General features: G+C 43.2%; 1 protein-coding gene and 1 long non-coding RNA gene across 10 annotated transcripts; both read left to right on the top strand.

Moving 5' to 3' along the window:
• Positions 1-56,771: 56,771 nt before the first annotated feature.
• On the top strand, positions 56,772-102,398 carry LOC118976710 (uncharacterized). The gene is made up of 3 exons (XR_005064336.1): positions 56,772-57,039; positions 101,789-101,987; positions 102,136-102,398. It is a non-coding gene; the product is annotated as an uncharacterized LOC118976710 (long non-coding RNA).
• Positions 102,399-138,505: 36,107 nt separating this feature from the next.
• SIPA1L1 (signal induced proliferation associated 1 like 1) lies at positions 138,506-467,376 on the top strand. 9 transcript variants are annotated; one of them, XM_037031572.1, is made up of 27 exons: positions 138,506-138,573; positions 139,205-139,264; positions 173,275-173,369; positions 209,165-209,231; positions 224,689-224,798; positions 294,404-294,466; positions 334,611-336,410; positions 356,110-356,240; positions 362,053-362,241; positions 374,218-374,392; positions 385,052-385,155; positions 388,507-388,664; positions 397,430-398,003; positions 398,611-398,885; positions 404,918-405,187; positions 421,146-421,295; positions 426,237-426,361; positions 428,750-428,812; positions 429,252-429,370; positions 432,611-433,053; positions 446,457-446,696; positions 447,964-448,129; positions 452,980-453,226; positions 462,264-462,407; positions 463,784-463,892; positions 466,437-466,521; positions 467,094-467,376. In XM_037031572.1, the coding sequence occupies exons 7-27, from the start codon at positions 334,913-334,915 to the stop codon at positions 467,235-467,237; spliced, it is 5,409 nt and encodes a 1,802-aa protein (XP_036887467.1). In that variant the 5' UTR covers positions 138,506-138,573; positions 139,205-139,264; positions 173,275-173,369; positions 209,165-209,231; positions 224,689-224,798; positions 294,404-294,466; positions 334,611-334,912; the 3' UTR covers positions 467,238-467,376. The 9 variants fall into 9 exon arrangements, with proteins under 9 accessions (XP_036887467.1, XP_036887466.1, XP_036887472.1 ...); XM_037031571.1 differs by having other exon boundaries at positions 138,533-138,621; XM_037031577.1 differs by having other exon boundaries at positions 138,533-139,264; positions 466,440-466,521.
• Positions 467,377-488,425: the final 21,049 nt, after the last annotated feature.

Here is a 488,425-nt window from a genome sequence, read left to right as displayed (position 1 = left end):
TTTACACAGAGGTGCCCTTTCTAAATTGACCAATCAAAGTGTGTTTTCCTGATAGTACCATTATATTCTGCATTTTCCTCTTTCTGGCAAATCTGTAGTATGCCATTAAGATGCAGGCATTTTCTTTTGTCTTCTGAAACTGGTTATATGATTATCTGTATAGACATATATTTATTTAAAGTCTTCTCAAAGGACTTGTGCTCCCTGCTGCTGGCTCCCTCAGAAGCCAATGTGATCCTTTGTGGTCATTGCCTCGGCGAGAGGGCAAGTGGAGGCTTTTCAGTCTTAAGTGGAAATTAATTTATTTTCCTGTATAGGGAAAAATATCTGAATTTCAGGTGATTCAGTCGGAAGGGCTAGAGTTATTTTTATTCCTAGTCCTCCACCTCCTATAGCCAATTGTTAAACATCACACACTCCAAAAGTCAGATTTCAAATGCCAAGTTATATTTTATATGGAGCATCTATGTATCGGGGTAGCAACTGGTGGACATTTTTCTAAAAACAAGTTGAATTTTATTACCAGATAGCCCTGTAGTGAGCTTTCATGAAATAAGAATCCTAAGAAGAACCCTGTTTTTATTTTCTAAGCCTAAAACTGACAGTCTTTTAAAAGTTATAATACTTTTCTAATAATTGAATCAAGGGATAATTAAAGAAAAATTTGTGTCTTAACAATAATTTGACCGAAATTATTACAGAGAAATGCACGTACTTAAATTGATCGTGCATGTCTCAACTCTGCTGACCCCCGGAAGAGTGAGCCACCTGCTCCGACTCCCGCCTCACTTCCTGTTCGTGCGAGAGACCCCAGCGCACACGTGTGCGTTAACCTCTTCCGTTCACCATTGCCCACGCTCTCAGAGTTGCAGGAATTCAAAGTGAGAGTAGGTAGTTAAAACACTAACATTCTGTTTATTTCTTTTAAATTAGTTTCATTAATATTTGTTACTTGATTTTATTTTCTTCCCATTGAGGGAGAGTCCTAAAAGGTGTATAAGTTGTTAGCTTCTCTTCTTGTTTCTTCTCATTCAGTGGCAAAAATAATTTTATAACTCAAAATTAAGCTTTTGGTTAATCTTCCTGCTTACTTGATAAAACTTTAAATGGTCACTTTTTTAAAAGAACTCTTAGTTTTGTTAAGGGCCCAGGTTAATTTGTTGATATTTAAGGGTCTTGGGAGAATAGGTGGTACGGTTTCTTTTGTGGTAAGAGATTAGTTACCTTTCAGGAAATTAGTGAACAGATTTCATCAGTGTTCTGCCTTCTTTGGATTTCCATTGCTGGAAGATTAACTTCTATTTGGTTTGAAGTATTTTAAAAAATAGTTCAAATATACCTGAAAAAGTTCTACTAATCTTTGAAACAGAAGGAGACAGTGAGTGAGACACTCTGAGGAAAATTACTCTGTACTAAATATCAGGCCATGAAAATACTGTACAGTCCTGGCTGGTGTGTCTCAGTGGACTGAGCACCAGCCTGCGAACCGAAGGGTCACTGATTTGATTCCCTGTCAGGGCACATGCCCGGGTTGCGGGCCAGGTCCCTGGTGTTGGGGACATGTGAAAGGCAGCCAGTCAATGAGTCTCTCACGCATTGATGTTTCTCTCCCTCCCTTTCCATCTCTCTAACAATAAATAAAATCTGTACAAAAACAAGAAAACACTGTACAAGTTTTTATATAGGAAACTACATCTCATTAAGATGTTATTTTTCTTCCTGGGTTGGTTTATTTTTACATTGCATTTTGAAATATAAAAAACAGCCTCAAATCCAAGCAAGGGTAGCTTACCCTTGATAAATTCTACTTTGCTTCCGAGAAGCAGCCTTCTGCCTCTCCCCGAAACTTCCCATTAGTGGATTGCTGCACTGAGTCGTTCGTTCAGAACTGGGCCTTTCAAATTGAGGATCTTCTGAGTCTCAAATCATCTTGCGCTTTTAGTTAACTTTCAAAATCTTTCCTCCTAAATATGTGACTTGAGAAAAAGATAACCTAGAGATTTTGAGGGAGAATTATTTGAATTTGTATTTACTAAACTATAAACTGCAGCCCAGGTTGGTAATTGCTTTTGTGTTTGTTTTCATTACGTTTTTGTGAGTGTGTGTAAAGTCCTCCCCTTTTTTTAAGTCTTCACTATTCATTCATAGTTGTTTTTTAAAAGTGTAATTTGATAACATAAAATTACTTTGCCTGGACACAGACCCAATCAAAGATTTGGGGGGGGGGGGTAGGATGCATTGTTCAAATGAGGTAAAAACATCCATTTTTTTACTTAGAGGCTTTTCCTGTAATTCCAAGATAAGTGGAGAAAAGAATGTCAGTCAAGGCCAAGATCATGCTTGGAACCTGTTAATGAACTTTGAGCTTTCTGTTTCAGTCACATGTGGAAATTGAGTTTTATTGATCTGGAGGAGGAAAATTAGGTATTACCATGTGTTGGTACAGCATAAATTTTAATATTACGTTGCATACGTGCAGTGGGTTTCTTTCTAAGTATTAGAAAACCAGCCCTTCTTTCTTTCTCTTTTTAAAAAACGAATCTAGCTGATACACATCTAGACCTTCTCATTTTTACCTTATGCAATGTTTAGGTAAGAACTGTGATTGAAAAGGGATTTATTATACAGATAGATCTGGTAGGTATGTGACTAGAGTGCTGATTTTGCTTAAAACAGGAGTTTTTCTTCTGCTTTGAATCACCTCATCAGAATTATCTGTAAAGAATCGTATGTGATGAGAATTTCTTTTAATTGCTTATCTGCTATTTTGTGAAAGCAGCATGACCCCCTGGGGGAACCAGAGCTGACGGTCGTCACAGGGCCGCATGACAACTCTGTTCTAAGACTTACACCTGTTTTGTAGGGTTATGCTCTTTGTCTCGTGCCTCAGCTCCATACCTGACAATGTACGATTCCATGAAGCCACACTAGGTAAGGAGCACAGGGCTTCGAGACGCAGATGAGGACGCCTGTCCCTGTGTTGCCAGCGCTGACGGGGTGATGACCTGGAATTCACAGCAGAGAGGAGGTAGAGAATGAGGCGGCTGCCCCTGGGGACTCCTGGGTTCAGTGTAATTGTGTTAAATGAGACTCTCTATATTACAAAGGTTGATGCTGCGCCCAAATAATAGAAATGGGGCAAACTCATGTCTGCTGCTGCTTCTTAAAAGCTTGTAGTTTAAATAAAAGTAAATTGTAAGAACCGATTACCTTAACCCTATTCAAGCCTGGCAATGAGCTCTACATGAGGACATGGAAGGGGGAGCACTGGTAAGGGGTCTAGGAAGGGGGCGGCTTTCTCTTCTCTGACCATGGGCTCTGACAGGCTCACTGCCTCTACCAGCATTCAGTATAAACCAGAGAGAAGGGTGTGTGTACTTGCGTGTGTCTGCGAGTGTGTGTGTGTCTGAGTGTTTGTTGTTTTCAAGTTTGTAAATATGGTAGTTGTTTAAAATGGAAAATGAAAGCTGAGATTGTTTCCTTTTTTTGCAAATACATTGCATCAAAAATACAGCATTGACGGATAAAACACTGAGGAAATAAAATTTTTTTCATTTTGCCTTCTGTCCACTTTTGTCAAATTAAGAAAAACTAGAGTATGCCATATTAAGCTCCGCATAGCGTATTTTAAAAATATGTGCTTGGTTCTGAAATAATCATTTGAAACAAGCTTTGGCCTGTAAATATGGGATTCATCTTACAATAGAAATGTATATATTTCATATTAAAAGGATATCTTTTTACGGTTGGTAGAAAGGTGATCATTTACATCTATGAAATTTATCGAATGTGTCGTATTAATGATAAAATATTAGATGGAGCACGTAGGATGATAAAAATGTATACATGAGGGCTGTCCAGAAGGTATCCACCCGTGCAATATGAAAAATAGAGATATTTATTGAGGATACAAGAAATATTGTACATAGGACAATGACACCTCAGTCCCCTTCAAAGTAGACACCTTGGGACCTCACACAGTTCTCCCAATCGCCACCAGCTGCCTTGCCATATTTTCTTGAATCTCACTGGTGGTTTGAAGTCATTGCCTTTCAAAGGGTGATTATAGTTTTGGGAAAAGCAGAAGTCACAAAACTGAGCTCTAGGGGGACTGAGTCACAGTGATTTGAGGTTACACAAAAAAACTGCACTGTTGCGATGAAGCTGCCAATCACCCGTTGCCTGTAGCTGTGGCCTTCTGAATCAACTTTATAGTTTTCTTATTAAAGGAAACTATATGTAATTAAACTTTATATTTGGGGAAATATAATTTGGTACAAGAGGGTCCCTAGATTGCTTTGTAATTTCTCAGGATATACATTAACAAATGGCTAGAGATGAATCCATCTTGTCTGGAAGCCTTTTAAGAAACCATTCAGCGTTAGTTACCCAGTAAATTGTCCCCGAAAGAAAAAGCCATTCTTTAGTCTGGGCTTCCTTTCTGCTCCTGAGAACACTGAATGGATACAGAGTAACTGGCCCATACCAGAATACGCTGGGTCTCCAGACCCAGCCCGGTGGAGCACGTGCTCTCCATCTGCCTCTATCAGATAGAGTTGACTTCCCAGGACAGCACTTGGTTTCAGTAGGTACGGAGCAGTGCCTCTGTGTGTGTAATACAGTTGCTCTTACCTGAGCAAGCAGGTGAGAACTGCACAGATTTTTCAATAAAGACACAGCCCTCTGTATCCCTGGTTTTACATCTGCAGGTTCAACCAACAGTGGGTTGAAAATAGTACTTTTGGTTCCTGGTTGGGGATCAGTGGATGCAGAGGGCTGACTGCGCATTGTTCTCCATTCTTTTATACAAGGAACTTCAGCATCCACAGGTCCCGGAACCAATTCCCTGCAGATACCAAGGGACAACTGAAGTTTGGGGGAGTCAGAAGTGACACGAGGATTTTTCAATTGCGTGGGAGTTGGTGCCCCTAACCACCGCATTATTCAATGGTCAACTGTACCGTTGTTGGTGGGTTTGCTCTCACCAGCCACCGCTTCGCAGGCGGTGATGCAGTATGCCAGTGTCCCTGTGGGACTCCACAGTGTAACACGAATGTCAGCAGTCGGGGACATCTTTCCTTAGGCAAAATGGGGGTTTGTCTAGCTTAGAAATTTGGGAGTGGCTCTTTGTAAAAAGAAAAAACACAATAGAAACAGTATTTTAAAAAATAGTTCTGAATATTAATTTACTTGGGATGCTTATAGTTACAAGAAAGAAAACCCAATTCAACAGAAATTGACTCAGGTAGGTGTTTCAGGATTGGTTTGTGTGTGTTGTTCCAGCACTGCGAGTCTGTAGTTTTTTCAACTCTACCCTCCCATGTCCGCTGCCTTTCTTGTCAGACTGCACCTGGGTGTCCACTTCTAGACCTTATTACATACACATCACCATTCAGGAAAACAATGCTTCCTGCTGCCTCTCTCAACTGTTAAAATTTTCCAGAAGTCTCAGCATGTTATTCCTTGCATTTCATTAATACAAGATTTGACATAGGCAAGATCCTTGACTTGCCCCAAAGTCCTGATTGTTCTAAACTAGTCACTGACAGGAGAAACAAAATCACCATGATTGGCTTAGAAATCAGAGCCTAGCTAGGAACCTGGAGTCCATTCCCCAAACAGTGGTTACCTGCAGGGAGTTGACCACAGGTCGGCAACAGATCTCTGTAGATCTCCAAAACATGGGTATTGTTTTCAAGAAACAGGCTTGGGCCACCTAAGAAAAAAGGCATTTCATTTAGAATTCGCGTCGGAGGCCCACCAGTAAAGTCACCTGGATCTAGAATGATCTTTAGGAGGCTTTTAAATGTGGATTTAGTTTCAAAGGACTGTTCAGATATTCTACTCCTTTTTTAGTTGGTTTTGGTAAGCCGAGTTTCTCTAGGATTGCAATTCTCAAACATACTGGTTCTTGAATACTTTTACATCTGAGAAAATTGTTGAGGCCCCTCAATAATTTATGTGGCTTGCCATTTTTTGTATTTATTGCATTAGAAATTAAAACCACGTGTTAAAGATGTTATTTCTAAGTGAACTAATAATAAACTCATGTTAAAATTTTATTTAAAATAATGCTTCCAAGTGAAAAATCATGACATCTGAATTTTCTGTGTCTACATACAGTATGTGGCATTATGTTATTTTGGTTGAAACACATGAAGAAAACCTAGTCTCACACATGTATACAGCTGCAAAAGAGGGAAGTGTTTTAATAGCCTTTCAGATAATTATTGATATTCTTGCTTTGCTACATTGTGCTTTCATAAACTTTGACAAATGGTAGTTTCTTGAAGGTTAGTTGCATTGGAGAATCCCATTTGTACAGAGTTACATTAAACTCCGTTGGTTTATCTTACTTAAAATGGACCTTTCACCTGTATGTGATTTTACAAGATCATTTATTGATTACTTAGAAAGGAATCATTCCCTGAGTTATGCAGATCTTCCAAAGGTTGACAAGTTTTATTGTACAATATAAAAATCACATTTATTCATATCAGCTTTGGTTTAATCAGCTATACTTTTATCTGCAAGCTATAAAGCTCACAGTAGCAGATTCTAATTTTTGGTTGAAAGCTCTAATTTTCTCATCAGTAACAAATATTGTTTGTTGTTTTCCTCGAAGCAACAGGCTCACTTCATTTTTGAGAAAATATCAAACGCTAAAGTCCGGAAAACTACAGTTTGTCGCTTGGTCATTCTCAAGGAAAAATGGCATTCCATGAAAACGGGTGACCAGCTCCGCTCAAAACTCCGTCACAAAAGGGCTGTTCTTTGAGAAAGACTCTGCTTCGATGTGCTGAAGGAGTGCTTCGTGCATACGTCCCATTTTGCCACGCAGAATGTTAAAAATATGTCTCAGAGGAACGAGACGTAATGAAAGTGTATTTTACTGTTTCCTCAAGGACATCGATGTTTCCCTATGGCGGTAAAGGATACAATGGCTACTAGAACAGTTTTGTGCTGTGGCCTGGATTCCTCTCCACTTTTGCAAATCATTGGAAAGGTTAATGCAGCGAAAAAGGCAGGCGATGAGTTAGTGTTAAGAAAATAGTTTTGATCTCATGGATTCCCCGAGAGGGTTTGGGGCACTCCTGAGGGTCTGCAGACTACACTGTGGGAGTCATTATTACAAGAACATGTCCAGCATATTCTCATTTTCCGATTTATGGGCGTAAGGTGACTGCTAACACCTTTTCACCTCTGTAGTGTTGGTAACAATTTTCTGGTTTAGTTTGCTGTTTCTAACTTCTTGAGATGAGCACTCAGCTCCTTGGCTTGTAGCCCTTGTAGTTTTCATATTCATATTAAGGCTACACATTTCTCTTCCACCACTGCGTCAAACAAGAATTGCTACGTCATATTTCCATTGCCAATCGCTGTCAATTTTCATTGTGATTTCTAGTTATCTAATTTTCGTTATGACTTCTTTTTTGACCCATGGTTTAATTAGGCCCCTATTGATTGATTTTTAAATACTTGGTGATTTTCTAGATATAATTTTCTGGTTATTGCTTAGTAACTGTGGCCAGAGAACCTCTGTATGATAGAATCCTTTGAAATTGGTTTGACCTTGCTTTCTGGCTCAGTATTTTGTCAATCTGATAAATGTTCCAGTGGGCATTTGGGAAAATAATGTTTATTCTGCAGTATGAAAGTATTCTATACCAAATATATCAACTAAGTTTTGTTATGTTATTCAGATGCTGTATATTCTTACTGATTTTTTGATCTATACAGATTGATTTCCTCTTTTCTATCAAATTTTGAATGATATATTTTGAGTCTACATTGTTAGGTGCATATAAACTTGAAAGATTTCTTTTGTCAATTGACACCTTTAAGCATTGTGGAATGCCCTCTTCATTTCTGGTAATACTCGCCCTAAACTTTGTTTTATCTGATGTTGGTATATAGCTTAACAGGTTTTTGTAGTATAACTTTATGCATTCTTACTTTCAAGCTTTCTTAAAAGTTATATACACCCTGTTATATTTAGGATGTACTCTTATAAACCACCCTGGACTTTTTATTTTGACATTGTTTTTGATTTTCTGTATTTTATTGATTATGCTATTACAGTTGTTTCATTTTCTCTCCCCTTTATTCCCCCACCCTACACCCCCTCACCAACAGCCCCCCCCACTTAGTTTGTGTCCATGGGTCATATATATAAGTTCTTTGGCTTCTCTATTTCCTATACTATTCTTACCCTCCCCCTGTCTATTTTCTACCTACCATTTATGCTGCTTATTTCCTGTAACTTTTCCTGCATTCTCCCCCCTCCGCCTCCCCACTGATAACCCTCCATGTGATCTCCATTTCTGTGATTCCATTCCTGTTCTAGTTGTTTGCTTAGGTTTTTTTTTTAGGTTCAGTTGTTGATAGTTATGAGTTTGTTGTCATTTATTGTTCATATTTGTGATCATCTTCTTTTTCCTAGGTAAGTCTCTTTAACATTTCATATGATAAGGGCTTGATGATGATGAACTTTTTTAACTTGACCTTATCTAGGAAGCACTTTATCTGCCCTTCCATTCTAAATGATAGCTTTGCTGGATAGAGTAATCTTGGATGTAGGTCCTTGCTTTTTGAGAACTTGAATACTTCTTTCCAGCCCTTTTTTGCCTGCAGGGTTTCTTTTGATAAATTTGCTGCTAGTCTTATGGGCACTCTTTTGTAGATAACTATCTCCTTTTCTCTTGCCACTTTTAAGATTCTCTCCTCTTTAATCTTGGGTAATGTAATTATTATGTGCCTTGGCATGTGCATCGTTGGGTTCAACTTCTTTGGGACTGTCTGAGCTTCCTGGACTTCCTGGAAATCTATTTCCTTTGCTGGATTTGGGAAGTTCTCTTTCATTATGTCTTCAAATAAATTTTCAATTCTTTGCTCTTCATCTTTACTTCTGGAACCCCTATGATTCGGATGTTGGAACATTGAAAGTTGTCCCCGGAGGTTCCTCAGTCTCTCCTCATTTTTTTGAATTCTTGTTTCTTCATTCTGTTCTGGTTGAATGTTTATTTCTTCCTTTTGCTCCAAATTGTTTATTTGAGTCCCAGTTTCCTTGCCTTCATTGTTGGTTCCCTGTACATTTTCCTATATTTCACTTTGCATATCCTTCATTTTTTTTTCTATTTTGTGACCAAATTCGACCATTTCTGTGAGCATCCTGACTACCAGTGTTTTGAACTGCATCTGGTAGATTGGCTATTTCCTCACTGCTTAGTTCTTTTTCTGGAGTTTTTTGATCTGTTCTTTCATTTGGGCCTTTTTTTTTTGTCTCGGGGCATCTATTACATGTAAGGGGCAGAGCCTTAGGTATTCACCAGAGTGGGACAACCCACATCACTGGGTGGTGGTGCTGTATGTGGGATGGGGTTGGAGAGGAAGCAAGGCAGCTCGCTCCTTTCTCTGACTGCTTTCAGTCACTTCCCCACGACCCACAATCAAACTGGGCCCTTCTGGTGCTGATTCCCAGGTGAGTGGCTTTGTGTATGTTCTAGGACTCTGTGTGTCTCTCCAACAGTCTCTCCTATGAGTCTGGGAGTTTCTCCTGCTGCTGCAGCCCCCACAGATTTTTACAGCCAGAGGTTTGGAAGCTTTATTTTCCAGTGCTAGAACCCTGGGTTGCAGGGTCTGTCTCACTCCCCAGGTTTTCCTCCTGGTTTATTTGCATGCAAATGTGGGACCACCTGGTCTGCCAGCCACTGCCCTGCTGTGAGTCCTTTCCACCCCAGCTGCCCACCCTCTCCCCTCCTACCCATCTGAATGAATGTTTCTTCTTTAACTTTTTGGTTGTCAGATTTCCACACAGTTCAATTTTCTGGCAGTTGTAGTTACTTTTTGTTTTTAGATTTGTGCTCCTTTCATCTGTGGGAGGAGGCAAAGTGTATCTACCTATTCCTCGATCTTTATTTTTGACATTGTTTTTTAAATGGAGGATTTAGTTCATTTACATTTAGGATAATAATTGGTATTTTTGGCTTAAATTTACCATTTTACTGCTTGTTTCCTTTTTGTCCCATCTTTTCTATGTATTGTTTCTTTCTTGCCACATTTTTAATAACTCATTTGCATTATTATACCCTTCCCTTTGTTTACTACATATATTTTCAAAAAATTGCATTTATTGGGGAGACATTGGTTAATAACGTTATATTAGTTTCGGGTGTACCACTTCATAACAACATCTATATATTCCATTGTGTGCTCACCACTCAGGGTCTAGTCTCCTTCTGTTGCCATATATTTGACCCCTTTACCCGCTTCATTGTCCCCCCACCCTCCTTCCAACTGCCATTCAGTTTCTGAATCTGTGTGTTGTGTGTTTGTTTGTTGTTTTTAGTTTTATATCCCACACCGAGTGAAAACATATGGTCTTTGTCCTTTCCATCTGACTTATCTCACTTAGCATGTTGCTCTTAAGATCCATCCATGTTGTTGTAAATGGTATATATTTTTAATTATAATCTTTTAGTGGTTCTTGAAATTACAGTGTGTCTACCCCGTACCTTACTACCTCCTGGACTAGCTCCTGTACAACATATTTTTGTACTATTTTGTCATGCATTTTCAACTCTGTATATTTAAACTTCAGAGACATTAGTATCATTTAGTACGGCATGCATTAATTTACATTTAGCTATATGTTTACTCTTCCCATTGTTCTAGATTCCTTTCTATATAGTTTTATGTTTTTATTTAGGGTCATATTTCTTCTGTCTAAAAAGTTCCCTTTACTGTTTCTTGGTCTGTAGGTAACAAATTCCTTGAGTTTCTATTTTTCTTAATGTGAAATGTCTCCTTTTTTCTTTTTAGCTTTTTTGGGGGTGCAATATAGAGTTCTGAATTGGCAACTACTTTTTTTTTTGTACTTCAAAAGTATTATTTTATTGTCTTCTGGCTTCCAGGGTTTTCTTTTAGTCCTACTGCTCATTTATAAGGCAGTGGCCTTTGCCCTGGCTGGGTGGCTCAGTTGGCAGAGCATCATCCAGTACCCAAAAGGCTGCAGGTTCGATTCCTGGGCAGGGCACATACGGGCAGCAGCCCATCAATGCTCCTCCCTCACATCAGTGTCATCAATGTCTCTCTCTGTCTCCGTCTCTCTCCCCCCTTTCCTCTCCCTAAAATCAATAAGAAAGAGAAAATCAATAATCACACATGTCCCCACTTGATGATGAAAAAAAGGCAATGGCTTTTTATTCATCTGGTTATTTTTGAGACTTCATTTTTGTCTTTGATTTTTAGTGTTTTTCTGTACTTAGCTTATGTATATTTCTTGGTATTTGTCTTGCCAAATTTACTACCTCTTGAATGCGGACCACTGTCTCTTCAGGTCCTCCTTCTGCCGCATGGCCTTTCTCTCCCTCCACACTGCAGTCCCGATGCCTTAAACCTTTCTCCAGGTCCTTCATCTCTGAGGTCCTTCTATGAAGTTCTGTCTTCAGTCTCTCCATGTTTCCATGTGGATATTTTCTTCTGCAGGCCTCCCAGTTTTTTTGTTCCTTTATCTGTGTCTAATCTTTTGTAAACCTGATCTGTTGCATTCTTAATTTTAGCTTTTGTATTTTCCAGCTTCAGAATTCCCATTCTTTCATGTAGCCTTCGGTTAACTATTGATAGTTTCTCTTATTATTTAATTATACTTGTTAACGATCATGATTTTAGAGTTCATGTCTAATAACTTCAATACCTGGATCTCCTGAACATCTGTGGGGAGGCGGGTTGTCTTTTTTCTCTTGTTTCTCAGTCAGTTTTTGTCTTTTGTTTGCATATTTATTTTTGATATGAAAAAAATACTATGTGAAAATGTATAGCCCTGGCTGAGGTAAGCAGTGGATTGAGCACGGGCCTGCAAACCAAAGGGTGGCTGGTTCGATTCCCAGTCAGGGCACAGGCCTGGGTTGTGGGCCAGGTCCCCAGTAGGGGGCGCCGGAGAGGCAACCACACATTGATGTTTCTCTCCCTCTCTATCTCCTCTTCCCCTCTCTCTAAAAATAAATAAATATATTAAAAGAAAATGTACAGATAATTGAGGCTTGAGTGTTATCGTGCTGCCCCAGTAGATTTACTTCTACTTTTGGCAGACAGGGTGGAAAATTAGAGACTGAGCTGTTGGAAGGTTGACTCTGGTCCCCTGAGGACCAGTCTGCTTCCAGGTCACCTTTATTCCTATGGCATTGGCTGCAGGTGCCAAACTTGAAGCCTGGATCTCACCCTGGGTGCCCTAGGTTGCAACTAAGGACGCCCCCGCCTTGTGAGAATCCAGGAGCTCTGCTCAGCCACGGCCTTCACCTCGGCAGTGTGGCACCGAACAGCAATCCTACCTCTCTGGGCTTCCCTTACCTCTGGGGTCTGGGCCCCTGAGGTCATAGTTACTGTAGCAGCCCTGCAGGGATTTCAAGTGCATTTTCATATATTGCACAGAAACTTCATGGGAGGTGGCTTTTAGTGGCAACGTGTGTGAGGGAGCACAAGACGCTGGACTGAACAGAGAGGAAATCGAACTGCGATGCTATTATAACAAAGACTCGAGTTGAAATCCGTGGGTAGATCTGGGGCTGGTGGGCTCTTCTAAGATGTCCTGACTGAAAACGCGATGCTGAGAACACTCACTGGGGAGGGAGACGCCCCTGGCATCTCAGGGGATGCTCTCCTCCACCCTGAAGTGCAGTCGGACGGCGCCACCACGTCCACCGTCTCCTTCCTCTACTCCCTTTGTGGGACCTTTTCCCGTGACCGGCACCTCTGCCAGTCAAGGCACTTACCTGCTCGTACCTCTAGGCCTTCTTGATAGGATGCCCAGACTGATCTTCGAAAGCCCTGAGTCCACCACACCTCTCATGAGCAGTGACTGCTGTTCTTAACAGACTGTTTTCTATGTAAGGTGGGTAGGGAGTGACCAAGTGACACCACAGTGCATCCCTTGGCTGCCAGGTGTGTTCTCTCCTCCCATCCTGTGACAGCAGCCCTGCCTCCTGATGATCTGGGTCAAGTGTCCCCACCCCAACACGATAATGACCTCTATCTGTGGCCACTGGTCTCTGAGCACGAAGAACCCAAAGTAACTGGATGACAGCCATCACGTAAGGTTGAATGGGACTCTTGCTGTATCCGCAGGTAGAAGTTGTCCCTCTTTGGAAACAGGTTCTTTGGACCCACAGAGATTAAAACTGTCGATGTGGGGAGCACAGATTCCCCAAGTGGGTCATTGGTAAAGATGTCAAGTGGGACTATTCCCATTTCTACCTGCTGGTTCCCAGTTTCATGCATTCTGCCTATTGGGGCCACAGAACCACTAAAACGGTCGTTGATTTAGGAGGTAGCCTGCACCCTGAATGATGGTCCCCCATCCTCACAGGATATCAGTTCCAAGTTCGTGCCTGGGCTAACCTTTAAAGGGTTACTTGGTTGTACTCTGAGGACAGCAGCTTCTACAGTACGTGATAGGACCAGTGGATCCCTTGGGCCCGCTGCTCCTTCCTCTGTGGTCAAGTCCCGTGCTCCAACTCAGTGCTATGTGAGGTCCTGGGTCGGTGGATCTGACACTGTAAACCCACATACTAGCACAGCACTGAAGCCCTGCAACCAGGAAAGGCCAGACTCATGCCCAGAGCAGGTGTCAGTTTTGGTTGAGGTAAATACCCACCCCATCTAGACAGAAGGGTCCAATCTGGACAACCTGCCGTCGCATGGACGGCTGTCCTTGAGATAGGGGTGTTGTGCCGACAGCTCATGTTAAACGTTCGGCAGTATCAGTAGCCAGATGGCCTTACAGGATGGAATCCCATCTCGTGGCGTCCGTCGCTGCCACCACGGCTGCTCTCCTCACACCCACTGTGCCCGCGCAGCAGTGGCTAACGGAGAGGACGGCTGATCCCAGTGGGCCACATCGTCCGGACTGCCTGGTTGTCCAGTGCCTCTTACCCAGTGGATGCTCACTGGAGTGCGTTCACCTGCGTTCAGAGATCTGTCCACTCTCTGCCCCTCCCATGGACCCGTCCATGTGCCTCTGCCCTTGTCCCTGACCTCGTCTTTCTCCTTTGAGGCCCCGACCAACCAGCCGAGCCATTTGCTACTCCTGGGAGTTCATGTTATTTCCGGCTTTGGGCCCATTCTATTCCCACAGAGTGGGTGACCAGGTCACCTGGTGTTTGCCTTGTCACTGTTTCCCGTCACCACGGTCGTGAAAAGCCACCTGAGAGAAGCTGCACAGCAGCGGCAGCAGTCCATTCCCACCTGCACCCCCACACCAGGCCGAGCCCTCCAGGACCCAAACTTGGCTTCCTTCCTCTTCAGTAGGTTGGTTGTCAGGGACATACCCCACTCCCTTGGCCATGGGTGTGCGCTGAGGAGGAGGCACCTGAGCGACAGCAGCAGATGACGTGGAGGGCGTCGAGGCCACCTGTTGCTGCAGCCTACTTACACCCTTTGTCCCTGCCCGTGTCTAATGCCCTGGGTCCCACTTCCGTCTTAGGAGGGACTGCCGCTGAGCCTACTCAGGCCTATGGCTGGTGTCCGGCAGGTCAGGGGTCCCACCCTCCCCCACGGCCCAGCGGCAAACCAGGAACTGTTCTCCAGCGGCAGTTCTTGGCGCAAAGGCCATGGGCTCACTCCAGACCCCGATGGCTCTGCATAGAGATTCTGCAGCTGGGTGTACATAAAGCTCCGCAGCATCTTTTCCCGTCGTGGGTGCTCTGAATAGCACGAGGTTTCCCAGGTTGTGTGGACCGAGTCGCAAGGCTGCTTGCACCAGAGAGGGATTTGGCTGCACAGCTAGACTATCCCTTACCCAACTGCACTGGGGAAGGGAGAGTCTAGTCTCAGTCCACCACCCAGCAGATGCAGCTCCACATATATTCTCCTCGCTTCTGCCCCTACACCTTGAGGGGCTCACAACCCCTTCGACGTGTGGCCCTTTTCCTCCGTGAGTGGAGCCAGCACTTCTCTGGCCGGGTGGTGCTGAGGCTTGACCAGTTAGTTATTGGCCAGGCGGCCGGAAGGGGAGGTAGGAGCAGGGTATGAAGGGGGGAACAGCCCTGGAGTCATCTTTAAGCAGGAGGAAGTGGGTCCCATCTGCAGGCCCGTGTTGGGGTGCAGGGTCTGGGATTTCAAGGTTCTCAAGAGCATCGAGTTACAACAGAGGCCCCAGCCAGTGTCCGGGGAACTCTAGAGCTGCCACGATTCCCATCTCAAGTTCCAGTGCCCCAGCCAGAGCCCCCCGTTGGCATGCTTACACTGAGAATCCGGTCTTGCCTGGAGCTCTGTTCCTCTCTGTCCTGCTCTGGCCCAGCTTCCGGCTGCCTCTGCCTTCCGGCTGAAGGAGGTGAGAATCCCTGTATCTGCTACCGAGGAGGCAAGCAACTGCCTTCAGCCTCCTGCCGTCTCTCTTTCTTCAGTGCATGGAGAGCCCTCGGCCTGTGAGGGGTGAAGGACCCGTGCCGGGGCCGCGGGAGAGGGTGGACTGCGCTGCGATGCAGCCGCAGCAAAGGTCTCATCCCGTCCTTCCTCCGGGGCAGGGGTCCTTGAGGGCTATCTCAGCTTGAGCAGCAGAGTCTGGTGCCGTCCCTGCCAGCACCCATCAGTTAGTAGAGGTGGGCTGGCCCCTGGAGGAGACATACCTGGGGGAAGTAGCTCTGTTTCGAAGGAGGGCAGCTCCTGGGGAGGGACTTAGCTCTGAACCATCAAGGGGAATGACGTCTCGCCGTGAAGGGAAGTCTGGGTGGCACACAGCACCCATGATGCTGACCCTGGGCATGAAGAGGAGGGCTGTCAATAAGAGGACGACTTCTGGAAGAAGGATCGACAGGCTCTGAGGACCCAATCACATAGAATTCTTCAGTTCAAGAACACGGAATGCCTTCTCTGTGCTCAGTGCGGTGCTCGATGCAGGTTGTGGACAGGAAAGGCCCTTGGCCTCAGGGAGCTCCCAGCTGGAAACCGTGCGCCCAGCGAGGAGTCAAGACAGTGCCCCGATGTCAGTCTGCAGCACCAGTGCGGGGCGCGGCCAAGAAGACGACACAGTCCTGTGATGAGATGGAGCTTTTAAAATCAGCTTGGGAGCTCAGATATTTGCTTCCACAAGAGACACGCAAACCCCCCAACTCAAACACAAGGTGACAACTTCTTCCTGGCAGACTCTGCGGGGCAGAGCCAGCGTTAGCGCCCGTCCTGGGGCTCCTACCTGCCCCAACAGCAGTGACACGCGCGCCCCCTTCCCCAGCTCACCGCACTGCCCTGCACAGGAGGGTGGGAGGTCTCGGGCGGTTGGAGAGTCCCAGGCAGGGCCTGCGAGGCCCTCTCTCGTGGCAGCGGTGTGTCGAGGAGTGACATTTCCTTCAGTTCACGACAGAAATGGTGAGAGCAGAGGCAGGAGAGCTCCCACGTCTCCGTAAATGCACGGAACAGAGGCTGTTCCGTGTCCCTCACACCAACCGCCACAAGAGGGCAGCAGGAGCTCAGCCACACTGGGGAGAGGGTGCTGGGGGGCAGCGCGTGGAGGGGCAGTCGGTGGGTGCCCCTGACACAGGCCTTGGTCCAGAAGAGGCGTGAGAAACAAGAAAGCAGCTGAATGACAAGGCTCTGGAGCCTTTCGTTCCCTCTTTATTTTATTTTTTAAAAAACCGATACATAGAGATGTCTCGTAAAGAACGCTTAGTAATCAAAGTAATTTTACAATTATGTAGGCATCACTGGTTCGTGAGAAAATGTCAAACCTGGTAACGCTCTGATCAAAAAATGAGATAAACTCAGAAGTATGTGAAACTATTATATTTAAGTTACAGCTGACTTTCGGGATTAGTTCACAGTAGTCACAGGTGTATAGCATAGTGCTTAGACAATCATAATTTACAAGGTGATCCCCCTAATGTCTCTTTCTTCCTTTCTTTCTCTTTTTTCTTTTCATTTTAGAGGGAATGGAAGGGAGGGAGAGAAAGAGGGAAAGAAACACTGATGTGAGAGAGAAACTTTGACGCATCACCTTCCATGCGCGCCCACTGAAGCGACCAAACCCACAACCCAGGCATAGGCCCTGACTGGGAATTGAACCGGAGACATTTTGCTCTGTGAGATGATGCCCAGCTAACTGAGCCACACCGGCCAGGGCTCCCTGACATTTCAAGTGGAACCTATTCAGATCAGCGGCCTCTACACCATCTCCTGGACTCTCCCAGATCCACACCTTCGTGGCTTTCCTGTACCTATTTACATTTGGCCCATTTGAGTTTTCCCCTCAGGCTAGGTATGGGCCCTGTGGCCATTGACCTAAACATCAAGATTGCCCCTTAAACATCGGTCTTGTGGAAACTGCGCTGTGCACGGTACTTCCTCACCCTCGTTCCTCTGCCCCTCCAGAGAAACTTCACCTGGGGAGTGAAGCTGGTCCCCTCACTGCGCAGAGGAACTCCTGTCAGTCTGCAGTCGCTCTCAGCCCCTCCCTCAGGAGAAGGCAAGCAGGCGGCCACCTGTGGAGGACAAGCAGCAACCTGCCTGCGTCCACCTTGACAAGTGGGGACAAGTGACAGTGACATGTTGAATGTGCTGTCGTGGAGGAAGCTGAGTGTCTGGTGTTCTTCTAACTCGGAATGATTCTTCTCATCCTGGACAGTTCTCCGATGCCACTGCAGGAGCCAGCATCTCCGTGCAGGAGCCCGGGTGCGACAGACCTTCGGCATGGGGGATGGGGGGTGGGGGTGGAGGTGGGGGACGGGGGGGATGGGGGGTGGTCACAGGCATGCCCCACCCATCACACCAAGTAGGACAGCAGGCAGAAGCCATGCTGGATGGTTTAACAGAATTTAATAGGAAGCGTTGGTTAAACAGGTGAGGGGAGACAGTGGACAGGGACCCCTGAAGGAGCAGGGCTGGTTATTACAGGAAACAGCTCCTACTGGGTTGGGGGCAGAGCGGGGGGGGGGGGTGGCAAAAAGAAGAGGTGGGGTTCTCAGCACCCAACTGGTTAGAGAAGGGGCCCCACTGAGCTACAGCTGGGACCTCTGAGGAGGGGGCTCTGCGTGGAGCCTTGGGAACCTCTGAGGTCGCCTGTCCTTCCTGGGAGGGGAGGGAAAACAGCTAAGATTGACAGGAGACCCAAGGGCTTTCGGTGGAAAGATGCTGAAAGTAAGGAGCTGTCCCTGCTCTCTCCCACCTTCCAGTCCGCCCCTGGCTCTTTTATCAGGCCCCGAAGAGGCCTGGGGAAAGGTTCCGAAGTGGGATTTGGGGCTGAGAGATGCCAGGCCAGCCCGCAGCCCCGCAGCCCCATTGAGGTGGCTGGTGCTGGGGGGCAGAGTGGCTGCCCTGCTCCTGACAGAATCAGGCTAGAAGGAAACTGAGGCACAAGGGGTGAAATGATTCGTCTCAAGTCCCACAGCTGGTGAGCAATAGAGCTGGGACCCAGCGGGCAGTCATCTTCGGGGTCGGGGCTGTTGGCCATCGCAAGTCCTTCTCTGTGCGCCAGGAAAGGCACCCCTTTCTGTTACCATCTGGTGAACTCGGACCCACAGTGCTCCGCGGGGAGCTGGGGCTGCTGGGAAATTTGGAGAGATGAGGCAGGAGGGTTGGGAATTGGAAAATGGCCACATTTGGGGTTTCCCAGCAAACCTGAGTTGTATTTCATCCCTGGAGAGCCCGGGTCCAATCAGGAGGTGGGGAGATTTCCCCGCGGCTGGGCTCTCCACAGGGCACGGCACCATCTCTGCTGCCCCACCAGCAGCCACACCATCCTACCCAGGTGCCTGGTTGGGGGCGAGGTCTGGTGCTCACATACAAAAGGAAGAGCCACCCCGCACTCCTATAAGGGCTCCCGTTTAAGAATCCTTCAACATTAGAAATAAAAAAAAAAAATAGAATCCTTCAGCAGACACAATAAGGAATTCTTTCTTGCCAGCTGACCACACTGCACAGACATATTGTAAAAGATGCATGTAGTCACTATGGGGAGGAGAGAAAGAAACCAGTCATTCCATTGTTTCACACAGTGCTTAACCACAACGTCTCATGAAGTCTACTCATTTTAGAGGTAAAACATTTGTGGTTTGAGGCTTTACGTGAAGGTGCACCGCCCTCGTGGATGAGTCAACTCCCCGTCTGGGTAGTACTTGTGTATCAGACGTTTATGAGAATCCCCTGGCGCTTCACGTCTGCAGGTTTCCAAATGTCAGATCTCTAACACACACACTGGCCCATGGCCTCACCACTTCCCTTGGTGTGAGTGCATTTCAGTCTGAGTCAAGGCTGGAAAAGGCCCCTGTGAAATCCCGCCACCACTGACAAGGGGAAACATACCAACCTGTGTTCACAGTCCTCTTGTCTTTGCCCACAACCAGGGAGGCCACCTGGCAGGCTCGGTTCACGGCCTCTTCTCTGGGTTGGGGGAGAGGTTGCCATCCACGCGAGGAGAGAAGGCAGACCCACCCGCCCCATCTCCCTCCCTCAGTATCAGTCTGGCAAACTCAGTTGTTCTTTCCAGTGGCAGCTGTTCAGGTGCATGTGGAGAACAATAGAAACAGAAGCTTGCTCTGCACTCTCTCCAACTCGGACAAAGAGCCTGGCATCTGGGAGATCCGGTGGTCCCTGTCCCACCAGCATCCTGTGCATTGGAGCCTCGCCGAACCACAAGGGAGATCGTGAACACAGAGGACACCTGGCAGTGTCACGCTCGTGTGTCCCAACTACAGAAATCTCCTTCTCCTTTAACCCGAGACAATCAGGACTTAGCATCAACCTGTTATGGTATAATACAAAAGAAATATATGGTCTTTGTCCCCAGTTCCTGACACAGAGTCCCTCAGAACCCTTGAAATATACGGTCTCATATGCTAATGAAATGATTCGTTGTGCGTGTGTGTGCGCGTGCGTGTGGTGGCGGGGAGTAGATAGCTTCAGGATAGAGGCCAGTCACCAGCAAAATCAACCACTCATCCCAGGGTTAGAACTTTTGGTCCCCGCTCCTCACTCCCAACCCCACAGAGAGGAAAGGAGCTGGAGACTGAGTTCAATGAGCAATAGATGATGATGCAATCAATCGTGCCTATGTAACCAACGACTCCTCATTAAAAGCCCTGGATGATGGGTCTGGGAGAGCCCCCAGGTGGGTGCCGACCCGGCAGGCTGGGAGGGCAGTGCACTCTGCAGGGGAGCTCACCGCACACCCTGCCCCAGCGCCCCGCCCTTGCCCTGTCCCTCTTCCCCCTCCATGGGGCTGCTCCTGAGTTGCATCCTTTCTAATAAATGTGAGTGCTTTTCTAATGTAAGTAGAGTGCTTTCCTGAGCTCTGTGAATTGTTCCAGAGAATTTCTGATCCTGAGGAGGGGGTCACGGGAGCCTTCACACCTGCAGTCGTTCTGTCAGAAGGACAGTTGGCCACAGGGGCTCGTGCCTGGATCAGACGTGGGGGCGGTCTGGTGGGGCTGAGCCCTGACCTGCAGTGCCTGCTGGCTCCTGGGAGAGTCAGGGTTGAGTTCAAGTGTGGGGCACCCTGTTCGCATTGGATTACTGGTTGCTGGGTGGAGAAAAGTTCCACGGATTTGGTGTCAATAAAAGGCACGACCTACCCGTTCTTACTGCACAGTGGGATTGTTAAACTGCACTCTGTTTCTACTAAAATGTTTCCCTTTCACAGTTCCACGTTTCCTGGAGGTGAGGTGATTCCTGGAAGCCAGGCTGTTACCTACACCCACTGACAACTGACCAAATTGACACTGTGGCAGGTGGGCTTCTTACGTTCTGGGCCACATTTGGCGGTGGCGTCCCTGACCTCTGCTGGATGCCAACAGCACTGGCCTAACTGTCCCTGGGTCCCCAAAGGGTGATGGTTCCCCTGTGACAAAAGCTAGACGTTTTTACAGTGTAGTGGAGCCACAAGTGGAGAGGCCTGGGTTGGTCCTGACTCTGCCCCAAACTCCCTTTGGGCCGGCTCCTTAGCTTCCTGGTGTCCTGGGCTGTAACATAAGAGGGTCAGACCCGAGAAACCTCAGTTCCCGGCAGCAGCCAAAGACCCTGCCACTCTGCTTATCTTACCTCCCCAGATGGAAAGGAAGCCCGCTTGTTAAAGGCTTTGACCTGCTTTTCTGTCAAGGCCTGAATTCACGTCAGTCTGAGTGGTTTGACCCCGAATCTTCCATCCCACAGAGTGAGGCCAGCAGACACCTGACAGGGCGTCTGTGTTGAGGACAGGTGCTGCGGACAACCTGGGAAAGACTCTGTAGCTCATGCGGGAAGGAGTCTTGCGGGCTGAGCGAGAGCACCTTCCCTGGGCGTGGAGGGGGGGGTGCACACACATGCAGGCGCAGGGGGACAACGTGGGAGTCCAGAGGGACCACCCGTGGGGATCTGAAGCCTGCAGCTCTGGGTTGTGGTTGTGGTGATTGAGTGAGTCGGCACAAGGAGAGGACAGAGCAGTGCCGGGCCCGTGTAAACATCACGCATGTGTTACCAATATTGTGACTGCTAGCCTTGCATCAGGCCCAAAGATGTGCAGACCGAGCCACAAGTATTTCTGCATGAAGGAGTGAGTGAGGCTGGAAAACAGGACCCGGATGTGTGCACCTTTCGGGCTCGTGTTGTGTGTGCCCGTGTGCGTGCAGCGGAGAGGGGCTCTGACAAGGAGAACGAAGGTCCGGTTTATGCAGTTGCTCCTATATGCAAAGCACCTTGCATGTATTGCCTCCCCTCTCCTCTCTCTCCCTCTCACGTCAAAGATAGGAGGCTATAATTAGTCTCCATATAAAGGTGAGGAGACTGAAGCTTAAAGGCTGCCTCTTCTTTCGGTCAGGATGCTGTCCGCCTTGCCTCGAACCTAGGGTATTGATGATGAGGTTACGACTTTTACTCCGAAAGACGATTTTCTCCACTGGTGTCGGACACAATAAAGCGAAAGGAAAAAAGGACTTCTGAAGGTGCTCATGAGGTGACCTTCCCGCTGAATGAGAAAAGCAGAGAGGGGCCGCACAGCCAGTGCGGAGTCTCAGGCCTCTGAAGTCAGGGCTGGTGGCACTAATGCGCATGTGCCAAGGGGCCCAGCCGCACCTGGCACGCAGGCTGTCTGCCTACAGGGACCCCCAGGCACTCATTTGGTAACCCCGTAGGGGAGGGGTGCGGGGAAAAGAGCACTGGCTTCTGGTCTGGGCTGAGTCCAACCTGAACGCAAAGCGGCCTCCACTGCCACTCACCAGCTCTGCCATTTCGGACGAGTCACCGGACGCTTTAGAGGTGAACTCAGTGGGGACAGCGACAAGCCGCTGGACTGTGATGAAGACTGAAGACGATGCATGAAAGGCTAATGAACATAGGCAGGGAGTCTGGCTTTCCATTATCATTAGACAAATGCAAATTTTTAAATTATGAGTTATCATTGTCTTCACGTGCAAACATTTTAAACTTGAGAGTGCATGATGTTGGCAAGGCCGTGTTGAAGCAAGTGTGTTCGTATACTGTACATAGGAGTGTAAACTGGTACAATAGCTATGGAAGGCAATTTGGCAATAAAGTCAGTATTTTAATGCATATACTTTAAAAATGTCACCTGAGGACACTTTTTCATTGCTTTTTGAGAGGGAAGAGGGAGGGAGAGGGAGAGAGAAAGAGAGAAACATCGACTGGTTGCCTCTCGTAGGCTCCCCGACCAGGGATCAAACCCAAAACCCAGGCATGTGCCCTGACCGAGAATTGAACCCAAAACCTTCTGGTGCTCAGGATGATGCTCCAACCAGCTGAGCCACCCTGGCTGGGAACCGAAAATGCTTTTGGATGTAGTAATTCCTCTGCTCTGGATTTATCCTGCGAATATAGTCTTTTTAATCAGGATAGTGGACTGATTGTTATAATACTCCAAATATCAATGGCTTAAACAATATAGAAATACTATATACTTCTTTTTTGGTACAAAAAGCCCAGCTTAATCAATGTAGGCCTTGGGTTGTGTGTGTTGGAGAAGGAGGTGACTTCATGGCAGTGGGGGCCACTCTGCTGCCCTGGCGTGCTGCCCTCGCCCACCCATTGGAAGATGGCTCCCACCATGTCCACAATGCAGCCAGGGCCAGCTGGGGAAGGGACGGGGCAGACCCCTTCCCTCTTACACTTTGAGGCTCCCTAGGGTCACCGCTGGACCCAGCCTGCCCAGCACCTCTGGCCAGTCCTCCAGCTCTCCTCCAGGCTACTTTTCCACATCCCCTCCCACTCCCCCCCTCCCCCGACCCCACTGCTCTTACGGCCCTTGCCCATCCCTGGGACTGGGTGAGCATGGACCAACCAGCTTTTGACCAGCTCTTGCTGAATAAAGACTTGTGTGTGTGTTTACAATGGGCATGATACTGATCACATGTACTTCCGACCGTTGTGTAAGGATCGGGGGGAGTGTGTGTGTGACTGCTCTGCATCTCCAGTGTGGAACGCGCAGAGGAAGGGCATGTCTGTTGCAGAGCCCCACGCTGCTCTGCATTTCCCTCGTGGCCCTTTTTGGCCCTTCTGTACGTTTCAGAGTATGTGCATGTGCTACTGTTTTAAGAACATTTGCTTTTTGTCACTTCCCATGGCCCCTACACCACCCTCAAAGTGTCTGGCACTTAGAAAAAGCTAAATGGGCACGATATACCCCACATCTCCGAGTCTCATCAGAGGCACCAGATAGTTCTGCCAACGTACTCCGAGCTCCCGGGCCCCAGCCTGTGGTCTTCTTCCCTGCTCATCGCCCCGACCACGGCCCTCCCCAGTTTTTCAGACTCAGGTCCAAGGCCACAGCCTCTGAGGGAGCTTCTTTTCCCTACTCCCCCAGGGTCTCCTTTTCCAAGCAGGTTTTCTCCATATGTGGGGCACCTTCTCACCCCGTGGTGTATCGCAGGTCATGCGCATTTCACTCTGTCCCGAGGGAGGGGCCCCGGTGACCAGGGCCGGTGTGCACCCTCTCTGCTCCTGGGCAGTGCTTCGTGCCCAGTGATGATGCTAAACAAATGTTGTCTGATTCCGAGAACAGCCACGTGGGCTCGGGGGCGGGTGTTTTTGCCTTGGCAGCAAGTTCTTTCTTATTTGTTGTTGGCAGTGCTCCAGGGCCCATCCATCACCTGCAGCAGGCGGCCTCAAAGGTGCTGAGCCGGGGACACAAGGCACCTGCCTGCTCCCACACTGAGGGAGTTGTGATGAAGGGCTGATCTCAGCTGGGGTGCATCCCTCGTGCTTAATCAGCAGTTTATCACTGGCTGTTGGGGGTGGGGTGGAGTGGGTGAGGCAGCTGCAGGCTTTGCTACTGTCTCAGCCTGCAGCCACCCAGGTCACAGAGGCTGGGCCTGATGCACAGTCTAGCGTCCCTCCGTGTACTCCCAGAGAGCCCAGAAATGCCCATCCACTTCTCCTCAGAAAAGCCTGCCCCTTCCCTGGAGGTGGAGGCTCCAGGAGAGACAGCAGAGGCCTGGCAGCTCAGGCAGAGAAGCTCGAGGTGCAGGCTACTCAGCCTGTGGTCCATGGACCAACGGCTCCGGCATCACTGAAGAGGGAGAATTGGGGGTGCCACCTGAGCTCCCGAGTCAGGACCTGTATTTAGGGAGATTCCCCCAAGTCACACAGATGCACATGGAATGTGAAATCCAGCTCACTCAAGCCCCAGCTCACCAGTGAGCAATCAGACCCCTGCCCCGTGCAGGCCCAGGGTTTGCCCGCAACACCTGCTGCGATGGAACTCCCTGATAGTTCAACCCAAACGCTCCAAGGCCGGGGTCCCCAGCCTCTGGGTGCAGACCAGCACCGGACTGGACCTGTTAGGAACCGGGCCACACAGCAGGAGGTGAGCTTGATGGTTATGCGTTTGGACCATCTGGAAACCACGCTCCCTACCCCAGTCCCTGGAAAAATCAGCTTCCACAAAAACAGTCCCTGATGCCAAAAAGGTTGGGGACTGCTGCTCTCAGGCATTATCACAGGGGCTTGGGTGGTGTTTTGATGGGTTTACGGCAGGAGACCAGAATGCTCAAATGTCTTATTTTTAGTTTTTATTTTTTAAAGATTTTATTTATTTATTTTTAGAGACAGGGGAAGGGAAGGAGAAAGAGAGGGAGGGAAACATCAATGTGTGGCTGTCTCTGGAATGTTCCCTACTGGGGACCTGGCCCACAACCCAGGCATGTGCCCTGACTGGGAATCGAACCGGTGACCCTTTGCTTCACAGCCCGAGCTCGATCCACTGAGCTATACCAGCCAGGGCAAATGTCTTATTTTTTAGACCCAGAAGAATGATAAGTGCAGAAAAGGAATCTGTACCCCACTTTATTAATCTCAGAGCTGTAACCCCCTGGCCTCGTCGCAGAACTGGATGAGAGCTGGTAGCAGCCCACAGCTGTAGGCCCTACTCCCTGTCAGGAATCCGGGGCTCAGGATGCACAGGACAGTGGCACTGAGGACAGGGATGAAAGCCAGGGCGCCCGAGGCTGACCCTCAGGCCACCAGCCGCAGGAGTAGTGGAGAGGGAGAAGCAGGACTGTGTGAGACTCGAAACAGATGATGATTCAGAGTCTGGAGCCAGAGGGGAGAGGGAGGGTGAGGCAGGAGCAACCGGCTTCCCGGGCCTTCTACCGCAGCAGAACCCTTCCTGCCCGCAGAGTGCTGGGTCCTCGGTGCCGGTCCTGTCCCAGTCTGCTCCGGGAGGCACTGGAGTCCTCTTCTTACCCTTCCAGCTACCCTGTTAACAACTTTACCCACACTTAGGAATTCTTCACAGGCATTTCTTTGTGTTCAGGTAATGGCTGTGGTTTCAATGTGTGGCCGGAATGGGAGCAACCACCACTGAGTAGCAAACACCCTAATTCCTGACCCAGCTGGAGGTATGCAGTTCCGCCCAGGTGAGCCAATCAGAGTCCTTCCCTGTGAGTTTTTAAACTGAAGCTTAGGTTGGGGAGAGAGGTAGTGGCTTCTTCCTGCTCTCTGTTGGTGAAGTGGGGTGAGAGTGAGTATGGACACTGTCTGTGCCCCGGGAAAGCAGGCCTGAGAGGACACAGCCAGCCAGGAGGTGAGGGTGGGGGCAGACACTAGAAACCCACAGAAGGTGCCTCTTCCTCACCCCAGAGTGCTGGCTCCACTGCGGGTCCGAGGAGCAGCCCCAGTTGTGTCTCAAGGCCTGATTGGGGGAGTTAATCTCTGCGTCTTCCTAACCAATGTTCCCTCCTTCCCTCGCCCCCTAACCTGGCTGAGTTGGGGCTCACTGGCAACCCCAAGTGTGCAAATAGCACAGAGTACTGGGTTTCTTGCCTCTGGGTTTGTTTCTCCATGGGTTTCTTCGGAGCGGGTCCACAGCCCCCAGGGCCTTCACTGATGTTTCTGGTCCAGCTCTGGATGGCAGGGCCCCTTTGGCGTGAGGACTGAGTCAGAGCGGCAGGGGCCTTAGCCCTGCAGTGACACAGGCGACCTGGTACTTGCAGATGGCTTCTCCTCGTGGCAGGTGGCTGTCACGAAGGACCTCGTCGTTGGCCGTGTTAAAGAACAACATTCAACCGAGTAAATATGCAGTAAACTGGAGATCTAATTGGCTTTATTAAGTGACTCATGAATTGGGCAGGGTCCCATCTAGCAACTACAAGGGCACTCGGAGGGGGTCTTCCCAATGGAAGGTTTTTATAGAAAGTCAGGTGGAGTAAGGAAGCTATTCACAAAAAAAAAAAAAAGATTATTTTTAGATCAGAATATCTTTTGTGGGGAAGAGAATGGCAAGGGTTTTTTTAAAAAATCGTTCAGCTTGCCCCTTCTTTCTATGGAGGATGAAGAGGGACCAGAAAACTCCAAACCCAGTGATAAGATCACGTGTTTGGGAAAGGTGGAAAGAGCAATCAGGCCAGCTATTAAATCTAAGTTTGGTGTCACGCGCTTTAGCCCAGATGACGCCATTTGGGGCCTGGGATCTTTAACAGGTGCTGTAAGGAATCAGTTGGGCAGGGGATCCGAATCAGAGGCAGCCTCAGCCTGCAGGGGGAGCCGGTGCCGCCCGTCGGGAAAGCTCTGACGGGCACCTCCTCTTCCCGGGCTGTGGCTGTTCACACCTTCACTCTGATTGGCTCTGTGCGAATGGGCAAGCCCTAAGATGTTGATCCTGCCCATGAATAGGAAGGTCATCAGCAGGCCCTGCAACCTCCATCCACCCACTGAGCTATCTTGTTTGTTTTTTTACAGCAATGCCACTTAGGCGACCCTAACATGCTAAGCTAAGATACGATGGCTCTTTCCGGGAGGCCCGCTGCTCTCCCAAGGGGTGGACAAGGTGCTGTGTGCAAAACTGGGAATCTGAGTCATAATTCCTATGTTCATACACTCTCTGGTGCATTCCACCCTTTCTGGTTCTATCCTGCCTGGCGCCTAACAGGAACCCAGTTGCCGTCTGGGGACTCACCAGCTGCCCAGCACTGTGCTAAGCGCTTTTTGCGCATTGTCGTAGTTAATCTTCACAACCCTATGAGGCAGATAATACTTCCTAAATAAGCTGGTTTTAGTTTAGAGCAGCTTTAGGTTTACAGAAGCCGTGCGATGGACAGTTCAGAGAGTCCCTGTGTGCACCACACCCAGTTCCCCTATTGTTAACATCTTACACCACTGTGGCACTTTCATCACGGCAACTCGTTCAATATTGATACACTATCAATAATGAGAGTCGTTACTTCATTCACATTCCCTCAGCGTGCACAGGCCATCCCTCTTCGGAGATCCCACCAAGAGAGCAGGGACACCACATCGCCGCTAGACCGCTCTCGGCCGTGGCAGCCTCTCAGACTGTCCTGTTTGCAATGCCCTCGGCAGTTTTGAGGAGTGCTGGCCTGGAATTTGGTGGAGGATCTCTCCGTTGTAATTTGGCCCTTGTTTTGCTTGTGAATAGAACAGACTTAAGTGTAGGAGGAGGGAGAACACAGAGGTGATGAGCCCTGTTCGTCGCATCAGCAGGGCAGGCTGCTACGGTGGCGCATTGCCGTTGTCCGTCCCAGTCACCTAGCTGACGTAGGGTTTGTCAGGTTTCTCCACCGCGAGGTCATTCTCCCTGCTCCCACACTGTGCTCCGTGGGGCAGACACTGTGCTAACCCACGCCTGCAGGAGGGTGCAGCAGCCATGTAAATTATTCGAAATTTTTCTGCATGGAAGATTTGTCTCTTCTCGCCCATCTTTATTTTTCTCATTACTTCTTTACATCAGTATAAACTCAAGATATTTATTTTGTACTTTGGGTTATGATCTAACACTATTTATCAATTTTGTAGCTCTGATTGTTCCAGTTTTTGCTGTTGGGTGTTCTTTCTGTTCCCTCCTGTGTTCCTTTGACAGTGTGCCCCCCCAGCCTGGTCATTGTGAGTTGAGTGGGGTGTTTTTTTTTCTCAGTACTTCCTTACTTTCTGGCACAACCAGGTGCTCTAGGCTCATGGGTATCTCCTGCACCAGGCCTGAGATCAGCCATTTCTCCCAGGAGCCCTGGCTCCTTTTATACTACAGAATAGTTCTAGAAACCAAGATCTGGGAGCCAGGTGCGCAGGTAGACAACATTCTATCCCTACCTCACAGAGAAGGAAACTGCAGCTTGGACAGGTTGAATCATTTGCCCAAAGTCACATGGCCATTTTACATCTGACTCTGTACTCATTTCAGTGGAGTCCGTCTGCCTCCCTCCATCCAATCAGAGACCTCAAACTCAGCCCAGTGTGTCCGGGCTGCAGGAGGAGAGGGGAGGCCGTGTCTGCAGCATCCCCACTCCCTGCAAACTGCCAAGTGTCGCAGGCGGGAGAGTTGAGGTTATTTTTAGCACTGGCTCCTATTCCCCTGCAGCAGCAGGCCTGCGTGCCTGCTTGTGTGTGCCCGCCCGCACAGGTGTTCCCAGGCACGTGGCATGTGCAGTGAGCAGCCGACTCAAATGGGAATTTTTCTAGCCTGCCTGTGTTCATCCGCAGCTCGGCCCGAGGCACACACAAGGGCTGCCTCAGGAGGTTCTCCGAGAGCTTCAGCCAGACCCCCAGCAGCCCTGAAGTAAGAGCGGGTCAGCCCTGCCACGTGCCATCTGGCCTCGCTCTTCCGCCTGGGCCGCCATCCGCAACCACCTGCGGGGCGCAGGAGGTGGGGCTGACACCTGCAGATGGCCAGAAGAATTCTGAGACCCCAAAACAAGTGAGAAACGGATGACAGAGATGTCCAGAGAATGTGGAGAATTGCAGACCCCCAGGTAGGATGTGGCTCTCTGCTCCCTGTACCATCTCTGAGGGCCACTCAAGGGAGCAGCCAAGGTAGAGCAGCTTGGACAAAACCCAGTGCAGCTTCCTGCATCCCCGAGCAATCCACTCTTCGGGGGGCCCCTCATCACTGCACCCCCCTACCAAGCATTCCACCCTCCCAGTTCAGTCCAGGCATAGTCCGGCTCCGGTAATCAGCTCTCTCCCATCCAGTGCCTTGACTTCTGATGTTTTCAGTGGGGGCGTTCCCAGCTCCATGCTAGATCAGCCCTTGGGGAGGGGGAGGATTCAGTAAAATCTTACTGAGTGAATAAAAGAATGAATGAATGAATCAATGAATGAAAACCATTCAATCAATGAAACATCATCAGAGTAAAATACTGACGTAGGAAAAACAGTGCCTAGGCAAATACTCTGCTCTTTGCCTGCAGGGCTGCCCAGACATTAAAAATTTAGTCTGACAGCCAGCTCCACTGCACGGCTTGCCCACCCAGTGGTCTGGGCTGGACCTTTAAGATTTGGGAGCTTTGGAGGGAGCCTCAGTGCCTAAGGAGTCCGCAGATCAGAGCGCCCTGGAGCCGGAAGCAAGTGTCCTCCTGAGTCCCAGCCTGCCTTGCCAGCAGCCCTCTCCCTCCGCTAATTGCATGAGGCAGCTTGAATGAGAGCAGGGAGGGCCTGAGCCGGCTTCGGCTCCCCAGGCCTGCCAGACCCAGGCTGGGGAATAGTCATCCGCAGTATCCTGGGCGAGTCTCAGCTCTCTCCTTTCTCAAATGGGTCAAAGACGCCATGTGTTACAGGGTTATGGTGAGGATTGGATTCTCTGTCTGAAATACCCTGGGGTTAACGAGAACCAAGCTACCCGTAGTCCTCTCCCAGTTTTCCTTGGAATCTCTCAATTGCCACCTGATTGGACAGGAAGTTTCATCCCATGGAATAAAAGTACTGTTTCAGCACAGGGCTGCCATTGCCCAACCTTTGTCCCCACTCTGCGACTGGAACTCACTTGCACATGACCTTGAGTTGGGTCAGCCCTCCCTCCTCTGTCTCCTGCTAAACTAGGGAGGAGGAGCCATGATCCCTCCCCAGGAAACGGTGGTAATAAGCTCATGGCAGAGGGTTGTAAAAGCCACAGTTTCTCCAGGTGGAAGTTGCTCTGCGAGTTACAGCACAGAGGGAATCTGCTGCTGAGGTTGGCAAGGGCTGGGCTTGTGTTGGAGGCTCGAGGTGCTGCTTCTGCTGTGTAAAGAACTTGGCCAGCTGGGGGCCCGAGTTACCTGGGCAACAGGAGAGCTCAGATGTGTTTTCATGGTATTCCATTAGCCCGTGATGCAAAAACATTTCAATGTTGCTGGACATTTAGGCCTTTTCTAAATTTTCCTTTTTGTAAATAATGCTGTTACCAATGTTCTTGTATAAAAAATTTGACTATATCTCTGACTATATTTCTAGAAGGATCTTTGTAGTTCAAAGGATATGGGCATTGTGATAAATATTATTATGTTTCTTTCCACACTTTAGTGGTCTATCACTGAGAGAATACCCGTCACATGGCATACCTCTCAAAGTCATAAACCACTGATTTCTGATTATCGACAGTTCAATGGGTCCCAAGTCCTCTCTTCCAAAATGCCATTTTAGTCAAAGTTTTCAGAATTGACTATGTTTTGTCATTCCCAGTGATGCCCTATCAGAAGGCTCATTTCCCTAATACCCTTCCCACTCTCCCTGGAGACACACTCACTGAAGTTGGGGGTGATCTGCCCCCTGAAAACTTGTGTTCAGAGATCAGCCCAATGTTTGCAGAGAGCTGGTGTTTTCTGAGAGCAGCAGTTGTAGCCAGCCAGTGTTTACTGAGTGTCCTCAGCCAGAGCAAGGCACCATTATCCAGTGTGGAGTTGGGACATGTCCAGAGGAGGCTGGTAAGGTAAGATCCACACCGACTGGAGGCAGGTAGGTACCCATGAGGCAGCTACGCAGATAAGACAAGTGAGGTCTGGAAGATGCTTGGCTGAACTAATGACAGAGGTCAAGCCATTTGCAGGTCAAAGACAGGCATACATATAGGCACGATGAAACCGGGAAACCATTTCCTAGAACAATTAGGCCATTGCAGAGGCTGGTAATCGCGATGCAAGAGCGAGGGTTTATCGAGTACTTACTACTTGCCAGAAGTTTTTAGGTGCATTATTTTATTTCTCATGGCAACTCCAGGGCATGTATACTACTGATACCCCCATTCTATAGAAAATGAGGCCCAGAGAGGTGAAATAACTTTCCTGATGTCACCCAGTGAGTCAGAGGCAGAGGTGGCGCCTGAGCCTGAGTCACACTGTACCTCTCCTGAGATCAGGGCACTGGCAGACGGCTGAACGAAGCTGCAGCCAGTGGCAAGCACAGAGGCCACCATTAGGGTTGCTTTGCGACAAGTGTATTGGGCAGAGGCGGTCCACAGAACTCCCCAGGATAAGCCCTCCAGAGTTGACAAGGACCAAGTCCTGCTAATTCATGTCTAATTCAAGTCCTGCTAACCCTGTCCACACGTGGTGACCCATCTGGGCTGGGTGCTGGGCACAGGGCTTCGCCCTCCAAAAAGTTTGCTGTCTAACACAGGGGAGAAGAGGGGGTATACAGACCCCTCAGGTTCAAGGCTCATGGTGATTTGCTAAGAAAGTACTGAGAGGGGCTTCACGGGGAGTCAAGGAGGGCCTGGGAGATGGCGGCGCTTCAGAACATGGAGAAGACTGGGAGGTTTTGACAGGCGGAAATGTGGCAAGAGCAGGCCTGTCTGCTTATCAGTGGCCTGGAAAGAGTGTGAGGAAAGCCGGCAGCTCTTAACTGCTCTGGGGAGAGCGCTGAGGGGCCTGTGACTAGACGCCCCAGTTCCCATCGGCAGCCTGGACCTGAGTGATCAGTCATTCAGCTGCTGGCGCGTGACTTGGATTGCCAAGGCATTCCCGGTGGAGCCCCCGTGAGCCCAGGGGGACAGGCTTTGTACAAAATCTCACCCACCTGGAGGTCACCGGGCTGACTCTGCTCCACGCACAGGGTTCCTGGGAAAGTTGTCCTCGCCGAAGCAGCAGATAGCCCTTTTATCAAGGTTAATACTTCATCTTCCAGGCTGGGTTTTTTTTCAAGGTTTATTTTTATTAAAGGCTATTTTATTATCAGTCTGGGGCGGTGCTGCCCACTCCAACTTTCTGTGGTGACGGGAATGTTCTATAACCAGCTCTGTTCAATGTGACAGCCACTAGTCACAGGTAGCTATTAAGCCCCTGAAATGTGTCCAGTGTGACTGAGGAACTGAACTGTTAAGTTGACTTGATTTCAATTCATTTAAATTTAAATGGCCATGAGTGGCTAGTGGCTGCAGTATTAGGCTCTGCACGGCTGGGGGATGGTGCATCGAAATGAAGAACTGCACGAACCTGTGAGCACAAAGACAGTTCCTCAAGTCTCGTTGGACATTTACAGGACCCTGGTCATGCACAGCGGGACAATCTCATGCAGTACTTTGAAAGGGGACAAGCAAATGGTATTCCCCTCTCCAACTGGTAGGTGTGCGTTTCATAACCGGTGAGTTATCAGGCGCAGGGATGACCTGTCAGCTTGAACGTGGAGAGTATAGGACAGGAAAACATTGACAAGTCATCACCACCCAAAAGACAGTGTTTTTTTCCCTCTGCGATCACAGACCATTGAGCTCCGTCTTCTACACCTTTGTGTTTTAGGAGTGAGAGTTCCTCCAGGGCCTTCCATGTATCACACACCTTCCACGTGTTGTCTTTGACCCTCACATTGACCCCCCAGGTTGGGGATTGCTGGGGCCATTCGCATTTGGGGAACCTGAACCGCAGAGAAGTCAAGTGACCTTATGGATGGTGAGGTTCCAAAGTACGTGTTCTTTGTGTTCGGAGCCTATCTCTAAGAACACAAGAAAGTGATACCCCAGACACCTGAGGTTACTGAACATAGCTTGTCCTGGACTCCACATGGTAATCACAGGGTGATAAGTTATCAAAGCTGGAAGGGGACTCAGAGATCCTCTTGTCCAAATACCTGTTGTACAGGTATTGGCCTGTGTGAGCGTCTGAGGCCTTTGCCAGACACTGACTAGCACTACTGACTATCATGTTGGAGCCAGGGGGTGGGATGGGGTGGTGTGGTTATTTGTAATAATCTATGTTGAATCTACCATTTGGTTGAGTGCCAGAGTGGAGTCACAGTCAGCTGTGCAGCCCAGAGTAATTCTAAAACACTCAGGATCCGTCCTTCCTTCTGTCTTTCTAACCCAATGATGAGAACTGCAGTCCCGCTGCCGTGGTCTCTCTTAAAGCCCCCAGGGACACGCCCCCCTCCTCCAGACGCCCCCTAACTTTACTCCTGCTCTCTTCCCGCTCAGGCTGCCCGACTTCCCTGACGGACACTGACACACTTTCTCAGTGAAGTCTCCCCGCCTCTCTCAGCTCTCCAAATCACTCCTCTTTGCCCACGACACCCAGGAAAACCTTTTTGTCTGGACAGATTCTCTCTTTGGAGGACTGGGGGCAGTAGAAGGGGAGCGAATGAAATTCTGGCTGGCAGAGCTGGAGTGAAGCTGGGACGCGCAGGGTTGGGCACAACCTGGAAACATTCGCATCCCATCTCATCACAAAATGCAAACGCGGCACGTGACCGGGGAAATCTGCCAGGTCGGCTGCACCTTGCGGTGGCAGGCAATTAGCAGCCAGCTCAGATCCACCCCTCCACCCTTTTCCTTGATGATAGCACCCTGGTTTCACTTGTGGTAACAAAGGTTCCAGATTCAGACGATGAACCTTGAGTAAACTAAGCCAGTCATAACTCTCCTCCCCTTCGCAGGCTCCTCGATTTGCCGGTCTCCCCCGCTAGGGGTGGTGGCCCTGGGGTCTGGCTTGGGCCACCCCACTGTGGTAGGCAGAATAGTAACCTCCAGGAGTTGTCCACATCCTAATCCTCAGAAACTGAGAAATGTTAGGTTACATGGCAAAAGGGAATTAAGGCTGTTAGATGGAATTAAGTTTGCTCATCATCTGCCTTTGAAATAGGAAGATTATCCTGGATTATCCAGCTGGGCCCAGTGTCGTCACAAGGCTCTTTCCACATGGACGGAGGAGGCAGAAGGGTCGTGTTAGTCGGTGAGAAGGACTTGGAAGGCGAAGCTGGATTTGGAGATGGTGGGGGCCACACGCCAAGGAAGGCGGGCGGCCTCTAGAAGCAGGAAAAGGCGAGGAAATGGACCCTCCCCCAGAGCCTCTGGATTGAATGCTGTCCTTCTGACAACTTGATTTTAGCCCGGGGAAACCCGTTTTACTCTCGTGACCTCTAGGCTGGGCAGGGAGCTGAGGGTCAGGACAGGGTTCGGGTGACACAGGGCTGCAGCTCTGTGACTCTTCCTCAGTCACTATACCTTCACTTGGGCGGATGTCAAAGGGAGCTCACCTGTGACCCCTGAGAGAACAGGCAGCTGCCAGGGGTTCTGAGTTACCCACAAGGATACAGGAAGTTCTGTTGACCAAGGGGGCTGGTCTCTGCTGTCACAGTGGGAGAAAAAGCAACAGTGGGTATCCCCAGCACCCTTCTCTTATCAGGGAGGTGGTCAGTCCACCAACATGCACCCCAGTGCGAGCCCTGCTGACAGAGCCCTCCTGGTCAGTAACCCAGCTGGGTTTATGAGGATTGCATAGGTGAGTCTTGTCTTCACAAGGCCTGGGGGTCCAAGAGAAGGAGCTATCCCTGGGCAGCCAAGGACCAAATGGACACAAAGTCCAAAGACCATGGGAGGGCACAGGGGACACATAGCCCCAGTCCTTAGGGAGGGGGGCAGACGGTCCACAGAACTACACAGTTCCACTTTACAAGGCAGGGTTTGTGCCAGCCTTAGGTGTGGGTGCAGACTGGGGGACCCTGCAGAGGGCCCTCTTCCCTCAAAGACCCCCAGGAATTCCAGTTAGAAATTCCCCCTTGTCCCGAAGCTTCCCAAACACCAGAAGTTGCATTCAATGGGCGTAGAGTTTCAGCGGGAAAATGAAACTGACCTGGAGGTGGCTGGTGGTGATGGTTGCCCACCAATGTGACTGCCCTTAATGCCACTGGACTGTACACTTAAAAAAGGCTAAAGTGGTCAATTTTATGTTATGTGTATCTTACCACAATTAAAGAATGACACACAACAGGCAGGTATAGAAGGCCTTAGGTACCATCTAGTCTTAAGTAGACTGGATGGTGTGTGACTCACCTGCGGTCTCAGGCCTGGAGCCCAGGTGCTCTGACTCCAAGCCCAGTGCCCTTCCTCTGAGTTCACTAAGCCACAGGGGCTGCCCCCGTCAGGTTGCTGCAGTCTCTGGAACACACTGAACCTCATAGGCATGCGCGCTTCGGTGTGATGACTCTTTTCAGGGGAGCAGATGTGGCAGGGAGGAGTTAACTCTGAGAGGATGGGGCAGGGAAGGGGAAGCTTCCAGAACAGAGGGGATACTTAGCATGATAGGCTAGAGCTAGAGGGTGCTTAGAGGTTTTCTGGAAAAGCCCCTCTATCCTGCTCACAAAGACACAAATTGGCTCTCACTGGCCCCGACAAGACTTGCCGGGGGCCCCTCATCCTTCCACAGTGGTTCACAGTCATGTCTGTGCACCGGAGTCATCTGGGGGCTCCAAATGGATGGCTGGGCAGTCCCACATCAGACCAAGTCCGACTCTCTGGGGCCGGGGCTGGGTGAGGGTGTTTGAGGAAGCACCCCAGGTGGGCGGAGCATGGCCAGGGTGGAGAAACTTTGCAGGGAGGTGGGGGTGCTCAGCAATTCCTCCCCGCCAGCCACCTCCTTTCCCCTCCACCCACCCCCTTGCTAAGCACGGGCATGTGATCAGCATCTAGACCCTCCCAGCTCCTCTCATCCTTCCTCAGCCGTGTTCCCCTATCCCAGAGCGAGGAGTTCCATACCCAGCATGGGTCCTCCAGGAGCCGGGGGTGGTGGTCCCAGCAAATGTCAGCCACCATGCCTACAGCTCAGGCAATTGAGCCTCCCCTTCCTGCCTCTGTAGGGGTCAAATCAAAGGTCTTGGGGGCTCCCTCTGGTTTTAAAGACTGTTAGGAAACTACCGGAAGGGGCCAACATCAGACCCCTTTATATTAAAGGCGTTCTGAGGCCCAGTCAATGAGGCTGGTAAGCAGCAGGGTCAAGGCCCGAGTCCACGTCTGACTTCCCATTTGAATGACACCTGTTCTCAGCAGCCTCAAAGCTGCCTGCAGGGGCTGCGTTCCACTGGCTGGGGGTCAGTTGGGAGGGCCTCGCTGTGGGCCTGGGCTAGTTAAGCGCACACAATTACATTACCGCAAAGAAGCCAGACACAAAAGAGCGATGCTGTGTGATTCCATTGATGTGAAGTTCAAAAACAGGCAGAGCTAATCACACTGTTAGAAGTCCAGGCAGCGGTGACTCTGGGGCTGGGGCTAGACGGGAGTGAGGAGGATGGTGGTACTTCTCTGGGATGATGGTAATCTGTCTCATGGGTTTTTCTGTTACACAGGTGTGTTCATTTTGTGAAAAATCCACAGAGAATCGGTCCACAGACAAGATGGTTTTCTTGGGTGTCACGGGGGAAGGGGAGGGAATTGGAGAGCTGAGAGAGGCAGGGAGACTTCACTGAGAAAGTGTGTCAGTGTCTGTTAGGGAAGTCCGGCAGCCTGAGCGGGAAGAGAGCAGGAGTAAAGTTAGGGGGGTCTGGAGGAGGGGGGCGTGTCCCTGGGGAATTTAAGAGAGACCACGGCAGCAGGACTGCAGTTCTCATCATTGGGTTAGAAAAACAGAAGGAAGGACAGATCCTGAGTGTTTTGGAATTATTTTAGGAAAGAGACAAGAAACACAAAAAATAAGTTAAAAAGAAAGTAAACTGCATAGTTTGTTAGAAGGCATTAGTTGTTATGGAAAAAGCGGAGCAGGGCACGCGGGACTGAAGAAGCAAGGTGAACCGGAGCTTGCGGCCTAAACAGGGTAGTCAGGGCTGACCCGCTGAGAGGCGGCTTTTTTTTGGTGACAGCTTCATTGAGATATAATGCTCATGCCATAGTCCATTTAAAATATGCAACTGACTGGCTTTGGGTGTATTCACAGGTTGGTACAACCACAGTTTCAATCAATTTTAGAACAATTTCATCATCCCAAACAGAAACATTGTACCCACCCGCTCTCACTTTCCATCCTTCCCTCCCGAGGCAATAGCCTCCTTTCTGTCTCTAGAGGTTTCTCTGTTCTAAACATTTCACATAAATGGAGTCATACAATCTGTAGCCTTTTGTGGCTGGCTTCTTTCATGTAACAAAGTTTTGACGGTTCATCTAATTTGTAACATGTATCAGTACTTCATTCCTTTTTTATGGCCAAATAATATTTCGTTGTATGGATAGACCACATTTTGTTTATCCGTTCATCTGTTGATGGACACTGGGTTGCTTCCATCTTTTGGTGATTGTGAATGATACGGCTGTGAACATTTGAGTACAAGTGTTTGTATAAAGAAAGTGACTTTTAAAGAAAGATGTGGAGATGAGGCGATTAATATGCACAAAAGTGGAAGGGCCCCAAGTTGGGGGCCTGAGGGGTGTGTTTGAGGAAGGGTGAGGCGGTGCTGGGAGTGAGGTGGGGGATGGGGACGAGGGCTGAGAGAAATGGGCAGCCCAGTCACGTGAGGTGTTGGAAGCTATGGTGGAGATTTGGGCTATTACTGGTAACATAAGAGTCATGGGAGAGTTTTGAGCAAGAAAATAACATGACTTATGTCTAATCTTCTATTCTACTGCAAAGGATTCTCTGAGTGATGGGGAAGATGAGAAGACATTGGGTAGGATGGAAAAAGAGGGGAGAAAAGTGTGGAGAGCCCTTAATGGGTCAGGAACACCCGATGGGCAGAGGAGAGGGGCTGTAATGCCTGAGACCAGTGAGGTGTTGCTTGGCTGTTGCTTGGCTGATGCTGGGAGGAGCTGGAGACAAGGTTGGGCGGCTGGACAGGCTTCCACACTCCCGTCCCCCTCCGCCAAACACTGATTTGTACTTTCCCGGAGTGCTCCTCTGAGAAGCACACATTTCTGACATCCTGAGGTGGGCAGGTGACAGGAGGTGGGCAGGTATTGTCACATGCCAAGGCGTTCCACGCCCTCTGTCATCTGCTCTCCCTCCCTCCGACTCCCACCCTGTGCCTCAGCTCACAGGAACTTGGCTTTCACCCCAGTAAGTCTACTGAAACAGCTGTTTGATCACCAGAGATGTAAACTGCCTAAATGCCTCCTTTTCGGCCGGCCAAGCCTCCCTGTTGAGGCCCTACAGAGCTTGGCTTCTCGGGGATGCAAGTCTCTGGGACCAGCAGCACAGACCTCCCAACTAGGAGTGGGTCTGAAATGCAGAATTCCAGGCCCATGCCCAGCCCCACAGAGTCAACCTGCGCCTTAGCAAGATGGCTGGGGAACAGCCCCTTCCTCCACTTTGAAGGAGTGCTGTCCTTTCTCATCACAACTTCACCTCCCAGGCTGAGCAATGGACACAGTGAGAGCCTCGGACCCCGTGTTTTCTCACTGGTCTTGGGGCTGCGCATGTCAGATTCCAATGAACAGGGACGTCCGGATGGAAGGAGTGTGTCCCTAGGCTGGTCTGTCGGTCAGGATTCCTCAGTTGCAAACAGCCTTGTTCTTCTTGCCCAAAGATAATTTATTTAAAGGATACCAGATTTTTACAGAATTAATAGAAGTCTGAAGAGCCAGGCTTGGGATGGGTGGGAATCTGGGCCACCTCAAGGCCAAACAAGCATGATAGACCAAAAAAAAAAGAAAGAAAGAAAGAAAAAAGACGGTCTTATGGGGGAACAGTTTGCTCAGACAGAATGCTGGAGCCACGAGAATCCCACCCTTCTGTCTCTTCTGTTTTATTCTGTTCCAGATTCAAGTTCTAGGGAGTGTTTGGGGACTGGCCCAGCTGGAGGCACAGGCCTGCTCCTCGTTAGGGCCGGGCCCTGCCAGACGGCGTCTATCAGGGAGGAGTAGCTTGGAAAGAAAACCCGTGCACTGTTAGGAAGGGAGCAGAAGTAGAGGCCACAGGACCACAAAGGTCACTTCAGCCAGTGTCACTATGTCCCGCTGCTTGGTTATTGAGCCAACAGATCTCCTTCATGTCTGTGTCAGAGCTGGTTTTCACGCCCTTGCCATCGGAATCCTGACTGGTCCAGTTCACCGTCTTTCTGAAGCTCCTCCCCCCGCAGGCAGCCAGAACGCAGCAGTCTCCAGCCGCAGCTTTCACGGACCCACCGCAGCTCTGCCTCCCGCTCCCCCTTCCTTCTGCCTCCTTCCCTCCCTTTGAACTTCTACTTCTGCATTTCCCAAGGTTTATTTCGAGCCCTTTTCGTCTTACGCTCTCCTTTTACATATCAGCTCTGTCCATGATCTTGGGAGACCGGTGAAACTCTCCCCCGTAGACCTCTCTCCTTTGCCAGGGAGATGTGTTTCTAGACCCTAACGAATGGTGGCCCAGAGATGATCCAATCCACACCTCAATTCCAATGTGCTTCAACCTGAATTCAGCGTACTTCTCCTCAACATCCGATACTTTTGTTACCAGAGGTTTGTCTGCACACATCAAAGCCCAATCAAACACAAATAGGAAAGGGTTTGGAAAGGAAAGGAGTTTCATTAACTAAGGTTAATTAAACCTGGAGTCCTGGGTGAGCTAACGCTCACAACCTGGTGCCCCAGTGGCTTCCAGGGAATGGGCCATGTCGGGAAAATTAATCATGGTGGCTAAAGGACCGCGAGTCGTGGACTCCTGTGATCGACTTGGGGCCAGGGTAGGAGTAGGGTAGGAAGTAGTTGGCCAGTATCTCAGGTCCTGATGTCAGCAAGGCCTGGCTCCGTGTGGTTTCATGAGGGTATTGTCCTTCCTGGCACTCTGCTTTCACGGCCTGGGGCCAACACACAGCTGAAGTCAGGATGTTATCTTTAGCTTGACCCAAAGTCGGTTTCTGTGGCAACACACCTGAGGCTTTGTTCTTAAGACAGTTTGATGCTGACCAGAATCTAATGTCCTGTGGGCTTAATGATTAAGGAAGGCAGTGGACAGGCAGAAAGGAAAAAGTATTGTTAAAGAAATGCAGTTTCTTCGCAGTCGCACTTTCCATTTTCCTGACCTTGAGTACTGCATTTACTTTGTTTACATCACCATCTTTCTCTTCACAAGCGTAAGATCTCCTTGGCTTTCTCCCTCTTGCCTGGCTTCCATCACCAAGTATTATTGATTCTACCTCCATGATCTCTCAGATTTGTCTTTTATTCTCTACCACTTCTGTTCTGTAAAGGTCTCTGTTAAGTGGCGAGCAGTAATGCTGCTTTTTTTGCCTTGCGTTTCCCCACAGTGTTGCTGGTAATCAGCCTTATTCTCAAAACCAGCAAAAGTACCCGCTTGCCCCCAACCCGCCCATTTGCCTGCACAGAAAAGTCCAAACTTCTGGGTGTGCATTCATCCCTGGCCTTACCCGGCTTTCCATTCTAGCTTTTCATTTTGACCCCACTTTTTCCAAACACACCCGCATCAGCCTTGCCAGCTGTGCCTGGTGCTGCCCGGGGACTCCACCTCCTCGCCACTGGGTCTGTCATCCCGCTGCGCCCGTTGCAGGCATCGCACTCCCACCCTCCCGCCCATCATCTGTCATCTTTACCTCCTGAAATCCTCCTTACTGCCTGCACTGACCCTGATCCTGTAAATCGGTGGGATGATCCCATGTGCCCTGCACTTCATAGTCTGTAAAACCAAGTGAAAAATACGGGCCGGGGATCCGCGGGTCACCCAGAAGCCTTAGTTCTAAGTTCCTGAGCTGTTTGAGGGTGGATTCCCCTCTCACCTGCTCTGGGCTCTGGGTGCCGGGGCACTGACCTCAGTCTCTGACCCTGGCTCCTCCAGGGTAGGAATCTGCTTGTACCCCTCCAGCACTGGGGTCCTGTGGGCCTCTGTTTGTCACCCCTTTGACTCCTAGCCTCCTCGTGTTCCTGACTCCCCTGGTAATCTCAGGAACTCACTGCCCTGGCCTTGGCCCAGATGAACCTGTCCTCATGAAAGGCACTGTCTGGGCCTCTTGCCTCCTCTTCCCTGAAGCTTTCCCTGGTTTCTTCAGTGGTAACTAATCTTCAGCTCTGCACTCAGCGATCGGCATAAGCCCCTGTTACGGTTCCTACTGCATGCTGCCTTTTGGGAGTCTCTGTCTCATCCATGGCACCCCAGGCACTTCTTAGGCAGGCCAAAACCCTGACACCAAGCATCCCATCAGGGTAGGTGTTTGCATAATGCTTCTCTGAAGCTTCAGAGAATAGGGCCTGGGTCTCTCTGTGCCTACAGGGTTCGGTGGAATACATGCTGCCATCCAGGGGAGATAAAGTGAAGCCTGGAGTGCCTAGTGCTAATGCTGCTCATGGCCAGATACTCAGCCAGATACTGGAATTCGAGCACTGTGCCTTTAATGAAGATGGAGACACATCTCCGGGGGTGGAGCGTGCCCACAGAGCCAGGTACTTGCAATTTGCCAGGGCCTGCCTTTGTTGAGACCAGGTCTTTGCCGTCCAGTTTGCAGTTCTGGCACCACTCCAGCCCTGCACCCTTTCTTCTCTCTGCCACACGACTCAGCTTTGGCACCTGGTGAGCATCCCGCCCGCGCACCCACCCACCCACGAGCTCTCTGTGCGGGCTTTCTGAGCCTGGTGTTGACAGCTACCATTTGCAAACTCTTCTGGCCTTTCTTCTTTCTTTCAAGTGCAGTCTCTTCTCTTCTCTGGTTAAGAGAAGCTTGTCTACATTTTCCCCTTTCCTGCTTATTGGCCTGTGCCGTGGGGAGCAGCTGAAAGTAAGGAAGAAGCCTGGGTTTCTGGGATGGAGGTGAGGCCACCCAGTTTGCTGGCTGAGCAAGTGCTGTGAAGTGTATGTGGGCATGTGGGGGTTGTGCTTTTGGAGCTGGAATCGATGACACTTTTGAGTGAGGATCGAGGTTTCCTGTGCCTCCGCCTACCTGCTCCTCCAGGTGCACACAGTAGGTACTCAACAACAGTTGGCAAGGATCGTTTCTTCTGTTAAGAAACACAGAGTAATGGAAGGAGGGCTGGCCTGGGAAGCAAAGACACTTGGGTTCTATTTCCAACTCCACCTGGAACTTTTTCACAAGCTGTTTATCCTCCCCAGGTGTCCACTTCCTATAACAGAGGCAAACAGTTCCACACTCACCTCTTACAGTAGCTGAAAGACCAATTAGATGATGATGAGGCATTTTCTTCCAAGGACCGGGGAAACAGAACCACATGGGTGGAAGTTCCAAGGAGGCAGATTTCAGATAAAAACCAGGAAGATGTTTCCATTAGCCAAAGTCTCTTCAGAGACTCCCTCATCAAGAGGAGAGCCTCTGTTCTGGGAACTACTCAAGCCAGACAGGCCAATCCTCTGCCAGCAGTCCCCAGTGAGAGGGATGGACCCTGGGCCGGAAGGTCCCTTTAAAATGTGAGTCTCCATTTGGTGGCCGTAGAAGGGCTTGGGGAAGAATCTGTGTGAGGCTGGAAGTGTGTTGGCCTTTCTGCGCACTTTCCAGCAACTGACCAGCTCCGGAGACAGAGCAAAGTGACAGCCTGAGCTCTGCTCTCACACACATGGCCTTGCGGCTCAGCAGCCAATCTGAGAAGGGGAGTGGCAGGGGGGGCAAGGGCTGGAGCTGGAGAGGCTGTTTAGGAAACCAAGAGCACTAGTGTATCTGCTTGGGGTGGGGAGGGGGCCTGCTCAACCCCTTACTTGGAACCGAACCCCCTCTGGTGCCCTGGGGACTAGAACTGTTGGGAACGTCGGAGACATCCTCAGGTGCCACTCTGTCCCTGGTAGACAGGAATGGGGGGCGGAGGGTGGAGGAGGAGGAGCTGAGATGCTGGTACCACAGAGGTGCAGACCCCTTGGGGGGCACGAATGGGGAGAAGAGTGCAGGCTGCTCTGAGGGGCAGCTTTTCGGTTGGGGCAGGAGAGTGGCCAGAGGAGAGCCCGTGTTTGGCTTGGTCATTCTTTCACGTGGGACAGAGGTCAGTGCTGATAGACTGAGGAAGAAGAGCAGAAGCTGAACAATTAGGAGAAAGGAGGTCATTAATGGATCAAAGACATAGGTGGGTGGGCAAAGGGGTTTTCTTTAAACAGGAGCGGGGAGGGAAACTGGAGGTTGAGGCCCAGCTAATGGCCTTTATCCCATCCTTGAAATGGAAGGGGAAAGTCCCTCCTCGCTGCCCTGCCGGTGAGGAAGGGGAAGGAAGGTCCGAGAGGCTGTGGTAGGGGTGGGGACTGCGAGGGGCTGAGGGTCCTCGAGGTATGAAGATGCACCCACGTCACCACAGCCAGCTGTGAGCCTCAGCTGGGAACAGATAGAGGGGACAACTGGGGATGCAAACTGAGAACCCCCAGATGAGATTGGGGAGATGAGACTTTTACCTACCCTGGAAAGGGATGGTGTGAAAACCCAACAGGACCAGTTCTGGCTGTTCCCCAACTCAGTGATACCTGGAAACTCTTGGGATTTCCACTGTCTGCTTGGTGGAGCCAGTGGAACTCATTCACCTGGGTTGGAGGGTGGTGAGGAAGGTCGGGAAAGCTGGCTGGAGATACCCTGTTGCCTTTGGGAGAAGCAGAGTGTCTTATTAACAGCAGTACCCACAGCCTCAGAGAGCAGATACTCAAGGCCAAGCAAACTCCCAAGGGCTGTTTCCTTGGGACAGGTGTCCATCCAGTGGAAAACGATGAAGGATTGCCCTGGCTCAGTTGGTTGGAGTATTGCCCCATAAACTAAATGGTGGTGGGTTCAATCCCTGGTCAGGGCACGTACCCAGGTTGTGGGTTCGATCCCTGGTCAGGGCACGTGCGAGGGACAACCAATTGATGTTTCTCTCTCACATCCATGTTTTTTCTCTCTGTCTCTTGGTCTCTGTCTGTTGTTCTCTTTTTCTTTCTCACTCTTCCTTCCTCTCTCTTTAAAAGCAATAAAAAATGTCCTTGGGTGAGAATAAAAAAATATTACAACAATGAGGGATGGTGCACAGGATACAGGAGCCCCGTCTGACTCTGACTCTGGAAGTGGTGGGACTTTGCTTAGGCCATCACCTCAGTTCCCCTTCTTCCCCAGGTACATTTCTAGCCAGTTGGGATGGAGGGCAGGTCCACACTGTCTAGCGAGGGAGCAATTTCCTAGGAGCTAGGTCTTTCCAAACAGGAGATCAGGGAGAGGGCCAGGAGCGACACTTTCATCTCCTCTTCCCACCCCACCAATGAAGCACAAATGTTCCACAGTCAGTCTAGTGCTCCCGTGCCACCACCACAGCCTCCCATCTGCCACTTGTCACAGGCTCCAGTCCCTGTCCCAGCTCTGTTGCTGCCTTTCTCAGGCACCAAATCAGTGAGCACGGCCTGCACCCAGAGCAGTCCCAGCTCACTGGCTTCAGGCAGCTTGTTCTCTGCCCCCTGCAGGGATCTGAGATGGATGTAGCCTGTTTCCGTGGCAGCTGGCTGCAGTGGCAGCATCTGCTTGCTCATGAGGCTGAGTGAGTCACGGCTGCCCACGCTACCCCTCAGCACAGCACAACCCTGCTGGGACCACGGGGAGTAAGTCAGCAGGAATATGCGGAAGTGCCTGGTGGCTTCTTATCCTGGGTCTCAGGCCTGGTACAGATGGTACACGGGACGCAGGGCCCTGGGCTGGGCCTGCCCATCCAGCATCTACCCATGAGTGCTGTTAGATCTGCCTCAATGACTTCAGAGTGGCTAGTCTTGGCTGTTGCCAGCAGCTGCAAGGCCTTATGGGAGGGGACTGCAGGTTTCTGGACTCAAAGTCCAGTGTTCTTTTCACTCTCCAATGATCAGCTTTCACACTTGTCTCCCCTGATCACCTCTGCCCTCGTACTGGCCCAGCGTCCTCCTGGCTCTCATCCTAGGACCTTCCTTGGTGACACCCATCAGCCCTCCTTCTGGGCAATAACCCTCAAACTGATTGTTTCCCAGACCCTCCCCTGCCTGCAGCTGATCCTTCCTGCATCCTTTCCCCACTTCTGATCTGAGCAATCGGAATGAAAATGAGCCTGTCCTTCCTGGCTGACAGTGGTAGTGCTCATCTTCGTGGTATGGCACTAAGCTTGCTGCTGAGAGGCAGAGCACTGTCTAAAGCGATTGTTTCGCACAATATAGTCCCGGAACCAGGAGCGGCAGGGCCCAGGAGCTTGTTAGAGATGCAAATTCTAAGACCTCACCCCAGACACACTGCGGAGTCACAAACTGGGGGCGAGGGCTGGCCATCAGGTTTTGAATAAGCCCTCCAGGTGATCTGAGAAGGCCTGGATCTGTAGCGGTGTATTTCCAACCCTGTGGGGAATGGAGAGCGTTGGTCCACACCTCTGTCTACACTCACAGCACAGCTGCGAATGTCTGTTTTGTACAAGCCACACTAAGGGGCTTGGGTAGGCAGTGACCCCAGTTGCTTCAAATCTGGGGGCCTAGAGATTCATGTCCTAAATCATGTCCTCTCTCTGGGTTGTTTGCCTCACATGGAAAGAAGCTGGTGTGATTTTTGTCCCGTGTGGAAAGGGCAGCATTACCTCACCACAGAGATTGGCCTTGTGTGTAACAGGAAACCCGCCCCTTGGAAACGAACAATCCAGCCTTTGGGGAACGGTCCCAGGGCCCCCAGGAGTAGTTCCCTAAGAGCTGAGGAATGTCCACAGAGGAAAAATGCACTGACACCACTAACGAATTACGATTACTAGTTGCTCTCTCATCTCTCAGTTCTTTTGTACTGAACACCTCTGTGCTGGGCTGGGTAAATGGCCCCGGGGCCAACGCCAGAGAGTTCACAGGAGGGTGAGAGCGTTAGTCAGGCTGCGGCAAGCAGCAAGCAAACCCCAAAGCCTCAGCTGCTTAACGTAACAAAGGCTTATCTCAATACTTCATAGCCTGTGAGGGTCTGCTCTGCTCCACAGAATCGCACAGGGGCTCTGGGCAATAGAGAATCCTTGGTCTGCAGCAGGAGAAAAAACAGCTGGAGGTCAGACACCCAGCAGGTGGGGTGAATCCCATCACACTGATATTTCACTGGGCGGAATTAGTCACATGGCCCTACCTGACTGTAAGGGGCCAGGAAGTGTATACAGAAAGGGGGGGAGGGACATTAAAACACATTACCACACTGAGAAAGACCACATACTATGTCATTCACTCATTCCTTAATACTGTTTCTAAAATGCTTACCATATATCAAGCATTGGGCCAGACCCTGGGGCTATGGTATCACCAGGGCAGCTGCTTCTGCACAATCCAGGGAGCAGCACCATTAACGTTGGATCCTGTAGGAATAGCGCCCCCTGGAGATGGCAATGCAGTGCAGGAGTCCTGCTTTTATTTTTCTGGTATATGTTATGTTTTGCCATTATTATTTATCTTCCACACTAGAAAGCAAACTCTCAGAGAGCAATGATTTTATGGGTTGCTCCCTGCTGTATTCTCAGAGTTTACTTCAGTGCCAAGTGGGCTCAGTCAGTGCTTGTTAAGTGAGTGATGGAAAATAATTACTGACTGTTTCCCACTAGTCCCTGCCTGCACGGAGCTTATAGTCTGCTGTGTCAGGATTGTGTAAACGACTAACTGATGTATACAAAAAATCTCATGTCAGATGGAGTGAAATACACGCCAAGCAAAAAGCTGGGCTACGTGTCTTCGGAGCCCAGGGAGAGCAGGGGCCGTCTGGACCACGAGTGGGGCTGGGGAAGCTGTCTTTGTTCTGTAAGTGGAAAGACGGAGGTCCAAAGAGGGCTCGGGGCCTGTCGGACAGGATGGGTTGCAACGTGAGTGGAAGGACCCTGCCATGTCTCTTCATCTGGTGTTTTTTCTTCTCCCCACACCAATGATCATTAAGCCTTTATATTCGTGTAGCAGCTTGCAGTTTTCCAACAGGGTTCATGCATAACTGTAACACAGCTTCTCTTGAAGGCTTAAAAGCCCCCCCCCCGCCGCCCCAGGCACCCAGGCTCAGAATTTAGTTAGCTTTCAGTGTTTTGTTCACCTCTGCCAGGACACGCGGGACGTGTTTTGTTGTGAGGTCAGAACGTCTGCCTCTCCCTGCCCCGCGTTCTGCCTCACAGCGAGCACCTCCCCACGCCAGCTGGGTTAGCCATGCCCCTTCCAGAGGGCACCTGCAGAGCCAGGGGGGGCTCCCGCTTCGCCAAGTGGGGCTGAACAGGCGGCAGGACGCCTGAACCTTCCCCTGCCTGCAGTACCAGGCTCGTTATTTTCAGTTGAGCTTGCAAGGGAAAACAATGACATAAGCTTCCCATCTGGCTTCCAAAGCACTCTTGAAACCATTCCATCACAAGTCCATTAATTTTACAGGGGCCCTAATGACAGGGCGAAGTTAGAGTTCATCATCTGGAATCTCCCTTGTTCGGGCTTTGTCTTCTGTGTCCTTCCTGCTCCCCCCCCCACCCCAGCTGCCTCTCTCCTGCCTCTCTGTCCTTTCCTCTCTCACCTGCCTGCCTTCCCTTCTGGGAGCCTCTCCCCACCTGGGGCCCAGCTATGGCTCCACTCCATCGAACAACCACGCCTTGAGCGCCCATGTTATACACAGCCCGAGCTTGGTGCGGAGATTCCAGGATGAGCAGGACACAGCCAGAACCTCAAGGCGCTTGCTGTCAAGTGGGTATGGCCCAGCCAGGACTCCTTCCCACGATGCCTGCCTTCCTCGTGTTCCACCTTCTGCCCCGTCCCCTCGCAAGCACTTGTCCTCCTCCGAGTCTGCTGTGTGCCAAGCAATGAGATAAGGGTTTGTGTGCATTCTTTCACTTACTTTTTCACATCAGGGAGATTCTAGGCCCATTTTCTAGATAAGTAAATTAAGGCTTAAGAGGTTATACAAATTTTCCAAAGCCACCCAGCTAAGAGGGCCCCCGGAGTTCCCCCCTAGGTTGCCTGCCTCCAAGGCCCATCTTCTTTCTACTGTGCCAGGCTGCCTCCCTCCCCCAAAGCTCGGCAGCTGGCTGTCTACACTCGGAAGAAAAAAAGAACATGGAAATGTTTAGAGCTGTAGCAATTAGAAACTCTAGTGATTCTTTCTAAAGACCAGGGACTTGAAGATCATTGTCTCCTCCTATTACTGGGGTTTTACAAACTGGATGTTTTTATCATTTCTTTACCCCCAGCTGGTAGGAGAAATCTTATCTGATGCCATCATGTTAGAATTCTGGTTTGACACCTGGGCAGTAACCTCTGTTGCAGGGGTCACCCCAGGAGTTCTGGAAGCTGCACGGATGCTGGGCTGTCTTTCCACGCCCTCGTATTGGGGTTTCACTGATCTGCGAAGCGGTTTGTGCAGTCAAGCTACTGGCCAGCTTCACGCATTGCCCTCCTTTCACCCTTCAGTCCCCCAGGAAGGGCAGGAGATGGCAGAGACTCCGTGGAGGTCTCTGAAGGGCCACCTCCAGGGAAATGGGCAGCACTGGATGGCTCTCTGTTGGTTGCCCTGCGATTTGCATGTTGCCTATGGTTTCCAAGCATTCTTATAAACTAGTCAAATGTACTTACAACGGAATGTGTGGTAAAGTTCTGTATTCTCTCAAGTCTTGACTTTTTTTTTCTGTATTTCACCTCATGTACTCACTCAAGCCAGCTCGAATTCCCTGTGCCAGGAGCATGGAGAGAAGAGGCAGTCCGGAAAAACGCAACAACTCCCCAGATGGTCTTTTGGGGTCACCCAGCTCTCCCAGACAATTTTGGAGCTGACCACCTGCAGCAACATTAAATCTCAGTCTCTGACTGTTCCACTTGTCCATCCAGGCTCCACCAAGTCTTGGCACTGAGCTTTGTCTTGAAGGCAGCCTTTCTGGGGTGGTAATTATGGCTCGCTTCATTGCCCCAGGAAGGAGGTCAGACGGGGGACTTAAAGCATGGCGGCTGGAAATCCAGGAAAAGACGGGAAGTCATGTGTTCCTGTTACAGAGGTCTACAGCTGATAGTGCAGCCTGGGGCCCAGGCCGGCCTCAGGGTCGTAGTCCCCCAGGGGTCCAGTTCTAGTGTGGTGCAGGGTGATTAACCATGTCCAGTCTCAACAGTCCAGGTGGGGAATGGCTGTTTCTTCCACAGCTCATTTTTTAGGACCGAGGAGGCTTAATATCTGTATCATGGAAGTAACAGCAGTAAGTCAATGCTGAGTGGCAGGGAATCAAAGTTGAGCTACTAAAATCTCTCTGGCTGAAGTCAGGCATCCTGGACATGTACTTTGGTCTGTCCAGCTCCTCCCACCCCTATTACTATACTCTCCCCACAGTTCCCTTCTCCGCACACCCATGGCTGCTATGGGATCATCAGCTATTTTCTATGACATGAACTTTTCCCCAGTTGACCCGGTCTCAGGGTGGCATCTGACCCAAGATAGGCTGACCAGGGCCCTTCTCAGAGATGTTTAAACTTGGGAGGTTGAGGCAGGTTGTCCATGGGGATGCTAGCTGAGCCTGTCAATCAGTGCTTGCTACCTATTCTGACTTAGCATGATGGATCGCCTCTAATGGAGTCTCACACAACGTACTGACCGGCAGCTTCTCCAAATGGTTAATGTGTCATTGAGGATCTGAAGTTCCTGCCTTGCTCTTGTTAAAAGCCAGATGATCAAGAAAGATTCGGTCACTTCCTTCACCGGGTTGTACACGGCTTCCTTCAGAGCGGTCGAAAGAGCCCGATTCACTGGGGAGCAGGAGGATTCCTCTCGACACTGCAGCCCCTCCCCAGGCTCCATGATCTGCCCCAGCGTTCAGACCGTCTCAGTGGCCCCTTTGTATGCCGGCCGCCCGAGCCAAACCTCAGGAGTTAGGTGGACTTAGGGTGAGCTGACTTTTTTTTCCTTAACAGCTTTATCAGGGGTTGATTGAGTTGCAAAAACTGCATAGATGTGATGTATACAATTTGATGAGTTTGGACATGTACAAACACCCACTGTACCTCAACATAATCAAGGTAACAGACATACCAAACACCTCCCCAAGTTCCCCTGCTGCCCTTCGTCTGTCTGTTTGTTTGTTGACTTCGTGGGAAGAACACTTCACATGAGATCTGTTCTCAAGAAATTTTGAACTGCACAATGCCGTCTTGTTGACCACCACCAGTAAGCTGACTTTTTAAAGAAACCGACTGGTTCTGATGTAGAACCACATTTAGCTGCTTTGTACTATGTGCTTATTTCATCTGGTTGACTGTAAACTTTGGGAGCCGTGTTAAATAGCTGTATCCCTTGGCTCACGACCTTACACTTAGTAAATATTCAATAAATGCAGGTTTAATATATAAATGAGCCATTCAACCAAATTAACATTTCTCGTGCTAAGTATAAAATTAATTTAAGTACCAATAATCAAATTGATAATGCCACTCGGATCCATTTTTAGGTATACTGCTACACATTACAGTGGTTTCATAGTAGGCCCCAATATTAATAAAATTGGGCAAAACAAACTGGCATATTTCTTCAGCATGTGGCATACCCAACTGCTAAGGGCTCAGTTTCCAAATACGTGTCCTATATAATGAAAATCTGCCTGGCTGTCAAAAAGTTGTTGAACCCTCTGACGGAATAGGGAAGTCTTACTAGCAAAGCAGAAATGGAGTCAGTTTGTTTCAGGGAGTGGTGAGTGAGACCAGAGCTTAGAAACAACTTCTGAGAGCCCTCTCTTCACCCCAACCCAGAAAGTAGGGGTCCCAGTACTCCTCCTGACAGGTGCATGAGGGAGAACCCACAGGAAGTGGGTACAGGAGGGTCCAGCCAGGTGCAGGCCTGACAGCATGTGAGTGGGGACAGACAGACCCTGTGAGCCCATGGAGAGAAGCAGAAGCTCCGGGGCAGTCGGGCCTCCCACAGGCCCAGGACTCAGGGTTTCTCCAGCCTCCCACACTGGGCAAGCCAGGCCACCAGGGCAAAGGCCTCCTGTGGCCCCAGGTTTTTTGTGTGTTGAGGGAAAGCAGTGCATTGTCAGAGGAATGCGGGCAGAGGGGCACCTTGGAGCCGAGAGTGGAACTTTGAGGGCCTAGGGCAGAGGAAAAGTGTGCTATGAACTTACCCCTTGTCTCTGCTTCTAGGCCGTGACTTGGGTGACAGGCATACACACAGACAGACGCACACTGGGATTCGGGCGGCTCTGTGGAAACACAGGAGTGGGAGAACCCCTCTGCTGCTGACTGCCTCTCCGGGTCTTCCAAGTTCCAACTCCATTCCTCGTTAGCATAGGTCAGACTGCTGGAGAGCATGAGCTGCTCTGGCCTGCCCAGTGTCCACTCCAGCCACTCTGTCAACAGCACCCTGTTCTCCTCTGGGGACTCACCATTCCCCCACCCTCTGTCCATGTGACCTCATATTCCTGCTCTAGGAGTGGCCATGTACCTCTGTCCTGGCCAAATGGTGATTTCCATCTCTCTGGTCACGGTGCTGATTTAAGAAGAGGGTGCGTGATCCAAGCCTGACCTGCTAGCACAGGGCAGATGGCTGGAATAGAGGAAAGAGGCACCCTTTCCCAATGGGGCAAGTCTGGAGATTTGGGGTGGGAGTGGCGGAGGTGAGGGGAACTGTGTGGGGAGTTGGTGGGGCTGGAACCAACACAGGGTGGGTCAAAGGGAACCAGTTACCCAAGCCAAGAAACAGTATTCTTAAACCAGATTGAGTGGATCCTTAATGCAACTGACAGTCCTCTGGGTGAATGCAACTGCTAATGGTCCCACTCATCAGAAAAGGGAACAGAGGGAGGGCCAGCTCTGCCACTGAGCCCCATACCGTGGTGCCAGCCTCGGGGGGCTCCACTTCTGTGCTTTTTTTCATCTCTCCCCTGAGAGCAGGTCACACGCAGGCACTTCTCCTCGAGAGGCTGCCTGCAAACCCAACAACCCAGACCACTGGCTTCCGTCCCAACTTGCTCTGCCTCAAACCCCAGTGTCAGCCAGGGCAAGGGTGGGTTCCTGTGAGTGCCCGGAAATACCTGCGGAGCCATTCTGAGACTTTCCATCCTATAGGCCAGAAAACAACTGGAGTTAGGAAATATTTGGAGAGGCACTTCATCAAGCCAGGAGAGATTTCTGCTGTGGCCCCGCTGAGAAGCCTGGCGGCAGTTTGTTTGGGCTATGTCTAACTGCTCTGTTGTGAATGCAGTGCTAAGCTTGGGAAGCCCTGAAGGCCAGCTGGGAAGGAGGAAAACAGTAGCCTCACCAGCGTATGTGCCCTGGAGATGATTTGTGGAGGCTGGGGGACAAGATGATGTGGCCTTGTGTTAAATAGTGTTCAAACCACAATGCGGGCAGAGTAGCTTTGCAGTGCTATGCATACTCCCCAAGGAAACGACGAACAAAGAAAGAAGAAAGGAGTCCATGTATTCATACAAAAGGAAAGTGTACTCGACAGCCAAATAGAAGGTGTTTTAAACAAAAGGACCCAGGTGGCGTGGTCTGATCTGTTGTGGAAAGGAGATGTTATTAGTTTTCTGTGCAGTGTAAAAAGTGGGTAAAGACAACACAAATCATTTCCATAAGTGTGTTCAGGGTCTCACAAGGCTGAAGTCAAGGAGTTGGCCGGGCTGGGGCCCCATCTGAAATGTGGGGTCCTCTTCCCAGCTCACGTGGCTTTGGACAGGATTTAGCTGCTTGTGATTGATGGTGGGACTGAGGTCTCCACTTTCTTGTTGAGTATGGCCTGGGACTGCTCTCAGCCCTTCCCACCCCAGACCTGTTGGCTCCTTCAAGGCCCCAGAAGATCCCTCTCCTGCCTCCAACCAACCTCTCCAACATTTTCCATCTCTGACCTCTTGACTCCTTTTTTAAAGGGCTCACCCGGTTGCGTGGGGCTTTCCCACTTCAAGGGAGGGGATCACACAGGGTGTGTACCCCAGGAACCTTGGAGCCATCCCGGATTTTTTGTCTACTTCAGTCATCAGACTTCTTACAAAAGCTGAGACCTAACACACGTAACTGTAATACACTTCTGCTGTGGGCTGGGTGTTTCTGTCTCACTAAAATTCCTATGTGGAAGCCCTGCCCCAGTGTGATGGTATTTGGGGGTGGGGCCTTTGAGAGGTGATTAGGTTCAGATGAGGTCATGAGGGTGGGGCGCCCACGCTGGGACTGGTGTCTGTGTAAGGCGAGGAAGAGCCCAGGGCTCTCTCTCCGTAGTGCGAGACGGTCTTCAAGCCAGTAGGAGGGTTCTCACCAGAAACTACACCAGCCAGCACCTTGATCTTTGATTTTTCCAGCCTCCAGAACTGTTAAAAAAGGGGAAAAAAAGGTCTGTTGTTTAAGCCACCAGTGTGTGGTATTTTGTTATAGCAGCCCCAGCTAACACAATTCCACCATAAAAGGTCCCATTCATCTATGTCAGCACGAACCTTCTGGCAAGCAGGCTGTCCAACAGCTGCGAAACATCCAGTGTCCAGAGTTTTCCAATGAGCGCGTCCTTCCCTGTACACCTCATTTGTTTATCCGCTCGGCAACTGGCTCCTCATCTCCTCTTGGCACTGTGCTTCACCTCCGGGGCCAGAACTAGGGTGTGCCCAGTGAGGCACCCAGGGGACAAAACTGAGGGAGGTGCCCCTTTGCACGACCCTGTGGGTGAGGGCCACCGGATGTTTTGCGCACCACACTTCATTCTGCTTCAAGTCTTTCTAGGCACAGAGGAAGCAAAGATTTTTTTTTCAAGGTACTTTTTTTTTTTCACCCTGACAGGGTGGCTCAGTTGGTTGGAGCATTGTCCTGTGTACCAGGACGTTGGTGGTTCCATCCCCTGTCAGGGCACATACCTAGACTGTGGGTTTGATCTCTGGTTAGAGCAGGTACAGGAGGCAACCATTGATGTTTCTCTCCCTCTCCCTCCCTCTCTCTCCGAAGTTGATAAAACATATCCTTGGGTAAGGATTAAAAAAAATAGAAGATACTTTCTTTCTCAAGGCACACACACAGTTCATGGAGACAGCCAGTCCAGAACCCTACACCACCGTGTTTGGGAGTCCCAACTGCCAACTTCACAAGGGCACAAAATTTCTCCTAAAGGGCGCAGGTGAGTATAGCAGATAATGTCAAGTGACACCTTCTGAGCTTTGATGATTCCATCAATAAAGGTCTACAGTGCTTTATAACACTGGAAATAAAAGTGGACCCTAATAGGAGTTCCGTTCCTTTTTATTGAAGCGTCACTCTGATGAAACCTTGGCCGCTGTGGTTCCATCACCATGTTAGTGCATTTTTCTCATATCCTGAGGAGAAGGGTCTCCTCACACCCTGTTCATCTCTCTCTCCATTTGTCACTGTAGCACCAGCCGGAGGGCTGTTGGGGGAATTTCATGACCCTCCTTTCCCCCTACTTCCATCCACAATGTAGCAGCAAGCCACTCATTGCATTCTGGTTCGCCATCCTGTACATTGTCCCGAATCGCTCATCTGGTTAGAAATCCCTGGCTCTGTCGTGTGAGTGCCTGCCGGTGTGTGACAGTCTTTAGGCACCAAGGCCGGCTGTGCCTTGGGACCCCAGCCCAGAAGCGCCGGAGCAGAGCCTGAGAAAGGAGACCACCTCCAGTGTCTCTCGCTTGGGACCCTCCAGGCTCTTTTGGTGAACCTCCTCTGTTCACTGTTCTTGGCTCACCTGCAGAGTGGGCAAAGGGGCTGGGGCTGGGAGCCCTGCTACACCTCGTTCAGGATAAACTTGCTTAAGTAACCAAGGACAGATCTGAATTGGGATTCCTAGGGCAGTGGTCCCCAATATTTTTGATGCCAGGGACCAGTTTCATGGAAGACATTTTTTTCCACGGATGGGGGCAGGGGTGGGGGGTAGGTAGGATGGGGTGGGGGCATGGTTTCGGGATGTTTCAAGTGCATTACATTCAAGCTCATCTCCTGCTGTGCATGGGGAGGGGTTCCTAACAGGCCTGGAGGGGTACCAGTCCTTGGCCCAGAAGTTGGGGACCCCTGTCCTAGGGCATTTCCCTGTGCTGAGGGCTTAAACCAGGATAAATGTTAGAGCACTGAGTTCATAGTAAATACATGACCTATTCCCCAGCCACTGCAGTCACTGGAGGGGCTTGGCACCTTCTGAATCGCCACAACCTAGGCCTGCTTCTTTGAGAATGCTTTTGCCTAACAGCAGACCTATTGTGAGGACTTTTCCTTGCCCCACCCTCCTGCCTCCAGCAAGTCAGATGTTTACTTTCGACACTAGCAGAAGGAGGGCGTGGGGGCAAACCTGGGAGGAATGCTAGCCAGAGCTAACCCAAGTCAGGTCATCAGGCTCGCCCCTAAGTGGCTTCTGTGGCACAACATAAAGCAAAAGCTGGATCTGTGCACCCTGCTCTGGAGGTTAAAGTATGATTCAAGGCTTATTCACTCCCCGCTCAGGGCTATTATTCATTCATCCCTTTGCAGAGGAGGTGACTGAGTATACACAGCGAAAAGAACTGGAGGCTGACTCAGCCTCAGTGTCCTTGTACCAAAAAGGTAGGGGTGATCACAGTGGGCTCGTAGGGCCTTTTTAGAGAATTAGAAACTACAGACCTGGTACAATTCTGGGAAACTATTACCCCTCCCCTACCACAAAGAAAGGGCTTCTACTGCTATAGCTTTCGCCCTGCCTCTAGGAATGTGTTATTGATCTAGGCTTGGAGTCTGAGTTTTGCATCTGTATTGCTGACAGCAATTCCAGTGCCTGATACAGAGAAGGTGCTCAGTCAGTGAGTCACTGTTCAGAGTCTGGAATTGGAGTCAGGGGCAGCAGCCACCAGGAAATAGGAGTCCACCTGCTCTATTTCCTGGGGCCAGTCGTCCTCAATTTTTTGTGTTCAGGACACATCCGAAGGAATCAACATATTCAGACAACTGTGCATCAGCGCGAAGTTCGATGCAACCCTTACTCCTGAAGAACAGTGTCTCCCCAAATCTCTAAAAGCAGCCCCTTTGGTCCAGTGTTGGTTAGAATGCCCCTCACTCTGGGGTGCAGTGGGTAGCAGGTTTGCTGTCCTCACCTCCTCCACTAAGGTGCACAAGAAGATTTCCAACATGTCTGATTAACCACCGTATTTCTTGGTCCCTGGTTTGACGACACACCTTTGACCTTTTTCAGCACTATAGGTGGCAGCCATGGTGTAGTGGCCTGCAGATCTCAGGCAGGCACGTCAACGTTGCCCTTGGAGTCCCAGAATTTAGCCTTGCAGTTTCTGTTTGTCAACAGCTTCAAAGGCCCTTAACATGTAGTCATTTATAATTTTAAGATGGCAATTTTTAAAGTAAGTTTATTACATAAGTAATACATTGGTATATGGTATTGGCAGATGCTCATGCAATAGAGAAACACATGGAAGTAAACCTGGAGACACCTTGCTTTATTTGTACCAGTCAGGATAGGCCACGTTATACCAGAGTAACAAACACCCCCCCCCACACACACACCTTGGCAGCTTATAGCAACAAATGTTTATTCCTTGTTCACCCTACACATTTTTCACAAGTTGGCTATAGCCCTGCTTCTTGCCTTTTTTACTCCAGAACCAAAGCTGATGGGAAAACCCAACCTCTATCTGTCTCATGGGAGAGAGAAAGAGACAAGGCAAGTGATGTCCTGACTTCTAAACCTTTGCACAAAAGCAGCCCACATCACTCTTTTTGGCGAAAGCAAGTCATGCGACCATTCCTGAGCTCTAGAGCATGGGACTGTATCTTCACACAGAGAGAAGCAATGCAAGAAAGATACTGAACGTTTGGAACGTTTGGTGATCGAGAACTCGTCTTGGCTACTTCCTCCTCTGATGCCTCCTCTCCCAAGGTTATGCTCTCAACAGTTCAGTCTCCTTTCTTATGTACTTCCCTAGATACATATGTATTCAATATTTATATGCATATAAATACAAATACATAATACATGCGAGGTCTGTCCAGAAGGTATCTAGCCATGTGATATGAAAAATAGAAATATGTATTGAAGAAAATATAAGAAGCATTGTACATAAGACAATGATGCCTCAGTCCCCTTCAAAGGGGCACCTTGGGGCTTTACACAGTTCCAATTGCCACCAGCTGCCCTGTCCCGGTTTCCTGAATCTCACTGATAGTCTGAAATCTCTTCTCTTTCAAAGGTGATTTTAGTTTTGGGAAAAGCCAGAAGTTTCAGGGTGCCAAATCTGTGTTGTAGAGGGGCTGAATCAGCTGCGTGATTTGATGTTTTGCCAAAAAACTCTGAATGAGACATGACCCGCAAACATTGTTGTGATGAAGCTGCCAATCACCATTTACCCATAGCTGCAACCTCTTGTTATATTAACAATGGCTGGGCTTTTTTGGAATAGACCTTATTTGCATATATATGTACATACACACAAATGTGGAACATTGTATCTATTGTTTCTGCAACTTTCTCTGTCCACTTAAAATGCCTTGAAGACCTTTCCATATCAGTATAGTTAAGTCTATTCCAGTCCTTCTACCAAGTATATGGCATCTCATGCCATAATATATTTCAACTCTTGGTACACTTTTGGATCTTCTCAAAATTTTTTTGAGATTACAAACAATGCCATGCTATTCATCCTTGGATGCACGTATTTTTGAGTGCCTATATATTTCTGAATAATAGGTTTCTAAAAGTAAGTTAAAGTAGACCATATGTACATTATGATTTTAATAGATACTGCCAATTTCCTTGAAAAATGCACACAGCCATCATTTCCTAAATTGCTTGATTTTCTAAATCCTCAACAACTCTTAATATGATCAACCTTTTTTTCATCTATCTGGTGAATTTTTAAAACAGTAGTTCATTGTTTTGTATGTACTTAGTGCATCTTCTTTTTATTAGTGAGTGTGGGTATTGTTTGTATTTATTGGCAATTTCACATTTAGCTATGTGTGGATTGCCTGTTTCCATTCCTCCCCTATTCCCCAGTGGTTGTTTTTTCTTCACATTTGAATGAACCTTTCCATATTTTTTTCCTCAACATTAATCTTTTGTCTGTACTCCTGGTTGTGAATACAAACATCTCTCTTTTACCATCAGGAACCTTCCCCCAAACCAGACACTGAGTTAAAATGTAAACCAGCAGCCCCTTTCCTGTCAATCCATCACTACCAATCAACTTCCTAAAACACAGACAAACATTTATATATGTAACAAATCCCTCAGTGTGTCAGATGCACAACACGTTGCTTCCCGATGACCAAATAGTGCACGGGAGCATCATCAACATTCCACACATGTCGCTTTCTTGACGCTCTGTGCTTTTCAGAGCATCTGCCCATAATTCTGACATCCCTGCATTATAGTTGGAAAGTAACTGGAGAACTCCTGCCCCCTCATACACACGCTACTTAAAAAAATGATTCATTGAGGTTCGGGCACACCCAAATACATTGTTCCATATAATCACGGCCCCAGACATGCTCTGTCGGAGAGACAGGTCCGCTCCGTGAAGTCCGAGTGGTAGGGACCGAGGAGTTCCACTGAGCACACTGTGCCCGGGGGGCCGTGGGGAACATCTAGCTCTCTTTGCTTCCGTGCAGCCCTTTTGTGTTTCGGCTTTCCCCCCATCTTTATGGAGATGGGATTGACATACAACATTGTGCAAGTGTAAGATTTGCAATGTGATAATTTGATATATGTATATATTGCAAAATGATTGTTACAATAAGGTTAGTTAACGTATCTACCACCTCACATAATCACCGTGTGTGTGTGTGTGTGTGTGTGTGTGCAATGAGGACGTCTAAGATCTACTCTCCTAGCCACTTCCAAGCCTACAATGCAGTATTGTTGACCATAGTCACTGTGCTGTGCATTAGATCCCCAGAACTTATTCATCTTAGAACTGGAAGTGTGTACCCTTTGGCCACCGTCTCCCCCTTTCCCCAATCCCCAGCCTCTGGCCACCACCACTCTATTGTCTGTTTCTCAATTTGACTTTTTGAGATTTCACGTAAAAAGTGTAACATGCAGTATTTGTCTTTCTCTCTCTGACTTATTTCACTTAGCACAATGCATGCCCTCAGAATTCACTTGTATTTTCGTAACTGGCAATATGTCCTCCTTTTTATGGCTGAGTAATATTCCATTGTACACATGTACCACATTTACTTTGTCTTTTCACATGGACACTTAGGTTGTTACCAAGGTTACCTTGAACAATGCTTCGAGGAGCATGGGAGTGCAGCCATCTCTCAGAGACAGTCATTTCATCTCATTAAGATATATACACAGAAGTGGATATGCTAGTTCTATTTTTAATTTTTTGAGGCACCTCCATGTTGTTCTCTCTAATGGCCATACTATTGTTCTTAATTTTGTTCGTGCATCTTTTTTTGTTGCGAGATTTGCCACGTTCATGGAATCGAATCAGTTATTTTGTTTAAGGTTTCTGGATTTTTGAGTCTTGCTTCAAGAGAGTTTCTCCACCTCAGGATTATTTCTAAAAGATTCTCCTGTATATGTAGGTGTCCATTTTGCTTTGTGTTTCGTTCTTTAATCATGAGGAATTAGCTGTTGGGTAGGGCGTGTGGTGAGGTGGAGGTAGTTTACCTCACCTGGGATCCAGACAGGCAGCAATTCAGCCAATACCATTTATGGAATATTTCCTACTTCCTCTAATTGGTTTGAAATGCACCGTATATTAAATTCTCAGCACTTTCAAAAATGTGTTCTGTGTTGTAAGGCATCACACTTTAGGGTGGAGCTGGTACACGGGAGTGGGGAGCTCAGGGACGGCGATGTTCATAACCAGCGTCCGTGCATCTGCACAGGTGTTCTCTGCTCACTGTAATCATTGTCACAAAGGTAAAAACCCTCTGAGCTGTGAGAAAGTATTCCGGCAGCAAGACCGCAGCTAGCAAAGCGTGTGGAAGGATCTAAGAGCCTGGAAGTTCGTTATACATAACTGGAGTCCTGTAGTAAGACATCATTAAGGTTTTCAAGGGGTTATTTTAATTTTTCAGTTATCTCTTAGTATGTGTCACTTAGGGCCTTTATAGGTTTGGTAATGTTCAGGATTCAAGGGCTCGATAGTTGCGAGGTGAGCCCCTGCAGACATTCAGGTTCCTCTGTGTGGAGTTTCCCAGGTCCCAGAGATTCAGAGATTCTCCTGCAACCAGTACCACCCTGGGGAGCAAGGGGGTGAGGTCTTTCCAGGTGTTTCCATTCCTCCTGCTCAGCGAAACTGAAGTCCGCCCTCTCTACCTCCATTTCTTTTTCTCACAGCAGCAGTTCCTCACCTCATGGCAATCTGAGTACCCTCCTCTGTGCCTCAGAGATGCCTTGCACAATCTAGTCAGACGTTTGAAGGTGCTGGACTGGGTCGGGGTAGAGAGGGGCTGCTGATGGCATATGGCTGCAGCCTTTGAGCCCTCTGTGTCCCAGGGATGGACTTGAACCAGTAACTGACACATGAGTTGACAATGGCCCAAAGAGGGAGATGAAGCAAGTGCATCAGCAAAGGGGAGTGAGGCAGATGCCTGCCCCCCCAACCTCTCCTTTGAGTGTGCCCCCTAGCTCCTCAGAGTCCCAAGACAGCTTCATAACACCTTGAGGGAAGACAGGACAACAACTTAAAACAAGAGGGGCAGCCTGGGCTAAGGACACAACAGTGACATTGGTGGGGGCTGACAATCTGGGCCAGGGGTCATCAAACCACGGGTTGTCCTCCTGCTGGCCAGTAGGCATTCTTCTCATTTCTTCAGAGGGCTTCACCACTAGGGCCCAAGCCCTCAGTGCCCTGGCCAGGGCTTCTCAACCTTTTCCTCCTCAGCTGCCCCCAACAGCTGGAAGCCTCGTCCTTGGCCCGTGCAGAGGCATAGCCAGTCCCACCTCAGGCAAATGTGGTGGTTCTCTGCTGTCTCCAGCTTTATCATCATCATCATCATCATTATTATTATTTGCAGGCAGTTTTTATACTTATTAGGCCAAGAAACCATAAATTTGTGAGGAATTGACAAAACAAAGAGACTTAGGCTTGGGTGCTTAATTAGTGAAGAATCTAAGCAGTTCGTTTGCACAGCCCTCTGGGCCCCGAGTCCCCTACCCCTGCTGATAAGGAGACCTACTATCTGCTTCCAGGGACAGAGGATGGTCAGTGTCCTTTCTGCACCAGCTATTTCTTAAGTACCTTTAATTCAAAATGTGCAAAGTGGCACTGTGGACAGAAAAGGGGTTCTACGGAAAGTAACCCCCCGGGCTGACCTGATCATAAATTCCTAACCAGGCAGGTCATGGTGGGTAGTCACGCCCCAGGCATGTCACTTCCTTCCAGCTCTATCTTTAAAACGGAAGCAAACTTTGTGTTCTACATCCTGTATCTGTGCTTGTTTCGATACAAAAGCTTTGTTTTCAACCTCATGCCTAACCCTCCCTCCCTCCTCCCCAGTATGACGTCCAGTGCTGCTCTGCACTTCGTGGGGCTCGTTACAACTGTCATTCATTCACATTCGCCCAATTACTCACGTGTTGTCTTTCCCAATCGACTATGAGATCCAGGAAGGCAGCAGCCATGTCTGTCCTGCTCAGGGCATTCTCAGTGGCTGGCCAGTGCCTGTCTGAAGCTGTGGCTTGTATTTAGTCCTGTTAGCCTTCTTATAATGAGGCTGATGGGAATTCCAGTCCTCGTGGAGGTCAAGTGTCTGTGCTTCCTTTCACAAGCAGAAAGGCTGGGGCACTGGCCTCACAAAGGGGTTATTGTTCATGAGGGGTCCAGGTGAGAGGTGCAATCCATCACTGCCTGGGGCCCAGCCCTATCACAACTCCTGGCAGCCTCCCCGTGACAGCGAGACAATGACATCACCTCCAGATATATACAAAGGACAGCCTATTCTGTGAAGCTCTTGGAGGAGAATTACTTTAAGTTCATTCTTGCTGTATTAGGTATATGATACCATAACTCAGAGTTTCCTAGATTCAGCTCACGTGGATTGATAACTTGAAGGCATTTCATTTATCAAAGTTTTCTCAAGTCAGAGGAGACATTGAAGTATGTTTTGCTGAGGTTAGGAAAACAAGCCTGTTTGGAAGAGGAGCTGATTTCTCAAATAAATGATTGTACATTGTATCAATCTCCCTCACCTTTGGGTCTAATTCTTCCATCTCCTACACAGATTTTCAGTGACAGCCTTAGCCTTCTTTTTCTTTTTAAAAAGATTTTGTTTATTAATTTTCAGAGAGAGAGGAACGAGGGAGAAAGAGGGAGAGAAAGATCGATCCGTTGCCTCTTGCATGCTCCCAAAAGGGGACCTGGCCTGCAACCCAGACATGTGCCCTGACTGGGAATTGAACTGGCGACCTTTCAGTTCACAGGCCAGCACTGAGTCCACTTAACCATACCAGTCAGGGCTCCTTATTATTCTAGATATCCACAGAGAACTACTCAGAATATTTATTTATTGGCTAAAAAGTACAAATTCCATAAAGTGGCATAGTGCTGTTTTCAAATTTCATGCAAAAATGTGGTCAGACAAATTTGTCAGCATTTGAAGACAATGCTAAAGAAAAAATAATAGGAAACCTGAATTGTGGCATAATTGTTACCATAACTACTTACAATTATTGACTATTTGTTGTGTGTCAGATACTAAGCTGAGGTTTTTGCCTGAATGAGTTTGTTTAATCCTCCTGACAGCGATTTGAGGAAGGGAGAATCATTACTGCCGTCCCAGAGATGAGGAAACTAACCTTTGGACAACTTACACAACTTTCCCAAGACAGTCCCACGTGGGAAGGAGAGCCCAAGCTCCAGTGCTGACTTACGTTACTTTGTGGTCCAGTCTCCTACCACTGGTCATGAGCAAGCAAGGGGCATTTGTGTTTTAGAAAGAAGTGAACTTCCATGCATGCCCAGTACAAGTGCTGGTTGGCTTGTGTTGTTCAATTCAGGGCCTAACGGACATGTTTCAATGAACACATCCATAAAGATCTGTTCTAAGTGGCTCGTTTGTTGACTCTTTTTTTTCTTTTAGGTGATTGAAAATGGTTGTTCTCTTAAGAATGTTAAGCACTGACTCTTCCATCCAACCCCATTAGGATCTAACCAATGAAATGTTCACAAGTGAGTTTGGCTCATTTCTGAGTTCCAACAAGACCCACATTTCTGATCGACCAGCCATTAGACAGAGCATTCTGACGAGCAGCGCTCTTTCGGACAATGCATGGATGCTCACAGTCCCTACTTACGTTCTTGCTGTGATGACAGCAGCCCCGCAGTTTCTCTCAGTCGCTTGAGTTCGTTGGAGTCTGCTGGTTGTTTTGCGCTCTGTTTATGGAGGACTCACCACAGGCCACTCGAGCACAGTGTGACCCTAGCCCTGCAGTCACAGGCTGTCCTGTTCCAACCTGGTCCCCAACACCCTCCGCTGAAAAAACATTTCCAGTCCCGTTCAGTTCAGTGCAACAGGGATGGGTTGATCAAATATTACGTGTCCAATGTTGTGCTACTCCAAGTAGTGGGGAGGAGACAATATATTACATATTAATAATAGCTAATACTTATTAATGCCTGCCTCTCATCAGACATCATCTCATTGCCGGCATCATCTCCCTGCCACCCTCTTGGTCCCGGTGTTTCAGAGGAGGCAGGCTCAGAGTGGAAGAGCCCCGGGTCCAACAGCTATCAGATGGAGGATCTGCACCGGCAGGTCTGACGTCACAGTCCGACCTTTGAACCCCTATTCTTTAGCACCGTTTCAGTGAGTGCCAGGAAGTCCAGAGTGAGGAGTTGGAGCAGTCCTGGAAGATTCCGTGGAGGAAGTGGCGCCTGGACTGGACTTTGAGGATTCACTGGGAAGATGAGCCCTGCTCTGGGAGGGGGAGGGCAGAAGGGCGAACAGAGCAGGTTTTCTTGCTTCTGTTTTCTGCAGAGCTGTGGGGAAGGAAAATTGGACCATTTTGTAGTTGGCATTACAATTAATTTTAAATTCCACACCTGCCTTGCCATTTGAGCTTAATCTTATTATAGCAGATCTCTGCACATTTCTTTTGTTTGTGTAGATTTTACATGCAGGGGTTTTAGGTCAATCAAAGAGCATCTGTGCCGAATGGAATTATTTTTGTGTGCGTTAAAATAATTGGCCCAAGTCTTCTCTGAACTAACAAGTAAAACCTATGTAATTCCTGTTTAAGAGGTACAACAATGCAGTATAGGAAGAAAGCATCAGCTAACTACCTCATTTTTACTTCTAGTCTATGGTATGATGTCCAGGAAAATTAACTTATACTCTTTGGAGGAAGAACTGAGATCAGCATATCTAGTCTGACCTAAGCATTGAGACAGTGTCCTTGGCAGTAATGTTTAATATGCATGATGAGCGAACAAGGTTTTCCAATAACAGAAAGGGGGCCATCCAAGAAGCAAATTTGAGCTTAAATATCCTACATGTGGCATCTAGATACACCACTGTTCTCTTTCACTCCGCCTTTTACCTCCCCACCATGAAACTACCTCATATAAAATATTCTTTCTGAAGCATCCAGACTTTGTTTGCAAGTCATTTCACTTTCCCCAGGTCATGAGCTGTATGTCCTTGTCTTTAAATCATCCTTTTCCACAATTTCAGTCTTCTCTTTTTTGCAGAAAATAATTTCCCCAAAGCTATATTTTAATGCACATTAGGAGAAAATTATTTGCCTGTTATTTAGCATTTCTAAAAAAAAACTTGCTCTGTTTCAGAGAAAGCTAGAAGCAGGTGACTTTCTTCCCTGTATCTGGGCAACCCAGTCTCTCCATCCCTATACAGAAATAAGCATCATTGGTGGCAGCCATGTAGTGTGGGTGGGACCAAGCCTACTTTCTGCTCCAGCAGATAGCCCTGATTGGTCTAGCCCACTGGCAATCTAATTTTTAGGGTCATGGGATTTGGTTCAGGTGTGAGCCAATCTGCACAAAGTTTTGTGTTGCCATCCACTGATCATGGGTGAAACCTTTCCTGTTTTGTGGGAATGAGACGGCTTGTAGGCCTGATTGCTGCCGATCCTCCCACGATCATCAGAAAGTTAGCCCTGGGAGAAGTGTGGCAAAAAGAAATCGAGCCTCCACATCATTTTGGCAATCAATGCAATCCACTGTAGATCTGGACTTTCAATTAGCCGGTAAGTCCCTTCTCGATTATAAATTTCAATGAGGTTTTTTTGTTACTTGCAGCCTAAATACACCCAGCTACTGGGCAGTTGAACTAAAATGCAGTACTACACCTCCAAATGCAGTTTATCCATTCTGTCTAACTGTAGCATATTTGGTCATTAAATTGCATCCATTGGTGGTGTGTTAGCTAGGACAGATTAGGCTGCTGTACATAGAAATGTACTTTTCACTTGCAGAACCGTCTGAAGCACATGTTCCCGGTCAGCACTTGGCTCTCTTGTACAGCATTCAATTGGTTTTTCAACCTCTTTCCCCTTTTGGCCTGCGCACCCCCTAGGTCCTTGTCATCCTCCTCATGAAGTTGGCAGAAGGGGAAGGAGGATGAAGGGGTCGTCCCTGCTTCTTAAAAGCCTTGGCCCAGAAACGGTGCACACCATTTCCACTTTCCCTTGGCTGAAACTCAGTCACATGGCCTCATCTAATTGCAAAGGAGCCCAGGAGGAAGAGATGGATTTTTGGTAACTAGATGGAACACTTAAGGAGATTACTAAATTACATGAGAAAATGCTAACAGTGCAGTGTGAGTAGTTATCAGCCCAGGTTTCCTAAAGGCCCATCTCCAGAAGTACGGAAGCCACGTCTCTTTCGGCTTCAGCCCTCTGGCAAGCCTTTGCTCTTGCTCTTCTCTAGCCAAGTTCTGCTTCTGGCACCGTCATGACAGTCCTGTATTTGCAAACAATTTTACTGAAGATCTTGTGCGGAGACAGAAATGTAATCAAATTCCTCCATGAACTCCTGCTCTTTCCTCCAAAAATCTCTTCCCACGTCACCAGTCTCTCCTCACTTGTTACTCTTCTCTGGCTACACATTTTCCTTCTGCTTTCACCAGTCCTAAAAGTCTCCCTCTTGTCTGAGCAACTTGGCTCTTGCCCTTTGTAATATGTCCACTCAGCCAAACAAACACCTGGTAGTAAACCAGACACCATGAAAATATTTTTTTCTTCCCACATACTCCTCAGGGAACTTAGCAAGTAATTCACTAAATAAAAAAGGTCTCTTCTTGGGCCAGAGCTGGGTGGGGAGTTGCTAAATAAGAAAAATAAGACAAAGAGGAAGAGAAACATCAGTGAGACATACATCGGTTGGCTGCCATAAACATTCCTTTCCAGCCCTGGCCGGTATGGCTCAGTTGTGTGGGCTTCATCTCATCAACTGAAACATCTCGAGTTCGATTCCCTGGTCAGAACACATGCCTGGGCTGAGGGTTTGGTCCCAGGTTGGGTGGCATACGAAAGGCAGCCAACCGATGTAAGTCTCACTGATGTTTCTCTTCCTCTCTGTCTCCCTCCCTGCCCCTCTCAGGGAAAAAAAGAGAATACTGATGCTGGGTCCCACCCTCGAGAGATTCTGATCTCACTTTACAGCGGTGCGGCCTGCGCATAAATGAATTCACTTACGTAGTAAAAAAGGCTGGAAGACTACTCCAAAAATGTCAAACAGTGTTTATGTTTAGCTAAGCAAATTACAAGTAAGGTTTTTTTCTCTTGTATGTTTCTGGACTTTAATTTTTGTTTCTGTACTTTTCAATTTTTATAGTACATGATGTACTTTTTAATCTGAAAAGACATAGTAAAGAAATTTATTTTTTGCTCAACTTGACTGAACGTTAGGGAAATGTAAATCAAACTACAATGAGATACCACTTCACATTCATTACGATGGCTATTATGAAAGAGAAACAGCAGAAACTAACAAGTGTTGGCAAGGATATAGAGAAATTAGAACTCTTATACGTGTTGGGGGAACGTAAAATGATTCTGCCACTGTGGAAAACAGCATGATGGCTCCCCAAAAGATTAAACATAGTATTGCCACCTGATCCAGCAATTACCCTCTGGGTTTATAACCAAAAGAATTGGAAGCAGGGTCTCAAAGAGCTCTTTGTACACAGCCATGCTCATTGCAGCATTATTCACGAGAACCAAGAGGTGGGAGCTGCCCAAATGTCAATCAACAGACAAACGAATAAACAAGGCGTGGCGTTATCTATGATGGAATATTATTCAGCCTTGAAAGGAAAGAAATTCTGACACATGCCCGTGGGTGAACCTTGAGGACATTACGCTTAGTGAAAGGCGCCAGTCACAAAAAGACGAAGATTGTATGATTCTGCTCCGCTGAGGTGTTTAGAAGAGTCCAATTCTCTGGATGGAAATGGAACGGCAGCTGACAGGAGCTGAGGAAGAGGGACATGGAGAGGTAACGTTTCACGGGAACAGAGTTCGAGCTGGGAAAGATGGAAACATTCTGGAGATGGATGCCACGTGACGATGAAAGTAGACCGATGTACTGTACTTACTACCACTGAGTTGTGCACTTGAAAATAGTTAGAATGGTGGATTTTGTTATGTATATTTTACTATCATTTTCTTAAAGGAAATTTACCTATCCACAGGCAATGTTATGAGAACTTTTGACTTGGATAGCTGTGATCTCTTTTAAATCGCCGGTATTTCACTAGGTTGGGCTTCCCATCTACACAGTATTCCTTGTAAAATAAATTTGTAAATGCCATGAGGAAAAATACTTGTTTTTTTAAAATAAGTACTTATTTTTTAAATACCCATTTATACAAGGCTCAGGGGTTAATAAGCTATGGCTTTTCTTCTCCAAGGATTTGCTGTCTAGTAAATGGGAAAGACAGGTAAGCAATTAACTACAGTCCACAGGGAAATGAAATAGTGAGCCAAGTGTAGAGATTCAAACGGCAAATTGTGCCTGGGCACTTAGGGAGTCTTTCCAGAAGAGCAGTGTTTAAACTGGACCTTGAAGAACAGGTAAGAGTTTTTACTAATGGAGAAGATGGGGCTGAAGTGGGGGACACACTAGAAAGTGGGATAAAGAGAGATGGAGGGGCCCTGGCTGGTGTAGCTCAGTGGATTGAGCGCGGGCCTGTGAACCACACGATCGCAGTTTGATTCCCAGTCAGGGCACATGCCTGGGATGCAGGCCAGTTCCCAGCAGGGGACTCATGAGAGGCAACCATACATTGATATTTCTCTCCTTTCCTTCCCCTCTAAAGAAAAATAAATAAAATCTTAAAAATATATATTTTAAAAAAAGATTTTTTAAAAAAGAGAGAGATGGAGGGACAGCGCTGGGATGTAAGGAAACCAGCTAACCCACCAGTGCTGTCTCCTGAGGCCTGTGCCCAGTCATAGGTCCTCGTGGGACTCTGAACACTGGCTGAAGGCCAGCAGGAAGGCAAGCTCAGGCCTACATGTGGCAGTGTTGTCTTTATTGGAGAGATGACCCAGGAAGTGGGCTGACCTCAGAAAGCAAGGTTCAAAGCCAGCCATGTGTCAGGGCCAGGGTTAAGACCATGGCCGGCTGCGTGGCACAGTTCTAGGGAAACACGGAGCATGCCAGGGCTTCCTATGCAAACAGGGAGATGTCTCCCTGCATGTTGGTGTCTGACTGTGTGCAACTGTTGGTTTTGTAGTCCAACACCAAAAGGAACAGAAGCTTTTTCCATTAAATCCAAAAGCTTTGTGATGTTTTATGTTGGCATCTGGGACTTAGCCAATCTTCAGCACGCGTCTTCCTGCAATACCCACGTGCGAGGACTTAACACGAGATGAGGGTATGGAAATGGCACACAGTTTACAACCAGCGCCTTGGCCTGGGTTGAGGGGAGAACAGAGTGTGCTCGTGAGCTGCAAATCTGTGGGTGCTGTGTCAGTCATTCTGAGTCGTGGGATGCAGGGAGACCAACTTGCGAAGAGAGACAGAGGGCCTGTAGAACTCTAAGTCTTGGATCTGGAAGATCATCAAAGTCAACTCATTCACATAGCTAGCTGGTGTGTGTCGCTCTTGTCATCATGGCTATTTCTGCTCTTTGAAGCCTCTGTCATGTGCTAATCCCCTGCCTCCTATTGGGTCCCTCTGTCCCAGGCAACCACCAAGATGGTCCTCACAACTTTTCTACACATCTCCAGGCCCCCCTGAGAGGACCTTCGACCCTGCTCCCAAGGCCACAACAGTATCTAGCATCCATAAGCATCTCTTCTCTGGCTGGGGCACAAAGCCTAGTGGACAGGCTATGTGGAGAATCGCACAAACCCACACCTTCTTGTTTGCCAAGTTCCCAGAATTCAACCACCTCTCAGGTATCAGGCCCTGACACTTTCTTACTCACAAAACTCTCTTCCTCTCCCCTCTTTCCTTCTTGGAAGGCTCCTGAATTCCCACAGGTGGGCCTGACTCACAAAGAGCTGGAAATTCCCTGCCTAAGGTCAGGGCACCCAGGTCTGGGAACACAAAGTCCTGGCTGCTTTTCTTGGAAGGGAAAGGGGAAAATTATCTTTCCATTAGCAAAAAAGATAAGCTACAATTAGTTTCTCAATATCTTACCTCATTGCACATTGATGGTCTCCCTCACCTGAACACCTGGGCTCACTCATCTGCTACCATCAGGGAGCCCGTAGCCCTACCACCTGCTAGTCTGGGCATGGCTCCTTCTCGGCTCCCCAGGATGTAATTTTGGACACCTTTGGGTGGGTCACTAATTGCTCCTTAATTACCTTTAATTTACATTCAATACTGCTCCTAGGTAGCACTTCCCACCTCATCCTACTCCGTCTCCTGCCTGTCCCTAGTTGTTCTCCGGCACCTCCAGGCCCAAAGCCCCAAAGAATCTGATCTATTTTAGTGCAAAGTCACACTGAGGCAGAAGCACCCAACCTTAGCAAAGCAATGATTTCGGGTAGGAATCTGAGGCATGAACTCTTCCTACTTTCATGTGAGTCTTCATTTTTTTTTCCAGTTTTGTTGAGATATCATTGACATGCAGCACTGTGTAAGTTTAAGGTCTATGGCATAATGACGTCATATGATTTTAAAACTACTTTTGAACTCAAAGTCCTGACATGCCCAGTCCAGAGGAGCAAGCCAATTGTCCCCAGGCCCCGGTCAAGAAACCATGGAATCAAGTGGCCTGAATTCAGCTCAGTGCACAAGGCCCTTCTTTTGGGGGCCTTGGAATGATTAAGTGGCTCAGTGAAAGCATTTCTCTTTGTCCATCAAGGGACAGACTTAGTTGGTTGGCTTTTTCCAGAGTGTTCTTTAAGGAATCTGCCAACCTGGCTAATTCTGTGTGTTTGATTTTCCACCTTGACCGGGTTCCTAGTGAAGCTGAAGCCAACCTTGCCTCTGATGTATGCCCGCACTCAGGGACTTTCCAAGTTCTTTACATTGGAAGATTTGCTCTCATCGAGGCCCCTCCTAGGTTCCCTTTTCCAGCTTGTCCCCACAATCTCTGAAGCTGACCTCCACTTCGGCTTCATGTCTGGGATGTGGGTTCTGTGTCAACAGTCTGAAGGCCTCTTTGGTGTGTCAGCTCCCCACCCCCTCACCCACCATTCCCGGGTCTAGAAGCTGTGTCCTTTAACCTCCTCCTTGGTGTGGCCCTCAGAGAGTCGGAGGGCATGTCGGCATGCCTGCTGCGGCCTATGTGCACAAACAGACACAGCGCCGGGCGATCTGATTATGTTTCCCAGATTTATCACATCACTTGCATACCCAGGCCGGGCTGATATTTCAGGAGCATGAATCAGGGTGTCTGGCGTGGCTTCCTCTGCAGCAGAGCTCCGGCTACAGGCCTAATGGAGCCGGGAGGTGGGAGAGCTCACTTCCCAGGGAGCAACTGTGTATCAGTGACAAGTCTGCCTGGCAACAGCACCAGGAAAGAAATACTAGACCCCAACATCAGAGCCAGGATCTTCACACTGGTGGCTGCAGTGCACTGCACTGCACATTTTCCTCTCTAGTCAGCAGACCATACTCTTAAAAAAAAAAAAAAAAAGGAAAAGAAGTGTTTGGTGTCTGAATTCTCTAAATAATACCCCCAACCTGCCACCAAGCAGGGAGACTGATACCAAAATGTCACCCGGCTGTGGCTGTCCGTGGCTATGTTATGAATGAATAATAAGAAATGAGCTTCTGCAGTGGACCGAGAGGCGCAGAGATGAAGCCACAAGGGGCAGAGCCCATCGATCCTCTGACTAAACGCAGGACTCCGCTTGGGGAGTAGGGCCCCAGACGCTGGAGCCGGGGAAATAGCCCTTTTTTCCCCAGTCTCTTAGTCATGTGCTGCTAAACAGAGTTTCCTGTTTCTCAAGGAATCTATTCAGAATGAGGAAGAAAGTGAGACAGGTCTGATTCAGACATCCAGACACTTGGGCTACCTCGAAGGTAGTGGTCGTTTCTACTTTACTCTGGATCACAATGCCCGGAGCAGTGACAGGTGCAAAGCGGAAGCTCAATACAGCTCTGTTGAGCTGGACCTGGCCTGGCTCTGTTTGCTCACTGAGTATCTTCCAGTGTGTCTCTTTACCCCTCCAGGCCTCCTTTTTACCACCTGGGCAATGAACCAGTGGTCTCTTAGAGGTCACCCCAGGATTCCAAGGTCAAAACAAGTTTTACAGTCCTAAGAAAGCAGAGAGTTAAAAAACATTCCCATACATGTTTATATCTCAAATGCCTGATCTCCAGGCTCTGCTTTATCATCACTGTGTGCAGGCAAGACTTCAGGCTTAAATGTTCCTGTGAATGCATCATTTAGTGGTATCTGGGATACATTTACATTTTTAGCATTGGTGTAATTCTATTTGGTTTTATGCCACAGGAAGTTCAAGCCTGATTCAATTAAGGGATTTCATAAAATGAGTTTTTAAAAGGGAAAGACAATGCATTGCACATGTTACACTGTTGTTCTCTGAATTATCATCCAATCCAGCATGTCAGGGGTGGCTCATGCTTCAGTCCACGAATCTGCTAGCAATCCAAAAGTTGAATTTTTACTATCTTATTTGGAAGCATGGAATTTACAGTCTGGAATTTACAGTCTGAGAGGTAGGCAGGAACTCTTACTCAGACAAGGGCAGAGGGTCTTTTTGTGCATCTTGGCACACCTCTCAGCTCCTCACGTACGACAGACTTCCTACTGTGGCCCTGAACAACTGAACAGAAAAAGCCTTGGTTGCTAAACCTGGGAATGAGGGGAGGGTTGGGGGCACAACATAGAATTGTGTTCAGTCTGAAAGTGCTTCCCTTTCCACCCAGACCAGCCATAGCAAGATTTCCATTCCTGTCTGTCGGAGATGGGGCAGAGGCAATGGCGCGGAGGCGGAGCTCTGCCCAGGTCACAGCTGCAGCTGGCCTTTTCCACGTGGTGCGCACTGAAGAGAAGCAACCATCCACGGAATCAGAGCCGAAGACTACTCAGGGCTTGATGGGAGAACTCTGAGCCAGTTCAGACAGAGACTGAGGAGTCATAGCCAGTGCGTAAATGCTTCTGGTCTGAGTGAGTAGGCAGGGCAGCAGTGGAACCTGGAGAGAACCTCAAACCAAAGAAAACAAGAAGCAGAACTCCTGAAATGACCCAAGTGAGGCATGAGGTGGAAACAGAAATCGCAGGGACATTTCCCTGGGGCCGAATCCTTACAGGGAGACACAGAGTCTTAACTAGTGGGAAGTTAGAACTGTAGTGGACAAGGCAGTACTCAAGGTCAAGCCCGAGGAAGAGGGAGAGTCGAATACTGGCTGGTGGAAACAGAAGTCAAAAGCTGGGAGGATCAGGGCCCGGAGAGGGTAAAGGCAGCAGATTCAGAAGGAAGATAGTGAGTCTTAAGTTTCTGGAGTTCTTTTCCAGGATGCTAGACCTCATATAATGAGGGAGACTATATAAAGGCACCACATGGATACTCTGGTTTCTCTTCAGATCATATGGATCTTTCCCTTTTAAAGGCACTACATAGAAGTTTGGACAAAGGCAATGAATGGAATAAGAGGATCCACATGGGATCGGGACAGAATTATTTCCTTTAGGAAACATCCTTGGATGTTAGAAGTTAACACCAGGACCACAATCTGTATGTATCTGCCTCTGTTGCACTTTTGGCCATAAGAAACAAGACTCAGCAGAAAGCAGTCTGAACTATACGGACTATTTATGATCTCATAACACAAGAAGTTGGGTGAGTTAGGGCAGTGCCAGGGTTCTTCCATTCCGGGGGCCCATACCTACTGCAAGGACCCAGTTCTTTCCATTCTTCCCCTTCTCATCCTCAGACTGTCCCCGTGGGGTGGCTCTCCTCACGGCTTCTGCAGTAGTAACAACAGTCAAGACTGTTCAAAAAGGAAGCCCCTTCCTGCGTAACTTCTCAAGAGCAAGGGCTCTCTTACCGCCTCTCATCTTTTCAGCCACAGCTGTGCTGCGCGGCCATGCGACTGCCCAGAGGGCAGCACCGGACACACACAGGGGCTGAGACCGGTGATGACTCCTTCTGTGGGGTCTTTTCCTGACACACCTGGCCATTTGGGCCGGGAGAGCAAACATGGGATTCAGTTTGTAAGGAGAAGGATTGAGAATTCAGACTGCACCCCGCATTGATCGCTCTGGGTAATGGCGATGGGATTGCAGAGCGGGTCCCTGAGCCCCCCAAGCCTCTGTGCCGGCCCCTCAGAGNAGAAGTTGGGCGAGTTAGGGCAGTGCCAGGGTTCTTCCATTCCGGGGGCCCATACCTACTGCAAGGACCCAGTTCTTTCCATTCTTCCCCTTCTCATCCTCAGACTGTCCCCGTGGGGTGGCTCTCCTCACGGCTTCTGCAGTAGTAACAACAGTCAAGACTGTTCAAAAAGGAAGCCCCTTCCTGCGTAACTTCTCAAGAGCAAGGGCTCTCTTACCGCCTCTCATCTTTTCAGCCACAGCTGTGCTGCGCGGCCATGCGACTGCCCAGAGGGCAGCACCAGACACACACAGGGGCTGAGACCGGTGATGACTCCTTCTGTGGGGTCTTTTCCTGACACACCTGGACATTTGGGCCGGGAGAGCAAACATGGGATTCAGTTTGTAAGGAGAAGGAATGAGAATTCAGACTGTACCCCGCATTGATCGCTCTGGGTAATGGCGATGGGATTGCAGAGTGGGTCCCTGAGCCAGGCCCCCCAAGCCTCTGTGCCGACCCCTCAGAGAGTCAAGGCTCGGCTGTAAGAGAAGAAGTGACACACCAGGGCCTCTCAGACAGGAAGAGAGAGCTCCCATGCCGCGCCCCCTGACAGCCCCCCACTCAGCCCTCTTCCCCACACCACTGCCCTTTTCTAGTAACCTTCTAAACCATCTGAGTTAAGGCTCAAGGCAAGGCAGGTTGTTTTTTTTTTACTTTATTGAGATACAATTGACATTGAACATTGTGTAACATTGAGGTGTTCAAGGCAATGATTTGGTACATACATATATTGCAAAATGATTACCACAATAGGTGCGTTAACATATCCATCACCTCACATAATTATCTTCATGTGCCTTAAGAACATTTAAGATCTCCTCNATTCAGTGTCCGCTACAGTCTCTGGAGTCCTGCTTTCTTATATGCTGAGTCCCAGTTTAGCATCTGCTGTGTTCTTCCGCAGATCAGCCAGGTCCTTCTCCGGCGCGTGGAGAGAAGCGAAATCCTTTGTCCTACTCCGCCGCCATCTTCTCCTCCCTCCTCAATACAGTATTGTTAACTGTCGCCACCGTGCCGTGCATTGGACCCAGAACTTACTCGTCTTACAATGGAAGTGTGTACCTGTAGACCAACATCCTCCCATCCCCCCACCCTCACTCCTTGGCAAACACCATTCTACTCTCTGTTTCTATGAGTCTGGCTTTTTTCAGATTCTACACGTAAGTGACTTCATACAGTACTTGTCTTTGTGTGGTTTATTTTGCTTAGCAGAATGCCCTCAAGGTTCATCCATGTTATTACAAAGAACAGGATTTCCTTTTTTTAAGCTGTGTGTGTGTGTGATATTTTATCTATCCATTCATCCACTGATGGACACTTAGGTTGTTTCCATACCTTGGCTATTATAAATAATGCTGTAATGAGCGTGGAAGTACAGATACGTTTTTGAAACAGTAATTTCCTTGACCTCAGATATATCCATGGCAATGGGCTTGCTGGATCATATGGTAGTTCTGTTTTTAATCTTTGAGAATCCACTGTACTGTTTTCCATAATGTCTGTACCAACTTACATTCCTACCAAGAGTTCACAAGGGTTCCCTCCTCTCCACATCCTTGCCCAAACTTGTCTCTGGTCTTTTCGATAACAGCCATTCTAACAGGTGTGAGACGATCTCTCGTGGTTTGGGTTTGCATTTCCCAGATGGTTAGTGATGTTAAACATCTTTTCACGCACCTATTGGCCATTTATGTCTTTCTGGGGAAAATGTCTCTTCAGCTCCTCTGCCAGTTTTTTAATTGATTTATTTGTGGTTTTGCTATTAAGTTGTACGAGCTCCTTATATATTTTGGGTATTTACCACTTATGGGCTATATAGTTTGGGAGTATTTTTCTCCCATTCCATAAGTTGTTTCTTCATTTTGTTGATTGTTTCTTTTGCTGTGCAGAAGCTTTTTATTTTGATGTAGTCCCACTTATTTATATTTGCTTTTGTTGCCGGTGCTTTGGTATCATANAAATGTCTCTTCAGCTCCTCTGCCAGTTTTTTAATTGATTTATTTGTGGTTTTGCTATTAAGTTGTACGAGCTCCTTATATATTTTGGGTATTTACCACTTATGGGCTATATAGTTTGGGAGTATTTTTCTCCCATTCCATAAGTTGTTTCTTCATTTTGTTGATTGTTTCTTTTGCTGTGCAGAAGCTTTTTGTTTTGATGTAGTCCCACTTATTTATATTTGCTTTTGTTGCTGGTGCTTTGGTGTCATATCCAAAAAATCATTGCCAAGACCAATGTTTAGGAGTTTTCCCTTATGTTTTCTTTTAGGAGTTTTAGGTCTTACATTTAAGTCTTTAATATATTTCCAGTTACTTTTTATGAGTGGTATAAGATAGGGGGTCCCATCTTACTCTTTTGCATGTAAATATCCAGTTTATCCAGCCCCATTTATTGAAAAGATTATCTTTTCTTCCATTGAGTGTTCTTGGCTCCTTTGTCACATGTTAGTTGGCTGGTTAGGCATGGATTAATTTCTGGGCTCTTGATTCTATTTCACTGTTCTATGTGTTTGTTTTTATGCCAGTACCACAGTTTTAATTACTGTAGCTCTGTACTATAGTCTAAAATTAGGAAGTATGATGCTTTCAACTTTATTTTTCTTAAGATTGCTTTGGCTATTCAGGGTATTTTTATGGTTTTATGAAAATTTTATGGTGTTTTTTTCCCAGTTCTGTGAGACAAAATGCCATTGGAATTTTGATGGATATTGCATTGATTCCATAGATGACTTTGGGTAATATGGATATTTTAACAATATTAATTCTTCCAACAATACAGCTGTCTTTTCATTTATTTGTGTCTTCTTCAATTTCTCTTATCAATGTCTTATAGTTTTCAGTGTATAGATCTTTCATTTTTTTTGGTACATTTATTCCTAAGTATTTTATTGTTTTTGATGCTATTGTAAATAAGATTTTCAAATTTCTGTTTCAGATATTTTATTGATAATGTATAGAAATGCAACTAATTTTTGTGTGATGATTTTATATCCTGCAACCCTACTCAATTCATTTATCTGTTCTAACAGTGGTGTAGTCTTTAAGGTTTTCTATGTATATAATCGTGATATCTGAAAACAGAGAAAATTTTACTTCTTTCTTTCCAATTTGGATGTCTCTTATTTTATTTTTCTTGTTTGATTGCTCTGGCTAAGACTTCTAGTACTATGTTGAATAGGAATGGTGAGAGTTGGCAACCTTGTCTTGCTTCTTATTTTAAAGGAAAAGCTTTCAGTTTTCACAGTTGAGTTTGATGTTAGCTATGGATTTTTCATAAGTGGCCCTTTTTCTGTTGAGGGATGTTACTTTTATATGTAATTTGTTGAGAGCTTTTATTGAGGGAGAGAGCATTTTATTGCCAAATGCTTTTTCTGCATCTACTGAGAGAATCATATAATTTTATACTTTATTCTATTAATGTGGTGTGTAACACTTATTGATTTATATATGATAGACCATCATTGTATTGTTAGCATAAATCCCACTTGATCATAGTGTATGATTCTTTTAATGTGCTGCTGAATTCAATTTGATATAATTTTGTTGAGAATGTTTACATCTGTATTCATCAAGAATATTGGCCTATATTTTCTTTTCATCTTTTTTTTTCAGTATTTCTTATATTGGCCTTTTCTTTTCTTATAGTGTACTTATCTGGCTTTGGTATCAGGATAATGCTGGCATCATAAAATGAGTTTGGGAGTGTTCCCTAACATTTGGGAGAGTTTGAGATGGGCTGGCATTCATTCTTCTTTGGTAGAATTCACCAATGAAACCATCCGGTTCTGGGCTTTTCTTTGTTGGGAGGTTTCGTTTACTACTTCAGTTCCTTAGTCATTATTGGTCTGTTTATATTTTTTACCTCTTCATGAGTCAGTTTTGGTAGGCTATATGCTTCTAGGGATATGTCCATTTTTTCTAGGTTATCAGTTTGTTTGTGTGTAATTGTTCCTAGGAATATCAGTTGTAACATCTCCTCTTTTATTTATAATATTTTTAGTTCTTTTTTTCTCAGTTAGTTTAGCTAAAGCTTTTTTCAACTTTGTTTAGCTTTTCAAAGAACCAACTTAGTCTCATTGACTTTTTCTATTTTCTACTCTGTTTTATTTATCTGCTCTAATCTTTAGTATTTCATTTCTTCTGCTAAATTTGAGCTTAGTTCTTCTTTTTCTAATTCCTTGAAATGTAAATTTATGTTGTTTATTTAAGATCTTTCTTTTTTTAATGTAGGCAATTATTGCTACACCTGTCCCTCTTAGAACTGCTTTAGCTGCATGCCATGTTTTGGTGTATTGTGTTTTCATTTTCATTTGTCTCAAGATTCTTTCTGATTTCCCTTTAGATTTCTTTATTGACACAATGGTCATTCAGGAATTTGTTTGATTTCCATGTGTATTTAATTTTTGTTCTGTTTTCCTCCTGTTATTGCTTTCTAGTTTCATACCATAGTGATTGGAAAAGACACTGGCATAATTTCAGTCTTCTTAACTTTGTGAAGGCTTGCTTGGTGACCCAACACATGACCTTTCTTGGAGAATGTTCCATGTGCACTTCAGAAGGATGTGTATTCTGGTGTTGATTGGAATGTTCTAATATGTCTGTTAGTTTCATTTGCTCTATAGTGTTACTCAGGTCACAGAAAACTTATTTTGCCACGAAATTGAAACATATTCAATGCGGTGATAACGAAATGTCATTTGGCAAAAAGAACAAAAGGTTCAGAATTGTACAGACCTGGTTTTATTCTTGAATTCATTTTCTGGTTGAGAGGCAGTGGGCAGTTACTTCATGTCTCTAGACCCATAATCATCACCAAAGTCCTTTGGCATGTGAGTTCTTTGGTGGGAGGCAGAGTTGTGAGTGAACCACGGCAATAATGGAAGAATTCTGTAAGTCTACCCAAAACAAAACAAAACAGTGCTGGCCTGAAGGCTGTGCACACCGAGGCAGAAGAAACCAAAATCCCCATTTTTCTCTCCTCCCATGGGCTGGTCTCCATTACTATTCCCCTACCTTGGCCAAACCCAGCAAGAAGCCAAGGACATAAAGAGGGATGGAGAATAGATGGGATGGAGGGTAGTATTATGAAGGAGAATAGCCAGTTCAGTTGTATGTGCCTGGTATACACTGCCAGATGTATGGATATAAATGGATATTATTTCGATTTTCAGAATTCTGATGTTAAGTTTTAGAAAAGAGAAAAGCTGCATTTTCTGTACGTAAGAAACAAACATGGCACACTTGACCATGTTGTAGGGAGGCACGGCTTCTGGCCTTCCCACTCCTCTCTCCTTTCATCCGGAGAACAAGGCAAGCTCAAGGAAAAATTACTGTCTACTGGAATTCATGTTTGAGGAAAGCTGCAAAATGTGTTTTGATTGGTTCTGTGATCTTCCTGCCTGTGGAAATGCATTATGCCTGCCCCCTCAACCTGTCTTGGTGCCAAAAAGGTTCTTCCCCTCTGACTAAACTGGCCCGTTAGTGTTGCCAGACACTCAATGAACAAGTCCGACGGAAGCTGCAGTAATGACCCCGTGGAAGGCCCCTTGTCTTCTGCTATGATGACAGCGTCCATGGTGATTGCCTCTTGAGCAGTTCTTCCTGAAGGGACGGTGGCGCCAGATGAGCAGCCAGCACAGTCACACTCGGTTCCCTGTACTCATCAATGACCAGCGAGTGATGACAGGTCACTATCCTGCTCTGAACTCAAGAGCCAGATATCTGCAGTCCATGCGAGTCTCTCCTAGCTCAGAGATGAGTCACTGTGCAATGAGAATAAATGAATTATAGATGGGATCGGATGAGTGCAGACGTTTAAACGTGCACTTTTCTCACAGCTCCCGTTCACACTCCTACTGCTGTGTGCTGCTCCTCACCTTTTCCCACCCCCCTGCCCCACTGCCTCGGCTTTTTTTTTGTTATTGTTTTTTTTTTTTAGATTTTATTTATTTATTTATCTTTAGAGGGGAAGGAGAGAAGGAGAGAAACATCAATGTATGGTTGCCTTTCGTGCGTCCCCTGCTGGGAGTTAGCCTGCAAGGAACCAGCCTGCAACCCAGGCATGTGCCCTGACTGGGAATCGAACCGCAATCGTCTGGTTCGCAGGCCCACACTCAATCCACTGAGCTACGCCAGCCAGGGCTGTTATTGTTGTTCATTGTAGTGATTTTCATTATTTACCTGGGTTGTCTCTTCTTTTTTTTTTACATTTTTTAAATTGTTGTTCAAGTAGTTTTCTGCCCTTTCCCCCCACCTCTCCCCACCACCCCCAGCCCTCCCCACCTCCCTCCCCTGTTTCCACCCCACCTTGTTATTGTCCATGTGTCCTTTATAATAGTTCCTGCAAACCCTTCACCCTTTTCCCCTATAACCCTTTCCCCTCGCCCCAGCTTTTTGCCCCCTCCCCCTCTCCTTCCTGCAGAGCTGCTGACTCCAAGGCCCCTGTCTGTGGAATCAGGTACAGTGAATCAGCACATCCAACCAGACAGCCCAGCCTTTACCGGGTGGAGCACATTCCCCAATCCGAAGACAAAACCAGTATAGTTCTCAAGCAGATCAGTTTTCTTCACTCGATTTTACCTCGAGACAGTAATTGATATAGCCTCCAGTTTTGATTAGGACCTTGGGTGTTGGTTCCTCGTTGTTAATTCCACAAGTTACACTTTGCAGGCAGCTTGACTCATTACAGGTATGCCAGACACTGACTAACTCTGTTCCGAGGGAACTAATGTTTAAATCCCTTCCCTGCTAACCCCTTACTCAACTGCTGGATAAGTCGAAGAGAAAGTATTTTTAGTAGGATTCCTGTTTTGGTAAGATGTCACATGTTGCCTTTAAAATAAACACTAAAGGACTTCCCCTCCTCCAGCTCTCAACATGTAGCAAAAGGAAAACACGTTTGGGGGGAGCGGGGAGGACATAGATAGGGAAAGGAGGTGTTCTCTCAAAAATAAGAAATGCCTCAGTAAGTCCAAATTAATTTAGAGATGTATAGATAATTCCAAAGGGAGGAAGATTTAGTACAAATTGTGTTTCTTCTAAAAGCAGCAGTTGCCTTTATGTAATGAATATGTGGAAGAGCTTTTTGTCATCGGTTCCTGGAGTTGCTTCAATTATCTTACTGGGTTTCAATTCTGCCTCCTCCTCTTCCCCTGAAAGAGAGAACATTGTTTACTTAAAAGGAGATCCAGTTCCCTTCTAAACTATCAGGTGCCTGTAATGTCACCAAAAAAAAGAAAAAGTATCTATGAACAGCCTGCTCTGCAGAAGTGGCATAGGATCCTTGCTCAGACAAGATTATCAGGTCTTAGCATCACATTCAAAGAGGGACAAACCTGAGTGTCGCACCCTGAGAACTTCTCAACCCAGCTTGCACATTAGAATCAGTGGGGGCTGTGTGTGTGTACACACCCATACACACTGATTTCCTGGGCCTCACCCCGGAGAATCTGATTCAACTGGTCTGAGGCAGCGGCTGGCTGGCATCGGTAGGTTTTAAAAGCTCCCTATTGATTCTCATGTATGTGCAGGTTGAGAATCACTAACTTAGAGCTTCAAGAAATCTGCCCATGCAGGATTTGTTGCCCTGGGAACTAGGTAAATTTCTTCTGAAATTCAAAGGATAGTCTTTAGTCCTGGCCAACGTGGCTCAGTTGGTTGGAGGGTCGTCCCATAAACCAAAGGGTCATGGGTTTGATTCTCAGTCAGGGTACACGCCTAGGTTGTGGGTTCAGTCCCTGGTCAGGGGCACGAACAAGAAGCAACTAATCAATATTCCTTTTTCACATTGATGATTCCTCTCCCTCTCCCCCTCCATTCTCCTCTCTTTGCAACCAATAAGCATATTCTCAAGCAAGAATTTCCTTAAAAGGATATTCTTTAGCTGGTTGCCTATCTGCCATCGATGGCATCCAACAACAAAAGATAAGGGAAATGCAACACCCGAAGCCTACAAAAGCCAGAATCTTGGAAAGTCAAGTGTTTGAATCTGAACAGTGGGTGAACTATGATGATCCTTCCTTCCCTCCTTGCCCTCCCCGACCACGATATGCCCACATGCTTGCCTGCAAACACATGCACGCACACACACACAGTGACATGCTATAGCTCTATCCACAAATTCCAGCTTTGCACCAAACACTGGAGCAGCTGGGGTCTGTCAAATAGTCTTCCTGCCCTTACAGGGCTGCAGGTGGCCTCAACTCAGAGACAAGTTGTATTCCATCTTACATTATTTGTTTGGCGTTCCAACGCCTGTGCCCGTAGAAATGATGTGACCGCAGGGATAACACTCCCAAGTCAGCCTAGTACAGCCTTTTAACCCACAATATAGCTGAACCAAAGCACACAAGAAGTGTCTAGGGCAGCCACTGGGGATGTACAGCACTGACAACACGGGTCCTCCCTGCTGGATTCCTGTACACGGAGGTGTTCCCCAAAAGAGTAATGGTAGAGGCAGAAAGAATAACAAAACACGTCAGTGATACAGGGAAAGGCGAGAGGAGTGGACCAGGCTCAAGGGCAAGCCCTGGCTTTGGAGATCAAAGAGAGAGGGAGAGCATAAGAGCTGAATATTAAGACCTAAGGGATAGGAGCAGGTAGCTGTGAGCGAGGTGGTGTGAGAGCAGGCTGCCTGTTCAGTAGACCACTGACACTCAGAAGGAGGTATTTCGAGATCTTAAAATTCCCAATACGTAAACAGGGAGCTGTTTACGGAGGCTCTAGCTTTCTTCAACCATCACATGTCCATGGAGATTTTTCCAAAGATCTTAGTATCCCTTGACCACATTTTCAAATTAAACAGAAATGTTAACCATCTCTTGATTGCCATTTCCCACCAACAGCTTCATTAAGAGATGAAAAAGTTTTTATGTCCTGGGTGGTGTGACTCAGTGGTTTGAGTGCCAACCTGAGACCCGAAGGGTCACCAGTTTGATTTCTGGTCGGGGCACTTCCTGGTCGCAGCAAGTGCATGGGTCGTGGGCTAGGGCCCTACCTGAGAGGCCCTCTCTTTCTTCCTCCCTTTCCCTCTCTCTAAAAAATAAATAAAATCTTTCTTTAAAAAAAGTTTTTGCTATGTTGCTATGAGGTGACAGTATTGGTGGGTCCAATGTGGGATTGTTCCAGTTATTTGCTGTAGGGGGATAATTCATGTAAACCTAGCAATGAAGCAGTGCACCGGCCTCAGGTACAGCCCTCAGCAAAGGCAGGCAACCCCTTAGTAAGTATATTATCTCCATTTTATTCATTCTCTAAGCATTTATTGAGCGTTTACTCGGTACCGATTACTATGTAGATTTAAGGGATAGGATTATAAGAGAAAATGTTTCTATGTAGCTTGTACCCTAGAAACAGAAAAAAGAAAGCATCACAATAGTGTTGGGAATTACCATCTACAGAAAGAAATGAAGAGCCTCAGAAATAGTAAAGACATGGTCTATATGAAAGACTACATCAGTTTGAGGTCCCCATGAAACAGCTGCCACAACAGAATTTGACATGCAGGAGACTTACTGAGGGAAATGCCATGAAAGATACAGAGCTTCTGATACCTGTGAAAGGAGAGGGGGAAGAAGGACTGGGTAGGAGAAGCCTCTCCTGAAGTGCAGCTCTTAGAAAATCTTGGCCAGGCCAAGTCAAATCTCCAGAGCAGAGATTGGGTCCTATGTCATCAAGAGTGGCCTGCCTCCAGGACGTCCATGATGCCTGGGAGCAGCCTGGGATGCTGTCGGTGGTCCCTGCCCTAATGCTGCAGCAGACCAGCAAGTGCCTCGGCCGGCAGCTGTCCGTCAGCCACTCTCCTCATGGCAGCTTTCCTGAAGGAGGGTGAAGCCGGACGATATTAACCCTAAGTAGGTTATGGTAAGTTAAAGATACATATTGATAGTAGAGCAACCACTAAAATAATTAATAATGCAAAGAAGTACAGCTGCAAAGCCAACAGAAGACTAACTCAAATAGTTTAAAAAATTGATTAGCTCATAAAAACAAGAAAGGAAGGACAGATGAACAAATATACAGATGAACAAATGAAAAACAAATAGCAATTGATACACCTAATTCTACTCATTTCGGTGTATATATCAAAAGTTAATAGACTAACATTCCAACTAAAACATAGAGATGATCAGACTGGATAAAAAAAAAAGATCAAAGCCTACCTACATTCCGTCTACAAGAGATACCCCTTAAATATAAAAACTCAGGTTGAAAGTAACAAGATGAAAAAGACATATTTTGCAGATGGTAAACATAAGGAAGTTGGAGTAGCTAAATTAAAATCAGACAAATAGACTTTAAAACAAAGGGTATTACCAGCAATAAAAAGGGACATGTCATAATAATAAGAGTTGTAACTCATAAAGAAGATATAACAATTAGCAATAATTCTTAGTGAGTTAAGTCTACGGCCATACCATACTGAACACTCCGATCTTGTCTGATCTCGGAAGGTAAGCAGGTCTGGGGCTGGTTAGTACTTGGACGGGAGAGTTAAATACACACTTATCTTTGGGCCATTAATTCTATTCCTAAGTAATTACTGTATTTTGCCATGTATAATGTGCCCCCACATTTTTGGCCCAAACTTTCGGGGAAAAAATCTTTCATTTTAATTTTCTCATTCAATTATTGATTTATTTATATTTAGAAACAAAACTGATTATTATTGTATTCCAGATTATTGTATTATTATTTTGCATATGGATATCATTATTGCTTTCTAGAGTTACACTTTTAATGCATAAGCATCAATCAAAAAGTTAAAAATATTTATATAGATACAGAATTAGACTACTCATGTAGAATGGACATCCTTATTTTTCACTGAAAATTTTGGGCAAAAAGGCGAGCATTATACACAGCAAGATACAGTAATCAAGAGAATGGAAACATGTCCACCAGAAGACTTATACAAAAATGTGCATGGCAATTTTATTGATAATAGCCTAAATTTGGAAACAAATGTTCATCACCAGGAGAACAGACAGACTAATTGCGTATGTCAACACAATGGAGTACAGCTTGGCAGAAAAACAAAAATCTCCTGATATGCACAACAACATGGGTGAATTTTGCAGACATTATGCTGAGGAAAGAGACGAGGGAGTACATACTGCCTGAGTTTTTTCATGTAAAGTTTTATGACAGCAAAACTCATCTAGCTTGAAAAAATTTTTCACACAAGTGTACTTCCCAGGGGGTGCAAATATTCATTATCTTGGTAGAGATATAGATTACCTATGCGCATGCATTTGTTAAAACCCATCAAATTGTACAGCAGGGGGAAAAATTTGTAAACAAATATGAAGATGTATAACCATGATGTCCGTCCTCAAAACAAAACAAAGGAAGAATATTTTTGAGAAAGTAATAGACAAAAGAACGTGTGGTGACTTCATGAGAAATGGAATCTATCAAGCACTGAGGAACCTCTGTGTTTTCTCTTGCTTGCAGTTGGCAACGAGTGATTTAGAGATATTGGAATAGTAGCACCTGAATAAACATGCATGACATAGTTTGTTGGAGCCAATTAAAAAAGTAACAGGAATCCTGAAAGGAAGAGAAATGCAATCTATTCCAATCCAGCAGGAGGGGGGAAAAGTATCCTCAACTTTGTCACATCCCACAGACAATGGAAAAGGAGAAAGAAAGAAGCAAAGAAAAACATAGAAAACAGACAATACAAAATAAAGTGACAGAAATTATTACACATGTTAGTAATAGCAATAAATGTAAGTTAATTCCATAATTAAAATACAGACATTAACAAAGTGCATTATAAACATATTGTGGTAAGAACAGTTCACCTGAGATATACCCTCTTAAACTTTTAAGTATACAATACAGTATTATTGCTAACTGTAGGCACAGTGTTAGATCTCTGGAACTTATCTTGCAAAACTGACAGTTTATGCTTGCTCATTGATTAGTGATATTCTATTTCCTCCCTCCCCTCCACCTCCAGCCCCTGGTAACCAGTAGTTTAGATATCACACAGAAGTGGAATCATGCAGTCTTTGTCCTTCCGTGACTGGCTTATTTCACTTAGCTTAATGCCCTCAGTGGTCATCCATGTTGCTGACTATCACAGAATTTAAAGCTGAATGGTGTTCCATGGGATGTTCATGCCATACTTTCTTTGTCCTTCCATCCATCAATGTACATTTAAGTTGTTTCCACACCTTGGCTATTGTGACTAGAGCTGCAATGAACATGAGAGTGCTTATATTTTTCCGAGGTCCAAATTTCAATTTTTTGGTTAAATATCCAGATGTGAGATAGCTAGATCGATCATATGGTAGTTTTCCTTTTAATTTTTTAAGGTATCTTCATAGAGTTTTCCATGGTGGCTGCACCATTTTCTATCCCTACAAACACTGTACAAGCTTCCACATTCTCCATATGCTCCAGAACACTTACTGTCTTTTTGTGGTTTTAATTTGCATTTCCCTGATGAAATGACACTGAGCATCTTTTCATGTATCTGTTGGCCATTTGGGTGACTTCTTTGAAGAAGTGTCTACTCAAGTTTTAGTCCACTTTTAAATTGGGGTATGAGGGGTATTTAAGTTGTAAGAATTCCTTATAAGGCTTGTGAATATTTTCTCCAACTTCATAGATTGTATTTTCACTATGTTGTTTCCTTCACTGTGCAGAAGTTTTGATGTAGTCCTATTTGTATATTTTTGCTTTTTTTTATTGTGATTTTGGTGTCATATCTATGAAATCATTGTCAAGACCAGCCCTGGCTGGTGTAGCTCAGTGGATTGAGTGCGGGCCTGTGAACCACACAATCGCAGTTCGATTCCCAGTCAGGGCACATGCCTGGGTTTCAGGCCATTTCCCAGAAGGGGACTCACGAGAGGCAACCATACATTGATATTTCTCTCCTTCTCTCCTTCCCTTCCCATCTAAAGATAAATAAATAAAATAAAAAAAAAAGACCAACGTCATTAAACTTTTCCCCTATGATTTCCCCCCCAGGAGTTTTACTATTTCAGGTCTTACTTTTAGTCTTTAATTTATTTTGAGTTGATTTTTGTGTGTATGTAGTATAAAATAATGGTTCAATTTAATTATTTTGCATTTTGATATCCAGTTTTCCCAATACTATTTATTACAAAGACTATTTCTTCCATAATATGTATTATTGTCACCATCAAAGATTGATCAGCCATATATGTGTGGATTTATTTTGGGGCTTTCTATTCTGCCCCATTGGTTTATTTATTTATTTATTTAAAAAAATTTCATTATTTATTTTTAGAGAGAGGGGAAGGGAGGAAGAAAGAGAGGGAGATTGAAAGATCTCACACATTGAAAGATCAATGTGTCATTGCGTCTCATATGCCCCCTCCTGGGGACCTGGCCCACAACCTAGGCATGTTGCCTGACTGGGAATTGAACAAGCAACCTTTTGCTTCACAGTCTGGCATTCAATCCACTGAGCCACACCAGCCAGGGCTCTGTCCCATTGGTTTATAGGTCTGCCTTTATGCTGTACCATACTGTTTTAAGCACCGTAGCTTTGTAATATAGTTTGAAATCAAGGACCATCATGCCTCCAGCTTTGTTCTTTTTAAAAAATATATATATTTTATTGATTATTCTGTTACAGTTGTCCAAATTTTTGCCATTTTGCCCCTCTATTTGGGACCTTCCATCCCCTGTGGCAACCCTCCCTTAGTTCATGCCTATGGGTCATGCATGTAAGTTCTTTGGCTGCTCCATTTCCTATACTTGTTCTTAACATCCCCCCTGCCTATTTTGTACCTACCAATTTATACTTCTTGATTTTCGCACCTTATCCGTGACTCTTCTCCTTTCCTCTCTCAACTGGTAACCATCCAAATGATCTCCATATCTATGATTCTGTTTCTCTTCTGCTTGTTTGCTTAGTTTGCTTTTTAGATTCAATTATTGACAGTTGTGAATTTATTGCCATTTTAACGTTCATAGTTTTGATCTTTTCTTAAACAAGTCCCTTTAACATTTCACATAATATTGGCTTGGCGATGATAAATTCCTTTAGCTTTACCTTGTCTGGGAAGCACGTTATCTGCTCTTCTATTCTAAATGACAGCTTTCCTGGATAGAGTAATCTAGATGTAGGTCCTTGTTTTTCTTCAGCTTTTCTTTAGCTTTTCTTTGAATACTTTTTCCAGTCCCTTACAGCCTGCAAAGCTTCTTTTGAGAAACCAACTGACAGTCTTATGGGAACTCCTTTGTAGGTTAACCATCTGCTTTTCTCTTGCTGCTTTTAAGATTCTCTATCTCCAACCTTTGGCATTCTAATGATGATGTATCTTGGTGTGGCTCTCTTTGTGTCCATCTTCTTTGGACTCTTTGTGCTTCCTGGACTTGTATTTTGTTTCTTTCATGAAATTAGGGCAGATTTTCATCATTTTTTAAATAAGTTTTTAATTTCTTGATCTTCTCCTTCTGGCACCTCTGATTTGAATGTTGGTGTGTTTGAAGTTGCCCTAGAGACTCCTTACCCTTTCCTTGTTTCTTTGGATTCTTTTTCTACTTGCTATTCTGATTGATTTTTTTCTTCCTTATGTTCCAAATCATTGATTTGATTCTTGGCTTCATCCCTCCACTGTTGATTCCCTGTACATTTTTCTTTGTTACACTTAGTGTCTACAACTTTCATTTCTGCCTGGTTTTTTTTTTTAATGCTGTTGAAGTACCCAGTGAGTTCCTCAAGCATCCTAATAAGCATTGTTTTGAACTCTGCACCTGAGAGATCACTTATCTCCATTTCGTTTAGTTCTTTTTCTGGAGTCTTGTTCTGTTCTTTCATTTGGGCCCTATTTCTTTGCCTCTTCCTATTTCTTTGTCTCCCTGCGTTTGTTTCTATGTATTAGGTAGAGCTGCTTTGACTCCCTGCCTTAGTACTGTGGCCACTGTAGAAAAGCACACCTGTAAGTTGGACGGGGCAGAGCCTTAGGTAATCACCAGGGTGGGGCAACCCGTGTGAACCAGGTTGATGGATCTCAGATATGGTGTCTCCACTCTGTGGCTCTGTGTGGGGGAGGGCTCAAAAAAGGGACAATGGCCACTGCCTGGGCTCTGGAGTTTTGTCCATGAGGAAGCTGTACCCCAGCACTTGCCCTGATGCCAGACACTTCAGTTTCTCCCCGTAGTCCACTGGTGCCCTACAAGCTGCTGCCCCCAAGTCCTGGAGCCCAGAGGAGTGAGTCTGCCCAAGTCCTAAGTATGTCGAGGGCCCTATAAGAGGAGATGCCTGAGAATCCCACAGTTTCATCCACTACCCCAACTCCCACAGGTTTTTACACCCAGAAGTTATGGGGACTTACCTTCTTGGCACTGGAACCCTGGGCTGGGTGGTCTGGTGTGGGTCTGAGAGCCCTGGCTCTCGAGGTATCCTCTCAATTTTAATCCACCTCACGTGGGTGTGGGACTGCCTATTCTGCATCTCCATGTCTTTGCCCCTCATACCCGTCCAAACGAATGTGACCTTTTTAATTCCTTGATTGTTGCACTTCCATACAGCTCAATTTTCTGATGATTTTGGTTGACAGCTTTTTTGTAGGTTAGTTGTAATTTTTGCTGTGGTTGTGTGATGAGATGCTCTGTGTTTACCTACACCTCTATCTTGACCACAAATCTCAGCTTTGTTATTTCTCAAAATTGACTTTGGCTATTCAGGATCCTTTGTGATTCCATATGAATTTTAGAATTTTTTCTATTTTTGTAAAAAGTGCATTGGGATTTTGATATGTATTTCACTGAATGTGTAGATTGCTTTGGGTAGTATTATATCAACATTATTATTAACAACATTGTATCTTCTAATTTATAAAAACAGAATGCTTTTTACTTGCTCAGGTCTTCTTTCATTTCTTTCAACATATTTTATCATTTTCCATGTACCAGTCTTTTACCTCCTTAGTTAAGTTTATTTCTAAGTATTTTATTCTTTCTGATGCTATTGTAAATGGGATTGTTTATCAAATTTTCTTTTCATTTCATTGTTAGTGCAAAACTCAGGTGAATATAACTTAAGAACATGACTAAACAAGTAAACAAAGATTACCATTCGAATGCTTATCAAAAGAAAGCCTATTGGCAAAATTAATAGCAGACCAAATAGGATTTAGATAAAAAGAGTATAATAGGTTTTAAGAGTGATACTTTACAACAATAAAAAGGAAAGCTGCCCTGGATGGTGTGGTTCAGTGCATTGAGTGCTGGCCTGCGATCCAGACGGTTGCTGGTTCAATTCCCAGTCAGGGCACATGCTTGGGTTGCAGGCCAGATCCCCAGTAGGGAGCACACGAGAGGCAACCACATATTGATGTTGCTCTCCCTCTCTTTCTACCTACCTCCCTTCCCCTCTGTCTATAAACAAAGTCTTTACAAAATAAAATATTTTAAAAAGTAAGAAAGAAAAGCCTACTTACCAGCTCTGGCCAGGTAGCTTAATTGGTTAGAGTCTCAACCTGATACGTCAAGGTTGCAGGTTCGATCCCTGATCAGGGCATGCACAGTAAGCAACCACTCAACGCATAAATAAGTGAAACAACAAATTGACATCTCTCTCTCCCTTCCTCCCTTTCTCTCTCTTTCCAAAATCAATAAATAAAAATGCTACCAAAAATAGTAATTGTTAATATTTAGTTAAGTGTGAAGTGCCGTGATGTCTATAACTTACATTTAAATGCCTCACCAATAAAAGAGTTAATGGAGAAAAAAGTATAGCAAAATGTGAATGTATACATCTAAGTAAGTGCTATACAGGTATTCATTTTACTATTCTTTTGATTTATTGTATAACCATTTCAGTTTTCCTATAGTTTTAAAATTTTTCAAGACAAAGTTAAAATTTTACAAAGTAAAATGTTGGGGAAATTTAACTTTAATAACTCATGAGATAAGAAGAAAATTTGATGAAATTATAAAATATTTAAAATGAAAACCAAGAACATTATGTTTTAAAACTTGAGGAAACAACTCAAGTATTTAAGGGAAATTCATGGCCTTAAACAGGAAAGATTTTAAATATATTGATTTTAAATGAATGAAATTTATTCATTTTAATAAATGAATAAATCTTTGTGCTCAAATAGCTCTAAAAAATTAATAGAGTAAGTCCATAGAAAGTAAAATGAAGTAAATAATTAAGATATGAGCAAATGTAGATAAAATAACAAACAATAAAGAGATTCACTAAAACCAGGGCTTTTACTTTGAAAATGAATTGACTAAGGAACACAATATCTAGAAAGACAGAAAGAAAAAATTTAAAAGTTGAAATAAACTAAAGTTTAAATTTATTTAAAAGTAAATTTAAAGTTTCAATATTAACTAAAAAGAGGACGTAACAGACAGTAGATCTATTAAAAATCATGATTATAATAATACAAATGAATGTTGCCATTAGGTTTTAAAAACTTAGATAAAATGTGTTCTGAGAAACAATGACCAAAATTAATTTAAGAAGTAGAATATTTGCATAAAGCAATACCCATTGGAGAAAGTGAATCAGTAATTTCATCTATAAGCATCAAATGTGTTTCATGTAAGTTTTAGGAGACTTTAAAGGAACAGATACTTCTTTATTTTTCCTTTTTCATCTTCAATTTGCCATTTTGCTGGTGAACAAATTTATGGACAAAGTCCCAGCAAGAAAGTTGCTGGGTCAAGGGAACATGTGCTTGTATTTTGATCACTGTTAGCGGTATGGTATGAAGTTTGGTATGAAACTTCATTGGTATGAAGTTTCGTACCAATTTGCACTTTCATCCACAGTGTATAAGTGGAATGCTTGTTTCCACATATTCTTACCAACAGTGTTTTCAAAAATTTTTAATCTTTGCTAATATGAGCAATGAAAACTTGTATTCCATTGCAGTTTTAATTGCACTTCTCTTACGAATAATAAAGTTTACCTTTTCAATTTTTAGAAGCCATATGTAACTGTTTTATGCATACTACTTATCTTCTTTGCCCATTTTTATGTTTTCTTATTGATTTGTAGAGTCTCTAAGTGAACTATGTTTCAAGCTTTTGCCCTATATTATTTGGATTTAGATTTTGTTAATGTTTTTGACATGGAGAATTTAATTTTTTTAGTCTTTCTTTTTTAAAAAAGGATTTTATTTATTTATTTTTAGAGAAAGGGGAACGGAGGGAGAAAGAGAGGGAGAGAAACATCAGTGTGTGGCTGCCTCTCACATGGCCCCCACTGGGGACCTGGTCCACAACCCAGGCATGTGCCCTGATTGGGAATCGAACCAGCAACCCTTTGGTTCACAGCCTGCACTCAGTCCACTGAGCGACACCAGCCAGGCCTAATTTTTTTAGTCTTTCTAAAGTGGCTTTTATGTTTTATGTCATAGACTTTTCCCACTCCAAGATTATTTTTAGTCCTCCTATCTTTTTACCCACTGGGAAATGACTGTGGTGTATGAATTGAGGTAGGGATCTAATTTTATCTTTCTCCCCACAGAGCTGAAAGTATGGCAAAGGTGCCTTTTCTGTGATGGTCATGGTCATGGACACAGATGATGAGGGTGCTGTGATGAAGCCTGGCTAAACTGTAAGGGAACACAGGCATATTTTCTTATAAAAGACCACACCTGAGTCAAGTCTTGAGGACAATGTATAAATTAGCAACACAAAGGAGAACTGGAGAAATAAAACAACTAATTCCAACCAAAGACTAGCGCATGAGAGAAGGAATGACAGTAACAAGTGCCAAAGGATGAGCAGGGTAGCCTGGGATGCCAGGCTGAGAGATTTGAAAGTGAATGGGTATCATTGAGTATTTATTTATTTATTTTTAGAGCGAGGGGAAGGGAGGGATAAAGAGAGGAAGAGAAACATTAATGTTTGAGAGATACATCGATCAGTTGCCTCTCACATGCCCCCAATTGGGGACCTGGCCTACAACCCAGGCATTTGTCCTGACTGGGCATTGAACCAGCGACCCTCTGGTTCACAGGCTGGCACTCAGTCCGCTGAGCCACACCAGCCAAAGATGAATATTTTTTAAGTGGGAAATAGTACTATGCTCAGATTTACATCTAAGAAAGATTATTCTGGCAGCACTGTAGAAATGGATTGGAATGGGATGGACCTGAAGGCCCATTTAAGAGAAAAGTAGCTTTTTCTGAAGGTTACCTGCCTCTCATCCCTTGGTCAATAAGTGGCTGGGTTGGGGCTGAGACCTAAGTACCTTGCTTTTAATTATTTCTTCATAGTTTAGGCCAAACCAGGAGCCGACTTGCCAGGAAAAGGATGAAATCTGCGAATAGTGGTTTTAAGTGTGACTATTTTAAAGCCCAGTCTAGTGCACTTGAACTCCAGTACGTTCATCTGAAACCTGAGTGCACAGCAATTTCTAAGTCAGTTCACCTCTAGGATTTCATGGTTGGAGGGGAGCCCAGAGGTCCCTCTCCCACCGAGGACTGGAATCTCTTCCAAAACACACCCAACAGGTGGCCCCAGGGCCCCTGTGTGAACACTTCATCTTCAAAGGGAGCTCCCAGGCCTCCTGTTCCTCTCTTGGTCAGATCTAAATATAGAAAGTTCTTTTTCATGTTGAGCCAGATTCTTCCTTCCTGTTACTCTCACCCAACAGCGGGCATGTCTTCTCCCTGGGTTGGTCTTCTTTCCTCAAAGAAAAACCATTAGCTTAGAGAAAGTAGGCATTAGCCAGTGCTATCATGTGGCCATTGTAACAGTTACAATGTTTAAAAGGTACCAACGGTTGCGCAACGCGGTGAATGTGCTTAATGCCACTGAACTGCACTGAAGAACAGTCACGATGAAAATTTTTATATTATGTGTTTTGTCTAATTGTTTAAATGTTTAGGTTTTTTTAAAATGCCAGCAATACACTGGCCGATTAAAATAACATGGCATGATGTTTTGAACTTTAAATGTTGGTGACTCCTCAAAATGACACTGAATTTTGGTTTTGTCTCCTTCTAACTCACTCCTGCTTCCATTTCATAATATTTTTATAGTTTATTCCCATTGCTTGAGCCAGGGGCTCAATTTACCTCTGAGAATCAGGTTTTTCTCTCTTTGGCTGCCTCTGAAACTTGGTGGTTCAGTGAATCATGTGAACTTCCTTTTAAAAAAATCTAAATTGGGGTCTTTGGATCAGTTATTGCAGGACAAAAATTATGATACTTTGAACCCAATAGTCTCATGTTGCTCTAACACAGTTCTAGAGAAGGAGAGATTTTTTAAGTAGTTTCATTCCAAAATGTGAAGGTGTTTTAACTTGTGCAAGAGGAGCTTCATTTTTTATAAGAATCAGTGATAATAGTGGAGTTTTTTCTTGTTTGTTGTTTATTTTAAATAGTTTTTTATTGCAATTAATATATACATAACACAATTTGCCATCTTAACCTTTCTGAGTATGTAATTCAGTGGCACTGATTTCCTTAACAATGTCTTGCAAATAGTGGAGTTTTTAACTGGTTTACTTTGCTAATCCATAAACCAGTCACCTGGTTGAAAGGCCAGCTTCAATTATGTGATGTTAAATTTTTTATTTGCACCAGATATTTACTGTAAAATTTTCTCGCCAGAGAGTGATCCGAGTTTTTCTGTGGGGGCAAAATCTGTCATGACCTTTGCTCATCAAACAGGCCAGCTGTTGACATGCTGCTGTTCTCTCTGCCTGCCCCGCCCCACCCCCGGCCCCAGCAGCGAGGACCTTGGGTCTTTGGGATCACACTGTACCCCACCACCCTCCGCCTCGTTGGCTGTGTGGCACCTGTTTCAGTCCCATCCTCGGGCATGCTCGTTGTTTGTCATTTATGGTATGAAGGAGGCGGGGTCAAACTAGAAGCCATCTAACATAGCAACTGATCCCAATTTGTTTAAAACTTGAGCCTTTGAATTAAATGCAGCAGTGCGTGAATATCTTCAATGTTAAACAAAGTCTTCTGTGAAAAATACCAGTTTTAAAATTGACATGGTAGTTTGGCTATTTATTCCCTTTTCAGTTTTCCTTCCCTTTTGAAAACTAACATAAGCACCTCAGAGAGATGAATGTGATTTTCCTTATAAATTTATACTTTCCTAATTTTGATAATATTCCTAGTAAATCTTGCATCTTTCTAAAAGCACATTCTTAGGAGATGTCCTACCTAGATCCCTTCCCCATCAGATCTTTGCAATGGTTGTGTTTTTTAAAAAATGTCTAAAAACAAATTTTGATTTCTTTTTTTAAAGGATTTTATTTATTTTTACCGAGGGGAAGGGAGGGAGAAAGAGGGAAAAATACATCAATGTGCGGTTGCCTTTCACACTCCCCCTACTGGGGACCTGGCCTGCAACCCAGGCATGTGCCCTGAGTGAAAATTGAAACAGCAACCCTTTGGTTCACAAGCTGGTGCTCAGTCCACTAGCCACACCAGCCAGGGCCAGATTTTGACTTCTGATGATAGCAGAGCAGCTTAGTTGGAATCAAATAGAAATCTTAGAGCTAAAAAGTATAATACTTGAAATAAAAAATTTATTGGGTGTTTTAAACATCATTTTTGAGGCAGTTGAAACAGAGAACTTGAAGATAGATCAGTAGAGATCATTTAATCTGTAAAATATAGACAAGTCTCAAACATTTGAAAATCAATGTTTATAAAAATCTATGATTTATTTCACAAACAAAATTTGAAAATATTTGAATGGGATTCTAATGTGTGATGCATCAAAGGAGGGCTCAGAAGGAATTTCAGATCTTTAAATGCTGATACTGGGAAGGAAGAAAACTTAAAACCAATCATCTCTTCATCCGCTGATGACTGGATACATAAAATGTAGTATATCCATACTGGAATATTATTTGACAATAAAACGATTGAAGGATGACATATGCTACAACATGGATGAGCCTTGAGAACATTATGTTCCGTGAAAGAAGCCAGTCACTAAAGACCACACAGTGTGTGATTCCATTCACAGGAGGTGTCCAGACCAGGCAAATCACAGAAACAGAAGTTACGCTAGTGGTTGTTCAGAGCTGGCGGAAGGGCTAGCAAGGGGTGGCAAGGGGTGTAGAATTTCTTTTGTCGGGTGATGAAAATGTTCTAATAGTTATTTGATGTTGGTTGCACAGTTCTGTGAATATACTTTAAACCATTGAACTGTATACTTAAGTGGGAGAATTGAATAGTATGTGAATTACCTCAATAAAGCTGTTCCCCCACAGTTTTACCTAGACTTTCAACATAGGAAACTAGGAAGTAAGCACATTAAACCCAAAGTAAGTAAAAACTAGGAAATGGTAAAGAGCACAAGTCAATGAAGGGAGAATACAGATGAACAATAGAAAAAATTAGGCCAAAGGCGGGTCCTTTGACGTGGTTATTAAAACTGGTGAAAGTGACAAGACTGACAAAGAAAAAAGAGAAAAGTCATTAAACTCTATGCTTAAAAATGGGTGAATTTGATTGTAAGCAATTATACCCCAATTAAGCTTTAAAAGAAGCAAATCGATGTAATCCACCTGATGAACAGACTTTTTTAAAAGTATGATCGTATCAGCCAACGCCATTTCTCTGGGCTTTGAAATAGAGGGCTTTTAACTTGTTTTTATTCGAACTGATCCGAGCATCTTTCTTGCTGGTTGATAAGAGTGACATCCCCCCAGCCCACCTCTCCACTCTGCGAGTGGCCCGCTCTCAAAGGCCGTGTCATTGCCTCTCATTAAGGTGCCCCACGGCTTGTAACAACCAGGCACTCCTGCCACTACCCCTTCTTATTATGCACTAAAAAAGTCCCAGGTGAAACTGAAGGTTTACTTGTGCTGCCATTTCCGTCTTGGCAGGATTCTAAGAACTAGTCGGGGACTAATAGCTACAGTGGAGTGTTGACCGTGATGCAGGAAAATCCACAGTCGGAGCAGGGTCAGTCCGTTCAGCGGTTTCCTTTTCCTCCTGCGGCGGTTCTGTGTTACAACAAAGCAGAGCTCAGGACCTGGCTGTGTGGCTGAGAGCACATCAGAGAGGATCAAGTCGGGCGTAGACCCGGGCCCGTGGGAACCTCACCTTGGGTCTAGGACAAAGAACGCCAAAGGCTCGCGATGTTCTTTGAAAACGCCACCAGAATGCAGTTAGTGTCTACTGAATAAAGGAAAGAGCAGGTGAAAATAAACTTCCTTTATGCCTATGTTATTCACACTGCTGCAAAACATCAAAGGGAGGCCTTTTATCCTTCTGGAAGGTTTTGTCAGTGAATATTGCCATCTGTGGCTTTGTGGTGGCTCAGACTTACTCTAAGCAACACTGCTCTCTACCAAATTCTAGCCTTGGCAATGTTAGGGCATCTGGGCAGAATCTTGAGGCGAGAGAGAGAGAGAGATCTTTCTATGTGTCTCCATGCAGACTACAGACCCAGTAGGAAAAAATTATGAGGTAGTATATAGTTCAGGGTGTAAGAGAATGGATTAAGACAAACTGTGGTCCAGTCTTAATTTTGCCAGTGATTAAGTGTATGGCTTTGGGCAAGCTATTCAGCTTTTCTGAGCCTGCATTTCTTGGTCTATAAGATGGGCATAATAGTGCCATCTACCCCATAGGGTAGCCAGAAGAGTCATGTAAAATAATGATTGTAAAGGGCACAGCACAGTGCCTGACAAAGAATAAAAGCATTCCTAATACTACCTATTTCTTCATGTTTACATATATTTTCTGCTGGGGAAATTGATGCTCTGGCCCATTGCCAGTAGGAATATAAATCGGCCCAGCTTTTTTGGAGGGTAATTCAATCTTTTCTGTTAAATTGTTTACATCCCATGGGCTTCAGCCCTGCACTTGCACTTCTTGGCGTCTATATTAGAGAATTATTCATAGGTGTACATTTANAAATAATGATTGTAAAGGGCACAGCACAGTGCCTGACAAAGAATAAAAGCATTCCTAATACTACCTATTTCTTCATGTTTACATATATTTTCTGCTGGGGAAATTGATGCTCTGGCCCATTGCCAGTAGGAATATAAATCGGCACAGCTTTTTTGGAGGGTAATTCAATCTTTTCTGTTAAATTGTTTACATCCCATGGGCTTCAGCCCTGCACTTGCACTTCTTGGTGTCTATATTAGAGAATTATTCATAGGTGTACATTTACGTAACTCTGAAACATTTGAATTTGGTATGCTAATTAGCCTTAGCAAACATATTGTACCTGTGGAGAGTATTTTTCCTACGTCTGCACAGGGTCATTCTGAAGAGGCTCGCTTTACTAAAGAAGGTTTTTCATACTTCCAAGAAAGTCAGTTCTAGAAATGGTGTTATATAAGTCCTTAGAATTGTGGATGGTTTATTTTTTGCTTTAAATCTTAGAAATAATATGCCTAAACTGTCTTCTCTTATAGATGAGAAAATCTTAGCCCCTCTATGGTGAGACAACTACCCGCATCACCCAACTAGCTGATGGTGGGACCCCAGTTTGTGTTCTCAAAGTCCAGCTGTGTCCTGAGAATTCATTCTAATCTCAGTGCAACAGGCAGAGCTAGTCATTGAGCCAATAACCATTCTCCCTTTTTTCCTTCCCGGGAGCTAAAAACACTGACTACCCAGACTTCCTTGCAGCCAAACCTAGCTCTGGCTGTTAATGAGATGTTAATGGAAATCTCCTGGATGGGGTCCTTCAGGAAAGCTATTGTTTTTCTGATTTAAAAAAAAGAAGGATATAGCTGGCATGTAATTTCTTTCTTTCTTTTTTTCAAATCCTCACCAGAAGACACAACCACTGATTGTAGAGAGAGGCAGGGGGCGGGGGACTTGGGGGAAGAGAATAAGAATGTGAGAGATCAATGTGGAGAGAAATGCACCCCAACTGGGGATCAGACTTTTTTGGTGTATGGGACCACGCTCCAACCAAAGGAGCCACCCGGCCAGGTCTGGCACGCAATTTACCTTTCTCTGTGTTCCCTCCTGTAATGCAGGCGGAGTGTCTGGAGGGTCAGCAGCCATACTATCTATATAATGACAGAAGCCACACACTAAGGCCAGCAGGTAGGAATGTAGAAGGAGTCTGGGCACTGGGCACAACGTTGAGAAGCCTCTGCGTCAGCCATGGACTGGCCACCTCTTGTTGCTTCGTGTTGTGCCGGAAACGGAAACTGTTTCTGGGTTGAGCCACTTCAGTTCTGTTTTCACTCCCCCTTCATTTCCCGAGGAGAACGGAGGCGGCGGCACAGCCTCCACCCTGTCAGAGTTCACCTCCATCATTCCTGTCTCGAGGATTCGGGAGGGACCATCCTTCTTTCCAATTGTAACCATTTCCATTTCTTTCTGTCTCCTCCCATCTCCTTCTTAAGTTCGTCTGCCTCTTCTAATCCCTAGCCCTTACTCTCAGAACATCTATTTTGCTCTGCTTCTGTTTTGACTCCCTTACAAAATACCATTTTTTTGCTTCTGTTCGTGTCCTAAAAATCTTGGGATCAGAGACTCCAAAAGCCTGACTTGCCTCCTGATGAACATTGGCGCTAGGGTTCTTTATGGATCTCTTTCCCCATTGATGCTAATAACCCCAGAAGACTTCTTCAATTTTATATTTCCAGCGCTCGGGAGCATATGCCACAGACTTGACGCTCAGCAATGATTTGTTGGATGGGCGGGTGGATGGATCTCCTGGCATCCTGCCTATTGTGCTTTCCAGTATCTGCCTCCTTCTCAAATATCCGGCTAATTCTGGAATCTTGGCGTCAGATAAAAGGTCAAGGGGAGGCAAGGTGTCCAGGGAGTAAGTCCAGAAAGCCATAAATCAGAAAAGCAGCCGAGACTGGTTTCCTGGGAGTGCCTCCAGGTTCCCCAGAGTTCTTCCCCAGGCCCCACAGCTGCTTCCATTCTCACCTCTGGCAAGAGCCTGGAGAAGATCCTCTATCCATATGTAAGGCGGTACCTGTGCATTAAATCCAAGTAGGAAAGTCGACATCCCTTAACAAAATTGGAGGTCAATATTCTGTAACAAAATTGGCCACTGAAGTACCAACAACTAATCCCCGGAGAGCCTGAAACCGGAGCCAGATTTCCTTGCGGACAGTGGAGTACTCACTGGAAGAACACTGTGATTTGTCACGTTGGCCCCACTGTGTGAATTCTCCCCACATAACCGGTTTCAGCTCCCGGCTGAATGACTGGCTGGCGCCGCGAGCCGACTTTGGCTGGTTCTCTGTGCAGGGCAGCACCGGCTTTGCTCGAGAGGAGAAACCAGCATTGGCCAAGGCCCTAGAATTCCGAAACACAGGGCTGCTTCTGGTTCCCTGTCTCAGGAATGGCATCTGTATCTGTCCAGGTGCCCAAGGGCCAAAGGCATTGCTCATCTGAAAAATACCAGTCTGATCATGTAACTTTTCTAAAGAAAATCCTTCACTGGCTCCCTGTAACTTGAAGGTCACGGCCAGTCCTCATCGTTCTGGACTAAGCCGTGCAGGAACAGGCCCTCCCTTCTTTAGTGTGAACCCACCGGCCTGGCCCCCTGCTTACTGTGCTTCAGCCTCTTTGGTCCTGTTTCTGTTCCCCCCAAAACCTGTGCTCTCTCGTGCCGGGGTCTTTCCATGTGCATTCCCCATCCCAGGAAAGTTCTTCCCCTCTTTGCTTTCCCTCCTCTACTTCTGCTCACCCCTTAAATCCCAGCTGAAAATCACTTCCTCCAGGAAGCCTTCCCTTGGATCCTCAGACTAGACCAGATGATAGAGATTCCTTAATCATTCTGCTCTTCTCTTTCCATTTATTCTTGACTGGTCTTCCCCTCTAGGCCATCAGTTTTCTCACTGCTCATGGCGGAAAAGGCTCGGCTCTGGAATCCGCACCCCCCACGCAGCTGCCAGGGAGCCTTCTAGAGCAGGTCCTTCTCAAAGGGAAGTCAGTTCTGCTCACTCCTCTGTTCAAAACCTTAAATGGCTTCCGTACTTTCTCAATAAACTTTAAAATCTGCTTGGCCTCTAAAGCCCTACAAGGCATGACAATTTCTGTCTCTTTCCTCCCTCTTCCTCTGCTCTAGCCATACCGGCTTCCTTCTTCTCCCTCGGCTATGGCAGGCATGGTCCTGCCTCAGGACATTTGCACGTGCTGTTTCTTCTGCAGGAAAACCACCGTACTCCCTCATTTTCTCCGGATCTCTGCTTAAATGTCACCTTGTCCGGGAAGCGTTCATGGCCCACCTATCAAACTCCAACACCCTCAAGCAACTCCCTTATCCTCAATAGACACTAACTGGGTGTCCTACCTGGGTGTCCTACAAATTTGATGAAATTCTTACACTGCCTACCTAGAGAGAGCATCAGATCCCACAGGTGAAGGGGCTCTGTCCCACAAGACTGCCCCCATCTGAGACACAAATCCTAAGAATTCCAAGTTGTTCCCTGAGCTTCTGACCTACTGGCTATAAATGGTAGGTTTCAACAACTCCCCCCTCGGTTTGATTAATTTGCTAGAACTCAGAGAAACATTTACCTCCATTTACCAGTTTATTGTAAAGGACATTATAAGGACACAGGTGAACAGTCAGATGAGGAGATACGTAGGGCGAGGTCTGGAAGGATCCCAGACACAGAAGCTTCTGTCCCCACGGAACTGAAGGACACAGCCCTCCAGCACAAGGATGCACTCACCAACCCCCAAGCCCATAAATCTTCTTGTTCAGGAGTTTTTATAGAGCTTAATCTGCAGCCCCCCACTTCCCCTTCCCAGAGGTCAGAGGGTGGGGCTGAAAGCTCGAACAGTCTAATCAATCGTCCTCCCAGCGACCGGCCCCATCCCAAGGCTATCTTAGTGGGGCTCCTCCCGAGTCACAAAAGATACTCCTACCACTCAAAAAATTCCAAAGGTTTCAGCAGTTTTGTGACAGGAACTGGGGGACAAAGACTGAATATGTGTCTGTTGCTTACCCTGTTTTCTTTATCTTCACAGTGCTACGGCCACATGACAAACTATGCACTTCTTGGGTCATTTGCTGATGGCCCGTCTCCTCCCCTCTAGCTGCTGATCTCCACAAGAGCAGGAGCATCTCGTCTATTTTGGGCGCCATTGTGCCCCTGACATCGTAGCAGCACCTGGTTTAATAGCACTTCCTTCTTGGTGATGCATTCAACTGCCGACTCCTCGAAAGGTCTGGGGAAGCAGCTCACAGTGGCTTCTGCATGTTGCTTCTTATTTAGTAACAGTGCCCCCCGGGTGTTACATTTACTTGTATTTTCTGGTAATGTTCTTGTAGCGCTGGTTGCTCTACTTTTTCACTAATTCGTCTCTTTGTGCAGAAAATAGACCCCTGGGCCACAGTGCCAGCACTTAAAATGGACAATTAGAAGCAGCTTTTGAGAAGAGGAAATGCGAGGGTCTGAGAGGGCTGTGCCACACTCTGAGGACATGCAGAGACACTTGAATACGAAAGGTCAGCGGCTCAGTGCCTTTTATCCTCTTTCTTTCCGAAGAAATTACTTTCAGTTTGAAGAACATGCCCAGGTACTTTCTATTAGTAAACGAAGAGACTTTGGAAGTAAATGGATTAACATACCTGTGTTTGCTCCGTGCAAACCTTTGTTTCTCTTTGTCTTAAGTAAAGTTTAGCAGCAGAGGGTCAGGGACCCTCTGGGACTCCTGACACTTGGAAATGACAAGTGATAGGTCTACCTTGTCCTGGGGAGGAGAGAGGCTTCACATTTATTTCGACAGGAGGGGAGAGAGACAGATAAGTACAAAGGCATCTGATTCCTGCCATTCCCCAGAAAACCGTTAGGATAGGACTGAGCCCATTTCCTGCCGACAGAGGACGACTGGGTCTGTTTCTACTCCATTCTGTCCATGGTTCTGCCCTAACTTCCAGCTGTGGGTGGAGAAATTCTTTAACTTCCTTGGGGCTTTGCTTCCCTATTTGTGAAGCGAAGCGGAAGCGCGGACCTTGCAGAAGGCGATGGCCCAGCGCACAGACTCTAGAGCTGACTGCTTGCCTTCTTTCTAACCCTGGCTCGGTCATGCGCCAGATTGCAGATCTGGGGCAAGTCATTAGTCTCTCTCGGCCTCAGCTCTCTCACTTGTGAAGTGAGGGAATGATCGTGCCCACACGCTTCTCATCCAGAATCTTTACTTTTCCTGTTTGCAGAATGATAGGCAACAGTGGCCAACACGCCTGCTCCCAGGATTGTCGGTGTGGGGTGAATGTGTGAGGGTGGCAAAGGGCCTCCTCTGGCAGTTCGGGGGCTGACAAGAAGCTTGGCGGGGGTGTGAGCGCTAACCCTTTGCCCTGCATTGATCACTTGTTTCGTCCTAGCTCGGGGACCATGGCCGTGTTGCCACACAATGATGTCAGGGGCTAGGAACATGTGTTCAAGATGAGTGATTCACAGACTGCAGTGGGGGGACGTGCACTCTGCAGAAATAAGAGAAGGAAAAAATAGCAAACTCCCACATGTTATGTCATCTGATGCTCATACCTGTTCTCTAACCCTCAGCGGCATTTGCCTGCCTCTGGGATGGCAACGGATGGCAACGGAAGTCATGGCCTCACTCGTTGGACAAGGTCTGGAAAATGTTTGTGAATGAAAGGAACGTGGGGAGGGGACTAAAACTCATGGTATCTATAGGCTAACACTGTGAGTCTCATGAATTAAGCAGCAGTTGTGGCTGTTATTCAACGGTAGGGGCTGGTCACAGAGCAGAGAGCAGAGCTCCAAGGTCGTCAGGGCACTGGTGGTGGCCTCAGAGGGCATCAGGAACCGGAGCCACAGGGGCTGACTGACACTGGGTTCACTTCAGGAGGCCCACGGCTCTACAGAAGGAGGGAAACGAGCGTGCCGGCCTCCGTCATTCCTCCCTGCCGCTGGTGGGCCAAAACCCCCACTGACCTCATTGTGGACAGAGCCTCGGAAGACAACTGCTGAAGCCATCTTGCCTTGCACTTGGAATGGAGATCTAAATGTTAAACATTCGGAAGGCTTAAAAGACAAATAAATAAGTGAGAGAAAAAGGACGAAGAATGGTGGTCCAGTGAAGGAGGAGAGGAGGGAAGGGAGGGAGACTGAGTCTGCAGGAGGTGGCAATCCACACCTTCGGACACCGTGCACCAGTCACCCACATGAGATCAAGTCAGCCCTCCAGGAACCAGTAACTCAGGAAAGCCAGGTACATAAATAGGAAATATTGCCGAAACAGCTATATATAGCACACAACAACTATGACATAATGAGAAGCCCAAAAGAGGGTTTGCATGAAATTAAAGAGTATTCTGGGGCAGTTATTGAGGTCTGTTCGAAGAAGCGAGTTCTGAGCCAGACTAAGTTCCTGGGAGGTGAGAGATGGAGACTGAGTAAAGGGGAGACCCAGAAGGTCAAAGGCACCATTTCAGAAGGGGCTAAATTTTGTAACATGTTGCAAAAATACTGGAAAGACAAACTTGGATATGAATCGTAACATTTTCATTTATAGCTGTGGGACCTTAGGGTTTTCTAAACTTGCATTTTTTCACTTGCAAAATGAAGGTTATAATATCTCCTTCTTGGGTAATTGTGGAGAATAAATAAGATATGCATCAAATGTTGAAGGCCTAGCTTAGCCCTGAGCATGCAATTGGCACTTAATATATTCTACTTCTCTTTCTCTTTCCAGTCTTTTTTAAATTTAATCTTTATTGTGTTGTTTTTCCATTACCGTTTAGTCCCCTTGTACCCTCCTCCCCCCAGCAGTCACCACACTGTTGTCCGTGTCCATGAGTCCTTTTTCCTTTTTGCTCAGCCACATTGCTCAGTAACTGCCTATTCATTTGTCCGTATCACTCAGCTTCTTGAGAGTGGGACTCTGTGTTGTATCCCCAGGGCTCAGCCAGTGTCAGGCATGCACACAGTTCAACCTTGATGAATAATTTCTAAATGAATGAAGGAGATTGGTGAGGAAAAATGGGAGGATAGCTAAAAATTAGGTATGATGACACAGGGGCCACCATGAGAAACTTAGAATAAGAACAAGAAACAAAAGCACACACACAAGGAAGAAAAGAAAGTCTTAAAAACCCAAAGAAGATTGGAAAGACCAGCACATATACTTGGTTTAATGACACAAGAAGAGCAAGAATGGAAATGAGAGAAAGAGCGGGTGGGGAGAGAGAGAAACAACTCTCTCCTCAACTCAACTTGTAAAAGTGGAGGGACTCTAAACCCCCAAACAGCTGGGTTCTGTGTAACAAGCTAAGACATGGAAAAGAGTTTTTTCATTTAGAGGAGGAAAAAGAACAGGGAAGATACAGTCTCTGCTCAGGGGCAAGACGTGTCATGATAACAGATGATGGAGGAAACGGAGCTCTTGGGTCCTGGCCTTCTGCCTCCCCGCAGAGAGGAAGCTGTCCACCCTTTAGGGATGCTGCGGGAGGCGGTGAGCGGAGCCTGGAGGAACGGTAGGGTCAAGAGCTCTGTGCATCTCAGGTGGACAGGAGTCTCTCAGGCTGAGTGAGTTATGTCCCAGAGGTCAAAAAGAGCTTGGAGATAAAGTTGCTGCCTGTTCTTAGTGATTGATCTTTGACAGACCATAAAGAACGGGAACATTGTTTTTAAACTCAAGAGGAGCAAAGATGAAAAAGGTGAGATCTCAAAATAGCTCAGATCAGTTGTTTTCAAGTGTTGGCTCTCAGATCCCTCCTGATGCCCTTTTTTAAATAGACACAATTTAAATCTCTGGAACAAAGACACAGAAAACTGTCAAAGCAGAGATGTTCTGGGTGTCATAGGAACAGGAAGTCTGGGGACACCCCCAGTTCACCGCTCCCTTTTTTCCCTGGGAAGGGGATGTACCCAAGGCACTCTGTTGAGCCCTAGGGTGAATTTGAAAACTACCTCCCTAGATCAGTAAAGTGAGTGAGTCATTCATTAGCTGCACAGGTCATTCATTAGCTCCCTATGAAGGGAAACAGTGAACCCTGGAGGCCAGGGAGCAAGGGTTCCCCAGTAGAGAGCAAGGCCAGACCCACCTCAGCTCCTTTTCCATCAGCCGTGGGTGGAATGCCCCAGTATTGGTCATGTAGATGTGAGCAATGTATTAGACAGCATCTCTCATTATAAACTTACACACAAAATCGAGTTTCTATGGTGGTGTCATTAGGTGGGTGTGACAGTATGAAGACCATTCTCAAAGGCCATTGGTTGAAGACACAACGCAAACCTTAGCAGTGTTTCTAATGGCCTGCCAAGGAGCTCTTCTCTCGTCAGCTCCTTCTCAGCACTTCAATCAATGATTCTAACAATATTACCTTTTCTTAGATGCTAAGCACTTCATTTAAAAATTATACCACTATTTCATAGATGAGAAAACTGAGGCTCAAAGGGAGAATTAGTTTGTTCAACATCATATAACTAGCGAGTAGGGAAGCAAAGACTTAAATCCATGCCTAATGGATTCCAAAAACCTTACTATAGCCAGATTAGGACACTGGTGACACTCTGAAGACAAGTACTTTCAGCATAGCTAATGCATCAGATCATAAAATTATTATCCAAAAGACCAACAGTTCAAAATGATAGACCTGATTTAAAATAATGAAGGTAAACAGAATGAGTAACTGAAGGTCTAGAACAAAAACAAGAGCAAAAAAGCAGCCCCACAAACAGAAAAGGGGAGAGACAGGGGTTAACAGCAGCACATGTACAAAGTCTCAGAGGTTTTAATTAAAGACAAATTCATCATGAGTTAAGAAAAGGTTAACATGACCTTGAGCCATATTCGTAGACTTAGAGGGTCCAAAGCAAAGGCAGGCACAGGCCTGCTGGGACCCCCAGCATTCATCGTCATATCTGTAGTGTTGTTTCTGGGAATCACAATTTATGATGGCTGCTGATAAAGAGAAGTCCAGTCAAGACTGCAGAGGGTGTGGAAACGACCTGGGAATACTCCTCTTGGAAGGGAGAAGACAGAAGAGCAGCGCTCTCTTCGAACGTATGGAGGTCCGCATCTCCGATGCCTGCTTGCAGCTGGAGTACGTCAGCTCGGGAAGACAGACCACGCGGCAGGGACACTCTGGCTTTGTGTGTCTTCAACCTTTGAGACCAGTGGGGGCCCTGAGACCTGCTTATCAAAGGGAGCTACTTACACTAATGCCTAAAGTTTCAGGTAAATCTGGCAGAAAGAACTGGTTCCGAGATTAATATGCAATGCTATGCAAATAATAAAATCTGCTTCTTCAAGACAAAAAATAACCAACTATCACATAAACATACAAACAAACTTCACTAGCAGTGACAAAACAAGGAGAAAAGTAGAATTTTTTGCCAGAATTTTTTTAAAGCCTTTAAGAATAAAGTCAAGTTAGCCAGGGAATAAATGGGTAAACTGTAGTTTAAAAAAAAATTGGCACAGTACTCAATGCTAGGCAACAGTAAAACAATGTTTGCCCTGTTCTGAGGGAAACGACTTGTGATCTAAGAATTTAACTGAGATAAGAATAAAGGCTCTAGGCATGTAAGAATTCAGTATTTATTACCATGAATTCTTCTTGAAAAAAAAATAACCTGTTGATAAAGTTGAAATGCAGGCAGATAAGAGATAAATCAAAATAAAGAAGTAAAAAATGGACAGGCCAAGATAAAAGAATCAGTCATTAGCCTTGAATCCTATGGAATTTATGTTATGAAAGTGAATGTAAATGACTCTGGCTGGTGCAGCTCAGTGGGTTGAATGCTGGCCTGCAGACCGAAGGGTCACTAGTTTGATTCCCAGTCAGGGCACATGCCTGGGTTTCAGGCCAGGCCCCCAGTCGGGGGTATAAGAAAAGGAACCACACATTGATGTTTTTCTTCTTCTCTTTCTCCAAAAATAAATGAATAAATAAAATCTTTTAAAAGTGAATGTAAATGTTAAAACCTTGACAAGTAAAATTAGCATAATCAAAATTTGGCAGTATTAGGAGGGGAGTTGGGAACAAGCTATAAATATATACTAGAAAGTCAAAATATCTTGTCTAAAAACAAAACAGTTGTTTAGAAACACTCTAACCCATTACATTTTGTTTTGTCTTTAATACTTTTTCTTCTTAATTATAGGTGGTTCTTGTAGAAGCACTATCTTGAGTGATGAAAATATATTAATCTAAAGTTTTGTACTTTCTTCTTTTCATTTCAATTTCTTTTTTTTTTGAGCCACATTAAATTTAATAGCTTACTAAAAATATCATGGGTAGTGTGGTATATACAATGGATTTCTTAACATCTCTTCCAGTTTCAGTCTACTGGGACTTCCTGTTCTTCAGGGACTGTAACAGGAATGGGAATGTTCTCCAAAGGCTCCTGGGGAAAATCAATTCCTTGCCTCTACCATAGTCTGGAGGCTGCCACACTCCTTGGCTTGTGGATACATCGCTCCAGTCTCTGCCTCCGTCTTCAAGCACCTTCTCCATTCCTGTGTGGTTAAATCTCCCTCACCTCCCTTTTATTGGACACTTGTGAATGCCTTTAGGGCCTGCCCTGATAGTCCAGGACAATCCTATCTCAAGATCCTCGACTTAATCACACCTGCAAAGACCCAGTGTCTACATAAAATAACATCCTCTAGTGCCAGGGATTAGGATGTAGATGTCTCTGTGGGGCAGGGGAGGCAGAAAGTCTACTACCAGTGGCATAATCCCAGAAGTTGAGTTTGGGACAGCAGCTTCCTGAGTGCACCACAAGTAAACACTGCCTGATATATCAGTTACAGAAGGTTCTGGAAGTCATTTCTAGAGGCCCAAGCCTGAAGCCTGCTCCCCCCTGCACTTCCATAATTGTATTTGCACCCAATTCCTTGTCTGCTCAAACTGCAAGTGTCCCTCCTACGTACGACTGAATCCTGATGAACATGTACAACATGGTCACATGCTGGTATGATTGTTTATATCTATCTCTCAATACTTCTTTCTGTGTATCTGTACAACAGAGCTATAAATGTACCGCACTGATCTGTACAAAGAAAAGTCACCATCTTTTTAAAAATTAAATGCTCTGATGCTGCTTATAATCTCCTTCAGCTGCATGGAAATAGTTGTGCTGGATGAAATACAAGGAAGAAGGGGTCTGAATTGTACTCCAATCCGGTGAGCTTAAACCACAGGTGGCAAACACAAGGCCCTCGGGCTGAACCCGGCCCTGTACCTTGCTTCTACCTGGTGGTGGCACTGGGCTCTCACTTAACTGTTAAGGAGTAGTTACATGTATACAATCCCACAATTACATTTGGGACTTTGAAGGCAACCGCAAGGCTGATGTGGCCCCTGGTGAAAATGAGTTTGACACCCCTGGTTTGATAGAATGGAGCAATTTAAGGAGTTCATTTTGGTAAATTCTCAGTTTCTCAGATTTCCTCTTTCTCACCTTGCTTTTCTCCAAGGCGAGATTTGTCTTTATAGGGTAACATGGATAATATGAACTCATGCTGGCCACAGTGGGGGCATTGGGGATGGTGGGAAAGTTCTCAAATCCATGCTCAACCCTCTGATCGCCTAGATCTCTGCTTTGAACCAACTGTTGTAGACTTTTTCTGGGCCAGTTGCTTCTAAGGCATCCACCCTAGGCATCTATGATCCTGGTCACACAGTCAGGCTTCTGCCTGTCCACAGACCCTATTGACCCCTCTGCATTCCTGCCCTCAGACACGTAGAAACTCTTGGGCCCCTCACAGGCCCCACATAAGCCTCGGGAAATGGGGAGTGATGCCTCAGGTTGAACTACCTACCTGGACCCCACCAATGCCCCGCCATATTGCTGCGTGCTCTTTTGGAGGTGGGGGCATTCAGGGCTGCTCTAGGGACCAATGACCTCCTTGCAGGATGGGTGGAGAAGCCCTCAAGTTCCTGGATTTCTCCCAGCTATCTTGACATTGTAAACCTTCTCCTTTGCATGCAAGTTTTGTTCTGTGTCATGTTAAAAACCAGAACCTCACATCTGACCTCAATCTCTTTCTGATCCTTCTTTTTCTACAGTTTCTGGAGTCAAAATCAGGTGGATTTGAGGGCTTCTATTTCCTCTGTAGCACATCTTCCTTCTAACATACTCTTCCTAGAGTAGCCAGCCTCATGGCATGACCATCACAGGAAGGAGAGATTCCCCCCCGTGCCAAGGAAGAAGCTCTGTAATCTAGCACAACTGATATTGAAGGGGCCGATGGCATGGCTTAAAAATCCTTTTCTCTCCTGATTATGTCAGGCGTTCATGAATATTTTCATGAAACTAAGAGGTCAAGGAAATCAGTTGTTCTCCCTGCTCTAGGTGGTATCTGTAACTTCGCAGGAACGATAAGCCTTCTAACTCAATGACTCAACACTGACAGTAGAAGGCTGCCAGGGAGCCAGTTTAGAAGAGAATTAGAATGGGTCAGTTTAACATTTAAAAATATTGTTCATGAACCTATGGGTTAAGAGATGCCTGGAATGACGGCAACCAAATTTTAATCACGGTTACTTTTGGACTCAGGCAATTTTGGTGTGGTGATTACTTTGTTCTTTGCACTTTTGGTTTTAGCTTAAATTTTAAAATAATAAGCACTATTCTAATAAAAGCATCCTTCACAATTAGTTTTTTTTTTTAAATACATGTTTAACTTCATCATTTACAGCTTAATTTTAACAATTTGGTTTGAATCCTTGCTCCCTGTACCTACCTACCCGCCTTTTTACCCCACATCAAGAACTATCATCATATAGATTCTCCATAATTCAGCATTCATTCATTCATTAATTGATTGGACATCTATAGAACTCCAGGCCACATGTCAGTTAGTAAGAATACAGAAATGAATCAATGTCATATTTGCCTTTTAGGAAACCACAACTTAGTAGGCAATACTACGCACACAACTGTATACATTCTGGTGAGTTGGTCACATGATTTTATGACTTTACTTGACTCAGTTTTACAACATCTCTTTACTAAGCATCCACATAAGAGCCAGGCCCTAGGCTAGGTGCTGGGGACAAAAACACATCATTTCCTCTGGAGAGTTTTTCACCAGGAGGTTCTCAGGATCAGCAAGACAGCTGCACCTCCACAGACCCCCACCCCTGAAAGTCAGCAGGGCAGAGTCCATAGGCCCAAACTCCCTTCATGTTCAACCACCAGGCAGGTGGTCCACCTGCAGGAAACAGGAGCCATTCTAAGAAATTCTAAGTGACACGTTCTGTGTCATAGATCAAAGAGAACAGAGGTGGCAGGATGATGTGGCTGCGTAAAGCTTGGTGGGATCTCTCCAGGCACCAGGGAGGAAGTGACTCAGGCAAGGAGTCAGAGTTCTGTGCTGTTCTACCCAGGAGGCCTCTTCAAACCCTCCCTCCACCCCGAGCTGACTCACTGGCTTCCTTCTCCTCCAGCGTCAGAGGGGCTGCTCCCTGAACTTCAGTGCTGAGTTGATGGGCAGATTGCTTGTTTCAAGGTTGATTGCTGAAAACTTGTTTCCTTCCTCATTTCCATTTCTAGGTATGCCATTGACTGCTGAGTCATATTTGACAAGCTCAGGAGCTCTCTTTTCCCCCAGCATTCCATCTGGAAATATGGTTTATAAAGAGCTCTAAGGCATTTTCAGAAAAAAAGTGTACACAAATGAAAATAATAGTGTTGTTTACTGAAAGGCTTTTACCTGTACATAGTTCAATTAAAACATTATCTTATGGCAATAAAAATATTTCGCCTACTTTGTTCTTCACTGGGATGAAAAGTCTTTGAAAATGGGGACCATTTGTTTACTTATTTCTAGTCCCAGCACTCAGCCAAGTACAGCATAACGAAGACAGCTATGATCTACCCGGTCTGTGAACCCAGTGGGAAGTCCATGCTGACAAACGGTCTGGAAGTGTCATGGAGTTTTGTGGTACATTTGCACATCTTTTGGGGTGCAAGTCTATAGCTCTCATCTGATTTCCAACAGTGTGAGCAAAACAAACAGCTAAAACCCATAAAGGAGGCCTTTAGCATCTACTTACTGAATGGTTAATCGTGTAGCTCCTGCTCCTGTCTCTCGACCTTAAACAATTAGTTCCGGTCATTCCTCAGAGGTACCAGAGTTCTGGAGGAACCTGCACTCTCTCACAGAACTCACATTGTCCATTTAATACCAAATTCGAAGGGAGAAAATAGAAAAGGAGAAGTTGAACACCATGACAACATCTTGTTGAACAATATCTTGTTCACATTGAAGTAACAAGAGACAGGACGATGATTACTTCATATCAATATTATGCTCTTGCCCCAGCTAAATGGCAATGTGCCCAGGCTATTTTAATTTAACACTAATCAAGCTATTGTAACACCCTCAGTATGGTATCCTACAAAGAGAAGATAATAAATACTCAATGATGATAAGAAGGAATCAAGATGACCTAAAAATAAGACGCTACAAAGACATCACCATAAAAGTTTTACTGGAACTTAATTTTGTCATAAATATTTTAAGAATAGTTTTGGACTTGGGATACGAATATGACTTCCAAATTTATACTGTTGTAAATTTTTAAAGAAAATAAAATCTATTGAAGAGAGCAATGGAAAGTATAGTTAATGTTTCTAATTTTATATGGCTTTATTTGAAGCTTTAAAAAGAATATGCTTCTCCCCAGTGGACCAAAAATGCCTTGAAGATTCATGTTTTCTTTGGAAGGCAGCTGTGCCCACCACTATACCACCAACCCACACTGTGTTTTATTTCGTTTCTAACTCTAAACATTTTATACTGAGTATAGTGCTTTACTTTTATTGGTGCTTCAGAAATATCACTGGTAAATATAAATGAAATGTGTCTAGTTATAAATAAGTTGTTAATGTCTCTCATCTGTGAGATTGTTCCATTTCTCAGTGATGCATCTAATTTCTATAGAAGGGAACATGATAGCCTACAGTGAATCTAGAATTAAAATACAGACTGTGTATGTGGTACATGAGACAGGTGTGCCATACCTAGATTCTAGTTTTGGAGCCTGAGGAAATCACCCAATCAGACTGTAAACACGAGAAGTCTGTATATCTGTTTAATTTGCAGAATTTTCATTTTCAACCTCATTATTATAAAATAAAACTCAGATACAAAAAAAACACTTTAAAAATGTATAGCTAAATGAATTATAATAAGGCTAACATTCTCATAACCAACACCAAAGAGATAGAACCAGGCCTGCCCCCTGTCCTCATTTCTCTGTCACCTTCCTGTCCCAAGTCACCACTCTCCTGATGCACAGCAGTGTGGTCTGTGGCCCAGAGGTTGTACCACTATGTGGGGACTTGACTGTGAGGCACATTCTTGGTCCCAATCACAGACCTGCTAAATCAGAAACTCTAGGGGTGGGGCCTCGTGATCAGTTTGTTGCAAAATCCTCGGTGATTCTGGTGTGTTTCAAGTTTGAGAACTGTTGTTTTATAGTAATCACTTCCTTGTGTTTTATAGTTTTATCACTAAAACGTGCATCTCTAAACACTGCCAGGGGTGTCCAACCTTCTGGAGTCTCTGGGCCACACCGGAAAAGAGTTGACTTGGGCCACACATTCACTACACCGTGACACGTAATCACCAAAAAGATCTCATAATGTTTTAAGTAAATTAACGATTTTGTGTGGGGCTGCATACACAGCCACCCTGGGCTGCATGTGACCTGCTGGCTGCAGGTTGGACACCCCTGCTGGTCTATTGTCTATTTTTAAGATTAAGTGTGTCTTTTAACTGTCTTAATTCAAAGGTTTCCCATCTAGCCCTTTCCTTTCCTTACAATTTATCTGTTAAAGAACCCAGGCTGTGTGACCTATAAAGTTTCCCACAGTTTGACTTTGCTGACTAACACACAATTTAAATTTGAATATGCAAATCCGCTGATTGAATGCATCAGTGCAGTTCAACATATCCTTCTGTCCTCTGTATTTCTTGCAAATTGACAGTGGGATCTGGAAGCTTAATTAGACTTCACTGTGATCTCGCTGGCAAAACTATAGGTGGCGTTCTGTTCTTTATTCAGGAGGCACAGAATGTATGGTTGTCTCTCCTTTTGTGATGTTAGAAGCTGTTAATAACATCTAGATTCATTAATTCATTAGCAGTTGCAAAACAATGATGTCCTCATTTTTTCATTTCTTTTCATTTGTTAGCTACAGTACTTTCACAAAGAGATGTTTCACTCTTCTATTAATACAGTGGTACAATTTATATAGAAAGGTAATAAATTTTTTATTATTTCCCATTTTCTTAAACCAGTTTTGAAGATAATAAATTCATTCCCTATTATCCTCCAAAGGTAAGCAAATATTTTTAACATCATAAAGATTTATGGATTATTATTATTGAAGCTCAAATCATCCCACCTTGGGCCAGTGGGAGTTACCTGAATTGACTCCTAAGTTCTTCCGAGGGGGCCCTACCAGTCTTTGGTAACTTCCTTGCTGGCTGGAATGATAGCATGCTTAGGTTCACTTTGTTTCTTTCCTACCTGGAGCCTGAAATCACTGCTCCACGAAGCTCTGGCTCCTGGTAGAGCAAAATGGTATTTCAAGGCCACTCTGAGCACTAGGGGTGCCTCCGAGGGGAAACATTGTTTTTATGCCTTGTCAGTAAATAGACAAGCTTATAAAGTGTGTGTGTGTGTGACTTATCTAATACTATGTAACAAATTACCCCAACACATAGCTGCTTAAAACAATAAACATTTATTATTTCAAACAATTTCTGTGGGTCAGCAATTCCAAAGCAGCTCACCTGGGTGGTGGTGACTTAGGGTCCCTCATAAGGCTGCAGTCAAGATGTTGGCCAGAACGGCAGCCATCTGAAGGCTGGTCTGTATGCTCCACTTTTAACCAAGTACATGTTGGCAGGCGACCTCAGTTCCTGGCAGGCGACCTCAGTTCCTCACCCAAGGAGCTCTCCAAAGGCTGCTTAAATATCCTCCTAATGTGGCAGCTGGCTTCCCCCAGAGCAAGTGATCCAAGAGAACAAGGCAGAAACCACAATGTCCTTTTTGATCTTGCCTTGGAAGCCACACTCTCATTCCCAAGTTATTCTACTGGCTATGCAGCTCAGGCAAGGGGTGGGGACTGCATGAACCCAGGATCATCCCAAGGACAGAATCGATGGGGACCGTCCTGGAGGTCCACCCGTATTTAAAGATCAAATACCTCACACATTTATACTGATACTTCCATTTCACATGAAGGATCAAGAGTTTTTTATTTAATTTTGTCTTCATTCTATCTCCTTGTTTTTGTACTAAGAATCTTAGCAATTAGAATATCTCATAATCGCTCCCTTTGTTTGCAGGTCAGTTCAGGTCTTTCAGAGGCCAACACCAAGATGGACTCAGACATGTAAGAGATTTTGAAGGGGAATGATCTTCTAAAAGGAAAGGGAAGTAGGCAAGGGTAGCAGGGACAGCCTGCAGAACACGATGTCAAGCCTAGTGCCTGTGAAAAGGATCGGGGAAGGAAAGAGGACTGGTAGGAGGAGCCCCAGACTGCTGCTCAGTTCTAAGAGAGTTTCGGCCAGGTAGAAGGGAAGCTCTCCAGACAAAAAGGCCGTGATTGGAGTTCTGCAACCAGCAGGAAAAAGCTTGCGCAAGTGTACACCCACCTGCTCATTTATTGGCTGGGAGCAGCTCTGGGGGCGTGGCCTCAGAGCAGACACAGTCGGGGATCCAGAAGACAGATGCTGGGACTGGCAGTCATCTATGGGAAGGTCTGAAAGAGGGGCTTATTTTCGTGAGTACTACAGCTTCATCTCCCGCTATACACAACAGACTCGGGATAACACACCCGTGCTCTCACCACCAATAGGATCACTGAAAAGGGTTAAAATGCTTATATACGTCCTCTCTCCAGAATCCTCCTTGCGAAAATACTTTTATATTTATGATTCAGAATGTAGCCGCACACAACTAACAAGAGGGGTATATTCTGAGAAATGTGTCATTAGGTGCCTTTGTCATTGTGAACGTCATGGAGTGTTATTTACACAAACCTAGGTAGGTATATCCCTGTGGTGTGTGCCATCCGTCATTGACAATCATTGTCACGCCGCACGTGAATGCCTAGTCCATTGCATACTGCCTTCTCTCCCTTTCAACCGAGTTAAGACGTTCCTATTTTACAAATCCAGGCTAAAGTTACACACCTCCCCTCCCTTTGCTGCCTCCTCAGTCCCCACCGTAATCAATGTAACCCGACTTTAGTGTCTCCTTCCATCTTTTTTAATATGTATTTTATTGATTATACCATTACAGTTGTTCTAGTCCCCCCTTCATTCCCTCCACCCACACACTCCCTCCCCCACCATTCTCCCCCCCTTAGTTTATAACCACATGTCTCAAGTTCTTTAGATTCTATATTTCCCCCACTATTCTTGCCCTCCCCCTATCTATTTTCTACCTACTGTCTATGCTATTTTCTGTACCTTCTCCCCCCTTCTCCTCCTCCCACTCCCCTGTTGCTAACCCTCCATGTGTTCTTCATTTCTATGGTTCCACTCCTGATCTAGCTGTCCTCTTGGTTTGCTTTTGTTTTAGGTGTGGTTGTTAATAACTGTGAGTTTGCTGTCCTTTCACTGTTCATATTTTTCATCTTCTTTTTCTTAGATAAGTCCCTTTAGCATTTCATATAATAAGGGCTTGGTGATGATGAACTCCTTGAACTTGACCTTATCTGAGAAGCACTTTATCTGTCCTTCCATTCTAAATGAAAGTTTTGCTGGATAAAGCAATCTTGGCTGTAGGTCTTTGGATTTCATGACTTGGAATACTTCTGTCTAGCCCCTTCTTGCCTATAAGGTCTCTTTCGAGAAATCCGCTGACAGTCTGATGGGTACTCCTTTGTAGGTGACTGTCCCCTTACCTCTTGCTGCTTCCAGGATTCTCTCCTTCATTTTAGTCTTGGCTAATGTAATTATGATGTGCCTTGGTGTGGTCCTTCTTGGGTCCAACTTCTTTGGGACTCTCTGAGCTTCCTGGATTTCCTGGAAGTCTATTTCCTTTGCCAGATTGGGGAAGTTCTCCTTTATTATTTGTTCAAATAAGTTTTCCACTCGTGGCTGTTTCTTTCCCCCTTCTGGTACCCCTATAATCCGGATGTTGGAATGTTTAAAGATGTCCTGGAGATTCCTAAGCCTCTCCTTATTTTTTTGAATTCTCATTTCTTCATTCCTTTCCGGTCGGATGTTTCGTTCTTCCTTCTGGTTCATTCCATTGATTTGAGTCCCAGTTTCCTTTCCATCACTATTGGTTTCCTGTGCATCTCCCTTCATTTCAATTAGTTTAGCCTTCATATATTCCTCTAATTTGTGACTATAATCAACCAGTTCTGTTAGCATCCTGATAAACAGTGTCTTGAACTGTGCATCTGAGAGGCTGGCAATCTCTCGGTTGCCTTAGAGTTATGGGCTCTGGGGCTTTGAGTTCTTCTTGAGCCATCTTTTGGACTGTTCGTGCCTGTTATGTATCAGGATCGGAGCCCTAGGTGTTCACCAGAGCAGGGTAACTAAGTCGCTGGGTTGTGACGCTGTATGTGGGGGCGGGGCCAAAGAGGAGCAATGGCGTCCCATCTGCCGCCTCTTGCTGCCGCCACAGGTGCCGCAGCTGCCACCATCACCGGGGCCCGCGCATTTCGTCCCACTGCATGTGAGTGTGCCACCGCCCTCAGCCCTCCACCACTGGGTTCGCCCCCTGGGGCCTGCGTGGTCCGTCTCACTGTGCGCGAATGTGCCACCGCGGTCAGTCTGCCCGGCACCCTGACTGGGGGGATGTTTCCTGCCCGACCCTGCTCCGCTGCTGGCTCCGCCCCTCTTACCATCCCTGTAGAACGGTTCGTTGTTGTCGGACTTCGTATAATTCAATTTTCTGTTCTTTGGCTGTGTCTTTGTTCTCCAAACCTTTGTTGTATTCAAACTTGGTTGTGGGAGAAGGCACAGTGTTTCCACCTATGCCTCCATCTTGGCGGAAGTCCTCTCTCCTTCCGTCTTTTAGAAAGGAACTGGAATTTGGACTGCAGCAGGCACGGTCTGGTTACTTACGCATCTCTAAGTGATGTGTATGGGTCTATGGCATTTGGTCATGCAAAACTAGGTGACCCAGGCCTGACCTGATGGCTCAGTCAGCAGGTGGACGCATGACCTGCGCCCATCTTCCCATGCTGAGGTAACCCACACCCCCAGGGCCAAAGCAGGGGTGCAACATTCATATGAGGTTTTTTTTTTTTTTAGCTAAAAGAGGTCTTGAGAAAGACATGGTTTTGAGCAGTCTCCTGCAATGACTTTCAGACATTGAAAGAGTGGAGGGGGGGTGGCCAGGAGCAGAGTGTGCGGCTCAACCCTGCTGCTGGTGGAGGTCCTTCAGAGACATGCTGAGCTATAGAGAGCTTAGGGAGCATTTTTTGGCTCTTAAGCACAATTTATAGGGAGGTGCTCAATCCACCAGGCCACAGCAGCCAGGGCTTAAGCACAATTTAAATAACAATAAATGAAGATTCATAAAGCAGCTGGTGCAGCAGAGCACTTAATTATTCTGGGAGCACAGGTTTTCGTCTGGGTTTTCTGTCTTCCCTCCCTTTCCTGTTCATGGCCCCAGAGTTTTCACAGTTCAAAATGGCACTGTAAATCAGTTAGGTACACAGAGACAAATCCAGGCCAACTCGTGTGCGTGAGAAGAATCCCATTAAGATTCCCGAGATGAGGGCTCTCTGTGAGAAAGTGCTGTTGACATTTCTGATATTTCGGCCTTGGGTGAATATGTGGAAAAGTTACAAAGGATCTTTGGCCTTCCGTATGACAACTGGTGAATTTTTTTCTCTCATTTCCTTGATCTTTGCCCCAACTTGAATGGTGCTGGCCTTCCAGATGCTGGTGATCTGCCTCAGTGTGCTCACCAGGATGCCGTGGAGTCCACGGTGGGGAGTCTTGTTGGGCAAAGCAACTGTTGCCTGGCATGGGGACAGTAACTACCCAGGCAGAGCAATTCATTTCCAGTCCAACCATGCCCACTCCTGGTGTCCAGTCACCCTACCTCCTAGATTTAAGAATAAGGATCAAAAGGCAAATGCGTATCTGGCTTTGGCTCCTGATTTCTCTTCAGGGCTCAGTTCTCCCCACTGAAACCAAACACCTCCCACCAACCAAAAAAAAGCAATCTGGTGTGAAAAAAATCAGACTTATAAAATAGAAGATGGGCTGGTTATTTTCATTACAAGAGTTTTCATTTCCAAGGAGAGCATTTGCCAATCGATTCCTTTAAATAACCAATTCCCTGGCATGTCTAAAAGGAGATGTGATTGGCAATGGCATGAGTTATGTAGAACTTTTTTGGTAACACATCCCATACATGTCATGGGGGGGACTTGCCAGATATGGACAGTGGAAATCCAGGTGAACCAAGGTTGCCTTAAAATAGCATTTCTAGAATCACAGTGGAGAGAATTCATCTATGAACACCTGATGTCTGACTCAAATGTTACAAAGCCAGGTTGTGTCCTGGCTCTTGCCACTTCAACCAACACTTATTTAATTTGATTTGGTTTGCAGTTGGAGGCCACGGTAAGGCTTAAGGGCACAAGCCCTACAGGTTGACTGCCTGGAGTTTGGTTTCAGATGTGCCCCTTACTACTTCTATAACCTTGGGAGAGTTACTGAACCTTTCGGAGCCTCTGTTTTCTGATCTGGAAAATGGTTGACATGAGGATCAAATGCAATAATATATTAAATGGGGCGATATATGCAAAACCCAGTCTGCCTAGTATGTACTCAGTTATTAATAACTATTAGATGAGCAGGGTGCCATTTCTCAGGCCCAGCGAACAGGAGGACAGATGTCCTGTTCTATTCTGATTACACAATCCATGAGCCAAGAGTAGGCTCAATCTGCAGCTTCTCCTAATATCTAATTAGCACTGAGAGAACAATTCTAATTAGTCAGACTACACTGCAAACTGCCGTCTTCAGCTAATATCTCCGTAGAGTTCAAAGGGTCAGTATTAAACAACTGCTTCAGGACGTCAGTTTCTGCAGAGCACAAAGGGCCAACCGTCCTCTCACTTTCCCTCCATCCCTGACAGATACCATCAGGGAAGCCGAGCATCTTTCCCATTGAGTCTGGATGGAATGTCAGAACCCTTTCCAACATAGTGCCCACAGCAACTACACTTCAATCAGAGTTGGCCTGCCGGGTCAGATGGTACTCGGAGGTCTCAGGTAAGCATTCATTCAATTACTTGAATTTCCCTGAAGGAACACTGTAGCTTTATCTTAAGCAGTCAAGAGACCCTCAGAACAATAAAAAAAATAAGTTGAATTTCTGAACTTTTATACTCAAACATCATCCCGACATGTGCACACCCAGTAACCACAACACACGAAATTTCCCCTAGTTAGCAACATAGGCACCACGTCTGTGGTACAACCTCTTGCCAGAAAGCTCAGTCTTGATATTACTGCTATTCAAATAATGCTAAACCATGTTCAATGCTCAACCGACACAGTATTAAAGTCACGTGTCACCTACCTCTTTACTTCTAGTTATTCTAAAAGCTACATTTTGTAAAAAGCTAAATCACAAAAAAATTGTCTAACAGGAATTGATTAACTTCAATCCCTTTGGGCTATCCCCCTTCAAAAAAATGAGACAAAAATTATCTTTGTATAAAGACTGTTAAATGGCTTTCTGTAGTCTATATATACAAAAAAAAAAACGATAAAAACCCAGAAAGTAAAAAACTTAGCAGAATTATGTGGGTGGCATTGATACCAGGTTGTGCAGTATTCTCAGCTCTGAGCTATAGAGAAAATGATAGGTTAAATAATTCTCATCTAAAAGCTACATTTTGTAAAAAGCTAAATCACAAAAAAATTGTCTAACAGGAATTGATTAACTTCAATCCCTTTGGGCTATCCCCCTTCAAAAAAATGAGACAAAAATTATCTTTGTATAAAGACTGTTAAATGGCTTTCTGTAGTCTATATATACAAAAAAAAAAAAACGATAAAAACCCAGAAAGTAAAAAACTTAGCAGAATTATGTGGGTGGCATTGATACCAGGTTGTGCAGTATTCTCAGCTCTGAGCTATAGAGAAAATGATAGGTTAAATAATTCTCATTATCTGCATAAAAGAAAGTATTTCCACTCTTCATATGAGACACTTTCCTGGAATATAAATATCAGGATTCATACATGTTGTTATCATATTTGCTACTCTGTTACTCTATACGTTTTCTGACTTCCTGCTTTTACCCGAAAGCTTAGTCATCAAATCTTCAATGCAGATTGACCGTATAGCACAAGGTCAACCCATATTCAGACTCGTCCTGTTTTATCACTGTCTGATTGTTGTTGGGGTTCATTATTCAAGTATGAAACTTTCAAAAATTTCTTTCTTAAGAAATGAAACTTCATTTATCTTTGACCATGCTGTCTAACAAATTGAACTTAACTTGCTACAGATCTTCATTGAATGAGGTCACTTCCTTAATAGCGTTTCTGACAGATGGCTGTTGCTGTTCCTAACAATAGTTGACATCCTGGAAATTTAAATATTCAAAGCAATTCAACAAGAAAGTATTTAGTAACCTATTTGCCTGTCATAAACAATGTGGCTTGAGCTTCAAGGCATGCTAGGGGTTCCCAGTTAGGAAGAGGATTTGAGCTAAAGCCAGCCAGAGCGAGGCCCAATCCAGGCCCGAGTCCAGAATTAAGAAGTCTGAATTGGAAAGGTAAAATGGGACATGAAGCAGATATTCATGAACAACAAAGAGCTCTACTTCTTAAGGGTCAAGTCTGAGTCCAAGATCAGGGACATCTGGTGAGACTGCTGAAAGTTATAACTGGTTGCAGGGTCCCGAGAAGGAGATTGTTGGAATTAGCTGAATGTGTGGCTTCTATTTATAGCTGAATTTCAGGTCTAGCAGGAAACTGAAATGGATACCAGTAGGGGAAGGAGGGAGGCTGTACCAGGATGCATTGCTGCCCAAAGACTAATTTCATCCTCAAGCAACTTGGACATCGGCTGCAGGGCTGCAGGTGATGCTCTACCACAGCAGACACTGTTACCTATCTCTCTGCTTTCCAGGACCTTTTCCTTCCTTCCTTCTTCCTTGTTTTAGGCAGCAGTGTGCTCAGCCCCAGGCAATGGATTATGCAGGGTCTAAGCTAGTCATAGCATTCTCGTTCTCCAGCCTCCTAGACTCCCTTGCAGCAATGAGTGTCATGTGACCCAAGTGTAGCCAATGAGACAGGGGAAGTTTGCTGAAGATGCCTTTGGGAAAGTTTTTATTTTTCTTTAGAAGGAACAGAACAGGCACAGTCCTCCACTCCTTTTTTTTTTTTCTTTTTTCTGACTTGCCTATATTTGTAACTGGGAAGAAAAGGCCAAAGGAACTGAACCCAGCTCTGCCATCACTGGGTCACTGAAATAATGCCAGCAACCCCTTTTGTCTTGTCTGCTGTTACCCGAGTTACAAACCCTTTTGTTTAAGTCATTGATAGATATTCCATTATTTGCAATAGAAAGCATTCCTTACTGATACCTTACTCATGATTGAGATGGAAACCCTAACCATTATCACACTCAGAAATGGGCACCAACTGTACACATGGCAGAAGGTGGGAACTGGTGTGTGCTTGGGGCTGAGGGCCACAGAAAGGAGAATGGCAATGATCCTGGCTTGAGAACCTTATAATTTTGTTTGGGAGACCAGACTTATGACTCGGTCTAATCAGATCCCATCTGAGATATTCGCTCTAATTAGGAAAAACAGGTTTTGAGATGAACATTATCTAAGATTAGCCTAATATAGTCAAGATGTTGGAAAGCCTGTCATGGAAGAAACAGTTGAAGTAAGAGGACTGCAGCAACAAGGGTGTTGGTGTACGGAAGGTGTTCCCATAGAGGTGAAGTGTCATTCACTCTTCACCTGTGCTCCACTGGGCAGCAGAGAAGTGGTTCCAGTCTGGGGTCCACCCCCTGGTAGCTGCATGATCTTGACAGAGCTATTACAACTCACTATGTCTCTACTGCAAAACATGATGACTACAGTTGATAATACAGTATTAAATAATTGAAATTTGCTAATAGAACAGCACTTAAATGCACTCACAAAAACAAGAAACCCTGTGGTTTCCCCGCTGTGGGGGGAAAAGGCAGAAAACTGTACTTGAACAACAATTAAAATAAAAAAAAAACAACAACAAGAAACAGAAACCTCACTCTGTTTTCTCATTCTTAAAAATTGGGCATTAATAGTACCTACCCTATAGATATATGTGAAAAATAAATAATCCATGCAATGCATTTAAGTAAATGCTTGGAACACAGGAAATATTCAATAAATGTTATCAGTATTATTTTGAGTAGTAGTTGAGTACATGAACTCTGGAGTTGGACTACCTGGATTCAAATCCCAAATTCATCATTTCTGGTCATATGACCTTGACTGAGTCTCAGTTTCCTCATCTGTGAACTGGGGGTAATAGCACCGAAGGATGACTGTGAGAATTAAATCTAATAGTGCAGTTGAAGCTCTTGGCACAGTTAAGTGCCCAATAAATGTTGGCTTTTGTTATTATTGTTAGCTAGACCTTGAACAATGTGAAATGTATAGGACTGACTTCTTAATCTCAAAATGCTTATTATTTTAGTTTCTAAAAATTATATATGTGCAAGAGGAGTTCAGAGAAGGAAATAATCAGTTGAGAATGAAAATGTTAGGGAAAATACCCTGGAGGAAGTTTTACTTAAGTGATGGGTAAGGTGGGGATACTGGGCGAATGGAGAGAGGACAGGGATTACCATTATCTTCCATTTTCAGGATTCTTTTATACCCATTGTTACTCTTCCCTCTCTTATCCTTATCTTCCTGGAGTAAATGGAATATTTTAATGATGCGATTTAGAAAACCACAACATGTGAAATAGTTTACTGCTTATTTCATAATTGCTCATCTTAGGAACCCAATGATATTTTAAAATCACTGTACCATACACAGTTCAGATCATGGCTGGATGAAGAAATGTATAAGAACAAGCAGTCAGTGGGTTCAGGGACTGGTACCAAGACCCAGTAGGTGTTTGATCTCATATAGAAATTGAGTTTAACAGCGATGACAACGGAGATATATGTAGCATGCAAACACTATTCTTTCTTTCTGTGAAATATGGCTATGACTTTGGAAAGGGATCTATCAAGAGTTCTTTGAAGCAAACAAAGAAATTTCTACTTCTAGAGTGAGAAAGACTGGCTTCAGAAACTTCAGTAGAGGACTCAAGTCTTCCCAACGCGGTCATGCCTACGTGGCTCACCCTCTCTCCTAACGTTCTTCAATCACCCATAGACACTGGTACTGGGATAATCTCCTCAAGGTCTCCTGAGTGTGTCCGGGTCCCACACCTTGCTCATTAGCAGCCAATGTCTGCCATGAAGTATATGCACAAAAACCACTGGCTGGAAGCACATGTGCTATTTCACCAGCCTGGAATCTTCTTCAACATTTGTGATTACCTCACACTTATATACCCTATAAAAGGCCTTTTCCCACCCAGTGGGTCCTCACAGATCTCTCTCTTGTCTAAATAGTAGCTGTTGTCATCTGCATCACTATTGGGAAAACATGTGCCTTCCAAATACTGGGCTTCTTGGGGCCACTGTTTTAGTCCCAAACAAATTCTCATGTTTTCCTTTCCCTTTTCCAGCATGACCCAGGTGTTCCAGGTGAGACAGCAGCATGAGTGGAGGCCAGTGACCCCAAATAACATGGCATTCAGGGAACGGTTTATAGGTCAGTGATTCGATGGCCATGTCCCTCAGGAAGTACCTCCCAATAGCAGAATCTAAACCATAGCCAAAATCTTTGCTACATTTTTGCTTTCTGAATACAATATCCTATTACAGTCAGACTGCATTATACCAAACTCTTGCTAGAAGTCTCAAACCGTAACTAACGGTGACATGTTCACCTGTTAAGCTAAGAGGCTCCATGCCTAACAGCTCTGCTTTGGGCGAGGCAGCGCCCTGGCTGTAAGGCTGCTGCATTAGCAACGTTGTCTTCCCTCTTCTCCCAAGATGATGGGTGATTGCTCTGTCTTTCCTTTATGATCCTAACAATCTGTTACAAAAGTAAGCCTTCTCTGTGATTGACAGGCTTGCCAAGGGTGATAATTGGCTTATCCACTTACCTTGCAGATGAGGACTAAAGTCATTTAGAATTCATTCATCTATCACTGAGCTTGGAAGGCAATTTACTCTTAGTATGCACAAGATCTATTCCTCAAATAAGTTGTCTCTGCCATTTACTTTTCCCTTTAACACTTCAAGCTTCAGCTCCGCATCACAATTTATTTGTATGCCCAGTATTATTCGATAAAGACATTTGAATTATGAGCAACTGGAGATTATTAGATAGTGGATTTTTTCTCTTTTCTCTTTAAAATTATGGCCTTCTAAAATTCATTCCTAATTTCACTGATTTATTATCTTGGAGAGTTTCTGAAAGATTGTGAGCAGGAACTATATCACACATCAGCTTCTCCTCTAAACTGTACACTTATTAGTAGCAGAGAATAAGTTCACTTTCTTCTGTGTTCCCAGAGTCTTACACTGAGCCTGAGCCTACATACTCTACAAATGTTTGATGAATAATCTCTGTGATGTGGTTAAAGAGGGCCACATATTCTTTATAATTCCTCTCTCTTACTGCACAGGCAGGAATGTAATTCCTTGACAAATAGAATATGACAGAAGTGACGTGTCATTTCCAGGCTCAGGCCTCAGTGGACTGGCAGTTTCTACTTCCTGTGCCTCAGAACACCCTGGAAGTTCTGCCGCTAAGACTGACTACCCTGAGACTACTTTGCTGAAGAAGCCAGTTGGCATTCCTTGCAAAGTTCAGCCTTTCCCCCATCCCTACCAAGCTGTGGACTTGGGAGTAAAGACTCTAGACTACTGGCTAGATGCCACTTGGAACAGAAGAATTGTCTGGCTGGGAACTATCGGAATTCCATGAGCCACAAAATTGTGGGATATAATAAAATGGCTATTGTTGGGAACCATCCTACCTGGTTTCAGAAGCTGTAACCCCGCCATGGCTAAGGCTGAGTAAAAAGACCTTGGGACCATAAGCCACTAAAGAGACAAAGCTTATCCTCCTGGCAGGGGTGTAGCCTCTGCTCCCTTTACTTCACCCTGATTGGCCTCAGGGGGATGGCTGGTTAGTCAATGACAGGTAAGATTTCTCAAGGGAGGGACAACCTAAGACAGGTATGGTCACAAAGGGGCCACTAGGGAAGGACTTAGGGGACTATAGAAAAGGGATGATAGATTCTCACCCCTCAGCTTTCTCAGAGCCTGAGTCCTCATTCTATCTGTAAGAAGTCTCCTAATCTCTTGGCTGCCTTACTTCCTCTGACTTAAGCCTAAACCAATGCCAAGGGCAGGTTTGGCCCTGTGCTGGAAAAGGAAGTTCCCTGGGGCCAGCAAGCCTAAGAAAGAATGTATAAAATCCTGTGAGACCTGCTTTGCTAAGAATACCCTCAATTTAAATGATAAGGGTCCAAGCATGAAATGAGTTTGTTCACCAAAGTTTTATGGCCCTTTGGCTATCTGACCCTGACTCAAAATAAGCCCTCATAGTTCTTCAAATGTTATCTATTGTTTGATCCTTACTGCCTAACAATGATTGATGAGCTTTACCTATATTCCTATGCAAATTAAACCCAATAAAAGCCCATTGAGGAATGGACTCAAGGTCTTTCTCTTCTTGGCCCCTTTCCTCCCCACAGATTCTGTCTTGATAGACTTAGTCTCATCCACAGCGGGCCAAGCCCTACCACAGGCTGTATTTTAAAGCTTCTTAGTTTTAGGGTGATTTGTTATACAATGATAAATAATCAGCACACAGTCCTGGAGGAGGTTTCATGTGTATTACTCAGAACCCCAGAGATCAACGCCAGAGATACTGAGAGCTGTTATTCGTCTGACTACATCAGGATGGCACATGTGTGAGAAAAGTTGAGCTAATTCGCTACAGATGGCGACAGCCCAATAAGTGTTTGTTTCTCCTCTTGTGTGTTCCTGGGGGATGAGACCAGAGAACCAGACCAACAACAGGGCACAGAGATTTCAAATAGGATTACATCTGGCCCTTGGAACACAAGAGAACCGAGTCATCATAGTTGTTGCTTCTGATTATTGGAAGAGTTAGCCATTGAATAGACATAATATTTCTAATAGAATGGGATTTGATAAAAATTAAATAGAAGACCCCCAGTTTATTCATGGTAGAGTGATCACCACTGGACTAGATGAATATAATAACAGAAGACAGACGCCTTTCCTTTCTTGTCCTAATGATGGGTCCAGAAAAATATGGTTGCAAAAATCAAACTGGGGAATAAGACAAGGGATAAGGTTAATCTGAACAGAGAAGGAGGAAGATCTAATCATTCCGGGTGTACTTGGAATTTCTGGTTAAAGTGACTGAAAAACATCTTATTAGCATTTAAAATTTTTCTGAAAACAACTGAAGGGAACAATTCAAGAATAAAATAATGACAAGATAATGGCTTAATAAGAAAACCTTTGGGTGGAATGTTAAGAAACCTCAGTTACAGTCCCAACACCTTGAAAATGATTTGACTTATTCTTAACTCTGTTTCTTATTGTAAAATAATACCTTAATAGAAATTATGTGAGTTGAACTACAGAGGAGATAAACAGTGGCTTAGAAAGAAAAAAAATGTCGTATGTGATTAATAAATAGTACCAACTCTTGAGATGTTTAGAATAGAAACTCTTCCTTTTCAAACAAGCAACCTCTTTAAAGGAATTGAGGTAAACAAATCACCCTTTTACTATTATATGAATACTGATTATTAATTTATGCAAACATTAACTGTGGTTAGATCATGAAAGACAAGTGAATGAATTAGCGAGACAAAGAAACAGCAATATTGACCAAGAAGAATTCAACATCTAGACAGCGACTGTCGCATCACAGGCTGTGTGATGAAGGTCAGATCAGCTGCAAATCAAGTGGCCCCTCTAGAAATTGAGGACATGACGGAGTCTAGGAGGTGGCCACGGTGGTGCTGGCTTAGAACGGCTCTCCTGGGCCATCAGAAGGGTCCTTGCAGTCTGGTAGCTGCTGTCTCCCAGGGAAGACACTCAGAAGGAGAAGCCATTTCTTTTGCCTAGTAGGCAGCAACAGCGTCGACACGAGTGGTTCTCAAGCTGTGCTCTGCAGACTCCCTGAGGCACACCCCCTAATGCACTCACTAACACACCCAATCCCGGAACCCTTTCCAGACTAACTGAATGAGAATCTCTGCACCAGGAGCCCAGGAATCTGGGTGCTTTCACTGTGCACCCTACAGTTTGAGGGCCACTGCTCTGTGCTCCCTGGTGCACTCACTCCAACCTCATTTCCTTTGTTCACTGTATCACCCCCAGGACTTCTCTAGTCACCTCCACTGCTTGGGCCAAGGTGCGCTGGCTTCATAGAACCAAACTTCTCAATCTCTTTTTCATAGCTTCTAATTATGCTACTTAATCCTGTCTTATTTTCTAACCTCTTTCTTGTGTAGAGTCAATTCCCCTTCAGATCATAATTTCATTAATTCCTGCACAGGGCAGATAGATCCCACTTTAAATGTTTCTGCCTTTTGACTAGGCCTGTTTCTGAGCCATCTTTTGTTTTGAAGAAGTGCTTTCATTTCTTCTCTCCCAAGGCAGAAGGAAGGGCAATGCCTACACACCACACCCACCGTTACATTGGGCTTCATTGATCGGACCTACGGAAGCACGAGATTTCTGCTATCACTATTGATTGTTTTGGGGTTTGTTTGTTTTTAAACATTATCCTCCTCAGCATCAAAATCAATTTTAAGTGAAGACTTAATGTTTCTTTCTGTTTTTCAACTACATGATAATCTCTTTAAGGGCTAAAACCTAGTTTTCGCCTCTTATGTAACTCCCCCACTCTACCCATTTATTGCTGTCTGCTGTTTCTTGTGGGAACTGCCATCCCCACAGATTTGTCATGGTCCCTGTGTGCCATTTTATGCAACATGGCCTGGACTCTTGGTCACAGCTGATCGGTTTCGCGGCAGACACCCCATCCAAAGCTGGATGAGCTGGGTCCATTTCCTTCCAGGTATTTTGTAAACTTGGAAGATGTTTGAGTTCAGAATGAACCTAGGAGGTGTTTTCTCTCCGTGGACCAAAAAGTCAAAGAAGCGTCCTACAGAAAGAAGAGTGTGCCAGGGAGGCAGCTGCAGAGGGAAGGGCACGCGCATGAGCAATGGAGAGAGTTGGGCGTCGCTGTATTTCTAGCCCTGGGAATTTTCAGAATCAAGTCCCTGTTTTGTAGCCAGTCCTGGGGGCTTCAAGGAAGTCTGGAATGAGGACAAGAGAAAAGGGGGCGTGGATGGCTTTTAGGGAGCCAATCCAGAGAGCTAACCAAACATGTATTATCTCACTTAATCTATAAAAAAAACCCTGTGTTTTAAAGTATCATCATCATCATCATTATTGTTATTGCTTTAAGGTAAGAAAACCAAGGCTTAGAGAGGTTAAATAACTTTCCCACCAAACCACTTGGCTGCTAAGCATGGAGGTGAAAACGGGACTTGTGGCCAGGCTGACTCCACCATGCAGAACTGCCTTCAGGTGAAGACCAGTGGGTGTGCCGCTGTCATTCTTGCTCCCAGAGTCCCAGCCCAGGCTAGGGGGATTTGAATGCATTCCACAAGTCTACATCTTTGAGTTGTTCCCAACTGCTCATCAGGGACCGTGATTTGTGCTGCCCTCTAGAGGCAGTATGGAGCCGGTGACATGTAACAGCCCAGTAGCCGAAGGACCTAGCAGCTGGGAGCCAAACCAGCAGAGGTGGGAGCAGCTGGGGGCAGCAGTCCTGAGAGTTCCACTGCCAACCAGAGGCGCTAGTATGGGCTGGCCATGCCATAGCCATGATGGAGATCCATTGTAGCAGCGCCAAGCACAGCCACCAGGAGAGCACTACAGGAAGGAGGCGACTGAGAATTGTTCAGGGGTCCCCACCCCTCTCCACCCTCCCAGCAGGACTGATGGTTGCCCTTGATACCTGAGATGGGGTTGTGGAATGTGGGTAGGGGGCCGAAGAGGTGAGGTGAGGGCAGAAGGACAGCACCAATAGGAATGGAGGGAGGATCAGGAAACTTTTTATTTTTCAAACCTCAGATTCTTGACTGAGAGCATGTATAGACAGACCCCTGAGAGATGGCAACATGCCAACATACAAATGGTTTGTCTAGAAGGACAGGTCCTTAGGCCTCTCCTTTTGCACTTAAAAAAAGAGAAGTCCGGGAAAATTAAATAACTTTATTAGAGTTGAGCTGGTTGAGTTAGAGTCCAGAAACCCAAGCCAGAGCCTAAGGTCTAGTAGAGTTTCTTCCACTCCACTGGGTGGTATTTTCTTCATGTATCTGTAGGATACATAAAAACTTACATGTAATGGCCTTGGCCATTTCTCATACCTGAGTCAATATACTTACCACTATGGCCCAAAATGAAAAGAACAGATAACACGGAAAGACACTTTTAAAAGCTTTAATTTCTAAAAACTGATTTTTAAAATGCAGGGTGAATGCTGAGGTGTTTCAGGGTCTCAAAATATAGTTGAAGTATCAGCACATTTTTTCCTCTCTTCCCTTAAATAAAGGTTCCGGTGGCTTCAACATTCCAGCCATGCCCCTTGGTGCGCCCATAAAAACACCCTCGTCACATCTGCTTCCTGAACTCAGGAACATGCCAGGTCTGGTTTCTCCTGCAGACTCTCACTGCGCTCTTCTTGGATGCCGTTAGGCAGTTGCAACTCAAGTGCCCTGCAGCTCCTGGGTTCTTGTGAACGTTGCCTTGACTCAGGCTGGCAATGAAACGAGCCAGATGGTTCTAGGAGGCCTCAGCCCACCACTTTCAAGTCATGAGCAAGCCTCTTCTCATTTCCAGGGATTTAAACAAGGCAAGGGAGTGCAGAGAGATCTTTTTCCCCCATCTTCCTTCCCTGACCTTCTCGACTATGAAATCTGATGAAAGGAGTAGAGACAAGGGTTATTTGAAAGAAAAATTCCAGCTCCTAAGGAAATATTCAAGTTATTTTAAACAGTGCAAAAAACTCCTTGAAAGGAAATACTATTGGAGAGATGAATAAATTTTTCTGAAACGGTTCTGAGAAGAATTCTTTAAAATATTAAAGCTGGAATAGCATGTGCTGTTGCCCCCATAGAGAAGGTGAAAAGGATTGGTGAGCCGTGGGATTTTTACTGAGCCCATGTTAACAAGAAAATCATCAGAAAACCAGGAATAGTGTGAACCATAGCTCAATGGAATATGTTTCAAAAGAAGATCTCTATGAGAAGAAAAGATTATTTCTGAGGGTGCTTTTAGTTAAAATGCTATTTAAATGCAAAAATATGTCAGCAACTATAAGCTCCTGCCTCTTGCATTTATGACTCTAGTTCTGACCTTTTCTCCAACCCATGAGTTTCTAAATCTCATGCTTTAAATAGGCTATTCCTACTAAATGCAAATTTGATTATGTCTCTGCCTTGTTGAAATCCTTCAGTTGCTCCCAGTTGCCTACAGAATAAAGCCCAAGCTCCTTAAGATATCGTACAAAGCCCCTCGTGACTTCTCTCATTTCTGTTGCTGACATGATGCCTGACCCCTGGGTTTTCTCTCGGCCCGGGACCCCTGTATCTTCATGGCTTGAAAAGCTTAAAGAGTGCCCCTGGCTGGCGTAGCTCAGTGGATTGAGCACGGGCTTGCAAGCCACACGATCGCGGTTTGATTCCCAGTCAGGGCACATGCCTGGGTTGCAGGCCAGTTCCCAGCAGGGGACTCATGAGAGGCAACCATACATTGATACTTCTCTCCTTCCCTTCCCCTCTAAAAGATAAATAAATAAAATCTTAAAAAAAAAAAAGCTTAAAGAGGCTTCCTAACAGCAAGGTGTGTTCTTCCGTTTCTGCCTTTCTGAGGTCAGGNAGAATTCTTTAAAATATTAAAGCTGGAATAGCATGTGCTGTTGCCCCCATAGAGAAGGTGAAAAGGATTGGTGCGCCGTGGGATTTTTACTGAGCCCATGTTAACAAGAAAATCATCAGAAAACCAGGAATAGTGTGAACCATAGCTCAATGGAATATGTTTCAAAAGAAGATCTCTATGAGAAGAAAAGATTATTTCTGAGGGTGCTTTTAGTTAAAATGTTATTTAAATGCAAAAATATGTCAGCAACTATAAGCTCCTGCCTCTTGCATTTATGACTCTAGTTCTGACCTTTTCTCCAACCCATGAGTTTCTAAATCTCATGCTTTAAATAGGCTATTCCTACTAAATGCAAATTTGATTATGTCTCTGCCTTGTTGAAATCCTTCAGTTGCTCCCAGTTGCCTACGGAATAAAGCCCAAGCTCCTTAAGATATCATACAAAACCCCTCGTGACTTCTCTCATTTCTGTTGCTGACATGATGCCTGACCCCTGGGTTTTCTCTCAGCCCGGGACCCCTGTATCTTCATGGCTTGAAAAGCTTAAAGAGTGCCCCTGGCTGGCGTAGCTCAGTGGATTGAGCACGGGCTTGCAAGCCACACAATCGCGGTTTGATTCCCAGTCAGGGCACATGCCTGGGTTGCAGGCCAGTTCCCAGCAGGGGACTCATGAGAGGCAACCATACATTGATACTTCTCTCCTTCCCTTCCCCTCTAAAAGATAAATAAATAAAATCTTTAAAAAAAAAAGCTTAAAGAGGCTTCCTAACAGCAAGGTGTGTTCTTCCGTTTCTGCTTTTCTGAGGTCAGGTAAAGCTAGTTAAGTGATTTTACCACGCTATCAGGATGGGACCTCTGATTTTGTTTTGCTACTTAATGTATTTCTTTTTTATTCCACAAACATTCATGGAGTGCCTTGCTTGTGAGAGGAACTATGATAGACATTAGGGATTTAAGAGTGAACAAGACCTATATCCTGCCTACAAAGAGTTCACACACGAGAAAACTCTGTGTATTAGTTTCCTATTATTGCTGTACTAAATTGCCATACATTTAGTGGCTGAAAACAACACCAATTTATTATCTTACAGTTCTAGGGGTCAGATGTCCAAAATGCGTTTCACTGGGCTACAATCAAGATGCCAGTAAGGCTGTACTCTTCAGAAGGCTCTAGAGGAGAATTCGTTTTGTCTGTCTTTTCTGGCCTCCAGAGGCTGCCTACAGCCCTTGGCTCACGGCCCCTTCCTACTGTATCAAAGCCAGCAGGGTAGCATCTGCAAATCTCTCTCTGTCCCTGGCCATATATTCTTCTCTGACTCTAACTTGCACTCTCCTACCATTCTCACATGAGACCCTTGTGATTATATTGGGTCCACTTAGATAATCCTGGAGAGACTCCCCATCTCAAGATCTTTAATTTAATCACATCTGCAAAGCCCCCTTTGCCACATAAGGTGACATCCACAGGCTCCAAACATTAGGGCATGGCCATCTATGTGGGGGTCGGTCTGCCCACCATACTCTGCTAGCCCTTTCACTTTGTCCTAAAAACAGCCCCATTTGCTCATTCAGCAAACATGCATCGGATGCGTCCTATGTGCCAGGCACTCTTCTAGGTGCTGGGGATACAGCAGCAATAGACAGCAGTAACACACAGACATAAAGCTCCTGCTTTCATGGATCTTACACCCTAGATGAGAGATAGATGATAAAACAACAGTCACACAGTATGTCAGGGTATGAGGACTCCAGAGAAAAATAAAGTCGGGGGAAGGTCTGGGAAGTATGGGATTGGGGTGATTGCTCTTTCACAAAGGGTGGCTGTAACAATCCAAGTCCAGTTAGGAGAACAGAAACCAATCTCGGTCATTTAAAAAGAGGGACTGCAACCCAGGGGAACGATTACACAGGTGGTGGAAGGGTTGGGAAGCTAGCCGGGATTATAAGGCAACCCAGAGGTTCTTAACACTAGGTAGCAGCTGTTATCACCCATAGGCTAAAGATGTGACCAGAGCCTGGGAATGGTGCAACCCGGGGCCAGCGAGGAGGTGCCTCTGCTGCCAAAACACTGCCCAAGCCACAGAGAGAGGAGAAGAAAGGCTCGCCTCTTTCAGCTGTCCAAATTCCTCTCACACTTCTCAAAGACTAAACCCAGCAGTAAGCCCCTGACAGAGGACCCTGGGAAAGAGTCCAGGGTGTGGTTGTTGAGGGCAGGTCGGCTGTGGGGGGCGGGGGTGGGGTGGAGGAGGTGGTTGAGGGGGTGTTTCAGACATAGAAGGGGAAGAGAGAGCTCCAGGGAGCAAGCAGGCAGATGACTTAACACAGTGACTTTGAACAGACACCTAAAGGAACTCAGAGAATGAGCCATAAAGTTATCTGGGGAGAGAGCATTCCAGGCAGAAGAAACAGCAAATGCAAGGTCTGCTGTGCCTGGTGTGTTCAGGGAATTGAGAGAAGCCAGTGTGGCTGGGGTGAAGAGGGGGAGAGGGAGAGGGAGAGGGAGAAGATGAATCAGAACTCTAGACAGGAGTCAGAGACTAGCACCCAGGTCTTTAGAGCAGAATGGGAACTTCGGTTTGTTCTCTGGGTGAGATGAGAAGCCCTGGTCACGACTCTGCTCCAAGGCCTTCCAGGTCCTCTCACCATCTCTTAACACAGAAACCACATGTAGTAATCATTTCAAGAATGACAGAGATCAGCTTCTTCCCTGCTACTGAGCTCCACAGTGAGGTGAGGCTGGGAACTGACCACTGGATTTAGAAAGGAGGCAGTCACTAAGAGCCCTGAGTTTAGTTACCTTCTCCCTGGAGTGGTGGGTGTGAAAGGCTGCTCAGAGTGGATCGATTGCTCAAGAGACTGGGAGGTGAGGAACTGAAGACACGAAGGCGAGTGTGGGAAAACATTTTGAAGATTCCAGTGGTAAAGCGAAGTAGAAGGAGATATGAAACCTAGAAAATGTTTTACTTTTACTATGAAAAACATTACAGCATACTTGTAAGCTGTGAACATGATTCAACAGAGCAGAAAGATGTTCTGATGCAAGAGGGAGGGGCAATTTCTCCATCAGTGTCCTTGAGTTGGAGGGGGATGGGACTCGAACACAGGTGGAGAAGTTAATCTTTGCTGGGAGCACTGAGCGTGCATTCTAAGCTCTAGGAGGGAAAGATCTATGCGGACAGATGCAAGTAGGTTGGTAGAGAGGGAGTGTGTGCTGAGTTCTCTTCCGATTGCTTCTGTTACACCAACGAAAGACAAGCACAACCGTTAGCTGTGAGTTAGCAATGAAACAGTCCTTGAGAAGAGTGGGGGAGTGGACAAGAAAGTGCAGTATCTTTGCTGAGGAATATTAGTTGATTGTAAAATAGTTGATATTTTAAACATGTAATACATACTGTGATGAAGTAGAGACCGAGGTGTTTTAAGATACCTAGTAGTGTGCAGGTAGTTATACCACATAGGGCTAACACAATAAAACCCTTGGAACAGCACTGGATATCATTGAATCTGATGATTTGGAGGCACTTTGCTTCTTTTTAATAGTTAAGTCATTTTTCTGAATATTAGTTAATGATGCCCTGTAGATATTATATATAGCCAGTAACAGGAAGTTCTGAACCAGATTTTAACTGCAAAACATGGAGATGTGAATCAATGTTTATGTTATTTTAAAAATATATCAATTTTCCTTGCTTGGTAGGCTTCCGTGTCAAAATTCGTTCTGCATTCAATATGTTAGAGCGTGTTGTTGAGTAAGAGTGAATAACCAGAGGGTAATGAATTCAGCTACTTTCACAAACTAAGAAATGAGCAGAGAGGGAATGAGACTGTAAAAGACTGGATGCTCATCTTATCGCTAAGGAAGGTTACACAGCCCTTAGGTGTGTGGGGGAGGGGTTGTGCGGAGATAAGAGGAGCCCAGAAAAGGAGCAGACAGGAAGTGGGCTGAGATCTAATCTGTGCTCAGCAAACTCTCTCTTCTTCATTTCCTTGTTCTGCCGCCTCCTGTCTGCTATTTTGAAACCTCTGGAAGGTCATGGAGGATATAGAAGGAGTCTCTGACCCGGAGAATGTGCAGAAGCTGGAACCTTAACTTCGGTGGATCTTGCCTTTCATTTCCTTCAGAAACATTGGTGAAAGTTCTGCCCCTATTGAGGGATAAACAGCAGCCCTTGAAAGAACAGTTTTTTCTCCGGAACAGTTTCTACTAGTTTACGGCGCCTGAGGGTTAGGGAAGTTATCTTTGTAATTTGAGACCAATACCCATTTCTTGATCCTCATAAGAAACACTGAATAAAGTGAATAGATTTAGCTAGCACTTGGGTCATTATTTCAAACGTATCAAATGGCTACCTGGAAGTCATAAAACAGATGGCCCTTAAAATTGTACTGTCTGGTGAGTACAGATTGACAGCCATCCTTTTAAGGGCAAAACTGTGTTAAAAGTTGAGCCAGAGCAAATGAGCAACTGATTGTGTGCTGTACTATGAAAGATGGTTCCTTAAATAGATCAACAGCTTGATGGTGATGCTCCAAAAATTGTATAGTAAAAATACCAGCCTGTGGCCCTGGCCAGCTAGCTCAGTTGGTTAGAGTGTCATCCAGATACGCCAAGGTTGCAGTTCCATCTCCCGTTAGGGCATGAACAAGAGTCACCCATGAATGCATGGATAAGTGGAACGATAAATCAGTTCTCTCTCCACCCTCTGAAATCAATGAATTAAAAAAAAAAACAGTTTGTAAATTTAAGGCCTTCTTTAATTTCTTCCTTTCCTCCCTCCTTTTTTTCCTTTCTTCTCTGGTCCCATTCTTCTTCCCTTCCTTCCCTCCCTCCTTCCTTCTTCAAGTTATTTTGGTGGGGGTGTGGATGTATTTAGTTTGGGTTTTTGGTTTGAGTTAGCATACTTATTAAATAATAAGAAATGTGTTTTGAGTTAGTGTAAAAGCAAACTAGCAACAATGGATTTCCTTTGAAATTACTGTAACATGGTCAATATTTGTGTTGTTTTTATACCGGAGACAAAAGAACTCTAAAATCAACTTGTCAACGTGTAGCTAAGCTTTGTGAAACTGACCTCTATAAAACAAAACACTCATGTTGTTTTTATTCTGTTTGATGTAAAAAGAAAATATCTGTTATTTATTGGAACGTTTCCTATGTCTAAGAGCCACAGAATTGTAAAGCTGTGATGCCCTAACATCTGGGCTACCCTCATTTTACAGATGAAGAATCAGAAAGAGTAAATAACTTCTCATAGAGACTCAATTATTAGTGACAGAAAAAAACTCAAACTCTAGTTTCCTGTCTTTGTCTAGTGCTTTTTATCACTGTATTACAGGTTTCTAATATAAAAACTTTCATTCACATAGCATTTAAGCTTGTATGTTAGTAACCTAAAAGAGTCTTCACGTACTTTTTTAGGTTTATAATTCTATGGGATTGAGTTAAATAATGGTTTCCCCATATTGATGTAAACAGGGATGGGATCTATTTCTAAAATTGATATATAATTCATATACCATGGAATCAATTTTCACTCACCCATTTTGAAACCTAGAGTTTAAGCTTAACTTCTACTTACAGTATCTATTTTACTTAGGTAGTGGGTATAGAAACCCCCCAAAGAAAAGTTTATAAAATTAAAAGAAAAAAAATAGGGATGAAAAGATTTCATGTTCATCCTTAACAGCATTTTGAAATAGGTATGAAAGCATATAAAGAAGCTTAATGATTAAAATAAAATGCACCCCCCCCCCCGGCTGATGAAGATTTTTATGAAACAAAGATGGAGAAAGGAGGGATTGCAACTATTAAAAACAGACACATTCTGTGTGAATGGAATTGAGAGGTTAGCTTAGTCCAGCCAAAACCATGACTGTGGAGCAAAAACTTATATTCTAAGCCTAAGTATTTTTCCAGGGTAGGGTGAAAGTGCCGGGACTTATACAGATTACTGCGTTCATCCCCCACGCTCCTCGCCACACATACATTCAGTAAATATCTACTATGTACCAAGTTTGGGGAAACGCTGAGAATACCAAGATGAATCAGTCAAATCCGCAAGGAGCCCAGTCTGGTGGTGGTTGCTGCGGCGAGACTTTGAGCGCGGGGTGATGGCGGGGAGGGCATGGAGTGGGTGGGGTTTGAAGGGCGATATTGAGGGGTGGTTGAAACATTGAATATATATATGGTAGAAATTTAAGGTACAGATACGCACAGACTTCTTTGGCAGATATCTGCCCCCAGAAACTCTTAAAAGCAATTAGCCTCGTTTGCCAGATTTGGCCAGCTCTCATGGGGCTGGTCTTCTACAGTCTCCTCTGAGCAAGTCTGAAAATCCTCCTCCCGCTTCTAGCCCTCGCTTTCCCCACCATTAGGACGTCGGGTAAGGGAGGGGGCAGGTCGAGAACTGCAACCACGTTTGCTGCCTCTGCTCCCTGCAGGAGACAGGAATCCAGGGCTTTGTCGTCGTCATAGCAACTAGGAGTTTCCGCGGTCCTCCACCTTCTTCCAACTCCTACTTCCCCCGTCGTCGCGGCAGAGCTGCCACTTTTCTCGCGAGACTTGCTCGCGGTGCTCGAGCTGCCCAGCGGTGATCTCACCCGAGACCTGGGGAGGGGGCTGTGAAGGAGGGGAAGGAGTGGGGCGGGGCGGGGAGGGGCGGGGCGGGAAGGGCGAGTGCGGCGCCGCCACCGCCGGCAACTTTGTGAACGAGTTCAGTGCGTGCGTGAGCGAGTGAGCGAAAGTCAGTGCGGCGCGAGTACCTGGGAGAAAGGTCCCCGGGGAGGGCCAGGTCTGGGCTTCGGAGGCCGCCCCCGCCCCCCACCCTGGCCACTCTATCCTCTCCTGCCTTTGTGGCTCCCTCCCCGTTTCCTCTCCCCACCGATCTTCCCCGGCCCTCCTGCCCCCGTCAGCAGTTACCTGTCCCCCTCCCCCACTAGACACGCATCTCTCCTTTCCTAGGCGCCCACCTTGGAGCTCTGGACCCTTGACCTCAAACACCCCGCACTCGCTTCCCGCGCCGGTCGCCCCTTTAGCTCTTTCTCCTGAGGGTGGGGGCGGGATGGGGGGCGCTGAGTATCCAAGGCGGCGCGAGCGGGGACCCGAATGCCCAGACAATAGTTGATTCCCTGGGGATGGGGTACCTCCGCCCCCAACTCCGCCAGGAACGTGGCCCCCGCTGGCTGCTTTCCAGTCTGTGTTTGGGGTCCCCTTCAGAGCCCGGCTCGGGAGTTTGACTGATTCGCCCCCGCCTCCCCCGGGCTCCTCTCAGCTCGGCGCCCGCCCCAGCCCGGCCTCGCCGCCTGCGGTTCTCTGCAGAGGAGGCGGCGAGTGAGCGCGCGCCGACGGTGTACACGGTTTCTCTTTCTCCCCAGGGAGAGCGCGCGGCGGACCCGCCCGGGACGCGCGGCGGCACGGGGAGGCCGGGCCCGGCGGTAAGTGGCTCCCGCGCCCCGGGTCCGGGCAGGGGAGCCGGGGTGCAGGACTCTTGACAGCCCCCACCCCATTTCTAGCCGGGATTCGGGTTCAGGACCCGGAGCAGGACACCGGGAGGCCGGTCAAAGTTTTATTTCCGATTTGGTGGCGTGCTGATAGCTCGGCCGGGCGGGGGTGAAACCCGGCTGTGCGCGCGCGCACCTTGGAACCCGAATCTGCACAACTATCCGACTGGTGCCTGCGGGAGAGGCTGGGAGACCGGCGTCTCCGTTGGGGTAACTGCTCTCTCCGCGGCTCTCGTCTCCTCTGGGCGAGCCTTCCCTTTCATTCACCTGGGTGAGCGCTTTGCAGGCTGAGCTAGAGGGGCAGGCCGAGTGGTTCAATCGTTAGATAGGGAGAAGAGGAGCTCGGTGCTGTGGGTGGTTAATTTCTCCCCTGGGGGTCTTGGTGGGGGGTGAAATTTCGGGATGCTCTAACCGGCTGCGAGTACACCGCAAGAGGGCTGGGGAGGCGTGAGGGTGCTGCAAAAAGAACTTTCCTCCCTCGCCCCATCTGTTTCCAACTTCCCTCCTGGCCGTAAAGAAATTTGCGTGGCTTTTTATCGTTCCACGGCATTTCTAGGAGGACAAGTAACCGAGTTGGTCAGGTTGAAATTTCATTTTGCGTTCACCATTTGGAAAACATATAGACGAGGGAAATGGCTCACTTTAAGGGAAGATGTTTAACTGAGTCGTTGGTATTCGTTTTGAAGGGAAGCATTTGGGGACTGATAGCTCGTAGACGACACTTACCTGGTATTTATTTTTCATGACGGGACACATCAGTCACTGAAATTGTTACTATTTGACAAACGATTCTATTTCTAAACTGGAAGCCAGGGATGCGATGCAAATTTCAGAGTAAAGGTGTGGACTTGCATCAGGTTCCAGGTCTATCTGGATGAACTGGGGTTGCAGTTTCCTCTATAAAGCAAACCTTTCATGTTGAAACTCTGACTCAGACTCTTAAAGCAATTGTTTTTATACTGGTACTCTGTGGGAATTAAGTGTCAACTTTCTCTTGTTTTCTCATAATGGGCTCTCCGACCTGGGCAAAGGTTCTCTGACTTAATCTTTTGAAAGAGTACAAGATTAAGTCCTATAGAATCAACTCTCTGTAGCAGTATTTTTTATTTTATATAATCTTGATTGAATGACTTTCACTTTTCGAAAGCTGCAATTAAGCCAGTTTTACGAAGATGGAACAAAAGGCAGATGGGAATATAGAACAGTGGTAACAGCAGTAGTTTCAAATAAAAGGTTTACGCAACGCAGTTTATGGTCACTGATGCTCTACTAGATGACATCAGTTATTAACAAGAATATCAATGTTAAAGCATTTTCCCCATAGAATAAGCTATTGATACTAAAGCATTAGCAATTAGCAATGTACTTAAAGTGACTTGGGTGATGGTTCACACACAAATGGTTAAGGAGCAAAATGAGAGATTTTGGAGGATGAAAGGTTTCTTGTGGCTGATCATTTATTTTATCTCTTTATGCTTAAGTAAAGGACTCTGGAAGTTGACTGTATCATTAGATTTCTCTTAGTTGACTTGAGAGAACAAGTTTGGCAAGTGGCTCAAGACAGTCAGTAGGTGTTGCTGTTAGCTTCCGTGCAGATGCTGGAGCTGCCCCTTGAGTGGAAAATTGTAGCTCTCTTGCAAGGAGCTTAGATCTGAAGCATCGGGCGGTGTTAGTGGCGACTTGACTGTAGAATTCCATGGCACAGTTGACTTCAACTCTTGATAATTCCAAAGCAACTCACTGAAATCGTACATTGAGATTCTTTTAAGTTCAAATTTTCACTGTTTTCTGGCGTTTGTACTTGCTTTTGCTTTGAGGTAGGTGTTTAATTTTGGTGTGCCTCTCCCCCTGCATTTTAAAACTTTTAAAAAACTACCTCCTAGTAATTTCATCAAAGTTATAGATTGAAGATTACTTGAGATTGGTAATTCAGTAGATTTGGGGGGAATCTTGGTTGACCGTGAGTCGAGGTACGTATATATTTGGGTGTGCAGTTTGAGTTGTTCAGTACATGGCTCTTTTCTATCTGAGCTGTGACGCAGGCGCATGAGAAGAGATGGGACAGCATAAGACTACAGATGCCCTGAATCTTTTCCATTTAGGGGAGAGTGTATGCTGATTAATGACAACGTAGTTATGTTTTCTATCAGTCCTCTCTGTCATGTTATCATTTCTGTTGGTCCACAACGGTGCACAAAAAAAGTTTGAATAGTCTGAAGATTTTCTGGTGACATTTCAGATTTGAGGCTTTGGTTCACTGACTAAACTGGACTTTCTCCAGTGAGGGTGTCAGGAAGACAACTGGACTCATCCTCATTAATTAATGGAGAGTTAGAGCTCTGATGTAGCATGCTTCTTTCTTCCTTTTGACTCAAATCACACAAGTCCATATCTCAAATTCAGATGCCGCTCTGCCCTCCAATACTTTCACTATATTCCTAACCTTTTGAGTTTCATGGTGAGTCACACCGTATTTAGTGAGTGTCGCTGTCTGGAAAGCACGCTCTTGGTTGTGCTCCTGGCCTCACGGAACTTACTTGCAGTGGGGCCGTTTGTAGGAACCTTTTCTGGTTTGGTGTTTTATACCCTGATGCTCCATGAAGGTTGTGGGTAGTAGCCAATTATTTTTGAATTTTAACTTAAATTAATTTTTGAAATATTTAAAAAATAATTTTTTGTTAACTAGTTCTGAAATACTAAAGTATTTGTTCTCAAAGGTCTGGGCTTGAATTTTCCAGCTGTGAGAATCTTAAAAAATAATTGAACCTGTTTCTGAACTTTCTGAAACGCTTTTGTTGCAGAGATGGATGGGCACAATGCTTGCCTCACAGCTTTGCTGCAAAAATTGTGTGACAGTATTTTGTAAACCATGAAGTCTTACTTGGAACTTCATTTGCTTACTTTCTGATGAATGGATTCATAGATTGTTGGGAGCTAGAAGGGATTTTGGGTGAAAATCATTTGGCCCATCTCCCCCATTTTACAGATGGGTAAACTGACAACCAGAGAGTTGAAGGGATTTGTTGAAGGTTATAGAACGAGTCAGTGATCAGGCAGTTCATGGAAGGCAGGTTTTCTGAGTTAACTGTACCCCTGTTTCCTGTTTTTCTCCCTCTGCCTTAGAGCCTATTATGTTCAAATTTGTTTACTACTTTTTTCCCTTCACACTTAAGTGTTCATTGTCCATTAAATGTCTGAAATGAGAACAGCAAAACTTAAGGAAACAAAATCTGCATAAAGATTGAAAAGCTATGAAAACAGCATTGGTACAGTGTTTGGTAACTAAGCTTTAGTTAGAGTTACTCGAATTACAAAGTTATGGAAAAAGAAATTATGAGTTATTTGAAGTGTTTACATGGTAAAGCCTGTAGGCTTTTTTTAAAAAAGGAATCTTTGTTGACTCCAAGTACAATGTACTTGTATGTTCTTTAGAGAAGCCAAACTTAATTTATTCCAGGTTTCCATTTTCTTCCCTTTTTAAACTGGTTTTTCATTTGTAAAAGAAGTGGTTGTATCTTCCTCATTCCTGGAACAGTGGCAACTTCTAGATCTTTGGTCTCAGCTATGTGTGTCTAAGGGTAACCAGGGGGCAGAGGGAGGGGGTGGGGAGGATTGGTCAGGTGGAAGGATAACTGCACAGAAAACAGGAAAGTGTAGGAACTTCCTGTTGAGAATGTGACTGATTTATATAGCACTGCCTTACCTTCCACTGGGGTAATCTGAGCCAGGAGACAAGAAACATTCCCGCCAGTTGGGTGACTCCCCTTTAAATGTGGGCTCTCCTTCTTCCAGAGGCGGTTATGCCTTATGTTACTCCCTCAGTGCTCACTCGGAACTTTGTGTCTTGTTCCCATACAATGCTATTTAAAATATGAGTGCTTCGCTATCACCTGAACTTGACAATCCAATCTTCTATCCACTGCACTTTTACCTTTTTTGGTATAAAGTAAATTGGCCTCATTGCAATTGGAGTTTTTGTCTTTTTCCTAAAAAAATCCCCCCAAACAACCTCCCCCAACCAAAGACATAATAAAACAAAGCCCATGCACTCATACTTCTATGGCACTTTATTTTTCAAAGGTTATGCAGTTTATTCTTGAACAACACAGGTTTGAACTGTGCAGGTCCACTTACACATGGATTAAAAAAAATACTGGGAATGTTTTGCCTCTTATAATTTTCTTAAAAAGGTTTCATGTTTTTCTAGCTTTCTTTATTTTAAGAATACAGTATATAATACATATGGAAAGCACATATGAATTGACTCTGTTATCAGTAAAATTTCTGGTCAACAGTGGGCTATTACTAGTTCGGTTTCGGGGGAGTCAAAAGCTATAATCAGAGTTCTGACAGCACTGGTCGGGGGTGGTTGGAGCCCTTCACCCCTGCATTGTCCAAGGGTTAACTGTATATAAGTTAATTATTCTTAGAGGAAGTTAATTTATTCTTTTGATAGGCTCTTGATGAGCCTTGGAGTGAGTCAGAGAATCTGGGTAAAACTCTTTTGTTTGGCTCTCTTAAACATAAATGATTTGAGTGAGGGTGGACTCACACGAGTGTGAGAGTGTTTGTGATCATAAAAGGTAAGACGGTCTGTCCTGTGTATCTTTTGAGGGTAGAGGCCAGTCCACGTCCATTTTCTCCTTTTATTCGAGCTTGGGGAGAGTAAGGTGGATTTAGCTGCAAATAGGACATGAAATAGGACTGTTTAGCTGCAAATAGGACATGTTTCCTGCAACAAGGAAACATCCTTGATGATATAGAGAGATGACACCAAAATTACGCAGGGGGACTGTCGGGCGGGGGGGCGGTTCCTTAGTTGGACGTTCAGAAATAGCCGTGCTTGGTGGGTGTGCCACTGAGTACGGGAAGCTATTTCCCTTTGCCTCTGGAGGTCTCTGATGAGCCTTTAGATTTCTAATTTGTTACTTGTCCTGTTGCACTAAGTTCTCCCTTTAATTAGGATTCTGACATGCCTAACTTTAAACTGTGGGACATGGGCAATTGCATAATGTTAGATTTCCCTTTTTCTTCAATTCAGGAGAGGCAGGGGGAGAATGCATGCTTGTTGAAGAATGCCAGCTAGGAGAGAGATTGAGAGTTACGTTTGTACAAACTCAGGGTCGCCAGAGGCAACTTGAGCAGATAGGACAGTCACTGGATTCCTTTCTCCTCTCCTCCCTGAGAGCAGGCCCAGGTTGAATGAATTTTGCAGACCCAGTAGTGAATGCTGGTTATTCCTCTTTCCTCTGTCCACTTTTTCCACAAAGCCTTTTACCAAAGCTACAGGTATAGTCATTGATTGTTTTTTGTGGTTTAGCATCTCGTTTCCTTTTAGAATGATTTCTGAACTTCTCAGAATAAAGTTATTGAGAAATAAAAAGCAGAAGGCTATGTGTTGAATGATCGTGTTCCTGTAATCAGGACTTGACTATAATCAGTATCTTTTACTTTGTTTGGCTCCTCTATTCTTTTTCCACAATTCATTTTTTTTTCATATTCTCCATTATTTGCCTAGGTAGGAATCTAGTTTGATCTATTGTGAGATCCTTGCATTTCCTCCAACAGTATTAATTCCCAGAACTGATCGACTGTTTGTATTTACAAGTTTATTTTCAGTTCTTTTTTTAAAAAAATACTTCATTTATTTATCTTTAGAGGGGAAGGGAAGGAGAGAAGGAGAGAAATATCAATGTATGGTTGATTCTCTTGAGTCCCCTGCTGGGAACTGGCCTGCAACCCAGGCATGTACCCTGACTGGGAATCAAACCGAGATCGTGTGGTTTGCAGGCCCGCGCTCAATCCACTGAGCTACACCAGCCAGGGCCAAGGAGAGAAGGAGAGAAGGAGAGAAGGAGAGATATATCAATGTGTGGTTGCCTCTCGTGAGTCCGCTGCTGGGAACTGGCCTGCAACCCAGGCATGTACCCTGACTGGGAATCAAACCGCGATTGTGTGGTTTGCAGGCCCCCGCTCAATCCACTGAGCTATACCAGCCAGGGCTTATTTTCAGTTCTTGATGCTTGCAGAGAAGCAACTAATAATTAAATAATGGCATTTATTGCACTCCTTTAAGGAGAGAGAATACTTATAAGGAGATGCCTCTAAGATATGTAATTACAAATTAATAAAATGTTCTAAAATTTTCACTCCATTTGGCTGACTTTTATTGCTTGTTTCACTGTTGTGTACTTAGGAAAAAATGGAAAGCAATGTTTTTCCATGTTTTTTTTTTTTTTTTTTTTTGCAGGAAGTATAACTTGTCAGACCATGCTACTTGTCTTTTGAAGACTTCAGAAACACCTGTCCTTGGTCTTGAAATGAGGGTTAGAGTATGAGTTGGTTTGACTCCTCCCTTTTCCCTAACCATCCATCCTTCTGGCTGTTCCAGTGAAGACCTCAGAAGTTTCTGCCAGTGTACTTTGCCATCTAACTTCTGAGTAGCTGGCATTTCATGTGTAAAGAGAGTTTACTTTGTGTGTATGTATGTTTGGGGTGATGTTTGACTTCTGCCTCAAGGTGTGCCCTTGGAAAACCGGTCAGGAAGGCTTTTCCTGACTGAGCCTGAATGTAGCCCCTAACCCTGTCTCTTTGAAGAATCACAGGCATTTCTCAAACTGGAAAAGAGTCTCAGCATTACTTTATTTTTAAAATTAAGATTGTAGTGCTGATGCTTTGTAGTAGGAAATGAAGGATAATAATTGCAAAGCTAAACTGTTTCAGTAGATAAACGAGAGGTTTCGGAGAGCTGTGTGATTCACAGAAAAGATTTATTATAAGTCCAGGAACCTCAGCCCTAACAGTCACTTTTAGATTTGCACGATTGTTCTGCAGGCCATTTTCAAGATATGTTTTTAAAAAATAATGGTTTTCAGTGGCTTGGGTAGGATGTGTTTGGGGGAGCAGTGAGTGCTGGGTGGAGAGGGGGAGAGAACTGCAGTGAACGCTGAGGTTTTTCTCTGGGGGAGTATGCTAGGTGAATAGGTGGTTTGAAGAAACTCAGTAGGTGGTTCTGTTCCGCTTCTCTCTCACCCAGTTGAGAACACAACGGCTTTTATACCATTTTTGGATATGTGCTTGACAATAGGTAAATAAGAGCAGGTTTAAACCAGAAAGTAACTGCCTGGAGATTGTGGGAACTTCATGTTGGATGGGAGAGGAAGAGGGCCTCCTACCCTCTCTATACAGTGCCATTGATTAAAGAGACAAAAGAAAACTTGGAGGAAATTTGGAAGTGATTGTTAGCAGCTGAAAGGGCCAGGCCCCTCAACCCTTGCGGTCGAGGTAGAACATGTCCATCCAGTTGGAATTGCATGTTGGCTCTTCCTTTTTTTTTTGTATTGGGGTGAAAACACACACAACGTAAAATTTACCTTGTTAACCATTTGCAAGTGTACAGTTCAGTAGTGTTAAGTATATTCATGCTGTGAAACAGGTTTCCAGAGTGTTTTTATCTTATAAACCTGGAACTCTACCCACTAAGCAGCTTTCCATTTCTCCTTTCCTCATCCCTGGCAACCACCTCATTTTACTTTCTGTTTCTATGAATTTGAGTATTTTGGATACCTCATATAAGTGGGATCATGCAGTATTTGACTTTTTGTGGCTTATTTCACTTAGCGAATGTCTTCAAGGTTCGTACATGTTGGCATGTGACAGGATTTCCTTTCCTTTTAAGGATGATTAATACTCCACTGTATATACAACACATTTGTCTATCTGTTCATCTGTAGATGGATATTTGGGTTGCTTCCACCTCTTGGCTCGTGAGATAGTGCTGCTGTGAAGATGTGTGTACAAATATTGACATCTCTTTGAGACCTGAATTTCAGGTCTTTTGGTTATATACCCCAAAGTGGGATTGCTGGATTGTGTGGTAGTTCTATTTTTGACTTTTTAAAACACCTCCATACTGTTCTTTATAGTGATGGCAGCATTTTACATTCCCACCGGCAGTGTACAAGAGTTACTTCTCATCCTTGCCAGCACTCACTTCTCTCTCTGATCGTAGCCATCTTAATGACCGAGGTGATATTTCATTGTGGTTTTGAATTGCATTTCCCTGATGGTAAGTAGTATTGAGCATCTTTCATTTGCCTGTTGGTCATTTTTAATCATCTCTGGAGAAATGTTTATCTAAGTCTGCCCATTTTTTAGTTGAGTTATTTGATTTTTTGTCGTTGAGTTTTAGTTCTTTATAAATTCTGGATATTAACCCCTTAATGGATAAATGATTTGCAAACATTTCTCCCATTCTGTAGTTTGCTTTTTCACTCTTTTGATTATATCCTTGGATGTGTGAACATTTTTAAGTTTGGTGGAGTCTTATGTGTCTATTTTTGGTTTTGTTGCCTGTGCTCTTGGTGTTGTATCTCAGACATCATTGCCATGTACAGTGTCTCGAAGCTTTCCTCCTATATCTTCTTCTAGGAGATTTATAGTTTTGGTTCTTATTTCAGATCTTTAATACCTTTTGAGTGAATTTTTATATATGGTGTAAGATAAGGGTTTACCTTTGTTCTTTTGCATGGATATCCAGTTTTCCCAGCCCCATTTGTGAAAGAGACTGTCCTTCCCCCTCTGAGTGGTTTTGGCATCCTTGTTGAAGACCAGTTGAACATTTGAGTGATTGTTTATTTCTGGGCTCTCCATTCTGTTCTACTGGTCTATTTGTCTTTTGGCCAGTGTAACTCAGTTTTTTTACATTAGCTTTGTAATATATTTCAAAATCAGGAAGTATGAATGTCACTTTTAATTTATGCTGTTGTAGGGGGTTGAGTAATAAAGAAGTAATAAGGAAGTCAACAGTAGAAAAACAGTTCAAATAATTCTTCATTTTTTGGGGGGGAACTAGACACACTTAAAAATGAGGTAATGTGATTTAAATGGCAGAATGTATGTGAGGTTATCACTTGGCAACCAGTATAGTAAGACCTGTCGGCCAGCAGTTCCTAGTTAACAAATGCTTTCACAGACATTTAGTCCAATGGCTTGGGAAAGCTTCAGAAAGGTGATGGACCTTGAATTGCTCTTGAAGATTGGATGTGTACTTAACTGTGTGTGAATACCCAAAACCATCTGTGTCAACTGCATCACAGTGCTGTAGGGAAGTCTTTAATGAAAGCCTCTAGTGGTCATGTCAAGATTTTCAATGGGCTTAGTTATTATAACAACTGTCACTTGTGATATTTTTCCTTGACACTATTTCGACTTTCCTATTCCAGTCTAGTAGTTTCTGATTTTTCACATCTGTTAATTGAATAGCAGTATACTGCTATTATACATATACAAAGATAGAATACTTAGCCACAGCACTGTTTTACAATGTGCAAAAAACAGAAAATCTGTTTGGGTTGGGTAGGATGGATTGAAGGAGAGAGATTTACCACAGCAGCAAATTGAGTGGCTGCTTTGATAAACAATTTAGGGTACTTAAGATCTACTGTCTCACCTTCTTAATAAAACAGTGGGGATACTTTTGACTGGGTGTATTACTTGCAGGGACATTTGTAGAATTTCAGTGGGGGAGAGTTATAGTATGTGTGTATATAGTGGGCCTGTAGTAGAGAGTTATTTAACAGTGACCAAGTGAAACTGTTCACATGGGTAGGTCTCTAGGCAGTGACTTAATTTATTTATCCCATAAATATTTATTGACTTCTGACTTGGTCAAGATGGAGGGATAGGTAAAAAGCAGCTTGCCTCCTCCAATAACCACAGCAGAAAATTACAACTCAACTACAAAACAACTATCATAAAGAATCATCAGAAAATTAAGCTATATGGAAGTCCATACAGCTCAATTAACCAAGGATTTAAAGAAGTCCCATTCATCCAGATGGTAGGAAGGGTGGAGACATTGAGATCTGGAGACATGTAACTTGTGGTCCCACACCCACATGAGGTAGATTAAAATTGGGAGGATACCTTGGGTGCAAGGGCTCCCAGCCCCCCACCAGCCCCCCCAGCCCAGGGTTCCAGTGCCAGGAAGATAAGTTCCCATAACTTCTGGCTGTAAAAACCTGTGGGAGTTGGGGTAGTGGATGAAATTGTGGGAGTCTTAGGCATTTCCTCTTTATTTATTTATTTTTTAATTTATTTAATTATTTTTCAAGTACAGTTTTCTGTCTATTACTCCCATCCCATCCCACGCCCCCACCCTTTGCTCTCCCCTCCCTCCCATTTCCACCTTTCTCAGTTGTCCATGTATCCTTTATATATGTTCCTCTAAATCCCTCCCCAGTTTCCCCTGAAATTCCCTCAGGCATCTCCTCTTAAAGAACTCGCCACAGACTTAGGCCTCAGCGCAGACTCTCTCTGGGCTCCAGGACTTGGGGGCAGCAGCTTGTAGGGCACCAGTGGACCACGGGGAGAAACTGAAGTGTCTGGCGTCAGGGCAAGTGCTGAGGTACAGCTTCCTCATGGACAAAACTCCAGAGCCCAGGCAGTGGCCATTGTCCCTTTTTGAGCCCTCCCCCACACAGAGCCACAGAGTGGAGACACCATATCTGAGATCCATCAACCTGGTTCACACGGGTTGCCCCACCCTGGTGATTACCTAAGGCTCTGCCCCGTCCAACTTACAGGTGTGCTTTTCTACAGTGGCCACAGTACTAAGGCAGGGAGTCAGAGCAGCTCTACCTAATACATAGAAACAAACGCAGGGAGACAAAGAAATAGGAAGAGGCAAAGAAATAGGGCCCAAATGAAAGAACAGAACAAGACTCCAGAAAAAGAACTAAACGAAATGGAGATAAGTGATCTCTCAGGTGCAGAGTTCAAAATAATGCCTATTAGGATACTCGAGGAACTCACTGGGTACTTCAACAGCATTAAAAAAAAAACCAGGCAGAAATGAAAGTTGTAGACACTAAGTGAAATAAAGAAAAATTTACAGGGAACCAACATTGGAGGGAATGCAGCTGAGAATCAATCAATGCTTTGGAACATAAGGAAGAAAAAAAATTCAGTCAGAACATCAAGAAGCAGAAAGAATCCAAAAAAGATGAGGAAAGGGTACGAAGCCTCTGGGACAAATTCAGACATAACAGCATTTGAATCATAGGGGTGTTGGCAGAAGAGAAGATCAAGAAATTGAAAACTTACTTGAAAAAATAATGAAAGAAAGCTTCTCTAATCTGATGAAGGAAATAAATATATAAGTCCAGGAAGCTCAGACTCATGGTAATAAAATACCAAAGGTTAAAGATAGAGAATCTTAAAAGCAGAAAGGAAAAGCAGATGGTTACCTACAAAGGAGTTTCTATAAGAATGTTAGCTAATTTCTCAAAAGAAGCTTTGCAGGCTAGAAGGGACTGGCAAAAAAGTATTCAAAGTGAAGAAAAACGAGGACCTACAACCTAGATTATTACTCTGTCCAGCAAAGCTTTCATTTAAATGAAGGGCAGATAAAGTGCTTCCCAGACAAGGTAAAGCTAAAGGAGTTCATCATCACCAGGCCCTTATTACCTGAAATGTTAAAGGGACTTATTTAAGAAAAGGAAGATCAAAACTATGAACATTAAAATGGCAATAAACTCACAACTATAAGCAATTGAATTTAAAAAACTAAGCACACAAGCAGAAGAGGAATAGAATCATAGATACGGAGATCATTTGGAGGGTTATCAGCTTGGAGGGGGAAGGAGGAGAATGGGGGAAAGGGTGTAGGGATTAGGAAGTACAAATTGGTAGGTACAGATGAGGCAGGGGGATTAAGAGCAAGTGTAGGAAATGGAGTAGCCAAAGAATTTATATGCATGGCCCATGGTCATGAACTAAGTGGGAGATTGCCGGAAGGAATGAGAGGTCCCAGGTGGAGGAGGAAAGAATTGGGACATCTGTAATAGCATAATCAATAAAATATATTTAAAGAAAGGGTAGCTACACAGTTCCTGTTTTCATGGGGCTGTTTCTGTTCTAGAGACTGCTGTGGTTCTTTTCAGTGTTCTGTCCTCTCAGTTGCTAGAATTTTCTTTTAGTCAAAGGCTGCTTATGTTACTTCTGATCTAAAACAATGGTAATTGTTTATTATGAAAATAGGCCTATATTAAATATTATTTGTGTAGAGGAAGAAACACTAGATAATTCTGCTTTTGGTTTCCAAGGAGATGTGTCTTGGCTAAATTTATTTTATCAAGTGCTTTTCTAAGTAACAACTAAAGGAAACTGGCTTTAACGAGTAGTGGTTAAGGTTTTCCTGAGGAACCAAATAAGGTTTTTAAATCTTGGTTTCTTCTTTCACGTCTGATCGAAGAGAATCTATAAAACCTAGTTTTGGCTAATTCTGGATTTTTCCACTGTCAGATCTTCAAAGAGCCATATCCCCTTTTTTGGTCTTCTTTCATTTGCTCATTTGTTTGTTCATGTAACAGATTTTCAATTGCACTTTTTATATGCCAGGTAATATTTCCATTTGCAAAAGGAAGAAGGTTGAGGGTTGAAGAAGTAAGTTTCCCCAAAGGCCAGGTGTTAAAAATTCTGTGAATATTAGTGTGGTTTAGTGATATTTGGGGCTTTTTGCAGATAGTAGAAATGTTTTTGAAAGAACTAAAGATGTACAAATTTAGAGTCTTTGTTTGGAACTCTTAGACATTTTAGTGAGAAAATTCTACAGTGCTGGGTAACGTTAGCATTAGTTTCACTCTGATCTGACAACAATCAACATTTTAACTCAGCTCTGAGAGTCTTTCCTTGTATTTTTGGTAGAAGACAGTTCTGAGTCTAATCTTTCTGCTGTTCCACGTAACACCCTAGAAACTTAATTCTATTTTTGAGTGATTGGTGTAGTGTCTGTGTAGGAGATTTAGAAATGCTTATCACCTCTCGCTGCTCAGTTCTGAATCTTTCAGAGCTCACGTCATTGATGTGTGCGGTGGCCTTGAGATACAGTGACATCACGTAACTGGATGCAGAAGTTACACAGAAGATACAACAGCACTGCAATAATGACTTGCTGGCAGTTGCCCATGGTGCCAAGTATGTGATACTCAGGTAACCCAGCCTGAGTGCTTGTGGCTTCATAAAATGTTATTTTCATTTTAATTTGTTGTTAGAAATTCAATAGAGTATAGCATATGTGTTATTAGATACAGCTATGCAAAGGAAAACAAAAATTTTCTCTGGTGTGTAGTGGCTATTGGAAATCTGGTCTCATTGTCACTAATGAACGTTGGGAGATTTCTTGTAGATCTGGCTCTGAGTTGGCCATTTTTCCTTCATTACCAATCAGCACCGTTCATTGAGCACCTTCTGCATGGCAGATCCTGTTCTCATCCTGGATGTACGTACAGCGGTGAACAGAGTGAGATAGGGAGCCACTAGATGGCTCAAAGGGTTTTGATCTGACCTATTTTTAAAGGACAAAACTCTGCTGTGCAGAGACTAGAATGAAGGGGGGCAGGGGAGGCAAAGGTGAAGGTGGAAATGAAGACACTCGGGGGTTCTGGCAGTGGTGTGGGTGAGGTGTGGTGTAGCAGTGGTGGAGGTGCTGGGAAGCGGCTGGATTCTGAACTGTGAACCCAAGTGGGGCCGAAGTAATTCACTGACGGGTGAGATGAATGGAGTGAAAGAGAGTGGAGTCAAGGATAACCCCAAAGTTTTTGGCCTGAGCAGCTGGAATAATGGAGGTGCCATTTATTGAAATGGGGAAGACTGGAGGAGCAGGTTTGGGTGGGGAAGTAAGAGCTGATTTGTACATGTTGGGCATGAGATACCAGTGGATGTGCAGGTGGCGACGACAGGTTGGCAGCTGGGTAGGTCTGTTAATCTTCAGCTTTCTCCTTTGTGACGTGGGGAAAGTATTTGCACTTCTCAGGATTCTTGAGATCAAATGAGGAATAAAAAGGTAAAGCTTGTAAAGGTATAGCCTATAGTGATGATAGTATTTCTGGAATGTAGACTGTTACCATCTTAGGTGCTTTGCGGTCTCTTTTGAGCTACTTGACTCCTAGGCCAGAATGAACTGTGGACAGTTGGCATGTGCCCTGCAAAGGCTGGCTTTCTCTCTGAGTGGATGGAAAGGATTTCTCGCGTCCGCTCTGTGATTCCTGGGCAGCTTTGGGAGGACTTGGTATTTTGATCCCTTACAGGGTGTCACAAGCTTCATTTTGTGTGTGGCTGTCGGGGCTCTGCAGGTCTGATGGCACCAGACTCGCCCCTTCGTAAACACAGTTTTGGGTGAATGTTATTTTAGTTAGGTGGGAGGATATGGTAGTAGGAAAACAAGAAGGCCCTTTCCTTTCTCAAAGTCTTTATTATTTTAGGCTTTCCTTAACTTAGCTCAGTTAACAAGTAAGGTCTCATAGGTCAGAATTACTGGGGAGACCACTGTCCATATTTCTTGGTTCAGAATACCTACTTATACGAGTATATTCCTAGATTTTTTTTATTGCTTAAAACTTTGATATAAGCAGGCAAAATATGTAAAATATATGTATTTAAACCCACTGAGTTAAAATTTAAGATACAAGTAAAAATGTTGAAAGAATCAGTCTTGTAGTTCAATAAATGGTACTTTGAATTTATTAAATATTTTTTCTTAGAGGTCATACTGTGAGTAGTTGTGTCCTTACAGTGTAGTGTTTGTTGGTAATTGATTTCTTCCCACCACTGAGAGGTTGATTTAGGAACATCTTCAGTTAAGAGATGCAGTGCGGGTTCTGCGTTCTGCTGCTTTTCCTCACTGCCCTGCTGGTTTCCTCATCTGTCTGCCGCGGCGATTTCCACCCCGTGTGCTGCAGGACGCAAACACGCAGTGCCTGACTAGTCGGGGGCACTGGCCTCTTTTCCCTCAGATTGTCGAATAAAAAAGGACAATAGTCAACACAACAATAGCCACCGGTGTGAATGAATCAGAATGATACCTGTTTTTTTCTCAGATGGGCAAAAAACACATGTTTTGGTGTGTTGCAGAATTTAGTCATTAGCTTGTGTGTGCCATGAGATGGAAAAGGCTGAAAATCATGGGATGGCCAGATTCAGTTGGGCATTGGCTCTCTGTGCCCAGGGCAGGTTATATGACAGAGAAAGTGAAGTGCCTTGGAGTGCCTGACACATGCTGATGAGTGACAATTGCTGAGAACTCTAAGTAAGCACCCTACGTGCTCAGTGGGACGAGGGCAGCAGTGGCTTTAATGAGGGGACGTGTCAAGTAACAGGAACTGTATTTGCCGGGAGGTATGGTGGAGGCAGACATTATTTGGGTTATTCTCTGGTATCTTTCAAATGAGGACATCTGTGTCATGGTTTTTGTCATACCTCAAATTCATAAAATGGATTTACTCATCTGCTTGGTAATTGTTACATAATCTGCTTTTCACCGAATTGGCTGACATTGTTTTATTTCAGCTTCTAAAAACCGAACCATAGGTATGTAGTGTAATGCCAGTTGATGTAATTCTTGGCAAACAAACCCATGCCACTTTCTTTTCTTTTGTAGTACATATTAGAATATGCAGATCAATTGTGAAAAATAACTTTAAAGGAATATATATGCTTATCAATTGAAAACTTTTTTAGAGTTTTATTTATTTATTTTTAAAGATTTTATTTATTTTTACTGAGGGAAAGGGAGGGAGAGAAACATCAATGTGTGGTTGCCTCTCTCATTCCCCCTACTGGGGACCTGGCCTGCAACCCAGGCATGTGCCCTGACTGGGAATTGAACTGGTGACCCTTTGGTTTGCAGGCTGGCGCTCAATCCATCGAGTCACACCAGCCAGGGCAGGAATATATATGTTTAAATCTATCTTTTCTAAGCTCGATTCTCTCTAAAAGGAATACAACTTACTTATTAGACTTTCTAAAAGATCTTTTAATATTTTCCAAATCATCAATGGTTTTTATTTGAAGTCTGATAGTCATTTTATTGGGGAAATACTCTAAGTTTCTGAAGTCACAGTACTTACTTATGCACTCCTAAGTTTTTTTAGCATCTTTATTGAGTTATAGTTTACTTACTCTTCAGTTCTCCCATATGAAGTGTACAAGTCAGTACTTTTGAGTACATTTGTGGAATTGTGTAACCATGTTCATAAACAATGTCAGAACATCTTCATTACCCAAAAAGAAACTCCAGCCCCATTTGCGGTCACCCCCGTTTCTCCCCAGCCCCTCTCCACCTCCTCACCCCACCCCCCAGAGCACCATGGATCGTCTTTCCATTGTTGCAAGTGGGCCTGGTCTGGTTGTTTCACATGAAAGGAATCCTGTAGGATGGGGTCTTTTGTGACTGGCTTCTTTCACCTAGCTCTGTCAAAGCACATTTGAATTTTTTGGTAAGAATTTTAACTTTGTTGGTAAAGTTACAGATTTCCGATTCAAAACCAGATATTCCCTGTGTGCTGACACAGAACCTACAGCCTGTGCTGGTACCAGAGAAAGTAGCAAAACCGCGTTTTACCAGGTGTGTTTGTAGCGTGGGGAGTGAACTTGGAAGCTTTCCTAAACAAAAAGCCACCCAGGCGCTAATCCACAAGTGCCCTCAGTACACCCCATGGCATAGTTGTCCCGCCTCTCCTTGTGTGGGCATTGTCTGCTTCTTCCTGAAATTTCCAGATACTTCTTAGAAATCACTTCTGATTCTTTTCTTTCTTTTACCTTCGGTCAGGTCTGGGACCAAGCTCTGCCACTTTTTTTCCTTTTGCACTGATTCTCGTTTTCACTTGCTTCCCTTAGTTTTATCAGCACCATCTTAGAACAGACTTGACTTTTATGTCTAGGTGGCTGTAGCAGTCTCATTTCTGACCGCCTCACAACGCCCGCTGCCTTGTCTCCAGCACTTCTTGTCTGATTATTTCTAATGTACTAATTAGGTACAGGTGCCGCCCGGGAGGAACTGCAGTGGTTCCAGCACCTGACCACATTAAACTCACACTTTCCTGCTTGCTTTTGTGACCTTTCTCTTGGGTCTGTCCTTCCCTGTGTGTCTGGTTTCTTTGGCCTTTTCAGGACTGTGTCTCTGCCTTCACGTGCTGGGCCGCTGCTCTTGCCTTTGCAACTGTTGTGACTTCCGTTGAGCCTTTGTTCATTACCAGTTTTAGTTTTATCCATTAAAATAGTTTGTGAAATCTACTAAGTTCCTCACTCATAGCTTTATCTCTCTTATCCAGTGCCCTGCGTGTGATGCCCCTTACCTTTGTCTGGTCACCCTGTCCTCTCTGATGCAGTAGCAGCTCCTGAACTCTAGTTGTATCTGTGTCTTTCTCATTCTTCAAGTTCCACCTCCTTCACTGATATCTTTCTGGTTTCTATAACGCACTTTATTTTCTCCCTTTTCTGAAATGCTGTTGCACTGTGTTGTGTACTTAAAAAGCTTAACATGTAATAATTAATGCATGACCTGGCTGGTGTGGCTCAGTGGATTGAGTGCTGGCCTGCAAACCAGAAGATCTCTGTTTGGAATCCCAGTCGGGGCACACGCCTGGGTTGTGGGCCAGGTCCCCAGTTTGGGGTGTGTGAGAGGCCACTGATTGATGTATCTCTCTCACATAGACGTTTCTCTCCCTCTCCTCCCTCCCTCTATAAATAAGTAAATATATATAAAAATAATTGATACTTGGTTCATCAAGAAAGTTTACCCTGGAAGAAACTCAGAAGGGAAATCATCCACGGTCAGAAGACTTGGACATCTGTCCGACGGAAGGAGGCGAGATTGCCTTTGCCTTCTCAGATCCACAGGGTGGGACAGTGAGTCAAGACCGATATTTGCATGGGCACCAGAAAGAGATTTTCTGGGAGAGCCGTGTGCAGGTATGGCAGGCACGCGCAGGCTTGGCCGTGCTGGACTCGGGCATTGTAAGGGGCGTGTGGATCGTCTGTGGGGGCTCAACGATGTTAGTGCTTCTCAGACTCCACAGAGTGTCACGGCCACCTGGGGAGCGTTTCGGGTACACAGATCCTCAGTTTTGGGGATGTTTAGATTAAGCAGTCGGTGAAGCCCTGCCTGGAGACTTTTGACATCTTGCGGGTGTCTCATTTGTTTACCAGATTTATTGAGTGCCTGCATGTGCGACAATGGGAAGTGGTGGGTTTTGCCTTCAAAGGAGTCAAGGGGGCAATTAAGAAGACAGGTAAAATCATGTGATTTCTGGTCAGGTCGATGTGGATTCTTGGAGGATAGGGACCATTTCTCATTTCGTGGGCTTATTCCCCAGAGGAAGAGCACATTGGCATTTATTCTTGGGTGTTACCACCTGCTCCTTACTGGTTTAGTCATTGTCGTAAGGCTTGTCACTTGTGTTCTTTGTTGTTTTTATACACCTTAATTTTTTGATTGAAAAGGAGACACTCTGTCTACAGTTGCTTCATGTCAGGTTCAGCCTTTTGATTTTTGTTGCTTCCTAGTAATAAGATTAACATGGACTATTACTTATTGAGTATCCAGTGTGCCAGGCACTTCATGTCACTTTACTACAAATCTTTATAACAAGCTGCAAGATAGACATTAGGACTCTGAGTGGGAGCCAGGATGTTGAGTTCCTGCTGTAGAATTTCTTCTTATATTAACATATATTGCAGCAGCTACTGAGTTGAGTGATGGTCTAGTGCAGTCATCTGTTGGGACTAGGGTAGTGGCATTCCTGTTTTGGCTGTGTGCATAGAATCTATTTTATTGTTTGGAATGCCAGAAAGCCTGTCTACATGTAATAGGGTAGCAGTGACCGTCACCCTGTCAGTTAACTGGTAATTTGCTTTAAACACTGTGCCACACTGGTGTTAGAAGCTCCCCACCCATTTCTCTGATGAAGGCCTGGTAGATTTTTAAAGCTGGGTATGCAGTTTATCATTCATCCATGTGGAGCCACAGGAGAGACAGGGACTATTTTTCTTCTGTTTCCAGTGATGATCAGGATTTCCCGGAACTGGCACATGACCCATTTGGCATGTTTTCCCTGTACCAGGTGCAGGACTTTGGCCTGTCAAGGTGACCTTCAGAGTGCTCACTTAATAAGGCTTGTAAGTGTCTTTCACTGAACTTTACCAATAAATTCCATGTTAGTTTCTTTATTTATATCATCTTGTTTTGTCCTTATGAAATTCCTGGGAAATAGATACCAACATTTAACTGACAGTGAAACCGGAGCTAAGGAAGGTTAGTCATTTGCCTAGTGTTCAGGCTCCCATCTGTTCACGTTTTTCCAGGGTTTGCACAGGAGTGACACCATTTCTTTTAGTTTCTCTCACCTCTTATTGTTGGCTTTACTAAGAAAAATTAAGTGGCAGGTGAGTAAACTCAGGAGGTGAAGGAGAGGAAGACTCCTAGAGCAAATTCTTGGATACCGTATTTGATTTTCTTACCTCCAGTGGAGTCAAGGTCATGGTTGTCACTGAATGTTCCCTCTGACCCACTGAACTTAACTGAGATCTGGGAAACAGCCTCGTGATGGGCTCACATGTGTTAGAGAAATTCAAGGCCTGCAGTTGCCGGTGTTTCTCCATATTGCTGGGTGAAATGTAAATATTTATAGTTGTGATGAAATAAACATGAATCTTCACAGAGGTCGTAGTAACCACAGAATTTTTTTTCCTAGTAAGAACACTTTCACTTTACTTCCCAACTGAAGGCCAGACAGGAAATGTGAGAAATTTATGTTTTGGGAGACACTTTCTTTCTCATCCTGCAGCCTGGGTTCTGCTGTGATGCCGTCCTGTCACTGAGTTCTGCCTGTGGCCCTGACATGATTGTGCTGTCATCAGGTCAGCGTCGTCTTCGTTTTGAAATTAGCGTCTTCAGAGTCTGGAAGCCTATTAGAAATATATGGATTTTTAAGGAGAGATTAATGAACTGAAGTTGAGTGAAAATACAAAACAGGGGTAAGATCAATCTTGGCAATCAAGTGTGCTTGTAGCAAATGCATTCAATTCATCCAACAGAATGGAAAGCCCTAGTAAAAGTTCACTTAGAGCCCAGGTGGCAAACACAAGGCCGGTGGGCCGAACCCGGCCCTCCACCCTGTTTTATTCGGCCTAGCACCTTGTTTCTTCCCTGAGGCAGCGCTGGCCGAGCTCTTGCTGGACTGTTAAGGAGTAGTTACACTTATACAGTCTTAAAATTACATTCGGGCCTTGGAAGGCAACCGAAAGGCTGATGGAGCCCCCGGTGAAAATGAGTTTGACACCCCTGACTTAGATCATGGTGAAAAAGGAGAACATTTTTACTACTTTAACTTTTCTACTGAATTGTGAGCTTTGTATGTTTAATAACTCCATTATACTCTTCTTTAAGCTCTATGCACAGGTCATTTCTCCAAACCCAATATTTGAGATTTCTCTTTCCTTAAATAAATCCTCAAGATTTTCTGCTTTGGCTTATTTAGATAAGGATTTTTGGTGGCGTGATAGGTTGTTGGGGTGGTTTTATCTTAATCCCCTGCTTGCTGTAGTATTCAGGCTTATTATTTAATCTTAAGAACAGAGATTAATTTTAAAGAGTATTGTTAAACTTTCGTGGCTGACCAAGGGCCAAAATGTGCCTTCTAACTGGGGCGGAGAGCTTGGAGGCTGTGTAAGTAATTCAATTCTGGGCGCCCTCGGTAGATCAAGAAACACACAGTCCTTGGGTTTCTTCACTGTCCTGTTCTTGGTTGACCACTGCAGCAACACGAGTCCCCTTGAGCAGCTCACCTGGTCTTCAGGTTAACTGCTTTGATTGTTTGAAAGCTCTCTTTTTAATAGTGATGTACAATTGAAATAATCTAAGTCCATTAGGGGCATGCCCCGTTCTCTCCTTGGTCTGCCTGCCATCAGTTGGCAAAGTTCATTTTTAAGTATTACCTGAATATTCATCATTCACCCAACGAAGACTTACTGAGCTGTTTTGTGCCCGGCCCCTGCTGTGCATGAGGGGCTGTGCTGAGTTTTGTGCAAAAAATTTAGCAGTGCTATTCTCAAGATGTTTCTAGCTCATCGGGGAACTTGGGAAGAATAGAGGAAAACGTCCAGCAGGAGATGAAGGAAATACTTTAAATATATTGTCTACTTTCTTTTTATTATTATAGACACTTTGCTAAGACCTTGTGGAAAATTTGGGAAATATAGAACGTTTGGAGAAGAAGAAAAAAGTCTTTCATCCTCCTACCACCCAAGGAATACCATCACCATTAACATTTTCATGTTTCCCGTCTTTTAAAAATGGCTTCTTGCCCTGGCTGGTGTGGCTCGGTGGATTGAGCACGGGCTTGTGAAGCAGGGGATTGAGGTTCAATTCCCAGTCAGGGCACATGCCTGGGTTGCAGGCCAGTTCCCAGCAGAGGACATATGTGAGGCAACCACACATTGATATTTCTCTCTCTCTCTCTCTCCTTCCCTTCCCCTCTCTCTGAAAATAAATAAATAAAATATTTAAAAAATGGCTTCTTAAAAATAAGCAAAACACAGAGGTCTGCCCCATGAAAGTGGGCTTTCAGATGAAATTTGATGGGGAGGAGAAACGAGGCTCCTGGCAGACAGTGCGTGCTCCAGGGGGGCTGCGACATGGGACGCAGCAGCCCGAGGGGAGGGAGTCTGGGATTCCCGGGAAGGAGATGTTGGGAGCAAAACCAGCAGCAGCACCGATCTTAGATGCTCCGTGCGTAGTTTTCGATTTCCCAGTGCGTTGTGTTCTCAAACCTCGTGAAATGGTAGTTGGCATTCCAATTGCTTTTCTCAAACAGTAGTTTCATTTTAGTCTATTCTAGATGAGTAAGACAGAGCCTGCCCTTTAGGACAGGATATGAGAGATGATTTACAGATTACGGTGTGGCCACTGCATGTCCGTGGTTTAAGGCTGGGAGAGTTGATGACAGAATGAAGAAAAGAAACAGTTTTAGTTTTGAGGGTCTGTTATGTACCAGTACTTTTTTTTTTTGGTATGTTATCTCATTCATTTCCATAGTGAGCACTTGAGGAAGGGCTTTTCCTCATTTTTCTAGTTTAGATTTAAAAAATGGATTCAGAGGCTAAGTTGCTTGTCTGAGTGACATAGTAAGTGGCAGGCTTTGGGATCAGAGAGCTGGATTCCAGCCTGCTAGTGTGACCTCAAGCCATTCCTTCATCCCTGTCTTCTTTTTAAAGACAGGGACAGTGATGATGCTTATCTCACAAGGTTACTGTCACCATGAAATGAGACAATGTATGGAACGCCCTTGCCACAGTTTGCATTCAGTTCCAGTAGGTGGGAGCCCTTCTGGTGCCAGCTGCTTGGCAGCACCCACAGCGCCCAGCGTGTAACAGAGGCACAGTAGGTGTCAGCTGCCCGCCCTTCCTTCTGACAAGCCTTGCAGCTTTTCAGTTTTCCTTGAGGTGAGTGATAAACGTCGCTTGGGTTGTTGTGGTGGGTTCTTGGGATTTGTAGGGTAAAGCTCCTCTGTGCATACAGGAAAATCCTGTCTCATCAGAAGCCCTCTTTGAAAGGTCATCCTGAGCATTTTCCCTGGGTGTCAGAGGGCGGAAAGCTAGGGGTAGGAGAGCTAAGAACCAAGATGGGGAAGAAGGAAAGGAGCAGAGGGAGGGATCTGCTTGGGTGATTTCCAATCTTAGTTTGCTACCTGTCAGCCTCAGCAAGGAATGTACTGTGGCCAGGTGTGGCTGGGGTGTGTAACAGTGAGCAGAGGTAAAGAGGGCAGGGTAGCTGCCTAGTGGGAGGAACTAGGTTCTCCTTGCATACCCTTGCGTTCACAAACAGTTCAATTGACAGTTTGTTGAAGCTCTCTCCTCTGTTCAGGGCATTGTTAGTCTTGGGACCCAAAGGGAGCATCCATCTTCATGAGAGGAAGCCACGTTGACAGACAAATAACAGAAGATTACAACTTACTTTTTAAGTGCCAGGGTAGAGGGAAGCTGGGGGAGCTTTGTCAAAACATACTAAAATTATTTTTCTGCATTTGCTTCTCCCATTAGACCTTGACGACCAGGACTGTGTCTTTTGCAACTTTGTATTCCCTGAGCCTATCCTTCAGTGCGTCCCTGAATAAATATGTATAAGTTCAAAGCTGGCACAGGAATAAGGCAGTCTATAAATAGTGTGTTTTAACTACCTGTATATTTGTGGAAATTGCAACCCAGTAAATGGAGACATCTGGCTTATTGGAAATTCTAGTTTGGGAAGAAAGGTGGGAATTGTGACTAACTGATTCATGCCGAGAACTCTGGGTGAACGTGCCTGTTTCATCTTGGGGTTTCTTTACCATGGAAGAGAGTCTTACGGCCGGGGTTTATAGAAAGAGATTTCACGGGGCTCAGGGAAGATGGTATGCCTTCAAGGCCAGCAACAGTGTAAAAAGGAGTATGGTTCATCTAGTGGGAAGCTGCAGGAAACAAAAATTATGACTGTAGTAATAAGCCAATGCGGGCCCACCTGTGAAGAAGGCAGCACAGCTTTTAGGGCCATTGCAGAAGAAGCCAGATTCATGGACGTGGACCACAGGGTGGTGATTGCTGCGAGGAGGGGAGTATAAAGGGACTAAATGGTAATGGGAAAAAATAATAAAGATTATATGTTAAAATAGCTTTATTAATACATGTAATTCACATACCATATAATTAGTCCATCTAAAATGTATACTTCAGTATTTTTCGCGTATTCACAGCTGTGTGCAGCCATCACTGCAGTCAGTTTTAGGGTACGCTCGTTGCCTCAGAGAGAAACACATACCCTTTGGCCCTCACGTCCCCTTCGCCTCCCCTCAGAGTTAAGTAACCGCTAATGTCATACCTTCTGTCCCTGTACATTTGCCTATTCTGGGTGTTTCATATAATTGGAATCATATAATATGTGTTCTTTTGCGACTGGCTTCTTTCACTCAGTGTGATGTCTTCAAAGTTCATATGTGTACCAGTCCTTAATTTTTATTGCTGAGTAATACTCTATTGTATGGATATGTAAAATGTTTATCTACAAGTTGATGGACATTTGGGTTGTTTTCACTCTTTGGGTGTTAAGAATAATAATGCCTTCTGTTCATGTATAAGACTTTGTGTGCACACATTTTCATTTTTCCTGGGTATATCCAAGTACATACAAGCAGGATTGCTGGCTTATGCAATAACTCTGTGTTTAACCTTTTGAGGAGCTGCCATATTGTTTTCTAGAGTAGCCGTCTTCTTTTGCATCCCCACTAGCAGTGTGTGAAGTTTCAGTTTGTCTGTGTCCTCGCCGGCACTTCTTGTGCTGGCCTTGTTTTAGCTCTCCTAATGGGTGTGAAGCCGTGTCTCATTTGATTTGCATTTCCTTTTTTTAAAACATAAATTTTAAAATAATTTTGAAATAAACTGTCCTTTTTAAATTATTTTTTACAATTACAGTTGACATGCTAGTTTCAGATGTACAGCATAATGATTACACACTTATATAACTTACGAAGGGATCACCCCCGTAAGTGTAGTTTCCGTCTAACACCACACACAGTTCTTACAGTATGGTTGACTGTATTTCCTAGGCTGTACTTTACATCCCCTTGACTGTTTTCATAACTGGCAATTGGCACATCTTAATCCCTTCCTTGTTTTTTTATCCATCCTCTAAACTCCTCCCATCTGGCTGATTTGCGTGTCCTTAATGGCTAATAATGTTGAGCCTCTTTTCATGTGTTTATTGGTTATTTGTATGTCTTTGGAGAAATGTCTACTCAGATTCTCTTTGCTTTCAAAAATTAGTGTTTTATTATTGAATATAAGAGTTGTATATATACCCTAGATATAAATCTTTTATCAGAGATGTGACTGGAAACATTTTCTCCTGTTCTGTGGGTTGTCTTTTCACTTTCTCAGGAAGCCGGGTTTTCAGTGGCGCATAAAGTAAAGAAGGGCACACAGTGGCCTGGGGACCGAAAAATAGGCCAAGCAGCCACGGACATTCAAGAGGTGACACCTAGGGTGACCTATAGCATGTAGGAAAGAATCTGAAATTACAGTGATTAAAAAAACTTTTTTAAAAAGATTTTATTTATTTATCTTTAGAGGGGAAGAGAAGGAGAGAAGTATCAATGTACGGTTGCCTCTCCTGAGTCCCCTGCTGGGAACTGACCTGCAACCCAGGCATGTGCCCTGACTGGGAATCGAACCGCGATCATGTGGTTCGCAGGCCCGCACTCAATCCACTGAGCTACGCCAGCCAGGGCCTAAAAAAACTTTTAGACGTATTATACATGTCAAGTGCATGAATGATAAATATACAGCTCAGCAAATTACCAGAAAATGAATACCATGGAACACACGTGCCATCAACCACGCACAGTCAAGGGGAGAAGGTCACCAGCCCCCCAGAGCCCTGTGTAAGTGGTCCTGTGGTCACTAGCCCTGCTTCTGCCTTTACAGTGACCATCCTTTTGACTTCTAACAGCATAGACCAGGGTTTCCAAACGCACAGAGAAGTGCAGAGAGCACACTGTGCAGTGGGATACATTTTTACAAGGTGAATGTATTTGTGTAATCAGGCTCAGATTACGACACAGGTGCTGCCAGCCCCTCAGAAGACCCGGTCAAAACTTCACCCCTCCACCATTAACACTACAGCTTAGTGTTTTGGGTGTAAGTGTTATACTGACACGATTATGCATAATATATTAGTTTGTTTCTGGCTTCTTTCCCTCAATGTTGTGTTTGTGGATCCATTCACATTCTCACAAGTATCTGTGGGTTACTTATTTTTGTTGCTGTGGAGCATTCTGTGCTGTGATGAGGCCACGGTCATGTCCTGTTTCTGACTGGTGAGTGGCACTGCCATGGACGTCCCAGTGTGTGCCCTTTGGGGGCTGACATCTGAGGGGACATAATCAGGAGTGAACTTGCTGGGTGCGGTGGTGTGTGCGTATGCACTTTAGTAGACACTGAGAAACAGTTCTCCAAGGCGCTTTTATCAGTTTATATATACATCAGTGATCTGTGAGAACTCCATATTCTTGGCAACCCTCGGTATTGCCTGCCACTTGACTTAGCTGTTTCCGTGGGTGTGTAGGAATATTCCACTGTGGCTTTAATTTGCATTTCCCTGAAGATTAATGCAGTTGAGCACTTTCTCATGAGTACTGGCCACTTGATTCCACTTTGTGAATGGAAGTGTTCTGTTTCTTCATTGTGCTGGTGAGAAGTGGTTGACTATGGACACGTTTGGAGAGCGAGGCTGACAGGACATGCTCAGGGCCTGGAAGAGGGAGGGGTTGGTGGCCTCAAAGCAGACCTGGGTTCAGCAAGCTCCATACTTGAGTTCTGGCTAAGAAAGAATTCAGAGTCAAGACTCAAATATAAGGAAAATTTTATTTAGAAAGTCACAGAAGTAGAAGAACTGAGCTGTAGAAGAAATGGGCTCAGGAAACAAGTTACAGAGGCAAAAGGAGGGCCCTTGGAGCTTAAGAGACAGAGGGAGGCAGGGAAACCGTGCCTGGGGGACCGGGGCGGGGAAGGGCAGGGGCGTGCTCCACAGAGAGAGGCAGAGTTGGGTCCTCCTTCTTAAGGGCATTTATCTGGAGGCCTCAGAGTAGATCCCAATGGGCTAGTCATCAGCTTTCCAGGTGTGTCCTTTCATGGTCATGGTCTCCACTGATTGGTTGGGGCCAGAGCAGGGGGTCATTCGTTAGTCAGTATTGCAGGTCCTGATGTCAGCCCTGGCATTGCTTCTCTGGTTTTGCTGCTTTTCTGCGCCTGGAGCTGAAACATGGTTGAGACCTAGATGTTACCCCCAGGTTTAATGCTTAAGAGAGTGGTCGTGCTGGGGCCCATGTGGCTCCTTGTTCCTCTTCTGAGGTTGTCTACCACACGACTACTGACGTGCCAGGGAAGGAAAGGTCAGGGCAGAGACTGAGCCCCGTGACCAGCAATGTGCCAGGGGAGGAAAGGTTATCCTGGGGGCAAGGGCGTTATTTTCCCAGTTTGCCCTTTGCTAGGCTCCTGGGGCTTTCCACCCCGTGACCTTCTCTACCCAGCCCATTGTCCTTCCTCTGCTGGTGTCTAACTGCCAACCACAGGGTGTGAGAGGGAGAAGTCAAGGGTGGCGTGAGGTTTTATTTTATTTGTTTTTACATTTTGCCTGAGTGATGGGAAGGAGGGGAGTTAGGATGTGGGAGATGGGTAAGGCAAAGAAGATCTGGAGGTAATTATACCCAAACCTTTACATTTTATGCATGTAATTTAAAAAATGTCAGCATTTTATAAAAGACCATTTGACTACCATAGAAATTTTAAAAAATGGAAAGGACATAATCTCAGAATAAAAGGCAGCTCTTTAAATTGGGTAAATTTAGCTTTATGAAATACTCATGAACAAGTTCTTTTTTTCTCATTCTCCGAGGACCTACAAATGCCGGTATTGTTTTGTAGAACAGCTTTGGGAATCATTGATGTGTGTGTAGCATTATGTATCCTTTTTTCGTTACTGTTAATAAATGAGCATCATATCCGTCCTGAAACTTTCAGTGAGATTGAGTGAGGTTAGAGTCTACACATGGGAAACCATAGAAAGCTTCAGAGTAGGTCATGTGTCATTTCTAGCCCAGGATACTTCATTTCTTACAGAGAGAGAGAGCCAGACGCCTCCACGGAACACATATGGCACACGCACAGTCATAGTAAAGCTGACACGCATCTTAGTAACTTCTTTGCTCATAGGCTCTATTAAATTATTGCTTCTAAAAGTTTGTTTTGAAGTAGCCCAGCTCAAAGTTTTCTTTAGCAAATTGATTTGCCTTGTCTTTAGGGACAAATATAGTTATGCAAATATTCCTCCTCCCCAACCCCCCAGTGTTAAAGCTAAGTGCACTACATACCCTGGCGGGTGCTCAGTTACTTAGAGTGTTGTCCAATTACACCAATGTTGCAGGTTCAATCCCTGGTCAGGGCACATACAAGAATCAACCAGTGAATGAATAAATAAGTGGAACAACAAATTGATGTCTTGATGTCTTGCTCTCTTTCTCCCTTCCCCCACTTTCTAAAATCAGTAAAATGAAAAATATTAAAGAAAAGCTAAGTGTACCAAAAAGTGTTTGGTAAAAGCCATTTGGGGCAGCTGGAAGGGAAAAGTGGTACTGCAGTAACAAAGGCGGAGGCGAGTGCCTGTGACCCAGAACTTGGTTGGCACTCACAGGCAGACTTGTCTCGAAATCTCCTCTGAGGCATACTTGCGCTTTCCTTTGAATTGAATACCCATCTTCTATTTGGCAGGGCGTTGGGACGCCTTCTCAATGAGTATCAATGTCATTAATTGGCTTCAGAAGTGTGTAAGTGATCTCCTATGTAAAAGTGTTGCCTTTGAGTATTACTTGCGAAATATTTTGTGCAGTTTGTTAGTACAGAGTAATTTGATTATTTGGAGATATCCAATGTCCTTTGTAAAAATCTGTGACTATGTTAAAGAACAGTATTATTAACAACTTTCCCATCCTGGCCAACTGTTTCTATGGGACTTAAAGCCTTTCTTTCAAGAGGAGAACTTTTAACATGCATAATCACTTCTTAGCATTTCCAGTCTGCTTTGGGGGTTAAGTAACTTTGTTATATTGTAGTTACCTGATGTGTCTCTGGTTTTAACTTGACCGTCTCACCCTGAGGGATGGGAGAAAATGAGTGAAAAGTTCATGGCTGCTTTGTGACTGAAGCGGTGCCTTGGCGCAGGGCGCCGACCATTTTGGCGTTCGAACACAGCATGAGATCACCTTGTCTGCAGCTTGGGGATGTTCTGTGACACCTAACACTGCAGTGTTCTCCGTAAACTCAAACTGGTAAAAAAGTGATGTTTATTGTATTCTGTTCTCAAATATCTTGCCAAGTTACTGTCATCAGACTCTTTACTGATAGAAAATTCGTTAGGCAAAAATCGTTTTCTTCTCCTTGCATGGCAGAGGTGATGAAATTTATGAGAAAGTACCTAGAAGGAAAGGCTGGACGTGTTGATGGTGGATTTGAGCCTGGGCTTGAAACAAAGAACTCTTGACTTACAGTGGAATGTTCTGTGTATCACTGGTTTCTTTTAGTCCCAGCGCTTGTATGTGAAATAATGAAAGGAGTATGTGTTACGTGGATTGGCCAGGGTTTTTAGTTACAGATACTCAGATCTATTATATTCTAGATCGTGTAAGCACAAAGGGGTTTTTTAAGGGTGGTAGACAGCTTAGCAGATCACCAGGAGGGCCGAAGACAGGGGCTGCAGGCTGGGTTTCTGGGAATGGCTGCCAATGCTACACTGTGGGGCTGGCCCTCTGAGGAGCTGCTGCCCCTGCCTAGGCCAGAATGCTGCGCGTTGGGAAGCCAGAGCCAGGGTCTCTCTGCTTTTGTCTGCCGGCAGACTGGATGCCACATACTCTGCCATCTTGCTTCTTTCCCCAGGTAGCTCCATTCTTAGGGAGTCCCCTGTGGTATGTCTGGTTAGCAGAACAGAATTCGTGAGTTTTCCTGTACTAAAGGGTGGGGAAGCAGGACACATAATCCTCCCATCTCTGATTTGTTCATTTGTTTCTTTTTTAAACTACAAGGGGAAGGTGGGCTTTACACAGTAGGGAACTATTACACTGTGGTGAGAATAGATCAACAGTTTTGAGTCCCTTGAATAACGTGCTCATTACAGCATGCATTTGAAATCATAAAACATTTATGTGTCAAGTGAATACTTGGAAATTTGTTCTTGAGCTATAAAGAAAATGAATCACAGAAGTAAGAATTTTGTTCAAAACCACACTTGGGAAAAACACACAACGGACATTTCTGGTTGAAGATGAATTTTCACCTGGTAGACCAAACCACACTGATGAAGGGGGTTTGTACGCAGCCCTCTTCTATTTCCTCTTCTGGGCTGTTCATAAATTTGCCCATGCACAGCTCTTTGTGTAAGGCATTCGTCATTATGTACACAGTCAGAACAAGGTCAAAAGTACTGGGAAACTTCAGTCTGGCTCATTTGCCACCTCCTCCAGCTCTCCGCTCAGAGCTGTCTTTGCAGTGTGTCATACGCACCTTGACCTGTTCTGTTGGAGATTGTAGCCCACCTCCCCTCTATTCATTCTTGAGCCCCCTTATTTTGCTGTCTGGCCTTTTCCTTTTTAATAGCACGTATCCCCTCTAACATTATGTGTGTGTGTCCCATATAATTCATATACTGATGTTTTTTGTGTGTGGTGTGTCCCTTCCAGGCGACAGGCTCCATAAAGGCAGACTTTTCTCAGTTTGTGTAGCCTTAGTGTGAGGAACAGCGTGCCTGCCCTGCAGTTAATAGGCAGTAAGTCAGTGTTAAATGAGTGAACTTGGCAAAGGCAGGTGCTCTTTAGGATTCCTACTGGTAGAGAGATAGATTCTCGACCCTAGTGACTGTTTATTCATGAACTTGTTGGGGATGGCAGAGTCATCAGTTGGAATATAAAGAAAATATAAGTGTTGAGTTGTGCTATATACAGTATTCTGGAACCCCCTTGCTTTTTGGGCAGTCAACAGGGAGCTTGGATTCAGATTTTTAAAAAATCATAACGTTTTCAGATATTATCAGTGGAACACATTCTTTAGCTATTAAAATATAGATTACTAACGAACACATTCTTTAGATATTAAAGTCTAGATTACTAAATGATAAAAACACAAGAGTTTTTGAAACACAGACTTGAACACTAGCTTCTTTTAAACAAACGATTTAGGTTTTCATTTTCTTTTTTTAAATTTATTCTTATTCTCAACATTGTGGCAAAAACAAACGGGTTTAAGAGTGTCAGGGAGGGAAGACAGAGGAGCCAGGGTCTCTGAAGAATGGAACGTGCTTCGGCAGAGTCATCAGATGGGGGGGTACATTCCGAACCTTTTTGGAGAAGCTGAGACATGAGACAAGGAGGCATATTTCATGCAATTATAGTCTGTAGTGTTCTAAAATGTTCATTTAGTGAAGCTAGGGATAGTTTTTTTAGTAAGTTCTAGGGTATAATATCGTTTATAAAGGCTAATTTTATTATTTAAAGATATATTTGACTTTTAGAATTCAAGGGAAATAAAGGTGATGCTCAGTGTTTTAGGGAGATGTTAAGCCCAAAGCTTAAATGACATACCTATAGTTGATGGCAGAATTGCTGCTGATTTTTGTCACATGTTTTTACTGAAGTATTCTTAATAGGAGAGGCATGTATAAACCTGCCTTTCAGGATGATCCAGGGAAAAATTACAAATTTATGTAGAGATTTATGTTTTATCTGAAAAAATTTAAATATTCATTTAGATATTTCATTCTATAGAAGTTATTTATGGCCTCTTTTTATGCTTATAAGCATGTGGGGTTTTTTTTGTTTGTTTGCAAAAGGTGTTTGTTTGAGGAACTGTCATTTGGAATTGGAGGAAATGAACCGACTGAAAGACCAGGATCCCCGAGACACGTCAGGAGTGCACGTTCTTGCACCCGACTCCTTTCGGATCAGAAAGGCTGGGGTGGGAGCCTGGGCGATGCCGCTGTGTGCTAGCGTTTGGACGCTGCTTCCCTAGCCCAGGTTTCTGCTGGCTACCAGCTCTGGGCCCCCAGAGCTCTGTCAACTCCTCCTCTGAAAGCGCAGGTCGCTCCCTGGCTGTGGGTGGCTACACACACAGTGGCAGGGAGATTGTGTTCAAAGGAGGGACTTTGCCGTGTGGAGACTGGGAAACAGCGCATTACCCGACTTGAATGTGTTGTATCCTATTTGATCACATCCCTTCTATAAAACCTAATAAAGAAAAAAAACAAAACCAAAAAAGAAAAATCACCTTAGGTTGTTGTCCTAGCAATGTTTAAAAAGGAATCAGAGTTTTATTAAAGAAAATAACAGCAGGGAAACAAATCTACGTGAACTGTTTTGATGTGAAATATATTACATTAGAAGGAATTAGTTATAGTGAAGTGAAAATATCTTATGCAGAAAATATTTTAAACCTCAATTTGAGAAGAAAGGATTACTGTCTTTGTCATTTCAAGATATTGTGTCTTTGTATCTTTTTGCTAGAGGTAGTAATTTGGAAGTGATTGTTTAAAAAAAAAGATGGTATGTCTATACAATTTGTGCATACATTTTTTGACCATGAAATTAGACCATACTTGTATGGAGAAAGACAGCCAATCCCCACCCTGCCCCTTCCTCTGCAGAGGATATTCTAATCATTTATCTAAATTGTTCTTTTGTAGTACGCGGTTAAATGAGATTTATTATGTAGCTGAGTATGACTTCATTTTAATATGCTTCAAAATATTTACTGAAGAGCAGGTTGTCGTAGGAAGAACACTAAGCTGGTAATCAGGAGATTTTGACTTAATACTGCTTGTAATACGAAGGTTTCACAATGGAAAATGAGATACTGAGGTCTCTTCCAGCTCTAAAAGCTATGGTCTGTATTTGCTCAACATCCGCTTAGTGCCTCCATAAACATAATTTCTAAAGCTTAGACACACACACTGTTGTGTGTGTTTCAGATTTCATTGTCTCCACACAAAGCACTTCCTTTGAGATGAATATTCAGGTCACTAGTGCCCCTTGCTGTAGTCTGGTCAGTGGGTTCTCCTGTGCGACTACCAGAGGAATCATTCAAAAACTTGCCGAGCAGTCACTGGTGGCTTATGAATGGTCCTTCTCTGCCAAGCAGGGTGACTCTCTGAGCCTCTTAGCATTTTTGAGGCAACCTCCTAAGATGTGGGGAATTTTCATATTGGGCCTGGGATCTTTAGGTAATGGACAGTTGCTACCCCTGAGCAGTTTGCCACTTGGAGTCCTGGTACTCATGTTGGACGTGGCGTCTGATTTTTTTACTGCCTCGTGTTTGCAGGTTTTTTGTTGCTCGTAGATGTAAATGTAAGGCCTCAGCAGACGTGTATATAGCAGGACCTCTTGTAATGTCCTGTTATAACTCAACTTTTGTTTGTAACAGTTAGCCTATGGCAAAACTGATTTCCTTATATGCCATTTAACCTAAAGTTGCAGAACCTATCAATGACGTTCGATGAGGGCTTACTGCACATGAGTGTTTTACCATGCTCGTGTCGTATACCCATGGTCTTTTCTCCTGCAAGGCATTCCGTTGTGTGTGTTTTCAGTTAAGTCCGTATCTCACCAGCTGGTATACTAGCTCTAGGTGGAGATGCAGAGACACCCTACGGAATTATTGGAGTCTTTCCCCAATCTGGCGGAGTCATGTGTAGCAGTTAGGATATGGAGTGGGTTGACGGGCACGTCTTGGCAAATGGTGAGTGACTTGTGGGTGGGGAGAAGTGCAGCTGTGGTTAAGACGACTGGGCTGGAAGCCCCTGCTCCACAGTCGCGTTGTCATTGTAGCTTAGTACCCAAATGAGATTCACTTGTCATTTTTTAGAAATCATAGCTCCAAAGTCAGAGGATTATTTTGTGATTTTGCTCTCATTATTTTTTTACATCTTCTGGATTGGAAGTTTCAAAGAACTTGGTAGTTTGCTCAGATATGGTCTAGATAGAATAAGCTATTAAAGACTTATTGTGAGCATGACTTGTGTGGCTCAGTGGGTTGGGCATCATCCTGGAAAACCAAAAGGTTGCAAGTTCGATTCATGGTCGGGGCATGTGCCTGGGTTGCGGATCAGGGTCCCAGCTGGGCGTGCGAGAAGCAACGGATCGATGTTTCTCTTGTGTATTGATGTTTCTCTCCCTCCCTTTCTCCCTTCCCTCCCCTGTCCAAAAACAAATAAATAAAATTTAAAAAAGACTTATTGTAAGGCTGAAGAAAGCCTTCATTCCCCTTATTTTGTTAAGGTATGACAACGTTAGAGCAGATGGAAGGCTAGAGTTTGAGCTTCATGTGTGTGAAAACTTCATCAGCCAATTGGCTGACTCTTAATAGTAAGACAGGAAGAACCACCCACGTTTCCATTTTGGATTCGAGTCACAGAAAACAGGTTTCCTGCAGAAACCATTTGGCTTTAACAAGTGTACGGAAACTTCTTTGATCAGATCGATGTTTTTGTCTTCATTGTGCATGTATTTCAAATTAATTATTCCTCTCTTTTCAATCCATAGGTTCAGTTTCAAATTTGAATCTCCTGTAGTACTGGCTGTAACCTAATTTCCAAGATATTTTTATAAGAAGTAGATCAAAAGGACTGAACTTTCAGGTAAGGATCTAATTTTACTTTATCTAAATAATACACAGCTATTTTGGCAGAAGTCTAGAGTTACCCTTACCTTCTTTCACATGAATCAAAGTCTAGGTGAAATTTTTTAAAAGATGGCAAATTGAATTCTGCAGATAGGTTTTCACACATCAGGGATTACCTAAGAGGTGTTAATGGGATTGGTTACTTAAGACATTTAAGAGAAGCAATATGTGATGGCAGTTAACACACACACACACACACACACACACACACACACACACACACTCACTCTTAAAGTGGCTTGTAAAACTGTGTTTAAGTGTTTTTTTTTTTTAGGGGAAGGAAATCATCTTTTCTTTTAATATCTGCCATTTCCCTCCCAGGTTGATGAGTTGATCTGTCATTTGCCTGTCTGTCTGTCCATCCACCCACCCACCCACTGATCCACCCACTCATCCATCCATGTTTTAACGTGGATGGTTTTAAGGTTGATATCTCTACTTTTGTGACATCCCAGAATACTTGTAATAGTTCTGGGCATTAGAGAAAATGTCTGTACTTGAAATAGTTTACAGTTCACAGGGTTAATGAAGTTTCCCCAGGAGCAGAGGGAACTATGCAGACTGGAACCAAGCACTCCCTCCCCCACAGTCAAACTCCAAAAAAACCTACACCCCCACCCCCTCAAAAACCAAAGCCCCCAAGGCAGACCCCCCAAATCCCATGTTGATTGCACAGAAAAAAATTGTGCTGAGTTGGGATTGTCATAGTATTTCCAGATACAAATGAAAGCACATTTCAGAGAAGTAATGTATTGGCTTTTAAAGCAATTACCTAATTTTCCTAATTGATTTTGAGGTATTGAGTCTAAATTAGTTTTTATACCTCTTTAGGATGGTGATTTTACAATTTTAAAATATGTGAAATTCAGTTTTAAATTATTGGCATTGTATGAAGAGGGGCCGTGGCAATTAGCTCAATTGGTTAAAGCGTCATCCATGTATGCCAAGGTTAGGGGTTCGATTCCCAGTCAGGGCACATGTAAGAAACTACCAATGAATGCATAAATAAGTAGAGTAACAAACTGATGTCTCTCTCTCTCTCCCCCCCTGCTTCCTTTCTCTAAAAATCAATTAAACTTTTCAAAAATAACTTAGTAGTAGTGCATTGTAAGATGCCTTTTGTAGCAGATTTAGTTTCCTAACTATATTATCAGTTAACAGGATTTAGTCTGCAAAACATCAGCACATTAACAAAGAGACAGCTGGCTTGGGAGAACTTGGCTTGGGATTTATAACACAGTACAAATGATGTGTGGACATAGTTTCTTTCCAGTGCACGCTGGGATCAGCCTCAATCAGAACTTCGCAGCAACTGCTTAACAACTTCCCTCCACCATTCTTTGTAAAGCTGGGTCTTGTCACTCTCTGCTTAGGATACTTCAGGGCTTCTGCATTATCTATAGCAGTGATTCTCAAACTTTTTGGTCTCAGAAACCCTTTATATTGTTAAATCCTGGAAGCTACAAGAGAGCTTTTGTTTAGGTTGATTATATTCTTCACTATTTACTATATTAGAAATTACAATGGAGAAAAATTTAAAACATGAAGAATATACAAGCTTACATTTCCTTTGTGCAGAGTGGTGACATCATCACAGTCATGCAACTTCTGGAGAACATGAAAAGTGAAACTCACCCTTTTTAGTGTACAGGTCTTCTCGGGGTTTTGACAAACATGTGGTTGTGTAACCACAATGAAGTTATAGAGTATTTCCATTACTCCAAAATGTTCTCCTACCCTTAGCCTCAGTACCCTCTGACCTATTTTCTAGCCTTCTAGTTTTGCTTTTGCCTGAATGTCGTAAATGGAATAATACAGTCTGTAGACTTTTGAGTCTGGCTTCTTTCATTTAATGTGATGCATTTGAGATATATCCATGCTGTTGTGTGTACCACTAACTTGTTTCTTTTTGTTGCTGAGTCTTATTCCAGTGTATGGATACACTACAGTTTATAGTATATATACAGCTGGAGGGAGTTTGGGTTGTTTCTAGTTTTTTAGTGGCAGTGTATCTTAATAGTGTTATTAAAATAGTTTTAACCTCACAGACCCCCTGAGAAGGTCTCAAGTACCTCCAGGACCCTGACACCTCTCTCTGAGAATCTCTGGCTATCCTGAATACTTGCCTGGGTGTGATGTGAGTACTGAGATCTAGCCTAAGGTCTCCTCTGTGCAGGGCTTTCTAAGCCCTCTTCTCACCATCACCCCTGTGCACCTTTGGGCCCCAAGGCTGGGCTGGCCACCATGTCTTGGTGCTGCTGCTCTGGTTTCCCTGCTGCTCAGTAGTAATTTGAGGCTGTGGTAAGGCCTCAAATTACTTCTTGAGGGCAGTGCCCTTCCTCTCCATCCCAAGCATATGCCTGGCCATAGAAGATGCGGTACATGTTTGAATGAGTAAGTAATAGTTCTCTTATGTTTGTAAGGCGTTTACTGATTATAAGAGGCTTTGCCATGTAACATTCATTCCTCATTTCAACTCTGCGAAGTATTATACCTAGCACAAGTGATTTTTATATCTCATTTTTTATCAGATAAGGATAGTAAGTCTTAAAGTTGTGGTCTTAGCCAAGCTGCACCTTAGAATAACCTGGGGAACTTCTAATAAATGTGTTAGTACCTCACCAACTGAGTCTGCACTGTGAACTTTCATGTGAAGAGAGAGATTTGTAGAGCCGTGGTGTAGATGCCAGCATTTCCAGTCTGTGGGGGCACTGCATCCTGAAGACCAGAGCACTGAATCTGGAGCCGGGAGACCATGTTTCCATTTGGGCCCTGCATGTATTAATTGTGAATTGATAAATACTTGAGTCTGTTCTCGTTTTTAAGTGAGGATATGACCTTGAATTCTAGAAGCTTATTGTAGGGATCAAATTAGGTAATGTGTGCAAGGATTTATTTAAAAGATTACAAAATCCTTTATAAACTATATAATGCTTTCTAAAACTTATTTTTACTTGGTTTTAGCCTAAAGTATTTATTGGCTAACTTTCCTTGGGGTTCATAAATTGCACAAATACAGTGGTACCTTGGTACCCATTGTTAATTCGTTTTGGGAAACTGACGCATGGGGAGCGAGTGATGAGTGATGAAGCATTTTCTCTTGTGGAGAGGCGCTGTGACTGCTACAAATTCTAGCCAGTGTGATGAGACCCGAACAAGCGCCGGGCACCGCACCATTTTTTTGTTGTCAAAATGTGATGGGTATTGAGTTGGACGCCGTCTAAAGCCAGCGAGCACTGAGGTAGGACTGTGTTGCATGAATACAGTCCTGGTGAAATGCAATAATGGAATTATGGAGCGTAAAACCAAGAGGTCATCAGTTGCATACTTTCAATTTTTTGTGTATAAATTTAAGTGCATAAATATGTATGCATGTAACATAAGTTATTTTTGGTTGTCTAAACATAGTCATGCTTTATGTTTGGTATTTTTTTAACTTGACATCATGTCTTAGATCCTCCATTATTAGCATACACAAATCCCTCTCATTCTTTTGTAGCTGCTTAATTTTTTCACGTATTTTTCATATTGCTAGACATTAGCCTGCTTCCAATTTTTTACTTTTGCAAAAAAATGCTAGTGAACATTCATTATTAGCTCTTTTTGAAATTAAAATATTAGTTAATTCTTATTAAAAGATTTATTCTATTTTCAGGATATTGAGAGATGAAGTGGCAAATGTCTTGTGTATGAAATTTTAGACTTTGTATGCTCAAGTCAGAACAGAATTTAGACTTGTTAAAAATTGTGCTAAAATACGCTAGACTTTGAAGAATAAGTTTGTATGGTTTTTGTAAATTTTGCGTGTTTTATTTTTGCGGTATTCTCATTTTACTCTCTGGATAGACTTTGAAAGGCTGGTGTGTGTATTGCTCAAGTTTAATTCCTGCAGGTGGGGTCGCTGCCTGGTTTTCCCTTCAGTCTTCATGGCAGCACAGCCGTGGTGGCCCGCGCTCTTCATTGCTGGGCACCGTTGTATATGCAGTCGCATTTTTTCCTCACGGTAACCCGCAGTTGGTGGTCTTCTGCAGGCTAAGCACGTGGGAAGGAAGAGGAGTCAAGTCACCTGTGAAGGTTAGATTTAGGACTCAGAGGTTCTGCGTCCAACTGTAGAGTCAGGGTTTTGCAGAATATGAGTTGGTGCTTTGCATCTGTGACATCATGGTTATTTTCTAACTTAATTATATTTGTGTTTTTGCTTTGTAATATCAGTAGTAATTTAACATATGCAGCAATAGTCTGTACTCTGGAGTTCCATTTTATAGAAAGTATTTACAATAAAAGCAATATACTAACGTAATATAATACAAGCAAATCTTACTGAATTTAATAGTAAGAATGGTGTTTTAGAGTGAAAAGGACCACTAAATGGGGAGTGATTTTGAATTCTATTAACCGATAGGATAACCTTGATAAAGTGATGCTGTTTCCTCACTGGCAAGTAAAGTGGACTACATAGTTCACGGTTGTGCTCAATCTGCCATCAGTCCTGAGTCATAGTAGCATGAATAAGAGACACTTGCTAGAACGTTTGGTGGTGGTAATCTGGATGAATTGCGAAATAGAATTCTAGTAATACTTCCCCTTACCGGGAGTATTAAGGAAAACATTCTGGAAGAGTTTTTGTTTGTTCATGAGAGATGAAGGGTTAAAACGATCTGTCCCTATTGATAGAAATACCAGAAGACAAGGTCAGATTTTGGTCTGACCTTTCAGTTAAAAACACACTGAAATGCGTATTTTCATAATTTTATCATTGGCATAATTGAGTGTTTTAAGGAGCCGTGGGTGGTTATTTCTCAATAACGATGATTATAAATGGAATTTTAGCAAATACAAGATGGTTTCACACATATTCTTTGTGTACTCCTTTGCTACATTTCACTTGAATGATAAAATAAAATGGAGGTTTATTTTATTATTTTTTAAAAAAATATTTTATTTATTTATATTATCTTATTTTTAAAAAAGATTTATTTATGTATTTATTTTTAGACAGAGGGGAAGGGAAGGAGAAAGAGATGGAGAGAAACATCAATGTGTGGTTGCCCCTAGCGCACCTCCACCGGGTACCTGGCCTGCAACCCAGGCACGTGCCCTGACTGGGAATCGAACCAGTGACCCTTTGGTGTAATGACATGGTCTGTGTGAGTCCATGTGATGGTGCTTTGTAATCCTGACTCAGTCTCTTTAATGCATGAGACTCCTTTTTAGATTTCAGATGTGGTGGCTGCATGGCTGCGTGGCTGCAGCAGACCTTTGGGTGGGCTCTCAACCTCCCGGACTGATCTCTGTGTTTTGTTAAGAAGTGAGAAAATGCTTGATAGACCACAGTGACGACATTATCATACTGTCTCATTGCTGGTTTTTAGTCTATGAGTATTCTTTAAAGAAATATTGTTGGCCAACGCGTATTTGCTGACTGACTGACAGAAGAGAGGGAGTGCATTGGCTCACCTTCCTGTGCTGGCTTGTTCACTAAAAATTAGTCTGGCACCACAGAGCGGGCTTGCATGGCAGGAAGGGTTGCTTCCTGTGGTGGTCCTGACTTTGAATCCGTGTTGACACGCAGTGGAGTCACATCAGTAACCTAGTGCAGTCTGCTCTGAACGATACATTTAAGAAATGGTGGCAGACTCGTCTTCTCCTGTTTCTAGACCTGCTAATCTGCTTGGCTAGATCCAGAAACAGCACTGTGCTTTACTGCCACCTGCTTGGGGCTCCTTTCTGAGATGACACATTCCACCCTTCAGAGGAATTTGTTCCTCTTCCCAAAATTTAGTTTTTGTTATTTTAATTCATGTTCTGTACTTACCTCTCCAGCTTTTAGAATTTAAATACTCGTGTACATTCTGTCCTAGTGACTAAAGGGCATTATGTAAGGATTTTCTTCCCCTCTTTTAATATGTGGACATTACATTCCTTGGCCTACTATTTGTTTTTGCATCTGTATTTCGGTGTAATCCTAACAAGTTCATTCAAGCAGTAGTTGAACGAGGTTAAGTGGTATTTTGGTTGTTTGGCAGGGTATGGCCATAAACACGTCTCTTTAAAAACAGAGTGGACTGGGGTGTCTGTAATGTTCAGTTGCATAATCACAGATTACGCTTAACAAACACTGGAATGAGTGCACGGGCCAGACACATCTTCAGTGAGGAATTGCTGCAGGATGGGGTCTACTTTAGAAACCATCTGTAGAGTTCTTTGGAGTGTTTCCTTAGACAAGTATAGTTACTATTACGCATTTAATTAGCATGTTTTGGATTGGGTGGCTCTGTGAATAGTTTGTCAGTGTTTCCAGAGTCTCCTACCTAACACATAAAGGAGTAGGATAAAATGTTACCAGTGTTTTCAATATGTGTTGTACAGATTGAAATTTTTTTATCATATTTTCTTCTCTTTCTTTCCTCTCTTCTGGTATTTTTGTGATTTGAAAACTGCTTTGCAATAGATAACCCTCAGAAGTAGTTCACTCTCTGGAGACTGGATGGAGTGGGTTTAGCATCGTCGAATTTGAAATGCCTGTGGATGTGAGGAGCTGCTCTTAGGAGGTATTGGACAATGCCCCACGTTACGGGGCAGCCCAAGAAATGAGATGAAATGCCTGTTCTGTGGGTAGAAAGGCCTTCTGGCTGTGTTATTATTTATTGAGCCAGATGTGAAAATTTCTGGAAAAAGTTTTACTTCCTTAATTTTTCCTTAATATTTGCAATATTTATTAGAAAACTGGATATATTCGAGATGGGGCTCAGTGTTTCCGTAGTCTTGACTTTTACTAAGTGTTTTTTAACCACTTGCTCTTTAATTTACAAGTAGGAGTTTTAGTTTTTTTTTGTAACTGTTATGTTTCTCGTGTATTTTATTCATACTGCTTTTGTCTGTAATCTTGTTTTTAGAGCAGCCAAATTGAGTTGGAAATATTTCCTTGACAGAGGCCCCAAAGTTGGATGCTATGGGTTTTAGAAGTATTTGTTTACTATTTTAAATTTAATTACTATTTTTAGCAAAGTAATAATATGTCTGGTTTAAATAGTAAAGTAGTAATACATCTTGAAAAGAAAAAATCCTGTACTCTATTCTTCTTACCTCTCTTCAGAGGCAACCATTTTTAATTTTAATTTTATTTTTTAAAGCTGTTCCTTCTGGCATTTACTGTCATATATCTAAATAGTTTATTTTTACTTCTGTAGCTTGGGTTTTTCAATTCTAAGCATTATCTTCTGACTTCTTCCTACCTATGATGAAGAGGATGTAGCTCCCTGACTTTTCTTTTCCAGTCTGGCCTCCACGGAGTGGCCATCTGGGGACGTCTCTTTGCCAGCATTCTGGGGATTCTCTTGGGGTTACTCTCCTCTGTGGGTCTTCTGTTTTCTGGATTCTGTGTTATCATCTTTCTTTGTTTGTTCCCTCACTTTGGTGGGAGACATATGGATGTATACATATATATGTGTGTGTGTATATACATATATATGTGTATACACACAGGCACCCCAATATCTATACATCCATGTATGGGATTCAAAATTAAAGTTTATTTTTTAATTGTTGGCTGCTAGTATGTAAGAACATACTTAATTTTTTTATATCAACATTATATTGTGCAGTCTTGATAAAACATTTATTAATTCTAGTAGTAGTTTTGTGGATTCCTTGGCATTTTCTACATAAATGATCTTATGATCTACAAATAAGTTTTAATTCTTTCTTTCTGATTGCTATGCTTCCTTTCTTTTTCTTGCCTAACTGCAATGGCTGGAACCTTCAACGTTGCATTGAGTAGAAAGTGGTCAATGTGAACCTGCTTGCCTCATTTTTTCATCTCAGGGAAACAATTCCGTCGTTCAGCTTCAATCGTGATATTCGTTTTGCAAGGATTGACCTTTCTAAGGAAGCTGTAGGCCTGGGACGTGACTACCCACCATGACCTGCCCAGTTTTGAAATCATGATGAAACCATCCTGTGTGGTTACTTCCAGTCACTGAGCTTCCCCATCCTGCCCTGTTGCCCTTTGAACTTGGAAGGTTTGCGATGTAGCCCCTTTTTTTGTTCGCACTGTTTCCGTATGCTAGGCATTTAAAGTTTAAGTTTCCTGTTGAGAACTGTTTTAGCTGCATCTGCAAATTGTGATGTTTTATTTTTGTTACCATTTGGTTCAAAATACTTCTATTTTTTAAAAATTTTATCTTTGATCCATGAACTTTTCAGAGGTATGTTGTTCAATTTCCATATATTTGGATTTTTTTCCAAATTGTTGTTACTGTTTTTATTGTTATTGTTACTGATTTCTAATTTAATTACTTTGTGGTCAGAGAATATACTTTGTGTGATTATGATCCTTTTAAATTTATTGAGACTTTAGAGCATACCACATGGTCTATCTTAGTAATGTCCCACGTACACTTGAATGTGTATTCTGCAGTTGTTAGATTTCCTATGAAATCTAAGTTCAAGCAGGTTTAAGGTGGTTGATAGTGTTGTTCAGATCTCCTTTGTCTTTGCTGATTTCATTTTTGTCTAATTATTCTATTAGTTACTACGATGAAACATACAACTCTCCTACTATAGTTGTGTCGTTGGCCTTTTCTTTCTTTAATCCTGTTTTGCTTTGTGTATCTTAAAGTGTATGTACATTCATAATTACTAAGTCTTCTTGATAAATTGTCCCTTTTATAATTATAATGTTCTTTTTTCCCCTCTGATAATACTCTTTGCCTTAAAATTAAAAGGTGATTGGATACTCTTCATGCATGGTGGGCATGGTGGGCTGGTGTCCTACTCTGAGTCATTAGCTTGGGCCCCGCCATTTCATTGGGTCTCCTGATGCCCATTTTTATTGATCTTCTCTCTCAGGTTGGTCAATGTCTCTGGAAAAAAGTCTTCTGTTCTGTAAATCTGAAGGGGCCCCATGTTTTCAGTGCAGAGACTCAGACCTGCTCCCAGTCAGGCCTGGCCAGATCTCCTCCTTAGTGGCCTGCAGAATAAACCCCAGTCTCATGCTCCTCAGTTGCTCATTTGTTGGGTTAGGAAATTAACTGGTCCTTGATGCAGACCCAGAGCCAATTCCCTTCGGTTTTAGCTTTACCATTTACATAGTAGCGCAGTTTTACAGCCTTTCTGGAATGTTGCATCAGGAGTCAGCTTTTTCTTTTAGCTCAGTTATCTTCCTGGTGACCTCCTCACCTCCATCCCAGCACTTAGGTTTTGCTAAATCAGTTCCTAGTAATGCATTGTTTTTCCATCTTTCAGGATTTTGTAGACATCTCTCATATGCTATTGTTTTTTCTCCCATTTTTTTTATTTGGCATTTTTGGAGGGAATGAAGGTAAGCGTATGTTCAGTCATCTATTTTATCCTATAGGGACTTTTTAGTTTATTTACATGAAGCCTTTTAATTAACATACATTATTGTTAACCCAGTCTTTAGGAAATGAAACACTAATTCAGTGTTATTTTTTGTTACATGTGGAAGAAAGAAAATATGTGTGTGTGTGGGGGGAGGTCCATTGTATTTTAGTGGTTTGAAAACTAATGTATTTCTTGCTATGGAATTCATTTATACTAGAAAGTGATAGTGGTGTTTACTTTATGCTTGGTTTGCTAAACATTGAGCAGTAATGTACACATTTTCCAGTTTCCAGTTTTCATAGTACTGTCATTTTTTGTTGATGTTGCTGGGGGCTAATGATTGTATACAATGCTGTAAATGATTAGTTATATTTGTATTTCAAGAATGTATTAATTGTTACTGTATTCTTTCAAATGCCTTCTTTTTGAAAGTAAGCACAATAGGTTTGTTATGTAAAATGGAGATTTCCTTGGCCTGAGTTACAGTTTTAATCTGGGTAAGTCAGCTAAATACATTGCCAGTTTTTTTAACCTGTAAATTGGAAATGCGAAGTTTATAGGATGTTAAGGGTGGGTATTGTACTTGTAATAGACAGGAAAGTGTTTTAAGAATTATAAAGTAGGACTTCTGTGTAAGGTAGTGTGTTGAGTAATTAATTTGTTCTCGGGCATTCAGGAATTAAGCTCCTTGTGTTTATGCTCTTTGGTAATTGAATGCCTCTTGCAAATAACTTCTAGTTCAGTATTCTTCATGGTGTACTTGTTCTGTGCTTTGTAAAATGTTGCTTATTTCGTGATGTCTGTGTAGCCCAGGTTCAGCCCTGTGTGAAGGTTGACTAGGCAACTGCCTAAATGCTGTTTATGTAAAGGATGTTCAAGAACTCATAGGTCTCTAAATTGCTCCATGTTCACCTTGGGAATTTGGGGATGCTGTCTAAAGACTCCTGTTAAGTTGCCAGTATTATCACTAGAGAAGTTATACTTTGAGGTGACATCTGCTTATGGGCTGCCCCATTAGTTTATCTGGAGAGCAGCATCTTAACAAATAGGATATAGGTCTGTTTTTTGGAAGGGAGGGTAGAACATAGCTAAAATCTAGAGCAGAGCCAGGGTGGTAGGCCTTGATAGAGGGCCATAGACAGCTGCTCGCTGTGGGAAGCAAGGAAATAATCTCTAGTAGAAGGGATAATATGGCTATTTTGTAGTACTTTTAGATCCAGCCCTATCTCATCTCTTAGCTGTGATACTTCTATGGTTATGGTTATATTTAAGCATAAAACCTGTGGCACTTGAATCTCGGAGGTCTAATAAATACCAGCAACTTAGCAACACTTTTTAATAAAGTTTTATTTATTTATTTTTAGAGAGAGAGGAAGGGAGGGAGAAAGAGAAGGAGAGAAACATCAATGTGTGGCTGCCTCTCACGTGGCCCCCACTGGGGACCTGGCCCACAACCCAAGCGTGCGCCCTGACTGGAAATTGAACCGAGGAGACGACCCTTTGGTTTGTGCTCAATCCACTGAGCTACAACAGCTGGGCTCAGCAACACTTAATATGTGTCTCATGTAAGCCTTGTAAAGCATTTTTTAGATATGAGGGAAAATGGAAGTTTTCCTATTTTCAATTGGGAGAACAGGGCAAAAAAGGATATTAATAAATGGCTATTTCTGCCATTGCATAATTAGCATTTAGACAAGGTATAAGGTATTAATTGGTGTGTCACTTATTTAATGTTTGCAATTTTCCCTTCCCCTGCCTCTTTTGCTCTTGTTTAGTTTATTTACAAGTACCTAGATTGTAGAGAAAATGATAAATTTATAGTGATTTTGTCAATTTTGAGATAATAGTGATCAATAATACATTAGAAATACTAAAAAAATAGACTCATCTAGCTATGACCTTTTGGGTTGACATAAGGTGTAACTACCTTCAGTGCTTGAAAAATCATGGGCATATTGGTTTGAGGAGCCATTCGAGTACATTGCATGTGCTTTTGGTTATTTGGTCCTAGAAATACTCAAAATCTTTACTAAAAGGTAGCATTATTATTGAATTGCACAGACTGACTTTGTGGGCAACTGCAGTGTGATGATACTTTCATAGATTTCTGATACACTTTGGTGGGTGCTGGTCGGGTTGCTCATTCTTGCTTGGTACCCTAGTCTCTGTGAATGTATTTCAGGGATGGTAACCTCACCTCTTTTCTTTGTCCAATTCCTTCTTTTTGAATCCATGATACTCCTTGTGCTTCTACGGAAAATAATTGCATGCATACATATTTTTACTTCTTCACTCATCCCCCCACCCCCTCTCTGGCAAGCACCAGGCTGTTCTCTGTATCTGTGAGCTTGTTAGCATATATGTGTATTTTAAGGATAGGGCAGTACCATTTGAATTGTTTATTTCATTTTCTCTTTCTTGTTGTTTTGTTAATCTTAATTTTTAAGGCTTTTTCTTTTTTTTTTAGAAAAGTCACCAATACTGCATAGTAAATGAAGACTGTTTTTGAATTGCTTGCATGTGTTTGAATGTCAAAATGTTTTTATTGTAAGAGGAAGCCAATCCTAGTTAACACTTTTCTCTGCTAGTTAAAGTTTGGGCTTTTAATCGAGTTGTACTTAGCAGTAAATACATTACTAAGTTAGGTCAGTGATGATGCTGGCCTTGTAGTGTATTTTCACTAGGGGCAGGGCTACCAAAGGTCAGAGTTCTGTGTGGTTTGGTATTGACACTAATGTTGTGTAAGCCAAGTGTTCCGGGTGGTGTCAGGCTAGCCTTCCTTCACAGGGGCAAAATCCAGACTCAGTAGGTTTGAGAATCTGGATAAGCATGAGAATGGCATTGCTATGGAAACTTTGTCCCACCTTTTGCAAATATGTAACAGAAAAGTAACAATAGCCTAAACAAATTTCTATTAGAACAATGTTCAGAGAATTAAGGAAGAAGATTTATTTACCCAGCAGCAGTCCAAAGGTGTGACTCAGGTTTGTCAGTTACTTAAGAACACCATGTTATTATTGACTTTTCTTTAGAATTTAGTAACAAAAGAATTATAGAAAACTGCTCTGAGCTTCTCTCTGGGTAAGAGTTTTTATTAGGAAGAATAACTTGGTAGATGTTACAGCAATGTAAATGCTTCAGTCTGTTTGTTCATTAAGATGCAGTCCTTGCTCTTACAGCTTGTGTTGTAGGGAAATCAGACCTGGATATAATGACAAGAGAGTGGTGAGTGCCCCCTGAGGGACCAGGAGTTCAGAGGAGGGAGAAAGACTGTCAGTTCTGTAGTGAGTGAGGGGAGCAGGCTCAGTGAGGCTTCCTGGAGGAAGTGGTGTTTGAGAAGTAAGTGTCTTGTGCTTCGGGTCTGAGTGTGTGAAGAGCTCTTCAGGTTGAGGCGTGGGCAAGTGCTGGGAATGGGGACTTCGGACTGCTCCAGTGCCCACCCTGGGAAGTAAGTGGTGATGATGGCAGCATCTATTGAACAACTGACTTGTTCTGATTACTGTTTTTTTAATTCATTTCCTCATAACAACAACACAGTGACCCTCTGGGGTAGATCACCCCCATTTTACAGACGGCAGACATTGATGTACAAGTAGGTTAAGAAACTTAAAAAGGTTAGGAGACACCTTCCAAGTAGAAGTCAGTAGAATTTGACCCCATACTGGTTCGGAGAGCCCCCCTGATTTGCTGTGTTGTCCCGTGGGAAGTGTAGCAAAAGTGGGTTGGAGTTTCTGTATGTAGAGCCTCAAATGCCTACATGAATAATTTACTATATTGGAAAATATATATTTTTAATGGTTCTATGTGACGGTTTTTAACACATTCTCTCATTTCTTTCAATGTGCCGTGTTTTGCTGCCTTCGGGATGCCTTTCCCATGTTACCTGGTTAAGCTCTGCACAGTCTTCAGTTCTTTGCCCGTGTGTTACCTTTTCTGTGAGGCTTTTCCCAATTTGCCACAGAAGAAGGGATTCGGTCTGTGGGTCCTTTTCGTATCCTTGGTGGTAAGCTCATCGCTGTGGTTGCAGGAAGCTTAGATAAATCTCAACTGATTGAAAGGGAGGGTGATGAATTTTAGATATCTTACTGACTTTTTTTGTTGCTTTCTGTCTGAGTTATATGTGCTTGAAATATCTAGAGAGGAGGCAAAGTAATATCTGAAACAACACCTTGATAGATTGGGTTTCCGTGAGCACGGTGGACAGAGTATTTTGGATTTCGGGTTCTTGGGGATGGTTTGAGTTCGGCTGGGCTTTGGGCTGGGCGTGAAGGGAGGTGAGGCATTGATGTTGGCCGAGGGGACAGGGCATGTCCAGCTGAGAGAGCAGCATGAGCAGAAGGCAGAGATGGGGTCCTGGTGAAATAACACCGTCTGCTTTGGAACGGAGCCTCTTGGCTTCCTGCTACACCCAGTGGAGCATTTTGCAGCGTAGGGAGTCTCTTGAAGGCCCTCATTTTCTTTTAGCGTCTGCCAGAGCGATGTCTGGGCCAGCAAAATATTTGCCTTATTGTGGTTTGAATTTTAGGTAAGTTCCTAACACTTAGAATATAAAATTCAAATGCTTAAGATGCCTTTTTGGTAGAAAAAGTGCTATTGAAGAAAGCAGGCCCATTGGTCTACATTAAACTTAACCATCCAGAAATTCCTTAAAATTGTACAACAAGTTATTCCCCATTTAACTGGCATGTAGTCCTCCTGACTTGAGTTGCCCCTGACTCTCTTCTTCAGACCGGGAGAGACTTGGATTGTGGTGATGGGCTTGTGGGCATGAGTCAGCCTCTTGCTCTTCATGTGGAAGCCTCTGCCTGTGATGTCAGGGACTAAAGATAGTGAGGAGAGGCAGGGTTCCCTGGACTGGCATGGAGGAGGAACGTCATTCCAATAAAGGAGGGTGTTGGAATCCAGAGTGAGTGTGTCTGTGTTAGGAAACATCTCCCAACAATTGGAAACCTTTTGAAGTGCTTTTGAGTCATAACACAAAGTACTAAAAATGATGCCTTGAAACTACCTGTGCCCCAAACTGAAAAGCCGTACAAAGTTTGGGTTAAAAGTGGTCATGTTATTAGAAGCACCCAGCAGGGAAGGAGCAGCAGCCTTCCCCAAGGTGGCCAAGGTTCTAGCTCAGCACTTGGCGACTGGTTGTTCGGGGGATCAGGGTTCCACCTCTGGTAGAATGAAGGACTGCCGGGAAGGTGTGTCCAGCTCCCGTGGGTCCGGCCTCATCCCACAGTCCTCTCTAGACACGGTTGCTGTTTTTCAGTTTTCCTTTTCTATGGAAGGTTTTAGGGCCATAGATGTTTACATGTAAGGTCCATTAGGGTGTGGACTTGGTCCTGTTCCCTAATATATCCCAAGGTCTAGAGTAGCATTATCAAACAAATACAATGTCAGCCTCCATATATTTGAAACTTCTAGTTGCCATGTTAAAAGAAAGTAAAAAGAGACAGATAACTTCAATAGTAGATCTAACCCACATATCCAAAATACTATCATCTAGGCATGTACTAAATATTTAAAAAGTTGAGACATTTTACCTTCTTTTGTTCATAGTGACTCTTCAAAATCCAGTGTATATTTTATACTTATGGCACATCTCAGTTTGAACTAGCATTTTGGGGGGGGGGGAGTATTTTTACAGAAGGATGGGGAGAGTAGAATTGTAGAAATATTGGGAGATAGGAAGTCTCTGCCAAGTGTTGTTGCATATTACTAAACCACTTTGTATTCTATACAGAGATGACTTTTAAAAAGATTTTATTTATTTACTTTTAGAGAGGGGGGAGGGAGGGAGAGAGGAAGAGAAACATTAATGTATGAGAGATACATTGATCACTTGTCTTCTGCACGCCCCCAGCTGGAGATGTTTACCTGCAACCCAGGCATGTGTCCTGACTGGGAATCGAACCAGCTACCTTTAGGCTTGCAGGCCAGCGTTCAGTCCACTGAGCCACACCAGCTAAGGCTGGACTATCAGCATTTTGAATGCTTAGTAGCCACATGTGACTTCTGCCTACTGTATTTGACAGTGTAGGTCTGGAACTATATCTGATATATAGAAGAAGGACAATAAATATCTATTAAATTAAGGAAGAAGAAAGATAGGGAGAGAGGTAGGGAGGAAGGGGAGAAGGAAAAGGCAAAAGCTCAAAGATAAGAAAACAGAGAAACAACATATTACTTGTTTTTAGTTGGAAACTGTCCTCTCTGTTTCTAACCAGAACAGCAGTTGAATGGTGCTTATTAAAATTTTAGTTTCAAATTGTTTGCAAATATGTTATCTTACTGATACATACCTTTTAGCAACACTGTTTAGATAGGTCAAGTTTTACTGTCTTTAATTTACAGGCTTAGCCTGGTTAGATGAATTGTGTGGTTTAACCAGAATTAAAACTCTTCTGAGTCCCAGCTCAGTGTTTTCCCTTCCTACTACGTACCTTCTCATTGGTTTGTGTTAGGTGTGCCCTGTGAACACTAGTCGGTACTTCGATATGGATGGGTATTAAAAGGTAGGCTGAATTAATACCGCTAATGCAGAGCTCTTTAAAACTAGTTATTAAAGGCCACATCTTACCCCTAGCCGAGTGGCTCAGTTGGTTGGAGCATTGTCGTCCTGTACACCAAAAGGTTGCAGATTTGATCCCCAGTTGGGGAAAGTATGGGAGGCAACCATTCGATGTTTCCCTCTCACATCGATGTTTCTATCTCTAAAATCAGTAAAAACATAGCCTTGGTGAGATTAAAAAAATAAATGCCACATCTTAGTAATCAGAGACATATCTAAGTAGATAGCCAAGAACATTGTGTGTGGCTTACTCTAGGTGTTAGGATCCTCTGAATTATAAAAGGCACCCAAAAGGTGGTGAGTAAAAAGAGTATTTAGAACAAGATATGTGCATATGTGTTTGAAACTGTTGCTCCATGTGACCATTTCACCTCTACAGACATTGTTCTCCAGTGGGAATGTGTCATAATTTTCCGTTCTAGCACATGGAAGAGATGTCTTGTCTCTTACACAGTGAGAAAGTGACTTCACCAGCGTAATGCCCCTCTAGAGCTTAAGTTATTAGATTTCGTGGCTTCTTTCTTGAGCCATTAAAATGGTTGGTTTTGTTGTGTTTAACATTTAAACAAAATTGTAAAGCAGATACTTCTGGTATGATTCAATTTGCTGTGTGTAAAATTTTGGAGAGGAATTCGTTTCTAGAGCATCAGTATGATTTTATGGAAGTAGTACATTTCAACATCTTTTTGGAAAGAGGCCAACACCGATCACTTCTGTATCCAAATCCTGCTCTGCAGAGCAGTGTGCTAATGAGATCCATGCACAGTGCGTCTGTTATACAAGGTGTTCAAATATTTGACTTGCAGAAATGGCGCTTATTGACAAAAAGATAGACCAACAATATAATTTTAAAAAAGTCCTCACCTGAGGATATGTTTCTTGATTTTAGAGAAAGAGGAAAGGGACAGACACATCGATGTGAGAGAGAAGCATTATTGGTTGCCTCCCATGCATGTTCCATCTGGGGATCAAAACCTCGGTGTGTGCCCCGACTAGGGGTCGAACCCTCAGCCTTTTGGTGCACAGGACAGCGCTCCAACCAACTGAGCTACCCAGCCAGGACCAATATAATTTTAAGCTTTTTCCAAAGTCAGAAGATATTGCAAATATTTTGTTCACTATTACTCAATTTAAGATAAGGTACCATGAATTTGAAAAAAATGAAGCAAATGTTATTCAACAAAAAATTGTATATGCAGGTCTCTGTTACAGCACAATCCACTGCCTAGATTTCAGTTGACCCAAGCTATAAGCAAAGAAGTTAATTCTCATTTATCTTCCATGTTTAAGAAGATTAATCATAAGAAATTTTCTATAAAACCATAAATATCATTTTCTACCATGTACACTAAGGATTTGAGTGGATAGCTCCAACACATACTTCTGTTTCTCTTTTCATAGCCTGGAGGAATGCTACGAATTCACATAAATGAATTTTTTAAGTGACTGAAGCTCACTCTCTCTCTGCCAAACCCCAGACTCCAGAGGCACCTTGGTGGCCTGCAGAGTCACACCTGCTCTTCTTTCCTGCTAGGACAACCCAGAGTCTGAACGGATAGGGGAGCCCGGAGGTCCTCCCTGCAGAAGGTGGTGGGATCTTGAAGTACACTTGAGTGCATGCATGGCAGGTGACTGAAGGTCTGGGGTAGCAGTTCCCAGCTCTGGCTGAATGTCAGAATCACCTGAGGAGCCTTAGGACCTTAAAGCTGCCAGACTGCTCTGTTTTACATCAGTCTCCCTAGTGCATCCGACAACTCAGCCAAGATACTAAGTTCTCGTTGAAGAGCTGTCTTGGGTCTGTAACCATGATGTGTCATATAATTTTCACCACTATACGTCTTTATTGGTAGTGATTCTGATGAATCTCAGAGACAGGGAGACTTGGTAAAGGGTGAGACAGAGCTGGCTCCTCTTCAAGAAGGCCTGAGGCGAGCAGACTCCTGGCCTCGGGGAGGTGGTGGTAGCTGGAAGGCAGAGGGAGCAGGAAGCCAGATCTTAGAGCCCTCGAGCCTTTTCTGGTTTTCCTTTCTTTTCTCTGTGTGTGTGAGTAGGGGGGATACTGTTTTGTTTCCTGTTTATTAATTTAACGTGAACAATTTCCCATGTAAATATCTGTTTTTTTTATTTTTATTTTTTATTTATTTATCTTTTTAGAGGGGAAGGGAAGGAGAGAGGAAAGAAACATCAATGTATGGTTGCTTCTTGTGCATCCCCTGCAGGGAACTGGCCCCTGCAGGAAACTGGCCTGCAACCCAAGCATGTTCCCCGACTGGGAATCGAACCGCGATCGTCTGGTTCGCAGGCCTGTGCTCAGTCCACTGAGCTACACCAGCCAGGGCCTAAATATCTGTTTTTTAAAAGCATGGTTTTTATTGGTTGCTTTGTTGGCCATACGTTTTCTTTTCTTTAACTATGTGTTGAAACACTGTGTAGGAATTGGCTTGGATGCCTCTCAGGTAGAGTGGACGTTGAAGGAACCTCTTTTGGGTTCCCCCAGAATGTTGACTTTATTGTTCCTATCACACTTACCGTATCTTGCATCATGTAGTTTTTTCACAAACACATCTCATTCTTCGTCTAGCATTTATTGAACCCTTCCTTTGAAGAAGTACTGTCTATAAGACTTCACAATACGAAGGCAATGAAAAAGAAATAAAAACCAAAAACAGTTCTGTACCTGCATTCAGCATACTTAGTCGGTAGCCTGGAGAGATGCAGACATTATTAAGATAATCTCACAAATAAATATTAACTTACAACTGTGTTACATGATTTGAAGGAGAGGCAAATGGTGCGTATGAGAACAGTGCAAATGAGTAAGAACAAGGCGTTTTATTTGACTGCAGGTTAATGTGATCCAAGTCTTGTGCTTCTGTAAGGTCAGTGCAACCGAAAAATGCCTCATACGCTCCAGGAACCTGCTGTGCCGGAAGCGCTCTGCTGTGGCTGAGGACGCTGGGGTTCTTTGTGCCCAGCCCTGACCACCTAGAGCAGTCAGAGGAGGGGTCCCCACTGAGGGAGACGTTAGAAAGGGCTTCAAATGGTGTCTGGGTAGAACAACTGCAGCAAGTGATTCTGAGAAGACACAGGGAGGACGTTTTAGCTGTTGCCCAATATGCAGTCATTGATCAGGGTATATAGAAGGGATTCTGACAGTCATGGGTCAATGGGAAGTGGGTTTGGTGCTCTCTGCATTCTAAGATTTCACAATTTCTAGATGATCTGAAGCTGTTCAGTAGCCAGTGGGTACCAGGAAGACCCTGACGATTGTTTTCAGCCTGTGTAATTTAGGTGTGGAGGAAGAGTGTCCACGCCCCTCCCTGCCCGGTGACCCCTCCAACTCAACCTTCTAGGCAAGAGAAAGCCATGGAGGCTTGGGGACCTCAGGGAGAGCTGTGGTTCCCAATAGCCAGTGTCTCCCAAGGACAGGCTCCTGCAGGTAAATGAGTCAGGGACTCCCCGTCGTAACCCATAGGATGGCGTCTGACTGCCCTCCAGGGTATCAGGCTGTCTTGCTTCCTTGCGGACTCCTCTCTCTCACTGTCTCTCCTTGCCAAGCCTTGTTTGTTCCAGTGAGTGGAGACTCCTTGCATAATGTGACACTCTTGTCCTTTGGTGCCCTTGCTGTTTCTTTGTCTTAAACACCTTTTTATTATTGAATAAGTTATTATTATTATTATTTTTTAGGAGCAGCTTATATGTTAGTATCTGTAGTTTTCTGGCTTTGTAGCATTACTTTATAGTGTACATTTCTGTTATAGTATTACTGAATTTTAAAATTTAATTGTTTAGCTTGCTTCTCTAGACTGTAAAGTCCTTGAAGACACGGACTAAGTATTCTGTTTGACTTTTCAGTATCTAAAAGGCACTCAGTAAATGGCACATCCTGGGCATTCAGAATGAGTGATATAGTTCTCATTTGCTTTATCATATTGAGGACTTATTGTGGCTTTGGCTTTGGAACTTATCATAAATGAGATAAATAGTTGAACTTAATAAATAGTTGATTAAAATCTTAAGACGTACAGAAGCATGGTTTTCTTAAATTCTTTTTTTTAATTAATTATTTTTCAAGTACAGTTTTCTGTTTATTACTCAGATGCCAATATAATGAGGGGTTTCTAGTTTCTGCTAAAAGCATTTTGGGTTATCTTCTTTTAAAACTCCTTCAGAGCTATCAAATTGTTGTATTCACATTTTCATGAATAACTACATCTTAATGAGGATTAAGAAAGGGTAAGAAAAATGGAAAATTACTGTTTTTTGGTAATTTTGGTAAAGAGGTGATAGGTTCTTATAGAAGAATACAAATATTTGGGATTGAAGGAAATCTGTAGTAAGAAATGTTTCAAATAAAACTGAACGTGTGCTTTGTACAACTAAAGAACAGACTGTGTTCTGATCTGATGCAGAGCTCAGAGTCCGCAAAAGCTGATTTCTGAGATGTTACTGGGCCACATTCATGCTGGTAGGACTTGCTTTAAAAAAGTCTTCATAATTCATCAACACCAGTGGTCTGCTTACCCGGGGCGCATCAGACCTTGGAACATCTGATGTGCTTAAATAGACACTTCTAAACATTGATGTCTTCTAGCAAATCAGTTGTTACCATGCAGTGACAAATATATTTCCAAGCAGACGAGTAATTTCATAGTGTAGTAGGCGAGTCCGTCCCCAGCTGGTAAATTATTAGAGCAGTGCTGTCTTCAGAAAGCTGCGAGCTCTGTGGCGTCGCTGTTGGCAAGGGCGGATGAAGGTGTTGAAGCTGGTCAGATCCTCCTATAGGTGGGGCATAAGACTTGCTACTCAAGTTTGGTTCTTCGTTCCCAGCCAATGTACTGTCCTGGATTTCTTCAGGGAGTTGTTCTACTAGGTGCTAATCTGTTTTGCTTGCAGCTTCCGGATGATTCTAATCAGGATAGGGTATACCCTCCTTAGTATTCTAAACAACTTTGGTTGCTCTGTTCACCAAATTGCACAGTATTTGTTTTCAAACATTGATTTATTGAATGGAATCTCTGTGAGGGACTATTATTTTGTAAATTGGCTTAAGTTCTCAGAATATTACTGATCTCTTGTTCTGTTAATCTACTCTCTAGACTTGATGATTGATACTCAGATTTTTATTTATAAGAAAGAACTTTGTACTTGAGAAGCCTTCTCTGGTGTGACTATCTCCCTCTGTTCAAATTTGTTCTGTTCTGTCTCTCCGGCTATGTCCATCGTTTGTCAAATGTTCAACTTAGTTCAACCAGTGAGTAAAGTTACCTTCATCCAGAAGCAAACTATTTAACTGAGTGTTTGAATTGAGTGATTTGGATCTATGTTTCAGCTGAGGGATGTGAATTCATATTGAACTTCCTGAAGCTTACAGTTGAGCGGGATGCTCAAAGCACCTTCTGAAGTTAAAGTAATTCCTCATTAACTCAGTAAGAGAAAAGGTATTGTTCTTTACGTCACCTGATAGTTAAGTAATAACTAGAAAGATAGGGAAAATAATTTGTGTGATTTACTTTGCTACTGACTCATAAGAGGAAACTACATTAGAACTTGTCAAAAATGATTTTCACCTTTTTAATTATGGATAAGAAGTTTGAGGGTTTTAGTCATGTTTGGGCTGCATTGTATGATAGAATGCTGTTGAAGTATGAAAGAAAAAACGTGGGGGCTAATTATACACAAATGTGCAGTTATTTTGGTCTCTTCAAGATGAAGCCTGGAGAATGGCCTTAGGAAATTTTTCTTAAAAAGAACCCTCAGCCTAGAAATAAACCCATAAATTTATAGTCAGTTAATATTTGACAGAGGAAGCAAGCACATACAATGTACTAAAGATAATTTATTCAATAAATAGTGTTAAGAAAATTGGATGGATATGTGTAGAAAAATGAAACTAGACCACCTTCTTACACCACACACAAGAATAAATTCAGAATGGATTAAAGACTTAAATGTTAGACCTGAAACCATAAAAACTACAAGAAAATATAGGCACCAAAATCTCAGACACTGCTTGTGGCAATTTTTTTAACCTGTAGCAATATTTTATTGGATGTATCTTCCCAGGCAAGGGAAACAAAGGAAAAACAAAACAAAACAAAAACAAATGGGAATGTATCAAATTAAGGAGTTTTTGCGCAGCAAAGGAAATCATCAACTATATAAAATGACAACCCACAGAATGGGAGAATATATCCTCTGATACATCTGATAAGAGGTTAAAATCCAAAATTTACAAAGTACTTACAAAACTCAAGATACTCAAAATTCCAAGATACGGAAGCAGCCCGAGTGTCCATCAATAGACGAGTAGATAAAAACAACTATGGGACATTTACACAATGGAATACTACTTGGGTATAAAAAATAAGAAAATTTTACCCTTTGGACAGTATGGACAGACCTGGAGAACATTATATTAAGTGAAACAAGCCAATTAGAGAAAGACATATACTGTATGATTTCACTCGTGTGGAATCTAATGAACAAACTGAACTGGCAGGCAAAATAGAGACAGACTCAGACAGAGAGCAGGCTGACAGCTAAGGTGGGGTTGGTGACGGGGTGGAGGGATGGAGCCAAAAGGAAAAAGGACTCGTGGACATTGACAACAGTGGTGATTGTGGGGGGAGGGGAGTGTAAGGGGACTAAATGGTGATGGGAAAATACGATAAAGAAAGAATCCTTGCTGATCCATCATTTTATCAAGTCAGTATAATTCAGATATTATCAGTGAAGTAGCTTTGACAATGGTGAAGAACAGTATACTGAATTTTGGCACGTGTGAAACCGCCAGGCACAGAGCATGTGCTGCCGGTTCAGTTCTGCGTTTTGCTGCACTGGCAGAGTCCAGTCCCTCTTTGAATTCTGGGGAGTCACGTGCTATGAGTGCTGATTCCTCACGCACGTGATGAGCGGGGCTTCTGGACTGATAGTTAAAAACGACTCAAGTGCCGTCCTGCTGTCCTTTCACTGGGACTCTGTGTCAGCAGCACCAGGCCCGTTTCCCTTGGCCCAGTACCTGGGGAGATTTATGTTTATTAAGTACTAATGATGTGCCAGGTACTTGCTAGGTATTCAAAATATGTTATTTCAGTTAAGCCTTTTTACAACTTCAGGATTATGGAGTTAGTCTGTGCATTTCAGTCACGGACTGGTAACTTGTCCAGGGACACACTGCAGGCAGGTCTGACGCTTGGCTTCCTGTCCAGGTCTGATGATGGGCTTGTGCTTTTTCTGTTCTGCTACGATATTCTGGGCTTGAAGAAGGAAACACAGTGGCTAGAATAACATTTTTGCTTTCTCTTTCCTAAGGTGTCAGGATCTTTCTGCATTGTTATCATCAACATTGTTATTAAAAATACCTATTCATTCATCCATCAACCCCAGCCATGTAGCCATCCATTCATTTATGCATCCAGCAGATTTTTATTGAATACTTACTGTGTGCCGGGTGCTGTTTGAGAACCTGGAGCTATGCTGGTTTCCAAGCTCTCTCTGGTTTCATAAAGATTTTACACAGTTACCCAAAGACTCATTTGTTACACAGTGAGGATGAGGTGTGAGAGCCTGGAATTATAGGAGGCCCTCAACAAGTCTTAGCTTATTTGCCTACCCATGTTTACCTAACATGTAGGCCCTGGCCAGGTATTGTCCCGTTTGTTCGTTGTTGCACGTTGCATTGTTGACTTGGGTGTCTGTGTTTTTCATAGTTCAAGATCAGTCTGTTCATTTTTAGAAACCAGCATGTCCCACAAAGAGGCTTGGTCTGAGTGGTTAGTACCCTGGTACTGAAAGTAACAAGGCGGCCTGGTGGACAGACTTCCAGTTATAAGATGAACGTGGTCTGAGCATCTGATGTTCAACACGGTGACTGTAGTTGGTCACACTGCATTGTGTAATTAAGATGTGCTAAGGGAGTAGAACTGAAACCCCCCACCCAAAGGTGGGTATGTGAGGTGATGGACGCGGTAATTAACTGGGGGAATCCTTTCACAATGTGTATATACAGGGTGGGGGAAAAGTAGGTTTACATTTGTTCATATGGAAAATAATACAACAGTTAATAAATAGTAATACAAGAATAAACTGGGTTTTGTGTACTCACAAAGTAATACACTTTACCTACTTTTGCCCCACTCTGCATGTCAGATCATCAGGGTGTACACTTTAAATATCCTACTGTTTTGCCAAATACTCCTCAGGAAATGTGGGGGGGAAAGGAGGGCGGCATGATAAAAATGATATAATTTTTTGTGAGAATATTATCATTGTAGCTCTTGTATTAGGCATTAACCCTGATTATGTTGTGTGTGTGTATGCGTGTATATATATATATATATGTATATATATATACACATACATACACACTTTTGTATTGTTTTGAGTAGGATTGTTAATAATTTATCATATATTACATTACATGTACTATTTTAAAAGGTTTAAAGGTTTACTGTATTTTAAAGTGTGATGTAATGAGTTAGTGCTGAAACTCATTTAGTAGAGCAGGAAACATTCTCTTATGAAATAAATTCATCAAGCCAATGCTATTCATTATGGAGAACTTGAGTTAGTTCTATTTTTAGAATGTTTCTTTCATTGATACCTTGTCTGTTTTGATAATTCTAAACCATTTACTATTTATGGATCTTTCACGTAAACCAAACTGACACATTTCCAAGTGAGCATTTGTAGCTGAGTCTATTTCTAGGACTGGTTTATGTGCAGCTTACGGATGATTCCAGACTTACTACGTTAACTAGTAGCAATCTCAAAGACCAGTTAAATGGAGCTTTAATAAAAATACTATTTTTGAAAATAGTGTAGTGACTCGTTTTGTGGTGGTGTAGTCCCTCACTTGGACAGTAACGCCACTGTGCTCTCGAGTTTGTTAAGAGATTTTGGCTGATTTTGGTTCCATTTTTCTCAGTCATCACATCTAATTGTTTTTTAGGTGTTGTCAGTTTTATCTACAAGTCTCTCTTAATTCATTCCCGTCTCTGTTCCCACTCGGTTCAGCCCCGATTTCTCACCTGGGAAATAGCAGCAACCTTGCTCTCAGTGCTTCTTTATCAGCACCTTCCCTCTTTTAGGCTCTCTTCCACTTCACTGTTGAACTTGGTTTTGGCGGTGGGGGGTCGGAGAATAAAATGTGTATGTGTGTGTTTGCAAACAATCTGAACGTAACACTCCCTAGGACACTCTCAGTGGTTCCTGTTGCCTGTAGGGTGATCTCAGCTCCTTAGCAGGTTGTTTCAAAGCTCCGTGGGACGCTCCAGCACTGATCCCTCAGTCCCCCTCGCCTTCCCAGCTAGTTCCAGTCAGGGAGTTACTTTCTTTGCAGTTTGATTGTGAGCACTGATGCTTTGTTGGCATTATTTGCCAGGTATGGTGTTCAGACTCTTTTGTCCAGGTAGCTCTATAAATGTAAAAGCCACTATTTCATCTTCTTCGAACATCTTATGTAAGTACACGATGAAACAACCCTATCATCTAAGGGAGCAGTGTTTGCATTCTGCTTTATAAAATCATTATACAGAATATTTATTTAAATATTTTATTTATTTATTTTTAGAGAGAGGAGAAGGGAGGAAGATAGTGAGGGAGAGAAACATCCATATGAGAAAGAAACATTGATAGGTTGCCTTCGTATACACCCCAGCCAGGGAGGGACCGAACCTGCAACCCAGGTGTGTGCCCTGACCGGGAATTGAACTGTTGTCCTTTCGCTTTGCAGGACAGTGCCCCACCAACTCAGTTACACTGGTCAGGTCTAGAATATTTTATTTTTATTGAAAAGCTTATGGCCTAAATTGAATGAAATAACTAAAATTTAATTGCAGTTCTTTAGACCAATGCTTGAAAGTTATTTTCCAATTTAGGCATTGTTTGAATGTTCTAAACTGTTTTTTGCGTATGTAAAGTTAACTTTTCAAATGCATCATTAGATTTATAGCATTTACTTTTGCAGTAAGACATACTCACTTATTCGGAATGTGTGAGGAGACAGATGTTAACTAAACTTACCGTGGTATTCATTTCCCAGTATATACATACATCACATCATTATGTTGTATGCTTCAAACTCATATAGTGTTATACATCAGTGATATTTCAATAAAACTGGAGGAAAAAACCCACCCATACTCGCTCACTCGCTCTGCTAGCCTGCCTCTTCTCGAGCAGTGAACATGATCACCGAGCCTCATAAGGCTTGGCACCACTGTCGGTTTGCAAAACATGCTCAGTTATACTTGAGCCACCTGATAGAATTGTAAATCCTCTAGATTCATCTGAGTACTTCTCTGTCTTTGAAGGTGACTACTCACACTACAGGACTAACTCCAAACGTGGTGTTTGTGTGCTGATCACTGACGCCGTTGGGGAGATGAGATTTGATGGTCTTCTTGGTGGTCACGAGATGATTGATCCCACACAAGTACACAAATGCCAGAAATGACACTGAAGTAGGCATCTGGCTCCCTGGCTTTATGAAGGTCAAGGCCAAAGCTAGATGACAGACACTGAATGGAGAGTGAAGCCAATTCATCTCCCCTGGCTCTTAGAGAGAATTTCCATGCAGCCTTTAGAGTTTAAGTATTGCTTTGTGTATTTGATATTTAAAATGTGTTTCCATGGTGTATTCTCTTTGTTTTCTCAAACACTGTGTGCACTGAGCCTTTTCTGTCTTTATTCTGTTTCCTCACCTGAAATGCTTTCCCTCTGTTCTCTTTGCCTGTTGGAAACTTACTCATTTTCTTCCCTCATCCCATTGAGTTCATCTTCTAACCTTTGTGTTCTTTGCTGTCTGTGAAGTTGTACCTATCAACACTGTTGTTTGTATCATTGCTGTTTTTCCATATTGTCTCCCCTGAATTAGATGGTAAACTTTTCAGAAGAGACTGTGGCTTTGTGATCTTTGGAATTCAGCAGTGTTTCGCTGAGACCTTTATACCCTACCCTGTTGATGTTTCAGTGTTTGAATCAAAGTAGATACTTGTTTTTAAACACAGCAAATAATTGTATCTCCATTAAGATTTGATTTGCTTGGCCGGTGAGAGTACAGATGGATCTCAGTTTTAATTGAGGCTGTGCAAGCATAACATGCATTTTTGAGAGTAAGGAAAGGTAGGTGAGATTTTCTTTGTCGTTTTTAGGTCTGATCAGTTTGTGATGCTCGTAAAATGTTCCTTGATATGTACTCGTCCTGCTTCAGCTACGAACTCTTGCATTTCTAGTTTGTTTCCTTGTTAACTGAGCATTTCTTAAATTCTGTGGAAGGAAGAGGGGGCAGTTGGCTGTCTAGTTGCACTGTCCAACCCGTCTGTTTCCTGCGTGTGACAGTTTCCTCTTCTCGCTTTTGCCTGTGGAGTCGAAAGCACCTGCACATGTGGCTTCTGGTTCTTTCAGTGAGAAGAACTTTTCCTTTTTTCAGGCCACAAGCTTGCCCTTAATATATCTTCTTGTCACTCAATACCCAAAGTGACGTTTTCTGGTGTGAAGAGCAGGTGGCACACTTCGTAAGGTGTCCGAGAGCCTGCGCCTTCCTGTGGGGCGTTAGGACTCTCTGTTCTGGGTGGGCGCCATTTCAGGAGGCGAACCTTTTAAAGAGTTGGTCTGACTGCTCTGAGGGAAGTGATCATGAATAGAAAGGAGATGAATGAGGAATCCGGGGCAGTTGTCTAGTTGAACGATAACAGTGACTTGGACCAATGTGGCGACAGTGGATAGATGGAGAAGAGGAAAAGATTCAAGTCGTCTTTAGGGGGTGGGATTTACAGGTGTTGGTAAGATGGGTATGGGGAATGAGAGAAAGGAATGGAGAATGAATCCTGTATTTTTGGCTCAAGTAAATGGGTAGATGTGACTTTAACTGAGTTGGAAGCCTTAAGATGAAGATGGTAAGCCTGTAAAAGGACTTATTTCCTGTGTCCTGCCACTGCAGTCTTTTTTTCCAGCCCCTTGATTTGCTTGCCTCTCTTTCTCTGTAGAATTTTTATGCTTACAATTGCAAGGCAAGGAAGAATAAGTAGTTTGTGCAACTTGGTATCCAAAGAAGCATTGGTGTGTACTTTTCTGGGAAGAACATTTTTCTTATGTCTTCATGAGTTGTAAAATCCATTAAAGTTAAAAAATACAAGTCTTGAGTCCCTTTGATAAGTGGGTTGTCTCGATTACATTAGCTTGGGAGGATTTCTTTTTCAAATAGCTATATTGATTTTTTACCTAAAATTTATTATCTGGGAGTTTATAATAAAACTCTTTAATATATTTCAGGGTTTCCCCTTTTTGATGTTAATGTAATACATTTTTAATTTATTTTTTACATCTTAAATTTCTTTTAAAGCTGGGCTATTCTTCCATAACTCACAGGGATAATTACTGCTTGCCTTGTGATCATGTAAGCTTAGAACAGCAGGATGGAAGAAACAAATGCCTGTGGATTAATTTATTCAGTGTGTTGACTGTGTTCAGAATTCCTCGGGATAACTTCTGGTGTCTCCCTAATACCAGATGCTGATTTCAACAGCACCTGATTGCTTTTCATAAGAAAGTGAAAAGCTTTGGGGAAAAAAGGCTCTGGCCTTGTAGAGTTCTGTTAAATGCCTTTTCTTTTTATCCTGTGATATTTATTTTGTGTGTGTGTGTGTGTGTGCTTCTTGTGTGCTTATTATATTGACAGGATGATTTTACATTTCTTAACCTTTATGTGTTGTAGATGCTTCTAGGCTACCACTTGAAGTTTGCATGAGTTTTGAATTATTTTTGTACCGTCTTGTGTGTATCCCTTTATTTCTTTTGTTCTGTACCATTTTCTTTGGTCTGTGACCTAGGTCTAGTTTTCCTCTTTGGAAAGAAAAAGTTGACAGGAAACGTAATATAGAGCTTAGCTATATATCTCCATCTATCTATCTATCTACCTATCTATCTATATTTTTTTAGTTAGGAGGCTCAAAATGATTTCTGATTGGATTTCTGCTTCACCCTCTGGAAATCAACAGTGGGCAAACTCATCCCATTTTAAAGATAGATCAGAAAGCGTGAACTCCGTTTATAAACCCTTAGTGCTGGTGAGGAAACACTTGCAGGTGGCATTTGAGTTGTTGTCATGACTTGAATAGACTCAGGAGATGTTTCCTCCAGAAGTGCAGTTCTTTCTGACATTTTGAGAAGATAAATACACTATCTTTTTTGCTTTTTATTTTTAATTTTTGCAGAGATCCATCTTTTTGGGTGTTACCAGCTGTGAAACAGCCCAAGGTTTAGGGGGGTGTTTAAGCTTCCCAAGATGTCTGGTCTGCCCTTCAGAGGAGTATTGTTGTTCTGCGTTACTGCCCTGTTGTTTAAAAAGGGCTCAACATTTGGTCACTGATTTCCTGTTTCATGCTGCACGCCAAGTGATTTGTAGTTTCACCATCAGCTGTGTTTGAAATTTCATGAGTGGGTTCCTGTCCTAGTCTTCTCTCCCTTGTCCCAGATTTCAAAACAAAACAATTAGTAATCAGATTTTACTAGGAGCCTTGGAGAGGAGGTTTTATTTAGTGACTGAATTGAACCAGAATTTGTAGCCTGTGAATGGTGATGGAATCGCTCCCTGAAGGATTGTTCATATTGTAGTTTCAAGTGTGGCCTAGGTGTGTGTCTCTACCGCTTTTCCTTCTTTCAGGAAGACTTTACCCCTGCCCCGGGTTGGGGCCTAGACTTGCCTGTATCCTGAGAACCACTCTGGAAATGGTTCAGAGACACAGAAGGAATCCGACCCTGAGAATCCTAACTGTTTCTCCTGTCCTCTTTCTGTTTGAGGACTAGTAGTGGATTTGAGTCAGAGCTGGGTTTGCATCTGAGCTCTTGCTTATTACATATATGACCATAGGCAACATGCTTAACCTTTTTAGGTCTCCAATTTCAAATGTAAATTTGAGACTGATAACGACCTCCTCATAGTTTGCTGATGCCCAGTTGTGTATGTCAAGGACTTTGCACCGAACACTTGCAAGTGCTCCCTAAGAACCAGCGTGCCAGCGCTACTTTGTAGCTACTTGTGTTCCTCCTGATCCTGTCTCCCCACCTCCCTCCAGAGATGACCACTGCCCTGAATTTTGTCTTCAGTATTCCCTTGCTTCTTAAAATTAAGTATATCTGTGAACAGCCTGTTTTTAGCTTTGCCCATTTGGGCTCTACAAAAATGGTATCTTCTTATGTACATGGTGGGGCAAAAGTAGGTTTACAGTTGTGAGTACACAAAACAGTTTATTCTGGTATTATCATTTATTAATTATTGTATCATTTTCCATATGAACAACTGTAGACTTCCTTTTGCCCCACCCTGTATAGTCTCTAATAAGAGTGCTTCATCACACCCAGCTGAGAAGAGAGCTCCCAGCTCTGTACTTGGCATTTGCTGATGGGGGTGGGTGTAGGGTTGCAGTTTTTTCTGTGGGATTTGGCTGTAATAGAGTGACTTACCTAAAACATTTCTGTATTTCCCTGGCTGGTGTGGCTCAGTGGATTAAGCACCAGCCTGTGAATCAAAAGGTCATGCCTGGGCTGTGGGCCAGATCCCTGGTTGGGGGTGTGTGAGAGGCAACCAATTGATGTTTCTCTCCCTTGCTTTCTCCCTTCCTTCCCCTCTCTGTAAAAATAAATAAATAAAACCTTTAAAAATGTTTTCGTCTTTCTAGGCTTCCCCCTTAGTGACCCTTTAGTTGCAGCAGGCATTTTCTGGTAGTGGGTCAGAGGTAGGGGCAGCATTGTGTGAATCCAGTAAGGAAATAAGTTGAGGTTAATGGGAGCCAGGTATATGCTCTTACAGGAAGAGGAGAGGCGAGCGTGAGCATGAACCTTGTGGTGCTGCGTTGGAATTCAGGGCATCTGTATGACTCCCGGTGTTCAGTACGCGTAGACAGATACAGAAAGAAAAAAGAAAGTGTGTGTGTGTGTGCATATGTGTGTGTGCGTGCATGCGAGTGTGTGTTTCTACTCACTCAGGTGACGGGCATAGTGATAACCCCTTTACGATATGCACATTCAGATCTTAGTTTCTGAATACCATTTTTCCTCACCACAGTGGTAGAAATGATCAGACTAGAAAATCACTTTTTGGTAGCTATCGTAGGAGAATTAATTTGGCCAACAATTATCCATGGAAAGGTCATTGAGCAATAGGACATTTGGATAGTCTAAAAGTATCACCTCACAAAATACTTACTAATTATAAAGTAACTTTACAGTGGGGAAATATGGCAGATACTACCTTAATCAAGTGATTTAAGCTCGCATCACCAGTCGAGGAAAAACACGGAAATAGTGTACCACCCGATAGCGTGCAGTGAGAGGAACTCTTCTGTGGCGTTCCTGCTGAGAACTCGTCGCTTGGGTCTAATCAGAGGAAACGATCAGATAGACCCGAACTAAGGCTCATTCTACAGAACTGGCCTGGAATCTTCAAAGTGGTCAAGGGAAGTTTCAGGAATTCTAGATTGAAATAGACTAATGAGATATGGATGCTCAGTGTGATGTGAGATATTGGGGTAATTCGAGAAAGCCAAATCTGGTGTGTGGGTTAGATAATGGTACTGTGTCAGTGTTAGTTTCTGGATTTTGGTGGTCATAATTTCTATAGTTCTGAGGAGAGTGTCCTTGTGTATAGAAATTACTCACTAAACTCTAGGAGTGACAGGCCATTACGTTGGGTACTTTCTCTCAACTGGTCCAAGGAAATCTAGTTCTGTGTGCACTTTTTTGGGGGGTAGGTTGGGCTGGTGTTATTGAACAAAACAAAACCCCCTTCTGTTAGTTGATGTAGCAGTTCAAAACTGTTTGCTTATCAAACAAATCGTTTGAAAGGTTTAAGGGGTTTGCTTCTCTGTGCTGCCTTGACTTACAACCGCCGATTTGTGCAGCTTCCCCGTACATCTTGATTGTTGTTTGCTGTTTGTTCTGCTCATAGCTGCTTCCCGTGGCCTCACTGATAACATTCTTCCCCCTGTCCATTCTCGTAACCTGTGCTTTGTCTTTGTACAAACTGCTTCTTTCAGTGCGACAGTACAGTCTGCAAAAATGTGACATTTTACTTTGTACAGTTCTCTGATAATGCGGCCTTTCATTTTACCTTACTGTGTCATGCTGTTCTTGTCTCCTCACTTCGCTAGTGAGCTGTTTAAGCTTGCTTTCTTTTTCACCATGCTGCACCTACCTCAGAACTGAGCATGTTTTAATAGGCTTCTAATAAAAAGTGTTGGGCTGGTTGATTGCTATCTTAGAATTTAGAGTTTTCAGAAAGTATTAGCAGGGCAAAGGGAATTTGGTAGACACCGTGGAGAATGTGATGCTGCACTAATCCGTAACCTAGTCAGTTCATGCCTGTGTTTGGGAATGGTTAGTCCCCAAAGGTTTAGGATTAAGCACATTAGAGCCAAGTTGGTCCTACTCTAAAAATGTGTGTGATTCGGAACTGGGGTGGGGTAGGTCTGGAGAGAAGGTTAATTGTCACAGCAGCCTTCTCTTTCTGAGAACGTCACGTGTCAGTTTGGGGTTTGATAGAATCTGTTTTCCCCCCTCAGTCCAGAAAATCGTGGGCTGAAGGCCTTGAATTGCCCCCCAGTCCCACTCATACCTTCTTTAGTAGAACTGAAGTCCATCCAGGGCTTGTTTTCCGTAAATGTGTTGGAGGACATACTTCTCTTCAGCATTTATACTGATTTTCATGTTTCTCAGGAGGATCAAGGAATAAAGCTTTTAAGAACCCAAAGTGGCAGTTACCTTGCACTTAGTACACTCCCACTCATGCAGACTTTTCTTGAGCGTTTTATTTTATTTCTTTTTCCTCACTGCCTCTGCAGTGCAGGTGGCCTTCCCTGGATTGCTTTTGACAGGAAATTGAGCAACCTTTATTTTTTGGAACAGAATACAGTTAGTACATTTTACTGCTGAGAGAAAAGAAAATGAAGTGTTTATGTTTGAAATTATAGGATGAGTTTTTATTTAAAGACCAATTTAAGTCCAGAAAAATGGAGGTAGGGGTTAAATTTTATATTGTGCACTAATATTTCTCAACCTTCTTTGTAATTTTGGAGACTCCTACTTTTTTTTTCTTTTCTTTCTTCTCTTCTTTTCTTTTTCTTTTTGTAGACAGAAAAGAAGGTCCAAAGGCCACAACATTACTTTGCTCAGTGAGACAAAAACTACTTTGTTTTGTTCTCTTGGCCACTGATGGATATTAAGAAGTCGTCTTTGAGCAGGTTGTTCTTTTTCTGGCTTCTGTACGAGGCTGCCGTCCCCAGCTGTCTTATTCCTCTGGTGGAGGTGTGGCCCCACCACGCTGCTGAATAGGCATCGTGGATCTAGAGGGTGCGCTAGCCCTGCCTTTGCAAAGGCACACCGTTCAGTAAAGCTCCCTAATGATCTCAGGTATGTCTTATTTGTGTAGTTAGTTAGTTATGATGTAGAAAGCAGTCAGACAGACATGAGCAGTGTAGGAACAGTAGGTCAGGTACAGAAGGTAACCAGAGCAGAAAGCCCCAGGTGCCTAACAATGGGCAAAACTGAGAAAACAAGTGTTTTAGGGTGGGACCTCACTCCCCGGCGGGGGGTGGGGGGGGCGGATCCTTGGTTCCCTGAGCCTGTTGCTGGCCATGCAGTTTAGACCCCCCTGACTTTTCATATCATTGGTCCTGCAATTTAGACTTGGACCTGACCTTTCCTCCCCTGGCATGTCGCTTGCCATGTGGTAGACCGCCTTAGAGGAGGGACGAGGGGGCAGGGAATAGACTCACAGGACTCCCATACAAGCCCTGGCATGAACACTCCCTTTGGCATTAGGCCCCCAGGACAATGAGGTTCTGGCCCACATCTAATCATCTTGCCTCAGGTCTGTTAAACCCAGAGACAGAGTTTTGGTCAAACTAGAGATAGCATCTAGGCCTCAGTTGCATTTCAGCTCCAGGCCCAGAAAAGCAGCAAAGCCAGACAAAGTGTCGCCATGGCTGACATCAGGACCAGCTGCACTGACTCATGACCCCCTACCCTAGTGTCAACCGATTACTTGAGAACATGACCCTAACAGGACGTACCTGGAGAACTGGTGAATATTCTATTGAGATCTTCCCTTGAGACAACCCCTAAATTAACCACTTTTGGAAAACAGATAAAACCTGTTAAGACAAGGACTCTTGAGCACACCCACGCTTCCCCCCACCCCCTTCTTCCCTCAGGCATGTGCGCGCTCTCTCTCTCTCCCTAGAGCATGCCCTCACCTTTTCTCCACCTTTCTCCCCTCAAGGTGTGTACTCTTTCTTGCTTTCTCCTGAGCTCCAAGGGTCCTTCTTTTGCTTCTTTAACTCATTTCCTGAGTCCACATGGCCCAGCCGGCTCACTTCTACCTCTGTGACTTTCTAAATAAACTTTCGCTTGTATTTGAGTCTTGGCTCTGAATTCTTTCTTAGCCAAACTCAAGGACTGAGGTCTAACTTTACCAGTAACATCTGACGTCGTTTTGCCATTAACAGTGCTTGCTCATTAACTATGACTAACCAAACAAAGTATATATTTTGAGTCTTACAAGTTTCTTGGCCCATTCTGTGGGTGCAGCCTGTAGGCCAATATGTAAAAAATGCAGGTTTTGTTATCTGGGATATCTGACTCAGATTATCCTTTATAGGTTTTTCATCAACGTTTTCTTCTGGTGTTTATACCATTTGAATATGGGATAGGAATAGGAAAGACCTGCAGCAGAGTCTTCCTAATCTCCGTACATCAGGTGTTAGTATGGGGACGTAGTGGGCCTTCAGTAAGTCTCGTTTTGCAAGCAGTTAAAGTGAGCTTCGAAGTACCTTTATTTTTGGCTGAATAAAAATGGGAGTCCTACTATCCAAGGTGATCAGCTGGAAAGAGGAACTTTCCTTTTTTCCTTCACCAGGTGTTGGGAAATTCTGTGAGTGAGACTGAGTTCTGGTTCTTCCTACTCTTAGCTTCTGTTTTATATGTTTTGGAACAGGGTTTGGAAGTTAAAATAGTTTGCACTACTGTGTCACCTCAGCAAAAACTTAAAAATTGGTTTCTTGAAAGCTCTTATGGGCATATATAGTCTGAGTTATTGTAATATTTTTAGAATAGGTACATGTACTGCAAATTATTAATATTGGGCATGTATGTGCATTCTTTTGACTAATAATAAGCTTAGTAGTCACAGGACATGTTTCTGACTGCAGTGGGAACCTATAAATTTACGCGAAGTGACCAGTGTGAGAACTGTGGGGTTTCTATACAGTCAGAATGGCCAGTTGCTTTGGGCCAGGGTTTCTCAGCCTCACAGTTACTGGCAGTTTGGGCCGGGTAATTCTTTGCAGTGGAGCTGTGCTGTGCTTTGTAGGATGGTTGGCAGCTTTCTTGGCTTCTGCCTGTTAAACACCAGTGGTACAGCCCCTCCTTCTGTTGTGACAACCACAAGTGTCCAGGCATTTCAGTTGCCCCCTGTTGAGAACCACTGGTTTGGAACAGAGATGGTGGACTAACTTCATCAAAATCACCTTTTTTTGCGGGGCGGTTTCTTGCTCATGTAAGTTCTTGGTTTTCTTCCCATCTGTCTAGATTCTAAATAGCCAGGTTTAAACATTTGTTGTGTAAGTGGGAGTGGTTATTAGTTGGCTTACATTCCAGTGGGTTGAACTGCATGCACATAGAGAGTTTCCAAATGAAAGGATTTTAGAGGTAAAGTGTAACATTTCAGTTATGATTTGATTTGTAGCAGGGATTTCCCACCTTTATTCCTATGAAATACAGTTGTATGTTCTTTCAAACTTAGAAAATAACTTATTATACTGAAGTTTATAATTATTTTAATCTAGGTTTTGAGAGAATACCTCAAGTTGGACTCCAAAGCAAGATTTACTGCTGACTTTGAAGTGGAAAAGGGTGAGTTGGTGGATTAGTCACAAGTTGTGTTGGGGGAAGGGACTGTCACGCGAATGTTCATTCTTAGAAGACCTGCTGCTTATAGCAACATTTTGATGTAGCTAATGTGGATCCTATATTTTCCCCCCCGTTGTTTTTTCCTCCATTGTTTTACTTCCGAGAGGCAGAAATGAACACAGAAGAGGGAAGCTCCGGTGCAATTTTTGGTTGTCATCTTTACAGATAAACTAGTTTTCTGGCTATTTAAATTAGTACTGTGAAGGTTTTTGTGTATACTTTTGCCTCCACTCCATAGTAAATGCATTTCAAAAAATCTTTTGTGTGTTTATTGAAATGTGATAGGAGTTTATACCTCAGCCCCTGTTCAAAATAAGAATCTTGTTAATGCTGATGCATTATTGTGTGATTTGGAACACCAAGCTTATCCTGAAAAACTGAGAGATAGTAGGATAACTTGTTTGATTGACATTTGTGTTTGATCTTGCAGCGGTTGCATTTGGGTACTGCTAGGTAGAAACCCATTTCTGTCCTAGGCCTCTCCTAACATTTTAGTGGACATTTCTCAAAATATTTTAATCAGTTATAAAAGGGTATTCTCACAGAGAAAAATAACAGCTTAACTTCGAAAGTGACTTTTTTATAGGCTGAAGATGCTGTAATATGCTAAACTCATAAATTCAGATAAAACAAGTGGTTTGGGGTTGCATAGGTTTCTTTGCTTTTCTTACTTTGTACTTCACCTTCACCTCAGCAAGGTGCTGAAACAAAGGCCTTGGGGTTTTCCTTATCAGCGGCTGTGTCAGGAGCAGGAGCCTGTTGCCTGAGGAGTCAGCTCTCCTGGAGCTGCGGCTTCCTGTGGAGGATGGTCAAGGTTACGGAAGCCCTCTGGGTGACCGGAGCTTTCGGAGTGGCTTGCTACTTCTGACGTCCCTGGAATTTCAGTTAGAGAAATTGGGGAATGAGTATCTCTGAAAATGTTTTAAACTACATTAGGGCACGTTCTTGGTAGCACGTGCTTGATCTTCCCAGCACCCATTCTTTTTTTAATATAGGTGGAATTTAGGAAAGAATTTTAGATCTCTGTAATTTTTATCCATGAAGAGCCAATGTTTTTTATTAGCATCACAAGGGAAAAACTGCCTTTGAGAGTGGGGCGTCTTTGGAACCATCAGGAATTCCTCCGTGGCGAGCAGACAGCCTGCAGGCTGCTCCGTGAAGGGAGCTGTGAAGGGAGGCAAATCAGTGCTTGTTGCTGAGGGGCCTCTGCTTTTCACCCCAACTTTGTACATTGTTTCCGAGATTGATTCTTTTTTCCTGAGAGCTTGTTCCTGGGAACTTGTGTAGAAATGTGCACCATCAGCGCAGTCTCTTAAGGTGTTTTAAACACTTCTAAATACATACTTGCTGGCTGATGGACTTGATAGACTTGAATGGGACAGTTTTTAGCACAGTCCTTAAATTTTAGCTTTACTATGAGGCCAAGCTTGTTTAAGCTTTGATGTAGTAGCAGCTACACCTTGTCTTTTGAATTAATTGCTTAGTTTAACAACCTAAGTACTTAAGTCACTTTTTTCTTAGTGACAGTAATACTGATGAGGCTGGTACCATGCAGCCATTAGGGCAAGCAGCAGATTGTTCTCTGAGGCGTTCATACTTGCTTGGGTCTCCTCAGAGGGTGGACAAGGAAGGCCATGTGTGGTGAGTTTTCTGCACCTGCTGGTGGTGTGACTCTTTCTTGGTCTCCTAACTATTCAGTCCGTCTTTCCTAAGTGCTCTCTACTGACGGGATGTCTAAAACAATTCCCTTCCTCCGAAAGAAAACAAAAGTCCAAAACAACACACACACAGAAATCAAACCCACAAAACCTTATTAAATCTATTGTTCTTATACCTTTATATTTATTTATTTTTTTTGAGTAGTATTGTTTTAGAATTATAAAATTTAATTAAGAAAACACACTTTTCCCCTCCCCTTTAAAAACTTTTAAATTGCTATATTCTTTGTAAATACCCAGCAAGAAACATAGAATGATATTAATTGATAGTGATCTCTAAATTATGCATTTTAGGTATTTTCCAAGTATTATATTTTAACTTCAGATTTTCCCTTTGTTATATAGATAATTATGTACTCATAGGTAGGTTAGCTGTTATTTAAAACTTTCAGTCATTTCAGCTAAGTTTACTACATCCCAGGCTTCGGATTTCAATGCAGGGAAATTTGGAAAGCTCTCCATTTCTTTCTTTTCTTGAAAATATAATAAAAAAATAACACTGATCACATTTACTTAGACTGGAATAATACATAAAAGTAAAGACAAACTTTTTTTTGTTTTATGGGAAGTTCCAACCATTTAGTAAGTGAAAAAAGAAAAAAAAATGCATATTGTTGTATTCCCCTAGACTTTTCTTGTGTTATATGTAGTGGTAGCAAGAAACCTAATAATCATAGTGCTTTCCATGGGCCATCCAGGCAATAGAACTACTGTAGTGGATTCAAAGTTCAGTTAAATATTGGAAGCCTGGAGCCCTGGCTGAGTTGCTCACTGAGTTGGTTAGAGTGTCATCCTGATACCCCATGGTTGTAGGTTTGATCCCTGGTCAGGACACAAACAAGAAACAACCAATTAAAGTATAAATAGAATGGGGAAAAATGGATATTTCTCTTTCTCCCTCACTCTCCCCTTCCCTCCCTCTCTCCCTCCCTCCCTCTTCCCCTTGTTCTCCCCTCTCCAAAACAATAGATAAAAATTTTAAAACAATGGAATCCCAGAAATCATTTATTCCCTGTCTCTCCAGCCTATCAACCCGTAACCTTACCCTTTCATGTCCACTAGATGCAACCTATCACTTTTCTCCTCATTATTCTTTTTTTAAATAAAGATTTTATTTATTTTTAGAGAGAGAGAAAGGGAGGGGATAGAGAGAAACATCGATGTGTGAGAAAAACCGATTGGTTGCCCTGCCTGGGAATTGAACCAATCACCTTTCAGGTGACGGACAATGGGCCACAACAGTCGTGGCCCTCCTCATTATTCTAACAGATGATATCTTCATTAAAACCTAAGAGCTTTACACATCCAATACAGTTTCCAGTGATGAAGACAGTAAAAAAAATAATAGTAAGACTTTGAATATATTAACTCTAAGAAGAATGTAACTCAAATGTTTACCTTGAGCAGACCTGTTGGGTTCTTTGGGTCAGCCTCAGCTGAAGTTTCATGGTGGCGCTGAGGGTACAAAACGGGGGCCACTTTCTGAGATAAATACTAGAGGAAATTGTATGGACTAAGTGCTAAGTAGAATGTGACAATATTAAAAATGCAGAGTAGCAAAGGGATGATTGCAGAGTTTTCTTTCTATCTTGGCCATGACTAATTTGAGTTGAGTTTGGCAAGCCTCAAGGTCACTTCAGAACTATTTCATTATGCATATTCATTATGCAAAGGTTCCTTTGTTCTTGAAAATTGTATGGACTTTTTTGGTCTAGCAAACGTTTTTACCAGCCTTTAGGACTGTGCTATGACCCCCTCACATGCACTGATGCCATTGTACCCTTTGTCTCTTTAGTACAGACCATTGCTTGTCACCTGGAAGACCTTCAGAAACTTAGAGCGCAGCCGTCCACACCAGATAGAGAGCTGCCTCTTTCAGTCTTACTGTAATGGCAAACAGGACACATGGAGGTAGAAATTGAAGTCAGTTGTCTTGGAGGAGTGCCTTATTTCTCAGCACAAACCTCACCATTTTTCTGAGCCTGGGAGTTGTGTGGGTGCAATTCTTTGTGATGCTGCTGTGTGACCCACTTTTCTGATGGTCTGATTAGAAAATTTAAAAATTTCTGATAGGAGTGATTTGAACAAAAGTCTTAAGTAAGGAGTCAGAAAGTAGAGAAGGGAGAACATGGTCTGTGTGTGTGGATGTGGGTGGAGGTCAGGGTGGGAATTTGTGCAAACTGTACCACCCACCCACTGCTGCTCCTGCCTGCCTTCCTAAGTTGGGTGGGTGGAAGCCTCTTTGAAGACCTGGCTTCTGGGACCAGATCATAGGGTGGAGCTGGAGGGTAAACTTGAGGGGAGTTTGCACCTGCCAGTTCTTCATGATATTCTGATGTTTCTGAAAGGGTTTAGAAAATTTAGTGTTTGTTTTTTTTTAAAAAAATTCCAAAACCCAGACTTTAATTAGTGTGTCAATACTGAAACACATTTTATATGTGAAAGGAAGTTGGAAATACCTTCACTGCCACTCGAGTGGCTTTCATCAAAACTAGGCAGGCAAAAGGCCGTATGGTGGTGAAGTCCACCGTGCCATGTTTTGGGGGTTTTGGTGCTCCTGGGGAAAGGGCTTTATTATGCTCTCTCGGAAATTATCGCTAAACAAGCTACTGGAAAGATGAAGAGGCTTGGGGAAAGCTGCTGCTCATATCTGCACAGAACACACCAGAGCCTCCAGGCCTCGTGATCGGGAGAGTGTGGGAGGTGTGGGTGTGCAGCCCTTCCACGCGCATCAGCCTATTTGGAGCAGGGGGTGTTCCCGAACTATTCTTTTTCTCGGCACATGCCTAGCTCTGTGTTCTTCTTGTAATGGTTTCCTTAATTTAAAAAAAAAACAAGGACTGATGGGTACTCTGGAAGGTAAGTAGTGAATGCTTACTGGAGAACTAATGGACTGACTTTCTTTTTAGGGAGTCTTTTTTTTTTATAAAGTCTGTAACTTAATTCAGTAAATGACCCTTTTCTGCTACTGACCTATGTGTTTTTCTCTGGTCAATTGGACAATAAATGGTTTGAGAAATTGACTAGGTAACATTGGATGGTTATTGGTCTTTGTAGGGGGGCCTCTGAGCATGTTCTAGCCCTAAAGCATCTCTAGCTACAAGAGGTAAGATATTCTGCTCTGTTGCCACTTGTTTCCTCCCTGGATTTATTAGTGGAACAACTAATTCAATTAAATAAGTAATTATTTGACACCTATAATACAGAGATTTTTTTTTACTTAGGATAGAAATACAAAAAGAAACTTACCTTATAACCAAGTTGTTTTTCTAGAATGACATAATTAAAAGTTGTTATTATAAGTTACCAAATGTAATAAGGCCTATAGTGGAAACACAAGTAAAATGCATTGAGGTGTCTGTAGAGGGAGAATTAAATCCCTGGAGTTGGTTATTGAAAGATTCATCTATGCATCTACCCATCCATCTATGAAAAGAGGAACATTTATTTCTCCAAGTAACCCAAGTAATTCATATTTATTATGCAATGTTGCTAAAAGGCAAATAGATAAAAGTAAAAGTCACCTAGTTCCTACCAGATCACTCAGTCTCCACCACCCAGAGGCAGCATTTTAACTTTTTGTTTGTAAGATTTTTTCAAACATGCATAAAAGCAGAGCGAATAGTGCAGTGAGGCTCCAGGTACCCATCATCTAGCTCAACATTTACAGATATTTGATTGTTCTTATTGCCTCTATCTTCCTGCTTTGATTGATTGACTGATTGGAGTTTTAGAACTCAACCCAGATACTATACAATGCCACATAACCTATAAATACTTAGGTTAGTATTTTTAACAGATAATGACTTAAAAAATTAATCACAGTATCATTAACCTTAATGGAATTAATGATTGTTCTTTAATATTACTTACTAGCTAGTCCTCTAGTCCATGTTCTTTTTTCTCCATTGTGTCAAAAATACCATTTTACAGTTAGTTTGTTGCAACCGGGGTCTGAATAGGATTAACATATTGGGTTGCATTCCTCTCTTTTAAGTCTTGATCTGTGACATTTTTTCTTCCCTTTTTTCATGCAGTTTATTGTAGAAGAAATGGGTCATTTGTTCTTTAGGACTGCTAATATTTTAATAGTTCTTCTTATGTAACCATGTATATATTTTAAAGGCAAAATTGGGATCATACTCTATGTGCTGTTTATAAGTTACTTTTTATATTTAGTGATATAATGAGGACATTTACTCTTCTACAATTAGTTTTTATTTTCTGTTAAATCTTATGACATTATAGTAACTAAAAATGAGGAAAATGCATTTGATTGTATTTAGAGCAAATCTTACATTAGTGTTATATATTACGACAACAAATTCCCTCCCTTCCCTCCTTCCCTCCCTCCCTCCCTTCCTTCCCTCCCTCTCTCCCTCCCCCCCTCCCTCCCACCCTCCCTCCCTCCCTTCCTTCCTTCCTTCCTTCCTTCCTCCCTCCAGCATCTGTTATGGGTAGATACGGTATCGAAGATGTATTTCTCTGATCTGAGAGTTTATTTTCCCCCTGAGGAGTGTAGATAAATGGTTGTGTAAAAGACAGCCTGGCTGAGGGTTTGCTGATGGGTGTGGGTACAGAGGAGGTGAGTGGTGTCCATCCAGACCCTGATTTTCTGGAGAGTCCACTGCACAAAGGGAACCCTCCTTATTATTGATATCGTAAGTTGACCTTTATTAAAAAGTTAAGTTTACATTCTCACATCAATGTAGGATACTGGTGGGGAAGGAATCCTAGGGGTTAAAAGGGAACATGACTGTTTTTGGTGATGTTAACATAATTTTAACATTTCATTAGTTTTTAATTTAGCACTGGTTACAGGGATATCTTTATTTCACCTTATTCTTTAACTAAGTCACTTAACCCTATAAAGTCCTTGTGATGTGTTTTTGAAATTAATTTTAATAGGAGTAATAAATGGGTCTAAACAGTTACTCCCCAGTTCCCTAGTCCCTTCCAGGTTCCCCTGCTAGCTCTCCAGAGGCAAATCCTTTGTTGGTTTGCTATTAAGTAAAAGTATTGTATTTTTGTGTTTTAAAACTTCACATAATTGGTATTGTATTGAATATCAGTAACTTTTTTTTCATTCAGTGACAAGCTTTGGAGATCTGTCCATGTTAGTTTGTGTAAATCTAGTTCCTCCTTTCAGACTGCTGCTTAATGTGTAGACTAGTCGCTTGCCTGTAGTTTTTAAATATTCTGTAGTTTTTAAATTTAATTTAATTTAAAAAATTTTTAATCATTTTTCTATTGCTGAACCTCTAGATTGTTTTTGATAGGCCCTGAGTACAAATAAGGCTTCAGAGATTGGCTTGCTCTGGGCTCTGTGCACATGGCCACACGTTTCTCTAGGCGGTCGTCGGGTCATGGGGAGCTGCAACAGAAGCCCCCATGTCATTTTCCCTGGGGGGCTCCCATCAGGAGTGAGCAGGTTCTTTTATTCCACATGTTTATCTAAAGAAATGGGGTGGGGCGGGAGCTAAATTTGGAGAGCTAACTTGTTTGTAAAGACGTACACTTCATTAAGTTCTAATATTAGTCTTGAAATTTTTCTTTAAGACTGGCTTTATTTTTCGACTGTATTTTGCTACCAGATGTGAATTTATTTATACATAGAAAATTCTGCCATTAAACAGTTAGAAGTAAATTATGATAATGTCCACTGAGCTCTTACATGAAAGTGGCACCTCGCTTGAGAATGTGTGTGTTGGAGTAAAGATGGAGGTGGGGGTTGGCCTAATTGCTTCCTAGGTGGGAAAGCCCCTTTAGTTAACTGCTCATCTCTGTTCTAATGGCTGGGGAATGTGTTGTATATTCAGCATAATAACACCACCTCATTATGGACAGCACAGGCAGAGGGGAATACATAATTAAGTGAGAGCCACCACACGGCGGGAATAGGCACAGTGCCTCCTTTGGTTTCCCGTAAAGGACATTCTTCAAAGTAAAGATGGTATACACCCTTTTCTTTTCCTTTGAGTGGTTGTCTGGAGTGATGGGGAAAGCTGATATAGCTCCATACTCTCTGGATCTCTTAAGAAAAGAATGTAAAGATTATTTTTGATTGATGATGGTCAGGAGATGTGATTTTTGAAGTTGTCTGTCTTCGTATGCTACTTCTTTCTCTATAAAAGTTATGCATATTTCCTTTTAATTTCTAAAACCCTGTAACTGGAGGCCTCATTGGGAGTCTGAGCCTCACTCTTTTCATCTGTCTAATGGGACTAGTAAGCCACAGGCTTCACAGAGTTGTTGGCTTCCTGGGTGCCACTGTGGTGCCTGATTGGAGGAGGCGATCTCTCAGCTGCACAAGACCAGAGAAGTCACTGAGTCCAACCTTCTGTGGCAGATGAGAAAACTGAGGTTAGGAGCGTGAAGTAACACTGTTCATCCCCCTCAGTTTCTCCTCATGGCCGAAGTAATCTTTGTCACACATCAGATCACTTTGTGACTCTGCTTCTTGAGAAACCACAGAGGCAGCTTTTACACACAGCGTTTTCCTTGCCTGGAATTTCCCTTTCTTCTTGCCCCCTGTCAGCTTCCTTATCCTCCTTTGAAACACATTCAAGTTCATTTCCTCAAGAAGGCCTTTGTGGCTGATCCTGCAAGTGGATATTATTTAGTATCATTCACTCAAGTATATCTTTCACTGTCGAAATTTGAACTTATTTGTATATATATGTCTTAGAAAACTCTTCGCTGTACCACAAACTGCTGGTTATTCAGGGAAAAGGAACTTCCTTAGAAGAATGCCGTATTTGTTAGCAGTGTAATTTCTGTGTTTTGAAAGAAAATGTCAACTGACAGATGTAATTAAACTCTCAATAAACACCTGTACCACATTTTTAGTGTATTAGCTCCTACTCACAGACCTTTGTTCTGCCTTTTATATAGTCACCTTTGAAGCCAGTCGGTCAGAGCTAAGGATTATGTTAAATAAATTGGAACAAACTGTCCACTGATGTCTTTGCATATGGATGAGTGTACTGCAACTTTCCCCATGTTCTCATCTTTTTTGTGTGCTATGAAAGTGGTGAACAAAATAAAAATACCAGCATAACTTGCAGAAGAAGTTACATGCAGACTGATTAGTCCATAAAAGGTCATATGAAAGCCAGATTAGAAGCTTTTATAATTCTAAACATGAATGAATGCACAATTGAGTGTTTCACTGCACAACATACACACTTGAATGTAATTTCAATGTGGAGTTGAATAGAGAACTGCTTATATATGGCATCCATTGTAATCACATGTGTGTGTGTGTGTGTGTGTGTGTGTGTGTGTGTGAGGCCCTTCTGGGAATAGGGGGAAGTATTATAGGTAGCTCCTTTCCCCAATGTACAGACAAATGCGTGTGCTGGGTATGTCAGCTCATACAAAATGACTGCAAGGTCTTAGCTTATATTTGGGGTGTGAAGGAAAAGAGATCTAATCACATTTCGATTGGGAAGGAGCCTTAGCTGTCATCTGTTCTTCATTTTATAGATGGAAAATAGATATTCACAGAGATCAAAAAGTTTGCCCAAGGTTATATTACTTTATGATCCTAAGTCTCAGAGCTCTGAGTTTGTGGAGATGGATATCACTGTTGATGCCTTTCTAAGAAACTGTATTGTCTCTCTGCTCATTCAGGGACCTCAGAGTATTTCCTAAGTTATTTATCTTTTGTATTTTGAATACTTAGAAAATTAGGTTGTTGATGGGTTTGAAGCTAGAATTTTTTCTTTGAATATTCTTTAGCATGGCGTCCACAGTTGGTTTTTCTTTTTTTTTTTTAAGATTTTATTTATTTATCTTTAGAGGGGAAGGGAAGGAGAGAGAAGGAGAGAAATATCAATGTATGGTTGCTTCTCGTGAGTCCCCTGCTGGGAACTGGCCTGCAACCCAGGCATGTGCCCTGACTGGGAATCGAATCGCAATTGTGTGGTTCACAGGCCGCGCTCAATCCACTGAGCTACACCAGCCTGGGCCACAGTTGGTTTTTCTTTTCCTGAGAAGACATCATAGAAAACCAAAACTTTGTCTAAATTGGAGTTTTATTATTTTCTTATATTGCAAAATAAGTAATTTTTTTGAAAAGCCTTTGTGTAAAACATTTTTGAAAATCCAAAGCAGTTTCAGTTTCACCTTGTAAGTGTTGACTTAAAGTTAATTGTGCCTAACTTCTACTCTAAAGACTGGATCTTATTTGTCTTCCTATTCCCTGCAGTTCCTAGCACAGAGCAAAATGTTTATAGAAAGCCCACTTGGAGGGCAGTTTATCTGAAATCTCTCTCTCTATTTTCCTACTCAAATCCTTAGTAGGACACATCTTCTGTGTCCCTGGCTTTTCTCTTCAAGGTCATTGTGCACCAAGGATCAAAGGAAACCTGAAGAAGAAGAATTTGCACATTTGAAATACAAATTTCTTCCTGATGAAAAATTAGATCACTGGGCCAGGGCCTGATTTTGACTCTTGTTTGTTGAAGTCTTACCACATGGCAGGTGCATGTTCTCTGAGCACAGTGATGAGTTGGTGTGACCCACTACCTGCAAGGACCTAAACCCTAATAGATGAGACGGGAGTGTGTGGAGGTGTGTGGTGAGAGTATTAGACATACATGTGCCCCTGATGTTTGTCATGGTGACATACGGAAGGATGTGAGCACCGTGCATGGTATAAGTTCAATCACAAAGCAATTAGTGGTTTTAAAATTAAATTTTATGTTTTAAATAGCTAATACTTGCCCATAGAATAAAATGTAAAAGGTTATATTGTAAAGCAAAGCCGCATAGCTCTTACTCAGATGTCACTAGTTTTTCTGCTGTTATCCTTTACTTTTCCAGGATCCTATCCAGAAATGTCACAGTGCATTTAGTATGTATGCGTGTTGAAATTTAATTTTACACAAATGGTAACATACTGTACCATGCTTTCATTCCCCTTCATTCTAGCTTATGGCTGTACTTTATTATCCAATTTCTTAATGATGGATTTTGAGTTGTTTCAAATCTTTTGATATTATAGTATTAACCACACTATAGTAGCTATCCTTGAACTTGCAAGTGTGCTGGTTCATAGAGAGGAATTTCTGGGTTAAAGAATATATATTGAATATCTTCCTATCTTTGATAAGTATTGCTAAAGTGCCGTTCATAGACATTGTGCACATTTACATTCCCACCAGCACTGTACGCCTCTCTGCTCTCCCTTTGCAATAGTGTCATCAGACCTTGTGGTTCTTGCCAGTTTCGTGCCTGGAAAAAGGAGTGTTGCTGGTGTCTTCCCAGGCACCCCACTGTCCCAGTGAGGCTCAGCACACTGTCGCACGTTGACGGGCAGCTCTTCTTGCTGCAAATTGACCCCTGTGACTGTTTCCTCGTTTGTCCAGTGAGATAAGCTCTTTCAATAAGAAGTTGGCACTTTGCGATGGGAGTTGCTGATTTTTTCCACTGGATTTATATTTTGTTATTAATGGTAAATTTTGCCGTATATAATTTTATTATTTTTGTATAATCAAGTTTATTAGTCTTTTACTTTATGTGTTTTGGATTTATGTGCTACTTAGTTAGAATAGTCTTATGCTCTCCAAGAGTATGAAAAATGTCTCCTGTTTTGTTCAATATTTTTGTGGTTTCTTATTTTAATTTTTAAAGTTTTTATCAGTTTCCAATTTTTTGGTGTGAATTGGTATCCTAGTCTCTTTTCCATGTGGCTGCATAATTGTGCTTATACCATTTATCAAGTCATTTATCTTTTCTGCCCCCCCCCCATTTTAAGTGTTGTGGTTTTTCCTTCAGCCCTGTATCTCCAAATTATTTTTAGAATGTTTAGTTTATCCTTTGACTTGATGGTCTGTTCATGAACCAGTTTCACCCTTTTTAAATTACTATGTATTATAACACATTTTACTACCTTGCATGTATTTAGGCTACTCTCCTTCATTGGTCTTCTCTTTCATAATTTCTCACATTATTCTCACCCATTTTTTCTCCCTTTATGAACGTGAGACTTAGGTCCTGAATTTCCAAAGAATATCCTGTTAATCTTATGGGGATTATGATAAACTTATATTACCTTGTATTTTTTGAAAGCATCAATCCTCTAGCAATTTGTTTGGTATAGCTCAAATATTTCTTATATGCTGCTTTTTAAAAAAGTTTATTTAAAAAAGATTCACTACTGATAATATAAATGACAGTTGTTACATATAATCTAACCTTCCCTAGCACAATCTGTTTTCATATATTTCCTTCTATTTTCCCTATACTTTGGTGATGCTGAGTCATGTTTGAGAGTCTTTATTTTATTACTTCATATTCTATAATTAGCACAGTGCCATCCGTACAGAAAGTAAAGGTTTAAAAAAACTCCTTCAGTCTGCTGTGCCATCCTTACTGGAAAGTAATTTGGGAGTACCTGTCAAAATTTAACATGGACACACGCATACACCGTCACCGTACAGTACAGGTGCATTACCTGGCATCTACCCTCATGAAAATGTGCATCTTATCAGTGAGGCCTGGGCTCCGTGGGCAGCGGCAGGTACCGCTGTGTGCAGCACCTACTGTCAGCCTTCCCTTTCATCTCCTTTCCTCTGAGCCATTGAATTCTGTTGAAGATGTGAAATCTCGTAGAAGTGGGTGATAGCCCATGCTGAGGCATGTTTAATTTGATTTTCCACCTTACCTTTCAGTTAAAAACAAAAACAAAAATGAAACTCTTCATCATGGTAATCCTTAGAAGAAACATGTTAGAATCAGCTAAATATTTTTTTCTTTCAAACTTCTTAAATCATCACCTTCATCTTCTCTCATTTCTGATCATTCCCCTTCTCTGCTGAAAATCACCATCATTAGCCAGCGTTCCTGATTGCAGTAGCCTTGATGAGTGTGTCGGGGACAGAAATACTCTCAGTCCTCTGTTGTTCTCCTCCTGTTCTCGCCCCTGCTCAGTCAGCGTGATGAATCCTGTTCTTCACAGAGATTAGATCAACGCCACCCACTGTAGCCCTTATATTTCTCTTCATTCATTTTGGGCATTGTACAGCTTCTTCCTTTCTGTCTGGGATCTCAACTCCAGACCCCGTATCTATGAAATCTTTATTTCTACTCCAGGGATTCCTTATTAAGCAAACGTGTGTGTGTGTGTGTTCGTACTTTGGTGGGGGGAACATAATTGCTTTCATGTCATATAGACTTGAACCAAGGTTGCATCAGAACAGAAAATTGTTCTGGGCAGAGTCCTAGAAAAAAAGGCTCCCTCACTGTCTTAGCATGAGGTTGCTGAGGAATGGAGAGAGGAGAGAACCATATGGTAACCTGGGAATTAAGGGAAGCAGGGAGGTGGAATTGGAATGTTTAAGAAACTAAGCAGCTATTGGATCGGTGCCTGGGGCTTGGGTCATTCTCTCATGTGCTGCTTTCTGCAGCGTGCATGCCTCCCTTCTGGACCAGTTGGAAATCCGTGGGCTGGTTACTATGGGAATTGATGGGTGCTGCTGGCAGTGGGAGAAGGAAAGTTCTTGGAATTGATTCAAAAATCGTAGGAGAGCAGAGTTTTTTTCCCTCCCTCTGGCTTCCTTGCTTACTGTTCTTTGACTTGATTAACTAACTTGATTTTAGCCTGGCGAGAGCATTTCTAATAGCTCGCTTCTGGTGTCCCAAGGAGAGGTGGGGCGGGCAGACTTCACAGAGCAGAGGGCAACACAAAGGATTGCTAGCTTGCTCGATGAATTTCTGTTTTTAGCGATTGGCTCCTCAGGCTTTGGTGAACTCAGAATTAAATTCAAGCTCCTGGTTCTTTTTATACTGTCAAGGAATGGGCTGTAGACAAGGAGAGGGAAGACTCAATATTTAATTCTGGAATCACAGCCTTTCCCTTTTCTTCACTGCCACCACCCCTCATAAAATCGGGAATCCGGGAGCGGCACTCAGCTTTGGTTAGAGGTTTGCAGATCCTGAAATGTTGGAGATAGAAAACAGATGTCATTTATTTATTTATTTGATTGATTGGTACTTTTTTTTAGAGAGAAAGTGGGGGAGAGAAACATTGGTCTGTTGTTCTACTTATTCATGCATTCATTGTTTGATTACTGTCTGTGCCCTGACTGGGGATCAAACCCTCAACCTTGGCATCTGGGCACAACGCTCTAACTAGCTGAACGGTTACCCAGCCAGGGCTGAAAACAGGTATTTTAATGAGGTGATTCTCACATTGGGAAATGGTGAGTTCAAAATATATTTTGTCAGTCAACCTTCATTCATTTGGTTAATCAATGACTTTGAAAAGCCCTGCCATAAAAAATAAAAAAAGTACAAAGCCCTAGCATAGTACATGCTAGTTTATTTTTATAACTACTCATGAATATGGAATGTAAAGCACTGATTTATTTTTCTAAGAAAAGTATTTGTCTTGAGAAGGGGAGACTATTAAAGTACCATGGACATTATAAAGTTTGACAGGACAGAAAATTTCCCGCCTGACATTTTTGGTTTCAGTTCACTGTTTTCTGTTGTTTCTGCTTCTTTTACCACTAATGAAAACCTCGTTCGGGGGAAACTTCTCCGTTTAATTTTTGAGTGATTTGGTTGGATTCCTTTCTTGGATGTGAGACGCCTGTCTAGACCTGCTGAAACCCCGACGTGGGGTCTGAGAGGTGGTGAGTCACTGGGCAGAGCAGTGGTGCGGTGTTCTTGCACCTCATGATCTGGGTGAGCCCTTTCTACAACTTCAGCACTCCTGCTTAATTCATTCCGTTCTAGTTCTGGGGTGGGGAGGAGGGACTGGAAAGGAAGGCCACTGCCCCCTGAACTCGCCTGCCTCCAGCTTCTGCTCAAGGAGGTGGCGTGATGAAAACAAAGCGCAGGGGAGGGTGTGGTCCTCTGTGCTGGAGATGAGTTGATGCAGTGTGGTGGTGGCTGGCTCCAAGGTCAAGTGCTTTGGTAAAGGTGGCTGATGTGATTTACTTTTCATAATGAATTTGTATTTTGTCTTTAGCTGTATATTGGAATGAAATTGAAATTGTATAAGCCTTCAGAGTTATGTCAGCTTGGTGAGTTCATGGCTGTGAGAAGACTGGAAACATGGTGTTATTCTCATGATTCTATTTGATTAGTGATAATTCTGTGACTTATTTTATATACACAGCCACAGATGGAGGTTATTTATGGGTCTTTTTCAGATGCAAAGTCTTGCGTGGGGAGTCTTTCTCATGAGGCATAAGGCTGGCCAAAGCATTTAGATGCGACTCCTTCATGGCCTTCTCTGGGCTGGCTTCCCTAGTCCTAAAAAAGGGAACTCCAGCCAGGCCTCTGGTGGCTGCCGTCCTTGTGTTATTGCCCAGAAGTTCCCAAAGGGTTCTAATTGAACCTTTAGCCATCTAGATTATTTGTAAAAATATGTCCATCGTACTGCTATTTGGAGAGGATTATACTTTTATACTTCTTAATGTTTCTCATTTATTGATATCAATGTAAAGAGAATATTAAACTAGTTAGGACTGATTATAAAGCATAGTTTTCCTTTTCTTTTTTTTTAAGGTTTTCTTCTTTCTTTGTTTTTAGAGGGAGGGTAAGGGAGAGAGAAAGAGAAACATCAATGTGTACTTGCTTCTCGAGTGCCCCCCACTCGGAACCTGGCCTGCAACCCAGGCAGGTGCCCCGACTGGAAATCCAGCCAGTGACCCTTTGCTTTGCAGGTCCACACTCCGTCCACCGAGCTGCACCAGCCAGGGCTGAAGCATGGTTTTTCATTGGGCCTAGAGGTGGTGACGCAGGAGGATACAGTCTGTAAGATTCCTGCGCTCAGGTACCAAGTTGGTCTTGTTTTTCATTGTCTGCTTTCAGTGTGTGGGACACAGTGGGTCCTAAGTAAATGCTTATTGAGTGAACGGGTGATTGTTGTTGTGGAGTAGTTATTGCAGTTGATGGAAAAACTGGTGAGGTTTTTAATTAAGTCTCCTTTTCCCTGGCTCTATAGGTTTTGTTAGTGATAAAGTTTTTTTTCTTTTAAGATTTCATTTATTTATCTTTAGAGAGGAAGGGAAGGAGAGAAGGAGAGAAATATCAATGTGTGGTTGCCTTTCATGAGTCTCCTGCTGGGAACTGGCCTGCAACCCAGGCATGTGCCCTGACTGGGAATCGAACCACAATTGTGTGGTTCACAGGCCCGCACTCAACCCACTGAGCTGCACCAGCCAGGGCAAGATAAAGGTTTTTTAAACACTTTTTTGATAGGTTGCTTCAAAATGTTAATGACACTATAAAATTCTTTTTACATAATATAACCAAATAGAACAGAAGTAACTAAAAATATAAAATCTTGTAGGCTAATTTAAAAACTGTAGAACAGTATTACATCTTTTTTCATTCTTTTTAGAAAGGGTCGCATTGAGATGTCTGCCTTCTGGCCAAGATTTCAATTACTTGACTCAAAGCCCAGTGTTTAGATGGAAGTACAAGAAAGTTTGCCCAAGCAGGAACAGTAATGAGGTTTATTTTGCTCCTAGCAAATTGGAATTTATTTTTGTAATTCTAATAATTAATTATGAAAAATGTTATTTTGTTGACATTTAATAGAAGGTTAATGTGTGCTAATATTAAAATTTTGTTTTTCTGATAAAGCGATATGAAATATAAAGAAAAGGTGATTATTTGAAGATTCGGTCATCCTAGTAGAACCTTACGTTTCTTCAGTGTAATGTCGCATTGTCATATGACATGTTGCACTGGAGGCGGTTATTGGAGTACCCTTCAGTCACTTCTGGACACCATTCATGTGGGAGCCAGGGTGCAGTGGTAGGAGGGGAGATAAATTTTATGCTTATAGCTTTTTTAAAAAAAGATTTTATTTATTTATCTTTAGAGGGGAAGGGAAGGAGAGGAGGAGAGAAATATCAATGTATGGTTGCCTCTCGTGAGTCCCCTGCTGGGAACCGGCCCGCAACCCAGGCATGTGCCCTGACTGGGAATTGAACCGCGATCGTGTGGTTCGCGGGCCCACGCTCAATCCACTGAGCTACACCAGCCAGGGCTGCGTATAGCTTTTGAGTTAAAAAATGCTAAGATTTTATTTTTATACCATAAGAAATTTCAGTGTCATTCTGTCTCGGAAAATATTTAGCATTTTATTATATCCTGTTATAACTTTGCAGCCCAGTATCTAGAGTGAAGGCGGTGGTTGATTCTCTGTATTAAGACTTTAGTGGAACTCTGTATACTGTCTGTTGTTTTTAATACTTTTATGAGGAAATAATCTTTTGGACCAATCAATATATCAATTTTGAAAACTGGTCACATTTCATTATTGATAAAGAGCTTTACCTTTTTATACTTGTTGTACTTCCTCCTAATCCTTCTGATGGGATTTGAATGAGTAAAAGTTCAAATGGAAGGCACTTGTGAAATTGAAGATTTTAATATGTTGAAGATGATTTATACAATAGAACCCTTGGAAAACCAACAAATACACTTGCAGGAGCCCTTTCTTGAGACACTCTGTCATGATTAAAGAATTTTCTCGATGTTTACAGTCTTGCTATGCTAAGTAGGTTAAGCAGAATAGTTTCTACTATGTGGAATTTATTGTTTGTTTATTTTTATACTCTCCCGAGGAGATACTTTTATTACTTTGATAGAGAGAAAGAGGGAGAAGGAGAGAGAGAAAGAGAAACATCGATATGAGAGAGAAACATCAATCCGCTGCCTCCCGCACATGCACTGATCAGGGATGGAACCTGAACCTAGGTGTGTGCCCGGCCTGGGCATCAAACCTTTTGGTGTACAGGCTGATGCTCCAACCAGCTGAGCCACCCGACCAGGGCTCTACTGTAAGAATGTAGATTTGTGAGACCAAACATAATATCTACACAAGTATGTACATATCTGTGGCATGTATGTATATCTGTACGCATAGTTACAGTGGCCTTTCCTCAGAAAGGAAGTCAGTAGGATGACTTCCATACAGTGGTGCCAGGCTCACCCAGTGGAGACCCAAACGCATCCTCCTGGGGCTGAAAGCACTTGTACCGAGACCCCTCGGCACAAGCTCTGTGGAGCCCATCCTGTGGTGCCTGTGTCAGTGGGAGGCAGGAGAAGACCTAGACCCCTAGTGGATAAAATAACATGAAATCCAGACAGTCTTGGATATGTTTTTCTTTGCTTATCAGTTTCTGTCCTGGCAATCCTATTATCGTCATCAAAACAAAGCAGAACGAGACACTTGTAAAGGTTAGATGTCCATGGTGTTCGAACATTGCTTTTGGTGGGTGTTTAGACACTCCAAACCCAGGGCTCTAGTTTCTGTATGTGTTTAGCAGGTGTGTTAGAGACAGCCAGACAATTCATGTTCCTGAAAGTAATATCCGTGGCCATCTCTTAGGTGCCCAGAGCCTTTGCAAATAGTGTGGAGCTACAGCCGTTCCCAGTCCTCTGGGACACAAAGAATGAATTTATTTACTTCAATGGGACCAGTGTAAAATTCTCAATCAAATTAGCATTCATTGTCAAGAAAATGGAAGTATGCCACTCTGTACTTTTCCTGGGGGTTATAGGAGAATGTTTTCAGATCAGAGGCACTCCAGAAGACAGAAGACAGAGGCTAAAAAAAAATCCCCCGACTGTGCTGATTTGTGGTTGTTAGAACAGGGAATGAATGGGCATCCGACTTTTCAATGCCTTACACTATTTCCCATCTACAGTTCCCAGGTTTTATTTCTTTTGCTCATCCTAGAAGATCAGGAGATGGGAGTTGTTTTTTTGCAAATAGTTTGTGTCCTGAGCAGGACTGTGAGAAACAAGACTGACCTCTTTTCCTTTGGTTCCTGGGGAGTGGTATTGACATTAGGCACCGCTGGGCCAGGCCCTGGAGGGGCGTGCTGCTCACGCCTTTGTTTGCACAGAGAGGACTGCAAGCTTGGACTCTTTGGACTTTATCCCCCCACACTGTTGAGGGCAGTTTTTATATCATGTGAAGTAATTGCAAGTGGTGCTTGGAGCTTCGGGAGAGTTTAAAGACGCTGATTATGTGGTCCTTGCCAGTAAAGTCTGGAAGGGGGAGCTGGCTTCTGGCGCTTGTTCTGTGCCCGTAAGAACCAGCTCCTAAATGTGGGGGGGAGCACCTTCACCCCAGGACTGATTGGTGCCCAGAGTTAAAAAGCTGAGCAAAAGCTAGCAGATGCCAAGTTTAAGTATGAAATGTTTGTGAAAATGAACTTTAAAACTGGGCTTACATTCTGTTTGGGGAGAGGAAACTTTTTCATGTGAAATAATTGCAATTTTAGTGGAAGACAGCATATAATCTAATTGCTTCATTGGCAGTTTGTACTTATCCAAGATTAGAAAGAAAATCCATTTAGGAAGCTGAAACCATGACTGGAAATTTTGACTCTGTCTGAACAGGGGGAGAAGAGGTAAATTGGAGAAACTCTTCTTCAGAAAGGGTGACCTCTTTCACATTCCCTGACGTGTTGAGTATTCTCAGTTGTCTGGGGCTTTGATGGGAGTCTGGGATTAGAATCAAGGTGCATTGTCCCCCATTTGGAGAAAATACATATTGATGTGTGTCTCCCCTACGTATTAAGCAAGATAAGCTGTTTTCCTTTATCCCTAGTCCTGAGATGAGAGAAGTTATGAGCCAGAGCTGAAGCTAAATCCTACACACCTACCCTGACCACTACAGAATCCCAGGGAAGTCCTTTCCTGGGGATTTTCTCTGAAACACAATATGATTTCAGCATGGCAGAGTCTGTCTGCAGAATCTGTCTGTTCTCAGTGGTAAATGGAGCACAGTCTGGCGGTCTCTCTGATTGGTTGTACTGGTGGTTAACCGTTTCAATGCACGTGCTCTGTGTGGAGATATGCATTTGGTATTAATATTTTTAAAAATATTTTATTTATTTATTTTCAAAGAGAGGGGAAGGGAAGGAGAGAGGGAGAGAAATATCAATGTGTGGTTGTCTTTCATGTGTCCCCCACTGGGAACTGGCCTGCAACCCAGGCATGTGCCCTGACTGGGAATCAAATCTCGATCCTTTGCTTCACAGGCCCGCGCTCAATCCACTGAGCTACAGCAGCCAGGGCGCATTTGGTATTAATATTGCTCAGCATACTTATTTCTTAACTGTGTAATGCTCTGATGAGGCTAAAAGTCTTATTGATTCTAACAGTTGGACAACAAATATTTCTTACCCAGTTGCTATTGCAAAGGACATTTCCCTCTTGGATATTGTTGTAGTCATACCAAGCAAAAATAAATAATATAGATATTAGGTAATTTAACAGAATTTTCAATTAAAATCAAATAGTTTTTCATGCCTTTCTGTTTATTTTAAAGGATTTCTTTTTGCTGACTAGGTAATAGATGCTAATTTTAGCTAATTTGGAAAATAGAAAGGGACAGAAAAGAAATTCTTATCCTTCTAATGTTAATATTGTCTCAATTAAAACATGAAAACTATATTTGAAAGCACATGGCCAGTTGATGTGCTGAGTAGATCCTGTGGCTAAAGAGGGTTGGCATCTAATCAGAGGATGTCACAGGACAGGCGTTGTCTGCTTGACGTCTGTGATCTCACCGCGCTGACCACAAGGAGGAAATAGTGCCAGGAGCTGTTGTGTGCATGCGTTTGAAGTTGTAGAAGCCTGAATCGGACCCTTTACCTTCTCTTAACTTCTACATTAGCATTGTAGTGAAAGGAAACTTTCTAAGACATAAGAAATAAAGAGTAAAGCTTAGACATTACTTTATTCGAAAGTCCCTCAGTTCAGTCAGGTTTCTCAGTACTTTGGGGTTGCCTTTAACGTGCGACCTCAAATGCTTGCCCCTACATTCTGATTGCTTTGCCAGTGGAAAGCTCCAGGTGTGACATTGCGTCATTAGGTAGTGGAGAGTTCACCATGTAGTTACTTTTTGTCTAGCAATTCTGGGATTTTGGAAAGGCATATACTTTTGATATTTGTGTGTGTGTGTGAGTGACATCAGAACATTCATGTATTGTCCACAGTTATGTGACTTAGGGCTCACTGTGAAAGTTTATTGTTTTCCACAGTTTACGAGGTCCTCTGGTCAAAGACAATGTATGCCATTAGCTTTGTGTTTTGTGGCTAAAGATGTATTCTTGTGGCCTCCAGGACCAGCCCTGTGAGGTAGAGGATGGAGCAGCTGCTGTCATCCCATTTTACAGATAAGGAGACTGAGGAAGCTTGTCTGATGCCCTTTGGCTCTTACGGGGCAGCTGCCATTCTCCTCTCCCCTTTCTTTCCCTCAGCCGTCTTTCTAGTAGTGAAAACACCATCCACACCAGTGACTGTAGTAATAACAGGAGCTGAGCTCTGCTGATCAATCGCCATGTCCAGTGTTCTAAGTGCTTTGCATGTGTCAGAGCACTTGGATCTCAATCTCAATCTTATAGAATGGGTGTTGTGCTCTTTTTAGAAACTGAGGCGCTTTTAACACTTGTGTCAGAGGGTAATTGAGAATCATAAATGAAAATATGTAAACTCTAAGCAGGTCCTGAGCTCTCAGTAAATGATAGTAGTTACGATGATTATAGCATGTGTACAGTTACACTTTCTGCTTATATATCATCATCTTCATTGGCTGTTGAGCTCATTGTCCATGGTTGGTACTGTTTGACTGTTACTGCTGAGTGATCCACTGAGTGTATGTGCAGCTGTATTCTGGGTCTCAGGGTCTGATTTCAGTTATGCTCTCCAGCATCTGGTTAATCACCTGGTCAATCAAGTTGTCATGTTTAATCTGTACAGACTGGTGCTATATTGAACCCATAGAGGCCTATAGTCTGGCCACCCATCCTCCTGCCTGGGACACTTTCTACAGGTTGAGTTCTGAGGCATGAACGCACTTAACTCGACCTTTGGCTGACTCCAGCTGCTGGAAGTCTGTACTCCAAAGCAGCAGTTCCAGCCTTCTCAGCAGCAGGGACTGGCTTTGTGGAAGACAGTTTTTCCACAGACTCGGGGGAATTGGGGGCCTGGGAGGTGGAGGGTGGGGATGGTTTCTGGGTGAGTCAATTGCATTACATTCAAGCTCACCTCCTGCTGTGCAGCCTGGTTCCTAATAGGCCCTAACCTCACTCAGCCCAGAGGTCGGGGACCCCTGCTGTAAAGATCTTCTGACATCAAAAACAAGTATAACATAAATTTTCAAGTTGAGATGAAGAGAATGTTATGAAATGGGCTGAAAAGAAATTTGGGAAAGCTGAAAATATTTTTGCATTAGGATGTTCTGTTTCCCTTGAACTGTAGCCAAGAAACTCTTCATAAAAAAACCACAAAAAAGTGACAACAGTGTAAGTATAGCTGTTTGGTCTCTTAGTTTTCTCCCTTTTGAAGTTGGGGTGGGAGAATAAGGCCCTCACTCTTACTCTCAGGGCATGTTTCCCCTTGGAGCCAGTCTGTGTCTTCCAAGGTCAGAGAGGTCCTGATGGCGTCACCACTGTGCGTGATCTCCGCGGGGATGGGAGTCAAAGGCGCATCAGAGGGCTGCTGCCATTTTTGGTCCTGGGGTTTTGGTCTTCTTTGCTGTATCCAGTACGAAGGCTCTGTTTTTAATAACCGTTAACAAACATGACACTACCTTGAAGAAAGATACTAATTTTGGATACTAATTTTGGTTTCCCTCCTGTAGCTCAGGGGGGATGGCTTGATTGGCCAGGAAAGTGAACTCCACTCGGCTTTTGTTTTTTTCTCTGAACCAGTGATGTGAGTTCTCTTGGAAAGGGTAGTTGAGATGATGGGTAAAATTAATCCTCTTTTTCTGGGAGCTGAGGTATCCTTCATAGGATATAACTAATGCTAGACCCGAGGGTCCACTTCTGGCACAGGGGAGTCTCTAGGTGCCTATTTTCCTTGTTGTTCAGATATAGAGCACCTGGAAGTTACGCGATTTTGATAGAAAACCATGAAATTTCAATATGTTTAATTCGATCTTAGGAACTAAGACTGTCTTTACTAGCAAAGAATGATCACTTAAGTTGGCATATGTATTACAAAATCCCAACTACTGGCTCAGGGTTGGATGGAGGTGGGGAACTGCCCCAGTGAAGCATGATTTTTTCGGTGGGGGGAGTTGGTGAGGGGGGAAGGGTGGGGGTGCGGGGGATGTGCCGGTTTCCTGCTGTTGTTCTTGCCCTATTTGTTCCCCTGTGTGTGCTTTGTTGGTGTTTGACAGCGGAGACCCTGTGGCAGGAGCCAGAGGTTGATGAAAGTTCCCCAGGAGAAAAACCTTCACATTGAGAAAACTTTCTCCTACCAATTTAATTTGTTTTGTGAGTAGGGAAGAAGATCTCTATTATCTTATTTTTTTTACAGGGTTTAAAGAGGGTTGGTATATGTATATTGTAAATAATCCAAGCAATAATAGAAACCTTAAAGTAAAAATTACCCAACTCTTAACACAGAGATGTGTTTAATATTTTTCTAAAAAATTCTTATGTAATTTTTGTACATATAAAAAATGCATATCTACACATACAATTTTTTTAAAGATTTTATTTATTTATCTTTAGAGGGGAAGGGAAGGAGAGAAGGAGAGAAATATCAATGTATGGTTGCTTCTCGTGAGTCCCCTGCTGGGAACTGGCCTGCAACCCAGGCATGTGCCCTGACTGGGAATCGAACTGCGATCGTGTGGTTCGCAGGCCCACGCTCAATCCACTGAGCTACACCAGCCAGGGCTTACACATACAATTTTTTATTTGGTTTTATACTCTGTCGTATTTGTTGTGAGGCCTTATTGATTTTTAATGACTCCTGCACTGATGTTATAGATTTAATTTATTGATATTTCTCTGGATGTCTGTTTACAGCTAGAGAGGGTTTTCTCTGGGGCTCTGTACCCATTTATATAAAATGCTCTAAAATCTTAGTAGGAAGATGAGTCTATCAATAAAGCAAAACTTCAGAGAAGTTATTGGTTCTGGGTAGGCAAATTTTTCATGCAGTTAAGTGTTCATCTAACTAATGAACACTAAGATTTTTAAAAATAAAGTCAATGAAAAATTTTCTAGAATGACTCGGACACATTCTCACTGCATACTTTGGCCTAGGAAATATAGCCTAGTGAAACAGAGACATGTACAAATATGTCTGTACCATGGTGTTCATTGCCACGCTGTATTTGAAGGAAGATACTTGAATAAATCATGCAGCAATTTATGACTATATTCAATGCTGATTCAACAATGTAGCCATAAAACTTTTAATTCTAAAATATTTGAAAGAAGGGAAAATAGTCATAGTATATAAAAAAATGCTTATTAGGAATCGTACACAATACTAATTTTATTAAGAAAAACACTCAGCTCTTTCAAATATATGTGTGTATTTTTATCCTTACAGAAATATATTTAGATACATGCATTCCTAACTTCATTTTTTCTCTTGTTCAAAAAGTGTAGCATCCATATAGAAAAGCACACAGGTCCTAAGTTTTCACCTTTGATAAATTTTACAGACTCAACCCACATGTTTAATTAAAAATTAAAATGTTACTGACAATCCAGAAGCTCCTTCATGTCCTTCCCATTTCACTCTGCCGCCTCCATGGTTGTTAGAAGTAACCGCTGTCCTGACTTACGTCTCCGTGGATTCATTTTGTCTGATTTTGAATGTTACAAAGTGCAGTGATATAATATGTACTCTTTGTTCTGACTTCTTTTGCTCAGTATTTGTGGGTATAACAGGGCTGCCCCACCCCCATATAGTATTCCTTCAGGTAACTATAGTCCAGTTTATTTACTACCAAACATCTCTTTTTTCTCCCAATTTTGGGCCATTATAACTAATGCTGTCATAAACATTCTTATATTTGTTTTTTAGGCACATAACTGTACGTTTCGGTTGTGTATCTGTGCCTGGGAGTGGGATTACTCAGGGTGGATGTGTGTTTGTTCAGTGTTAGTAGGCAATGCAGAAACCCCGTATTAAATTAGTTGGACCAGGTCCCTGTCACTAACAGGGTGCAGGAGTTCCAGTGGCTCCAGGGATGCAGCAAGGCTTACTCTAGGCTATGATTTTAGCCATTCTAGTGGGTAGGGAGTGGTACCCATTGTTGTTTAGACTGCGTTTTCCTAATGACTAGGGAGTATTAGCACTTTGACCCCAACAACTTCCTTTCTGAGGAAATCTTCTGTTATTAAATCCTGTGCTAATTCAACTTTATTTCAATTGTAATGGGAGCTGTTACCTTCCTTTTGGCATCGAGGATGTGTTCTGTGCCAGCTTCTCAAATCAGCAGAGCCAGCATGTACTCTGCACCCTTTGAGCGGGCCACCGTCAGCAGGTACAGTTTGTTATGCATCCAGACTTTGCTGCTCGACGACCCGGTTCAGTATGATTTCCGTGCTGTGTTTGAAATCATGAACTATTTACGGGTAATTATCTGCTTTAGATTGTGACTAATGAAGATGTTAGTCAAAGAATTCAAGTTAGGAAATTCAAAAGGAAGAACTTTCTGGTTTTAGTGCAATAATATTCTCTGGACCAGTATGTCGAGAGTGATTCATCATCCCGTTTTTATTCCAAGTAACTTTGAAAAGAATCTCACTGTAGAATAGAAAATTACAAGTATATTTAACGTAGGTGCAAAGTGAACTTGAGACTTGCGTCTGAGTCCCATAGCTCCATGGAATGTTTGTGGGAGAATTGTCATCCTGGAGACCGGTTCCTGGCTTTTAATATGAAATTCACTTTGATCACAAAATGAAACTAAGAGATCCTTTAATTATCAAATTGTTGGTCTCAGAACGGGGAGGCTTTGTGGTAGGACTTCGGTTTGCATCTTGAAATGACATGGAGACCCGTTGAGTCCCGAGTACCCAGGCTACCCATTATCGTACATGTTTCCTCATTTAACGCTCATCAGCACTTCAGGAGACAGTGCTATACCCATACTGTATATGAGGAAATTGGGACCGAAAGGTGTTAAAGGAATGTAATGATGAGGATAGAGGGCAGTTCCCCCACTCTGTTTTTATGATTACATTATGGAAAATTACAGTATTTAGGATCTTTGGCTTAAATGAAACAAATGCCAACTCTTTAGATGTCCTGGGGCACCAGAAGTATATAAAAATGTGGTAGTTCTTGAATCTCAGATGAAGACCAAATAGGGCATTGTATGGAGAGAGTTGTTCTAGTTTTATTCTGTCTCATAAAGGTTCTCAAGCAAGCATCCTGATTAAAGGTGTGTATATCAGTCCATGTATACCAATGGCAGGGGTGATGAAGTTAGAGAAATTTAGGGCTGATGCTCAATCTTTAAAAAAAAGCCCCCAAAGTATGCGTTCATTGATGCTTATTTTTGACCTTGTGGTTCCTGAGGGACTCTGTCAAGGGCCCTGACTGTTACGGAGATCTAAGTTGTGTAGGATGATAACCTTAACACAGATAGAGGGGGAAACTGGCATGAGGCAGGTGCAGTCACAGGGGTACAGGAGTCCATAGCAGCAAGAGACATATTTCAGCTGAAGCCTGAACGAAATGCTTTCGGGAGAAGGTCGTGTTGGAACTGCCCTTGAAGAGTGAATAGATTGTAGACACTTAGAAATTGGTATCTGGATGGGGGCAAAGACACTGTAAAGTTTACCTTTTCCTAACTCTGAATAAATGCCAATCAATTGAGTACTGTAAATAAAACTTGGTTTTACAACAAAATGGTGTGTGTTGTAGATATCACCCCAGTCACTCCCTTCATCTGGTCTTTTACTCCAGAGGTTCTGAAGCATGTGCTGTGTGAGACAGCACATCCTATGCCATACCTTCTTTATATTCTTTACGTATGCTCTTCTCTCTGCAGAAGTCGCCCTTGCTACCATGTTACTATTTAACAGAGCTTGGCACTGAGTAAGAACTTGATAGATCCTTCAAAAGCGAATGCACAAGTGAAGGATTAAGTGAAATAGAAGACCGTGCTTTTTTACTGAGTTCATGTTTTATTATGAACAGGTACCTGTTTGGGTTAGTTGCAACCTGACCTAGAAAATTACTGTGCTGCAACAAGTTGGTTTAGAGGTCAGAGGAAGTGAGTGTGTAGTTTTGTAACTTTATACAAAAATTGTTTATTTTTAGCCAGGATTGCTTGTGCGCCATTGTTGGACCAAGCAAATGACTGCTGAAAATGGTGTGACTCTGAATGATTGTTTTTGCTTTTCTCCTCCTTATTCTTTTTTAAAAAATATTTGAACCAGGAAAAAGGAAGGAGAAGGATTTATGTCCATTCTCTGTATTGCTTATTTAAATTTTTGTTTTTTAAAAAATATTTTATTGTTTATGCTATTACAGTTGTCCCAATTTTTGCCCTTCGTCCCCCTCCACCCAGCCTATCCCTCACTTCCATAGTCAATTCCCACACCATTGTCTATATCCATGGGTCCTTTATGTATGTTCTTTGATTAATGCCTTCATCTTCTTCCAGTCAGTCCACAGTTCACCCCACTCCCCAACCCTCTTATAGCTGTTGGTTTATTCCATGATTCTATGCCTCTGGCTCTGTTTTGCTTATTTGTTTGTTTTGTTGATTAAGTTCCACTTATAGGTGAGATCATATGGTATTTGTCTTTCACCACCGGCTTATTTCACTCAGCATAATGTTGTCTAGTTCCGTCCATGCTGTCATGAAGGGTAGGAGCTCCTTTTTTCTTTCTACTGCATAGTATTCCATTGTGTAAATGTTCCATGGTGTTTTGATCCACTTGTTTACTGATGGACACTTAGGTTGCTTCCAACACTTGGCTGTTGTAAATTGTGCTGCAATGAACATTGGGGTGCATAGGCTCCTTTGGATTGGTGTTTCAGGATTCTTAGGGTATAATCCCAGCAATGGAATTGCTGGGTCAAAAGGCAGTTCCATTTTTAGTTTTCTGAGGAAATTCCTTATTGTTTTCCACAGTAGCTGTACTGGTCTTCATTCCCACCATCAGTGCTCTAGGGTTCCCTTTTCTCCACATCCTTACCAGCACTTGTTGTTTGTTGGTTTATTAATGATAGCCATTTTAAATTTCTGTTGGTTTCTACAGTGTTGTTGGTTGGGACCACGAGAAAAAATTCCTAAAGTAGAGATCTTTGATTGGTGTATTTTTGTGTGTGTGTGATTAAATTTGGTTCTTTTACATTATGGCCTTTTGGTAATTAGTAGTCCTTGCTGAAGAAATTTTATAACAATAATAATAGTTACTATTATTGAGTATTTTATTTGTACCTGAAACATTGCTAAAGACTTGTTTCCATTATCTCATTTAACCTTCATTTTCACCCTGTGAGACGTTGACAGATGTACACACGCTACTGATAGACTAAAGTGGTTTCTACAGGTCACACGAAACCACTGGCTGAGCTGTGATTCGAACCCACATCTGTCTGCCTTCAGTGCCTGAGCCACTATGTCTAATGTTCTACCCTGGTTTTTCTATGTGTTTATGCTTCTCCCTGCACATATTATGATGGTAGGATGCATTCTGGTTTTAGTTTAAAATAATACTTTTGATTGTCACTAATCTTTATTAATATTTTTTGGTTTGACATCTTAGCTATTGTGGTCAAAACTCTTTGATTTAGTATTGTGTGTGATACTAAGAAGTTGCATTTATTTAAAACAGCTAAAAGGAGGAACATAAATGATTTTGCTTTCATGTGTTACCTTTTACTGATTGGCAGTTCAGGCTAAACAGGTTCTGACAGTCCCCAGACAGAACCCCGGAGTTCAGATGTTTCTTACTAATTTGTGCAAAACAGCATCTCCGGTTGCTGTCGTGTGGTCTCACTGTGCACAGGCGCAGTGTGTGGAGAGAGGCCAAGCAACCCCTTTACACTTAGAGTCAAAGAGCAAAGAGGGAGGGTAAACCAAGGAGGAAGCAGGGCTGCACATGAACTGATCCCTTATCCATCAGATATTTAGATTTGCACTTGAAAAACAATAAATGTCAAAAATTCTTATTGTTATAAGTAGTTAACATCTACATGTTAAAAACATAACTATCAATTTTGTGTCCTATAATACTACAGCAAATAACTGTTTATTATATGTTGGTCTGCCAGTGCTTGTGGGGAAGGGTGGTATGCTTTGCAAATCCAACTGAATGACATGTCTAGACAGAACCAAATGTATAATTATATAAAAACACAGCTCAGCAATTATGGCTGAAAAACTTTAATAATTATTGGCAACTCTATGCCATGTTATATTACTTCATATCCTTGTTTTTTTGGCTTACTGTTGTAGACGAGTTAAAGTTTATTTTTAGACAAAACAAAAGATGTCTAAAATGTGATATAATATGAAATGGGTTTTTAACTAAAATATATTTCCCACACAAATATATGTTTCTTGATCTGGAAAATTGGAAAAATGTAAATAAGAATTATCGCTCTGGCATTAAATTTGGGTAGAAGAAACCTTTTGAAACAAACTTAATAGGACAACAAAACTGCCACTTTAAATCCACAGGTCCTTTAAATGTAGACTTACTATTGCTGTGAACAGTATATTTTTTAACGCTTCTAACTGTCGCAGTATCTGTCTGATTTTTCTTTTCTTTGTTCTCCCTCAAGTAGTCTTCTAGGCAACTGCTCTTCTCTACACTAACCCCTAATTTTTCACAGGAGAGAAATTCTAGCATCTTCTCTTCCTCTGTTGAGCTGTTCCCTCCAAATCAGGCCATTATAAACAAGCTGCAGCGAACACTTTATTGTTGAGTGTAAGACTTCATCATGTAGCCTAGACGCTGGTCCTTCTTTTTAAAGATGTATCTTCTCCTGTGATTTTTCTCATTTTAAAGCTGTCATTTGATAATGAAAAGTTGTAAATGTGATTAAATCTAATTTATGATTTTTTAAAAAATGGCTATTACTTACTGTGTCTTAGGAAGCCTTTACCTACCCTCCAATCCGTAAAACATTCTTATTTGTTTTCTTCTGAAAGCTTCAAGGTTTTAGCATCTGTTTAGGTCTATGGTCCATCTTGAACTCATGTTTTCCACTGCAGGCTATACAGTTAACATGCGGTCTTTAAAAAAAGGCATTACCTCCACTTTAGAAGTGAGGATTTTGGTGCTCTAGACATCCTATGTAATAGCAGATTTGATTTAGAGTTTTAGAACACTTTGAGGATGATCACAATGAAGATACATGTTAGGTCATATCTGTTACAGCATTTTTGGTCAAAATCTTCCTTGAGACATACCTCCATTGTTGTCACAAAACTATTGTCATTAACAGATGAATATTCTTTTGGCCACTGGGTTCACCCCATAAAGAAAACAATGGTATTGGGTGCAGAACAAGACTGTAGCCTTGATGTGTATGTACTTTACAGGTGGAGATGTGTTTCTGAACGGATGTCCTGTGGAGCTTACCTGTATGATTTGCCTGTTAAGATACTGAATCAGATTGCAATAAGAAGTTGAAGTAAGAGAACCAAGTTGATTGAGCCTATTTAACCTGGCCTACTTAATTGTTTTTGCTAAATATAGTATGGGGCTCAAATTTGCTATTAGTTTTCAGTTCTCTCAAGGTTATCTCTCTTTTTAAAAATTTTTTATTTATTTATTAGAGGGGACAGGAGAAAGAGTGGGAGAGACACATCAATGTGTGGTTGTCTCTCATGTGTCCTCCACTGGGGACCTGGCCTGCAACCCAGGCATGTGCCCTGACTGGGAATCGAACCAGTGACCCTTTGCTTCACAGGCCTGTGCTCAATCCACTGAGCTATACCAGCCAGGGCTCAAGGTTACCTCTCTTATTCCTACTATTTAACGTCTCTCCTCTGACAGGGTAGAAACATCCCTAAGTACCAGCATCTCAGGCCACAGAGAACTCTCAGCAATTGATATGGCTTTGTTGATGCTATACATTTTGGGTTCTTCCTATGTAATAGTCATGTTGCAAGCATTATATGTCTTAAAACAATCTGGTTTTAAAGAAGCAGTTAAGAAATGTTTTCACAGCACACACTTGGGAGTAGTATGAGGGGGAAGCTTTCTAGTAAATCTTCTGAATGGTGGCTTCTCATAAGCCATTACAAGTGTCTGAATTGCAATAGGTAACACTGTCATATACTGGTAATTCAGTCAATTCTGAGATGTGTGGAATACTTTGGGGGAAAAGGAAGGGCTTCATGTATTGGATGTGAGTATGTCCAAGACAGTGTGCTAGAGGGATATGAGCAGGACACTTAGAATCTGAAGTTACTTCTAAAGGGAGCTTCATTTTGCTGTTGGGTTGCCATCCATCAAAACGTATAATTACACTCATTTTAAACGTGCTACTCATTGCGGGGAAAGGCTATCCTGTACTTCTAGCTGAGTGAATGAACATAATGAGGACTGTTGGGAGACCTCACTGGAATATACTCAGAGTCCACTGCAATGCTGGTGGAATTCCCTTGCTGCAGATTCCCTTGCTGCAAATTGTGCTGTGTCTGTGCAGATAGCAAAGGAAACGGGCCAGGTTCTTGTAGTTCCCTTTTAAAGTGGCCTTCTCACTAAGGAAACATTAGCTTCAGCTGATAACTCTCAAAGAAAGTGGGACAGTTCCCAGGCTACTCTGTATTTGTGGAGATAAACAACTAAGCATTAATAGAACCCCACTGAAAGCAACAGTAATAAAATTCATTGTGTTCTGATTATATCCTCTCAGCAAGGTTATATTAATTTTTAACCTAAAATTTTGCCTAAAGTGAAGATGTGTATGCATTATGAGCTAAATTAAATGCTTTTTAAGGAAAGCATTTGTTTCCATAGTGTTTGCTACTTTTTCTGATTAAAATGGACTAGACTGATGTTTCTCATCTCAAGCATGTTGACCAGTTAGTTTTTGTGAACTATTTTGTATTGTGCACAGGAGCCAAATTTCATGGTCTTAGTTATTTTTTTCTTTCAGTATATTTTGATAACAGTTTTCTCTTTCACATTCGTTCTCTCCATTTGGATTGAAAGAGGTAATGTTATGTGAATGCTCTCAATCTGTTAATGTGTATAGTAGATAATAATTTTAGGGATATAGGTCAGACTGGCTTTGTCTGATAACTCATAGATGAGGTTTTAGAATTTTGATACAGAAAAATTTTCTGATTGCCTGGAACAGCACTTTCGATTGTCATGTGGAACCAGCCTTTCTGTTCATTGCCATCTTAGCGTCCAGATTTGTGTCTGCACTAATTGCTGTTCGTGGGGGATCCTTTGCACCAACACTGTGTGTGAGTTTTATAAATGCACCATTGAATGCTGCCTCGTCCAACCAAGTGAGTGTTGACTGTTATTTACAGGTGAAGAGCTCTCTTTGTAGCTACTGGGCTATTCGAATCAAGTAATATTAGCTTAGCTATTTATACGTTAATATGTTTAAAAGGCATTTTCTCTACAAAGAGGCATTAATCATTCACTATTTGTTCCGTCAGATGATGGCACTGACATTCTTATTGTGCAATCATAAAATAGCTAATTTTGTCGTGTTTAGTGCCAAGAGCAGATGCACTTTCTAGTATAAACAGCATGCAAGTCCAAGCCTAGATGTATTATTTAGAAGCATATTAAAATCTTCATATTTTTTGTGATTTAAGAAAGTAATTGCAGTTTGCATTGCGTCAAATAAAAAAAATGTGAGTACTGCCACAGCTTAAAAATTGAAAGAGAAAGACGTGGCCCACGTGTTTTCACGTGTAATGTGTTATTTTGAGAGACTGTGTCATCCCTGAAGGTTTAGTGTGTTTAACTTTGGAACCAGCCTTCCTGGATTCAGATCTTGCCTGTGCTGCTTTGTGATGTTAGGCAGTTACTTAAACTTCCTGTGCTTCAGTTTCCTCCTTTGTAAAATGGTAGTAACACTGATAATAGTGTGCACCTTTTATGGTTGTCAGGATGAAATAAGTTGATATAAATAAATTGCATGGAACAGTGCCTGGCACGTGGTGAGGGCCAATGAAAAGAGTTTAAAGGGCAAACAGGCAGATGCATGTGTTACAGTGGCTTCTTCTGTATCACTTCCAGCTCTTTTAGAGCAAGTCTGTGATGTTCTGATTAGTCAATGCTATTTGAAGAGTAACTTTCATAAGTATTCTAGACTCTCCAAGGCCATACACAGGAATAAAAGACATGGTCCCTTCTTTGAAAGCTTGTGCTGTATTTAAACAGGTACACAAATGAAAACGTTAAGTAGCAATGTGTAAGTCAGAAGAGAGGACTTTTTTGTAGTGAAAACACAGGAGGTAAAGAAGTATGAAAGGTGAATTTTGACCTTGGAGGTCAGGAAACAAAATCCCATCACAAAAAGTCTGAGCTTGGTTCTCTAAGAACCACGTATCTTTATTCTCTTACAGAGCTAGTCATTCGTTTTAGGTGAGTTCTAAGTCCCCCTGTTTTGGTTTAAGCATCATCCTTGATTTTGGCTGAGCTCTTGTTATTCCCCAATAAAAACCAAGTGCTCCAGCCTTGAGCTTCCTGTCTTTCCAGGTCTGTTGCCATTTTCAGGCCATTGTGGTGTGTGCTAAGTCTGGAATATTCTGGAATCTCATTATTCTCCCTCAGCCTCTCAGAGACCTTCCCCTAGTCTTCAAAGTTGACATGTGTCTCAGCTCCTGGGTACCTTCTCCAGTCACAGGAATTACGTCCCAGCTTCCGAGGCTCCAGCCTCAGTGCTTGGGTATTGTTCTGGGGGGCGCTAAGTCTACATGGAAGGTCTTTGAAAACTATGAAGTGCAGTACAGATGTGGGGGCCACCTTGTCATCTTTCTTGCAATTTTTTGCCTCTTGTATGTTTAATCTTTCATCCTCCTCCTTGCCCTGCCCTGCCAAGCTGATAGCTTCTAGAAATCAAGAGTTTTATGTTAATCCATTTTAGCCTGGAAAGAAATCAAGGCAATAGGGAGCTATAATGACTGAGTGAACTGAAGGATGCTCTGCTAGGTATGGGCAAAGGTAGGGACCACAGACACAGGTGCGGCTCTGCAGTCAGTGAAGGCAGGAGAGGAAGGATTTCATTTTGACAGACTGGTACAGGTGTGGACATTATCACAGTGTGATACTGGCCCTGTTCTTAACCGTGTCCATTCACATCTCATGTGGAAAGTGAGGAAGGTGATGTTGTCGTGAACTTCCTGGGTGGTGTTTATGAGGCGTAGATGAAGAGATGTTTGTGAAAAAACAATTTTGTTAGTTTTAAAGTGCTTATTAGTTGTTTCTGAAAGCAAACAAACGTGTTAGGCAGAACTTTCAGTCATGTATTGGATAAGTTCGAACATCATGCCCGGTCCCAGCCAGGAGGTTGATGTGCTCAGGCGAGTAGGGCCAGGAGCTGAGGGGAGACCTTCCTGACCGTGCTGGGTCTGGTCCTGGGCTTGTGGCAGCAGCCGGGCTGGGGGCGGGGGTGGGAGTACCAGGAGCTTGTACACACCAGGCTATTCAGATTGGGACAGGGAAATGATAAAGTCAGTGGTAACGCTGGTAACAGATAACATTAAAACAACATTATTTTACATCTGTGGACAGTTTACCTTGTGGAACTTTCTGAGTGAGGGCTCACATTACTGCATTTTATGAAGAACCTGTGAGCAGTAAATATGAAATGAGATGACAGTTACCAACTTGTAGACACCCAGCTGCTGCCTCTCTGTCCTGGAAATTTACAGTAGATTCTGGTAGGGATGGGATTGTGGAAGAAGGAAATGAAGTAGGCAGCCTCAGCTTCGGGCAGTGACTTTGGGATTTTGATCTGGGCAACTTGACTTAGTTTCTGTTCGCTGTGAATTGCTCTGATGCTTCAGCAGCCTCAAAACAAGTTGTGGGCTTTTCAAGTGGCTGTGTAATTGGGGACATTGTGAGAAACCTCTTGCTGAATGTTTTCTTCCATACTCAGAATGAAAAAAATACACATCTCTGATATTAATTCAGTTCTCCAAATGCTTACAAAAATGTTTTGTACATAAACAAAAGGAGAGGGGATGTAGGGCTGATCATTTGTATCAGTTTACATTTGCATTTGGAGCTCTGTGTTCTTGTGATCTTGGGTAAATTATATAATTTCCGGACGTCAAGATTCTCATCTATAAAATGACACTGTTGGGCTAGTGGCCTATTGTCACTCCCAAGCTGGGAAAATTGCATATTGTGAAAGAGGCTGGAAAATTTTCTCCTAGTCTTCTAATCATACACGGAAAATCTCCTAGAGGAGCCTGACATTTTTTAGGAGCCCTTTTCATTCAGCGGTGTTAATTAAGGACTTATTATGTGTCTGGGAAGAGTTTGGGGGCTGGAGATACAGACGTGAACAAGGCAGGGTCCCTGCCCCCTGGACGCTTGCATTTTAAGGAGAAGAGATAGGAGCTAAACTCACAGACACATGGGAGGGGCGACAGGAGTTACTATTGCAGTGGTTGTGTAGTACAAATGGGAAAAGTCAAGGACAGTCACACCATTTAGCCTGAGCAGAGGGTAGTGGTGAATGGAACAGGCCTGGTAAATGGAGCATGTCTGGGTGGGGATGGGGGGCGTCCATATTCTACTAAGTGTGACCTACTTGGGAGACAAGTTATCTAGAGTTTGAAGTTTGAGAGTCTTTTCTCTACACATGTTATTTGAAGATTTGGGACTGGATGAGATCAGCTGGTGACTGAATTTAAACAGAAAAGGTAAGACTTCTGAGGACCAATCTTGGGCTCCAACATTTGGAGGTTGGGTGGAGGAGCAGAATAGAGAGACTGGTTGGTTGCTCTTGGCTTCCATTCGGCAGGTCTGTGTTAAAAACAACATACACTGCTCTTCCTTTAAGCTCAGGGACAACCTGTGTCTGTTTATACTGTGTGTGTGTGTGTATATTTAATATATAATATATATATTAATAAATGACTTTTAAAATAATAATACTCAGTGGTTGCAAGGTGCTGAGAGATGATAGCTCTCTATGGTAAGAGCTCCTTACCTCCTCCTCCAACACACTGATGCCAGTGACTCCCAACACCTACAGGCCGGCAGCCACTCTAGATGCCTCTTTCTTTCTGGGTCAGCCGGTCGAGTTGAATGTTGATTGACTCAGTTGTATTGATAACAGAAACCTGTAGTACTTGTTCTTGTAATTACCTAATTAAATTTGTATGTAATCTGATTTGCCCTGGCCGGTGTGGCTCAGTTGATTGAATCATCATCCTGTAACTGTACAGATGTGGCTTCGAGTCCTGCTCGGGGCACGTACCCAGGTTGTGGGTTGGATCCCCATTCCGGGCATGGATGATCCCTGGGCTGGACGAGTATGGGAGGAATCTGGTCAATACTTCTCTCTCCTGCTGATATTTCTCTCTCTCCCTGCCTTTCTTTGTAAGGAAGCAATGAAAAAAATGTCCTTGAGTGAGGATGAAAATTTTATGTAACCTGATTAAATATGAGTATTATTCTTCTAAAAAAAATAAACTAAGCAGCTTGAAGGCCTCCACAGGAAAACCTCCAAAAAGAATGCTGCTAAGTTAGGTATGGTCGTGGCAACAGTGAAGGACGGGAGAGTCATTGCACTTCTGTAAGGGTTCTTTCTCCACTTGCTTCTGGAGAGATTTTGAGTCTACTCTGATAAAAAAGGGAAATTGGAAATTATGGGTGATGATTTTTTGAGTGTCGTTTGTATTAAAAATGACTAGCCTAACAGTCAATCCAGAAACTGGTTATTTAGGGAAAAGTCATTGACCCTGCATTAGGAAATGGGCAAAAGAATTTATATTATTTTAATTAATATAAATTAAATTTAACAGATGTGGGGGCAACATTGTCCCCACAATGTTGCTGATAAAAAATAAAGTGGCTGATGTGTGTGTGTGTGTTTATCATTAAGTGCTTAAAGCAGCCTTTTTAATTTCTAAAATGGTTATCCTATTACCTTGGCTAAATGAGGTTTAGCTGTATGAGCTTTATAGAAAACAGTTTTTGTTCTGGCCAAGATGGAGGCATACGTAGATACATGTTGCCCCCTTGCACAACCAAAAGAAGGAAAACAACAAATGTAAAAACAAACAACAAAAATAACCATACCTGCCAGAAAATCGAACTATATGGACGACAACCAAGGAGTTAAAGACGAAACATTCATTTAGAATGGTAGGAGGGGCAGAGATAGGCAACCAGGATGGGGGGAATGCGTGGCAAGGTGGCAGCTGGAAGACCAGGTGGTCCCATATTTGCATGGGGATAAACTGGGAGGAACAACTGGGAAGCAAGACAGACCACGCAACCCAGGGTTCCAGCATGGGGAAATAAAACCTCAAAACCTCTGGCCGTAAAAACCTGTGGGAGTTGTAGCGGTGGGAGAAACTCCCAGCCTCACAGGAAAGTTCATTGGAGAGACCCATATGGTCCTAGAACATACACAAAGCCACCCACCAATGAATCAGCACCAGAGGGCCCAATTTGCTTGTGGATAGTGGGGGAATTGACTGAGAGCAGACAAGGGCCAAGCAAACTTCGTTGTTCCCTCTGGACCCCTCCCCCACATACAGAGCCACAATGCAATGACCTGGGTTGCCCTGCTCAGGCGAGTATCTAAGGCTCTGCCCCTTAGAATGTAATAGGTGCTACGAGACAAAAAATATGGCCCAAATGAAAGAACAGAACAAAGCTCCAAAAATAGAACTAAGCAATGAAGAGATAACCAACCTATCAGATGCAGAATTCAAAGCACTGGTAATCAGGGTGCTCACAGAAAAATGGTTAAGTATGGTTGCAAAATAGAGGGAAAAGTGAAGGTTATGCAAAGTGAAATACAGAAAAATGTATAGGGAACCAACAGTGAAGGGAAGGAAATCGGGACTCAATGGTTTGGAGCAGATGGAAGAAATAAATATTCAATCAGAAAAGAGTGAAGAAAGAAGAATTCAAAGAAATGAGGAGAGGCTTAGGAACCTCTGAGACAACTTTAAATGTTCCAACATCTAAATAATGGGGGAGCCAGAAGAGGAACAACAAGAAATTGAACACTTATTTGAAAACATATTGAAAGAGAACTTCCCCAATCTGGCAAAAGAAATAGACTTCCAGAACTCCAGGAAGCTCAGAGAGTCCCAAACAAGATGGACCCAAGCCAGCACACACCAAGGTACATCATAATTACATTACCCAAAATTAAAGATAAGGAGAGAATCTTAAAAGCAGCAAGAGAAAAGGAGATAGTTACCTACAAAGGAGATCCCATAAGACTGGCAGCTGATGTCTCAAAAGAAACCTTGCAGGCAAGAAGAGGCTGGAAAAAAGTATTTCGAGTCATGAAAGCCAAGGACCTACATCCAAGATTGCTCTATTCAGCAAAGCTTTCATTTAGAATGGAAGGGCAGATAAAGTGCTTCCCAGATAAGGTCAAGTTAGAGGAGTTCATCATCACTAAGCCCTTAATCATATGAAATGTTAAAGGGACTTACCTAAGAAAAAAGAAGATGATCAAAAACCACAAACAGTAAAATGACAACAGACTCAAAACCACCAGCAACTGAAACTAAAAAAAAAAAAAAGAAACTAGGCAAACAACTAGAACAGGAATAGAATCACAGAAATGAAGATCACATGAAGGTTTATCAGTAGGGAGGAGGATGAGGGAGAATGGAGAAAAAGGTGCAGGGAATAAGAAGTATAAATGGTAGGTACAAAATAGGGGAAAGTCAAGAAAAGTAAAGGAAATGGAGAGGCCAAAGAACTTATATGCGCTACCCGTGGACATGAACTAAGGCGAGGGGGATTCTGGTGAAGGGGGCATTGCAGTGTGGAGGGGAATAAAGTGGAGGGAAACGGGACATCTGTGATAGCATAATCAATGAAATATGTTTTAACTCTCCTTCCACAAAAACAGTTTTATAAAATGTGCAAAAAGTCTTCAGAATAGTTATATACTACTTGATCACATCTAGTACTTTATGTAAAAACATTTGTTTAATTCACAAAAATTTATGTTCAGGGGTGGTTATTACTTTAGTGTTTGTAATATAAAGATGGAGTGTAGCCCGTATGTCAAGTGTTGTAGACAAGGTTAAGTTGTGGCATGTACATCTAGAGGACTATTGTACAGTGATTGAGCACCTGTTTTTTAAAAAATGTATTTTATTGATTATGCCATTACAGTTGTCCTAGTCCCCCCTTCATTCCCCTCCACCCTGCACACCCCTCCCCCACCCCCTTTCATTATGTCCATGTGTCACAAGTTCTTTAGATTCTATATTTCCCGTACTATTCTTGCCCTCCCCCCTCTCTATTTTTTACCTACCGTCTATGCTACCTATTCTCTACCTTCTTCCCTCTTCTCCTCCTCCCACTCCCCTGTTGCTAACCCTCCATGTGATCTTCATTTCTATTGTTCCACTCCTGATCTAGCTTTCCTCTCGGTTTGCTTTTGTTTTAGGTGTGGTTGTTAGTAACTGTGAGTTTGCTGTCCTTTCACTGTTCATATTTTTATCTTCTTTTTCTTAGCTAAGTCCCTTTAACATTTCATATAATAAGGGCTTGGTGATGATGAACTCCTTGAACTTGACCTTATCTGAGAAGCACTTTATCTACCCTTCCATTGTGAATGAAAGCTTTGCTGAATAGAGCAATCTTGGATGTAGGTCTTTGGATTTCATGACTTGGAACACTTCTTTCCAGCCCCTTCTTGCCTGTAAGGTCTCTTTTGAGAAATCCGCTGACAGTCTCATGGGCTGTCACTCCTTTGTAGGTGACTGTCCCCTTCTCTCTTGCTGCTTCTAGGATTCTCTCCTTCATTTTAATCTTGGGCAATGTAATTCTGATGTGCCTTGGTGTGTTCCTTCTTGGGTCCAACTTCTTTGGGACTCTCTGAGCTTCCTGGACTTCCTGGAAGTCTATTTCCTTTGCCAGATTGGGGATGTTCTCCTTTATTATTTGTTTAAATAAGCTTTCCACTCATGGCTGTTCCTCTTCCCCTTCTGGTACCCCTATAATTTGGATGTTGGAACATTTAAAGATGTCCTGGAGGTTCCTAAGCCTCTCCTCATTTTTTTAATTCTTGTTTGTTCCTTCTTTTCTGTTTGGTTATTTTTTTCTTCCTTCTGGTCCATTCCATTGATTTGAGTCCCAGTTTCCTTTCCATCACTATTGGTTTCCTGTGCATTTCCCTTCATTTCAATTAGTTTAGCCTTCATTTGTTCCTCTAATTTGTGACTAAAATCCACCAGTTCTGTGAGCATCCTGATCACCAGTGTTTTGAACTGTGCATCTGAAAGATTAGCTATCTCTTGCTCGCTTAGATTTATTGGCTGTGGGGCTTTGAGCTGTTCTTGAGCCATAATGTTTTGGCCTGTTCGCACCTGTTATGTATGAGGGGTGGAGCTTTAGGTGTTCACCAGGGCAGGGCAGCCCAAGTCACTGGGTTGTGATGCTGTATGTGGGGGTGGGGCCAGAGAGGGTCAATGGCGTTTGTTCTGCTCTCTCTCAGATTTTGGTCCCCTCTGCCACTTCCCACAAGCAAATTGGGCCCTTCTGGTGCTGGTTCCTGGGTGTGTGGGCTTGTGTACCCTCCAGGACCCTGTGGGTCTCTTCAATGAACTCTCCGTGAGTCTGGGAGCTTCTCCCGGCACCTCAACCCCGAAAGTCTTTCCAATTGGTGCTTTCAGGCTCTAATTCCCGTCGCTGGGGCCCTAGTCTGAGTGGTCTGTCTCACTGCTTGCTCCTTCGCTTGGTTTATCTGTGCATGAATGTATGACCGTGGTCACCCAGCCACCTTGTGCCCTCACTGCGTCCGCCCATTGCAACCCCACACCTGGGATCTGCCAGCCGCAGTTTGCATTCTTTCCTGCCTGGCCCTGCTCTGCCGCTGACTCCGCCCCTTTTACTGGTCTGGCTGAATGGTTCGTTGTTGTTGGACTTCCATATAGTTCAATGTTCTGTGTTTTGGCTGCATTTTTGTTACTAAAACTTTATTGTCTTTAAACTTGGTTGTGTGAGGAGGCACAGTGTTTCCACCTATGCCTCCATCTTGGCCAGAAGTCTTCGAGCACCTGGTTTTCGAGGAGCGCTGAATGACATGGAGAAATGCGCACAGGATAATAATGTTCCAGTACAAAGGATACAAAAGAAGCATTTTACATAATATGATCTCAATTTTAAAAACTACCACAGTATTAATGGAGTGTATCTCTGGGTGGTAGGATGGTGGGTGAGTCTTGAGTTTATATTTTGTACTTATTTTGAATTTTATAATTTTCATGAATTACAAACAGGTGTTATTTTTGTAACTACATAATAACCTTATTATAGTAATGGATGACTTGAACTACAAAGAGGCCTTTTGAATTTGGTTACTGTTGAGAGTTGGTGTTTCACAGAATAACTTACTAAGAGAGAGAACATGAATGGAAATGGTAACAATTAGTTTTAATCTTTAAACTAATTGTTAATTACTTATATAAATAAATGACCTTTATTTAATAAAGTAAATATATGCATATATAAATAAAATTTCTGTTCATATAATAAAGATTATAACGTATAATTAATCTATAACTATAGAAAGAAATTTGCTTTTAATATTTATAATTATTAGTACTCATTTATAATAGTTATTAAATCTTTATACTAACCAAGATAGTTGAACGAAATAGAATTTTCCTCATTTTATAAATGAACACACCCGCGGAAAGGGTCCCCACCCTGCTCTGCCGCAGCTCACACCGTTGGCAGATTTTGAACCCAGATTTTCTGATTTTGAATCTGTTGATTTTTCTGCTCCTGGCACTACGTTCTAATCTTTTCTTTAGTAAAGTTAAATATGAAAAGACGGAATACTGGGAACCCAGCTTAGAAGTCCTAAACTGAAGAACCTCTTGTGGGTAGAAGAAGGTTAAGTAAAGTAGATGAGGCACAAATCTGTCTTTGAAATGGGCACTTGAGAGCAGAAAGTCTGTTGGAAGGAGCCTACATTTACGTTTTCAGAATGGGTGCACGTGGTGGAGTGAAGGAAGAAAATATTAGAGTTGTTACTGAGCCGTTGTAAGAAATAAACTACAGTTGATTAGTATTGAACACTGAGATGGAAACGGGGACCCTCATTTGGGTCCCATGTCAGATAATAGGTGCCCCCTGTGGAACACAGGTCCCCCGAGGATTGTTTGGGATGCCATCAGGCAGAGGGGGGAGAGGGACCCCCGCCCTTTTGTTTGCTTTCAGCCTAGTGCAACCTGCTGAGTGTACTCAGGTAGCTTACAGATTATGTTAACCAGTTTAATTTAAAACAACAGCTACAAAATTGATAGTTGGCTTAGAAAGAGTTCTACGATGAACCATGGGTTGAAGGTAATGTTGATAATGCAAACACCAGTGAGCTGTGAAAAATCGGCAGAGCTGAAACTTCTTCCCATACAAATTATTATCAACTATGAAGTAAGCTGAAAAGTGAATTTTCCTGAGGAAAATTCAGTTCTTCTTGGTGGAATTCTTATGCAGTTACCAAAATTCTCCAAAGTGGTGGAGGTGGTGCCAATGGCCAGCAGCACCAGGACTGATGTGTGTATGTCTCAGGGACCAGTGGATAATGTCCACCAGAAGCTACGGTTCTTTCCATGTAGTTCAATTTTTTAAAAAGTGCTTGCTATTCAGCATCCATTTGTTGAGTATCTCTTAGGTGAGGTGGCGTGATAGGGTGACGAAGAAGACAAAGCCTTTAAAGAGCTCACAGTCTAAAAAGGTCTTAATTATGTGCTAAAATTGCAGAATGAGACTTTCAGTTGTAAGGGATTTGTGGAGTATCTCGTCCAAGCCTGTAATTGTCGAGGTGAGGACTTTTCTGCCATGCAGCACGCAGGGTGGTGCCCACTCTCGGTACCGGGGAGCCTTTGGAATTCCTTCTTGGCCTGGTGTCATCCGGCTTCACAGAATGGCTTCCAGTTTTTTCTTTCTTTACTTGGCTATTTACAGTTATGTGACCAGGCCTGTTTTATGACTTAAGTTTTAGCCAGTAGGCATTGTTCACTTAATTGAGTCCAAAAAAACTCCCTTAAACCTGAATCGTGCAAAATGATTGAGTTTTCTTCTTAAAAAATAGTGTGTGTGAAATTCTGTGTGTTCATTTTATTTAGAGTGCAGAATATCTTTGCTGGCTACCTAGATCAATAGAAATAACAGCATCCTGGACAACAGAAAGGAGCGTACTGCTGTCATAGTATCATCACCTTTCACTTTTGACACTGATCAGAAAGCAGCGGTCCTTGAGTCAAGGTTCTGTCCTGGGCAGCGAGGTGATGGTTTCTAAGTATATGTCTCAAAGAACCCCTAGAAGTACCACTTTGTAAGGAATAATATAGCATATGTTTTAGACTTGACTTATTATAGTCAAAACAGGCTTATTAAAACACTCATCCATTCCTGTGCTCTGTTCTCAACTGTGTTAAATCAAGGAGGAGTTTCTCCCAATTAGAAGATAACTTGACTTTCCTTGTGTTTTCAGCTGAATTGTTTTTGTAGTAATTGGTAACAGTAGCAGTCTCTGAACGTTTAGTGGATCTTACTGTTCTCCCCCACTTTTTGGATGGTGATGGTGTATATTAGAGTTTTTAAAATTTCCCTAAGTGTTAAAAATGAAAACAGAATAGTGACAGGTATAATTTATAGCAAATTGTATCAGGAGTGGAGAAAAGGAGTTCTCCAACTATCTTGGTATTTCATTTAGTGATCCTTTGAGAAGTAGAGAAAAGATAGAAAGAAAAAAGTATCCATAGCTTTACAATTAAAATACAAATTCTACTTTAAAATTACTTTTTACAGCAACACATTTGTGATTAAGCTGCGCATTTGAATGACCAGCATTAAGTCATGCAGGGCATACTTGAAAAAGGAAAGCAGTCTCACCGAAAATGAGACTAGGGTGACATTCATATTATCCTTTTTGTGGTCTTATTGTTTGTCTTTGAAATAGGCAAAAATAACTCCATAAGACATGCTCTGAGGTGATGTTAGGATGAACGTATTTTGACAGAAATAGTGCAGAGATACATTAGAAAGTGATTTTATTATAGCCTCTTGGGCCTGGGTTGGATCACTTCAGCTCAGCAGTGTAGTGGAGAGCTGTCCCTCCCCTTCACTTACTCCGCAGAGAGGAGCATCCTCAGTTCTGATGGAGGCGGACAGAAGTTAGGGTCTCTGTCCCGCGCGTTGTGGAGGCACCAGCCGTTTGTGGTGGCAGTGAGGACAGAGGGCAGCCGCTGTCAGTGAAACTGGTTTCCTTGACCTTTTCCCTTGCATACATGCTCTTCAAATTCTAAAACAAACCATGTTCATGGAGCACTTCCTGTTGAGGAAATGGAGGAGGCGTGTGAAGCTCTGTGGGGTGGAGATGGGACCGGATTGGAGTGGACAAACTGGCTGACTCTGAGTTCATGCATCTGTTTCCCAGATGATTCACCTGCTTGTGACATGAGCATCTCAAAAGCCAGATGCCAAAATGACTAGAACTGTTGGGCTTTGGTGAATATTGGCTTTCTTGCTATTAAACGGTCATATGTTTGTGGTCGAGTTCACTTTGGAAAGAAATAGTTTTGTGGTGCCTTTTAAAATGTTTTATAAATAGGTTTAAATAATACTTAATACTACATTGTTCCACTATTTTAAAACTCATTTCTGTGGTAATATTCAATACGATCTTTGCATAAATTAGTTATGCAAGATGTTATTGTAAATTTGAGTTATTTTTATGTTGACTTAAAAATTACATGAAATAAAATGGTCTTCAATTATTTGGTGTATAATTCTATGAGTTTTTTTTTTTTTAAAGATTTTATTTATTTATTTACCTTTAGAGGGGAAGGAGAGAGGGAGAGAAACATCAATGTATGGTTGCCTTTCTTGCGTCCCCTGCTGGTAGTTGGCCTGCAAGGAACCAGCCTGCAACTCAAGCATGTGCCCTGACTGGGAATCGAACCTTGATCTTCTGGTTCGCAGGCCCGTGCTCAATCCACTGAGCTACACCAGCCAGGGCAATTCTATGAGTTTTAACATGTGTCAGTTTGTATAACCATGTTCACGAGTGTTCCATCCTCTCCCAAAGTTCCTCCCAAAGTGCTATATTCTCTTCCTGCCCTTAAACCCTGGCAACCACTGATCTGTTTTCCATCCTGTAGTTTTGTCTCGGCAAAGATGTCATTTAAATGAAAGCATGCAGTATATAATCTTTTGAAGCTGACTTCTTTCACTCACATAGTGCCTTTGAGATTCATCCAAGTTGTGGTGGGAATGGAGAGTATGTTCATTTTAAATGCTGAGTAGAATCTATTGTTTGGCTGTACTGCAATTTACTTACCCATTAACTGGTTGAAGAACATTTCAGTTCTAGTTTTGGGGTATTATAAAAAAAGCTACTATGGACTTTTGTGTACAAATTTTGGTTTGGACATACACTTTCCTTTCTCTTGGGTGGAACAGCTGTATTATGTGGTAGATATACATTTGAATTTGTAAGGACACTTTGAACCATTTTCCAGAGTGTCAGGTGCTTGGCACCCTTCTCAGCACTTTTTGTTGTTAGTATTTTTTTAATTTTAGTCATTCTATTAGATATGTAGTCATATCTCATTGTATTTTAATCTGCTGTACCCTAGTGGCTAATGGTATTGAACATTTTTTCATGTGCTTACTTGAAGCATACTTGCAGCCACTTATGTATCTACTTGTGGTGAATGGTCTGTTTTAAAACTATTTTTATATTTTATTTTTATTTTTGTGTGATAAAATTTTTATTTTTATTATTATTTATTTATTATTGTTTTTTATTATTGTTCAAGTACAGTTGTCTCCATTCTCCATTTTCCCCCACCGCTTCCCCCCACCTCAGCAATCCCCATCTCCCACCCTCAATCCTGTCCACCTTTGGCTTTGTCCATGTGTCCTTTATACATGTTCCAGAAAACCCTTCCCCTTTTTCCTCTTGTTATCTCCTCCCACCTCCCCTCTGGTTACTGTCAGTTTGTTCTTTATTTCAGTGCTTGTGCTTATATTTTTCTTGCTTGTTTGTTTTGTTGACTAGGTTCCACATATAGGTGAGATCATATGGTATTTGTCTTTCACCACCTGGCTTATTTCACTCAGTATAATGCTCTCCAGATCCATCCATGCTGTTGTGAAGGGTAGGAGCTGCTTCTTTCTTTCTGCTGCATAGTATTCCATTGTATAAAAGTACCATTGTTTTTTGATCCAGTCATTTACTGATGGACACTTAAGTTGCTTCCAATACTTGACTATTGTAAATTGTGTTGCTATGAACATTGGGGTGTACAGGTTCTTTTGTATTGGTGTTTCAGGATTCTTAGGGTATAATCCTAGCAGTGGAATTGCTGGGTCAAAAGGCAGGTCCATTTTTAGTTTTCTGAGGAAATTCCTTACTGTTTTCCACAGTGGCTGCACCAGGCTGCAGTCCCACCAACAGTGCAGTAGGGTTCCCTTTTCTCTATCACCTCACCAGCACTTGCTGTTTGTTGATTTGGTTATTATGGCCATTCCGACTGGTGTGAAGTGGTATCTCATTATGGCTTTAATCTCTCTGCTGGCTTGCGATGCTGAGCATCCTTTCATATCTCGCTGGGCTCTCTGTATGTGCTGCTTGGAGAAATGTCTATTCGGGTCTTTTGCCAATTTTTTCATTGGGTTGTTTGTCTTCCTAGAGTGAATTTGTGTGAGTTCTTTATATATTTTGGAGATGAAACCCTTGTCTGAGTTATCCTTGGCAAATATGTTTTCCCATATGGTTGGTTCCCTTTTACTTTTGCTGATGTTTTCTTTACCTGTGCAGACGCTTTTTATTTTGATGAAGTCACATTTGTTTATTCTCTCCTTTATGATCCTTGCTCTAGTGGGCATTTCGGTGAAAATACTGCTGTGTAGAATATCTGAGATTTTCCTCCCTATGTTCTCCTCTAGAACTTTGATGGTGTTGTGTGACTTATACTTAAGTCTTTAATCCATCTTGAATTTATTTTTGTATATGGTGAAGTTGGTCATCAAGTTTATTTTTTATTTGCAGGTAGCTGTCTAGATCTCCCAACACCATTTGTTGAAGAGGATTTTTTACTCCATTTTATACTTCTGTCCACTTTGTTGAATATTAATTGACCAAAGAGATTTGGGTTTATTTCTGGGCTCTCTATTCTGTTCTATTGATTTATGTGTCTGTTTTTATGCCAGTACCAGGATGTTCTGATTACAGTGACCTTGTAATACAGCTTGATGTCAGGTATTGTGATCCCTCTTACTTTGCTGTTTTTTCTCAAATGCTGCAGCTATATGGGGTCATTTATGGTTCTATCTAAGTTTTTGAAATGTTTGTTCTATAGCTGTAGAATATGTCATTAGTATTTTAATAGTGATTGTGTTGGATCTATAAATTACTTTGGGTGGTATGGACATTTTGATGACCTAAATTCTTCCAGTCCATGAACACAGTATATTTTTCCATTTGTTTTTGTCTTCCTTAATTTCTTTCATCAGTGTTGTGTAGTTTTCTGAGTACAGGTCTGTTACTTCCTTGGTCGGATTTCTTCCTAGGTACTTTATTTTTTTTGTTACTGCAGCAAATGGGATTTTTCCTGATTTCTGTATCTGATATTTCATTGTGTACAAAAATGCCTTCTATTTCTGAGTATTGACTTTGTATTCTGCTATTTTGCCAAATTCACTTATTAGTTTGAGTAGTTTTTTGGTGGAGTCTGTAGGATTTTCTATGTACACTATCATGTCATCTGCAAACAATGACAGTTTTACTTCCTTCTTTCCAATATGGATTTCTTTTATTTTTTTTTCTTGTCCGATCACTGTGGCTAGAACTCCCAGTATTATGTTGAATAGAAATGGTCAAAGTGGATATCCTTGTCTTGTTCCCGATCTTAATGGGAAAGCTTTTAGTTTTTGCCCATTGAGTATGATGTTGGCTGTAGGTTTCTCATATAAGGCCTTTGTTATGTTGAGGTATGCTCCCTCTACTCCCACTTTGCTTAGTGTTTTTATCATATATGGCTGCTGTACTTTAGCAAATGCTTTTCTGCATCTATTGATATGATCGTGTGGTTTTTCTGTTTCCTTTTGTTTATGCGATATATTATGTTTATTGATTTGTGAATATTGTACCATCCTTGTATCCCTAGGATGAATCCCACTTGATCAAGGTGTATGATCTTTTTAATGTATTGCTGGATTTGGTTTGCCAGTATTTTTGTTGAGGATTTTAGCATCTATGTTAATCAGCTATATTGGCCTGTAGTTTTCTTTCTTTGTTGTGCCTTTATCTGGTTTTGGGATTAGGATGTGTTTAAGTCCATTTTTAATTGGGTTGTTTCTTTTCTTGATTTAGCTTTTAGAAGGTGTGTGTGTTTACATATTCTGGATACACAAATCCTTTGTTGCATTTGTGATTTACAAATGTTTTTCTCAGTGTGTTCCTTGTTTTTTATTCTTTTAATAGTGTCTAACTCAGAGCAAGACTTAATTTTGAAGAAGTGCAATTTATCTTTTTAATTTTTCTTACTGGGTTGTGCTTTAGAGATAATGTCCAAGAACTCTGCCTATCTCCAGGTCATAAAGATTTTTTTCCTGTGGTTTTCTAAATTTTAGAGTTTCACATTTTACATTTAGAAGTATATGATCTATTTTGGATTAATAGTTGTATAAAGTCTGAGGTTTAGGTCAAATTTCTTTCTTCTTCTTCTTCTTTTTTTTTTTTTTGCATATGGATGTTGAATTTTCCCAACACCATTTGTGGAAAAGACCATCTTTTCTCCATTGAACTGCCTTTGCATCTTGGCCAGAAATCAACTGGCTATATTTGTATGGGTCGATTTCTCTGGTACTTTCCCTTCCCCCAAGGTTCTCTTTTATAGTCTCACAGCCACAAAAATGGAGCTTTAGAATGGGGCTGTGCGCTTCCTGTGACTGCCTACATTCTGGACCAAGAGGTAGAGCGACAGAGAAAGAGCTACAAATGTTTGCCCTGTGTCTTGAGATCACAGTTCTTCTGATTAGAGAGGAAGGTTACTTTTCCTCAGAGGCTTAGGTGACTATGGTCCCCTTTACCCACCACTACCTTGAGTTAACCTTGGAAAGGGAAGCAAGAGAATAGAGAAAAAAGGGAGAAAAATGGGGGATTTCCACCAATCCCCCCAGGGATAGGAATCCCTTCCTGCTTCTGCAGCTGGAACTCAAAAGGATTTATGGATGTGCCTCCTTTGTCTGCATCCATTGCCTACTTCCAGGTATCTGCCTGCCTCTAGTCCAGGCTGGGGGATTTTGGAGGAAAAAATGGGGAAATTCAGTACCAGTTTCATGATGAATTATTCTCTTCTCTCCCAAATAGTCTGCTGTCATTTTACTTTTCAGAGCTCTCAAATAGCAGCTTCATACATTCTGTCCAGGTAGTACAGCTGCCTTCCGTGAGGCAGGAGGGGGTGTCCTTTCTTCATCTTACCCAGAGCCAATATCCTCTCTGTGTTGTTTTTAAATACAAAATTTGGGAGAGTGTTTTGAGTGAGTGACATGTATCTTTAACCTATAGGTATTCTGTGAACAATTCTTTCTCATAGACTTTAAAACAAAAGTCATTATCTTGGCTGAATTGATTTATATTTATAAGTATGAGAACAGAGTACAAACCTTCCAGTTTTGTGGTAATTTTGTGTTAAGATTACAGTGGACTCTTTTTTATGCTCTTCCTCCCTAATAAAAAAATTAGTAATTTGAGGTAAACTTTTTAGTACCATAATACAACTTTCCATTTCATCCCATTTGAGTTTTGGTGCAGGAATGCACCTAGGAAGCCTCTTGTCGTTCACTATTCTGTTTACATTGGAGCTCTTATCTTTTGTTACATGAAGAATTGCCCGATTTTTAAGCCCCCAGTATCGAGATTTGCTTTGTCTCTGAGAGGCACATTGATATGTCTTTATTCTGCACCCCTTGTGTAAGCTCTAGGAGGAATTAGACGGTTTAGAGAAGTCCAAAAAAGAGAGGCTAATTATTAACATATTCATTCTCTACTGACTTTAAAAAAAATGTGGACTAAATGTAATTATTTGGACAGCTGGTAAAAAATAAATATAGCTGAGTGGATTCCTAGTGGAGACAATGACATGGTCTAGAAATTAGTACATTTATTTAAAGTAATTATCTATCAGTAGAAATCTATTAAAAATTAGAGAGGAATCATCTATAGGTGATCATAAACTTCTTGAAATCAACCTCAGGGTGCCATGTTAATGGGATCACAGCAGGGTATGGGAGTAGACAATTAAAAAGGCCAAGTTTAAAAAAAAATAATGAAAAGACCAAGTGTAAGGTAATTAAGAATAACTCATTTGGCATTTAAATTATGGAAAGTGACAGTAATATATGAATATGGAAGATAGTTGGATAATCCTGTGTTATTCCTTTATAGATATATCACAGTGTTTTCCTGTTTTTAGCATCCATTTTTCCCCAAATGATCAAGTTTCGAGGACATGAATATTATCTCTCCTAGTGCTCGCCATGCTTTATGTTATTTAAGACCAACAACAATGGAAACGTTTAAAGAGCTCTGTGCCAGATGTGGTTCTGAGCAGGCCCTGTGTGGGTTATCCCATGTCACCCTCACAAGAACCTGTGGAGCTGGTCCTCAGTGACAGGGGAGGAAGTGGCACAGAGGGGATAGTGCTTAGGATCAAAGCCACATGGTCTTGCTCTGGAGCCCTTCTTTGCCCCTTAACCTTTAAGCTATAAGATTGCCCAGGTGAATGCAGAAAAGTTCTTAATTTCGTCCACTTTTAAGATTTTTCCCACTTTTAAGGAAGGGGTTAAAAACACCAAATTTAATACTAAAAGTGTTCATTGCAGCATTACTTACAATAACCAAGATAAGAAAACAACCTAAGAATCTCTCAGTAGGTGAATGGCTAAAGCAAATGTGGTATATATGCCTTGGCATATTATTCAGCCATTACAAAGAAGGAAATCCTGCCATTTGTGATAACATGGATAAACCTTGAGGGTATTATGCTAATAAGTAAAATAGACAGAGAAAGACAAAATTCTACATAATGATCTTATATTCAGAATCTAGAAAAGAACCAAAACAAAACAAACACCCAGTTCACAGACACAGAGAACAGATGGGTGGCTGCCAGAGCAGCAGGTGGTGGGCTGGGTGAAGGAAGGGGAGGCAGTCAAAAGGTACGAAATTCCAGTTATAAAATAAATCAGTTATAGGGGTATAAAGTGCAGCACGGTGCCTGTAGTTAATAATGCTAACGGGTGCTAAGAGAGTAGAAAATAAGGTTTTTTGTGACTGTGTATATTGATGGATAACTTAGTATGGTTATTATTTTGCAATACAGAGTGGGGCAAAGGTAGGTTTACAGTTCATATGGAAAATAATACAGTAATCAATGAATAAAAATACAAGAATGAACTCTTTTGTGTACTCACAACTGTAAACCTACTTTTGCCCCACCCTGTTTATACAAACATTGAATCATGTATTGTACATATGAAACTGATATAATGTTATGTCAATTGTACTTCAAAAATTAAAAATAAAGAGGGTTTTTACTAATATGTAGGAGCTTCAAAAATCAAGTACTGGGTTCCATGATTATCCAGTTTCAACTGTCTTGGTTTTATGATTCATTATGTCATCAGAACATTCCCTCTGCTAACATTCCCCACATCAGCGTGGTGTACATAACCACTTTTAATCGCCACCCTTTTCTGGAGTATGTCTAACTCATTCAGATTATGCTGGAATGAGCTTTGTTAATCCTAGGTCAGGGGACAGAATGTAGAGGAAAGGTTGAGGTTCAAGGTGATAAGAATTTGGTACTTTTTTTATATGGGTAATTTAGGGTCCTAATGCACTTAATCTTTTAAACTTCCCAAATGATCTTATGGAGCTGAATCCTTATTTGTGTTCAAAAGAGATGATTCCTCCTTCTCTCTCTCCTCCCTCACTTTCATCAAAATTAATTAAAATCTTCTTAAACCGGTTGGTTGATTTTATACTTCTAAGAGAGAATAAGCCCTTAAGGAATTGAGGAATGGTGTTAACATCCTGTCCAGATGGATATTTGTGCCTGGATGTTCATGTTTATACACATTTTTCTTTGCGAATGTACAGGCAGCAGCCAACTAGGAGCAGCCAGACGACTTGTGTGGTATTCTTCCTTTTATGAGCAAGGCCGGTCAAGGGCTAGACACAGATAGGATCCACGGAACTGTTTTGCTGTCTTTTTGATAAGTGCCTTCATAGCTATAGGCCAGGGACACGCTAAAGCCATTGACAGGAAGGGGTCTTAAAAGTGGTCAAAGTTGAGGGCCATCAGTATCAGAATTTTATTTCTTACCTAAATCTAGATAGCACTTATTTAGATAGCAGTCTACCCACAACACATAGATGATGAATATTTGAGATTCAGTTTTATTTCTGTTAACATTTGTGCTCACGTGTAAAAGCCTTTAGGGATGAAACCTATAGTGGGGTTGTGGTCTGTGGGCTGTCACTGTGAAGGTGCCTCTTCATGCACGCGTTTCCCAATTCACTTTAAAACCAGATCGCTTCATTCTGTTCTTCATTGGGAGATTACATATGTGCAAAACCTCTACAGGAACCAAGGAAGACCCGGCTTAATTGTAATTCCTTGTAAAAAATTCTGTAACAGTTTGGATTAGCTTAAAGTGTGGATTCTAATTCTTGCTTACCTGGTTTACTATCTCATTCTGCCTCTGCACCCAGTTCATTTTCCACATTGCCACCATAATTTCTGTACAGAAAGCATGTCTAACTATGCTCCTACTTAAAACATTTCCAGTTCAGCCTGCGGGAGAAGGTCCTGGATTACTCATGTGGTGTTCCAGCCCTGTGATGGGGACCCGGGCAACCACATTCTCCACCACTTCCTGCTTTGAACTTGGTATTTCTGACACACTACGCTTCTGTCACATCAGGGTGCTTGTTTTGTTCCCTTCTGGCACTTTCTACCTCTTTACTCTGTGAGGTTTTACTCGAGGGGTTCCTTCCTTCTGACACACTGGATTGGGCGGTGTGCCGCACCTCTGCACTCCTGTAGCACACTGTGTTTTCTCCTCTTGTGGCCTGTCTCCCTGTACTGTATTTGCCTGCTCGTGTGGTGCAGCTGTGAATCCCTTGAGAGCAGGGGACCATGTCTTAGTATTCAAGCCTCAAGCCTGATACAGAAACAGGTGCATACAGCAGTAGATGCCACCTTCCGTGTGTGTGAATGCAGCCTTGCATGAATGATGGCGTCGCCCTTTGACACAGAGTGAGTGAGTTTCCATCGCGGGACCCGTGTTTCAGGCAGGACCCAAGAGGACTCTGTTACTCAGAAGTTACTCCACCTCTCATTTTGTTTTTAACTTTTCATGATGCTTTTTGTTAGCTTTTTTATTTTGAATTTTTAATCTTTGACAACCAAATAAAACCTTTAGTAATTAGCATCATTATTAGCTACAGGATGCCTTATATATACATTAGCACTAACTTTTCCAACAATGCTAGGGAAAGAATGATAACATTATTTTCATGTCACTGTTCCTACTAACTGTAGGCCAGGGAGCAGTAAATTAGTCTGCCCAGCCAACTGTTTTACCTACAGTTAGTGATTATTGGAGCCAGAATTCAAATCTAGGTTTGAATCTAAACATGTACATTTCACTGTGTCATTTTGCCCATAAAGAAAACTGATGTTTGTGTAATGACCTAATAACGTACAGCAGGAATTCCCTGGTGGTCAGGTACCGGGGACTTGATGTAAGCAGGCCTGTTGTTTAGTTTGGCAAAAATATTTGAAAAATAAAGGACTGATCTTTTTTAAGAGGTGTGATCTTTTTTAAGGCGGTGAGGACAGAAATGGAAATAGATTATTTTATGTTTAGTTTCTTCATTTGGATTTTGTTTCTAGCTTTAAACAAAACCTGTACATTGAGTTGAAGTGGGTTGAGGTGCAGATGCTGATTCTGACTCTTCTGTAGTCAGTAAATTTCTGATTCTCCCCAAAGACAGGGGCCTGCCCTGCCGCCTGCCCCAGCTCTGCGGAGTTATTCTCTTCCTATTGGGCATAATTTAGTGTGCATGATCCTTCAGCTATTTTGATGGTAGGGGGTAGAGGAAAGAGTACCATACCACTTCCCAAAAAGTACAATAAAATAATGTATCTCATCTACATAGGCGAGTTGCTATGAAGCAACTGTAACTTTTAAAAATAAGAGGAAGGGTGTTGGGTGGAATAAGAATGCGAGTGAGATTTTCAGTCTCACTGTAGTTCCGTGACAGTGGGCAGTGTCAGCGGAGGGGTAGTTCAGATCACAGAGCCCTATCCTGACTGTTAGCTAACAGTTCTCCCGGCTTGTAAAGCACGAAGAAGCTTTTTGTGAACAGCTTGCATTGGGATGTGTGGTTGTTGTTTACCCCGTAATTCCACTCCCCTCCCCCGCCCTCAGTGCGCTGCGGGCACGTTCACTCCCCTGGATCGTTCTGCAGGCCCCACTCACTGCCCGGTTAAGCTCTCAGAGTAGATCCGATCTTTCAAGAGCCAAATGCCTTTTGTGCCCAAAGAAAAAAATTGGAAAAGATTTCTTTGGATTTGAAAGGATGTTTCATAAGGATGTGGATGTGGAATTAAGATGGAAAAGGACAACATGCCATGAAATATGTTTTAATACTGTAAATTTATTTGAAATTGCTTTTTGTCAAATCTTACCTTGTGTACTTTAGTAATTCTCTGGCGTCTGCAGTGAAATTTGTGCTGACTAGTAGGAAGAAGGGTCTGATTAAATAGGGTTTTATTTTCTCATATAAAATGTCTGTAGGGAAACCATTTGGGAGTGTAGTTTCCACCAAGTCATCAGGAGGGACGTAGACTCCTCACGGCTTTCAGCTTCCTCAGCATAAGGCCTTTGTCCACTTAACCACAGAATGCTGCTGGAGCTCCAGCCAAGATGTCTGCAGGAGGAGGGGAAGGGAAAGGGATGAAGGAACTTTCTGGAACCTCCCCCCATTGACTTCTACTTGAAACTCTGTGGCCACTGCTGTTTTCGAGGGAGATTCAAGTGAGATGTTTAAGTGGGCACATTGCCAGTCCAAATAAAATCAGATTTCTATGACTAAAGAGAAAGGGGAGGGGAGTGGAAATCAGTTTGAAAGAGTTGACTCTTTTCCACCAAATGCAAACTTTATTTTTTAAGTAATGAATCTGCCTAACCATCTTTTCAAAGTTTAAAGTGAGTATATCATATATATTATTAAATATTTCAGTTTTGGGTCTCTCCCCCCAATTCACTGTTATGCCTTTGTAAAATTTTTAATGTCATTTTACTACTCTGTAGTAAATAGTCTTTAAAATTATAAGTCCTGGCTGGGTAGGTCACATGGTTCAAGTGTCATCTTTACATGCTAGGGTTGCGGGTTTGGTCCTCGGTCAGAGCACATACAAGAATCAGCCAGTGAGGGCACAAATAAGTGGAACAGCGAATCGATGTCTCTCTCTCTCTCTCTGTTTCTCAAATTGATAAATAAAATAAAATTATAATTATTAATAAATCTGGGCTTAAAAATACAGCAGAATTATATTATGTACTTCAGATTGAAAACTACTTTTATGCCTCTCCTAAAGGCAACGTGATTTAGAATAATTGTGAGAAATCATCGTCTTTTCTTTCTCACAGAGTCCATCCTTTAACTATAACTTATGAAAGCTCAGTCTGTCAAGTGTTAAAAACTGCTTTGGGTAGCTATACTCACCATCTACTAACAAATTCTGGTGTACTGTGGTTTTTCTTGCCTCTGGATTTTTCTCCCTGGTAATCCTTCACATGCAAAATACCGCCTCTTCCTTTTAACCTGGGAAAATTCTATTGACCCTTCAGATGTCACTTGCTTTGAGCAGCCTTTCCTGTCCTGACGGGTTTAGTGGCTTGGAGCCCCTTCCCATCCGCAGTCTCTTGGTCTCAGGGGGCTGCCTCCCAGAGAGAAGTCCCACAGTGTGGTGTGGAGTAAAGGACAGAGTTGGCGAAAGCACTCTGCACGGCACCCAGCCTCCCCGTGGGAAACATGCATCTTGTGTACCCGTCTTTTTGTACGTGCATTGTAATGGCTTCTTTGCTTTTCCTGGGTCATAGATTTCTTGAGGACAGTTGCCATGTTTGGTTCATTAGACTATTCCAGGCATCCCTGCAGTGTGTTCTCAATGAACGTGTAATGAATGAGCAAGTGTCAGTGGGTCGGCAGGAAGAGGAGAAGGAAGACTGGAGTTCTCCAGTGTTCACTTCAGCCCATGGAGACGTGGGGTGGAGAGATCTGTCCATCCCGGAGGTGAGGACCAGGGGCCCTTAGCTCAGTAGGGTGCAGCCGTTTTCTACTGCTCTTTGTGTTCCTGAATGAGCTGGCCCTTCTGCAGACACCGTGCTGTGATTTCCAACCACAGAATTGTCTGTCAGTGGAAGACTGAATTTAGGAGCTCTGTATTCATTTGCTTTAGGTTGTTCACTTAATACTTACTGAATATCTGCAAAAGAACAAGAGTAAGTCTTATCTTTAAGTTCTACCAGGAGAGGGGGTATCTTAGTGTGTAAGTGCTTACCTGAGAGATCAAAGGTATGACCAGAGAAGGGACTGGTGGTTTTTACGCTGTGTTTCCTCATAAGTGCTGTTCCTTTAGCCCTGTTCTTTCAGAGATTTTATAAGCTTGTTTATGTTTTATATGTATGAGACACCAGACTGTGGCTAGCAACAAGGAGGCAAAAATAGTATCCGAGGTGATTATACTCTGCAGTGCCAGTATCTTTGACCATTCGCTCCCTGGAGGTGACAACACGTAAGACATACAGCCTAGACCCTCTCTCGGAGCTCTTGGACGGCGTCCATGCAGCCTTACGGTGTTTGCATGGCATAACACAGCTACTGGAGCATCTCTTTCCTGTTCTGAAAAGTGGAAGGTGGGAAAGAGAAAAGGGGTGCAAGTCTGAGCAGAGTCAGCTCTGTTTAAGCAACCTGTCTTTGCTTCATTTTCTCAAAACACATATGTTTGTTTTTCCTCGGCCAGAACTCAGTCATTTGGACTCATCTGGCTGCAAGGGAGGCTTTGCAGTCTTTTAGTTAGGTGCCTCCGTGAGGGACATTTGGAGTTGTGTTAGGAACAAGGGGAGAGTGGCCATTGTGTAACAACAAGCAGCCCCGGCTACATTGCTCAATAAATGTTCCTTTGAAGAATGAATAAAAGAAGCATGGCAGGATCAAGGCTTTTGGTGCAGATGCTGTGAGCTTACTTTTCATGGTCTGTGGTTTTTGAATCTTAAAGTCAGATTGATCTTTCAGATACGCAGAAAATGCAGTATGTGGATTTACCCTGCCCTCCGAATCATAGTGTTGCTTTCTCTTCAGGCATGCTGCACTACACTGGAATTGTAGGCGGATGAGAGGGGACAGGTTTTGTAGGTGACATACATATGGACACTTTGGGTACTTTACGTTTGTTCTTAACTATCAATAGTTTGATTGATTTAAATGGGTATGTTGCAGCTGTCAAGGATGGGCAGCTCCATTCTAGCTTCAGGGAGACAGAAGAAAATGCACAGAGCCGTGGAGATGCTTGGCACGCCTTTATTCACGGTGGGCACACCATGCATGCTGCAAGGCGCGTGTCTCTAGTGAGAAGCCCGTACTGTCTTAAGTTCTAGAGGTGAACAAAGCTGGCAGAATACCAGAAAATTATATAATATAACCAAATTCTGCACATGTGAGCCCACTTTGTGTTATGGGAACAGTTTATCAGACCCGGTCTCAAGGCTATGAGAAAACTGCTTATCAGGCCCCTCCAAGGCTATGGGAAACTGCTTCCCTTAGCTACCCAGACACCTGAGTGGGGAAGCCAGACTGCCTCCACTTACCCTGCAATGGGTTTTACTGAGTTACTGTTACCTTGGTTCATAGAAACAGATATATAATTTATGTCCTTGTGTATTTATTGCTGTTTTTCAGAGATGTATTTGTTTTATTGTTTTCACCTCTGTCCTGGCAGTGATTTTTCTAATGTGGATACCCAAACTGATAGAACATAATTTCCTAAGCAATACAGTGTGCTAATACCATTCTCGTACCACTGCAGTGCCCTTGAAATATATGTATTTTTTATTGTAAAAGTTCTGAGGGCTTTGAAGTTTCCTCAGAATAAAGGATGATAACAGTTTCCAAAATTATCAGCAATCAGTGCTGTAATTATGTAACTGGTATTTTGATCAGATATTTATGGTTTTCTTTTATCTTCCAGTTTCTGAACACAAAATTATAAAAGGGAACTCTTTCTTCATTGTCAGTGAGACTGTTTTGGTCAGCACGTCCCTGTGAACTTGTACTTTCTCAAGGGAAGTGTGTTGTGGGGAACCTTCAAAATTGGTTTTCGTTGGCTTCTTTGGGATGACATCCATGTATTCTGCACCCCTTTGAAAATATGTTTTATTACTTTTTTCTGTTGTGCTGGGCAGTTGGAAACTGCTTTTCCCAAACCAGCTGAATGTAAAGAATGGCCCGCTTTATTAGTTGTGAGAAGAAGTCAGTTCCAGGGGCCCTCAGCTGCAGGGTGGCTCTCTTTCCACAGCTGCTGCTCTTCCTTTGGGGAGGGGACCAGTCGCTAAGAGAAGGCTTTGTCTGTTGCGTATGAAATGAACTTTGTTTGGACCTCCCTCAAGCAACTTCAAGTACACGAGTGTCCAGCTGGACATTCCCTACCAGACGATAATTTAAATGCAGGTCAAATTTAGAACCCAACTTATATTAGTTTAAAAATACACACTGCCTTAAGAACGCTGACCTCTGGTACATTGTAGGCTTGGGGATCTGCTGGGCTGTTTCTCATAACTTATGCAGCCCTGTTGTAGGCTCGGAAAGGCCGCGCGCATTTAGGCTAGATGAAACCAGCGTCCTCGTACCTTGGGACCCCAGTCTTCACGTTGTACGCGACTTCTTTCCGTCCATGCTCGTTACTTCCATGGAGTTCATGGCATCCTAGAACAAAATCTGCTTTCTGAACATTGATTTTGTTGGATGTTTTCCAGTTTGGCTAGGAAAGGGTGAAAAACATAGAAAATCTAACAGGCCAATTTTAAGGTAATAAAACCAACATATGATATATTCTTCAGCTTTATTTAGATGAGTTGGACATACTCCTCAGGGGACAGGAGAATGTTGGTAAGCCAATCGATGAGAAAGATAAGACCATTCGTTGCTTTCCTCTGGGGCGTAGAGTTAGTTTATCAGATGGTTAACTAAACATGTATAATATTGAAGTGAAGAATCAGTTATCAAAATATGGAGTAATTCTTTATCTCCGTTTATTGCACCCAAGTGTAAGGTGTATGGAGAATGTGTTCCTTGGAAAGGTTAATAGAGTAACGTTGGGTTAGGGCGCAGCAAGCGTATGTTGAGCTTGCATGGGTTGTGTGCCTAACATCTTGTTCAAAATTGAAACAAAATGGCAAGTGTAAAGTTTTAAATACTTGAGTTATGTAAGCTTCATTAAAAAGTAACCTTTATTAAGGGCATGTGTTTCTTCATGACTTAAAAAGGTAAAAATAAACATTTTTATGCAGTAAAATCTATATTTCTAGACACCTCTTTTCTTACAGTCTTAATGGTTATCACTTTCAATAATATGTATATATATGTATATACTATATACATATATATATGTACATATAGATATACTATATACATATATATATATATATATATACTATATACATATATATATAGTAGTTTTTTGAGGCTTATACCTTCAAACAGTTAGTGTGTAACATTAAGCCTTCTCAGTGCATTTAGCAATGTGGGATTATATGTGATTTTGTGACCCTTTTGTGTCTGTAATGTTTTTTTTAACGTCAAAATGAATGCCTTTTAAGAACAGAACATGTAGAATTTTTGCCTCCTTTTCATTCCGAAGAAGTCACAGTGGATTGCAGATGCTCCGTGTGTGTATGTAGCCCACGGTATTACAGTAACAGATGTGTTTCCAGCAGAGGGCTACTGCTGTGAATGCTGCTTCTGCACCACACGAGCGATTGGGCATCGCCGCAATTACTGTGCCATGCTGGCAAGGATAGAAATGTCGTACAGCAACATCGTGTGACGGTGTTCTGGGGACACTTATGTATTGTTTGCTTTGTTGTGCCACTGTTTGGACCGGAGCAAAACACTTGCAGTAGTCGTTTTTCATCATAAGGTAAAAGCGGAAACTATAAAAAGTAGAATTTTGTTCAGGAAGGCAACTGTAGGTATTGAGTACCTACCTACTAATGAGGTAGACAGACTATAGAGAACATGTTCAAAGTCAGTGTTTTAATAGGAGTGAAGATGTCTGTTCCTGATACTGGGAAGTCTGTTTAACTTAGTAACAATAATGTTGATGACATCTTAATTTTTATATTTATTTATTTATTTTTAGAGAGAGGCCAAGAAACATCAACGTGTGAGAGATACATCGATTGGTTACCTCTCACACGCCCCCAACAGGGGACCTGGCCCACAACACAGGCATGTGCTCTGACCGGGAACTGAACTGGCGAGCCTTCGGTTTGCAGGCTGCTGCTCAATCCACTGAGCCACACCAGCCAGGGCAATATCTTAATTTTTATGATACTTTGTAGGTTGTTCAATGCTTAAGTAATTAAACTATACCATTTTTGATCATAAGAGTCATCCTTTTCAAATAGGTAGGACATCACATTTAAAACCAAAAAGAAACCAGGTCCATGTAATATATACATTTCTAAAATACATTTCCAAACAATTGGAAAGGAGCTATCAATTACTAGGTTTTCATCGGTCTTTTAGTCAGTCTGGATTTTGTTTTCTCAGTAAAGCCTTCATTATCATGGAAAACTCAAGCAAAAACTAGATGTGGCTCTTGAAACCTCAGAGCTGCCTGGTCACACGTGAAGTTTAGCATCGTTGGTATCATTGTTCAGTAACCATCATCCACTCATGGTTTCCCCCTTGGGTCTCTTCTCTGTGTCAGGCATCATCATAGGCTCTGGGGGCGTTATACTTCCCTAACTGGCACCATACTCGTCTTCATGGAGTTTACGTAGCTTCGTGCGAGAGACACGAACACGTAGTATGGTCATGCAAGTAAATGTGTGCATTTGACCTGGAATAAATGCTCTGGAAGCAACATAACCATGTCTTTCCAATTGTGAAAAGAAGCAACTTGATGTTTTAGTTTTTTAAAAAACTGCCAGAAACAAGCAGTGGGGTTTGGGGTTACACTTTCAGCAAATGGTACGTGAAAGCAAGTAGTTTAGAAGTAGGAGAATGTACCTGATACCGTCATTTTAGATCAGGGTGTGTCTGGGGTCAAGGTGGGAGAGGAGGGGGAGGGGTGATGGCAGAAAGCACTTGGAGCACAGATAAGTGGGAATGATCCAGATTTTGACTTGGGAGGTGAGAAAATGTTTCAGACCCCTCCACAAATGGGAAAGCTGAATATATTCCACAGTCTTACAGGTTAGTGTGAGTGGAGCTTGGTCATGGGGAGGTGGTGCTGGATTGTCATGCAGAGGCTTTGAGATTCCGTCAGGGATTTTCAAGTTTATGCCCAGTGTAATGGGAAGCCATGGAATGGCTGTAGGCCACAGTGTGTTGTGTTTTACGCAGGCCCTGCAGTTGCGGTGTTGAGAAAATGTATCAGAAGACAGCGTAAGTAGATGCAGGGAAATCCAACATACACAGTCTGGGGCAGAAAGGGGTTGACTACTTTTTTTTCCTTTCCCAAACTACAGCTGGAATTTTTAGTTTTTGCAGTTTGGATGAGCTTTAGTGAAGGCTCCCTGAGGTCCTGAGGTTTGGGTTGTATTCCCTGCCACGTGCCCCTAACTTTGAGCAGAACTTGACACAGAAACAGTGCTCACGTTTCTGAACCGACTGATGGATGGCCTGAGGAAAAGGACCTTCTGTTTTCTGCTCGTCCAAGTCTGTCCACACCTTCTCCTCTGCTCCCCGTCTGCACTGAAACCCGTCTGATGGTGACCGGCGCAGGCAGCTGGGGCAGCATGGACTCCTGTCCTTGACAACAAAGTCTTTGTTTGGATGCTTTGGGAAGTAGTGGGGACTCTGAGGGCTGAAGTGCAAAGACAAGGTATGCGAGCTTCATGTTCTGTGCTGGCCGCCTGATGGCACAGTGCAGAAAGGACTTGGCAGAAAGGGGCAAGTGTGGATTGCCTTTAAGGACAGCTGAGGCACACCAGAATATAGGAGCATGGTGTTAGTTCTATTAGTTCAAAATTTTTAAATTTCAGTATAATCATATTTTTCCACCAGTGCAAAGGATCAACTTGCTGTTTTATTAAAAGAAAAAAAGAAGCTGCAGTAGCAGGAGGAGGGATTTGAGGCCACGTTTTCCGTGTGTAATCAAGGGTTCCTTTTATTTAGGAGAAAACTTGGAAACAGCTTGACAGATAAAGCTCTCTAATAGTGTGAATATCAATAGAGGCAGACAGCAGTTCTGTTCTCCGCTATAGATCATGTTAACATAAACCGAGTGTAAACGATTTCTGTTCTCTGGTTCAGACTGGCAGGCCATGCCACAGGCCCAGCCTCCTGTGTACTCTAACGGTCTGAGAGTCACTGTGTGAAAGCAGCCTTCCGAGGGAGGCAGCTGGAACCAGTTCAGGCTTTGCCCTAGAGGCCAGCAGTGGTGGGTAAATGCTGGATGGAGTGCGCTTTCCCTCTGCCTTCGGTTACTGAGCTTCACCACGGTGCTCTCTTGCTCCGTAGAGTCCAGAAGTAGCCTTAAGCTTTGTACTTTCAAAGCTTGAGAGAAATTTCTTCGCTTTTTCTCTGAGAGAAATAAATGGCATTTTCATACATTTATCTCGCTTTTGTTGCCCTGGAAGGCAGAGTCCAGGATCCTTTTTACTTCTGTCCCGTTCTCCAACTTCCAACTCAGTTCCCATCCAAGGAGGGCACCTGTGATGTCTGCCCCCTGACCCTCCCTAAAAGGACAGCGATTGAACGGCTGCTGGGGTATGTGCCGGGTGTATTTTTTATAAGCACGTTTGTGAACAATACCAAGTCGAGTTTTTTGAGTATGCGACTAGGGATTAGTGAAATGATTGCATTGATGGATGACTGAGGAGACCTTCAGTATGTCTGTCTCTCTAAGGACAGTATTGACAAATAGAATGGAGTATTTCATGATAAGAATCACTGTGAAAGTAGCCCTCATCAGAATATATAACTTGAGTTCATATTGAAAAGTAGAATTATTGCTTCCTGTCACACAAACAGTGGAACAAAAATTATGCGTGTGGTATTGGGGTGAAGTTGATATTATAAAGCCTATTTAACTTTATTCAAATGGATTAAGGTAACATTAGGCTATATCTATTCTAGGAAAACTAGAGCTGAATATTTTAAGATATTTTAGGATATTTTTTATCTGAAATATTTCAGATATTTTAAGATGAATAGAATTTAATTCAGCAAATATTTTTTTCTTCTGTTAGTCTTCAAATTGATATGTTGAGTTCCTCATTAGTATTTACTAATTCCATCAAAGACTTTTGTGCCCCTGATCACTGCTCATGTCAACAAGCCAGACCAGGGGAAGCTGGCGGTTTAATACTGACCACACGAAAAGCACACTGGCTCTTGTTTTTAAACATGAGTCGTCTAGTTGGGTAGTGTGTGCGTGAGCTTTCTAAAAAATCTAGAAAACTGAGGCTTCACAAGCCATCAGTTTTCAGTCTTTGTTTCGCATTTGGGTGTTTGTTTGTTTTTTGCCTTATCACAGTAGCAAGAAGGTCTAGAAGAACGTTGAGTACGAATGGTGAGGGTGGACACCCTTACCTTCTCCCTGATGTTGGGGGAATGTCTTTTCCTGGGAAGTCTGATGGTGGCTGTGGGTTTTGCACTGACCCCCTTTGTCGGGTTGAGGATGCTCCCTTCTGTTCTTGGGTTGCTGAGGGTTCAAAAAAAATCATGAATAGGTGTTGAATTTTGTCTGTATGTAGTGATATAATTACGCTTTTTTTGTCTTTCCTGTATTAACATTGTATGATATTAATTAGTTTTCAGATATTATGTTAATCTATTTTCAGGAGTTAAATCAACCTGGCATTCCTAGGATGAATCCTTTTTGGTAATAGTGTCTAATCTTTTTTATATGTTGCTCGATTTGGTTTACCGATTGAGAATTTTTTATGTATGTATTCACAAGGAATATTGATCTGTTTGTTTTCCTTGTGACGTCTCTCTGGCTTCAGAATGGGTTGGGAAGTGTTCTCTGTTTTCTGGAGCGTCAGCGAAGAGTTGACATCATTCCTCAAACACGCGGTGGAGCCCAGCAGGAACGCCTGCCGCCTGGGTCTGGGTTTCCCTTGTGAGGTTGTAAGTCACCAGCTGCGTTTGTTGTTATAGGTCAATTCATATTTTGTTTCTTCTTATGTCTTATGAATTGGTTCATTTCATCTAAATTGTCTAATTAGGAGGCATACAGTTTTTCATAGTACTCTCTTTCAGTAAATCTTTTTCTCTAGGGTCAGTAGTAATCCCTCCTCTTACTATTCCTGATTTTGGTAATTGATATTACCTTTTTCTGTTTTTCTTGGTTAGTCTAAACAGAGATTTGTTAATTCTATTGATCTTTTTAAAGAACAAACTTTGGTTTCAGTATTTTCTCTATTATTTTCAATTTCATTGATTTTTTTTTGCCCCTCTAAACTTTACTTAATGCCCTTCCTTTTGCTTACTTTCGGTTTATGTTACTCTTTCTTTATATAGTCTGTTAAAATGGAAGTGAATTGAGATCTTCTTTTGTTTTCTAAGATAGGCTTAAGTTTAAAGGTATAAAATTCTCTAACAACTGCTTTAGCTGTATCCTAGAAATTTAAAAATTTTTTTATTCAGTTCAAAATATTTTAAAATTGTGCTTGCAATTTTTCCTTTGACTTGCGGGTTGTTTAGAAATTATTGTTTAATTTCCAAGTAAGTGGAGATTTCCTACATTTCTTTCAGTTGTTGATTTAATTCTTTGGAGTCCCAAACATATTTTGTATGATACTAGTTCTTTGAAATGCATCGAGCCATGTTTTGTGCCATTACAAGTGGGCTGCGTTGAGCCTCGAGAGGATGTGAGCTCTCGCTGTGGTCCCATGGAGTGTTCCGTAGCTGCAGGTCTTGTCGGCATGGCTGGTAGTGCTGTTCGAGATTGAAAGGCCAGTCTTGCTGACTTCTTGCCTAGCTCTTGTATCAATAATTCAGAATGGAGTGGTGAACTCTAATTATTATTGATTTGTTTCTCCTTTCAGTTCTACTTTCCTATTATTTCTTTTGGGGCTCTGTTATTAAATTGCATATACACTTATAATTATTATATATTCCTGACTAATTAACCCATTTACCATTGTAAACTGTCCCTCTCTCCCCCACAGCCCCCTCGCTTCCTCCTCTTGTAATGCTTTTTACCTTAAAGTTCCCTTTGCCTAATGATAGTGTGGCTGCTTCAGCTTTCGGTGGTTACTGTTTATGGTGTGTATTTTTCTGTGTTTGAAGGCTGTGGAATCAGTCATGTGTCAATACGAGAAAGAATGTAATCCTTGGCATATTTTTCAAATCTGCCGCATTTTCGTAGCATTTTATTTATGATAGTGAGTTAAAGTAAAAGGACAACCCTCTTAAATGATCGCATAGTTTCAAACTATCATGCATGTGTACTTTCATAAATTTTAACTCTTATCTGTAGTTCTGTAATTTCCACCACAATCAGGATTCAGACCGGTTTCGTAACCCCAAACACCCCTCCTGCAACCCCTCACAGCCGCTTCTCCTCCCACCCACATCCCACAGCAGCCGCTGGTCTGTGCTCCATCCCTGTAGTTCGTCTTTCTGAGAATGTTATTTAAGCTAAGGAATGAGAATGTCACATGGAGTCTTACGGTATTTAACCTTCTGAGGCCAGCGCCCTTCACCGAGCGTGCCTTCCCGGTCCACCGGAGTTGCATGTATGAGCTGCTCACTCCTTCTTATTGCTGAGCGTTCCATTGTGTGGATGGACCGGTTTGCTGGCGCATCTGCCTGCTGAAGGACACTTGGGCTGTTTCTAACGGGGGCGATGATGAGCAGAGAGCTGATAGAAACATTTGTATTCAGGTTCTTCTGTTCACATCAGTTTTCACTTCTCTTGGGTAAACACCCAGGGGAGTGGTGTCTGGGTTGCAGGGTACATGCGTGTTTAACTTTATTAGATGAACTGCCCAGTGTTTTTCAAGAGCAGTACCTCACTCTGCATTCCAGCCAGCAGTGTGTGTGAGTGCCCCTTGATCCCACACCGCGTGGTATTGCCAGCAGTTTTTAGCATAGCCATTCTCATAGGTGTGTAGCGGTACCTCATCATGGCTTTACTTTATATTTCCTTAATGGCAAACAGTCTTAGACATCATTCGTGTATTTGCCATCCTTATATCCTCTTTGGTGAAGTGTCCTCTTTAAACTTTAAATGTTCTGGGTTAACCATTTCTGAGGACAATTATTTTAAGTACACTGAATATAATCTTTTCTCGACAGAGGAGGTCATTGTTAGGAACTGTAATTACTGTATGGTTTGGAATTACTGGGAGCTTTCAAGGCCTGTCGAGTGGTGTAAGGCTGCTTACGGCTCTCTCAGGCTTTGCTTTGCTGCCGCCGGCGCACCTGATTCCCGCTGCAGTTCCACTTCCCATGCCCTTTCTGGTTGGCAGCTTCCGTGAAATGGTTGTGAATATGCCTGTTCGAGTTGTGTTTGAGAAGGAATAGTGAAGTGCCCCTCGGTTCGTGCTGCAGGAGCTGTGCTCTGAAGTCCATCAACTGTAACATCTGTTTTGATGCTTCTCAGACTGAGGCCCTGAAGTTGATGTGAGGGGGTCTGTGAAGCTCTGCACTCCAGAATCTCTGCACTGAGCATTGTTTATAGGCTGAATAAACAGTAGAACTTGCAATGTATGCTATTTTTCAGAAGTAATGCGAATGCTACTGAGCAACCCTGGATTCATTATAATAGTTTTTTTCCCAATGTAATTTTCTACCAGCTCTGTTGTTTCTCCCCCCCACCCCCTGCCTTTTGGCCAAAGTGGGGTAAACAGAGGTTGTCAGAAGGAGTTTTCCTCATAAGTGGGTTGTTGCTGTTCCTGGCTAGCCACGACAGGGTGCAGTGTGGTCTCTAGTTTGTGCTGTTTAGCCACAGGTAGGTGGCTAACGGGATGTTCTTTAGAATGTGTAGAATGGCATGTTTTTGTTGAAAGTCTTTTTATGAAAGTTAGGATGCTTGTAAGCTCTTCAAATTCTTTGAACAATAGGGCCTATATGAATTATTATTCATACCAACCTAAACTAAACTGAAAAGTCACAGGAAAAAGTGTATTTCTTAAATCATCATTGCGTAAGTGAAATGTTTAAATCGTGGGTTGCAGGGTTGTTCTTTTCCCGTATTCATCATGTCATTTGATGCATTTGCTATAAATAAAAGTTGATTAGTAGCTTGGTGGTTAAACACAAAGATTATAAAAGTAGTAAAGGAAACTGTTCCCACGCATGTAATTTATATAAGCACAATGTCTACTTGTGTATTCTTATTTTAATAGTTCATTTTTTTCCCAGTGTATGGTTGCCTCTCGTGCATCCCCTGCTGGGAAATGGCCTGCAACCCAGGCATGTGCCCTGACTGGAAACTGAAGCACGATCCTTTTGTTCGCAGACCCGCACTCAATCTATTGAGCTATACCAGCCAGGGCTAATAGTTCATTTTTTATTGTATTTTTTACCATGTATCTCCCCATCAAATTCCCACTTACGTCTCCAAATTACTTTGCTGCTTTGCATGCCTTATACTGTCTGTCAAACAAGTTCTTCAAAATACATGCAATTATATCATAATATGATAATTTGTTATGCAGATATCATATCTTAAATTACCAGTCTAACAGCTTTATTTTCCTCAGTTATTTTTGGTTCTCACTTCAGGATGTGAAGTAAGATATTAACTTCTTTTATGTTAATAGAAATGATTTAAGCAGAGGTATAAGAGAAAGGTTGATAATGTACTAAATGATCAGCACCCTAATTTTAGTTATGAAATATTCAGGAATAAAATTTATTTGGGGGGCCCCTTTTATCATGTTTACTTAGATTTCCAGCAAGCAAAACTTCCCTTTAAGAAATTTGGTTCAAAATTGTTCAGGTGAGAGTCGGAATTTAAAATGTCCCTGGCTGGGATGGGGAGCCCGATGTGGGATGTGCCCCACTGGACGCCAGGGGTCCAGGTCCTAATCATGTCTCGCTAAAATGCCCCTGCGATGTTCTTGTTGAATAATTATCTACACTTAGTTTGTTAGAGGTTATAGTCTTGGAATAAACTTGTTTAAAGTGATTAACTTTGTATCATGACATTCCAGTATAGTAATTGAAAGTATTCTAGATGTTCCTCTTTTTACATTTGGGGAGCAGTGTTTGAATTCCATTGAGATTTACCAGAAAGGAAGAAATTGTTAAGTTGAACTATATTGAGTTAAGAATTTCTCATCATCAAAGACCATTGTTAAAGGAGCAAAAAGACAACCCACTCAGGGTTTTCTTGAAGGTATTTGCTGTATGTATTTCTGTATCTGTGTATATCTGTATAGATTTGTATCCAACAGAGAACTCATCCAGAATGTGTAAGGAACTATAAACCAAATAGGCCAGAACCTTTATTCCCCCTTTATACCATTCCTCTGGTTAAATATATAAGATTCGAATAGGCAGTTCACAACGGAAGATAGTTGGCCAGTAAGCCTTTTAAAAGGTTTTCAAAATCATTTCTTGTAAGAGAAGTGCAAATTAAAATTGTGCTGATGTGTCATTATATTCTCGCCAGCATGATGACTCCAAGTGTAGAGCCGCCACACCACATTCGCGCTGAGTGGGGCACCACTGGGTCCTTTGGTCTGGCAGTTCCACTCCGGGTGCGTTCAGACTCCACAGAAACACACGCACGTGTGCCCCCAAGAATGTGTCCAAAATAGTCATAGCAGCATTATTTGTGCTAATGCCGAACTAGAAAAAGTTAAGAAGTTCTCAGTGTAGATAAATATTGTATTTAGTACGTTCATATAATGGCACCGATGCTTCGTGTTACCACATAGATGAGGTTCACAGGATTGAGTGAAAGAAGACAGCATGCTCTTAAAGACATTGTTTTTCTCGTGTGTAGAAAGGCCAGTGCGCAACAGGCAGGGCGAGGCCGTGGTGCTAGAAGTCATAATGGTTGCTGGCTTTGGCGGTTACCGGGGACCTGTGAGGGTGGCTTCTGGGGTGTTGGTAATGCTCTTTCTTGATTGACTGGTATAACAGTAGTTACATGTGCAAATTCTGAAGGGTATTTTCAGAATTTAGGATTTTAATATGTATATATATATATATACACACACACACACACATGTATATGTATTTTTCAATTTTTATAAAAGTTAACTTTTAAGAAACCCATTGAACCTGTCTTTTTTTCCTTCTGCATGTTACATCCTGAAATGGGAACAAGTAATTTCAGTTCTTCATCATAATTGTTCTTATAAACCTTTTTATCTTCAAGGACTGGTGTTTTTATTTGGCTGTTTCGGTTTTACTGTTTCTTTTGGGTTGCTGAACCAATTCCACTGTGGGGGTGGGGTTCTTCACACTAAGAGCAACCCTCTAGACACCAACTTGGGTGTGCTATATTCAGCTCCTTTCTCGCGCCTGTCTACCTGGAGATACCATCAGATTCCACTGGATAGGGGTTCGAGCCAGTAACACTACTCCTCTCCCCACCGCCCCTCCCTTCTCTCACATGTTTCAAATGCCAGCCACAGACCCAAGTTGTTACCTGTGCTTCTGACCGACTGACTGAAAAGCCAAAGGTTCCCACAAACCCCTCTTTGGGTTTGATTAACTTGCTAAAATGGTTCACAGAACTCAGGAGAGCCTTCTACTCACCTTGTTGATTTCTTATAGAGAGTATTTCAGGGTGTGAATCAGTAGCCAGATGAGGAGATACACAGGGCAGGGCACGGGGAAAGGGCACCCGTCCTCCATGTCCTCTGCAGACAAGCCGCTCTCCCCGCGTCTCCAGGGTTCACCAACCTGGAAGCTTTCGGAACCCTGCCCTTTCGTTTCTTTACGGATGATTCATTATGTAGACATGATTGATTAAATCACTGACCCCTCCTGTCCTGGCCCCCTCCCCAGAGATTGGGGGGGTGGGATTGAAAGTTCCAACTCTCCAATCAAATGGTTGGCTCCATTGGCAACCAGACCCTATCCTGGTTGCTTTCCAGAAGTCACCTCATCACCATTAAATAATTAAGCTCCCATCACTTAGGAAATTCCAAGAGTTTGCTGGAGTTGGGAGCCAGGAAGCTGACTGAACAAAGGTCATCTACATATTCAGTCATCTGACTAAAGATATACTTTGTATACAATTTATCACAGTATCATACTACTATAAGGATCTTTGTGAAGTGTGAATATTTTAAAAGGTCAACACAAAATTTCTTGGCTGTTAGGTAAGGAATAAACTATAGTGGGTTTGGGAATATGAAACCTGTCAGTGTTTAAAAATAACGTCACAGAAAACTAAAATAAGATGCTGATAAGATCTTATTACTAGTGAACCTGTTAGTTAATCCAGAGAGAATATTTTTTATTTGCAACAATGTAAATCTACTTACAGCGTAATATACTTCTTAGCTAATATAATTTTATCATCTTTGTGTTTTCATAAAACTCTAGCACTTAACATAATCTGCCATTATGTTAAGGTTCTTTCTGCTCCTTTCCCCTGGATGCTATCGTTTTCTTAAGGGCAGGAACTGTTTATTTTCCTCACACAATGTGTTGCTTACATTAAATAATCAGAAAATGTTTTTAAAAGGAATGAAAACCAATTAGCAAGTAAAAAAAGAAAATGTTGTCTTCACTTTTTATAGAGGACAGTGATCAAGTCCTGGAGGTTGTGAATTTACTGTGTATTTCCCTTGTATATAGGACGAAATGAGTTGCAGTGTTTGGGGTCATGAGTATGTAACATCTATCCTGGCTGATGGTATTGAAATTTTATAGTCATACTTGGGACCTCCATTGAAAAAATGCGCTTCATATATATATTAGTGTGATGAACGTTCTCCAAGTTTAGCCCCAAACAGTATAGATAATAGTAAAAAATGGCAGCATCTGGAGTTATGGTTAATAGAGTAGCTCAGAGAACAATGATTGTGAAAGTGCTTGTAAATTGCAAAATTGTACAACTGGAAGGTCACGAAGGCATTTTCTGGTGTGGTGCCTATTTTGGCTTTGATGTTGAACCCACCTTTATAATCAGAATCACTTTAAAATGTTTTATAGGTAAACCACTGGCCTAACATAAATCAATTCTTCTGTAGAAACATTTTAAGATGCTAATTTCATTAATTTGATTATCTTGCGCATTTCCAGTTGCATAGGCAGGAGTATAATAAATTTATTGGCTGGCAAGTTAGGTTTCCTTGGTTGTAAAACATTAAAAAATGTGTAGTGCATTGCAATTTGGAGTGGCTAATTGTTGATCATGGTAATTTCCAAAGGTGTTTGATGCTATGAATGTTTCATTAAGTATTTTTCTTTAGACTTTTACCTTTCCAGACAACCCATTTTTAAAATACGTATTTTATTGATTATGGTATTACAGTTGTCCCATTCCCCCCCCCCCTTATTCCCCTCTGCCCTGCACCCCCCCCCACATTCCCCCCCTTTAGTTCATGTCCATGGGTCATACATGTGAGTTCTTTGGCTTCTATATTTCCCATACTATTGTTAACCTCCCCCTGTCGATTTTGTACCTACCATTTATGCTATTTATTCCCTGTACCTTTTCCCCATTCCCCCCACCCCCACCCCCACTCCATGGATCTCCATTTCTGTGATTCTCTTCCTGTTTGTAGGACCACCCATTTGTTGAGGTTAACACACCAATGACATTGCCAGTAAAAATTGTTGACATGCATGTGTATAATTACTGATTTTAGTAAACTATTTAGGAATAATTTTAAATTAACAAAAAAAACTTGCAAAGATGTGAATATGCATTTTAAAATGCCCCAAGTGATAGTTTTTAAATTAATATTTCTACTAAAGTTTAATATTCTCAATACAAATGCCCTTGCCTCTGATCATCCTTCATTGGAAAAGTACTGTGTTTTAAAGCATATTATGTTTAAGGGAAAGTACGCTGGGTGAGTTGTCCTTTTCTCCACAATGTCCATTTCCCTGCCATGTAAGACACTGCCGTTGCCCGGAGAGCTGTGCGACAGGAGTGTGCGTGTGCATCGTCGGTGTTCTGCATTTATGAGCGCGAATAAACTGCTGAGTTAGGACCACAAGGATCCTGTAATTACAGGGTCAGAAACCTACCTGGTGGAACGTTTACAACTTCATATTTTTATAAAATAAAGTGGTTTAAAATAGCATGTGCCAAGTTTTTATTCCCCTCTCTCCTTCTCTTTTCTGTTGTAGTAGTGTGGTGACGTGGGAGAGTGATTTATAAGAACAGAGAGATACCACATGTTACTGAATTTAAGATGCTTTCCGCTGTAAGACAGATCCTTAACTTATGTATCATTACGAGAAAAGACCACAGCCTTTTAAACTATGATACAGTGCTAAGAGGTGTGTCACTGACAAGATACATCCTGATTCCAGCAATGTTAAAGAAAAATGTGAACTTTAGATTCATGCAAAACATTCGTCATGCTGACACAATTATTTTATGTGAGGTTTAGCTTAGGACCTCTAGCTTCTTTGAAGGTCACCATGAAAATAATTTATTTGTGTTGTATTGCTTGTCTTTGTGTTCAAACACTGTTGGAGACATGTTCTAATCAGTGTCTCTTACTTTAAGAAGATATAAAAATTTTCATCGAAGTACCATTTCCATAGATAAAGTTCAGTGTTTTTTGGGAACAGAGAGTAAAGAGCTAAATTCTGCTCTGTGCAGCTTGAGTCTTTGTGCCACGGGGCCTCCAAGAGACGTATCATTGTTTCCAAATTTTCAGTTTTTCACTTACTGCTTGATTTTTCACTCTCCTAGGTTGTGGCCTAAAAATACTCTTCTCAACCATGATTCCATTCTTCCCCAAACCATGGTTCCATTTCTTCTCTCCCTCAGATTACCACCAGTTTCTTCTTTCCCAGGGTTGCCTGAGTCTCAGACACTTCCTTACCTCTGTTACTTAATCAATTCTTTGCGTAAGATTTATGCACCTACCATTTCTCTGAAACTGCTCTCTGAAGTCCCAGTAGTTTTCCAATTTTAGTTCATTTGTTAAAACTCTTACTGCTCTTACATTTGGCTCTCCCAGCTCTCTCTCTCTTCCCATCTCACCGTGGCTACAGTTTTCATCTTTGTGCCGATTTTGTAATCCCATGATGCCAGATTTCCTTCCTGTTTCACCTACTGAATTATTAAAAGAATATTGAAACATGAGAGAAACACTCCAGGGATCTATTGTTCCAGTATATTATTAATTGTTCCCACTATTTGAGTATTTCCATTCTTGGCTTGACCACATGCCAACACATTTTTCTTTCTTTTTATTTTTTTCTCCTGGTTGTAATCTTGGTAGGCATATTATTTTATTTTCTACCGTCACATGATACCAGTTATTTTTCTGTGGTCTATATGGTCTTTATTATTGTTCCATTAAAGAACAGTAAACTATAGATTATAGTGTTGATAAAGTAGAATTTTCAGTATAATATTTCTATTGTTGGACAGTTTTATAGATTGTTTTTGTTTAAAATAACATTGTAGCAGAGTATATTTTCATTCATAAAACATTTTGCTTCCGTTGCATTATTTATATAAAATTCATTCCTGAGAATACCATTGATTGATTACAAGGGTTTTGAACATTTGGCTAAATATTACCTATTTTTAAAGATGAGATCCCAGTTTACAGGGCCACAGCAATTTTTAAAAATTTTATTTATTTATTTTTAGAGAGGGGAAAGGAGGGAGAAAGAGAAGGAGAGAAACATCAATGTGTGGTTGCCTCTCACATGCCACTTTACTAGGGACCCGGCCTGCAACCCAGGCATGTGCCCTGACTGGGAATCAAACTGGCAGCTCCTTTGGTTCACAGGACTACGCTCAATCCACTGAGCCACACCAGCCAGGGCCACAAGCAGTTTTAATTCAGGCTTACCACTATCAAATGTACAAAAATTATTTTGCTAATTTAATCATTACAAGTGTACAAAATATTACTTTGGTAATTTAATATTTCTAAAATGATGACTACTTCACTTTTGCTTTAATATTTCTTGATTTTTAATGAGGGTGAGCATTTTCCTTATGTTTAATATTTAATTAATATTGCCTTTGGAATTCTATCCATGTTCTATATCCAATATATCTAATAATCTAGGACAAAAGCCATAACAGAGAAGCCTATTTAGGTTGTAGAGTTTCTAAACTGTATTTTTTAACCCGAATTTGCAGAGGTGGTCCTGCTTATTAATTGTGACGCTTTAAGTCCTTGTAATGCTAAATGGACTTTCCCCTTCTCCTTGTCATATAGAAATTTGGAGGAAAACTTGGTAACTTTTTTTCTTTGTTAACTGGCCAGGTTTCTTATCACGGTAGTATAAGTGATTCTCTTATATGCAACAGTTTGAGGAAAATATTGTTGTTAAATTGTGCCTAATATTTTTTCTGCCTTCGTTTTTACTTGAAAATGCTTTTAACATGTAAGATAAAACTTAAGTCATTTAGATATCATATGATAATTCTGGTCAGTGAAAAATGGCTTTTCAGTTCTTGGCGTAACATTACATTGGCAGTAATGAAAGAGACATCTTTCTGAATTAACCTTAACCAATTGATCTAGAATACAGTTTCATGGGTAGTTTAGGCTTGATTCCCCCCCCCCCCCCCATTTATTTAACAATGGACTTTGGTCTCTTTCTGTGACCCTAGTCTCACGACTGGGTGGGGCTGGGCTGGAATCTGCACCATCAACTTAACTCATTTTGAAATCTTTCTGAACCTCTGTCTCCTCAACCTTTCCTTTCATTTACTGTCACTTAACTCTTTTCTTTCTTTTATTGATGTGATGGGTATTTCCTGAAGTTTGAAGTTCCATCCATGGTTATTGTCTCCTTTCATACATTCTTTTTCATGAGCTTAGCTGTCTTCTGTTTTAAACTATTTCAAGCCCACCTTAAACCACAGCCCGAGCCCTGGATTTTCTTACCAGCCATATTTTTAATTTCTTTCTTGACCCTGTTCTTTTACAGCAGATTCATAAGCTTAAGTGCCGGCCAACAATGTAGATGAGTAAAAGCAGGCCTTAGGGTAAGAAAAAATATTTTTCTACACTAAGAAAAACAGCAGAGAGAGTGGAGTGATAAATGGCCATTTGACATGGGCTCAGGGTTGAGGAGGACGGTACTGGGGACGGTAGAGAGTGGGAGATGCAGGCCCCAGACAGGCTGTTGGGCTCCCACCATTGTTGCTGTTGGGGATTAGGGGCCCAGGGTTACCAGATCTCCTTGTGTTTCAAGAGAAGCTATAAATCAGGACTTACATGTTAAATACCCTGAGTTTTAAGGGTTGGTTTTGAATTCTTGTAAAACACTGCATGGGCCAAAGAAAATATACCTATGGACCAAGTTCAGTTTATAGACTCTTAGTTTATGACCTTAGTCCTGTAAAGGCACTTCAAATTTTGTAGGTTATCACCAAGTACTCCTTTATTTCCCATTCTCCCCTGTGTTTCTTTGTTCATCTCCTGGGAGAACCATCTGCCCAGATATTTGAGGTAGGAACTTCCAAATCATTATCAACACTCCTCTCCCTCATCAATTCTTAATTTTGGAGAGAGATCTGGGTCAAAGAAAAAGCTTTTTATGAACCAAGGAAGATTTGAACATGTTTACAGGCAGAAGGGAAGAGGCCAAGCGGGGGGGATAGTGGACGGAGCTCATCGTGTCCACTGGGGATGGGCCCCAGACGTGGAGTCCAGCCTCCCCCTGCACGGCCTGGTGCTGGTGCACCCTTCGTGTTTTTGCTGCTCAGTAATCTTGTTTTAACCCAAAATAATCATTGCCTTTTTTGTGGGTGCTGTGTTTCCTTGACATTGTTGAGGAACTATATTATACTTTAAAATATGTTGTTTTTCCATATTAATTATTCTTCTTAAGTATTCTTGAACTTAATACTTCTTTTCATATTGCTGATTTCCTAGAATGGATGTGTAGAGGAGGTGAATACATTTTTCCTCCACCCTCCTAGGGTCTCTGGCTTGGCCCGAGAAGTAGGTTGACATAGATTAGCAGGAGAGTAGCGTACAATTTTTTTTTTAAACATGTACGTGGGAGCTTTCACAGGAAGATGAAGACACACACAAAAAAAACCAGTTTAGGCCTAAGTGTTTATATATCAGGTAGAACAAAGAGCAGTCATTGTGAAAAAGTAAAGTATATGAGGATGTTAAAGGAAGATAATGGGGTTATTTTTAAAAGCTTTGCTTGCACAGATTCTTCCCAGCCTCAGCTCCCTGTCGCCGTGATCAGAGCGTCCTTTACCTCCAGGTGCTGGGAGAGCATCTGTTTTCTGGAAGAAAAGGTAGATTGCAGTGCCTATATGCACCTGTTGTTTTTTAAGTCCCTTTCACTCAAAACAGTAAGCCAAGTACACATGTTTGAGGGTGTCATGTTCTAAGTCTCTTCACTTCGTTATCATATGTTTATTTGTAGCAAATGATGAAACCAAGAGTTTGAGTTCAGTGCTGTAGAGATTCTGTTCCCCTGCAGGGCCTCTGGGGTTTGATTGACAGGTAGGCAAGCCATATTGGGTGGAGTGGGTTTTCCCGTAAATTGTGTGGGTTCTTTGCTTTCTGATTGCAGGTAAACTGCAAGTTGTAAGTTCTCTGGACCGTTGTCCAGTACCTCCACTTCCAAGGATCTGGTATTTCCTTGGCTCTGGTATTTCTCAAGGCTCTGATGCAGGGGCTTGTGCCGAGCACGAGGGGACTGATGTCCGTGTCATTTTCTTTATTACCTGGTTCGTCATATGTGGTATGCTTCTTCCCCCAGAATCTGCTGACACGGTTGTTAGTTTTTTCTAGGGTCTGCTAGGAAGAGTATTCTGGAGCTCTAGCCTCTTATTTCTGAGGGGTTACTGGTCTTTCAGATTTGTTGAGTTTTGTCTTCAAACCGAATGCTTTCTGTTTCCTATAATTTCTCACTGCTCCGGTCTACTGAGTGATGTCATCTGTACTGGGATTTCCTGTATTTCTGTGAATTTATGTGTATATTTATTTATTTTTAATTTATTGAGATAGGAGGAGGGACAAAAAGGTAAATTTGTCGGGTATTAACAGTTTTGACCAAGACATCTTTTCTTTTTATACAGTTTTGCTTTTGCTACTTCTGCTCATGCTGTTTCCCTTTAATCCCCTCTGTGTTTACAGATCTCAGATACAGTTTGCCACTTTTGTTACGTCAATGACATTGCTTGTAAGGGTTTTTGGTTTGGAATGGTTTTACCCTGTTCTGCCTGGAAAGTACTATTAGGGAAGCATATAGTCCAGTAGCTCAACTCAAGGCCTGTGTTCAAAATTGGCCTCTACTACTGCTTAGTAGTCATGTCACCTCAAGGAATTATGTCTCTGACTCTTCTATCCCTCCTGGGATTGTGGATAAATGATAGCATCTGCCACCTCACAATCTTGTGACCAGTCAGATGGGAGAGTCAAGGTAGAACACCTGGAACACAGTAAGTCCTGAGACGTAGCTTAAAAGCTTAGACGAGTAAGTTCTCACCTGGACAGCTCCCCGCAGGTGTGGCATTCTCTGTGTTGCCTGACTTCCTTCCTGCCCACCGCCTCCTTCCCAGACCCCAAGTGAGAACCAATGTCCCCCCGCTCTTCCCTCAGCGTTGTCTTTATCCCGATACCGTGGTGCACACCTCACGGTTTACCTCTGTTTTACTTAGTCGGGGAGTATCGCAGCCGTTAGCTACACTTTGGTAGGCTTCTGATGCTTTTGTCTCCCCAGGTAAAACGGAATTAAATTAAGGCATTTCTTTGCTTGTATGCCTTTAAATTTAAAAACCTGTAAAATTCATAGTGGGATTCCCATTTCACCTAATGTAGCAATCCAGATGGCCTATAAAAAAATAGAACCAATAGGAATATATGAGTTGATGTTCAAATCTTGAGGTAGAATTTCTTCTTTAGGAAACCTTAGTCTTTGAGATTAAGGCTTTAAGAGATTGGATGAGCCCCACCCACATTACTGAGGGTAATTTCCTTTAGTTAAAAGTCAACTGATGATAGCTGTTAACCACATCTATAAAATACCTTCAGAGCAACACCTAGGGTATCAATATTTGATTAAATAACTGGGTACCATGGCCTAGCCAAGTTAACATATAAAACCAACCATGTCCCCTAGTGTGTAGGCTCAACCAATGTAGAAAGACACTATCTGATTGGTTAAATATTCAGTCAATAGATTTTAAGCCATAGACGCAATGTCATCAAACATCCAATTGAGTATTCATGCTTCAAGTTCTTAACAGCAACTTTGTTTTCAGCAACAGTAAAGCATGTCTGGTGATGTGAGGTCTTTGCATGTTTACCCAACTTGTCTGAGAAGAATGGTCTCCCATTTGAGTAAATATGACAGTTATGAATTGGGCCTGTTTGCTTCATGCTTATTTTTAGTGGAAAGATCTGTATATTGGCTGAATTTCAAAATTTTCATAAAGAACCTGGTTATTTAGAATTCAGGCCAAATGCACAGTTGTTACTGTAGAGAGGAAAGCAAACACCGCCTTCCGATTATTCAGTGTGCTCTGGGAAAAAAAAGAATGGAGAATTCATGTAGCAAAATTATGGCTTAATCAATTCAATGACTGTTAGACTGATACACTTAGTACGTACCCTTGAGAATGAAACTAATGGTTTCCCTTAACATATCTCTGGTGTATCCCACTGCGGTTCATTTCTTCTGTTAGCCCGTATAATTGCTTCTTACGTAAGTAAAGATTGTCACTTCTGCTTAAAATAGAAATCTGTTCTATGGACCATGGAACTGCTCTTTTTAAAATAGTGCTGTTAGAAAGCAAACAAAATGAATTAGAGCTGATTCAGCTAGAACTGTCACTTGATGTCTTTATGTAATTTAGCATCTGGTATGAAGATTTTGTGCATACTCCCACCTATACAAAATATGGACCACAATATTCTAAATTCTGAATGCTATTATGTAACATCTAAAAAACCAAGAAAAATACATTGCGTCTTTGATGCCAAATTTAAATACACAGGTTATGCTTTTCTCTGTTGTTAAAATTTGTTAACCTTATATGGTGTGAGGAGCCTGTGCTCTGAGGGTGGTCAGTAGACTCCTGGGCGCACTCTGTTCTGACCTTGGCCGGGTGAGGGAGCTTAGCAAGGGGTGATGGCAGTGCTGACCACGGACAGAGGGCAGTGGATATGACTGGGCAGCTCTGCTCATGTGAGGGTTTTGTTTTCAATCCAGCTGTATTGGTTTGAAAAGTGAAAGTTTTTTATACATATGTATGTATATATAATTTTTGATAGGTACATTATATGTATATGATTTTATGTTTATATAAAATGTACTTTTAAATGAATCCAAAGTCAGTTGGTATGAGCCTGAGAGAGGCAATCACACCTGTTGTGGTAGCCACCTAACAAAGTAACAGATTTTGGGGATCTTTAAGTACTTTTTTCCTCTGGAAAAGCTCCGTTGTGGGTGATGCTTTTTCAAGTGTTGTACACAGACTTTGGGAATTGAAGTGCCATCTTTTTAAAATAACAAGGAGAACTACAGTTTTGTCTTGTTTACCCTAGTGTTTGGCTTGATGTTGTATTCAGAGCTAAAGAGAATTGTGTTATTATCTCTTGGAGGACTCATTTGTCTGTCTTGGAAACATCCACACCGCCAAGCACAAAACTTTGGGAAGTGTTTAACGACTTGGTGGTGTTGAGCCAGCCTTCAGTGAGTTTTGTCATTTAACTTTTAAAATTTTAGAACCAATTTCTTTCTGAAGAAGTATGTAGGGATATTGTCCCCTTGAATTTTTCCACACTGTTGCATTTACTATCAGAGTTCAGTGATTTTGCCTCAAACCACATAATGCTTTTTTATTCTCCTGTGGGAATTTAGGTGGTTTGCAGTTCACTGTGGTTATGAACAATTGACAGTTGTGACCATGTAACGTAGCGGTGGGATTGCCACCTGGCAGGCCGTGCTCACCCTTGACCATGTTCAAAGTGGTGGTGCCGTCCTTCAGCTCCCACCAGGGTCCGCCCTTCTGATGTTCCCGTTGCTCCACAGCTTTGCCGCACACTCGGCGTGGTCTGGCTTCCTAAACGTAGCCCAGCTGGTGGTGTGTAAAGGCGCTTTTTATTTGTATTTCTCTAATTACCCAACTAAATATTATTTCCTGTATTTAAGGACCTTCTGCATTTTCTTTTATAACTTCCATCCCTTTTTCTCTTGGATTGTCTTATAAATTTGTAAGAGATATATTCTAGATCTTATATTTTATTGGTTATTTCCTAATTCATGTTTTATTTTCTATATGATGTCTTTTAAAGAACAGAACTTCTTTATTTTAATGGCAGCGTGAATTTACTTTTTTCTTGTACTGTTAACCTATTCAGAGGCTATAAAGTATAGTTTTATTATCTACTAAAGGTTTTATAATCTTGAAATGAAATTGACTTATATAGAGAGTGGAGTATGGATTAAATTTCATCCTCCTTCCCCTATTTAAGTATTCAGGTATTTATTTTTATCAGTATGGACTCATGGATATTTGCTTTACCCTATGTATTATAATCTATTAATGTAATTTTCTATTTCTCAAATTGTCCTAGATTTGACCCCTTTAGGTTGTGACTAATGTCCTTTCAATAAGTCCCCATCTTTTTTGAGCCCTTTCTTATTTTCTTGTACCATAACATGTTCCAGGTTCATCTGAATCTTTCCCTATTCCAGCTTTGCAACTAAAAATTTCTCTAAGTACTTCTCTCTCTTCTTTTAAAATTGGAAGGCAGTGTTTAGAAACCAATACCTGGGTGTCAGGTGTGCTCATTGCTAAGGGGTATCATTGTCTTAGGTTCTCTCAGAGGAAAAACTGGGAGATTATTATATATGTGTACAACATATAGATTATTATAATCTTATTAGATATATACATACACACACATACTTACATCTATATATTTATCTATCTGTCATCTACAGAAATATGTATTAAAAACCGTGATACCTGCAATTCAAGTCCAACACCATAGAGTTGATTCTGGCCTTGGCCTTTATTTGTTTTGTCTCTAGCTTCAGAACACAGTCAAGGTACTGGGCAGGCTCCTTGTTTTTTACTGCCCTCCCCTAAATGTGGCGATGTTGTGCGTGGGTGGTGCAGTTCGTTTGTTTCTGATTGTCTTTCATTCTGAGTTAACCCTAACTGTCGGTTGATTTTTATTATTTACCTTTTAAATTTCGTGAAACATTCCCATGGCTGTAAATGTCAAAACTACATAAAAAGATGTATTTGGAGAACTTTCACTTCCCCTCCGTTCCTGTGTCCCATTCTCATTCCTCCAACTCCAACCCCAGTGGCTCCGTAATGCCTGTAAGACAAAATTCAAACGTAGCGTAGTTGTCAGGTCCCACTGTCACCTCCGTTTTAGCTTGTTCTCCTACACCATGGTCAGGCTGTCCCAGACTTTTTGTTACTCCTCAGACTTGACTGGCTTATTCATGCCTCCAGGCCTTTGGACATTCTCTCTCTCTGCTTGTGATGATGGTGTATTCCCTCGTACCTTGCTTATCTTTAATTATTCAAAGCCCATTTTAACTTGTACCTACTATATGAAGATTTCCTTTCCTTGCCCTCCTCTCCTTACTTCACTTCTCCTACATTTCTTAATAATAATTCTTCCCATAGCACTTGTAATATTGTGTAACTTTGACGACAATTTAAATTATTGATGTATTAACTTATAGCTGTATCTTGGCATCTAGTTCAGTTTCTCACACATAATCAGTTGTGCGGGAAATGCTGTATAGGGAGGGAATGGATTTCAGTTCTTCTCACTTATTTATTCTTTATGCCTTTGCTCTTTATTTCACTCATACTCATATGTGAATCCATATAATGTGATGCCCAGGGATCTTGCTGTTCTCGGAATTTTTATGTTCTCTGCCACTCCTAATATATTTGAATGTAACCCGGGTAATGTAATGGCTTCTAATGATCCCTGGAAAGTTACAATGTTCAATTAAATTTCAGACCCGGTGTACAGGGACAAGGTGACATCAAGGTATAGAAATGGCTTAAAATATGCAGCCTAGAAAGTTAAGACCATTTCATATTTCAGGGTTTCTTCCTTTTTCAAAAAGCTAAAATTTTCTGCCCACTTAATCTTTTAGATTGGAGAAATTGTACTGGAAATAAACCCCTTTAACAGTCTTTTAAGAACCCTAGTCAGCTTTTAAAATGTCATTATTTTTGTCCACAGTGCAAGTTCAGTGACCTTCCAAATTGTGTTTCTAAGCTGTTTGTTACTTTCTAGTCTGTATAGATTATTCAAGCAGATTATGTTAAAATGTAGGGACTTATTTCTATCAGTCTCTTAATCCACCATCTGTTACTCTCCCTCATTCCCTCCCTGGGTGTTGCATTCTCCTCCTCACACTCCTGTGTGTTCCGTCGGATCACAGCTCATTCTCTGCAGTCCTACCTGGAATTCAGAACAGGGGGTTGGTTGCGGTGCAGACGTCACGTTAAAGAAAGGGAGGCTTCATGACGGTGCCTTGTGAGGACACGAGGCTCGCTCGCTGGTGCAGCAGAGTGTCTGATGTACAGGGAGAGTGAGTTGTGAGAAAGCATCCGCTTATAGAATTGGCCTGTATTCTTTGTGTATTAAAAAAATAAAATATTTTACTTTTTAATGCAAGTGTAACACATGTAAAGACACGTGAGTCCTAAGGGGACACTGATGAATTTTCCCAAATTGAACGTATTCATGAAACCACCACTCAAATCAGGAACTGGAGAATCACCAGCCCACAAAATCCCCCCTTATTTCCTCTCCTGGTCAATTTGGAAGGTCACTATTCCCCACACTCAAGGGTAACTACTGTCCTGACTTAGTTTTACCTGTTTTTGAACTTTATAAAATGGCATCATGCAATATATTTTCAGCATTATGTTTTTGAGCTTCGTTTGTATTGTTGCATTAAGTATAGTTCATATGTATTCATTACTCTGTAACAATGAAACTACAGCTCGTGCTGGCTGCCTGTTTCTGTAAATAAGGTTTTACTGGAACACAGTCACACCCACTCATTTGCATATTGTCTGTGGCTGTTTTCACACTCCAAAGGCAGAGGTGAATAGTTGTTGCAACAGGCAGAGAGACTTTACAGCCAAAAATATTTACTATCTGGTCCTTTGCAGAAAAAAGCTGACTGACCCCGGATGTATAGCATTCAGTTATATGAATATTCTACAATTTATTTGCTACTGAGTTTTTTGACTTCTTTGGATATTACTGCATGTGTGTTTGGGGCTGATGTGTCTGGAGGTGCCTTCCCGGTAGGCATTTCCCTGGGAGTGGCATTGCTGGGCCACAGCGTATGTTTACGCTTAGCTGTGTTAGACGTTGCTGAGCAGTTTTCCAGTTCCCACTCCCACCAGCAGAGAATGACAGCTGAATTGCTGCAGATCCTGACACTTTGTGTCTTCAGACTTTCATTTTTAGTCATTTTGATCAGTATGTAATTTCATGTCACTATGGTTTTAGTGTGTATTTCCTTGGCGATGAATGAGGTTGAGGGCCTTTTCGTATGCTTACTGACAGTTTGGGTATCCTGTTGGGTGGCCTGTCCTTTTTTTATTGCTGTATGTGAATTCTTCATGTGTTCTATGAGTCCTTTGAAGGATATATGTATGGAACATATCTTTATTCTGACTTGCATCTTTATTTTTAAGGTGTTTTTTATTTTTTTAGTTTCTGAACTTGAAGGGGATCAGGGAATTGAGAAATGGTCTTTTCTCTGTCTGCCTGAAAGCAGGGCATATGTTTTCATTTTTAAAAGTGCACACATCTTCCAAACCAAAGAAAGAAAATGGTTTTTAACACCAGAAAGGGAGTCTGCATAACAGATCTTACTGACTAGTTCGTATCTACCATACATTTCCTACTCCTCATACCACAATTCTTCATCCTTAGGAATCCATGCCTTTTCCTTTGCCTAGTCACTTCTCTAAAATTAATTGCCCTTTGTTAAAATGGCATATAAGTCCTTGGGTCTAACTGCCTCCTTGAATTTTTGCTGCTTTTCTGTGGTATCCTTATGAATGTAAAAATATTCACATCAATAAAGAGACAATGCCTTTTCTCCTATTAATTTCTTTGTCAGTTTCATTTGCGTGCCCCCAGGAACTGACTCTCCGAAGGCAGAGGAATTTTTTTCCTCCCGTACAAACTGTAACTAAAGCCAACAGCACAGCTGAATCGCTCACACCCTGAGGGCAGTGGAACTAGACGTGGTGTTTGTAGGTGCATGGGCAGTTGCTCTCCCCAGCCTTTAGAGGCACACTCTCCCCAGGAGACACCACGGCATCAGTAGATTTTTATATATGTTAAGTCCTGCTTAACTGAGAGTGTGGTTTGCTATATAGTTATTTGTTCTGGTGTCTGAGTAGAGACAGAGTTTTTATCTTCCATTTTTAAATATTAAAATCCATTCTAGGGTCTTAGAGTCCCCATTTCTAAGGGTGTGTTTTCTTAGCATTCTATATCCATGCTGAATATTCAAAGATTTTAGTAAGATGCAGTACCAAATATTTGAATCAGAAATATGTACTTTTTGAGAACTATTATTTCCTCAGATCTCTGAGATTAGAAATTTAGAAACTGAAGCTTATTTATCTAATTTTAGATTGCATCAAATTGAATATAGTAGATATGTGTTGCAGGGTTGGCGTATGTGATTTTTGAGATCAATTTAATAATTCTGTTTTTGGTTCAATTTTATAAATAGCCTTCCAGAACAGTATTACTTGATTAAAATGGACTTTGTTTCTTTTGTTTTTAGGTGTTCAGATCTACAATAGACACAGGCAATTTGAACTTGAAAATATTTAGAGATACTCTAATACTACAGATACATTTTCTAATTTCTAATTTAACTGCAGCTGCTCACGTTTAAAAGGCTGGTTTGCCTTTTAAAAAGATAAAACTTTTGTTATGTAACCGTTTTATTTTAGTGAAATTTCTTGTGCACTAACTTTTCCTCTTTTAAACTATTTTTAACTTTTTATTTCTGTTTTTTTTTCCTCAGGTCATACAGTATTACTGGGGATGCTAATTGTCAAAATTTCTGTAGCCATGGCACAAGACTATAGTAAGTACTATACCGTACTTCCTGTGACCTACCTTCTTTAAAATGTGCTTTGTCTTTAAATTTGTCATTGGAGCAGGGGAAATTTGGAAACAGTTTTCAAAATCTACTTTTCTCAAAGGTTCAATTTATTTGGTCATCTGCATCTTGAATCTTTAGCCAAATATACATATATATTGTGATAGTGGTAAACACAGTCTTGTTCCGGCTGTTCCCTGTCCATACTAGTAGAATGAACATTAGGGTTGGAGCCATGTCATGTGTCCAGTTGACGCCCCATGTTGGGGAGTTGAAGAACTGACTGGAGCTCCAGGGTGGGCCCTGTGATTAGAGGCAATCCTGCCCCATAGTCCTGTGGACTCAAGGTGGACAGAGTATCAACGAGCGTAGGGCACTGGCCAGAGGGATGGTTTCGGGAATGGTGCAGCAGTTTTGTTCTAGGCTCTGAGACTCCGAGGTAGGTCTGCCAGGAGTTTCTGGCAGAAACCCTCCAATTAACAGAGCTGCAGGGAGGGCCTGCCTCTTTCTCCTTTGGGATGTGGTTCTGTGCCAGCGTAAAGGCTGGTGTCTCTGCGGTCTGAGCAAGAAGCCTTGAAAAGTGGACGGCAGAGAAGCTGGCCCTGGGGCCTGTGTCTCCTCCAGAAGTCCAGGCTTTTGAGCCAATACAGTTCCTTTTTGATCAAGCCAGTTTGCATGGGGAGCCAGAACATCCCAAGTGATTCACTTAATTTCCATTTTATCTTTAGTAATCCATTAGTTTTCCCCTGGGTAATGTGGGAGTAATTGCAAAGTGAGGCAAACTAGTACCAATAAATTAAACTGGCAGGGCTGTTGCTGTTGACTGGCACGCGCTTCGCAGCTAATAGTTAACAGGTAGTGATTTCCTGTTCAAAGACAGGAGAATAGAATGTATCGCTTTTAGATATCCCCCCTCCTCTTGAAAGTTTTTCCTTTTAATCAGCCCACTGGGCTGTGAATGCTGAACAGGGTTTTGGACTGTGCCTGAAAAATCATTTCCTTGCAGAGATGTGTATTTGGCGGTGTGGACCTGTCCTTAGACTAGTCTGTACCCAAACTTCTAGTTCCTTGTTTGCTTTTCAGAAATTAATGTGACTATTGCAAATATAGAAACTCCATAGAGACTGGTGTAACAGATATCTGTATGTGCCCTCCCATGGACACTAGAAAAATCAGATGTTTACCAGTGTCCTGGAACAATCCAAAGCCCTGGGGACAGTCCCCTCCCTAACTACTGTGCCACTTTTTTGCCTCTGAGGTACCACTGTCCTGGTTTTGGTCTTTATTCTCCTCATGCTTTTGTTTGTCCTTTTACCACACATGATCTTTGCATGTTTTTAACTTCAGGCAATGTAGATACTATATGATTTGTTGTTTAAAATCTCAGTTTAGCATAAATTCAGAATCACAGAAAGAGGCTATAAATTTATTCTCAGATACTTATCCAGGAACTGATTACTAGGCACCTCAGTGATTTGTACTGAAACGAGTTAGATTTTAAGTGTTGGATGAGTTTAATCAACATACTGACAACCATTTATATTGTCTTGCGGAATCCGGTGCCTGGTCAGCTTCTGAGTTCCCTTTCCATCCAATTTCTCATTCCTGTGCAGGTTTGGCACATGCAGGACACTTTCAGACCATCAGTGTGTCATTGGTGAGCTTTTCAGAATGTGTTGGTTGCTTTTTTTATTTAAATGCTCTATTCCTGTCCTGGTCAATATGCTTGCCCTTGGCAGACTTAGGTAAATCTATGCATCTTTCTGCATGCTAACAATTAGTTATGACACCTACAGAATTTACTTCTGTGCTTTCCAGATTTGTCAATTTGTTCCTTGTGCTGGCAGCCGCGATTATAAAAGAGGCATCCACTCCTAGGATTAGACTGTGAAGTATGGAAACACAGTACTGTGGGAGAGGAGAAAATAATTTTACTTCTACCCTTCTGAGTTCTTCTGGCTAGCCTAATAATCAAATTCCCAAAATGAACAGTGTCCAGCCAGTCAAGTCTCCTGGCTGCCTTGCCAAAACTGTGGGGGAGGAAAAATACTATTTTTCCTACCCTTTTAAGTTCTTCTGGCTGGACTAATTAATTAACATGAGACACATTAACAGGAGAAAATGACCAAATTTATTTCATTTATTTATTCTCACCTGAGGATATGTTTATTGATAAGAGAGAGAGACACACACACCAGTGTGATTGATTGCCTCCCACCTGTGCCCCAATTGGGGCTCAAAGCCATGACTTAGGTATGTGCCCTGGCCAGGACCTTTTTGGTACATGGGACGATGTTCCAAATAACTGAGCCACACGGCCGGGGTGAAAATGACCAAAGTTACTATGTATGTTCGTACAGGAGTTCCATATGGACAGGAGACTTGAGAACAGATCAGGCAGATGAGGCTTATGTGCCATCTGAGGGGTGGGGGGGGTTGTGGTTTGGGACTTCAGAGGGCAGGAAAGGCATTGACATGGAGATAGGAAAGCAGATATTTCGTAAGTAAATGTTTGCTGGACTGTCCTTAACGGGACACAAGACTTTGAGCAAAAGAGCTTTGCTGGGTTTTTCCCTATCACATAGTAGTTCCTATCAAACTATAGTTATCTGCGATGATATTTTCCTTCCTTCTATTCTTTTAGGCAGTTAGAGGGAAGGTTAGAGGTTCTTTCTGAGTCTTCTGTTTCTTAAAAAATAACCAATTTAAAATAATCAACATTCCAAAAAGCATATGTTGGGTGCTAAACTCTGCTTTCCCTCAGTACCTCGGCCACTTGGAAATCTCAGACATCTTTGCTGTCTTGTCATTTCCTTTTGTGCCCCAGTGTGAGCCTTGGAGATACTTTCGTATTATTCATGTCTGAAATGTGTCTGAAGTCATTTAACTTCTGCGCTGAAAAAACTCTTTTTTTTCCCTGCTGTTAGAGGAATCTTATTACTCCTTGTTCTTGTTTGGAATGTTGTTGTTGGAACTGGAGACTAAATAGTCACTTCCATTCAGAGGTCATTAATTCTTTCACTTGGAGAACATAATTATAGATAAATTGCCAGGGAGAGATTGGTGACCATTGAAAGAGGATTTCATTCTTTTTTTTTTTTTCAGTGTTATCTTTGCTTAAATGTTTAACATGTGAACAAGTAAAGGCAGAAAAATTTTACCCCTTGACTCATATATCTCCTGTCTATATGACAACATTATTGCAACTATATTACAACATTACAAGGAGGGAAACAGAAACATCTTTTATTGAAATCAAACTTAGTTTTTTGTGCATTGTGCATGCTTTTTATTGTTGTTGTTCTTGTTAAAATAATGCCCTCTTTTTAAAATTTTATTTAAATGTAACAGTTTTCAGGCTTTTTTCCTTCAGTGTGGACCCAGGATCTAAATTAAAATGTTACCAGTGTTAGGAGATTATAGCTGTCAAGTTGAAACACTTACCCAGTGAGGCTGCTGTGAAAAGAGCTACTAAATCTCTCCCATTTGGGGTGAGACCAGGATTCAGGTAGTGAGTCGTTTTTGGCATCAGGCCAAATACAAATACAGACACAAGAAATGTAAGATGTTTAAGCTATAATCCTGTAATATGTATTATATTCATTTTCTCATTTAAAATAATTTTAGTGTTATGGGTACTTTTAAAGGAAAAAGGTGTTTTAAAATTTTTCTTAAAAAATCAATTCAGGAAACTGATATTTTTTGTTTCTTGTGGAATGACATCCTCATATTGATTTTTTTTTTAGATAAAGAGATTTGTAGGTTTGGCTTGTTTTTATACTTCAAAATGAAATGGTACCTTTGTGGGGGACAACCCACAGGGCCGAGAGACTTGTAGACAGTGTGACTCAGGCCTTAACTCGGTCCTGCTCTCCGCTCTCTTGTGGATTCAAAGGTGCTGGCGATCGACCGTTTAGTCTGGGAAAGCAATATGTGAGTCATGTGAATTGGCACGAATCATCTAGAATGCTGTTAAACGTTTTCTACTCTCTACTCTGATTGAGGGGATTAGAAAGGGAGTCTTGTTCTTTGAGTTTTTAAGTATTCTAGAGGGTAAGTACATACCTGTGAGAGCAATGTCTTCCCTAGATCGGATGCAAAGCAGACCTGACATCCTAAAGCAGTTCCAATTTTGCCAGTCTGTGTTACCACAGCCCTCTCCACCCTTGATAACCTTCGCTTTGTGAAGGGGAAGGGGGCTGTTGCCTGTCTTGCAGCTCCAACTCATCCCCGCCCCACCCCCACCATGTCTCTCAGAAAGGGGACCAGGGCTGTCTTGTTGCCTGGAGACACAGCTTAACCCCCCACAACACTTTTGAGGTAGGAGGGACTTCTAGAAGTTCATAGTGTCTCTATTTTGCTTACTCTAAGTTGTCCTACTCATTATTAATCTCTCCTGTTTAGGATGGACTTTTGATATCCTTTTCTCCCCTTTCTCAAAATATTGGGACAAGAGATTTATTGAGCCTATTAGGCACCTGGCAATGAAGTGGGCGGAAGTCATATATATTTTTTTTGTCTTCATTGTATAACTTAACTTTGTTTGAGTTTATTTTATAGCAAGACTTTAAAACAGTCGTATTTATTCTGAAGTGGAGGATATGTATAATTCATTTAGGAATACAGAAAAAAAGTACTTTTGTAGATAGAAAGTAACCCTTTTAATTAGTTTTTTCCCCTTTTGGATTTCCTCTGATGGCACATTAAGGGGCCTGCCCAGTACTTACTGTCTTACTTTGTCCGCTCCAAAGAGAAAAAGACAAGCAGCCTTCCCAGTCCACAGCACAAACACCAGGCTTCAACATGTAATGTGGCTTGACTTTTTAATACGTGGATAAATGTTTATTTTCATATTGGAATATGTGTGAGTGGGCTTGTCAAAGGAATGCATCTTCTGACAGGAAGGAGAAGAAAGCCGTAGCTGGCTGTGCAATGGTGTGTTTTTCAGGCGTAACTGCTGTTTGTGTCTGTGGGTAGATGTGCACAAGTGTGTGGACTAGGTTGTCTTCTATGGCATTGCTATTTGTTAGACGTTGTTACTGTTCACTGTGGAGTCGATAAAAATCAGGCATTCAGAGGATAAAATTGTTAGTACATCTGCCGATTTAAGTCAAAAGATTTTGTAGTGAGTTTCTAAGAAACTGATTGGTGAAGTATTTCCTGTCAGGGAATATACCCTTGATAAAATTCCTTGTTACATGGTTACTTAAGCTCTTTTCCCTGATATAAATCACAAAGACCTTCATATTATCAATTTGGGCTGCTTATAAAAAGTGCCTGTTCACTAAGAACTGGGGTCCTGTTTGTGAAAAGGACTTGTGTGGTGCCCAGTTAATCTTTCCACTTCATCTCTGTTTGCAATTAGGAGCCCAGAGACCACGCTTCAGTACTGAATGCAAACTGCCCAACCTTATTATCCTTAGTTTGCATATTGTGTAAATAATTGGGTCATTAGCCAACACCTAAATAGAGGGGCGTGACAGGTTTACCTTTAGTGGGCATTTCACATCACTTCATAGCTTCTAGATTACTTTGTGTAATTTGTCTCTCCCATGGCAGTCAGAGTCCCTTGGCAATGAGTGTAGCGATCGTAAGACTTCAGCCAAGAATTGTGAAGTTCTTAGTAAGTGTAAACGTATCTAAAGGAGTATTCTGTTTGGTTCCATCTTATCTCCCACACAGCAGGCGCCTTCTAACTTTGTGATGTGGTGTCTCAGTTTTCTGAATAAATGCTAATCTTTGATGGAAACTTCCCACCCTTATTTATTTATTTTTAAACATTTCTTCTCAAACCAATTAAATAGCATTAGTCTGGTCTGTGGGTTTAGGTGCCCCCTCAGTAATCGGAAAAACTCAGATAAACGGTATGTGAAGATAGACCAACTGTCTCTCTTTGTGTCTATTTGACCCCATCCCTAACATTTGATATCTTCACTGCATTATTGTATAGTGGCCTTGTTTGAAAGATGGAAATACCAATCTCTATCCATTCACACTACGAGAGTATAGAGCTTGTTGGTTGTAGAGATTCAGGCCAAGGTCCAGCATTCATCGTTGCTATTACTTGATCCTTTAATTGTGTCTTGCTTATCATTTGGAATGACATCTATTCAGTTGTATTTGTTTGAAACATCAAGAAAATCCCAGTTAACATTCTGTCTCCCAGCAAAATAACACATACCATGTTTTTTGCACCCTCCCCCCAAATTTGGGAGGAATAATAGTTGTTAATGCTGCTGTTGAGTTCTGTTTACATTTACATTGGTGAAATATTATGTTATTTATGTGATTACATATTTTACCACATTTTTTGCTTCAAAATTTTTTTCCTGTTTTCCTCCTATAAACCTAAGGTGTGTCTTACGGTCTGAAAAATACGGTACTTGTGAAAATGTACGAAGGAAGATAAACATAAAGATGAAAATAAAACCCATTTTTAAGTTTACCATCCAGAGTAGCTGTTACTAACATTGGCTAGAAATGTATTCTCACAGAACACAGTGCATTTCATCAAAAAAATGGAAAACATCTCGCACCAATTATTAATAAAGACCTGACTAAATGTGATGGCAGCCAGAAACTCTTAAATGCTTATACGTGGTACGTAGTTAATATCCTCTAAATTTCAAGCATTATTTCTATAGGTTGGGACCGTGTCTTCATAGGATAAGGAGAGAACCTCTTTAAAGAGAAGCTGGACTCTGCCCTGTTCTGGTTAGCTTTCATTTCCAGTGATTTCCAAGGAGAAATTTGTGTGTATGTGTGTGTAGAGTGTGTTCTTCTGTGTAGGTATTTTTTTGTTTAAGTGAAAGAGTCATGCAAATTAAGCTGCTATATAGAAATAGTAGAGGAATAATATACTTTTAAAAGAAGTCTCTTCTGTTCCCCTGATAGAAAGACAGAAGAGGAAAATCACATGGTAATTTCATGGGGTAATTGCAGGACAGTCCCCGTTGGCCTTTTTTTGATAAGCGTATCTGTCCTGAGCCATAATCTCTCTGCTTCTTCCCGTGCTGGGGCAGCTCCATAGAACTGAACAGGGCAACACTGCAAAACTCATGGACTTCTGCCTGCACTCACATCTCTGATTATCCTACTTCATGCTTTCATTTACAGTAACTTGGTTTTCTGTCTGGTTTTCAAATCATCACACCACAAAGACTCAAACAACATCACCCCGGATCTGAAACTGTTTGTCTTTTGTGGTGTTTTGATAGTTTCTGGGGATTTGTTTGTGGGCTTCCTTCTCCGAGGCTCAAAGTAACGTGATGCCCACCGTGTCCTCAGCTTCCAGTGGGCTTCATTTAGGCGTCTGTCCTGAGGGAGGCCACTTCCCTAAGCAGCAATGCCCTTCCATCAGCCTGCCAGTGAGGACCCACCCCTCCCAGTTTCTCACCTGCAGCTGTTGGGAAAACAGAACAGGCGCTCAGAGTTTTGTCTTGTTGTCTTGTGTCCCCTCTTCCCAGCGAGGAGTGTCAGAGTTGATTTAAAGGAAGTCTGCATTTTGTGGTACCACTTCATTTTGACACTGTGTTCCTTTAGATTTTTGCCTGGAATTCTTTGGGAAACTCCACCCGGAAGGAAGAGAGGATTTTTAAGAGAATGTGTTTCAGCAGCTGTTAGTGTCAGCGAGAACACAGCACTGTCTCTGAAGACGCTCAGGCTCTATGGTACCAGCTTGCTGGGTCTCACTTTTACAGCTGTGCTCTTTTCCATCGAGACACTAATTTGAATTGCACCAGGCAAATATTGCCACGTTTTAGATTATTTTGTGTTTGTATCGTTGTGTTGAGTGTTGGACTGACTTGCTCACTCGTTAACTTTGAGTCATTGGTGTGATGGTACCTTTTCCGTTTTAAGCATTAAATTGAGATTTTAGTATTTAAACACTTAAATTAGAGAGCAAATTTTAATTTGCTTACAAAGTCTCGTCACTAATAATAGTAATCCTGTCTTTCCTGTCTGTCTTACTAATGGGTAGCTCCATGGGACACTTGGATTTTGCAGTCATGTTCAGTAGTTGTTAACTGCTGTATCTTTACCTGCATCGTTGGGTTGTGTATTGGTTGGTTTTCTTGCATAGTACCCAGGTGTCTCACAGTGAACTGTTCTCAGTCAGAAATAAAGAACCCTCTCTGTTGTTTATTTGCTGCTTAGACTCGTAGCAAGTTGTTATACTCTGTCAGTGGTTTCTGATTCTGTGAAGTTTACTTCTCAGACACAGGCAGCTCTGTTGTTGTTTTACCTAGGAATCCAGTGTGACCTCTCTTTGGAAAGGATGTGGATAAGGCGTTTTCAGTTGGTCTCCCAGTTCTCATTCTTGTTCCTTCAAAGTGGGCCGTCTTTCCCCTCCTCTATCTTCATTTTCTTCTCCTTTTTGATAGGAGAGGGAGAGGCAGATGGAGAGGGAGAGAGGGGGAATGTTTGACCTGTTCTAAGTGGAGGGTAGGAATAAAATTAGGTTCAGGTAAAGAATGAAGTGGTGGACCCAACCTGGAAAGAAAATTAGAGAGAAAAGAGATAAGTGAGAAATTTTTGGTCTAGGAAGTAAAATAGTAAAGGAAAATCACTGACTCTGTCATCATCCCTTTAACAGCTGTGTGTTGTTGCTGACTCGGGTCGCACCAGGCAGCTGCCACTTTCTGACCAAGCGCTGAGGACAGCTTTTGAGCAATAGCTAACTATTCAGGGTTCCCTCCCCCGCGCCCCCGCTTCCATAGTAGATGCTCAGTGAATAGTAAGTTGGACTGATTTGCTCACTTGTTGACTGCAGGAAAAGGAAAATAGACTCATTCTTCCTTAAAATAGCTGTTGTGATTTTCTTCTAGATGAATTCCTCCTTTATTAATTCTGTAAGGAATCTATAAAATAAGTTGAATACTTTTTTTAGACATTGAAACTTCTTTCCTATTTTTACCCACTAGCATCTCTTTTTTTCTCCAGATGAATGAGAAGTATGAGAAGTTATTTCCCTTTTTTTCTCTGCAATAAAGGCATTCTAATCTTTATTGTGTTGTTTCCTTTACCTTTTAGCCCCCTTACTCCCTCCTCCCCACAGCAATCACCACACTGTTGTCTATGTCCATAACTTCCTCTCTGCTCAGTCCCTCCACCACTTAACCCTCCCACCCCACTAGCTGCCATCTGTTCTCCTTCTCGGAGTTTGTCCCCATTTTCCTTGTTAGTTCACTTTGTTCATTAGAGTCCACATATGAGTGAAATCATATGGTACTTGTCTTCTGCTGACTGGCTCATATCACTTAGTATGATGTTGTCCAGGTCCATCCATACTGTCACAAAAGGTAAAATTTTATTCTTTTTAATGGCCAAGTAGTATTCCATTGTAGAAATGTCTAATAGTTGTTTTATCCACTCATCTATCGATGGACTCTTGGGCTGCTTCTGTATCTTGGCAACTGTAAATAATGCTACAATGAATATATGGGTGCTTATGTTCTTTTGAATTAGTGTTTTGGGTTCCTTCAGATTTAATTTCAGAAATGGGATCATTGGGTCAAAAGGCAGATCCATTTTTAAATTTTTGAGGTATCTCTACACCATAATGGTATGGTATAGAGATACCATAATACACTGCATTCCATAATGGCTGCACCAGTCTACATCCCCATCAACAGTGCAGAAGGCTCCCCTTTCTCCACATCTGCACCAGCACTAGTTGTTTGTTGATTTATTGATGATAGCCATTCTGACAGGTATGAGAGGATATGCCATTTTGATTTTAACTTGTATATCTCTGATGATTAGGTGAGCATCTTTTCATATGTCTATTGTCTATTGTCTATTTTCATATATCTATATGTCCTCTTTAGAGAAGTGTCTATTCAGGTCCTTTGCCCAGTTTTTTTTTTAATTGGTGGGTTTTTTTTTGTTGTTGTTTTTAGATTTTATTTACTTATCTTTAGAGGGGAAGGGAAGGAGAGAGGGAGAGAAATAATGTATGGTTGCCTCTGGTGCGTCCCCTGCTGGGAACTGGCCTGCAACCCAGGCATGTGCCCTGACTGGGAATTGAACCTCGATTCTTTGGTTCACAGGCCCACACTCAATCTGCTGAGCTATACCAGCCAGAGCCTTTGCCCAGTTCTTAATTGTGTTGTTTGGTTGTTGGGTTTTTTTTTTCAATGTTGAATTTTGTAAGTATTTTGTATGTTGTGGATATTAACCCCTTATCAGGTGTATCAGTGAATATGTTCTCCCATTCTGTGGGTTGTCTTTTTATGTTGTTAATGATTTCCTTTGCTGTGCAAAAACTTCTTAGTTTGATGTAGTTCCCTTTGTTTATTTTTTCTTTTGTTTCCCTTGCCTGAGAAGATATATCTTATAAAAAAGGGCTATGAACAATGTCTGAAATTTTGCTGCTTATGTTTTCTTCTACAGTTTTTATGGTTTTGGGTCTAATATTTAAGTCTTTGATCCATATTGATTTTATTCCTGTGTGTGGTGTAAGAAGGTGGTCTAGTTTCATTTTTTTGCACGTATCTGTCCAGTTTTCCCAACACCATGTATTGAATAAACTATCTTTAGCCCATTGTGTGTGCTTGCTTCCTGTGTCGAATATTAATTGATTATAAAGGTGTAACTATATTTCTTGACTATATTGACTATATTTCTTGGTTCTCTATTCTGTTCCATTGATCTATATGTCTGTTAGGGCAGTACCATGCTGTTTTGATTACTGTGGCCTTATAGTACATTTTGATATTAGGTAGCATGATTCCTCCAACTTTGTTCTTCTTTCTCAGGATCGGTGTTGCTGTGCAGGGCCTTTTGTGATTCCATATAAGTTTTTGAAATACTTCTTCTAAGTCTGTGAAATATGTCATTGGAATCTTGATAGGAATTGCGTTGAATCTGTAGATTGCTTTGGATACTATGAAAATTTTAATGATGTTGATTCTTCCTATCCATGAACACCGTATGTGCTTCCACTTATTTGTATATTCTTTAATTTCTTTCGGCAGTGTATTATAATTTTCTGAGTACAGGTCTTTTACATCCTTGGTTAGGTTTATATAAATTTTTGAAATATTTGTTCTATCTGTGGAATATGTCATTGGAATCTTCATAGGAATTGTGTTGAATCTATGATCTATGGATTGCTTTGGGTAATATGGATATTTTAATGATATTAATTCTTCTAGTCCATGAACATGGTATATACTTCCACTTATTTGTGTCTTCTTCAGTTTCTTTCTTCAGCGTCTTATAATTTTGCTGTGTACAGATCTTTTACATCCTTGGTTAGGGTTATTCCTACTTACTTTACTCTTTTTGAGGCAATTGTCAGTGGGATTGTTTTCTTAATTTCCATTTCTGTTAGTTTGTTATTGACATAAAAATACAGCTGATTTCTGGCTATTAATTTTGTATCCTGCTTCTTTGCTGAATTCATTTATTAGTTCTAGTAGTTTCTTAGTGGAATTTTTGCAGTTCTCTATATACAGAATCATGTCATCTGTAAATAAAGACAGTTTTACTACTTCCTTTCCAATTTCGATGTTTTTTGTAAGATTTTTATTTATTTATCTTTAGAGGGGAAGGGAAGGAGAGAAGGAGAGAAATATCAATGTGTGGTTGCCTCTCATGCGTCCCCTGCTGGGAACTGGCCTGCAACCCAGGCATGTGCCCTGACTGGGAATTGAACCTCGATCTTTTGGTTCGCAGGCTCGGGCTCAATCCACTGAGCTACACCAGCCAGGGCTGGATGTTTTTTATTTCTTCTTCTCTGATTGCTGTGGCCCGGGACTTGCAGTAGTAGTATGTTGAATAAGAGAGGTGAAAGCAGACATCCTTGTCATGTTCCCGATCTTAAGCGGACCGCTTACAGTTTTTGCCTGTTGAGTATGATGCTGGCAGTGGGTTTGTCATATATGGCCTTTATTATGTTTAGGTATGTTCCCTCTATTCCCACTTTGCTGAGAGTTTTGGTCATAAAATGGTGCTGGATTTTATCAAATGCTTTTCTGTATCTATTGATATGATCATGTGGTTTTTATCCTTCATTGTGTTTATGTGGTGAGTCACATTTATTGATTTGCAAATGTTGTACCAACAACCTTGCATTCCCAGAAAAAAATCCCACTTGGTCATGCTATGGGATCTCTTCCTTTGAGGCATTACTGCGTTTGGTTTGCTAATATTTTGTTGAGGATTTTAGCATCTATTTTCATCAGGGATATTAGCCTATAATTTTCTTTCTCCGTAGTATCTTTATTTGGTTTTGGAATTGTGGTGACCTCGTCAGATGAGCTTGGGAGCCGTCCCTCCTCTTCAGTTTTATGAAATCATTTGAGAAGGATCGGCAGTGGGTCTTCTCAGAACGTTTGGTAAATTTCCCCTGTGAAGCCATCAGGTCCAGGGCTTTTGTTTGTTGGGAGATTTTTTGATTACTGCTTCAATTTCACTAGGTGTAATTGGTCTATTCAGATGCTCTGATTCTTCCTGATTTAGTTTTGGAAGATTGTATGTTTCTATGAATTTATCTATTTCATCCAGGTTGTCCAGGTTTTGCCATATAATTGTTCATAATATTTTCTAACAGTCCTTTGAATTTCTTTGGTGTCTGTTGTTATTTCTCATCTTTCATTTCTGATTTTATTTATTTGGGTCCTTTCTCTTTTTTTTCTTGATGAGTCTGGTTAAGGGTTTGCCAGTCTTGTTTATCTTTTCAAAGAACCAGCTCTTGGATTCATTAAGCTTTTGTATTTTTTTATAGACTCTATTTCATGTATTTCTGCTCTGATCTTAATTATTTCCTTTCTTCTACTCACTTTGGGCTTTGTTTGTTATTCTTTTCTAAGTTCCTTTAAGTGTGAAGTTAGATTGTTTAGTTGAGCTTTTTCTTGTTTTTTTTGAGATAGACCTGTAATGCTGTGAATTTCCCCCTTAGGACTGCTTTCCCAGTGTCCCACAGATTTTGATTGTTGTGTCTTCATTTTCACTTGTTTCAAGGTGTCTTTTGATTTCTTTCCTGATCTCATTGTTTAATAACATGTTATTTAGCTCCCATGTCTTTGTATGTTTTTCATTGTTCTTCTTGTGAATGGTTTCTGGTTACATAGCATTGTGGTCAGAGAAGATGCTTGATGTCATTTCAATCTTCTTAAAGTTATTGAGACTTGTTTTGATACCTAACATGTCTATCCTAGAAAACATTCTATGTGCACTTGAAAATTGTGAATATTATGCTGCTTTGGGGTGAAATACTCTGAAGATATCAATTAAATTCATTTGCTCTAGTGTGTTATTTAAGGCCGCTCTCTCCTTGTTGATATTCTGCTTGGAAGTCTGTCCATTAAAGTCAATGGGGTGTTAAAATCCCCAGCTACGTCTGTATTTCCACAGTCTCTCCCTTTATGTCCATCAAGGTTTGCTTTACATATTTAGGTGCGATGTGTACATGCTTACTAGGGTTATACCCTCTTGTTCAATTGTTCCCTGTATCATTATGTAGTGTCCTTTGTCTCTTACTGTAGCCTTCGTTTTGAGTCTATTTTGTCAGATATCAGTATTGCTACCCCAGCTTTTTTTTCTTTCCCATCTGCATGAAATCTCTTTTTTTCCATCCCTTTCTTTACTTTTAGTCTGTGTGTATTATTCGATCTGAGATGGGTCTTTTGAAGGCAGTATATATATAGGTCTTGTTTTCTTATCCATTCAGCTACCCTAGGTCTTTTGATTGGAACATTTATGCCATTTACATTTAAGGTGATTATTGATAGATATGTGTGCAGTGCCATTTTTGTAATTAGACTATTTTCTTCTGTTTTTTTCCTTTCTCTTTTTCTTCCTCTTCTTTTTTTTTTTAATATTTTTTTATTTATTTACCTTTTTAGAGGGGAAGGGAAGGAGAGAGGACAGAAACATCAATGTATGGTTGCTTCTCATGCATCCCCTGCAGGGAATTGGCCCCTGCTGGAAACTGGCCTGCAACCCAAGCATGTGCCCTGACTGGAAATCGAACTGCGATCGTCTGGTTCGCAGGCCCGCGCTCAATCCACTGAGCTACACCAGCCAGGGCTTTTTCTTCCTCTTCTTAAAGCAAGGCCTTTAACATTTGTTGCAGTACTGGTTTTACTGGTTTATTAACTGATGTTAAAAAATTCCTTTAGCTTTTTCTTGTCTGGGTAGCTCCTTATTTCTCCTTCATTTTTTAAATGATAGCCCTGCTAGGTAAAGTAGCCTTGGTTGTAGGTTCTTGCTTTTCATCACCTTGAATATTCATGCCACTCCCTTCTGGCCTGAAATGTTTCTGTTGAGAAATTAGATGACAGTCTAATTGGTGTTCCCTTGTAGGTAACTACCTGCTTTTCTCATGCAGCTTTTAGGATTCTTTCCTCGTCTTTAAATGAAATAATTTTTAAGACTGTATACATGTAACTACTCCTTATCTGTTAAGGAGTTGAAATTACATTTAGCCCCCGGCCCCCAGTGAAAATGAGTCTGACACCCCTGCTCTCTTGGTAAAGGCCATGAAGTTCCTGTCCACATGAAAAGTAACTGGCTTCTGTAATTACTGTTTCAGAGTCTCAGTCTCACTTCTCATTCCGCAAGACTGTTTCTCTGAAAACTAGACTTGTAGCCTTTGCTAAGCTTTTATATAAAATTCTGATTTTTTAAGGTGATTTAACTTTTTGCCCTCAGGCTTTTCAATATGTATGAATTGATGTGAGGGACTTCTCTCAAGGAGAGATTTGTGCCTGGGACCACAGACAGTATAACTTGCAAGAAGAAATAAGAGGAGAGGAAAGACATTTCCTTCCTCTTTCTCCCAGAGTAATCAGAAAGCCATGAAGAACTACTGTTTAGGTTCCCAAGCCCCTGTGGGTAAAGAGATGCTGCGTTGCTGCAGATATTACCGAAGTGGGCGCCTCATTCAGTGGGATGGTGCCACGTCACAGTGGGAAGGGAGCCTGACACTGCCTCTGCGTGGTGGCTGGACCTCATCACAGATGCCTTTGCATTTCCTGGTCAACCTCTGCTTACTCTAAGGTGCTCTGAGAATACTGTGTCCTGGAGATTGGACACCCCTTGGAGTTGTTTCAGAACACTAAGCTCTCGCTGTCAGCAGCTAGTCCTGCTCAGGGGAAGAACTGGGTTGATTGCCGCCTGTTTTGTGAGGCTGCCTGAGCAGGGGGACATTTCTGAGCAAGTGTCTGTTTTCTCCTTTCCAGTCTGTATTGAATCAAGTTCTGTGAAAGGCTGTGATCAAGGTGACTCACAGAATTTGTTGTCAGCAACTTTTAAAGTTGTCAATATCTTGTAAAGTGCAGTATTATTGTATTTAGAGCTAACAAAAAAGTTATCTTAACAGTGATGTCTTTGCTGAATAAGAAAAATGATATGAAAGTCTGAGAGACAGAGAGAGACAGAGAATTTGAGATTTTGCTCCCCAGCACATGTCATCAGTTTGGCTCAAAGGAACTCTTATTTAATAGAAACCAAAAAGGGTACAGTAACAGTGGAAACAGACTGATCCCAATGAAAACACTTTAATTCTTAGGAAAGAGTTCTCCTTCAGAAGAGAGATGGTATTTACACTCATCAGTTATGTAGGCATCTTGCATTGTTTGATCATATAGTTCTCAAAAAGAGTAGTCTAAAAGAGAAAAGAAAGTTGTAGCTTCCACAACACCCAGACCTGTTCATGGTACGTGGAAGATAACTTCTTGTCCCCACTTCTAGTAAGTATATTCCATCTGAAATGAATTAACTCCTTTGTTGGACCACGTATTAAATGTTAACTTGCACCTGTTAGTCAGTAAATCCACCTAGAGAACATGTTCCATATTTAGAATGTTTGGCCAATCTAAGGGTTCTTGTGTTTATTAGTCTGTGACAACTCCATCTTAAGGATAAATAAATAAAGGCCCAAATGCATAGTCATTTGTTCAAAGTAGCAAAACAAGTCATCTGAAGAGCAAGAAACAGATGGGCCTTTGCATACTTTCTGTGAACGTTAATCCATGTTGACACAGTCCATACATCATTTCAGAAGATTCTAGTCTTTTGTCAGATATTCTCTCGCTATTTTAGGCAAGTTTTATAGCTGCTGCACAGTAACTCAAGATTCTCCTTTTGATACATTTTGCCTTGGATAGCACAAGGGAATTGAAAAACTACAAAGGATCAGTAGTAATAGGTTGAGTACTGGGTTAAGAGAGAAGAAGAAGTCAAAGACAGTTTTCTGGCAAGCTCATGGATCCAACCTATGAGAAAATAACCCTAATTCCAGCACCACCGATACCGTTTCCTCTGTTCTCCCTGCTTAGCCGCATGCTCTCCTCTGCACCGCTGCCCTCTCCATCCCGTCTGTCCTGCGGTCCTCTCGCCTCCTCTAGGTGCCAGCCACGTACTCGGGCCGTTCCATTCTCTCTCCCCCTCATCTCGTCGTGCCTTTTCTTTGCCCATAAATATCCTTCAGCTCTCTTTCTTTCTCCAGCACAAATCCCCTCCACGCCCTCCATAAATCCCCTTCGTTTGCTCTTTCTTGTTTCTAGTATCTATACCTTCTTGAGGCACCAGACACACCAGTAGCAATAATGGGATTTCTTTGCAGTGACGTTTGGGGAAAAGAAGGGCAAGGATGGACAATAAATTCGTTCCATACACTTGGGCCCTTGTGTGACTCCTAGGAGAGGAGACTTTCATATGCACGAATTAAATTATTTTCTTCTGTTCATTTGTCTTGTGTCAATTTAATTATTAGATCAGCCAAAAGAACCAAGCAAGGTAGGGGGAAATTTCTCTTTTTGATACTTGATTAAAAATGAAATAAGTTAGCATTGTTCGGTATAAAACTGAAATGAAAGGCATGAGTGTATGATGAGATATTACTTAAACTGTTTGACCACGAGTAGTTGAAGGGCAAGCCCTTCAGAGGTTATTATATTATTTTTTTAACTCAAGTCTGCTCTTTTTTTTCTTATGTAGGATTAAAAATGCTTGATTTTTATTAAGTTTAATAGGAGTTTTAAGTGATTCAGCATGTGGGTGTGAGTGCCAGACAAAGGTTTGGGAAGTCCCTTTGAAGGGTGACCACAGTGATGCCCTTGGCCTTATAGAGGACCTGCCCCACTCTGAGTGGAGGGTCCATGCATTGGTAGATTGCGATCTATTAGTGTAAATTATTAATTACACTAATACCATTAATCAATACCATTATTAATAGTGCAAATTGTTAGTGTAATAAACACACTATTAATACATTAATTGTTCAATATCTGTTATTTCTACTATAAAATGTATAGTGGCCATGTGTTGTTGTCCTTATGTTAGCTGAAATGTTTAAAAAACCTTTCCAGGTTTATTCACCAAAACATTTTCTCAGACCCTATATTTCTTTTAAGTTCCTAAGTTATTCCCTGGTTAATTCTGTTCCTGTGATGGTTTTTAGGACTGCACCCTGAGTGTGAAGGTAGAACCCTTGATACATCAGTCTGTGGGGGGTGCCTAGAGCCTGGGAGCCTTCCTGGCTCGCACTGACCTAGGTGACTGTGGTTTAGAACTTGGGTTCCAGATAACTCTTTGCATTTCAGTGTTGAAGATGTTGTTGAACCAGGATCTCAGCCATGGGTCGCTGGTGTTTGAGGGCCCATAATTCTTGGTTAGGGAGGCTGTCGCACCATAGAGCGTTTGCATTGTCTGAGACCTCTGTTCCCTAGATGCCAGTAGCACTGCCCCCGCCAAGTTGTGACCACCACACATGTCTCCAGGGACTGCTAAGTGTCCCCTGGTGGGAGAGTACAATTGAAACACACTGTTCTGAGTGATAATTATGGATTTTTCCTATGTTCTTTACATTGAGAAATTACTAATTTAAGAAATCAAGTAGAAAGCTGTTTTAGGGGGGGAGAGGGAATGTAGCGGGTTTTTAAAAAGCCATTATAAAGGAACATTGTTGATTGTACATCATTACTGAGTTATAAGAATCTATTTTCAACATGTGCCTCTGTAATGCCACAGTAAGCTTTGAGTTAGAAACCCTAAAATATTCTGAGGGAATTTGTTCTTTCGGTGTTTCTATATTTTTCGCCTGCTCCCATCACCATGGAGCTAAACACTGTGAGAGACATGCGAGATTAAAAACAGTGATGGCAGAGAGGAGAAAATGCTTTCCTCTGCTTCTGTCTCCTTCACTTCTTTCTTACCCTTCGGTCAGCTGGATGGGACATTTAATCTGAATGTTTTAAAATTGGGACTCAAAGTAGGAAAGGCATGTTTTTCAGAGGGAACTTTTTCTTCTGGAAAAGCCTACCATAATTTGAGCAGACCCATGAATTAATATTCTAAAACAAGGGAAGTGTGCCTGAACTCTGTAGGGAGGCGACCTTTTTCCTGGTTCTGCACCAGTCTTACAGATCTGTGTGCATCAGAGTTCACACTGAATTGCTTAGGGCTCCTCTGCACCTGACAGATTTGTTCATAAATGAAGTAAATACCAAATTGAGTGTATGCTAGGCTTCAGTGTAGAACGATTGATTCTTTGAGTAAATGCAATTCTTACAAGCCTTCTTAAACTGAGACCATAGCTCCATATTATGTCTGAAATATTAAGTCATCACAAACACAGTGCTGAGGAATTTGAGTTTCTCGTCCCCTTCATAGTGGAGATACGGGAAATTAGTAGATGCAACATTCCTGAACCAATTACTTAATTGCCATAGGAAATGCAAAAGATGGTTCTGGTTGTCCTTCATATTTTTCAAATTGGGTTTTTATTTGAATTCATATACTCACCCATTTATTGACTTTAGGCCTATTGGAATGGAACATTCACGTGTACCAAGGATTAGTATGAAATTGGGGTAAATTTTGTTCCCTAATATTTATGAATAGTGGCTTATTGGTTCATAGGAATATGTGCTAATATGTTATTACTGTTCATTAAAGAAAGTTTGAAAAATTCTGTTTAAAATACAGAAGTATGTTTTCTAAACAGATTAATGTCTTTTGATATTAATTTTCAATCCAATAATGGTTTCACTGTGCTGAAACCTTCAACTATTAATTTCAGGAAGTTTGTATACCTCATTTCTTTTTAAAGGGTTACTGCTTCCTTTTGCATGAATGAAGACGTGATAATTTAAAAGTGGACAACTTTAAAGAAAACTATGGAATTTAAACATCAGAGACTTAAAAATAATGGCAAAGATTAGAAACCAGAAAATCTAGAAATTTATATATGCTTTTGAGATATGCACTAATGAGAAAATATGCTATTTTCTGTTGCATTAAGTCTTTAGCTCCTTGTCAGTTACTCCTAGTATGAAACATGAGATATTGTTTGCGTTCTTCAGTAAAATTCCCCAAAGGTGACCTTCTGTATAAGAGCTAGTGGTGAATGCTTTTCTTTGTTCATTTGTATATTGATAAGAACAAAGATAACAGTTCACAAATTACAACATCCTTTGATTTTATTCTTATAGAAATTTTTTGGCCAGTTTGGGGTACCTTCTTTCTTGTTCTCACTATCTTGCTTTTTCATAATATTATGAGTGTAAATATAGATGCAGAGAAGTTTCTTCATCTTTGTTTTTTAATATTTCTACTCTGCTTGGATGTATATATACACATATACACATCCACACACATACATATATATTTACATGTGTGTATACATGCATGTGTGTTTGTTAAATTTTAAAATAAAATGTGTATACTTTTCCTTTGGCCTTACATTTAGTCAACACATTTTTCTCAGTACATACTATGCATCAGGCGCCGTGCTAGGAGCACAGTGATGGGCTGCTAGAGACCTCGTCTTCCGAGAGCCTTAGAAGACCTGGACTATGCAGTGGAGCACGAAGGGAAGGATAATTCACCCTGTCAACATTGCCAGCCCTAAAGGACTGCTTCCTGTGCTGGTCTCCTCATCCATGAGTGTGCTGTTGTTACTTATTTTCCTTCTCCATCGTTATGATCAGATTAACACACACAGTTTTTTTTAAATTTAAACTTAACATTATGCTGTGTTCTCTCATGTAATCAGGGACTTTGAACATAATTATAATGAGAATATAATGTTGCCTTTGTGGGCAGTTCATCATTTATGTACTTTGGGAGCATTTAGGTTGTTTACAGTTCTTTTCTGTTGTAAGTGATGCTGCTATGAATATCTTCTGTATACTTTTTTGTCTTTTTGATTATTTCCTTAAGAAATTGTCAGGGCAAAAGTATGTAAACATTTTAAAAGTCCTTGATACGTAATCCTAAAACTGAGATCCCTGGTCAGTTGTTTCTTACCCACTGGCATCAGTTCTTATTCATGGGCTTTTATAAACAAAATTTTAAAAAAAGTTTTATGCATTTTTTCTACCAAATATAAAATTTAATTTTTGAAATTTCCAGAAGGTGGTTTTCTAACTGTTGAAAAAATAATAAGCCAACTCCCTCCTATTTAAAGTGGGAGAATTATGTAAGTTTATTTTTTTTATAAAGGTTCTCTTCATTTTTCCAAGCCAGGTTTGCCGTAGAGCACTTTTTCTTAGATAATGATTAAAATATAGACTGAGGGAGTGAGACCTCTTTGTTAACACCCCAGATTTATATTTCCTGTGTAAAATGTTTGTGTATTTTAACTGGACTTTGACTGCTATAGAAACTAAATTTAGAGATGCATCCTAAGGATCCAGTTGTCTTCTACCACTTATTTCTTTGTTTCTTTATTTCTTTATTCTGCCTATGATCTCTTGTTTAAATGTCTTTGATCAAGATATTGTCTACTCTTGGTAAAAGTCAAATGACAAGTGTTTGTGAACAGGTAACCTGTTCAGGTTTGACTGCAAGCATCAGCTGGGAATGGGATCAGCTACAAGCATTAGAAAATACTGTAGTCACTGAAGCAAGATAAGTTTATTTTCTCATGTAAGAGTCAGCACCAGAAGTCAGCCCTCCAGGGCAAGTGCGCATGCACAGGGGTGCCTCAAGGTACGTCATGGCTGTCTCTGCTCAGTCTGGCCTTAGGAATGTAAGATGCTTATTGCTCTCCCAGAGAGTGACAATTACTGTACTCCAGGAGGAATGATGCAGAGGGCTTGCTAGTCTTTTGTTGTTGTTGTTGGGATTTTGTTGTTGTTGTTGTTGTTGTTTTTACTCTTTACTTTTTATTGGGAAAGCCAAAGTTTGCCAGAAAGTTATGTGGTGCAGATATCTGCTTACTTCTCATTGGTCATTTACCCCAGTCAGCAGCCAAGGGGGCATGAGAATCCAGGACTGAGGTAGAGAATTCCTAATTTATCCCCCGGGGCGAGGACAGAGATGGCCCACCAGGGTGCTCCAGGGTTGCCTGGACAAATTAAGAATCTACTATAGGGAAGACTTGGGAGTGATGTATGTGGGACAGGTAATGTCCACCACACCTGCTGGAATGAGGACAGCATGTGCTAGTAAGTTCAGAAGTCCTATGCATTTTCAATTCCTTTGATTCCTTGATTTACTGGAATAAACTATACATTCAAATATTTTTTATTTCAGGTATTCTTATCTAGTCATCATAGCCTATCATTTTTGTCGGTGACTAATGCATTAGGACAGCAAATGCTGTGTTTTAGGCTTCCTTAATATTATGAAAAACAATGGGGCTTTAATCATAATACTCTAAAATTGGATTTTGAAATCTGTTTAAAGAATTTGTACTTTTTAAAAGGAGTTCTTTTTAGCAGCTATCTAGAGGGCTAATTTGGTTTTATTTATGAGTAAAATACCTGGAAGATGATGACTCATTTTCAGAATGCATGAACAATGATCACATATACAGATTCAAATTCTACTTTTCATGCTTAAAATTATATTGTTTCCCATGTAGCAGAGTATACCTTTTTAAAAATTGCTTTGGTGTCATGATTTACTTAACCACTCTCCAATTATACATTTAGTTTACTTTCATTTTAAGCTGCTATTAATAATGCTGTAATTTACATTTTTGCCTGTGTAGATTAGTTTTTCATGTTGTATCCCCATATTACAACATTAGAATCCCCATATTTTAGTGGCTTTTGAAGCAGTTTGCTGATTACATTCCTTACTTGTGTTCAATTCCATAGCATTATACTAAAGAATTAGTTTGAATTTTTTTTGTAGTAAAGTGGAACATTTCTTTCATATTTTCTTTCTCTTACAAATCAGTTCTTTCTTTCCATTCTTGACAATTTGTTACTTTTCTAAATAACAACATATATTTTTTTACATTGTGGAATTATATATTCTCACTATAAAACACTGTTGGCCATAGCTGTCACCTCACAAAGAACAACTATTAATATTTTTTCTGAGCATTTTGTGTAAGCTCTCTATGTAAGTAATTCTTTATTCATAATATGTGTACTATTCAAATGAACCTCAATCTATGTGCCCAATAGTTTATCAAACCCTGGGAATTCTGGGGTCAGCATACGGGCTATCATGTCTCTGATATCAGCAAAGTAATGGGACTTTTGTCTCTCTTTTTTAATATTTTGTATTTTTGCCAATTCTTTTTAGGTCATGGTGAATTAAACAATCTTTAATAATAATTAATGGATTTTTTATTAAAATAAGTACCTTTATGAAAAATAGAACCCATTCCTAATAGAAATTTGTATAGAATTTTATTAAATGCCTACTTTGTGCTTATTAAGTGATCTTATAATTTTGTTTTTGTTTTAGTTATTTATGTGGGCTAACCGATTTAATAATGTTGCCTAAAATTTTACTTGTGTACATAAACTTATTATTACAGTGCTTGGCAAATAGTAATTTCTCAATAAATAAAATATAATAATCTAGTTTAGTTTTTCTAATGTCTTGAGTGTTGAGATTGGAACTCTGTTTAACTCAGAATTGACCTGATAACCTGCTAGCTTTTATTTTACTTAGTTTTGTTTATTATGTGCATTTTCCTGTGCATAAGAAACACATAATGTATGATTTTTTAAGAAATTAAAATTTCTTCAAGTTGGAAAGAATACCTGCAATTTCTGTATCTCAGATTTGGAAAGTATGGTATCAGTCATTTTTTGTTTCTTCTTTGGTTTGCTTGGTTTTTCTGTTATTCTGTTTCTTGCACTGTTGTGTTTATAACGGGAAATCATTCATATCCTTATCATTCATTTTCAGATTTTTAAAAATTCTCACTGGTTTATATGTATTCCAATCTCCAATTTGTTACTTTCTCTTTTTTTGACCTTTTGTTTTATTATTCTGTGTAAATTTGGGGGGGGGGGCGGGGGTTGTTGTGTCCATTTTCTTCCACCACTTCCCCCTCACCCCAACCATCTCCACCTCCCTCTCTCAATCCTCACCCCCTTTGGCTTTGTCCATGTGTCCTTTATACATGTTTTGACAAACCTTCCCTTTTTCCTCCCACTCTCCCCTTCCACCTTCCCTCTGGTTACTGTCAGTTTGTTGTTAATATCAGTTTCTCTGGTTATATTTTGCTTGCTTGTTTGTTTTATTGATTAGGTTCCACTTATAGGTGAGATCATATGGTATTTGTCTTTTACTACCTGGCTCATTTCACTTAGCGTAATGTTGTCCAGTTCCATCCATGCTGTTGCAAAGGGCAGGAGCTCCTTTTTTCTGCTGCATAGTATTCCTTCGTGTAAATGTACAATAGTGTTTTAGTCCACTCATGTACTGATGGGCACCTAGGTTGCCTCCAGCACTTGGCAATTGTGAATTGTTCTGCTATGAACATTGGGGTGCAAGGGTTCCTTTGAATTGGGGTTTCAGGACAATTTGTTACTCTCTTATTTCCACTGTAATTTTTAGGGATATGAGGATTTTGCTGTTTTTATCAAGGAATCATCTGTTATTTATGTTTATTTTTCTATTGTTCTTGCTAATACAGTTGTCCCAGTTTTTCTCCTCCCCCCCTCCACCTAGCCCCCGCCCCAGGCAATCCCCACATCGTTGCACATGTGCACAATCCATGCATATTATGTTCTTGGACTAATCCGTTCACTTTCTTTCAACCAGTTCCCACCCCTACTCCCTGCTTACAGCTGTCAGTCTGTTCTATGTTTCTGTGCCTCTGATTCTATTTTGCTCATTAGTTTTTGTTCCTCCTTCTCTTGGCAGGAATGTCCACTTCTCATTTATGTTCTCCCAGCCAGTCTCAGAACTGAGATTCCCAGCGCTAGTTCTTCCCTTTCCTGCTCTGTTATTCTTTATAGCACTTTGCAGCCTGTCAAAAATATTTTTATTGTTTGTGTGTCTTTCTCCCTAGACTGTAACTTTAAGAAGGCAGAGAATTTTGTGGCTTTCATTCAGTGCCTTGGCGCCAAGAATAAAACCTGATGTAGAGTATATATACAATAAATATTTACCTAGTTAATAACTGGTTCTTTTCTGTTGATTTCTCCTTTTATGTCTGAGTTTTGTCTTGATTTAATTTATTGGTACTTGACATAAAATTTTATTATGAATATTCTTTTATTATGACACCTAGCTTGATATTTTTCTTTTAATCTTGACACCCAATAATATTGGTTCCTTTTTTTTAAAGATAGAATTTTGTTTAGTATTGCCTTTACAATTTTGTCCTCTTTTGGTTTATGCATATTGAAAGCAAAAAGTTGTGTTTTTAAAATTACAGACAGATTCTTTCAATAAGTTGAAGTAATTTGCCTTTGTTTTCATATTTATATTACTAAATTTTCTTTTTTTAATTTGAGAGCCTGCATGATCGTTTTAAAGCTATGACTCCTTAAGAATTATAATCAGTTCCTTCTGACATTAACCACGACTTGTTTTCTTTTGTAGCCTGTGGAGTGTAATCCCGGGACTAACCCATTTCTCACGACCCACTTGTAGATCGCATCCCCGACGCGTCCCCTGTTCTTACTCCGTAGACCTCACAGTGCAGCGTGTTTTGGTTCATCCCTTCCTGCTATGGCACCTGCTCCTTTTTAGTGAACTGCTCTCTCCAAGCTCTGCATCCTGGCTTTGTCCTATTTTACCTTCAAGATTCAGCTCAAGTCTTTTCTCTCTGAAGCCTTCCTTTACTCTCCAGCTAATCTTAGGTATCTGTCCTGTGTATTCTTACTGCGCTGTATGTGTTTCTAGTCTTTTTTCCTTCTTGTGATGTTGTTTCTTTCATCACCACTTATACCCCCCACACCCCCTTCCTAATTCAGCGTGCTTCCCACAGTCCCTGACACACGTGCTCAATAAATGTTGTCTCCTGTGTTTTTACTTCTCTTTTTCCTTAGTACTATTTTTTTATAACCCACAGGTGGTTGTACTCTTTTTTCTTTATAGTCCAAACCCACGTTTCTTTCTTTGGTTTGATGTGAATAAATGACCTAATTTGTATGTGGTTTTCGTTTGTTTTGTTCCATTTTTTAATGCATGGAGGCCTCATTTGCTTCAACCTGCACTCCACCGAGAGAGATGGGCGTCATTTCTTTCCTTCTCATTGTCGTCTGTCCTTGTTCTTGGTGTTTTCTGTTCTGTCCTGAGACTTTCTCCACACAGTGTGGCTGTTTTCCTCAATTAAAAAGAAGTGCTAGCTACTTTCACAGGTTTTTATTAGTACTTAACCATATTTCAGTGCCTCATGTAACAATACCTTTTTCCTTTTCCCTTATTCTCCGAATCATACCCTCCATTGCTCTCTGCAGAGAGCCCTTGGATTTCACATCCTCAAATTCAGAAAAAGTTGTTGGAGAAAATGTGCAGGAATTGGCCCTTTCTTGAAGAATTTTGATTCTCTTCTATTTGTTCATATTTTCTCTTTTGGAATTTTTGTTTGGAAATTTTAATTTTTATCCCAGAAGCTTTCATTTTCATATTAACCCAACTGTCTTTCATTCACTTTCTTTCTGTGATGGTTTACCTCGTCCTGTTCCTCAGTTTGTTTTACTTACTGTCCTTTTATCAGTTGGGTCAGGGTGGGTTTTTTTGTTTGTTTTCTAATTAACTCTCTAGGACTTAGAGACCCTAGTCTTCAAAGTGACTTTTTAAAGCCATTTCTTATATGTGCTCCTGCATTGATCTTGAATTTGCTTTGAGGCAGGAGGTAGGTAGGCCTGCCTGTGGTTTTACTGGAGGCTCCATCTTTCATTAATTTTGTAATCAAGTCATTTTGAAAGTGCTTTTGAAAGTATTGTGTCATCCATCCCTTTCTGCTGCTGGGACTGCGGTGGCGACGTAGCAGACTCCCTGTCATTGGATTTAGTGGAGATGAGGGGCTGCATGGAGCAGACGCAATGGTTTGCTAAACAACAAATCCTTCGTCATTGCACAAATAGCCACGTGTGGTAGGATTTAGTCCTTTTAAAAATATTCTGGCGTATTTGCATGACTTTCTTACTGATCTCTCATTATTTTTAGTAAAATATTGAGAGATATTTTAATTTTAATAAAATGTTGAGTTCATTTTTAATAAAAACAAACTCATTATTTTTAATAAAATATTGAGTATATTTTATTTTCTTGCACATTACTTCTAAACTTTTTTAAACTACTTTATAGCAAATATTTATGAAAAAGTAAGTCCTTCCTTTCAAAAAAACAGCTATTTTTATTTTCCCACATTCCCTTGAAATCCTTGTGTTTTTTAATGTATGTATTTACAAAGTAGAATATATAATACGTCTACTTTTAAATAATATATCTTGAACTTAGGCCATGTTAACCACTAGCTGACTCAATAAAGCAACAAAAGGAAAAATTATCATTTGCAAATGATTTGCCATCTAACTTGAAAAATCACAGAGAATCATTAAACTACTAATGCTAATTAGAGTTCATAAGACTACTGGATGTGAACTAAGTAAATAAGAAATCAGCTTTTTAGTACACCAGCAGCAGTACATTAGAAAACAGGATTGCATGGATGATCCCAGCCAGAATAACAAAATATTATAACATATTTCCTAATAAATGTAACAAAAGATATGCAGTGCTTTGTGGATTAAGAGATTTTAAAGAATAGCTAAATAAAAAGGAGTTATATATAATGCTGAATGGGAAGACTCAATCTTAAAGAGAATTTAAAGTTTCCTAAATGAATTTATAAACTTGATGCAAAAATAAAATAACAAAACAAAGAGAGTTTGCCATGAAACTTGACAGAATGATATTAAAAGTAGTTGAAGTAGAATGAGTGGGGTCAGCAGCATTTATTATAGTGCTGTGATAGTTTAATTGTTGTGGTATGTCGCATGGATGGAGAACAGACTGCCCAAACAGAGAAGAGACAATAGGAGACCGTCCTGTGCACGGAACTTGGTTTGGGCATTGTATTACAAATTTCTATGGAAAGAGCAGGCTATTCGAAAAGTAATGGTGAGGCCCTGACTGGTGTGGCTCCGTTTATTGATGGGTGTAAGGACGCTGGTTCATTTTCCAGTCAGGGCACATGTCTGGGTTGCCGGCCAGGTCCCCAGTTGGGGGCGTGCAAGAGGCAACCAGTCAGTGTTTCTCTTCATCTCTTTATCCTTCCCTTTCCCTCTCTTTATCTTTTCTTTTCCTTCTCTCTAAAAATAAATAAAATCTTTAAAAATGTGTTGTTCTGTTATTAAATGTTGCAAAGATCATGTTACAAATTTGATTTTTAAAATATTTGATAAAAACATACATGAAAAAATAAATAGCATGGTAGTGAATATCTCTGTACCTTAGGTTTTCCTTCTTATAGATTATAAAGTCACTTCTCAGTGTTTGTTGTACCACTTGTGGCCCTATTCAGGTGTAGTTGAATTTATCTGTAGGCCTCTACCAAGGACTGAGTGCCCTAAAGCTAAGTAGGCGCAGTCCCTGGCCTGAAGCACTTGTGGGAGGTGGGGGTGGGCAGTCAGAAAACCTGAAAAAATCAAGGTGTTCTGTATGGCTGTCTTCTGTGGACTTTGCGAGGAAGGGTGAGCGCCAGTAGCCTGCAGGGAACAGGGATTCTGGCCGAGCGGCAGGGCCTGTGGTGGGGCGAAGGCTGCAGAGAGCTGGTGTGAGCTGGAGGAGGAGCCCTAGGGCTCAGCAGCGGAAATTCCCTGCTGCTCCCGGACACCCGAAAGGTGACAGAGCCCCACAGTAGGAGAATTTTCTGGCTTACCTACCATTTTTTAACTCCTGAAAAGGTTCTACCTGTTTCCCTTGCTTCTAGTCCGTTTTAACTGTAGCACCATTAACAGCGAATACTGACATTGCTAGAATTTTCCCTAGTTGCTCTAAAGTGAGGCAGTGTTGTTTTGGTCTGTGTGTCTTGGTTGCTTATTGTACCCATGAATGTTACAACACCAGGTAGGCTTTTTCTTGTGCTTGTGTTGCAATTCTTATTTCTTATTCCAACATCTTCTTTCTTTTAAACCTGTTTTAACTACAGTTTTGAAAAGAAACTCTTCAATATCAGTTATTTTGTCAGAAAACCTAAAACCAACAGTCCTCTTTTTTTATTTCCAGCAGAGCTGATATTAGAAGGTAATATTAAATAGTGAAACAATAATTTCTTTTTTAAAAATTATTTATTTATTTATCTTCAGAGGGGAAGGAGAGAAGGAGAGAAACATCAAGGTCTGGTTGCCTCTCCTGCGTCCCCTGCTGGGAGTTGGCCTGCAGGGAACCAGCCTGCAACCCAGGCATGTGCTCTGACTGGGAATCAAACCACGATCGTGTGGTTCGCAGGCCTGTGCTCAATCCACTGAGCTACACCAGCCAGGGCTAAAACAATAATTTCTTTAAAGCAGTCTTCTTGATTTTTAATAAGTTACCTGCAGTCCTCTCAAGGGATGCTCTGAAAAAGGTGACATGGGCCCTGACCAGTGTGGCTCAGCCGGTTGGGCATTAATCCCACAAAGTGAAAGGTCGCCGGTTGATTCCCAGTCAGGGCATTCGTGGATTGTGGGTTCAGTCCCCTGTCGGGGCGCATATGAGAGGCAACTGATCAATGTTTCTCTCTCTTCCTCTCTCCCTCAGCGTGACTCTAAAAATGAATGAATGAAATCTTAAAAAAAAAAAAGTAACATGGCAAGTTGGGATGGGATGGGGTGTGGACTGCTTCCTGGAACAGACTACGTACGAGTGTACGCACGTGCAGCCTTGAAGGAGAAGACGAGTTAGGAGAAACTGGGATGGTGGGTAGGAATAAGCCAAGAGAAAGAGGGAAGGGAATTGTGTGAGGTTGTGTTCCAGCAGAAGTTGCCACTTGGTTTCTTCTGAAGGCACACAAGTGCATTCAGGATGCTATCGAGTAATTGCCTCCGGCTCCCTTTCCCTTTGACTGGAGCTGAGGGTTCAGAGAGTATGAAGAGACCCGGCTCTTAATTAGGGAGATCCATCAGCACTGGGGACATTCTTTTATCCTGAAAGCGGAGGGAGTTTATTGTGAGGTTTTAAGCAGGAGACCGTAAGTGTTGTGCTTGCATTCACACACGTTATAAACAGTCTGTTGAAGAGGCAGAGTGATGGGGTTTTCCAGCAAGTGCCCTGCACGCACGAGACCACGTTTTAAGATCGAAGTTAGCGTTCCAGGTGGGGGTGTATTTCATGTTGCCACAAAAATGAAAAGAGTGCCAAGAAACAAAAGAAACTTTCTGTCACAGGTTTTATCTTTGAACACGTGGTTGGTTTGCATTTTACTTAACTTTTTTTCTAGTGAAAGTTCAGTTGTGAGTAAAAATCCGGGATTTTTAAGTTTGGAGGAATAGATAAAAATTTTATTTGACTGTTACATATAATGTATATGTATATACATAGTAAAAAACATTGTGCCTTGAATTAAAGTTATTTCATTTGCTCTTAATTTGTGTTGACAAGTTGCTAGAAACATTAGTAAAGGGCTCCTATTTTCAGAACCAGGATATATATAGAAGATTCAAAATGTGTCAGTTGTGAAATATTTCATCAAGTGATTTACTTCAGCTTGGCAAGGGGCAGTCCTCTGTCTCCCCTGAACTTACAAATTTTCTTTGGTCATCATCCACCCCTCTGCCTCTGTTTTGTGTTTCTCTACGTGTTGGATTGAGTCTCTTCAGAGACGCACCATCTCATTCACCAGACCCTTTCCCTCCTCTGTCCGCATTCAGTGCTTGGCATGTTGTGTGTGTGCCCGACCACACAGTGTGTGCAAGGGTTCACAAGTGATTAGGGGTTGTGTTGTCCTGAAGGAAAGATATATTTTTCACTTCTTCTCCACTATTTCAATATTTTAAGCAAGAAGGAAGCATATGTCATTATTAAAAACAACTCTGAAAAAGGAGGCAAGCAATTGGGAAGGTGTTTGTATGGAACAATTGTTCGAGGGTCAAAGATGAATGTGATTTGGACTGCCATTAATTTGATGGCATTGTGAGGACTTCTTAAATTTCAGTCTCTCACATTTATCGTCTGTGTCATGCTAACCTCCCCTCCTCCCATTTTCCTGTGAATGTGTTTACTTTCTTTGTTAGGATTTTTTAAAATTGATTTTAGAGAGAGAGAGAGAAAGAAGGGCGAAAGACACACACACACACACAGAGAGAGAGAGAGACATCCATCTGTTGTCTCACTTACCTGCGCGCTCATTTGTTGCTTCTCATCTGTGCCTTGACCGGGATGGAGCCTGCCGTCCTGGTGCATCGGGACTGCCCCCTTACCCACTCTGCCACCCAGTCCGGGCCTGCGAGCAGATTCAGTTGTGCGTTGGTTTACATTTTAGTCGTTTCATTGGCATGGTGCCTTATCCTAACTGATTCACTTCATGTTGCTCTTTAGAGAGGTTTGTTCTTTTTTATGGCAATTTTTCATGTCCTTTAATGAGTGGATAGAAGGGAGGAAGGTCAAACTGGTTATTTTTCATTCACTGCTGTTTCGAAGGCTTTTTATGGGAGAAAAATGAAGCTGAAATCTATATTAAATTTTTGTTGTGTGGACTTTTATTTTGATGTGTCTCCCTCATACTATTATTTATGAGATAACCATAATTACATTTTAGATTACAGTATAAATTCTGTTAATTTATATTCTGTTAATTTAATTCAGTTACTTTCTAATTCATCTTAGCTGAGACCATTTGGCCTTTGTTTCTCATGATTCTGTTTCAAGGACACCCAACTCAGCTGCCTTGGGATAAGGATTGGATGGTCTCTGCCCTCAAGAATCTAATAATCGCTCTGGCTGGTGTAGCTCAGTGGACTGAGCTCGGGCCTGTGAAGCAAAGGATTGCGGTTCGATTCCCAGTCAGGGCACATGCCTGGGTTGCAGGCCAGTTCCCAGTGGGGGACACGTGAGAGGCAACCACACATTCATATTTCTCTCCCTCTCTCTTTCCCTTCCCCTCTCTCTGAAAATAAATAAATAAAATATTTTTTAAAAAAGAATCTAATAATCTACATGAGGAGGAAAGGCCCAATCATGTGTATGGTGAACCACAGAATTTCAGAAAGGAGGGAGAGAGCCATTGTTAGGAAGGGGATCCTCTGGTGCAAGGAACACGATGGACCAGACCCCTGGACCAGGGCCGCAGTGTCTCGGAGCAGCAGGGGGTTCAGTGCAGACTGTGGTGCGGGATCCCTCCCTGCAGGTTGCTGTGGCGATGAATGAGGTAGTGCACGGTGACAGGTGCAGAATGCACGCTCAGACTGCAGTTACGATGGAGGGCAGCAGACTGTAGAAAAAGCGTACTCTGGAAAGACAGTGCAGTGTAGCAGGTTGGAGGCAGGAAAGACGAAATCTGGCTTCAAACGTGGGCCCCGCCCCTCGCTGCTCAGCCTTTGGTAGACTTACACTCTCAGGCCTTGAGACACCACGTGTGGAAAACGAGGGATTCAGACAAGGTCTTCTTTCTAATAATTCGCAGTTTTAAACTCTGAATGTAAGGTCAGAGAGGGACGCCGTCAGTCCAGGCTCAGCCGTCCGGTAGGGCTTGGCGACAAGGCCCACAGCTTGTCTGGGGCAGACTCCTTTCCTGCTGTCACAGGAAGAAGGCAGCACTTTGGGGTCGGGGACCAAGTGGTCCTGACTCCCAGGCCTAAACCACGACGGCCCACGGTCGAGGAGCCGCTGAAGGTTCCTGATGAATACTGTGACCGCTCTGGCATTGTGAAGAAGGCAATTACCAGCATATTTTCCCCACTGGATGTGTTTCTGCTGGATGTAGAGATTGATGTCTGGGTGGGACTCAGAAGTGATACTCAGGCTGTAAGGGGAGGCTTTTTTTCCTTTTAAAATTATTTTCAAGATAGTTTTTCTGCCATGAATTCTCAGACTGTCAGCCCAGTATTTATTGGGAGAGAGGCCACTATGTAGGGAGTGCTTTGTCAGAAACGTCTACCTGCCTCACCGAGAGTGGAGACCCTCAGAGAGTGGGGCGTGGGGACTGAGGGTGTCAGGGAGGGGAATGGGTGACAGCTTTGCTCCCCCCTCAGAGCCATCCAGGGAGAGAGTCTGTGCTCAGAAGTGAGAGTGTGGTGACACCAGTGAGCCATCTGCATTCAGTGCAGTCGTATTTCAGGGAAATGCTGGAGCATTGTAAGTGATCTGACTGTGATTTTTTTTCTTTTAAGCTTTTGGCCCTTGGGTGGTATTTTAAAATCTGCTCAGTGAAATATGGTTACTGTTAATATTAATCACAATTAATAATGATTTGGATATTAGACTTGTGCTTAGAAGGAACTTCATGTTCACCGATTCCTCTTACTGATGCTACATTCTATTCTCTTCCTCAGCTAAATTTAACTTTGCTTCTCAAGTGCCCCTGAATTCTTTTTGGAATATAAATACTCAAATGGAAAAACGCTGATATTTTTAATAAGCCTGTTGGAACGTTCTGTCTCACCGAACCCTCCGGTTCCCTGAATTCTGGACTGCTTTTTCTGGTTAGGTCACTAGGGATTCGAACGTGGACCTGTCCCCCCCACCCCTCTTTCAATAGTGACTGCCTCTGAGCAACCCCTGGGCTATGCCCAGAGAGCCCGTGTTGACGGCCTAGAAGTCGTCTTAGTGGCGCAGGCTCTCGGCCGGGGCTCATCACAGGTCGGTCCAAGGCGGTGTCCGTGGCTTGTCTAATTTGAACAAGGTAAAACAGTTCAGTCCTCCTTTCCCTTCTGACCTTAGAGGAGAAAGTCAGAGTTACCAGACACTTCCTCTCTTGGTTAAATACACAGTTTCAGTTCCTTCAGGCTCATAGCACTTTAATAATACTTTCCAGGGGTCGGCTCAGAGGACCTGAGCCCGACTGCAGCAGGAGGGTTGTGAGAACAAAAGGTGAGGCATGCTGGTACATGGTGCGGCAGGTATGGCCCAGGAAAGGGGGACGAGGGATGAAGACTCTGTCTCTGCCGTGTGTAGGCATCCTCACCTGGTTTTCCAGGTCATAGCAACCTGTGAAATGAGCCTCTTGGACACAGCGGGCTTCTATGGTGGTTTTAAGCATAAGGAAAGCACCTGTAAACAAGGAAATACAAGCAATTGTGTTAATCATCTATGAAGTAATTATTTAACTCCTATAAATACTACTAATCTTATAATCTTTAATACTCTATGTAGTTCTCTTTGATTTCATTTTAATCAGGGGATTTAGTACAAGATCCTCTCAGTGGCAGGACCTGACACCTGTTGACTTTTGACTTGTTCAGTGACTCGAATGGTTGGAGTTGGAGGGGTAACATAGTGCAGCATTTTATAATTAGTATTCAAATATGCGTTCATTATACCACATTCCCAGATCGTATTTTATCATTTGGGTTGGGGTATTTTTAGCAACAGAAGAATGTGTTTATTTATTTATTTTTCTCCCTAAGTTTTTTCTTTTGATTATAAAGGTTATACATGCCAATTTTAGAAAATATAGACAAATATTAAACAATTAGTCATAATTCAGTTATCTAAAGACAAGCATTACAAATCCTTTGGTGAACTTTCTTTGGCTTATTTATATATCTATATGTTATTTAAATTTATAAGGTATATATAAACTTGTTTTTATCTTGAAGTCTTCAAAAACTAGGTCTTTTTGCCTCCAATCATGTTCAGTGGGATACCCACTATAAAAATGTTCTATTTTTTTTAAAAGTGAGTTCATGGTCAAATCAGTTAAGAAATCTGTTATTTTAATAAAGTTAGTATTGTTGGTTTGCTTTTTTTTTTTAACTGGAGCTTTCAGGGAGCCTTTAATGTATTAGCGTGTATTATCATGTCCTGAGGGAGATGAGATTTAGTGTGTCTCTGCCTTATTAATTATAGAACCCTTTTCCTGTGGATAAATAGCTTGAAGAGTTTGAAGCATGTTCTGAGAAATGTTGACAGGCTTTTCCCCCTGCATATGAGACATCCCCCGGTTGTCCACCCTGGTGCCCACCTCTCAGACTCCCTTTCCTCTGATTAAACTTGGTGATAAGTTGGTTAGCCTCAGGTGGTGTTTGAGAATCAGCTGTACAGTACCAGATCACAGCTGACAGTAAATGTATTTTAAATGAATACTGACACGCAAACAAGTACACTGAAAACACTCATTGGCTGTATCGAGTCTGGTCTCTCGATACCCTGGGTACTCTCGGGCATGGATACTCTCACAGTGCCCCTGATGAATTGAATTGGTGAGCTTTTCCTTGAAAGTAGTGGTTGAATGCACTTCAAACACTTACTCTTTTTCTTCTAATTAGGATTCACTGTTGTCTTTCTACTTTTCACCTTCTTGCTTTAAGCTCCTCAAAACCTAGCTCATTGGCATTAAATAATTGCTATCGCATACATTCAGTGATATTTAAGTGTGAAAGATAACCACTCACACTTACGTGTATTTTTTATTTTGCCACCTGTTGGATAATTTCACCACTTACCAATAATTCCATCATGTAACTTGCTTCGTAATTTCTTTTTCTGCGAACCCTCTTCTGTCTTCAAGCTTTCTGCTAATTATTCATGTTTTCTTTCACCCTTGGATATACAAAGTATATTCTAGCTTTAGTAGGCCTTGGAAATATAATTCTATTTACTGCACTTGTTTAGCTAGGAGGGTAGGTACGAGACAAGTGTTACTCTCTCTTTTGAGTCTTACTTGGCCAAATGGGCATATTTTAAATTGTGTTCTGCCCTGGCCAATGTGGCTGAGCTGATTGGAGCATTGTCCTGTAAACTGAAAGGTTGCGGTTTTGATTCCTGGTTCAGGGCACATGCTGAGGTTATGCGATTGGTACCTGGTTGGGGCACGAATGAGGGGTAAGTAACCAATGTTTCTCTCCCCTCTCTCCCTTCCTTCTCCCCCTTTAAAAGATCAATAGACATGTCCTAGGGTGCAGATAGATAGATAAATAAATTGCTCTCTTATATCTAAATGCAACTTTATCCTCATATTTTGTATCTGTAACTTCCTCATTCACTTGGTTAATTTCAGGGCAGGTTACTTAAATCGACTTTCAGATCAGTGTGTTGTCCTTTTCAGATGATTTATCAACTCCGTTTTTCCCAGTCCTTCCTGGGTTTTGTTACAGGGGGAAATTTTAGTCTAAAAAGTTATGTGCTGATTCATAAAGCTTAAGTTATCGATGACGTGGCACGGAGATGTTTGTATGTGTTTCAGGCTAATTTGAAAGAGAGATGTTCCTTTCTCTGAGATGTTACTTGTGTGTAATGTGAGTGAATTTTAGGAAAGCCAAGAAGGAATATAAAGAAAATAGTTTGCCTTGTTTGGCTATCTTAATTTACTGTTCAAGCACTGGAGTCAAACTTCTGTTTTAAAACAAAGTTTTCTATTATATTCTAAAGTATGAATACTTACAGGTGTTCTAAATCTGTCTGTTCAAATTCATAAACTATTTACATTGACGTTTTCATAGATGCTCTTAAGATTGTATGCTGTAGTGCTCAATTATTGGAGCAGTTCATTAGTTACTAAAACTCCTGTTGCCCTGAAGTAGAGAGAATCGGCTCTGCATTTGAGGTTATACCAGTTAAGGAATGTAACAAATACCATTTTGGAATATGGGGGTATTTGATGAGGAATGCTACACCATTTTGGCAAATGTAGCATATTTTATCACAAATTATATGTCAGGAAAGAAACGGTAGTTGTTGGTGTTTCTTTGTTTTGTTTTGTTCTTCCTACATCTTTCAGTGTAGCCTTTAAACTATTCTTTACGTCGTTTGCATAAGGAAGGTGGTTCCCGTGCTGTTCTCTTCATTTGGTTCCTTGAATTATTTATTGTTTTCACTTCCTTACCACGTATTCATTTCTTGGAAAAAAATGATTTTTTCACTTTTTCCTTGTTGGTTAATTAATAGTATAAAATAGATAAATAAGGAAGGCATCAAATGAGCACTTTCATATATATTATCTGGAGTTGAGGGCAGAAGATCACAAGTAGAGATTTGGAAGTGACTAGATAGATATTTAAAGCTGCAGGTACCTATAACATCACCAGAATGCCTGCTACCATGTACATGTCTCCTCAGGTAATTTCATTATTCTGTGTTTATTCAGTTGCACAGACAACTGTTGTCCAACCAAGTCAGCACCCTGCTTTCCAGGGTAATATGTTCACTCCAGTGTACCCAGGTCTGTGATCACACCCTAAGGCACTCAGGACTCACATGCACTTAATACTGTACCCTTCACAGTCCCTTCCAAAAATATGGTAAAAGAATGGTAAGAGAAGTACACTGAGGAAATCACCCTGGAGTCACCAGCTTCTACATGGAGCCTCCCGGTGATACTGAGGAGGGAGCAAAGAGCGAGAGGCAAGAGAAAGTGAGAACACAGTGATCCTGGAGGTCCAGAGGAGAGAGTTTTAGGGTGGAGGGAGGGGTCAGAAGTGTAGAGGTCTCAGAGAGAATGACAAGGATTGTTTTACATCCGCAACTTCCCTTGCAAGAAGGGACTATTTTCTCAGTGATCCCTAGCACTAGGTATGTGGTTGATGCTTCGAAGAGAATGCAGAAAATATGGGGGGGGGGGGTTGATTTAGAGGCAAGGAGAAAGTGCTTCTGGAAGAATGGCATCATTGGAAAAGTGTGGTAGGTGATGTTGTGGTAGGGTGATGTTGTGGTAGACTGAGTGATGAATAGACTTTCAGCCAGTAGGATTTGAGTGGATATTCTCATTTTCTGATACAGTATCCAACAACTCACGGAACTAAAAGTGGGATTGGTGTTCCAGCCAAATGGATCTACTATGGACTCAAATAGTAGCCCTAGCTGTAAAATTAAATATGTAACAAGGAAGTTTTTTATATAGCCTGCTCTGTCAACAGATGGAGGTGACATGCTGTAAATAAGTATTGTTCCTCTGTTTAATTCTATTGCTTTTTGCCATATTTAGAGATGCTTAGACAGGTTTACTGATAATCAAGAGAATTACTAATAATTGTCAGCATATGTGTGCCATTTCCATTGACCCTAAAGACTGGGTCTTGGCTGTTATTGATTTGTCACCACACAGGCATACCTCATTTTACTGCACTTTGCTTTACTGAGCTTCACAGATGTTGTACTTTTTATAAACTAAGGGCAAGACCCTCCTCCAGCAAAAAGATTACAGCTCGCTTTATTGCCATAGTGGCTTTGTTGCAGTGGTCTGGAACCAAACCTGCAGCATCTCGGAGGTATACCTGTGTTACCCACATGGGTGACATCTCTATTTTTACTAGTAGTTTAATCCACAGTATATATTGTATTTCCACATAGGCTTAGTCAGTGTGCAAAGTTTATATTGCACCAGGAGGGGTATGATGATACAAATGAGGGTGGAGAAAGAGAAAGAGGAAAAGGGGAAAGTAGGAAAGAATGGAGAAAAATTGTTATTTAACTTCGGAGTTGTCTGTCTTAAACCTCCTAAGTCTTTATAAGTCATTAAACTGGGGGCACTCTCTCCCCCTCCTGCCATGTGCTCATCTATATTTTGAAATGAAAAAATAAGACACCGAGTTGTTATAATGAAGATGTAATAGGAGATTTAGCATGTCCTTTAAACTGTGATGAAATCTTTATGTTTAAAGTAAGATTTTTAAAAATCCATTAAAAATATATGAAGCATATGTGATGTTTTGAAGAGGAAAACTACAGAATCAATAGTCATGGTCAAGATTAGGTGTTTCCAAGTCAGTTCAAAGTTCAATTGATTGTACTTTAGTGCTAGCTTTTTAGTTGCTTCCTACAATGGATTAACCTCACATATCCTTTAAAAGACAGTCCTGCCACAAACTCCTTTCTAAGGGAAATGAAATGTGGCAAGAATGAGTTTTTATCCTGGTGGGACTGGTGAGCTGACCTTTTTGAGAATGAGAGTTCTGGCACTAAGGTGATTTATCTTGACTTCTGTGAGATTGTGAGAAGTGTGGAAAGCATCTGGTTTTTATAAGAGTCTGTTTAGAATTATTCCTTATGCGAGTGCATATTTTCTCTGAAAGATATTTATTTCATTGAAATAAACAGCATCCCCCCCTCCCCCGCCCCCAGTTTAAAAAATAGCTCAGAAGATCTGGTTTGCACTGTTAGAAGATTTTTTCTTTGGAGATGGGCCGGTGCTTACTTTGCATTTTGGTTCAGGTGACTGGTTTTCCTTCTGTTTTGTGCCTGGCACTCCTTGATTCCGAGCTGTGGCCACACGGCTGCCTTTGGATGCAACAGTTAGCACGTTCTTCGACTTGAAGGCTTAATGTTCAAGAGGAGCCTGTAAAGTTCTGAAACGGAAAGGAAATCAGAGCACTGTGACAGCAGAACTCTCTGGAAAGCGCAGAAGCCAGGTTTAATTAGGTAGCAGTGCAAAACCATTATCCCCCTCACAAAAGGTGGGGAAGGGGAGGGGCGGGAGAACAATTGGCGTTTATCTGATCCGCTGCCCAGCCCAGCCCGGGAGCCCAGCTGGAGCTAGGCTCACCCTGCATTCTGCAGGCGGCGTGCAGTTTTTGAAACACCCCTAAATGTTCCAGCCTTTAAATAGCAGCGAGTCTTCTAAAATGATGCTGCGTGCTGCAAAAGGAACTAAAGCCGCTGCCTTGCAGGCAGGAAGCCGACAAGCAAGATGCTTAATTACTGTGGAAGTAAGTGCTTGTTACTGCCGTGTGGAGTGCGGGGAGTGCGCGGGTCGCCCTCGGGTGTCAGCCGTGATTTGTAGACAATGCAGCCCTGTCAGCGCAGTGCTGGTTCAGCAGCATCTTCCCCAGCGTGGATTTGGCAAGAATCTAAAGGCCACCTCTTGTTCCTTTTGTGGAGTCTCGGAAAAGGGTCCTCTGCCTTTATTTTCAGGATGTACGCCACCAGGCAGGATTTTGTGCTCAGAAATTGTGCCTCTTGCCTCCTGACTGATGTGCACACGAGGAAGTTGGTCTTCTTCGGCCCTCACCTGGAAGGATGCTAACAGTCCTCTGTCGTCTCTTGGGGAGTGTGCAGAGATCTGGCCACGGCAGCATTTTGTGTCTGCTTTCTTCATAAATTAACACTGAAGGGTGGGGTGGGTTGCAGTGCATGAGGAAATGCCGGCATTTTGTGAAATAGTTCTAGCTTTAGGAGTGGATGAAACTGGAGAGAGCTTGGGAAGAGGTGGTGGTGAATGCTGGATTCGCTCTGAAATATTCCTCTTTGGGGTAAGTAATAAAGTGGAGGAAAATGCAGAAGAGTGCTCATGGATATAATGGCTCTGAGAAAACACTGTTTTCTCTCTGTCACATTTGCTCTTGCCAACTATGTTAAGCCTTTGTAAAGAAACAAAAGACAAGATGGGATTTCGAAATATAGAAGGTGTTAAAAAATGAGTGTTGCAACATGTTAAATAATTTTTCAGTTTTTAGTCTTGTTGAACACTGACTGTGTGTTGCTCTGAGTACTGAACTCTGTTGGCTGTGTCTCAAACTTCTGGTCAGCACCACGGTTCAGGATGCTGTGCTCCTCAGAGGTCGTTTGGAGTGTCTACTGGGTCTGTCCTGAGGGTTGGGGCCTCGGTATTCTGGGATGAGATCCTCCCTGTCCCCCAGTTACATGAAACCATTCCATTAGACTGAAGTATTAATAGTCCGTGAAAATGTAAATCCATCATTTAAAAGATGGATTTTATTAAACAGTTTTACTTTCTTTCTTTCAAACCTGCTTTACTAAAATAGTGGGTTGTGAGCTGTGAACCACATTCATTATGAAATCTTGTCTTTTATGTGTCTGGTTTTGGCAGTTGCATATTTATTTTTAGATGTATTTATCAAATGCTAATTCCAATTGTCCTTCTTGCTTTTAGAGAAAGCATGGGATTACAGCAGCTACAGAGTCCCAGTAATACAAGTTCCATTCAGTTTTTTCTCAAAGAAAGCCATTTATTAAAGTGAAGCAAAGGAACAATAGTGGATTATAATGTTTTGAAGATTTGGATTTTCAGAAGCTTGAAAATAAGGCATCATTTAACCTTTTAAATGAAAAAGATTAAGATCTTGAGCAGCTGCTGTCTTTGCTGGAAACCGTTCTCCATAAGGGAAGTGCACATTTACAACTTGGACATGACGGTCCTTTCTGCAGGGATTTAAGTCTGATTGCTTTCCCATCATGACCAGCCTGAAACGGTCGCAGACCGAGAGGCCTATTGCCACCGAGAGGGCCTCCGTGGTCGGCACAGATGGCCCTCCCAAAGTCCACACCGACGACTTCTACATGCGGCGCTTCAGGTCCCAAAATGGCAGCTTGGGGTCATCAGTCATGGCTCCCGTAGGGCCCCCCCGCAGTGAAGGCCCTCACCATATAACCTCGACCCCCGGAGTTCCGAAGATGGGGGTTAGGGCGAGGATTGCAGATTGGCCCCCAAGGAAGGAAAACGTAAAAGAATCTAGCCGTTCAAGCCAGGAAATAGAAACCTCAAGTTGCCTTGAGAGCATGTCCTCCAAAAGTAGTCCTGTGAGTCAGGGAAGTTCTGTTAGCCTCAATTCCAGTGACTCAGCCATGTTGAAAAGCATACAGAACACACTGAAAAACAAGACCAGACCGTTGGAGAGCATGGACTCCAGATTTCTCATGCCTGAAGCCTACCCCAGCTCCCCTAGAAAGGCTCTTCGCAGAATACGACAACGGAGCAACAGCGATATCACCATAAGTGAACTTGATGTGGATAGCTTTGATGAATGTATCTCGCCCACCTACAAGACTGGGCCATCACTGCACAGGGAATATGGTAGCACATCTTCAATCGATAAGCAGGGAATGTCCGGAGAGAGCTTCTTTGACTTGTTAAAGGGCTACAAAGATGACAAATCTGATCGAGGTCCAACTCCAACCAAGCTCAGTGACTTTCTCATCGCCGGTGGGGCCAAGGGTTCTGGTTTCTCGTTGGATGTTATAGATGGGCCCATCTCACAGAGAGAGAACCTCAGGCTCTTCAAGGAAAGGGAAAAACCACTCAAGCGACGGTCCAAGTCTGAAACTGGAGACTCATCCATTTTTCGTAAATTACGCAATGCCAAAGCTGATGAACTTGGGAAATCATCGGATCTTGAAGATAACCGATCAGAAGACTCTGTCAGACCTTGGACGTGTCCAAAGTGCTTTGCCCACTACGATGTTCAGAGTATATTATTTGACTTGAATGAGGCGATTATGAACAGGCACAATGTTATTAAGAGGAGGAACACCACCACGGGGGCTTCGGCAGCTGCCGTAGCCTCCTTAGTTTCAGGACCACTGTCTCACTCAACCAGTTTCAGCTCCCCAATGGGCAGCACGGAGGACCTGAATTCCAAAGGAAGCCTCGGCATGGATCAGGGAGACGATAAAAGCAATGAACTTGTGATGAGCTGCCCGTATTTTCGGAATGAGATAGGTGGAGAAGGTGAAAGGAAAATCAGTCTGTCAAAATCGAATTCTGGTTCCTTTAGTGGATGTGAAAGTGCCTCCTTTGAGTCTGCACTGAGCTCCCATTGCACCAACGCAGGAGTGGCGGTACTGGAAGTGCCCAAGGAGAACTTGGTGTTGCATCTGGATCGAGGGAAAAGGTACATCGTGGAGCACGTGGACCTGGGCGCTTACTATTACAGGAAATTCTTCTATCAGAAGGGTGAGTAGGTAGCCTTTGTTGCTTTAACTTTCTGTGCTGTACTTTCTGGGAGTACTGTTTGTTTTTTTGATCAGTGTGATGAAATTTTCATGTATTGATTCTTTTTTCTTGATGGTAAAATAGTTAAATAGTATTGGCTGCAATGTATTATTTTTTTGCATTTTTCTGAGTTATTTCCTTTCAGGTAATAAAATGTCTTGTATATTAAATACTCATGTTTTCAAAAAATAATATGTACCTTTTGATTTACTGGATGAGATTATAGTCTTTGTACAGAAGACTTGTTTTACCTTTAGGGATACATTTTAAAGTTGAAATATTTTAAATATAGCTTTATTTTAAGGATTACAAAAATAATCCTAATATTACTTTTAATCAATTAAGTATTTTTGCAATTGGTACAGGACTATTGCTTTTCCTCCTCAATGTTCTTATCAATTAGTGGGAATTATAATGCATTCCTCTCTGTTGCACAGGAATTTTAGTGGGAATTAATTATGCTATTTGACAAAAGTCACAGAGCCAATGAGTTTCAGAGCCAGGAATCAAATTTAGGTCTTCTGCATTTGAGCAGAAAAATCCACGTTAGAGATAAGTACCTTTAACCTGTTGGTGACTTCCTTTCTAATCTTTTTTTTGTTCTATGGGGAAAAAACAATATATATATTGGTGGATTATACTTTGTGTACAGTTTTATTCATACTTTTCAGAAAGGTCCTGTGATTTATTAAAAAGTAATTTAAATGAACTCAAGAGTTTTCTAATAGTGTTTTTGAGCAGCATTATTAATTGAAGAGTAGTAAGTTTGTCATAGAAACCTCCAAGCTAGGAAACAGGATGCTCCCCGAGGAAGGATGTGCACCTGCAGCCCAGTCCATTGCCTGGCTCAGTAATCTCCGCAGCCAGGTGAGAAATTACTCTCTCACCTGTATGGCCTGTATGCAAATGACTACAGCCGTGTTTTGATTTCTCACTTACTGATTTGGGGTTTTGAGTCTTACGTAGATTTATTCTCCCAAATGACATTTCATTTTTGCTACTCATTATTAGGGCTTTAGAATAAACTTTATTGTAAGGCTATTACATGATGGACCTCATTTAAAAGGGTCTATTGACCAAAGAATCTTATCTTGTTACAAGTGTGTATGTCTCCTAAATATTTGTGGCAATGCTCCTGGAATTAATACGATAATGAACACCCCACTTTCATTTTTAAGCAGTCTTTATTCTCTCAGAATAGTTTTCTGGGATTCAGATTTTAGAAATCACTTTTTTCTTGTACTGTCCTTTAAAATACAGAGTTTCTCAGTATTGCCATCTTGGCACTTGGGGCCAGATAGTTTTCTGAAGGGGGGCTATCCTATGCACTGTAGAATGTTTAGCAGCACCCCTGGCCTCTACACCCTTGGTGCCAGTAGGAGTCCCCTCTCCCAGCCCAGGGGTGACAACTTAAAATATCTCCAGGCATTGCCGAATATCCCTTTGGCAGTAGTAATACTGAACCTAGTGGAGAATTCCTGATTCACTCATTACACCTGGAGAAATTTTCCACAGGTGATTCTGAACTGTCTCCAGGTGGAGGCCATCTTGCTGACAACTGACACTTTACGTCCAGCGTAAGAGAGAATAAATTAGTTATACTTTCACTCACATAGTAGGCGCTTTTTTCCAGGTTGGCAGTAGGGATAGCATCAATAATTAACATATTTTTGAGCCCTTATATGTACCAGGAACTTTGCTGAACCTTGATAGGACATTCATTTTCTCATTTCAACTTCTCTGACCACTGAGTTTGGGTCTTTATTGGTGACATTTTCCAGATGAGAAAACTGGGCTTACATGACATTAGTGGTTATACTGTCATGGAGCTAATAATACTGCAACTGGCCAGTCACGTTCTTAGCTGCTGTGCCCTGCTCTCTTATTTTGTCTAAAGGGGAGGAGCCTATTTTTATGTTTCAATCTGTTAGTTTTTTTAAAGTATTTTTCTCTGTCCAGAGTTTGGGATAAAAATTTGAGTGCCCATATGTCAGAGTAATCCATCTTAGCTCATAATACTTCATAAATTTAAAAGTCACCAATCCAAAGTAGTTTCTAATTTGAAGCATGGAAAATACCCTCTTATGAAGCATAATTGGAACTGGTTAACTGAAAATACCAGTTAAATTGGGAAATCTTTTTAAAGTGTACATATTCAAAATACTGTATTTTCATTAAAATATATTTGCCAAACTCTTGTGAGGCCAAGGGCTTTTCTTTGACGGTGATTCTATTTTGAATTCTATATTGTATTAATAGTATAAGCCACAAGAGCAAAAACGTAGACACTAGCAGAGCAATCTGAATATTGTAAAATCTCAGGTTTCATATTTTTTCTCATTTCACTCACATCTCATCCAACAGCTTTCCTTTTAGTGATTTGTCTCTATTAAGTCTTCCCAAAGCCTTCAACTTAGTTTTCAGTAGAAACAAGGTTTATCTTGGGTGCTCATATTACATAAGCTTTCATAATATTTAATTAAATTTTATAATTACAGTAACAAGTCAACTGGCATAAACAGGTTTGGTTAGTATGACGTCTGGCTGGTGGGAGAGAAGCCCTGTGTATGTGTCGGTAGAGATTGCCTGCTGATGCCGTGGGGCGTTCGTCATTGTGGTTGACAGAAAGGCCGGAGCCGTAGTTCACCCGTGAAGTCGGTTCAGTGAAAGGCAGGCAGTGCCTGCTGTGTGTTCTTGGGCCACACAACTTAGAAATTTTAAATAAAATGGGTAATTTGTCACAATCTAACATGCAACAAATTATGACTGTGAATAACATCATTTGAAGCTGATGCTAAGCCCCCTAAAGTATAACTATATATTAAAGCATTTATATACTGTCTATATTTTTATCACTGTATATAATATAGTTAAGAAATTGTTTTATAACTTTTACATACAAATTGATTCACTGTGATTATTGAACTAACGCATTTTTCCAAATCAGAACCTTCAAGTGAGCCCATCCACTTGGAGGATTACATCAGTGTCAGATGTAATTTATCTTCCAGCTACAGGGTATAGTACCCCTGACCTGGTTGTCCTCTGACCCCTTATCACCGTGTATTTTCCATTTTTCTGTTTAATTAATTCCTGACTTCACTGTGGCTGAGTCTCTGGGGAAAACAGTTCAGTTCACTGTAGTGTACGCTACTGGCAACATTGGATGTAAAATTGAGTTGCATTTAAATGATGAAGCTGCAGTTACTTTTTAAATCGTAGCTGCTTTGTTTTTATAAGCACCATTATTTTGAAAACTTAGTCTTTAGAGGGTATTTGGCTTCAATGTGTGAGTCCAGTCCATTGCTGGAAAGAGGCTGGACCAGCAGAGGAATCCCAGTTGGCACCGGCAGGGTTCTTTCTGGCCCCTTCTCCTGCCCACTTCTCTCTGCTGTTTTGCTAGTGTGTGTGATGTGTCTACTGAGACTCACTGAGGCTTAAACGAGGGGAGTGGTTTATTGTGGTGCAGCTCTGTGCTCCTCACTTAGTGCTCAGAGGTGAGCACCCCAAAGTGCAGCCGTCTTTTCCATAAGTACAAAGGATGCAGTCACAGCCTTCCCGGAGAGGAGACACACACTAGGCAGTGGATAGCATCAAGATTAATCTTAGTATGCACCCTTTGCGGGCGTATGTATTTTGTAGTTAGCTTTTATTTACATAGTCACCATGATCAAAGTAGTAGGAAATTTGTAAGTGGAAAATACTGAGTTGTAGAGTAATTGTTACCTACAGCTGCCGTGGCTTATTGAGGAGGGGACTTTTTCCTAGCCATTACTCACCTCATTTGCTGCATCCATACAGGGTGTTTTTTTTCAGTTCTGCACTGAGTTCATAGTTGTGTTTGAGGTATGACCTCCCTGAGGAATGGGTGGTCATACCTCAGAGCTCTGCATTAATGGAGAAGAGAGGAGTCTGTGGGTTGCCTTGGCTGAGGTGTTTGCTCCTCCAGTGATCAAAATGTTGATAGGCTTATCTGATGTCAGGTGGGGTGTCACTCCCAAAATCGTTATTGAAGATGCTCTGATAGGGAAGGGCCTCTCCCTCTTCAGTGGCCCTTAGAAACTGCCACCCTCTGGTTTGAAGCTCATCTGAGAATGTTTTCCCACTCCTGACAAGAGGGAATACTAAATGCTTGTGTACCTGACTATTCTCCTAACTTCGAGCCACCAGATGTGATTGTTTCCTGTTGCTCTCCTTCCTCCTATACCTGCACCTCTGCCTACCCCACCACACACCCGTGGTCTGGAGCTCCCGTGCACAAACCCACACACAAAGCCAATCAATAGCGTGCTGGGCCCCGGGATGACTGGTTTGAGGTCACAGACAGCTTGGATTTCTGTTGCTATTGTAATATCCAGCTTTCTTTATCTACCTTTCACTCCCTTGGACCTCCGGGGACACCATACAGTTAAGCTGTTTGTAATACTCTTGTTTATTTTGACTTTCTTTTTTTTTAATCCTATGAGTATAACAACATTAGACTTGAAAAAACTACTATGGGATGCCTTATAATTCAAAGTTCAAAAGATAATTATACTGTGTATAGTTTCTTGATATGGGGGGTGTTATATTTCAAGTAAGTGATAAACTCGAGACAAGTCTGTTTCATTGAACCAGGTTGTACTCTGTGCTCTTGAACTTAACAGTTAATTTCGGCCAGAATTAATCAAGAAAGGTTTTATATTTGTATAATTTATTTTTTGATGTCCTTGTCTTTTACTTTTTATTGTGATACATAAACTGTAAAATTTGAAGGGAGCTCTATGTAGTCCTTCTTAGGATGATTTGGGGCACTAACCTACTTCTTGAGAAACTAACCTAGGAATGTTCTGCTGCTGTCTATCTGTTCGGGGCTTCTCGTGGCGAGGAGGGCATTAGGTATGAAAGTGTGCCCGTCTGCTCCTTTGAGAACAAACATCCTCTCTCCTCTTGGCTATAATCTCCCAGCACTGCTTGTTTGAACGCCCACCTGGAAAGCGGTCAGGACTTCCTGTTACCTGTGCCATGTCATGTCAGAGGGTTGTGGAAGCTGGTTAAAAGGGCACGTGCTTCAACTGCTCCTCCGTAGGTTTTATTTTTAAGATCAGTACAGGCTGTCAGATTTGTTTGGACCCTTGACTATTCAAGGGTATCTTTTTAAAAACCCAGTCACACAGAATTTGCTTTTGCAGTAAAACTGATGACGAGGACATTGCCCGTTATGTCATTCTCCAGCCCTTTTAGAAAGTTCCCTGGGAGAGACGTATGTTAGAATTTGGTGCCAGGGGTAGTTTTCTGGTAGCTGCCAAATGCCCGCCTTTCTAATGATAGGTATGTTTTATTTGCTTGTTTTGTTTTGAACCATATTTTCTATTTTACCTTGGCTCCCAGAGCCAAAGTTGATGTTTGACTATATGGCCGTCATTAACACACTTGTTTCTGATTTCTTCTTTTATTTTTATACTGAGCAGGATTTATATATTTCCTTTATTACTACTGACCTCAAAAATTATTTTTGGAAGAAATAGTATACATTTATATCCAGATAACACACCCACATTCCCAGGCTCTCTCCTCAGTTCTGGCTACGTTTCTCAACTGTTATCTGCTTCCACCTGGATGGTTATCTAGCTGGCAATTCAAAACCGTACACACAGATTTTGTAAACAAGCCTCCCTCACAATTGTCCTCTTGCTGTAAATGCCACCACTATTATCAGTTACTTGGATGTGCAACACTGGTGTCTCTCTCTCCATTTTTCTCAACCTCCAGTCAGTTGGGAAGGCTTTTCAGTCTGCCTTAGAATTGCTGCTGACTGCCTGTTTTTTATGGCCCATTCCCTGTTCTAGAGCTCTTGCCCAAATTCCAGCAATAGATGTTTCAGTAACTCCATCTCTAGGCTGCCCTTCCCAAATCCAACCTCTTGCCTTTGCCAAATGCAATCTAATCATATAACGACTTACATTTTGCATGGTTAAATTTACCATATAATCATATGATGGGTATGTTGTGTCATTTGAATCCTCTGGGATGCAGATGTTGACAGAGGAGGTATGCAGTTGGCTTGTCAGACTTGTGAAAGAAAAAGTGGGAGGAAGCAGAGTTTTCAGCAGGGAAAGCTTTTTGTCTGTGATGCAGATCTGACACCAGGCAGGGGAAAAGGGAAAGGAAGCAACCCTGGGCAGGGGGAGTCTTAGGCTGCAGCACAAGTCTGGCAAGACTCAGCCAGGAGAGAGCATGAGAGAAGTCTGGTGTTGGGCAGAGGTCGCCAGGCCCTGTTCCCCCGGGCATGCTCTGTTCCTGGATGGGGCTGCCCAGGAAGAAAGTGAGTGGGCTGGAAAGCTGGACCAGGTCCAAAGACACTACAGCCAGAGACTTCCAACTGGTCGTATTTCTCATGACTGAATCCATTGCAAGTCCTTCCTGGAAGGGATATCAGAGTGCTGTACCTCCAGAGCTGCCACGTATGCATGAATTCCTCCATCGAGCTTGGCAGGAAACAGACAACGAACAAATCACAAAAAAGCATGTATATATATGCTGATTATAAGAATTAATAATACAAAGGTGGGAAAAGTAATTCCTCTTTTACTCCAATAATTTGGTTTGGAATCTATGTCTTTTCTTATACATACACAAATTTATTATCAGGCTTACTATTAACAAGAATGCCCTTCATGTCTTTTAAGTAATTTAAAAGATTAACAACTGTCCATTTATACACTTACTTATTCGTCGGGTAATATTTATTAAACATCTAGTCTGTGCCACCTACGGTGCTTGAAGGAGAACAAAGCAGGTACACTTATCTTCATGGTATTTACAGTCTGCCATTTGTGCTGTTAAGTCAAATGAGAAGATATTACACTTTTGTTTTCTATTTTTTAAAAAAATCTTCTACAATTTCTTTGTTCCCTTTGTCCAGAACTCCATTTTGATGGGATGGTGGTGCCTCTGGATTTATCCTTCATTTTTTTAAAGGATTTTATTTATTTTTAGAGAGGGGAAAGGGAGAGAAACATCAATATGTGGTTGCCTCTTGAGGGCCCCCTAGTAGGGGCCTGACCTGCAACCCAGGCATGTGCCCTGACTGGGAATCAAACTGGCGACCATTTGGTTCACAGTACCACACTCAATCCACTGAGCTACACCAGCCAGGGCCATGATTTTCTTTTGTAATTCCACTTTCTTTTTATTTTCTATGTTTATCAGTTTTATCTTATGGATAAGGGATTGGTATGTAGCCCTCTATATTCTATTATCTCATTCTTTCACTTTGTTATTTCAGCAGTCATATTTTTATTTGCCAAGAACTTGTTATTTTTTGTTTTATTGTAGGTATTTTTCATTATAGCTTATCTTTATTTTATATGCCCCACATTTCTCCATTAGTATTAATTACAAAATTTTTATCTAAGTTCTTTCTGTTGAATGATCTGTATCGTCTGAGTTTCTGAGTTGTATTTTCTCTTTTCTCATTTTTTTCTTTCATGCTATTGGTTTTCCTCAGTTGTCTAGTGATCGTATCACATTTATGAACAAAGACCTAGAAGGACTGGGGCAGGAGGCAGGCTTCCCCCGCAGCCCTGTGGGCCTCGTTCCCAACTGGCCTCACCTTACGTGGGTGCCGAGGGCTAACACCAGAGAACTGGTGAGTCCTCTTATTAATGGGGAAGTGTCTTTGCAGACTGAAAGCCAGTGAACGAGGTGCAGGGTAGAAACCCACATGGGTGCCAGAGTTGTGAGGGCTTTATCACGCTCCACTCCTGCAGGGAACGGCCTTTCCTCTCCCCAGGGCCTGCACTCGAATGGGTTGTTCTTCCTTCTTCGCCCGACAAGCTCCTGCGTCTGGCTGGGCTTGTGATGTCTGTGTAACCCCTTCCCTCCCACAGGTGCAGATGGCTCTCCCACCACTGCTCTGAGTCACCCTGGGCCCCTCGTTTCTGTAAGAGCTTTCCCTGGTGCACTGGTTCATAACCAGCCTGAGCACTGCCTGAAGGCAAGGACCACAGATTGGACAGGCCCAGTGTAGGTTTCCGAGTTGAAGGACTGTTTGGTGCTGGTGCCGAGTACGAGATTTACTGAACCCAGGAACCAGCGAATCTTGTGTTTACAGCATCAGGTAGAGGCAATGAGGGCCCTCTGTGTTTGACATTGTGCTATATGCCAGACACTGAATTAATATGTTGTAGTTCCTTTTCCTCTCTTTTCAGGAAATGAGACCACAAGTAAGTCTGTGTGTGGTCACAGTGGTTTTGTGGAAATTAACCAAGACCACCAACCGATCCCCACAGGCCCAAAACACCATTATGGAGGCTGATTTTTATTGCTGTAAACTTTGTTAGACACAGCTGATGGATGCTGTAATCAGCGGGTGACAGTTTGAGGAGAAACAAGAAGAGAAGCAGGATTTACATAATCCCAAAGTATCTCCCTGAGGATATTTGTAAATCATGAGGAGGAAGACAGTAAGGTTATGGTGAAGACACTTAACCGAGTGAATCCGGGTCCATGTCCTGAACCCCATGAAGTGATGAACTGAGAAAGTTGCGTCATTTCTCCAGTTCTCTTGCTCAAAATGCATAACCTCAGGCAAGTTCTGTGAAATCACCAAACCCAAATTGAGTAATAAAATCTCTTCAAAGGTGTCAAAGTCATGAAAGACAACTAAAGGTTGAAAAACTTACAGACTGCAGGGGACTGAGGGGAAATAACAACTAAATGCAGCATGGGATTCTTAACAGTATAGTGAAAAAGCTGGTGAACTGGGAGTCAGGTCTTTAGTTAATGGGATCGTACCAGGGGTGCTTTCCTGATTCTGACTGGCGATGGTTGTGCGGTGAGTAGTGATGCAAGATGTTAACATCCACAGGGGGAGACCGGGTTAGGGATCTGTGGAAACTCCCTGCACTATTTTTGGAACTTTTCTGTAAGTCTAAAAGCAGTCAAGATAAAAAGTGAAAAACAAACAAAAAAACCCTTCAGGTGCAGTCGATAACATTGGCTGACATCCGAACCATCCAGCTATCACAAGAATCACAAGAAAAAACATCCGTGTGAAAATGGCCGTGCTTCCCCGACTTCCCGTGGCCAGGAGCTTTAGAATGACACCGTCTTACTGATTCCCACGGTCCGACAAATTCTCTGCTGCTTTGCGTCTCAAGGTAGAAAGGGCCCTTCACATCTGTTACTTTCGGACAGTTAATGACACTTACTAGAGCATGTCACCTGGGTTCCTGACACATACCTCATTTACTTCAGACACCAGGGGTCCTGAGCACCAAAATTAAGTGCTCAAAAATGTATTTGCTTTATTGTATCAATTTCTCACCTAGTCTTCTCATGGAGCCTCCTCTTCTCATGGGGGGTGGGAGGGATTCATCTTAGCCTCAGGGCAGTGAGAGGAGCGATCTTCCTGACTGATTTCAAGTTCAGGTAGAAGCATTTGGTGATGTAAAAGCATGGGCAGAAGTGGTCAGTCAGCAAGCATGTAGACTGTGCTTGGTCCCTGCCCTCATGAGTGGCAGTGACCTCTGCAGTGACTGAGTTTCTGTGTCTTTGAGGGACCGCCTTCCAAATCATTCAAAAGTATTTTAGACTGGAAGGCATCTTGCTGCTGTATCACTGGTAACGGGTGACAGAGGGTGTTTTAAGTACAAAAAGGAAGAGTTAGAAACAGGTGTCTCATTGTAATTTCTTTCATTGGGATGTTAAATGCTTTTTCTTTTTCCTGAGCTGGCATTTCTATTAGGATTAACTAACATTAAAAGTAATTAGTGTGCAACCTTTTAAAATATTTTTATACTCATGGACCATTGCAAACCAAATACTTTTTTATACTTTTAAAAGTCTTTCTATTACTCCTTATATTCCTTACAGAAAAGTTAGTGACAACAGAAAATAAGAAAATCTTGTTTGATTACTAGTGATATTATTTCGATCTCACCTTTTTCAATACATGCATATTCATTTTTTAAATAAAATAAAAATCATTAAATGCAGTTTTATATGCTTTTTCATGAGTTCATAATTGTTTATACCATCATTTATTTAAAATTTCCAGCTGTAAAAAACCAGTTATAAATTCTGGTTTTTCAGTTTCTTACAAATAATGCTTATATCAGATGTTCCTAAATTTTTTCTCCCATTGACTTTTCGCCATTCGATGAAATGTATGAGCTGTACTTAGAATAACATTTTTAAGTGCACTAAATAGAGGTACAAAGCAATGCAAACATATTAAAATAAAATTGCAGGAGTGTTTTAAAATTTTGTGACATACTAATATCTGTTTCTTTATTGCATTAACAAAAGATCTAGCTTCAGGTCTCGTAACTGCCATATTTTCAGAGTAGTGAGGAGCATGATTGATATTTTGATGTGTCTGCAACAACTGTAATATGATATGAAAATACCTGTGATTCCTATTGTCAAAATCTGTGTGTACAACTAGTATTACTATAGTTTGTTGCCTACAGTTTAAAAAACTCTTGTTATTTATTTATCCCCAGAGGGGATAGGAAGGAGAGAGGGAGAGAAATATCAATGTATGGTTGCCTCTCATGCATCCCCTGCTGGGAACTGGCCTGCAACCCAGGCATATGCCCTGATTGGGAATCGAACCTCGATCCTTTGGTTTGCAGGCTCGTGCTCAGTCCACTGAGCCACATCAGCCAGGGCTGTTGCCTACATTTTTAATGGCCAGAAATGCTGCATTTTATTTAGCAGTTAATGAAAATAAAGATATAATTTTTTCAAGTTTATGCGACTTCCCTCCCCCATAATTTCTATCCGCAAAGAAGTTTAAAAACCTCTGGCCTTACATAAGTGACCTTGTGATGTAAATTTTTCCCACATGTTCAACTATTCCACAAGGTAGGGTCCCGTAAATGGAATGGTGTGAACTTTATAGGCATTTCTTAAGAGAGCTTAGACCAGAAAAGAGAGACATTTTTCTTTCTTTGATCACTAGTGGTTGATAGTGGCCAATAAAAAAATCTCCCATTTTGTTGTTACTCTTTATTTTCCCTTTGTTTTGAGTAGAGTTTTCTTTGTACTTTTTTCATTAATCACTTTGATACAATTTATTAATGTCAACCTAACTTGATAGAAAAGTCTACCTTTTATTGGCAGGTTTGGGGGCTGTTAGGGGCTATTTAGCCACATGCAGGTGTAAGGCCTACAATTTCTTGCAGTTCCGGCAAACAGACCATCCTATGTATTTTTCCTTTTAAAAAAAATTTTATATTTTAATTATAGTTGACATTCAGTATTCTTTTATAGTAGTTTCAGGTATACGGCATAGTGGTTAGACATTTATAATTTATGAAGTGTTCCTTTCAGTAAGCCTAGTAGCCACCTGGCACTATACGTAGTTATTAGAATATTATTGACTGTTTTTCCCACGCTGTACTTCACATCCCCAGGGCTGTTTTGTAACTGCCATTCTGTACTTACTCACCCAGCCCCCAAGGCCCTGTCCCTTCTGACAGCCATCAGTTTATTCTCTGCATCCGTGAACCCATGATGGACCTCCCTGCTTCTTTAAGTTACTTATGGAAAGAACTGGAATTTCAGGAATTTCAGAGTACTGTGCACTTTGTAAATGTGGGCAATTAATTTTATGTCACAATAATTATAAGCTTAGGGGAATGCTCTGGGACAGAATTCTGGCAGGTGGCCAGTCCTCTCTGTACACGTCCCCCGTCCGTTTCTCTGACCTGCTTTTGATTATGATGCAAAGTCTTAGGCTGTTTAGTTCTCAGGGAGCCTCCACCCTTATCGCTAGGATGAGCCCTCTGAAGGCCAGAGACTGAGAGTCTCTGAACAGCATGGTGTGCTTGTCTGAAAGACAAGAGCTGTTGTTTAACAGTCAGACTTGTTGCCTTCACTTCGTCAGACTTGTGTTTCATGGGATGAGCAGAAGATGCTGCTGCTGCCTTTAAAAAAATAATTCTCTTAACTCTTGGACCTGTCCTTTCTTTCTAATCCAGCTATTAGTCGTATTGAGATGTAGTAAGTTGCATGAAAACAGAGCAGCTGAACAACTTGAACCCCGCAGGCAGAGACACAAGCAGCTTTAGAGGGGCTGCAGTTGCATCCAGGTTCTTCCCACTTTCATCCAAATTCTGTCTCATGAAGATATATGTTGAGGGTCAAAGTTCATGTCATTGACTGCACTGACAGTGGCACATGTGTAGCCTACTCGGGTGTCCAACCTGTCAGCCACACGTTAAGTAACTGCAACAGGTAATCACGAAAAAGACCCCTCATGTTTTAAGTAGACTTGTGATTTTGAGTTGGGCCGCATTCATAGCCATCCTGAGCTGCACACGGCCTGCAGACCGCAGGTTGGGAACCCCCATAAGACTATTTTATGAAAATAGTTTAAAATTGTGAAATAATTTTAATTCCAGTTAGTAAAGTTGTCCTAGTTCCATTCTTTACTAGTATCTTTAGCATCCCCCTTCTGTGGTGACTTAAGATATTTCTAGAGAGGATGAGTTTTCATTTTCTCTTCTGCGTGGTCAGTTAGGGCAACTAAGATTAGAATGTCAACCATTCTGTGATTTTAACATTTATCGCTGTATTGTATGGAACATACATTGTTGTATTATATACAACATGTTGATAAATACTTTCTGAAATGGTTGGCACCAAGTCACGGCACCACCAACATTGTCTGAAAGAATGTGTTACGCTTTTCCTACGGACCAGTTTTTGCTTCAGAAATGTCACCAATTTTCTTTGGCATGAGATAGTGGCTAAGTGCTACCTGCTTTCTGTCCCTTTCATGTGTGTTTATCAGTTTTTTTTTCTATTTTAAATTCTAAGTTAACAATTCTAAAGAAATAGGCTGTGAATTATAACTTTGCATACTTTCTAGAACAAATTAAAATGTATTTTCGTTTATAGCTATACACAGTCCAGAGTATGCTGGTCTCACTAGGAAAATGTACAACTGAATATTAATATGTAGTCTGCAAACATCATTTAAAAACAGTACAAGAAAGCAGAACTTGCTTGCTGAAACCCTACAGCTCTTGGGATTGTATTTTCTTGTTTTACAATTAAAATGTCAGGTTAACTCTTTCTGCCTTGTGCACGCATGCTTATATGTAAGTCATAACCAGGTGATGTGTGGAGCTTTGAACTAGTTACTATTTCCCCTAAGAAAGTGAAATTATTATTTATTACGATAAATATGTGAACCGGAAATATGGGTATTTATGTGGAATATTCTAGTGATGGCAGGACAACTTGTTGGAACTGTTTGTACCATCCTTGTAAAAACTCACAAGCCAGAACTAATTTAAAAAACCTTCAAGCTAAACTTTTGTTTACATGTGAAATATAAAAAATGGAGGGAAAAACATTAATATCTCTCCCTTTAGACACAGGGAAGCCTTGGCTCAATAGCACATCAGGAACTAAAGCTTTATATGTGATCTGGCTAGTTGATCCCTTTATTTTTTTTTATTTTATTTATTTTATTTATTTATCTTTTTAGAGGGGAAGGGGAGGAGACAGGAAGAGAAACATCAATGTATGGTTGCTTCTCGTGCATCCCCTGCTGGGAACTGGCCCCTGCCGGGAACTGGCCTGCAACCCAGGCATGTGCCCTGACTAGGAATCGAACCGTGATCGTCTAGTTGGCAGGCCCGCACTCAATCCACTGAGCTACACCAGCCAGGGCTAGTTGATCCCTTTAGATTCCAAGTTTCATTTCACTATTTTATTTGTAATACAATTTTAGAAACTTTGGGGAAGACAATGTATATAATGACTAAGACAATGAACTTTGGAATCAGTAGTTAAAATAATGTTTGAATTCTGGCACCGCTGTTTAGTTGTTGTAGCTGAGAAGTGACTAGCTCTCTGTAAATTATAATTCCCACATCTATGAAGAAGAAGGAAGTACTTGCATTTTCATGGTTGATGCCAATATTGGAGTGCTTGGCAAAGTGCCTCACCTTGCTGCCTTGTGTCATTCTAATACAGTGACTCTAATACAGTGATTGCAGTATTGGCTTTGGACATTCCAGTATGCTGCCACTAAAACATCATCATGATTTTTGGTCATGTCACACCTGCGTTTCAATTCATCCATCAGCAGACTTATCCACCCTACCGTCCAGTTCTTCCTCCTTTCCTTTGACTGTCGTCATCCTGAGTTCTCTCACCAAAGGCTCCCCAGCCTCTAATGCTCAAGGGCTATAGCTCCCCTTTTCTTGTTCCTTCTCCGCCCCTTCTGCACCCCTTCCACTCCTCCCCGCACAGAAGGCCAAGCTGACTGTGGGTCTGGCTGGAAGAGCTCTCTGCCGTTGGTGGAGAGCGCTGTTAGCAAAGGACGGAGGCTAACTGGTAGGAATAAATGAGCGGTGCTGCCCAGAGGCTGAAGCCTGAGGGGAAGGTCCTGCAGGCCAGTGAAACTGAGAAGAGGCAGAACCAAGAAGCGGCCAGAAGGACCAAAGTAAGAGTCCCTCTGAAAGGGCTGGTGTTTCAGTTCAAGAAAAGAATCTGAGTCATTTTTCTTGAGATCAAAGTTAACAGACTCAAATTCAACCCGAGGCCAGCATGCTGGAGTGTCCAGAGCCAACACTGCAGTCACTGAACCAGACCCTTGCCACTGCGTTACAGTTTAGAATTAAACAAAGCTGTGTTTGTGTAGAAATGGTTATTTTTCTATACCTCTACAATTTTCAGGAGCAAATAATTGCGACAGAAAAAGAAAGAAGGTTTTTATTGTTAGAATAATTCTGACTCAAGTTGAAAGGCATTTTGAATAAACAGAGTCTAATCTGATTGTGGTAGCAGTAGATTTAACAGGAAGACCAAATGGCAATGCTTTTTGGAAAGAATAGCTAGAGCTCTTGTTTTGTAAAAAAAGATTGATGTTTCTGCACAAACACACATGAGTTTTGAAAGATCTTCTCAGAGTTCTCAAACTAGACATTGGTTTGTTTAAAGGTAGAGTCTGAAGACAGCGTTGGAAGTTGGTTTTCAGTGATCTCATCACCATTCTCCAACCAGAAGTGCACCTCCTAAGCAGCTGGGGAAAGTTACACAAAAATGTAGATGGGTGTTGTGATGACACACCAAACACATTGAAATGATCTGTAATTTTTGGTTTTTTAATTAACATTTGTCACTTTTATGTAGGGTTTAGTTTCATTTAAAAATAATACTGTATTATTATCTGACAACTTATACTAAAATGATTGTGCTTCATATTTGTTATTTTTATAAATTTACATTTTTGTGTTGTAGCATTTCTAAATTTTTACATTTAAAATGTATTAAATAATTTGGTTTCACTAATTTGTATTTTTACAAGTTCTTAACACTTTTAATTAAAGTATTAGTATTAATGTGCAAAGTAAACACTTTCATTTTTCTCACTCTTTTAGGGTATGTTTCATATTTCAGGGTTAGAGGGCTTAGTCACATAAAGAAGAGTTGTGGAAAGGATGTTTTAGGCGGGAAGGGGCAGAGTGAGTTTGGACAACTGAAGGAGGTTTTGTATATGTGGTCCTCAGAGGTAAGAAGGATGCTGGATAGGTCTCCGTTGAACCTGGAGTGATGGGCAGGTGACAGGTTGTGAGGGCCTTTGGGAAGCCATGAGAAGTACACAGGGACCCTTGAGAAACCTGAGGAAGGAGTTTAAACTTAACAGTGATGGTCAGATTTGCATTCTAGAAGGGTCTTCTGGCTGCTGCGTAAATAAATTAGACAAAAAGCACCCCATTTAAAAGACTTACAAGCATCCAGGCAAATGATGGTGTGAGGGAGTCCGTGGCTCTCAGGTGGAGAAAAAGGAGATAGATTTGGGAGATATTTAGGAACTGCAGTTCCCGCTGTGACAGTGGATCCGGCGTGCACAGCTAGGTGAATGTGCTGTCAGACGGTAGAAATCAGACTGCAGGGAGAGATTAGAGTTTCATAGGTTTGGTGGAAGGTGAAGGGTTCACTTTGGCAGATGCCTGTGGGACAAACAGTAGAGTTCCACCACTAGGTAGATGCAAAGATCAGCAGCTTGGAGAGGTCTGGAGTGGGCAGGTGGACTTTTAAGAGTCATCAACAGTGAGATGGCAGCTGAAGTTCTGAGAGTGCATGGAATATCCAGGATGGGAAGAGAAAGGGAAATGCAATAATAGCCAGAGTGGTAGAAGGAAAAATCAGGAGAGGATGCTGTGATAGAAGCCAGAAAGAGTGTTTCTAGGAAAAAATGAAATGATCAGCTGGATGTTAGGAGAGTTTGAGCAAGAGAAGGACCAATGTATGTACTTGTTTTTAACCTCAAGTTTATCGTTGGTCACTACAGTGGAAGTCAGATTCCAGTAATTCTAAGGTAAGGAGTTAGGCAGCCCTTGCAAGAATTTTCCAACAGAAGAAAAAGAGGAGTTGTCCTGAAGGCGGGTAAGGAGTTCAGAGTGTGTTATATTTACAGGTGAAGGAGACTTGAGCTTGATTAGATGATGGGAATGAGCAAATAGAGAAAGTGGTCATGGCATCAGAGTCCCTGGGAAGGTGGACTGCATGGAGGCCACAGTTTAGGGTGAGACTGAGTTTTGGATGGTAAAGAAAAGGAAGCAAAAGCTTGGATCCAGGTAAGTTTGTATGTACGAAGGAAGATGAGGACATTTGCTTCTGAACTGGCTTCTTTATTTTCTCTGTGATTTAGACAGCATTATCATTTGCTGAAATTGAGGAGAAAGCAGGTGAGAGAGGTTGCAGGAGAATAGAGGATGTCTGAAGTATCTGCTCTGGAGCAGGGGAGCTGACCAGAGGGAGCTTGGGAATGAGATGAGATTGTCGAAGATGGATCGACAGTGGCCCAATATACGAGCTTGTGAATTTCCCCAGCAGCAGAGAACAGCCCTCGCACCTGCCCTTCCTGAGGTGTTCTGGGTATGATGGAGGAGTTTCTAGAGAGTCGGATTTCCGCTGAGTCCCTGACATGCAAGGAGCAAAACACAATGAATGCGTCTCACACTCACCTTTGACCCCTTCACGGTTGTTCTGTGCTGCAGTATGAAATTATTCTTGGAAGTTATTGAAGTGTGTTAACTCTTGCTCCTTCATTAGATGGCCCCAGACTGCTGTCTTGTTTTTCTTTAAGTTCCTGTCTGCTTTTTTATACTATTTCTGTCTCCTCCCTTTGTTTTCTTCCTTGTTGTCAGTTGTTCTATCACATTGCTGTCTGCATGCAAGTCTGTATCAGCCCCACACTGTGGACTTTGTCAGCATCTGGAATTGTCACACCTCTGAAATAAAGCCGTGGGCTCGAAGACCAGACCACCGAGCTTGTTAAAATTATGTGCAAAGTAAGAGGAAATCACCTCTGAGTGTGATTCTCATGTGCTGTGCTTTGAGGGTGTACATAAGTGTTTGTACATAAATTTTGTGACATTTATTGGGTTGTTTCTCAGTTGTCCATATATGAGATGCTTGTTGCCTGTATTCTCATGTACTTTTTTTGAATCTCCATGGATTATGATAATCTTAGAGGACACTCAATATTTATGATTATATCATTTATAGTCTTTTAAATACTTCCAAAGTATTTTTATATGTGTTACCTAAATTTTAAAACTACAGATTAGATATTTTATACTGTTATTTCTTATTATTCTCATGGATTTTCAAATACTTACATATTTTGTATGGGAATAACATGTATTTTCAAATGTTTATGCATTTTTGTATGAAACTAACATACCATGTCACAACTCAGTCATTTAGTCGTGTCACATGTAAATGAAATAGGACAGTGTGAAGTATTTTGGAAGTTAGAAAAAATAAGTTACTCTAGCTTTTCATATATTTCTTTATTTTATGGACTTCCTCACCTGTGAACATATCATGTATCAATCATTTTAATTTTTTGAAGAAGTATATGTATGTATATACACACACTCAGGTACACAGTAAATATCACTCTTAAAATTTTTCTATAAATTAATTTTGACCCTGACCTTTGTTCTTCTCAGGAGGAAGGCAGTAGAGTCATCAGGAGACTAGCCCCCAATCCCCAAGGTTGCACTGAGGTCTGGGGTCTTAAAGAAAGTTCCTTGAATCATAGTACGTCACCTGGCCACACAGTTTACCTAGGAAAGGCCTGTCCTGTTGTCCCAGGCCAGGCCACTCGAGCCCTCCGGGTTCAGTGGTTTTATGGGATGCCTTTTGTGCTCATCACATGGAAACAGCCGTTGCTGAGGCCCAGAACTCGCACTGGGCTTCTTGCCTCCCTGGGGCACTCAGCTCTTTCTCCGAGCCCGTCTTACGTGGGCTCCCTTGGAGCAGGGTGCTGCTCAGTGATTCACAGACCTTTCTTCTCGCTCCAATTCAGGAAAATCTCTTTTTATTTTTTATTTATTGATTTTCAGAGGGAGAAGGGAGGAGAGAGGGGGTAGAAAGTGAAAGAACAAGCAAGAACGAGAACATGAGAGCACAAGTGATTGGTTTGTTCCACTTATTTATGCATTCATTGGTTGCTTCTTGTATGTGTTGTGAGGATTGAACCTGCAACCTTGGTGTAGTGGGACAACACTCCCAAGTCACAGGTGGCAAACACAAGGCCCCCAGGCCGAATCCAGCCCTCCACCTTGGTTTTTCCGGCCCAGCAGCTTATCTCTACCCGGCAGCAGCACAGAGCTCCTTGCCCCTAGTTAAGGAGTAGTTACATGTATATGGTCCTAAAATTACATACGGCCCTTTGAAGGCAAATACAAGGCTGATGTGGCCCCAGTGAAAAAGAGTTGACACCCCTGCTCTAAGTGACTGAGCACCCAGCCAGGGCTCAGGGAAGTTTTAATTGAGGGAAATACCTCTCTCTTTCAATTCTGTTTTCATTAGATTTAAGGTTTTTTGTTTGTTTTATTTTTCAAGAAAACCTAAAAAGCCCTAATGCAACTTTCCTGCAGGCAAGGAAGAACACACAGTGTAGCCCAGGCATGTCAAACTCATTTGCAGGGCGGGGGTGTGGCACATGAGCCTCAAAGTTGCCTTCAAAGGGCCGAATGGAATGTCAGCTCCTTAATAGTTAAGGACTAATTACATTTACACAGTTCTAAAATGATTTCAGCCCTTTTGGAAGCAACCTCAAGGCTGATGTGGCCTCGGTAAAAATTACTTTGACATCCCTGGGTGTGAGTAAATAGGCTACGTTGTAGCCTGTTTAAGTGGTAGGATATAGGGAGACAACATAATTTTTTAAAAAATAGTCACGTGCCCTGACTGGTGTGTCTCAGTGGATTGAGCGCAGGCCTGTGAACCAAAAGGGTCACCAGTTCAATTCCTAGTCAGGACATATACCTGGGTTGCAGGCCAGGTCCCCAGTAGGGGGTGCATGAGAGGCAACCATACATTGATGTTTCTCTCCCTGTTTTTCTCTCTCCCTTCCCCTCTGTCTAAAAATAAATAAAATCTTGAAAAAGTAAAAATAAAAAATAGTAATGTAGTATGTTGTAGAAGGATAAAAATACCCAACAAACTACCTCTCTTCAGTGTTACCTGCGCTGAAACTACATCCGTATAGTCAGATCCTTCTTTTTGTAACACATTGAAGAATATTAATATTTGTTAAATGTGTTTGCATTTTACTGATATAATTTCTGAATGATCCAACTGTCAGTCAGATAGTAACATTTTAATTTTGTTTTGTCTTATTCTACTTAAGAACACTGGAACTATTTTGGGGCCGATGAAAATCTTGGCCCAGTGGCTGTCAGCATACGAAGGGAAAAACCAGAAGAAATGAAAGAAAACGGATCTCCTTACAACTACCGAATAATATTTCGGACTAGTGAGGTAAGTTGCAAATGAGGAAGGTGAGGCGCCGTGGAAGAGAGAAGAGTATACTAGCAGCAGGAGCGAAGCAATTAAATTTAATATCACATGGTTACAAGTGTCTTTAAGAGGAAACAAAGTCCCCTTTCATCCATTCCGGTGGTGATAGGAGTGGATATAATGGTTAGATCTGGATCATTTTCTTTCCACTTATCTCTGGGTAGATGCAGTAAATGAATGGGAGTTTTGATTCTGAGAAAGCTGTGTCCATTAAGTGTGGTGCGAGGAAATTGGAGCCCTCAGAATCCCAAATGGGATATTGCCTGTCCTGCCCAGGCAGCGGAAGGAAGACACTGAGCCGATTGAGGAGCAAGGGTACTTACATGTGAGAGAGGGTCAGCCAGGACTTAACTCACTCTTACAAACTGTTGCTTGGGATGTTTCTTGACCCAAGAAGAGGGGGAAAGATTTTTCTTTTTCCACTTTCACTTCACTATCTCCAGGACCTATTCTCTGGGGCCCAGAACGTGGATTCTCGGAACCACAGGCCTCCCAGTGGGGGTTAGACAGGCCCTTGGAACAATTTAGGAAGCTAAGAGCACAGAGCACATGAGTTCTAATTTTCAAAATGAAATCCAGGTTTTAAAAGGGGGGGGATAAAATACTAATACTAACTAAAATACTAATAATTTCTTAAACACTGAAGAACAAGCTTCAGATTATGAAGTTACTGTTTTCTAAAATGTGTATTTGTGCAAGTTACCCATTTATTGCCGCCGAGCACTTCGGGATGGTTGTTGCACATTAATGCCTAATACCCCCTCGAGGTATCTAGAAAATAATAGTTTTGAAACCAGTTTAAATTGGGCATTTGGCTTTATTTTCCCCATTGAGTTTCAGGGTTTGGCCTCACTTAGTCATTGCTCCTAAGCTTGAGCTCTGGGGAAATTAAACATAAGATTTTTAAAGGCATGACTTTAATATCTAATGTGTTCTGTGTAGCGGCCAGAGTGAAATGAAGAACTAACATGCTCCAGTGTGCTTTTTCTCTGCACCAGAGCTAATTGTTAGGCAGTGTAAATTATTCTGCTGAACATGAAAACGCAGAGCACACACAGTGTTTTGAAGCTGCGTATAGGTAGCTGGTCGTTTGTAGCCCCTCACATCCCACCAGATTTCTTTTTTTAAATTGTTTATGCTATTACCGATGTCCCCTTTTTTTCCCCTTTGCCCCCCTCCACCTAGCCTGCCCCCTACCTCCATAGCCAGTCCCTACACAGATCCCAGCAGGTTTCTCTGAGCCTCAGTTACCATACTCCCAAGTGTTTTTTTCCTTCCTATTCCTATCTTCTTCTCCTCCCAAGGCTGCTCTGATTGAAGCCACCTCCCATCTAATCTTCCTTTTCTGTGTTTAATCCATTTAAATCCCTCCTTTGCTGCTGTTTGAGCACCCTTCGTGCCAGAAGTTGACATTTTCTTAATCAGCATCTTCTCGGGGGTCAGTTGTCCCTATTGGTGTGCCTTGATGGCACACCTTGCTGGTCCCGGCCTCTCTCTCCAAGATGACTCCTGTCTCACAGTCAGACGATGCCCCTACAGTGGTGGTTGAACCACGCAGACTCCTGCCTTCCCCACCTCCCTTCTTTCATCTCCTGTTACCTTGGCCTACAATGCGCCAGCTGACCTCCCTCTGATTCTCTGGTCTTAGACGCAGCCCTTTCCCTGCTGACCCATTAGCGTGGATCAGGTCCCTTGGGTCCAGTTCCTTAGCCTTTGATTGAAACATCCAAGTCAAATGTTGTTTGGTTCAAAAAACCATTGCCACTTGTTTTCATGTTCAAATTAATGTTTAACTGATGGCAACTTTATTATTCTAGGTCAGGCCAGAAACCAGGAAGCTGCACTTTTCTCTTTTCCTCATCCATTCCGCCCACCCCAAATCTTCTCCTTCTTCCTGAACCCCCAAGTATAAGCAGCATTTGTTGACTTTGTCTTCAAAATGTGCCCCAAATTCAACCACTTCTTCCATCCCGCTGCCTGGGTCTGGGCCAGGGCCAAGCCACCAGCGTCTTTCCCTGAGAACTGTTTTTGCTTCAGCCTTCAGACCCTGCATTCTTTCAGCCCAGTAGGGATGCTTTGGAAATGTAATCCAGATCTTGTCATTCCTCAGTTCAGAATCCTGTGATGGTTTCTCATCTCCCTCTGAGTAGAAGCCTGTCTCGTTGGTGGCCTAGGAGACCACGCACATCTGCGAGGGAAGTCATGTCCAGTCCCTCTCATTCATTAGTCTTTTCCAGCCACACCACCCTCTTTCCCCCGTGACAACCCCCGGACACCTCTGCGTCAGGTCTCAGACGCCCCCTTTCCTCTGGGGTGTCATGTTCTTCCCCAGGCATCCTCTTGGCCAGAGCTCTCTCATTTCCTTCTGGCCGTTACTCATAAATCACAGGGGTCTCCATCTAAAATTTCTACTCCCTCACACCCCACTGCATATCCAATTCCGGGCTTTAGTTTTTCATGAATACTTAACACTGTCTCACATATTTTACTTATCTTTTGTTGTTCTTCTTTTTCTGTCTCTGCCACTTGAGTAAAACTCAGTGAGGATGGAACTTTTATGAGTTGTTCATTACTACATGCCCGATGCCCACAAGGTCAATAGTACTCTCCCTTCCTTCATTCCCCTCATGTTTATTTCATTGCCACTGGCGTTTGTATCACTATTTCCTTTCCAATGAAAATAATCCTTAATGTGGATTAATTATAATATTTTTATGAGGCTTTCATAGAAACTAACAAAAGTCTTTTGATAGAGACGCTCTAGGTGTTGGTTCCAGGCCATACCTCCCGGACTCGGTGGGGCAGGTGCGTGTAATCCAGTGAGACAGTCTCCGTGCTTCCACAGGGGCCGCTCACGCTGTGCGTTTGTCCTGTTAACAAGTCCGTCGTGGAAACAAGGGCATGGCCACCTCAGTGCCGCTGCAGTTGCTTCAGTGAATGGCACTCAGATAACAAATACAAACAAATGCCTTTCATTTCCATAGAAATACTCATAACAGATTTTTTAAAAACTTGCATGTCTTTATAAGCATGATAGTGTGTTTATGAATACAATCTTATGGCATGTGTGTGCTTTTAAGCATAGGTACACAGAAACATACAAAGATTCTCTTCTTTCTGGAAGTCATTAATAAAAATATCAGTTATACAAGGGATTCAGATAGAAAAGCCAGTCGCTGTCTCTCTCATTGGCTTTGGCTTCCTGGGGTGCGCTGCTGTCCTCCTGTGGCACAGAGTCGGCAATGTCTGGTCCTGGTTTCTCCACTGAGCGCACTTCCAGCCCTTGTAGTTTCTTATCCCCAGTCACATGTTCAGTAGTTTCCCATAATTCAGAAAATAGAACAAAACTGTTTATGTCCTATTGGACATTAAGTCTTGGGGAGATGATGCTTTTTACACCATTTGTTGTTTCAAACAACAAACAAGTGTTGTTTAAAAACTTTAAAGAAACAGTGTTAATCGATGAATAGACTGCTAATTCTTCAAGTGCCCTTTTCTTGTGTTGAAAGTAGGGTATCGGTGACTTTTTCTTTCCCACCCCTCATCTCTCTTCTCCGTCAGCTGGCAAATGTTACAGATTTTACTTTCCTGGTGGTTCTCCCTTCGGTTCCATTTTTCCTGCTAGTCCTGTATCTTGCCCTCTTGGCTTGTTACTTGGACACTTAGAACTTCCTTCTAGCTATGTTCTCTGCCTGCAGTTTCTTCCTTCCTGCAGTTCATGTTATTTTCCAACTCAGTTTCTTTAACGTATACGTCATTGTCATCATCCCAGTGCAAGTGAGTTTGGAGATTGCCCTTTGGAGCCGGAGGAGGTGCGCAGCCTGAGCTGGCATCCGGGTCTCCAGCCTTGGGGCTCCTCCCACACCCACACCTCTCTGTGCTCTCTTTAGGTGAAGCTAAGCTGTAGCCTGCTCTCTTTCCCACTTGCAGCCTGTTCTTCCTCATCACCATACCATTGCTCTCTGACTTTTTAAAAAGATTTTATTTATTTATTTTTAGAGAGGGGGGAAGGGAGGGAGAAAGAGAGGGAGAGAAACATCAATATGTGGTTGCCTCTCACATGCCCTCTACCGGGGACCTGGCCTGAAACTTAGGCATGTGCTCTAGACTGGGAATTGAACCAGCGACTCTTTGGTTCTCAGGCCAGCAATCAATTCACTGAGCCACCCCAGCCAGGGCTGACTTTTTTCTTCTTCTTTTTCTTTTTTTTTGGTAGAATTTTTTCTAGATTTCGTGGCCCCTTTTTTAGCCACACCTCTTCCATGGGGACCTTTCCCTATGCTCTGAATCCTACCTCTCCATGTTCTGCTTTTGGACATTCTTTGGACTTGAACTTGTCACTTTTCTTAATAAATATATCCTTCCTGAGTTGCAGCTGTGTATTTGTTACCTCTCACGCCACGGCACACCATACCTGTCCACTCCTCCTCTGCTGGCGCCACCGCAGCTCCTGTTGCAGAACAAACAGCACCTCAGCCTACAGGCTCATCCAGTGGGCCGCTGCTTCCTTAGGTCGGCACACAGTATTCTGATCGTATTAGCGACTTTGTCATGTGAACATTTTTGGAGATTAAGGCAACTTTATGCTTCATGTCTGGTTAACTTTGCCTCAAGAAATTATTACAAAAATTTCAAAAATAGGGAAATTTCTTTACTTATGTTTGTATTTCATAATAATGGAAGGTGTTTCAAGAAATAAGGGAAACCTTAACTTTAGTGCTGTTGGTTCTGCTGCCAGCCCAGCTGTGATCCCTGTCTTCTTGTAGAAGCATTGGGGAGAACGAACAGTGTGTGCTTACCAGCAGTGCATGAGGAAATTTTAAGATGTATCCCTCCCCTGACGTTTTATTATTCAAAAAGATTTTCTAAGCATTTATTCTTCAGCTATTTCTCTGGAATATTCCCATCTTAATTTCCTGGTTAGTGTACTTCGTGGCATTTTATAGCCGTATAGAGTCCTTGATCTTACTGAGCTCCTTGAAGAAATTCTATATTTGCCTTCAAGTAAACGGCCTTAGAAGGCTTGATTATGAGTTCCTTTGGACTTGCCTTGGTCTCCTTCAAAGTGTTGGCCTTGCTTTTTCGTATGTAGAGTATCTGATATCACTTCCCTCATCCTTTCTCCTGCTCTGGCTCACCCAATCAGGAGTCGTTTCCGTGTAACTGAGGAGGATCACAGTCGAAGCTTTCAGTGCATTTGATTGATGTTCGGTAGTGCACCCTTATCAGTGGTTTCGCTTTCTGTGGTTTTAGTTACCCGCAGTCACTCTCAGTCCAAAATATTACATATCCCCAACCGTCCACATAGCCTGCCCCTGACATCCAACCATCAACAGCGTCATGGCTTCATGATCCAGGGTGACCCGAAGCAGATGATCCTTCGTGCGACCTCTTGTCAGACATCTAATGTGACATCATGATGCTTATGTCATTCTCCCTTTATCTCACTATGTAGGCATTTTATCATTTCATATCACACAGGAGGAAGGGTGAGCACAGTGCAATAATTTGAAAGTGAGACCACATCCACTTAACTTTTATTATAGTATATTGTGGTAATCATTCTATTTCATTATTACTATTGTTATCTCTTACTGTATCTAATGTATGAATTAAACTTTCATCGTAGGTGTGAATGTATAAGGATAAACAGTGTGTATGGGGTTCAGTGCTATCTGCAGGCATCCACTGGGGGCTCTTGGAGCATCCCCTCAGGGTAACGGGGGCCACTAGACTCTCTCCTCTCACCAGAGCATGTCTCTCTCTGCCTCAGCTGATGACACTCAGAGGTTCGGTCCTGGAGGATGCCGTGCCCTCAACGGCCAAGCACTCGACAGCCAGAGGGCTGCCCCTGAAAGAAGTGCTGGAGCACGTGGTTCCCGAGCTCAATGTCCAGTGCCTGCGCTTGGCCTTCAACACTCCCAAAGTCACAGAGCAGCTCATGAAACTGGACGAACAAGGCGTAAGTGCGGCTTCCAGAGAACATTCTCAGTGCCCAGGTTTCCTGCTAGGCTTCCAGAGTTGTAGACCAACTGATATCATTTATTGTAAAGGATGTTCTCTTTGCAGTTACTCGTTTTCTTTTTTCTTGGCTTTTTGAATATTTCTCATCTGATGAAATTCACTATGTCAGAATTGATAGATATGGTACTTAAACTGTGTTTAACTCTTTTGGTAATCTTCCGTAAGTTGTAGCAATAACAGTAAAGATAATAGCTAACACTAATGAATATATTCACCACGCTCAATTCTGAGTGCCTTAAATATGTTAAGCCATTTAATCCCCAAGACCTATGAGAATGGTACCATTATTATCTATTTTGGAGACAAAGAACCTGAGGCACAGAGAAATTCAGTAGTAAATCCAGCTTCACCCAGTTAATAAACTCATAGCCCGTAGTGTTAGCTGCTACCATATAGTTTCTTGAAAGCTTAAAATTTTAAAGTCTACCAATGAAGTATTTTAGACAAGATTTTTAAATACAAAATTTTAAAAATTTGGGTTCTAATTAGTAACAAAATGAAAATGCTCAAGACTCTCTCACTTCCATATTTCCTATACCTTAATGTGAGGGCCATTAGGTCGAGATGCAAATGCCATTTTATGAACAATTTTGATAGTATTTCCCTAATTAACAAAAATTTTTTAATTTTATTAAAATGAATGGAAGTTCAAAAAATAATACTTTCAAGGTATATTTAATTTTTTAGTTCAGCCAATAAGAATATGTTGTAGACCAATAGGTGGATGTAACTTTTCCAATCATTGTTCAGCATATCCATTTCACTTGTCATAAGCACAGATGTCTATTTTGTTTATATATTTCAAGTAGGCTGTGAGTATTTGTGTTTAAAACATGTAAATGTGAAGCAGTTTGTATGCTTCAGAAAACTGATGCATATGTAAACTTAACTATTTGGGAGGCTGTTTTCAAGTAAATATTTTGAACATTTATTCTAACAAAGGAAGAGTAGAAAAATGATGATGAGGTTCAGCTTTATGGATTCAGTCTTTTTGTTACTATGGATTTCAAGGAAAGTAACATTTAGACATTGATAATAAAATCATACACCGAATGTTCTAAATTCTATATCAGAATAGATTATTTTATATAAAGGAGGTATATGTTGCCATTTCTTCTTGGCATTATGAAGTAAGAAATCAGGGCCACAATTGTATAAATTCTGTGAGGTCCCTGGCACGGTTTACGCCCTTTGGGGCCGCAGGTGTCGGCCCACAGGTGGGGCCGCTCCGTGGCGGCCAGGCTTCAGTCTCATCGATGCAGGAACCGCAAGAACACTGTAATGATTTTAATTTAAAGGTAAGTTTGTTTAATTCACAGAACTGTCCGTTATTCTGCCATTATGGGCTTCTTATTCCTCGGGGGTACTAAAACATACTTTTCTTCATATATTATTGATGGTAATAACATGGGTCAGTTGTTTTTTTTAAGTGCCTTTGTTGGAAAAATTAAAATTTGCCAATCTAAGAGAGTCTCCCCAGTTTTATTTTGAAATTTTACTAAGTAGTGGAGTCTAGGAATATTGAAGCCACTATTTTATATGAGCAGCAATCTATCTGGACTAAGGGGCACCCCCACTTAGCCTCTGCCTTTTCCTAGCATTCAAAGCCAGGATTATGCTGATAAAAAACAGATACACATACTTAAGCATTTCGTCTGGGGAGTCATTTTGGGGGGCAGGAAATCTCAATGCCTGAGAATCATTTTGAGAAACTGATTATTTTGGCACTTTTACAAATATAGATTTTTAAAACAGAAATGCTTGTAAGTGCAGTGGATTATGCATTTGAATTATTGCAAAAACACGTTTGGTTTCCATCTATATCATTATTCTTTAAAATGTCATGCTTTGTACATCCTTGTATTTGAAGGGATTTATAGTATGATACCAAGAAATTAGATTCACCAAAAGGCAATTCTAAGTTTCCTTTTAAAGTTTACTTAAGTGCTTCCTTTACTATCATCTCTGCTTTACTTAGTTCCGTTTGATTGCTCTATGGTGGCGTTTTGCCTTTCAGTTCTTTGGTGTCTTCTTTTCTCATTTTACCACTTTTAAAAGTTGAAGTGAACAGAACAACAAATGAAAATTGTATCTATAAAATACAAAAGAAAGCTTTTCACAGAAATATAAAACTTGGGTTTCTATTTGACTAGACTCTGGTATGTGTGTGGGAACCGGAGTTGGCATTTCAGTCCCTGAAGTTCCAGAAAACGAGTCTGTGCTTTGTGGTGGACTCGAGCTCTCACGTGCTCCTCCCTGGAAACTTCCCGGGCCCTCACTGTGTGTGCATGTCCACTCCCACTGTCATACAACGGGCGGTGGGGAGATGAAAGTGGTCCGCCAGTGATTTCCCACCGTCACAAATTTGGAACAGGTCGAGACTGAGAAAATTTGGTTCCCGCCTGGAGTTAGTCTATCCACCGTGATCCTGGATCTTCACTTATTAGGGAATTGAGAGCATCTCTTAGGAGAAAAGCAAGTTACATGAGGTATGTGTTTACCCGTTGTTACTCTGTTCTGAGCCCTTCACCGGCATCATCCGATTTCATCTCACGGCGCCTGTGCGGTGGGTTCCAGCTACAGGCCTCTTTCATTTGAGAGGATTGAGGGGTGGGGAAGTTCTCAGGCCCACTTTCCCTTAGTAGTCCTGAGCCCTGGATACAAATCAGCACACTACTAACTTTTGCTGTGCAAGTTTTGATTTGCAAGTTTTTATGTACTGTTTCACATCTTGAATCTTTTTGACCCTCAGAACTATGCTGTGAAGTATCAGGAATTTTATTATCTATTCAAGCCAACTTTAATACTATGGCCAATTCAGTAGCTTTTCAATTTGTCATTCTTCTTCATCGGTCATTTTTTAAAAAATAAACTTTTCTGATATGTTGTATGCAAGGGGAGTGGAAGGTCATCATGCCAGGCCCTGTTTCTGGTCCACACCTGTAAGCATTTAGTGCAGTGCAGGCACGTGGTGAACATTGGCGTGTCAGCTGTGATTGATGGCGATAAGATAACTTGTTAGTAGCCTTTTGCATGCATGATCTCCTTTCATCTTTATGAGTATCCTATGAGAGAGCTGCTGTTATAGGTAGTGAAATATATTATGCTTACTTTTATAAATAAGCATAACTTTCAAATCCACAAATGCTCATTGAGTAACCACTCTTTGAAGGTTGTTAAATCCTGTAGAGAATAAGTAGGCTGGTAAACACTGTTCTTACCCATGGAGGAGGCAAGGCCCTAAATTGCTGTAATGGAAGTCAGCTTTAATATTATGAGCATAATAAAAAACTTGCAAACAAAGAGAATGGAGGTGCAATCCAGTGGGGCCAAGTCATGATTGGTTAGATGAATCAGGACAAGATGACCTTTGGAAGGAAAGAGGGTGTCATCAGACCAGAGAACAGGCAGTACAGCGCTCCAGACTCAGAACAATGAGAACAAAGCACGGAGAGACCAAAGGCGCAGGCTGTCTGGCTGGGCAGGAGTGTGGGGCACATGCAGAGAATAGTAAAAATGGACATTTTTTTATTGAGCAGTGACTAAGGCAGGCATTATGTGAACAATTTACGTGGACTGTTTTACTACCCAGCATCCTTTGATGTAAGTACTGTTCTTGTCCTTATTTTGCAGACGAGAGCACTGAGGCCCAAAGAGGCTAAAAGACGCCCCAGATCACAGTTAGGATCTGGTGGGGGCAGGTCTCAAATCCAGGCGTTCAGACTGGGGAGCCACACTTTCAACCAACAGCCCGCACAGCTGGCCTCCTTTTCCTCCCCTGTAAGAAACTGGAGGGAGGAATCCGTGCTTTATGACTGCAGGCTTCAGTGCCCAATATTAAGTGTAATGTTAAACCCAACTAAAATTTATGTAGAGCTGAAAAAATATTTAAAGTACGGTTGCTGTTTTGCAGTAGAGAAAATTGGTAGTCCTGTTTTTATTAGGATATGTCAAGTTTTATGTACACAGTGTTGATTTTACCTAAATGAGTATCTCCACTGTTTTTCTAGATATTAAAAATGCAAAGAAATGAAAATATTTACTGAGTTCTGTATTTAAAAATTTAACTTTCAAGTTATTGAAGTTAAGGGGATAGTATGTAATTAGCTCTGCAGTATATATCTCCTAGATGTAAGGAGAGAAGCGATGTTTATTTGATAACACATAGCACTCATCCTTTGATTAAGGACATGGGTAAAATTCTTTGCTGACTCACCTTAATTCATTGCCTTGTTGCATTATTTTATTGAGGATGAATGAGTCTGGCCAGCCACCTTCCCCTTTGGTTTAGGCTGCTAAAGTTAAAGTGTGAACCATCGGGTAAAATGTCTTCTTAAAACCCATTTCAACGAGGCTTTGCAGAATAATTACCAAACCTGAAATTATAATCTTTTCTTCGATTATGACATCAGCTAATACATGTTTAAAGCTAAGCTGGTTCCAGATGACTCACGGGCCCGTATGTATATTATCAGGAAGGAAATATAGGTGACAGCCATCAGGACAGGGAAAGAAGGCAGTGGCATTGGCAGCCTGTCTTGTCTCTTCATGAGTAATGACCACTCTGTCCTGGCTCACCCATGCTCTTTTCCCTGCTGAGGCTGGGCTGGGCGACTGGACGAAGCCCCTTCTACTGGTGGGGTTCCGTGGTCCTCGTGACGATGCACAGCCCTTGAAGTCGTTTGGCTGTGGCGGGACTGCAGTTTGCGGTGATGGAGTTCCATGTGGCTGAGACGGGCAGTGAGGCTTCTTTGGTTCACAGTCCAAAAAGACAGAATAATTGATTGCAGATATTCCAGTCTTCTTAACTTAAATTATGGATTGTATTTTAAATTCAGCTTTAAAAAAAGTTAAAATAGTTTTCTTTCCTGCAGGACTTACCTAGTCATTATCTCTAAACGGTCCCAAAACCAAAGTATCGGTGATTGTCTGTACGTCAGGTGGTCCCGTTTCTGCCTCGTTCCCATTTCCTCCCCTCCCACGAGTCACCTCTCTCCTTATGTGTTCCTGTGTTTCTTTGAGCGGGTGTCTCCAGTTATGCGGGCGCAGGCTTATTTCCCGCTTTCTCATACCAAATATAGCATGCTGTGGACATTGGCTTTTTCACTTACTAATATATTTTGGGGATCCTTCTATGTCTGTAGATAGCTTGCTTTTCTACTGTGTTTACTGCTGCATAGTATTCTATCATATTGCTGCACTGTGGTTTGTGTCATCAGTTTCCCCACTGATAGGCATTGGGGTTGATTCTAGCCTTTTCCTGTTAGAAACAGGGCTGCAGTGAAGGGCTTTCCCTGCGTAATTGAAATTCATCTCCATGTCAAATCACAACGGGTACATTATTGTCAGTTTAATGCCCAATTTGAAGATTTTTATTTTTGTGAGAAATTTTACACAACATAGCATTAGAGAAGACAAAGAATATCATCATGTATATAGAATATTTCTTATACATTATGCCACAGATAAAAATAGATTAGAATGTCTATGTACATATATAAATAATTTTGATAGCATCTCTGTCAGAGTTTTTAAATAAATTTTCTGCACAGTATCCATATGCCATTTTTTGAAGTAATTTCATTTTTCTTAGTAATTTCCAATGAGGATATAATTTTCAACTAGCATTTTTTGTCCCCAACACTGAATTTTTTCTGTGACTTTGACATTTTTTTCAGAGGACAGTATAGTGATGAATATTTAGGAAGTAATTAAGAGAGTTTTGTATGAAGAACAAACCAAAATAAATGCTGTCAGTGTGAACCATGAGAATTTTTTTTAAATGGCCAGGGTCTTCCCGTTCAGTAATGGCACGGCTTGTCACAGACTGCCCCACCCACTGAGAATAGCTAGAAGCACTAGACAACATATTTTTAAAAATAAATTTGTACTTCTGGAAATAGTATGTGTATTTTTCCCTGTTTTTCTTGCTACATACAGCCAAAAAACCCTGGTACATCAGTTAGGTTTCTATAATGCCATTTGTAGTCCTTCAACAAAAAAATGAAATACTTGAGTATGTATCTAACATAATATGTGCTCTGATGAAAACTATTGAAAGGAATCGAAGATGTTTGGTGAAAACTGATGAAAGAAATTGAAGATGACCTAAATAAATGGAGAGACATACCATGTTCATGGATTGAAAGACTCGACATATTACTGATGTCCATTCTCCCCTAATTGATACAATGTTAACACAGTTAGTATCAAAACCCCAGTAAAATTGTTTGTAGTTATGGGCAAGACTATTCTGAGCTATGTACAGAAAGGCAGAGGAACTGGGTGACCTAAAACAATTTTGAAAATGAATAAAGTAGGAGAGATTATTCTATCTGATTTCAAGACTTCCTATATAACTACAGTAATCAAGATTGTATCTTATTTACTGGAAAGAAGGACACATACATCAATGAAACAGAAGAGAGAAACCAGAAAAGTCCCACATAAATACATCCAACTGACCTAATAAGGGTGTGAAAACAATTCGGTGGAGGAAGGATGGGCTTTCCAAACAAAGGTGCTGCCAGTTAGACATCCATAGACAAAATAATAAACTTGACCTAAACCTTACATAGTATACAAAAATTTATTCTGAAGGATCACTGCTTGAAATGCAAAATGATAAAAAATTTGGACAAAAACAAAAAATCTTTGGGACCTGGGGTTTGATGAAGACATCTTGGATATAACACCAACAACTTTATTCAGAAAATAAATAATTGAGAAATTAGAGTTCATCCAAATTAAACCCAGTCTGCAGTGCTTCTTCTCCTTGGACATTTGCTGATGAGAGTCAGGGCTTGAGTCCAGCATAAGGCTACCGATAAGAAGTGTGGTGACAGATCAGTTTTCACCTATTTCATGGCAGCTGCAGAAACAAAAAATAGAGGTCGGGGTGACTAGAAAACTTGGATCTGTTAAACAATCAAATTGAAATTCTAGAACTGAAGAAAATATCTGAAGTTAAAATCTCAGTAGATGGGTTTAAGAGCATATTTGACACAGCAGAAGAGAAAATTGATGAATTGAAGAGTGGTTATTGGAAAAAAAATTAACTGAAGAATGGGGAGGAGAAAACATAAATACAGAAAAGTGCCCAAACACATCTGAACCACAATGGGATACAGGCATGTAATTCAATTCCCAGGAGAAGAGAGGTTAAAGCGTTATTCAGGGAAGGAATCAGTATTTGAAGAATTACTTACAGAAAATTTCTAAAACTGATGCGAGACATGATTTAAGAGAGAGTCAAGGAGCTCTGCTTGCCCTAAGTAAGATAAATACAAACAATCAAACATGAGTCCATCATGGTAAAACTAAAATATTGCTGAAAATAAAAGAAAAAGAGACAAATTTTTTAAATTGCCAAAGGAGAAATGCCTCCAGTGGAGAACAGGGAGACAGACCATCGACTATTAAAATTAGAATTTGCTGGCTCTGAAGCATGAAGAAAAGGTGGAAGTCAGAACACATGCCCAGAATGCTGAAAGAGAACAGCTCTCACTGTGAAGCCTGTACGACAGAAACACTCCCTGAAAAGGCAGGCCGACTAATTTGTAGTGAGAGAACATAGAACAGTGGTTGTTTGAGGCTTTTCCTTAATGCAGGGATGTGTGGCCAATAGGAACCAGGAGCCTTTTGGGGTGATGGAAATGCTCTGTTCCTTGATCGTGGTGGATGTTTATGAAAACTCTTCAGATTGTGTGCCTCAAACAGAAGCAGTTTGCTGTTCTGAAATTACACCCCAGTAACGTTGACTTAAAAACTGAAGGCAGATTTCTGCTTTTGGCTAAGATTAAGAAAGGAGAGACTAGATTTACCCTCCCATCTGAAACTACTTAGAAAGTACACAAATGAAAGTACACAATGAAACAGTGATTTTTATGACACTGGACATCAAGCCATGACAGATGGTGATCTTTGGGAGGTGGGCGCCCAGCTGAAGCCCAGGGGTCTCCCTGAGGTGAGACTGAGAGGTGAGGCCGGTGAGGTTTGGGTTCGCAGAGCTGAGTCCTGACAAGTGCGTGGTGGAGTACTTCCTCCACTTGAGGAAGCTACCTGAGGCCAGGGTAAGAATCACCTGAAAGGTCCTGAGGGCAAATCCTCGGTGACTGCTCCCGCCAGGCAGCCTGGAGAACCTCTGAGTTCACAGGGCATGGGGCTGAGTCTGTGAGTGGTTTCGCTGCAGTAGTGGGGCAGAACTACCCTCAAGTTAAACTCTGGCCTGGTCTGCCCTACCCACGAAATGAAAGGATCAAACTGTCTCCAAAGTAAGAGAGTTGCTAGGTTAAAGTTGCTAGGTTAAATCAGGCAGTTTGGTTGGTTGTGCAGGAACGATGAGAGCTGGTTCCCACGGTCTGTGCCGCCCCAGTGGCCTGGCTGTGGAGGGGACACCAGGGGGGAGAGATGAAAAGGCAGCCCTTCTGGAGCGTCCCCGAGAACCTGGTGACTCCCGTTGGTTTCCACTGGCAGGGGACTCCGACTTCACATCCATCCTTCCGGGAACTCAGAACTCGGGCTGTGTAAGTCAGGTCGCAGTTGCTGTTCCTTTGATTTGGTGTTCAAGTGCCTTTTTTTCCTTTTAATGAAAGGAAGAGCAGCTTTATGCTATGTTTGTTCCCCGCGGTGGGAGTCCACGTCACTTTTGATGGGTGTTGAAAATACTTCACTTTGTGGAGATTCATCTTTATCTCAAACATAACCTTAGTCCAAAAATCAGGTAGAATAATTTTTCCCACTTTATTCTTCCTAAAAATTCTTTTAGCGGTTCTAGTTCCTTTGCCTTTCCTTATAAACTCCAAAATGATCTTGTCTCTAATTTGTCTATAGTAGTAAAAATCATCCCTTTTTCTAATACAAACATTTGTTGAGTGTCCAGACACTTCCATCAATGCTCCAGGTGAGTGGTTGACATGCAAGCCTGAAATTGCATGGCACGACCCCTAAATTACCTGAAGCAAAGCCTGGAGAGTAGAGAAACCCGTCCTGTTCCCAAGGTGGCTTCTGGTGCCATCACAGCTCTATTTGGAGCCTTGCACAAACGTATTATATGTCCACAAACATGAGCCCAGACAGATGTGTGTTTGCGTGTTGCAAAACCCCCAAACATTAGCTCTAACTCCATTTACATTTGTGCCTGGAATGTTTCTTACCATGTTTACGTAACTCCTCCTTAACAACTCCTATTCTGGCAGGGAACATGGTTGCTAGCTGAGGATGCGAGGAGCCCGAGCTCAGAGAATGCCACCTACCTTGATTTAATTGCAGTAGAAACTCTGGATACAGTCATGTTGTCACCTTAGAGGATGGAGCAGTGACATTTGGCACAGTTTCAAACCAGAGGAAATTTGACATTCTAAGAAATGTCCTAATCCTCTTAAAGAAGCCTTCCTTTCAGGACCAGCAAAAACTTTTGTTCTCGGAGTTCTCTAGACTATGGCAAATCGGTCTAAACAGAACCGCACTTAGTCTCACTGTCCTTGGATTCTGCTTCTCCAGTGGTTGGGGGGGAGTTTCCTTCCTTATCTTCTCTCCTCTGAACTCTTTTTTTCTCCCCCTCTTTCTCTTTTCTTTTTTGTAAGTGATTCCTTCAGAATGTTGCACAGTGAAATCTTAGGCCTTTCTCTAAGAAGTTTTAAAAAGCCGTCCACAAATCCAATGTCACTGATGCCTTCTATTGAACAGGGCGACTTTTGTCTTCCATTGTCACAGGAGAAGGCTGATCTGGGAGGCATAGAGCCAAACAGCAGATGACTCAGAGCCCCTTCCCTTCTCTGGGTTGCCTCATCTCCGTGGCCCCCCTGCAGGGAGAGAGCAAGGGTCTGGCTGGGTTGAGGACTTCATCTGTAGTACACGCAGAGCTGGCCACTAGTCTGCTTGTTGGAACCTGATAGGGCACTCCAGGTAACTCTGAAGCCAGGATGTAATCTCTACCTGTGGGAGGTCTGCCCTGAGCATTTGCCACACCCAGACCTTTGGAGCAGGCCGGCTGAGAGAAGGCTGAAATGGTGGTGGCGTGTGGTGGGTTTTACCCTGATTTCTTGTTTCCTGTATGTGGTATGCAAAATGACTAAGTCCTGCATCTGTTTCTGTTAATAATCACAATGGAGCCGCAATAACGGAAGGTTGTATGCTATTTTAAAAATATTCCGGTATATCAGTATACCCAGTTATTTGCAAGTTTCAACCTTGGAATTTCACCTCCTGCTCCCTGGAGCAGGCAGGACAGAGTACAGAACTTCTGGGCAGCCCTGAGGTCCACACGTCATGTAAAGGCTGCTGAGCCACCCGGTCACCTAGGAAGCAGGCAGTGGAGGGGAGGCAAGAAAGATTCCCCCTGTGACATTTTCTGTGTTACCACTACTCGTAAACATTTGATTTGAAAGGTTGGAAGAGTTGTTCAGATTCATAGTCCCTTGCATAAAATGTGAAGAGCTGAGTATGTCTCAGAATTCAGCAATGTCCAGGTTTTAGCAGGGGAATAAACGTAGCATATAGTAATGTTCCCACTGGGATCGGGGACAGCACCCCACAGTCAAACACATTAATATTTCTTCAGGGGGAAAAAGGAATATTCACACAAAGAGGAATAAATTAAAAGTATTCGTGTCAGCTCCTGTCACATTTTGCTGCTAAATGTGTTTGCTTTCAACTTGGTTTTTATCTTTCAACTTTCACATTGTGCACGTAAGGGGCTGTGGACGTGTGTTGCAGGTGGTAGAAGTGGAGCGGGACAAGCCGAGTCGAGGCCTGGTGTATTTAACAGAGGCCGATCACGGGGCCGGCCCTTGTGATGGTGCGGCTCTCCCTACTGGCTACTTTCTCCTCCGCTTTCTTTGCTTTTCTGTCAGACAGGAGTGATATTTGCTTTATGGGCTGTTGTAAGGATAATAAGCTCACATTAAACAGCAACATAATGATCGACATGTAGTGAGTGTTCATTCAACGCTAGCAATTCCAATTTTGCCTCATCCCTCCCCCTGTCGGTTTACGAGATGAAAATGTACTGGCGTGGTGATGGCGGTGGTGGTGCCGCTGGGGGAAGGGGCCTCAGTGGTTTGGGTGGTCCTGATTTCACTGCAGAATGAAAAACTCCAAGTTTCTGTATTGTAAACTCATTTCTTCTTAAATGACTAGTACCACCTTAAAATTGGTTTGCAAAATGATTAGACTTTTCAGTGCTGAATGAATGTTTTGATTAAGATATTTCAATCTCCTGAACGCTTCGTTGTAACTATCTGTGGAAGGAATGAATATTTACCCCTTGCTGATTTGCGTTTATGAGGCCCTCTTACAGTTTCTATCTAGTCCCTCTTCTTTTAGAAGATATGTGGAAAGGGCATGGTCGATGATGCTAGCACTCTAACAAAGATATAACAGGTTTATAATGTAGTATATTGGAAAAATAGCACTGGAAGATGTCTTTCCAATTTTACCAAAAAACTGCAAGGACATTAGTGAGCTTTGTAGGGCAAAACAATTTATTTTAAAGTATCTTTTGTAAAATGAGCTTCTGTTTTTATATTTGTAAAGGCCTTTCTTCTAGAAGTTGGGGCAGGGAATGGGGTGATCTTTGAAAAGAATTGCCTTTTGTTTATAGCCTCATCTTGTCCTTTGTAATCCATCAACAGAAATTCAAGTATCGACATCTGTTCTAATGATGCATTATCTTCACATGCAGGAGATTTTATTTTTCTGTCCTTTCCCTGTAATTCATGAAGGCTTGTGATTACAGATGCTTTCTCTACTGTATTGTTTGGCGTAGAGACAGAAGAATTACAACAGGAGGTTTTCAAGAGACTAGAGATGTTAGCTCTCTGGTGTGCATTTGCTTTGCAGGACTTGGTAGCACTTCCATGGGCCAAAGTAGATCAGCCTCTGCTCATCTGTATTGTGTTGCCTTCCTTCACAGCTAAACTATCAGCAAAAGGTCGGCATCATGTACTGCAAAGCTGGACAGAGCACGGAAGAAGAGATGTACAACAATGAATCAGCTGGCCCAGCCTTTGAAGAATTCCTTCAGCTGTTGGGAGAACGTGTTCGGCTCAAAGGATTCGAGAAGTATCGCGCACAGCTTGACACCAAAAGTAAGAAATACCTACACCCCCCTGTTGGGTTTATTTTCCTCCTGCTGTGTTGACGTTCACCTGCTAAATGGCGCATGAAACCACACAGCCACTTGTTGCAGAAAACTCCTAGTGGTGGAGGAGTGGGAGCCAGAGAGGGAGGGATGTGGCTGCAGAACAAGCAGGACCATGACCAAAGTGGCGAGGGTTAGACTGAGAAACGGTGTTGTCAGCAGTGTGTATGGAACAGAGTGGTGGGCGCAGATCTGCTTCTTGGACGGCGTGGCGTGACTCTCACTCTATTTAGCTGAATGTTAAAGTGATTAAAAACTCTAGCAACTTATGACCATCTGGTTCGTAAGCCCTAAAATTTTCAACTTGCATTAATTCAGTTCATAAGCCTCGTGTTTCTCTTTGAGTCAGCCTCTGCATAGTTTTTCTTATTTATTTTTGTATTCTTTTAATATCTAGGAGGGTTTTGTTTGCTTATTTTCTATTATTATTGTCCATCGTCAAATCTCTAAGAAAATAGGCTTCTTAGAGTCAGTGTTAGTTTGGCTCATAAAATGTGTTGATTAAAAGCACAATAATGAAGCAGTCTGTTTACTTACTGCTCATGAGCATAAGAGTTGTCCAGTCTCACTCCCCAAGCCATTAATAAAATAGTTAAGTTCACAGGTACCTATTTTGACTAGAGTATGTGGACTGCTGATGCATGGCTATGTGGAAGCAATTTTAAGATTTGTCTCCAGATCCATCCATTGACATCTTTGACCTTTTTCTTTGAGAGGGTCTTTGGATTAGCACATCAGTATCGCAGACTTCAGTAATCTCTCTGATTTTCCGCACAGGAAATTAAATAAGAAGTTGAGTCACAAAAACAGAAAAGCATTCATAAACTACTGCAGGGAAGAATTTCCCGTTGCCATGGTTTTGCTGTTGCCAACTTGGAAACGACGTGCTAGGGAGACTATTAAAACCCATAGATAGCCTAGACCCTAAAATATTATTTTAACATTTCATGCTCTGCTTGCAACAGCACACAGTTTTAAATCTCAATATGTCCTTTAAATCTCAGTCTGTCCTTAAACTCCTTTTGTCCAGATCTTCTGACATTTACTTAGTATAGACCATTCATGTTGCCCCAGTTTGTTGCAGTCTATGAGTTATCATCTCCACTGAGAGCTATTGAAAGGGTTGGGGAAGAGAATGCAATAAGCACCCTGATTCTGTAAATGAATGGCCACACTGGGAGCTGATAAGATTATCTATTATTTGTGTATTTACACATTCCCAGCCCCCTCTTGATGATGAAAAGCAACATGAGAAATGTATAGCAAGGCCATACTTAAGCAGTGTGGCATCGAGGAAGGCAGCAGAATAAGCAAAGTAATCATTCTGCCGGTGTTTTGCCCCAATATCCCAGCGACTGTAAAGTCACTAGACGCAGGTGAGCCTGGACAGCACAGGTTCCTAGGTATACATTACACCCAGAGGGAATGGTTCCTTTCCACTAAACTACTCTCCCTTGAGCCTCCTCGTGACCTTTCAGAGCATAGCTTCGGAGAGGGGTTCATAGTATTCTGTTCTTCAGAGGGCCGAGTGTCCTAAAGTGAGTGAAAAGTAGGGAAGTGCTTTTATTCTAGAGCCCCAAAGAAAACAGTATGTGTATTGTCTCTCTTACTCCCAGCTAATAGGGTCACAAACTAGAAGAGACCATTAGTCTCATCATTTAAACAGGTATTAAATAATAACAGACCACAAAAATAGGGACCAGCCAGCCTCTGCACACCCCAGTAGCCCCTTACTGGCCACGGCACCCCCAGAGATGAGACTTTGCTCTGTGTGCTGTGAGGTGATTTCACCACAGCTGATCTAACTTTATTTTGTGTCAAGAAACTTTTATTTCAGTGTAATCCTTAAAAAGAGAAAATGCTTCCCAGAATAAGCATTCCTAAGGAGTGAGAACCTCTCCATGTGACAATGTGGATGTCACTTGGATCTCTGGATTTGTAGTTTTTATCAAATTAAAACATTATTTGCCCATCTTCATTTCTCTATTTTTTCTGCCTCCCCCTTCCCTGAATTTTTAACTGGTTTTTCTGTTTTTGTTTGCATAATTCCTATTAATATATATTCAAATTCACTGTTTTTCTTTTCTTCCACAGTGTCTTAATCTGCTGCTAATACAATTCAATGAAATTTTCTCTTAGAATATTGTAATTTTCAGTTACGTTTGATTCTCTTTTCTTATAATTTCCTTTTCCTCCTCATTAGGTTCATACTGTCCTTTAAATCCTTGAACATATTTATAATAGCTGCTTTTAAAGTCCTCATGATCTAATTCCATCATCTCTGTCATTTGGAATATTCTGCTTTTGAGTTACATTTTTCCGCCTCACATGTGTGGTTATTTTGATTGGGTAGTGAACATTACATATATAAATGCTTAACTGTAGAATGCGTGGATTTTGTTATCTTCTTTCAGGAGTGTTGCGTTTGGTTCTGGTAGGCAGTTAAATTACTTACAAAACAGCCTGGTCTTCATGAAGCTTTCTTGAAGTGTACGTACCTAGAGCACCTCTTCTCTCTGACTAATTTGGTTCTAATGGTGAGGCAGGACTTTTCTTGACCATGGATACCTGCATCTTCAATGAGGCATCTCTATTCTGCTCATCCTCATGTGAACCGGGAGAATTGTTTGGCTTCCGATTCTCTGGTAGTGGTTCTTTCACCAATAGTTTTTCTTTGCATTGCTTTGGAATTTCATTCTTTGTGTATGCAATGTTTAATATATGGCCTGTATATTGTGGGGGACCCTTGTGCAGATGTGAGCCTCATCCACCTCTGGTACTATACCAAGCAGGCATCAGCCACCACAGGCTTCCTACACACCGTTCTATTTCGGCTCCCCCCGCAAAAAACCCTGCTCTGTGCCATTGTTCCAAAAGTACCTCCAGGTTTAAAACCCAGGAGAATTGTAGGGCTCACCTCTGATTCTCTTTTCTCAGGGATCACCGGGCAATGCCGCCTATTGTAAAATGTCTGAACAATTGCTTCAGACATGTTGTCAAGTTTTCTGCTTACTTACAATGGGAGAGCAAGTTCTGTAGTAAGGACTGTCATGGCAGGAAAGGGAAGTCCCTGATACTTCTTATAGATGCCATCTCATGTAATCTTCACAAACCCTGGTAGATATCAGTTAGCCCCATTTTACAGAATTTTTTTTAGATTAATCAACGAGTCGAAGGTTAGACAGCTAGTAAGCATTAAGGAGAATGAACAGATCCTAGTGGTGCAGTTAACGAAATAATCAGAGATTGCGGAGTCATCAGAGCATAAAGTAGAATAAGCGCAGCGAAGCCCAGAACTCTGCCTTGTGGCTGTGTCTTCCCTTCTCTCAGCCCTTGGGCTAAAAATACCTGATTCATCGCCGGAGACAGGTCTGCTTATCCTGTATTATAACTCTATTCAGATTCTAGTACTTTGGTAAAGGAGGGAGGGCCTGAGGGAAGGAAGAACTGATGGAATTATTGAACCATTTCTTCTTTTTCCCACTCTTTTATACAAAGCCCACTTCCCATCTCAGGAATAAGGAGTTCCAACAGACAAGCTCCCAGTGTGTCTGGGGTAGAAACAGCCCTGTGAGGATGGGATTTGCAGTGGCGGGTTAGGGTTCCTTTTCTTGTTTCCTTGTTTGGGTGGCATAACCCCCAGGTGCTTGACAATCCACTCACACTGAAGTAGCTGCAAAAATAAACTCCCCACCCAGCCATTTGTTATCTCAAAGCTGCCGACCACCCTCATTTTTACCCGTGAATGTGGATTGTTATGTTGGAAATTCGCTTCTGCCTGCGGCTTGTTTGTCAAATCAGCTAAGAGGAGACTTAGAAGCCCTTTGTTAATCATCCCTTCAAAGCCTTTATTAATTTGCTGCAATATTGGTGAATGTTTGTTTCTTCTCTTATTTTTTAACAGTGTGTGTTCCTAAAAAAGCATTGATACTCAGGGTCTTAGAAGACACTTAGACTTTTCATAAAGAAAATAAACCCTTCTTTCTGTGGAATATCTAGCCTTTGGTAGGGAAAAGGGTGAAACTAGCATCTTTAAAAGCTTTGCACATGACAAGGCCTACTTGGCGGCGTCCCAGAGACTAATGAGAAAAGGAGTCTTTTTAGCCTTCTTAACTGTGAATTGTATTATAGTGTAAAGTTTTTTGTCTTTGAGTGTTCCTGAGATGCACTTGGCAAAGAAATTAGGATATATAAAAGGCCCTACTTAAGGAAACGATGCTGTTTACCTGCACAAAATTCTAAATTCTAATCAGCACATTTCTTGAACATCTTTTATGGACTATAACTTTTCATATACATTATTTCACTTAATCCTCAGCACAGTGAGATTACACAGGAGCAGACAGGTAAAGGAACTTGATTGTGGTAATTTAGCAAATGATGCCACTGGCATTCAAATTCAGATCTTCTTACTTCCAAGTTGGGAATCCAGGTAATTGCAGGCATCTTGCAATGTGAGCAGTAGGTAGAAAGTAGTAGTGACTGATTCCTAAGTGTTAGCCTCATACCTTCTCTCGTCCTTCCCTCTCAGCATGTTAGCTGTGTTGAGAAGCCTGGAGTCCCAGGCTCGTTAAGGTGCACACTCACAGATCCCTTGTACTGACACAGTGTGAGTGTGCCTGTCACGGAGGAGGGTAGTACAGACTCTGCTTGATCTTGTCCTGATGACATTGAAGTAACGTTAACTCGCCTCCTGGTTGTAGCTAAAGGTACACTGAAAAAATATTAGTGAATCTGGTAGGTGGAATTCCTGACTTTCCCACATACATCACTGGTGAGTGAGAGAAGGAGTACCACAGGGCAGAAGTGTGCCTCCTCACAGATGCGGGCCAGTGTTCCCGAGATCAGAGCGTGTCCCTGGCTGAGTTTCTGAGCACTGATGTCAGACCCTGAGGTGAGGTTGCATGGACAGAAGCTCTGGGGGTCTGCAGTGGACGGCCCCCAGCAGCCAGCTACCCATCATAACATTTCAAACTGCAGTAAGAATCAGACCCACAGCCTGTCTGATTTTTGTCTTGGCATGTGATGTGTTTTCCAGTGGCGAGGGCATTAATAAACAGAACTTAAGCTTTCTTCATTCTATTGACTTTATTAGTCTACATGTGTTTATTTAATGAGATTACTTTTCTCCTTGTGTTCACAAATACTTAAAACTAGGAACTTTCAAAAAATCCGTCGAATAGGCTTGTTTTCCTTCATTTACCTTTTCTTAATTCAGACATATCCATTAGTAACCAGAAAATGGTTATATAAAAGTTTCATTAGCTTTTTCCTGATTCAGATTCATACACATAGACCTTTATCCTCCAAGTTTTAGAGTAACTAAAAGCAAAAGAGCTGAGCCTAAAGAGAAGTCAAGGATGAATATGACATTGACTGTGTCTGAAATGGCTCTACAAACGTATTAACCTGTTCATACCATCTTCCAATAGAAATACCCACCGAATGTGTAGGGTATTTTCACTTATCTATACCTTTCAAAGCAGCTAAGAAGAATATGCTTATCATTGCTCAATTACTCAGTGTCATCTTATCATCTAGTTTGAATATTAGAAAATTTACTTCCTATGGCTTAGCATAGAGTGCCGACCTTATTAGTGGGAATAAACCACTTGCAGTAGAATAACTTGAGGCAAATGACACGGTTATCAAGATGACCCATATGCTGCCCGAACTTACTTTTTAAGTTTTAAAGCCCCGTACAGACATGAAGGATCATTATCGTCTTTTCATTCCCCTTGTACAAGCATATTTTCCCTTCAAAATTAACTCCATATACTCTCCATACAAAGAAAAAGAGATTCTTGTCATTTTCCTGATCGTCATTCTGTTAAATTTTTCATGGTTTCAGGGTTTTAAGGTTGTTAAAACTATAATAACAACATTGGGTGCCTTATTCATTAGTGAATTCAGCAAAACTTTGTTTTCCATTCTGTCTGGTAAAGTTTAGCAAATTCTACTATGTACACAGTAATTTCAGGATTTGGAAATTCCTTTCTTCTCAGAAAGGAAAGTTCCATTGTTTTGGCCCTAGTTTCATCTTTAAAATGCTTGTGACTGTTTCCACACTGTTTGAAATTATCAGCAAAACTGGAGTTTTCTAAGGTCTCCAGAAGAAGGCTAGTCACAGCACACACATCACATGAAATGAGGCAGACAGAGGCGGGCCAGAAAGAACTAGGGTAGAGCAACAGATTATCCTCAGGGTTGTCTTGCTTGAGTTTTCCTCTCTGGCAGTAATCCTTATAGAATTAGACATACAAAGCAAAATGTCTGTCTGAAATGAGTACCGGATGACAGGTTTTTTTTCTAGTTCATTAATTTTGCTTAAAATTGATTTGAAACACATGTAAGTACACGTCAAAGCTGACACATTCACTTTAAAGTTTTAAAATGTACTAACTTGTTCTAGAGGTATTTATAGCAAAGAATCTTAGCGATAGATAAGTTCTTCCGACTCAAGACTTGTCTTAAACAGTTCGATTATTCACTGTAGTAATTTCTAGGGGGGTTGTGTGTGTGTGTGTGTGTGTGTGTGTGTGTGTGGTGGCAGTCATTAACATTTAGAAGATATTTTTCTTGGAGAGTTTTTTATATGTTGGTACATATATTTGCAATTTTGGAAAAGGAGTCTTCTTTTAGCTTGCTCTTAAAACCCTTTGCATTTTATGTCAGCTTCAAAAATAAGATCCTCCAAGAAGCTCAAGGTTGAAACTCAGGGCTCTAGAACTTCTTTATAAGTGTCTGCAAGTTACCCCTGTGGTCTATTCTTGGAGCAGCGCCTGAGGGCAGTGGAACTACTGCATTACAGTCTCCCTGGGGGTGTTTATTAAAATAGATTTTGCTACCCAGCCCTACACTTAGTGAGCAGCGTTCCTGGGGGTGAGGCATGGGGATTTGTCTTTTAAACTAGCTCCCCAGGAGACCCTGTTGCATGCTTAATTTTGCAACCTACTGCTCTTGATATATGCCAGAGGCTTTGTCTTGCAGCATCATTCTCTAAAATTCAGTGAAGTGTTTTGGTCCTCGGTTATGGTTGAGGGAGGCTTGAGTTGACCCAGGATGAATGCACTTCTGTTCATTTAGCAGCCTGTAAGTCCAGGTCCTTGGGATCTACAGTTAGTTCCTTTCAATTGAGCAGTTGGTAATTCTTGGGTTTCCGGGTATTTAGAGCACGTTGATTTATTGATGACTAAGTGGGTAGAGATCATTTTTGCTTTCCCCTAAGGAAGATGAGTGTCAAACACATTGCTAAAAAATCATGAGACATTGCTATAATACCTACGTCATTTATTGTTAAAATCTTGATACATTTTCATCTGTTTGGTAAGAAATAGTTTTATTGCTTGAATCAAATATTTGAAAAGATGTTCTTAACTTGATGTCTGTGGAAAGAAGTCAGAAATCTATGAACTTGAGTGGGAAATAATTTTTTTAAATATATTTTATTGATTATATCATTACAGTTGTTCTATTCCCCCCTTCATTCCCCTCCACCCGCACCCTCCCTCCCCCACCATTCTCCCCCCCCCCCTTAGTTTATAACCACGTGTATCAAGTTCTTTGGATTCTATATTTCCCGTACTATTCTTGCCCTCCCCCCTCTCTATTTTCTACCTACCGTCTATGCTACCTATTCTCTACCTTCTTCCCTCTTCTCCTCCTTCCACTCCCCTGTTGCTAACCCTCCATGTGATCTTCATTTCTATGGTTCCACTCCTGATCTAGCTGTCCTCTCGGTTTGCTTTTGTTTTAGGTGTGGTTGTTAGTAACTGTGAGTTTGCTGTCCTTTCACTGTTCATATTTTTATCTTCTTTTTCTTAGCTAAGTCCCTTTAACATTTCATATAATAAGGGCTTGGTGATGATGAACTCTTTGAACTTGACCTTATCTGAGAAGCACTTTATCTGTCCTTCCATTCTAAATGAAAGTTTTGCTGGATAAAGCAATCTTGGCTGTAGGTCTTTGGATTTCATGACTTGGAATACTTCTTTCCAGCCCCTTCTTGCTTGTAAGGTCTCTTTTGAGAAATCCGCTGACAGTCTGATGGGTACTCCTTTGTAGGTGACTGTCCCCTTATCCCTTGATGCTTCTAGGATTCTCTCCTTCATTTTGGTCTTGGCTAGTGTAATTCTGATGTGCCTTGGTGTGGTCCTTCTTGGGTCCAACTTCTTTGGGACTCTCTGAACTTCCTGGATTTCCTGGAAGTCTATTTCCTTTCCCAGACTGGGGAAGTTCTCCTTTATTATTTGTTCAAATATGTTTTCCACTCGTGGCTGTTTCTTTCCCCCTTCTGATACCCCTATAATTCGGATGTTGGAACGTTTAAAGATGTCCTGGAGGTTCCTAAGCCTCTCCTCATTTTTTTGAATTCTCATTTCTTCCTTCCTTTCTGGTGGGATGTTTTGTTCTTCCTTCTGGTCCATTCCATTGATTTGAGTCCCAGTTTCCTTTCCATTGCTATTGGTTTCCTGTGCATCTCCCTTCATTTCAATTAGTTTAGCCTTCATAAGTTCCTCTAATTTGTGACTTTGTTTCTCTAATTTGTGACTGTAATCTACCAATTCTGTGAGCATCCTGATAAATAGTGTCCTGAATTGTGTTTCTGAGAGGCTGGCAATTTCTTGGTCGCTTAGAGTTATTGGCTCTGGGACTTTGAGTTCTTCTCGCGCCATCTTTCGGGTTGTTCGTGCCTGTTCCATAGCAGGATCAGAGCCCTAAAATGTTCAGAAGAGGGCAACTAAGTCGCTGGGTTGTGACGTTGTATGTGGGGGCGGGGTCAAAGAGGGACAGTGGCTCTCACTGGTATTGCAGGGCAACTAAGTCGCGGGGTTGTGACACTGTATGTGGGGGCGGGGTCAAAGAGGGACTATGGCATCCTGTCTGCCGCCTTCCGCCACGGCCCTCACCGGTGCCGCAGTTGCTGCTGTCACCGGGCCCAGGCGTTTCGTCCCACTGCACGCGAGTGTGCCACTGCCGTCAGCCCTCGCCCCCTGGGGCCTGCGTGGTCTGTCTCACTGTGCACAAATATGCGCCCGCGGTCTGCCCCGCACCCCAACTGGTTCCCGTCTGCCTGCGCGCCTGGGTCGGGGGCCCTGTCCTGCCCGACCCTGCTCGCTGCTGGCTCCGCCCCTCTTACCTTCCCGTTGAAGGGTTAGATGTATTCAGACTTCCGTATAATTCAATTTTCTGTCCTTTGGTTGTGTCTTTGTTTCTCCAAATCTTTGTTGTATTCAAACTTGGTTGTGGGAGAAGACACAGTGTTTCCACCTATGCCTCCATCTTGGCTGTAGTCCGAGTGGGAAATAATTTTATATTTATTTTCATTGACCCTGTCAACCAATGGTGGCAGTGCCAATTCAGCACCAACAGGAACCCCAGTTGCAGGTATGGTGAGGTAGGAACCTATTCGGTGTACACAGCTCAGTTATGATGCGGTGTAGCTGGGGAGTGATACGGCCGTGAGGCGATGCCCCTCTCTGGCTAGATGGCTCTGCCGGCTCTTCTCCACGCTGGTCTGCAGAGATGTCTTCATTGTGTAGCCTTTGGTGTTTTGTCTTTGGCATTTCAGCTCTTGATGGGAAAATGCAGTCTTCCATGGAAAGGGAAGTTCATTCCCTGAGTCAGAGGGGAGTTGACTTACATAGAGAGAAATTCCTACCCTGGACTTTTTTGGTCCGTCCTCATGCAGATGAGGACTCCAAATCCTTACAGTTTGATTGGTCCAAAAAGCACTGTCCTGATTGGTTGGAGAAGATGCTAATGAGGCTATAGCTGTACAACTCTGTGTGGATGGGGAAAGTCTCAGTTCTATTGGCAATTGGTTGGAAAAGATGCTAATGGACAGGGAAAATCTCAGTTGTATTTATTGAAATATGATTCCAGGAACTCCTTTGCAAGGGTTGGCTAAAAGGCAGAAACGCAGTGCAGGCAGGCCATTTAGTTCAGGCTTCTCTGTAAAGCATGGCTTACATGACAAGCTCCAGTTTAGAAAGAACTGCTAGGCTCTGTTTTTAAATTTGAGCCCAGATAGCCATCAGGAGTCCTTCTTGGTAGGTATCTTCTCTCTGAGGGTCCACATCCCCTAATTAAAATTCAGCATTTCCTTCAATTATGAACGTAGGCAACAAACCACAGGAGCTAGTGTAAGCTCTACCTGTTATTTTACTGTCAAAAGAAAGCACAGGTCTTTTCATATCATGTTGTAGGTTGTTGGATATATTGTAAAATATTGTATCACCACTTCAAATTTGTAAGTTATTAGACTAGCTGCTAAAAGCTGTTATATAAATCTTTTGTTATTGTATTCTATTTTCAAATTACTTTGAAAACTGAAGTCTCAATATAATTGATTTCTGTTGAAACCTTATGTATTTTATTTTATGCATTTATAAATATTATTCAGAGAAGTTTATTAGCTTCACTAGACTGCCAAAGGGAATTCAGGTGTGAAAAATGGGTGAGAACGCCTAGTCTAGGTCTCGTAAGGACTTTTCCATCCTAAACCACCCCCTCTTTTTGTTTTGAGGTAGTTCTCTTATAGTAACTGTTTTCCCTGTTTATCTCATCATTCTTGCACTTTATGTTATTTTATTTTTTGCTGTAGCTGACTCCACTGGAACCCACTCTCTGTATACAACCTACAAAGACTATGAAATCATGTTCCACGTTTCCACCATGCTGCCATACACACCTAACAACAAGCAACAGGTAAGAGACCCTCCTGTTACTGGGGTTGCTTCACCCTTGTTTGATTTCGTCCAGAAGCCTAAATGGCAAGTTTGTAAAATCTTAAACCAGAATTTAATGTTGCACCTGCCACAGCAGCGGGGAAACTTTGTACATTGTGGAAGTAAAATAGCAAATGAGTTGGAAACAAATGAAGAGACACAAATTCTGGGTTAACAGCCAGCTGGGTGGCTTTGTGAATTAATTGTTTGCTTTTCGCCCACGGAGACTGAGGTTTTTATGAAATCTGAAGAGAACAAGTTGAAATCATGCTGATTAGATGACTCTGCAGGGTTGCAAAGAACTTACAGGAGTGGGTGAAGTTTCATCTCGAGAGGCCAATGTACAGAACAGGGAAGTACTGATGTTTCATTTCATAGTGCAAAGGAGAAACTGACATGGAGAAAAAGTAGAGTAAGTGTCAGTGGGATCTCAGAAAAATGTTTTTTCTTAACATGTTTGTCACGAGATAGTAAGGAACATATATAACAATTGCATTTATGCATATCATACACAGAGTTTCTTTATAAAACATCTAAAAGCACAATGCCTATGGCTAAAATGTAGCCACTGAGAAACTACAATGTGGAGACTAAGAAGTGACAGATTATTGCAGAGCAAAGTGGAAACTAGCAGTAAGTATTGTTTTAGGGTATATGGTAGTTGTTTTAAACATATTTTTATAAAATATTTCAAAATACCAAACTGAAATTTAAAAGAACCAGAGCTACCCCCTTTTCAGTGGCTATCATAAACACAAGGAGTCCAATATTACTTCTGACCTTAAAATGGACTTGGATTTTGTTATCGTCAGATTTGTGCTGACAGAATACAGACTGCTGCAGAATGACTCACAGCCTCTCTCATAAAACTTAGCCAAATGCAGGTCTCATCTAACACTTTGTCACTGTGGGTTCGATTAAATCATAAATCTGGGTAGTAAAGTTTTGCCTCTTATGATTACCAAAGCAATCAAAATTAGGAAGCAAAGCAGTGAATCATCTATAACTCTGAAGTGAGCCAATTTTAAGATGAAGTCCCTGATCTGAGTTTGTTGACAGTTTGTTTTATGCAGATTCCAAGTTTTAGATTTCTCTGAGAGGAAAACGTCATGCTAAGAAAAATATACTAAACTTCTTATTCTGACCAGCAGAAGACAAAAAATTTCATAGCATTAACAAGTAATCTTTAAAGGGGAGAGAAAGGCTTATTCCACCTGATTATTAACAAGATGCAATTAATTGTTTATTTCTAACTAAATGAGTTGAAATGCTGAGAAGAGTGACTTGGCATTTAGGTGGACAGCTATCTAAATTATTTAATTTTGGAGTCCAATCAAGGCAAAAATATTATCTCCCTAAATTAGAACTAAAGAGTAATTGGTATTATATATTAAGAAATTTTAGCAATGAGGGGAAATTGGGACAACTGTAATAGAACAATAATAAAGAAAAAGACATTTTAGTTTTCTAGCTAAAGAATTTACTTCTATGTAGATTACTTTATGCTTGGTGGGAGAAAACACAGAGAATGCATCTTTTACCATCTTTTTGTGCCCTGACTGGTATGACTTAGTTGGTTGGGTGTCATCCCACAAAGTGAAAGGTTGCTGGTTTGATTCCCAGTCAGGGCAGGGTGCCCGGGTTGCGGGTTTGGTCCCAGGTTGGGGCTCGTGCTGGAGGCAACCAATCGGTGTTTCTCTGTCACATCAGTGTTTTCTCTCCCTCTTTTTCTCCCTCACTTCCCATCTCTAAAAAGTAAATAAATAGAATCTTAATTTTAAAAATCTGTTTGCAGGAATTTGTTTATAAGTATTTTCGTTATATTTAATGTGGGATGGATAGATAGATTTACTTCTACTTGGGCCCTTTATTAAGATATTAATATTATATATCAAGCCATCATTTGAAGACAGAATGTATGAAAAAGACAATGACATCGTGTAGGCAGCAGTGACATAATACACAGACAAACCGTATGTGCTTTGGTATGTCTGTGATCCTGAGTGGATTAATAATCTTTAACAATGGGTGTATTCTCTGTGGCAATCAGTACAGACCAGCCTTTATGTCCGTAACTTCCAGTAGTATGTCATGTTTAGAAATGAAGTAAGTGGCCTCATTAGAAGTTAATTTGGGATGCTTTAAAAACCCGAAGGTTAAAAGTACATTTCCTGAACATTCTAACCCCAGTTCTCAACCCTAGTCTGAAAGACCATTGTTTCTCTCAGCTGGCAGCCAGTACTAGATCATTGATTTCACTGGTATGTACTTGGTGTATGTAAGTTGGAGTCACTGAGGAATTTTTTTTTAAGTTTTATAAATGCAAGCTTGTGTCTAATGGTGGATAATTTATATAAAAGTCATGTTATTTTCCTTCTTATAAAAGCTTCAATATAATAAATATGAGAAATACAAAATTTGGTTAAATTTTCTTCATAATACTAAATTCAATTATCTAGTAAACGCCTTCTGAAAAGGCATGGCCTGGGGTGACCCGGGCGGGTGGCTGAGGTTGAAAGCCACCTGTCCCAGACACCACTTACGTGCGACAGGAGGTGGTTTCAGGCAGCTTTCCTGCTACTTACAGAAGCTGCTTAAACTTGAATTTTAACCTGCTTTTTACAAATTCCGGAATATGGCTAATTTCTACTTTCCCAGTTTGTGACAAAAAAAGTATATCGGAAAACACCTTAGCCCTGTTTCTTTCAATGAAGGTAATTAAAGCAGAACATAGGTTGTGCTGTAATTACTTCAGCCATTCTCATCTCTAAAAAAACATTTTCCCTATGGCAAGGTCCCTTCTTATATGAAAATGGAACAAAATTGTTGTTATGGAGACTAAGGACTTAGAAATGCTGGTACTTGGCATAATATTGGATAGATCTTTTTGAATCAGCTATATATGCTAGGCAAATTTCAGAATATTCTTTTCCATATTTTTCCTTCGATGGAATAAAGCAGGCTAAATATTGACAATAAAGATTACCTATCCTAATATGTACTGATTAATAATTAATGTTTTTAGCCCTGGTTGGTGTGCCTCCGTGGATTGAGCACTGGCCTTCGAACCAAAGGGCCACTGGTTCAATTCCCAGTCAGGGCACATGCTTGGGTTGCAGGACAGGTCCTCAGTAGGGGGTGTACAAGAGGCAGCCACTCATTGATGTTTCTCTGCCTCTCTTTCTTCCTCCCTTCCCGTCTGTCTACAAGTAAAAATAAATAAATAAATGAAAATTAAAAAGAATAATGACTGTTTTAAATACTGTTACATAAGAGAACTGAGGAGGAAAAAGCAAAATGTCATTTATGTTTGCTTATTTTTTCCACTTAGCTCCTGCGGAAGCGGCACATTGGGAATGATATTGTAACAATTGTTTTCCAAGAGCCTGGAGCACAGCCATTCAGCCCGAAAAACATCCGATCCCACTTTCAGCACGTCTTCGTCATTGTCAGGGCTCACAACCCCTGCACGGAGAGTGTCTGTTACAGGTATGGGCGCTGCCCCAGAGGCTGGGTGGGCCTTGCCTGGGGCACACCGACGGCCCCACCCAGCTCTGCTCTCACAAGGGGTCGTAGGAGGTCTCTTACTGTTTATTTTTGTCTTAAAACTATGTGTGCTGTTGGTTTATTCACATGGTGACGTAACCTGATGGCACTGGCTTTCCCCAGACGTGTTGGTTAGACACCTGCCGTTTCCATTTGCACCTCCTCCTTAGGTGGTATCCTCCATCCCTGCCATCTGGGCACCACCTAATTACTCATACTGCTAATTATATTTTGCTTTTGGCATGGTAAGAACAAAAAAGAATGATCATAGTAAGTAGGGAAGAGGAGGTGTTTTTTTTTTTTTAATTACTAAATATTTAAAGAGCCCAAACACTTGCTGGGGACTGATTCACTCCAAGATTTCTGACTGCGATATTAGAGGCCTTTCTATACTTTATTAGCGTTGGGTGGGATTGTTTCAATGTCCCTCATTGACCCAGTCTCGTGAGTCTCAGAATTCAGGCATCTGTCTGCAGAGGCCTTTGCGAGAATACTGGAGCGGTTTGGTGTTGAGAGGAAGATGCTGGGTTGACAGGGGGGTAATGCCAAAAACCAGAGGTGAGAGGACATTCTGGCCTAGTTAATACGATGTTTCTAATAGGAACCTACCCTTTCTTTTTTTTTTCCCCCTACCATTTCAAAATGTGAAGTTTTATGATATCTTTCAGTCCCTAAAGTTTGGAAAATGAGGCTCGGTTAATTTTGGATATTTGTTTTTGAATTGCTAAAGCCACCTACACAGAAAGTGGCCAACACAGATTGGTAATTGGACTGTTGTAAGATCCACAACTGTCTCATTCTAGGTGTAATGCAAGTTCATGACAGGTGTAGAGCAAGCAAGTCCAAAAAGCAAAACAAATGAAGGTTGCTGTGGATTACTGCTGACTGTCCACGTCCTCGGACACTCCACAGGTTCAACGTGTGTTGAGCTCTTATTGTGAGCCCTGCACTATTTTAGGCATTTTACGTGTGCTCCCTCATTTAAAAAACCAGTGAGGTAGGTACTGTTCCCATCTGCATCTTTAGGTGAGGAAACCTAAGCGCATGGGGAGAGGTAACTTGTCTGAGGACAGCTGGACCTGGGCAGAGCTGCAGTTCCCATGCACCAAGTCTCTTAATGCCTCACTCCTGTGCCTTGTGAAGCAGGGGTCTGCTGCCCCTGCTGCTGACTTACCAGCTGGGTCTGTGGTTTCCCAGGCTCAGGGGTGGAACCATAAACAGGGGAGACCTAGATCTGAAGCCTCTTCTCTAGAATATGGCCTCTGAAAGCTTCTTTAGTTAGGTGTGGAATAAAACTAGGACATTTGAGGTAATTGGAATGGGTAACTGTTTGCATTCATCAAATACCCCAAGCCATGGAAACATACCAGGTACTGGGTTCCTGCAAAGGATTTCATGCTACTTTGTAGATGGAAAGCTAAACCTTTTAAATGATCATTAGGGAGTTTGGGAATGTGGGAGCCTATGCAGTTTCTATTGGATACCAAGACTTTCATTCAAAAGTCTTGGTACCAATAGAAATACAATGCAAGCCACATGTAATTATGTAGTTTTAATAGCCATGCTTTTTCAAATAACAAGAAGTGGGTAGAATTTTAATGGTATATGGTTTTGATATATTTTTAGTAATATATTTATTTACCTGATAATACCTAAATATTCCAACAAGTAATTTTTTAATTTTAAAGTTTTTGAGATACTTAAATTTTTGGACTAAGACTTTGAAATCTAGGGTGTATTTTAGACTTACTGCTCATCTTAGGATACTCAGTTTTATTGGAAATAATCTGTATTTAGATTTCTTAAAATTTGCAATTGGAAAAGTAAATTCACATACTCAGATTTTTCTATACATGCTTTTTAAAAAAGCATTTTAAGTAACTGAATCAAGTGTCATTTTTTGAAGTTTAGTATGCTTTAGTATTCCCTGGCACACTAGCCGCGTTGGAGTGCTCAGTAGCCACACGGGGCCAGTGAAAGTCTAAACGGACCGATAAGGAGGGAAGTCCCCTCCGCCTCCTCCTGCACTTGGCCAGATGAGGAGGTGATACCTCTTTGTTCTCCTCAGGCCCGCACCTCCCACCCCCAGCCCAATAATCATGGTTTTTGCTATTGTCTTATTTTTCATTTGTTGCCTGGAGAGCCTGTCTCCTTAACCCCATGTGTGATGTGGGGGCCCCTGCAGGAGGACCCTGAACACCCCTGCTGCAGACACGCAGCTGGTCTGGAATCTCCAAGGTGCCACGCTTGTTTGAAGACCCAGTTCACTGCTTATGAACTGAACTTTCCCCTTTTGTAAGTCCAAGCCAAACAGTCAGTTTGTAGCATCACTGAAGGAATCACGAGAAACTGTGCCAACTGAGGTAGGCGTGTTTCCTTGGGGACGCGTAGTGGGGTCAGGAGAAGTTTGACAGCCCAGAAGGAGGGCACATCTAGCATGGTCTTTAATGCCGGGGGGAGGGGACTGGAGGGGTTTGTCTTCCTGTGAAAAGTACAGTATTAGGAAGTAGAATGCAAAATTTGTATCGGTTTTAAGATGAAATGTGGGTTTTCAAAGAGTTTTCATACCTGTGAGTTTTCTCACACTTCAGCCACTGCCCAGCCTCCTAGGGATATGAACTTACAGACCTCTTTCATCAGGAGTACTTCAGTTGAAAAGTTCAGCAATGCATTGACTTACACTAATTTTAATTCTTTATACTTATACTAATATTTAATTTTATTAAATTTTATTTATTTAAATTTATCTAAGTATCCCTAAGTGATGTAGCGTCGTTGAAATGCTTTTTATCATTTAAAACTCCTGTTCCTCACTTTCTCCACTGTGAGCACTGACATTTGTTTACCGACATCTACTTGGTGCCTGCAGTGGAGAAAGTGCGAAGTTTGTTTTCTCGAAGGAGCTTCTTGCTATAATTGTGCAGAGAAGCGTGGGAGCCGTACAGACCTAAGTCATAAGAAATGTTTAACGAGAAAATGGGGTTTGGTGTGTGCTTCCAAGCACAGATGGATGGAGTTCAGTGGGGGAAAGGCCTGAGTCTAGTAGTGGCCAGCAGAACGTGCAGGAGTGCGGCCCCAGGAAGGGGGCAGCGCAGGAAGAAGCCTACCACTGTGGGAAGGCTCGTGAGCCAGTGGAGACCCTTAGAACGCCAGGCCATCCAGTAGCACCGTGTAAACAGAGTTTTAGGAAAGTGTATCCAGGGTAACCACACACGGTAATCTCAGGAAGACAAATCTAGAACTTACTGTTGTTATTCGTTTATTTCTCACCGTTCTTGACAGCCCTTGTCATGTATGTGCCGGGCACTCTTCTCTGCCTGGGATGCAACAAGGGAACCAGGAGAGAAACATCCTCGTGGTAGATATGGAAACGAGGCCCTGAGATGGGTGTTCTGTCTCCCTGGAAACTTTACGTAGGAAAAACTGACTAATTCAGACTAATCCCAGAGGCCAGCTAACTTTGAGTAGTAGACAGAGCCAAGAACTAAGAAATTAATCACCAAGTCTGTGTACTAAAGCTTATGCCCATACCCGGTAAGAGAGCCTCTGGTCTCTGTTATTTTATTTGTGCTATTACAGTGGGCTTAATTGTTTGGTCCCAGTTGATGGAGCAGGTTAAAAGCAACAAATCAAAAGATAAAGGAGCTGTTTAGTGGCAAGGATGTACAGAAAATATCAGTAAGTGATGGTTGATAAGAGAGATGCAAAAAACCTCTTCACATCAAAAATACAAATTCAGTAAGCACCACGGTCTGGGGTCATTTGGTTTGGGAACAACCAACCAAATGTACATGGGGGCTTCACTGTGCAAAAACAGTGCAAATTTATTTTTCACCTTAACAACTAATGAGTTAATGGATGTAGGCATTAACATGAAAGGCTACTGCAAATATCACCAAAAGAGACAAATGTCACCTAATGGGAGAACACAACCCCGTGAATGAATTGGTCCTGTCCCCACTCTACCCCCCCCAGTTGACTCTGAATCTGATCAGACCTCTAGAGAAGCCACTCATAGGAAATACACAAGGTAGAGCACGTTTGTATTCCGCACATTCAGACAAACAGCCCCACTTCGTTGATAAATAAATTACAAGAAATAAGAAAGAGAGGCGGAAGGGAATAAACAGAACAAAAAAATTTAAGATAAAATTAATTGCAATGTGTTGGCCTCATTTGAAACAAAATGAGACCAAAAGGCTGTTAATAAATCTTACAATGTCTTAATTGAAAATTGGAACATTGATTCACCATTTGATGAAATTAAAGGATTACTAATTTTAGAACTAGTACAGTAATGTGTTTATAATAATGACCCTGAGTCTTTTAAATAAATGTTAAATTACGGTCAGTAACTATGTTTATAGGAAGGTAGGAATATGCTATTACTCCTCTCAGAAAGATTTCCATATCCAGTGGTTAAAATGTAATACATGTTGAAAGGAGTTAGTATGATGTAGCCCAGAAAGCACTTGGAATCAGACCAGACTGTTAAACCTCTCATATCTTAAATTTGCCTTCCTGTGCAGTGGACGGTTGCTTGACATCTTAAAATCTCCTAAGTATCTCATGTAGGCAGGGAGTGTGCTGTGTGCACATTAAGTGCCCTGTACTTTTTCTTCTCTTGAAATAAATAAATAAATAAATAAACATGGAAACTTCAACTAGCAGGAGAAATCAGAGTGGGTCAGGTGGTGGAAATGTCTTTCAGAAGTCTATTCCAAGCCATAGATAATTAGCATTCCTGTTGTCCAATGTAGCTGAACTTCCTGAGACAACGGTCTGCACCTGTCATCCTTCGTGCATCCCTGAACCACTCAGGGCGAAGTGCAGACCGTAGCAAAGCCTACAGCACGGAGTCCTTCAGGTCTAGCCTCTCCTGTCTCTCAGCCTCCCCTGGCCCCCCACTCTCTCATTCCAGAGACATGTGGCGCTACTTAGAGCTCCCAGAACACGCTGTACTCTGCCCCTCCTCTTTGCATGTGCTGCTCCGAGGGCAGGAATGCCTCTCCTCACACACACTCCTGCCCCTTTTTCCTCGCATGAATTACTGCTTTTCTTTTTTCTCTGGAGGGCTCCCCTTACCTCCCAGGACTAGCAAAAGTGCTTTTCTGAAGCATTCCCAGTAGCACCTTGCACGTACCCGGGGGAGCACGCAGACCGCCGGATAGGGCCCCCACCAGACCTGGAGCTTCGGGAGGGCTGAGCCTGTGTTGTCTCATCCTGGATCCTCGACATTCGGTGAATGGCTGCTGAGAGAAGTCACAGGCCCCCAGACAGAGAATAAGGGCCACATGCTTGTTCTGCCACTGGCCTTTTCTGCCCTGCACCCAGCTCTGCTTTCTTAAAATCTGGACGTCTGATCTGGACTCCAAGAAGGGGAAACTTCCCTCTACTGTTTTAATGCTAGATCCCTTCATTTTAAATTTTGAGCTGGGACTTGTTTGTTGCTGTTCCCATGGTGTTTCAGGAGTTCAGGTGTCTTATTTTTACTTTTTTCCATTGAGACCTCTGTCCAGATGTGTCTGTAATATTCCCATGTACTAATTTGAAATTGGTTCTGTGTATCAAGAACTGCTACTTCATCCAAGGTCAGCAAATGTTACACGGTCCAGGCCCACTAGATACAGCCTAAGGGTGGTCTCTTTGGCCACCTGATTCTTATGGATGGTCCCTTTTTCAAGTATATCAAGACTAGGAGGTTTAAAAATGTTCTTTCAGGGAAAATAAGTGTGGTCTTGTCAGAGAGCAGGCTGCTGACTGCCCAGGAGCTCAAATTCCAACCCTGGCTCTCTCTAACAGGCTCTGGGCAAATCATTTTACGTCTGAGTCTGTTTCCTGGCGAAGTGAAGAGTTTGTGCTAGCTGTTCAGATGCAGGTTCAAGGATATGTCAAATGAAAGAGACACAGAACACCTTCCCAGTCCCTCGGTCATACTCCAAGATTTTGGAGACAGAACATACTTTGTGTTAAAAGGAACACAAATATTCTTCAGTAGAATGCAAAATTAAGATGAATTTTAAGATGGAACTCAAGATTTTCTTGGCCGAGTTTGAGGAAAATTGAATTCTCTAAGTTTCCTTTCCCTCCGGTGCTCACTTTCCATGACTGTTTCAGCCTCTGAACTTCTGTCCGTCTGTGTCCTCTAGGTAACCCTCTAGAGTAGAACTTCCCAGTTCTCAACAGTTCCGAGTAAAGAAGGCATGACTGTAATTTTTAAGAATGTGTTATTTCTCCCCCCTCTTTTTTATTGTTGTTCAAGTACAGTTGTCTGCAGTTTCCCCCAACACTCTCACCCACACCAGCCATCCCCGCCTCCCTCCCTGGATCTGCACCCCCCCCCCACCGGGCTGTGTCTGCGCGCACGCGTGCTCTGTATGTGTCCTAAGGTGATAGTGTCACATACATGAGAATGCCAAGCAGACGCCTTTTGGAGTCTGCTTTCTAAAATAGCAAGAACCATTTAAAATTAATACATTTTAAGTACCTAGATATAGCAAACTGAAATTCTAGAAAGGCTTCTTATATTGACAAAAATATTCTTTCTACTTAGTTTTAAGCAGCCTTAATATCAAGCATTCAGAATTCGTGGCATGTAACTCAATGAGCTTTTAACCTTGTAGATAACCTTGAAAGTTAGATTTACCCAAAACAAAACCCCTTCTTTGAAAAGAACATTCTAGGGTATCATCTTCCTCATCTTCTTCAACAAGGATTCTATTTCTAATGATGTAAAGCTGATTTTAGTGTCTGTATTTACGTCCCTAGCATGGTGAATCAGTGATAATTATAGGTTAAGGATTCAGCTCTTTTCCTCATAGTTCATTCTAGAGGCTTCTAATTATTGCGGGGTTTTCAATATATGTTTGTCTCAAGTTCTATCAGTTAATAAATAAATCTGTAGAAAGCCAGTGAGTTTAAGGGGGAAAGTAGATGGATGGTGCTCATATTCATACCCTCTGCTAAGTATTTTCCTCTCCTTATTTAAAATAAAACCACAGCTGCTTCTTGAGAAAAAAATTATTTGAAGTGAAATTAGCAAGAAAAGAAATCGCCAATTTAAAAATGAAAGATGTTAAATATTTCTGGATTCTCCCAGGATTCCTCTTAGAAAAACCAGCAAATCAGAATTTTAGCATCTTTGCTTGACTTAAAAAAATGTGCTCAAATTTAAATTATACAGCTGTCAGTATTTAAGCCAGAGAGTTCACAATAGACAGGAAAAATTGCCTCTCTAATACTGGTATAATTAGGCTCTAATGCATATGGAGGTCTCTGAGAGTTCTTTCTCCAGCTAAAAAGATGGAGTGTTGCTGCTGCCTTTCTCTGTCATGAGATGAACTAGGTAGTCTTTTTTTAAAAATAAAAAGTACATTTCTGGAACAAACAGGCCATTCCATGGCATTTTTGACAAAATATATAATTTATATCCTGAGGTTGCTGTTTTTAATTTATTCTGTTTTCACAAGTAATCTTTTTTTTTTTGTTGTTTTGAAAAACAAAGCCAAGTAGATAGAGAGACAGACAGATAAAATAATGAAGTAGAGCTCTTCAGTTTAGTTTGAAAGATGCTGTATGTGTTCAGGGGGAACTCCCATTCTGGGAGTTCAGAAGAAACAGGTTTTGTGTTGCTTTTCTTATATTCAGTACAATTATATCATCGACTCGCTTTTCAATAATTAAGTGGTTTGAAGGGCGGGGGGGTGTCTGCCCTGCCCCGGTCGTCACTGCGGTCCCTCTCAGACTGTCCTGCATGTGCTCAGGGAACATGACATTGGGCATGTGGCCTCTTGGTTGTCGTTGAAGTTCTGTTGTTGTTATTGTTGTTTTAGGGTGTTTTTTCCTTTCAGAGATTAAAAATAATGGATTATACAGATGTTTACGTGATCCTTTTCTTAGGCCCAGTTTCAGCAATATACAGAAGTGACTGGAACGTGTTTTCTTAAGTCAGTCTTGCGTAAAGGAATGGGAAAAGGGAAATATTCTCCTCACCAACAAATTGTCAGACACCAAAAGTGAATGTGGGCCAGAAAAATAAGGTTTTAAAGCACTGTTGCTGTTACTAAAAAGATCAAAGTCACTTTAATATCTTACTCAAATGTCAGTTTTCATTTTTAAATTGTGCTTTTGGTTTGTTGCATAATGCCTGACACATAGGCCAACAAGAAATGTTTATTTAGTTAGAAAGAATTTTAATCCATGTCTCTTATGTCATGAGTCTTTTGATATTTTCATGGTAAGCTGTTCACTTTTGGACATCATATCTAAAATGGAGACCATGTTAATGTTCTTTTAGAATCTATGTTTGTTCTGGAATCTGTTTGATCATGTGATTATAGTAACACTCCTTGGAAATAATCAGTAAGTATTTATTTAAAATGCTGTCTTTTATGAAGACTGTGTCAGTAAATTTTTTTTCATGGAGTTACAATACAGTTGGATTACTATGGCTAATGAAAATAACATTTTAATTTTAACTTTTTTTGGCCTAGAAAAAAATTGTTCTATAAATTCTAAATTAGGTTGAATGAAAAGGTGTGCACATGTTAAGTGGAAATGTGCATTATTTCTTGTGGCACAATGACAGTTCTTTTCCTTTTGAGGGACATCTTAGTCTTGGGTAAAAGTGTGTTTCATTCTCAGGCTTTGAGACTGAGAACTGTTGACCCACCCCTTTCTCATTGATCTTTACTTTTTTTCCCTCTTAGTGTGGCTGTCACCAGGTCCAGAGATGTGCCTTCCTTTGGACCTCCCATCCCCAAAGGGGTCACTTTCCCTAAGTCAAACGTGTTCAGGGACTTCCTTCTGGCCAAAGTGATAAATGCAGAAAACGCTGCTCATAAATCAGAAAAGTTCCGGGCTATGGCGACACGGACACGCCAGGAATACCTGAAAGATTTGGCAGAAAAGAATGTCACCAACACCCCTATTGACCCATCTGGCAAGTTCCCTTTCATCTCTCTGGCCTCCAAGAAGAAGGAAAAGTCTAAGCCATATCCAGGAGCCGAGCTTAGCAGCATGGGGGCCATTGTGTGGGCTGTCCGAGCCAAAGACTACAACACGGCTATGGAGATAGACTGCCTTCTAGGGATCTCCAACGAGTTCATCGTCCTCATCGAACAGGAAACAAAGAGTGTGGTTTTCAACTGCTCCTGCAGAGATGTGCTAGGGTGGACCTCAGCTGACACCAACCTCAAAATCTTCTACGAGCGAGGGGAATGTGTTTCCGTGGAGAGTTTCATTAACAATGAGGATATCAAGGAAATTGTCAGAAGGCTGCAGGTGAGTCTTTTCTGCCCCCCTCACCCACATGTGGTTTCCCTTTTACAAAGCTTTCGGTACAGACCAGAGCCACGTTTCTGAAGCTTGTACTCTTTATTAGGGCCTCAGGGAACTCCCCTTGCTGATGTGAAGCAGCACCAAACTTACTTTAGAATAAGCTGGGAAGCCACACTGAGAGAGAGAGAGAGTGTGTGTGTTGGAAGCCCATGTGCATGTGACCGGATCCCACTGCCCTGGTGACTGATGAGCTGATCCGGCCAGTCTGTTTTAGTTGTTGCAAAGAATCGTTTGATTGGGCATCTGCTGCTTTGAATTTTTAAGGACAAAATGACTAGCAAAATAAGGTTTCTCTTGTCTGCCAGCTCCTTGCAGGTCTCTCTTTGAGGTTTCCTTGTAACTTCAGTGGAGCTGTTGAGTTCTTTGGATGCAACAGTGTGTTGCCTTTGGCCTAATGAGTGGAGACTAGTGAAGGGAAGTAACCAGACGGCTGTCCAGCTGGCAGTAGGGTATTTAGAAATGACTCTGCTTACACTGTTTTGCTAGTGCCATGTCTACCACTGAGTGCCCTCTTTCATTAAACCGTGCTGTCTTCTGTTTCCTCATCTAGTTTGTATCAAAAGGTTGTGAATCGGTGGAGATGACTCTGCGCAGGAACGGGCTAGGACAGCTTGGCTTCCACGTCAACTATGAGGGCATCGTGGCGGACGTGGAGCCCTACGGCTACGCCTGGCAGGCGGGGCTGAGGCAGGGCAGCAGGCTCGTGGAGATCTGCAAGGTGGCGGTGGCCACTCTGAGCCACGAGCAGATGATCGACCTCCTGAGAACGTCCGTCACAGTGAAGGTTGTCATCATTCCCCCCCATGATGACTGCACCCCACGGAGGTAGGTCTGAGTTGGCAGCTGGGAGCCTGGGAGCCCAGGGCCTGGCCCGTGTGCCATGAAGTGCTCCGGCTGGCTAGGGGAGTAGGGTGCGATGCTGGACGTTCTGTCCATGGAAAGTCTGACTCAGGACACAGCTTCCTTTTGGCATGTGGCAGCAGCAGCTGGAAAGAATGACTAACTTGGACCGTTCCCAGGATTTACAGCTCTCAATTTATAAAGTTGCTGTTGCAGATAGAAGAGTCTGGTAATAGCCACCTTAAACATCTTGCACCAATAGCTGAGAAACATTGCATACTTAGCATAAAAGATGCTCAGCACCACACATGGTCAGACTCTTTCCTTTTGTGTTCTGTGACACACTCGTTCTTCCGAACCTCCCATTTGTGCCCATTGCTGTCCAACATTCCAGATGCTGCTCTGACCCTGGCTATCTCAGCCGGGGGTGCTGAACGTGATTGACCAGGCTTTTCCCTGACTGCATCTGTGTGACAGGAACTGGCCTCAAATGAGCTGATCCTGCTCTTGGTCCCTTGGCTGTTGGTTCTGGCCTTTTCCCAGAGGGAAGCCCACCAGCTCCCTGCCCCTCCTAGCTGCTGCCAAGCCGGCAGTGCTGTTGAAGATTTAATTTCTCTGCCTCTGAGGAGGTTTCTTGATAGAACAAATTTAATCAACTGTTTCTTTTTTTCCTTTGGGCACACAAATGCTATTTTTGCTAGTCCCCCCCCCGCCCCCCCCCAACTGTTAACTTACTTTGAACCCATTATTTTCTAAGAGTTTATCCTAATGTTTGTCAGTGACTCACTAGGCCTTCTAAAACCAAGACAATACTCCTTATCTTGTTTATTCTCCAGAACATGACCCGTTGCACCTGAGCTTTCAGGATTCATGGACATCAGGTGTTGGACTGTCTGGGAGTCACAGTGGGTCATTGGTGTCGTTTAAAAAATAAGCAGCAATGACAATCTAAATGTACTTCAGTTCTTCAAACCAAATATTACATACCAGACCGAGGGGCGTTCCCTAACACTGCTGACCTCCTCGGTGGCCCGGAGACTCGAGTGCCTCTGTCAGAGTGTGGTGAAACCCCTTGGTCTAGCAGCTTGAAAAGGTGCTCTGTTTGGATGATTGAATTTCTCTGGAAACCAGAATATATACCACGAGCTTTTTATCTGAGCTTTTTTCTGGGGTGGAAGGAAATATTCTAAAATTGCCTTACACACATTCCCTGCCTTTGAGTTAATCAGGTCTCTTCTGGTTCCTTCAAGCACATCCTCATTGAGCGTCAGCGTTTCGCTGAATGGGATTCAAGAATGGTTGCTGAGGTGTATCAGAAAGGGGGTTCGAGCCCTGGCTGGTATAGCTCAGTGGATTGAGCACTGACCTACAAACCAAAGAATCGCAGTCCGATTCCCAGTCAGGGCATATGCCTGGGTTGCAGGCCAGTTCCCAGAAGGGGACAACCATACACTGATATTTCTCTCTCTCTCCCCTTCCCTTACCCTCTAAAGATAAATAAATAAAATCTTTAAAAGGGGAGGTCGGTTCTTACACACCCGCCGCTGCTCTGCTCTTGTCTGTCGTCTGTCCCTTGAGCTCCTACAGATTGCCGCCTCTGTGGCCTCTAGACAGGCAGTTATAAACTGGAGAAGAAACCTGGCTTTGTAACTTCTCAACCTTAATTGCATGCGGTTGAGTTGTAGCTACAAGTCCAAGGACTGATGTATCCGAAATGAAGCCTGCAGATCCCGTGCCACCATCTTGTTTGTTCAGAGGTCTTTCCCTTTGTTCCTAGTCCCCAGTACTGGGGGGTGGGAGGCCGAGGAGGAAATAGGTGTGTGAACACGTGTGAGGAAACAGGAGGGAGTGGGCAACACTGTGGGTGGTCGTTCCTGGGAAGATGGGCCCAGGGGCCTGGCCCTGGGTAGAGGGATCTGTGAGAGGAGGGTTTATCTACCGTAAGATACTGGACTAGGTATGTCTCCTGTGGTGTGTTGGTAGAAACAACTAACACTTGCTGAGTGTCCAATGAGCCAGGTCCTGGAAAAAAGCACTTCTACATGGGTTAGTGCCTTTCGTCCTTGTAACAGCCCTGTGAGGTAGTACTGTTAATACACTCAGTCAAGCTCTTAGCTGCTACTTTGTATGCTTGGGGTGCAGATCCTTTCCTCCTATACCAGCATAAGCAAGGACTTGGTGAACTGGCTCTCTGTGGGCTAGAAGAACCTTGATTTGGAACATTTGCGATTACTACCGTGGACATACTCCCATTGCAGCCAGTTCCAAGCTACCAACCTGACACCACTGAATGCAGAGTTGGGGTATAGGCTGCTCCCTCCCACCCAACCCAGAATGAATGAGCTGTATTTGTCAGCTGCTCCCAACACTGCTTCTAACTCTCTAGCTGTCATCCTCTCTACCCGTGGGGCTGAAAGCAACAGGACCGAGGGTGTTAGGATGCAGGAGGCCAGGCTGGGAGGAAGGATCAGTGCGGTGCACAGTGCCTCGGGCCTCGGAGATGCACCCTGCCCCTTTCACTGCAGTTTCCGTCAGAAGGGCCCCTGCTGACCTTGTGAGCAGGTGTGACGTGATGCCACAGATGCCGTTGAGGACTGAAAGTCCTGCTCTCCCCATCCCTCCTTCAGACCGACTTCAAGAGAACAGTTGAAGCATTAGCACCTTGCTACAATTTTCAGCAAAATAGGATAATTCTCTTTTTACCCTGTCTCCTCCCACTTCACACTCCCACTTTTGTTTTCCTAACAACTAATTAATTATTCTCTTCTTTGACGAGTCACACTCGCTCTTCCAGTTGTCACTGCCGTGCTGGGCGAGGCAGCGCAGGCTCCTGGAGGCACCCTGCACCGCACCCCCCCCACGCACCACCCTCTGCACAGGATCGCCAGGCATCAGAAGAGGTGATCTGGTGATCAGACATAATTACGGACACCCATGTATGTTTACATGGGAGAGTCATTAGTTTTGGAAAGGCAGCGGCTTTTTAATGAAAAAATCCAGTTTAACAACAAAGTGAAGCCCAAATATAAACTAGGGCTCTTTTCCCTGTTCTCAGGAATTTTTTTTTTTTAAAAAGACCCCTCTATGAATATTTTTTGAAGTAAAGTTTTTTAAGGAGAAAAAGGGATGGGGAAAGTCTAGCAAACTTCCCGAGCCCCTCCTGTGTAGGGGGCTTTTTAAGGAAATCTTCACAGCAACCTTATTCCCAGGAAAACAGTGCCAAGAACGAGGTTGCAAAAGGTTCCATAGCTGCCCAAGGAGCCAGCCCACCAGCCGCTGCGGAAACAGGTTGGGTACTTACCTGCAGACTTCACTAGGAAGTTTGCCCCTGGAGAGAGACAGCAGGCTGCCCTAGGGGCCCCTCACCCCTGTCCATCACAGACCCTGGAGGCCATGACCAGGGTTGATCTGTCTGTGTCAGCAACCTCAGAGTCTTCAACAGGCGTTCTCTTGGCAAGAGGAAAAGTACTCAGAGAGCAGACTAAACTGCCATGATGCTGCCGCGATGGTGTTGCACGGGAGGGAGCAGGGACTCCATGCTGGGGCGAGCTGGTGGCCCACAGTCGGTGAAGAAAGCAGTCACGGGCCATTCAGGAGGGGGAGCGGGAGGCAAGTTACATAAAGGGACCAAATTACCTTGTAAACAAGAATGGGTCACAAAGGGTTTTCTTTATTTTTAGAAAATAAGTATTTCAAAATGCAAAAGCTAGAAGGGCAGCTGTTAGAGATCATCTGGTTCAAATCTCTCATTTTTCAGATGAGGGTAAGTGTTTTTCCTGAGCCAAAGTCACGTGGCTTGTCAGGGACAAGCTGTCCTCAAACACCTAATTTTTCTGAGTCAAGAGTCCATTACAATGTTTTTATTCAATATACTGTTCAAGTGTTTTTCTGTCTGTATTCCTTAATGTCTTAAGGAAAAAGGTGAAGATACTAGGTAATAAGAAATTAAAGGAAACAAATAATTTTTTAAAAACTGAAAGAAAAAGGAGATAAAGCAGTGTTTCAGTTAACTCAGGGTTTCAGCATGTCACCATGTGTCACATTTAGCTCTGGATTTATCATTTCTGTTGGTTGTAGTTCTTTACAGATTGCTGGATTTTCTATTTTGTCATAGGCTCTGCCCTGAGTGAAACATGGTAAGACACTCTGAGGTGAAGAAATTTGGAGACTCGGAGTACAAGTGTACTTTCATTAGTGACTGCACTAAGACTAACCAAAAGTAGATTGATTCTGTGAGTTCAAATCCTGGCTCTTCTACTTCCTAGCTTTGTGGTGCTTGGCAAATGAATCTTTCCAGGCCTCCATTTCCTCTCCTGACAAATGGGGGCGATGATTTACATGCTTCAGAGAGCTGTAGCGAGGCCTGATTGGTGCCTGGTCCGTGGAGAGCCCTGAGTGTTCTAGTTACTGTTGTTCAAGACCAAGCTTTACTTGGGACGACACACTAAAAGTCCCTCTAGGGACTCTCACACGTCTCCGCTTTCATTTCTGTTCTTCAGTGTGCGGCTCACTTCTAGATTCTGCGTATGATTCTTACATGTCCCAGAAATCAGTAAGTGATGGGCGGGACCCGCGCGTGGTCCTCCCCGTGCTGGGCGGCGGTCAGAACGGCAGGCGGCTGGGCCGTGGCTCCTGGAGGTTTTGTCTGCAGTCCCTGCGCCTGGATCTTCCCTCCTCACTTAGGTTTTGTCACACTGCCCCTAATTAGAGGATGTGCAGAAGGTTTCTGGTTGTGTATTAAACGAGACAGAAGTGCAGTATAGACTATACAGAAGACAAAAATCTTTGGCTAATGGGTTCTTTTAACCAGTTTTAATATTAAATGTTTGGCTATGTAGGGTTAACCAAAGTTATTCAATTAATTTTACCTGTTTTACTTTCCCTTTTTGATGTGGTGCTTTCCTTTTTTTTTAATTGCACACGTGGCGCGTCCCTGTGGCTCGCCTTCCGTTTCTGCTGCAGTGTCTTGCACGCTCCCTCTGTCGCGCGTGCAGCGCCACCTGCAGGGGCTGCTTCCCAGCCACCCTGACCTTCCCTTTCCAGAGCTCCCCGCCTCTTCTCAGTCTGGGGAATTCCTTTAGAAAGAAAGGCTTTTTTTTTTTTTCATTTAGTGATAAAATTCAAAACACAGTTTGAGTTAATGCTTTAGTGAGAATAAGGTTTGGGGGGGGGGTTTGGGGGAGGGTAATTTGTCTGTCAGTAAAGTCAATGGTTTCGTGATCTTCCCGGGGTGGTTTTGGGTGAAGGGAGCAGCAAGTGGCCTTCCCCTTTCCTGAGGTTTGGGTTTGGGGTGGTCACACCGAAAGGGCTAAAGTGACAGAAGACCTTTCTGCCAGCCATTCCTTCGCCGCATGAGGCGAGCCCGGCTGCGGGAGATGTGGAACTTGGGGCTGCGGGGCGGGCGCGGGGAGGGAGGCCTGAGTTCAGACTGTGCTTCGTTCCCTGATAATTTGATAATTGCAGAATTTCTGTAATTGACGGTTTTTTTCCCTCTGAGATAAATTTGGCTCTCAGTTTGGACTTCAGGAGTTCTCCCCACTTTATTTTTTGATTGTCAGCATCCGCACAAATTCGGAAGGAACACCCCTGTACCTCCCCAGCCCCCAGAGAGGGGCGTGCAGCGCTGCCTGTGGGTTTCCTCCAGGCCGTGTCCTCAGGGTGGGCTCCCTGCCTGTCAGGCTGCCCTGGTAGCCTTCCCTCCTCAGGGCTCCACACCGACTCCGTCCCCCGACCTGTCCTCACCCCTCCTCCCCCTGCCCTACTGAGGGACCCTGGGCCTCTGTTTTTCAAGGATCCCATGTCTCAGACTTAACGGTTGGGGTTGAGCGAAGGAAGTGTAGGACTTCCCAGGGTTCTAGTTTTTGAAAGGAAACTAATTATAGGGCCCAGTGATTAAAACAAGTTTCGAAACAGAGGATGAAGTGTTTGATCCGTTTTGACTGTTAATGAGAAGCAGCGTGATTGCACCAACAAGGAAAAACAATTAATTTTCCTTCTCTCTGCCCTTCCCCTAACAGGAGTTGCTCTGAAACCTACCGCATGCCGGTGATGGAGTACAAAATGAACGAAGGGGTTTCCTACGAATTCAAGTTTCCCTTCCGAAATAACAACAAGTGGCAGAGGAATGCCAGCAAGGGGCCCCACGCTCCCCCAGTCCCCTCGCAGGTGCAGAGCCCCATGACCTCGAGGCTGAACGCTGGGAAAGGGGACGGGAAGATGCCCCCTCCGGAGAGAGCCGCCAACATTCCTCGCAGCATCTCCAGCGACGGGCGCCCTCTGGAGAGGCGGTGAGTGCGCCCTGGGCGGTGCGTGCCAGATCTTTGCCCCTGGTTTAAACAGCAGCAGGCACCTCCGCAGAGCTTTCAGGTCTTCCCAAGTTTCACTAGAAATTGAGAATTAAGGCTGAGATGCCCGCGCAAGCAGCTTTCAAAGCGTGGGAGCATCCCAGAGCCCTGAGGATAAGGGATCTCTTCTCATGTAGCATTCGGCTCCGCCTTAGGGTGTTTGTGCTCTGCTCTTTCGCTTCCACGTGGGATCCACAGAAATCGTCGTACACACTCGGTAGCCATGTGGATTGGAACTCAGTACATGCTCTGAGGTGACATTGACCATATTATCATCTTTGACAGCCTTCATTTTGGGGGGATAAGTGATGGAATAGCAACAGAATACAGGATTTTGGTTGAATATTTGTCAGTTTGTTAATAAAAAATTGTGAGAAATGAAAAGAACCAGTATAGCATAAACAGATTTGCCAGTGCTCTGAAAGAAGGGAAAAGTAGTGGGTATGTTAAAGCCCTCCGTCCTGAGTGAAGTAAGCACAAGAAAGAGGGGTTGAGGGGTCCCGGGAGGGGAGAACCGAGCACTGAAGATTCGCTCACAAACGATAACAAGGAAGCCTAGCACATTTGTCTGGAATTCATGTAAAACAAAGCACTTTGAAGTAGAATAGGCCAAAAATTAAACTTGATTAAGTACTTTTAAAATGCAAATAAAAATTGGCTCTAACGTTTTAAATTGCACTATATATTTGTTGCCCCTGCTTACCTCTGTACTGAAGAGAGCAGTTTACTTTAGCGACCTGCTCGTCACCTGCTAGGAGAAGCCAACTTCCCTCTGTCCATCTGAGCTCCTTTCCCCATCACCTCTGCTTGTCTTGAGCTCATCTCCAAACGTGCCTGTGGCTCCTGCACTAGGGAGGGGTCAGGAGCTTCAGCTGGGAGAAGCCTTTGTCCCAGGAGCTGGGCGGGGTAGAAGGAAGGTCCCTGTGGAGCCAAAATGTGAGCCTGGCTCATCTGAGCAGCAGGAAGTAGGGCCCACAGCAACGGGGTGGTGAGGAAGTTAGGTCCTAGTGATGCTTAAACAGTCATTGGTTTGAATTATGAGCAGAAAACTGGTAGTTTTAAAAATCACACTATGTTGTCTTTTATCTTAGTCTAAATTTCAAGCTATTGCATAAAAACATTGTCACTTAGTTATTTCAGAAATACCACAAAACCATGTATAAATAATTTAGTAAAAAACAGACAAACTAAAAACATGAGTTGTCTTTCCAAAATTCTTCATTTAATCCTGGAGACTTATTTACAGAGCCTAGCTGTTTATCTCAAATGATTCCTCTCCCAAAGTAGCTACGTTTCCATCTGGACTCCTCGTTTTCATTATTTCCAAAGAGGAAAAACATCCAAGAGATCTCTGAATAAATTCTTTGTTCTACACTTTCCCAAGATGGCCCTCTCTGAGGGGTGTGCTAACTAGAATTCATGTTTTGGCCTGCATTTTGAAAGATGGACCTAGGAAACCATTGTTAAGAGAAGAAGCCGCTTTTCCTTTCAATGCTGTTTTCTCTCCAGAACAATCACCGGGCTTTTACAAGTGAAATTAGTTTTGTGTTATTTCCCTTACACAATCTTCCATGTAACACAATAGCAGAATATATTTCAGTCCCACATCGAGTATAATTTCTGCAACAGCAACCAGATTGTTGCTGACCACACTGACCTCCCAAAGTGAAAATACGTTTTGTAGCTAGTTACCATCCTGTGATACAGGCAGCCTTTAGTGCTAGACAATGCACCAGTTCCATTTTTTCCCAGATGGAGCTCTTTGAGTTCCAGGGCTTATTTCTGCATGTACTTGTGTCTGCCCTTCCTCTTAACCCCACCCAGAGGAAAAGGAATCTCAGGGGTGCTCACCTTCAAAGCCTGTGACTCTCTGAGCCGTGTGTAGATACAGGGGCGGAAGTGAGGCCGGCAGTGTTTGGGCAGAAGTTTGACCTCAGTGCCCCCCTCTCAGGCCTTAGTTGTGGGTGTTCTCTAGGGCCGTGGACTCGGATTCCAGATGGTATGATGGAGGGTGTGGGTGAGGTGGAGAATCCTAGCCCTGTGTTTTCAAGCTATTCAGGTTTTTTGGCTCACCTTCATTTTGAAGAATATGAGAATTTAGACGGATTTTCTTCTTTTGTAAAAATTTAAGGGTTTGATTTCCTATCCCATTCTGTATGTTTAGTAATACAATATTTATTTTTATTTATTTTTTATAATCTTGAGGATATGTTTTTTACTTCTTTTCTTTTTTTTTTAAGAGAGAGAGAGAGGAAAGGTAATGGAGAGAGGGATGTCTGTGTGAGGGAGAAAACATCAGTTGCTTGCCTCCCATACATCCCCTGGCCAGGACGCACCCACAGCGTTTTCTGGTGTACGGGACGATGCTGCAGTCACGTGCGCATCCCAGCCAGGGAACACCGTTCTATTTTCTGAATTTTAGCTCTGGTCGTATGTAGAAGGTTATAGTTGAGAAACTCTTACTACTACTTCAGGAATATTCAGGTGTAGGATGGACTTGTGACATCACCAGGAATAATTCCTGGATCCTTTATGAATCCACAGATTCATAAAGGTTACGTGAGAATATAATTTCTTCCATAAAATATACTAAATATAGATGAAATTTTAAGCATTCCTTTTATAATATTCCTGAGAACCAAACACCTCACTGAGACACAGAAGTGAGGACACATCCATTTGATTCCCCCCTTCGCACCAGCCCTGCCCTGGGTACCATTGACGTTGGCAACTGGGCGGTCTCCTACAGTGTGGTGAGGACCTTTCCGGTGAATCACAAAGAGAACAAGTGACCAGGTCTGCCGTAAACTAGGTCTTGCCTTACACTGACAGCGTGCGCCTAACACTGGGACCAGCATATTGCCTCCACATAGTTCCATTACACTACCTTTTCTCTCCCGGGTCAGGCAAGTTGCGGCTGACTGTAGAGCAGGCAGCGGTGTGAGCTTGCCACATGGCTTAGCCGCCATCGCCCGTCCACGCTACGTGTGGGCCACAACTAGACCTGCCTACCTCATTCACGTGGCAGGGTCCATCACTCGTCCCATCCCCTCGTAGACGAAGTCCTTAGTTTACTGCTTGCAGAACCAGAGGTTTGCTTGAATTGGATGAAGATTCTGGAGTTAAAGGTCATTAGGAACAATTTTTTGAAACAATAGTTGTGAAACAGGTTTTTTTTCTTTTAATACTAAGGTCGGGATTTTTGTGAAGTACTAAAATGTGTTGGTGTTCAGGGTTTCTGACGAATTATTTGGTTGAATTGGGTTCTCTCTATACATTAAGAGAAACTGATGCAATGAGAACAGGATACCTATTTGCCATTTAAATAGAATAAAGTCTAATTCTATTTGGTTTAAATATATGAGTTTTATGCTCTCCAGGTGGCCTCTTAAATACGGAACTTTGTAATACTTGTGGGGCTAGTATTTACTAACAGAATTAGTATTTATTCAACAAAAACAGGCACTATGGTGCGATTATTGTTTTGCCCCAGATTTATCTAAGTGTAAGCATAGAATTGAAATAAAAATAGCTGGCTGTCGCACATTGAACTTTGCTGTATTTTATATAAGGCAGGATCACTAATAAAACCCTGATCTGTCTTGATATGCTCAGAAAGTTTAGCTATTTCAGGGGCTTTACATGAACGACAGGCATCTTAGCATATAAAAGAATGTTCCTTTCTCTTTTTCTCTTCCTTTTCATTAAATTTATTGGGGTGACACTGGTTAACAAAATTAATGCATATTTCAAGTGTGCGTTTCTACAACACATCACCTGTATACGGTGTTTTGTGTTCACTGTTCACCACCTTTTTTTTTTCTAGCCGTTATATAAATATTTGGTGTTGGATCTCATTGCACTATTAGTGCTTTTGAGTTCCACCTGCATGCCGCACTGCTCTCATTTCCTTGCTTCATTTAGCTCTAAGTAGCTGGAAGGCGAGTGCTTCCTCTTCGTTACATAGAGTTGGGGGTGGCTGTGTTTGCAGCCCCACCCACGGCCACCTCAGCAGGCACTCGGGTGGGAGGCATTTGCCTGGTGGATATGGTTGAAACAAGCAGAGTTCTCCTCTCAGAGAGTGTATTAGTAATGTGCTCATCCAATTTTCATTTTTAAGAAAATGTTCTCTTAAGCTTATTGCATACAAGTTCTGGGCTAATTTTCAGTGCGTCATTTTCTCCTTCGAGACAAAGCAAATACCCATTTAATCCTTACTCTTCCTTTACTTAGAGTATTAGCTGTGGTTAGATGTTTCAGGACTTGTATGTTCCACGTGCATAGTGGTTCCAGCTCCTAGTGGTTTGACCTGACTTACAGATTGTTAATTCCTGGGACTTCGGAGCTTCCCTGGGGCTCAGGTGCATCCCTCCGACTCCCCATTTGTAAATCTACCACCACCCTCCTTCAAATTCCTTTTGCTTGTCTCCCAAAACTTTTATTTTGGTCATTTCTTTCAAATCTGTCCCATCACTCCCCAAATTTTGTGTCCCCCACACTTCCCTTCTCAGTTTTCTTTTAGCCACACACCGTGCGGTATCTCGGAATGGTTCGTTTCAGTAGTCTCAGCCATCGTCTGTGTGCGGGCAGTCCCTTAGTGGTTTGTATTGTGCCCTGACCTCCTCGTTTACTTTCTCTGTTTGTTTCCTGACTGCCTAAGGAACCAGCCACCTGTACGAGAATGACACAGTGTCTCCTACAAGTCCCACTGACTTTGGTTTCCCTCCGCCACCTCTCCAGTCTCGTGTCCCCCACCTCACTGAAGGACTTTGCCATCTGCCTAAGTAGCCAGAGCAGAGCTAGGGTTGACAATCACCCTCCCCTCCACCCTCATCTCCATCTCCAGGCCATTCAGTTTTCAGGTGCTTAACATCTGTTGAGTTCTTCATTTTTAAGCCTCCGCCTTGTCATTGCGTTAGGGACTCTCATTTCACAGGAAGATTTTTCTGGCCAAAAGTCTCTCCATCCTCCCGTGCTGCGTGTGTGTGGGACAGTCCAGTAGAAATGGCAGCACTCCTCGGGCTGTGCCTTTCATCACCGTCTCCCTGTGCGTTCCTGCCTAGCTCTTCGCCCCTGCCCCCCCCCCCCCGCCCCCCCCCGGCTCTAGGCATGTGGATGCCTCTGTGGCCGGGTTCGTCTCTTTCCGGTGCCTTGACACCCGCCGCTCTGCTGGGTCTGCCTTCCCCACGGCAGCGCAACAACTGGCATTTTCACACCGAGCCCAGGCCTCACCGCCTCCGAGCAGGCTCCTTTAATTTCTCCGAAACACACTCTCCGCCTCTCCCTTAACTGCCTGTGAAGAAAGTCTTTCTTTTCTTCACAGGATTTATTTTTTATTATAATCTTCTGCATCCATGTTTCCAACTGAAGGCAATCTGCCTTATTCATGGTCATATCCCGAGAACCAACTGCAGATTCTGGCATTTTAACAGGCTCTCAATGAGTTTTTTTAAAACTTTATTTAGTATGAAACCATCATGCTAAAGAACTTACTTGAAGAAGTAGGAATAGAAGTAAATCAATTCAAGAGAAAACAAATCGGTTTTTTTCTACTGTGGTAAAATACACACAACATGAAATTTACCATTTCGACCATTTGTAAGTGCAGTTCTGTGCCCTGTGTACTTTCGCATCATCGTGTCGCCACTCCCATCGTCCAGCTCCTGAACTTTTTCGTCCTCCCCTCCGGAAACCCCAAGTCCATTAAACAGCAACTCCTTTTTACTCCGTGGCCCCTCAGGCGCTGGCAGTGACCATTCTGCTTTCTGTCTGTGAGTTTGACTACTCTAGGTACCTCACGTAAGTAGAGTCATATAATACTTGTCCTTTTGTGATGGGTTTATTCCACATTAGTATAATGCCTTTCAATGTCTATTCATGTTGTAGCATGTGCCAGTTTCCTTCCTGCCTGAGCTCACGGGCTACTCTAGCAAAATACTACAGGCAGGGGAGAGGAGGCTTAAACAACAGACATACATTTCTTGCATTTCTGGAGGCAGGAAGTCCAAGGTCAAGATGCCAGCAGAGGCAGTTTTTGGTGAGGACCCTTCTGCGTTGCAGGCAGCTGCCTTCTTTCTGTGTCCTATGGTTAAAAGGCTCCCACAGGGGAAGCTCCACCTTCGTGATCTCATCTAAGCCCAGTCACCTCCCACAGTCTCCACCTCCTCATGCCTGATGGGGTTAGGGCTTTAACTTCTGGATTCGAGGTGTGGCAGGAGGGGGCGTGCATTTAGCCACGGCCTTTCCTTTTTAGGACCGACTGACACTCTGACATTTCCTTGTGTGCAAGTAGCACATTTTGGTTGCCCATTCTTTTGCAAGTGGACACGAGGGTCGATCGGTTTATTACAAAAAGTAAATCATAGGTAAAAGTAAAACATTCTGTAGTCAGATAAAGCTATGGACGTAAAGCTAGATTTAAGTAGAACTCTAATTTTTTTGGCTAAGTTTATAATTCTGCATTAAAAATATATTGTGATGAAGCTGTATAAAATTGACTCGAAATGTGAGTCCTTGTTTGAATTGCCTATAAAAAGTTTCAGTTGTGTTGAAACTGAATTATGGGGGCATTTTTTTGTTTGCTGGTTGGTTTGTTTGCCAAGATCAAGTAGGAAGGCGGAGGCCACGTTTGACTGAAACCCACTGGGCTCTCAGGTGCCATGCCCCTCTGCCCCACCCCCCCTTTGAAGGTGCTGGGATACGCTGGGGTTAGAGAGTTCAGATGATTTGCAAGTTCACATTTTTAGATTATGGTGTAAAGATGTTTCCTATTCAAGACTCAGGAAATGGCACAGTGGCTTAACCTCAGCTACCTCCCAGTTCCCTTTCCTTTCCCAGCTCCAGAGTGGTGCAGGGACACCCGACCAGAGTGCCTCAGTGTGGCCCCCAGCGCAGGCTCTTGAATTGCTTATCGCTCCGCAGGCCTCAAAATCAGCTGCAGTGTACGCAGCCTAGGGAAACGTTCCCACAGGGCTTCCTCCCTACGGGACCGCCAGCGTTTCATGTGATCCACCCAGAGGCCTCAGCTGTCCAGGGGCTTGGATTTGCATTCCAGTCCCACCCCTTGAGATTGATGTGACCATGGGAAGTTCTTATCCCCTCTACCCTTCAGTGTCCCCAAGAATTAAATGGGACTCCAGCCCCACCTCTCAGAGTCCTTGTGAAGATGAAGGTAATACAGCTGCTCTGTATCCAATCTAGCTCTTCCTTTGTGCAGACCTGACACACAGTGAGGCTTAGAGAGTGGGTGTGGGAGTTGCTGCGTGACCTTGTTGTCATTTTGTCAGTGCTTTTCCAAACATGGCTGCACAGATGTCAAAGAGCTTGTTCGAATTGAGCGCTGTAGGGTATGGGGACAGCTGGTGGCTGCTGAGGCTGTTGGGTCAGTCTTCAGCATCTCCTAAGCCACACATGGGGTGGGTCAGTGTTTCCACAAGCAAGTCATCTTGTCTTTGGTGAGAGTGTCACAGTTAACCTCGGTGACACACAGAAGATGAATTCAGGAGGCCTGCAGTGCTGGAAACCTACATGGGAAACTGTGCAGATGGAGAAGTTGTAGGAAATACTGCCAAAACTGTCCTGGAGAATTAGAATGGGCCTGAGGGACGATCTGTAACACACAAGTTCTGTGCGTCTGAGAAGAGCAGCACGGTGACGTGTGGTCCAGCTCTCAGTGAAGAACCACGCTTTTCTGTGCGCACCCGGCAGTGGGGCTGAGCCTTTCCACCCAGCTCAAGGGCCGTTCTGCCTGAGGACCACGCAGAGAGGCCTGGCCCATTCATGTCCTGTAGGAGGGTCTACAAAGGCCCACAGTGGCCATGGACCTTCCTCAAGGTCCTCCCTCCCCTAGCACACATGCATGTACACACCTGTACACATGCCTGGGGAAGGTATGGGGATTGGATACAGGTCCAACACGAGTCTCGCTGCAGTCCTCCTGCGTGTGAGGTGGGGTGAGAGAGGCGGGCCCTTGCCTGAGGAGCGCATGTCACATACATGAGCATGTCTGCCACTGGGAATTGAATCACTCTCCGGGGCAAAAGTGTGTTCTGCTTTACGTCGAAAACCACTGACACTTTTCTTAAGATCCGTTGATTGTACAACATACTTTTAAACGTGTATTGATAGAAATTAGTGGTAATGAAGACAAATTAGCTACCTAGACCCACCCCACCATCGTCAACGTGAAATTTTCCATAAGCCTCTTGTTCGAGTCCCGGACACTGAAGCGTCTGCTTCCGCTTGTGAAAATCCCTCAGTGTGCCGGCAGAGTGGCAGTTTGGGATCTGCCCGTGGAGGCTTGAGTGGGTTTAGTTTCCTTTTTACCTACAGGAACAGCTGCTGGGAAAGAATAAGAAGGGCGGAGTGTCCTCAGGGCTGGCCAGCAGACTAGAGTGGGTCTCTCACGGAGCAAGTGTGTCTCTGTGGGTTGTGTGTTTGCGCTCCGACCACAGGGCTCTAGGCTGGGGGCTCCACCACAAGGGGCCTTCATAGACCCTGCACAGGCCACGTAAAGGTGGCCCTGGACCATCCGTTCGGGACCCACTTCTTCAGGATCTGCAGGCTCGTGGTGAGGTAAGGAAGGAGCACTGGCGCCAGGATGTATGGCAGAGAAGGGGGTTGGCTCACCGGCCTGGGCCCTGCTTGCAGTGTGGGCGGGAGTTCCCCTCTCCGCACGGGTCTCCACACCGAGAGGGTCAGCAACCAACCTAGTTCATCGGCCTGTGGGATCCCAGTTTATTGCTTTTTGTGGTACTCTTTTGGTTTTCTATTATATTTAAGCAATAGTGAGTGATGATGGCATTCTGAAAGGGCACAAAATAAAAGCGGGAATGTAGAGGTCAAGGCTTATGGGTCAGCACTGTGTTAAGTAGCTGATGGGCCGGTTTTCAAATGGGACTTTATTGTAGGACTCGACATTCTGAAAACCAAGAGCACTGGCATTGGTAGAATTCTGTGGGACAGGAAAGCAGCCCGAGTGGTGGTTTGCTCTTCACCCAGCTCGGGGCAGTTGTGGGAGGGACCGGGAGTCTTGGAGACCGGTCAAGCAAAGTGCACATGGGCAGCCACTACAGGCGGAAACTGGTATGGCATGCTGTATTTTGGCTTCTGCTTCTCTTGTATTTGTTTGTATAATGGAATAGGAAATGATTTTTTAAAGTTTTTTTCAGTCTTTAAAATCCTAGCATGCCACCAAAAAAACCCACCTACTTAGTTTCTCACCAAAGGACTTGGTTGTTGACTTCTTTTTGTGAAATATTTGAGTAATAGTGGAGAGTAGAACTAACCAAAGAGGTTAATATTTATGGTGTGCTAATGATTCTTACCTCTGTATAGCTCTCAGATTTTAGACTTATTTCATCAGTTCTTGTGTACTTTTGTGAAAACAACAACAGATATTATTTGGGCATTCTCTTTCATGCCTGCCAGCCCGGGGTCTTCAGGGTCAGCTCTGACCACACCACTGCTTTGCTGCAGAACCTTCAGCCCTTCCCTGCTGCTTCACAGACGACGTTTTAGCCTCCTCACTCACCTAGTAAGACCCGCTTGTGCTTCCAGTGACGGGCCCCACCTACCTCCCACCCAGGTCTGCTGCTCCAGCCTCGCATGCCTTCGTGGTGGCCTCACACTCCCATGGCCTAATTCCTGACTGCTCTGAAAATCCTCAGTTTCCTACAAGACCCATCGGAGGTGCATTCCTTCATCAGGCGTTTTTGCCCTGGTTTTCCCAGCTAGATAGGACGTCTCACCTGCCCGAGCCCCTCTTCCTGCTGCCCTCGTGACAACCTTGTTTTACTTGGTTTACTGTCAATAGCTGTTACTGCACTCAGGCTCTGTTCAGAGTTCTTTGTGCAAGTTTTCTCAGTCAGTCCACCCAACAGCCCTATGAGGGTTGCTCTCTGCCTCTTTTACAGATAAGAATGTCCAGGTATTGAGTGATGAAATAATTTGTGCCAAGTCATGGCTAGTTAGTGGTGGAGCCAATTAGCATCAAGGCCATCGGATTTTACACCACGCTGTATGAATTTAACCCACCACCACACGTGGACGGCACTCAAGTCATGTTTGCCGAAGGAACGCGTGCGTGTGGGCATGCTGAGGGGGCCCAGTCGCTTGCACTGCAGGCAGGGCCACCAGTTGCACGGCCCCCCATCCTTAGAAGAGCCCGTGCTGGTTGAATGCTCTGCTGTCCCTGCCGTGAAATCTGTGACAGTGTTTGAGTAAGGGGACCTGCGTTTTCACTGTGCACGGAGTCCCACCAACTGTGTAGCTGATCCTGCCTGCAACCCATTTTTTCTTTCTGTTCTTTACAGTCTCTTTTAGATATCCAGTTGCCTGTTTCCAGAGACCCATCATGTGTGCCAGGCTGTGAACTTCCAACAGCTTGCCAGCAGCTGTGAAATGGCAACCTGTTTATCACAGCTCAATGAATTGCCTTATTTTCCTAACTTTATAAGAGAGTTACTCGCTGTTGTGAATTGACCTTGTCACAGGATGCTCATCAGAACAGGATTTCCGAGATCCAGTCTGAAGAGCTGACGTGAGTGTTACGGTCCACAAGCCAGGGTAGCACTGGTGCTCGGAGCGCACAGTAGGAACATAGGAACAGAGAGTGAGTGCCAGTCTGAGCACATCTTCCCCAGGTCTACTCTGATTATAGCGCCCAACTTACATGACCTTGAATCATTTCAGAGAATTTTTCTTTACATAATTCTAGAAGAATCCCTGGTGGATATACATTGCCAAAGACAGACTTGAACTTGATCCTGTTCCCTGGATGAATAGTGTTTTAATTGCTGAGTTGTGGTAAAAAGCTGTGCTTAATTACAGACTCAAGTATCTAATTTGTCACTCATTGCTGCTATTTGAGACCCTCTGGGTTGTTTTGCCACCCGCTGTTTGCACTGGAATCACAGAGGGTCTTATCTCCTTGGACACATCTAAGCAGGGCTGTCACGTCAGAGTAGGAAGCAGGAAATGGAGGCATAATTTAGCCCGTACTGCATCCTGACTTGGGGAAAAGACTTTAGCATCAGCCACAGAGACACTGCGAATTCCTTGTCCGTAAATTGATAAATTATAATTGGTCACAATCTGAGGAGATCAGTTTAAGAACAGTCTGTCGCTGTTAGCACTGTATATGTAGTCCTGTGAATTGACTCGCGGGAAGGACGTGGTGGGGGCAGCGGTAATTTTATTAGAAATCTGGGATTTTTTTTAGCAGTCTTTCCTTTATCCTGGTGTGAGACGCTTCTGTAAAAACGAGGCACTGAGACTGATCTTGGACCATCTTTTCTTAAACGTCCATCCCCTTCAACTCTTTGCTTTCATTGCTGTGTACTGCCCTGCACACAAACGAAAAGCTGGTGCTGACCCTGCAGACTGTGGGGGTGTTGTCTGCTGGGTGGCTTTTCCCGCCACTGCACCCTCTGTGTGATCAGAAAGCCCCGCTGTTCTGTTCCTGCAGTGGACTCTAACAGAAAGCATTTACAAGAACATTAAACATCAGCTACTTTAAAAACGTTTAATTATTTCTCAGCTAAATTTATGAAAATACAGGGAAGAAAATCTGAAGTGAGTAATGGCTTAGAAAGTTCCTTGCTAACAGTGACCAGAGGATTCTTTATTGTTCCACTAAAATGGAAGATCTCACAGCAACTGAAAGATGTATCGGTTTTAGTCCTCTTGAATTTAGTCCCGTTTGGGCCCTGACCTCTAGAATTTCCCAGGCTCATCAAGACTAAGAGGAAGCACAAAGGTCTGGTTTTATCTCAAAAGGGAAGGGGAGACTTGTGACTTTGTGCTCACTCTCCACTGACCTCAGCAACCTTTCAAGTAGAGTGAGTGGGAGAGCAGAGACTCCAGAGGCCAGCTTGCTCTTCCCATGTGAGCCAGGTGGGCGCACTCTCTCTCAAAGTGGCAGGACGGCGACCGACCCAGCGTCCAGGCGTGGTCAGCCGCGGGCTATCTCTAGCTGAAGAGGGCTGCCAGTACCTGCAGGCGTCCCTTCTGCTCCCTGAACTGGGTCTGTTCTCAAAGAATATTTGTGTGATAGTGTCGAATTCAGAGTATTTGGAAGGGATTGTAAGGCATGAGGAGAAAGGCTAGTTGTGATTCCCCCCCCCCCCCATCATACATACAGCGAGAGTCCTGGAAACGTTCAGGTGCCATTCCATCAGCTGCTGTGTGTGTGTTCTGTGTGGGTGAACGGTCAGGAGACAAAGCCCCTATTGAGTTATATAAATGCAGAAAAGGGATGCGGATGAATGCTGGCCTTCTGGAAATGCTATTTTTTCACTTTGGGATAACTCCAATAACCAAGTAGAATTTTCTGATGCACTTGCCAAATAAAAGAGCTGAGGTTGAGAACGAGCATGAGAAATTTTAGCTTAACATACATTTTGGAGAGCAGGGTAAGAAATGCAGTCTCTCAGTACAAATATAAATGTTACATTTTTTACTTTCCCTGTGGAATCATGTTGTCATTTCCTCATAGAAGCATAAACATTTTCACATTCACCGTAAACATAAATCATCGGCATTACTTGTTTACCCTGAAGAGAGTTAAATCTTCAGGCCCCAACTGTGTTAACATTCTATTGCTGCCTCCTTTTCTCCCATCTTTCTGCAACACCTCCTCCTCTTTGCAGTATGAAAATCAAAGCAACTACAAAATGAGACTGTATTTGAAGTTTCTCTGTATTAAGTGCATATGAAAGCCAGACTCTTAAGGCAGAAAGTAGTGTGGTCTCTTGTTACATTTGGGTTTATGCCATTCCTTAATCCTTACTTAATTTTTCCTCTTTGTACTCTACTTCTCCCATTCCTCCCCCACTGTCGTCCCTTCCAGTTGTTCCAGAAGAACTAATGAGATCTTTGGAAGATGTCTTAGTGGAAAAGCATAAAGGGATGCATGTATTGATCTTTTATCAAAACACATAGTCCAGCCCTGTCTGGTATAGCTCAGTGAATTGAGCATGGGCTGTGAACCAAGGGGTCACTGGTTCGATTCCCAGTCAAGGCACATGCTTGGGTTGCAGGCCAGGTCCCCAGTAGGGGCCATGTGAGAGGCAACCACACATTGATGTTTCTCTCCCTCTCTTTCTCCCTCCCTTCCCCTCTCTCTAAAAATAAATAAAATCTTTTTAAAAAAATAAAAAAAAACATGGTCTAAAGGAGGGATGAGCCAGTGTTCCAAGACCCCACATTCTGTGACCCCACCATCACTACCCCACACCTGTTCCTCTCTTGACCCTGGCATCCTAGTGAGGATGCCACCATGTGGTTAGTCCTTATTTCTCTGAGTCTGTGTATCAGTGACCAGATTAGATTGGTGATGTTAACCTGAGGATCATAGGGACTCTGCCTCTTTGCGTCACATTGTCCAAGGACCTAGGATCCCAGGTCTCTCTACTTGCCCATTTCACACTATATAGAGTTGGCCTGGCCGGTATGCATGTCAGATTGATGATATATGTACAGGGGTGCCTGGGTTTCCATCATCTCCTTTTCTCACATTTAAAAGAGCACATTAACTTTGAATGTGTTAGCGTCTTTAGCAAATCATTCACAAAATCCTGGCACTTCATTGTCAGTGACCGTTCTTAATCTGCTGCAAACCCGCCATGGTTGCAAACCCCTGGCTGGAGGCACCTGATGTGACTGTGGCTCTTTATCCTGAACCACCCACAGTACTTCAGTCTCTGCATTGTTGGTGGGGATTCCCTTTCAAACATGTTAAGCAGCCAGAGATAGAAAGATAAACAGGGCTCAGTCCTGCCCCTTAAGGGCAGACTCTAGTTGGTGGGGTCGACACACGTAAAAGTAACCATTCCACAGGATGTGCTATAGTGGTGCAAGGAACAGACTGCCTTGAGATCTGAGGTCCGCGTTCGTCTGTAAATGCAGGCATAGGATGTTGGAGTCAGGCCTTGGAGGAGTAGGACCTCTGAGTGTAAAAGGGGCGGAAGGGATTCCAGGCAGAAAGGACAAGCTGAGTAAAAGTAGGAATTTGGAGGGCGCATCTGGGAAGTGGTCACACTGAATGTGTCCAGAATATAGGGTGCGTGGAGGCAGGTAAAGAGCATGCAGATTAGGGTGGTTGCGAGGCTGGGCGTGGGCCAGACGGTCCAAGGCCTGGAAGAGGGTGCTGGGGATTTGGTTTTCTGTCCTGCAGGCAGAGGGACGCTATGGAGAGGGGTGAGCGGTCAGGTACTCAGGATGGAAGGGGACGTGGGAGGTATGGGGTGGGCAAAGCGGGGAAGGCAGAAGGCCAGCTGGAGCACTGCTATACCGAGCCAGGGTGAAGATGGGAAGCTGAGAGGACGGTCAGCAGCTGCAGACCAGTTACTGTCTTTGTCTTTGTGTTTTCTAGATGCATACCCAGGGTGCCTGAGCACAGGGTTTTGTACTCAATAAATAGTTGAACTTAATTAGACCAATTAACTGTGGAGGATGAGGAAAGTAGTGAGGGTGTCAATATATTTAACTTGGAAAAACAAGTATAAGAGGGGCAGGTTTAGGGCATCAGGGTTGAGAACTGGAGAAAATATTGGTCAGTTTTTTGGAAGTTTGATAGCTTGCTGGTGAGGGTGTCCCACTGCGATATCTAGAAGACAGGTGGAGGCAACAGGTTTGTCCCTGAGAACTCGGGCTCCCAAGTCAGTTCTGCCTTCAGGCCTGCATGGATTTGGAAGTCATACTTTTTAGTAGCTATCCTTATTCTTTTTCCGTTAGAAAAGCTCCTCATTGTGATTCTATGATCGCTTCTGCCAACTTGCTGTACCTGAAACCCCATTCTTCCTGCTGCAGAAAGTTTGCCTCATCGCTGTAGGAACCTGGCGCAGTTCAGTGAAGCAGGTTCTAGCCCCAGGCTTCAGAGCTGTGGTTCGAGTGTAAGCGATCCTTCTGTGCAGAATCGTCTGACCGTGCAGACCTGCTGCAAACTGTCCTATTATGAAAAGAAAGCCTGGGATTCTCTAGAGGGCAGCAGTAGTTGGGCACGGGCTTACAATCAAAAAGCCTGGCTCAGTGAACGGCGCCCTCAGCTGCAGAGGGGAGGCCCTGCCCTGCTGCAGGAGTCGGATGTTTCATGCCAGCCTCCGCTTCAGGAGTAGAAGAATGAAAGGTGGTTGTTGCTAAGGTTTAGTTCATGTCTAATAACAGTTGCTAGCATCATGTCGATTTTCCAGTGGTTACCTTGTTGCCAGCTAGAGTAGATAGGGTCCGTAGAAGGGAAAATGTATCTGCCCTGACTACAAAGCTCCATTTATTTCCATCTGGAGAGCCAGTCAGCAGGGTGAAGAATCCATAGTTTTAGAAATAAATGTGGGTGGTTATGCGGAGCCCACCAAAATGTATTCATTCCACTTAAATTTTGTTCATGGAAGTTTTTACATGGCGATAATACTGTCAACCAAATTCATAAATACTAACTGGCAAAATCTGAATATTCATTCCCAGCGCTTAAACTAGGAAACAGAGAAGCACACAAAGCATGTGCCAGGCTCGCTGCGGTCGTGTACTCGAGCAGAACTGGAGTGAAAAAGTGGGCTTAATTGCTGTGTTCGTGTCACTGGGACTCAGCTGTGCTCTACGCTGCCGTACTAGGGGACTGCACACGCAGTTCAGCCCAGTGGATTCTGTCAGTTTTGGAAACATACATGTTGTTCCCCCTGTTATTTTTGACACTCCCCACCCCCGCCCCCTTCAAGGTGGTGGTCCAGCTGTTCCCTTAGGGAGTAGTTTCATGGGGGAGTTTCTTTTGTTGGCGTCCAGCTGGCTTCATTTCCACTATCTGCGTGAAGTCGCTGCCTGTCACACTGGTATGATATTCATCACACCTGCCTTGGGACTTTCCCCTTTGAATTGTTGACTTCATACTTTTGGTTTGTACATGCAGGCTGTCTCCTGGTTCCGACATCTACGTGACGGTCTCATCCATGGCTTTAGCAAGATCCCAGCAGTGTCGTAATTCCCCCAGCAACCTGTCTTCATCCAGTGAGACCGGCTCTGGGGGAGGCACGTACAGGCAGAAATCCATGCCCGAAGGGTAGGTATGCTCTTTGCCTCATTGTACGTGGTCCCAGCTGACATCGCTGTCATTCTTCTGTAATTCAGACGTGCAAAATGGTTTCCTTCAGCCCGCCATCGTCAATTTACAAAAGAACAAAAGGGAAAACGTGGTTAATATTTCAGATGGAAAAATGTTTCAGTGGCTGGTTCAAGCCATTTCTTAGTATGTGTATCATTCTTGGTCTCTGAGGACTCAGTGACAGAGAAATCAAATTACATCTGTTCTTCCATGATGTATATTGATTGTCTATTTTCATAGTACATATTTTGTGATTTCTTAATATTCCCTCCAAAGTGAACTCAGCAGAACTCAGCTTGCACTCGTTGGAGTTTGTTTTGCTGTTAAAGTAGAGGAAATGCTCATCATATCCAAAGCTTAACATTTTTTTTCACCCTTCGAAAGTCTTCTGTGATTTAAGCCTGTGGGTTGGTTTGGGTTTTGTTTTTCATGTCTTTGAAAACACTAAGTACTCCAAAGTTTAACTATTTGCTTCTGATAAGACAAAGCAAAAAGCTAAATGTACATGATTTTTGAAGCTACTAAAAAGGAAAAAAAGTAGGAATATCTGAAGCTGGGGAGGAATTAGCAGCAAAACGGTGCGTGGCATGCATGTGCTCCAGCCTCTGCGCAGAGGAGGAGCAAGCGACCCTCAGGGACCCCTGCTGGGCCGTCTCTCTGGGAGGACTTGGAACCGTCTGAAGACCACACGTGAGAAGTTTATAAAAACTGATGTTTCCGTTCTAAGTTTTCCTCAAATACGTGTTTTAACAAATGCACACATGACTTGTTTATTTTCTTGAGATTTTTACTGTGTCACACAATAATCATGCTTCCAAGAACACCTTCCTAATGGTTTTTTAAAAAATTTTTTAAAGATTTTATTTATTTATTTATCTTTAGAGAGGAAAGGAAGGAGAGAGAAATATCAATGTATGGTTGCCTCTCGTGAGTCCCCTGCTGGGAACTGGCCTGCAACCCAGGCATGTGCCCTGACTGGGAATCGAACTGTGATCGTGTGGTTCACAGGCCCACGCTCAATCCACTGAGCTACACCAGCCAGGACTCAATGAGAGTCCTAGTGGGTATTTTTATCCTGTAGTGTTTTGTGAGTCTCCGCAGCTATTGAGTTTGATTTCTTTTTTGTTGTGAAATGTTTGTTAGCAGAAAATAGATAATAAAACCACTGTAACACATACTCTCCTCCCACTTCCCGTCCTCAACGTCTCCCCCAGGATTCCCTTGGTAGCACATCTAAAATACACATCTTATTTTAATTACTTTAGTGACAGTTAGAAAAAAATTTAGCTCTTATTCATAGTTCCTGAAAAAGGTTTTATGAGTTAAGTATTATATCACACTGCAAACCCAACTAATTATATATTTTTAATTAGTAGACTTTAAATGGCCTAGTTTGACTTTAAATATAAGAATTCACTGCAACTTCAGTGTTAGTACAGCAGTAAAATGTAAATGAGCCAGCGCCAATCATGAAAAAGCATTGTTTTCTTCTGACCGTGATATACTTTTAATGTGTACCAAAAATGTAAGTCAAAGCATAGTTTGGTGAGTGTTTCTAGTAGAAACGTGGTTCCTGTGCCCATTCTGCAGTTTTTTTAGTGAGATGGTAATTATTCAGCTTGATGTGTGATTGAAGCCCGGGTGGGGGAGGGCTGTCCCACTGCGTGAGCTCGCCCAGCAACCGCTCACCAGGCTGTGCAGCGCCCTTTTCGGTGTGGGTGGTGCACGCGACGGCCGAGATGCGGGGGTGGCAGGAAACTTCCCTCCGACCTTCGAGGTTCTTCCTCTGGTTCAATGATTAAATCTGCACACAATAGATTAGCAAGAGAAAATAACCACATTTAATTATGTGCGTCCATATGAGAATCCCGCATATGTGAGAGATTTGGAGACAGAAAGGGAAACTGAGATATGTATGACATTCTGAGCTAAGGATGCGTAAGGCACCCCGGGGCTTCAAGGAGGAAGGCCATTCCCTGGATGGCAAGAGCAGATGCTGAGTCTTAGTAGTTTGTCCTGTCCAGTAGGTAGGTCATGAAAAGTTGTCAGTAATAATATCTTAGGGCAAAGCCCCTAATATAAGTTCTACATAGTTAAGAAGGGGGCTGAAGTTTCTTTTGAGCCCAAAGGGTCTTGGTTCCCTTTAACTCCACACAAAAATACTCTACATACCACAGTCACATCTTGGGGTTATTCATTCTGAACCCCCTACAAAGCAGTGTTTCTGCTAGGTCCCAAGCAGTGTTTGCCTGTATCAGTGATGCAAGAGGGATTAGTTCACGGTCTGATTCACGTGTTACTCATGGGCCAAGTTTGATTCTAAAGTCACCCATACCAAGAAGAAAATGATGGCATCTGCTCCACAACTCAGCCCAGTAAAAATACGTATGTGCAGGTGGGCAGTGTATGCAGTCTGCTGCAAACTCACTAATGGGACACTTTCAAAAGCTTCAAAGGGTGAGGTCATGGCAGTAGGCCAAGTATACAGTCGCTGTCCGTAAATGTGACCTGCTCCCTTCTGTGGTCTTCTCTCCAATTCAGTGGGCTTGGTGTCTGCACGTGGAGGGTGTGTGCCTGCCCACTCCCTGGTCTGAGGACGCGGGGACCCTCCAAATCATCTGAGAGGCGAAATCCGACAGCGCGGTGAAGCGCGCCTCCTCTTGAGTAGGCGCGAGACACGGCACCTGCATGCGTTTAGGGTGGGAATGAGCGGTAGTTAAAAGCAACTCTGTTGTAAAGACTTAGCTGGGGTCTGCCCTGCCATCCTTGGAGACTCATATTTGTGGGCCTCGCACTTTGAAGAATGCCGGCAGGGCAGGGCAGGGCCAGGGGGAGAGAGGGACTCAGCTAAATGAGCAGTTTGGAGGCTGCGGTGTGAGGAACGTAACTAAGGACCTACACGCTGGAGAAGAGAGTTGTGGGGCGAGGAGGCCCTCCTAGGTGAAGGGTTAAACGTGTCTGTGAGGCACCCGATACCTAAAATGCCAGTTAGAGAGACGTTTCCAGCCCTTTATGAGGGAGCTATTTCAGAGCCGTCAGCCTGCCCCGGGGAGCAGTGGACTGGCTCCTGAGGGAGGGACTTCCTGGTCCCCTAACATGTCTCATGTGTCAGCCAAGGGATCGCTTAAAAACTCCTTCAAATCTGAGTGGTGGCTCTTAACCTGTATTAGGCGTCCCTCCTAACAAAGGTACCACGGACCTCTTCAAAACAAGGTCCCGTGTAGCATTTCAAGGGGTTTTGTCTGAGCTCCTCCAGATGGGATCTTGGTCACCCGAAGACCCTGGCACGCAGTGAGTGAATGTGAGAACTGACATTAAAGGTCTGCGGCGAGAATATTTAAGCAGAATTAAAGACAGCTGTACTTTATCATTTATTTAAAACCACACAGCCAGAAAAGGGCCCGGCTGTAAATCCAGAGGTTTGAAGAGTTGTGTTTCGTTTCAAAGCCAGAATTCAATCCTAATTTTTATCTCCGTGCCTTTTTGAAAAAGTCTTAATTTAGTGCAAAGGTAGAATAGGATCATTCAGCCATTCTGAGACTATTCACTGTCCTAAACTAAACAAGGACCCTGCTTAGGGAGGAGGTGGCAAAGGCCGTAACTAGTGAAAATACTTTTTTTGGAGGGGGCAGGGGGGGTGTGTAGTCATTGAGGTTTTCATAAATCAAGGTTTTGTTTTTAATAATGGAGGTAACTGCTTAGTGGGGCTTGTGATTGCATTTATAAGCGATTGTCGTTTATGCAAAAGTAACGAGGGAGATGGTATCGGAGGAGTTGGATGAAAATATCTTCCAGCCTTCTTTGCAAATGCTTTCATACAGCTTCTTCTCCCTGGATTCGTAGAATCATCATTTTACAATTAAGGTCATGAAGGTGGAACCCGAGCGACTTGGAGGGGCTCCAGGTCTTCCTCTCCCTGATCTCTCGCGCCTTCCAGCACTTCGGCGCCTTGGTGCTCCCGTGCGCTCGTCAGTCTGTAGCAAATAAGACTCCTGTCCCAGGCACTGATCAGTTCGAAGCCTGTTCATGTGTTTTTAATGTGCAGACTACTTATATAAGTTCATTAGTAGCCATGCACAGATTTGTAAATTTCCACCTGAACGTTTGAATTTGTACTCTGGCCCTTTTTCCTGGTCTCAGTTGGGATTTACTGGGCTGATATTGGTAATCGAGGCACATGCTTTAATTAAGTATATATTGTATTGTTATTCTACACAGATAAAAATAAAACTGGCTCTTTAAATAGCTAAATATTCTTTCCAGAAATAGGCATTTGCCTTTGTATATACCAGTTTACCTACTACTAAGGTACCCTTCCAAAAGGCACCTTCAAAATTTATACATTTTGCAAATGGTCTCTGAGTAATGTAAAGGATAGCAATCTTTGTCTTTCAGACCTTAGAGTGCTTAGAAAACACTCGTATGAGTAATTCCAGGAGTGAGTAACTTAGCAGACTCCGTGACTTAGAGATTTAGCAGATGACGGAGTTAAGAGAAGCCCCTGGAGTGTCCCAACTGAAGACTGACATGGCGCACTAGGATGGTGACATTTTCCCTTTGGCTCTGAGTGACAGTCTGAGGTTGGCTACACAGGGCTGGAAAAATTGGGCTCTTGCTCTGTATGTCTTAGGTTAGCTCAGTCCTGATGGCCCCCAGCCTTGTTTCCAGTCTGCAGACCTCGCCTGCATACCTTTCCGAGTGGAGCGCTGTAGTTAACTACAGCAAACACAGTGCCGGCGGCCATGTTCGTAGGCACCAGGGTGAGCACACAAGTACAGACATGCAGTCAAAACAAGTAGTACCTGTCCTTAGAGTGTGTTCACACGCCCAGGACTACCTTCCTGTCACGGCTGAGGTTTCTGATGTCCTCTTCGTCTTTGTCTGGGGACATCACCGCAGGTTCGGAGTGAGCCGCAGATCCCCGGCCTCCATCGACAGGCAGAGCACTCAGTCAGATCTCGGCGGCAGTGGAAAATCCACACCCAGCTGGCAAAGAAGTGAGGATAGCATTGCCGACCAGATGGGTAAGTAACTCAGTTTCTGCAAAATGCAGCTTGCCTTTACACCAAGGTGATTTTGGCTCCCTCTTGATGATGTCATCAGAGCAATCTGTTATATAATACAGCCCTGGTTACTACAAGTGAATGAGGATTAAGGCTTGGTTACAGTACGTGTAAGTGAAAGCAACAAGGAAGACCTAAGAGAGAGGTCAAGGAGTTCTAAGTAACCCCAAATCTAAAAAGTAGAAATGACATAGTTACTTTCAGGACTGAAATTAAAATACCAGACTGTGAAACTACAGGTGTCCTGAGTATCTCCCTTCCCCCTCATTTGTTTGTTTCTCTCTTTTTGCCTCTTGCAAGTGCCCCGAAAGATTTGTTAGTATTCATACTGTGAGTTTAAAAAAAAGTATATCCAAAAAAAAGAGATACAATCATTGTTCAGTCACATATGTAGCTTGGTTAGGATCTCTTTCCTCCTCTTGTGCTTTTTTTCCTCCACTTTGCTATTAAGCTGTCAGCTAAGGACATGTCTTAGCAGGATAAAACAGCTGGGTGGGGAAGATTTTCACTGGTGAGCCTTCATCTGGGTGTCTGGTACACAGCCCTTTCTCTCTATATGTATGTAGTTTGCTCCAATGTCACCGTAACATTAGTTGATAGGATAAAATTTTGCCATGAAACATGAAGTTTCAACACAGCCTCAGAGACTGAGTAGCAACACAGCTGATATGTCAGGGTCTTGAATCTACTGTTAGATGTTTTTTCCCTTATCTCATCTTTAGTAGCATTACCATCAGTGTGGGATTAAAAAGAAGTAAATTTCGGGTCTGAAAAAGATACTTTTAAAGACAGGACCATCTTTTTTTTTTCATCCTCACTCGAGGATATGTTTATTGATTTGAGAGAGAGAGAGAAATATTGACATGATAGAGAAACATTGATCAGTTGCCTCTTGAGCCCACACCCCGACCAGGGATGAACCCACAACCTTTTTGATGTACGGGATGACGCTCTGACCAACTGAGCCACCTGGCCAGGGCCCATCTTTTTATCCTCTCAGCAAACGCATTATCTCGTTTGGTTTTAATGACTGTGCCCAGGCAAAGGTACTAACTGAACATTGAAGGGACTGGAGATTTATTGAGCTAAGACATACTCGAGTCGAGGAAAAGAAATGCGATGCCTAGGATCCGAAGATAGGCTTTGTTCTGCCAGCTCCGGTGAGATGTGCCTTGTTATTGGGGCCATCTGTCATTCCCCACTCATGCCACCCACCCACACAGCACAGAAAACCTGAGCATATTCTGATCTGCTGCTCTGCTCTTGACAGAATGTTTTCAGTCCCCTATGTTTCGATACTGTTGAGACGGCAACGACACCGGTGCAGAGGATCCCTTCTTCATCATGACTTGAGCAGCTTTTTCTGGCTCCTGGTGCAGGCTTTGCACAAAGCTGCCAGCACGCCCTTTATTCAGTGCTCAGTGGCTCACTCCCTGCTCAGATGAAGTCCTGTGAGGAGTGAGGAGGTGTCCTGGGGCTGGGGAGGATGCTTATTAGAAGGTTTGTCCTAGACCCGCATTCCTCCTCTCTCACAAACCTCCCTCTGGCCTTTCTTCCCTCTGCTTAGTGGCGTCTCTTTCTATGGCTAAAACTCTGAAATTAATATCACCTGTTCATCTTGTTAGTAAGATACACCTTTACCTTTTTTTTTTATTTGCAAGACACCTATAGAGTCTGCCAGACAAGGCTTTTCACCAATCGGTGGCCTTTCTCTATCCAAAATATGAGGCTTGAAATAAAATGTTAAAATAAAATAAATCTGTAAGTTTTTACATTCCAGAAGAATAACCCAGCCTTTCCTAATTGGAACATCAGAAGGAATCTCTGGGGCTTAGTTGGTATAAGCCATGCTAGGGAGAAATCAATGAAAATAATTATGTTCTCATTACACTATATTGAGTGTATAAAGGTCAGGCCTTTAAACAGTTTGTAAGAACAGAATTCTCGTAATGACTTTCAGGTCACTCGTTGAGAACGTCGAGGAGATTCTTATTTGTTAGCCAGACTCCTACCTTGTCCACAAATGTGTTATCCACGGGTGCCCCGGTGGAGACGAGGAGTTTAACTCGCTTAATTAACTCCCTCATATCAGTGGATGTTCATTTTCTGCCTCTCTGCTTTTGGAAATGGCTGCAAATCAGAGTAGAAGAGTGCATTGCCCAGTTTGTTGCGTGTAGGGATGGTGCTGCAGAGCCACAGCCGTTGCAGTGCCCGCTAGAGGCGTGTCACAGAAGCAGAGTCGCTTAGCTTCCACCTTTGGAGCCCCATCCTGAGCGCCAGCGTGGACTCCAAAAGGAAGCAATTGTTTTGAGTAAACTAGTTGCTGTGTATCTTTTCTGTTGTGCTTAGCTTACAGTTATAGAGGACCTCAGGATTTCAATTCTTTTTTCCTCGAGCAGCATGAATATACAGGTAAAATATTTCCAAAGTGTCATGGTAAGTAACGCGCGATTGCATCCGTGCCTGTCTAGGTAACGTAGACCAAGCTAGGTTAGCTACACTTTGCAATGAATGACCATCACAAATTCAGTCCATGTATTTTAAGACTTTCCCCCCAAACCAAAAGTTGATTCCTGACTCTGCCGCATTGTTCATGGCCTTTGGTTTGGTGGTATTTGGCTGTGCTAATGATGTGCGTGACATGACACATGGTCACCAGCTGCGAGCTTTACCCATCGGCCACTTAGTTTCTGACATGCTGTCTATCGTGTAAACTCTCAGTAAGCTTATTGCCGAAATTCAGAGTTGGCTGGTCAGTCAACTAAGAGATGCAGAGGCAAGCTGTCTTCATCTGTCGACCTGTGCCTGGGTGTGTTGGGGCCGCACCGTAACGCCCTGTGCTGTATTCCAGAGCCGGCGTGCCACCTCCCCGCAGTGTCGAAGGTGCTGCCTGCCTTCCGTGAGAGCCCCAGCGGGAGACTGATGCGGCAGGATCCGGTGGTTCATTTGTCTCCGAACAAACAAGGGCATGTGAGTTCACTGTAAGATAGTAGAAGTGATAGATTCCTCGCAGTGTGAAAACGGTACAGCCCCGTCCTGTTCTTCTCCTCGTGGTCGGAGAGGACGTCGTCTGGCAGGAGGAGGGTGTGTGCTGTCGTGGCGTTGGAATTTCTGCTGCCAGTGGCCACAGGTTTGCTCTGAGATAAACTGAAATTCCTCTCTGGTGTGCAGCTGCCACCCCCACCTTGAGGATGGAAGGCCATGGGATCCCATCACAAGCAATCCAAAAGCATTAGGGATAGAAATGTGTTAGATTTTATTTGCTCACGCAATTGCAGGCATGAACTGTGTTTGGAGCATCCGTCCGGTGGACAGACAGAGCCCTGTTGACTCCCCCACTGCTTCTCTTGTCTTCCCTCGCTGCACACATTTTTGTCCTGGTACACTAGTTACGCACAGTCCCTTACCACCTGAGAATCAGGAATAGAAGGTTATCATTTCCTTCACTGTTAAAGGCAGTTGATTTCTTTGGTCTGTCTGTTCACTGGAATATGTTTATATTCATGTCCAACTATAGGGTCAACATGGAAACACTGTATTTCATATTTACTTACACGATTCTCAGAGAACTTTAATGAGAGGGCTCTTGTAAGTTATGCTCTAGTGAAATGAATATTGAAGCGAAAACACAAGAGAGCACGAAAGAGTGATGGAAAGACAGAACAGGCCCCTGTGTGTGCACGCGCCCTGCACAGGCTGGACAGAGAGAGATTTGCCGATGAAATGCAATGTTTTCACAATGCTGCTAGCAATTGAAACATTGCCCCAGTCTGTCCATTTCCCCACCTTCATTAATAATCTTTATATTGGTTACATGGTAAAATAATTTTTTGGATTGGTGGGGTTAGAGCAAATATCATCTTAAAATTAATTTCTGTTAAAAGTTTGGCCACTAGAAAATATAAAATTACAAATGTGATTCAGGTCATATTTCTCCAGGAAAGAAATGTGCTTAAACCCTCTCACACATTTCAACGCAGACCTGCTGCCTGCGAGGTGCTCCCTGGGGCCTGCCCGGACATGGGACTGAGGCAGCTCTGCCCAACTAGAATAAACAAAAGCCTGTAACGCAGAAGTTATTGAGGAAAAACTGGACTTGCCTTGGTAGGGCAACTGGGATTGAGTCTTGTTCAAAGAGAAGAGATCTTTATGTTTCCACGTTGGGGTGGAGCTTGGGGATCCCCCTTCCTCCACCCAACAGCGAGTGTGTCTGTCTGTCTCTGCCTCTCTGTCTGTCTCTCTCTGTCTCTCTGTCTCTCTGTCTCTCTCTCTCTCTCTCTCTCAGAATCCCTCCTCTCCTATTTTCTCTTAATCCCCACTCTGTATCCGGACTTCCTGCTGCCATCTAATTTGAAAAATTAATTTATTCAGATATCTTGAGAAATCTTATTTCTTTGGTAAACTATAAAGTGCTCTAACTAAGCCACTGTGTAGAAAGGGTCATGTACTCATTTCACTAATTGAGATACAATTCACGAACCGTAGTATTCACTCATTTAAAGTGTATGGTTTAGTGTATTACAGAGTCATGCGACGGGCACCGGGGTCTGACTCTGGAAACTCGTATCACCCCCAAGAAACCCCGCGTCCGTAGTCAGTCCCCTGCCTCTTCCCATCGCCTCCAAGGTCTTGACAACCATTCATCTGTCTTCTGTCTCTGTTGAAGTGCCTGTTCTGGACATTTCACCTGAGTGGAGGAGAACACATGGCCTTTAATGTCTGGCTTCTTTCACGTAGTTCCACATAATGTTTCCAAGGTTCCTGCATGTTGCGACATGTGTCAGCTCTTCATTTCTTCATGCGACTGAACAGTCCTCCATTGTCTAGAAACACCACGTTCCCTTGTCCGCTTGTCCGTGAGCGGGCGTGTGGGCGGTTCCTCCTTTCTGGCTGGCACAAATAATGCTGGGGGGACACTCAGGCCGGGGTTTTTGTGTGGCCATGTGTTTTCACTCCTCCTGACTGGACACTGGGCATGGAGCTGCAGCTTTTCCCACGCAGCTGCCCCGCCCTCTGGGCCTGGCGGCCCAGCCAACCGTCAGTCCTGTCTGCCCTCGGAGGGCAGGGCCAGCTCAGTGGGTGAAATGCTAGCTCCTCGCGGTTGTGCTTTGCATTTCCTCCGTGGCCAAAGGCATTGAGTGTCTTTTCACATGCCTTTTGGCCATTTGTGTAACTTCTTTGGAGAAAAGTCCATGTAAATCCTTTGGCTATGATTAGGTTATTTGAAACAAAAGTTTTTAGTTTTGATGAAATTCAATTTATCTTTTTCTATATTTTTTGTGTGCTTTGGGTGTCATGTCTAAGAAACCATTGCATAATCCAAAGTTATGAAGATTTATACTTCTGTTTTCTTCTAAGAGTTTACACTTTTCAGTCTTACATTTAGGTCTTTGATCTTTTTGAGGTTTTTTAAAAATATTTTTATTCTTAGAGAGAGGGGAAGGGAAGGAGAGTGGGTGGGAGAGAAACATCAATGTGTGGTTGCCTCTCATATGTCCTCCACTGGGGACCTGGCCTGCAACCCAGGCACGTGCCCTGACTGGGAATCGAACCGGTGACCCTTTGCTTCACAGGCCCGTGCTCAATCCACTGAGCTATGCCAGCCAGGGCTTGAGTTTATTTTTTTTTATGTGATAAGGATCCAACTTCGTTCTTTGTGAGTATCTAGTTGTCCCAGCATGTTTCTTGAAGAGACTGTCTCCCCCACCCCGAACTGACTTGGCACCTCTGTATACACCACTCAGTACCCCTCAGAAAGCTGTCTCCTGACTGGACGCTAATGGGAAAGGAACTCTCTTTAGAAGTAAGTCTTGTACTCTGCCTACTATGTACTCTGAGCGCAGTAGGTCTCTTCTAATTACAAGCCTTTGGAAGTGTAATTTTTTTTTCTATTTTAAATTAAAGTACTAAAGACTAGTGATGGTTTAGATGTATTTTCTGATTAAAATTATCTCAGTGCTGTTTCATACTTTGGCATAAGTCAAATAATGAAAAACAGATTCTTGAAATAACATTTCCAGCACTCTCTGCCATCACAACTTCTGCAGGGCTCTGTCCAGGCACCCCCAGTCTTACTTCAGCTGGTCATCATTTAGAGTCTTTGCCTTGAGGCCCCTGTAACTAGACACGTGCCCCGGGGTCATTCTCGGGTTTTCTCCCTGGTGCCCAAGAAGCACACCCACACCTGAGTCAGCCTTGCTTCCCTTGCAGTCTGACAGCCACTACTCGAGCCACTCCAGCAGCAACACGCTGTCCAGCAACGCGTCCAGTGCCCACAGCGACGAGAAGTGGTATGACGGGGACCGCACCGAATCCGAGCTCAACAGCTACAACTATCTGCAAGGCACCTCTGCCGACAGTGGCATCGACACCACCTCCTACGGCCCCAGCCACGGCAGCACCGCCTCCCTGGGGGCTGCCACGTCGTCACCTCGCTCGGGGCCAGGCAAGGAGAAAGTAGCACCCCTGTGGCACAGTTCCAGCGAAGTGATCTCCATGGTTGATCGGACTTTAGAGACGGAGAGCCACGGCATGGACCGCAAGACGGAATCCTCCCTGAGCCTGGATATCCACAGCAAGGGCCAGGCCGGCTCCAGCCCTCTGATGAGGGAGAACAGCACTTTCAGTATAAATGACGCTGCTTCCCACACAAGGTAACTGCCCTTCCCTGCTCCTTTGCACATCCCCAGGCCGTCCAGACCCAAGTGTCCAGCCTCATCCCACTTCACTCTGCTCAGGAGTGTGTAAAGAAGGGGAGTTTTCCATGCAGTTACAGTTGTTTTTTAAATTTATTTTAAAGATGTTATTTATTTTCAGAGAGAGGATAAGGGAGGGGGAGAAACATCAGTGTGTGGTTGCCTTTCACACGCCCCCAGCTGGGGACTTGGCTTGCAACCCAGGTACCTGCCCTGACTGGGAATCCAACTGGTGACCCTGAGGTTCCCAGGCTGGCGCTCAATCCACTGACCCACACCAGCCAGGGCTTTTTTTCCTTTTAACTTTTTATTTTTAAAGATTTTATTTAAATGACAGTTATTTTTATTTATTTAGTGCCTTTTATTTGCCACCAAAATACTTTCTCCCGCCAATCATAATGCTTTATTTTAAACTGTGATGCTTAATTTAAACTATGAGAGAAGTTTATAGATTTAGTCTTTGTAAAGTTGTCTTTGACTTTATAAAAATTTTCCTACTGTGCTCCAGATTTAGGAGAATTTTGTAATTTGGACTTTCAGCTAGTGATAGAGAAAACAGAATGGAGCAATCTTTTGAAGACATTAAAAGAAAATCTTGACCTTATTTTTCAAAGGGAGGGGTCGTTTCTAAGGCTAACAGGGCGTGACTTACGCGGCTGAGCACAACCTTTGCTTTACACCGCGTGTCCTGCAGAGAACATCCTTTCCCCGTGTTTACCTGGTAATTTTTTTCATTAGTTGGCTCCTGACAGTAATGTGTCGAGGTGGGGCAGACAACAGAAAGTGTAGCTGAAGTTAGACATCCCATCTGCCTTTCAAAATAGGAAAGGACACATTCCCCTATGTTCGGGAACAGGCAAAATAAGTACTGTATTTCATTTCCTCCTTTGGATTTGAGCCTAAAACCCAAAGGATAAGAGTCTTCCTCTTGGGCGGAAACACTCCGTTGCTGTCTTTGGGGGCCTGCTGGTCTTTGCGGTGGTTTCTCCTTTTACCTTTCCTGTCATCGTCGCTCAGAGATCAGCCTGTGTGGCAGCACCTCGCCCCGCTGTCCTCTGGGCCTCTGTTATGACTGTGTCCCATGGAAAGAGAGAAGAGAAGCCGAATTTAGTTTTACTTTTCAAATGGGAGTCCAGGCAAAAAAATAAAATCTGTCAGTAAATTTCAGATAACCTTCACGGGAGAGAACATCTTCCACTTAATTTGGCCTTGTTTGACTTCAGTTAAATATCAGTTGTCTCGTTTCCTCTGCATTGTTACTGGTAAGATTCTTGAGTTTCCCACCTTTTAAAATTTCTGGTTGGCCCAGCATTTTACATGTTTCTTTCTGTTTCCCACTCCCACGCTCCAATCATAGTTTCTGTGGTGGGCCTGGGAACTGCATGACCCCCAAACAATGAACAAAGTAGCATCAGCCCCGAGCACCAGGCATCCAGTTACCTTTCCTCAGCTCAGGAAGTAGAGCGTTTGTGATTCAAGTGGGTTAAGGAAGTGTTTGGGAAAGTAAAACAGAAAGCCGGGCATCGAATCCCGTAATGATATAATATTGAAGAATCACATGACCAGAATTAGGACACTGGCTGTTTCTGTCACACCCCGTTTTTGAGTTGAGCACAGTTCCTCTGTTTAGATTCACTCTTGTTTCTCTGGTTTCCAGTTCTTTGTTTTGAAAGGAAGATGTCTTTTCAACAGTGGTATTCAATCTGGGGACATATCTCTGGTCTTATTTGATGGTAGGAGAAAATCAGTTGTAGAGATCTCGTCTGGTGGGGCATCGGCGTGGAGTAAGGCTGGGAGGGAAGGCTTGGCCTCAGAGGCCACAGCACAGAGCATCAGCCATCAGCTGTGCCACCTATCAAATCTGACAGATCCTAGAGGACCTACAAAGTCTCTGCTGGGAAGCAGGCTCCTGGGATTGCATTCTCAGTGTGCTGACTGGGGCCGCTGACTCGGATTAGCCTCTGAGGTCTAATTTTGGATTAGACCTCAGAGGCTAATCCAAATTTTCTGCTTCAAACTGACCGTGCAAAAATTATTTAACTCATCGTGTAGAAATAACTCTTCTGTTGAAAGTCAGGCTTACCGGAGAAGAGAAGAATGTGGCCTTTCAGGGAGGGTGGCAGGGCCTCCCACCCGCTGATGGGCTGAGTCATGTTTGTTGCTCGGCCCTGGTACGGGGAGTGCGGTGTGACTTCAGTCTGTTGGTCTTGGCAGAGTGAGCTGGATACTCAGAGCGTTAGCAGCCTTCCTTTTCTGGAGGCGAGGGGACTTGCCACCAAATGCGAATTGCTAGAGAAACTGAAATCACTGAAAATTAGAGTGTTTGTGTCCTCAAGACAGAACAGCAATTAATGTAGAGATCTCTTGACAGTGCATAAAAGAGCTTGTACCTGGGACTTGGTGACAAAATCTAAATTACAGTGATTAAGTTCCACTGTGCATTTCTGCCTGGGCTGTGTTCCTGCCCCTCTGTCCTCCAGTCTCCCTGTTGGTGATGCAGGCGGGTGAGTGTTGGTGTTTTTCCTGTGGCGCCCCATGAGGACTGCGTTAATGTAGGTTGGTAATTACATAGGGTTGTTACATTCAGATGTCACTAAGAGAGGCCATACACACAACTTTCTACAATTAAAAAGCCCATTAATTGCTCTAAAGTGTCGCATCCTAGAAAAAAATAATGGGTTTTCTCTAAGGCTTATAAAGTTAGGCAGAGATTTTAATTTTTTTGTTTTTGTCATGGCTATTTTACACTCCAGAGTTAAAGACAAATCACACAATAAAATGACTTGTGGAAAGCACAGAAGAGGTGAAAAGAGTTCTAATTTTAGTACTTTCACCAGCCAGAGTTCTGGCCTTGGCCTAGGCAGCGCCACTGCGTGCGGTGACCGGAGATGCCCTTGGTCAGTGCGGTGCGCAGAGCTGCAGTCCTGGTAACCAGTGGCATTGCCGACGTGAGAAACTGGTCAGAGAGCACAGTGTGAAGCCGAAACCCCTCTGCACACCTGACACGTCTCTTCAGGCCCCGATCTGACTCGAGCGTCCAGACTCCTGTGCCTGCCCTCACTGGCCAGCCATCCTGCCGCCTCCCTCTTGCTTCCCGCACGTCCTTTCGGGAGCCGGTTGGTGCCCACGTAGGTGATGACAGACGCTCGTACACCCTAGTGCCCTCCAGTTCCAGCGGGTTCCTCTGCACTGTGTTCATCCTCGGCACCTTGGCCCAGCCTGTGCCTCTGTGAACAACAGACAGTTGCTCAGCTGATTTTGCTGAACAAAAAGGAGTAACTTCTTCCTTAATGTTTCTACTTTTTGCATGATGACTCAAGGCCCCTAACCTGCAAACCATGTCAAAAAGAGCATAAATCCTCAACTCCTGACTCCCAGGAAAGCACTTGCATGTACATGTCAGTTACGTGTGTAGAAGGATGAATATTTGCAGAGAGCTGTACCGCTTTAGGTATAGATGTATGTATGAGAATATATGCATAAAGTCCTTGCGCAACATGATTTTTTAATAAAGTCATTTCCATGTAAGATTTTTTTAATCTGCAAAATACAGGGACTGGCACAAATAACACCCTCTTTTTATTAGAAAATCTTATTACAAAATTATAAGCATGTAATTCTGTAACATAACAATATCGCACTCAAACACACCATATGACATTTGAGGTGAAATGTTCAAATTGCCGTCCATCTCATGTGAGACATTCACATACCTGCCAACCACTCTCAGGCCAGCCTGCCTTCTGCCAGACCCTGTAAAATAAGGAGGGACTTCATAACAGCTTAGATGCAGATATCAGTTAATCTGTGTATGAATGAGTGGTCAGTGTCTGAGCCTCATTAGAGGGGCCAGTGAAAGGCCAGGAGAAATGCCCCACCCACAGTTGTCAGGACAGGTCAGTTTCAGGAACACGCTTTTTCTGGTTGACCTAGCGAGTTAACTGTTCATGCCAAAACAAAACAAAACAAAAACTGTATGCTTCTTCGGAGGAGCGGTAAAGAAGGGCTTCTTTACAGTTCGTTTGCGTGAGCGTGAAGGCTTTGGGCTGCTGTGCGCCTGTGTGAGTTACAGCCGGGCGGTTAGGTTTTATCCTCTGTCCTCTTTGGCGTCCTCCATGTGTGCCTGCCTTCTTTGTTTAGACATTATTTTGTTGTCTTTATCTCTTTTTAAAATATATTTTATTGATTATGCCATTACAGTTGTCCCATTCCCCCCCTTCACTCCCCTCCACCCTGCACACCCCTCCCCCACCATTCCCCCCCTTTCGTTCATGTCCATGTGTCACAAGTTCTTTAGATTCTGTATTTCCCATAGTATCCCTGCCCTCCCCCCTGTCTATTTTCTACCTACCATCTATGCTACTTATTCTCTGTACCTTCTCCCCTCTTCTCCTCCCACTTCCCTGTTGCTAACCCTCCATGTTGTCTTTATCTTTAAGGTTGCTTTCCTAAATCTCATCTTCTTGGAATTTTTTTTGAATTACTGACAGTTACTTCCCTCTCATCTATATATGCTTTCTAAAGATTTTATTTACTTTTTTAGAGAGAGGGGAAAGGAGGGAGAAAGGGAGAGAAACATGTGCAAGGAAAACATAGATGGGTTGTTTGTTACCCTGCCCTGTACTGGAGACCTGGCCTGCAAACCAGCCATGTGCCCTGACTGGGAATTGAACCAGTGACAACCTTTCAGCCTGCAAGCTGGAGCTCAGTCCACTGAGCCACACCAGCCAGGGCTATATTTTTTCCTTAAAGTAGGAATATGATTTTTCTAAGTTTTGTGGACTAATTCAGAATTGGAAAGTACAGCCTATAAACCACAGGTGGCAAACACAAGGCCTGCGGGCCGAATCCGGCCTCCACCTTGTTCTGTCTGGCCCAGCACCTTGTTTCTACCTGGTGGCAGCACCAAGCTCCCTGCCCCTAGTTAAGGAGGAGTTTCATTTACACAGTCCTAAAATTACATTCAGCCTTTGAAGGCAACCACGAGGCTGATATGGCTCCCAGTGAAAATGAGTTTGACACCCCTGCTATAAATAGGTGAACCTAGGACTTCTCTTCAACCCCGGACGGACTCAGCTTGCCTTATGTTGATGGGTCATCTTCAATGATAATTTTTGCTTGTGTTCCACAAACAATTAGCATTCAAGATTCCGCTTCAGTTGGCTTTGTACAGCCGAACTACAGGTGATCTGTCCTACGCTTTCTTGCCTCCATTTCTTCTAGCTTCTGGGAGTGGGTGATTATTTTATCCAGAACTAACCTCAAAGACTAAGAAACAGAACCACTGTGGTTGAAATTTCAAGGGAACATTGAGAAAATGAGACCTCTGTCAAGCCGCAAATGTCAGATTGCTTGATGTGGAACTTGCTAACAAAGTGTATCAGTACTCAGTTCCGTGAAGCAACTAATCCAATTATTCAGTCAATATGGAAAGCCCAAAGTCTCCAAATGCCATTAGATTATAAGACCAGCGTGCTTCTGAAAAGACAGAGTCCATTTCTTGTCATATTTAAACCATCCTACCATGATGAGAATTTATCCAATTGCTTAAAAAGAAGTGGAGGATAATCTTGAGCGATTCCACAACCTTTCTTAGTAATGTTGGTACTTAAGTCCTCTTCCAAATTTTGTCTCATATCTGCCTATTTGAAATTCCTCTAACTGCAGTTTAAATAAATACACAATTAAGAAAAAAATAAATGCTTTGGGAGAGGGTGCTGTGTCTAAACATGAAGATTTTTGAAGTTTAAGATCATGATATTTGTAGGCACCAAGAAGAACCCACTTGGAGATAATTTTTTAAAAAGAAGGACACTTTGCAATGGCCCTGAACTTCCAGGCACATGGGGAGAGGAGTACAGGGAAAGCAGGTCTGGGTGCTGGGAGCCGGGTCTGGGCCTCAGTGCCACTGACCAGTGAGGTGGCCTTTGAGCGGTCATGCCATCACACCAGGCTGGTCCCTGGCTTGTAAAACAATTGTGCCTGGTCCACCTACTACATGGTTGTTTTTATGTGTTTGTTGAGAGCAGAAATAGTTACCCAGTGTATTGCAAACTGTAAACGTCCTTTTAAGACAGAAGGTTTTCTGTCGTTTCTTTTTATATGTTCTCCATCAGCCACCTTCATACAGTTATCTAGCTACTTTGTCTCTGACAAACATGTATCTCGTTCAGGTCCTCTTTTACAGTTTTGCTTCTCAGTTTTCCTCCTGTGTTTTCTCTATCCATTTGAGGTGACAAGTCTGGACATAACACTCTCCTCAGCTATGCCTAATAAAGTGGTAATATGTATAGTAGTCTCGTTAGCTTCCTATCAAGTGGCTCAGCACTGCAGACGTGTTCAGCTTGCTGTCCACAGATGCCCCTGAGGTCTCTCCTCCTGCGTATGCGTAGCCTCATTTCCCTTTGCTTTATGCAGCAGTGTGCTCTTGTACTTATTAACTATCCCTGTCATAGGCAAAGAGTTTTCTTTACTGCAGTCACGTGACTGTCCCTTTTGCCAGCTTAATCATTCCAACTTCACTTGTGTCTTTTCCTCCTGATCCTGTAGAATCAGTGTCTTCTGAAGACCTCCCAAACTGTCCAGCCCAGTGCTGGGTAGAATTGGCTAGTGCAGAACCCGGTGGGAGGACACAGACCTCCTCAGTCATTATCCTGTACATTATCTGTCATCCGGAGGCATACTGGTTATTTGCACAAGTAATCCCAGGAAACCCTCCCAGTCCCCTCCCATTGAGGTTAGGCTACCAGCCAGCCTTGCCACAGCCGTTTGACAGGTGACTAATTGCTACTCTACCTCTCCTGAAAATGTCACTCTCAGCAGACCCAGCCTGTCTAAAATCCATCCTTCCCTGTCATCCCTGAGCAGTAGATGACTGCCCGTGTTTCCTTCAGTGGCTTTCCTCGGCACAGAAGAGTGGCTGGCCACTGTTTCCCACAGGAGGAGGTGGTCTCTGTGATGATGCAAAGCAGTTTCCGGGCCCTCGGAACTTCGGCCCTTGGGTCTCAAGATTTATGCCGTCCAGGCTGCCCCAGCCTGTGTGGTTCATCCCTTTGCAAGGCCCACAAGCAGCTGCGCACCTCCTTTGTAGAGCAGCACTGCCGTGAGTGGTGCCCTTTCTGCAGATGGGTCTGTAGCATCCTTTCCTGCAAAGTTTTCCACAGCTGGGAATGTCACATAGCCAGGCTGCAGTGCCTTCGGTTCATGGTTTCATCAGATCTAGGTGAGCAATTTGGGCACATCCAAGCCATCCCAGATTCTCAGTTACCTCATTGCCTCTCTTTTCTCTCTACCTGAGGTGCCACATGTATGTGTGTGTGTCCTCTCTTCCTTTTCAAAACTCATGCTATGGAACAACCCAGTAAGTCAAAGGTTGGTCCATTTTCAGGAAGGGGGAAATGCCTTGTTGTTTATGTCAGGTACCAAGCTAGTGGTCTGTTCGTGTGGCATCCAGAAACACCCTGACTGATTTTTTAGTGGTTCCTCCAGTTTGGCCATACTCACCATTAAACTTTGACATAATGAGAAAGCAGCCATTGCTGTTGTCGCTGGTCACAGGCCTATTGTCGGCTCATTACCTTCTCCCACAATTCCTGTGGAGACCCAGTGTGCCATAGGTGATCTTCACATCAGAGATGGCGGGAGGGAAGGGGAAAGAGAGGGAGACAAATGTCAGTGTGTGGTTGCTTCTCATTCGCCCCCATTGGGGCATCTGGCCCAAAACCCGGGCATGTGCCCTGACTGAGAATTGAACCAGCAGCCCTTTGGTTCACAGGCTGGCACTCATTCCACTGAGCCACACCAGCCAGGGCTGATGTCACCATCTTAATCTTGACAATATAAAGTAGGATTTTGATGAAGTCACAACAATATGAATAATTCAGTGGACTTGAGTCATGTGTACACTTGGGGGAGAGTTTGACAAAATACACAGCCCAGCACCACCCAGGTCAATTAAATTAAAATATCTGGGGTTAGGGCCCAAGAATGTGTTTTTAAAAACCCCAGGTGACCCTCATGTGCCTATTGGATTAGGAGCCAAGTGTGTACTAAAGTGCACACCTTCGTGTGTTAGTCACACCCATTAATGAATTCTTTGTTTTTATCTTTGTTCCCAAATCCGATCAGTTGTTAAGCAGGACTGTCTAGATTATCACTGTTACTGCTCAAAAGTGTGCTGGCGTTTCTCGTCTGGGAGCTCCTGTCAGCCTTCGAGTTCACAGGTGAAACCAGTTATCGGCCTGTGGTCTTACCTAAGCAATTACCCTTGTAAGAACACACTTACAAACCAAAGTCTACTTGTAGATTTAATCTCTTGCAATAAAGGTACAGCAACATCTAGCTCTAAACACAGTATGAGTAAAATACAGTATCGTCATGCATAACTCTTCCTTACATTTAAATGGTTGAGTAATTATTTATTTGACAGTTTCTTTCATCAAATATCATCTACCTACAATGGCCTGGGACTACTCTCCGTTCCTATATCTAGGAATGGACAGTATAGTAGTGAACATATCAGACGAAAATGTTAGCCCTCACAGAGCTTGCATTTAAATACGGAGACACTGTAAAGATAAGCACGCTACATGCATGGTGTGCTGTGTAAATGCTAAAGAAAAGCTCTTTGTTCACGTTATTTTACTCAGAGTCAACTAAACTCTAGCATTGTTAGATATACAAGGGTGCTGAGGTCAGTTTCTGTCTTCAAAGAGTTTATAATCTAGAAACCTTAACTGCCTTCAATGCCTCTCAGAGAAATAATGTTTGTAATTAAATTTGGACAGGAAGGAAGGCGCTCCCCAAACTGTATACACTCTATATATTGCACTTTCCTTTGGCATTTCTAAGCCTCTTCTGTAACTTTCCTTATTGTGCAGTATGCACATTTGGCCAAAACCAGCATAACTATGTTGTAAAACATGGAGGAATGATTTGTAAATTAACAGACAATGCAATCTACTTTCTATTCTCATAGCTAATTATTTCTGTTCTAACCAAACATTTAGGCTTTGAGAGCCTTGGGGTTTTGAATGCTGATATTATCATATCAAGATACTTGTTGCTGAGAAAGACAAAAATGGGCAATTAAAATGTACCTTGGGTACAGTGGTTTTCAGAATGAGTCAGGGACTGAAGCATTAGCTGAACACACCTTAAAAGTGCAAATTCTCATGTCCCTCCACCCCTCCTAGCTCACTGAATCAGAATCCCAGGTGGGGCCCTGCCATTTCTATTTTAACATTTATTTAGAATGTGAGAACCGGCTCTAGTAACTCTTAACACACTCGCACTCACTTGTGGATACTAATCAAGGCAGGTGAGGCAAGCACATGATTATCGAAGCTGAGAGATGCATATGTTAGACCCTGATTCATTCCATTTCACTTTATTGACATCTTCCGACACTAACTGCGGTTAAGGTGTCAGACATCTCCACATCTGTGTTATGAATGTCTATGGGGAAGGTGTAGTCAGTTGAAAAATCTGCAGACTAGATTGGATCTTGTTGCTAAGTAACTAACAAATAGCCACAAGCCTGTCGTATTGTTTTAAAGTATCCTGAAGGGTGCGCTCTCACCGTTTCAGAAGCTTCTCCCTGTGTAAATTCATGTGACTGTTGGTCTGGGTCTCTGGTGTGGTTCTCTATGAGCTGGTCTGCCGCTATCTTTGTATCTGTCCCCACTTTCTTTTTTCTTCTTGGCTCACCTTTCCCCAGTCAGTCTCTTTCCATAAGAGAAACCTACTATTATTTTGCTGTCATTGATCTAATGTACTGCACTTATGCAAGAGTTTTGCATTCCCTTTCTTTTAAAGATTTGTATTTATTTAGAGGGGAAGGGAAGAAGAGAGGGAAAGAACTATCAATGTATAGTTGCCTCTCATGTGTCCCCTGCTGAGAACTGGCCTGCAACCCAGGCATGTGCCCTGACTGGGAATCGAACTGCAGTTCTTTGGTCCACACTCAATCCACTGAGCTATGCCAGCCAGGGCTCATTCCTTTTCTTAATTTTAAAAGCAAACAAACAGGATAATTTGTTACCAAAAGGTAAAAACTAAAGGAGATCGCATTGCTTTTCAATTTATGGGAGAGATGGGAGGGGTGTTGTTCTTCTCCTTGAGGTCCTTTTGTTTTATTTTTTGTGGGTGTTTTTACTGAAGCACAGCCTGCATGTTGAGAAAGGTACAGGTCATGGGTGTGCATCGAGATGCGTTTTCACAGTATGCACATACCCACGTCATCACTCCCCAGATCAAGAACTAAAACATGTCAATGTCCAGACAGCCTTCCTCCCACACGCCTTCCCCAGTCACGCCCATCTCCTCCCCACAGTGAACACAGCCCTGAAGCCTAAACTCCTAGACTCGTGTTGCCTGTTTGGGGACTTAATATACATGAAATCTTACCATGTGTTTTATTCTGTGTCTGGTGTCTTTATCAACATTATGTTGGTGAGATTCACCCATGTGCTGCAGGTCGCATTAGTTTATTTTCATTGCTGGAGTATAATTACATTTTGGGAACACACCACAACTCATCCGTTCTGTTGATGCACATTTCGAGTGTTTCCAATATGGGGATATTATGAATTTCTTTTGCATGTTGACCTAGGAGTGGGTTGCTAAGTCACAGTACACAAACACACTCACACTCATTCGACTTTAGCAGAGACTGTGAACCAGTTTGCTGAAGTGGTTATAACAGGTGACAATCCTACCAGCCATGGAAGAGTTCTAATGGATTCACATCCTCTCTGTCACTTACTATTGTAAGTGTGTAATTTTAGTCTTGCTGGAGGGTGTGTAGTCATCCCTCCTTGTGACCTTAATTTGCATTTTCTATAACTGGTGATACTGAGCACCAGTGTGTACTGGTTTTTGAGATGTCCTCTTTGGTGAGATTCCTTTTCAGACCTTTGCCCATTTTTCTACTGGGTTGTCTTAGGAGTTGTGAGTTCTGGGCAGAGCCCATAGTTGGAGATGTATTTTACATCTGTTTTCCTACCCTGTGTCTTCGGGTGAACAGACGTTCTTTTAGTGGGGTTCAGCCATTTCCTTTATGATCTTACTAAAGATCCTCTGCTTCTTTCATGAAAATGTTCTCCCACATTATAGTCTAGAATCTTTAGATTTACATTTAAATACACAATTTTTAGGTAAGGTATGAAGTGGGGATTTAAGATTCATTTTCACCTATGTGTATTATCTCAGGACCATTAGGGTTTGGGGTTGTTGGGTTTTGTTTTGTTTTGTTTTCACTTGGTTTGCTTTCCTTTTTTTTAACTTTAGAGTAGTTTTGGGGGTACAGAAAATTGCCTAAGTGGGACAGAGCATGCCCGTGTGCCCCGCACCAGGTTCCTTTGTTCTCACCCTCTCACGTGACTATAGTTCGTTTGGGACAGCTAAGGCACCAATACTGATCCCTTATCATTCCCTGAAGTGCATGCGGTGTTCGGATTAGCACCATCGTTTTTCACAAATGGAAGTACTGTTAAGGGATGCTTGGAGAGCATCCTCTTAACTAAGTCTTCAGTCACATAGTCCATCATCGCAGGAGGAGACAACTGTCTTTGGTCTCAGACCCGAGCTGGGAGAACTCAGTAGGGCTCAAGCAGTGTGAACTCAGGTCCTGTGAGGTCCCTGGGGAGGAAGTATGGAAATCCTGCGAGTAAAGGCCCTCCAGGTATTCCACCTTTCTGGGTTTTAAAAGTGTAATAAGTAGACTTACCCAAAAGTCCTACAGTCTGGAGTTTTATTATCTTTAACTAATGTTTGAAATATGTTTAGTCACAAGCTATCCATTATTTATCTTACAACTAGAGTTTGTACCTTTTGACCCCCTTCACCCATTTCAACCCCCTCCCCGACCTCTGGCAGCTACCAGTCTGTTGTTTCTGTGGAGTTTTTTGTTTTGCTGTGTTTAGATTACATGTATAAGTGAGATCATGCAGCGTTTGTCTTTGTCTGACTTATTTCATTTAACATAATGCCCTCAAGATCCATTTATGTTGTTGCAAGTGGCAGGATTTACTTCTTTTTATAGCAGAAGGTAGTTCTATTCTAATGTGTGTATAATACACCACATTTTCTTTGTCCATTCATTCACTGATGGACACTTAGGTGGCTTTCGTGTCTTGGCTATTATAAATCATGGTGCAGGGAACACAGGGACACAGATGTCTTTGAGGTAGTGTTTTCGTTTTCTCTGGATCGATACCCAGGAGTGGAATTGCTGGGTCATATGGTAGTTCTGTCTTTTATTTTCTGAGGAACTTCCATACTTTTTTCCATAGTGGCTGCACTGATCCACAATCCACCCACAGTGCGTAGAGGTTCCCATTTCTTCACATCCTCTCCAGCACTTGTTGTTTCATGTATTTTTGATAACGATCATTCCAACAGGTATGAGGTGACACTTTATTGTGGTTTTGACTTGCATGTCCCTGCTGATTACTGATGCTGGTCATCTCTGTGTCTTTGGGAAACAGTCATTTCAGATCCCCTGCCCATTTTTAATCAACTTGTTTTTCTCTTCTGTTGAGTTGTATGAGTTCTACATATATTTTGGGGGGATATATTTAGACCCCTTATCGAATACATATTTTCCCTCATAGGTTGCCTTTTTATTTTGTTGGGGTTTTGTTTTTTGTTTTTGTTGGGGGGGGCGGTTTGCTGTAAGTGGCTTTTTAAATCAGTGTAGTTCCACTTTTTTGTTTTTTGCTTTTGTTGCCTTAACTTTTGGTGTCAGACCCAAAATATCAATGTGAAGGCAAGGAACTTACCACCTATATTGTCTTTGAGGAGTTTTATAGTTTCAGAACTCATACTTAAGTCTTTAATCCATGTGGAGTTCATTTTCGTGTTTAGTGTAAGGTAGTTCATTCTAATCAGCTTTTAGATGCCAGGTGCCCTGGGTAGGGAGACCTCAAGGTTAAGGTCCCTCTTCGACCTTGGGTGTGTGTGGAAGACTATGCCTGATATAGTCTCCTCCCCTGTTTTGGGCCTGGGCAGCATCACCACGACCCCTAGTTCTAAGAAAGGCAGGACAGCCACCGAGACTGCTAGGCCCTTCCCTGCAGACGTCCCCATCACTCACCTCCCATAGACTTCACTATGCACAAACTTCAGTGGTGCCAGTGTGTTTCAAAGTCTTAACTATTTGTACGTGTCTTCCCCTATGACGGCAGATTAAATTATAGAAAGGAAACAAGGAAGGCCAGCCATTATTTTATGAAATACTCATTGGTCTTTATCCCAGCGGTAACCCCCATCCTGGATGACACTTGGTGGCACTTCCACAGCTGACAGACCGACCCCAGACGCACACTTGGGTCATCTTGTCTTTGTCCTGCTTCCCGCAGCACCGTGAGCTCCCGTCACTCCGCCAGCCCGGTCGCCTTCGCCAGTGCCAGGGGTTCACCGAAGGAAGAGCTCCATCCTGCCGCCTCCGTGCAGCTTGCGCCTTCTTTCTCCTCCTCCTCCTCATCCTCATCTGGTCCGAGGACTTTCTACCCTCGCCAGGGCGCTACTAGCAAGTACCTAATTGGATGGAAAAAACCTGAAGGAACCATAAACTCCGTGGGATTTATGGACACAAGAAAGTGAGAATTCTTTTGTGAATCTTACTTGGCGGTTTGCTTTTAACATGACAGAAAACAGAAAAGTTTGGGACGATTCTCTATGGCCACGGGGGACAGGCTGGGAGGTGGGAAAGAGTTGATTTGGTAGGGAGATTATTATTTTCCTAAGTAAAACTTGTCTCAAATTATTTCTGCCTCTCATTCCTTAAGAAAGATGTACTGCAACATGTTCAGATTTGAGAATCTCCCATGAAATAGTACAGTCGTCCCCGTTACCCATGGGAGGTGCGTGCCTCACCCCCTGCGGATGCCTGAACCACAGATTATACCTAACCCTATATATATATATACTGTTTCTCCTATACATACATACCTTTGATAGTTTCATTTATAAATCAGCAAGAAATTAACAGCAACAACCAAAAATAAAATGGAACTGTTTTAACCATGTACTGCAATAGAAGTTGCATGCATGTGGTCTCTCTGCGATAACCGACGTGGCAGCTGAGACTTAGCTGTGAAGTGGCTGGTAGGTGGGCAGCGTGCACATCTGTGGACGTGCTGGGCAGAGGGAGGGCTCCCTCACGGGCAGGGAGGTACCAGGTTCCATTCATGCTACTCAAGATGGCACGCAGTTTAAAACGTGGGAGTTGTTTATTTCTGGGTTTTCCCGTCAATACTTTTGGAAGGTGGTTGGCGGTGAGCAAATGTAACCACAGGAAGGAAAACGCGGGTAAGAGGGGACGGCTGCTGTGCCTGGGGAACAGCCTTCCGAATGACCAGCCCTCTGGTGCAGAGACCAGCCCCATCCCTTTGAGGACGTTAATCCAGCCTTTCCATTTAATCTTACCTGGGCCAGGAGGCACCAGAGGGAATATTAGAAAGTAAGCGACTGCATAGATAAAGGGCTTTTTATAAAGAACAGCCAAAAAAAAAAAAGAATAAATGATTCATTCCATTATTTTGTTTCTGTCTATACAGAGATTGCATTTGGGATCCATAACCTGTGGTCTTTTATTAATGAGTCTGTTGCTAATTTTGGCTTAGTAGAGCTAATTATTTCCTATAAAAGAATGATTGTTTCATCAAACTTTTTATTTTGTGTTTCAAATTGGTTTTGTTTCTTCAACAAGAATTTATCTGAGTAACTTCTAATGTAACTGAATAGAAGTAATTTTCACTTTACTCTCATATAATATTTCTCCGTGACTTATGTCCTTCAGAGCCCACTGTGCCCTTCAGTCAGCCTTTATTGACTTAGTTCCTGCCATCTTTCCTTTTACTCAAGGCGTCATCAGAGTGATGGTAATGAGATAGCCCATACCAGGCTGCGCGCCTCGACCAGGGACCTCCGGGCGTCTCCTAAGCCAAGCTCCAAGTCCACCATTGAAGAGGATCTCAAGAAACTCATCGACCTTGAAAGCCCAACTCCCGAATCCCAGAAGAACTTTAAGGTACAAGACAGCCTGGGGTAAAGAGCAGGTAGAGGCAGCTGCTCACCAGGTACACCCTCCAAGAGGTGTCAGTTCCCAGCTCCTTCCACCATCCCCCGTCATCTTCCCAGTAATTAGTTCACAGTGTTCTCCAAGCGCTCTGTTCACTCTGTTCCTGCAGCCGGGTCCTTCTCGTCTGGGTTTCAGTCAGCCTGCCCCAGCATGGTGGCCCTCTCGTCTTCACCGAGCCCCAGCCCCCGTGGCCCGTGCGTTGCCCCTCGGGCCTCTGCAGAGGCCTCTGTGGCCCCCTTGTCAGACAGAAAGTTTCCTCTAAGGGCTTCAGTGCCTTCTGTCCAAAGGGCTCCCCTTCTCCCACAAACAGCCCCTGCCCCATGTGCCCACAGCACGCTGCTCTCTGACCTTGCTTCTGTCTACTGGCCCTGGCCAACCAGACGTGCCTGCTGTGCCTTGTACGCTCCCCAGTCCAGCTCCCTGTGTCTGCACACTTTCCTGCGGAACTTTCCAGACTCTCTCTACTTCATGGAGCCTTCTTTCCGTTCCCTCCCAGAATTCCAGGCTAGACCTGCCTTCTCTAGAACCCAGTGTCCCTGCCCTTCACATCCAGAGCACTTGCTCAGAGTTGATGTTCGTGTGTCAGTGACTGCACCTTTGCACGGCCGCGTGGAAGGGTTTGTTCTGCTCACCTCAGCTTGGAGGACCCCCGAGCTGCCCGTGCTCGTCCTCCGAGGTGTGCACTCTCACACTGCGGGGCTCGGGGCTGGTGTGTGCCGCTCAGGGCCCCCAGGCATTGCCCTCCGAGTGCAGGGCGCTTCTGTCTGCAGTGTCTCAGGGAGCCCCAGGAGCGGGGTGTCCGCCCCCAGGAGGGTCATGGCAGTAAACTTGGACATGTTCTGTTCACTAGTGCTTAGTTAAATGATTTGTAGTCTGTTTGAAGTGATTAGCAAGCTTAATTTGCGAACTTGAAGATCGATTGAAATGGAAAGCAGGCTATTAACTACTCACCATCCCCGAGCTGTGCTCAGAACGCTGGGAACTTGCCTGTCTGGAGGGGCTGTGTGGTCTTGTCCCTCCTTGACTTTCTCCCCACGATGCCACGTGCGTGTTCCTCTAGATGGGGCAGGTGTGCCCCCTAAACCCGCAAATCAGCACCTCCAGAACTGAGGTGCACTCCCAAGGCCACTGTGGAATTCTGCAAAAGCAGCAATTTATTAACATAAACATTAAGATCGTAAATCATTTTAAAGACTCGCCATTCTTGATTTCTGTAATTTCTGTTTTATAAGCCAGCACTTAACAGTTCTGACTCATCACCCAGAGTACAAATGGTTTCCTTAGCAACCGTGCAAAATATAGTGCTTGAAATTTCTTTCTTTGTCCATCAAAACCCAAAGAGGTGTATTAAAATGTTTAAGGACCAGTTTAAAAATAAAAATTATTTCACATTTTTCCTTAGATTCAGAGGAAAATTAAACATGCCACGAAAGGAATCTTTCCTCCACTTCTTAGTTTCACATGTTCAGAGAGGGGCAGGCTTAAAGCTTTCCTGTTTCTCCTTCATTTGTGCACTGGAAATAATTGAAAGCAAATGTCTGTTTTGCCATTATTTTAGGTCTGGGCTTTTATTTCCAAAGTGAATTACTTTAAAACACCCCTATTTGAAATGAGGTGTATGTTCTTTATGTTGTAATGATATTACTGTCAGACCCTCTGCAAAGAAAATGCTTCTGCCGGTGAAACTGTCACTGGAAGCAGGTGCTCGAAACACCCTGTATTTTCTCCAGTTTTGTTCTTTTTAGTTTGGTTGATAAGTTTGGCTAAGTAGCTGCGTGTGTCTTCTGAGATTTATCATCTGAATGACCGTGGCTCTGCCGTGTCGGTAAGGCCAGTGTGCCCATGGAAAGTCTCCCAGGTCACGCCTGGCTCCAGGCCCCAGGCCACTGCAGCTTCGGGTGCCAGGAGGGCCCAGCTTCAGGCCGTGGCAGTTGAAACCCATGCACACCACATTGGCTTTATTGGCCAGCAAGTGCTACCTGGGAAAGCTCGTTAATTCCAGTCCAGCGTCTTTCCCAGGCTCTTCTGCAGCTGAGCGGATACTGGATGTCTGGCAGTGCCCTGCTGGGCAGGCTGCACTGCAGGTGGGGCTGCAGGGCCCTGTGCAGAGGCTGCGGAGCTCCCACCTCTGGGGAAATGGCAGGGCTATAGCATTCTCAGAATCCTCTGCCTGCAGAGATGAAACAGCCCTCTTTGCCATGAGGGCTGCTTTACAGTGGCAAGTGAGCAGGCAGTGGTGCAAACCAGTGGTGCCGCCTTCCTGCCAACACTCTCAGGTACAGACCTCAGGAAGAGGCCCGGGCAGCTCCGTGTTCAGGAAGACCTGATACCTGCTTACTGCAAGTGCAGGAACCCAGTTCACTGAGAGCCAGGAGGACTGGAAAAGGGAGAGAACAGGAGACTGACCTGGAGCAAGGTGCCACCTCTCTAGACCATGTTCCTTGGCTTTGAAAAAGAGGACCAGAGTAGATTAATGGTGCTCAAACAGTTTTAAAGCTCAGAAGCCTTTTTTTGAAATAAAATTATCCATGGGAGCCAATATGTAGAACTGCAAAAGCAGAGTTTCTGTGATGGGAAGGGTGGATGTCATGGGCCCCTGGGTTCCACCTGAACGTCTCCTCTCCTCAGGAAGTGGTGTTGTGATGAGCACCTAGGGCTCCATGGAGTACGGTCTGCAAACCCCATGGCCTGATGCTCTCTCACATCCCTTCCCAGCAGGCCATCAGTTTTCATTGTGGTTCTTTCCACAGTGGGCCAGTAGCCCTGGACAGGGCCAGTGGCAATCTCAGGTCTGACCTGCAAGAGGGTACTACAAGAACCAGCGAGGTGTGCACACTTCTAAGACTGGAATTGAAGGGGAATGGGGCCAGGAACCATCTGAACGAGCATGGACAAGTCTAGGTCCTGCTGCTTTTTGGTGGGCAAAATGCATCTAAGTGCATTGCTTTCTTCTACCACATATCCTGCCTGCCTTTACTGTAGGACGTTATAACTTCTGGTAAAGTGCACTGTTGCTCGAAGGACCTCTCTGAATTCGAGGCAGCTGTTTGCTGCTAGGAGGTATATTAACATTTCCCAAAGGGACCGAAACTAGACGTGGGGGAAATTTTCTCTCTTGTAAAACTATCAGGGCAGGAATACTCACTGGAAAAGGAAATCCCTTTGCTGAACCCAGAGGAGCCAAAAAAAAAAAAAAAGATTGACAGCAGGTTTTGAGTGGACAGATCTGAGATCTGACTCAGTGGGCAGAGCCTGTGTGATAGCCCAGCAGATGGAAGAGAGATGGCCTGGTTTGTTTGTTGCTGTTTTAAATTACTATTGCCGAGCCATTTAACCTCTCTAATGCCCACTCTTCTCTGAAAAGTGAGAAGAGAAATCGTTATTTCTGTACCAACTTCCTTCCACTTAAAGATTCACAGAACATTTATCATAGCGGCTTTGTTTTCTAGGAAAGCACATGTGTGCCTGGGGTTAGCTCATCATGAATTTTTTAAAGTGAGCACAGTTTTTGCACGATTGGCTACTCCTGAGACTCATTTATAATATTTTTGATTAATACCTTTTTAATATATTTATGCAGCAACTGTGCATACCACATTGTGGGTAATGTAGACTTGATTAACCGATGGTGTGTTGAATGGAATAGTGTTAGGCCCAGAGCACATGAATGAACCCGAGTGTCAACTCAGTCCTCTCTCTGTCCTCTCTAAATGGAGCTGCTGCTGTGTGATGGTCTCTCTGCCTCTTCAGAGTGCCATGGGAAGTCCCACCGAGGCTTCCTGCCAGCACTGACTCCGCCCTCCTGCTCACATCTTTACCTGTTCCCCACATTGTTCTCCCCGCCAAGGTGAACCGTAGTCTAAGAGGAATTGAATAAATAGCAGCTTTATTGTTAACAGACCAAATACTCTGTTGGCTTTTAGGATACTGAATATTTAATTGTTATTAACATGTCTGTTGTTTCTCAGTGAATGGGATTCTCAAAAGCTTGCTATTTGCAGAAAAATCGGAAGTAAAATCAAGTCTGGTTACAAAGACAAGAGACATCAGTACGATACAGCTATTTGGAACATGTGTCACTTTTCTACATGCATATAAATATTTGTCATTTATAAAGACGACTCCCCTATTTTCATTTCATGAATAGAAATCTGCCTCAAAAAATAGATTTGTTGCCAAAACTCATTAATATAACTGTAGCAGTTAATCAAGAGCCACCTATTCTTTGGGTTAACATTTGGTGACGATCAGATGCTCTTGCTGCGCAGCACACACGTGGTCATTTGACAAGCGTCTGAGAGTGCCTTCCTGGAACCGGGGCTGTTCCCTTGAGGGCTCCAGCACTATTTCCTGATACACCTTACTGATGCACACCACTGCGAACAGCCCAGTGTTCCACTTAACCCCTAGTAACCCGTTTCACAGACAAGGACTTGGGCTCAGAGAGCCTGCATGACCTGGCCAATGACAGAGCATTCCAGTGCAACAAGCTCGTGTTTGTGTGCGCCTCGTCTCGTTCTCGCCCGTGACACGGTGTTGGTGGCTCTCTTAATGACATACCTGAACTCGGTGCTGAGCACTGATGGACAGCGTGCTGGGCTTTGAGGACGTGATGAGCTAGCAGCTCTCGTTTTGGCTGTAAGGTCGTGGTGGACCTTGCGGCTTACTTGTTGGGCTCTGGGGTTTGACAGGGTGTGTCTGAGAGCAGTGTTTTTGTTAACCCACTCATTCCCCAAAACCTGGGTCTTGGGTGTGCGACTGGAAAACTGACCTTCCGTTGTCTCTGCACTGTTTTTCAGTTCCAGGCGCTCTCCTCGCCGCAGTCTCCTTTCCCTACCACCCCCACCTCAAGGCGGGCCCTGCACCGAACGCTGTCGGATGAGAGTATTTACAGTGGCCAGAGGGAGCACTTTTTCACCTCAAGGGCTTCGCTCCTGGACCAAGCCCTGCCCAATGACGTCCTCTTCAGTAGCACATATCCTTCTCTCCCCAAGTCTCTTCCATTGCGGAGGCCTTCGTACACCTTGGGAATGAAGTCATTGCATGGTAAGTTGGTCCGTGGCTTCAGCTGTATGGCCCTGCTAATGATGACAGTGTCCCCAGAAACAGCTGTCCTTCACTTTGCTCAGGGAATGACAACTGGAGGCAGTGTCGCTCACATGCTCCTGTTATCTCAGCTTACCCGCACCCCTCGTCTGGCCTTTCGGCAGCAAGCCCAGACCACAGGGTACAGTCAGCCTCCCCAGGCCATAAGTCACCTGGGATGCTCGCTGGGTTTTTTAAATTAGGGTATAATTGACATACAACATTATATCAGTTTCAGGTGTTCAGCATAATGATTGATACTTGTTTATATTGCAAAATGATCACCACAGTGCATCTAGTTACCACCATCTGTCACCATACAAAATTGTTTTTTTATGAGAAATTTGAAGATTTACTCTCCTAGCAACTTCCAGCTATGCAGTACAGGGCGGAATGAGGCAAAAATAGGTTTGCAATGGTTCATATGGAAAATAACACAATAATTAATAAGTAATAATACAAGAATAAACTTTGTGTTTCATGTAGTCATGACTCCAGCCCTACTTGTCCGCCCGTAGTATTAGCCGTACTCACCGTGCTGTGCATCCTCGGGACCCGTCTTTCTCTGTCAGACCTTCCACAGTTGGCACAGTGCCCCCAAGGCCCAGGGTGTCGCTAGTAGCAAGAGTGCATTTTGTGTGGCTGGATGGTATTTCGTGGTGCGTATGCACCACATTTTCTTTATCCATTCCTTCATCAGCAGACACTTAGGTGGATTCCATATCTTAGCTATTGCAAATGATGCTGCAGTGAAGAGAGGGGTGCATATATCTTTTCACATTAGTTTTTATTTTAGGAGGGTAAATACCCAGAACTGGGAGGGCTAGACCAGATGGCGGTTTCATTTTGAGGAGCCTCTATCCTGCTTTCCAGAGGGGCCTGCTTTCCAGTTTGCGTTCCTGCCAGCAGTGCGCGAGGGGTCCCTTTTCTGCACATCCTCACCAGCACTGTGTCTTGCCTTTTTGATAGCAGCCATTCTAACAAGTGTGGGATGACATCTCATTGCGGCTTTGTTCTGCATTTTCCTAATGATTAGTGATGTTGAGCATCTTTTTATGTGCCTATGGGCAGTCTGTAAGTCTGGGAAGAGTCTGTTTAGATCACCTGCCCATTTTGTCTTCAGAGTGTTTGGTGTTTGCTATTGAGTTGGGAGTTCTGTGTATTTTGGATGTTAACCTCTTATCCAATATATTATTTGGAAACATTTTCCTCGTCAGTAGATTGCCTTTTCATTCTGTTGATGGCCTCTTTGCTGTGCAGGAGCTTTTTAGTTTGATGTAGTCTCACTTGTTTATTTTTGCTTTCGGTGTTATCTAAAAATTTATTGCCATAACTGATGGGAGTATGTCTAAGAGCAGTGGATTACAAAATTACCACCTATGTTTTCCACTGGGAGTTTATGGTCTTACATTTAAGTTTTTAAAGTCTTACATTTAAGCCTTTAACCCATCTTGAGTTAGTTTTTGTGTATGGTGTAAGATAATAGGCCAGGTTCATTCTTTTGCATGTGGTTATTAATTTCCCAACACCATTTATTGAAGAGACTGTCCCTTCCCCGTTTTCTGTTCTGGGCTCATATGTTGTTAATTAATTGACCATATATGTGTGGGTCTGTTTCTGTACTCTTTATTTTATTCCAGTGATGTATATTTCTGTTTTTATACCTATACTGTAGTTTTGATTACAATAGCTTTGTAATACAGTTTGAAGTCAGGAAATGTGATGCTTTCACATTTGTTTTTTGTTCTTTCCCAAGATTACTTTATTCGTCTTTCCCAAAATTACATTAGTATTTGAGGTCCTTCATGATTCCAAACCAATTTTAGGATTGTTTGTTCTAGTTCTTTGAAGAATGGCATCAGTACTTTGATAGGGATGGCCTTGAACCTGTACATTGCTTTGGGTAGTGTAGACATTTTAATGATATTAGTTCTTCCAGCCCATCAGCATGGTATATCCTTCCATTTATTTTTGCTGTGTTCAATTTCTTTCTGCAGTGTGTTATAATTTTTCAGTACAGGTCTTTTACATCCTTGGTTAAATTCATTCTGAGGTATTTTATTATTTTTTATGCAGTTGTAAACAGAATGGTTTTCGTAATTTCTCTGATAGTTTGTTCTTAGAAACATGACAGATTTGTGTAGAAACATAACAAATTTTGTGTATTGACTTTGCATCCTATAATTTTACTGAATTCATTTTTATAGCTTTTTAGTGAAGTCTTCAACACTCTCTAATATGTCGTCTGCAAATAGTGAGTTTCACATATTCCTTCCCAGTTTGGCTGCCTTTTATTTTCTTTCCCTGTTTAATTGCTGTGGCTACCATTCCCAATAGTACGTTGAATAAGTGGTGAGAATGGGCATCCTTGTCTCGTTTCTGACCTTAGAGGAAAGGCTTCAGCTTTTCACCATTGGGTATTATGTTAGCTGTAGGCTTATACGTGGCCTCTATTATATTGAGGTACATTCCTTCTGATCCACTCTGCTGAGAGTTCTTACCATAAGTGGATGTTGAATTTTGTCAAATGCTTTTCTGCATCTATTAGATGGCCATATGATTTTTATACTTTATTGATGTACTGTTATATTGATTGGTTTATAGATGTTGAACCATCCTTGCATCTCTATAATAAATCCCACTTGATCCTCGTGTATGATCCTTTTAATGTCTTGTTGAATTCAGTCTGCTAATATTTTGTTGAGGATTTTTACATTTACATTCATCCAGGATATTGGCCTGTAATTCTTTCTTGTGGCATCCCCGTCTGGTTTTGGTATCAGGGTAAGACTGGCCCTCATAAAATGAGTTAGAAACTGTTCCTTCCATTTCCATTTTTGGAAGAGTTTGCAGAAGTTAGTTTTAATTCTTCTTTGGATGTGTGGTAGACTTCCCCCGTCAAGCTCTCTGGTCCCGGGCTTTTGTTTACTGGGAGATTTGTGATTGCTGATTCGATCTTCTTACCAGTAGTGTGTTCGGATTGTTCTATTTCTTTATGATTCAGTTTTGGTAGGTTGTATGTTTGTAGGAATTTATTTATTGTAGGTTGTTCAGCTTGTTGGTGTGTAATTATTCTTAGTAGTCTCTAACAGTCTTTATTTCTGTGGTATCATTTGTAATGTCTTCTCCCTCTTTTCCGATTTTGAGTCTTCTCTCTTTATTCTTGGTGAGTCTAGCTAAAGGTTTGTCTCTTTTGTTTATAATTTCTAACAACCAGTTCTCAGTTTTATTGATCTTTAATTTCTTTCTGGTCTTCGTTTCATTTATTTCCTTTCTCCTAATTTGGGGCTTTATTTGTTCTTTTTCTGGATCCTTGAGGTGTAAAATTAGGTTGTTTGAGATTTTTCTTGTTTCTTAATGTAGGCATTTGTTACTATAAACTTTCCACTTAGAAGTAAAGTTTAACCAAAGCAGTTTACTTAAACTGCTTTGGTTGCATCCCATTGGTTTTGGTATGGTGTGTTTCCGTTTTCATTTGTCTCGTGGTATTTTTTTATTTCCATTTTGATTATTCTTTGACCTGTTGGTTATTCAGTAGCATGCTGCTTAAACTCCACATATTTGTGAATTTTTGTTCTCTTCTTGTAATTGCAACCTTCATACCATGGTGCTGGGAAAGATGCTTGATATGATTTCAGTCTTTTTAAATTCATTAAGACTTGTTTTGTTGCCTAACATATGATATATCTTGGGTAATGTTCTATGTGCACTTGAGAAAAATGTGTATTCTGTCACTTTGGAATAGTATATTTTAATTTTCTTTTTTAATATATTTGGTAAGTCCATTGGGTCTAATGTGGCATTTGAGGACAATGTGTCCTTATTGATTTCCTGTCTGGCTGAGATCTATCCATTGATGTAAGTGGGGTATTAAAATCCCTTATATTATTATATTGCTCTCTATTTCCCCCTGTAGGTCTGTTAATATTTGTTTTATGTATTTTGGTGCTCCTCTGTTAATGTGTAAATATTTACAAATGTAGCTTCTTTTTAGATTTACCCCTTTATTATTACGGAATGCCCTCCTCTGTCTTTTCATCTGGTGTCAGTATAGCTACCCAGCTCTTTTGGTTCCCATTGCCTGGGATAGCTTTTTCCATCGTTTCACTTTTAGCCTGCATATGTGATTACATCTGCAGTGAGTCTCTTATAAGCAGTAGGTATCTGGGTCTTTTTGTTTGTTTGTTTGTTTGTTTTCACTTATTTGGCTACTCTGTATCTTTTGATTGGGGCATTTGGTGTCTTTATATTTAAAGTAATTATTAATAGGTCTGTACTTACTGCCATTTTATTAATTTTCTGTCTTTTTGTAATTCCTCTGTTCCTATTTCTTTCTCACCCTCTTCCTTTGTGGTTTGATTACTTTATGTAATGGTTAGATTCCTTTCTATCTTTTGTGTATCTACTGTAGGTTTTTTTTCTCTGTGGTTACCATGAGGCTTACATACAATAACTTACAAGTCTATTTTTAGTTGATAACAGCTTAAGTTTAAATGCATTCTAAAGCTCTGTACTTTTAGTCTCTGCCCCTATACTTTGGTTTTGATGTCAGAATTTACACCTTTTTATTTTGTGTATCCTTTACCTGATCGTTAACGTCATTTGCACTACTTTCATCTTTTAACATTCATCCTAGTTTCATAAGTAATTAATCTCCCACCTTTTACTGTATTTACCTTTTCTAGTGAGATTTATACTTTCATGTTTTCTTGTCATTAATTAGCACTCACTCTTTTCAGCAAAGATGTCCCTTCAACCTTTTCTGTCAGCCCGGTCTAGTTGTGTTGAACTCCCTTAGCTTTGGCTTATCTGGAAAACTTTTTCTCTCCAATTCTGAAGGGCAGCTCTACTAAGCAGTGTAGTCTCGGAAGTTTCTTTGTTGAGGAGTTTGAATATATGGTGCCGCAGCCTCCTGGCCTGCAGAGTGTCTGCTCGCAGTCCTGTGTGTGCTCCCCTGTACCTAACAAGTTGTTTTTCTCTTGCTGCTCTTAAAATCCCTTGTCTTCAGCTTCTGATGTTTTCATTAGAATGTGTCGTGGTGTGGGTCCATTGGGGTTTATCTTATTTGGAACTCTCTTGACACTTTGGAACTGTGTCTGTTTCTCCCCCAGCTTAGAGACGTTTTCAGCCATCATTTCTTTCACATAAGTTTTTCCCCCTCTTTATCTTCTCTCCTTTCAGAGCTCTTTATAATATGAATGTTGGTCCACTTAATATTGTCTTGTAAGTCCCTTTAGCTTTCTTCACTTCTTTTTTCCTTTTCACTGCTCTGATGGAGTTCCACTGCCCTGTCTTTGAGTTCTCTGGTCCTCTGTTCTTCTTCATCTGTCTGCTGCTGGACCACGCCCCCCAGGGTGTCTTTTGGTTTGGTCACCATATTCCTCCACTCTGCCTGTGACTTCTGTTTGGTGCTTTCTCATATTTTCTGTCTCTGTCCATCCGCTCTTCTCCCAAGTTCCGTGAACAACTGTATGATCATTATTTCTAACTCTTTGTCAGGAAAACGACTTACCCCTGTTTATTAACCATCTTAGAGGTTTTAGCTTGTGTTTTTGTTTGGAACGTATTTTTCGTTTATCTCCCTGACTCTCCATGTTGGTTTCTCTGCACTAGATGAAACAGCCACTTTCCACGTCTTGAAGGAGTGAACCTTGTCACTCATCCCCTTGTCACTCATCCCCTTGTCACTCATCCCCTCGTCACTCATCCCCTCGTCACTCATCCCCTTGTCACTCATCCCCTAGCTCTTTCCTCTCAAACCTTTGTGGTGCCCAAGCAGCCAACTTTACTTTAGTGACTTCCCATAGTTGAGAGTGTGCCCGGACCTGCCTGTCAGCGTCTCAAAGGGGAGGAGTTCAGTCAGTTCTTCTATTCAGGCTGGTGGGAAGCCAGATCCTCTGGCAGCAGCTTTTAAAGTCTGCAAATACACATAGTCCTGTGGGACGGTACACATTGGCCCTGCCGTCTTCAGAACCAGACAGTCCAGTGGCGTCACCTGGCAGCAGTCACAAAATTGAGGTGCCAGATGATGACTGTATAAACTTCTTCCAGGAGATGCTAGTGAACTGGAGTGAGGACAAGAAGAAAGGTGGCCTCCATCAGCCTCTGTGCCCTGAGAGTCCCTTCATAGAGTCTGGTTGTGTGCCAAATCTGAGCCTTCCCAAAGTTCCCAAGTAAACAAACAAGCCTTTTTCACAGGAAGACTCTAGTGCAGAGCCAGGGGAGGGGATCCCAGGAGTGCAAGCCCCCTTGGCCACCAGAGTCAGGCAATCAGGGGACCCCCCACCTGGATTATAGCTGCAGAAACCAGTGCATGAGATGCGTGTGAAAGCTGCCCCTTCAGATCTTCATTAAATATATAGATTTCCAGAGCATTGGGCCTGTGAACCACACGATCGCAGTTCGATTCCCAGTCAGGGCACGTGCCTGGGTTGCAGGCCAGTTTCCAGCAGGGGACTCACGAGAGACAACCATATATTGATCCTTCTCTCCTTCCCTTCCCCTCTAAAGATAAATAAAATCTTTTTAAAAAAAAATGCAGATTTCCAGCTCTTCCTCCAGACCTGCTGAATATGAGTTTGAATACAAAGATTTGAGAATTAGTATTTTTTACGAAACATCCCAGATGCTGTTATGTTAGGTAAATGTGGGCAACAGCTTAGTTATTTCTTAGACACTGTTCACTGCCTCCCTCCAGCCAACACAGAACCCGGCTGGCCCTTGTTCTCGGTCGTTCCCAGCCTGTGAAGATGTCACCTGTGGTGTCAACCACTGTTTGTTGACTCTTTCATCCACTGAGTGAGCAAGTATTTTAGGAAAAGGCACGTTGATGATGGGGTACCTCCATGTTCTTGCCTTTGTTCATAAATGCCTGTTTGCTCTGCCTGGATCCTCCTTTTGTGAAGGGCCATATTCTGGGATCATGGATTGACATTTGTTCTTTTCCTTTCTCCTCCCTCCATCCACCTCCATTTCTTCCCCACCGCGACCCGGCACAGCTGAGACCTGATACGGAGCCAGTCTTCCTGCTTGTTTATTGCACATGCAGCTGTAGCCACACCTCCCTTCTGCCCTTTTTTCCTGGGGATTCTGTGTCCATTCATTCACACCCACATTTCTTTTCCTTCTGCTGCTGCTCAGAGCGGTATTTTCTTTAAATCTGCTGCTGGCCTGGTTTGCTTTCTCCTTGCATCTTTGTGAACTCTCAGCCCACTCGTGAACATTCCCCCTGTATCTCCATCCCACTCACTGCTCCAATCCCCCCTTTCCACCCTGGCAGACATCACTGGGGGGTTGTGCCAGCCTCCCTTTCTCCCATCCCTGTCCAACTGCCGCTTGAATCTTGTTTCTCTTTGCTCCAGGAGGTCATCCCCAAAGAACCAAAATAGACACATGAAATGTCCACTTCTTACCATCCAGGCTTTAGAAGAAACCTCCTCATAGTAACCCAGTTACCAGCAACCTTTTCTCCTTTGTTGTCCCCACATTGGGGCCACCCTTCCCTGGATTCCATTGCTCCTGCAACCTTCTGCCTACCATGAGGGCTTTCCCAACTTCCCTGCACTGTTTTTAAACCTCTGCAGAAATAAAAATAAATGCTTTGTGAAGGCTTCTCTGCATATGTCTGTCAAAGTAGGCCCTGTCTTCTAGAGATTCATGTTCTAAAAGAGCAGCTCCAAAGACACAGTCCTCACTCAACTGATGAAGCCTGGGGTTAAAGCCCAGCCTGAGGAATGGGAAGGACTCACTCCCCTCTGAGCACCTGCCCATCTTCCTGCTTTCCTGAAGGTCAGGCAGCAGCGCCACGATCCTGTGTCCTCAGTTGGGCTAGCCTTGCTGGGCTGACCCTCAGCCCCGCCTCGCTGGATGTGAATACCCTCCAGCGTGTTTGGGCAGTAGGGTGGGCTGACTTCTCTGTCCCCCATATGGAAATTTGAGCCCCAGCTCTAAAAGGGCAGAGGGTTATGAGTGACACACAAAATTGTGTGTTCCACCTCCTTACCCTTGTGGGAGCAAGTTTCAATAGAACTGAGCATTTAATATCTGGCGGTGTTTGTTGATTTCCACTCACTCATAATTTTGCTAATTTTAAGCACATTAATAACTAGCAGCTGCACTTCAGATCAATTCCTCATGTAATTTGAAAGGGAAAACAAGCACTAAATATACCCGAGTTTACCAGGCTCTCACAATTGATGGCTCTTTTTAACTCCTTGTAAACAGGTATTTCTGGAGTTGCTTACATGTTTTCACTGAGAGCGTCACTTTTGTGTTCTGTGTCTGCTTGCATAATAGTGTCCCAGCCCCATGCCCAGGGGTTGACCCTTCTCCTAAAAGGATGCACTCTGCCCCATTCCCCCCACCTCCTGCCCTACTGAGAGCCTTTACATTTCTTGAGCTCCACTAGCCTTCCCTGTTCTCCACACACATGAACTTGAGCGGTAGCAGCGTGCCCTTATACGGCATGGAGCGGCTCCTTCGCTTCTCCCTGCCCCAGGCTAAGCAAAGGTTAGTTGTTAAGATGGCTTACTGTTTGTATTTAAAATGCCACCTCAGCAGGGGCTCAGGATGTTGGACTGCTGTAACCCCACCTGATCCCAGGGGTCGCTCACCGTGCCCTTGGGGGAGAGAAGAAGCCCTTCCAGCACTAACCCCTTGTCTCTAGGAGGAAAAGCGAGACACCGGAGCCGCCCTGGACCCCACCGCAGACATACAGCTTTTCCGAAAGCAGGCTTGTTGCCTGGGTGCAAACCTAACTTTTCCATGAGTCACACTACTAGAAATGAGGTAGTAGGAAGTTGTAAGAAAATGATTTAAGACAAGAGGAAGTTGATTTGTAGTCGAACTCCGCTTGGAATGGCCACTAAGGGCCTCGAGGCTAGGCTGATCCCAGGTCCCCAATGACGTGCTCATCTGCTGTGGTGACAGGAGACGGGTGAGCTCTCACGTGGTCTCCTGTGGGCCCGAGGAGTGTCTGATCCCTCGTCTCCTCCTGCAGGCGAGTTCTCGGCCTCAGACAGCTCCCTCACCGACATCCAGGAGACCCGAAGGCCCATGCCCGACCCCGGCCTCATGCCCCTGCCCGATGCTGCTGCGGATTTGGATTGGTCCAACTTGGTGGATGCCGCCAAGGCCTATGAGGGTAAGTCCACCGAGGGTCCGAGCGGTCCGGCTCTAGGCTTTGGCGGGGTTGTGCTGCCGTGTGAGTGCTCTGGTCGAGGCTCCGCTCCCCTGCTTCTTCGGACCAGAGACAGCCCACGCACATCACTGGCACAGCCAGAATCCAGTTGAGCTGACAGTTACTGAGCACTCACAGGGACACACGTCCTCTGATTCAGTCACATGGCACCTGGTGTTTCCTTTGCCTGGGAGTTCATAACATGGGTGCTTCCCCTCCCTCTGTGTGGGAAGGGCCGGCGGGAGGGGAATCCCAACGGCCACTTGACTGAGAAAAGCACGGTCCTTCCTCTCGTTGTAAAGTCCCCATGGGCAGCGCACAGTTGGATCTGTCAGCACGCTGGTCCTGCTGGGGTCCCTGCATCTGTCGGGGTCCCTGCATCTGTTGTCACCTCTCCCGAATGCAGCGCAGCTCACAGCTGAGCACTTGCCCCAGCCGCTGGTTCTTCAATGCAGGCCCTTGGACGGTGCTGACGCCTGCACAGCTACCGGTGGTGCTGCCTGTGTGCTCACCGGCTGTCAGGCGCCTCTTTTGAAATAGACTCGCTTCACTCTCAGATTGCCCCCCCAACTCGCTGCTGTTAAGTGGTTCTTCACAACAGGAGGGTGAGAGCAGGGGATTTCCTTGTGGGGGGCGAGGGGGCGGGCGGCTTTAGTTTGCTCTTCCTTGGAGAATTGAAAGTAGCTCCTCAGTCGAGCTCCATCTCTCGGGAGAAACTGGTTAAGCGCCAGAATTCAAGAGTCAGCAACGAGAAACTGCCCCCGCCCCCCCGTCCCCGGCCGCAGTAGCTGACAGCAGTCCCACACTAACCGACTGTAAATTTCAGTGTGTCGCTCACTCGCATTTATGTATGTATATAATGGTAGAGGTTTTGTGTTTCTAATAGGGGGTAATTTGATTTTTGGTTTTTGGATCAAGTTTTAAGTTGGTCTATTTTTAATTGATAAGCACATGTGTGTGTGGACTGAGGTTACGGCCCTCCAAGGTGGCCAGGTGTCTTGTGGAAAACATACCTCAAGAAGTCTCGAGAAGCTTAGTACTAGCTCTGATGCATTGACATCACCACTGAGTGGAAAGCCTTGTCTGGAAATTTGGCACAAGGCCTGTTTCCAGGGAAACATTTAACAGAATGCTACTTCGATAAGAGAAAAGGGGGACTAAAAATTGATACAGGACAACTCATTTTTAAAGGAAAATTACAACGTTACAGCTTACAAAATGATTTCTCCCTATGGGGGTTGGGAAACGGGGACCACGGTGCCTCCCCGCACGGCGGTCCGAGGTCAGAGTGGGCCGCGTGCTGGCTTCAGACCGCTGAGCGGCTTCTGCCTCCTTCCCAGTCCAGAGAGCCTCGTTCTTCGCTGCTAGTGAGGAAAGCCGCCGCCCCCTGAGTGCTGCCTCCAACGGCGACCAACTGGAGGACCTGGCCCCGATGAAGTCGTACAGCAGGTGGGTCCCCCAGGGATGGGGCCCCCACCCGTCACCCACACTGCTCACTGCCACAGAGCCAGCACGTCACATTTTAGTTAGAGCACTTTGTCCCTCGTACTGCAGCCCGATCGAACTGTCCTCGGTCACTTGAAGTGGTAATCACAAATGTTCTTTGGTGTTTAATGCTATTATACAGTTATACCCATGGGGCTTATCAGGTAAGAAAAATCCTTCGCCCTAAAATCTCCCCGATTCCCATGTGGTGAGTCCTTGAGCCTCCTCCACAGCTGTCTGTGGTCATGCACATGTGTGTGTCTGCGTCTTAGCCGCTGCATCTTGGTCACCAGGGCAGTTCAAGTCGTGTGTCAGATGCATAAGCAGTAACTGAGACCCAGAGGGTTTTCTTATGAGAACACGGACTTTGACTTCTGTTTAATGGTGCAGAGGCTGACATTTCCCCTCAGTTCCACGTGGGGGGATCTTTATTGGATACCCCTGTGTGTGTGTGTGATGCTATTGTACCAGAGATCCTCTAAGAACATCCTTTGTTGTAACGTCGATGGGGTGCTATAGGAACGTAACTCTCGGTTGTGTCCATTAGCCTGTGGTAACACTGGTTGTTGTAGGTCACTTCACTCAAAGTGGCAGGACCTACGTGTGACACCAAGTGAGGACATACTGTGCAGGAAGGCACCTCGGCAGTCAGCCGTGGAGCACGCAGTAAGCGCTCCTTGATGCAGGATGAGTCCACGAGTCTGGAACCTCTTCCCCCAAACCTTTGGAGGCTGGTTAAGAATCCAGGCACCTCCAAAACTCAGCAGGAGGCAAAGTGAAGCGGGCATAGAGTGCACAGATACGCCAGAGCTCGTGCTTGAAGACTCAAAGCGAGTCCACAGGGAAACCCTATTGGCGCAGCCAGTGTGACAGTAATGGATCGTCCTTCGTGAGTGTAGTGGACAGGTGCCGCATTCATTGTCACCACTGGGACGGCTGAGGAAGGAGAGTGGCAATGAGTTCAGCTGTTGACAACTTTAAAACTGCTGGTTCAGGTCGGGGGATTCCAGAAATGTCTTCTTAGGATGGGGTCCCCAACAGAGAGGAGTCTGGGCCAGCGCAGTCCATTTCCCCGAGGAAGGACTGACCGCTGAGCAGTTCTCAAGCCTTTGCAGAATCATAAACGGAGATGATGGTCGGCTCTGTTCTGTGTTCACTGTGGCGAACAAACGCAAGCAGAGTTCGATGGTTTTACAAATGATGAGCACCCACGCAGACACAGGATTCATTCTGAAAACCTCCAGAAGTCGAGATGGGCTATGAGAGCTGCTTCCACGCTGACCACGCGCAGTGGCCGCGTCAGCCCTGCCACAGCTGAGTGTGGCCTGGGTCCTTGTGAGCCTCCCCAGCCTGCTCAGTGAGCCTGCTTGGCACCACCCTTACCTGCCCTGCCTTTGGCCCCCAGCCCGCCTGGACCCGACCAGCGTGCTGCACCGTGTTGGGGGGCACGGCCACAGCCAACCACTCACCTTTGAAAATCTGCTTGTTGTCAGGTTTTAACTGGTTCTCCTGTCTTAGAAGTTGGAAGATCATTATCGTTCCATTTATTTGCAGCCTGTGACACTAAAAATAAGGCACCGTTTTACCTTTTGGGCTTGTTATAGCTCTAGAATTAGCAAAGACAACAACATAGCTCATTTTAGGTCAGGGATTCAAACTTTAATTTTTAAAGTAAAGAATGCCTTTTATTCCATTATTTCACAAATTCAGAGTCACTTCCTCCTCCCCTTTGACCTCTGGGAAGAGGCAGCTGCGCTTTATCCCAGTGGAAGGCGTCAGGTCCTGGGTTGCCCGGCTGTGAGGTCCTGCCTGGCTAGGACGCACCTGGGAGCGTGGCACAGCTGGAGTTCGGGTCGAGGAGTGTTGGGGGGAGAACAGCCGCCAGGGGCCCTCAGCCTTGCACAGTATTTGGGGGGGCCTTCCCCTCTAACTCACCCTCCTTTCACTTCTCCAGCAGGACATTCATTACTGGTCCTTAGAGAAAATAGAAAACTCTGTCTGGCTTGCTGATTGTAGTAGCAGAGAACATGGGACATTGAGATTGGACTGACAAGCTTTTGAAACATGTAGTCATTCCTTTAATATTGTAAGGTATTTGGTCTAGGTTTTAAGATGTGAGCACAGTGACTTGCCTGCAACTGGATAGTGGTCAGAGACTGTGTTCGGGGAGCCAGAGGCTCTGTCCTGGTCACCCGAAGGTACAGTGGCACTTCCATCAGCCCTGCCCCCACCCTCTCCTCCCCTTAAAGCCACTGAAGAGCTAGGAATCATTTCACTGTTTGACTGTGGTGCCTGCCCGGGAGACCATTTTCACTCACTACCCTGAATGTTGTCACAAAAATGCAGCATCTTTAACAAAGGAAGCTACTGATTGGCTGTAGCTCACGCTTGTATAACCTTTTAAGATGACTACTTGACAAACACAGCGGCCCCATTTTTAAAAATGAGCAACAAATCCAGCCATAGAGGCTCCTCCTGCCAACACGCTCTTTTATTTCTCGTTCCCAGCAGTAAAGATTCCTCTCCCACTCTGGCTTCTAAAGTGGACCAGCTGGAAGGGATGCTGAAGATGCTCCGGGAAGATCTGAAGAAGGTAAACACGTGTTCTCGAAGCACATTGCCCAGGCTGTGCAAACGGCCCTTTTCAAAGAGTGTTAGTGCAGTAAGAGGCTGATGCGTGGGCGCTGCGTGGAGCTCAGTCCCTGCCAACACACGTGATGCGAGATCATCACGTGATGGGGAAGCCACGCCCCCTGAGCCCCGTCCTGGCCTCCACTTCCCTGTGTGACGTGTGGGGCGTCCAGACCCAGGGCTGTCACTGTGATTCTCCCTTTTGTGCCAAGAGACTCGCATCTTGTTTTGTTTCTTGAGCAGCTTTGACTATATTAAGACAGCAACCACCAAAACAACAGTCTAAAATTTAAGACGCCCACATCAGCCGAGACATTAAAATCTGCATTATTTAAACTCCAAAATAAACCCGAACGGGAACCTCTCTGGAACTCCCGTTCCCTGGGTTCTAACCCCAGCCCAGGCCTTGGACACAGGTGTCCAGACGCAGGAGCGGTAGAAACAGGCGGGCGGTCGCCAGACCCACAGCCGCGCCCCCTGGCAGCCCTCTGGGGGGGGGGCGCCCCCTCAGTCCTTTTCTGCTCTCCCTCACAGGAGAAGGAGGACAAAGCCCACCTTCAGGCAGAAGTTCAGCACTTGCGAGAGGACAACCTGAGGCTGCAGGAGGAGTCCCAGAATGCCTCCGACAAGCTGAAGAAGTTCACCGAGTGGGTCTTCAACACCATAGACATGAGCTAGGGCCGGCCCCGCAGCCGGTCAGCCATCGAGCGCGTTCTCAGCCCTCCCTCCCCAGCTTCCCACCTACTGTGCCCGCTTTCGGGGGGTGCACAGTACAACACCTGCAGGTCGACAGTCATCATCTGCCTTTTGTAGAAAAGAAAAACAAAAAAGTAAAAATTTTAAAAAGTAAAATAAAGTTTAACTGCTAAAATGTGAATGTCTATTTTTTTTGCACAATATCTTTATCTGGTATGTATTTTAAGAAAAACTGGGCCGAGGACAATCAGCCCGTCCGCCTCTATGTCCATCAGCTCTTTCTTCGCTATTTCAGGTAGCCCAAGCTTTCCCTTATTATCCCGACAAAGGTCATTGTTTCTAGGAGAGTAAACGTTTTTAAAAATTGTTTATTTGGGGTGGGGATGTCTTTACCTTCATTCCTAAAATGCCTGGGGAGGGAGGGGCCTGCCTCCTGAATGACTTGTTCGGGTGCTAACGCTGTTCGCACCTGTCTTACAGAGTACTATCAGGATGGGGTTATTTAGCAGGAGCAAATCAGTGAACCAGAGGGAGACAGAGCAGTGCCTGCAGGCCACACCCCTTCGGGTCCTGCATCCTGACGTCATTCCCTCCTTCCTTTCCCCAGGGAGAGGGTCCCAGGCACTGCGTGCTCCTCAGAGTTAGAGCCCTTTGGGTTTGACTTAAGCAAATCCCAGCAAATCCAAATCAGCTTCTCTACAGCTTCCTGGCTCCAAACATTAATGGGTTTCAGAATTCCTTCAACCTAAAATACTGTTTGTATGCGTTTTGGCCAAAAGTACAGTGTTTAAGATTTCTAAAGTTGAAAAATGCAGCAAAATTGTATTTTTAGCTAGCTCAAAATGACCATATTTTTAAAAATTAGTAAATCCTCGTCTAAAAAGCAAGATTTCACCAGTATTTGTAACTAGGAAAAGTAAATGTTAACTTGTGAATTTTACCACCTGCTTGTTCGGAGCAATGACTGTGACCCTAGAATGGGCTTTGGAAACCTGCATGTCCCTGTGCGCAATGTGAGCACGGCACTTCCTGCGCCCTCTTGCGGCCTCCAACGGACCTGCCGCAGAAACGGTCCGCGTGCTCTCCCCTCTAGTGACGCCGCTGCTTTGGGCATGTGGCCGCTGTCCCGGGGCCCTCGGTCCCGCAGAGCACAGAGACGCTGGGACCACCAGTGTCGAGGGACCCAGGGGAGCTCCTGGTGGCCCTCTTTCTAGCCTTCATAACTGTCACTAAACTGACACCCATGCCCTTTCAGGAGGAACATGCAGCCATCTAGTGTCATCTGCTTGGACATTCCCTGCTCCGAGTCCTCCCAACTCGTTCCTCTCTCCCCACCCCACGACCAGACTTTTACGCTACAGTTTCATTCATGGTGTGGTTTCTCCATGGGATTTCCTTCTTCTGGTGACATTTCTGTCATGGAAATAGGAAGAGCTCGGAGTGCTTTGTAAAGATCCCAATTGTCTCTCTCTCTTTGACTTGTATGAAGGAGACTGTACATTGCCTGATATCTCTTTATAAATGAGAACTATCAGGAACGGTTAAGCGTTCTGGGGGCTTGCTTACCCTTCTGAGTTCAGTTTTCATCTTGTTTTACATTTTGTTGGGGGGCTTGGGGCAAGCTATTTATTAGTTTTGCAACAGAGTTCTTGTTTGAAGCCTTTAAAGATTACTTGTAAAATCCAAACAATAAAATTAATTTTAAATGCTCTTTTAAAACGCATTGGCTTGTTGCCTGAGGTTTTATTTGAAAGACCACCCAGTCGCCCAGGGACCCTCGTGCGGCCCTCTCTCTCCATCAGGCTCCATTGACACTGAAGATGGTTCTTGAAGTTTCTGTCCCTCTGAGAATTTTAATGAGCTTTGTTATTCTCTGTTCACAGGTCCGTGGAGGATTCCTAATTTACCTCCTCTGCTTATGATTTAACATTTGCAGAGCACTTTATAATTAGTTCTCTCTTCATTATCCATGTGTGGATTTTCCATGACGTTCCCTAAGACCAGCACATTTTTGTACTGTGTCTCCCAGCCCTTGGTGTTAGAGGTTGAATGCCAGTTAATATTAGGCTGTGCAAAATGTAATTAGAAAAGTTAATCTACTGGAAAAAAAAAAACCCAGTGCATTCCAAAGCCAAATGGAACAAAATTTGAAATCTCCCACGTCACTGTTTCTTCTCCAGTGGTGCAGCTAATTGAGAGAGCTAACAGTCGAGTTTCTTCCTTTTATTTGGTTCAACAAGTCTACAAATTCTAGAATTAACAACAAAGGATAAGACGGAATCCCACACAGCACTGATGAACGAGCTAGAAAGGTCTGCTCAGACCCTGATCCTTACCTGGTTTGGAGAGTCTTATACGTTACTTCCGGAGGACGTGGGTGTCAGTGGGGAGTTCCCGGGAAAAGGTGCCACTGGACTACCCTGACCGGGGTCTTCGTTCAGGGGTCGACTGGTGGGGCCCGTTGGCTGTGCTCCAGACTGTGCTGCACGCTGGGCACAGGTTGGGTTAGTAACTCCTCAGCTGGGGACACAAAAGATAGTCCAAGGGCAAAGGAAACAGGCCCAGCGAGCTACAGTCACTTGCCTCTAGGTAAACGTAGAGTGATGACCTGAACAAATTCCAGTCTCACAGCAGACATTTTCCAGCAACAAGCTGGTGCTGCTCCCCAAACTGTTCAGAACAAACTGCACCCCTTGGTCAGAAACAAATGTGACCAATGAAGACTTGCTCGTGGCTAAACGCGAGCTGTGTTTTTTTAAAAAGGAATAATACCACAGTAATGTTGGACACCGTTTGCCCATATGACCTGTCCATACAGAATTACCATTCTCTGATAAATTAAAAAGGACAATTGACTTAGGCTGGGACTCAAATACCAGCCATTACATAGCACTGTCTCTTTAGGTAAATTAGCTCATCTTTTTGAGCTTGGTTCACTCAAGTGGTAAAATAGTAACGGCCTTATATAATACGTACTTTTTAAGGGTGAAATGAGATATGTGTAAAGCCAGTGACTGGAAATTGGAGATATGCAAACATCCTTCTCTGTCTTCAATATGTTAAGGCTTTTACGTTGCTTTTCTAGGAGAGTCCTGGCGTATGGATAGCAGCATTTGGGTGGGGTAGCCAGAATGAGCCCATACACTCCGTCAATACTGGCCAGGCCCAGGCACTTTAAAGCCTTTGCTACACATTTTGGACAGTGACTCTCACTAGCGCTTGCGTCAGAATCACCTGGAGAGTTTGTTAAACCACAGCGCGCCGAGCTGCTTCCCCAGGATCTAATTTAGCAAGTCTGGGGTGGGAGCTTAGTATTTATATTTTTTACAGTTTCCCAGGTGATGGTTTAGAAGTAGGGCTCCTGGAGAAGAGGGTTAACAGGAGCATGGCCATACTCAGCAGTAACCAAAATAAATATAAACTACAGGTCAAGGCACTTAACTACGTCCAATACCAAAGTGTTATTCTGACAGGTTAGCAGACCACAGAGTACCTTGCAGAGGCAAACGGGTTTAAACTAGAGCTAAAGACACTTTAGGTGAAAGGAAGAACTTACCTTCCTTTTTTACCAAAAAGGTGATTCAGAGCCCACAGCGCTTGAACACACAGAACACACAGTGTACTTTCTAAATACACATGGAACATTTTCCAGGAGAGACCACATATTAGGCCACAAAACAAGCCTTGACAAATTCAGGAAGATTAAAGTTATATCAAGCACATTTTTTCAACCACAATGGCATGAAACTAGAAATCAGCCACAGGAAGAAAACAGAAAAATACGTGGAGAGCAAACAACATGCTACTAAACAACCAGTGAATCAGAGGAAATCAACAATTGCCTTGGGACAAATGCAAATGAAAACAACTCTCCAAAACCTATGGATGCAGCCAAAGCAGTTCTAAGGGGGGAGCGTTCATAGCTGTACAGGCCTACCTCGAGAAGTAGGAAAAATCTCAAATAAACAGCATAAATTTACACCCAGAGAAACTGGAAAAAGAACAAACAAAACCCAAAGTAAGTAGAAAGAAGGAAATAATAAAGACCAGGATAGAAATAAATGAAATAGAAACTAAAATAAAAAGCAGTAGAAAAGGTCAGTGAAACTAAGATCTGGTTCTTTGACAATCAAGAAAAAAAAAAGAGAGAGCCCAAATAAATACAATCAGAAATGAAAGAGAAGTTACAACTGACACCACAGAAATACAAAAGATCGTAAAAGAATTCTACAAACAGCCCTGGCCATGTGGTTCAGTTGGTTGAAGTGCCATCCTGTGCACCGAAAGGTTGAGAGTCTGATCCGCAGTCAGGGCACAGGCCTAGATTGCAGATTTGATCCCCAACTGGGGTACATCCGAGAGATCTATTTCTCTCTCTCTCTCTCTCTTTCTCTCTCTCTCTCTCTCTTTCTCTCCCCCACCTAAAATCATAAACATATCCTTGGATGAGAATTAGCAAAATAATAATACTATGAACAATTATATGCCAACACATTGGACAACCAACCTAGAAGGAAATCTATTACTAGTGACAAAATTGAAGCAGTAATCAAAAACTCTCAATAAACAAAGTCCAGGACACGACAGCTTCACAGGTGATTCCACCAAACATTTAAAGAAGAATTAAGAGCTATCCTTCTCAAACTATTTCAAAACGTTGAACAGAAATAAATGCTTTCAAACTCATCCTATGAGGTCAGCATTATCCTGACATTAAAATTAGATGTCACAAAAAGAGAATATCACAGGCCACTACCATTGATGAACGTAGTCGCAAAATTCTCAACAGCGTATTAGCAAACCAAATTCAACAATAATTAAAGAAATCATACACCATGATCAAGTGGGATTATTCAGGGATGGGAGGATGATTCGACACCTGCAAATCAATGTGCTTCACTATATTAATGTAACCAAGGATAAAAATCACACAATTATCTCACTAGATGTGGAAAAAGCACTTGACAACATTCAACACCCACTGATGACTAAAAACTCTTAAAGCTGTTACGGAGGGAACATACCTCGACGTCATAAAGGCCATACATGACAAGCCCGCGGCTGGAAGCTTTTCCTCTAATGTCAGGAGAAGACAAGGATCCCCACGTTCACCGCTTTTTTCAACGTAGTATTTGTACATACACACAGTGCATATTACTCCACAGTAAAAAAATAAATAAATAAAGTCTTGTCACATGCAACAATGTGGATGGACCTAGAGGGTATGGTGCCGAGTGAAATAAGTCAGACAGAAAAAGACAAATACAGTATGATTTCACTTCTATGTGAAATCTAAATAAATCAAAACCAAAAAATAAATGTACAAACAAGACAAACAGATTCATAGATACGGAGAACAAACTGTGGTTACCGGGGGGGGGGGGGGGGCGGGTGTTGGAGGGCACCAGTGGAGAGGGAAATGGGATGAAGAACAACAAACTTGTGGAGATAAAATAAGCCAGTCATTGGATGTAACATACCATACAGGGAATACAGTCAATAATACCCTAACATTGTGTAACATTGTATGGTGACTGTTGGTTTCTAGGCTTGTGGCGATCACCTTGTAAGGTGCACACATACTGAATCACTATATCCTACACCCAAAACTACTGTAATGTTGTATGTCAGCAATGTATATTGTATATTGTATATATACAATGTAACATGTATATACTTTAAAGAGTCCATCGAGGTTAAATAAGTAAACAAACAATAAGAAATCTCTCCCGGAACCCTTCTGCTGCATAACTGCCCATCCTCTTGGCTACCGTGTGAAGAGAAAGAAGGGATGCTTGCCTTCCATGGATCCTGCAGAAGCTGCAGCTCAAAGACTTGGAGACTCTGGCCGTCTACGCTGAGACCATCATAAACTTGGTTTTACTTTCTAGGGCTTCGGCCCATCCTGGCTCGCCCTTCTGCAGGTCCCCCACCTCTCCCCAGGCCTGCCACGGTGGGCTCCCTCGATTCCTTGTCAGACTAGCCTTGCCAGCCTCCCTCCTTGCAAATCCATCGCCTCCGTCTTGCCTTTGTGCACCAAAAGAGCTTTCCCCGCCCGGTCCCGTCACACCTCGTTATGCCCTTCCAGCTGAGCTCGCCCTCAGTCCTGTGACCATGCGCCTCTCAAACTCCCTCGCTTGACTTACTCTAAACGTGCACATCGCATCATGCCTCTTAAACAGCACCCCTGCCAGGCGCAGCCCCACCTTTCAACACACACAGCTCATCTTATCCTTCAGTTTGCTCCTCACGGTCCATCTTCAACCTGAATGATCTCCCAGGCAAAATGCCCTTTGGGCACCTTACTCCGTCACGTGTTCTGGAGATATACCTGTCATTCCTTTTCCTTGTCTGAAGTTCTGTGTTCTTTTAAGTGGGCTGGTCTTTCTACAGGTTTCTTTTCTTTAGGTCTTGTTAGCACTCTCCTGAGTCACTTACTGAGACATGCCGACAGACACACCTCTCCAGGCACTTCTGTAAGTCAGCCGTGTCAGAACACGGCTACCCAACAACATCCAGCTCCCTTTGCAGAAGGATGAACCACCTGGGGGCAGATGTGTTCTCCACTTCAGCACTGACCCCTCCACCCCCTACTGCCTCACACACTCACAGCGTGCATGTGTGGAACCAGCTCAATAGGCAGGCATTTGAGTTGGCATCACCGAAACCAAGTTATCCATTTCCTTCACCAACCCCAGGCCCCATCGGGCATGCAGGCATGTGCACATACATGCATGCATGCATACATACATACACACCTGCGTGCATGCACACCCACATTCACACACTTCCACCACACCCCCACCCTCACCTACCCTGTGTTCCTGGGAGGGAAAGTCCTTAGCAAGTATATTTAAGAAAGGAGTTTTATTCAAATTCAAATAGCCAATGAGAAGTGACTGATCAAGTTGCCTGGAGGGGACTCCTTGAGCGACTCCTTCAGTTGCTTTCCACACTGAGGAGCTAGGATGGATTTGCAGCTGACCTACCACTAATTTTTCTCAAGAGCTTAAGGTATTTGAACGTGGTTATTTCTCATAAGCAGTTCAAATATTGCTCTGCAATCCTAAGACGATGAAAATGCTTAGCAAACTCTTTTGTTTTACTTGGTACCAACATAAATTCAGCCTGGTGTAAGCACATTTCACATTAATGAGGCGATGCCTACTGAAACAGGCACTGCGCGAGCAGACCAGCTGAATAGGAAAGACTCCTGCTGGAACAGGGGTGGGACTTCATTCACAGGCACTGGGGACAAGCAGTGGTACTGAGCACCATCTGTCTCTAAGGGTCTGACACCCCCTGGTGTGAAGGGGGAACAGCCTTGACCCCTGTGGTCCTGGGGGCAGAGCTGGGCTCAGTGCATGTGAGCTGCAGCAGACAGATTACTGTCTCGGCGGTGGCCAGTCAGTGGCGATTTCCTGTGAAGGTGCCAGCCATCCTTTCACCTTTTCTAGTGCACTCTTGTTCTCTTTAAATAAACTTGCAGCTACAAGTCGCAGACTCCACATGGGAGGGACCTACATTTAAGGTTATCTGGGTTTCCCTCCCAGCCCAGGAGGCAGTCTCTTCTTCACCGTCCAGCTACGCATTCCGCCCCCTGGATTTGAGCACATCCAGTGACGGGAAGCTCACTGCCTCCTGGGGCAGCACGTTTTATGTTTCACCTTCTCTCGTAAGGCCTTCCTTTCATTCACGAAACAACCGTATCCCTTTAATTTTTATAACTACCGCCAGTCTTACCACTTCCAATTATAGGGATAAATATAAATTTCTCTTCCCAAGTAATAACCATCCATATACTGGGAAATAGCTGAAAAATATCATCTTCCTAATGTCATTTCCTCCCCAGGACAAAAATTCCCCCTTCTTTCACCTGTCCCTTGGGTGCTGGCCTCCCCACAAGAATACCACCCATCACACATAGCATGTATTGAGGACACGATCGCTTTCTGTGCATTAGCCTACTGAGTCCTCACGATGGTCCTGTGACGTAGGTGGGGGCTATTCTTGTCTTCATTTTACAAAACAGGAAACTGAAGTCTGGAGGGGCCCAATAATTTGCTGGCAGTAGAAGAGCCGGTGACTGGTAGAGCTGGGATTCAAACCAGGCCTTCAATTCCAGAGCCAGGATTTAAGCTGTACTTTCTCCCTTGTACTGGTCCCAACCTATGGGTCCCCTGCATGGCCTGGATGTGGGGGTCCTTGCTGAAGGGACCTGGACAGGGAGCATCTCCACGGACACTGGGTCATAACGGGGCGGGGCTGGGGCCAGGGAGGACAACTGACTGCACTGCAGGCCAGAGGACGAGGAGAAACCACCTCCTCGGGGCATCCTTAGGGCGCAGGGAGCTCTGAAGTGCTTCAGCATTCTCACGCACATGTTCTCCCCGCGAACTTCAGTTCGAGGAAACACCTGCTCGGCAAATCCAGAGGCGTAAAAGGCTTGGAGGAGCCCCTGCTCCACGGGGATGCCCTCCAACAGTCCCCAGACGTCGGCACCACTTGGAGCGGTTGTTTCAATTCCTGCTCTTCAGCTCTCAGCTCGGAGGTTTGGCACCTATGGGTCTGGGGTGCACCCCAGAATCTTTATTTTAATAAGCGCCCCAAGGGTTCATGACACGGATGCTCCTCAACCAGTTTCTTTGGGAAACTCTACCCTAAGCTTTAAAAAGCCCCCGGACAGCTACTCGGCCCCCGGAGCAGTGAGTTAAGGCGAGGTGCTATTGGGGCAGGTGTTGTCTGGCCTGAGATACCCAGGTATGCGCTGCTGCTCCTCAGGTGAGGAGGGCTGGCTGAGCCCTGCTGGTGGGCGGGCATCTCCAGCAGAGAAGGGCGCAGCTGCCATTCGAGGAGCCGTTCACTCGGGGGCTGATACATTCTCAGCCCACTCCACACCCAGTTTTCCTTTCCATTTTTTTTTTGTTGTTGTTTTTTAAGCAAGGAACATTTGCTTAGTGGAAGGCAGTTAAATTCTTTGTTTCAAAACCAACTTCTAAATATTGTATATAACACTCTGCCCTCCGTAGGATAAACTGCAACAATATTAACTTCACACTCTGGTCTAATCAGATCTCATTGCTGATATCGCTGTAATATCCTGCTGCTAGGGCTGTATCCCTTCAGTGATCAGACAGGGGTCACAGATTTCAAAGTCGGTCACTGTTTTCAGCAACCAAAACTCAAAGAAGCAAGTTCCAGTGTACACCTTTAAGCCCATCTGTTAGAAAACTGTGCCCCAGGTCTTTGCAGTCTGCTTGCTAAAGGAACAGACTGAGAGGAATAAAACAAACCCAGCTCCCAAGTGCAAACCCTGGCAAAAACACAAACGTTTCCAGACCATCAAGGCCGTGGCAGGGAATCCGGGAGGCAGCGTTCCCGTCCAGGACCTCTTCCTTCAGCTAGTGCACTGGTGACGGATGGCCACTGAAACCACAGACGGACCTCAGAGCTGCTGCGGGCTGGGGTCCAGCACACGGCGATAGAGTGAGTCATAATCTTTTTGCTGGTGGAGGGAGGGTCTTGGCTTCAGTTTGTGTAAAAAAAAAAAAAAAAGCAACCTCTGTGAAATGTAACAAAGTGAATGCAACAAAATGAGGCCTGCGTGGATGGTGTGAACAACCCCATCCTAGTCACACAATTTCACAGATCAGGAACTGGGCAGGGCTCAGTTGGGTGGCTCTCCTGCTCCGAGTGGCAGTAACTGGGATGACTCAGGGGTGCCCTGCTGGGCTGGTTTAGGGCCCAGGACGGCTCCACTCATATTCCTGCTTGCTCAGTGGGGATGGCAGGACGCTGGGCTCAGCAGGGCCCCTTAACTCTCCCTCTACGGCCTCAGAGCCTCTCCGTGGGCCTTGCCAGCAGAGCGGTTAGGCTGCCGACACGGTGCCCACGGCTCCAAGACAGCAAGGTGGAAACTGCCGTTTTTCTTAAAAGCTATTGGATAGGCCAAAACGTTTGTTTGTTTTCTGTAGGACGACTCTAGTACTGCTTAGTTAGTTGTCTTTAATTTCATTCAAAACACTTTTGTCAGACTGTATTGTGCCAGCTTTTATATAAGTGTGCATTTTTAAAAAAACATCAATTTTGATGAATTTTTATGTAGCCACTTTAACATTAAAGATGGAAGAATATATGCAACAGTTTGGGCATATCATGCTTTATTATTTCAAGAAAGGTAAAAATGCAACTGAAATGCAAAAAAGATTTGTGCAGTGTTTGGAGAAGGTGCTGTGACTAATTAAACATGTCAAAAGCGGTTTGCGAAGTTTCGTGCTGCACATCTCTCACTGGGCGATGCTCCACGGTCGGGTAGACCAGCTGAAGTTGATAGCGATCAAACTGAGACATTAACTGAGAACAATCAATGTTCTACCACGCCAGAGAGAGCTGACATACTCATAATACCCAAATCAACAAAGTTATTGGTGAAAATGAAAAATGCGTCTTTTATTTTATGGAAAAAACATACAGACTTTTTGGCCAACCCAATAGGTCCCGAAATGGCATCAGGTCACTTCCCCATGTTTGTCAAGCCCAGGGTCAAAGGCAGGGGAAACAGACCCCACCTCCCCAGGGGAAGCTTGTCAGAGCATTCGCACTGTCCGGTGGCCAGCCTCTTCTCTGGTCCCACCTGAGAGTCATTCTACTGCCCACCCCCCCCAGACTCCTGAACCCTTCATCAACACTAGAACAGCAGGTTCTGGTTCAAGGTGGTGATCTAGGAGGACCTTGAGTCCACTTTCTCCCATGGACACAACACATGTGCAGGTACATACAGAACAATTGCCTCTGGGGAAAAAAACAAACAAAACTAGCCAAGCAACTTCTACACACTGAGCAAACAGGAAAAGCACATAAAGAGGCGAGGAGAGGCCTGGGACACAGTCTCATCGTGTATCTCATCTCCGAGTGGCAGCCCACCATCTGCGGGAAACCCGCTCACCCGAGCTTCTCCCTCAGGCGTGGAGGCCTTGAGCCCTACATCTGGCACCCCATGTTTTAAGACCGGCCCCTGAGAGACAAGCTCCCAAAACACCTAGATTTGAAAGCCAAGGGGGTTCGTGTCCACGAGACCCACAAGGCCACAGCAAACTAAGAAACAGCTGTTAAAGGGCTTGCCCACGGCAACAGGGCACCCCAGCGCCCAGAGCAGAGGCAGCAGACCGGAAAGCACCCACCTTCTGTGGGAGGGGCTTATCCTCTGGTCTGTGTGGGCCTGAGGAGCAGGTGTCCAGTTTAACCCATCTAGGGCCCACCCTGTCTTTCCAATGGGAAGGCGCCCTGCCAGCCCTCTCCCTCCGCCTCACTCCAACTCCTCAGTAGCTCCCAGAAAGGCTCTTGTACCCTCATCCAGCACTTCAGTTTTCACAGTTTCTGCCCAAGGGACACCTCTAGGTTGCCTGGCTCTGATGGCCAGTGGCAATGATGCCTATGGGCACAAAGGACTGTAACAAATGGAGGAGGAGTTACTTCTTAGCCTGTGGCCACTGCCAGCACACAGCAGAGAGTCAAGACGCACTCAGTCTCTCCGTGAAGAAGGCCTGTTAGTTCATTGTCATAGCTGTGGCCTGAGGGGCAGGCTTCTAATTAAACACACATCTCGGGCCACTGTAAGTCCTCTCCGAAGGCTTTGCAAGGCAGAAGCAATCTTCCCACGGTCCCTCTGCCACACTTCCCAGGGCTGGTCTCCCCTGGGAAGCCTGTACATGTGTCTGGTGCACGGATTTGGGGGGGCTGCCACCCGGGGGATGCCCCTGGACTGCCTGGCTCCAATGGCCAGCAGGGCTGGTGTTCCTGAGTTCAGTGGGATGGTAGCAGAGAGAGAAACAGCTCTGACCAGCTCTCACCCCAGGGCTCAGTGCACAGGGCGTTGAGGGAAAGACTCGTCTCCTCACCCTCCTGTCGGAGACCGGTAGTCGCATACTCTAAAAAGCTTCTTCCAGAAAGGCCGGGCGTACAGTCATCCTGAATCGAGGGGCTGACGGAGCTCCCTGCCTTTGGGGCACCGACGGGTTGGGGCGCACCCTCCTCACCTACTGGGAGCCACTAAAAGTAAAGGAGGCTTCTCGGACATCACGGAGCCTGGAGAACGAGAAAGAGCCAGGGAGGGCTTGGGCGATGAGCTCTGTCTACTGTGTGGGCCACTCCCGATGTGAGTGGCTCAGAAAGTACAAACTCGCAGCGATGAAACAAGTCATGGGGGTGGAATGCACAGCACGGGCACTACAATTCCGCATTTTGCTGTGTACGATGCATGCATTTTGGCCCAAATGTTTGAGGGAAAAATAAAGATGAGCATTATTCAGGGGTAGTACCTCAAATACCTTGTGTTTTGAAATTATTTGTTTCGTAAAATTTCTTGCACCATAATATGTTAAAAAATAAACGCTCCAATTCCTTTATAATACAAAAACAAGTATCTAAATATAAATTTTAAAAATTGAATTAAGAAATTAAAAGATTTTCCTGAAACTCGGGGGTCAAAAACACAGGTGTGCATTACACACGGCAAAATACAGTAATTACACTGTGTGGTATTTGGGAAGTTGCTGAGAGACTCGATCTTAGAAGTTCTCATCACATGAAAAAAAACTGCAAGTAAGTGTGGTAATGAGTGTTAACTAACTTATTGTGGGGATCATTTAAAAATGTACACAAATATTGAATCATAGTGTTCACCTGAAGTTAATGTAGGCTATGTGCTGATTATGTCGAAATTGAAAAAAGGACGAGAATACCGGAAGTTTCATCAGGAGCCATCAAAGACTGACTACTCATGGCACGTGAGGATGACTGCCCCCTTCCTCATGCAGGCCTGGGGGCAGGGGCAGACCCTCTTCAGCTTGCCCTCTGGACCCCGAAGTCCCACCATTTCTCAGAACTTCCATGCCCCTCTCCTCCAACCACAACTGCCTGGGGCTCGCCAGGTGATAAACATGCCCTTCCATTTTCGTCGCCAGCTGGTCTGAGTGCCATGGTCAGCCATTGGAAGGAGCTGGCAGGGCAAGAGGACATCAGTCTTCCCCCAAGCCCCCCTTCCTACTAAGACCAAGACTCTCCACCCCCAACCCCTGACAAATGTTGACAACTGTTTTGGGTCCCAAGAGAGCCTACAACCCTGAAGGACCAAGAAAGAGCTGGCTCCCAGGCTCTCAACTCGTTCCTGAGAATGCAGGGTTTGGTGTATATCTGGGGTGGCCCTTATAACCTCCAAAAGACCAGCTAAGGACTACCAGAAAAGAGCGAGCAGGGCAGTCGGAGGCGGCTGTCCGGAGGGGTCCCAGAAGCCCCAGCCAGAAGGCAGAGATTCAGGTCCCAGGCAGAGCCAGCAGCCAAGGGTCTGGGGAAGTCCTCCAGCTGCCTCTGCAGAACCATGACAGGGAAGTGACACACCAGAATCTCACAGTCTGTGGGGCCAAGACACCCTCTGCTTGTCAGAGGGATGGGAGGCAGCCTGACTGCCCCACCTTCGGTGCCTCTGGCCAGAGTGAGCTCAGCGTGGGAGATCTGTGCGCTTAATCCCCTGAACACCTCCCATCTGCGAGCCCTTGCTCAGCCATAAGCCCTGCCAGCTGGGCCTGAGCCCTGTACTTGCCAGAGGACTGGCCACAAGGAGCAGCAGGAAGTGGAATCAAGAAAAGCCCTCAGCTGGGGCACAGCAAGCATCTCCTGGCGTTACTGTGACTTTAAGAAAGAAGCTATTCAAAGAGACACCCACCTCACCCTGAGACCTAAATGCCTCTCAACTTCCGGGTCAAGGCGAGCCTCTCTCTGACATCAAGCTTCTAAGTCTCACTTACTGGGGGGTGATGGAACCACTGCCCCAGGTTAGGCACTGGTTCTCCTGTCCAGCTGTGGAGCACACCCGTCCCCTTGGACTGGCTGCTCTGCAGTGCAGAGGCAGGAGGGGGTCTGGAGGCGGGGGTGGGGGGCGGCGGGTAGTGAGCCAGGGGCCCAGCACAGTGTACTTTTCTAAGCAGAGCTCCCTGTTAAAGGGGTTGTTGCGTTCAGGCAAAAGGGAAATACTCCTGCGGCCAATCCAGCCGGGGCGGCGAAGTTCACAACACTGCTCCGTCTTCAGTATGTAACCCCCTGAATGTTCCTAAGCGGCCCCACCGGCACTCTGCGAAGGGGAAGTCCCAAGGGCTAGAGATTCTTTTGCGTTCAAGCCCCAAATCGCCCTCCTCTAACTGTTACCCAGTAGGAACAGGAGGAACACGTTTTCAAGCAGTGTTTCTGGCCCTCGACTGATAAGCATTTCACAACTGTGTGCTGTGGTCCCATCCTGGAGGGCCCCTGGGGGCCCTGTTCCCAGTGTTCCAGCTTTAAAGACTGCGGAGGCCGAGGGCGGGACGCTCCCTCTGAGCCCAGGCCTATAGGATCCCAGGGCCGGGGACCCTGTGCCTCCCAGCCCGTCAGGTTCGGTTCTATCCTCCAAACCCCAGAGGAAAGTGTCAACTCTCTTTCCTGGGGCCTCTTCACACCCCGGTCTTTTCTTCTGGACCAGGCATCCTTGGGCTTCTCATTGTCACGTCAGTCCCCTCACCGTGGGGCGACTTGTTTGTCTGGGTGCCCTTCAAAAAGGTGGCTGGCAGACAGACACAACGTTCCAGCCTCGGAAACCACCTCCCCATGCTGGGTCCCAGGTGCTGTGGCGCAGCCGAAAACGCCTGCTCGTGCTCCACCCCATCCCCCGGAGTTCACAGGCTACCCCCAAACCTGTGACATGTTCACCTGCAGCATCGGAGGGGGGTCCCTCCGCGCTCAAAACTTGGCGTTTACCTCCGTGATACTCCATCTTACCAGAAGTCACTGATCGTTTGGGTCTGTGGAATCTGCCACTCAGCACAAACTATCCCTCAAAGAGTGCCACATGCAAATGTGACCCACGAGTCTCACCCAGGCCGCTGTCACCAACCGGAGGCTGAGGCCAGGGCCACCGGCCACCACCACCTGGCCAGGATCCATCATTTTAAACGGGCCCCTTGGGAGGCCTCCAACAGCTGGGAATCCCCCCTTCACACTCACCCTTCCCCTTCCAGGGTCCTTCCTGCCCCCACCCCACCCCCACCCTCGGGTGCTTCAGTCCCGGCTCCCTGAGGCATCTGAGCAAGATAACGACAGACCTCGGTTCCTTTGATGAACCTTGGCAACGCTCGCCCTTCATCTCTAGGCTCAGTGTTGCTCGGTGGCGTCTCCCAACGAGGGTTGAAGGTTTTGACTCTGAGACCTCCATGGTGCCACCGAGGGAGGACCTCGAAACACAACCAGGGCCCCGCAGTGCGGGACGGGAGTGGGACCGCCCGCAACATCCGAGCAGACGCGCGGGCGCCGCGCGGCGAGACCGTGGACGCTCCCGTGGGGCGCAGACTCCTCCGCGAGGAGCAGCAGGAACTCGTGGCCCGGCCGCGCCCTCCGGCTTCGGGAGGCGCCGGCAGGGGGGCAGGCAGGCTGCCTCTGCTCTTACTTCTCTACACTTTCGCTCCGGGCTCTGCTGGGACGGGGCTCACCCCTCTTTGGCAATGATGTGACTACAGCACGAAGTGCAGGGGACCCCGCTTCGTTAGCTCATAACCAACAGGTGCTTCCGATGGAGGATTCGGGGCCCTCAGAGCCAGAGTGCCCCTCTCCTGCGTTTCCACGTGTCCACAGACTTAACCACTCAACGTGGCACGGAGGAGGAGGTAAACACTTAAGTTCCCAAGTAGGCCAAGGCTTGTCTACTGCAAAAAAAAAAAAAAAAAACCCTGAAATGAAGGTAAATTCCCTCTGTAAGTCTCCGAGAAACCCAAGCCTGACTAGGCAAAAGCTGTGTTTCCGCCTGGGTGGATATGCGAGAGCGACATAGGTGATGGATTTGGAAGGAAACCATAGTGGGCCCTTGGGAGGCATTCACTTAAGTAATTTCGTATTTTCTGTGTGGCCTAGCTGCGCCGGGGAGAGCCAGCCTGCTCCGGACTGCAGGCGCCCGGGGATCCCGGGCTGAGCGCGAACGGCGGGCTGCGCGCGCCCCCTGCCGTCCACTTCTGGGGTTTGCCTGCGCGGGAAGGAGGAGCGCCGGGCCCGGGAAAACCTGAAGGCAAAACGACCCCAGGACCTCGAGCCTCGCCCCCGTCACCCCCCACCCCCACCCCAATCACGCGTTTTAACCTGAGCAGGACCCGAAGCACTGTCGACATCTGAGCTGATGGCTGGGGCTGGGAGTAACCCATTCATTGACCAGGTGACCTCCGGATCACTGTTTCCTTCCAAGACTTCAGGTACCTGGGGTGGGGGGTGTAGAGGGAGTCTGGGAGTCTCAGGGACCAAAGCAGGTTTCAGAGCACCGAGCAACTGATACTTTGCTTCAACCTGGAAGGCATTCCGAGGAAAGGGCGAACTTCTGCTATTTGTTCCCCATTGCTTTCTGCCCAAATCTCCATTTTCCTCTCCTCTGACTGATGGCAGAATGTCCCACCACTCACAACCACTCTCCAGACTGAAAGCCCCCAGGGAACCTGAGCCTTGCTGGAAAGATCCAGGGAGCAGAGATGGAGGTGAGACGTCGAGCTCAAAGGGTGCTGGAAGGGCGCTCGCTGGTTTCTCCGACCAGGAATTCTCCCACAAAGTGACCTGCAAGGGGCGGGGGTGCGGTGGGGGGGAAGATCCAAGATTGGAGAAACTCGGGTTGTTTCTCCCTGGAGGAAGTTCTAGAAGCACCAGGGTGGTCCAGAATAGAAGGCCCTGATGTCCCAGACCATGAGCTCCCTTCACTTCAAGGCTGTGCGGGAGAAAAAAGCAGAAGAGAGTGAGGCTCCACTGAACTAGTCTAGGCCGTGGATTATGATTTTATCAACCAAAATGGTGTGGAAGAAACATCACATTTCTTACTGCTCCAAATCAAATCGAATCTGGCTAGGTGACCGGGAGTTCTCTGCAAGTTCTCTCCTGCCCTACCAGGTTCGTGTTTAAAGGTCCTGGGGGTCCTTGCAAGGGAGATTCCAGATCTGCTCGCTGAAGCCCTCTTTGGCTTCTCCTGCAGAGGCAGGGCTTGAGGGTCACTGCCTTGGGGGCGGGGGGTCACTGCGTCCCCAGCTGTGGTCAGGCAAGACTTTCAGGTCCTGTCTCATCCCCGGGACGCTGTGCCCAGAACCTGGGAACACCTGTCTCAGGCTTTCTGGATTTGAGGAAAGCTCTCAAAATCTCATTCTAGTCTTCCAGCCTCTCCAGGCCCAGCACAGCCCATGGCCAAGTACCCTAAAGAGAATGGGCCCCTCACTCACAACGCCACCCTTCAACCTGCGCAAGAGGGGTGCCATCCCGAGCAGGCCCTCCTATCACGCACGCGTGCACACCACACACACAGTGAGAGAGAGAGAGAGAGCCCCTAGGTCGCTCAGGATGTGACACCCCCCCACACACACCCCCGTCTGTCCCAGTGTCGCCTGTAACCCTAAACACTCCCCTCACCAACACGGTCAGGCTCACGCCAACGCCTCTCCTCATCTTTTGCTCCATGTCTTCAAAACCCAAGGGGGCTGCCACACGAAGTCCTGCGCAGCGACCCGCGTAGGGGCCGGGCACTGGCGTCGGAGACCCCTCCGCATGCAGGGCCGGTGTCAGCGTCAGGAGCACCTTCGGTGAAGGTGGATGATGAACGAACTCCTCAGACACCTCCACCGAGACAGCCTCAGAGGAGTCGTTCTGGGAACAACGAGTGTCGCCTCTCAGCGGCGCTGGGTCCGTTTCCTTGCTGCTCTTTGTTCCAGGTCAGGGTTCCACTTTTGGAACGGTCCCAGCAGGTGCGTTCGGCAGAAACATTTTGTAACGTTAAACACTTCATAGTGCTCTTAAAGGTGTGCATGTAGAGGTCTGGAGGTAACAGGTTTGAAGTGAGATACTGATTCATTTTTATTTTTACATTTGTGGTAATTTACAGTTTGAGAAATATTTATGGAAATTGTGTGTACTTGATTTACAACCCTATTTAAATTTTTTAGATCCTTGAAACTATAAGAACAAGCCAAGATGATAATAAAAATAGAAAATATGAGAGCAGGGCTGAGAAAAGAAAACAGGCTGAAAAGAGAAAAAAATCCTCAGGGAAATGGACTTCGAGAATTTCTAACACCTGAAAACACAGAAGTAAGCAGTTCGCACGTCAGAATGCACTCACAGCATGTGCAGTGGGCTGAAGAGTTTATTCAGTACGTGGTATTGGGAACATTGGGCAGATCCTGTGCAGAAAAGGGAAACTAGACTACTTTTTTACACCACACACAAGAATGCATTCAAGATGGATCAAAGTTGTAAATGTTAGACTTGAAACCATAAAAATTGTGGAAGAAACATGGGCAGCAAAATCTCAGACATTGCTTTTAGCACTTTTTTATTGGATATGTCTCCCCAGGCAAGGGAAATAAAAGAAAAAATAAGCAAATGGGAATACATCAAACTAATAAGTTTTGCACAGCAAAGGAAATCATCAATAAAAATAAAAATAAAAAGACAACACAAAAATGGAAGAACATATTTGCCAATACGTCTGATAAGGGGTTAACATTCAAAATTTACAAAGTACTTACAAAACTCAACACCTAGCCCTGGCTGGTGTGGCTCAGTGGATTGAGCGCTGACCTGCAAACCAAAAGGTTGCCAGTTTGATTCCCAGTCAGAGCACATGCCTGGGTTGTGGGCCAGGTCTCCAGTAGGGGGCGTGTGATAGGCAGCCAATCAATGTACCTCTCACACATTGATGTGTCTCTCCCTCTCTTTCTTCCTTCCTTACTCTGTCTCTAAAAGTAAATAAATAACATCTTTAAAAAAAGATGAAAAAAAACCAAACTCAATACCAAAAAAACAACCCAATTGAAAAATGAGCCGAGGACCTAAATAGACATTTCTCCAAAGAGGACATACAGATGGTCAACAGACATATGAAAACATACTCAACATCACTAATCATCAGAGAAATGCAAATTAAAACCACAATGAGATATCATCTCACATCTGTCAGAATGACCATCATTAATAAATCAACAAACAACAAGTGCTCGTGAGGATGTGGAGAAAGGGGACCCCTTTTCCACTGTTGGTGGGAATGCAGACTGGTGCAGCCACTGTGGAAAGCAGTATGTAGGTACCTCAAAAATTTTTAGATGAATTTTTGACCCAATAATCCCATTGCTGGGAATATATCCAAAGGAATCCAAAACACTAATTTGAAGGAACGTAAGCACTCCTATGTTCATTGCAGCGTTATTTACAATCACCAATATATGGAAGCAGCCCAAGTGTCCATCAGTAGATGAGTGGATAAAACAACTATGGGACAGTAGTATGAATACTACTCAGCCATAAAAAAGAAGAAAATGTTACCCTTTGCAACAGTGTGGATGGACCTGGAGAACTGTATGCTGAGTGAAATAAGCCAGTCAGAGAAAGACAAATACCATACAATTCACTCATGGGGGAATCTAATGAACTAATTGAACTAACAGGGGAAATGGGGACAAACTCAGAGCAGGTGACAGCTGGTTTGGGGTGGGGCAGGGACGGAGCAAAAGGGGTGAAGGGACGGAGCAAAAAGGGAAAAGAACTCACGGGCATGGACAGCAGTGTGGTGGTTATGGGGGGAGGGGGTATAAGGGGACTAAAAGGTAATACAAAAAATACAATAAAGATTAAATTTTAAAACGTGCACTCATGCCATTATTGAAGCTAAAGTGTCCAGTATTTAGACAAATACTCGTATAATGATGCTTTTGGTGGTGTTGACAATGCAATATTTACTGAAGACAATGGACATATTTTAAGTTCAACAGAAATGATTTTGAAATTTGATGCTAAAGCAGACAAAACATGTCATTTGGATAAAAATCGAAGAAATTACCTCTCCAGTGAAGAACTCAAAAATAAGATGATTAATTTATGGGCAATAAAGTCAGAAATCATACCTATGTTCAATTTAGCAAATGTACTGGGGACAAAAGTCATGTTGATAACTAGCATTTATTATACATCTCATTGACCTATAAGACGAAAAGAGTTGAATTTACTGTTTTTTCATTGGCTTTGCAAATATTGTAAAAGATATTTTGTTCTAAGACCTAAAAAATGTTATCCAGTTTTAGGCACTGAGTTGAAGCAGAGGTCTGCAAACTTTTTATGGAAAGGGCTGGGCAGTAAATATTTTAGTCTTTGCAGCTAGACTGTGCCTCTAGTCATTCCAGCTCTTTGGGTGGGAGAGGGGAAAGGGAGGCCCCGGGTTCATCCCAGAGAGAGCCGGCTCCAGAGGGACAGCTTCCGGAAGGGCTGGCAGAGCTCACAGGATCCCCAGCCCAGGAGACCTGCCCGCAGGGTTCCTGTTTACAAATGTGCGATGCTAAGCTGGAAGACTGAGACTTAGAGACCCCAGTCCGGATTTGTCAACATCCTGTTCGCCACCTGCCACTGGAAGAGCAGAATTAGACATGCCTGGGGCCCATTTTATTTAATAATCTCTTATGGATGCTGCATGTTTTCTTAGTGAATATTTTAGGATTTGGATCACTTCACTGGATTCTCCTGTCTTCTGTAAGGGATACAGGCTGTTTGACCCACCAAGTTCAGTCTTTACATTGCAAATTCAATGTAGAAGAATTTCCTAGTTCTTTCATTTTCTTTTTTTTAAGATTGTATTTATCTTTAGAGGGTAAGGGAAGGAGAGAGGGAGAGAAATATCAATGTATGGTTGCCTCTCGTGCGTCCCCTGCTGGGAACTGGCCTGCAACCCAGGACTGTGCCCTGACTGGGAATCGAACCGTGATCATCTGGTTCACAGGCCCATGCTCAATCCACTGAGCTTGGCCAGCCAGGGCATCATTTTCTCTTTTTTTTTAGTTTTTTTTTCTGTGGCCCAACCCATCACTTTCATGTTTCCAGAAAAGGGAACATGAAAAGAAAAAGAAAAAAGCTTTTAAAACTGCATAGGGATTTTTATTCCAGCCCATCACACCTGCACCCTAAAGGAAGCAGACAGCAGAGTCACAAGTAAAACTTTAAAAGGTGAGACTGTATTTCACTGAATGTTAATAAACAGTTTTGTTACTTCTTAAAGATTTTATTTATTCATTTTTAGAGAGGAGAAGGGAAGGAGAAAGAGGGAGAGAAACATCAATGTATGGTTGCCTCTCCTGTACCCCCTCAGT

Source organism: Sturnira hondurensis, unplaced genomic scaffold, assembly GCF_014824575.4.
Source record: "Sturnira hondurensis isolate 20B ecotype Veracruz unplaced genomic scaffold, ASM1482457v3 Scaffold0021143, whole genome shotgun sequence".
NCBI classification, from domain to species: Eukaryota; Metazoa; Chordata; class Mammalia; order Chiroptera; family Phyllostomidae; genus Sturnira; species Sturnira hondurensis.
This window is presented reverse-complemented; position numbering and strand designations above follow the sequence as displayed.

Bases quoted from the DNA above. Each gene is read 5' to 3' on its own strand.
- SIPA1L1 (XM_037031572.1), top strand. From the start codon at position 334,913: ATGACCAGCCTGAAACGGTCGCAGACCGAGAGGCCTATTGCCACCGAG. The intron at 398,004-398,610 runs GTGAGTCTTTTC...TTCCTCATCTAG, and splicing joins AAATTGTCAGAAGGCTGCAG to TTTGTATCAAAAGGTTGTGA. The intron at 446,697-447,963 runs GTGAGAATTCTT...CTTTTACTCAAG, and splicing joins GGATTTATGGACACAAGAAA to GCGTCATCAGAGTGATGGTA.